Source organism: Podarcis tiliguerta (assembly GCF_965153285.1).
Source record: "Podarcis tiliguerta genome assembly, chromosome: 1".
NCBI classification, from domain to species: Eukaryota; Metazoa; Chordata; class Lepidosauria; order Squamata; family Lacertidae; genus Podarcis; species Podarcis tiliguerta.
Genome location: NC_139534.1, coordinates 94,744,929 through 95,213,354, shown reverse-complemented (window position 1 = coordinate 95,213,354; position 468,426 = coordinate 94,744,929). Strand labels below are relative to the sequence as shown.

Sequence of the window (468,426 nt, the reverse complement as noted above, 5' to 3'; positions counted from 1 at the left end):
TAAATCACAAAAATCATCGTATAATCTCATGACTACAGAATAAAAAAGGGTTTGCTTCTGTCACTTTGGTGTTAAACATACTTAGGGGGCAGGGTTGGACAGAGGCCTGTGAGGCTGCATTCAACCACTGAAGTTCCTGTTTCTGACTTACAGGATCCTGGAAGAGATACAACTTGAAAAATGCACACTCCAGGTTACAGGTCCTCTCAGGCCATTGCACACAACAGTGGCGTAGCGTGGGTTGTCAGCACCCGGGGCAAGGCAAGTAATTTGCGCCCCCCCCCCCGCTGCACTGTCCCTCCCCCAGATAGTCCCTCGCTCTCTCTCCGCATCGCACCGCACGCCTGGCACCCTCCCCTCCACAGTGGGCGGCGGCTCGGATCGGATTTGCACAGCCAGCACTGCAGTGAGAGAGAGTGAGTGAGCCAGGTAGGGGCAGAGAGCTGCGAGTGCGAGCGCGCGCCCTCCCAGATGTTGCGCCCGGTGCGGCCAGCCCCCCCCGCACCCCCCACGCTACGCCACTGGCACACAAACACAACCTGGGTTCTTCAAGTGGTAGAGAGATATTACTACTATTAATTCTTCTTCTTCTTCTCCTCCTCCTCCTCCTTCTTCTCCTCCTCCTCCTTCTTCTTCTTCTCTTGCTTCCCTCACAGAGGTGACCCAAAGTGACTTACAAATGATGGTTGCATGGTCTTGGTCAGTACGTGTGAGGAAAGGCAGACCTTGAGGTACTGGGGTTCTGAGCCACGCAAGGCTTTATAGGTCAAAACCAGCATTTTGAAATTAGCCTGGAAATTAATTGGTAGCCAGTGCAGTCATGCTAGATTTTGTGTTATACGTTTGGACCATTCTGCCTCTGTCAGCAGTCTGGGCACTCTCCAACAGCTACAGGTTCTAAACCATCTTCAAAGGCAGCCCCATAAATCCACGTTAATTGTGTTTAACTACAGGTGAGAATCAGGGGAGCTTGGCTAGTCCCCTGCTCCATGCATGTTCCCCATATGGGCTTAGGATGGTGTTGCAGTTCAAAAGCAGAAGGATTAAGCATTAGTATTAGCATTCCTTTGGGAATCCCATGTTGGCATCACTTTAGTCCCGGCTTTTGAGTAAGGCTTTTGATTGAATATAGTCTTTGTCTGCCTTCTGGCATACCGTTCTCTGTGAATAACTACAATCAATGGGATTTTGATGTGCACAAACTGTCTGTAGTACTGCAGCATGGTTAAGAAATTTAAGGTGCACACTGATCTTGTATAGATTTAATAATAACGTGCCTGGAAAAGGGTATAAATTGCAAGTGGCAATAAATCACAAGCATCGTGCCCCTTTCTTTAGTATGTTAGAAGGAAAACCAAAACAGAAGCAGCAATAAGGACAACTACTATGCAGCATGAAAAGGTGTTGAAAAATAATACTCCAAAATTGACAAATGTTGGCTTGGCTTACTAGCCAGTGTTTATTTGTGGTCAGTGGTTCCCCACCCATATATATGCCAGAGAATATGAGGAAGTGGAGTGATGTTTTTCATTTTGTAGTGGGATCTTGAGCAGAAACAGCACTAGTTCAAATTGAGCAGTTTTCTGCTCCAAAGCTCAAGGTAATGCAGACCCCGCCTGTCCCCACTCTCTGAAATCAGAGGAAGGGAAGGGGGGTATCATGCAATGGAGAGACCCCCTCCTCCAGAATAGGGAGGCAGGGATTTCAATGTGCTGAGCAAGGGGCATCACCAGAGAGCCTGATTATATATGGGGTTTAGATTTAGTAATCATTTTTAGACTGGCAAGTTTGTAGCTAGGCATTCACAATATTCAGAGATTTACCTGAAAGGGGATTACTAGCTAGACAAATCCCATTAAAGTCAATGGGATTAAATTAAAGAAGAAATTTTACTCTTGTGCCTATGTGCTTGCTGCAGCTTGAAATTTACCAAGCTTGAGAAAAGCTGAACATGTTAATGCCTCACATCCAAAACGAAGAAATACACTGACATTGCCAATTGGAGTGTATTAATCTTAATTAGTGAGATGTCTTAGTTTGACCAGTTTATGGTGCATCTTTTTAGCAAACTTTGCCAAATCTTGCTATCAGCATTATGGTAAAAAGAGTAGGTTTGTTGACACGTTTAGCCATGACTATTTAGAAGCAAGTGTAATTAATTTCACTGTAGCACTGTAGGATATGATTTGTTGGGAGGATGTAACAATTATAAAGGCATTTAGATGATGATGATGATAGGGACGCAGGTGGCGCTGTGGGTAAAAGCCTCAGCGCCTAGAGCTTGCCGATCGAAAGGTCGGTGGTTTGAATCCCCGTGGCGGGGTGCGCTCCCGTTGTTCGGTCCCAGCGCCTGCCAACCTAGCAGTTTGAAAGCACTCCCGGGTGCAAGTAGATAAATAGGCACCGCTTGCTAGCGGGAAGGTAAACGGCGTTTCCGTGTGCGGCTCTGGCTCGCCAGAGCAGCGATGTCACGCTGGCCATGTGACCCAGAAGTGTCTCCGGACAGCGCTGGCCCCCGGCCTCTTGAATGAGATGGGCGCACAACCCTAGAGTCTGTCAAGACTGGCCCCTACGGGCAGGGGTACCTTTACCTTTACCTTAGATGATGATGATGATGATAATTAATAATAATAATGCGTTTCCCCAGCCACCCTGGACAGCTTACAGAATATATGAAACATAATAAAGCATCAAACATTAAGAACTTCCCAATACAAGGCTGCCTTCAGGTGTCTTCTAAAAGTTATGTAGTTCTTAATCTCCTTGACATCTGAAGGGAGAGTGTTCCACAGGGAGGGTGCCACCACCGAGAAGGTCTTCTGCCTGATTCCCTGTAACTTCACTTCTCGCAAAGCAGAAGACTCTCGGAGAAGGACCTCAATGTCTGGGCTGAACGATGGGGGTGCAGACACTTCTTCAGGTATACTGTTGTTCACACAAAAGAGAGGTGGAAGCTTTGATGAAGGGCCAAGTAAATAAAAATAGATGATGCTATGGTTGAACAGTGTTCTTGAAGCTACCAACATGAGTTTGACCAAACTGCGGGAGGTAGTGGAAGACAGGAAGACAGGTGTGCTCTGGTCCATGGGGTCACGAAGAGTCGGACATGACTAAACGACTAAACAACAACAAAAACTATCTATTTTGCATGATAAATTACTGTATTTTTAAAGTTATTGTCATAGATCTGATTGCTTCTGTTTTCTTTCGACTTTCTGGCCTGTATCCCATTGTCATTAACCAAGTAGCATGGTAAGAAAAAATATTAATAATTATTAACGACTGAAAATAATAATTCATAAGGCACAAAACTTTCCATAGTATTTGTTTGCATGTGACAGAGTCCCTATAGGACTCAAAGAGTCTTGTTTCCTCTCCCTCATTCATTTTTAGATCCACGTCTCTATAAACATGCATTAGGTGGGGCTTGTTACCAATCAAAATAATCCTTTGGACACTAAACTCGTCCTTTTATTAGTTTTCAATGCAGACATTCTGAAATTCCCCACAAAAGATCTGGTACTCCATCATTTGACAGTGGCACAACTCACCATCAAAAACTATGTGTAGACTTTGGAAGGCAACCTCTGTGAAATCTGGTTTACAAAAACTATGCATATCAAAAAGAACACGGACATTTCAAAATTTCAACTTACTATACAAATTAGCTCTATAGCTAGCTAACTCGGTGCATCTCACTTTTTTCCAGGAGAATGGAACAGAGTGCGTTGATGGAACTAATTAAAAAAAAATGACAGCATTGGCTGGTCAGGTCATATGACTTGTCTATTATTGCCACCCAGTGGAAGCAATCAAAAGTTTATCTTCAAAACATTGCTAAGTAGAACACTGAAATGTAACAGAGGCAATTTCATATTGCAAGAACTAATAAAACAAGCTTTAAACTCACATTATTCACTTTGAAGGGCAAACAACCGGCTTTTGTCATACAACCGAAAATAAAACAAATATAATCTACACACATACAAAGTCTTCTTTATACCTGACATTCTCATGGCAGATTCAGTAACAAATCCATGGGCACCATATCGTAGAAAAGGAAAAGAATCACCTTCCCTTGGCAAAATAGTCTTACACCTACTTCTTTAATATTTTATTTAAGAAACCTGCACTGGTTTCCGGTCTATGGTACTTGGCTACTGAGTGTTCACTACACGCAAGGTGTCAAGTAACTCACAGAGAGGTGAGCAATTGCAGCACTGGTTTAGTCATAGCGAAAAATATCTGGAGCTATCTTCTTCTCAGGTCCCAGACAAAATATGACACTCTTTATTTTGTTAGATCAGCCAGGGGAGGAAGCTCAACAGTGGCAGAGCAGCTATTACATAACTCCCTCTCTGTTTTCTTCATTACTTGACCTTGCTCTATGGATTGCATTCGTAACAAATTACTCACCCTTAACAGCAGGTGCACTGTAACATTCTGTGAAAGCTGTGGTCTCTCTTAAGAGATCAAGAACTGTCTCAGGTAGAGCATTATTAGTCACTAGATTATTCCACAACATATGGTGTCCTAATATAAATGGCTATTCACACCTATAGGTGATTTGGATTTTTTTCTAGATAATTATTTGCATGGCATGGCTGCTACATTAAATCCATTTGAAACTGCCCTTTTGAAGAAGTTGTTTTATGTGGCAAGCAATTTGAGGGATACCGGTTTGCCAAGCAGATCAGCCCCCATTCAACGGTTATGATTTTATGGGTTTTTCCAATTGTTTCAGCTGTGGCCATGAGCCTCCTTCAGAAATGCTTCACAGCTATCAGGAAAGTTCTACTGCTGAATAATTGAGAGGACAGGCAGAGCATCCTTTAAGGAAATCTGCAAGCCCCACCCACAACATGGCCAAGTCATGCCCCTTGAAGCCTTCTAAACTGAGGGCTGGCCGACAGCAATTTGAGTACCAAAGAAAGCAAAACCCCTATAGGCTGATCTGCATACTGCAGACATAGAATGTCTCATCGTGAAAAGCAACCGCTATGTGAAGGCAATTTCAAGCAGCTGCCAATTATCATATTTTGCTTGACTCCTGTCCCCAAAGTATCTAAGCAGAGGGTTTTATTTAGAAGAAAAATATATTTATTCAGGCAAGTAAGAATACAGTCTCAGCAGCAGACATGGTTCAGGAGTTCAGGAGCAGCACGAGAACTTCAGAAGGGGACAGAAGCAACAAAGATGTCCCAGTAAGCTTCCTCACCCAGGTTTTAAAGACAAGGGCTCACTTGCCTTGCAGGAAAGTTGGGATTGCTAGGGCACACTCCATTAAGGGGCAACCTAGCTCTAGGCAACAAGGCTCCTGTTCATAAGCTGCCACCTCCCTCCTCAGCTGATTAAAGCTCTCCCCAGCCTCCACTGAGGCTCTCTGAAGGGAGAACTGGCATCATTGCTCCCCCTTCCAAGGGGCTGAGGTAAGGGTGGAAAAGGGAGATTCCCTCTTCCTCCAACCCAGGTTCCCACATTTCATTCCCTGCTTTTCTCCTTCTCATCCTCCTTGTGTCAGAGCCTGCCAATCCAAGCTTGATGTCAACAAAGCTGTGGGGCTCATGGCGCCTTACTCCAAAGAACTTATTCAGGTGCTCTCATTTCATGCTCGCCACAACTCTGGTCTCCTCTGGCCGAGTCCAGCTCAAACTGCTACCCAACACTGCTTTGTTCCCTCCGACACCTCTGTCGCTTTCATCCAACAGCATTAAGTTCTTCAGTGTCTCCAGGTCAAATCTCAAAGAAAAAGCTTTGTTGGTCTTTTTCTTCAATGTACTGATGAGTAACCATGGAGGATGTGCAGCCAAGCAAAGCCAAGTACTGCCATCATCAGGAATCAGTATTTTAAAAGCTATTTAAACAGCAACTCAGCGCGGAGGTGGGGGCGAGATATAAAAGGATTAAAGTTGTTTGGATATAGTATGTTCTCCTACAGATTTTTAGTAAAAGAGGAGGAAGACATATTTCTCCTCCCACCAGGTAAATGAAAAAGAAACATATCCAAATAAAGTTGCAGGACAGTGTCTCTATATATTATGCACAAATTTCTGAACACTTAAATAATTGATTTGACTATTTGGTACATTGTCCCCGTCTGGAATTCTACATAAGTGCTTGGGAGAAGCGACTTAGCCCACAAAATGGCCTCTTCAGCATTCAACATCAACGGCAAAGGCGTAAAGAAAAAGAAAAACAGCAACAGGAAAACAGAGTGGATTAAAACACTGTGACTGCTGGGGGTGGTGAGGGGAGGGGTTGGAATTGTAACTGAAAACGATTGCCAGCAAACATTCTCAGCCAGTCAGCCCATAGCACTGGCTCAGGGTAGTGTGGTGTAGTGGTTGGAGCCACGTGGTCAAGAAGTTCCCTGGGTGACCTTTAGCCAACCACTTCCTCTCAGCCTAACCTACCTCACAGGGTTGTTGTGAGGATTTAGTGTGGAGTGGGGAGAATCATTTATGCCACCTTGAGCTCCTTGGAAAGAAAAGTGTAATATAAATGAAATCAATCAATCAATCAATCAATCAATCAAATAAAATAAAGAAGCCAGAACTATGCAGGCAACCTTCATCACATCCTCAGCACATAATCTAGATCCAGCTTTCTGTTATGTACTGAGGTTCTCACCCTGGGCCAGCAGGGGGATACTGTAGATAGTTCAGGTCCACATATGCAAATAAGGGATCAAAAGTGACGTTCAGTGATTGCATAGTTACAGAAAGTTGTTACAATTACGTTGTTCTGGAGCTCTATATAAGCAGGCTGGCTGAACCCTTCAGTTCAGTTCTGTTCTGGCCTGTGAATAAACAAGAGCTGTTTGAAGAATCGCTGTGTCATCTGATATGTTCACCCACAACTTAACTCCATTGACCAAATTCTGTTTAAAGTGCTACCGTCACCAACACTTTTTTCACAATTCACCACTCAGCTTGGTATACCTGATCTTGGAAAACCATCAAGGCAGATATATTAATTAGGGAAGGCTTTACAATGCCTGCCATTGGAAATCAGACCATAAAGTTCAGACCCTTGTTAGAACTAGAGCTATGTACAACTATCAGTAACATTAACAAAATACCTGAACTTTTACACTTGTTTTTAGCTTGTAAACTGAGAAAGGATACCCTGACTTTTTAGTAGCTATCTACAAGGCTCCAATAGGAAGGAGCAGATTTGAGGCGGATCATAAGGTATGGGGGGGGGGGATGTGTGTGGAAACCACACTGAAACGAACATAGCATTTTTTAAAAGCTAGTATGACTTAGCAGAAAGCAAGAATAAAACTATTACCGTATTTTTCGCCCTATAGGACACACTTTTTCCTCTCCAAAAATGAAGGGGAAATGTGTGTGCGTCCTATGGGGCGAATGCAGGCTTCGCGGACCTCTCCGCAAGCAGCGGGAGCCAGTGCTGGGCTCCCATGGCTTGCAGAGAGCTGCCTGCATGCTGAAGCCTGCGCGCGCTGAGCTCAGCGCGTCTAGGCTTCGCGGACCTCTCGGCAAGCAGCGGGAGCCAGCGCTGGGCTCCCACAGCTTGCAGAGAGCTGCCTGTTTGGGGCCTGGGGTCGGGGAAGCTCGGGCTTCCCCCGCCCCAACCCCGCGCCTGGGGGGGAAATAATTTCCCCCCTTTATTTCCCCCCCAAAAAACTAGGTGCGCCTTATGGGACGGTGCGTCCTATAGGGCGAAAAATACGGTATTTACTCAGTAAACAGGTTTAAAAGGTTGAGGTTTGCAACCTGGCATTGCTATTAGATGCATCCTTAAAGATAGATACCCAAATTACATCCATAGCATAAAGAACATTTCACCAACTTCAGTTTCTTTTTTTCCTTATGTCTTTAGCAACAGCCCAAAATGCATAAATAAAGCAAAACGCTCCCTCACTTTTTGATTGGTGGAAACAGCTTCCCTGCTAACATGCCCATATGTCATAAAACCTTTGCAAATACAGAGGCACAACTGTACATACAGATGTTGAAAGAATGAATCTTCCATAAAACCCAACAGCTCAAGTTATGCACCCAACAAAAAAAATAGGAACATGAATTTTGGCCAGCGATTCCGTCATCTTCAAATGTAATTTTGAACATTTTACATAAGCTCTTTGTACAGTGATGACCCTGCAACAGTTGTGTACACCAGAGAATCCCTTTTGTATGTGGAACTAATCCTGCATGTTGTTTACAGGATCAGATCCTGCAATGGTATAATGACTGCTGTAGCTTTTGCGTGCCGGTGCCTTAACAGCCTAAAATATTTAATTATTTGGTTACACAAATTCAAGCTGGAATATGAAAGAATGATGCATGTAATACTTGCTTACTGCTGCTAATTTCACACAGGGAAGAGATTCATGAACAGCTGCTGAGCTATTGTGTATTATTATCTAAGCCAGAACACTCCAGCTGTCTTTACTAGATTGATTTTAGTTTTGAATTCTAATTCCTTAATCTTCTAAAGCACTGGTCTGCTTTACAGGTAACAAGAAGTATTGAATGATTCTCTTAAACCTAGCCTTTAAGGACATTAAAATCTGAGTACTTTTTTTAAAAAGGGACGCAGGTGGCGCTGTGGGTTAAACCACAGAGCCTAGGACTTGCTGATCAGAAGGTCTGTGGTTCAAATCCCCACGACTGGGTGAGCTCCCATTGCCCGGTCCCTGCTCCTGCCAACCTAGCAGTTCAAAAGCTCATCAAAGTGCAGGTAGATAAATAGGTACGCTCCGGTGGGAAGGTTAACGGTGTTTCCATGAGCTGCTCTGGTTCGCCAGAAGCGGCTTAGTCATGCTGGCCACATGACCCAGAAGCTGTATGCCGGCTCCCTCGGCCAGTAAAGCGAGATGAGCGCTGTAACCACAGTCGGCCATGACTGGACCTAATGGTCAGGGGTCCCTTAACCTTTTATTTTAAAAAACAACAACTATGTGTAGCTCAGATGTTCTAGCCTGGGATAGCTCAGTTGGTAGAGCATGACACTCTTAATCTCAGAGTTGTAGGTTCAAGCCCCATGTTGGGTCTACGATTCCTGCATTGCCAGAGGTTGGACTAGATGACCATAGTCCAACTCTATAATTCTACAATTTACAAAACAGGCATGCAAGCATTGCACCATTTAGAAAACAGTTGAATAGGCTAAATGGCCTACCATTCATAAGGATTCTCACACTTCAAAACACACACACACACACAGTTTGCAATCACCATACCTCTGATATTCTGGAGAACTACCTAGATTAGATATCCTAGAGTCCACATGAGGCAGAATCTTCTGCAAAAGCAAGAATTAAAATCTACATCACCCAGATATCACTGAGAGCTGGTGCAGTGCTATGGTTAGAGTGTTCGATGGAGACGTGGGTTCTCATCCCCTCTCAGACATAAATTTCACTGGGTGACCTTGGGCCAGTCACTGCCTCTCAGCCAGCTTACCTCACAGGGTTGTTGTGAGACTTAATCAGGAGAAGAACCATCTACAACTCCTTGAGGTTCTTGGAGGAAAGGTGGGATTTAAATATTAAAGATGTAGCAATCCTGTCATCGTCATCCCTTCACCCCCCTACAAAACCGGTGCTATCAAAACAGAAGCTCTGCCCACGTATTCTTAATTCTATCTACAGCAGGGGAGTCAACACCAGCCTTGCGCCTCCAGCCTTGCCCTTTCCACATTGAGCAGGTCTGAAGGAAGATGGCATGGGCATTTGGCTGAATGAGCTTAGTTTACAGTCCTTCCTGCAATCAGGAAACCTGCGTGCGTGATCCAGGTTCCTGGTTGCAGAAGGACGGTAAGCACATTCAGTTAAGTGCACTTGCAACCTCCCTTCAGCCTTTCCTACGCAATGCAGAAAGGTCGAGGGACACCCCATCTTACAATGGAATGACGTATGCTTGAAAAAGGCCAGAGTCAACACCTGAAACCAAGATTCATACCCAGAACCAGCAAATCAGAGTAACACTCTCACCATTCTCAGCCTGCAGAAACCAAGCTGTTCTGTCTATTCTCCAGCACGGAGGCTGAATTACCGTAATAAGATTTGCCACTGGCTGCTTCTACATCCTGTAGGTCACACTATGGTGCTGTGGGGAAGTGGGTAGAATCAAATGTTTAAGATGACTTCAAACTGAGGGTGCTGATGGGGGCGCGCATGTAATTTTCAAGGGGGTGATTGAGATATATTGGGAATGGGTTACTGACAACAGGTTTGCTTTTGACAAGCTAACTAGCATTACTTTGTCTTATGTACATCAGCAGATATGAGACTGGAAACCACACCCTTCAAACTCTCGCCTTCAAAGGCACTCAGCATTTGAAACAGGTGTCCCTATTCCCTATGGAAAGCCCTGCCTCAGGGGAGATCTGAGAAAGAAGTGAAAGATTATCTAGCTTGAGATTTTCTTTCTTAATTGCAGAGCAGCATCACAGAGTATGTAAGAGAGAGAGAGAAATTTGCTGCCTGGCTTATTATTATTTTTTTGGCAGATCCCTTGTGCCTTTAAAAGCTGCTTGGTGTGGAAAAAAAATGAAACTTTTCAAAGCTCAGAAAAGGAAATAATGGGAAATTTTTCACCAATTAAATTGTTGTAAGTCCAGACATTTTTCAAGGGCACAGAAGATCCTTGGGGTGGGGTGGAGGGACAAGGTAGTCTTGTAGGAGCCCAGTAAGTGGACTTTTTACCTGACAGCATGTATAAGCAAAGTTGCTCATTTGTAATAACCCTAGATGAGGCAGCCCTGTTAATTTTAGAGTCCCTGCTTCATGCATTAATCTCAGTACAGTACTTCTGGGTGCACAGCTGTCAACATTTCCCTTTTTTAAAGGGAAATTCCCTTATTCCGAATAGGATTCCTCACAAGAAAAGGGAAAACTTGACAGATATGTCTGGGTGTCAGATCCAAAGAGCGAATAGTATTGGTGAGTGACTCTCTTTCATAATCAACTAAGATTCATGATCACTTTTAGAATTTTGTGGACTTTTATCAGGTTCTTCATTGATTTGAGACCAGTTAGTTCCTCCCAACCTTGGTAAAAATAATAGTGATTAACTCCCCAAGGTTCCTGTTTTTTAACAGTCACAGGGGAGCAAAATGGATCCGTTAAAAAGAATGCTTGCTTCCCTCCTTTTATAGGCACAACTTTTAATTAATTAAAATATTATGCCAAGATGAATCTCTGTAGTCTGTGAATTAAAATGGCTCATTATCATTTCTTCAGATACGTTGATAAGCCCTTAGTGGCAATAGCGCAGCAGGGCCTCGCTATGTTAATTAGAAAAAAAACCTTTCAATCATTTTATGCATTCATGATGAGCGTAGTTGTCTTGATATTCATCCCTGCACCTGGGGAATATTTTGAAGAGTTAATTGCAACTGATAATCTGTAAGTATTACCTTCTGCTTCCCCTAGAGTTAAAAACTGTAATAGCGATAGTTTTGTAAAAAAATAATAATAAGTATAATTTATCTACTTTATAGTGTTCATTAATGGAGAATATCTAATAGTCTATTCATAAAAAACTGCTGTGGCAGCAAACAATTACTATGGATGTAGGATATAGACAACTGTGCCAGAATTTTCCCAGCATTGCAGAAGCATCACATCAGCAATGCAGGTGCATAGACCATAGGAAAGATTTAGGGTTGAGATGTTAGAAGAGAAGCAATAAAAGCTCTAAAATAGACAGTACCTGTTTACATCCAATAATGTAAGCCTTATTATGACTTTCTGGTTTTTCTATTTTCTATTTATTGAAGAATAAACTAGCATAGATTGAACAGGAAAATTAAAGCAAAAACAGGAACAGTCTTGAGGGTGGAATCCTTAGTTCCAACCTAACTATCATTCCCCATTACTAAAGTATGTTTCCAAGAGTACTAGGTTTTGTATTTTCTAGATGTGTGTCTCCCTGCCTCCCACTTCCTAGACTGAGCACGCATTGGATATGTCAGCCCAGGCACCCCCAAACTCGGCCCTCCAGTTGTTTTGGGACTACAACTCCCATCATCCCTAGTTAGCAGGACCCGTGGTCAGGGATGATAGGAAAAAATCTGCAAGAGGCAGATTTGGGTCATCCTGTTGTTTCTCTGGATAGGAAGGGATCATCAAATGCTCCAATAATCCCTGATGCAGAGTCAGGGCAGTATTGCTCATCCGCAGTATTGCTGGATAGCTAGTGAGAGTCAGAAATGCAGTGAGTGATCAGCCTCCCCTATACAGTGGTACCTCTATTTAAGAACAGTCCTGTTTACGAACGATTTGGTTTATGAACTTTGCAAAACTGGAAGTAGTGTCTCGGTTTGCAAACTTTTCTTCGGTCTAAGAACAGTGGAAGGGCACCAGCAGCGGGAGGCCTCATTAGGGAAAGCACGCATTGGTTCAAGAACAGTTTCAGTTTAAGAACGGACTTCCGGAACGGATTAAGTTAGTAAACTGAGGTACCACTGCACATGGTCACTGGAAGAGCACACCCCCTGCTGCTTGGGAAGAACACTGCAGCCAGGGAAAGGCCATTCTAGCCCCCTCCAATGGCCAGAGAATGAGCAGCTGAAGGGAGTTTGCTTCCCCCTTTCACTAGCAGAAAGAACACTCTGAAGCAACTGCAAGTTGCCCTGGACTGCAGAACCTAATAGAAAACTTCTTCTGTTCCCACACATCATTTGGAGAACACTCTCTCTCTCTCTCTCTCTCTCTCTCTCTCTCTCTCTCTCTCTCTCTGTGTGTGTGTGTGTGTGAGAGAGAGAGAGAGAGAGAGAGGTGGGTTTTTGGAGAGGGGATGTTAATGGTTGCATTACCTTGAGTGCCTTGAGAAATATTTGAAAAGCAGTCAGGAAACAAATCTTCAAAAGAAAATATAAATACAAATCTCAGTGAAATATACTCGGAGTCCTGTACTGATTTCATGCTCTTTATTGCAGCTTGTAAAACAGTGATTTCATTGCCCCCCAAACCTCAGGCTTTTTATATACATTTATTTACACAATGAGTCCCGTCTGATTGGCTGATTCTGCTTCCCTCCTGCAGCCCGATTGGTCTTTTCCTGCAGGCCAATCAGTTGTTGCATTCTACGATCCTACCAGCCTAATAGGCTGATTAACTTCCTCTTGGAGCCTGATTGGTCTTCTCCTGCAAGCCAATCAGTAGTTGCATTCTAGGATCCTAGTTGTCTATTCTTCTAGGATTCAAGCTTAGTACATAACGCTTGGGTTCATAGAAGCCTTTGATTTTGACTGATTTGATTTGATTTGTGTCTCTCATGGTGCACAGCTTGGGAATGACAGCTGTGTATCAACAGCTTTTCCAACACCAAAGTTGTTTATGTGCCATTACATCAGCCCTGTGCAGACCTTAAAGCAGAGTTGCAGGCAGGTAGCCAGCGCAAATATTTAGAAGACGGGTGTTGTCAAACTGCCGTCCTCTGCAAGAGCCACTGCTTTGCAATCTTCGTGAATTTAAGTTGTGTACCCACCCCAACAAAGTGAAGGGAAGGCTGCAAAACCTAATTTAATCAGGGCTATTTATTATTTTTTAAAGTCCGCAGCATTGTTCCCCATTAGAAAACGATTTGGAGAAATGGGGCTTGGTTTAATAACCGTTTAAATGAGCCACATTACTGAACTAAAAGACGTAAGTGGCAGTCTTGTGAAATCTTATTGGTAATTAATAAGCATTTTTACTCCTGAGAAAGTGTATTATTTATATTCTTTTGTGATTATCTATCTATACTTTGGCTGTCAACAGTCATAGTTTGGAGTCATGCTTGTCAACACTTGTTCAGAATTCTATTACTCTGAGCAAGAACATGCTCATCCATGCACAGCCATCCACTCAGTTTTAATTGACAGCCTTTCCCTCCTTCCCAAGCAGCAGCTAAGATGTTTTTCACTGATGCTGTGTTCCACTATTTTAAAACCTGTTATAGTCTTCTGTTGTATGACAATAAAAAAATGTTTTTTTACATGTGTGTATATAATCTACATTTGCCACTTAGTAGTTCAGCAATGTTATATATGGGGATTCCAAAGTCTGACATATCCGTATCAAATCCCTGTAGCAAGTAAATGCCTTGTCTGTGGGGTGTGGGGGGAATGAAATCCTTAAAAATCAGTACCCCCAAGTAAGCACAGATATTGCAGAGTGGGATGTTGCGAGGAGGGAAAGGTTGCATGTCTTGTAACCAATGATGTCACAAGCACTACCCAATAGGTTCCTGTGTGACTGTTGGGCTATCACACAAGGTCTCAACAGGGAGGGGGATAAACAGTAAACCAACAGCAATAAATTGTGGTTTGAGTGGTGGGTCCTCTATAATAGAAACACAAATTGCAGTGAAGATCCTCAGTCATAAGCCTTAATCTTATTTTGCGATGATTACCGTAAAAAGATGTGGATTACGTGCAGTGGTAGAAAAGCAAAAGGAACTAAGAAAAGTGTGGAAGGGAAGTCATATGGTATATATATACATGCTATATTTGGTATAAAGTTGTAAGTGGGACAGGGGGAGCGGTTAAATATGCTGTCTGTTCCTGTTTTTGAAAATACAAAAAAAGAAAAACATTTTGCTTTATTTCACTATACAGAATCAGATTCTTTTTAGCTCGAATGCCTCAGCCGTGACCCCATATGTATTACATGTTCAGTTATACCAGTCCTTCTGTGATATTAAATAAACAAATCATTCCATCTGTACAGTATCTCAAGGGTAGGGAGACAGACTATTTAAATTACAAATTTGAGGGGGTCTCATCATACTCGTAGATATTTAGCAAGGAGAAACAGGCTAAGTTTGTCAGATAAATTATTCATTGTGAATTTATTCTCAGTTCCTGCTCTGCATTTAATCTACTCCCTTCCATTTAATGTGGTAATATTTTAAGCTACATAGAAATGGATTCTAAAGACAACAATTGTAATTACATGTTAACTCTTATAATACTGTCATGCTCTGTGCTGATTACTGTGTGCTTAATTCATGCCGCTACTTAATGCGGGGAGCACAACTGCTTGCTCAGTATTGCTACTTTGACTTTTATTTTGGCCGCTACCAGTAGTTAAAATGATTAGGCATGCTTTTATTGCCGCAAAAAATGAATTAGTGCGATTCCCTGTTGACTGGTTGGCTGAATTATAACTTGCATAAATTCCAGGTGGCTCAGCAGGTGGTGTTGTGAGTGCTACCTGTCTTAGATAGTAATTTAAGCTGCAAACCACTGATTCTGAAGAGATAAGGACCCCCAAGAGTGGTGTTTTGCTCATCTATAACTTGTTTCTCTGCTCCATCTCCTCTGCTGGCTTTCATCCTACTTTTTGCCCTTCTTTTCCTTCCCTATCACTGTACTACTTCCTCTGTTTCTCATCCCGTTTTTGAAGGCAGCTTTACACATAGCTCAGTGGGGGAGAACATGCTTTGCAAGCAAAAGATTCTGGGTTCAATTCTGGTATTTTCAGGGGTTTTTTTTTGTTTAGTCCTTTAGTCGTGTCCGACTCTTCGTGACCCCAAGGACCAGAGCACGCCAGGCACTCCTGTCTTCCACTGCCTCCCGCAGTTTGGTCAAACTCATGCTGGTAGCTTCGAGAACACTGTCCAACCATCTCGTCCTCTGTCGTCCCCTTCTCCTTGTGCCCTCCATCTTACCCAGCATCGGGGTCTTTTTCAGGGAGTCTTCTCTTCTCGTGAGGTGGCCAAAGTATTGGAGCCTCAGCTTCACGATCTGTCCTTCCAGTGAGCACTCAGGGCTGATTTCCTTAAGAATGGATACGTTTGATCTTCTTGCAGTCCATGGGACTCTCAAGAGTCTGAGTTATTCAAGCCCCTTCACCACAGCAAGGCAGTGATCCATGAAGGGGTATTTTCAGGTAGGTCTGGAAAAGAGCACTGGCTGCAACAGACCTGCTGCAAGTCATTGTAGACAATACTGACTTACGAGTAGACAGACCAATGGCCTGACTGGCAGCTTGCTAGGTTAACACAGTGGGTATTTTTTTAATAGAAGGCAGTTGTGTGGACCAATTTGCAGAAAATCTGCAATACTTCACTGTCAGCTACATGAGCTTTTTGCTACATGCAAGCCCACTGGCATTCTGTGAGTTACCTGGCAGGTGTGGCCAGTCATTTCCCTAGAAATGTGTGGCTGGAACTACATGTTTGTATGTAGATCCAGATCTGGCAAACTAGAGTGTGCAGTGCAGAAGCTGCAAATGGGGTGTCGGTCTCAGGCCTACTGCTGAACATGGTGCAGCCAATCACATGCCTATTCTGATGAGTTTGCCACCTAATTCTCTGAGAAGATTGCTTGTATTTGGGTTGACCTGAAGTTGGAGCTGGAGTCTGAAGTTCAGAAGCAGATTTGTCCCTCTCAATCAGTACTACCTGTATTTCTTTGCAAATGACGCCTCATTCCTTAATAGCAATTCAAAATTAGTTACATTGAAATGTGCTTTGCTGCAGATAACAAAATTGGGTGTTATGTACACTTACTTGATGACAGAAGGTCGTTACGGGGTTTTTTTTAAAGCAGAGATGATGCCCATTAATGCCTCCATTGTATCTGATATGATACCTTCAAGGAATTCTGCAAGCACCTATACAGCAGATTCACCTTCCCCTGAAAAGTAGGATTCCCCTATCCTCATTGTTGGTTATCCAACATAGTCCCCACCACTGACCCCGCCAAGCAGGCTTTTGTTGTATGTATGTGGCAGATAATATTGTATGCTTGGTTTTAGCTGCTGTTCCCATCTCCTTGGTTGGTTTTATATTACAGTGGTACCTCGGGCTAAGTACTTAATTCGTTCCGGAGGTCCGTTCTTAACCTGAAACTGTTCTTAACCTGAAGCACCACTTTAGCTAATGGGGCCTCCTGCTGCCGCCGCACCGCCGGAGCACGATTTCTGTTCTCATCCTGAAGCAAAGTTCTTAACCTGAGCTACTATTTCTGGGTTAGCGGAGTCTGTAACCTGAAGCGTATGTAACCTGAAGCGTATGTAACCTGAGGTACCACTGTACTGCATTTATTATAATTTTAAATGCTATAAGCCACCCTGAATAGTGTTTCTGTGCAAGAAGGCTGGGATATAATTGCTTTAATGACATGGAATAAAACAAAAGCTGCTCTGCATTTAAAACATTGTACAGTACCTTTAAAAACACCAAGGGGAAAAAAACATGCAATGCAGCAGATCCATGAACAGGATCTTTAAACATTTTAAAACCTTAAATCAGTCGCAGGGTGCTCTGAGTTTGATCTCAGCAGCAATCAACGCAGGAAGGAAGCTTACCCGCTGCACTCTAACTCCCTTCCCAATCTTAACCTGGTGTGAGCCCCGCTGGGGAATAAAATCTAGGCACCTATATCATGCCTGTAGTTTCTACAGGCTAGTCTAATGGCAGATTTGGAGACGATGGGGAAAGAGCAATATTGATGGGGAAAACAGCACCAGGGAAGATTATGTTGCTTCAGTAAAAACCAGTCTTCCTGATAAGTGATCTGATTTCAGATCTTTTATGTCCTGTCTGTTTTGGCTCCAAGTTGTCCAGCAAATGGAACAATAATGTATCTCTCTCTCTTTTTAGCAGTACCGCCAGATGGCAGCCTAACACAAACTTTTGATAATCATTTTTTTTTAAGAAGGGGGAAAGGCTGAGAACATTATGCTTTTACTCCTTCTCCCTGACTTTGTTTCTAATGTCTGTCTGCAAAGGTGTTTTCTGCTCCCCCCCCCCATCAGAAGACATGCAGAAGTAAAAATAGAAAAACAGAAGCTGAATTTCATCTTGGTCATCCATTCTTCTCTCATGCATCACTGCCAAACTATCCCCACAGTCTATCTTTCTCGTCTAATGTGCTTCTCTTCTAAACACAGCACTGGCAGCAATGCCTCTTCAGTTTTGAAAGGTGCTCAGAGGGATCCAGTGCTGGCATGGTGGTGAAGTGGCTGTTTCTGATGTCATTTTAGCTAGATTGAGCTTAGCCAGCAACAGAGAATAAAAACTGAGCCAGAATATTGCCATCATGTTAGCCTGCTTCTGAAAGAATTTCATTGGCTGTACTATACAGTTACATTGATGGTACTGGTGTACAAAGCCCTGTACACCTTGGGACCAGGATACCTAAAATATTGTTTCACTCCTTATATCTGAACACTGTGCTCTGCAGGAGATGGCCTCCTGCAAATACCATCTCATCAGGAGACCCATTCCATACGATGTAGGAATCGGGGTCCTCTAAGGAGCCTGTGGTCCAGTCATCAGAGTGCAGTGGCTGGTTTAGGGGTAAGATGCAAGCTCCAGAGGGGAAAGACTGTGGAGTGGGTCCATTTCCTTCTCAAGACAACCTTTGTACGACAGCTCTGCATATGCGGGAATTCCTGATTCAGGGCAATGGCAACTTCTTGAGTAAAATACAACAGTCTTAAGAAGATGGGAAGTTGTAATTGGGAATGGAAGGGAAACTGTACTGTTGAGACTGATAAGTCAAGTGCATGGGCAAAAAGTTCATAAACTATTCTGAATATTACCTTCAGAGGCAATGTATTAACAAAATACCAGGGTCAGTTGGAAGAAAACAAGGCATGGGTAATTGGCTATCTGCTGAGGCTGTCATAGAAACATAGAATGGTAGAGTTGGAAGGGAGCATGAGTGTCATCTAGACCAACCCCCTGCAATGCAGGGATCTTTTGCCCCATGTGGGGCTTGAACCCACAACCCTGAGATTAAAAGGCTCATGCTTTACCAACTGAGCTATGCTCGATTATCTCTGTAACTGTGAGGTCACAGAAAATCTGTTTCTTCTAAATAGGTTTTTTTTTTTTTTAAAGCAAATTATAGAATACATCATTTGAATTTCACAAGTCCCAGGGCTTCTAAGAAAATTGCAAAATGTTTCATGAAAATATAATAGGTAGATATGCTTTTTGCATGACAGTTTTGAAATATAAGGAATACCAGAGAGCTAAGACCTATGCTTTGCTGCAGGCAGGCTGGAGATCGTGATCTGGTCAGCACGGTGAGTCTTAAAAAGATTTGTGATGCTAGACCTGCAGGCGAGGGAGAAGAAAATGGAACTCTAATCATTTTGACACTTCCAATTTAGGAAGATAAATTTTGTGTTTTAAAATAATATGAGGCTTTTTATTAGAAGCAAAATCATTTGCTTTGGAAGGATTCACCCCCGTTCCTTACCAAATTCCCAAGGACACCTTTACGCTGAAGCTTTTGGAAAGAACAAAAGCCATAAATGTGGCTCCAGCCAGTTGTGAGAGGAACTAAGCAGGAGGCGACAAGTTTCATCAGTTTAATCAGCAACTAGGGCTCACTGCATTTCGTAAAGGTACCCCTGACCGTTAGGTTCAATCATGGACAACTCCGGGGTTGCGGTGCTCATCTCACTCTATAGGCCGAGGGAGCTGGTGTTTGTCCGCAGACAGTTTTTCTGGGTCATGTGGCCAGCATGACTAAGCCGCTTCTGGCGAATCAGAGCAGCGCACGGAAACACTGTTTACTTTCCCGTCAGAGCGATACCTATTTATCTACTTGCACTTTGATGTGCTTTTGAACTGCTAGGTTGGCAGGAGCTGGGACCAAACAAAGGGAGCTCACCCCATCACAGGGATTCAAACTGCTGACGTTCCGATCAGCAAACCCTAGGCTCTGTGGTTTAGACCGCAGCGCCACCCGCGTCCTTTCTCCATTTCATACTCGCCCACTAAAGGAGCAATCCTATGGGGGCAACAAATGATGAGGGCAGGGAAGTGAGAGGATATTCATGACTGAACAACTGCTATATCCAATGTCCCACTGGCCAGGGCAGAAGGTGGGGCAACTTAATTCCTCCCTCTTCAATCTCGGTGCTCACTCCCACTGGAATTTGCCTCTGGGCCTGTTTTGGGGTCTTGGGGCTAGGTTCTTGTGGATTCATGGCCTCCCCTGACACGCCCTGACACACCCCACTCTGAAGTTCTACATCCAAGAGTCCAAACCTACTGATTTGGCATGTTTCTCTTTAATGCTGCCCCCCCCCCAACGTTACTCTGGTGGCTCTCAACTTACATGGGGGTAAGTGCTATAGAAGTGCTGCATGGCCTTGGCAGCTGTTTGCCGCATTTCGGGGATTGCACGTAAAGCAAAAAGTCAAGATACATTGGGTGCAATGGTGGGTGGGACTGCCAAAGTTCCCCCCTCCTCCCGATGCCTGCCTGCTTTCCACCCCTTTTACATTTTAAATTTTTATTTCTGCCAAGTGCATAAAGCTAAATGTGCACAAGTTAAATGTGTGTAAGGTGAACTTTACCTGTATTAGATCAATGCTGAAAATTGGCGTGTTTGAAATGTGTTTGGCGCCTGTTGAAATAAACCTCATAGGGTTTGGCCTGTTAAGGGTTTATTGTTGGGAGTGTTTGCATGTTGATTATTTTATTGTAATAAAGAATTTTTAAAGTGTCAAGATGCACTTGTGGCAGAAATCCCTTGGGCATTCTTTCATTTTGCTTGATATATAAAGGTTTCCTTCTGGCCCAGGGAGCACACAAAAAACCCAAGAGCATTTGCTCAAGTTGCTTGTCAAGTCAGAAACAATACCTCATATTTATTTCTTCTCTGTCTTTTAGGGCAACCCCTTGCATAACATTTTACAAGAAAAATGTTTGTTTTTTAAACCGTGTAACAAATAATATAATAGAAGCAGCTTCCAATAAAAATAATATGCAGGAGGACAGCAATAAGATCAACAAAGAGCTTGCCAGAAGAAACCAAAAATTGGATTCTCAAGGAAGGAATTGCACAGGTTTTGCAGCAAAAACATGAAGTGCCATTTCTCATGCAAGTGTTCTGTGCAATGTTATTGTTGTGACGTGGGGTTTGTGATTTCAGCTCTCTTGACATAATCTGCTGGAGACAGTTCTCTAGTAACACTTCTTTATTACAGCAAACAAGACTGAAGACTGAGGAGGGGAAAGCTACATTTATAGGGACAGGGGACTAGCTAGAAAGGATACATTTTGGAGGGAACAATATCAGGCAATCACAGTCCTGCCTTTTGGAGGAAACCAATAAGACAGAGGATCCAAATACAGCAGTTTAAATGAACCAATAGTAGCTGTACCCCCTGAAACCAAAAGGCAGTTACTTTACCCTAATGCAAATATAGACAATAATAATACAGATATAAAATCCTTTGACTCAATACACAACACCCCTCCCCCCCTAGTGAGTACAGCAGACGTAATCTCTCAGGTACTGTGGGGTCCTACAACTTCTACTTGATCTCCTGACAACAGGCGTTGCCGGTTCTGGATTGGGTGTTACCTGTGGTAGAGGGGCTGCTATAGGGGTTTCCTCAGGAACAGATGGAGTCCCAGACATCTCAGGGTTCCCTACCTGTACCTCGTCATCATGAGGACTAGCAGACCCTGGTTCATTTGCTGAAGCCCCTGGTGACTGCACCTCTGGGCCATTTTCACTCTGGTCCTGCAGCTCTGCGTCGTTAGCCAGGGATGAATTATCTGACTCCTCCCTGCTGAGCGCCCGGCGCCTCAGCTGATCTATATGTCTCTTCCAAACTTGCCCATTTTCCAAGGTTACATAATAGGACACAGGTCCACTAGCCCGGGTGACCACACCAGCCACCCACCGCGAACCTCGTGAATAGTTCCTCACCCAGACCAGATCTTCAGGGGCGAGATACCTTGTTGTGTCAGTCTCAGCCTGGGGGGTTGCTCTTGAATTATGGTTTGGCATTTTATCCGGGTGGACATAATCCAGCACCGTTACCAGTCTTCTACCCAAGAGCAGCTCAGCTGGCGACTTGCCCGTCGCAGTACACGGCGTCGCATGCTGCAAAAATAACATTCGCGCGATGCGAGCTGACCAGTTACCCTCCATTAAGCGCGCAATGGATTCTTTGGCTGTTCTTACCATGCGCTCAGCCTGCCCATTGGAGGATGGGTGAAAGGGCGCGGATGTGACCCCTCTTATGAAGTTATCAGCCAAGAATGCCCTGAATTCTTGGGATACAAAAGCTGCCCCATTATCTGATACAATGGTCTCAGGTAACCCGTGGGTTGCAAACAGCTGCCTCAACACCTTGATTACGGCAGCTGATGCCATGCTAGGGACCATCGCCACTTCTAACCATTTGGAATATGCATCGACGACAACCAAAAAGACCTTCCCCTGGAATGGCCCAGCAAAATCTAAGTGCAGCCGGCTCCAGGGAGATCTGGACTGCTCCCACCAGTGAACTGGTGCTCTGGCCACTTCTGGCCGCACCTCTTGGCATGCCTTACATGTTCGTACCCATTGTTCTATGTTCTGGTCCATTCCAGGCCACCACACATAACATCGGGCTAGCGACTTCATCCTGACCATTCCCGGGTGTCCCATGTGAAGCGTCTCAAGCACCCTGTTTCTCAGTGGTGCTGGGATGATCACCCTATCTCCCCACAGGAGACAACCCTTATGCATGGACAACTCGTGCTGCCTTGTCGCATAAGGCCTGAATTTGTCTTCATGCGGACCACCTGGCCACCCCCTCCCCACCCAAGTGAGCACACGGGAGAGAACAGCATCTTTCCTCGTTTTCTCAGCTATATCAGTAGCCGTTACAGGAGCCCCCGGAAGTGTTTCCAGCATCATTATGTGCTCCGCTGGAGCGGGATCCTCATTGCTCCCGCCAGGAAGGGGCAATCGACTCAGCGCATCAGCGTGGCACAACCGTTTCCCCGGCACATGGGTCAAGGTGTACTGGAACCCGTTCAGGAATATAGACCAACGCAACATTCTGGGGGAGAGAATTTGTGGCGTTTGTTTGTTCGGGTTGAACAACCCTAACAGTGGTTTGTGGTCCGTTTCAATGGAGAAATGGCGACCGTACACATAATCATGGAACTTTTTGATTCCTGCCACAATTGCAAGCGCCTCTTTGTCAATTTGAGCATAGTTGCGCTCCGTGGGCGACAACGTACGGGAATAGAAAGAGATGGGCTTTTCCGACCCATCCAGTTCCCTATGACTCAGCACCGCCCCCAGGCCGTATTGAGAGGCATCACATGCCAGGACCAGCGGCTTTGACTCATCATAATGAGCAAGGACGCTCCCGCTACTCAGCATTCTTCGCAAGGAGTCAAAAGCCTTCTGCTGCCCCTGCCCCCATCGCCACACATTCTTTTTCTGCAACAGTCTATGTAATGGTTCAGCTACCGAAGCTTTATGGGGTAAGAACGAATGATAAAAGTTAATAAGTCCCAGGAATGACTGCAACTCCGTCTTGTTCTGTGGTCGTGGTGCCTCGATGATGGCCTTAATCTTAGCATCTGTGGGGTGGATGCCTGATGCATCAATTTTAAACCCCAAGAAATCCACAGCTGGCACCCCAAAACTGCATTTTTCCTTTTTCAGTTGCAACCCCACCTCCTTGAACTTGAGCAACACTGCACGGACACGCGCAACCAGTTCCTGTGGGTCTTTTCCAGCAATCAAAACGTCATCAAAAAATGGCAAGACCCCCGGCAGACCTCTTAACAGGCGTTCCATGAGCCCTTGAAAAATCCCTGGGGCCACACAAACTCCAAATTGTAATCTGTTAACTCTGAACGCCCCTTTATGTGTGACAATAGTCTGTGCTTCCGCTGATTGTGGGGTTACTGGCAGCTGTTGGTAGGCTTGTGCCAGGTCAATTTTGGCAAACACCTTGCCCCCAGCCAGTTTAGCCAACAGATGTGATACGACTGGAATGGGGTATGAGTTTCCCCTGAGTGCCTTATTGATAGTACATTTGTAATCTGCACAGATCCTGACTTCCCCATTTGCTTTAAGGGGCGTGACGATTGGAGTCTCCCACTTAGCAGAGTCCACGGGTGAGAGAACTCCCTGCTTGACCAATTTATCCAGCTCTGCTTCGATCTTGGGTTGCAGTGCAAATGGCACTCGCCTTGGTTTGAGTCGGATTGGGGCCACCCCAGGGTCCAACTCGAAGTCAACTGGGGGCCCTTTATAACAACCCAGTTTTCCATTAAAGACACCAGCAAACTCTTTGCATAATGCCTCGCTCATCTCAGGGCAGGTTTGGATTGAATTAAGCCCTGATATACTCAGTCCCAGGGCGGGGAACCAGTCAGTGCCCAGGAGACTGGGGCGACTGCCCTTCGCAATCACCAGTTTGAGTACAGCCTGTTTGTCCCGGAACTGAACTCTCACGGCACACATTCCCATAACATGGATGCGGCCCGCTGAGTATGACTGCAAGGTTGCCGGGAAGGGCTCCAGAGGGGGCAACTTACCCCTGGGGAAGAATGTCCTCGCGGTCTGGTCCGACACGATAGTGAATCCAGATCCGGAGTCCACCTCCATGTCGCACTGCTGACCCTCAATCTTCACCTTGACGTGTGCCTTGCCTTGCGCTGGGAACTGCACGACCCTCCCGTTGATCTCCGTTACATAGTGGCAGTCCTTTAGAAAATGGGTTGCTGTGGGCGGTCTGCGATGCTCCAGTCTAGGTGTTCCTGTCGCTCCCAACGCCGCCGATCTACAGACCCTGGCGATGTGACCTGTCTTCCCGCACGTCCGGCACATAGCATCCCGGAAACGACAACTCTTCCGCTCATGGTTTCCGCCACAACCTGGACACCTGCCTCGGTGATCTTTGTGCACTGTGCAGGCCTGACGCACTGACTCGACCCCACGGACTGGGCTCTGGCTCGGAGTAGCCTCTAGCTCGTCCATGGCATGCGCAACTTCTATCTGTGGCTTAGGGGCCTTGCGACTGGCATCAAGCTCCTCTCTTTCATAATTCTCCGTGGCGGTGGCCTCCTTCAAGGCTGAAGCAAGGGTAACCTCTTCTTTAGCCACGATGCGTCTTCTGGCTTTCTTGCTGCTCAGACCACCGATAAACCGATCCAGGAGAGTCTCTTCCAGATTTTGGAAGTCGCAGTGCTGAGCGAGCTTCCGCAGTTCAGCTAGAAATGCAGATACAGACTCCCCAGCACGCTGCTGCCTCTCATGAAACTCCATCCGCCGGGCCATCTTGGTCTCAGTAGGCGCCAAATGGCTTGTTAGGCAGGCAAGAATATCTTTGAGAGATGTCTCACTTAGCTTCGCTGGAGCAAGCAATGCCTTGGCCAGCTTGAAGGTCTCAGGCCCACAGTAGCTCAGGAATGTGGCCCTTCTTTTGCTGGCATCGGTGATCCCTTGAGCCACTGCGAAGAACTCGAAGCGTTCGACGTAGTCTTCCCACGTGTGGGGCTCTGATGGCTGGAAGGGCTCCAATACCCTTGGACTCTCCATTGTCCTGTGGCAGGGTCGTCTTCTCAGCTGGCCAGTGAGTCTTGTTCTTAGCTGCAATCCGGACTCTGAGGCAGGGCTGCGTTTAACCGCTCCTCAGCATTCCGGATCCCACCTTCGTCGCCAGTTGTTGTGACGTGGGGTTTGTGATTTCAGCTCTCTTGACATAATCTGCTGGAGACAGTTCTCTAGTAACACTTCTTTATTACAGCAAACAAGACTGAAGACTGAGGAGGGGAAAGCTACATTTATAGGGACAGGGGACTAGCTAGAAAGGATACATTTTGGAGGGAACAATATCAGGCAATCACAGTCCTGCCTTTTGGAGGAAACCAATAAGACAGAGGATCCAAATACAGCAGTTTAAATGAACCAATAGTAGCTGTACCCCCTGAAACCAAAAGGCAGTTACTTTACCCTAATGCAAATATAGACAATAATAATACAGATATAAAATCCTTTGACTCAATACACAACAGTTATGAGGTGCTAGAGACCTTGGTTATGGTGGGCAAACGTCTTCACATTGCTCTGCAAGGAGTGCAGGGAGGGAGGGCAGTGGTGGCCTGGCAAAAAGCAATGTTGTTTAGAGGCTTCCTTCACAGCTGGCTGGGACACTTCCCAGGACTAAATGAGGAGACATAATCCTAGCACCATCTCACTTAGTTCTGGGAGGGTTCTTCAACCTTGAGGGCCAGATGGGTAATATGCATAGGTCTTGTTGATGACAACATGAGTGGGTAGGGGCAGCGGCAGAGCAAGCCCTCCGGGCGCCTGGGGTGGCGCTCGTGCCCGGCGCCCGTGAGGCCGGGGCCAGCCCCCCCGCGGGGCAGGGTGAGCTGGGGCAGGATGCTCCGTGGGGCCTCTGAAGAGTCTGCCTGCCTCCTCCCACTCTGCCACCCTACAGCTGAGGGGGAGGCGGTGGGCGGACCGTTTGGGGCAGCGTGGAGGCTGTGGACGCCCAAGCCACCACGTCACTCCCAGGAGGTCCCGCGGTGAGTGCCGCCCGCCATTTTGTATCAGTGGTGGCACACAGGGCGGACCACCCCCATTGCATCCCCCTTCCTCCGCCCCTGGGTAGGGGAGTCTGGCCTTTGATCAGCTTGAGTGGGGGGAGGCTTTTCCTACTTTGCTGCAGAAAATGGCATTATCCATTTTGGGGGGCACCAGCTGCTGCTGACTTGTTAAGAACCAGAATGTTCCTCCTATAAAAGGAAGCTCCAATTCTTCAAATAAGAGGAGGCATACCACAAATTTCAAAGCTTGTTTTTGAAAATTTATTAGGTGGAAAGTGTCACGGTCCAGTTTACGGGCGGTCAAAGTCCTGGCGGAGGACGTTGGGACTGGGGGCAAGACAGCGGGGTGGGAGCAGGAACGAGAGTCCGGAAGCCAGGAGTCCGGAAGCCAAGGGTCAGAGAGCTGGGAGTCAACAAGCCAAGGGTCAGGAAACCAGGAGTCAAGAAGCCAAGGGTCCGGGGATCAGGAAGCAAGGAGTCAAGAAGCCAAACGCAGCAAGGCAGGGAACATATTGCTGTGGCAAAAAGCCAAAGGGAAATGCTGACCTTATATCCCTTCCCAGCTCTTGCCACCAGGTGCTGTGAGTTACCAATCGGCCTCACCTGTGTGGCCGCGCCTTGCCTCTTGAGAACAAACTTAGGAAAGCCCCAGTCCTGTGAAGCCCTACCAGTCACAGGGCCTGGCTCCTACACGCACTCCTGACAGAAAGAACCAGTGTTCCAGGTAAAATGATGCACTGCTTGGCTATGACACAATACAATATTGTTTTGTCTAGTACCAACTAGGATAAAAAGAGCCTTTGAGAGCAAATTCCATTTCCTTAGAAGTTGGAAGCAGATTGTTAGATGGCATTTAATTTTATGATGCAGACATAGATGAAATATCTCAAAATATATTAGTGCTGGAAGTCTGTGCATTAAAAACAATGATTCTGTCTAATCCTAGATGATTAAAACGCTGTGGTTTAATGGCTTCTTACGTCAGATTCCTACATTCCTCTGCGTTCAATAATAAGTTTATGGATTCACCCTGTGGTTACAAAATGGTTTGATAAACCTGGGCTAGGTTGGCTCCTGTGTGTACAAGAGTATAAAAGCCAGTGCCTGTAAGAGCTACTATTATCCAACCTTGGATGCTGATTTACAGTTTCAGCACTTCAGCCTATGCCAAACAAATGGTAATTTTGAAAATCATCAAGACATTTTTAAAGTCTTAAGAAAAGATTTCAGGTATGGAAATTAAAACTTTTCACAGCTGATGCAAACACACAACTTACTTCTTTCCTGATAGGAACAGTGTGTATACAGGTATCTTTATTTCCTGCTTCTATCTCTATAGAGAATTTCAGTACCAATCTATCTGCACCTTCCTCTACATTGAAGGGTTTCTGTTACTTGAAGAAAAGGTAATGCAGTACACAGGATTTGGAGAACAGACAGCCTCAGTCCCAGTTTTTCAAGCTCAAAAAATTGAACCTTTTCAAAACTGGAGACCAAATGGTTTGATTAAACAAGAGCTTTCCAGAATATAAAAGCCAGCAGTTTTGCAAGACCTACTATTATCCAACATGCGTTTTGATCTACAGTTTCAGCACTCTGGCTTTTAGACACATAAAATTGTACCAAACAAGTGACACAGACTCCAAATGTAAAAAACACCACCACCAAAATCTTTTGAAAGCCCCTTTTTTAAAAAATCCCCCACCCCAGTACGGAAATTAAACCTTTTCAAAACTGATGCAAACATATGACTTAGTTCTTTCCTGGTAGCAACAGCATAGATCTTTATTTCCTGTTGACAAACTCAACATGCTGTTGCTCCTTCCTCCCATGCTGTTGCCACTTCAAAAAATTCCAACTTATTGGTTGGCACTAACCAGTGCAAAACCTGCCAAAAGACAAGCTAGAGGCAAGATCTCATGTGATGAACCATCCCAAATCCCTCAATATGAGTATTGAGCATCTGTGCATTGGATTCTTGGCATAGTAGTATGCTTGCCCATGATAAAAACAGAAGAAAATGGGTTTTGATACAAGGCTTTCTGTTTTGGCTACCTATTTTTAAATTTACTGCAAAGTAATCACAATAATGGATGTACCTGTCAGGTGAAAATTCAATTTAATACCTAGCAGAATTGTAAATTTCAGCAGACTTGCTCATACATTCACACTGATGACAGAAGCCAGTTCAGCTTTTTAAAACAAAAACATTCCCCATGCAAAATTTGCATTGTCTGCTAAAAGCAGATCCCCTTAATCCCCACCTACTTTACTTTACATGGCAAAAATGTTAGATGACTTGGAAAACAATAATGAGATATTGAAATGTGACCAAGGGATTCTTCAGATCTGTTTGGAGTATCTCCCTAATGGTATGCAATGGTTAATGTAGCCAAAACTCGAGGAGAGAATAAGTTGGGCCATGAAGCTATTGGCTTAGTTCATATGTTACAGTGGGCCAAACTACGGACTGCCATGAATGCTAGCGCACACTACTCACATGCTCCAGCCCCTGTGCCATACATGAAGGAAACAAACTAGAACAATGGCTTAGCATTAGTGTGACCCAGTGGCCATGATTTTTTTCTTCCCAAACAAATCACTAAAGGAAGCCAAGGACAAACCTTGGGGTTTCCTTAGAGAAAAACAAAACATGGGTGTTGGTTCTTGATAAAAAGGTAAAGGTAAAGGACCCCTGGACAGTTAAGTCCAGTCAAAGGCGACTATGGGGTTGTGGCGCTCATCTCTCTTTCAGGCAGAGGGAGCCGGCATTTTTCCACAGACAGCTTTCCGGGTCATGCGGCCAGCATGACTAAACTGCTTCTGGCGCAACGGGACACTGTGACGGAAACCAGAGCACACGGAAATGCTGTTTACCTTCCCACCACAGCGGTACCTATTTATCTACTTGCACTGGCGTGCTTTCGAACTGCTAGGTAGGCCAGGTAGGTAGGTTCCTGATAATGCTTAGCCGGTGCTCTGGCTTATTTCCTCACAGCGTGACAAAGGAGAAACAAGGCAGGTGCAATTTGACCTGCTTGCTTCTTCGTAGTCAGCCTTAGTTTGGCACACCTATTTATTAACTTAAAAGCCTTTCTAAACCCCATAATGTTTAAAAATCTGTAAGTGGCATACAGAAGCACAACAAAAGCTGCAATAAAGCAGTATCATAAAATAGATACAAATGAAAAAAAAAATACAGTGGTACCTCTGGTTACGAACTTAATTCGTTCCAGAGGTCTGTTCTTAACCTGAAACCGTTCTTAACCTGAGGTACCACTTTAGCTAATGGGGCCTCCCACTGCTGCAGCACTGCCGCCACACAATTTCTGTTCTTATCCTGAAGCAAAGTTCTTAACCTGAAGCACTATTTCCGGGGTAGTGGAGTCTGTAACCTGAAGTGTATGTAACCTGAAGCGTACGTAACCTGAGGTACCACTGTACAGTAATGTGAGATGGTCACTCACTTATCAGTGTTAAGATGTATGAAAACAAACCGAAATATTTTGTTTATTGGGGCAAGAAATTGTTTCCCAAAATAACACATACAGTACTGAGTAGAGAACATCATGATAACTAAAACCAGGAAGGCTGTGAGTAGCAAATAAATAAAACATGATTACTGTAAACTGGGATTAGTCAGCACTTTAGTATGGTTAGTTCTCTGTGTGGCACCAACTTTAATTGCTAGGCCAAGGGAACGCATCAACCCTAAACACACACACACACAGTTGTGAAGTCTTATCACATTACATTTTATAGTTCGTTCAACTTAGGGTGTTTGGGACTGAAGTGCTAGAGATATAACAAACTGAAAAGAGGTAACAGGTTTAGAGAGACATTGTGCAATTCTTATGTGCAGTTCGAACGAAAAGTCATTTAATTTAAACCAGCTGGAAGCACGTTCTTTGGATCAAGAATGCGCATGTGAACAAACATGATCCTTGCATTCAAAGACTGCAGTTCTAAGCACAGTTGGAATTGGGCTGCAATCTGCCAGGCAACTTTGATCGGACATATTTTCCTGTCTGTGTATGCCAGTCTGTCAGATTGAAAGCAATAGCATGAGAGCACATATGTATGCAGTTGTACCAACCTGTCAGCTAAGATCTGTGGAGGAGACCATCCCTGTGGTCACACCCCCTTTCACTTGGGCCTTTGGGTCCTATGAGGCCCAAAGTATGATTTAGTGAGCAGTCTGTGAGGAGAATGTTCTTAGTGCTGTTTTCATGCTTTTGATATGTTGGGTTTAGTTATGTGTGTTTTATATCTTTATAGGAACTACTTGTGAAGAGTGGCATAAAAATGAGATAATAAAACAAACAAATGAAAGGCTTTAATATGGATGTAATTTGGGAATTCCTGCTTTGGCAGCGAGTTGGGCTAGGAGACTTTTCTGGTTCCTTCCGACTAAATGACACTACAGTGGTCCCTGGGTTAAGAACTTAATTCGTTCTGGACGTCCGTTCTTAATCTGAAACTGTTCTTAACCTGAAGCACCACTTTAGCTAATGGGGCCTCCTGCTGCCGCTGTGCCGCCGCTGCACGATTTCTGTTCTCATCCTGAAGCAAAGTTCTTAACCTGAGGTAATATTTCTGGGTTAGTGGAGTCTGTAACCTGAAGCATATGTAACCTGAAGTGTATGTAACCTGAGGTACCACTGTACATGTATTGATAACACTTAGACTAATAGAATCATAGAATTGTAGGCTCAAGTCCTAAGTATATTTACTAGGACGTAAGGCCTACTGAACACAACTAAGCCATATTTCTGAAGAAATATGTGCAGGATTGTACTATGGTTCCAGTTCTGTGCACGCTTTCCTGGGAGGAACCCGTTTGAACATACATGGACACCTAGGATTTCACTGTAAATCTCCTCAAAGCAATTTTTTTGTTTCAATATTGGAAAATGTCAGAGACGATTTTCTTGTTGAATTATAAACACACACAAACACAATTCCTTCAAAATATCAACCACAAGTCATAAACTTACGTTTTGGGTCCTCCCGCCCCCGGCATGAGGGTGACATAAATCTCACAGAAAATCCTGGCACAGCACTGGAAAAATTCCTGTCGGCATGTGCCAAGCTTTGCAATCAGTGTAAAGCTACAGATGGGAGTGTGTGATACACCACCCTTCCCACCTGCTGCTGCCTCTTGCTGGTTGTGTGTGTGGGGGGGGGGAGAACATACTGCTTTAATCCAGATATTTCCTTTGGGCAATGTTCCTCTTTTTTCTTCAGCTCACCTCTGTTCAATTCACAAAGAATTACACTCCCTGACCCATAAAGTGTGATATTTGTCCTGCTTTAGTACTAGCGTTTTCAACTGTGGTTGGAGGAAAAAGAAGAGAAGGTGGCAAAATACAAGAAGGGTTTTATTGAAGAGTATTTTCCTGATGTCTGTTCTTGTTGCTGCTGATATCAGTGGATAGTGCGTGCTTAGTGCTGATTGGTGTTCCAGCCTGAGGACTTAGCTCAGGCTGCTACTTTAAAAGTTTATTAATACCTAGAATCATAGTATCATAGAGTTGGAAGAGACCACAAGGGCCACCGAGTCCAACCCCCTGCCAAGCAGGAAACACCATCAGAGCACTCCTGACATATGGTTGTCAAGCCTCTGCTTAAAGACCTCCAAAGAAGGAGACTCCACCACACTCCTTGGCAGCACTGTCAAACAGCTCTTACTGTCAGGAAGTTCTTCCTAATATTTAGGTGGAATCTTCTTTCTTGCAGTTTGGATCCATTGCTCCGTGTCCGTGCCACAGAGTCATATACAAATACATATCTGCGTGGTGTACAAAATCTTTTAAAACCAAAGCATCATAACAATAAGACAAAATCAAAGTACATTGAAGAAGTTCAAGAGATCCCCTTCACACAGCCCTTTCATGGGACTGTGTATGTGTGTAGGGGGCAGGGCAATGCCCACTGGCTCCGCCCCAGTGACATTCATCCCACTGGCCCATCCATTGTCTGTACATTGAGTGGGACACCTGCAAAGGGACACCTATGTGCACACAGCAGTAAACACATCAACGTTGCATTTGGCCAGATCACTTCAGTCACAACTGTACAAACATGGGTATTCCTATGTGGATGTTATGGACAGGGCCAGTTGGGTCAGTGTCATCAGGGCAGGCAGTGGGTGCATTCTTGCCCCTTCCATGTGTTTAGGATACATGTTAAGGAATGCATGAAGAGGGCTCAGGCCTCAAACCACTTAGGGTCAAATCCAGCACTTGATTTTGGACCAGAAACAACTTGGTAACCAGTGAAGTTGGCATGAGATTGGCTTAGTATGATCCAAACTCTTGACCCAAAACAGAATCCTGACGCTCAGTCACATTCTTGGCTACGTTTTCCCTGATTCCTTTATCTCAACGTAATTCTTAAGGAAACCCATAAGACTTAATTGTTGGTTTTCTGTTTTCAGTGATTTTCTGGCGGGCAATTTTTCTTTAACTCTGCATGGCTCCGTTTCCAGTTCTCCAAAATGGTTCTCAAAGCGGCAGATATGTATCAATTAATTTATATTTATAGCCTGTCTCGTCCTTAGGTGTGGGGAGGAATGTTTAAATTTACTGAGTTGCTGGAGGTGCTTAAATTGTAATCTGTCCCAGTCCCTAAGGACCAGTCTGTGCCCAAGTTTTACCATGCTTCTGAATGTGGTACAGAATTTGCTGTGTTGTTCCCAAGCATTCTGTAGGGACAAGTGGCTATGCAGAGAACTTCTTGACAAATAGTGCCTCAGCAGTTCAAGGACTTGGTGTGTGGTAGCCACCAAGATAAGAATGTCTCTGGTGCACTTAAAAAAACACACGCTACCAGCATTGTTTACTTAAAATATTGGACTAGGACTCTGGGGAGGAGATAGTGACTTACAGTCTGAGCTGAATCAGATTTTCTGAGGAGTAATTAGCCTTGATTTGAGGTGAAGTTTCTTCCTAGTAACCATGCCTGAGGGTGGGACTCGAGGATCCAAGCTGGTGCCTGTGTGAAATGCTCATTATTTGCACAAGTATTGAGGATCCAAAATAGAATGATCATGTTCTGCTTACATTTTACCATGTTTCAGGTGAAAACTTTTTCCTAAGCTCAGTGTGTGGCTGCTTCTGGGAAATGGCAGCATAATTAACAAGTACCCATAGTTCCTTCACACAGTCAGTGCCAACAAGAATTGCTGCTGCTTATGCAGAAAGGCAGTAAATAATTTTCACATGCTTAAAACGGGCTGTTAAAACCATCACCCTGCGTTGCCGATAGTCATTATTCCTATCCATTGAAACGCTCATCAATAGGGGAAGAGGCTGCTGATTGTGATACTTTCTTTAAATTAAAGAGAGAGAGAGAAAAAAGTGAAGATACTAATCTGGCAAAATGGGAGCGAGCGTGTTGCTTTCATTAATTTCCCTATTACAGTGCTGTTGAGAGATAATTTCAAGGGGGTGGGGGAGACCCTTAATGATGCATGCAGTGCTTCCCGCATTGCTTTCACAATAGGTTTCTCCCTGGAGAGGGGGGCGGATAATCTAGAAAAGGGGGGGGGGGTTAGCTTGCTGTGGAATTGGGAAGACGGCTCCGTTGGTTCTGGCAGTGAGGGGGTTGACTGACAGTCTGCAGTGCAGTGGAGTTAGCTGGGCTCCCTATATGGCTATGGATTAGCTATATGCTAATACAGATAGGGAAAAGGAGCTGTGCTGAGCCCGGCGAGCTGCTACCAGTGTAGGCAATCAGAGGCTGAGCAGAGCTGCTTCCTCCAGAGCCATGGCTGAAGGGGGCGAAGGAGGGGAAGATGAAATACAGTTCCTACGAACTGTAAGTATCTGTTGTTTTTTTCTAGGTCAGGAACCGGGTTCTTTTTCTTTGTCTCCTTGACTGTGCCTGCTTGTATTTCATTACAGAATAACATTTCCCCTCTCTGTCTTTCTCCCTCTTTCCCTCTCTCTGCTTGTGCTTGGTTACCCAGGAACGAATGTTTGGGAGAACGGGAAATAATGCAAGGATACGTACAGGCTGTACCAGACAAGCATTGGACGTTCTCAGTGCCATCTCCCTTTAAATCTGCTTATTAGCCATCTCCGTCCGAGTTTAGTACCGAAAGGGAGTTGTTTGCTCTGGTGATTCCCTGTGTCTGAAGCATCCTTGTTAACTTTGTGATTGGGTTTCTTAATGCTGCATGCCAGATACCTGACCTCTGAAACTTCTCTCTAGGTTACTCCTCAGTGACAATTAAAAGAAGCTTTGCGGGGAATAGAGGATCAAAATTGCAAGCAAACCCTGATGAGGGGTCTCTGAGACCTCTGCAATCCTTTCTCCCCTTTATAGCAAATATACAGGCATGCGGGATGTGCTTGCATGACTGAATGTGCTTCAGAGGTAAACCTGAAATATTTTTCTGTGCTTCAAACAGAGGTTTAGTTTAAATGGACGTAGCGCTTTCTCTGGCCAGGGGTGTCAACCAGTGAAATAATAACTTGCCCCTCTCATAAATGCTCCATAAAGAGCTTTCACAACATTCTTCCATAAGGTTTCGTAGGGGTGATCTTTTCTGATTTTGAAGTGACTCTGATTCACACATTAACTGTTCTGAGGTGTGGGACATCTTTTCATTGGGTAATTCTGTATGTTGATGCAGGTAGGAGTTGCTTGAGGAGCAGCCCTTCAAAATACATGTAGTTCCTGCCGCCCATTCACCATTTCTCTGCTTCCTTGCAAAAAACTGTGCCAGCAACAGAGTCTCCGCAGTTTCTAGTGCAACTTTTTTAAAAAGGTGGATTTCCAAAATGGGTAAGCTGGCTATCTGTAATAAGCCCATGCTGTTGCCAGTTGGGCAGGGGCGCAGAGCATGGGGGATATGAGAAAAGGTGTCTTTTGCAGCTCCTGAAAAATGCTAGTTGTGTCAAAGTGTCATTGACACTTCCTTCCTTCTGAAAACCTCATGATGGAAGATGTAATTACAGGGAAGACTAATTTTATTCCATTACATCTTCTGCTGCTTATGTTATGGGACAACTGCATATCCACACAATGAAGCCCCTAAATGTATATTTTGAACAATAGATGTTTTCCCCCGCAATAGCATTTGCTTTGCACCTTCCAGGCATGTCTTTGACATGACACCCAAATGGCTGTCTAAGGCGCTTTTGCTTCATATCCTCACCGAACAGCAAGGTGAAAAGCTTTCTCCTCTTCCTAGACAAATAAGGTATCTCATCTTTTCCTACATGAGGAGACTTCTGATGAGACTGCAACCTGTGTTCCTTCCTCAGAGGGATAGAAACTCTTTCTATCTTTCACTGAATTTAGTGTTTATGACTTAGGATATGGTGTAAACATACAATGATTTTTTTTAAGGAGGCTTCTTGGCATCACAGAATAGTGCATAGAGATAGGGTTACTGTTTTTATTTGATGGTACTATTCGCTCCCCACCCCCCGGCGTGCTCATCATAAAGCACAAAATGCAGGTTTCTTCACTTTTCTAGACAACTTCCCATACAGACAGAGGTATCAGCTACTAAACCTTCCCCCGAATTCTACATTCCCTAGGGAGGAGTGTTATTTATTTCTTGCATACTACTTTGATTGTGGCCATAAATACTAAAGATTAATTACACACTTTGGTACATGAGCAGTATACTAAGGCATGCGTGCAATATGAAAGCACTTTTGCTGCTGAGTTATTGTGTTGTCTGCTAGACTGTACCAACACAAACCCTCGGTCTTAAAACAAATTTATTTGTAGGGAGGATTCCTTGAGCAGTTGTGTGCTTTCAAAAATAGTTTCTCACATGCGGCGTAACCTTAGTTTGGGGCTGGCAGATGTGATCGCATGTATTACAAAGTGACAGAAGGCAGAGTTCAGTGTTCTTATAAAGAGATGGAACTGTAAAAAATAATAAAATTTCCCAGAGTATGTCATTCAGAAAATGTGAAACACTTGCAATTTAGTCCCTTGCTTTTATATGACCAAGTCCATTTTCCAAAGCAAAATCCATGTAAATGAAGTCAAGAAAGAAAATCTGATTCCTTTCCTCCAGCGTTGCACTCCTAAATTTTTGTGAATCATTTTAAAGCATCTGCCTTCTGCCTTAGAAGTGGTTGCATTTTAGTGGCCAGTACAGTGGTACTTAAATTCTCTTTTCCCAAAGCTTCCTAGCTTGCATTAGAATGGTACGTTTTAGAATTCAGGAGGTTTTTTCTTTTTGTAGACACGCAAGTGTCTAGCTAGGACTTGGTTACACTTATTAAGGATTCAGATGTGGTGCTCCCTGGGCTGTTATAGTGCCAACAAAACCTGTTTACACAGGAAAGGAATTGCGGAATATTTGATCCACATAAACTTGCTGATTACCTTGGGCAATTCACTAGCATGGCTTAGTTTATGAAATAAAAATTCCAGGATTCAAGCTGGCCTGGTGGATAGCACTTCTTCTGTCCTAGGCTAGCTTAGGATACGTTGCATCATAGTCTGTCTTTCTTTAAAAAAATTTTTTTAAAAGGCTGCAAAAACTAAAAGTACCTGCAGTCCACTATAGATGTTTTAAATTAGAATGAAAGATTGTCACTCAACAGTCACATGAAACAGTTTAGTTATACCTTAATGGGTCATCTGTGATACGTGCCTCTGAGTCCGTTTGCTCAAGGACATCATCAGTGCCTTCCTGGATCTGATCAAGATCAATCTATTCCAATGTTATTTGCCAATGTACACTGGATAATCTGCTAGAAATTTGTCACTAGTCTGTCCTGACCACTGTCTGCCTTCTGCACGCTTCTACATTATGGCGTTGTGAGAGATTCTGGTACTTACCTTTTGGATTTCATTGACACCCATGTTTGTGTTGCTTGCATGGTCAAGTCTGCCGTTCCTTTGCCCTGAAAGTCCTTATCTCTCATTCCAAATATGTGAGCGTCTGAGTATCAAGGCGGTCTCTTAATTGTGAAAGTTTGGGGCTCTGACATTGGAAACCATAATAGCAATAATTTATATAGCACTTCAGAGTGTTCAAAGTGTTTTGTGTCAGTAATACTTACAAGTAACCCTGCAATGTAGGTCAATAATATTATCCTATTGCAGGTGGGGCATTGAGGCTGAGAGGTAACAGCTTCTTAAGGCAACTAAAGGAATTTATGGCAAAGACTAGCTTGAAACTGGTTCATAGCTGAGTCTTTAAACTGTTACACTGAAGAATTGTGGGTGGTTTGCTTAAAGCTGGTGACATACAGAAAAAACAAGGACTCAGTCATATGTTAGTTCGTCTCTGCAACCCTAGGTTTAACTTAAAATCTGAATCTAGGAGAGCTTATTCTGTTAAGTCTGCAATCTCTTCCTACACTAAAACTGAGACTAATGCAGACTTTAACAGCAAGCCAGGTTCCCCTCCCAGTTCCTCTCACCTACTGCTTTGCTTACCATCTAGAATGATGAAGGGTTTCCGAAAGCTCAGAAATCTGTCACTCTTTATGGCATTTTGTTCGGCCTAATTAAACTATTGCCTTACTATGAAGTTTGGATTTTTTAAAAAGGAACAACATATTTTCTCAAAACAAGTTCTGGAGCTAAGTCCTGTGCACTGATCAGTTATTGTTTACATGCCTCTCTTAGACTTAAATCTTGAATGTATGTTGAAGAATTCTGATTTATTTTAGTGAAATTTATTTCGGTATAGGAGCTATCTCACACTCCCTTGGTTTCAGATGCAACACCCTAAGCACGCCGCTGCTGACCATGTATATGCAGGGCTGTATTTGCTAGATTATGGTTAGTATGCTTACAGTCAGGGCGGCAATCAGGTCTCTGTGCTCACTTCTGCTTTTGACCACTGCGATTTTAAGGAAACTATTGGGAAATTCCAGAATGTTCATGACCAAATAGCAGAAGCTGCACAAATAAGGTATTTTTTTGCTATAGTGCAGGGGCTGGAGAATTATGGGTTGCTTCTAGACTGTTGGGTTTAGGATCGTATATCTGTCAAACCCTTATTGCTTTTGGCCTTTTTAATTTAACACACAGTCTTTTCTGTGCCTCTTCAAAATATGATATAGTTACACGGATCAGGGAGCATGTATGTAGCACAATAAAAACAAAAACAAAGCAATGCGGCACAATTATCTTATAAGAGGATTTATTCAGGAAACAAAGTCAAAGCAAATGTAGTCAAAATTAATGTGAAATATGACAAAATAGTATTTCCAATAGGAAATATAGGTTGTATTAATCATGTTAGGTGTGTAATCTTTGGTGCCAAATATATAATCCTTGCAGGGCTATATTGTAGCTGAAGGACTTTACGTTCTTCACTTTTGCCCAGCGTATGAATTACAGATAGGCTGTAAATACATTTAGCATGGAAGAAAGGTGTATGTGTGTGAGAGTCTGGCATCTCTCCCCACCCCCTGCCGACCTGGTTTCCATGTCTATAACAACAAGCAAAAGTTCGGCAGGCAAAGCTTTTTCCAGCATGCAGATGCACTGCTTTGAAAAACATCGCCTGCTAATTTTCTGTTCATTATGTTGCTGTTAAACATATGGGTCTTGCACAGGAAAGAAGGAGGGACATGGTCGAGAGAAATAAGAGCATGTGGCATGTGTAAATAGTGACTAGAACTGGGGTGAAATTCTGTTGTTTTCGAGTTACAACAGCTCAGGATTACGTGATGGGAAGCATGTTTAAGATAAATGTTTGGCAATCCTATAGAATTGCCACAGTAAGGCAATGAACTGTGATGGAATCTGGTTTGAATGTAGTGAAAACCTGAAGCCCAATTTTCCATATTGAGAGACGGTACGTCGCTAATTTCATTGGGCATGAAGCAGAGAGGATAGATATTGTCAATTTTGCCCTACTTATTACCTTCCCAGGGGCATCTCATTGGCCATGGCTGGAGAAAGATTTCACTTTTGAAATCCCAATAAACATTTTAGGAAACTTACCATTTGGTGATGTGAATTGTGACTGCTGCGGTCTGAAAAGTTTGCATGAGCAGAAAAATATACAGCAAGTGATTATGGAATTATGACCCTTCTTCCTGCAAAGAGAGATGGCATGTTCAGCCCTCCCTTATGCCAGTGGTTCACATTGTTCTTGGCTTTCCCAGATGTGTTGCAAGCATCATTTGTACAGATAGAACTTCATCAGTTTAAATAGAGAGGATAAACCTACCAGGATGAGGGTGGAAGGCTGGGGAAAGTAGAGCTACAAATCAAGGAAGCATCTGAAAAGCCTTGCCCTTTACAGATGCAGTAGTTCAGCAAAGAAAAAGAATACACACAGAAACGCAACAGCAAGGAAACAGACCTACACAGGGTGGCATAGGGATTTCCAAAGCAGCCCTTCTGTTAACACATGCAAACGGCAGGAAAGTGGGGGTCAGCAAAAAAAAGTCCCCATACCTATAATGCATATATTTTATAAATAAGCCCAAACCCCCAAATAGTAGCAACAGGGTAGTGGGAGGTAAAGAGCAATTCTGCTGCATCTTCATTAGTTTTGAAGGTGAGAAGTTTGCAGGCTCTTCCCCTTGTTTTATATCTTGTCGCTCAGTTAGGAAGGATAGTTCCAGCTCAGGGTAGTAGGGAACGCAATAGCGTCAATTGTCAGCACCCAGGAGGCAAATTGTGGCTTCCATTGAGGGTAATGACACATTTCACTTTTGCACTGTAGACCACCGTAGTAACCTCCTCCTTTGAAACAAGATTTAGGACAGACACACCCAGAAAATTTATAGCCTACTACTCTGGAAGGCAGTCTTTTGTAGGGAGATGGGTGCCGCATAGGTTTCTGGAACTAGCACAATGAAGAGGGAATTCTATATGTACTTCAGAGGTATGCTACAAGTACTTATTTCTGTAAAGAGCAACACAACCAAACTTGGGTGGGAAATATCAGTATTTAGGAAAATGCTATGGTTTCTTCTTTCAATTTTCGTGAGTTCAAGGGTAGGGAAACATGGGAAGCACAGGATTTGCAAAGGCTGTTGGGCTGGTTCCGACACAACCAAGAACACACTTAACCTCCCCAGAGCTCATGCTTTCCCCCTCCTCTGATGGAACCATAAGGAGGAGATTGGAAGCTTTAGCTTCTGTTTTTTTGTTAACTGCAGCTTGCCACACCTCAACTGGGGCTAAACACGGTTAATCTTAACTATGGTAAGTGGAGACAAGGCAACTTCACACCATAGCTTGCTTGTTTTTACTTATCATAAAGGTAAAGTAAAGGGATCCCTGATCATTAGGTCCGGTCGTGGCCGACTCTGGGGTTGCGGCGCTCATCTTGCTTTATTGGCCGAGGGAGCCGGCGTACATGTGGCCAGCATGACTAAGCTGCTTCTGGCGAACCAGAGCAGCGCACAGAAACGCCGTTTACCTTCCGGCTGGAGTGGTACCTATTTATCTACTTGCACTTTGATGTGCTTTCAAACTGCTAGGTTGGCAGGAGCAGGAACCGAGCAATGGGAGCTCACCCCGTCGCGGGGATTCAAACCAACGACCTTCTGATCGGCAAGTCCTAGGCTCTGTGGTTTACCCCACAGCGCCACCATAGTTAAGGCTAATTGCAGTTTAGAGTTCAGATGGCATATTAAACTGAAATCAGGCTATAACAGAAGTGGATGCTCCAAATCTTCTCTTTGTAGCTATGCCAGAGGAAGGGAGGGGAGGAGAGGAGTGCACAAGTCCAAGGCTGGGCTTGTTTTCATTATACTAAACCATAGTGTTATCACCATATCCAAAGGCAGCCACTGCATTACAGCAAGAGCAAAGAGCAAGCAGTCAACCAGAAACTATACGTTAGCTCCAAAATAAGGAACTTTCTGGCTACAGTGTCAGTCACACCTGACCTCAAACACTAGCAGATATACCAGGACTGTCTCGGCTTCTGTCTTGCATCCCTCATTAGCCCTGGGAGATATGGACTTGCATAGAATGTATGCCTATGCTGTTTGTCAGTTAATGTCTGTAAACAATGTAATCTACTGAGTATCATCTCAGAAATATCTGTTGTGTAGCAACCAGCATACTGATTGTGTCTGGCTTTGCAGTGCCATGTTATCTAGCTTCTGCAATTTTCCGTTTCTAAGATCTGTGACTTAGATTCTCTTGAGAAAGTGGGCAATGTTGAATGTGCACAGTAATGTGCTGATAGTCAGTGAGAGATCATGCTATAACCTTGATGTTCCAAAAACCATGGGTGGTTGTCAGCTAGTGTTTCACATTGCTAAGCATCCTTTCACATGCTTACTCCCTTCCTAAATTTTATCGGTGTTTCCAACTGTCTCATCACAGCCAAACTTCTTTGAAAAGATTGGAGAAAAGCTGTTATTGTGTAGCCCAAGCTTTTTATCCTGTGCTCTTATGTCTAGAAGTGAATTTATATCAAGGACATTCAAATGCCACCTTGCAGATACGGATCAGTTGGCTGGGCTCATATATTTTTGTAGCAAAGGAACAGATCCACCATTCTGTTGTTAGAAGGTAGGATACCTTGTGCCATCTTTTACTAATAGTCTTTCTGCATCGTCACATTATTTACTGCACTAATTACACATGTTCCAAGGATGAAGAGTTTGGATTCCTATGAAGGTTTGTGCATCTGGTTTTGGCGTCTTTGTGAAGTCAGTATTCATTATCCGTAAACCAGTAAATACTCTCATTGCTCACTGAGCCATCATTTTCTGAGGTCACATCCACACCATATATTTAAAGCACTCTTATGCCCCTTTAAAAGTCATGGCTTCCCCCAAAGAATCCTGGGAATTGTAGTTTGTTAACAGTGTTGAGAGTAGTTAGGAAGACCCCCACAGAGCTACAGTTTCCAGATTTCTTTGCAGGATGAAGTGACTTGCAGAATAGTTAAACGCTTCTGCAGCAATTTAGGTGCTGGAAGTATCTTAAGGTACTGAAAGTCAGACCTGAATTAGTTTCCTTATGGAAAACAAGTCTCTCATGAATTTGAATAAAAACGTAATTTCTTAAAGTTGAGCTTCAGAATAATGTTCAATTGTTTTTGTTTTAGGGGAAATGTTCAATGATTCCTAGCAATTTCTGTCATTCACTAGAGAGAAATGTTTTGAGAAAACATTTCATCATAAATTGTTCTTAATAGAGGTGTTATCAGCCTTTGGTTATGAATTCAGAGAGGTTTGTGTTAACTGTTGCTATGTTGCTATGAAATCATTTTGCTGATTTTTTTTTTGTTCAAATCATATTTTACAAAAATAGCCCGTGGCATTTCATTTCACAACAGTAGCCCAGTTAAATATAATTGACTTGTGAATCATGCTGTGTGAAAAGCAAAGTTGTCTCCAAATGGCCCTTTGGAAAACTTTACAAAATCACTAGCCTTAAAATAGAAATAGTTTTATAAATGTATAAATAGTAAATAGGTTTATAATTCTATAAAATCATGCTAATGATTGCTTTATTTAAATTTTCTTACAAATTTGACACTTCAGAATTCCAGCATTGGCACTGAGACTTTCAGACAATGTTTGGTTGGTAGCAGATTGTAAATAATGTTGGTTTTAACTGGATATTGTATTCAGGAATAGTTCCAGATAGCAATAAATAGATAATAAAAGGCAATGGAAATACTGTTTGACTGGAATACAGAGTATCATGCCTTGAGCGGCAATATAAAAGATGCCTGTGGCCAAATAACTTCAACCCCGCAAGAAGTGAGCAATCTTTCTTAAATTCATTGCCTGTAGTGCTTTAGTCTGTGTAGTGGAATGTATACAAAAACATGAAGACAATTAGTAAATGGTATATGTTCTACACATCTCATTAATGTCAATTTCTTCCACTAAGGAAGAGACTTTTATAGCCACCTGATAAGCCTCAGTATCTGTTTCCATAGATGCAAACAAATATTCTTAGCCAGGTGCAAAGGAGGAAGTTGTCTTATACTAAGTCGGATCATTGTTCCATCTAGCTCTATTGTCTGCATTGATTGATAGAGGCTCTCCTGGGTTTTAGGGAGCAGACTGTCCCAGCTCCGCCTGGTGAACCTGGGTCCTTTCGCATGCAAAACTTGTACTGAACTACTCGTTGACAGTTATATAGCACAAGTAATGTTGAAGGTCTGTATCACCAAATATATTATCTATAGTAGTACAGAATATAGTTTTGGCTCAGTAAGCTGAGTGCTAAGAAGGATACTCCATCGTACCTCTATGGCTGGATTCATGCATACACTCAACAGTATGGTGGCAACTTTCAGAAAGTCTTTTGGCTCTCTCCAGAGCTACTTACTGCTCTTGGTGTCCCCTTTTTGGTGGTTTGTGAGCACATAGTTAAAATGGTTGGAACCTTGCTATGAGCTGCTTCCGTTGCAACAAGGAGAAGTTTCTTAATCGCTGTATTCTACAACCATTGTGCTGTGAAATATGTGTGTGATTCAGATCTAATATTCAAATCCAGTGTGTTATTATGAATTGGGTATTTCTGTTGCTGGGATAGTGACTGCATGATCCCTCACCATGTTTTCCACACAACTCCTATTTGAAACATGTTAGGCTTACTGTGATTTATATCTTTGTTTCAATGCCTCTTCATCAGTAATGTTTGGATATTAGTGTAAATATCCCCATTAGTACTGCAGTATTCATGCATTGCAGAAGGTTGGACCAGATGACCCTCTGTGATTCAATGATTCTGGTACCTCCAGCACCTAAAGTTCTACATCAGTAGTAGCTGAGAATTCTGGCCCAGGGTGGTGCTTAAGATACTTCTTTATAATGACAGAGACATATCTGCTAGTCTGTTGGCATATTCCTAGATGATAATTTTGGAATGTTTCTCCTAGATGAATGTTACCCTTACGGGGGATTTGGGGGGTGACTGCTAACAAGGGGTGGAATTCATCATTGCACTATTACAGATGTTCCATTTGTGCAAACATTTCAGCTTGCCAGACAGAATGACTCCCCTCTTCTTATGCTGTGTGCTGTTCTGGGGGTTCTCCTGAACCCCACCCTTCAAATCATGTGAGGGGAAGCCCTGTGCCACAGACTGGCTGAATGCAGAGGAATGATGGGAGACACCAGCTGGAGAACCCCCCAGGGGAAGAGGGCTCACAGCCAGGGGACTGGTGTTGGGATGATGGTGAGTGGTCAGAGGGAGAGGAGGGAGCAGACTGGGAGGAGGAGGAGTCAGAAGCTGAAGAGGCAACAGTCATTAAAGTCTCATTCCACATTTTACCACAGAGTTCACTACAGTGCTAAGATCTTCTTTCTGTTGTGCTTGGTTTGGGAGAGTGCTCTGACAATTCTTCCTTTCTTAAAACTCACTGTCCCTCTGTCTTATATGTGATGTTGGTTGTGTAACTTTTACAACTTGTGAGAGCGTAATATATAAAAGTCTATAAAGAGAGAGAGGCTGTTATTCAGAAGAAATGCCACCTGCAGTATAGTGCTCACTCATGTATTAATGTTGACAATCATTGATAAACGCTGTGAATGTTCAAATGTAGAGAGATGTTGATAGTCACTGTTGGTGTTTGAAAATGGCCTAGAAGTGTGTGAATGGAGTATGAGTTTACGAAACTCATCTGTGCATGACATATGGCCAAATTTGGGACATTCACAGTACCTTACACACTTAAAGCTTCTTAGTCATAATACTTTTATATTGCCTGTTACCCTTCTATTATATATTTCTTCCCACAAGTGGTAAAGAAGAAGATTTGTCACCAATGCAGCTAGGAACATGCTAGCAGGGAAAGCAGTCAATCAATCAATCAATCAATCAATCAATGTTTATTACTGCAAACAGCCAGCATAGGAGGGAAAGCTTTCCATCAGAGGGACTTTGAGGAGGAAGATGAGGATGAGCAGGTCACCAAGGAGGTCTGGCAAAAATTACAAGAGGCCCAATGGAGTGAGTTCTGCCACTCTACAAGAAGAAATGACCCTGGCAGATGTCCTTTTAAGATAAAGACTGGTGCAATGGTGGACATGAAGAAATTGAAAGAATCGCAAGATCAGTGAAGAGGAGGTTATGTACTTAATTCGTTCCGGAGGTCTGTTCTTAACCTGAAACTGTTCTTAACCTGAAGAACCACTTTAGCTAATGGGGCCTCCCGCTGCTGCCGCACCACCGCCGCACAATTTCTGTTCTCATCCTGAAGCAAAGTTCTTAACCCGAGGTACGATTTCTGGGTTAGCAGAGTCTGTAACCTGAAGCATATGTAACCTGAAGCGTATGTAACCCGAGGTACCACTGTATGCTGATATGATGAACTCCATTGAAATAAAGCTGAAAAAAGGAAGGGGATTGTGGAAAATGAGGAACAGGAAGTAAAGCAGAAGAATGCAGAGCACAGTCTGTACAAGCTACCTGAGAGCACCCGGGTTTCTTTGGCCAAGAAGACAGAAGAGATGCTGTCCAATCAGATGCTGAGCGGCATATCATAGGTAGACCTCAGAATTGATGCCAAGATCAAAAACATCATCTTCACTGAGAAGGCCAAAGTGAGGTTGCTGGCTGAGCAGCAGAACAAGGAGAAAAATAGGAAAACTTCCTATGTCCCAACGAACATGCCTGTCAACTATGTCCAGCACAACATATTTTATCTTGAAGAGTGGAATTCACTGGTATGGAGAAACAAAGAGAAACCCAAAGCCAGTCAGTTGATGGTGGGAGATACTGAGAAACCAGAAGTTGTGAGATCCTCACCTAACTGCAAATACCCCCAAATGAGAAAGCAACTGATGACTATCTCTATGAGGAGTTCAAGACGATAAACTGGCAGTACTGAAGCTGGATTCCTGATCACAAAAAATCCTCTTCAGATGTTCAGAGCAAATGCACAGGGAAATTTGAGAAGGGGAAGTTTCACTTAGAATTGTCCTTGTAACCAGGAACTCTTTTTGTAAACCACTCAGAGGGGATTAAAAAATAAAATCAAGCTGTGTATAATTTTTATTAAATATTTCACAGCATTCACAGAGCAACTATGATTCAGATAAAAAGCTTAAGTCAAAGTACAGAGTATGGGAAACACACAAGATGAATTTGACCTAATAGGCATTACTGAAACCTGGTGGGATGAGACTTATGACTGGAATATAGAAATAGAGGGGTGCAACTTATTCCAAAGGAGTAGAACGAACAGGAAGGGAGCAGCATTATATGTAAATAATATGTACATTTGTGAAGGGATTCATGACCTGGAACATGGAAGGCAGATTGAGAGTATGTGGGTAAAAATGAATGGGGAGGAAAACAACAATGACTTTACCTCCAGGCCAGACTGAAGACTTGGAAGATGCCTTTCTTGAGCAGAATACCAAACACTCAAAAATGGTCATAATAGTCACATGAGACTTCAGTTATCCCCGATATCTGTTGGAAATCAAGCTCTGCCAAGAATGTAAGGTCCAGCAAGTTCCTCAATTGCCTCACTGACAATTTCATTTCCCAGAAGGTGGAAAAAGCAACAAGGAGATTATCTGTATTGGATCTGGTTCTCACCAACAGGAACAAACTGATTGACATAGTGGAAGTACTTGGAATGTGGGAGGAAGTGATCATGTCCCCTGGATTTCATGATACAGAGACAAGGGAAAGCTGAGTGTAGCCGGACATGCATTCTGTACTTTAAGAAGGCTGATTTCAAAAAGCTTGAGGAACTACTGGGCATGGAAGAAAAGGGAAATCACAAAGGAAGAGTATACACAAGTAGCCAACAGTTGCAGATCAGACAGATCAAAGCTCAGAATGAACTCAGGCTTACACAAGCCAACTTTAAACCATCGTTTATGAAGTTTTAGGTTTAGATGAACCAATAAACCACACTTAGTTAAAAACTGAACTGTCAAAGATGCTGATCTCCTCACCTCTGGGCCACAGGGGTAGAGGGCAGAGGCCAGGGCTCATGAATATAAAACTTAGCGTTTTCTCTCTTTATTCTGCCAGTAGAGTATTTGGCCATCACTTTGGAAGTTTTGCTTCTAGTTAATTGGAAACAAATCGCCACAATGTTAATATTTAGATAAATGTGTTAATTTAAAAATAAGCTGATGCCTTTATAATTGATTATCTTAAAGAAAGCAGATATCAAAGCCCACTCCTTTTAAACCAACCATTTCCCAAAACAATTTTCATTTTTTAGTCAGTATATGACAGCAAGTTCAATAATGTATTCCATGCTGTCAATTCCCTCAGTGAAGAGCAGCTTTCTCTCAGGCTGTCAGGGGGAAATGTCAGCGTCCTGAGAAGCTATAGCTAAGTACACGAGACAGAAAACTTTAATGTAGGCAAAAACAGAAACTTCAAAGTAGGCTTAAACTGGTTTACATGCAAGTTAAATCATTCTCTTCTGCAGGTAGTCCAGGAACACTGCAGAACCAGTTAGCATGACGATCTTCAGCATCCTATCTAGAAAATAAAATTTAAAAAATCTGTGGGAAACTCTCAGACCCAATAACTACCTATAACATTACTAGTTTAGATGCCTCAATATCTGGTGCAATGAAGATTAGCTGAGGAAGCAGGACTAACTCAAGCAGTCATCACTAGAAATATTACAGTAGATTTTCATGGTCATTACACAGGAAGATTGGTAATTAAATTGATTTAATTTTCAATTTTCCTCTGGAAGGGTAAATCGGTCTTGCATTAATTAATAGGTTAGGATATTCTTATTTTCAGCTGCCATCCCAAGTTAGGCAAATAAAGGGTAGCTTGGAATGATCAAAAGTACAGTTGGTTCTGAACCAATTGGTGTGGGGACTCTTGAGGCAAACAATGCAACTCTTATGAAATGAGAATCTTTTGTAGTCCATATGTAGGTAAACCAAGACCTTGACTAAGGCAAATATTATTACAATAATTGTTTCAAACATCATACAGAAAGTTACTCAGTATTTTACAGAGGACTCTGTAAAAATTACACAATAGTTCTGGGAACCAATGTTGGTGAGGCAAGCTCATCTTAAAAACCTCCATTTAAACTGATTATGAAACAGCTGAACTGCAATATATTAAGAGTTTCAATGCTATCGCTTGTGGAGTAAACCAAGGTGAAGATTCTTTTAGCACATTATATGTGTGAATGGGCCTACCAATGCAAATATGTCTGTGTCATAAAAATTGGTTTTGTGAATTACCACTGTTTATGTAATTATCACTGTTTGTACTTTTCTACCTTCCATTTCCCTTTAACTTTTTTTGGTCCCCCTTCCCCAGCCATGTGTATATATTTCTGCGACCCAGGATAAAATTTCATGCATCTTATAAAGTTGAGTGTAGTCGATGAAAGCTTTGGCGATAGTAAATTGCTTAGTCTTTAACGTGCCACAAAAGTCTTTGTAAATTTGGATGCTAATGCAACGGGGATGCGGGTGGCGCTGTGGTCTAAACCCCTGAGCCTCTTGGGCTTGCTGATCAGAAGGTCAGCGGTTTCGAATCCCCACGACGGGGTGAGCTCCCGTTACTTGGTCCCAGCTCCTGCCAACCTAGCAGTTCGAAAGCACACCAAAAAGTGCAAGTAGATAAATAGGTACCACCCTGGCAGGAAGGTAAACGGTGTTTCCGTGCGCTGCTCTGGTTCACCAGAAGCGGCTTAGTCATGCTGGCCACATGAACCGGAAAAACTGTCTGCGGACAAGCACCAGCTCCCTTGGCCTGTAAAGCGAGATGAGCGCTGCAACCCCAGAGTTGTCTGCAACTGAACTTAACTGTCAGGGGTCTTTTACCTTTACCTTTTAATGCAACACTAATACCAAACAGGTATGCTACAGTTTTGTTCTTTTCTGAGTCTGACCCAGCAATGAAGCTGTGCTGCAAACCACTAAGACCATGAAAAGGGAAGGGAAGAAGGAGAAATATGGGGAACGAGGAGGGATGGTACAATTATTGTCTCCACACAGCTTTCCACGTTCCTATAGTTCAGATTTTTCCCAACGTTTGGGACACATTTAGGGTTTTGAGGAAGTGCCATGGGTGCCAGTCACAACATGGCAGCCAAGGTGCGTGTGGCATAATACAAAATGACTGTCACATCTGAAATAGCACATCTGGTTTTCACTAGCAGAACTGCTTGGTTGAATCTGAACCTTTTGAATGTGCCATGGAAGTCATAGGTTATTTGCAGACACCCATGTAATTTATTAGCTTTGTTGAGTCCCTAGCTTAGAACTCTTGCTGTCACTTTCACATCTTCAACTGACTGCTCAAATCTACCTGTGGTCCTTCCATCTGTGGCCATTGCCCCACGATCCTTTCCTCCCTTTTGCCCTGTATAATTGATGCCACAGTAGCTTGTCGTCTTTCGACTTGCAATATCATGTCGCTGTTGCCCCTCAAAGATAATAAATTATGTCACCAGGCACAGAGGTATATTTAGAATAGCTTGCAATATTTTAATTTAAGGCAATATGGTTTCATACTCACATATAAAGAAAGAGATTGCCTAATATCATCAGCAATCAGCAGAGAATATGATTCTGAAACTTGGGAGTTAAATATTATAAGAGCAATTCAGAAGAATAAAATGATGCTAAGACCTGCTGCAAATTACATATCAGAGGATATGACAAAGCATTTCCACAAGATCCATGGCCTCATTTTTTTTCTATTTTTGTCTACTCAAAGCTGACATTTTCTTAGAAACCAAAATGTTTCAAGTCAGATCTTATGTACAAATAAACAAGTAGATGTTGACCTCATGCTGCCTATGACAGGAATGAAAATGGATTCAAAGGAGCAGTAATGAAACGAGAGAGCCTTGCCATTTATGTTAATGCCTCAAAAGTCCTTCATTCCTTAACATTTGAAATATACCAAGTGTGCTGCTTAATCCCTATGGTTAGCTAATGGCTTGCTTGAAAAATACTGTTGGAAAGAGAGTACATTTCCAGCAATGACATTCAACACAGTTTAACTACGTTAATGAACACACATTTGATTAAACATGTTGAAAGAGAATATTTAAATAGAATTCGGTACAAGGAAAGTGTAACTAGGGAAAGGCAGAGCATATTCTACACAGCCACAAAACATGTATCTGATGGCAAAAAAGGTTCTGATTTGAAGGAGACAAGAAACTGCTAGGAAAATGAATACAATTTTAGCACACAGTCATACTTTAGTGTCTACTTTGCTCTGATCTTCAAATTGGTATGAATCCACACCAACGAAACCTGTGCTTCTGGTGTCTTAATACAAATTTTGGACACTCAAGAGTGGTTCATACATCTAAACATTTTGGAACAGCCCATCAACTCATATAGCTCCAGGAGATACTTTTTCTTTTTCAGCCTATTCTCCCTCTGCAAAAGGAATTCGAATGGACCTATACATGGCTCATTGGCTGCTGAGCTAACTATGGAATTTGGATTATTTTAAGAGAGAATTGGACAAATTATTGGCGGATCTGGTCGTCAATGGCCATGATGGCCATGCACTGTCTCCAGTGCTGGAGGCACTATGCCTCTTAATATCAGTTTCTGAGGTTTACAAGTGAGGAGAGTGCTGGTGTGCTTATGTTCTGCTTGTGGGTTTCCCAGTGAACATCTGGAAGGCCTGTGAAAAGAGGATGCTGGACTAGATGGGCCTTTGGTCTGATCCAACAGGGCTCTGATTCTCATTCTTATTGTTATTAATTTGATTTATTTGCCTGCTCTTCAGCTTAGGATCCCAGGGCATGTCACAGTAATTTACGAATACAATATCCGAAACATTTAAAAAACAAATTGCACATATTGTTGTATGTTCTTACAGAGTATTGGGGGGTGACACAACTATTCTTTAGAATGAAGTGCAAGAGGTGGGGGTGGTGGTGGAGTGCACCAAATTTAGGCGTTGCACAGGGCAGTGATGAAATCTGAGACCCCAAGGTCTGTCACGGGTCAGCTGGAACCAGTCAAAATTAAGACTCCAGGAAAAGAATAAATAACCACTTCTTCCATCTCCCCATCAATTCAGATAAACAAAAAATGCTGGTACTTGGCCACAGAAGTAGCAGTGTAGCCCAGCTGTCCATTAACACCAGATCAGAAGTGGCAGGGCTGGCTGTTAGCTCTTGAGGGGACATTACTTTTTGCCCTTTAAAGCAGCTGCTGCATGATAGCTTCCTTAAAACCATGCGTGCTATTGGACCACATTCTTGTCCCTATGGCTTTGTAAGCCAAGAGTGAGGAATGAGCGGTCACAGTTTAGACTTGTAAGCCAAAAAAATAATAAAATAAAATAAAATGTATCTAAGCAAAAGGTTAGTTTTAGTCATCTAAATGGTCTATCAGTATCAGCTGCATTTTGCAAACTTGACTATCACTGCAACATCAAGGGAGCAAGAGAGGAAAATCCTTATTAGAGGCATTCCCTTCAAGGTTATTCTATAGAAAAACTGCTGAAGGGTATGTTCTTTATATACCGAGATAAACAAACCAATGTTAGGAATGTTTATACTGTACCTGTTGCCAAGAAGAGATGATTATTCTAGTATAGATAAAGCTTGAATTTCACACACACAAATCATTACAGATCTGGAATCTTATCTTTCCAGTCAATAATAAATCAGAGCTTTGCTGGGGGGGCTGTTAAAAGAACAGCAAAAAAGGGCAACCTTCTCCCTTGAGCTTTGCAGGTAAAAATTTAAGTGACCTAATAAAGCCTGCAACTGGCACAGTATCATTTATTTGGCTGCCCAGGAGCCTCCCTACAAGTGCTTTAAAATGCTGTAATTTTTCCTGTGGGAGTCTTGCCTCCATGGAAACATAATCCAGCTCGACTTCAAGCATTTTTCTCACTGCACAAGAACCCACCCACTTACCTGATTTTAATGGTGCCAGTTACTTTTGGAACAAATGTATTGTTGACTAATACACTTATTTGATCCAGAGGTTTTATTTGCTTTCCATGACTGTTTTTGAATCACATTTTCATATTTTTTGATCTGGCACAAGGGAATTTAATGAGGACCAAACGAAGATCAGCAATCAGATTGCATCCATCATCCTTTGACTGGTGTATTACTAAGCAGAGTAAATTGTAATGATGATATTACATCTAATAAAGAAGTGCAAGCCTGGCATTTGAGAAGATGGAAATACAGTTGTAAAGTGGACAATTAAAACTGTATGCACAGAGGACTCTTCTTCATGAATTCAGATGCCCTGTTTTTGAATGCATTGAGAAGAGCCAACCACAAATACACACTGAAGGTTTTTTTTAAGATAATACAATGAGTAAGCACATGTCAGAGGCAGTGCCACCTCCACACACACACACATGCACATTCCTTGGGCTGGGACCAGAGATCCCATGAGCGTGTTGTTCATAAGATCATCCCATTCACAGAAGGGCATGAGGTTATTTTTGCTGATTCCCCCTGTGGTCCCTTTACCCAACCCCAAATGTTCTTTAGAGATTTGGGGGCTCTTCAGAACAACATGGGAAATGGCATAGAGGCCATAGGGGGGAATTGGCAAAAATAGCTTCCATCCTCCATCCAGCAAGATTCTGCTTGATCAAACACACCTCCACAACTGAAGTAGCCTATGGATCCAAGCCATCTTATGCATGTTTAAAATGTCTGAGAATAGCCTGGGTCACAAATAAATTCTGGGCTTGGAACCGATCCAGATTCTACTACTATAAATCTTCATTCCTGACCACACAGCCCTCATGTGACATGTAACAACTCCCTCCCTATGTATATGTGTTGCTGAAAGCCAAAAAGCAACTGTGGCTTGGGAAGAGACTCAGAGTAGGTCTATTGGGTAAGTGAGAAACCCTTTGTGTTCCCATTGAAAGGCTCTGTGGGGCATGCATCATTGTGAGTGGTCAGTCTGTCATTTATGGTGTTTGATTCAACCCTTATATTAGAAGCATGCATCCTATGTTATTTGAACAGGATTGGTAAAGCATTCACTATAATAACATATGTACCGTATTTTTCGCCCCATAGGGCGCACTGGCCCATAGGACGCACCTAGTTTTTTTGGAGGGAAATAATAAAAAAAAAAAATTATTTCCCCCCCAGGCGCGGGGCTGGGGCGGGGGAAGCCCGAGCTTCCCCCAACTCCATCCCCCAGAACAGGCTGCTCTCCGCAAGCTGTGGAAGGGCTCCTGAGGCTTGCGCAGAGCTGCCCGAACCCGGGGCGCAACTGCTCAGCGTGCCCGGGCTTCGGGAAAGAGGCAGCTCTGCGCAAGCCGTGGGAGCCCCGTGGGAACTCCCGCGGGCTCCCAAGGCTTGCGGATAGCTTCCCGAAGCCTGGAGAGCGAGAGGGGTCGGTGCTCACCGACCCCTCTCGCTCTCCAGGCTTCAGTGAAAGCCTGCATTTGCCCCATAGGACGCACACACATTTCCCCTTCATTTTTGGAGGGGGGAAAGTGCGTCCTATAGGGGAAAAAATACAGTAGCTCGTATTGTACAGCTGAATTTTGTGTACATGTGCAGCAGTCAATCTCTCAGCATTCAACTCATATATGTTTGAATTGATATGAACGCTATGTGAGTTTGAGGTTGTAGTTGTCAATCGATGAGCTTTCCCTTAGATGTGCTTGTGCAAGGAAATCACGTTGACATCAGAAAAGGTTCACCACTCCAACTAGAATCTCCCTACCTCTCAAAGGGTGCTAGAACTTCTGTTGATCATATTTATATGTTCTTCTAATTTGCAATATGCTTCACTATCTTTAGTAGCCAAACGAGATCAATAGAGGCTTTTGTGCATGGAAAGTGCTTCCATGTGTACACCTAAAATGGAGACAGCCAATTTTTCATTTTAGCAGCAGGTATTTGCACCACATGGGGGGATGCTGCTTTTTTTGGTGGGAGACTTTTCAGGGGGTATGAGGAACAGCTGCCCAGAAGGGAAAATCAAGTGTGGCACTTTGGATCCCAGTCCTTGTGTCCATCTTCATAACAGCAGTCTTGCATGGCGGACCTCCAGCTCATTCCATTGTAGTCTGAGGACTACTTCACAGGTTCCATGTTTATATGTTGGTCTTTGAGGGTCCCAGATCAGAGTTCAATTTCTATCTGCTTAAATCACACCACCAAAATGAAGGCTGAAGGTTCAGTTGGGATCAGAGGTGGGGTGGGAAGTGTTAGATATGCAGATAATAAAATAAAATCCATGATTAGTGTGGAACATAGATTTTGATCAATTCTAAAATATTTGTGGTGGGTTTTTCTTCTTCTTGAAGGTCACATCCTACCCCTTGCTACATCATGAAAATTCACACTGATTTTATATTCTATCAGCCCTTTTCTCATTCTGCTTCCGCTGGCTGATCAATTGTAACTGCTGATTTCTCTTACAATCCTAGTAATTTGAATAAGGCTTGAATTTGAAGAGCTATTGAAATCTTCCATACATCTGGGCTTTATTATATTATACTTCCATAATGAAGCTATTTTAACAACTTTTCTGAGTCATTGTAATGTTCTCTTCATATTGAAATGAGGTTGTATTGCATGAAACAGATGCCTAGCACACCACAGCTAATTATGTTTGCTTGGAAGTAAATTTTGTTGTTTTAAAAGGTATCTTGTCTCAGAAGAGACAGTGTGATGTAGTGGTTAGATTGTTGAAGTAGGATTCAGGAGACCCAGATCCCGATCCCAATTTTGTCATAAAGCTCTCTGGATTATCTTGGACCAGTCACTGTATCACAGAGTTGTTGTGAGGATAAGCTGGGAGAGCGCCACATATACCATATTGAGTTCCTTAGACAAAACAAATAATTTGAAGTAGGTATCTGAAGTATCATGGTCTCAATTTTTATTAAACTCAAATAGATAAATCTTAGTTGGTAATAATTAATGTGATAATCAATATTTAAAAAGGCAAGGGAGAGGAAGAGTAAAAATGATACATAGGTTACCAGGACTGATCCTGGAGAGGCTGTCTGCATGGAACAGCTGCCCACTGCTATTTTTTAAAAAAACATATTTTTTTACTTTTAAAGAAATGGAGCCAAATTTTTTTATTTCATTTAAGGTAAAAGGTATATATTCCCTTCAAAAACAAAATCAGCAAATGTGCTGTCTTCAGGTGCTGGGTAGCCAGCCTCCTTGGTTTTCTGCACTTGAATTAAAGCTCAGGGAAGACATTATATGATAATTCCTGCCAATGGGGTTTTTTTTGGATCAGGAAGCAAGAGCAACCAGGGAGGCTGCAGAGAGATGTATAAATGTTTAATGGAAAGAAAGAGACACCCAGCACATCAGGTGGCTGAATGTGGGGTATATATTTTTCTAGGTTCTTTGCAAGAAACAGAAGCTTATTTCACAGGAGAAGAAAACTTTTGCGAAATTTAGTAACTAGTTTCGTCACAGCACTAAGTCTTTGCCATACAAGGAGCAGATGTCTAGTTTTGGCATCAGTGAGTAAACACTGAGCAACAGGCTGGTTGCCAAAACTATTTACTGGCAGATGGTAAGAGGCTCTAAGTTGGCATCTAAGGAAACAGCTTATTGCAATCTCCTCATCACAGCCAATGATTGAAAATTAGAGGAGGAAATCCTTTGGGACTTTCCAGCAGTTACACATTGGCCTCTTGCCGAGAGCCTTTTTTTACAGTAATCATTCCAATGACGGTGTGTGTGTGAGAGAGAATATGGCCTTTAAAAGGAAAGATAGCACAATGTTCTGCTCAATTAAACAACTACTGTCCATGGGACTGCAGAAGAGCTTCAGGTACAGGGCAGTCAAGTCTGGTGCATGAATTCCAACATCTTCCCATTAGAGTAGGCCTCATTCTGTTAGGCTGCAGTAGTATGGTAGTCTCACACACAAACGCACACAAAAGTTTTGCCCTGTCCCATCCTCTTGGAATTTGTAATCAGGCTTTGCTCCAAAAGCCCTTTTTATAGAGAACACAGGAAGCTGCTTTAGAATGGATCAGACCATTGGTTCATCTAGTTCAGTACTGTCTGCACTGAATGGCAGCAACTTTCCAGACTGAATATTCCCAGTCCTACCAGGGGTTGAACCTTGGATTTTCTGTTTACAAAACAGATGATCTGCCCCAGAGCTATGGCACTTCCATAGCATTAGGTCATACGGAAGTATAATTTATTACTGTGTGGAGCAGAGCTCTTCAGTTTGGGCACCCATATTTTGGATGAATTGAAGTAGGAGGAACCTCCCTAAAGCCACCATTGGGTACCAGCGTCAACCTGATGATCAAAACACATCTATTCAGAATGAAACTGCAATGCTGGGGGGAGAGATGTAAGCATTTCCCCATTGTTTTATGTTTTGCTTATTTTTTATTCTTCAGCCCAAATGAAATGTGCTTCAACTTGTGTTGGAGAGGCGCTCCTGTCTTGCTAGGAATCACAGGTAACCACTGCCAAAATAACCTAACCTGAAATCACTCTGAGCAGGAGGAAGAATTTAATTGATCCAAGTACCCACTGATGGTGCTTCAGGCAGAAGAGAAGAGGATCCAAAGACTTCCATATACTGCAGCAGCAGATTGCTCATTTGTTTAAAACACCTGTATCCTGCCTTTTAGCCCTGAAAGGCATTCAAAGTGGTGAATGAAAGATTGTCATAACAAAAATCACACTCAAGGCTGCTATCAGTAACAGAAATAGCACGGTGTCCCTGTAGTACCAGAATCATTCAGCTGACACATCCTGCCCTCATCCTTGGGTTGTCCTTCAGCATTTGCCTACTAGGTAGCAGAGGCTGCTGGTAACCTCTGAGGCCAAGAGAGTGGGGCAGAGGAGCTGGATCTTGTTGAGCCCATAGCAGAGGCAACCCTTCCCTTGCCATTGTTATGTTTTTAATTGTCTTGAATTGCACAAAGCCTAGAGAACGTATTTTCTGAAGCATAAATATCATGCATTAACAAATAAAATTTCCCAGTTGAAATCACATGCACACACACCACAGGGCAAGTCTATGGGACAAAAAGCAGCTTTCAGAGGGTGGTTTTCATCTGGAAGCTGGCATAGGGGGAAAGGGCTAAACCCCCTTTCTCAGTGGCATGGTCTCATACTGAGTTCCTGAGGTGATCTCCTGTGGCTGCCTTGATCTTCTAAAGAAACTGCAGGGCACCCTGTTCAAGCATCACCCACATCACTTCTATTTTGGGCCAAGGCATGTGGCTCACTAATTGCTCTATTAGTGTGGAGTGTTACCTATTGACTGTGCTTGCTGCTTTATTGGTTTTACAGCTTTTATTGTTTATTGTTAATAAAGCTTTGAAATAAGTATAAAGACAAACATGTGTCCCAACTAAGCACTACATAGCAGTTTGCAAGAAAACGTACTTTAAAGTTAGCCTAGCAACAGCGGACATAGAAAACAGCCCCCATTGTCTGACAGGACTGTGACGTCATTGCTCTCTTTCTCCAGTTACGACTTCTACATGTGCACTTTATTCTATTGGGGTTTTGGTCATTTGTTGTTAACCTTTTGTCACTTGTTCACAACACCCTGGGAGGCCTGAAAGTAAGTTGAAGCCCTTTAAATGGCATGAAGATGGAGACCCCGTTTTTTCAGCTGCTGTTACTGAGTTTCTGGGGTCAGTGTGTTTCTCCTGCCTTTCTTGGTTAATCTGCTGCCATGTTTTGTAGACTATTAAGGTACTGACATATCAGAACTTTTGAGGATGGAGAGACAGCAGTTCTTATTTTGCTAGAACATTGGCTCAGCCATTGAGGACCTCTCTCTTTCTCTCTTGCTCATCTCTGGAGGGGAGGGGAGTGATGTGGTATCATAATAGTATGATGTCATAATCCTGCCAGCCAGTCGGTTTTCTTCCCCATCCTCTCTGGCACTGCAGTATTCAGGTAACTTTAAAGTAGTTTTTAATGAAAACTACAAAAGCTACAGCTACAATTCTTCTTTCTATAGGGGAAAAAAATGACCAAGTAACAGTTGACAGTATACTGAATTCTGAAAATTAGGCGCAATCTCCATTGTCTGGTTGTAGTTAGCTCCAATTTCCTGATGCAACATATTCCTTATAGTTCTTGTAATAGTAGGTAAACATTTAGAACAAAATAAGTTTTGGCTTTTATATTCTCTTTGTACCCGAAATGACTGTAAACTTGTAGCTGAACAGAATTTATTAATCTGAGTCTCTTAAGTGCAACATTGCCGCGTTTAATAGTTTGTATTTGTAGCCTTACACATATTTCCACTTCTTTGTATGCTTCAGATTCAGCATGCAGTTTTCATATTCTGTTGTGTATTTTGGAATGCATATTATCTCACTAAAAGCCACTGTAGTGTTTCTTTTTAACCCAGGCCTATAATAGTGAGAATCTGTTCACTTCTTTTGATGGCTCATGTGAAATAATTGTCAACGAAGTAGAGTTGGAATCATTTGTTATTCCACTTAATACAGCCTTGCATTGGCTAACATGTATCCCAGCAACGCTGGCAATATAAATGAGGATGTAAGGAGGGACTAACCCCCCCCACTGCTTCTTGAATTTGCATAATATGTAGATTCTGTGCAGAGAGTTAGAATATTTTACAACTCTATACCCAAGGATAAAAAAATCACACTATTATGATTTGGTGTTTGTTACACCATCAATAAACCACCCTCTACTGTCAGACCATGATATGTCATGATGATGTATAAACGCTTACCCATGTATGACCTGCCTTTGTGCCATCTTACAGGGAAAACATCATTTTATTTAAAAAATGGATGATGCCACCATTACTGCAACCTTTTTAGGAAAGCCCATACTTTTATGGATCCTGAAATCAAGTACATTTTTAAGGCAAGTGGTATTGAAATATCAGCTTCCCATAAATATCAGCTGAATTATTATTTTTTACAGAATGTTTTATTCAAATACTGTATTTTAGATTCAAGTACAATAAGGTTGGCTTTAAAAAACCCCCACATGAATAGTTTTTTTTTTTTTTAAAAAAAGACTCAAAGTCTTGTAGCTAAATCCATTTCATGAGAATTTGATTGAACCACCAATGCACCAGGAATTAGGTGCAGTAAATGTTATGTACCCAAAGTACACAAAAACAGTCACATACCAATAAATCAGTAATTTCCCCTCTATGAGAAAGTCAAGAAGCCCCATCTATTTCCTCCACTGGCAGTCTACAAACATTTCGCCATGCATTAGGAGATCATTAACCTGCTAGAAAGCAAAGTGAAAAGAATGAGGACTTAGGGTAAATCCACATGCTATGTTAATTACATGGGTAGAACCACTTAAGTCCATCCACGTTCTCCCATTCACACGCAACCATATGCCTCCCTACATACACACAGTTGTTTAAATCTCCCTTCTCCTTATCTCTCTCTCCCTTCTCTTTCCCTCCTAATGAGGCAATTAGGCTTAGAAAAATAGCCACATTCACACAAATGGAACTTAAAAAAATAATACTAAGCTTAATTGCTACATGGACATGCACACGTTTGTTTGTTTGTGTGCTTGCAGTTCATGGAAAGGGAAGGATTAAGCATCCGTACCGATTGGCCACACCCCCCCCCAAAAAAACGCCCCACTCTCCCGTGCTGCAATTAGTCTTCAGTTGCTGTGTGAAGGGGTGGGATGATAATGGAAGTCAGATTCAAAAGCCTATGGGCTGGAGATTCCCCATGCTTGGCCAAGGGGGTATGGCACTACCATCTCAATAGAAAGTGTTGGCAGGAATGGCAAATGCTTTGTTATATCTTTCTACCAACATATTTGGTGTCCTTTGTTGTCTCTTGTTTTTGACTTTGTTTTTTAAGACAGCAGAAAATCGGGGGGGGGGGGGTGTTCCTGCTTCTCTTTTTTACTTCCATCCTTTATTCCTTCCTACATATAAATTACACTACTTCATAGGAATCTATGAGAACATCCCAATGTACAGAGCTTGCCTTTGCATAAACCGCATTAATTGAGTAGAATATTGTGAACAGGGACGTTCAGATCTGTTTCCTTTGTTCTGTGTGTGCCAGGGTTTGTTGGCAAGTCCCATTAAGTTTCTACAGCATTATGGACTGCACTTTTATATGCTTTCTCATTGAACTTTGAATGTACACTCTTTGTTTATTTTAAATGTCGTAAAGGGGGAAAAGGCCACTGAATATGAATGTAATATAGCTTATCCTGGACCTACAGCAATCCTAATCTAATAGTACATATTTCCCCCCCCCCCCAAAAAAAAAAACCTGTCATGAACCCTACAGCACTGTCAGGATTGGTCTGGGGTGGCAGGCTCTGACAAAGGTGGAAGAAGCATTGTGGAGACGGGTAGCTGAACTGGGGAAACAGGGGAGCAGGGGAATCTCCCTTATCTACTCGGATTTCAATCACTTTAGAAGGGGAGAGCAGAGATGTCTGCTCTTGCCTTCAATGTTCTTGTGGAGTTGGAAGCCTGTGTGGAGACTGAGGAAGGCGTTGATCAACTGTGGGGGAGGCTGAACAGGAGGCTGCAGTGGCTAAACAAGAACCTGAGCAGGATGTATCACCTTCACAGATGGGAGCAGACTCGCCTGTCCCAAAGTAGTGTGTGCTTGCAATCCCAGTATTTCCACAAGCTGAAAGAGTCTCGTGAGTGAGCACGTCACACCTCAACTTTTAAGGCTTGGCAAGAGTGGTAGGGAAACTTGTTGGGACATCTTCGTTGCTTCCTTCCAGTTCTGAACTTCTTGCCCAACTCCTGAATCATCATGACTCCTGAGCAATGTGTCTGCTGCTGAGCCTGTACCTGGCTCAGTAAGTGTGTGTGTTTGTGTGTTGGGTAGGAGTCAGGACAATAAGATAAATTTCCATAGTATTTAATATAGTTTATTGTAAAATGATCTATTTGTATAACATACAAGTGCAAGAATTACAAACGTACAGTATATGCAAACTTAAATGCAATAAAATTTGGATTGAGGATCATCTGTTATATTGCTGGTATCACTGTATGTCCCAAGGAGGTAAAAATCTATTGTCAAATTACTATTATGCAGTGAAACATGGACATGAGCTTGTTCAGTGAACCTTTCATAGCAAAAAGAAGTTCAGATTTTGAGAAAGGGATTGAAGGATGTTAAACAAAACTAGATAATGCACAGAACATTGTCTGCCTCAGCTGGTGTAAAATTTGAAGCAAAGAGAAGTTGGCCTTTCCAACAGTGTTGTGGAAGACATTCTAGGGATGGGAAACCTGTGGCCCTCCAGATGTTGATGGACCCCAACTCCCATAATCCCTGACCATTGGCCTTGCTGGCTCAGGCTGATGGAAGTTGGAGTTCAAAACCATTTGGAGAGTCACAAGCTTTCCAGCCTTTCCCAACTTGGTGCCCTCCAGATGTTTTGGACTACAGTTGCCATCAGCTCCATCCAGCATGTCCTAGGTGCAGGGATGATGGGAGTAAGTCTAAAACGTTTGATGGGCACCAGGTTTGGGAATTCTTCTCTAATCAGTACTTCTCCAGATAGACCAAGGAGAAGGTATTCCCTTCATATACCACTGCCATTATAATGGGAACATTTGTGGGGAACAAATAGAGGTGGAACTTTGCCCTCAACATGCTGCTATCTAATAGGTTTATTTTTAGTGTGACTGGGGAAATGAGCAGGAGGACCCTGAGCTACTGGGACCTTCTCTTTTGTCTGGCAAAGTTCTCCCCAGCCAAGGTGTGAGACTAATTTAGAGGGCTGATAATGATTGTCTCAAAATCAGAGGGGGGCTTTACAAGCCCTAAGATCATTCTCTGGCCCATTCCAAGCCTCTCCCCATCACTACCCATCTCCTTTCCCCTTCCCCTAAATTGGTGGTGACTCCAGAGCAGTATTGCAGACACACAGTGAGATTAAAGGACGAGTTATTTCACAACAAGGAATTTGGCAGAATACTGAGAAGGTAAGTCCTGAGGAGGAAGGGTGTGTTAAGAATTGAAATGTCTTTCCTCAAAGAGAACAGATACCTCATGCCCTTTAAAATACCGCAAGTGAAGCAATGTATTCAAGTCTTGTGCCTATAATCTAAGTCATGTACAGATCATCTGCCATGTGCCATGCTAACTATCCGTGAAAGATTGTTATGGTATGAACAGTGAGCAGGCGAGTGCAATGGCCAAATGTCAACAGAGCCTTTAAGTAACCAATTGCTTGTTTGTAGTTGCTGACTGGAGGATCTCTCCTTATGAAATATTATTATGATGCCTGCAGTAGTAGCTTTGTCCGGATAATTCAAATCACTTTGTAAAACTTGGCCCAGTCATCGACTGTTTCTTTTGTCTCCTTGTCCTTTTGGCTCCATGGCCCGCAGCAGACCCCCTGCCCAGGGTAGCCAGATGAAGGGGGGCGGGGAGAGAGGGAGAGAGAAGAGAACAGGGTCCTGTACCTTTAATAGATGTAGCTGTGCAGAAGATGGAATTACAGCAGACTTTTCTCTTTATATGTTCCAAATCTCCCCATTCTACACTGCCTTTCCTCCCCCGAGACTTTCTTCCACTTCCCAAACGCCCTGAAATATACGTTTAATTCACAAGCCCTACCTACACACAGCTCTAGATCAGACGTTGACCTTCAGACCTCCCTGTCTGGCCCTGGGGGCTTTTCTCAGCCACACCCCTTTTCAGTCCACACATGCTTTCCTCAGGCTTTGCCCCTCAACAGCCCTGCTCCACACCCTACTTGATTGTGTCCTTGAACTATGAGAATGCCTCTTGCATGGCTGGAAAGAGGATGGAGGTGTGTGTGTGTGTGTGTGCGTGTGTGCGTGTGTGCATGACGATATGTAGAAACCTCTGACTTCTATTTCACTCCAGCTACTTTGGCCTCTGCTCTGCTGGTATGTGGTTCTTGTAAGGTTGAGAACGCAGCCCTCAGGCCCTCATCTAAGGAGGCGTATCTAAGACCTTGTTTGAGAGCTTTCCTAAAACTTTTCTTCCAGACCTTTGTCCTTGCAAGCCTGTGTTTTATGGTTCACTGCTTACTCCCCTCTCCTTTTGATTATTATTCTGCTTCTGTGTAGGAGGGACTCTGCCTCTTCTTAACCTCCTCTGGGGCTGGGGGAACAGGGCAGCTGGTTTTTGAAGGATGGGTAGGGGTGACCTTTCATGCTAGACTCTTCTGGCATTGATCCTTCCCCTCCTGTAATTTTTTTTTTTTTTTGAGGTTGTTGCTTGTCTTCTGTACATATAGATATAATTGGTGTTTTCGGGAAAGGTACTTAATTGCACCATTGAATTTGCCTGACCATGATTATGCTATGAATAATGTGATTCAGCTTGCTGTTATTTTCAGAATCCAAACTAATCTCAAAACGATTTGTTTTTGTTTTTTAAGCTCTTGTTGATGAAAGCTTGAAAATCTGTAGTCTTTATGTCTGCTGAAATCCAGAAGAGCCTAGAGATCTATCATCTGCATTGCACCTACCCGGGGCTCCAAATTTTTGCTGCTAGTATTTTTTACATCCCCAATCATTCCTTTGTACTGTAAATTTCTGGAAGGAATATAGTTTTGTTTTTAATATTAATTATACAAATCATTTTAATGTTTTGTATTTATTATACAAGAACAGTTTCAGGGATAGTTTTTGCATCAATTTGCATGCAGTAGATGAATTGTGTGCCACAGCCAGTATGTGGACGGTAACTCCAGTCCTTGCCCTTGCAGAGACAGACACCAGCATTTGCTGGCAGTAATAATTAGAGTCACAAATTGCCAGAAGCTGGGTACTTCAAAAATTGAAGTGGACACAAACTTAGCATTTTGGCACATTTTGCCTGCACTTAGAAAGGCCAACTGATCTCAAAGGAAGAAGAAATAATTGATCTAAAAGGTTCATCTTACAGAAATCACATTGTGATTGTGTGTGTGTGTGTGTGTGTGTGTGTGTGTACCCTACTCTTAAAAAAATCTGGTATTAAGTTGAATTTTTTACTTGAAATAGTTTTGTAGAAATTAACTTAGTTAAAGGTTTAAGAGCTGCATTAGGGGAACATAAAACAATATTTAATTTTTGAAAGATTTTGCCATTCATAAAGACGTCAGAAAGCACTTTGATGTGAATTTATATTAACTGGTGAAAGATGGAACTGTACAGACAGGTGTAATGGTGGGGCTAATCTAAATCTAGCAGCATTGCTACAGTAAGGTCTACCTTGCAGACCTTCCATGTTGCATATCCTCTGCAACTGATTCAAAATGGCTTTGGCAATTGGCCCTATATCTCTGCTCTTCCCCTTTGCAGCTTCTTTCAATGCTTGAAGTGGCCAAGGGTTATTTTGTTCTTTTTGGTTTTTTTTAAAAAAACTTGAAATGAAGGCTCTGGTGCAGCTTACAGCAGAACAAGTTTGTTCATGCCTGTTGCCTCTGCCTACACTTCCTAGAAGGACTTCAGCTTCAGAAGGACTCATTTTAAATATATGTACCATATTTTTCCGTGTATAACACGCCCCTGTGTACAAGACTCCCCCTATTTTGGGGGACTCCAAATTAAGAAAACGGGGGGAGATTGCCCATAGTTGCTGAGCTCTTTTTAGGAGGGATTGCCGAAAATCACTCACCTGCCTGACCTCCGCTGCCACTCGCACGCGTTGCAGAAGCCACCAGTTGTCTGTCCCCTCACTAGAAGAGGAGGAGGAGGAGTTTGGACTTGACATCCTGCCTTTCACTCCCCTTAAGGAGTCTCAAAGTGGCTAACATTCTCCTTTCCCTTCCTCCCCCACAACAAACACTCTGTGAGGTGAGTGGGTCTGAGAGACTTCAGAGAAGTGTGACTGGCCCAAGGTCACCCAGCAGCTGCATGTGGAGGAGCTGCCAATTGCCTGCCCAATTGCCGCAGCAACAGCCAATCAACACTAGCCCTTGCTGCAACCACCAATAATACGCCCAATAGCCACTGACAATCTCCAGCTTGTGGCAGCAACAAATCCAACGTCCCCCCCATGCATTATCCATGTATAAGATAACCCCCCAATTTTTAACATAACTTCTTAATAAAAAAAGCTTCGTGTTACACACAGAAAAGTATGGTATATAAAAGAATACAACCTCCCTTCGTTTAACCTTGTACAGTTAAAAGTGAGCAGTATACCACCCCTACTCCACCCTGAGGGGAGATGAGCAGAGTGACCACAGTCTGCATGGGGAGCGGAGGGAAGCAGAAGGTACTGATCCAAGCCTCTTCAGACCTGGCGGGGCCTCTATCTCTTGTTTGTGTGACTGAGAATTACCCTGTCAGAAACCCTTGAGAGCAGCAACTGGCAAATAAGATTCAGCTAGAATGGACCGTTGATTGGATTCAGCGTAAGGCAACTTCCCATGATTATCTGTTGGCTGTGACTCCCAATTGTTGGAAATCACAGGTAGGGAGAGTTCCGTTGTGCTTAGGTTTGTGGGATTTCCTAGGCTAGATGGAGCATTGGCCTGATGCAGCAGACTCTTCTAATGCTATTTTAAGGTCACCATGGAGGGCCTAGTATTCAGGGCCTCATTTCAGAGACTCTCCGTGTACATCAGACCAGAGTTTACTCAAAGAAAGTGGGTTCCCCTGAACAAAGTTGAAATTATTCTGCTAACTTTCCTGCCAGGTGCAATAAGTAGAGTGCTTTGACACTGCTGTCCCAGCTGCAGAAAATATATTGGCCAATTGGTAGCTGGTCATGCATAAGCCACAAGCTCCAAAAAGGGCTCAGAGTGTTTCAGCAATGTACTCTTGGTTCATTCATCACAATTCCTTTGTTAGGCAAAAACTATGCTGCAACTCTCGAAGTGTTAGGTAATGTCAAGGACACGGGTCGTCTTCTTTAGCATTTCAGGATACATGGGAACAACGTTTATATACATTATATACATTCTGAATGTCATGTGTATTTCTGTGAACTTTGTTGTTAAATAGCTTTTTAGTTACATTATATTAATCTAGATTTTATTATTTTGCTGTTATTAAGATTCCATAGCTTGGTGGTAGAGCCAGGTTCAGTCCTTGGCATCTCCTGTTAAATAGACCAGATGCTGATAAAACGTTACATCAGCTTGTTTTTAATGTTTGCTTTTATCAGTATTTTTAATGAATAATTTAGGCTGCTTTTTCTAAACTGCTTAGAGGTTTTCCGTCAAGCAAACAGTATATACATTATGTTAAATTAAAAACAAACAAACGGTAGGTTCTGGAAAGACCCCTGTCCAAGACCCTGGAGAACTTCTGCAAGTCAGAGGAGATGATATTAGATAGATGGAAAATAGTATAAGGCTGCCTGTGTACGTATATTTATTTAGTTATAGCTATACTTATGTATAAATGAGTGAATGCACTCCATGCAGAAAACAGGGATTTTTGACATAGCAAAGACAAACTATGGCAGAAAATAACAAGGAATACCACAAAACCCTAGGCATACAATAATCCACTTAGACCAGGATATACATAACCTCCCCCCAAAAGGAACCAAGCAGTTTCTGAAAGCTGAAAGATACCCTTAAATTGCCAGTGCTGCTTGCCCATAAAAAAAAATTCCTTAGGTAGGCTTCAAATTCAGCTTTATTCCCCTTTTTTTCAAGCAACGTGTTCTTTGATTACTGGCACCCAGCTGACAAAATCATTTAAATACTATATTTATCACACTTTGGGGAAATTATAAAAGGGACACATTTTAATTAGAATATATGCATTGGAAATATATCACTAGAGCTTTTGCAGCTTTGAAGATTAGGATAACACACATAAAAAAATTAAAGGATTCAGTCCTGCGTTAGAAGAAATTTTTACCACTTTAGATATTGCTTAGTATTTAGATTCCTCTGTGGAAAGTGAATTGGATGCTTTGAATAAAAACATCAATAATACTCTTGGAGACCCTGCTAGAGAAAAGGAAAATGAGCTGGTGAATGTTCAGTTACTGGCAATTCCTGCTTTTATCTTAACGTACCGTACCAAATACCAGCGTACTGTTTCATTGCAAAAGAGTTAGGCTTCTTCAAAGATTTTGAGCAGGAGTCCACCATCATATTTGAAGTAGCTGCATATTGTTGCCAAAGGAGCACATCCTTCTTCCATCTTGAAAACTTCCAAAAGTGGCGCATGAATAAACCATGCCGTACCATACCCAACACTTTGACTCAAAAAGTCTCCACTTTGGGAAGTGAGCTGGCACAGGTCTGGTCACAAAGGACAAAACAAAAAGCGAAAAACAGCAAGGTGTCATGATTTAGGACTCTGCTTACCCATTCTCAGGAGAAGAGAAGACAACATGTATAAAATATCAGACTAGGAGGAGGATTTGTCCTCAGAGCCAGTCTATGATGCTCCTGTTTCCTCGGGAGTCTCAGCACCAGAAGCCCATAATGCCAGTGACTTTCTAACCTTCTGAAGAGGTTGCATTGCTTTCCTCAGTTTCACGAGACCCTGCACTGTGGCCCAACCCTCAGCTTCCTCAAGCCACCAGAGTCAATGACTAATAAAGCAGGCTGGGCCTCTTGGAGCTTTGAAGCTCCCGTCATCTGGAATAAGTCTAGCTGCTCCCTGGAAGTTGTAGTCTGGGTTCAGTCTGGGTTTACATAGTGGTTGAAAGAACATTCAAGCCTTCCTTGACATAACATCCAGCCCAGGGGTCTCTTGGAGCTACCCAGGGTGCTGCCCACCTTGCTGGTTTACCCTTTGGAATTTGACCTCTGCTTTGCTAATCTGGAACTTATCCTCTGCTTTTTTCTTACCCTGCATTAATTGGAACCTGGCCTTTGCTTGACCTGACCGTGACCTGACAATGCATCCTGAGCTGATATTAGTAGTAATGTGATCTGTTGTCCCTAGAACCTTGCCCCCTAGCTGGACCCAGTGCTCAAGACAGAATGCAAGCCTGCATTGGTTGTCCTCTCGTCTACATTGACCCAAGTGAGTGGTTCCTTCCTGCTCTCTAGCCAACAGACTTGAGACCTTTGTATACACACCCAGCTCCTCCATCCAGTTCCAATCTGACCAAAGCCTCACAACACACCCATTGATTGGTTGGCAAGAGCCCAAAGAAGAAAGGCACTGTTCCGAAAAGCATAATACCCATATATATAAAAAACAAGGAAAATCCAGTCACATGCCACCCCACATCTTTATTAACTGAGCTGAGGATAACTTCCTTTTGTGTTTCTGGGAAGCACTCTCCTGGGACCACCCATTTTATAAGCTTTTTCTTCAGCAAACCTATTGCTGCTCTAGCATGCTAAAATTTCCCTCAATCTTCATGTGGCCTGAATGTTGTTAGTTTTGCAGGTGGACCTTCTGGCTTCCTTAGCTTTAGATGAAAGACTGGCAAGATTCTTCTTCTTTTCTTGATTTGATTCCAAATTTCTGCTGCAGTCTCCCTTATTTCCATCACTTCTTCAGAAGCCCAAGACTATTTTGCACGACCATGCTACCCACCACACAAACCCTCGTATTTCTCCCTCTTTCTGGAAAACCTAATAGTTGATCATTTAATTGCTATTTTGTCATATTTCTCTCAATAAAAGCTCTGTTTTACTTGTGTAAGCTCCCAACACACTTTAGAACCCTGATTTCCCCAGAGAATGACAATGGGGTGGAACTAGCACACTCATTCCCTGACCCCACCTGACTTGAAGAGGGATACTGTCAATCATTGTTCTATTCAAAGCCATTGGGAAGATAGCGCTGGGCTCCCTCCACTAATTTTAGAAGCTTGTGTGGTAGATGAACTATTACTACCCAATCAGACACACGCACATACAGTATATTTAATGAAATGGTGGAAACAGTTTTAGTACAGGTGCTGAGAGAGAACAAGTATGTGAGAACAGAACACTCTGGTAGATGATGGTGGTGGTGGTGATGATGATGATGATGATGATGGTGATGGTGATGATTTATTTATACCCTGCCCATCTGGCTGGATTTCCCCAGCCATTCTGGGCGGTTCCCAACAGAATATTAAAAACACGAGAAAACTTCAAATATTAAAAACTTCTCTGAACAGGACTGCCTTCAGATGTCTTCAAAAAGTCAGATAGTTGTTTATTTCCTTGACATCTGATGGGAGAGGCTAAAAAAGATAAAACCCATGTGAGATGATTTGATAACATGCAGGAACTGAAGAAATAACATCTAATTTATGTTAAGAGCGACTGTAATTGGTTTTCTTTTCCTCCACTTGGAAAAACTGTTTGAGAGTGTCTTAAGTAAAGAAACTTATGCCAGCTGCATTAAATAGATCCGTTCTGACACACTGCTCTTCTCTGCTTTCCAACATTAGATTTGGCTATCACCATGATGTCACAAGCTGCGAGTCCGCGGCTCACACCACCATAACAGCTAGGGTAAACAGGAACAAATTTTTAACTGCAAAAAAGGTGGGTGGTGGGTAAGAAGGAGCTATTTAAGGAAGAGTGCTAGATTATTGAAAATCTGTAAAATGTACAAAATATAGACCAGGAGTGAGGGAGCTTTTCCAGCCTGAGGGTTACACTTCCTTCTGGACAAGCTTCTGATGCCCACATGCCAGTTGGGGGTAGAACCAGAGGCAGACGTGGGCAGAGCAATGTAAATCAGTTTTACCTTTGTACCATAGGCCAGCTTTTACACATACTCAGTCACATGCCCGTTCCTGTCATCGATTCCGGGAAGCAACACTAGCTATGATGGCTATGCTCTGTCTTTGCTGTTGGAGACAGTATGGCTCCAAATATCACATGATGGGAACCAGAAGTGAAGAGTGTGCTGTTCCACTCAAGTCCTACTTGTGGGCTCTCCGTAGGCATCTGGTTGTCTACTGTATGAACAAGATGCTGGACTGGATTGGGCTTTCCTCTAATCCAGCAAGACTGTTCTTAAGGTTTTTATTTAGTAATGTATACAAACTTGGTGCATGTAAACATTGGGCTAGCTGTGATGGTATTTGCACATTGTGCATATAAAGACAACTAGCCATGTCCCTTCACTGATATAAGAAATGCCAACTTACCCTGGGGCTAGTAATAGTATAAACATAATGTGTAAAGATGAGATAGGAAAAAAATATGGCTCTTATTTGAATTATGCATTTATGCCTTTGTCTTCGTCTAGTAATTCATTATAGAGCATTCTTGGTACTTATTTCAACATCTGGATTGCAACAAAATAGGATATCCCTGCTGTGGTGAATGACACAAACAAAAAAATTTAAATGCACTACACGGAGAAAAAATAGATAAAGAAATGTACAAAACTAGACATCACCTTCAGGGAACTAGGAAAAAAAGGGGTTGGGGAGGGAAGGCAGACAGTCTGGTTCCCTATTATCTTCACAAGTCAAGGTCATGTTACTTAATGAATACATTATCTGTCAATAAAGCTGAAAAGTGCAAGCAGATCCTTGTGTATGAAGATGTGGGATACATGCATGCACGGCAAAGAAAAGGAGAAATATAAGACAAAATAAATACTGTTTCAGTTTTTCAAGGAGGCTGCCTATATAAACTCTTGATATCTGTCAAACTCATAATGTAAGAAGAATTGTGCTTGGTTAGACCAAAGCCAATTTAAGGGTCCAGTGCCAGTGCGGGGAAAATACTTCTTTCTCATTAATGCATCATTGTTTCTATGATTATTTTGTTGTTGCTTATATATACAAAGAACAGCTCTGGGCGAGGTCAGAATATTGGGGGGGGGGGCCTGACTCATTTGGCCCCTCAGGGACTGAGGGAGGTGCAACGTGTCTTTGCTGTTTGTTTTGTGCATGCCCCACAGCAGCAACAAAAAAGCCAGCTGCTCAAGCCACTTTAAGTCGTCCAGATTGTTGTTGAGGGCTTCCAAAAACGGTATAATTCCAGACTGCCCCTTTAAATTACTATTTTTTAAAACGATAGTAATAACAACAAAAAGTAACCATTGAATGAGAGCAGAGTAGTGGAATAGGAATAAATTCTACATGTCTATGAAATGTTCCTTGCTCACATTTAATCATATATTATTGTAACTACAGTAAATAATAAACAAACTATTCTGGAACATGGTTTGTACTTCAGATATTTTCTGTATGCTTCATCTGTGGAACCTGAATACACAGAGGCTGGATCAAGTCACCCCTGGCCAATTTCCTTCTTTAATGTTGCAAAACCCAAGGATATTGGGGTCACAGCATCTTATATGATGTTAGCCTAATGCCAAAGGGTGTGAAATTGGTCTGGAGCTAAGTCATTTATCACCCACAGAGAGAGAATGGGATGTCATGTGGAGTAGAAAAAAACTCTGACTAGTTTGTTTAATTCTGTCCCTCTCTGTGTGTCAATATAATTTATTAAGCTTGCTTCAAAATATCAGTGAAAGTGGGACTATGTTGGACTGTGGTTTGAAGACTGCACTTCTAAAAATCAGTTCCTGTCTCTAGAACTCGTCACTGAATGTTACCACATGCTGCAAGCTTTATAACATTTATATTCATTGAATAGGGACGCGGGTGGTGCTGTGATCTAAACCACTGAGCTTGCCAATCGGAAGGTTGGCGGTTCGAATCCCCGTGACGGGGTGAGCTCCCGTTCTTCAGTCCCTGCTCCTGCCAACCTAGCAGTTTGAAGGCATGTCAAATTGCAAGTAGATAAATAGGTACCACTCTGGCGGGAAGGTAAATGGCGTTTCCGTGCGCTGCTCTGGTTCGCCAGAAGCAGCTTAGTCATGCTGGCCACATGACCCGGAAGCTGCCTGTGGACAAACACCGGCTCCCTCAGCCAGTAAAGCAAGATGAGCGCCGCAACCCCAGAGCCATCCGCGACTGTTAGGGGTCCCTCATATTCCTTGAATATGAGGCAAGTTTTATGTACATGGATATAAGGAACATATTTGTTTTACTTCTATAGGGTTACTATAATTAAGTGTAATCTGTCTCAGATATGTTGATGATGGATTTCAAATATTTGTTTTGGAAAACTTAACATACAAAAACATTTGTGTGTACTTTCACACAGTATTTATTTTTATCCCACCCTCCCCATTGATATCCATTGTGCATACAGTACTTAACAACAGTGCTATTTTTCTAGAAAAAGAGATGTCAGAACTCACCATGAACACTGTCTTCCTTGTTCTCTTACAATGGCAATGAAAGCCACCTGAGAGTTGCCAGCACTGAGTTCCAGCTGAAAAAATCCCCACTTAACAGTACAATCAGATGCCATGCTTCTATATTATTAGTGTTTATAATACCGATAGCATTTTGCCAACTTCATTTATTTATGTACCATTAGTTGGATGAGGAAAAGGGCAAATTAGGCATTGGGTGTGGGAGGTTAGAGATCTACTAGCATTGCTGAATTATGGTAAGAGTAAGGTTTGCCTCCAATTGGTGACTTGAGAATTGTGCATGTACACTTAGTGTCGCAATGACTCTCCCTTTTTTCTACCATTGGAGAATTTGCAAGATAGAAAACATAAAAAACTGAAATACTCTCTGAAACAATCTGGCTGCGCAATAATTTTTTCTTGACATTGCAAAAAGTTGTATAACCGATAATATTTTCCCCCAATAATTTTGAGGTTACACAGTATTGTCTATAATATACAAATACACAGCAAGCACTGTCTTTTGCCAGCTGACAGTTTCGAGTTACTGCAATGCAGTATAGTGAGTTTGTGTATTCATGGGCAAGATGTTGGGTTAGTGATATTCATTGGCACAGTGTTTACATTTTCCACTCATTTTCATGTTTTTAAAGACAAGTAGAATTCGTAGAATGTCGTTGATTGTCCACAGGAACTTACTTCAGATGAGAATATGAGAGACGCAGCCTGTAATCCTACAGGCACTGATCTGGTTTTGTAAAGGGTTGCATTGACAATCATATGAAAGTACCAGTGACCATAGCTTTTCATGAACTTTACCCTAAAACATAGACAATACATTTTTCTTCAAGCCTGACATAGTTGTGAGTCGAGGCCCTGCCTCTGCTTGGAGATAAAATAAAACACATGGACACAAGTATTTAGGTTAATGGGCTAAAAAAGGCCACAACTTTATTGGTTACAGAATGTGAGTGGTATTGGCTTAGGCATTGGATTGAACAGACTATAATTGACTCCTGCCTGCTCTGCTGGGAGTCACACAAGGATTAACAACCTGTAGGGGGAGCTTGTTGATGCAAATCAACTGGAAGTTTTCCCCTGGAGTCACCGGGGGTCCTGCCATGGCCCTAGCCACCACCAGGGCAGCCAACCGAAGTCCATAGCAAGGTCAGGAGCAAAACCTAGAGGGAGGGTGGGCGGGCGATCTGAGGAAGCCAGGAACAAGGAGGAGGAGCCCATGAGCCCGCGGCCATTTTAAACAGCAAAACCATGCCCCACCCACCCAGCTGGATTGGCTGGCTGGGAGGCGTGACGCGGGCACAGGGCTCAATGATGCAGGGGGTTTGGTTACCCCCCCCCCCGCGAGCACGGGAAGTGGTTCCCACTCACAACAGCTCCCCTCCATTAAGAGGAGAGGCTTTCTCAGCTTTTCAGAGGGGTGACCATTAGCACTACATACCTTGAGTTTTTAAGAGAGGGGATGGCATAGACATGAGATACTGTAACAAAACTACTTAAATGAACCTAATCAGAAAGAAATGTAGACTGGGGGGAAAAGTCTTCTCAGGTGTTCTATTGTTAAGGCCATCTGTTTTGATTTGATGCTTTGTTGGCTGTCTCCTGGTATATATTGTTACTTAGATTGCAGCATTACTTCTCCTTTATTGAATAGATTGAAACAACAATTACTTGCAGCTGCAGGAGAAAATGGGACTTTCTAAATCAATAATGTTCTTTATATAGAAAGAGTGTGTGTCACTTAATTTTGAGCTGACTTGGTTATATTTCAAGATGGGGAAGATTGGTTTTTTTAAAGCACAAAAGCTTTCTTAACTTCATACGGTCACAAATTTTTCATTGCTAAAATCTCATTCACATGTATTCACCTAAAAGAATGTCTAAGGGATAGCTCTTTTTTTGGCGAATTTGTCAAAAAGCTCAACAACTTTGGGCAAAACTAAAAAGCAACTTTTCTGTCCGGATTTCACTGTTTGAAATATGGCAACCCTAGGAAGGAGGAATAAATGAAAATGGCCTCCTCCCTTTGTCTGTCTTATTCCCGTAGACTTACCATTCCTTTCTTATCATCTACAATTTGTATGTATTAAAATTCTGGGAAATTTATAAATCAATTTTAAAAAGAAAATTGCCTCCTCCCTCTTCCCCCTGGCCTTTCCACTCATGGAGGACCGCACAGGATTAAAGAGCCTTCCAGTAACGGAAGTGCACAATTTGTCCTTCAAATGTGAACTAGAAACAAATGTTAATGAACAATGCATGCTGCCTTGGTTCTTGCAGAGGTCTCCCGGTCTATCTGGAGAGGAGAAAGGTTGTGGGTTGAAAGGTTTGTCCCAGGAGACTTCTGGGGCTGCTTAATGTTGCAGTCAACCAGAAACCAGAGAGGGACATTTTTTTCTAACACTCATTGGTACATTTCAGACTTCTTTCAGATAGCCTGTCTCCTTCTGATAGCTCCTTCACCCTTTTTCTTTTGGCACAGCTTGCTGAGTGGGGTGGCATTGCTATTGCTGCTTGGAAGGGAGGCTCAAGCCTAGTGGGGGGAGCTGAGTGGCAAACCAGTGGGAGCACTAACTTGACTCCATTGGTGTGCCTACTAGGGTGCCATTTACAAGGTGCGGTGGGGGCCAGCCCCCCCCCTATATTCAAGAAGGGGGCCGGGGCCTCCCAAATTTCCATGGAGATTCTGAAAAGGAAACTCCAGGATGAAGATGCTTGGTCCTGCCATGTCCTTTTGACAGGTGCCAGGGATGTGCCAGAGCGAAGCATCTTTGCCCCGTGCATCCCTTTCAAAAACGTAAGGCAGCTGGTGGTGGGTGGGTGCAGGATGGTGGGCTGAATCGGCCTGGCCAGGTGGGGGGGGCGTCACACATGTGATAATATGCATGTGCGACGGGCCCTCCAATGTTGGTCGCAACTTGACACTGCTGGTGCCTAAACAAGTGACATTAACTATGTGTCACTTAATTTTGAGCCAACTTGGTTATATTTTAGGTTGGGAAACTGGGGTGAGGGGGGCTTTTGAATGGGCAGGTGACACATTTTGAAAAAAAATATTTCATACTGTTTCAAATATACCCTGTAGCTTTCCCTACTTAGAGCCTTCAATCAGTGATTCAAACAAGAGCAAACATTTCTGTTAGCGCATGATCCTCATGGATTACTACACTTCAGAAGGTATAATGCTATTACCCTTGTCAAAGAAAACATTTCAGCTAACATGCTATCTGCTCTCTTTGCCATCAGCTTTTGAGTTTACAAGTGTGCTATGAATAAATGTCCATTTGCACAACATACAGATAAATGGCAAGGCTGTATTATTTAAAAAATGTATTTCTATGGAAAATATTCTGAAAGAGGTATGCAAACAATAGCATTTTCAAAAACTCTTTCCTATCTGTGTAGCTTTCAGGAGAACTACACTTGATTAACGAACAATCCCAATAGACTTTTAGCTTGATTCTTCTTGGCTCTACTGAAACACAGGGAAGACCTGGATTGGGGATTTTGAAATAACAAAAGTAATGAAAGTACTATGATAAGGTTCCCCATGTCCAATTGTCACGAGCCCTGCAAAGCTATTGGGCTTGGACTTGGGTTGGCAAGCCCTGATAGATGAGGAGGAAGAAATTGGGGGTGGGGGTGGGCTTAAGGGTGGGAACTGGGATTGGAGAAGGGGGCTCTCTCTGTTGAGGCTCAACTTTAGCCACTTTGGAAGAGAAAGCTGGGATGCTGGCTCCTCCTCTTCCTGACCTCCTGGCAGCGCAGAGAATCTCAGTGGCAGCTGGGGAGGGCAACCCAAGTGGTGAGGCAACTCTGGAGGTGGCAGTGACTCATCAGGAGCTTGGACAGTATATTTTGCTGGCTGACAAGTAGCAGCAAATTATGGTTTGCTAAAAATGGAAAGTGTGGGAGGGTTCAGGGAAAGCGAGATTCTAAGCCATGGTTTGAGGCAACTCTGGAGAGGAAACATGTGAAGGGGTTCATTAATCTAAACTTACCCTTCATTGTATGAAGAAGATAAGAAGAAGAGTTTGGATTTGATATCCCGCTTTATCACTACCCGAAGGAGTCTCAGAGCGGCTAACAATCTCCTTTCCCTTCCTCCCCCACAACAAACACTCTGTGAGGTGAGTGAGGCTGAGAGACTTCAGAGAAGTGTGACTGGCCCAAGGTCACCCAGCAGCTGCATGTGGAGGAGCGGAGAGGCGAACCCGGTTCACCAGATTACGAGTCCACCATTCTTAACCACTACACCACACTGGCTCTCATGAGTGGAGCTTAAGACAGTAGTGGATGGAACCAGAGCCAAAAGAGGGTGATGCCACCCATTTCTCTCTCTCTGACACCCCCTTTTCTTCTTCCCAGGAGTGGACATTGCATGGCGTGGTACCAAGGCACTGCCCTCTCACCCATGATATTGCTATTGCTTATCTCAGCCGTGATATTGCTATTGCTTTAACACTTTGTCAAAGCCCACCCAGTGCTCCCACTGGGGCACCCACAGAGCCCTGACCTCGCTGCTGCCCTGTCCCATCCCAGTAGGTGGCAGTGATGCCACTGTTGGGGAGGATGGTGGCGCCACATCGCCCCTCTGACCCTGCTCTCTCTTTTTCCTCCCTGCCAGCTGGCAGCCAGGAGAGAGACGGATTGCGATTGCCAGTGGTCCGAACTGGTCACTTGCAGAAGGTTTTTGAAATTCAGCTGAGGGCCACAAAAGAATACAGCCCCAGGGGCCGCGGGTTGCCCACCCCGTTCTAATCTTCTAAATGAAAAATGTATGCATGTTACCATTTTTAAACAAATGTGTTGTTCTGAGACTCACAGAAATGTAGCCAATCTATCACTGAGCTAAACCTTGCAGGTATTTTGTATTTTCTCACATGGCTCTCATGTTCCCTGACAGGATGATGAAGTAGTGCTTCAGTGCGTTGCCAACATCCACAAAGAGCAGCGCAAGTTCTGCCTGGCAGCTGAGGGGCTCGGGAACCGCTTGTGCTTTTTGGAACCAACTTCAGAAGCAAAAGTAAGGCTCCCTTCTGCAATGGTGTTTTTTTTTGTTTTTTTTTAAGTTAGTGTAATTGATGGTCATTAATTTACAAATGCTATTAAGAAATTTAATTGTGCTTCCTATAATAGATGATATACTGTATATATAGAATGCAAAATTTGCTGATTCACCAAGTTTTGCTGAATTGTATATATTCTCAAGTTGATATATTCTCAAGTTGAGGTTCCACTTGTTCCTGGCTTTCAGCCAGCGAGGCGTTTGCTGCCAACCACTTTGTGATTCAAGGACCATCCACCCGCTTGGGGATAAGAAAGATACATGGGCACAGTATATTAGGTTAATGGGCTAAAAAAAGGCCACAACTTTATTGATTACAGCATGTGAGAGGTATTGGCTTAGGCACTGGATAAAACAACAGAGCGTGACTCCACCCCCTCAGGGAGGGGCGAGTCTAACAAGGGTTAACCACCAGTGGGAGGAGCCTGTTGATGCAAATACAACTGAAAGCTCCCCCTGATGTCACTGGGGGTTGTGCCATGGCCCTAGCCACCAACAAGGGCGTCGGACAGGATCCACGACCGCCATATTCCTTTACTAGAATACCCATAAAGTGGAGGGGTAGGTGATGGCCACACCCTGCTCTCCAATACACAAATATATTCCAATGCCTAACCACCAACACCTAAAAGTTGTGACAATTTGCTACGAGGTAGGTGAAAAACCAAGAGGCTGGTGGCAATTTGCCAGATGGATAAAAATTCCTACCAGGCCCCTTGGACAACCAATGCGACCAACCACAGGTCCATAGCAATGTCAAGAACCAAGCAATGAACTAAAGGGAGGGTGGGTGGTTGATCAGACAAAAACCAGCAGTGGAATGAAAGAGAAGTGCTGCCATGGCTGCATTTGAGCGGCTAAACCCCACCCCCAAGCCTCCACCTGATTGGTTGTCTACCTGGGGCGTGGCGTGGCAGCCAGGCCAGCTGGGCAGGGGCTGGAACTCCCCCTGCCAAAGCAGGAAATGGCTCCTGCTCACAATTCCTCCCCTCTGTAAGGAGGAGAGGCTTTGCAATTCAAGGTTTGAAACTCTGCATATTGGACTGCATGGCCCACCTGAGTGTGGAACAGTGGGGAGCTCAGATTGAGTCTAGTCAGTGAGTACAGTTTTCGTCACTATTTTGAAGCTTATAGCAACTGAGGAAAAATAATATTACAACATTTCTGTGAGTCATGTGTTTATTACTCCCATTTTACAGATTGGGAATGGGAGGTGGGAGATGGAGGCTTATCTGAGTCAACTTTCTGATCAGGAACTTTATGTGCATTCCCCAGGTCAGGCTGGTCAGAGCTCAGAACAGGGCTGTTGCTTGAGCAACGAAGCAGCTACGATTGGGAGGCTATATAGGAGCTTGAGGTTCCACTTGTTCCTGGCTTTCAGCCAGCCTCTTATATAGGCAGGTGTGTTTCTGTGTGTTTCACCTTTCTCTAAAATAGCCTCAAGTGCAGCTAGATAGACATTTGACCACAGTCTTGAACCTCCTGCTTGGCTTGCTGTTTCCTCTGCCTCTTTGACCACAGAAGGGTCTGAGAGCTGGCCAGGAAACCAGGCAGCGGTTGTGGGGTATGAGGAATCTCAGGTTTGATACACACACAGTGGAAGTTGCTCCCACTACCAATCACCATAAAGCTGACATTCATGCAATTGATTTAAAGTTTGCATGCCCAGATCTTCTGTGATACAAGTGTATGCATTCTTTGTGTGTGAGTGGGAGTTTATGATATTCTGGTCTGTGCACATGTGGCAGTTCCAGACACTTTAGGCATATTCAAAATCTAGTAATAACAATAATTGTATATAGCCCTTCATCCCTAGATCTCAGGGTGGTTCACAATCTAAAAATACAAGATAAAAAACACAAAACACATAACAAAAACAAGACCCAAAACAAACCAGAACACCCCTCCCCCCACTTAAACTTCCGGTAGTACACAGCACGCCTTCTGTAAAAAATAATAAAAAATAAATAAATAAAAATAAAACCATTTTTTCCACCAGTAAACAACTCTGTCAATCTAGCTACAAATAGCAGGTTACTGTCTAGTTTTGGTACAAAGAGTGCTTTTACAGTTTTACCCAAGCGTTCCAAATGAACTGGGCCTTTAGACTGAATTTGCTGTTTCGTGCTGCCAGCTAGAGATACTGCTGCCCTTTCAGTCTTGGACATGGACAGAAACATATTCTTATCAAAACACAGGTGTTACATCACTCTGCTGTCTATAATCCCGCTCCTGGCTGCTATTGCTTACTTTTGCAATCATCACCTGCTTACATGTTGTCTGCTGAAACTGGTTCTTGTTTTGAATGCCTTCAGCTTGTGTCTTTTGCCCCTGTCACTTCTTCACTCCTGGAGAGTTACGTTTCAGATGTGTCTCCCATTCACAGTTGAAGCATCCGTGGACATGTAAAGCTCTGGAATATGGCTTTGCTGTCACATTCCCTGTAGATTCTGGCTGCATCCTCTGGGAAGAAATGTATTTCCAGTTCTGCCTTTTCTCCCACTCCACAAGTAGTCTGTTGGTCACAGATCCCACAAAAAGTTGATCCTCTGGCATAGCTTCAATTGTCCCATCACAACTGTTACTTAGCAGTGACAGAATAATACAACGTTTTGCCACAGGGTTAAATTCCATTCCCCACTGACTCAGCTCACTGAAGAGACCTCCAGTTCTTTGAAGATGCAATGGCAGAGAATCTCCAGGATTTAGGCTTGCCCTGTACAACTTCCATGTCAAGTACACCTTGCTGCCAGCCGTTGCATGGAGTTAAAAGTTATGCAAAGCTGTCCATATTGCCTTCACACTGTCTGAGCCTCTAATTAGTGCCAATTGACTTCCACTCCCAGTGTGATAGTGGCTTGCACCTTCTCTCCTTTTAGAGTCCAGTTGCCCTTAAGAGAAGGGGGTAATCTATCTACAATCCTTCTCTTTTGAGCAACATCTGCATCTTGAAGCTCCAATTTGAGTAATTCCTTTCTGACAGCTGTTCCAACCACAGCCCAGTTGTGATACTCTGCGCCATCCTGCATTAGCTCTGCAGACACATCACAGCCGCTCATCTCTCTGGAATCCATCAAGGAAAACTTACTGCTTCAATTTCAGCCTGTGTCTCTGCTGGTGCCCAGCCAGACAGCTGCCAATTTACCGCTTGCTGGGCTCTGGTAGTTGTCTCCTTAAGCTGTTTGGAATCTCAGGTGGGATACCCACACAGTGGCAGTTGTTCCCACTACCAGTCAGCAGATAGTTTACTGTTGCAGAAGATAAGGCTCAGTAAAGCAGTTCTGGGAATAGATATACAGATACAGATACAGATATATACAAAATATCTCTGTTGCTCTAAATAAGTTCAGCGAGTCAAGATGTAACACTGGACAAGTAACCCTGTCAGGCTAGTTGATTAACCAACAGACAGATTAACTACAGACTAACAAACTACTGAACTGACACGCATTAATCCCAAATATAATCAGGGCACTGGGCTGTTACCATAGTAACTGGCTTGGCTGACCATGCACCTGTGATTAATTCATCCATGGGGTGATTTATGCTCCTGAAGGAAATTAACCCCTTCTCAAGTTCAGTTACTCCAGCTTTCTTGGGACAGGGATTCCTGGGTCCAATAGCTTTTCAGAGTCAGTGCAGTGTGGAAATTTTGTTGAGGGATTATTCCTGTTACTCCTCAGAAAAGCTCCAGATCTGGGCAGGGCTAAACACTGTGATCTATCCAATGGATCTCTTTTTTTATTTACTGAAGTATTCTGTTTCATAAATATTTGCCTTAAACATGTTATTGATAGAAGTTTGCTAACAAACTTTCTATTGCTTTGGCATTTCGCTTTCTTGTCTGCTGAACTGCTTCTGCCAGAGACACCATCTCCTTTTAGTTATTGACATAAAGTGTAGCTTTAGTGAAGGCTGACTCAGTGAATAAGTAATGCAGCAGCAAGCTAATTGAATGTGTCTAAGACAGTGGATGAGAAACTGAGAAGATGAGGGGGATGAGGAAAATCTGCAACAAGAACAAAAAAAAGGCATGAGTGAATTAATGGAAATGCTATAGTGCAGGTTCTAGAAAGATGAGGCAGGGAAGAATGAGGATACCAAAATCATTCAATTCCCAGCTGCACCTATGAGCCTACTTGGGCCAAGGGAGATGGAAGTGGTAGCAAGTTGAGGCAAGAGCAAGCAGAGGAATAAACAGGTGGGCAACTAGAGCAAGGGTGACTATCTACTGACTCAGTGATTAGTTGCAAGACTGCCCTGAAGGTTTTTGGCATATAGAAGTCTTCTCCAACCTGATGCCCACCAGATGTTTTGGACTGCATCTCCTATCACAATAATAATAATAATAATAATAATAATAATAATAATAATAATAATTTATTATTTGTACCCCGCCCATCTGGCTGGGTTTCCCCAGCCACTCTGGGCGGCTTCCAACAAAGATGAAAAATACACTAAAATGTCACATATTAAAAACTTCCCTGAACAGGGTTGCCTTCAGATGTCTTCTGAATGTCAGGTAGTTGTTTATCACTTTGACATCTGATGGGAGGGTGTTCCACAGGGCGGGTGCCACTACCGAGAAGGCCCTCTGTCTGGTTCCCTGTAACTTGGCCTCTCGCAGTGAGGGAACCACCAGAAGGCCCTCGGCGCTGGACCTCAGTGTCTGGGCAGAACGATGGGGGTGGAGACGCTCCTTCAGATATACTGGACCGAGGCCGTTTAGGGCTTTAAAGGTCAGCACCAACACTTTGAATTGTGCTCGGAAACGTACTGGGAGCCAATGTAGGTCTTTCAAGACCGGTGTTATATGGTCTCGGCGGTCTCACCAGCAGCCAGCCTGATCACTGGTAGCCAGGAATGATGAGAGTTGTAGTCCAAAACTTATGGAGGGAACCAGGTTAGGATAAGACTGGTATATAGAATATAAGGATTTTGTTAGATGCTTTGGGGTGATAGGATATGAACTCATAAAGATATGGAGCTTCTGTGCCTTTAAGAACCTTGGTTTTCTTGCACCAGTTCAGCTGAGGCTCAAAGAGATGCTGAGCCCTTGCCCAGGGTAGAAATAACCCAAGAAATAATCAATAGCAGAGAACAGTGTTAATCTAGAGGCCAAGTGGAACTCTTCAGGACCAAAGCCATGTTTCTGACAGGAGTCAGAGCCTATCTAAGTAAGATCTTAAGTACTGGATTAGATCAGATAACTGTGTAGGCTCTGTCCTTCACATGTGAGCTGGAAGGATCTTTAAGGCACCTTGCACTTCAATGCTTTTAGGAGGCCTCTGTACATCTTCTCTTCTCTCAGGTAAGGTTTATGGAGGCTTAAGAGGCCTTGGATGAGTGGTGTCCTACTGCAAAATAGGATATTTAATGGCTTCAAAATGATCAATGAGCTGGATTAACTCAACTAAGAGGAAAGGTAACATGGCAGATGTAAAGGGGGACATGATAGAGCTTTTCATAATAAAGCATGGTATAGAGGAGGTGAATTTTGTCCCTGTCTACTAATACTGGATCTAGGGACCATCCAATGAAGCCCAATAGTGGCAGTTTCATGACAGGGGAAAGAGGCACACAGCACATACTTAACGTGGAATTTGCTAACACAAGATGTGGTGATGACCACCATCTTGGAAGGCTTTAAAAATGGGATAAGAAAATTGATAGAAGATAAGATGATCAATGGCTACTAGTCATGAATGGCTGTATATTACCCTCAGTATTTGAGACTGTAAGCCTCTGAATGCCAGCTGCTGAAGAGCATGTGCTGGAAAGGGCTATTGTGCTTAAGTTCTGCTTTTGAGCTTCTCACAGTCATCTGGTTGGTTTTTGTCAAAAGAGAATGCTGGACTAGATAGGGCTTTGTTCTGATCCAAGAGGGCTTTTCTTGTGAGAACAAAACCCTGGGGTTTGTGTTCAGTTATTATTAATAATAATAAATAATAATAAATTTAGAAATCCAATCTACTTTCTTAGAACAACCTGTAGATTTCTCTTCCTTACATCACTCTTTGAACAGAGTTAAGGGACATGGGACCCACAAAGGCAGGTTCCTATACCTCAGAGTTGCTGTCATGACCGTAGGGCAGGAAAAGACCTAGGCAGCCTCTGTTATTCTGTCACGATGTAACTCCCATCCAGCTGTTCACCCTTGTTCCCCTACCTGATGAAATGGAAAAATTCACATTATTTAAATAGAAATTGCCATTAAGAAGTTGGCAACTGTGACTCATTATTAAAATAAGAGTCGCTGCTCCGCCTGCATGAGAAAGGAAAGCTACATCAAAAGAAAGTGACAGACTGTGGCATAACCACCTATTCCCGAATGACAGATTTATGCTTGAATTTTGCATGACTGAAATGAATTTTAATAATTAATTGCACTGTTCTGCTAGCTTAGAGAATTGTGAGGTCTGGGTAACCACTAACTGTTTTATAAATGCTGGACATCGAAAGGCCATGAGGCTTGTTTTTTTGTTGTTTACTGACAAATAATTATCTTCAGTTTATTTTACCCCACTTAAATTGCTTGGCTGACTTCTACCAGAACAGTGGAAAGTGTCCATCTATAAGATTTGGATATTTCAAGTTGCCTGTAAACACAGCACAAGTTGGACCAAGGATGTGTCATGATGGGGGCTTAGTATTGGAAATGGGTAATTCAGAAACCACAAAAAGGTCACTGACAACAGGCCACTCACAATAGGATTTTTTTACTTTAACTTACCAGCTTTTTTCTAGAAAGGGAGGGTGGCAGTCACCATCAACAGAAGCCCTGCTCAGTGTAAGTTGTGCTTGCACAATGGGATTCCGCCTCTTCCTCCCCTGCACCCTCCATGCCTTCTCCAGATCTGCTCCAGAGGATTGGGGGAACACCTAGAACAGATTTGGGGATGCAAGGAGAGAATTTTTCGTTGTGCAAGGAGAAATCATTGTGCTAATGAAATGTTCGTGTTAACACTATGTTGAAAACAAACCATAACATAACTTTTATTGTAGCAGCACCCTTTCTCTCTGCAAAATGGCATGGAAGAAACATTCTTACTAGGAGGAAACCTTTGCCATAAACCATCATTTTCTCTCTATATCAGAATTTAATGCATTTTATTAACTTATAAAATCCATTTAAATAGATTAAAATACCAACCCCAATGGTAAAAATAAATAAATAAATAGTTTTTAGTCATTCTGTTGAGTGCTAACGTAGTGAATCAATATATCTGCTCCTCAACAGTTTTGTGCCAGTACTTTTTATAGTTTGGAGTGGTGGTTTCGGCTTGGCTAACATAAACTGTATCTGAAGTCAAAAAGTTAGGAGACTTGTAGTTCCAGGAATCGATTGAATGGTATTCAAGCATAATCTAGACGCAGCAGTGCTTTCTTTAAAAGAAGAAGAAGATTACTGCAGAATTTAGCAGAAATGTATAAAATATAATCACATTTATTGTATTGGAATCAGACAGAACATGCTATATAGGTGCCTATTTCTATGTACTGCCACTGGAATATAGACAGTGGGATCTGTGTTCACAAAGCCTGTCAAGAGGCTGTAAAAATAGGATGACTGGAAATCCTATGGGCTTAGCCTTAGCATTGTACTAAGTTCCTGCAGCATCAACTAGACTGAAGATTAGTTTACATATGCATGCATATCGCTTGATATTTTTTATCATGATTATTCAAGAGTGGGTAACTGGCAGCTGGATGTATGACAGTTGGACTCCCTTCTGTGATTGGCATCCAGGTGGTGAGTTTCTAACATCTACTTGCTCCAGCCGTAAGGTATTGTAGATCACAGGAGACAGAGGCATCCACCAACACTCTCCTGGGGGCCAGCATTACCATTGATTCTGGGAGGGGGGCACATAGGGAATTGAGTACACAACATCTCCAACTCCCATTGTGTCTGAGATGAGCCATAAATAGCTGTGAATCAGGAGCTGGGAGTCAAGAATCAGGAGCCAGACACCTGTGATTGCAGCTACTCCAAAGAGAAACCGCAGTCTGAACAGGACGTTTCTCCAGGTGAGGGAGCAACTGACCAACCTGAGAGTTGGCTTGCAACAATATAAATTGTGGGTTCCCCTGTCTTTGAAAATCTGAAATCTATCTGTTACCAGGTCTGTTTCCTGAATCCCATGTCATTATAATAACCTAACCTCTAGGGGTGCCATGTATAGCTCTGGTGGCAGTGACCAAGTAGTAATGATTTATTTGCTAAGCAGAATCAAGAAGCCTAACCACTACAGCAGCATTTCACTATAATGCTGCTCTCCTTTTTTTCCATTCCCCACCACCCAGGGCCGTCTTAAGCATACCCGGCCCTGTGCTGCAAAGATCCCTCCGGTGCCCCACTCCCCATTTCCCAGAGTTGTTGACCTTTTCTCAAGCCTCTGCGGGGACCGCTCTCCTCTCGAGGGGCTTGGGAAGGAAGCTGCACGTCCGCCAGCCGTATGGTTGATGGGGCGCAGCTGGCAGGTGTGCAGGAGGGAAAGGGGAGGTCACCGGCAAAGCCACGCAGCTCCCCGCGCCCCTGAGAGGCTGGCGCCCTGGCACAATGCGCCAGTAAGCCCAATGGGAAAGACGTCTCTGCCACCACCACCACCACCACCACACAGACTGTAGTCACAAGGCTAGAGTAACAAACCCTCCTGCATAGCCTATGCTGAGAAAGATGGAATTGTCATTGTGCTGATCTACAACAATTTGTAAAATATATTGTGGTATACTTGTTCATTTATCACATACGACAATGTATTTTTGTATTTTGTATTGAGGAAGATAGGATTGGTTTGGAGAACTCCGGCATAAGCCTACACAGATTTACTTAGAAGTAAGTTCCATTGAGTTCCATGATTGTAGCCTTTTTACACTCCGCTGGAAATGGTTGGTAATAAGTATGTAAGTTATATAACAGACTGTGAAGAGAAAAAGGGTGTGACGTCCTGTGACCCAAATCTACAGTCTGTAATTGTTTCATTGCCTGTTTATACATAAAAAATACTGTGCCTTCACCCAACCTAGGCCTCAAGGTGTGAGAATGAGATAAAGAAAATAATTTTATAACTAAAATAGAATCTGCCAGCGTGGTGCATACTTGTCTTGTGTCTTCAAATGCCTGAGAAAACTTTGTCTCTCCTTATTACAGTCTGAGAATCCGAGAGAAAATGCAAATGAAATTCTAATTAAGATAATAAGCAGAAATCACAACTTAGTAAAACTGTGCTCATATTGCTGAAGTTTTCTAATACACTAATGGCTTCAATCAAATCAAGCATTATCTGCACACAGTAGCTGCTTATTCATTTTTAGCAGCTCTTGCTAATTTTAATGGCCATAACAGAGCCTCATCAAAGCCCTTTAAAGTCACGTTGATTTCTATGACAAAGTTATGGGTGCACACAATTAACTCTTTCTTACTAAAATTAGTGGGATGGAAAGAGCTTAGCTCAATTTTGCCTGTACTTTTGGAGCTGGAGCTGTAGTCCTTCTGCTCTTTACGTGGATAGCATATAATTAATTAATCTGCCAAATGTACTGTCTTCTATCTTGTTTGTTCACAACCTGAAGAAATTTCCCTGGTGGTTTTAAAGAATAATTACTATGCATTCATGGAACTTTGCAACGGTGCTCATTGCCTCATTTTCTGAACCTGCAAAGTACAGCTGCTGTTTTGTTCTTAGTGTTCATTAGATTGATAGAAGCGAAGATGTGAATACAATTTTTATGGTCTTCAAACTTCTAATATGCCAGAAGCTGACTTTCAGTAAAACAGCTGTAATGCTGCATTTTGTTCTGTCTGGGTTACTTTGTTGCCTCACCTATCTATGAAGATTAATGAGAGAACTATATCGCTGCAATTAGAATGTGTTCTACATTTCACTAGTTGATGAATGTAAACCATTTTCTTCATTGCTCTATTGGGCTCTGCAGCTTGGTGGCTGCCCAGTATTTCAATAGTAGAATACAACTGCACTATTTACCACACTAATAACAAGAACTGGCCTTCCAATGTATTTCTGAAGTAAGATTGGTTGCCTGCGGCAATTGCCAGATGTGACTCTTTTCAACACTGGAACCTGCATGACCAGGGCACAGAAATGTAATCTGGAAGGCAAATTTGATGCAGTATTTAGTAGTCTGCCGCTAAAAGCCATGAAAAAATTATTATACCTAAAATATTTCTAAGATGTGCCTGTGTGACGTTCTTTGAAACTTTTTCTACAAAGGAGATTCCACACCCTCTGTGGGGAGCTTCCTTCATTGCTGAACTCCTCTTTGAAGTAGGAGTCCACCCTCCTTACCTAAATATCTTGTTGCGTGCCATCCCAGTCTCCGAGTTGTGCAAGACACCCGGTGTTCACTACCTACTCCCAACCAGTCTGACAAAGACTGCGCAAGCTCAACTGCTGCAGAATGCTGAATATCTGGCTAGTTGGGAGATCCTGGGAAATGGAGGGGAAGAAATGGAACAGAATATCCTGGAAGAGGAAGAGCTTGCTGGCTGGAACCCTGAAGAGGAACACTTGCTATAGAAACATTTTTTTAAAAAATTGCATTTGCATCCTGACTTTTATCCAAGAAGAAGAAGAGGAAGAGTTTGGATTTGATATCCCGCTTCATCACTACTGGAGTCTCAAAGCAGCTAACATTCTCCTTTCCCTTCCTCCTCCACAACAAACACTCTGTGAGGTGAGTGGGGCTGAGAGACTTCAGAGAAGTGTGACTGGCCCAAGGTCACCCAGCAGCTGCATGAGGAGGAGCAGAGACACGAACCCGGTTCCCCAGATTACGAGACAACCGCTCTTAACCACTACACCACACCACACTGACCAAGGGGGTCAAGACATAGTTCTCCCATCTCTATTATATCCTTGCAATACTCCTGTGAAATAAGTTAAGCAGAGTAAGAGTGACTCACCTATGGGCACCCAGGTAATGATTGTGTGAGGCTTGAACCTTGGTTTTCCCGGTCTTAGTTTTTACACAATGATTTTGTCACTTCTCAAATGAAACTTAGAGAGTGAGCAAGCCTGTGTTAGGGGTATCTAGTACAGACCTTTCCTACCACCATTGATTATATTTTCGCAACCTCAACTATGCATGTTTACTTATAAGTAAATGTGAGTTAAATTGGTCTTACTCCCAGTTAATCGTGCCCAGGATTGCAGCCTTAATCTGATTCAGCCTGTTTTTATCAGCTTTATTTTCATTTCTCCATCCTAGAATTAAACTCAAGCATTGCAGCTACTTTAGGCCTCTTTACCTGGGTGTCTTATAGATGAATATCTGCTTTACATAATCAGCTGGGTTTTTTAGTAGCATCAGGTATTCCTAGGAATAACTATTAAATGAACTAGAGAGAATTTACAGTATTGATGTAAGAACACAAAGCAATCTTAATAGCTACCTCTGCATTGTTAAGACAGGTATCTTTGTATGTTCTTGTGCTGTGGACTATGTCTTCCTGAAAAGTGATGACTTTGGCAGGCTGCTGCTGGTAAATAAATGAGAGAAGCTGATATAAATCTGAGAAATTAAAGGCTCAAAAATCCACAATGAAATGTGGACATTGATTTGATAATGCTTTAAATGATCATTCCCCAAATTGGCGATAACATTTTAAAAGGGCAAAATTACTTGGAAGTTATTTCACAACAGTATGTAAGAGTTTTGCATTGAGGACCCTGGGTGGCTAATTAACATTATCCACTTACCATCTCATTATCCTTGCTTATTGAAGTGCCTAAATGAAACAGATTCTCATCTGATTTAGTCTATTGTGCCCAACAGCTTTACAAAACCAAGTCAATGATTATTTTTAAGGCATTTGAGATTGTTAGATAAACAACTCCAACCTTATTGCATATTGCAATGCTTCAAACCATTTGCTAGGAATTATGTTCATATTATTCAGAAGTAGTAGTTGAAGCATGACAGAAGAATAACCCTATACCTGCTCCAGAGTCCCAACAGAGGGGAGACAGATGTAGCAAGAGGCCCCTGACCCCCAACAGGTCTGGAGGGGCAGAGCATTCCCCCACAAGATTATCCCTCCCTGCCACAGATGACCAGGCAAAATGTCTGCACACAAGGCTTATCTGTTGAAGAATAGGGAGAAATGTTTTCTAGACTAGAACGCAGTGATCCCCCTGCATTGCTTTGCTTTCTTTCTGTGCCTTGGGAATGGCTGAGTTTTGCTGTGGAGGAAGAAACCAAGATGAACTGAGCTGAAGGCAACATATAGATGTGGAGAGAGATCAGAATAATACAGTACTCATAAACCAGATTAAATTTGTCAGTCAAAATTCAACTGCAATGAACGCCTCCACACTTAAAAAGACTTCTGGTGTCTACCTTGCAAGAAGTTCTTGATAATGTGCAGTGGTGGCTGATCTTATTGAGACTAGCAGTGTAGAAGGCAGGAGCAATCATAGAATTGAAGAGTTGGAAGAGATCCTGGGGGATTTAGTCCAACCCTCTGCAATGCAATCTGTACTAGACCATACTAACAGATGGCCATCCCACCTCTGCTTAAAAACCTCCAAGGAAGGAGAGTCCACTACCTCTTGTGGGAGTCTGTTTCACTGTTGAACAGCTCTTACTGTCAGAAAGTTCTTCCTGATGTTTAGTTGGAATCTCCTTTCTTGTAACTTGAATCCATTGGTTCAGGTCCTACCCTCCGGAGCAGAAGAAAACAGGCTCGCTCCATCTTCCATGTGACAGCCCTTTTAGGTATTTGAAGATGACTATCTTATCTCATCTCAGTCTCCTCTTTACCAGACTAAACATATCCATTTCCCTCAACTGGTCCTCATAAGGCTTGGTTTCTAGACCCCTTATCATCTGGATCACCCTCCTCTGCACATATTCTTTCTAAATTATGGTACCCAGAAGTAGATGCAGTCCTCCAGGTGTGGTCTCACCAAGGCAGACTAGAGTGGTACTATTACTTCCCTTGATCTGGACACTATACTTCTGTTGATGCAGCCTAAGATAGCATTAGTTTTTTATGCTGCTACAACACTGTCATGGACCGAATGAGGGGAGGAACCAGCTGGGGAACCACCAAGGGAAGAAGGCTCAGAGACTGGCGATTGGCAGTGGGAGGACGATGAGGGTCAGAGGGAGAAGACTGGGAAGAGGAGGTGTTGGCAGCTGAAGAGGTAACAGGGTTTAGTGAGCTGAGAGAGTCTGTGGCAGAGTGAAGTCCAGAATCAGAGGCAGAAACTGAAGGAGGGTGGCCAACAGGCAGAGATGAATCAGGCTGATGAAGAATCACAGGTGTGTCCCGTCCCCCGTCCTGCTGCAATAAACTCCCCTCTCCCATAATCAAGCAGGTTAGTGGCAGGCTCCATTTGCTTGGAAAAAGCTTGGAGAGGAGAGATTTGGGGACTTCCAGTCTTGGCAGCCAATTCATGGGGCAAGACCTACCAGGGATGAGTTCTGTGTTCATTAGGCCAGACACTCAGCCAAGTCTGAAGATTGTGTTTTTTCTAATAAAGAGTTAACTTTGACTGGTGTGATTTACTGCCGGCTCACTCTTTGATAATCGCACTTAAGCTTGTGGCCTAAGACCCTTAGATCCTTTTCACATGTACTGCTAAGCAAACCAGGTGTTCCCCATCTTATAGCTGGTTATTCCTGCCAAAGTGTAGAACCTTACATTTGTCCCTACTGAAATGCATTTTGTTAGTTTGGGCCCAAGTCAACGATAGGCCAAGCCAAGTACTTGTTATTGCCTCTGTTCTCTATGTTGAGTTCTCAAATGGCAATGCTGAGACTAATAGTGGGATCATCTTTAGAATGGTCCTGGTTGTGGCCAGGCCCCCAGCCCGGTTCCTCCCCCCACCCTGGCGTGAGCAGAGTAACGCTTTCATGCCAGGGTGGCATCACAATCACCCCAGACCTATTGGCCAATCATTTTTGAGCGGGGGGATTGTGAGGCGTTTAAAAGCGGCAGCACAACATGGTTATGCATTTGCTTTGCGCTGCCAAACACCTGCCCACCCGCCCTGTAATTTATGTGTTCTCTTGCCTTGCTTTGGACGTTGGTTGGTCGCCTATCTTGGGATAGGGGCCAGGTAAGATTTTTTTCCATTTGGCAAATTGGCATGGGGCACTTGGTTTTCGACTCTTAGCAATCGTCACAACTTTGTAAGGTTTGGAGGTTAGGCATTGGCTCATTGAATTGTGGGGGAGGGGAGGTCAGCCATCGCCTGCCCCTGCATTGGCCAAGGGTATTCCGTTAAAGGAATCCAGGGCCTGGTTCCTGTCCGAAGTCCGCTTGAGGGGCTAGGGCCATGCCAGGCCTCTGGGAACACCGAGGAAAGCTACAGGCGGGTTCCCCTGATGTGGCTTCCTATTGGGGTGGTTTAAATACCTGCAAAGCGGTCAGGAGTCCAATATAGTCTATGCCAATGCCTAAGTCAATACCGCTCACATTTCTGCAATTCAATAAAGTTGTGGCCTAAAATTTTGCCAATAACCTTAAACTAAATATTCTGTGTCTGTGTGAATTTATTTTAACAAGGGGCTTGTCTGGGGGCCTTACCACGCAAATGGGGAACCTGGTAGCCAGTGTCACCACCTGGACTGTAAGGAGGCAGGGGGGGGGGGAACTGGCTGAGGACAGACTGGGCTTGGTGGGGCAGTGTGCCAATTGCCCTAGCAGACAAGCTTCCACTGATTTAATGTGAAAATGTAGGAACATTGCCACATCTAGAATTCCTTCACTATTAGCCACCTTTCACGGTATTATTTTGTTGTTGGCTTTGGGTTTTATGAAATATCTGATTATGGGATATCAGAAATAAATGAGAGAATTCAGATGAGTTTTCAACACCAACAGCATTGAGAGAAAGATGGGGCTGGAAAGGGAAGCCAGTCAGCAGCATTAAGAGTGCAGGTTGAAAAGACCTTGATCTATGTGGCTACAGTTAAAGAATCACGAGAACTAGAGTTATAGACACTATAATCAAATTAGCCACAGGGAATTTTTCCTTTCCTATTATGTCACCTAATTAGCCTAGCAAATCCCTTGGCTATGGATATGAAAAATAGGGACATGTTGCTCAAAGCTTTTGTCCTCTGCTTGTCTCCCATTAACAATTAAGGAACGTTTGCTGACATGGCCTTTGTAATATTATGTTTTGATATATTTTAAATCAAACTTTTGTTTTTTAGAACGTGACCTTCACAGAGTAACTGTTGGGTCTGTGTAATTCAATCACTTCTGCCAAATGTATGAAGAGAGAAAAGGGCATTTTGCTGAGTTCTGTGTTGTTGATCTCGAAGATAGCAACACTGTTAATTGAACAAGAGGGAACGACTGTGCGAGCACTGAATATTTAACATAGATTTTTGTTGCTCAATAGTTTAACTGTAATGAGCAGTGACAGCCTATATATTACAGGAGCAAATGTTTTATTTATATATTAATACGTGCAATGGTGGCAGTCTAAAAAACGCAACTCCATTACCAGCCAGGAACATTGAACACTTCGTTGCTTGTAATACACTCTCCATGGCATTCGTCTCTTTAGTAAACTTTATCAGTGACTTAGTGGCTAGAAATGTGAAGACACAGGGGAAATTGGGGGGGGGGGGAGAATCCCTAACAACAACAAAAAATATTCTGGTCTTTCCCCCAGGCCTTCACATCTCTTAATTTTCTTTGCAAGAAAGTTCCAAGATGGGCTTTAAAATACTGGTACATCTCTATTAAAAATGTTGTTTTTTCTTGTAAAATAAAAGTTGCTGTAGGTAACAACTAGTCTTCGGGTGCCACACTGTGGTTTTAAAAGGACTGAGTGACCTTGCATGAATGGTACTTAGAGCACACGTTAGTTGGCCCCCAAAAAACAATTTCCTCAAATCTAAATAATTAGGAAGAAGGCTAGAATAGGACAAAGTATCAGAAATATTTTTATTCATTAGTATCGTCATCAGCTGTTTAACAACAACACATTCCAGAGCAAAGTATTTGCTGAGGGAAGGGTCTAGCTTAGTGGCAGAGCATTGCTTTGCATGCAGAAGCTCTAGATTTAATCGCTGGCCCCTGTCCGAAGCCCTGGAGAGCCGCTGCCAATCAGCACAGACTCTACTGAGCTAAATGCAGCTGTGATCATCTTCTGTATAATACAGCTTCCTGTTTTCCTATGAGCCACCAGTATAGCACCATTCAAGCCAAAATCTTGAATGCTTCTTCAGTGAGCTTTTGTGAGCAACGCTCCAAATCACCTAAATCAAAGATAGGGAACCTGTGGCTCTCCAGATGTCCCATTAGCTCTAGCCAGCAGGGCCAATAGTTACAGCTATTGGGAGCTGTTGTACAAACAACACCTGTAGGGTCACATGTTCCCATTCCTGGCCCAGCCTTTATGGTAAGCAAGTGAAGGAATTCCTTTAAACCTTTAGGCTGTAAACAGATTTTGCTGAGCTGTCTCTCTCTCTCTCTCTCTCTCTCTCTCTCTCACACACACACACACACACACACACACAGTTCTGTCATCTATGTTGATTTAATGTTATTTAAAAGGCATTTCATTGATTTTATTGTACATTGTCTAGGACTGGTACTTAAAAATATATATAACTAAACTCAGTTGTTGATGCATGTTGTTGATATTGCCAAGGTTGCATGTTTGATCCCCGTATGGGACAACTGCATATTCCTGCATGGCAGAGGGCTGGACTAGATGATCCTCAGGGTCCTTTCCAACTCTACGATTCTTTGATTCTACCCTTTTACTTTGGCTTACACCTCATTTATACACTTCTCACTTGGGTCTGCTTTACATGCCATGCTTTTAAGACGTACTGTTAAAAAATGGAGAACATAACCTGCAATGGACATGTCGTGGGTAGAGCAAAACGTCTGGGGACCACGGAAGTGTATAGTGCTGTTCGTTTTTTAATGATCTGTAGTCTTGCACAAATCTTTTCAGAGGAGCTAGCCATGCAAGGCTGTCACAGCAGAAACAGCAAAGGGTCTTGAGATACCTTAAAGACTCACAGATCTATTGTGGCAAACGCTGATGTGGGTGAGAGCACTGATTTTTGCTGCTTGTTTTATTTTTACAGTATGTCCCTCCTGACCTTTGCATCTGTAACTTTGTACTGGAGCAGTCTTTATCTGTCAGGGCCCTCCAAGAGATGCTTGCCAATACAGGAGACAATTCCAGCGAAGGGGTAAGTAAAAGGATGTTTGTTTTGGTGTCATGGGATTCCAGTCATCCAAGATTAAACTGCTTCTCGCCTTCCTGCCTTGACCCAGGAACCTTTCAAAAGCCTGACTGTTCAGAATGAATTATATGATATTGCCAAACTTCCTTTTTGTGTGTTTATGTGTATGTGTGTGGGGGGGTGTCTTTTATTTTATCATCCCACATCTTGCAAAAAAAAAGGTCAGCTGCGTCTTAAGAAATTCCAGGCAGTTTCTAAAAATAAAAATAAACCTCCCAATCCATCCTTACTTCTTCGGAGACCAATTATTATACCACCAGAAGGAAATATCTGCTGAGGAGCATCCTTTGAGGTACAGCTAGCACAAGGTGTTGAGAGTCAAGTTGCTTTGAATTTAGGTCATGTGCAGGGTAGCATTACCTTTCTATTAGGAATCACTGGAGCAGAAACGTGAGTAAAAAATTTTTGTTAAACACTTTGCACTCAAATGAGAAGAGACCTGGAGTCAGAGTATTCTAGGTTCCCACCCCCATGAAGTCCCCCCCCCCCCCCGGGCCAGACTTACAGAACAAAAATTTGCTTGCACCACACCAAATTTTTAATTGATAAGAAATACATTGGAGGAAAGAAACAACTCCCGGCAGCGATTGATTTATAACATCGAACACAACTGCTTCATAATGTGATCACGGGGCATCCAGAAAGTATAAAGCAATGCAGCTACATAAGAATATGAATCATTCCCAAAATATAATTACAAAAGAGCCTCTTACGTATGTACCGTAAGTATGTATACAAATCCAATGAGAGGTGTGAGCTTGTTTTTGCTGAGTGGTCTCATTTATATTAGGCCTAATTTGAGACAAACAAATGCATCAACACAAATAAGCCTTTCTCTTTTCTGTTCATGGTTGTCAGAGATGAGAATCCCTGTTTACAGCAATATTGTCCTCAGTATCACTTGGTGCTCTTGCTCTCATTTTGAAAAAAATATCTATTCATATTCTGCATATAATTTTTTTTTTTAGATACTATACTATACTGAAATGTTTAAACATTTCTTTGATTATCCTGAAATCTTCCGGCCACACTTGCCATCCTCTCCTGCCACACCAGTGTGGCATGCCACACCCTTTGAGAACCACTGTTTTTAGGCATGAATCAAACTAGTACATAGTAAGTTACCCCCTTCACACATGCAGCCAGCAGTATGGGAAAGTATGGTATGGTAAAGTAAATGATACACATGTGAAGGATGCAACTAAGTGGGAGGGGCTGATCGACTGGGTCTTTCCCTTCCAATTTGCACCTTGCCATGAGAAAGTATGGGGACGCGGGTGGTGCTGTGGGTTAAACCACAGAGCCTAGGAGTTGCCGATCAGAAGGTCGGCAGTTCGAATCCCCGCGACGGGGTGAGCTCCCATTGCTCGGTCCCTGCTCCTGCCCACCTAGCAGTTCGAAAGCAAGTCAAAGTGCAAGTAGATAAATAGGTACCGCTCCGGCTGGAAGGTAAACGCTCTTTCCGTGCGCTGCTCTGGTTTCACCAGAAGCAGCTTAGTCGTGCTGGCCACATGACCCGGAAGCTGTACGCCGGCTCCCTTGGCCAATAAAGCGAGACGAGCGCCGCAACCCCAGAGTCGGTCGCGACTGGACTTAATGGTCAGGGGTCCCTTTCCCTTTATGAGGAAGTATAATCATCAGGCCAAAAAGATCACATTATTCATACATTGTGGGGTCGCACTATGTGGAAGCAGTGCCCATGATGTAGGCTTGGCACATGCCAAAACGGCTGGGTTCTGTTTGTTTCACTGGAATGAGCAACCTTCTCCTGCTTAGCCATCTTATGCACAATGGCATGTATCCAGTACCCAGCAAGGAAACCATCACCCCACTTGTGAATGTCTACCAGAGTCATCCTGGCTCCTAGAGCCCCAAATGCTCCATGGAGCAAAAGGAACTCTTCCAACTCTTAACCCTGTCTGGTCCTAACAGAGCCATGTAACTTCCCTTGTGCTGCAGCAAGGGCAGGAAGCAAGTAATGCCTTAACAATAGCAGTGGTTCTGTGTTGTCAGCAGGGATGGGGACCAGCAGTGTCTTATGCTAATGCTGGTTCCCTCTTGTCCCATTATGAGAGCTGCTGTGTGAGCAGCACAGCAGCTGATAACACTGGATCATTAGCATGCTCAGTTTTGTTCTTAGTTGCTTGGGAGTAAGCCAGAGAACATTACAACCTCCTGGTTAAGCAGTTAAATTCCATCTTTCTTTCTTTTTCCAAGATAGGACCAAAGTGTGAACATTAAAAAAAAACCCCAAACCTGCATTCTCTGTTTTCATACCTTTTGTATAAATGCGCTCTTTCTCTTATCGCCGCTGAAGTTTGATTTAAAGAGTTGGACGTTGGGCACCTTAGAAGAGCATCTGATTAGTAGTGAGGACTGCACCTTGCCAGGTCGATATATGATATATGAATACACAGAGGCATAAACTCTGGAGTGGAAAGAAACAGGAAAGACTTACAGAGGTTGTCTTTTCTGCTTTCACAGGGAGTTGTTAGATAGCTGGACAGTTAAACAAATGTACGTAAGAAGTATGCAGTTTTATGCTTTGGTTTCTGTATAGAGAATTAAAACATAACATTTACCTGTATGTAAGAATATCACTTTAAAGTAAATAAGCTATTAGATATGCATTCATTTTTTCTACAAACAGACTATATTAAACAAATTTCAAATAATATAGTCAACATTGGGACTAATATGTCAATTCAGTCTAATTTTTTAATTTTAAAAACTCATTCGCAATCAGCAACACTAATATTGTATATGAGACAATATCACTTATGTCATGGTAAAAACTTGCAAATAAGATAAAAACAAAGAGGAAGGGTGAATAAAAGGATATACGTAAGGATAGGAGCATGGCAGGAGAGATCGACTAAATTTTGTGCTTTCACTAATGGAAGCCTCCATCTTATCCTCTTTAGTCCAAGAGTCTTTCGAACGAAAGACACCACCTAATTGCCTGTCCATGAGTACTAGAAACATGCTCTTTTATCAGTCAAATGAGTACATACTGGATATTGCATTAGATGTGTCTCATAGTCTGAGCATGACACTGCAGTAAACTAGAGTAAACAACCCCAGTTGCTTGGCAGTAGCTCTCTGAGTGCAATAGAGATATGTGCAAAGAGTTGGAATTGCAGTGCATGATCAAGCCTTATTATGCCTGGAGTCCTCTATTACCAGGGCAGAATGTGGTTTCATATATGCGTCTCTCCCCTTTAATGGGGAATATCCACATGACATTGTCCCTATCCCAGTGTTGCCACAGAACTTTCTGACCCTTGGAAAGTCCAAAAATCCAGGATTGAAAAACAACAACAGCAGCAGCAGCAGCACCCTGCATTAAAAGGGGAAAGGTCTGGCACAACAACTGGGATGGGGTTCCCATTTTGTTCCAGTGTGGTTAAGCTAATAGTGGCAACAGGCAATTATCCTGGGATAAAATGTTTTATACATTCATACACACAGATACTGCTCTGGTTTGCATTTCACATTGAAGTATAGCTTACATTAAACCATGGTTTATGGTGCTGTTCGAACTGGGCCACTGAACGTTGCTTGAATTGATTGTCTAAAGTCTTTTGACATGAGGGCTGCAACAGATTAAAACACCAAATGTGCTTCCTCGTGCCTATTTGTACTGCCTGACAAGCCAGCCTGTCTATCTTATGAGCTGGCCTGTTATTTCCCATGCAGCTGTTTTTGTTCTCTCTGCATAAGCTGTTTGATTTACCCTTATTTTTTATTTATATGTTTAATCATGGAATAATTTTTGATCCTTCTTCCTGTAAACAGAGCATAAAGAAACTCTTGACTATTGCAGCAACATGAAAAAAAACCCACTATAATTATGCAAATCATCTTTCCTGCAGCAAAATGTCCCTACAGTTTCCCCCTTACGGGGCATCTAGAAGGCACCTGTCAAAATCAATGCTAGGGAAAAGTAGAGTTGTGATGGATAAAACCTGCGTTAGAATGCAAGGATCCTCAGAAGTAGAAAATAGGACACATAAATATAAATACTAGCAGCAGTTTTCGTTTTGAATAAATGATAAATTATTCCAACTTGCTTCATGATTAAAAGGGGGGGGGGTACCCTCCCTTGACTGGGAATTTTCATGCTTCTCTGGGCTTATTATTATTTAAATATACTTTTAACATTTTCCTCTTTCTTTCAGCAGTAACATAAAAGTAGTGCATTAATTTGCCAGAAACTGTGGAATAACAAGTAGACCGTAAGGGTTCCTTTGGGCAGGAAAAGCCAGAGGGAATTGTTTTTAAGCAGGAAAATGGAAGCTGAGCAACTGTATCCTATTTGGGTTGTGTACTGTTTACTTATGATGGGGAAATGTCTGTTTGAAAAATTGCAGGCGTGTCTGAACGGTGTGTGGGATAGAATGGTGCAATGTTTGAATGCTTAAAGATGTGTGGTTTTTAAACATAACCTGCATCAACGGATGTTTTAAAAAATTGTTTTATTTGCATCCCATCCTTCCTGCGAGGAGCTTCAAGCACCATGCATTGGATTCGCAAGCCTAGGGATCAAGCCTAGGTCCGTTTGGACCATCTGCTCATATATGGGAACAACATGGTTGACATCCTATGACCAGCTGTCTGGGAATAAGTCCAACTGTATTCAGGGGCACTGTTGAAGTACACATCCCTAGTTCTCTCAAGTTGCACTACATCACGTGGAAGTTGTTGCTGTAGTTGTTGCTTATTACCCACCTTTCACCCTAACATCCTAGGGAGGGTTATAGCAACTAAAACACAGTACGTGTAAACAGCCTCCCGCAGTTTAGTCAAACTCATGCTGGTAGCTTCAAGTACACTATCCAACGATCTTGTCCTCTGTTGTCCCCTTCTTCTTGTGCCCTCCATCTTTCCCAACATCAGGGTCTTTTCCAGGGAGTCTTCTCTTCTCATAAGGTGGCCAAAATATTGAAGCCTCAGCTTCACGATCTGTTTCGTCATTTTAACCAGTGTTAAATCCCTCCATTTCCACATGTTGCTAATCCTGCCACTCATCCCCGCATGTCAGATGAAATGCTTCAGGTATGAATGGCACGATTTCACCAGAGCCACATTTCAATGGGTTGTGATTGTGTTTTAACACTAGACTTCTTTATGCGGTAGTTCTTACCAGGTGAGCAATATTCCAATTGAATTGAAAGTCTATGTCTCACAGTGTAGAGTTTGGGTATAGCCACCATAACATGTGAGACGAATGATGTTTAAATAAATGCAAAGCAAAAAGTAGAAATAACAGCTGTCACTCTTTTTCTACTCAACTTGGGTCACTAATAGCTGACATAGTAATAGATCACGCACATTTATTACCCCACAAGACAAGGGGAAGGTTCATTAAATGTGGCTCTTCTCCTCTCAATGAACAAATACGATGGGAAGCTGTTGTAACTGGACATACAGCTATAAAAGGCACAGAAGTTATCAGTAGACTGCTGCTGGTGCAGCATAGCCTCAGCTGTTGAAATAATCAGGGATCAAAAGGAAGTTTGGAGAGCCAGTTGCATTGATAGAAGAGTGGGAAAGGTCTATAAAAGGCAGAGGCACCATTTAGGCAAGAACTTTACGGTTCAGTCCTACACATTCTCGAGAGCTCCATTGAGTATAATTGGACTTACACCTGAGCAGATGTGAATAGGATCGTAGCCCTAAAGCTTGCCTTTCTGCCTGTTTTGTGAAGTGGCTGTAGGAGCTTCTCGAGTGTGTTAGTTTCCCTACTAGCTGAAGTGCCAGTGAACTGCACAATTTCTTAACCAATTTGGTGAGAAGTTGTGGGTGAGATCTGTATCTTCCTGCTTTGCCTCTTACAGCAGAAAAGTGGAAAGAGATACACCACAGGGGAATCCTGTTCTGCCCCCCACTGCTCTGCCCCATTCCATTCCTGCCCTGCCCCCTGTCAGCACCAAAAACAATCCATATGCCAGTTGTCGCATGTGTGCAATTGTGTGCAAGTAAGGAAGTGCCTGTATTTTATTTGAGTGTTTTCTCTTCCTCTTCTCATAAGATTTGAATAAGCTCTGAGCTGAGCAATGAGTGGGACATTACTAGCATGGTTTATATTGGTTACGTATACTATACAAAGTGACCTAGGTTATATTAGGGTCACATCAGGATGATTGGTGCACTAACGAAATCACGCTGGAGTTATTTATTATCCAGGTTTCAGCGGTATATGTGTTCTAGTGGCACACAAAATGGAATAACTTCACAAGTGTCACAGCCCGTCTCTGTAATATAAAACTAACAGTAGCTTGGAGCATTCTGACATGAGCGATAGAAAAGGAAATGCAAGTGCTGTTCTCATGGAAGGTTTGTGAATCTCTATGGAGAGAGAGAGAGAGAGAGAGAGAGAGAGAGAGAGAGAGAGAGAATGAATGATGCCCTGGTCCTATATGAACCTGTCTATTCACTTAGTTCAGGAACAGGGACCATGTGGTCCTCCAGACATTGGATTCCAGAAGTTTCCAGCTCCCACGAGTGCCAGTCAGCATGTCAAATGATGATGGGTGTTGTAGCCCAACAGGGAAGGGCCATGCTGTCCCTGTTCCTGACAGAGATTTCTCACAGACTCTTTTCAGGAATTTTGTTTAAACTCTATGTAGATAGGTACAATGCAACTTGGAACCGGGTCTTCTCTGTTGTGGTCTCCTTATTATCATGGAACACATTCCCTGCTCCCCACAGAACACTTGGCACATGCATTTTTTTATTTGTTTTTTCTCAAGTCTTTGATTTAATAACATCATGCTCTTTTGCTATCCATGCTGCTCTTGGTTCTGCCTTGTTCTGTTAATAAGTGTTTCACAATGTTTTTATATTTATTCATATATATATATATGTTGATTGTAAGCCACCTTGAACACATTTCACATTTCACAATAAACCATGGTTTATCACGATGCATAGCAAGCCTCAGGCTTATGCACCCCTCTTCCCCTCTCTTCTTCCCATGCAGCCGGGAGGAAGACTTCAGAAGCTTTTTCTTTCAGTTTTAGCAAACCATGGCTTCTTGTTTGTCCAAAACGGGGACCTAGTTTAACAGTGATCATTTGCAAAACAAACCAACTTCAAAACATGGATAAGAACCCATGCTGGCATGTTTAAACTCATCATGGTCTAGCATGATCATTGTCCGTGATATAAATATTTTTTCTTCAGTAAAGTTGTCCATATTTAGTGGGAAGATCTGGCACATTTCTTTGTGTTGGGGAAGTGCTTGCAGGTGTGAATGGGCAGATTCCTGTGTGCAGCAAGAGGTAGGCAGCTGCTGCTTTGTTTAAACTATGGATGTGAGTCTGGCATGTGTATGAACTTCTTTTATTATTGTAAATAAGAGTCCTGATTAGCATACCAAATTTATAGACTTAATTGTCAAAAAAGAGAGAGACCACTTTAAGACTTCAAGGCTGTTGATTAATACATTTTACGCTTTTGGTAAGCAAAGGGAGGAGGGGGAGATAAAGAATTCACCTGGAGGGCATCATTGTAAGGAAAGCTACAAGGAAGAAGAACAGTAAATGTGCCAGCTGAAATATCCCAGTGGGTTTTCATGGTAAACGCAAGAGCAGCTATCTTATATGCTGACCACTTTCTTTGGTCTCATAAATGTGATTATGTAAAGCTGCTGCAGTACTATGGCAGTAATTTACTATTCCCTGCAGCTCAATTTTATATTTAGCGTGCTGCATACAAGTTGGTTTCTTGGAAGCATCAGCTTTTGAAGATAATGAATGTTAAATATAGTGGACACAATCTACCTGCGTAAACTCTATTGCAATGATACTTAGATCTTAAATAACTCCTGTTGTTATTATTATCATTAACAACAAGAACTTCCTGGTGGATCGTGCCCATCATTATTGCTTATTTTAGTTAAATATTAAAACACATTCCTTCAATATGTATATGTATATGCCTAAATTTTGTTTTGAGTTTCTGCTTTAATATGTCACACACACCACACACACACACACACACCATTTGTGAGACTAATTTTTTATTTACCATTTTGTTTTCAACTTTGCTAGCCTAGAGAGCTCTCCGAATGGGTATGTTCTTAATTCGTTTGTCTGATCTTCAGCCATCGCATGAAACTCAATCCATTTGTACCTGTGATAAATGAAACTTTTTGCTTGTCAATGTTCATTCTGTATGCTGGTTGTTCCATGTGGTTTTTTGTTGTGGCTATAAAACCTCAGGACTAATGATCAGCCATGAAATATGGGCCTTTGCTGAACTTTCTTTTGCGCTTTACAATCATCGGCATTTGAAGCTATCAATAAAAGGTCTTTGGCATTTTTAAGTCTCTGAGAGCTGTTATATCTAGTGCAATGCAGTCCTGAACATGTGTTCTAAGAAGTAAAGTCCACTTATTTCAATGGGATTTGTGCCTAGGACTGCAGTCTACATATTTAAAATTTAGTTGTCGCACAACATATAAGGATAAAATCAACAAATGATCCACAAAAACATAGTTAAAAACATAAATAAAACATCCATAAATATCAATAAAAACTGATACATTAAAAGGGGGGAAAATTTGTAAAGCCCTATCTCAACATAATTTTTTTTCAAAAGACAGATGGTTCCTGCTGAACCTCTACTGGCAGGGAGTTCCACAGGGCAGGGCCTGACACACCAAATGTCCAGCAGCCAAAGATCAGGGGCATGAGGAACCATCAGAAGTTCTCCATCACAGGGTCTCATTGATCGAGGTGGAGCATAAGTGTTGTTGTTGTTTAGTCGTTTAGTCGTGTCCGACTCTTCATCACCCCATGGACCAGAGCACGCCAGGCACTCCTGTCTTCCACTGCGTCCCGCAGTTTGGTCAGACTCATGCTGGTAGCTTCAAGAACACTATCCAACCATCTCGTCCTCTGTCGTCCCCTTCTCCTTGTGCCCTCCATCTTTCCCAACATCAGGGTTTTTTCCAGGAAGTCTTCTCTTCTCCTGAGGTGGCCAAAGTATTGAGCATAAGTAACTGGGCCTAAATTGTTTAGGGCTTTGTGGGTTGACACAAATGCCTTGAACCTGGCCTGGTAGTAAGGGAGTAACAGTTGCTCTGAAGGACTGTCCCTCTTTAACAGTAGCAGGCATGGACTTTGGCCTTTCAAATTTCAGCAGTGCCCTGGTGCGAACCGAAAATTTGGCAGCGCCGCCTCTTGCCTTCTGTTCTGCTCAATCACTGCATCATAGTTGCAATGCCCTGCAGCGCCCCTAGGCTTGGTGCCCAGTGCAGCGGAACCCGTTGTGCTACCCTAAATCTGCCTCTGACAGTAGAACACATGACCGCCCTACTGCCATGTTTGGCACTTTTCTACTCTCTGCCAAGGTTTGCCTTTGAGCAAGCAATGGAGGAAAGGAGCGTGTTGGTAGTGGCACAAATGGTCACTCTGTTGGCAGCTGGGAAACCAAAGGAGAGGGTGGACTCAACAACAAAGGTTTAAAAGACAGAATACATATATTTATCAATGCTGGGCTGAGTGCATCAATAGCACTGTCTCACCATCTGGTATGGTTTGGAGGTGGTGAGGGCACTGTGGCATTGATCCCGATAGTCCTATCCATGGAAATCTGTCAACTCATTATATTATGAAGAATTCCGACACAGCAGGCGAGAGTTTGCACCTGGTTATTCTTATGCATTCACTGGTTTCCCTTCTCAGAAATCCCACACAGAGTTTGAGAAAAATCTGCTGGTCAGCAGAGCAGTCAGCCCCCCGCTTTTGTGCAATACTAAATCACCACACTGTGTTAATTTTATTTTCCCAATCCACTGGGAAATTAGTGATTACTTAAGAACTTAACCCTCCAAGGAGGCAGATGCCCACATAAGTGGGAATGAAATTCTTTAAAAGCCAGCAGCCACAGACCCTCAACTTGCTCTCAGTGTAGTTTGCAGCTGACCGTTTTAATTAAATACTAATACAGTAACTTTCTGGTCCACTTTTTTCTCCCCTCTTGTTCTCATTGTGGCTTTCAGCTATGTAGTGCAGGGTGGGAAAATCCCACACTACTGCCTGTTGGGAGTTGGGCTACTTTTAAATAAAGCGTTTGCCACAGCAAGGCAGAAAGGAAAACATATTCTGGGGACAAGTATTTTACTTCTAAAGGAAGAGCTGCTTAAGCATGCCTGGAGGTCACAGTCTCCATTTTGAAAGCTCCAAGCCCTAATCCCAGATGCACTGGAACTGATGGATATTGTACTCTACTACTAGGAGTATCCTCTTCTCTTTCTCAAACCTGATTTGGCCAACCTGCCACCTTCCAGATGTTGCTGAATATGTTTCTCCTATCAACCCCACCCAGCATGGTCAATGGTCAGGGTGATGAAAATAGTAGTTCAGCAACATCAGGAGGGCCTCAGGTTCTCCATCCCTGTTCTTTATCATTGCTTCACATATTCTGGGGTTAAGCCTTGACATTGAAAATGGGTTCTGGTGTTCAGCTGCAGTGAGTCATTGGTCAGATTCAGTTCTGCTGATGCTTCATGTAACACCTAGAAGTAAACTTGAGTTCCGTGCAACTTGCAATCCTATGCATGTCTGCTCAGAATTAAGGCCCATTGAGCTCAATGGGGCTTATTCCCAGATCAAATGGGTACAGCCAGTGAGTTTAGGATTGAAGCTTTACGCTGCAAAGTTTATACCTGTTTATTCAGGTACTATGCTCAGTGGGGCTTCCAAGTTAGAGATTATAGTATTGCAGCCTAGTGTTTCAGTTCCACATTTTGGAATTTCCAGTTGGAAATTCCTTCATAAAACACTGGGAATAGGGATATTTCCACAATGGGAGATGAGGCTGGATTTATAATAGAAGCCCAAAGAAGAAAGTCTTAATGGAATTTATAGGCTGCTTCTTTCTTCACATTAAGGATCTTGTGAATTGCCATGCATTCAAGAACAAAATTCCCAAAATTCCCAGGATTGGATGAGATTGGATGTATTGATATTGGTGTGCATTACCTTTCTCCACATGGTTTGGCTTACTTGCTTGAGCCATCTGGATGTTATTCTAATACTATTGCTCACACAGTAGATTTTAGATTCAAAGAGTTTCTTACGAATTTTCTCACTTATCTTTACAACAACCCTGTATGATTATTATTCTCATGTTGTAACTGGGGAAGGAGATCAGGACAGAGATAATAGTGGTTGCCTCGGACAGCTTTATGGCTGAAGTCAGATTTGAATGCCGGATTTTCTGATTCACATGATTCTCAGCCATTGCAACAAAGCAAATTGTTTCCACATCTGGCAGGCAGCATATATATCACGGAAGCTTCCAACACCCTGAAATCAAGATTAGGCTGATTGTGAGTATCTAGATCTTTCTGTTTGATGAATCGCGAATAAATAATTGCTTAGAAAATTGGTTTTCAAACACATTTGGCAATTCTGAAAGCTGTACGCAGATTTGTCATTAGGAGGGCATTTAGACTTCATGAGCAAAACTAGAAAATACGAACAGCTGAAGACAATGACAGCATCAGAAAATCTTCAGATGCAGTCATGACCTATGATAGGACACACAGGCACGCAAACTGCCTTAGCAACTGAATCACAATATCTGTGGGTGGGGATGGGGGAATCTCATGCAAAAAATAAAAATAAAGACAGATTGCAAAGGCGTCTTCATTAAAAAGATGATGTCCTGACCTGTTTGTCACACTGCTTGTCATGCACTTATTGTGTCAACAGAAGTCAGAGAAGCTTGCCAAGCTGGGCTGTGTGAATTTGTGCCTTGAGAGTTAGTTTAGAAAAGACCCAAGTATACCGATTGATATGCAAAATAATAACATGCCCTGATGCTGCTGCTCTTAAGGGCCAGTCCTAAATAGTTTAGACAGGTGTTAGAATCAACATTTGGGATGGCTTCACATGTTATGAATTGCAGCAAGAATAGAAGCAACTTGCACACCTGCTATTCCTGCTTCACCTGTGAAAGAGGATTTTCTGTACCCGCCTCTCCTTCTCACTCCCATGACTTGGGAAAATTACAGCTCTGTTTCACCTGGATATTAAGAGATGCCGGCTAGTTGCTTTATTACAAAATTCATGTAGCAAATTTATTATGTTATGTTACGGTATGAAAATAGTGACTGTATCTTTTTATCCTACCTCCTCTGTATGATGTCTAGGGATGTACTTGCCATGGGATGGGATGTCACTGCCCCTTGGGTTTTCTTCCTCCCGATCCCCTTCATTGTTTCCCACTTGTGGAGACTGAGAGAACTGGCAGGGCGACTTTGTCCTCTTGCACCTTGAGCATCCCTGGACATTGTGTAGGAGGGAAAAGGCACAGGGCTGTCCTTTTCATCAGCAGTCCCCCGGCTGCTCTTCTGTCTTAATCCTAGCTTGAACTGAATGAGCTTGCCTCATACATGGATCTCAGTCACACATCTCAGCAAAGCAAGATGTGTGAGTGTCCCTTTTGCCTGTTTCACTGGGGTTGTGGATGCAAACATCGCCTGTCCATCTAGCTCCCAACATTTCCTGTAAAATGTAAAAACAAACAAGCCACAAACCACGCCCTGGACCTCATTTTCCTTTTGAACGTTGTCAGGCCACTTCAACCCTGCTTTGTTTCAGTCCTGGTCAAATAATAATCTGTAATTTCTGGAGGCGACAGAGGGGAAATGCTGCGCGGTTGCCTAGCAATTGCAGGGTATACCTTTCAACCATTTGGGGTGACTCATCCCAAATCACAGGCAGACTGCAATAAAAAAAAAAGTTAACATAGAGGACAAAATGCAATGTAGCTCACAGGGGCATGTATTTTGTTCCTGCAATGGCATAAGCTGCATGATGCTTTCTTTGCTCAATTCTCACAGTGAGCAACCTTCAAGCTGCATGTGACTTTTAAGCTGAGACCAGTTGCTTGCATTCAACAACAGGAGGGCAGTAAAATGGTAATGATCCTCATGTAGCTTTAAAATGGGTGACTGCTATCTCTGGCCATTGGCCTCTCGTCTCCTCAGGCACTCAGTTGTGTTCAGTTCTTTCAGTACTTGGTCAGATGTGAGGCAGGAAGGGGATGGAACCTTATGGGAAGTGTGGTTTTGTTTTATTTGAAACATTTATACAGTGGTGCCTTGCAAGACGAAAAGAATCCGTTCCGCGAGTCTCTTCGTCTTGCGGTTTTTTTCGTCTTGCGAAGCAAGCCCATTAGCGGATTAGCGCTATTAGCGCTATTAGCGGTTTAGTGGCTATTAGCGGCTATTAAGGGATTAGCGGCTATTAAGGGATTAGAGGCTATTAAGGGATTAGCGGCTATTAAGGGATTAGTGGATTAGCTGCTAAAAGGCTATTAGCGGCTTAGTGGATCAGCTGATAAGCGGCTTAGATCAGCTGTCAAGCGGCTTAGCATCAGCTGTCAAGCGGCTTAGAGAACAGCTGTTAAGCGGCTTAGGGGCTGGGGGAAAAGGGGGGGAGGGAAAAAACCCCCCGCAGAACTCGCAAGACATTTTGTCTCGCGAAGCAAGCCCATAGCAAATTCGTTTTGCGAAGCACCTCCAAAACGGAAAACCCTTTCGTCTAGCGGGTTTTCCGTCTTGCGAGGCATTCGTCTTGCGGGGCACCACTGTATATCACTTTATATTAAAGGAAATGTCTGAAGCAGTGTACAAAAATAATAAAACTTCATAAAACAATAAAAATGATATAATATGGAAGCAGAGGAATTCAGTACCATACACCAGGGGTCAGCAAACTTTTTAAGCAGGGGGCCGGTCCACTGTCAGTCAGACCTTGTTAGGGGCTGGACTATATATATATATTTTTTTGGGGGGGGGGAGATGAACAAATTCTGATGCCCCACAAATAATCCAGAGATTCTTTTTAAATAAAAGGACACATTCTACTCATGTAAAAACACGCTGATCCCCGGAATGTCCGCGGGCCGGATTTAGAAGGCAGTTGAGCAGGATCTGACCTTCAGACCTTAGTTTGCCTACCCATGCCATACACTGTGCCAGATCAGTGTTAACAGTCAGGAAATGTCTGTGAACAAACAGGCTCTTAATATACACTGAAAACATAATCTAATCTGCTCCTGGCTAATCCCCCCCCCCACCTCTGCTTCCAAACCTCCTGTGAGGAAAGCACTACAATCTCTTCCTCCCTGCTCCTGTTTTATTCCGCTGGCCAGGCAGGGCACATGACACTCATTTTACAACACACAGATGTCTGAGTTTGAATTTCTGAAAATTCAAATCTAAGTGGGACTACAGGACCATAATCAGTTTTTAAAAGAAGACGTCGTCTATATGCTTTCTGGTAGCTCTATCTGGTTGATTAATATGTAGGTTTTCTAAATATTTATGATCACCCTTCTTGGTTGGATAACAAAAACCTCAAAATCTTTGCACAATTTCTATTAATTTTTTCACAATTCCATCCCATTGGATTTCCCCATTAGCATAGTTCCTGGAAGGAAGACCCTCAAATAACTAAGATGCATGTCATTCCATATGCAAACAATACTGATTTGTAGTAAACCTCTCATTTTAATGTAGAATTAGAGATATGTTGAGCATGATGTCAGGCCCAATCCCACACTTCCTCTCATAGGGAGAAGGCAGGTTGCAAGTTTATCCTTTTCCCATCCCTGAAAAATGTTTACCTTCCTTAGAAGCCTGTAGCATGATTTGTAGAATACGCAGGCATTGAAGGTTCCCTTGTTGATGAATACCTGAGCAAGGAGTTGATTAGCCCTGCCCCCCATCCCATGTATATCACACGTTTGTGGGGCAGGTTATAGGCACAAAGGCTTCTGTGGAATTTTGAACTCCTCACTATGGATGTAGTTCATGCTGCGTGTGTGGGTATCAGAAAAGCATGCAACATCAGAGTGCAGAGCATGGGTCTGCTCAGCGCAACCCTGTTTCTTGCCCACAGGTTTGTTTTATTTTAAAAAATAAATAAATGCAGATTGCTTAATCAAGGAAGAAAAATCTTTAAGTGGTTTACCTAAAATAGCTAATGTTCTTCAGCAAAGCTAATATTTAGGTATCTGTGGCCCTGCAGGGTTGCAACTTTAATCACAGCAGCAGGGCAGCAAAAATTATTTTTGTGTGTGTGAAAATTGTATCAGATGGCTGTGATACCTTCTGTCCACAATGACATTTATTATTTGGTGCTCATTTAATATTTTCAAGGCTCTACACCATGGACGGTAAATTCTATCTTCTATTGTAGAGCTGTTTGAATATCAGAATGGTGGATTAATTAAAGATGATTTTGCCTTGCCTTGCACAAACATTAAGCTGCATTTGTTCGATGTGTAAAAGAGAGAAGATATAACATTTGGGGAATATTTAATTTTTGTAAACAACATCCTGATCAGCATCCAGCACTCAGTATTGTACAATACATTACTGCAACATTATATTTATGTAGCTAATTCCATTATTCTCACATTCACCCTTCAAATGCACTAAACTTTTTTTTAATGGATGTACCCATTATGTCTTTAACTGGGAAAATGCGAGTCAGTCTAAACTGCCTTGCATCAAAAGTCATCATCTCCTGGCACAGCACTTCCCTGATCTTCAAAGGGGTCCCACTGGACTGCTAATTAGCAAAATGAAAGCTGTAGGAAAATCTCCCATCTGGTTTGGCCCTGAGTTTGTAGTTGGCCCTGTTCACTTCAGTCAGCTTAGCTGGTGAAGATTTGATGGAGGAAAAACAGCAACACAAATTTCATTATTGCAAGTGTGTTCTTTTGGCTGTGTAGCAACTCAGTGCTCTCAACTGAAGTGAAAGTAATCCTGAGGAGAGTGATATAGGATTGCTGCACCCCTACATCTTGGAATCAGGGTCAGCATGATCTGCCTTGCCGTCTGCTGCATAAATGAACTCAGAGGGATACATCGTAAAACCTACCACAAAGCAATCTAAGATGTAGCTTTCATCTCACTATGTGGTTTGAACATCAGAATATTAGAGGTCAGGCCTCACAATTAGGTGGATTAGTAAGTCATAAAATCACTGTGTGGGTTGTTGATTCATTTTTCATTTGATCAGCATGTGCCTCCAGTGGAAATCTTATGCCAACGAGTAGTGGCAATTACTTTGTTCTTGGATAGCCAACTGGATTTGTAATCTTGGCAGGGAAATCTAATCACATTTTTAAAAATGTCGACAATGTTTGTATGAACCTTCCAAGTCTTATTTAGCCCTAACCAGGATTTCTTATTCATACCATGTACAAAAGACGCCAGCAAGTTTTCCCAAAGAAATGTTGAAGTTCGCCAATCTTGGGATCAGTGGGGATCTGTCTGTAGGTAGAATGCGTCTAGATTACAAAACAGAAAATGAGAGGGTTAAGTAACACCTTTGGATACACCAACTCATCCACCTGCAGTGTAGAAACACTTATACCAACGTTGTTTCAAGTGTTATCAGCATGCAGTATTTTATTAGCCATGTGCTTCCATCAGGTTTTCACAGTCACATGTTCATCTGTATTTAAGGCACTATATAGTACTGTAAAATCTTTATCAACGCTCATATGCGGCAAGGTGATCTCGTAGGTAAACTGGTCCCAAGTTGTTAAGGGTTTCATATTCTGATAGTGACACCTTGAACTTGACCTGATAGCAAATGGGCAGCCAGTGCAGATTTCTGAGCACAGGTGTTATATGCTGACATTGCCTCGCTCCTGTGAGTAGTCGTGCTTCAGCATTCTGCACTAGATCAAGCACAAGCGAAGCCCTGCATAGAGTCCATTGCAGTCCTTAAGTAACCAGTACATGAACTACTGTGGCCAGGCTCTCCCAGTTCAGGAATGGTCATAGCTGTCAAACTAGTCACAGTTGGTAAAAGGCACCTCTAGCCACTGAGGCTACTACCTGTTCTTCCAGTGACAGAGTTGGATCCACAAGAACCCCCCAAATTGTGAACTTGGTCCTTCATGGGGAGTGCAACCCCATCCAGCGTAGACAATTGGCCAATTTCTTGGACATGGGATAAGGTCAGGCTCGTCCCGTTCACTCTCTCCAAGTCTATGTAATGCAAGCCAGCTCAGCAACAATCAAGTTGTGGATGAGAATGGTTTTATTATGGACAGATTATGGATATATTTCTCATTTTTGGTAACAATTTAGAAGCACATGCCTATAATCTGTTTTGTTTTGTTTTTTGAATGCTTCTGGAAAGTTTATAAGAAAGGTAAGAAAGTACCTTTATGTTCAGAACTACTTATTGCAGAAAACATTTTTATTTATAGACCTTGAAATATAAACCAGAGCGGTTGCAGATGCAAGAAGGGGAGGAGAGGGGAAAGAGAGTAAGAGTGTAGAAGGTTAGTAGCCACTGGTAGAGCACATGGTTTTGCATGCAAAAGGTCCTAGGTTAAATTTCTGGCATCTCCAGGTAGGGCTGGGAGATCTCCATGTCTGAAATCCTCAGAGCTCCTGCCAGTTAGTACAGGCAATACTCACCTAGGTAGACTAATGGTCTGACTCAGTATAAGGTAACTTCCTAGATTCCGCAATCCCACAGTGTTCTTAAGCTTTGTAAGCCTTCAGCTACAGTTTTAAGCAGCATGACAGAGTCACCCTACTTCCTACGCCACCATGGCAGCTCTGCTTGCTGGAAATCTTGTCATTGCAGGGTCATCACTGCAGATGCACAGACAGTTGCTATTCCAAATCCTAGTTTGCCATCAAGCAGGTGACACAGTGGGGACCCATCAAGTTATTTATATATTGGTTCCTTGCATATCCTTCCTTTCTTTTCTCGTGGAGCTCAAGACAGGCACTGACTGGACTCAAGCTTGCACCATGCAGCTTGGGATAACTTTGCCGTCTCTGATGTGCCTCCTCAATCTGATTGTCACAGACACAATCTTTCTATTTCTTGCCACATCTCCATCAGCTCTGACAATTCTGTAATCATGGTTAAGACAGGAGAATTTCTGCCCTGTTCCCTAGCAGCTCTGAGAGTCAATTTATATGGTAGTAACCATGCCGTACACTTCACCTGACCCTAACCTTTTCAGAATGCAGGTGGGATATTTAATTTTTACATCCTCCTGTAGGCTGGAAGGCTCCTTGTGCATGGAGACTTTCTTTCTGACTTGCTAGCTTTCTACAGTCTGGATTTTATGTCAAACATGGTGGCCTCCAGTATGCAACTCCCCCACCCAACCACACCTTTTGAAGTTTCATTCTCTTGGGGGAACTGTACCACATACTCTTCTAGATCAGCCCCTTATCAGTTTAAACTGAAGCACTTTGACTTAATTGGGTTGAAGAGCAGGCAATTACTGAACACTGATAGTAATCTCTAGGCATTTGTCATTTTTCACAATGAAATTATGGAAATACAAATGTATGGTGTTATTATGAGTGTGCACAACCTCTGCCCCACACTTGAAATCCTCAGTCTAATCCTGTTTTCATAGCTTAATGCAAAATGTCTAATATTTGTTGCTGTTACGGTAATTAAGTCCCTGTGGTTCCAATGCTTGTGAGCCCTGAGATTTCTTCTTAATTTCCCTCAGGCAGCTCAAGGAGGTGGTCACAGAACACTGCTATATGGCCATGCTATCCTTCTTCGTCATTCATTTAGTGGAATGGTAAGCTGCTCCTTGACTGCGATCCAAGTACCGGTCACTTTGGGGGTTGGAGAGTAGGGGGAAGAGCTGCCTGTGGCCTTCCAAATGGGGTGAAGAAGAGGGATGGGTAACAAGCACCGTCCCCCACATTCCCTTGCCTGTTTGGGTCACATTTTCTCTCTTTCCAGATACCTGAGCTGGAACATAGCTTTGGATGCATCCACACCCCAGACTTAAACTTTGGGGATTATAGTCCTGTAAATGTGGCAGGAAACAGAGTCTCCAAAGTTATTTGCTGCAAGCAAACTATCAGAACTGGTTTACAAGTTATTCAACTTTGTGGTGTGAATGCACCCTTTTGCTGTCTTCCTGCCTCCTTATCCTTGGGTGAATGTGCCACCCCACCCTGCAGCAGCAGTCACTTTTGCCAAAGGTACCATCACTTGGCAAAGAAACTGTGGTACTGGTGGAATTAGAGAACAGGCCCAACCCCAACCCTTGTTTGCCATCTCTCTCCTCCTTTCCTTGAAGACTGTTATCCAGGCCACCCCCAGGTGTGGCAAATGAGGAGTGGGTATTGATTCTACATAGCTAGGCTTATCCCAGCCCTTGACATTCCATTACCTCTCCACATCTAATGGTGGTTCTGTGCATGACCAATAGCTTTAGTTGCTCAGTAACAGTGTTTTCTCTATAGCGTTTGCAAGCATCATTCACTTCTGAGAACCTTTTTATAGAGGAACCTTTGTTCTGTAAAATCGTAGCTTCAGTGCTAATTTTAGCTGCCGACTTCCACATTTATTTCTCCTCCCGTAATGTTCCTACGGGGCCAAAATAATGTAATTAAAAAAGAAACCTGTCTAGATCTTAAATCCTCTTTGAAGTTGATCATTTCAGTCCGGTGATTGCTAATAAGCACTGGAGCTCTTAATGGCTGCATAGATTTCTGTTTGTTTCAGCACAGCAGGAATCTGATGCACATCTACAAACCAATGTGCAAAAAGATTAGGTTTCCCAGATTTGCACATTTGAATGTAGAAAGATCTCTGAAGTCATGCAGAAGATGATCTTACGACACACTTGAAATGTACCGATTTCAACAGTCCTAACAAATTCAATATCTTTTTTCTCCCCCTAGTATTTGACATGTTTGACTACTTCGAGATCTCAGACAGATAAACTTGCATTTGATGTGGGGCTACAAGAGAATGCAGCCGGTATGTATGTCCTCGAAGATTCATCCCCATAATCTCAGATATAATATAATTTCAGGTTGGTTTTTTTCAGTGGGGCTGAAAGCCTCATGATACCCCTAAGGCAGGCTTCCTCAAACTCGGCCCTCCAGATGTTTTTTGGCCTACAACTCCCATGATCCCTAGCTAGCAGGACCAGTGGTCGGGGATGATGGGAATTGTAGTCTCGAAACATCTGGAGTGCTGAGTTTGAGGAAGCTTGCCCTAAGGAAACTCCTGATTTTGCTACCTGCCTAGAATGGTAAAAATGGAGGGTCTGTTTAGCAGTGTGAGAGGCCACAGTACATGGCTTGAACCTAGTGAGTCACAAGTTGTGCAGGCCTGCTCTGTGTTCTTCCACTTCTTAAGCATGATTCTGTAACAGAAGATCTTGAACTGTAGTTGTGGAAAGAAAGAAAGAAAATAGGTGAGCATTAAGGAAAAAAATATCACTTTCATTAGATATTGCTGCACACAGAGAAAGCATTAGAGAAAACAAAAGCCTACTGTGTGTGAAAGTGTAATTATAACCATTTAAAATATGTGTCACCCCCATGCAGCAAAAACATTTGATCATATTTAGAGTTCAGCCCTAAATACAATTGCTCAGCTCATGTAGGATATGCATTGATTTCAGCAGCTCACAGTTATGTTTCAGTTTGACAGTATAGATCTTATTCAGCCAGGAGCCCTAAATAAAATGGTCATGTGGTGAGAAGCCTCTGCAGGGCTGTAGCAGCTATCACTTCTTTTCTTTTTTTATTAAATCGTTTTTATTCATTTTCAATAAAATCCTCCAATTAATGACAAATCCAATCAAACCATTCTGAATTACAACAATAATAATACCACCAATTATGTTCCTTTATCACTTCTGATATTTGCGTATAGCCATACCTCTCTCAGCACTGCTACCTAGCCATCCTCCATCTCCACAATCAGAGCAGCTATATGCTCCCAACCCAGATGCAACAAACAGCTGGGAAGATTGGTACCCCCATTTCTCTTTCACCCTTGTGCCAGCACTGCCATGACAACAAGCCACTGCTGGGGACCACAAGGAAATATACTTTTCTTGTTAAGAGTATTGGCTTGGTGGCGGCGGTAGCAGCAGCAGCAGGGAGGCAGGGCAAGAAGGGGTTGGGCATATGTCCCTGATTAGAGTGGAACAGGGGCCATATCAATTTGGATTGCCTTGAACTAGACTGAGCTCTTTATCAGTTTAGGAGACTTTTTCTGGACTTTGTTTTTTTAAAAAGTGACAAGAAAATGCATTGGAAAGTGTGGGGTAACAGTTCTTTGATGCAATGTCATATAACTTCCCTGCAAATTTTGTGCAAACCTGTCTGGATGAATACTCAATAAATGGTCATTTGGAAGCGACCCATTTTCTGTACTATTGGAATCTTTTAGTTTTACAGTGGTAGCTCGGGTTACATACGCTTCAGGTTATATATGCTTCAGGTTATATATGCTTCAGGTTACAGACTCTGCTAACCCAGAAATATTACCTCGGGTTAAGAACTTTGCTTCAGGATGAGAACAGAAATCGTGCAGTGGTGGCACAGCGGCAGCAGGAGGCCCCATTAGCTAAAGTGGTGCTTCAGGTTAAGAACAGTTTCAGGTTAAGAACAGACTTCCAAAACAAATTAAGTTCTTAACCTGAGGTAAAAAGGTAAAGGGACCCCTGACCATTAGGTCCAGTCGTGGCTGACTCTGGGGTTGCGGCGCTCATCTCGCTTTAATGGCCGAGGGAGCCGGCGTACAGCTTCCGGGGCATGTGGCCAGCATGAATAAGTCACTTCTGGTGATCCAGAGCAGCGCATGAAAACGCCGTTTACCTTCCTGCTGGAGCGGTACCTATTTATCTACTTGCACTTTGATGTAGGAGTAGGGACCGAGCAACAGGAGCTCACCCCATTGTGCTCCAGTTGCTCGGTCCCTGCTCCTTCCAACCTAGCAGTTCGAAAGCACATCAAAGTGCAAGTACCACTGTATAAATATCCTAAGACTGTTGTTATAAAGTGACCTGATAAATGCCTGTTGTTTATTGCGTGTTAGAGCTAACATAGGCACTTTATACCCATTGTAGGTGAGGCATGCTGGTGGACCATACATCCTGCTTCTAAACAAAGGTCTGAAGGAGAAAAGGTACGAATTGGAGACGATCTTATCCTGGTTAGTGTGTCCTCCGAAAGGTACCTGGTAAGCATATAAAAATCCTCATGATAGCTTTAATGTGTGTCCATCTTGGCACTTTTCGTCCTTGTCTCCCCCATTTTCCCAGCTCTGAACTGCATGTTTCCTGTGCATATGATGCTGCCCTCACAGAAATGTGGTCAGAGCGTTTCTCCTACAATAAACCTTATATGCAACAATCCCCACCCATGTCCTAGTACATTTAAAGAAGTGTGTTGGAAGAGTGGATGTTGGGGGTGAACTGATGGGATGATGAAGTAGTCAAGTTTGGCTTCTGATAAAAGGAACTGGTGAAGGAAATTCATTGTTGTTGTTAATTTGAAAAAGAAAGAGGCCCTAATAACAAAGGACACCAAGCTAGAAAGTGGCAAGGAAGAAAAACAAATATAAGACTCCTGTTCAGGTCAATAATGGCTAGGTTTGTAATGAGGCACAGACTTTGGCATGAGGAAAAGATGAGTATTGCTTACATTTACGTACAGTCTTCTAAAAAAAAAAAGCAAGTATTAATTTGATTTTTAAATATAGGACTAATTTATGATAAATCTACATCTTTCAACTTTCTTTGAGAAAATATTTTCAAACAGATTTCCATTATGCTCACTGAGAATTTTGTTTTTCTTTTCCAGCATCTCTCTGTAGCATATGGAAACATACAGGTGGATGCTTCCTTTATGCAAACACTATGGAATGTGCATCCCACTTGTTCAGGAAGTAGCATTGAAGAAGGTTTGTTGAATTATGTTTATCCTGCCAGTTAAAATGACTGTTTTAATTTGTAACATTGCACAGTTTCCACTGCTAAAAGCATGATTGCATCTGCTGAAGGGATGCGGGTGGTGCTGTGGTCTAAACCACTGAGCCTCTTGGGCTTGCCGATTGGAAGGTTGGCAGTTTGAATCCCCGCAACGGGGTGAGCTTCTGTTGCTGCTGCCAACCTAGCAGTTCCAAAGCACACCAGTGCAAGTAGATAAATAGGTACCACTACGGTGGGAAGGTAAATGGCATTTCCATGTGCTCTGGTTTCCGTCACGGTGTTCTGTTGCTCCAGAAGTGGTTTAGTCATGCTGACCAGAAACGCCGGCTCCCTTGGCCTGAAAGCAAGATGAGTGCCGCAACCCCATAGTTGCCTTCGACTGGATTTAACCGTCCAGGAGTCCTTTACCTTTTACCTTTTTTACAATTGCTGAGTGGACCAAAATGGATATAGGATAGAGAGATGCTCTCTAGTATTTTCACAAAAGGGGCCCCATGTTGTGAAAATGTTTACCAGCATTTTAAAAGCCTCTTCCCCCAACCCTGCGCACATGTGCGTGTGCGCACACACACACATTTTTAGCTAGGGATACTGAGGAGAGAACCTACGTGAGAGTGAAGGAAAGAGGACTCACACAAGAATGGAATCAGTCCCCCATGGAGGGAATTTAGCTGAAAATAAAAGACTCAGCTGGCACAGACTTCAGGCACATCAGGTCTGGAGGGAGGGACAACTCCTCCCATGGAAGAGGGGGTGAAAGTTTCAAAACACTCTGTCAAGCCCAGTAGGAAGAGCCATCCTTTCTAGAGACTGTTTCCCAGCCTCACCTTCTAAGAGAAATTCACAGTTAGTCTAAATTTCAATTTTCTCTCTGTTTATGTAAATAAGAGCTTGGATTTCAGGACGATAGAATCCTGGCATCTTTCTGTGAGAAGTGAATACCCAGAGCACTTTCAAAGCATTTTGCTTTCAGCATTTTAGTAGCACTAGACATGGTGGATATTTTAAATGTCCCAGTACTCCCATCCTATTATCTGAGCCATTTTTAACACCAGCGCCGTTTTAAATATAACTTGAGTTGTGTGCAGGTGTAGGTTTTCTGCACTTCAGGGTGAATCACTAACTAGTGATTGGGGAAAAGGAGTGTGGGTGGTGCACAATTGCTCCCAGCACTTTGCATGTCGGCATGTGACATTTAAATAATACTTTTTGATACCAGTGAATGAAAACAGGGAAAGAATGGAGAGACGAAAGAAATGCAAGCTAATTCACAGAAAGGTATCATTACTCAGCAACAAGACTTCATTAATGTCATAATTACGCTCAGTACAGAGGTTTCATAAGCCGTCAGTCACATCCTGATAGCACATAAAAAACAACCCACTTGTACCTTTTTATCGTAGTATGGCATTGCAGTGCCGATGAGAGTACTTGAGAACAGCTTCATTTGGAGCAGTTTCAATGTTGGCTTGCAGGAAGCACCATGGATATTCTTAGGGAGGGAGAGAAACCAAGAAATGTGCAAAAAAAAATTAGACAGGAAGAGATCATACTCCCTGATTGCTATGAAAAGTCCTGTTTTCATTTAAATAGGGTACAGTGGTACCCCGGGTTAAGTACTTAATTCGTTCCGGAGGTCCATTCTTAACCTGAAACTGTTCTTAACCTGAAGCACCACTTTAGCTAATGGGGCCTCCTGCTGCCGCCGCGCCGCCAGAACACGATTTCCGTTCTCATCCTGAAGCAAAGTTCTTAACCCGAGGTACTATTTCTGGGTTAGCGGAGTCTGTAACCTGAAGCGTATGTAACCTGAAGCATATGTAACCTGAGGTACCACTGTATATACGTAGGGGAAATTCCAGATAGAACATATATTTTTTTTAAAAAATACTCTAAAAAAGATACTCTATCCACAGTGCTGATACTTTATCAGTTTTTCTGCGTCCACGTAGAAGAGTTTTATTTTAAGTGCATGAGCCTGCCCACACCATTCTAGAGCCCACAGAAGGTTTTCTAAGGGAGCCAACATGGTTTCTTACCCTTTGCAAACCTGCCAGCATGACTGGCTGGAGCTGATGGGAATTGTAGTCCAAAAACATCTGAAAGGCACTAAGTTGGCAAAGTCTGGCTTTGGGAAAACAGCCATACCCAGGAGCCAGGGGGGGAGTCAGCTATGAAAACCATGAGTCTTTGGCAGTTCAAAATCCCCTGATTGTTGATTTAAGTAGCATTAGGCTTGAATCCAGAATTATTTCAGCTATTTGGTGTTGGAATCTGCAAGTGCCTAACACCTTCAAGTGGTAGTTCCTATGTAATTGTCTTAAAATAAATATTAATTTGATGGTTATTCAGCAAGTGAGTTTAGGACAGTTCATATAGAGATGTCGATGAACAATTGCCCCTACTTCCCCCTACCCCCAAGAGATAAAGTGCCTTCATTTTGTCTCTCTGTGCTAAATGGGTTGGAAAGTTGCCTTCCATTAAAATCTAAATCTGTAGAACAGCCAGGTTGTTTACCCTTTCGCAAACAAATGTTACCACTGTGTAGTATTGATTTTTCTGTAAATGATTCCTCTTGTGAAAGGGGGTGACTTTACTTATCAATCATGCCTCCCCTGACACATTTCAGTAATTTGGATACTTATGCTATTATATGCTAACATTTTCTTTTCCTGAAGAATTATTACTCTACAGTAAGAATAATTCTAGATGTTTTAGTTTTCGCTCATCTAACCTACTTGTCTTTTTCTGTGTTTTTTGTTTAAGCGAGGCTTTTGTTCTAGAGAAAAAGAGTTTGCCTTCCATTTTATTCTCTAGCCCTAGGCAAGAACCCAACAAACCCATGGTTTAAAATTGGTTTCTTTAAAACAAATGACATTTAATATTAACCAAAGTTTCTTGGGTTGGGATTAGGGCTGAAGGAGACTGTTGTTTGGTCTGCATTTTTGAGTGAAGCAACCTAATTCACACTTTCCAGGCTAATACCAGGTGTAGAAAGTAGCTATCCTTAGGATTTTGTTCTTCTCTGAATTTTGCGCTACAATTCTTGTCTCAAGGAGAATGCTAAAATGTGTCAAAATACATACAGTAGTACCTCGGGTTACATACGCTTCAGGTTACATACGCTTCAGGTTACAGACTCCGCTAACCTAGAAATAGTGCTTCAGGTTAAGAACTTTGCTTCAGAATGAGAACAGAAATCATGCAGCGGTGGCGCAGCAGCAGGAGGAGGCCCCATTAGCTAAAGTGGTGCTTCAGGTTAAGAACAGTTTCAGGTTAAGAACAGACCTCCAGAACGAATTAAGTTCTTAACCCAAGGTGCCACTGTATTTAGGTTAAAATACTTTTAGAAATGCATATGTGGAGATAAAATATGAATTTGAATAGATAGTTTGTAATAATACATGTTTTTAAATAAGAATTGTTGTATGGATTTTTTTATTTAAAAAATCCATAGACCGAAGTTGAAATGGGACAAAATAGACTTATTAATGAACACATATGAATTTGAGATGGAGCAGTAATCATTATTCCATCTCTAGGTTGGGTGAAATGGCAGCTTGGGGTTAACTTTAATAAATAGAAATGGAAAACTTCTAAACTCTTCCAAACAGTTGCACCAAGAAGAGAGAAGCTCATTGCAGCTTGTTCTCAACAGATTAACCAATGGTTTACTGTGACATTTGTACATCTCTAGTGACTTACTTAAGGTTGGCTGGTGTCTTCATCACTAAGGGGGGTGGGGGAATCTGAACCAGAAACTTCCCCGGTCACCCTTTTAGCCACTATGCTACACATTAAGATTTACATATCTGCTTTCAGATTTTAAGATTCCCAGGCACCTGTTACTTAATATCCTGCCAAAATTAATGAGGAATATTCTTATTTTCTAGGATACTTACTCGGTGGGCATGTATTACGGTTGTTTCACGGCCATGATGAGTGTTTAACAATTCCATCTGCAGAACAGAATGATTCACCACACAAGTGAGTTATGATGTATATTTAATACACTTTCCATTTTAAATTTCGCATTGTTTTATTGCTGAAAATCCCAAAGTGCCTTCATAGTTAGAGAGGGAGAGGGTGAGCGGGGGGGGGGGGGGAGAGAGAGTGCTTGTTCAGCAGCACTCCAAAATATCTGCTGTTTTTGCCCAGTGCATGGAAAATGTGCCAGATTTTCACTGCAGTTATATCCTTGCAGTACTATTCAGGCTGGATGCAGAGAGAAAAAAGGAAGAATTGTCAAAGTGCCGTAGGCATATTTACAACTCACTAGAAAGATAAGATGCTACGATTTTGTCCAGGTATAAGTTGCATTAAGGAACGTAAAAATGACTCACACCCCAAACACATTTGCTCAGCAGTAAATGCCATATTTTTCAAAGTTAAGAGCCTCGTTCTATCTCCAGGCAGGCAATGCTGCTATTGTATCTGTATCAGGACTGCTGCTAGACCAGCACACTTCCTAAGGGGAGAGAGAATGGAGACATTCTGCCATCGTGCCCCTGAGTGTGGGGCTTTTAGGACAATTGCGATACGTGCACCTGGTGCTAGAATAGAGATGCTGCTTTTGTAATGTTTATTCTTTACAGCAGGCATTAGTATCAGGTTTCAGTTTATTAGGTTGTAGTCCTACTTGGTTGCATGTTGCCTAGTCCAATAGGACATCTCCACAGTGCTTATGAACTTAACAGCGTTTACCTTTCTTTTTTTAGTTGTGTGTCGAGGTCCCCAGGGCCACCCCAATAACTCACACATCACACAGAATTTTTGTTTAAGATTTTTGGCACAATTTTGGCCACAGCTTTATTAAAATACAAATTTGTGATTGGTTGCTTAGGCATTGGTTGCGACTATCTGCCCCCACCATGGGGAACAGACTGACATTCCTCACGATGCGAAAGTCAGAAAAGGGGAATACACTTGGGGGTAGCGTCGGAGCAGGGAACCTGCCCTCAGCCCTCCCCAAATGCAACCAGGAGCTCATTGCTATGGCCCGAGCCCCCTTGTCAGAGTGGACAAGCAATAGTTAGCCCCCGATTCCTTTAATGGAATCCCTTGCAGCAGCAGCATTAGAGGGGCAGGCACAGCCAATCCACGCCCCTCAACCAACCAAACCATAAACCAATGCCTAACCGCGAACCTTACAAGTTGTGACGATTTGCTACGCAGTAGGCAAAAACCAAATGGCCCCAGCCAATCAGCCAGATGGACAAAATTCCTACCGGGCCCCTGCCCCAAGAGCAGATGACCCCATGACAGGCATAGCAAGGTCAAAGTGAACAACCCTATTCTAGGGAGGGGGGACGGGCAATCCAATGCACGGGCGAAAAGAGGAAGCCCTAGCCTCGTGCAAGAAGTTTTAGCATTTCTGGCTGTCAATCAACAAATGGCAACATTAACTTCTTCCCAACAACAAGGGAAGCCCCAATCGCATCAGTGGCCAACGATCAGTTAGCCCGCCCCCAACTTTGGAGTGTCCTGGCGGCCCCCACTGCAACACGTGCTCTCCGTGAAGGAGAACATGCTTTGCTATTTTGTTAATGGTGTTAATATTGTTTTATAGATTCTAAATGACATATTGATTTGTAAATCATATAATAAAACTTTTGTTGTAATTATGATGTCTAGCTGATTTTTAGTTGCTGATTTGTTAACAGTGTTGAATAGTTTGCTCATTATATGATTTATGTTGTATTTGTGGCGTTCTATTACATTATTGTTATTTGTTTGTAAGCCGCTTTGGAACTCATTTGCATGAAAAGCAGCATAGAAATACAATCAAACAAATCAATCAAATCACAACCATTAAGTGTAAACTCAGTGTTTTTCTTGCTTGAGGTAAATTATACCTACTGATTTCTAGCAGCTGTAGCTCAAAATTCTGCTTCCAGTGGTCTAACATATATATCCTTAGCATTAACAGTATCAGAGTAGTGTCACATGATTTTTAATGCAGATACGTGTTTGAGGTAGGTAGGAGAGTATGAACAATGTGGTTCTACTGCTAATGGTGACCATTGATATGTATTTTTCCTTCTTCTAGAGAACTTTATTGAAATGGTTCTCCCAATTTCTGTGCCCACAAATAGGGTGTAGCGGTTTGAGAGGCCACAAAACCACAACACTTAAGAGTGCCCTCAGGCCGTTCTTTTGTTAGAGAGGACATGACTTGGGCCTCTTGGGTTCACAAGTGGCTCTTCGCAGATCATAGGGGTGCCTCAAGGACAATCTGCCTCTCCCCACTCCCTCCTACATATCAACTAACAATCTTCCTTGCTCGGTATTCATAACGGCCGTTTTTACTCTCACACAATTTTCATCTGCTTGATCCTTCTGTCCCCCTACCTCAGTGTTCTTGGCTGCTTATGAAGCAGAAACAGCTCGTCCCACACCTTTCTTTTTCCACTCCTGCAATTCTTCAGGACAGCTGGGCTTAATTCCAGACAGCTGGTAGGGGAACAGAGCCAAACTGCCTCAGCATTTCTCCCAGACTCATCTCAGTCCCATTGATTCAACTGAAATTGGAATATAGGTGTCCATAAGTGAATGTAAAATCTTTGTAAAATCTATTTTTTTTAAATAAAAATACATTTTTTTTTGCAGGCGGTTGTTTTTTGAAGCAGGGGGCGCTGGTGTCCGTGCAAGGTCACTGTGGAGAGTTGAACCCCTTCGGATAAGGTAATTTAAAAAAACAAAAAATGTATTATCTCTCTGCTAAAGTAATTGGAAACAGAGCTTCTGTTGTTGGTTCTGTCTTGTTAAATGGCAGGGTTAAACACTTTCATGTTATTTACTGAATTTATATTTAATAATAAATGAAATCAGTATTACCATTAGGGTAAAAGTAGATAAACTATGAACAATAAGACATTTCGGTTTTTGAATTAAGATCTAAGAAAAAGTGGGAAGGCAGGAAACCTGCACAAGAAAAAAATGCATTTGAATTAATTCTCAACCGTGTAAATAGAGCAGGTGATATTGATCGTACAAGAGTGCCCCTGAGGAAGAACTTGGTTTGAAATGAGATTCAGCAGAGTTAAACATTTTTATTTTAGTGAGTTAAACATGCATTTAATTCTCTCATAGCAATCTGTGGGTGCTAAAACTGTGTAATTATTACTGGATCATGGCATAAATATCTTCATTCCGACTGATTCAGACCATGAAATTAATATTTTCAATCTATTTTTTAGCTGGAGTGGAAGTAACATCCGCTGGGGCCAGCCTTTTCGCCTTCGACATATTACAACAGGGCAGTTTTTGGCCCTAACTGAAGACCTGGGTCTTGTCTTGTTAGACAAAGAAAAAGCTGACACAAAATCAACTTCCTTTTGCTTTAGAGCATCAAAAGTAAGTCAGTTTTCTACATCAAATGGTTACAAAAATCTTCACATTTTATCTAAATAAACACTACCCCATAACCACTTCAAAAAGGCCATAATGCCAATGGTCAAAATTTACTGAGGGGAAAGGGGGATTTGGAATCGGGCTACAGAAATGGAAACCATAGGCGGGGGGGGGGAGGGTCATCTTCAACCCCTCTCAGATTTGTTCTCCCTTTTCTCTTTAAATTGGGACATTCACATCCCTATCTTTATAATCTTTGGGGTGGACCTTGCATTCACAGAGGCTTCCCACAGCCACATTGGTGGGTAGTGCCCAAAGGGATTTAAAAAACAGCTTTTGCTTTCTTACAAGAAATAATGAAAATGTTGATAGCTGACCAAAATAAAAATGGAAAGCACAAGACTTGATCTGCCTCTGTAATTAATACACTGTTTGTAACTAGTGATAGCCCCTAATAGTGAACTGTAGACCTATCTGGCCAGCTCAGCGACCTGCTTTTCTTCACAAACTCCTGTGAAGGACTGAGGTGATAAATATCTAGGATGTGCAACTGTAAGGCTTGGTAGCATTGTTTACCTCACTGCCCAACATGGAGGTTCATGTCAAGAGGCAGAGGGACAAGGCAGCAGGGAGGTCAGCGTGATACGGGCACAGCTTTTGGCATATCAGATTTAAAATATGCTTTAAAGTATGTTTGATTGACTTCGTAATGAGGAGCCAGTGTAATTGTACTCTGTGCCGAGTGCTCAGAAGAAGCAAAAAATCACTTAACTTTCAAAATGTGACATGGAAAATATTCCACTTCACTTCAGACAGAGTTTTGTAATCTTTGCAAATATTCTTAATATTTTTGTTCTGACTGCAAACATTCACACAGCAATCTCCAACAGCTTGCGATGGCATAGTATAACAGCATCCCTAAGGAATATAGTGAAATTTCATTTCATTTTATCTGAACATGACAGTGTTATCTCCTTAGTCTTAAATTGACAATGAAATGTGACAGCTATAATCCACTCAAGTGAAAAAGAGAATTAAGACAACAATTATTAAATTGTCTTCTTTTGTAATGCATTTCTTTTTCCAGAAAAGCTTAATCTCCCCCTTTTTTTTCAGTCACACAATTGCCTTTGGGTAGAATTGCCTTTGGGTTGTATCAAGTAACTGAAGGCATGTGTTGAAGGCAACTCGCACAATGATCCCTCTTTCCCTCAGCTCTGCTTATGCAAGGCTCTTTTGGCCAGTCCACAATGTTCAGGAGTGGGGACCATGCCTCAAGGGAGGCTTTTCAGGGGCCTCAGAGCGAGTGGAGGGGAAGATCAATTATGCAAGCTGTGTTCTATTCATGCAACCATTTAATTCAACCTTTTGAGTGCAATTTAGCAAAAAGTAGCCGTGCCTTGGTCCAGTAGAAATCAATGGATCATTGACACACAAATAACTGCTTATGCCCTGCTGATTTAAACAGGACTTGAACATCACAGTCTCTCCCTAGACTGCTCCCTTTAACTGCAGAGACCAGGAAGGAAAAGGGTTTTATTAAGTAATTCCTGTTCTTCAGAATGAATCATACACTGAGGAAAAAATACTCCTGTTCCCACTGTTCAGTTCTATACTGCTAACATTAAATGGCTTTTAAATAACATCCAGCATGTTGCAGAAATGATTTCCATAGTTATAGTCACTTTTAGTTGTGTGTCAACTTGGGCAATTATCAATCAAATCTCTGAATGTCACATGACACTTGGGACACTGTTTCCTGCTTAATTCAGAAGTGTGTGACTGTCCTCCATACATTTCTAGTTCACAATCTCATCTAATGCATGCTTACTCCAATGTATTCTTTAGCAATGATAAAAAATGCACTTTGCCTTTTTATGCTTTCGTTTGTGAAGTTGTGAAATATCCTAGATTTTAAAACGCTTGTGCCTTCCAGATTATGTGTTCCTTATGTTCATCTCACCCCCTCCTTGTTTTTTCTTCTTCTGTGACATGAAGGAAAAACTGGATTCTGCTCACAAACGTGACATAGATGGCATGGGAGTTCCTGAAATAAAGTACGGCGATTCTGTTTGTTTTGTGCAACATGTAACCAGCACTTTGTGGCTCACTTACAAAGCACAGGATGCTAAAACAACTCGTTTAGGACCACTAAAAAGAAAGGTAAATATTGTATTGTATTGTGCTTTGTTTTCTTTTCTTTTCTAAGATACACTCATCCAAATTAAAGATGTTGAATAATGCCATAATTCTTTGGAGATAAGGATTGGAGAAACACAAGCCTTTAAGATGTGGTGAATATGTTCACCGTTTTTATGTTTTGATAAGTGCTCCAGCAGCAAGGTGTCTGCGTGCATGAATGCCCAGGGACCCATGTGGCTGGATGCCCAAATGTGAGATGCAGGGAGTTCTCTTTGTGGTTCTGCTGCAATGTAGAGCTGTTACACAGCAGGGGATTTTGCAGGTGGAGCTTTCGGGTGCTGCGTCCACTTGTCTCCTAACATGCTTGTATTGATGTAGTATCTGTACTTGGCCTTCTGCGTGTTACTAGCATGGTGCCAGGATCAAAATATTTGATTTCAGTTCAATTTAAGTATGTGCCTCTGTGCATCAGCATGCACCCATGGGCTCCCTTCTGTAGAAATCCTTGACAAATGTTCAACGAATTGCATGTGCACAGCTGAGCCTTCCTAAAGCGTCCATGAGCAGCAGCTGCCTCATTTCCTTCAGCATTGTAAGTTGGTTTTGAAACTGTGTTTGGAACTCCCACTCATTCCTCTCTTTCTTTTAACCAGAGGCGTTAGATCTTAAAATACCAAGTGGAAACAGGGAAAGAAAATGCTTTGTTCTGTCTTCTGAGACACATCTCAGTTATTAAAACAACTGAAATAGTATATTATTCTTTATTTTGTGGATGTATATGACTGTATCTCATTTTTAAATTACTGTAAATTTTGGAATGAAGATCGTAGGCTTTAGATCTAAGATACTGCCCTGATCAACATTTTGGCTACATTCAGACACTATACTCTCTGACTATGGTTTGGAATATCAGGAGTGAGCCAACTTGCTCATGCCCAGATTAATAGGAAACTTCCCAGTCGGTAAAATAATTGTTTAGTGTGCTTTTTGATTTTTGGAAACTGTGGTTTGAAAAATCTCTCCAGACTAGGATTGTAAACAATGATTGGATGCTGGTTTAGAGGGATTTCTCAAGCCATTATTTACCTGCTTTGACATTACAATGAACTGAAGTTTGATAAGTATGGAAGTGTTGTATTAAGTCGTTGCACAACAGGAAGATTCTCACAGCTTGATTCCATTCCTCTAAGCCAGGCATGGCCAAACTTGGCCCTCCAGCTGTTTTGGGACTACAACTCCCATCATCCCTAACAGGACCAGTGGTCAGGGATGATGGGAACTGTACTCCCAAAACAGCTGGAGGGCCAAGTTTGGCCATGCCTGCTCTAAGCCATGGAGAACGACTTAGTTTTTCTCAGTTTCCCCACTTTTCTCAACTAACCATTCCAACTTGCTATTTGGTGTTCAAGCTAAATATATTATCCGTATTATTTAATATCATATGGATGTTATATTGTATGAATCTGTATAAGGACTGGCACTAGTCATTCCCGGTCCTCCCTCATAACATCAGTTTGTCATTCCTTTGGCAAGGTACATTGCACTTAAGAGCATGAAGGACAAAATATGCTCACTGTGTCATTATTGATTATTATAGGTTATATTACACCAAGAAGGACACATGGATGATGGTCTCACATTACAACGGTGTCAACATGAAGAATCCCAGGCTGCTCGAATCATTCGCAACACAACAAGATTATTTAGTCAGTTTATAAGGTATAGCACACCATCTCAGCTGTCACGCTGTTCCACAGTGATGTCTGCATAATTCTGTTTGCTCATATTCATCTCTTGTTATTTTAAGCTCTCCCCTCTCTGTTTTCTTCGCACTCTGACTTTAGAACAGGGGTGAGGAACCTTTTTGGCCTAGTGGGCCAGATCCTTATTGGTTCCCAACCCCATGGGACATCTTGGACAGATAGATGGGACAACCACCCCTGTAAATTGCATGATGTCATTGTGACATCAAATGATTGGCAGAGGTGTTGTCCTGCCCACTGTCAAAAGTCCCTTAAGCAGCACTTCCTAAGCCCCACAACTAGGGTTGGTGAAACTGCTTTCGGCAGGGATGGATTGTGTGATTGAGTTGCCCATAGGGAAACTCTGTCATGCAGCCAATTCAGCAGGCTTGAACTGATGAGCAGTTACTGGTTGTTTTTTTGCAGGAATTGACGGCTTATTCTGCAAAGCACGATGTATATCGATAGTGTTGTACAAACACTATAATAGTTACCCCAGCTTGAAGACTTTCAGTGTCTTCTCTGTCCACAGATTTGAGTTACAAGTTACTTTGAAGTAGACAAAATTAAAAATAATAATGTGTGGCACCTTAGAAGTGAACAAACTGATTATGGTGTATAAACTTTCATGGACACATGACGTGTAATCATAAATTCACTTGCATAGATTCACATGGCTGGGGCAGATATAGAGGAGTGGGGTCAGACTGGTAATTAAAACGCAAAAAGAACGGACAGTGGTCATTACTTTAAAGCTAAATAATTACAGTGAGCAAGACAGTGCTGGTATTAATACAAACATCCTGGCATTGGTAAGCTTATTAACACATGTAAGAGAGATGCTTTAGGCAATCTTTTTTCCTTCCAAATGAATTGTGCTTGAGGGTCCATCCTTTTCATCATGCTATAAGCCATTTAGCCCCCTTGTCTTTGTATTTTGAATGTAATGATCCCTGTATAAATCACATTTTTCTGAAGGGTGGTGAGGTGCTTCTCTGGTGCCTGAGTCTCTGGTCAATGATCCCATATGAAAGTTACACTCTCCCTTTTTAGACTATCCATTTCTGGACCAGGTAGTACCTAATACTCTGGGTGAAAGAGGTAAAGGTAAAAGTACCCCTGCCCGTACGGGCCAGTCGTGTCCGACTCTAGGGTTGCGTGCTCATCTCGCTCTAGAGGCCATGAGCCGTCCGAAGACACTTCCGGGTCACGTGGCCAGCGTGACGAAGCTGCTCTGGCAAGCCAGCGCGGCACACAGAAACGCCGTTTACCTTCCCGCTATAAAGCGGTTCCTATTTATCTACTTGCACTTAAGAGTGCTTTCGAACTGCTAGGTGGGCAGGAGCTGGGACCGAACGACGGGAGCGCACCCTGCCGCGGGGATTCGAACCGCCGACCATACAATCGGCAAGTCCTAGGCACTGAGGTTTTACCCACAGCGCCACCCGCGTCCCACGTGGGTGAAAGAGGAGCTATACTTAAAAACAGAAACAATGTTATAATTATGATTGTTTTGGTTAGTACTGATCATGATTGACCCTAATTTACTTATATTGCCTATTGATTCTTAGTGGAAACAACAGAACTTCAACTCCTATCACTCTGCCTATTGAAGAGGTACTGCAGACTCTGCAAGACTTGATAACATATTTTCTGCCTCCAGAAGAAGAGTTAGAACATGAAGATAAACAAAATAAGCTTCGTTCACTCAAGAACAGACAGAATCTATTCAAGGAAGAGGTTAGAAAAGCTTCAGAGTGTTTTTACTGCAATCCTGTCAAATGACCAACTCATCTCTGCAGATCAACCAAGGCTTCAACAAGAATATCAGCTGTAGAAGCTGGAAAATACCCCAGGGGTCCATTGGCTTCTGGGGACAGACCATCCTACTACGTTTATTCACCCTTGCAGAGTTAAACACATAGTTCAGCTGTGGAATTCACTACCCCAAGTTGTAACGATGGCCAGCAGCTTGGATGGCTTGAACAGGGGATTATACAGATTCATGGAGAATAGGACTATAGATGGCTGCTGGCCATGGTGTCTGCATACTACCTGCAGTTTCAAAGATAGTAAGCCTCTGAATACCAGTTGCTGGGGAAACAAGTGTAGAGAGTGCTGTTGTGCTCATGTCCTACTTGTGAGTGTCTGGTAGGCACCTGGTTGGCCACTGTGAGAACAGAACGCTTGTCTAGATGGGCATTTTGCTTGATCCAGCAGGGATCTTACTATATCCTTAGCGGAAAATGCTCACTCTGATTCTAAATCTCAACAGAAAGACCTGGAACCGATATAGTAATTCCTCTTTCCACTGATGTCAATGGGAGGGACAATTAACAAAGCAAAACGGAGGCACACAAAAAGGGAGTGTGCTTCTGCCCAACACCATCTAAGGTTAAAGTGTTTTATTTAACACAAATTCTTAATATGCCTCATTACTTAATTGTTCTGAGATTTCTAGTAGTTCCACAAAAAGGTGCTTTATAAATTTAGGGTGTCTGAAAATACTTAACTTTCAGAATTTGTTGTTGTTTAGTCGTTTCCGACTCTTCGTGGCCCCATGGACCAGAGCACACCAGGCACTCCTGTCTTCCACTGCCTCCCACAGTGGAATATTGACCTTTAAATAGTGATTAGCAATATTTTTTTTAAAAAAAAAAATAATTGTGTTGGGTAGAGTCCGTTTATAGTTCCAATATGGAAATCATAAAAAGGTGGTTGGTCATGCTCCATCTGTCATGTAGGATGTGATCATCATAGACACAGTGGACCTCTTTCAACGTCCTCCTCCCTGTCTTGGCAGCTCTTGACTGCTCATATGTACTGCTTAGAATGCTCCTGGCTATTACCCAGAAGAACCAAGCATGGTTTCCACAGAGCAATGAAATAATCTTGCTCCTTATGTTCAGGCTGCTTATTTTCTAAGGACTCATCTACACATCCATTTATCCCTTGGCTTTCCCCCAGGAAAACCCATGGTTTAGCACTGAATCAGAACAAACAGCCACCAGCTTTTCTAAGGATTACCATTTGTTTTGATTTAGTGCTAAACAGTGGGCTTTCCAGGGGGAAATGGTGGGGCAAAGGCAAAACTGCTTGGACCCTTGCTTTCTAGGTATAGGACAAAGGGAAATGTGGATGAGCTCTCAGCCTGGGAGCATGAAACTGGGCCACTATATGTCACTGCATACAAGGAATAGGCCAGTGGGGGCCAAATGAGACACTGGCTACATCCCCACTCGTCTTTTAAAACACTATTATACCATTATTGAGAAATTCTGGGAACCTGTAGTTCATTAAGGGTGCTGACCTCACAGAGCTACAATTCCCAGCACCCTAAACAAACTATAGTTACCATAATTCTCTATGACTGTTAACATGGTATAATAATGCTTTAAAAATGTATGGTGTGGATGACTCTCTGGCATTTTTTTTTTTTTTTTTTTTTTTTGCTGAAAATCAACCATGTTTAACATGCACTGAGCTGCCATTAGCAATATAGGAGAGATTATATGTGGCACTATTAATGGCATACACAAGTCTTCCCAATTCAGGTCACCGTTGGGTATGTTACTTTGGGAAAGGGAAGAATCATATATACCCAGTAATTTTTTTAAGCTCCATATTGTATTTGAGATGCATTTTAAACACAAAGGAATAAATTTTTGCATATGCACATATATTTTTTATCTGATGTCTTTACAGGGGATGCTGGCACTGGTCTTGAACTGCATTGATCGTTTAAACGTCTACTATAGCACTGCTCACTTTACAGGGATTGGTAGAGAAGAAAATGGTGCGGCATGGAAAGAAATTCTGAATCTTCTTTACAAATTGCTAGGTTAGTTCTGCAGCTGGAGAGAGAGAGTGAGTGAGTGTGTGTGTGTGTGTGAGAGAGAGAGAGAGAGAGACAGAGAGAGCTGCTTGTGGACTTCCCATAATAATTTAGTTGGCTAGTATGGGACACAGACTGTCTCATTAGATGGGTCTGATCCATCAGGGGTCTTATGGTAGAATAATTTCCCTTATCAACAAATAACCTACGTATATTATTTACTTTATGTTGATGTATGCTATATGGCGCAGAGGCGCTAACTGACAGTTTGATACAAATACATTCAATGCAATATGAAGAGCTTCATAATCTTCATTTCAGAAATGGCCCACAAGCTCAGATCCTAATTATTCTAACATGTAATTAAAGATATTGTAATGTAGTTTTGCGTTTTGAAGAGCCTGTTCCACAAATCGCTGGGCTATTCCTACGTTTTATTGGGAAAGTGTCCCTTGCTTGTAAGATTCCAAAAGAATTAACTTGTCTATAGAGAGAGTCAAGGAAGGGAGATGAAAACAACTGAAGGCTCCTGCACCCAAATTATAAGAAAACCCACAAGACCATAATGGTGTGTGCCTGCTCATTAGGAAATCAAAAACACTTAACGCCCTGTTTCCACTTTAATTCTGGTGATATTTTCCTGGGCAGTACTGCCACCATCCTCACACTGAAGTTTTCCATCGGTCGTGGCTATGATAGATAGCAGACTATTGTGGAGCAGTGATTAAGTTCCCTTGTTTATCTCAGCCTTCTGAAGACTACTGACCTTTCCATGTACAGATGCTGCTGCTGCAGAATAATAATTATGTATTCTATAGTGCCTTTAAATTAGTGGGTGGACTTAAGGGCCACTTTTCAGCATTCTGTCAGCCTGCCTGCAGCTGTGGAAAATCCTCCCACTAGGATATGTGAGAAAATTAGAGGCAGCTTTAGAAGTGCCCTTTCCCCATCATAGCAAAGATCTTGGCTTTATTTAAACTGTTAATTAGTAGTGTGTGTGTGTGTGTGTGTGTGTGTGTGATAAACTATTGTCTATAAGGCCATGACATATAGCGGTGAAAAATAACATAGCTGTACTAGATCAGTGCTGTGGCCCAGTCTCCCTCACTGAGAAGTCCCTCTCCCACTTAATCTAAAAATACATTTGTAATGCCAACAGCAATTTCAAAAATTGCTGTTATTCTTGCTATTTATTGAGGACTGGAAGAGCTTACAGTGTTTTCTGTTCTCAATGTTTATATGAAAATTGTGCATTAGACATCAGGCAATGTAAGCAGTATATAAGTACGTTTAGTTTGTCAGATCTATAAGTGATGGCTCGATGATATCAAATGGTTATCCAGTGTCAGTAACTTTTGATACCTACTGGGACTTTAATATTGGAATGCTCCAATAAACCATTACCAATTCCTTGTCCACTTAGGCCCATAGTCACTGAAATCAGTGGAGCTTATATGCCCACAGCATTGTTCTATAAGTCATGTTAATTATAACTGGTTAGGTAGTGAAATATCTGCAGGCATTTGGTAGAGAGATGACAGTCTTTTTTTTTTAATACCTCTAAAGCATTTCAACTCAGAATTGACCCTTCATCTCACATTTTTCTTTCAGCTGCTCTCATTCGTGGTAACAGAAATAATTGTGCTCAGTTTTCAAATAATCTTGATTGGCTAATTAGTAAATTAGATAGACTAGAATCTTCCTCAGGTAAGATGTTTCATTTTATATAAATCAGCTACCAGTTTTAATGTGTGTATACAGTCTACAGGCCATTTATACAATGTCTAAAGAGTATCATACATGCTTCAGATAATCTGCTATTGACTCAGAGTGGTTTCATACAGATAATATATTTCAATAGGATACTTTTCTGCCCCTCCCTGCTCTACTCATACCTGTGACTTGCCAATGTGCTATTATTCCTTCTGATAGCCTCTGAAAAGACCACTGGCGACTCTGACTGTATTTAAAGATATTAGTTTCAATTGTACTGAGTATTTATTAGTTAATCTACAATTCTACATAGAAAATGTGAATTAATAAATATCTGTGGTTACATACTCATTCAACATATTTAAATAGCAAGGTTATATGCTTCTTAAATGTGGACATTTTATTATGTTTTCTGAAGTGCAAAATGCAACCCATATTGATGGATCAGTTTCAAAAGCGGCCTCCAATTGAACCTTGTTCTTCATTTACGACTTTGCTGCTTTCTGATAAAGACACTGTTTGAATAGAAGTATTTATATTTCCCCTATATTGTGTGTTTAGTAATTTATTGCTTTTTGAAAATTGAGAGCTAAGTTAAATATTTTTTCTTCTCCCCAAAGCCTATTTCAGTAACTTCATCATTTATAGGCTAGAGAGATAATAGACTAAGAATGTGGAGGTATTTTCTTCCTTTGCCTTAAGATGTTATTTTCTTCAGTCTTTGAATTTTGTGCAGTACGCTGTCTCCTTAAGATGTTAAGATGATGTGTGTGCCTGTGGCATTCGTACAGGTATTTTGGAGGTGTTGCACTGCATCCTGATTGAAAGCCCAGAGGCTTTAAATTTGATAGAAGAAGGCCACATCAAGTCTATCATCTCGCTGCTGGATAAGCATGGGCGCAACCATAAGGTATGCTTGGCAAAAGCAAGATGTGTCATTAACCTGCAGACGAAACACATGGGTCTTTATAATATCTCCCGTATAATGTGTTAAAAAAAGAAGCAACCACATAATGAAAACCTGTACGTTTGCAAACAAAGTACAAGTGTGAATTCAAAATATAGATACGTTTCTCTGTTTATGCTAAAGCTTAATTCCTTAGATAATGTTCTAGTGCACTATAAGCAAACACTGAGCCAATGCAGACATAATGCTCTCCTGTCTACATTCTGGTTTCAGGGGATGTGTGCTGATTGCCACAGTTACAGTCCCTGGATTATTACAGCCATGGGTGCAAATCCCCTTGCCCATTACAAATGTTAAGCAGTTTGTAGACACCTTCAGCCAAGGACCTGAAATTCAGTACAAAACCACACTTCAGTTCCTGATTTAAGTGAAAATCCTGTTCACTTTTAGTTATTGCCTGTGCTAATGAACTATTCTACTACGGTTAAGTGGAAGAAATAATTTTCTCTAGGGAAGGGAGATCCAAGAGGAGAGGGCACACATTTATGGATCTGATACCTGATTTATAAATGGGTGTTTAAAAAACACCATTGTGTCTGCACTGGCTTTGATATGGTCATTTTTAAGCCATATGCTCTGTGAGCCATATGCAGCACCTGTAGCCTCTTCATCCACTGGCTCGTTTCCTCTTCCAGGTCCTGCCCACATCCCTCATCCCTCAACCCACACGCTCCACAGCCCCATTTCCTCCACTCCAACCACCAGGATGAGTTTGGAAGCGTTCACTTCCCCTTTGATTAATCACAGCTTGTCATTTTGTCTAAAACCAGCAAATGAAATGCTCAGCTGGATTTAATCAACACAGAAAACGTTTTTGCTAGTGGAGGGGAAGAGTAGCACGTGAGCCTAAGTCTCACTGTGGCTCCTTTGTGACATGGCAAACCATGGTTTATTTTGATGTTCAAAGTGGCCGATTGTTTCAGATTGTTTCCCTTAGAATTAAAATTATAAGTTATAAGAGCTTGAGCCAGTGTCGTGTCATGTACTGAATGTAGCAAGGCTAGCTTCTAATAATGTCTTCCAGGTTCTCGATGTGCTTTGTTCTCTTTGTCTTTGTAATGGAGTAGCGGTGCGCGCTAATCAGAACTTAATCTGTGACAATCTCCTTCCTCGAAGAGATCTGCTCTTGCAAACACGGCTTGTGAATGATGTGACAAGGTAGGATCGGTGGCATGTGACTGTGTGTTCTTTATTAGATTTTACCTAATGAAAGGTCTCTATAACAGTCCCAGCCTTCTTGTTGTCTTGCCTATGCACTCTCCTGGTAAGAGGCATCAGTAATGCCTATGTATGTCAGGGATCATCTCACCATGCCAACTGCTCCTAATGTGCAGTGTGATCCTGAGCATGTTTTCACAGCTCAAAGGGATTTTCATGTGAATGACACATAGTCCATTGATGTGACATATGAGACTACCACCTTGCTGAAGCTGTAGAAGTCTGTGTCTTGTCAATGGCTGGATGAGCGCCTGCCTGGGAACCAATATGTATATTGCTTTGGGTTCCATGATGGAAGGTGGGTTATACTGTATGTCTACAGTATATAGTAATTTAGTAATACAGTATACAGTATTTTTGGGACACGGGTGGCGCTGTGGGTTAAACCACAGAGCCTAGGACTTGCCGATCAGAAGGTCGGCGGTTTGAATCCCCGTGACGGGGTGAGCTCCCATTGCTTGGTCCCTGCTCCTGCCAACCTAGCAGTTCGAAAGCACCTCAAAGTGCAAGTAGATAAATAGGTACCGCTCCGGTGGGAAGGTAAACGGCATTTCCGTGCGCTGCTCTGGTTCGCCAGAAGCAGCTTAGTCATGCTGGCCACATGACCCGGAAGCTGTATGCCGGCTCCCTCGGCCAATAAAGCGAGATGAGCGCCGCAACCCCAGAGTCGGTCACGACTGGACCTAATGGTCAGGGGTCCCTTTACCTTTATACAGTATTTAGTAATATACTAAATATTTAAGTGTACCACAGCAGCCTCAGATTTCTTTGTACTCTTATCTCAGTGGATCAGGGTCACTTATGTTGCATCCTGACAATGACACTTTATGGAAGAGGAAGCTAAGAAATGGTGACTTGACTAAAAGTATCCAGTGAACATGATGGTGGGGCAGGTATTTGATCATGGGCCTGGTTAATACAAAAGCAGCATTATATCAGCAGCACCACATTGTCTTCTGCATTTTTCAAACTTTTAGTTGAGTACCCCAAGCACAAAACTGCTTACCCTGCGAACAACGATATTATTATTAAAATTATGTGCATTACCAAATGTTGCCTGTTAGGTAACTCTGAAACAGTTTTTTCTTATATGATTTCTCTACTATTTTTAATTTTATCTGGATAAATATACTATTCATAATTATTAAGGTTTTCCCCAATGTGGGAATCCAAAGATGACATAATACTGTGCATTTTACACACTCTTTGTTCTCTGTTCTCTTTTAGCATGAGGCCAAACATATTTCTTGGAATTGCTGATGGCTCAGCACAATATAAGAAATGGTACTTTGAACTAATAATTGATCAAGTAGATCCATTTTTGACGGCAAAACCTACACACCTACGGGTTGGCTGGGCCTCAGCTTTAGGCTATGCTCCTTATCCTGGAGGTGGGGAAGGCTGGGGAGGCAACGGTGTTGGTGATGACCTATACTCATATGGCTTTGATGGACTTCATCTATGGTCTGGTGAGAACTAACTTAAAACTCTGAACAGGAGGAAACAATGTCAATGTTCTCAAAGTAGGGAGTTGTTTTTTTAATGAAACATGTTGGCCCTCTTAAAAGCACCTCTTTAGCTCTTCAAGTGCCAAGAGTAACAGATTAATGCTGACAGTAAGCTAGCAGCAGGCACAAAAGAATTAAAGTGATATCCAATGTCAGTTCATTGATTTAAATTGGTCCACTCAGAATATGACCTGAACATTGGATGCAGAGCCTTTATAATGTGTTAGGCTAGGTTTTTTTCCCCTTTTGTTTTGTTGTGCTTACATTCCACATGCAAACCCAATTTAAATTCAGGGGAGTTGTATAGGAGAACTCCTTTGTTGTGTTAAATCAAATGGAAAATTGAGCATTTTAAAAGTGCATGCTATTTGAAATTGAATAACAGGAAGGGAGATAATGAGTTTTCTTTGTATAAGACTGTTCTCTCCAAGCCGTAATTCAAAAATACATTTTTGCTTTTACTATAATTAGTAACATTCATGCGAACAGAATAATATATTTTATATATAGCCTCAATTTAGAAAGATTTCAAAAATCCCTGTTGAAGATTATGGGACGTAGACAATACAGAATGAAGTGGCATTGTAGTGAAGTTTTGAACTTCTTGTATGAATAGAAATATACTATTCATGCCTGATGAGGATGTTCAATGCATATTACTGAAACATTAATACTCTTTTTCTTACAATTAGTTGAAGTCTTATTTATATGCTATGTTTTGTTACAGAAAAGCTCTTTCCGCAAGAGCACCATGATCTATATTTATTTATTAAATTTCTATACTGTGCTTCATTCCAACACCTCACATTGGTTTTTACAAGAAAAGCTATGCAATAATAAAAATACAGTAACCTCCCGCAAAGCATTTATAAAATAAACAGAATAAAAAAGGAGGTGGGTGGAGCAGCAAGGTCGAGAAATATGAAGGGCTGAAGAAGAATGATTATTGTTCTTTGACAAATAATGGAATAAGGCAAGAACAGAAGATAAAAAATAACTTGAAGTTCATGAAGTGTGGACATGTCAGAATGTGTAGGCCAAAATAGAAGGACATAATTTCCAGCTGTGGATGTTTGCTTTGTTTAAGCATTGTTCTCTAATTTATGAGCTTTGATCATACGTCTCATTTGTTTGCCTATTAAATTAGAAGCATATGGACGAGAAATGAAGGAGCAAGGTCATTTGGGGAAGTTCTTTTATTTTAAGCAAGGTTATATTTTGAGTTCGGAAGAAAACAATGAGCTTTGAAATGCCACCCCCCAAAAAATCACATAAGTCTTTGCAAATATGGTTTCAAAGTCAAAAACTTGTCTTTCTGTGAATGCCTGCTTATTAGGTCGAGTGCCCAGAGCGGTGGCATCTGTCAATCAGCATTTGCTAGCATCTGAGGACGTGGTCAGCTGCTGCTTGGATTTAGGGGCACCCAGCATTTCTTTCCGCATTAATGGGCAGCCTGTGCAAGGAATGTTTGAGAACTTCAACACGGATGGACTTTTTTTCCCTGTGGTGAGCTTCTCAGCTGGTGTCAAGTAAGTAGACCCTTCTTTCAGATAACACTTTGTGTTTTGCCAAGCTGTTTTATTGAATGCTGCCAAATGTGGTCATGGCATCCTTCTCCCGAGGTCCTTTGCAGCTGTCACTCCTGAAGAGAAAAACAATTTTATGTTGAAACCCTGACTCATAGATAATGGACAATGAAGTATAGAGTCTTTGACACCTCTCGCCTTTGGTTTGAACTCTTCCCAGGTTGGCACTGAGCAAAGCCACTTTTATTTAATGATTTCTTTTCCTCCCATGACCTATGTGGAATGATTTAGGTCTCTGTCATTTATCAATGGATAAGTGTCTACACATAGCACCACACTTGGCATTAACTGAGATCTTTGTTGGCAGCAGCAACAAGAGGTCATACTCTCGTCTCACCTAAAAATATTTAAGGAACAATGATGAATCAGTATGACTTATATTTCACTGCTCAGTTGCATAAAACAATACAGAGGTGTTGACTTGGTACCTTTTCCAAGCTCTAATGCATTTTTTATATAATAATCATTTCAAAAATCCCTCCTTTTAATTCTTTTTTTTTTTTACATCCACTTACTAAACCAGTGATAGTCAAGGTAGTGACTTCCAGCTATTGTTTGTTTGTAACTCCCATCAGCCCTAGTGAGCATAGCCATTGGTCCGAGAGTTGTATTGGATAGGAGTTGTAACCCAACAACATCTGGAGGGCACAATGTTACCTACCCTTGCTCTGAACAGTTTGGAACAATGATATCTGAAGACTATCTTCTCCCAAATGGACCTGTTCACACACTTCAGTCTTCAGAGAAGAGTGTACGTCCCATCTACAGCTGAGGTCTGATTCGTGGGTTTGATGGACAGGGCTTTCTTGATAGTGGCACCCAAGTTATGGACAATATTGCCCTAAGAATTTTGTTGGGTCCCTCCTCTGTATGTCTTCAGGTGCAAATTAAAAATATGTTTCTTTAGATTGACTTTAGATTTCAGTGAGTTCATTATTTACTTGCAATGCTTTAATATTCAATTCTCTTCCTGCTCTTGTATATGATATTTTCCTCTGTATCTTTCCTCTGTTACTGCCAATATTCATAAAAGTTTTCTTGAGGTGCTTTGCCATTTTGGGGCCTCCATTGTGGAGCCGAAAGGCAGGATAATTAATATGTGACTATAAACAAATAAATAGTCACATACACTAGAATCTGCATGAAAGGGAAACTAAGAGATGAATCAAAATGTTTTGGAAAAACTATTAGAAGACAGAGAAGACTTCCTGCATTTGTAGATCATCTCTGAGGTAAACCTAGAAGAAAATGAATCCCAGAAGCACAGGGGAGTGAAGAACATTTCAAAGGATTGGGGTAAATCATTTTGTTGACTCTTCATCTACTAAGTAGTTAGGCAGACAGTCTGTGACTCTCCGTGACAAACAAATACAGTGGTGCCTCGCAAGCCGAAAAGAATCCGTTCCGCGAGTCTCTTCGTCTTGCGGTTTTTTTCGTCTTGCGAAGCAAGCCCATTAGCGGATTAGCGCTATTAGCGGTTTAGCGGCTATTAGCGGCTATTAAAGGCTTAAGGGATTAGCGGATTAGCTGCTAAAAGGCTATTAGCGGCTATTAAAGGCTTAAGGGATTAGCGGATTAGCTGCTAAAAGGCTATTAGCGGCTTAGATCAGCTGATAAGTGGCTTAGATCAGCTGTTAAGCGGCTTAGCGATCAGCTGTTAAGCGGCTTAGCGAACAACTGTTAAGCGGCTTAGGGGCTTGGGAAAAGGGGGGGGAGGGGGAAAAACCCCAGGAATCGCAAGACATTTCCGTCTTGCGAAGCAAGCCCATAGCAAATTCGTTTTGCGAAGCACCTCCAAAACGGAAAACCCTTTCGTCTAGCGGGTTTTCCGTCTTGCGAGGCTTTTGTCTTGCGGGGCACCGCTGTATATGAATCAGCCCAAGAATTCTTTCATGTGCCAGCGAAGTCTGTATGTGGTAGCTTTGCCACTTCATTTCCACCTTAGAAACCATTTGTCTGAATCAACTCAAGGGTAAAAAAAATCTCCAGTATTATTCAGCAAATCATACCTACTATGGTAACTGTTAAGATCTTCACATATGTGTTACTTCAACCAAATGACTTTATACAGGAAAATGAAGTAGTAAACTTGCTACTGGTAAACTATATATCTCAAAAATAAATGTATGAAGCTTGAGTAATATGTTCAAGTTCCCATGTGGGTGATTATTTGAAACCCAACCACAGCTAAAATGAGTCAAGCAGTACCTTGAGGCTCTTTCCCCATGCAGTTTAACCATTTCAACCACAGTGGGATAAGCTACCAAAACAGGATTTGCAGTGATATGGCCTAAAATTGTCAGATTTTCTTGAAGAGCTTGAATGTGTGTATGGATTAAATGAGACCTGAAAACCTACAATTGTAAACAACTACTTGCCTATGCCAAATAAGATGCGCCTCCATGTGAGCAAAGAGGATTTTTTTTTTTTTTGTAAAGAACTGGAACTTCCTTTCATTCTTTTCATGTGTGGAAGATTATTTTCACTATCCAAAGGCAGGTGAGTAAAAAATGGTAGACTTATTTTCAAGGTTGTCTGAAAAGTGAACATGCAGAGCAATACTAAGCATGCTTACTCAGGAGTTAGACTTACTATGTTAAATGGGGCTTAATTCCTAGTAAGTGTGTTTTAAATAAACCACAGATTTGCAAATCTGTTTGAAATAGTTTAGAAAACAGTTTGAAAGTACAGGATTATGCAGATCTTCCTGAAAAGAGGAATATTGTGTTGAGAGCCAGTGTGGTGTAGTGGTTAAGAGCAATAGACTCGTAATCTGGTGAACCGGGTTCGCTTCCCCGCTCCTCCACATGAAGCTGCTGGGTGACCTTGGGCCAGTCACACTTCTTTGAAGTCTCTCAGCCCCACTCACCTCACAGAGTGTTTGTTGTGGGGGAGGAAGGGAAAGGAGATTGTTAGCCGCTTTGAGACTCCTTAGGGTAGTGATAAAGCGGGGTATCAAATCCAAACTCCTCTTCTTCTTCTTCTTGTGTTGTAAGTAAGGATTCTTTGCAGATAATTCAGAAGTTGTTACTAATGCAGAATTTGGATGCCAGAATGCTTACAGGCACAACTGAGAGGGCTTATGTAACACACATTTTGACAGAACTGCACTGATTACCTGTTTTATAGCGTTTTATAAAATTACGCATGGTATGGAGAAACATTTTTCCTCCTTTCTCATAACACTAAAATTTATGGTCACCTGATGAAACTGAATATTGGAAGATTCAGGACAGATAGAGTACTTATTAACATACTGGATAGTTACAACTATGGACTGACTTCTACAGGAGACAATTTCATGGGGGTGGAGAGGGAAGAAAGCCCTGACACAATCTGAAGTCTTTCCACGAGGCTTCCACTGATGGCACTCACTTGTTGAATCCCTGCCTCACAAAGCAGAACATAATTCTGAAAACATAAAAATCCTGTCTCAATCATAAATGTATTTTGTGATGATGAAGTTGTATATTGAATTGTGTTGAAAAGGAGTTCAGTTACATCATAATATAAGTACTGTAAAGGTATGTTCAATTTCCTTAGATACCATTAAGTCTCACATATAAAACAAAGAAGGTTCTTAATATTTGAAGCACATCTGCCTGAGAATATATAAATTTGAATATAATTGCATTGATTGCAGAGACACAGACCCAAGGCTAAAATGAAATTAGCGCTAGCAGATTCCTCTGCTTCTTGCTAAGAGAGGGTTCATGAAGCTCAAGGGTCCAGATGTGTTGACATGAAACGTCAACATCTTTGAAATAAATGGCTGGTGCTCTTTGTAATTGAACAGGTGGTGTGTTAAATAGTGGTGCTGCAGGGCTGCCTGTATCTGAAAACTCACACTGTGTCACAGAAAAAACAATATTAGGCATTTGACATATTCCTGAAACTCATCCTAGGAAAATTATGTAAAATGGCTAGAGATGTCATTGCAGCTGCTCAGGCAGTTGGAGAAAAGGCCTAACAAAATGTGTTGAAATGAATGTTATTATAATTTGTGTCAGTTCAGCAGTGAACTGATATTCTATATTAGTTAAATATTGTGTATAACTACTTGAATAAATGTTGACTCAGTAGTCTTGTACTTCTCAAATGAACTTGTAGTTGATGAGAACATGTCAGTGTCAGAACCTCTGCTCACTTTGCATCTGCTCCTTTATTGCTGATTGAAAGAAAATAGTACAGTACTGTAGAGCCAGAACGAGGAATCTTGTTGTACCATCACTCCCACTGTCCAGCCACCGCTGTGACCGGGCTGGTGGAGGCAGTCTCTGGTTTGTGTTGCAGAATCCCAAGACTGGTTCTGGAGGACTTCAGTGTCCATGTTGATGCTGACTTGTCTGGGCCAGTTCAAGAGCTCATGGCTGCCCTGAAAACCATCCAACACATTCTGTAGATCATACCCTAGACCTGGTTTTCACTTCAGACATCATTACGAAAGACCCAGTTGTATATTGTCCATTGTCATGGAAGGATTACTCCCTCATGAGCTTTGGATTGGCTGTGACTGACACCCACCCACCCACACCCATCCACACATGTGTGTGTGTGTTGGTTGGTTAGATTGATCCACCCCCAGAGACTGATGAAATCTGAGGTATTTCTGGATACTCTGGGGTATTTTCCAGGCAGCATAATGGATGCTACTGTTCAAGCCCTAGTTTCTCTTTGGAATAGTGAAATGCAAAGGGCAATTGACTCAATTACTTCTAAGTGGCCTTTCCAGCCACGGGGAGTCTGGGAAGCTCATTCGTTTACTGAGCAGCTCCAGACAGTGAAGCAGGCTGGCCATCATTTAGAGTGCAGGGGTTATAAGTCCCAGTGCAGGAATAGAAGTATGAATGCATAGCTCAGGCATAGGCAAACTCAGCCCTCCAGATGTTTTGGAACTACATTGGGATATTGAGGGTGGGCAGGAAAGATGATTTGTAAATATGATGCAAGACCTGTGGGGAAATTATTTGTGAGAATACCCAGCAAAGTCATACTCATAGTAGATCCATTGCACCTAATAGACAGGTTACCCATCTTCATTGATTTCAGTGAGTTTACTCTAAGTATGAATAACACTGAGCATTACGCGTGGACTTTTGTTCTCAGTTTACTTGATTGTATTTGAATATTCTGCATTAGACACATATCATCTATCATCTGTAAAAGGTTTTCCAGCTGTTAGAAATCAATGTTAGAAATTAATTTTCCAGTGAATAAAGGGGAAATTTAAAATAAAGAAGTATGCTTTTCTTTACTGCAGTTGCTGCTTAATTAATTTGGGCGCACGCGCGCAGGAATTAATGTTTAACGATAACATTTATATCTTCAAATGAGACCCCTGTTATTTTATTTGGTTTAAAAAAATCCACCCTCGTGAAATATTATGCTTGTTCCATTTGCGATTGCACAGGGTACGTTTCTTGATGGGTGGGCGCCATGGAGAGTTCAAGTTTCTACCTCCTGCTGGCTATGTGCCTTGCTATGAAGCTTTGCTTCCAAAAGAGAAGATGAAACTGGAACCAGTTAAAGAATATAAGAGAGATTTGGATGGAGTTAGAGATTTGCTTGGTACCACACAATTTCTCTCCCAAACTAATTTCATCCCTTGTCCAATTGACACCAGCCAGGTATGTTTAATTGAAAACATCAGTATGAATTTGTAATGTATTTGTAATGATGCATATTCTTTACTTGCTATCTGGCTATTAATAAAACATACAGAGGATATCACTGTTAATTATTTTGTCTCATTTAAAACTCACCTATTTTCTTCTAGATTGCTTTGCCTTTCCATCTTGAGAAGATCAGAGACAAGCTTGCTGAAAATATCCATGAACTCTGGGGAATGAATAAAATAGAACTTGGCTGGACTTATGGCAAGGTACAATTTAAGAGTAATTCTAATGAGAAAGGAGCCTTATGCATGAAGACCCTGGAGAAGCTACAAAGAACCACAATCATAGCAGATGGCGGTGAAAGCTAGTGTCTATTTACAAGGTTGAAATACTGAAAAATCATTGTAGCTAATAAGGCCTGCCTTCTTTCCTTCCAGAATATGACACACCATTGGTTAAAGTGGTGGCTTGTGGAAGATGCTGATGATGTATTCCGCCATTTTTAAAATAAAAAACCCCTTAATTTAATAGAAGAAATAGGATGTTTATACATTTACTTGTATATGGAATACTGCAACGTAATTTCCATGTCATGTATACAACCAACATGTTTTTAACCTTACATATTAAAGTTTTTAATCTTGCATATTTAACTTAGTTACAGTGGTGAAAGTTCCTAAATTATTGGTATGGGGACACAGGGATGGCTTGTAAGAGCCATGTGGTCTAAGCTGCAGCAAGCAGCTCAAAACCTCTTCACATGTCAAGCTTCTTAAGTAGATGCGGGGGGGGGGGGGACACAAGACAAAGGCTTGATTACCTAATCCTCCCAAAATGAACTAACCCTGGCAGGACAGCTTACACTATGGTCTTCATGCATTAATTAGGCTTAAACGTGTTTGTTATATGAGGATGGTTATGGCATGGAAATGGTATAGCAAAAAAGGGGCAAAGTGTCTTCCACCTTCTTCCCTGGCTGGCAAGAACCTTGCAGGACTTTGAATGCAGTGGAGAATCCACTGCTCTGCAACTAGCTAACTCCTTGTTTGGATTGCTCTGTACCTTACTAGTTAAAGACTCATGTTGGAAGGTTTCCTAAGGTTTATCTGTTGGGCTTCCATGGTTCTAAGGTTACATACAGTCTCTCTTGTATTTTACATTATAGATACGAGATGATAATAAAAGACAACACCCTTGTCTGGTGGAATTTTCAAAACTACCTGAAACAGAGAAGAACTATAACCTTCAAATGTCAACAGAAACCCTGAAGTGAGTTATAAAAATGGAACAATTAAAAAACCACTATAATATAATTTAATTCTACAGGACAACTCTGGGACGCGGGTGGCGCTGTGGGTAAAAGCCTCAGCGCCTAGGGCTTGCCGATCGAAAGGTCGGCGGTTTGAATCCCCGCGGCGGGGTGCGCTCTCGTTGTTCGGTCCCAGCGCCTGCCAACCTAGCAGTTCGAAAGCACTCTCGGGTGCAAGTAGATAAATAGGGACCGCTTACTAGCGGGAAGGTAAACGGCGTTTCCGTGTGCGGCTCTGGCTCGCCAGAGCAGCTTCGTCACGCTGGCCACGTGACCCGGAAGTGTCTTCGGACAGCGCTGGCCCCTGGCCTCTTTGAGTGAGATGGGCGCACAACCCTAGAGTCTGTCAAGACTGGCCCGTACGGGCAGGGGTACCTTTACCTTACAGGAGAACTCTATGTGTTGTCATTGTTTTGGAAAGTGGGTGTCATATTTACAGTTAGGTTCATATATTGCACCTAAGAATGTCTGTGTACTCTACAGGCATATGAGGAACAGAGGGGAAGTAATACTATGCCATTGCATCATTTCATTCTTGCTACAAATTTAGAAACAAGCAGTATGATTTTGGAGTTATGCAGAATTATATTGAATGGAAAATAAAACATTTTGCCTCCTGATCCCCCATGTCAAATTCCTACCTGGGATTCAGTTTCTTTTAAGGAGGGCTTCTAGCATTTCCCTTTCCTCTACTCTGCCTCAGTTCATTAGACACTCAGCTTCAGTGTTTGATGGAAGGTTGAATTAAAGTGGAGGAAAGCAGCACATAAAATGTGGACACTGAAATAATTCTTGCTGTGCTATAAAACAATTCTGGTTTTTTAATTTACACGTTATTAATTTTTATTGGAAAGTGAAATTATATAATATAAAATCTAATAGCCTATATATGATGTTGGAAATACACATTATAGTAGCAATGATAGCAAGACAAAGGAATAATAATAATAATAATAATAATAATAATACCTCGCCCATCTGGCTGGATTTCCCCAGCCATTCTGGGAAGCTTGCAGCACATATAAAACATCAAACATCAAACATTTCCAGATACATTGCTGCCTTCAGATGTCTTCTAAAACTTTTGAACTTATCTCCTTGACAACTTATGGGAGGGTGTTCCACAGGGGTGGCACCACTGCTGAGAAGGCCCTCTGCCTGGTTCCCTGTAACTTCACTTCATGCATTGAGGGAACCACCAGAAGACCTTGGAGGAGGACCTCAGTATCCAGGCTGAGCGATGGGGGTGGAGACGCACCTTCAAGTATACTGAGCTGAGGCCATTTCAGGCTTAAAAGGTCAGCAGCAACACTTTGAATTGTGCTTGGAAACGTACTGGGAGCCAGTAAAGATCTTTTACTGTTGTATGTTCCCAGCAGCTGCTCCCAGTCACCACTCTGGCGAGACAGTCTGTGGGCAGGTAGGGTCTCAGTTGGTGCAGCAAATGGAGCTGGTAGACAGCTGCCCTGGACACAGGAAAGGAATAACTTTCACATTGTTGATTTATGGTCATAGTAATAACCAGCAAATATAATTCAAATGCTTTTGTTTTAAAGTAAGTTACCACTGTCAGAATACATTATACACATTAAAATGGGATGAAATAGAATCCTATGTGTGTGAACTCAGAAGTAAAAAACTTAAAATTTCTATAATTTTTGAGCTGGGGAATTATATATATGCTTTAAGCTGCCCAGAGTGGCTGGAGAAACCCAGCCAGATGAGTTAGGTATAAATAATAAAACTATTATTATTTTTAATAACATTTGGTGTAGCCATTCGAAAAGAATATTTTTTATCAATGTGCTTCTTCTAAATATGACTGTGGATAAGAGCTGCTAAGTTGCCAATGTGTAGCACAGTTTATAACACTCATAAAAAGAGTTGGCTATTTTATTCAGAGAAGCATACATTTGGAAGTTTGGGAGCTGGTTTGAGGCAGGGCCATTATCCACACACGTGTTAATCAGCGTGAACAATAGAGACTAAAATCTGGCATAAGCAGATTTGATGGCATAGGGATAGAAAAATACTCAGTATCATAGAATCAGTAGCCGGAGATGGTTTGGATAGGCAGGCTAAGCCACATGTGACAAGGGAAAGCGAAACCCTTAGGGTCATTTCCCTTGCCTACTTAAGGAAGAGCTGACTCCCCATGCATATATAGCAACCAGGCCCTTAGTATGAACAAATCCCATCATCAAAAATATTTTTTTAATAAGACACATCCCCATGTTGCTACCTATCTTATCCCAGCTTGCTGTAGTCTTGTGAGGCCAGGGATAAAACGATAAAAATCATACAGAAGAAGAAGAGTTTGGATTTGATATCCCGCCTTTCACTCCCTTTAAGGAGTCTCAAAGCGGCTAACATTCTCCTTTCCCTTCCTCCCCCACAACAAGCACTCTATGAGGTGAGTGGGGCTGAGAGACTTCAAGGAAGTGTGACTGGCCCAAGGTCACCCAGCAGCTGCACGTGGAGGAGCGGAGACGCGAACCCGGTTCCCCAGATTACAAGACTATCACTCTCAACCACTACACCACACTAGCTCTCAATACAGTACAAAATGAAAGTAAAACCCAAGAACAAGTCAAAATGCAACCAGCAAAACAAACTGACAAGCAAAACCAACACCAGTTAAAAACAAACAAACAGCAGTTTTGTAAGCAGAGGGTTGGGAATTGTGGGACTGTACTCTTCTCTCCTCCCCCAGCCCCAGTTTCTTTTGCTGTTTTAACCACCCTGATGGATAGTATGTTGTATTTTTACAATTCACTTTTATTTTTATAGAACGCTTTTGGCCCTTGGGTGTCATGTTGTTCACATTAATCCAGGAGCAGAGGAAGATCTTCAGAAAATCAAACTTCCCAAAAAGTAAGTGTGTTTATAACTGTAATGACTGCATATTGATTTCATGTGTTGTTTATGTGGCGATTATTTGTAAATTGCTGGTTGGAAATGCTTCATACTTTTCTTTTAGCAATATAGATTCATAAATTTTGAACTTATTAAAGAGCTGCTTATCCTTTATAGAAGGTTGGGAAACTGACCGAAAATAGCACCTTGTTTCAGAACCCAAGTATTAAGACCTCAGCTGTAACACCTCTGTGTTAATTTTAAGGAACTAAAGAAGAATAAGCTGTACATTTACCATCTTGTTTAGAAGCCTGTTACGTCTTCTGAATACACACAGAGTTTACTGTTTCTTGAAAGAATTCTACCTCCCAACACATCTTTTGATTTACCAATTTTGTTACAAAAAAAAAATCATGTTTAACTTCCCTAAGTCTCCAAGTGCCAGAGCTCAGCTACATTAGTAAAAAAAACACAAAAAACAGTGTTTTGAATGCGTTATAAACATGCAACACCAGATAGCGATGGAGAGTAAAGAAAAATTCTATGTGATTTTCCACAGCATTTTTTCTCTTTTGTTATAATGATTTAATTTCTGACTCATAGAATCATAGAACTGTAGAGTTGGAAGGGACCCTGAGGATCATCTAGTCCAACCCCCTGTAATGCAGGAACATGCAGCTGGTCCATATAGGGATCGAACCTGCAACCTTGGTGTTATCAGCACCATGGTCTAACCAAATGAGCTATCCAGGCTCATCAGACTCATTTATAGCATTTCCCCCCTGTGTGTAGATCTACTCAGAGTTTCTTTTAAAAGCAAAAAATAACCTGTAGGAAAGCGGGGCATTCCTCAGAGGTGCTTTTCACCCAAGCTTGTTAGTCTGTTTGCCTCTTGGAAACATAGACTTTCTTTATTTCCCATAATCAGTGCACATCACCAGAGTGCTTAAGAATATTTGGAATGGTGCAATGGGCAGCTGTATATCATGGATCGTTTCTGCCCTGTCTTCACATAGATAGATACAGGGCATTCCAAATAGTTCATACTGTATATTTAATTGTATACAGTAATAGGAAGAATATTTCACTGTATAACACCTCCTCTCATAGCACATTGCTTGTTACATTTGGCTGAAACATATAGCTGAGTGGCTAAAACACACTGATTCTAGCTCCAAAAGTAACCCTCTATCATTTCTGCTGGTTTATAGTTACATGATGTCAAATGGCTATAAGCCAGCACCTCTAGATCTTTCTGAAGTGAAATTGCTGCCTTCGCAAGAAGTGTTGGTTGACAAACTTGCAGAGAATGCACATAACGTCTGGGCAAAAGACAGAATAAAACAAGGTTGGACATACGGCATTCAGCAGGTAAATATAATTTACATAATATTTGGGTGGCATTAGGATGAGGGTTATGCTTAATTTAAAGTGGCACTGCTGGGTTATACACTTAATTCTTGAGAAATCTTCAATGACTACTGTGTTTGTCTGAAAGCCTGTGATAACTGAGCTGTGATAGTATGATCATTCAGCAAATCTATTGCAAAAAAGATTTTTATGACTGGAATTGGACTTGCATTGGCCTTGAGTGTAAATTCAGACAAATCTGTAGTGTGATGCTTCCATGTTTTGCTTGCCTTTTATTGATTGTGTTTATATCTAGATTTAATTTAATTTAATTTAATTTTGCAGAAAGAATCTATAACCTGAATCCTACATTTCTTATCTGTACCTTTTTTAGGATCTCAAAAACAAACGAAATCCCCGACTGGTGCCTTATACATTATTAGATGAGCGTACTAAAAAATCAAACAGAGATAGCCTTCGTGAAGCTGTCCGCACCTTTGCTGGTTATGGATATAACATTGAACCACCAGATCAAGAAATAGGCAAGTCTTGCTGTGTTATTATGAACAGTTGCTATATTATTTCTAACATGCTTTGCCATCTATCTCACCTATTTCATCTCCCCAACAGTATTCTCATTTTTTAGCTACATGTGGATTGAACTAGATGTTGCAAGCACTGGTTCACACACTCTCTCATTCTTCTGCCCTGTTTAGCACTCAAAAAGCAGAGAAATGTAGAAGATTCGCTAACCAATTATGTCAACAAGAATGTTGTTTAAACCCGACAATCAACCTATTAAAAAATGCATGTTTAAATCTGCATGTCGATCACTCCGAGACTTAAGGGGCATGCTTGAGTGACTGATGCACACTCAAACGTGCCAGTTTTCACTGCTCCTACCCCGCTCTTCTCCATGACAAAAACACACTTACCTTGAGAGAGGGAGAGGAGGAACCTCTCCTGTGTAGAGGAAGCAATGTGTTATGCAGTACCACATCTCCCTTCCCAAAGTAAAGCTTTTTGGGCTTGGAGCAGCAAGGAGTCAGGGCAGAAGGAAGCCAGGGAGAGAAAGCAAGACCTAGTTCAAGGAGGAATTGCTCTTAAGGTTGCTTTAGCACCTCTGTAACTGAAGCTACAAAAATACTGGAATATTGTTTCAACTAACTTAGAGTTGTTGTTTTTTGCTTTCTTCTATCTTTCACAGCTGACCAAACAGTAGAAAAAGTGAGCATTGACAAGATACGTTTCTTCAGAGTAGAGCAGTCTTACGCAGTTAAGACTGGAAAGTGGTATTTTGAATTTGAAGCTGTAACAGGAGGAGATATGCGTGTTGGGTGGGCGAGGCCAGGCTGTCGGCCTGACATAGAATTGGGTGCTGATGACCAAGCATTTGTCTTTGAAGGCAGCAAGGTTGGTACATTTGATAATAAAATTAAGTAAGTAGGTCTGTAGCTACTTCAAAAATATGGTTCACACACACACACACACACACACACAGTCTTCTGTCCAAGTTTATTATTTAACAAAATTTATGTATCGCTTGATTGTTTTGGGTTTTTTTAAAAAAAAATATCTCTTAAGCTGTTTGCCACAAGCATCACCAAAAGTGTGGCCAATATCCAGGCAGCATTTTCTGGAGCTGATTGCTTACCCGTTTATCCTCTGTTTAAGAAATTGATTTTGATTATGAACTCACATTTGCACACAAGAATACCACATCACTTGGTATTTAGGTGTGACTTCTGGGGGCATTTTGAATTTATTGCTCAGTGCTAAATTAATAGTCAATTCTGGCCCCGTCTTGACAAAAATAGCTTCTTTGTTTATCTTCTTTTACCCCTCTCTGCAGTGAATATGTTCCGACACACACATTTGAACCTGCTTGTTTTTCAGGGTCAACGTTGGCACCAGGGGAGTGGATTCTTTGGACGAAATTGGCAACCAGGAGACGTAGTGGGTTGTATGATAAATCTAGATGACAAATCAATGATATTTACTCTGAACGGAGAGTTGCTTATAACCAATAAAGGTTCAGAACTTGCTTTTGCTGACTTTGAAATAGATAATGGTAAGCAAATTCTTTGTTGGGACAGTGCTACTAATTGAAAGGAAATAACGAGAAAACTGAATCTTGCGGTAGACTTTAAATTCTTAGTGTAGAAAAACGATGATTAATTTTGGGTCTGTTCTACAACTTCAGATTTCAGTTGTTTAGCTAATAGACGTTGGCTGTTCATCAGCTTTCCCAGCCTTTAGTGAAGTAGTTTAATTTAAGAAACGTAACTATCATTTCTATTCAAGCAAGTGTGTTAGCTTGTTGCACCTTAAAGAAAAACAAATTTATTAGGCAAAAGCTTTTGTGGGCTACAGTCCACTTCATCAGATGAAGTGTAATTCTAAATTGGAAAGCATATGTATATATATATATTCATGTGGTGTTTTGTGGTGCATGTGTACATGCATGTGTAGGGGAGAAAGGTCAAAAAGAAATTCAATTCAAAAGTAAAACACTGTGACAGTGACCAAAAGGGAAAATAATCACCATGATTAATGAACATGGCACTGTTAGTGGTAATGCAAACGTGCCTGGGCTGGGGAAAGAAGTGAGGTGAACTGGGCTTCCATTCCTATGATGGTAGGGAGGGAAAAGTATGACATGGATGAAGGTATACAGATGAGGCAATAAGGACTGATTACATCAAGGCCCTTGCTCCCTCTGTTTCATCAGGATCAGGTCAGAATTTGAGAATATCAGTCAGTAAACTAAACTGACTAAACAGTTTAGACTACGCGGGTGGCGCTGTGGTCCAAACCACTGAGCCTAGGGCTTGCCGATTGGAAGGTTGGCGGTTGGAATCCCCGTGACGGGTGAGCTCCCGTTGCTCGGTCCCAGCTCCTGCCAACCTAGCAGTTTGAAAGCACACCAAAAAGTGCAAGTAGATAAATAGGTATCGCTCCAGCGGGAAGGTAAACGGCGTTTCCGTGCGCTGCTCTGGTTTCGGTTTTCCATTGCGCCAGAAGCGGCTTAGTCATGCTGCCCACATGACCCGGAAAAACTGTCTGCAGAGTGGACAAATGCTGGCTCCCTCGACCTGTAAAGCGAGATGAGCGCCACAACCCCAGAGTCATCTGCGACTGGACTTAACTGTCAGGGGTCCTTTACCTTTACCTTTAAACTTCTTAGTATGGTGGTGGTGCTGATAAACACCAAACCTGCCCAGAATAAAACATCTATCACCTATGATTTGATCATAGATGAAGAGCCTGACCTGGTGTGCATAGCTGAGACCATGGTAAGCAAATTAACACTTTTAGTTTTAAGTTAATTACTAAGCAGAACGAAGCCTGATCCAAGGTTCTTTCTTATTAGAACCCCAAATCCATTGGAATTGAACCTGGGCAGCATTTTGCCGCTTGCTATTGGGGGGGACATTTAACAATAGTCTGTCCTTGAAATTAATCATTTGTAATGTTTGAATCTTTTTTTAATTTGAAAGTTTATGTCCCTCCCTTATATATATATCCTGATGATAACCAGTAGGGTTTCTCTATTCTTAAACGGGCTTTTATTAAACAAAAAACGGCAGTGTTGCACGGCAGCGATCCATACGAATAATTTTGTAATCTATTAGAGACCATTAGGATTCACAGTTACAAGTTATTGATGGCAAATGCCAAGATCATGCCACTAGCGTATGTTACCACGTGTAGCTAGCACTATTTGTCATTCTTTCTGACTAAGATTTTTTCATTAATGACCGCCTGGGATGCTGTATCAGTTGTGCTGTCAGCTTTTTATGAAGAAAGGAACATGTGTAATGCCTTGCAAAGCCAAATACTTCCTAATAAGAATATTAGGAATAGGCTTGGCTCTTTCTGTTGGAAGTAGATTTGTTTAATCACTGGCATTTAACTGCTGCCTTCCTTTCGTTCCTTCCTCCAGAACAGTCTGCTTTCAGAGTAGTCATTAAGTTGTTTTGTTTGGTTTCTTTTTCTTTTCTTTTAAGCAGAAAAGGCACTATTTGTTCATTCTCTGTTCCCACTATTTGGATGAAATTTCCACTAAGCGCCTTTTAGTTTCTTGTTGTTTTGTACTGCCAACTGCTGCAGACCTAACAAGATCTGGTCCCCTTAACATATCCCTGTGCTTCTCATGGAAGCCTTCATGCAGAGTAATGTTATTAGCCTCATAAAAGGTTTATAAGAAAGCTTTCCTGTGGTTCAGGATAAGTTGTTTATCCTTTCAGCTCTTTATACAATAAATGTCAATCTGACATTTGGTAACTGATTATTAGAGAAGTCAATCAGGTGACTAATTGTTTCAGAAGGTCTTCTGTGCCCTACTTATGTGATGTTTTATTATTCTTTTATTTCTGGGGGATGTGTGTGTGCGTTTGTGGCTGCCCTGAATTCTTCGCCACCATTTCTAATGAGCTGGGTACAAATTTAATCAGGAATAAATAAATTCATCCCTTTAACCAAAAGAGATTGCACTGAGAGTATGGTTTTCTATGTATATATTTCTCTAACTCCATATTCATGTTTCATGTTTGATTCAGGCTTTGTCCCCATTTGCTCATTGGGTCTGTCTCAGATTGGACGGATGAATTTTGGGAGAGATGCCAGCACCTTTAAGTATTATACAATGTGTGGTCTACAGGAAGGCTTTGAGCCTTTTGCTGTCAACATGAACAGAGATGTTGCTATGTGGTTCAGCAAACGTTTACCAACATTTGTCAACGTACCAAAAGACCACCCTCATATTGAGGTAATGCTGCCTAGTCAGAAGAGACATGGCATGTTCCCTTATACTTTTGGTCGCTAAGAATTACATTGCAGAAGTAATAATAATAATTTTATTATTTATATCCCGCCCATCTGGCGGGATTTCACCAGCCATTCTGGCAGCTTACAGAACATATTAAAAACATAGTAAAATGTCAAACATTAAAAACTTCCTGATACAGGACTGCTTTCAGATGTCTTCTAAAAGTTGTGTAATTCTTTATCTCCTTAAGATCTGATGCGAGGGCATTCCACAGGGCAGGTGCCACTGCTGAGAAGGCCCTCTGCCTGGTTCCCTGTAACTTCACTTCTCACAGTGAGGGAAGCTATTTCTACATGGCCTTATTGTGAATATATATCATTGACAGTTCCCATAGGCTTTCACGTTAATCCCTTCACTTTCACTTTCATTTATTCCCAGACACAATTACAACACTATTAAGATGTATTTAACACTAACTGTGTGCAAGATAGAAGTGATATTGTTGTTACTCTGTTTCACTATCCCATTCAGTTACAGTAGTCTTTTTTTTAAGCAGATGGTTTGATGAGACACCAGTGATTACTTAACATTCTGTATACAGATATATTTCAAAGGTCCCTTTTTATCATCAAATTTGAACATGTTTAAACAGACAATACATGTGTATTCAGAAGTCCCATTGAGTTTGGGTAAGTGGGTATAAGACTGCAGCCTTGCTGTGTTAATGGTTGAGAACTTTGGTTTGCACAAAACTGTTTTTGAGGTAGGACATCTGAAGGAGTATTCTGTGCATCTTAAAAAGCTACTCTGTCATTCTCTCTCTCTGTGTGTGTGTGTGTGTGTGTGTGTGTGTGTGTAACTGCTTCTTTTTTGACTCATAAGAAAATTGTTAATGGCCTTTGACTGCAGGTAACAAGAATTGATGGGAACATTGATAGTCCTCCTCGCTTAAAAGTTACCCATAAGACATTTGGAACACAGAATAGTAATGCAGACATGATATATTGTCGCTTGAGCATGCCAATTGAATTCCACTCATCTTTTAACTACAGTACTGGTTTGGAACTGATTGATAGTTACCAAAAAAGGTTAGATATAAGTTTGATTTTCCTCTAGGCTTAACTTTCTTTTAAAACTGCTTTCTTTTCTTTTTTTAGTGCATGGATTTAAAAATGATTTCTACTTACTCTATACAATTTTGTGGCTTTGGATTTTATAGTACCCTAATCCTTAGTCTATAAACAAGAAATTTATCTATCCTGTAGTTAAATGGCTTTGATTATTCAGGGGTATTGAGCATGACAGACTTCAGCTGAAATGCAATCTACTGGGATGTATTCTGATTCAAAATATTGTAGTCACACTGCCTTTTTAAATTTATATGCTGCTGCAAGTCCTTCTCTTTAGCATATCCCTATTTTTATTTGAAGCAGTTGAGGCGCAGAAGGACTTTCTGATTCTATGTCCTCTTTTAACTGACAGATAGAATTCATGCATAATTTTCCCTTCATGGTTCTATCTAGCACAGATTTCATACTATGAAAAAAGTGCCAAAGTTCATATTTTCCAGATAGTAACCAATCCATCAAAGCTTCCCTTCATCATTTTTTCAGTGTTATTCTCTCATAGAATCACAGAATTGTAGAGTTGGAAGGTACAATGAATGTCATCTAGTCCAACCTCGTGCAATGCAGGAATCTTTTGCCCAACATAGGCAAAAACCACGACCCTGAGATTTAGTCCCATACTCTACTGACTGAGCTATCTCAGTTCCTGTTTTACGTATTTAAGTGACTGATAATTATACTTTATTTTCAGAAAACAGAACCAGGAGATACCTGTTCATGCCACAACGGTAAGTATATAACCATGGTTGTTGTTGTTTCTGTTTTTAGAAATGGGCTAGTTCCCCAGGTTCAGATGAATTGGTTCAGATTAAGTCATACTGTTTCTCCTAAAATTGGGAAAGAATTTCAGTCAATGTGAGCCAATCCAGGTTGATGGTCATTGGGATATCATGGAGTCTGATCCCTCTGCCATTCCCAAACCCCTGCTCACCCAGTAAGCCCCCATTGATCCTCCAAGTCCCAGTCCTTCCCAACATGTACTGGCTGCTTCTGAGGACTGAATCGCTGCTGGATTTTCTGGATCTTTGGGTTGAAGGGTGGAATACAATTTCAATTCGAATCCAATAGGTAAAGGTAAAGGACCCTTGGATGGTTAAGTCCAGTCAAAGGCAACTATGGGGTTGTCGCACTCATCTCGCTTTCAGGCCGAGGGACCTGGTGTTTGTCCACAGACAGCTTTCTGGGTCATGTGGCCAGCATGACTAAACCAACCGCTTCTGGTGCAACGGGACACCGTGAGAGAAACAAGAGTGCACAGAAACACCATCTATCTTCCCGCCACAGCAGTACCTATTTATCTACTTGCACTGGTGTGCTTTCAAACTGGTAGGTTGGCAGCAGCCAGGACAGGGCAACGGGAGCTCACCCCACCACAGGGATTCGAACCGCCAACCTTGCAATCGGCAAGCCCAAGGGGCTCAGTGGTTTAGACCACAGCACCATCCGCATCAGTAAATAGTAGTTAGGCCCAGAGAAGCTCAGTAAAAATTGAACCATGTGTCAGTGTGGAATGCTTTGAACATTTATGCAGGAAAAATAAAGCACAACCGGTTTTGTTCAAACCATGCATACTGATTCTATTAATTATTTCTGTTTAGTACACGCGATGCAGTTTTCTGTTAGAAGGTTTTTGTGCTTGTTTCTATTTAAATATATATTTATTTAAATATTTTCACTTGCTATTGTTTTTTTCAGTACTACTACTCAGTGCGGATCTTTGCGGGCCAAGACCCATCTGTTGTCTGGATTGGCTGGGTAACACCCGATTACCACTTTTACAGTGAACATTTTGACTTAAATAAGAACTGCACAGTAACAGTTACTTTGGGAGATGAAAGAGGAAGAGTTCATGAAAGGTGTGACTCTTAGAAATTACCTGTTGATTAACCTATGTCTCAACTAATTTTATCAATAGTTGGAAAGGACTTTTAATTTTTATAACCCCAAAATGAAATTGGTTTGATTTTATTCGTAACATTTGAACCTGAGAATATGCTTTGTGCAAGTACTTAAAGCCATCATTTACTAATATGAGATACAGTTAACAGTAACATTTATAGGACTCTGTGTTACTTCCCCAGCTACAATTCCTTGAAATTATGTGTCCTCTGGCTTTAACTGTGATGGTAATTTTGATGCGGACTTCACAAGTAAAAAAGTAGAGTTCAAATGTTAGACATATTTTAAAAAATATGTTGTTAACTTTTTAATAAGTAATATCCAAACAGCTGAGTGACAGGGGGGAAAAGATTTTTTTTCCAGGTTTCATTGTACTTCTAATTAGAAAAGTAAGATTTAAATGAACCTTTCAGGTGACCCTTGCAAGTGACTACTGACTTAAAGTTAGTTTTAAATGCAAAGCTTGCACTTAACATGCATCCTTATGTTTGGCTATAAGCCACCATTTATCCAAGGGCTCATCCACACTGCAATTTCTTGCATTTGTCCCATGATTTCTATGCACAGGTCTGAGAGGGTTTTCTTTTGCCCCGCTGCTTTCCCCGGGAAACCTGATGTTTACTCAGTAAAAGACTTTGGGCTTCAACCTTTCAGTGGCGCTCTGTACAGTGCTTCTCACATTCTGTTGTTTGTCATGGTTGCAGCACTTCCTGTAGCTTCCTCTTGGCTCAGTGCCCAGGGCAGGCAAACTGGACGTGCTTCTCTAAATCCACCTCTGGTTTACTGCTGAGTTGGAGCAAATGTCAGCCCACAGAAAATCTAACTGACGTTTATTCTGATTCAGCTGTAAACTGCAGGTTTTCCCAGGGAAAGTGGTGAGACAGGGGACGGGGAAAGAAAACCCCACTCGGACTCACGCCTAGAAATTGAAAAACAAGCAAAAGTGTGAATGAGTCCAAAGATACAGGGTGTCCCTTATGGGTCTGATAGAGCTGGGTTAGACCACGTATAGAAATGGAGTTCAGTGATATCAATATGCTGTCCCTGTTCTTCCCATCTGACCTGGGTTTTGCTGCCTCTCTGCTTGCTTAGGCTCAAGCTACAGGTTACAAGGTGAAAATTGTGTTTTCTCTTTGCATATCCACTTTCCCTTCCCTCCCCCTCCCCCCGTTGCTTTCTCCCATGAAGGGGCTCCAGTTTTACAGCTTTGGGGATTGTGTTCCTGTATTTCTGTTGCACCAACAGTGATGTTATCTCAGATTGGTGGATTTGATTACCGCAGGTATCTTACACCAGCACTTCAGTGTTAACAATGGCTCACAATTGTTACCGCCACACTTCAAAATGCTGGCTTTAAACTCTAAAGCCCTAAATGGCTTGGATTAGGAGTACTTTATGTCTTACTGTGATCATGTAGGTTTACCATAAACACCTTTCTTATTATGCCGTGTACTTTGGCAAATGTGGCTTTCTGCACCTATAGAACTCACTTCAGCTGGAGACTCTTCAAATACTTAACCGGGCTGGGCTGGCTGGAATTTGGTGACCACAAGGAAATGGATTTTTAATCCATTTTTCATTTAGTTAGTTCCTTTGTTGCATATTTTTCTGTTATAGTGCAACCCATAGGATGGAGCAAGCTAAAGCTTCAAATTAAAAAAAACATCAGCAAAATCTGCATCTTTACTCTGCTTAACCACTACTTGTCCTGATGAATTGTTTTGTTTTTTTCAGTGTAAAACGTAGCAATTGCTACCTGGTCTGGGGAGGAGAAACATCTGTTAATTCACAAAGATCTGGTCGTGGTAACGTTGATTTAGAAATTGGATGCCTTGTTGAGTTGGCTACTGGAATGTTGTCATTCACAGCCAATGGAAAAGAACTGGGAACTTTCTACCAGGTATCAATATATTTTACCAAAATCATTGTCGTCATCATCATCCTCTTTATTTCAAAGTGACTGTAAAAGATGAAACATGTTTTATTGAAATACTGCTGATAATGTGTGACGGCTGTTTGGTGTTTGTGTTACTGTATGAGTACGTAGGTTCTGAAAATATACTATGGGCCCTGAACAAAATATTCTTATACTGTACACAATTTTGTGCAAGCATAGGTAGGCTACTAGGCCTGGTGGCTATGTTGTAACTCCATTTTCAGAGGCAGTGATGCTTCTGAATACCAGATACTGGAAAACCACAGGAGGGGAGAACACAGTTGCACTCAGATCCTGCTTTTGGGCTTCCCATAGGCATTTGGTAGACCACTGCTAGAACAGGATGCTAGACTAGCTAGGCCACTGGCCTGATCCATCAGGACTATTACTATGTTCTTACTTGGCATAGACCTAGTGGTGGTTCATGAAGGGGCCGGAGGCAATGGTGTCTTCCCAGTGGTAGTACTCTGCTTATTAGGATGGGGATCAGGGAGGTAGTAATAAGGTTGAGAGAGCTCCAGGTTGATAATGATGTTCCAGAAGCAATCCCAATCTTGCTGCAGCTATGTCATCCCACTAGGGATGCGGGTGGCGCTGCGGTCTAAACCACTGAGGCCCTTGGGCTTGCTGATGAGAAGGTCAGCGGTTCAAATCCCTGCAACAGGGTGAGCTTCCATTGCTCTTTCCCAGCTCCTGCCAACCTAGCAGTTCAAAAGTATGCCAGTGCAAGTAGATAAATAGGTACCGCTGCGGTGGGAAGGTAAACAGCATTTCCGTGTGCTCTGGTTTCCATCACGGTATCCAGTTGCACCAGAAGCGGTTCAGTCATGCTGACCACATGACTCGGAAAGCTGTCTGTGAAAAAACGCCAGCTCCCTCGGCCTGAAAGCGAGATGAGCACCACAACCCCATAGTTGCCTTTGACTAGACTTAACCGTCCAGGGGTCCTTTACTTTACCATTCCATTTGCAGTGCCACTGTCACTGGGAGGTGTCTACCACACACACACACACACACACACACACACACACACACACACCCTGAAAGGCAGTTGCACATATAAATAGTTCATAAATACATGCATAATGAAAGAACAAGTGATACTAAGATATGTTATGCAATAGGCCTGGGCATATTCCACACCATGTAGTATTGTTGTGCTCCCCCCCCCCCCCCATCTCAGGACTCACTTGGAAAAGTGGCTGCAGCCATGGCATTATGAGATTACAAATGAAATTGCCTCACTAAATCATCACTCATGATTTCTGTCTGGGTCTTATAGTATAGTATACGAAATCTGCATAGATGCATGCCTAAGAATAAAAATTCATCACCATGCTAGTCACAATAGACGTCAGCTTATATCAAGCCTGTACTTAAAATCCAAGCTATTTTTGCTGAAATTCCTTCTATCCGTGTATGAGACAAAGGCTGTCATCTTCAAGTGAAATTATGATGATTCTCCCAGTGACACCTTTTTCTACTCCAATCAGGAGTGTCATAGGAAAGCTGGGTATGCAATTAACAATTCTTTATTTAGTGCAGTGTGTGATGGATATAGAATAAACATGGCATGAAACCAGTTAGGGAAGACAAAGGTTATTGTATGATCTTTATGGAGACAAAAGATTTGTACATTAACTCTACATTTATCTTGTATGCTGAAATAAAGAGGTTCCAATTGGAAAGAGAAATGAATATGAAATCATTTAATTCAATTCTTGAGCACAATATAAGAGAGTAGATGGATGACTTTTTAAAATAGAAAAAAATCATCATTTAGAAATATTTTATTACCATTAGTGAACTCCCATTCCTTCTGATGCCACATTACTCCTAGACCTAGTGCAGCCGTATCCAAACATTCTCTTTGTGTCTTGATGTCACCTGTGAGAATGGAGAACAGGGACAAGTGCACTAATCTCTGTCATGACCCTGCATGACTTGGAAGGTGAACATCAGACTCAGTTGATGTAGAAACTGGACGCCTTGTTCAGTTGGCTAATGGAAAAGAAGTGGAGCTTTCTACCAGGTATCAGTTTATTTTCCAGAAAATTCCACTTGTCTCAAAATGGCTATACAAGATGCAACATACTTTATGGATCCACCGTGAGTCATTTAGAAACCTGATCTTCCAGTAGTTTTGATTGTGCAGAGATGAAACACACATTAGAGTACATCATTTTGCCTATTGCGTGGCAGTGTGGGCTGTGAAGAACTGTCTTCCTCACAACCCCTTAGGGCCCCACTGTGACTCTTTTTACAAGACGTTTTGAAGATAAAATCACTCATCTCTGTTGAGATGACGCTGCTTAGAGTCCAAATCCATCTGAGGTGTACAGTGCTGTTCTGTAGGATCAGTTTCAGTTGATATGGCTTGATGACATGGACAAGGTGCTAGCAGGAATGCCACAAACACATGCCATCTGGACCCTTGCCCTGATTAAAATACAGTACATTGTTCAAGCTTCTAACTGTGGTCGAGTGTCATGAGCAGTGCTTTTTTATAGAAAAAAATGGTGCCTGTACTCACCGTGTAGTTGTTATAGTAAGTGCCACACTTTTAACATTTGGGTGGAAAAGGTGCCAGTACTACGTTCCCGTGAGTAAACCCAGGAAAAAAGCATTGGTTGTTGACCATATTGTGCCAGTATTAAAATAATTTCATTAGCTACCAGCTTGTTTCTCAGTTTAATTGAGGCTGTTGTTCTTTGGTCTTTTAAAAAACCTTTAGTAGCTTGACTATGAATGCCCTCTTCCTCCCTATTGCTTGATATATTTGTCGGAGGCCCTATTCTGGTTGCTTTCTGAGGTTAGGCAAAAGCTATCAGAGGGTAGGCCTTTTCAGCATAAGTGCCCAAATTGTGGAACTCCTGCTGTAGCCTGTTCACTACGTGCCGTTATTACTGTTTTTTAGGCACTAGGTGATTCTCTTTGGTGTTTTAATGGCATTTTATTATTGTTGTTATTTTTAAAAATATTTGGTCCACCTTTCAAATGGTTCACTATTTTGAAGCGTTTTACTCACTAGTTCATTGTTAATTATTTTTATCTGCTACATTTGTTTTGCTTGATTTCATTGCTGCTAGTAGCTGCTTTGAGATATTTGCAAGCAGGAGAAATAGAAATATTTTTTAAAAGTTGCTGCAGTGTGTGGTATGTACAGTATACAAAATTTAAAAGGAATTTTAAGCTGCTTGTCAATGTTCTATAACATGCAATGCATCATAAAATATTCTGGAGTTTTCAGTGTACTGTATACTGAAGCATTCACCACATGCTTCCTTGGTACCCCTGTTCACTGTGCCGTATATTGCAGTAGAGCAGGATGTTGCAATCAGAGCTCGTAGGACAAAGTTAGATGAGATTATAGATCTGCTATTGGATCCACCACAGTTTTTTTTAAATGGGGAATGAAGGTATAGAAGGAGGGATTTCAGTATCTTAGTAGATGGGAAGGTGGTTTAACTCTTTGTGCTGTTTTCTCAACTGAAACCACTTTTTCTGAACCTCCTATTTCCCCAGTAGGAAGAAACCTATGTCTCTGTGTTGGGTGGGTACCAATTTTGCAGGCAGATGTGTGCAATTATATAAATGAATCTAGGTTTGCTTATGCCAGGGGTTGTCAACCTGGTCCCTACCGCCCACTAGTGGGCGTTTCAGGATTCTAGGTGGGTGGTTCTATGGCACAAGTGCTCCTTCCATCGAGCACTGGTGGGAGGTAAGGAAATTTTACCATCAAGAAAGAGGCATTAGTGGGCGGTAGGTATAAAAACGTTGACTACCCCTGGTTTACGCCTTAGAAATATAGGGTGTTTACTCTTATCTCTCTGTGCATGTGTATGTGTGAGCAAGTTCATTTTCCTACGTTTTGCTTTGAGGCAAGCCCTTCAGTTTTACATGAGCAATGTAACCCCCAAAACAAAACATTCCTGTTCCAGTTTTTTCTGTTCAGTAATTTCATCCCTTTATAAGAGCATTGGTTTGCTTGTCTAGTTGTGCTGCCTTTTTTCACAGCATGACTCTTGATATGCTTTCTCTGAATGAAGTCCCATTGAATTAAAGGGACTTACTTCTAGGTAAGTGTGTACTAAGAATTGCAACTTTAGCAAATGTAGCACAACAGTATCATTGTTGCAAGTTGATAATAGGCTCATGCTGCATTTTAACTGCAATAAATATATTTTTCAGGTTGAACCAAACACGAAATTATTTCCAGCAGCTTTTTTACAGCCTACGAGCACAAACCTTGTACAGTTTGAACTGGGTAAATTAAAGGTATTTTTAATAAAATTATTATCAACGGATATTATGGACTTTAAAGTAAATTCTGTAATGCCAACTGTATGATTTAATCAACACGATTAGTAGAACTTCACTTTTCTCTCTCTCATTGCCTGGAACTATTAGTGAAATGATTCCTGAAGTATAAAAAAGCATTGTTTCCTCAAAAATGTAAAAAATAAAATAGAAATATATGGGCATATATTAGATATCATACCTAAAGAGAACTGCATGTCTACTTACAAGTTCAGATACTAGAGACAACAGGGAAGGGAAGACTGTCACATTTCTGTCTTGTTTTTGCATTTCAAGTATAGCTGCTAATCATCATTCTGTCTGACTGACATTGGAAGATAATAGACAATGGACAAATTGCCGGTTCCAGATGACATCCACCCGAGTGTTCTCAAAGAACTCAAACATGACATTGCTGATCTTCTAAAAAAATATGTAACTTGTCCCTAAGATCAGCTACCATACCTGAAGATTGGGAAGTAGCCCAATGTAACACCATATTTTTTTTTTAAAAAAATTATTTTTTATTTTTAAAAAGGGATCCAGGAGGGGGCGGACACTGGAAATTACAGGCCAGTTAGCTTAACATCTTTCCCCAGAAAACTGGTGGAAATTATTATAAACTAACCAAGCATATGGAAGAAGAAGTCTTGCTGAAGCAGAGCCAGCATGGCTTCTGCAAGGCAAGGTCCTTCTCATAATTCTGTTAAGGTTCTTTGAGAGTGTCAACAAGCAGTTGACTTGGACTTTCAACAAGCCTTTTCACCAAAGACTCCTAGGTAAACTTACCTATCTTTCAATATGTATACCATGAGGGGTTGTTAAATTAACTCAAGGTTCTGTTTTTTTAAAAAATATATATCCATTTATGGGGTTTTTTTGTTTGTTTTTTTAGAACACTATGCCTTTATCAGCAGCAATCTTTAAAAGTGAAGAGAGAAACCCTATTCCCCAGTGCCCTCCTCGGCTGGATGTTCAAACTATCACACCTGTTGTGTGGAGCAGAATGCCAAACAGTTTCCTGAAAGTAGAAGCTGAGAAAGTCAGTGACCGCCATGGGTGGGTGGTCCAGTGCCTGGAACCTTTGCAGATGATGGCTCTTCATATTCCTGAAGAAAGCAGGTACATTTAAAAGATACAGTGGTATCTCGGGTTACATATGCTTCAGGTTACATACACTTCAGGTTACAGACTCTGCTAACCCAGAAATAGTGCTTCAGGTTAAGAACTTTGCTTCAGGATGAGAACAGAAATCGTGCTCCGGCGGCACGGCAGCAGCAGGGGGCCCCATTAGCTAGAGTGGTGCTTCAGGTTAAGAACAGTTTCAGGTTAAGTACAGACCTCCGGAACGAATTAAGTACTTAACCCGAGGTACCACTGTACTTTGCTTCCTTAAGAGCAAGTAGGTTATATTTGATTTATGTTAGTTTTTATTCCTATCATTAAATCTCTCATTCAACTTATAAAAGTTGGACTGGTTCATGACTAGTTGTGCCAGAATATGTTTGGAAATTCATGTTCCTAGCCACATCGGATTCACACTATTAGTTTCTGGGAAATTGTTCTCCAAATGGCAACAAGTCAGAAGCTTAAATTCACCCTGTGCAATGAGAACAAATTATCTGGATTTGGGGCAGTGGTGTAGCGTGGGGGGTGCAGGGGGGGCCGGCCGCACCGGGCGCAACATCTGGGGGGGGGCGCTCGCACTCGCAGCTCTCTGCCCCTACCTGGCTCACTCACTCTCTCTCACTGCAGTGCTGGCTGTACGAATCCGATCCGAGCCGCCGGGTCGCCGCCCACTGTGGAGGGGAGGGTGCCAGGCGTGCGGTGTGGTGCGGAGAGAGAGCTAGGGACTATCTGGGGGAGGGACAGTGCAGCGGGGGGGGGGACGCAAATTACTTGCCTTCCCCCGGGTTAGGGGGCGCAAATTACTTGCCATGCCCCGGGTGCTGACAACCCACGCTACGCCACTGATTTGGGGGAACACCCCTTCCATGCGGGTTTTTGCTCGTGGAAGGGTACTTCTTTTCCCAGCTATTTGGAAATATCACTACATATAAAAGGAAATATTTGCTTCTACTGCATAAATGTAAAAAAATTAATAATTCTGGATTAAATTTCTCACCCTTTAATGTAGAGCCTAATGCAGCCCCTGAGTCATGCACAACATAGATTCTTCACATATTACTTTCATATTTGTAAGGATTACTTATTCTTTTAGCTTATAGTGCAAGTTATATAGCTTTAAAAAAGGTTATTTCAGTCATAATTCTTGCGATATATCCAGAGATTGGTACTGTTCTTCTGTATTAGATTACAAAAAAAAATATTAAATCATAAATCTGAAAATGTACCCTCTGGAAAATACAGATTTATAGCAAGTTATAACCTGAGAAATTGATCTTTTCCCATGCACATGGACCAATTCTAATAAACCTGGAAGGAAAGAAGTAGAAAGTCTTTTATTAAAACACATTGCTTCAGTATTTTCCAGGGAAGCTATAAAAATACTGGACATGATGGTGATGATCCTGCTAATCTAAGCATGACCGAGGGGTCAGTCCTATACACAAGCAACTGATGTAAAGCAAGTATAAAAGTAAAGCCAGTGTAAATTTACTCTAGATCCAAACTCTATTCAGCAATGGGACTACTGCTGGCTAGGCGAGCCTAAACCTGGTCGAGGGAAAGCAAGCCTTTAAAATAGTGTTTCAGTTGCACCACCCTTTTTGCCTGCTTAACTTACTCTGGGTTGCCAGGTCACATAGTCACGTAACCAAGATGAACCGTTCTCTCTCTTTAGTCCCACTACCCCCCATGCCCCTGGAGCATCGCTTTCTCATGGCTTACACCACTTTAAGATCCTTCATGCTTGGCTCAGCCAGTTAGAGCCTAGATGAGACAGGATGCCAGAGATGCCCTGGTGTATCTCCATCTGATCCATGGATGAGAGATTGAAGGTGCCATAGCCTGGCTTCTCTAGGAACATCCCAGCGCAACCAGAGATCCACCCACTCATCCATTGTGGATCTTGCAATTGAATTGCTTCCTAGAGTCATAGAATCATAGAGTTGGAAGAGACCACAAGGGCCATCGAGTCCAACCCCCTGCCAAGCAGGAAACACCATCAGAGCACTCCTGACATATGGTTGTCAAGCCTCTGCTTAAAGACCTCCAAAGAGGTGTAGATCCAACCCGTTATTTGGGTTCTGCTATCTAATTCAGTTGTCTTTACACAAGTGCAGTGTATGGGAAACAAACAAGATGAACTGGAGCTTTTAATACAGGCTGGCAAATATGACCTGGTAGGCACTACTGAAACAGATAATTTAACAGCCGGTCTGCAAGCATCTAGAAAAGGATGCTGTGATTATTAAGACCCAGCATGGGTTTCTCAAAAATAAGTCATGCCAGACCAATCTGATTTTTATTTTTGGATGGAATTACAAACTTGGTAGATTAGGAAAATGCTGTAGACATAGTGTATTTTGATTTGAGTGAGGCTTTTGACAAAATTCCACCACGATATTCTCACAAGGAAGCTGGTAAACTGTGGGTTGAACGAGGTAACTGTTAGGTGGATTTGTAGCTGGTTTACTGACTGAACCCAAAGAGTACTCATTAATGGTTCCTCATCATCCTGGAAGAAAGGTTCTGTCCTAGGCCCATTGTTGTTTAATGTCTTTATAAATGACTTGGTAGAAGGAATTGAGGGGCTGCTCATTAAATTTGCAGGTAACACCAAACTGGGAGGGGTAGCTAATGCCACAGAAGATGGAGTCAGAATTCAAAATGACCTTAACAGATTGGAGAACTGGGTGCAAGCTAACAAAATTAATTTCAAAAGGGTCAGGTGTAAGGTTCTGCACTTAGGCAGGAAGAACCAGATGCAAAAATTACAGGATGGGGGACACCTGGCCTACTAGCAGTACATGTGAAAGGCATCTAGGGGTCTTGGTGGACCGCAAGCTTAACATGAGTCAATAGTGTGATGCAGCAGCAAAAAAAGCTAATGGTATTCTAGGCTGCATCAACAGAAGTATAGTGTCCAGATCAAGGGAAGTAATAGTACCACTCTATTCTGCCTTAGTCAGACCACACTTGGAATACTGTGTCCAATTCTGGGCACCACAGTTTAAGAAGGATGTTGACAAGCTGGAACATGTGGAGAGGAGGGCAACCAAGATGATCAAGGGTATGGAAACTAAGCCTTATGGAGGAGCGCTTGAAGGAGCTGCGTATGTTTAGCCTGGAGAAGAGGAGTCTGAGAGGAGATATGATAGCCATCTCCAAATATCTAAAGGGCTGTCACATGGAGGAGGGAGCATGCTTGTTTTTTCCTGCACTGGGTTGTAGGACTTGACCCAATGGCTTCAAGTTGCAAGATAGGAGATTCCAACTAAATATTCGGAAAACTTTTAGTAAGAGCTGTTCAGCAGTGGAACAGACTCCCATGAGAGATGGTGGACTCTCCCTCCTTGGAGGTTTTTAAGCAGAGCTTGGATGGCTATTTGCTATGGATGCTTTGGCTGAGATTCCTGCATTACAGGGGGTTGGACTAGATGACTCTCGGGGTCCCTTCCAACTCTAAGATTCTATGATTTACTTCCTTGTTTATTTATAGCATTTGTATCCCGTTCATCAGCCAAAACGCCTCCCAGAACCTCTTACATGAAATCAAAGCAAGACACTTAATTCCTGCAGGCTTACAATCCAAAAAGAAACACATACACACACACACATGGGAAAAGGGGCAGGAAGAGGAAAATCAAAATTAATGCATCAGTTTCTAAGCAGTCGTTCCCATATTGGCTAACTGGCACAGTTCAGAGGCCTCCAGCAAAGCTGGTGAAACGAGCCCTGCTTCCTATCTCTCCCACTGAGGCAATCTGATGGAATGGCAGTTGAGGGAGAGGAGGCCTGAAGGGGCTGGCCTGTCAAAGCAGAGTCAACAGAGTGAGCTCTGCTTCTCAGCTCTCCCACTGCTGGAAAGTAAAGCACAGTTCTCTTCCAGTATACAGTGGCGTAGCGTGGGTTGTCAGCACCCGGGGCAAGGCAAGTAATTTGCGCCCCCTAGCCCGTGGATTTGCGCCCCCTAACCTGTGGATTTGCGCCCCCTAATCCTAACCCCCAAATGTTGCGCCCGGTGTGGCCGCCCCCCCCCTGCACCCCCCATGCTACGCCACTGCCAGTATACCTTACTTGTTCGTTTAATATTATTTAAAATGTTGGTAAATTGTTTAAAATGTTGGTAAATGTTGCATATTTTATAAAATTGTGGTCTGTAAGTTGGACATTTTCAATGTGTGTGTTTTTATCCGAAGTTTAAATACACATAGCTTGAAGCAGAAGTGAGTTATGCTCCCAAGCCTTTATCCTTTTTGCAGTTCTTATGAAGTACCTAATAAAATGTACTTAATGAATGAAAGCTAATTAAAAACGTTTCTGTTTTCTTTCCTTTGCAGGTGTATTGATATTTTAGAGCTTTGTGAACAAGAGGACCTGATGAGATTCCACTACCACACTTTAAAACTGTATAGTTCTGTTTGTGCATTGGGTAATAACAGAGTAGCTCATATACTTTGCAGCCATGTGGATGTTTCTCAGTTATTTTATACAATAGATAATCGGTATTTACCTGGACTCTTGCGTTCTGGATTCTATGACTTACTTATCAGCATTCATTTAGAATACTCCAAGGAAGCTAAACTCATGATGAACAATGAATTTATAATTCCAATCACAGATGAAACCAGAAAAATCAAATTATTTCCAGATGAATCAAAGAGACATGGTTTGCCTGGCGTTGGGCTTAGCACCTGCTTGAAACCAGGTTTCAAATTCTCTACCCCTTGTTTTGTTTTGTCTCATGAGGATCATCAGAAACCTAGTCCAGAGATACCACTCGAGATGCTTAAGTCAAGAGCTATAAGCATGCTAACAGAAGCAGTCTACTGCAGTGGAACACACATACGAGACCCTGTTGGGGGGAAAGTTGAGTTCCAGTTTGTTCCTGTTCTGAAACTTATAGGAACATTGCTCATAATGGGAGTCTTTGATGATCATGATGTCAAACAGATTTTGCTACTCATTGATCCATGTGTGTTTGGTGAGACCAAAGAAGAAGTAATGGAAAAAGCAGAGAAAGAGGATGTTGCACAAATAGAAGAAAAAGCTATAGAGGCCGGAGAAAAGGCAATCAGGGAGCCTAAAACTCCAATCAAAGGCTTGCTGCAAACAAGATTGCCTGAATCTGTTAAACTCCAGGTGACAACCTTAAAGTAAATGCAGAAGTGTTGAAATACTGTTGAAATAAATTGTTAAATGTTTTCCAGTAACCTGAGCAAAGAGCCTGAACAGCAGTATTCTTGAGACTTTTTTTTTTTTTTTTGCTAATTCTTTATTGGTCTTAGTTTGACCAGACACAACTAATTTTCATCTTTCTATGCTACTGTTCCACAAAAGACAAAACTGGTAAGATACTATGGGTTATATTCAGTGCTGCAGTTATTTTTGAGCAACAAAATTTCATACACAATGGAACTTCCCCTCTTCCGCTGCCTGTAGCACCATATACCCTCAAAATCTTCTCCTGAGGATCGGAAGACCTTCAGGAGGAGATTTTGGGAGTGTGCAAGGGAGGAAGACACAGGGAAGCCTCAGTGTGTGAGTGAAATTTTGCTTCTGCAACAATGGATACAACCCTGTCACATACTTTTGATATAAATTATGTACGTTTGTACATTGAAGATGCACCACTGGGGAACACACTGGTTTAATCATATTATATACCTGTGGTGATTTGTCCCCTCACTTTTAATGATCACACATAAGTTAATAAGCAAATAATAGGCATTGGGTTGGATAAAAGAAGTATAAGCAGATGGAAAGTAGCTTTTAGTGCAGTTCTGCAAAAGCTTGTGTAAGAGCTTGCACAATAGTTGGTTGTTTGTTTAAATGTACTTACACTCACTTTTTACCATCTGGTCCTAGGGCAGTTTACATATAGCTCAGTACAAATATAAAGCATGTAATTCATTAAAATTACTAGACCATAAATGAAACCATAAATTCAATGGAAGGAGTATTCTGATCTAATCTCCTGGTGTTATAATAACTCTATGGAAGTTCTATGGAAGTTTTTGTGCTTCTGCAAAAGGTTGCATGAGCTCTTGTAAAAGCACATAAACATTGTGGATTTATTTGCTCTTTTCTCACACAGCACTCTAGCATTAGCCTCTTAGAGTGGAAGACTTCCTTGCACATATAAAAGGGCCTCTTTGGATCCAACGACCCACTCTCCTTCTCATTAACCACAAAACTGAGTATCCACTGACAATAATGTGGCAAACTATACTGTTGTTCTTTCACATGAATTTATTTGTGCCGTTCCATAACTTGGCCACATAATGCATCTCTTATTTTATGCTAGATGTGTGAGCTATTAAATTATTTCTGCGACTGTGAGCTGAAACACAGAGTGGAAGCCATTGTATCATTCGCAGATACTTACGTCTCAAAGTTGCAGTACAATCAGAAATATAGATATAATGAACTCATGCAAGCCTTGAATATGTCTGCTGCTTTAACAGCTAAGAAGACAAAGGAATTTCGCTCTCCTCCTCAAGAGCAGGTAGATTTTCTTCCTTCCTTCCGTTCTTCCTTTCTAGTACACTACGGTGATGAAATGGAGTAAAGCTTTCAGAAACCTTAAAATACAGTGTCCAGTAAAAAGCAGCAGAACGGGGATCAAAGCAGTCTTCGGATATCTGCCCTTCTGTCTGTAGACCCTTTCAAAACTGCTTCATAGGGTTAGAGGACCCCTCTAGCATTAGTCATGGATGGCACAGTGATGGGTGGAAGGGGGAATTGCGAAAGATCAACTCAAGTCCTGTTACACTGCTAAGAGCTCTGCTATATCCAGTTGCATACAACCCCCCCCCCCCCCCCCGAGAATAGCAATACCTGCATATCTTTAAAGTATTCAGTATTTGAGTTAGTTGCTTGTACTTGGTCACTGCAGGCTGTGGCACTTTTGAAAAGAGGGTAATTCCCCCCCCCCCCCACCATTTGATCAAGGATGGGCCTTTCAAAGAAATTCAAAGGGATGCAATGAGACTGTCAGAAATCTAGGAAGTCATTGGACTATATTTTTCAGGCACTCTTGTTGACTCTTCTTACCTTCAGAGATTGGAATAATATTAATGACATTTATTATATATTATGTATCTAAATAAATAAATACTAGACATTAAAAGTGTGGAATCAAGAAAAAATGAATCTAAGCAAGCTGCAGACATAATCTAAATAAACAGGAACATAAGGAAAATAAAAGACGTACAGGAAGACAATGGAGAAAGCAATATAATGGTTAAATTTATTAAAGTATGTATGTTTGCCAATAGGCAGTGCCAGTATGTATGTTCTTTGTGACATTGTATGAGTTGGCTTACTGTGGTCTTAGTGTAATGATTACAACTGTTATTCAAAGATATTTCACTTTATTGTTATAATTTCAGATTAATATGTTGCTAAACTTTCAACTGGGAGAGGATTGTCCTTGCCCAGAGGAGATTCAGGAAGAGTTATATGAGTTTCACGATGATCTCCTAATCCATTGTGGTAAGTGATTGCCTATTTTGGGTGGAGCATATTATCGCTGAGATTCCGCTTATTGTGAAATATTAATTCCTGCAGTTTTGTTTTGGTTTATTGACTTTTCCTGGCAAACATGATATTGATTAATTAAAACTGAAAACTGCAAAGATAAAAAAGACACCGTAAAAGCTAATTAGACTTATCTTCCCAAATGTTCTCTAGAAAAACAGGAAAGCATAAATATTTACACTCAAAAATGTTTTGGGGGCAGCAGTAGATCTCAAAGAACTTGTACCTGAAAACATTCTCTCTCCTTTACTTCTTCCTTTTAAGTGAATGCCAGCTATTTACTCCTATGGGGAAAATAATCTAATGCAAAGTGCACAGACATACATTGTACCCAAAGCAAGAAGTTCACAAAATATATAGAGGCCCTCTTCTTCCCATTCACCTGCTCTTTATGTGTATTTTAAATAACATTAGCTGTGAGTTTGTGTCATATTGCTGAATAACTGAAATTGGGAAAGTGGCTTTTTAGGCCATCAAATGAAATGTGTCTTCCAATGTAATATTCCTGCTACAAAAGTGTGTCTGTTTTTCTGCAAGCAGCAGGTTCATATTGCAATGGAGCAAGAGAAGAATGGGGGGGGGGGTTACTGCATACTACCTCTCATTCTACTCCTCAACCTCCAGGAGCATATTTTCAGAGGTCATGGGGGTGTGGCAGAAAGAAGGGAAGGGAGAAAAACCCATTCTGTGAATGGAATGGAAAGTTAAATTCAGAGTTGTATAGCATTACACAGTACGCAAGTCTGTTTAAATTATTTAAGAAACACGTATTTTCAAGACACACAAATAGTTCAGAAATTCTTTTATGTTAAGCATTGATGGTGGTCAATACTATTAAACCGTTTGTTCAGTGTAGTGCCTAGAAATATACAGTGGTAACTCTGGTTACATACTTAATTCATTCCGGAGGTCCGTTCTTAACCTGAAACTGTTCTTAACCTGAAGCACCACTTTAGCTAATGGGGCCTCCCGCTGCTGCTGCTCCGCTGGAGCACGATTTCTGTTCTCATCCTGAAGCAAAGTTCTTAACCCGAGGTACTATTTCTGGGTTGGCGGAGTCTGTAACCTGAAGCGTTTGTAACCCGAGGTACCACTGTAGAAGCAGAGCATATTCAAAACATGCATATTCAGAACACATTTTAGCCAGTCATCATCTTCATTTCTCAACTCTCAACCAGTCTTTTACTCACAGCTTGAGCACACACACCCCCCCAAATGGCAATAATACCTGCCTACATTTCAGATGTGTACAGTTGAAAAGCACTTTTAGCTTACAGGAAGAGTGTGATATGTCTATCGAGGAGCTGATCCAGTCACCCACCATATCCTCCCTGCTTCTTACTGTTCATGTTGCTCTGTGTATGAGAGATCCCAGCAGCAGTAACTCCTTCCCTTCTCACTGGTCTACCATGAGTGGAGAGCTGCAATCACAGAAGGACTGTACACATCTAATTGTGTGCACGGGTGGGCCTCTAAGATATGTTTTTTGATTATTATTTAAGCTTGGGTCATCAGTTTAATATCATGGGAATTCTGGCAAAACACAGACTGCACTTCATTTCAAAATGAGTTTATTACCCATTAGGTATTCCATTAGAGGGAGAAGAGGAAGAAGAGGAAGATCTGTCATGGACTGGCAAGCTACGTTCATTGGTATATAAAGTAAAAGGACCACCAAAAACAGAAAAGAGAGAACCTACAGAGGAAGAAGAAAAATATCCCAGTAAGAGCTTGAATTGTTATTCATACTAATTCATTTTATTTAATTTTTAGAGAAGAAAATAATACACCTGGAAGCAGGTGAACAGTGAGCTGTGAAGTATGTATGAATGAATATGAGCCAAGAACTTCCAGATTCCAATCTTGTGTTAAATTTACACAAGGATAGTATCGATTCATTAATAGATGTCCTCAAAGTAGCACCACTAATGATATATGGTATTGGGGGGGGGGGGTTAGGATAAGGTTGGTTTAATTTCCTGGCTTGTTCCAAAGCTGCTAATTGTAGTTTCCTCATTCAGAGGAAGTGAATGGTTAATGAGAGAATTTCTGCTTTGATTATGACGCAAGCAAGGCGAGGAATGAAGAGGCTGTGAACATTGGGGGAAAGGCTCATACATATCTTGTCTTGATATGTTATCCTTTGCAGGCATAATGAAATATCAATTAGTTTTTCATTTACAATACATTTTGGTTATATGTGGGTTATCTTTCAAAGCACCAGTGCTATAAACTGTGCTGAATACATCCACCAACTTTCCCCCCTGAGCCTTAGTGAATTCTTTCAGGCAGTCATCAATCACTTAGAGCTAATTAGTATGGCATACAATAATTCCTTCCAATCCTTAATGACCTGCATAATACTGAATGAAAATAAATATAGGTACAAATGAATGGCAGTCTCTCCCTGGTTGTTCTGCAGGGATGTTTTTCGGCAGAAACTTGCAGCTGTTGTTGGGGCAGCTTCACCGGAGCTGTGATAATATTGGACCCAATCTTTGATAGGTTCTCCAAGCAGGTTTAGATGACAAGATGACAAAAATGCTACACACTGTTGCTTTGTGAAGAATGTCGTATCATTTAATATGAAACGCTAAGGCAATGTTTTGCCGAGAGAAGGTCTTGAACATATCTTTTTAGCATCGTAAGGCTACAACTGACATTTTTTGGTCAGTAAGTTAGACATAAAATGCAGATTCTGCAGTCCCCCCCCCCCCCCAATGTTCAGATGTCAGGATGTCACGCAACATCATGTTGGGCCCCCTCAATCTTCTGGAGAAGCTGGTGCATCTGATGGAGGGGAACGGTGGGACTTATATTCCAGCCACATCTGGATAGCTACAGATTCACCACTTTCCTCTTCCGTAGACCACTTTTAAAATGTTGGCAAGATTCAGTGTCTGGTGTTTTTGCAGTACTACTAATGCATAATTTACAGTTAAGTAAGCTGGGATTCAGAGATAGCTCTGTAAAGGATGCATGGAATTTGATGCTCCGGTGGTTTATCCAGTCAACCATTAAAAATGAAACACAAATATATTTACTTCGGAAGTGTCCATGTATTCAGGACCTCAGGAATTCTAGGTCACTGATGGCATGAAGCTAGCAATAGCTATTAAGCAGAGTTTGTAAAACATTTTTGGATATGCTATCTGCAGCCTCCTTTGGTTAGGGATAGCATCACTCTGTATATGTACTTCACTAATCCTCTTCACAGAACCTCATGATATACTGTCTCTTAAAATTCTTTTTATTTTTTAAGCTTGGTGTGGTGTAAAAGCAAATATAAAATGCCATACAAAAACATGCTGATTTGAAAGCATATTTGACAGGGACATGCATGGCATAACTATAAATAAAATATTTTTGCTCCTTTGAAATTTATTCTCAAGAGGGGGAACATTATCCAGGACGTTATGCCTCACAAAACTGACATTATTATTCATAATGATGAATGACATGGAAAAGCTGACCCCTTCATGATGGGTAGCTTATTTTGATCACATGGACTCTGATTTCAATTTAAGTGTTTGCTTTATTTGCATTAAGCAAACAGATTTCAACAGTTTAACAGGAAGTTTAGTAGTAGTTTGCAATTATGTCTGCATCTGTGGTTCCCAGCGTGGGGCAAACAGCCCATAGGGTGGCAATTTGATTTTTAAGGGGGGCAATTTGAGAATGAGTTATTAACAGTGACCTTTTAGGCTTCCTCCACGTGAATAGGAGTTCACTTTTTGAATAATAAGAATTATCTGTTGGGGGCGGGGGACTTAAGGATTTTAGAGGTGCTTAGGTGGGGCATGGCCAAAAAAAGGTAGGGAACCACTGGTCTACACTGGCAAACTACATAGCTTACAATCAGCTGGCAAACCAGAATCAGAAGCCATGATTTGAAGTGTCTTATGTGTTATCAGAATTGACAAGCCATAGTTTTCGCTAGTACTGAACCAAAATTTTATGCGGGGGGTGAATTCTCCGGCAAATTTTGGAAACTGAGACAAAACTCATCTCCAGCACTGGGAGAGGGGCTGTGGCAACTACCATTCTCCCTCCCCAAAAAAGCCCTGGAGAGGCTTCCTGTTTTGCAGTGATCCCAGCAAGTCGCCCTCTTGTGTGCTCCGGCACCCAGGAGGGGTCCCAGATGGAGATTAAGGGGGGGTAAGGGGCATACCTGCTGGGACACAGGTGGCACTGTGGGTTAAACCATGGAGCCTAGGACTTGCCAATCAGAAGACGGGGTGAGCTCCCGTTGCTGGGTCCCTGCTCCTGCCCACCTAGCAGTTCGAAAGCACGTCAAAGTGCAAGTAGATAAATAGGTACTGCTCTTGTGGGAAGGTAAACGGTGTTTCCGTGCGCTGCTCTGGTTCGCCAGAAGCGGCTTAGTCATGCTGGTCACATGACTCGGAAGCTGTACGCCGGCTCCCTCGGCCCATAGAGCGAGATGAGCGCCGCAACCCCAGAGTCGGCCACGACTGGACCTAATGGTCAGGGGTCCCTTTACCTTTACCTTTAAGGGGCATACCTCTCCTAAATTTCAAGGATATTGAAATGCCTTTTTTTGGTCTGTGAGCCGGGGTGGAACTCCCCGTCTCCCAGACGAAAAGGCGAGGGCACTGGGTACAATGGCTCTGTCCAAGGACAGCCCCCAGCAAGCTACCGTGGTGAGCTGCGGAATACCTTTGAATTCAGAAACAATTGGCAAGCGAAGAAGCACCCCCTTGAAAAGATCCTGATTTATGCTGCAGGAGAAAATCATCTGCTTGGAAAGGTTTTGAAATAATGAAAGACGTTAATTTCTGCTTTGGTTGAGCGGTGGAAGCAGGGGAGGCAATATTTTAAGTTTTGGGGTGTGTGTGGATCTGCGTTATCTACCCTTTCCCAAAGCAATGGAATGTAAAGTTTTCAGGGAGAGTGGACTTTAAAGATACCTCTTTGCGATGGATTTCTTTTATAAGTAAGGACTTTTCCTGAAAGAAGATGGAGAGTAATAACCTTGGATGATTTTGACCACCCCTTGGAACTTCGTATTATGAAATAGAAATAGTAAAGAAGAAAAGATTGGTAACAGCTGGATTGACTGTCTGTTAAGCATTCAGAAGAGAATAAACGGTGGAGTTGGATGTAATGAAAATGAGGATCGGCAGGATGGGCTGCAGGAAGATGTATTGGTTTGCGGGGACGGGGGATGGAGAGGAAATATGGATTTTGTTGAGATTACATCAGCCCGCCCACCCGCTCTTGAAGCTTGAAATTGGAAATAAGAATAGTGAAGGTATCAGGATGGACCACAATGTATACCATCTTGACGGCTTCTGAGGCTTTCAGACAGAGAAGAAGAGATAGGGGTTATGTTTATTTATTTATTAATGATTTATTAAGGAGCTGGTTATATGTAAAACTGAGGGTTAAATTTGGCAAAATGTGAAGGGTTGGTGATGCTGGGGGATTGTCAGTGTTGGGTGTGTGTGTGGAATGTATATTATTTATTTATACAAAAAAAAATTTCTAGAGGTTTCATTTTCACCCTCTGCACGCAGCACCAGTGAGGCTGAGTTGTTTATTACTGGAGGCAGATGTCAGACAGCAATGCTTAAGGCCATGTTAGGGAGGACTGTGTGCATGTTGCCTGGGTTGAAGCAAGATCTGATGAGTGACTATTGTAGATAAAAGAGGATTTACTCTACTCGACTATTTTGAGGACAGGTTATAACAACGCATAAAAGCCATAGCAGAAATTGGTAATTGAACATGTGATGTGTAGGGAGAAGGGACGAATGTATTTTGAAATGATAGTTGGAAAAGTTATTTTATTGGAAGCAGCAAAGGAGGGAGGAAATTAAAAGGGACATCGGGGGTGGGTGGGAAGTTAGCTTTTAAATGTGTATTGAATTTGTATTAATTTGGTGACAATTTGTTAAAAATTACGGGAAATCAATAAAAAAGTATTTGGCAGACAAAAGCCCCTGGAGAGATGCTGTGAGCTTTGGGGACAGGGAAATTGCCTCCATCCCCCCCCCCCGCAAGAAACCATCTCAGAACAATACTATGGAATCATGGTGAGAGCCTCTAGCTAGTAATGGCCAGACCCTTTCTCCCAGCAGTTAATTATAGTATTTTCTGAATAATTTTGGTAGTCATTGATAATTCAACTTTCAGGTTACTGAATTCAAAGAATCCTTTAAAATTATGTCTTTTCAGTGGCTAATAGTTTGCATTTTGTTTTCTCCTCACCCCCCCTCCATTGAAGCAACTCTGAAGGAGTTAATATCTCAAACTATGGTTCGCTGGGCTCAAGAAGATCAGATCCAAGATCCAGAATTAGTTCGTATTATGTTTAACCTCCTTCGAAGGCAGTATGACAGCATTGGCGAGCTGCTTCAGGCTCTGAGGAAATCCTACACTATAAGTGCTACATCTGTGCAAGACACAATCAACTTATTAGCAGCGCTGGGTCAAATTCGTTCCCTTCTCAGCGTCAGAATGGGAAAAGAAGAAGAATTGCTAATGATTAATGGCCTTGGGTATGAAATAAACATTTATTTGTATGTTTTAAATAAAAATTAAATATTGAAATATTAAAATTACGGCCCTGGTTATAGTAGTAGCTTAAGCCCACTATAAAACCTAATTTTGTACATGTTCTACAATATTGGTTTGGTTCAATTATGAATGAATAAATGAACTTTATATGCACCCATTTTTATCACAATCGCTTTACTTTCCATATGAACATCTATGAACCTGCCTAAACTGAGTTGGTATATTGGTAGAGAAACAGTCTATGTTGTTCTTGGTAATAACCTTGTAATGTGCGTCGTAATCTTGGAATTAGAATATAGTCATATCTTTGTAATTGCTCTTTAATTCTGAACCTTAAAAATGCAGTGCTTATTCTGTGTGCTTGATAAACACAGATCTTGCAGGAGAAAGAATGATTGTTTTTGTTGAATTTGTTATTATCCCATTTAGAGATATAATGAACAACAAAGTATTTTATCAGCATCCTAACTTAATGAGAGTCCTCGGTATGCATGAGACAGTTATGGAAGTAATGGTAAATGTGCTTGGAGGAGACAAATCTCAGGTAATTTCACAAGTATTTTTGCTGTGATTGTTATGAAGCATGCCTTCTGTAGCTGGAAGGAACTGCGGGTAAAGAAGACTAGTATATTTATCTTGTGCAGTACAGAGTATGAGCTGTTAGCTCCATGGATGATGGGAGTTGCATAGGCAAGGTTTCTTGCACTAAAGATGGACTACAAAGATCACACATACAAAAAGAGAAGCTGGAAATTGTTAAAATGCTTCAGCCAAGCTGGTTCTAAGCAGCATGCCAATACTATATATTAGTAAAACATTCATCTACTGGGAGCAGTTGCGGAAAATGCACACATAAGTTTGCATATAAGCCCAAATAATTGAAACCTGCATTCAGTTACACACATAGGGGTTACTGTGTAATGTGTGTTCAACCTTTTTACTTACTGAGATTTTAACAGGAATATTGTGTTCTCCTGTAGTGTACAAAAGGTGAGAAAAAGATGTGCATGTACTTTAAGCATTACAGTGTTAATGGAAACACAGTGCAGGTGTTGACATATACCTGTTAAAACTGTAATGTGTTAAGAGGTCTCAAAAGTTGCAAAGTAAATGCTCAAAGGAGGAAAATGTGTGAAAATAGTTCCAGAAAAATGTGTCAGTTGAGTATTTTAAAGTCCTATCTGTATGTGGGGAATAGTTAAGCATATGTGTTACTCTTTCCATGAGTTAACAGGATTTTAGAAAGGCTTAATTTTGGGAGGGATTCACACACACCCCCCAAAGGCGCACTCCTCCATTGTTTCCTGAGACAGATGGCACCAACAAATTATGATGGTTTTGTGAATATTTTTTTCGATTGGCTTGGGAATTTTACTTGTGTTTGTCTATAAGTTTTATTTGTACACCACTTTTGATCAAGAGGTTAAACATTTTCTAATTGAATAAACATTGGACTTCTGAAGTGGTACAGTACAATGTTTTATTTCTCTGTGTACATACTCTTGAGCTTTGGAGGTTGGGATGCAGATCTCAGTACATTAAAACCTCTCTTAGTTGTGAATCAGTTGTAAATCGGTGCATATGAATGAGGAAAGGGTTGTATGTTCCTGAGCTTGGCCTGCCTTAAGTGTTGCTGTGATCTGTGTCTCATTTTGGTGATGTGAAGAAGATCTAGCAAACACGGAGCTTTGTACTTTTGTATTTTCTGGTTCAAAAATAATTCCTTATGACTTTTTTGCAGGAAAATCATTTGTCTGAAAAGAGTAGTAACATCATCATAGTCTTTCTAATATATCTTACCCCTTCATGGATCACTGCCTTGCCATGGCAAAGGGGCTTGAATAACTCAGAGAAGCTATGAGCTATGCCGTACAGGGCCACCCAAGATGGACAGGTCATAGTGGAGAGTTTTGACCAAACGTGATCCACCTGGAGCAGGAACCGGCAAGCCACTCCAGTATCCCTGCCAAGAAAACTCCATGGACAAAGACAACAGGCATATAAAAGTTATGACGCTGGAAGATGAGCCCCTCAGGTCGGAAGGTGTCCAACATGCTACTGATGAAGAGCGGAGGACAAGTACAAGTAGATCCAGAGCTGATGAAGCGGCTGGGCCAAAGCCGAAAGGATGCTCAGTTGCGGATATGCATGGAAGCGAAAGGAAAGTCCAATGCTGTAAAGAAAAATTTTGCATAGGAACCTGGAATGTAAGAACCATGAACCTTGGTAAGTTGGATGTGGTCAAAAATGAGATGGAAAGAATAAATATTGACATCCTGGGCATCAGTGAACTAAAATGGACAGGAATGGGCGAATTCAGTTCGGATGACCATCATATCTACTACTTTGGGCAAGAATCCCGTAAAAGAAATGGAGTGGCCTCATAGTCAACAAAAGAGTGGCAAAAGCTGTACTGGGATGCAATCTCAAAATAATAGAATGATCTCGATACAAATCCAAGGCAGACCTTTTAACATCACAGTAATCCAAGTTTATGCACCAACCACTGGTGCTGAAGAAACTGAAATTGACCAATTCTATGAAGACTTACAACACCTTATAGAAATAACACCAAAGAAGGATGTTCTTCTCATTATAGGGGATTGGAATGCTAAAGCAGGGAGTCAAGAGATAAAAGGAACAACTGGCAAGTTTGGCCTTGGGGTTCAAAACGAAGCAGGGCAAAGGCTAATAGAGTTCTGTCAAGAGAACAAGCTGGTCATCACAAACACTCTTTTCCAACAACATAAGAGACGACTGTACACATGGACATCACCAGATGGGCAGCATCGAAATCAGATTGATTATATTCTCTGCAGCCAAAGATGGAGAAGCTCTATACAGTCAGCAAAAACAAGACCTGGAGCTGACTGTGGCTCAGATCATCAGCTCCTTATAGCAAAATTCAAGCTTAAACTGAAGAAAGTAGGAAAAACCACTGGGCCGGTAAGATACAATCTAAGTCAAATCCCTTATGAATACACAGTGGAAGTGAGGAACAGGTTTAAGGATTTAGATTTGGTGGACAGAGTGCCTGAAGAACTATGGATGGAGGCTCGTAACATTATACAGGAGGCAGCAACTAAAACCATCCCAATGAAAAAGAAATGCAAGAAACCAAAGTGGCTGTCCAATGAGGCCTTACAAATAGCGGGTGAGAGAAGGCAAGCAAAATGCGAGGGAGATAGAGAAAGATACAGGAAATTGAATGCAGATTTCCAAAAAATAGCAAGGAGAGACAAGAAGGCCTTCTTAAACAAGCAATGCAAAGAAATAGAGGAAAACAACAGAATGGGGAAGAACCAGAGATCTGTTCAAGAAAACTGGAGATATGAAAGGGACATTTCGTACAAAGATTACCATAATAAAGGACAAAAGTGGTAAGGACCTAACAGAAGCAGAAGACATCAAGAAGAGGTGGCAAGAATACACAGAGGAATTATACCAGAAATATATGGATGGCTCGTACACCCCAGGTAGTGTGGTTGCTGACCTTGAGCCAGACATCCTGGAGAGTGAAGTCAAATGGGCCTTAGAAAGCACTGCAAATAACAAGGCCAGTGGAAGTGATGGTATTCCAGCTGAACTACTTAAAATTTTAAAAGATGATGCTAACAGCTAACAGGTGCTACACTCAATATGCCAGCAAGTTTGGAAAACTCAGCAGTGGCCAGAGGATTGGAGAAGATCAGTCTACATCCCAATCCCAAAGAAGGGCAGTGCCAAAGAATGCTTCAACTACCGCACAATTGCACTCATTTCACATGCTAGCAAGGTTATGCTTAAAATTCTACAAGGAAGGCTCAAGCAGTATGTGGACCGAGAACTCCCAGAAGTACAAGCTGGATTTAGAAGAGGCAGAGGAACCAGAGACCAAATTGCAAACATGCGCTGGCTTATGGAGAAAGCTAGAGAGTTCCAGAAAGACATCTACTTCTGCTTCATTGACTATGCAAAAGCCTTTGACTGTGTCGACCACAGCAAACTATGGCAAGTTCTTAAAGAAATGGGAGTGCCTGATCACTTCATCTGTCTCCTGGGAAATCTCTATGTGGGACAAGAAGCTACAGTTAGAACTGGATATGGAACAACTGGTTGGTTCAAAATTGGGAAAGGAGTACGGCAAGGCTGTATATTGTCTCCCTGCTTATTTAACTTATATGCAGAATTCATCATGCGAAAGGCTGGGCTGGAGGAATCCCAAGCCAGAGTTAAGATCGCCGGAAGAAATATCAACAACCTCAGATATGCAGATGACACAACCTTGATGGCAGAAAGTGAAGAAGAATTAAAGAACCTTTTAATGAGGGTGATGTTGGGAAAGATTGAAGGCACAAGTAGAAGGGGACGACAGAGGACAAGATGGTTGGACAGTGTTCTCGAAGCTACAAACATGAGTCTGACCAAACTGCGGGAGGCAGTGGAAGACAGGAGTGCCTGGCATTCTCTGGTCCATGGGGTCACGAAGAGTCGGACACGACTAAACGACCAAACAACAACAACAATATATCTTGAATCTGTGTTGTATGCAGTCCAATTGAGCTTCAAAGTATATGCCTTTTAAGATTATAGGTTGAGTGCCACAAGCACCTGAAATAGGTGCATGCCTATAAAATCGTATGATTTTAATATAAGGTACATAATGAAAAGGATCAAAAATGATTTTGTCTCATTTACTGAAAAAAGAGTGAGAGTCGACATGGCACATTTTTAATGCTGTCTTCCCCAACCTGGTGCCCTTTCCGTATTTTGGACTGCATCTCCAATCAATCCCAGTCAGCACTGATTGAGGCTGATTGGAGTTCTGGTTCAAACATCTGGGGCACAGCAAGTTGGGAAAGGCTTTGTCAGTATATTACTGGGAGCACTTGGATGCTATGATGTAAATATGGGATGGGATCAGGGCCGTAGCTAGGGGGTGGTGCCAGGGGTGCCGGCAATGCCCCCCCCTGCAAAATTGGCTAAAAATATGTCCATCAATATAAAAAGGTAAAGGGACCCCTGACCATTAGGTCCAGTCGTGACCGACTCTGGGGTTGCGGTGCTCATCTCGCTTTATTGGCCGAGGGAGCCGGCGTACAGCTTCCGGGTCATGTGGCCAGCATGACCAAGCTGCTTCTGGCGAACCAGAGCAGCACACGGAAAGGGCGTTTACCTTCCCGCCGAAGCGGTACCTATTTATCTACTTGCACTTGACGTGCTTTCGAACTGCTAGGTTGGCAGGAGCAGGGACCGAGCATTGGGAGCTCACCCCGTCGCGGGGATTCGAACCGCCGACCTTCTGATCGGCAAGTCTTAGGCTCTGTGGTTTAACCCACAGCGCCACCCACGTCCCTCGTCCATCAATATAAATATCGATTATTGCCTCATAAGTAATGGTTTTAAATAGAGGGTGAAGAAGAGGTGGAAAGAAGAGCTAATTTGTCCATGGCTAGGAGGCGCAATCTGGATGGTTCTGCCAGGGGCGCAAGATCACCTAGCTATGCCTCTGGATGGGATATAATAAAACAGTTGGATTATGCCAGTAGGATGTATTTCAACAGCGTACCATTTATCAAGATTCAAGCTGCAGAATTCTAATGTTACTCTACTGCTGATATTTTAGGAGAGTGAACGATTATTGTGGCACTCTGCTGTTTGACACTTGAATGGTTGTAAGTTCTTACTCAGGCTGACAAATGTGTATGACAAATGTTTTATGATGACAGAAGACAATTGCTAATGGCTTTGAGTATTGACCCAGACATGCCCTCTGTGGTGCAAATGGCTGAGAAAAAACATTCTAATGCTTTTACTATTGGACAGAGATTACTGGGCTTGTCTTCTCTTAGCATGATGATGTAGAAATATTTATGAGGGCCTTATCTGCATTGATGATGCATGCGAAACTGCCATTTTATTATAAGGGCCTTTCAGATTAGGGTTGGGCATGCTTTCTGCATAGTAAGTATTGCAGGGGGGAGGATCACAGGGGACGGTTGCTTCTTTTTCTTGGATTGGGCAAACAACTTTTTTATACAAAGGTAAGTAAAGTGGATCTTTAATATCAGCCTGAGACTTACCATGCTTCACTATTTCAGTTTTTGATGATGCGGTAAGGCACAGCACTAATTCTGATGTATCTATTTGCACTTTGCTTAGTTTCTTCATAATTTCCACACAGTGTATGTATATTACAGCAACTAACAACTCAGATATATATATATATATATTAGTAAAACCTTTTGGCTTCCACCTTCTTCAACTGCTGTGATATGCTGTAGCCAGTTCTAGAACACTGAGCATAGAAGGTGTTTGCTTTGGAGTAGCTGAGGTATGTCAGTTATTATCCTCCAGACTGACACCATATGGTTTTAAGGTGTCAAGTCTTTAGACCCAGAATCCTTGTTTCAAATCTTCTAGCATCAGATAACTTTTCTATTGCAGTAATAAATAAATCAGAAACATTGTGATTCTCTGAATTTAAGTGCTTTGCAACTGGTTGTTGAAGTGTTTTTTGTTTGATTGTCAAGACTGTAGATTCATGGTTCCTAAAACGACTCTGTAGGTTAGTTCTAGTTACAGGTAGGTAGCCGTGTTGGTCTGCCGTAGTTGAAACAAAATTTTAAAAATCCTTCCAGTAGCACCTCAGAGACCAACTAAGTTTGTTGTTGGTTTGGCAAACCAACAACAGACTTAGTTGGTCTCTAAGGTGCTACTGGGACACGGGTGGCGCTGTGGGTAAAAGCCTCAGCGCCTAGGGCTTGCCGATTGAAAGGTCAGCGGTTCGAATCCCCGTGGTGGGGTGAGCTCCCGTCACTCGGTCCCAGCGCCTGCCAACCTAGCAGTTTGAAAGCACTCCCGGGTGCAAGTAGATAAATAGGGACCGCTTACTAGCGGGAAGGTAAACGGCGTTTCCGTGTGCGGCTCTGGCTCACCAGAGCAGCGATGTCACGCTGGCCACGTGACCCGGAAGTGTCTTCGGACAGCGCTGGCCCCCGGCCTCTTGAGTGAAATGGGCGCACAACCCTAGAGTCTGTCAAGACTGGCCCGTATGGGCAGGGGTACCTTTACCTTTTAAGGTGCTACTGGAAGGAATCTGTAGTTGAGAGCTGCCACTGGTGATGTTCCCACCAACAGCAGCCAGCTCAAGCTATGGTGGGATATTTTGGAGGGGTGAAAAGGGGCATCCAGGGATTTGCTGGATTGTAAGGCATTGACAAGTAAAGGGACCGATCTAGGCCCCTCTGTAGTGCTAGCCTGGAAGTGGTGCAGCAAACATCTCCCTTCTGTAGCCGGCGGAACTATGGATGCCGTAGTGATTCTGCTGCTCTGCTCAGTCCTATGGCCAGATGTGATTATTAACTTTTATTTAATTGACATGAAGAGTAAGATTTATTAAAGCAAGATATAATTCCCCTGACTGCATTATAGTTAGGTGTACATGCGTTATTATTTTTCTCTGAGTTCTCTTTTCATAAACTGGCAGCACAGACCACCTAAACTGTTCTCTGAACTGTTGATGAATTCAAAATAGAGGTTTTGTGTAATCACTGACTTGAACTGGTCCATTGAGCAGACATTTAACACATCTAGTTTTCAGAGGCCTTTACTAAAAGAGAGAGGGAGAGGAGAGCAGTCGTGGTCTGTGTGGTGTTTGGTGGAGCTACAGAACTGCCCTCCCAGTAGCAGCACCACTGTAGCTTAGCTGGGTAGGACAGGGTTGGGGCTCCATGAGCTCAACAGTGGAGCCAATCCTGTGAGTGCTCCTCCCATTGCTGCCTTTGTGTGGCCTTGCTGTGTGGAGACAACCATTGCTGGTTTCCTCTTTAACCCTCTGAACTACCATCACCCCTAGAATCTGTTTAATAGACTTTGGGGGGACCATCTAGAGCAGCGTGGGAGCTTCAGGGGACCTTAAGTGGATGAGAGATCCTTCCGTCAACAAAAGGAGCACTTTTACTTGCAGGGGAGCAACACATGATCCAAACTATCTGTCAGGAGTGTGTGCAGGAGCTAGGCCCCGTGAGCAGTAGGACTTTGCAGGACTGGGGCCTTACTTATTTTGTTCTGAAGAGGCAAGGCGCGGCCGCACAGGTGAGGCTGATTGGTAACTCACAGCACCTGGTGGCAAGAGCCAAAGGGAAATGCTGACCTTATATCCCTTCCTGGCTCTTGCCACCAGGTGCTGTGAGTTACCAATCGGCCTCACCTGTGAGGTTGCGCCTTGCCTCTTCAGAACAAACTTAGGAAGGCCCCAGTCCTGCAAAGTCCTACTGGTCACAGGGCCTAGCTCCTGCATGCACTCCTGACACTATTGTCTCCATTCTAAAGTTCTTAAACAGGTTTTGCCAGCACTTCATCATCAACGGGACTCTGCCATATGCACTGGAGATTCCCTTATTTCTGCAGACTGCATATCAGTTATTTATTCATTAGGAAATTGAGTAGAAATTAATGCTTCCTATTCTTCGGCACTGTTATTTTCCCTCCACAGATCGCTTTCCCAAAAATGGTAGCAAGTTGTTGTCGGTTCCTGTGCTATTTTTGTCGAATCAGTCGCCAGAACCAAAAAGCTATGTTTGAGCATCTAAGCTACTTACTTGAAAACAGCAGTGTTGGACTTGGTATGTTGTATAATTTTGATAGTCATTCGCCTACATTTGCCATATCACAAGTTTAACTTACGGCCTTTTAGCTTTCGATTGTGCTACGATCTTGGTTTGGCGGTTGATTTTATATGCGAACGGTTGAATTTCATCTAAAATGCATTTAACTACTGCCCTCTGCTGCATACAAATCATAACTGCAAACCAATTATTTTAATTACTGTGCATTATCATGTCTTTGCTACAGCTTCTCCTTCAATGAGGGGTTCCACTCCACTTGATGTAGCAGCTGCCTCAGTAATGGACAATAATGAGCTTGCACTGGCGCTGGAGGAGCCAGACCTTGAGAAAGTAATCACTCACTGTCTTAATTTCTTCTTCTTCTGGTCCCCTTGTTTTATTGTCAGTAATGCCATGTATTACTTAACGAGGCTTAGTTTTCACTTGACATATATTTTTACCTTTTATTGTATGACTACAGTCCATTCACTCTTAAGTAGAATAGTAAGTAGAAGGTAAAAATAAAATAAAATCTTGAGTTCTCTCATTTATAAATTGTTCTCAATATATTAAATATATGAAAAATACTTTAAAGAAAAAAGTATGGATGTGCAGAGCCATGGAGCCACATTCCTGATACACGTGGCATTGGTACATCTTACCAGGACACAGCAGGAGCAGGGCTACCTGGATACACCTGTTCAAGCACTGAGTTTGCTCTGCTAGGGTATAGCTTCAGCCCCAAACTTGCTGCTGCCCCACCCCTTTTTCATCCAGGTAAGATGCAGAGTCAGGAGGGCAACTTGGCTGCTCAGCTTCACCACAGTGGCCACTAACGTGCGTAAAATAAGTAAGCAACTGCCCTACCTAAAAGTAAGCTTCTGGGAAGCCTTCGGGAAGTGAAAAGTGTTGGGAGAAGCTTTCATGATCAGAGTGAGGCCAGGCTATGGGCAGGACTGATTGTTACCTCAAGCCCTGATTGTTCCCTCAAGCATTTGGTCAGGGACACTAGTGTTTGCGGGTGTCCTTGACTGAATGCTTGAGACATCTATATTTCTGTCATTGTTGATCACCTCTTTGGGAGTGAATACGTCTGGATTCAGTGCCACCCTAATGAAGGACTAGTGTTGTCAGAGCTAATCTTTTCTTGGGCAACATAAAAATACCACAGGTGTTTTTCATACTTCTTGGTATCGTATCCTCCCCTGCCAGTAATCAGTTTTGTGCCAGTTAGAAAAAAATCCATGTATGAAAAATAGTTTCTTTCTGCAAGCAGATCCTTTCTTTTCTCAATTCAGAGTGGTAATCTCCAGTAAAATTAACTGTTCCACTCCTTCTACTCTTTCCAAAGATTTGCACATGGATTTTAAAAATTGAATCACCTTGTACTTTTAATTCATTGGAATAAAACTCCTGTAGATATTACCAGTGTTTGTGTTTGGCAGGTTGTAACGTACTTGGCAGGCTGTGGTCTCCAGAGCTGCCCCATGCTTTTAGCAACAGGATATCCTGACATTGGTTGGAATCCAATAGAGGGTGAACGATATCTGTCATTCTTAAGATTTGCTGTTTTTGTTAATGGTAAGTTTAGTTACTGGATTGACAAATATGTGAAAATGCATATTTTACTATGAATTCCTATCTTAGAAAAACAAATCACAAGCTTCATTCACAAAATCATAAGCTATTTTAACTGTAGGTTATTTGGTCATTTGTTTTTATTCAAATTTTATTTGTTTTTATGCAGATTTACAGGTTTGAACTATAATTCCTTTTTTCCCCATTTTGGCTTTGTAAATGTTTGTCATGGCCTTCAATACTAACTTTCCAAGGACAGCCAATGTTAATTGGGATAACAACAACACTGATCAAATAAGCAGCAGCAGACAAAATACACCAATATCCCCACAATATGTTTACTGAAGCATAAAATCCACTCCATCATACTTTAAAATAACAAAGGTTTTACCTGGTGCTGGAAAGACACCAGGTATGCCTCAATGGGAAGAATATTCCAGATAAGGGCCTCTGCAAGGAAGAAGCTCCTTTCCCCAGCTGTTACCTGTGCTAAGCCAAACAGCAGAGGCACTAGGAGGAAGGCCTCTGATGATGGCTTCTGACTGTGGTTCCATTATTTGAGGCTGAGGCTTTTCCTAAGATCAGTGCCTTAGTTACCACACAAAATGGCTCATTCAGATTTCCTCTCCAATCTTTCCTACTGAGTTCTGTCTCGGAGAACCAACATTTTGACACCAGAAGAAAATAGCTAAACCAAATATGAATCAAAGATCTGAAATCTGAATGTTTAATTCTCTACACAAAATTTGGATTTTGGGGTGTGCATGCGTGCGTGTTCTTTTTAAAATAATGTATAGCGTTCACACAGCATTACTGTTTGGTTTTATTATTCATGTCGGTAAAATTTGCTTTTTTGTTTTTAGGTGAAAGTGTAGAGGAAAATGCCAGTGTTGTTGTCAAGCTTCTAATTCGGCGTCCCGAATGTTTTGGGCCAGCTCTGAGAGGAGAAGGAGGAAACGGTTTGTTGGCTGCTATGCAAGGAGCAATTAAGATATCTGAGAACCCAGCTCTTGATCTTCCCTCTCAGGGATATAAGAGGGAACTGTACGTGGATATACACAATACTTGACATTATTTTGGAATATGCCATTCAAAGTCTGCCTTGATGATGTGTCAGTTACAATAACATACCATACAGTAGAAAAGGACACTTAGCAATTGCTCTCACTTCTGTAACCATGTAGAAATACTTGGCTTGGCATAATCAGATGGAAAAGCAAAACAATTCTCCCTGGATGTATTGCCTAGAAATCTTGCTTCTCTAGAAGTATGGACATATATCTTTATATAACTGCAATACATACCGTTAGAGGCACAATTTCTTTCCAGTACTGCTGACCTGACCCTTCCATGAAGTTATTTGGTACTGGATATTATTTATTAATACTAATGAATATGCACCCGTATCATGCTTCAAATCGCTTTGTTTGTTGAATTTGAGATTTCAGAAACAAAGTGTTAGGTATACTTAGGGTTATGTACAGTGTAAATCCTCCTCACAGTAGACCCATTGGAAACAGTAGACATGACTAATTTAGGGCCAGTAATTTCAGGGGGTGTACTCTAAACAATCCTTGTTCAACTAAGTAAAAGTTAGTCGAAATACAACCCTTACAGATATCTTATTTACATTTATTGTATCAATATACTATTCATCACTCTGCGTGCCTCTGAGCCAAAAATGGGAACATAAATAAACAATAACTCAAATCAGCAGGACTCCAACTCACTTGTGCAGCCTCCTTTATCTACTGTTTGAGCTCAATAATGCTCCGTGAAGACCAGGGAACCCTCATGCCAGAGTCATGTGAAATGAGCTACTTTGAGAAGGGGTGTTTTAGAGTGAAGGAAGAAGGGGAAGAGAGGGAGGTACACAACCATTCCCCACTTGTTGCTTCTCTGTTCCAAATTAGGAATTCTTCCTGTTTAGGCAGCCATTTGCTCTTCTCCATGGGTTTTCAAACACATAGTTATGCTTGTGTTTGTGGAGAGGGGCTGGAGCAGATTAGGAAAGGGAGAGGAAAGCGTACACCATTTTCCACCCTGAATAGCTTCCTCTCACAGCATTCAATATTTCTCTGCTGGGATTCCAAACCATGCACTTGCATGTAACATTTAGTCCATCCGGATTTAGGGAGTGTATATATACCCACTCTAGTGGGCTACTGTGCATTCCATCCTGGGTGCCAGCCAATACACACGCTGCCCACAGGGGAATCGGATGGAGTTAATTCTAGGGTTTGTTTTTGGGTGAAAGCTCGAAAGAAAGAAAAGGAGCCATTTCTGTTAGTGCCAGCTTTCTTTGGGTTCACACTAGGAGATAGAAAAACAAACCAGCCATTAGTCCCTGCTTAGCTGAAGCTGGGTTTTTCTTTTAATTCTTGTTGTTATTGCTATTTTAGTTTCCAGATCACTTTGGATTTTATCCATGCCTGCTTGATTTCTTTTTAACAGTCTTGAAGAAGATGAAGAGGAGGAGGAGGTTGTGCATATGGGCAATGCAATTATGTCTTTCTACTCAGCTCTTATAGATTTGCTTGGGCGTTGTGCGCCAGAATTGCATGTAAGTGTGGGGTTTTTTCTTTGTGCAGAAGCAGCAAAAGGTCACACAGCACACTTCAAGCTCCAAATATTATCAAGCAACCTGAGTCACCTTCTCACATCATTATCATCAGTATAAATAATCTCTGTTTACTAAAATGACAATTTGAACTAAGATGAAACTATCCATTTAAATTTTCAAATGGAAGGCCAGAATAGTATATTTTTGCTGAGAGGGCTCCCTCCTGCACTGAAATAGTTGTTATCTTATGATACTCTTAAATAAAGTAAAGAGGAACTAGAGTATTATAAGAATATTTAGCCAATTTTATATAGTACGTTATTTATGCAATATTTATATTCATGTAGTACAAGTATTTATTAAAAAGGAAAACTATATATCCCATAGAATGACCCTTTAAGTAGCAATATTTAAACAGTTCGTATATGTAGAAAAAGAGTCCATAATTTTGCAGTTATTTACATTTTTAAGAGAGAGAGAGAAAAGTTAAGGAGAATATTGCCTGTGTTAATTGAATTTTGTGTAAAAATACAGCTCATCCAAACTGGAAAAGGTGAAGCTATTAGAATACGTTCCATCCTGCGTTCCCTGGTGCCAACTGAAGATTTGGTTGGGATTATAAGCATACCTCTAAAATTGCCAGCAGTAAATAAAGGTAAGGCATTTTTAAAAGTGTTGGGTAAATACCACTCAATCAATTTCTCTGTATGCCATCCTTCCACATAATTTGTTTTCAATGCAGCTTACAATGATTAAAAAATAGAATAAGCATTCAGTATTAAAGACAGTAATGCATAGCAAAAAAACAACAACCCCAAAATCTAACTATATCAGTATATCAACTACTTCATTAACAATTCAGACATCTTCAAATATCTCAAGGGCTGTCATATGGAAGAGAGAACAAACTTGTTTTCTCCTGGTCTGGAGAGTAGGACTCAAACCAATGTCTTCAAGTTACAAGAAAGAAGATTCTGAGTAAGCATCAACAAGAACTTTCTGACAGTAAGAGCTGTTCAGCAAGTGGTAAAGTAAAGGTAAAGGTACCCCTGCCCGTACGGGCCAGTCTTGACAGACTTTAGGGTTGTGCGCCCATCTCACTCAAGAGGCCGGGGGCCAGCGCTGTCTGGAGACACTTCCAGGTCACGTGGCCAGTGTGACATCGCTGCTCTGGCGAGCCAGAGCCGCACACGGAAATGCCGTTTACCTTCCTGCTAGTAAGCGGTCCCTATTTATCTACTTGCACCCGGGAGTGCTTTCAAACTGCTAGGTTGGCAGGCGCTGGGACCGAACAACGGGAGCGCACCCCGCCGCGGGGATTCGAACCGCCGACCTTTTGATCGGCAAGCCCTAGGCACTGAGGCTTTTACCCACAGCACCACCCGCGTCCCTCCAGCAAGTGGTACAGACTCCTATAAGAGGTGGTGGACCTCCTTGGAGGTTTCTAAGCAGAAGTTGGATGCCCATCTGTGATCGATGCTGTACCTGAGATTCCTGCATTGCAGGGGTTTGCTCTAGATGACTGCTGGGGTCCCTTCCAACTCTACAATTATATGATTCTATGATCAACCAATCCTCTGCTATTATGCAAGGGGCAGTACTCCATCTTCTATAATCAGCTGCGATAGAACCAGTCCCTACAGAGGAATGCTTCTTTGGCATCTATTCAATCTTCTTCGTGGCACCCAAAAAACATGGCGCTTCATGGAAAACCCATTCTGGACCTAAAATTTCTGAACCAATGGGTAACCTACAGGAAATTCAAAATGGAAAGTCTTCCATCTATCAACGAAAATCTCCAAACCTACTCACATCAATAGATTTCTCTTCTAGAAGCTTACTTCCAGGTAACCTCTGCCAATCAGCTAGTCCACTTGGGGGCCCTACTGGAAACCTCCAGAGGCCTAGTTTCTTTCTCACTGGAATGTGTGGAAAAGATCAGCTGAGGTTCTGACCTTCAAAAAATCCAATATAGTGGATTTCATGTTTATGGCAAGGGTTCTAGCTCTGGGCATCTGAGTGGTGCATAACATTCCGTTTGCAAAGCACCATGCCCATCATCTCCAATGGGCTCTACTGCCTACCAGAAAGATTGCATTGAGCAAGACACCTGCACATCAAACTGCCCCACCACCTCTGCCAAGCCTTGATATAGTGGGCAGTGATCCAGCCTGTAGAGGGCTCTCCTTTTTGTGATCATCCGAGAACAATGATCACCTTGGATGCCAGCCTCACAGGGTGGGAAGCTCACTGTGGAGAGCTAAACATCCAGGGCCTATGGTCTCCCGCCAAAGCGTCAATGAGCATCAATTGGCTCGAGCTCTTAACAGCTCCCTTGCCCTACAACACTTTGCTCCTCATCTCCAACTCAGCAGCATCCTAATCTGCATGGATTCCACCACAGCAATACCCAACATCAGCAAACAAGGAGGTACCCAATTTTGGCAGCTTCAGGCAGAAGCATCCCTCTTCCTCAGCTGGGCAGAACACAGCATCCAGTCAGTCACAGCCAAACACATATCCAGTCTCCTAAACATGCAAACAGACTGACTAAGCCTCAGGAAAATGGACCAAGTGGAACGGCAACTGTATCTGGCAGTTTTTCAACAGCTTCTGTCAAAGTTTGACCAATGCCAGGTGTACCTCTTTGCCTCAGACAGGAATCATAACCTCCCAGATTCCAGTCACCATCAGTGGAGACATGGGATGCCCTCTTCTCACCATAGCCACCAGGTCTTCTCTATGCTTTCACTTCCCATCATTCCAACGGTCCATTGAAAGATCAGGGAAGAGCATGTGAGAGTCCTCCTTTTCACACCATTCTGGCCTCGCAGACCTTGGTTCCCTCAGATATGCCACCTGGCAGTCTCCCTTCTGTGGCACTTACCTCACACAACAGATCTCTCTCAGGGCCCAATTCTTCACCTGGATCCCAAGTGGCTCCAGCTGACTGTGTGGAGTTTGAACAGTGGCACCTAATCAAGCTAGACGTACCTGCAGATGTCATTGATATAGTCCAGAGCAATCAGGGCTCAATACTTTCATGCAAGGGGCGGGGAGAACTTACCAACCGTTTTCTCCTCCTCCCATGGTGTCTCACAGACTCCCACCCTGTTTCTTAAAATTTGAAGTCCTGCACCACTTCCAAAGTAATTCAGATTGCTGTGTCCTGTTGTATTTTAAAGGCTTTACAATATGACCATGAAAACCAGCAGACCTGGGATACTTTGAGTTTGTGAATAGTCATATAAAGCTAAAATTGTATGAACAATGACATAATTGGATTTCTTTTCAGATGGAACTGTTACAGAACCAGACATGTCTGCAAGCTTCTGCCCTGACCATAAGGCACCCATGGTACTTTTTCTAGATCGTGTCTATGGTATAAAGGACCAAAGCTTCCTTCTCCACCTTCTGGAAGTTGGATTTTTACCAGATTTAAGAGCAAGTGCCTCATTGGATACAGTGAGTATGAGTACAACTGTACTCATAGTGATGTATAATGTAAAATTTTGTTGTTCATTGAGGTTATAAAATACAGCCAACAAACGAAATAAATACTAAATCTTAAAGTTTTATGTTCTTAGCTCTCATTTGATGATGCTACAATCAATGAATAATACAAGACTGGTGCCATAAATTCACAAATTCCTGTGTGTTCTTATAAAATATTTTCACCTTATGGGAATTGAGGGAGAATGCAACCAAGAGTCAACAAAACAAAACCTCTTCTTAGTTTTGTTTTCTGTAGGATAAAACATTTCTGCATGTGAAATTGAAAAACAATCACAGCTTAATTGTTGTTACCTGAGCGAAACCCAGAAAATTTATTCTTCTATTAAATCTACAACAGGCCAGTGCAGACAAAATATTAAACGTGGTCAAGGAATCATAAACCAGGCTGATGACTACATGCTTCTTCATTGCTCAAGCAGAAATTCTGCCCAGTGTCATTAAGCATGGTTTCATCTTAGATCTACATCCAAACTAAGCATGGTTCATCCTAACAAGGATTTACAACCAGAGTCAGATCTTGGGTTAGGAGTGATACTGTGTAAATGGAAATATAAGACTTAATATATTCAGAGTTAGAGACTTGGCAGGTAAGGAAGATGTAATATATAAAAATATAGAAGAGTATATAAATACTAGAACTATCTCTGTTGATGTAGGGTTATGTAAAGTTTTAGGCCGCACAGAGAATTTTGTCAGGTAGACTAGAAAAGATGAATGAAGAGTGTAGTTTTAGTTTTAATGACACACTTATGCCCCATCAAGATGAATACAAACTTCTAGACATGTACTGCTGCCTTCCAGATGCTTGAAAACATCTGTTTTTCAGTCTAGGCAGGTTGGAATGACTGGAGTTTTATCCAGCCCTTGGACTCCTGCTATACATGGTTAGGTTCACCTTGGTGTGATTCTAAGTTGCACAAGCCACCAGTGAAGTCATATGCACAAAACTGAAACAGACGATATATACATTGACCAAGCAGTAATATGTATATATTATATGTCCTTTATGCAGGTTTCTTTGAGTACTACAGAGACAGCTCTTGCTCTAAATAGATATATTTGTACAGCTGTGTTTCCATTACTCACACGGTGCGCTTCTCTCTTTTCGGGGACTGAGCATTATGTCTCTCTGATTGATTCCACACTTCATACCATGTATCGACTATCCAAAGGACGCTCTCTTACCAAAGCACAGAGAGACACCATTGAAGAATGTTTGCTTGCTATTTGCCAGTAAGTATGTATAAAGATTGTTTTCTGTTCCATATAAACACGCTGCCTTTACAATATAATTTATTGTATATCTGTTGACTCTGGCTCGACACAGGTTTTAGTGCTATAACAGGTTTATTAACGGAGTTATATTCACCTCTCTGGCTGGTCTCTAAATTACATGCAGCAAAAATCTCAGGTGAAGAGAGCAAGCAATGAGGCTGGGTGTACACAAGGAAATAATACACGATTAATTCATTGTGCCTGACTACAACACAACATATCAAGTGTGTTATAGATAATCAATTCTGATCTTCAAATGAGAACTTCACATTATACCATGTACAAAAATTATATATTTATCTAGGTGCAGGAAGTGTTAGTTGGGAATTCATTTGCTACTGCAGCTGTGTAACAAAGTGATCTGGGAAGCTTGCCAGAAGGGAGGCCCTTCTCAGTAGAATCCTAGATAGGCAGGAGAACACAGCCTCCTTGGCAATTAGATGCCAGTTGTCTAGAAGGCAGTTAGCCCTCTCTAAAGGAGAGAAAGTCAGAAATAAATGGATGTAAACATGCAATTCCTTACCTGCCTTTCACCATAAGGTCCCATGTCAGGTTGCAGGTTAAATAAAGGGATGGGATTTATTTATTTATTTATTTATTTAACTAACTAACTAACTAACTAACTAAATTACATGACACTTGATTGTAAATAGAACCTCTGAAGAGGAGCTGTTGTTTTTTAAGTTGAATCCCTAGTGTGCCTCTTTATTGGCCTGACAGTTTTCTGCCGAAGGACAAGGTGGCACCCCTCCATTTTCCACATGCAGAAGCTGCCTAGAGTGGCAGTTGGATCTTGGCCACCCCCGCTGCCCAAGCATTTACCCCCTGAGGTGGTTGTGCTGCTCTGCCTAATGGTAGGAGCCAGTCCCATTACAAGAGATTCCTTCCCCATAGTTCTCCTCTACAACACCTTACCCTTAACTGTGCTTACATGGGTGTTCCCAGGTCAATGTGATAAATGAGTGAGTGGGGGCATCAAACCCACCAGGAAGAAATTAGGCACGTTTTCAATCTTGTTCCAGTATTAGAGGACCCTCCTAAGTCATAGCAGTGATGTAATCTGTCATGCTTCCCATTTACCTTCTGGATCAGCCCAAAGACCCGTCTAGTCTAGAATTCTGCTCTCACAGTGACCAGTTAGATACCGGTACATATGGGAAGTCTCTTTCTGAAACTTTTCTTGAGGGGGAAATCCCCCAGTAACTTAGAGTTTGTTACACACGGAAGATTGTTACACTGCTCACTACTACTCTGGAGTATATATACCAAATTATTCAGAATGTCATGTAGTACGTGGGGCTGGGATTCAGTTAATTAGGATCAAATTATAATTTGCTTCTTTCATATAGTCAAATACAGGCCAGTTTAGAGGTAGGTAACATAGAACTTTCCTTCTCTAGTTTTCCTGTCGTGAGACATGATCGGAATCAGAATTTTTCTGCTTATGTGATTGCTTCAATGGAATATTGCCCCGCCTTTAAGAATGTTTCCATTGAGCATAACTGAGTAGATCCTAATCACTCTGCTGTTTTCCTTTTAGGTAATCTGTTTTACAGAACACTTGCACTGTTTGTCTCACATTCCAGTCATTTGTGTAATTGCCTTGCAGCTTCATCAACATGTACACATTACTAATTATGAGTTTCTTTTTTAATTCTAGTCATTTACGGCCTTCTATGCTACAGCAGCTATTACGACGGCTGGTTTTTGATGTACCCTTACTTAATGAATATTGTAAAATGTCACTTAAGGTAAATCCTTCTCTTTCTACTAAGGATATTACATCTTTCAGTAGTATGAGAGATTTATTTCTTTTAATTTCAAAAACAGTTTGGAAGGCTGACTGAGCACACATCTTCAAGAATAAAGGCCTTCTTATTAGTCAAAGATAATTTAAAGCACAATTGCTTTAAAACAGAAGATTTGCCATTACGTTATAAACAAAGCTGCTAAGAGTTTTCTATTAAAAAAGGAGTGAAAACTATTGTGATAGTTTTCTTTAATGTATTATTTTTTCTGTCATTCACAGCTGCTAACAAATCACTATGAACAATGTTGGAAATACTATTGCTTGCCTTCTGGATGGGGAAATTATGGAATTGCAGCGGAAGAAGAATTACATTTATCTGAAAAACTTTTCTGGGGAATATTTGATTCCCTCTCTCATAAGGTAAAGGTCCAGAGTAATATTTGCAAGAAACACTACAATTCACACCTGTGCTTCTGTACACAGCACAAATTGCTTGCTTCCACTAAATGCTATAAAGATGCACCTAGTGAAAGGAAAATGCCCTACTTAATCACTAAGAGCTCTGTTGATTCAACAGGAAAACAGACCTTGGGACTTTTTTTACATTGTCAAATAAACTGACACAACTTCTTTAGTCTTAAAAAAAATCAGCTATGAACAAAGCCTTCAAACAATTGATTTAAACACTATAGAAATGTAGCTTGGTTTTCTACTAGGTGCCTGAATTAAGAAATAAATAAATCTTCATTTATCAGCATCTACTAATGCTGCTTCTATATGGCTGTGTTGCCTTAACTAATATTTTGCATGTTTTTCTATTGGACTTTCCAACCAGTTCCTATCTCTCCTGCAGAAGTATGATCCAGAGCTTTTCCGAATGGCCTTGCCTTGTTTAAGTGCAATAGCTGGGGCTTTGCCACCAGATTATTTAGACACCCGAATTACCTCAGTTTTAGAAAAACAGACTTCAGTGGATGCTGACGGGAACTTTGATCCCAAACCTATCAACACAGTGAAGTAAGTCATAAGTGCCTCACTCATAATGCACTAATCAATCTGGGATTCTTTTTCCAGCCTAGCAGGGGCCTTGCTATCTCTTTAACACAAAGGGTAGAGATCCTGTGGGTTGCAGTATTTATCTTACTTCCTGCAGGCCCAGGCCTAATTTCATGAAGCCTGGAGGGAGAAAAGTATGGTTGGGAGGGAAAAGATTGAAGGGTAGAATGTGAAATGGATCAAGTGATGGAAAGAGCGAGTGGGGAAAGGCCAATGCAAGCAATCAGTTCAGACCTCTTGCAAGAGCAGCCTGTTCCCAACAGCCCAGTGGAAATGGAGGAAAGGTGAGGGGAGAGTAAAAGAGAATGGGGCATACACAACAGTATAAAGCTGTAACGACTCCTTGCTTCTCCAGCCCCTTATTACAAGTCACCCAGGTGCATCATTGCAATTATTTGGTTGGCTAGTCATCAAATCATGATGGGGAAGCATAGGTTCTTGAGAATATGTTAACAACGTAATCTAGGCCTTTTACCACTGTCGTCATTATCCAGATAATTTTTTAAATATTTATTCATGGAAATTGATATGAATAGGCATATCCATATATGCCTAACTGGAGCAAATTATAAATTATATTGCTCTTTTGTGTTTCCAGTTTTACACTTCCTGAAAAGTTGGAGTATATTGTCAACAAGTACGCTGAACATACACATGACAAATGGGCCTGTGACAAGGTATGGATTATTATAAATCTGACAATTGTCAAAGAAGGACAATGAGAGTTGAATGTTTAAAATCTGTCCAATTTATCTCCATGATAGATTTGCCTTTCAGACACCTAGACTGTTATACCAGAGCAGCACTGTCTAGTAATGCTTCTCTCTCTCTCTCTCTCTCTCTCTCTCTCTCTCTCTCCTCTTCTCTTCTCTTCTCTTCTCTTCTCTTCTCTTCTCTCTCAAAATACCTGGGGATCTTCTGGCAGCTTCTGAATGCAATAAAGTGCTGTGGTTCTTGCAATTTCCTCCTAAATTGACTCAGCCTGAAATAGTCTGTGTCCTTAGCAATACCTTAACTTTTAACTAGTAGTGGGAAATCATAACATTTTAGCTTGTTTATACACATGGAAATGTGCAGATAATAATACTATGTGAACTGGAAGTACATGTGTTGGGATGTGGTCTAAACCACTGGAGCCCCTTGGGCTTGCCGATCAGAATGTTGGCAGTTTGAATTGTGGGTGGGTCTATTGGATAGCCACAACACCCGATTGGTGGGTCCCTCATTGCTGAGTGTAATCTGGCCAATGGGGTGCAGTCTAAAGAGTTCGAGGGACCTATTTAATCTCTTGCACATGACCCTGAGATTCTCTTTCGGTTTGTGCAAACGGAACACCCGCCTACCTCTCCCTATAATTAGGGCATTTTGCGATTGACCTCTGTCATTGGGACAGGGGCACGGCAGGAATTCCCCCCACCTAGCTGATTGGCTGTTGCCATTTGGGTTTTACCTGCCGCCTAGCAAATCGTCACAACTTGTAAGGTTGCGGATAGGCACTGGTTCATGTGATAGGGATGGGAGAATGGTCTCGTCATCCCTATGTGAAGGGTATTCCGTTAAAGGAATCCAGGGACTCAACTTGGTTTGGGTAACCCCTGAGAGGGGGTTGTGCCTGTGCCTGAGTCCAGGGGAGCATCTGGGGAGTGAACAGAGTCTGTTCCCGGTCTTTTCACCTACCTCAGGTGTTCACCCTTGGCTGACCTATGATAGAGCTCTGCGTCAGCGCTACCTGCAAGGGTGTAGGGAGCTAGTCGAACCAGAGCCTATGCAACCACTCACTTTTCTGTAATCAATAAAGTTGTGGCCTAAATTCTGCCAAAAACCAAAACTAAAATTTGAGTCATATATGTATTTATTTAGGGGGGAGGTCTCTGGGTCTGAACACACAAAGCACATAATTTCAGAAATCCTACTTGTCTATGTTCTTCCCGTTCACATGGGAATATTTCTCAAATCTTATCGGGGTATGATTTAGACAGTAATTTTGTGGAGATTTTCTTTCCGTTTCATTTTTGTGGTGGATCTGTTTCTTCATTCTGTGTATGGTGGGGATGGAGCTATCTCCCAAAAACTGGGATACATGTGCAGTTGTGCTAAAATATTCACCCAAAGCACAGTGCTGATAGTTTCATTTTGTATTTAACAAATGGAAAACCAGGCAGTATCTTATTTGGATCTGAACATGGAGTTTTGATTCTTGCCTCTTGCCATTTTCTAAGCTACTTCATTTAGTCCTTTTTCTTTTTTTTTTAAAAAAAAACAATTTATTATAGTGGCCATCCCAGATAATTTGTTTGATTGGCTAATTACGTGTTGTGTGAATTATGTGTCTGTTTCAGAATAATAGTGGGTGGAAGTATGCATCTTCACTCGATGAAAATGTGAAGACACATCCTTTAATGAGGCCTTTTAAAACACTGACTGAAAAGGTAATAAAGGAAAAAAACAAACTGCATTATTTAATGAAACAACAGATTTTTGTGTGCATATTTCATTGATACATGAATATCACTGATGCTGCAAGGTGCATCATTTTAATAAGCATTAAAATATGACAAGATTTAAATTCAAATCATGTTAAGTTTAGCTTTCCAAATTGTATACAATGAGAAGACCTTTGTACAATACTCCAGTTTAGACTTATTCTAGGTGAAATGTTACAAAATTTGTATATATCTTTTTTAAGGAAAAGGAAATCTATCGATGGCCTGCCAGAGAATCTCTTAAAACCATGTTAGCAATGGGATGGAGCCTAGAAAGGACAAAAGAAGGCGATTCAATGGTACAACAACGTGAAAGCGAAAAGCTCCGTAGCATATCACAGTCCAGCCAAGTAAGGCAGAACTTTCTTATAAAAAAAGACTAGAGAAAAATATGAGCTCATTTTTCTCCCTGCAAACTAATGCTATTTCTGTTTTGCTATTTTTTTAAAAAAACACCTTTGTAGAAATATTGGTGTGGTGACCCAGTCCTGTGAAATGTGTTAAGAATATTTCTTGCCACACTCTGAGATGGAGAGCATGTTAGAACATTCGCAATAGCAATTCCCCATGGCAAATTGTTCCTGTTGCCAATTTATTGTGACTTTTTCATATCTAATGATCAGGTGACTCAGCCCTAATTTGTGAGGAAAGTTTTTCAACACAATACAGTTTTTAATAGAATGCTATTTTCCCTCCCACTTGCTCCACAGGGAGAAACATGCAAACTAGATAGCTCTTACCTTGCTGTGGGAGGACAGAACCTCTAGCTTTCTTCCTGCCTTGCTCCCATACAGGTTGGGTGACAGCTGTACGCTGTCATCTACACTATGCAGCCCGACCCCATGATATTGCACAGGGATCTGTGGACTTAGCACTCACACCTGTAGAACATGGCTCCTCAAAGACACATCTTTCTGGTGCAGAGATGTAAATTTGAGTTCATCATACTCCCTTCCACTTTGTACTTCATAGGTCTTGTGTGTCAGCAGTTGTATGGGGCCTCAGCAAGCCTCTCTTTCACTGTAGTGGCAGGGATTTAGCTTGTCAGGGTCTGAAGAAACATGGCTCCTTCCAGGCTTCCATGCCACCTTCCACCCTGTTCTAGAGAATTTCCCAACACTCTGGAGCTGATTTTCAGGGGATGGATGGGACTGCAGGATATTGGCAAAAATCTGCTCTCCTGCTACATTCAACGATGCTTCCACTAGATCAAAATTCTTTCCACGAGTACTGTGGTACTAAGAGAATTTCACCCTAATTTAAGTTTTTAATAACACTTAGCATCAGGCATTTTGCATCCTTAAACTTCATTCAATATAGATTGACATGTAAAGAATCTAAATATGCAAAAAAACCACAAAACCTCTAATTCTTCCTTTTAATAATAGGGAAATGGATACAACCCAGCACCACTTGATCTTTCAAATGTGGTACTCTCCAGAGAAATCCAGGTTTGTATAAGACTATTCAAAAATGTAGGAAAACACCTATTCATACTTAAATAAGAGCAACAAGGGCTAACAAGAGAGTGTCCTTATGTTCAAAAGTACTGGGGGGGAGACCTGCTCTAGCCACAGAACAGAAAGTATCATAACCATAAGGCATTTCAAACAAACCACATCCAACATAAATAGGTCCTCATTTTCCTAGGACCCCGCATCATGAGCCATAAAGGGCATCCTTTATGGTAATATCTGCCCTGACTCCATCTATGTAACAAAGCATTGGGAGACACAAGATGGAAATAGCCTTTCCCTGGGCAGATGCCCTCATAGGTATTCCTCCTTCCCTGCTTAACACTTACTATAAATGATATATTTAAATACAATACTATATAGTTCTGACAAAATTGTATTATTTCTTTTGATTTTGGATTATTTCTTATTGATTTGGTGATACAGGGAATGGTTGAAGTGGTAGCAGAAAACTATCATAACATTTGGGCTAAAAAGAAGAAAACTGAATTGGAAAGTAAAGGTAAGACTGAAATGTTTTGTGTGAAACCTGATATTCAGTAGGGGAATATCTGAAAATACAGATGACATGATAAGAATAGCCTTAGGCTGCAATCCTAAACCCACTTACTTGGGAGTAAGATCAATGGAATTCAATGGGACTTACCTCTAAGTAGACGAAATGACGATCACAGCCTTAGTTTGTCTGTCAATTCCTATTGTAAATATTAACACTTCTCTCATCTTACCATAGGTGGAGGTAGTCATCCTTTATTAGTACCTTATGACACTTTGACAGCCAAAGAAAAGTCTCGGGATAGGGAGAAAGCACAAGAACTGTTTAAATTTCTTCTAGTGAATGGCATTGTCATATCCAGGCAAGTTGTATATCACTGTGTAAATAACTTGTGTTGCCCTAGTTTTTTGTTTTATTTCTCTTGCTTTGAACATAGCCAAATAAACCTTTCCCCAATTATTTTTAACCTCTCTTGCAATCCTGAGCTCATTTTGAGCTTTGGCCCACATGACCTTGTTGGCTACTCATGTATACTCTTCCTTCATGGTTGAACCTCTCTTCCATGCCCTTCTTAAATCTCAGCTCATCTGTAAGCTCCTTATGAAGCCACACCATATTCTTTAGATGCCTCCCACTTTTCTTACTTGTTGGAATTGTCTGCATTTGTGCCTTCAGTAGTTCACCTATAAGAAACTCCCATCCATCTTGCATTCCCTTCGCTTTGAGTATTTTTGACTATGGGACCTTTCCCAGTAGTTCTTTCAGTTTTTTGAAATTGGCCTTCTTAAAGTCCAGAGTGCATGTCCAGCTACACTCAGCTTCCCCTTGCCTCCGTATCATGAAACCCAAGAGGGTGTGATTACTTCTTCCCAAGATTCCTAGTACTGTCGATCAGTTCCTCCCTGTTAGTGAGATTGTGGCTCGATGCATCCTATGGCTCTGTCATTGAGAGACAGATGCAAATTGACATCTGGTCTGAGCTCCATATGTTGGGAAGAAATTGTTGGGTGAAGAGGCTCTGAGTTATATATTGAAAGGTAAGAAGAAGGTCATGCCTTCTGAACTCCAGTAATGAAACAGCAAAATTTGTTTTAATGATACCACCCATATCAGATTTGTCATCCCTTATAATCTGGATAAGGGACGCGGGTGGCGCTGTGGTAAAACCTCAGTGCCTAGGGCTTGCTGATTGCATGGTCGGCGGTTCGAATCCCCGCAGCGGGGTGAGCTCCCGTCTTTCGGTCCCAGCTCCTGCCCACCTAGCAGTTCGAAAGCACCCCTAAGTGCAAGTAGATAAATAGGTACCGCTTTATAGCGGGAAGGTAAACAGCATTTCCGTGTGCTGCGCTGGTGCTGGCTCGCCAGAGCAGCTTCATCACGCTGGCCACGTGACCCGGAAGTGTCTCCGGACAGCGCTGGCCCCCGGCCTCTTAAGTGAGATGGGCGCACAACCCTAGAGTCGGACACGACTGGCCCGTACGGGCAGGGGTACCTTTACCTTTACCTTTATAATCTGGATGCAGAGACCTTGATATTTGGCCCAGTTTTCCTTCCCAGGTGTAGTCCAGATTTCAGTCTGAGAGCAGCAGCCTAGTTCAGGATTCCCAGATGTTACACCATCCAGAGGAGGAATGCAGCAAAATCAATTTTGATCCTCCATAGCCACCATTGGGGGTGTGGGTTGCTTCATGTTGCTACCAGGTGAGAAGCAAGCAAATTTCATCACTGGGTGAAGAATTATGTTAAGGATATTGGATAGAATTTCAAACCCTTCTGCCAAGTCACTTCACATGATATTCAGAAATCCAGAGAAACAAGAATTGATGCAAGCGGCCATAGGTCATCTTCTTCAGGTAGCTGCAGTCAACAAGTAACCTCAGAACAGAGGTTTTCAGGTGTTTATTGTTCCAAAGAAAGGAGGCACTTGGCAGGTGATACTGGATTTGAAGTTCTTGAACAAGTTTGTAACATACTGAATTTTTTGTATGGAAACGTTGCTCTCCCTTTGGGAGGCATAACTACCTGGCTTCAGCAGATTTCACCAAGGCCGATGTCCATGTGCCAATCCACCCAAATCGAAAACATTGATAGTTTCTCAGCTTTACCTATGCAGGTCAACATTTTCAGTTCGGCATTTTAGGGCTCCCTCAAAAATACATTTATGGTAAATGAATGGTCCCCTTTTCCCACTTAGAAGCTGCAATCCTAAAAAATGGGCCATTTCAAATAATGTTTCTAAAGTAACATGTACAATATGATAAAGTAGCTCAGCTTGAAGTCATTAATATTAAGCAAACATGCTTCTTTTTACTAGAGGCTTAAGTGGCATGGAGATGGATGCTTCATCCATGGAAAAGAGGTTTGCCTATAAATTTCTGAAGAAGATTCTCAAATACGTTGACTCTGCTCAAGAATTCATTGCACATTTAGGTAAGTTTCTGTAGTCTACTAATCAGAAAGGCAGATTTTACCTTAATTTGGTTACTTTCCCTATTGTTGTCATTTCCTTGTGAAGTGGCATGGACTGTGCAGGATTTTGATCCTTACCTGCTTTGCAGAAGTGTTTGCAGCCTGCTTGACCCTGCAAACTGAGCATCCACGGCAGCCTCTGTCCACCCTGTCTTCCTGAACCCACCACACCGCACATATCTGGGCAAGAGAAGGGGAAAGGAGAGGTGGCCATGACAGGCACCCTTAATATGGCTTTCCCTTTGAGGAAACATCCCTTGTCCAGAGTGAATGTCCTGCAGAAAATGCCAGTCCCAGCCACATGGTGCTTTTTTTCTCAAAGGGATAGCACACAAACTGTTAATGCAGAGTCCCCAGTGAGAAAAGATCACTCTGTGCTCTTTCCAACAGAAGAAAGGGTCCTCAGCACTAGTTTCCCTACAGAATGCTGCTCCTAGGAGGGACAAGGGTGCTTGGAGCTTTTTCAACTGCTGCCTCTACTTCCCCATCTTCTGCCTCAGGAGGGAAGAGAGAAGCTTTGATGGTGGGTGAAGATGCTGGCCAAGCAACTTCAAGGGAATTATGTACACACGAGCTTTGTGGTCTTTTGTGTTCACACATGTCTTTCAAGAAAGAAAAAAGGGATGCTCGCTTACCCTTAACTTCACATTTAAGAAGCTCCTTTCAAAGCAATGTTGAATAGTGTGGAGAACAGGAGGGTGAAGTTAGGCATGCTACTGATTCTCCATTTGAGTTAGTATGGCCACCCAAGTGCAATTTTTATTTTTGAAATTTGTATACCATACTTTATCAATTGATTCCAGAGTGTTTTACAACATTAAAACAACAAAATTCAGTAAGAAGCATAAAATTAAGAGAAGGTTAAAACATTATAAAAACAGCAAAATATATGATGATGATGATGATGATGGCCTGTGGTCATGTGAGAGGATTTACCCAATCCACTGTCCCCAGCATCCCACTCCTAAATCTATACTTCAGGTGATCCAATAGTTCTTTTTGCCAAACCTGTAACTTATGGGCCCTAAAAAGAGGCACCCTAATACTCTCCCAAAATCTGTCATTAAAAAATATCTCTTGGGTTTGTTCTTGCCTGTTCCAGTGATTCCCCCACTGTGATTACATGATGCCAAAAAGTTATTTGTGCTTCACATAAATGAAGCAGTACTTAAAAGAAAAACCATTTCAAAAAAAGAAAAGAAAAAAAGAAACTATTTTTTGGGGGGGGGGAAGCTTCAGAAATAGGAGTTGAGTGCACACAGATGGACTTTCTCACTTCACCTTCAGTGTCCACAAGATCTTAAGCAGCTTTATCATTTATCACGTTTGCCTAAATGGAGATGACCACTGAATAGGAGCACATAGTTGCCTCTTCTGTTCCTGTATAGTTGGTGCTTCTGAAATTTTGACTTCATGTATTTCAAAAGCCCATGGAAGATGTAAATTGATATTTTTGCCTAGTGTTATTTACCATTTTATTGTTTCTCTCCAGAAGCTATTGTCACCAGTGGAAAAACTGAGAAATCACCACATGACCAAGAAATTAAGTTCTTTGCCAAAGTGAGTTGTTACATTAAAAAACAAATGAACTACTTTAACTTTCACAGTAATGCAAGAATATAGTATGTATTAATGTTGAGATTTTGTAAAGAAACCCAAATAAATTGAAAATTGGTTAGTGCTTTAAGGCTCCCTCTCCCTCTCTCTCTCTCTCCCTCCCTCCCTCTCTCTCTCCCTCTCCCTCTCCCTCTCTCGATGTAGGGCTGCCATCATGCAGCCTGCATTGGAAGATTTGTAGTGCCTCATCACAGTCTTGGATTTAGATGATGATGAGGCAGGGTTGGAGGGCAAAGTGAAGGCAGGTTATACAACAGCAGTGGCCATGGCATGGGAGCAAGAAGGGAGGGACACCAAGAGGGGAATAGTGGTGGTTTAAAACAATGGTGGAAGTTTAAGTAAAGCAGCGATGGAGGGACCCTTCTACCTCCAATGACAGTGTAGGATCCAGTAGTACCCTCAAGCAGCTCACCTTCTTCTTCAAGGAGAGTGAAACCTCATCCAAAATAGGTTGTGTTCTATTCATTCAGACTGAAGAACCACCCCGGTTGCCGTCTGATTTCTGTGAGAGAGAATTTTCATTTTGTCTGGGATTAAAACCTCACTAAACACCGAGAAAGATGGCGGGTAGATAAGGAACAGAAAGTGGAGAGGTATGAAGGAAGGGTGTAAAGTAAGATATGGACTGAAAAAAGAATAAATGCCATCATGGGAATTAATTAGTTAATTAACAAGTTAAAAGTTAAACTGTAAACTTTTAAACTTCGCTTTAAAAAATGTTAGCTTTATCCTTTTTACAAGTTAAAGCTAAAACTTTTTATCTGAATTCCCTAGGTTCTGCTTCCACTAGTTGACCAGTATTTTACCAACCATTGCCTGTATTTCCTCTCCTCCACAACTAAGCCACTCAGCAGTAGTGGATATGCTTCAAATAAAGAAAAAGAAATGGTAGCAAGGTATGTAAGTAAGAAAAAATACAGTCTATGACACTGGAAAAATCATGATATAATAAAGGTATTAGGCTCTTTAAAATATTTATTTCATATATCCTTATAACTCTAGCCAGTTTTTTTAAAATAATCCAAACTTGTATTTTAATTATATCATCAGATGTCAAAGAGATAAACAACTACCGTATTTTTCGCCCTATAGGACGCACTTTTTCCCCTCCAAAAATGAAGGGGAAATCTGGGTGCGTCCTATGGGGCGAATGCAGGCATCGCGGACCTCTCCGCCAGCAGCGGGAGCGCTCCCGCTGCTGGCGGAGGGGTGCCTGCATGCTGAAGCCTGCGCGCGCTGAGCTCAGCGCGTCCAGGCTTCGCGGACCTCTCCGCTAGCAGCGGGAGCGCTCCCGCTGCTGGCGGAGGGGTGCCTGCATGCTGAAGCCTGTGCGCGCTGAGCTCAGCGCGTCCAGGCTTCGCGGACCTCTCCGCTAGCAGCGGGAGCGCTCCCGCTGCTGGCGGAGGGGTGCCTGCATGCTGAAGCCTGCGCGCGCTGAGCTCAGCGCGTCCAGGCTTCACGGACCTCTCCGCTAGCAGCGGGAGCGCTCCCGCTGCTGGCGGAGGGGTGCCTGCATGCTGAAGCCTGCGCGCGCTGAGCTCAGCGCGTCCAGGCTTCACGGACCTCTCCACTAGCAGCGGGAGCGCTCCCGCTGCTGGCGGAGAGGTGCCTGCATGCTGAAGCCTGCGCGCGCTGAGCTCAGCGTGTCCAGGCTTCGCGGACCTCTCCGCAAACAGCAGGAGCGTTCCCGCTGCTTGCAGAGAGGTGCCTGCATGCTGAAGCCTGCGCGCGCTGAGCTCAGCGCGTCCAGGCTTCGCGGACCTCTCCGCTAGCAGCGGGAGCGCTCCCGCTGCTTGCAGAGAGGTGCCTGCATGCTGAAGCCTGCGCGCGCTGAGCTCAGCGTGTCCAGGCTTCGCGGACCTCTCAGCAAGCAGCGGGAGCCAGCACTGGGCTCCCACGGCTTGCAGAGAGCTGCCTGTTTGGGGGCTGGGGTCGGGGGAAGCTCGGGCTTCCCCAACCCCGCGCCTGGGGGGGAAATAATTTTTTCCCTTTATTTCCCCCCCAAAAAACTAGGTGCGCCTTATGGGACGGTGCGTCCTATAGGGCGAAAAATACGGTACCTAACATTTAGAAGACATCTGAAGGCAGCCCTTTTAATGTATTTTTCATCTTTGTTGGAAGCCGCCCAGAGTGGCTGGGGAAACCCAGCCAGATGTGCGGGGTACAAATTATTATTATTATATTATTATTATTATATTCGTCTACATTGAGTGGTCACACATGTGCCTCTTCATACAGTCACCTTACACTCTTGTGATGCTGATAATAGAACAATAATATGAAAAATAACATGAATAACTTTATATACATATCTTTTGTGTCAATTTGGTTAGAAATGTAATTACAAAAAGAAGTAAAACTCCTTTTAAGCCCCTTTCTTGCTGGTTAAGAATTCTGTCATTTTTATTTATTTCTCTACATTATTGATTTTCTGACTGATTCTCTTGCCTTTCCTTCAAATTATTATTCTGGGGGGAGATAGGTTTGTTTTTTTTTGTTTTCTAAATAGATTTTTTTTAAGATACTAAATAAGATTTTTCCAAACGTTTCACTTTCAGCGACGTTTTAATCTGGATATAATTCTCAAATTTTATCTAAGTGTTTTCATTCACAATATACTGATTTTATTGCTCATGTTCAGTATTATATATAGAACACTTTATCAGACATTTTTCTAAAATGCAAATATGTTGCTTTTGGTTTCTCACTTTCTGTTTGTAAGTCCATTAAAATACTATCCAATCTTTCCTGGTATTATTTATTCTTTAGAATCCTATGTTGTTGTTTATTCATGGTTTTGGTTTTTGCTCATGGAAGGAGGACATCCTTGTGGTGAGTCCTCCTATCTACCTCAAAGATTCAGAGGTTCCAAAGGCTTCCAGAACCTCTGTTGGGAGAGGGAGCCCTCTCAAATATTGTCCATCCTCGCCTAGAGGTAGCATGGTATCCATTACTTTCCAAGGTATGGGTTGTTGCTGTTTTCTTGACTCTTCCCCATGACTAGTTTTAGCTGGTTAGCAAAGTTTCTATCTTAGGTTTTTGTTTGTTTGTTTTGGGCCTCACTGCTGAAGAGGTGATAGAGTATTCAGCCACATACAAAAGAAGTTGACATTCTGACATCCCTCCAGGAGCTGCCTGGATCCAATTCGGGAGGGTTGATTTATTCCACTTGTGTCTAAAAGCATCTCAGCATCTAGGGCAGAGATGGGCAACACGTGACCCTCTGAATGTTGTTGGACTGCAACTCCCATCAGCCCCAACCATGATGGCCATAGAGAAGACTGTAGTTATATCCAGCAACATATGGAGGGCCGCAGATTCACCATCCTTGATCAGCGGGTAAAATCTTAAGTGTTGACTTCTACTGCCATCCATTATTGATGGCAAATCGTTCTGTCCTGGGTATAGAGAGTGGTTGTCTGAGCAATGAAAAAGGTGTCTGACAAAAATAAGAAATGAAGTGCAATGAAAATCAAAGGAATTGACAGCTTCACTCTTTGAAGACTGATGAATTGTGCTTTTCCTTTAGATCTAATACCATGGAGACAGTTATAGATAACTGTAAACGGAATTGTTCTCCCTATGGGTACAGTCTACCTACTGTTAATGTAGTCCTTGTGATGAATCCACCATGCTCCTTTTTACAGGAGGTTTGGGGGAAGACATCTCAGACAGGTGTATAGATCTTACTGAAGAGGGAAATCCAGGGGACATTTAAACTGCCCCCCAGGAAGGGGGGAGACTGAATAATGGTGGGTTTCTTAATCCAGCCATTCTCCTACAGCTTTTTAAACTGCGTACTTGATTAATACGAACCTCAGAGCACTGGAAGGTCACCACCTTCCTTTGTCGAAAGCTGGTGTCAACCATGAGCTACTAATATAAACTCCCTTTTTCAGTCTAATCCAGAGTTTGTTGGAGCGGCATACTAGCTTCCATAGCCTGCTGCTTGTTTTGCCTAGGAAGAATGCTCATCCGCTGTGTCAACTCCCAAGTGGAGGAAGAAGGCAGGCAGGACTGGGCAGAGGGACACCTTCCCAGCAGGGTGGACCAGGAGTTTGGATTGCTCTGTTAATCAATTGAGTGCGGATTGCTAGCTTCTAATCTAAAGCCCACCCTATTTTGGGGTGCTAAGCTTTTTGGTGATTTCCTGAATGATGCACCAACTAAAATGAAGTTTAAAAGCCTATGTTATCTCTTCCTAAATAAGGAGAAGCAGAAGGTTAACATAAGGAGTCAGAACTCATTTTGCAATCATAGAGTTCCTTTTTGAGCTAGCTAATTTTGACCTATCAGGTATTAATAGTAAAATATAGCCACTAGCCAGAACTAAGCAGCAGTAGAGACAAAATTCTGTTTGATGCCATATTTTACCAATGGGAAACTTTAATATTTCTTCTACATGTGGGAACCGTTAACTACTCACCCTTCAGCCTGATGTCCAGTCTTTTGGAAATTTGTATAAGAAAGAACTGTGTGCCAAGGAGGTCGTTGTTGCCTTTTTCTGTTGAGCAGACCAAAGTTCTGGAAGCTTAAGAAAATTGCAAAATCAGATCAACAGCTTCTATTATTGTTGATGGACCTATTCCCATAATGTCCAATGTAATATTTAGATCCAGCCTAGCTTTGCCTCGTTGCATGAAAATTTTACAATTTAAATGGGCTAGGATATGCTCGTTCAATAATTAATATAATTGTGGCTTCTCATAAAAGATATCCAATCAAACCTAAAAACTTCTATAAAGTGTGTTTAAGCTGTTTAAGCCAAAGAAAGAAGGTGGCCCTCAATAAGACTAATGTCCCTCATTTACTGAGATTTTTAATGCAGAACTTTCACAGGGGCTATGATCTGATGCTACACCTGCCGAGACACTCACACAATAAGCACACAATAAGCAAAATTTGAAAATGGTCTGTTTAATTAGTCTACTTCCAGTGCATATATTCTCTTCATATAATTCTTCCATCAGGCTCTACTCCTGACCTTGAAAGTATAGTTCCTGGTGGCAGTTAGAAATATCTGGTGGCAGGAAGGATGTCTTAGCTGTATGCTCTTGCCTTTCAGGAACCCAGGCACTGATGTCTTTATTTAGAAGATTTATGAAATCTTGCTTTAGCTGAGATTCCTGCATTGCAGTGGGTTGGACTTGATGGCCCTTGGGGTCCCTTCCAACTCTACAATTCTATGATTCTGTGATTCCCTAAAGTAATTTGTCCCACAGAATGCAGGAATTGGTTCTCTCCTATTTTTCCCCTAACTCATTCCACAAGAGAGAGGGGGGGGGAGGGAGGGAGAGGCTGGCTTACGTTGGATACATGTTGGATACTCAATATGTATTTATGGAGAACAATATTTACTAAATAAGTAATTGGACTTCAGATTCCTTGTTTATTTTCTTCCATAGTTTCTTGGACAGAAAGATTTCTAGAGCAATTCTAAATATGCGGCTTTGGACTCCATGTTCCCTGGAGTAGTGTGATGCTCTAAATAAAGATATATGTGCCTCTCTTCCTCAAAGACTGTATGACATTAGTATACTAATTACCTTTTAAGCCACCAGGAGGTATTTTGGCACATTGAGGGTAGGCACCATAGCTGCTCTGATTACTAACCCACCATTATCTCATATCTGAAGAGGAGCTGCGGGATGGGCACTCAGTACACCTACTTCTGTATAGATGCCTTCACTGAAGCACAATTTGAGTAAAGAATCCTATCACAGATGTATTGAAGTTAGGTCTCACCTCTTGATGGGTTCTCGTGCTTAACATTAATTTGAAGGATATCCTTGCATGACCTCGGAAAACATTGCTTATCCTGAGGGTTCTTTCTGGTCATGAAAATGAGGACATCCTGCATTATTTCACACTAGAATCTTGAAATGACCTCTAGTCCTGGTGGAGTTAACTAAAGTTGCAGTATTAGAACTTAATAATAGTCATTTATTTCTGGTTAGATGATCTTTTGTTCCTCAGCTGTTGGAAGCCTCCAAAACTGAGAGGTTTCCTCCTCCCAGCAGAGATTCCAGAAGCCTCTGGAAGTCCTGCCTTCTTGAAATGGATGGGAGGAGTCAGCCATCAAAGGATGTTCTCCTTTCCATGACAAGAAAGAGCCCTCATAAGTAAGTCCAATAATTATTTCCATTATCTTCTGATGACTTTTATCTTCTCAACTTCATTTTGTCTTGCTTACTATTTGGTTGCTAAGAGTAGAACTGATGAAGCAGAAAATATAAGTTGTTTTTTCCCCTGGTGCCATAACCTTATGTAGCAATGCTTTAACATAACTGTTATTTGTGATCATTTTTTTTTTAAATTTGAATTCTGTATTTTTTCACATTCTTAAGTTCTTTTATTTTGTACCTTCAAAAAGAAATGACCATTACAGAATGATTTGGTTACATAACATATATAGTGGTTAAAGAGTTTATTTGTGAAAGAAAATTTAATTTTTTTTAGAATAGTATTCACTTTCCCCCTAGATGTATAGAAAATAATTTCTAAATGCAGTTATTATCAAACTCAGCTTCTGTTTAATTCAAAACATACTTTGTATCTTTGTTTCACATCTCCCATTCTCACAGTTGCTCCTCACTACTGTATTAATTTATTATCTAAACAAATCTTTAACCCCTCTGTATTTTTCCTGCTGTTTTGCATTCTTTTCGGCTTTAGCCTTTTCTGCAAACTTGCTGCTCTTGTTAGACATAGGATTTCACTTTTTGGTAAGTTAAGAAAGATTTTCATTAAGTTATCATCACAAGTTGTCTGGGATATTTCTGGGTTGATGAGAAATTGTTGACTGCTTTTTAGCTAGTAATCATGAAAAGGATTTTTTTTTTTTTTTAAGATAAAGTATCCCTGAACTGTCCCTTTGTAGTGTCCTTTCAATCTCTCCTGCTGTCATACCCTGGGACAATTCTGTAAAATTGTTTACGAGTCCCATTTCCTGCTTCTGTATCAACATATATCTGCTTTGTTTTCTGACTACGGTGTTATCAATAATATATTTAAGCAAATGTAGAAGAGCGTGATAATATCATGCAAAGTAGTAGATACTGGAAGAGAAATTTTAGTATGTTGTGGAGGAGCAATCGTAGCATCTTGCTAAGTACAATATACTATCCTTGCACAAACTGCACAGAAACTTGATAATTTGCAGAGTGATGCTATGGGTGGTCGTGGTTGTGAGTTTCTTTGGTGGAGCTCCCACCATTACCTAAACCCTTTTGGCTTCAACTCAGATACATTTTTCCCCATAAATGTTTTTTCAGCCAGGAGCTATGACTATGTACTACTCATGAGTGAGGTCCTTACTCACAAGTGTGAAGGGAGGGAGTGGAGGGAAATATGGGAGAGCCACTTAGAAGAGGCTGAAGAAGGGAAATGCCAAGGAAGAAAGACTTCTGAAGCTTCTCTTTGAGACAATCATAGCTCAGAGCTGAGAAGGAGCATGGGTGAGATCCAGCTCCCTTCTACTGAGGCATTAGACCACAGATTGGAGCCTTAAAGGTGCAAGGCACAGGTGCACATTCTGCACATCTTCTAATCTTTTGGATTTTTGGTTCCCCTGAACACTCTAGATATTTTCTGATTGGCAGTTCTCTAATCAAAGAAATCCAAGTAAATTATGAATGGGGGGAAATATATATATAAGGCAAGTAGAAAGGGCAGTCTACATGCTATCCGTTAATCTGATAATTAGATGTTGTAAGAAGAAAAATTAACAAAGATTCCAACTTTTGTTAAAAGAATAATATATTAGATTTCCCCAGCATAAGTATGTTCAATAAATGTATTAATTTTTATTTTACCTTTTTAAAAAGAGAATTTAAAAGAGCAACACATTTCCCCATTCATTTTGAATAGGTAGTGATGCTGCTACAATGGTTAGCTGCCTACACATCTTAGCTCAGACACTAGACACAAGGTAAGTTTACTCCTTTTATCAATCTTATATGTGAATACTATTTCACCCAAAGATTTTTTTCCAAAAATATCCCCCCCCCCAAAAAAATGAATTATTGTAACCAAATTATTTACTTCCCAGCAGAACATTTTTCTTGAAAGCTATGTAGTAACATATACCATATACTGTTCAATTTAGGCTGTAATCCTATACATATTGGCGAATATGCTCACTGAATTTGAGGAGACTTACTTCTGAGTAGACTTCTGAGTAGACATCTGTAGATTGTATGGTCAGGAGGTTTAGTTGAAAGCAAGGTGTAAAAGTGGTGAATTTTGCAATACTTAAAATTCATCGTTAAAACTTAAGGCTTGGTGCTATTTTCATTTTCTGTAGAGGTAAATTTCAAAAGCAAAAGTAGAAAATGATTAAAAATGGTTATAAAATTGCAGTTTTTAAAAGTAGTTCACTTCAGCTTTACTAATCTATCCTTTTTAGCAATTGCAATCTAAGCAGGAGTGCCTCCGCTATTTCCCAACCAGCGCCCCTAGGTGGCATCTGAGTCTGAGAAAGAATCTGCAAATCCACACTGAGCAATAATTGAGAAGCAGAGGCAAGCCTCTTTTCCTGATATATGTGTAATGTTGGTATCCCTGTGCAGAAGCCTACTAGAAGTAAGTCTCATTTCATAGCACCAGGGTAAATAATCTCACCATTATAGGACTTGGTGCAAGTGCGCTAAAATTAGCTTCCTCGCCATAATTTCCCACATAGTTTCTTAGCGTGCTTAGTCAGAACTGTTGAATAGCCATGTAATTACGGTCTATGTCTGGTCAATGTAGACACCCATATCTCAAAGAAACAGACATTAATTGAGGAAGTCTAGATTTGCTATGGAAAATTATAGGCATTTGATTTCTAAGTGACGCTCTATAAATTGCCCTGTAGAACCGTCATGAAATCAGGTTCAGAGCTGGTTAAAGCAGGACTGCGTGCCTTCTTTGAAAATGCAGCTGAAGATCTGGAGAAGACATCAGAAAATCTTAAACTTGGAAAATTTACCCATTCCCGTACACAGATTAAAGGGGTCTCACAGAATATCAACTATACAACAGTGGCATTGTTGCCTGTTCTAACATCAATTTTTGAACATGTTGCTCAGCATCATTTTGGCACCGATTTGCTATGTAAGTCTTCTCAGTTTTCTCTTTGATTTTCAGATATTGTTTCAGTTGTAACTAGGAATGGATGAGAATTCCACTGCTCATTCCAAAATGGGTCAGGGCTTTGCACTCAACTGAAGCTGAAACCATGTTTGCTCTTTTAGAAGTGTGCATTTAACTTACTGTTTTATTTACTCTAATATACTATGAGCTATGGCAAAATCTGAAATTAGTTGCATTATATTTTCATTTTTAATACATAGATTCAATGGAAACTACCGTATATGGCAGCTAATATGCTTCCAGCCTCATGTATTAATAAATTTTGAGCCCTTTGTGATGAATACAGTGGTACCTCAGGTTAAGAACTTAATTTGTTCTGGAGGTCCATTCTTAACCTGAAACTGTTCTTAACCTGAAGCACCACTTTAGCTAATGGGGCCTCCTGCTGCCACCGCACCGCCAGAACACGATTTCTGTTCTCATCCTGAAGCAAAGTTCTTAACCCAAGGTAATATTTCTGGGTTAGCGGAGTCTGTAACCTGAAGCGTATGTAACCTGAGGTACCACTGTACAGGGATTTTTTTTCATTCAGGGATAAATTAACAGTAGCCTCCTGAATGTTGCTAGATTTTCATTCTAAGTGGTCTGTACTTCCATTTTATTTATGGAGGATTGTCACATGTTGTCTGAGAGGTCTCCTGCAGCAGACATTCAAGTGATGCAGCTTGTCCCAGAATAGGATGCAGCGAAGGGTGGGAAGTTTGCCTGTTGAAGCTTTGCCTGTTATTCAGTTGCTAAAAACAGAGGGAATAGTTGTCAACCTCATTAAGTACTTTTCCTGGGCAAAGGGTCTTACATCAATGCTGCACTGAAATACACCAGGCATTGGTGGAGACTGATATCCTATCTTCTGTGTGGTTCACAGGGGCCATGACTGTTTGAAGTTAATTAAAAGACACCCACTGATCCAAAAGTCTTTTACATCAGGTTCATAGGGACTGTGTGGGATGAGAGAGAGAGAGAGAGAGAGAGAGAGAGAGAGAGAGAGAGAGAGATGGGCCTTGTGATTAATTAAGACAGCAGTTCAATTTTAAAATTTTGTTAAGTCCAGGAACATATTGGATGGCATGTCTTCCATGAATCCTAGAGTCTTTGATCCATCACAGGCCTCCATTCATGGAAGGAATGGAATTTTTATCAGTTATCTTTCCCATCTACAACCTTCTGTTCCAGTGAGCCCCCTAATCTTAAGGGGCAAGTTTTCAGTGGGATGCAGGGAAAAGAGCAAATCAATGAAAACCACCTTCCCCTTCTGTGAGGGGAGGATAGAAACTCTCTTCCTGTGAGTAGAATTCTGATTACATGACCTTTGTATCCAGCCAAAATGGCTGCTTTGGTATAATCATATCATTGTAGAGTAGGAAGGGACCACAAGCGCTGGCAATTCAGAAATCTCAACTAAAGCATCCCTGACAGATGGCCATCCAACCTTTGCTTAAAAACCTCTAAGGAAGGAGAGTCCACCACCACAATTTTATTTAGAAAATTATATAAAATTGAATAAAGCATTAGGAGAGTACTATATACAACAATTGGCTGTTGTTTGGGTAAACTGTATAAAGAGGTCAAAACATTCAATTTTAAAATATGACGTAGCTGAACATAAGTGTTTTCTTTTCTTTTCTTTCCCCCAGTAGGTGATGTCCAAGTATCATGCTACAGAATTCTTTGTAGCCTGTACTCTCTTGGAACTGGAAAGAACATTTATGTTGAAAGGTACTTAACAGAAAAAAGCTGAATACACTATGAAAAGTTGCTCTAAGCATATTGCTGAGTTAAGAGTGATTGTGCCTCTATAAAGCACACCAGTAATCTTTGGTAGCTGAAGCATTTCCTTACAAGCAAGCTAAAAATACCTTGTATTCTCCACTGGGCAGTAGGCACTTCCTAGTGGGACTGTGTTTGTCCTACTGCTCGAAGGCAGGAAATTTGGTTGCTCCAAAGGTAGTTGGTGTGTCCACCTCCCTTCTTGTATTCAGAATGTATTGGGAAAGGCTCTTAGAAGGCAGCCTTGAGGCCTGCAGTTCTCACCATGCCCCCTTTTACACTTCAGCCACACCCACTTTTACATGCTCCTCCCCATCCCAGGTTGTCCATGGGTCAATGCAGCCTTTGGCTCGATAGCCACTCCTGGCTCACTGGAAGCCAGAAATGTTTCAGTGAAATGTTGCTCTGGAGTTTTTCAGAACACCAGTGTGTGTGCAATTTTTTAAATATCAGTTGTGAAAAACTGAAGTGGGGGGGCATACAAATCCAGACAAAATAAATGGTGGCTAAAATGAGACAGGCAGAACAGTTTGCCAGTATTAGCTTGTAAGTGGAAATTCACACAATTGTGGTGGTCACAGGACTCCCTCCTACATATTGAGTACATTGGTGACTGTCAGGGAAGAGAATGCAATGGTAGACCACCCTTGCTTGCCGGGCTCCAAGAGTGGGCCACGTAGGGAACAGGCCACTTGCCAATCACTCAGCAGGGCCTACCAAGAGCTGGGACCAAACATGGTGTGTAAACAAGTGCTGCCATGCCTTCAGCTCCCACGTGGCTGCCTGTTAAATGTGCTTGGAAATGCTTTAAAGCCTTAAACGTACCAGTATTGCCTGCCTGTAAGTCAGGGCTGGCCCACCCGTGAGACAAGGTGAAGCGGCCACCTCAGGAGGCAGCAGATCTGACCTCCACAGAATGCATTGTCCACTGCTGTTTCCGCCGCAGCGGCAGCAATGGCTGCAGTACGTTCTTTGGAGGCCAGGTCCGCCTCCTCCTTGGAAGCACCCCTAGTGCTGGCTTTATAATGGCCTCTTGACAAGTAGGAGGCACAGCTGGTTTCCTTCCCCCAGGAGAAAATGGCAGGGGCTGCCATGTAGGGTCTCCTGGATTCTGCACCAGCCCAGTGTGATTCAGAGCAGGGTTATTTCCCCCTAGTGACGGCCTTTGATTCCCACTTTAATCATTGGGTAAGGTACGCAGGTGGCGCTGTGGGTTAAACCACAGAGCCTAGGACTTGCCTATCAGAAGGTCAGCGGTTCGAATCCCCGCGATTGAGATAGAAAGGTTTTGGGTTTTTTTAAACTGCTTAGGTTTTCTCTTTCCCCTCTTCAGTTTGACAAGCCCCACACCCAATGAAAGAGATCATATTAGGCCATCTATTATTATTATTATCTCTCTCCCCTGCATCTAACTGCTTAATGAGGTTCCTTCCTAGATGTTCTGAACATTTTACTTTTTGTAAAGCAACTTATAAGTGCAGTTAAAACTTTAAAAAAAAATAATCTTCTGCATTAACTGCTGATGTTAAGGAATTATTTCCGTAAGGGTTTTTTCCCCAATTCTGAGTTGATTTCACATTCTGGTTAAATTGGCTGACATTATCCTCAAGTGATTAAAATATTTTAAAGGGACTACTCAATTTGAGATTTTCTGACCCTCAACAGTGTAAGATTGTGATCATCAAAATTATACTGCTGAAATGTAGAAAGCTTTGACTAACTAGGCGGGGAATTTTGTGTGTGGAAAGACTGTGCTCTATCCAGCTCTGGTACTGAATTTCTGGGCCAATAATTCTTTAATCACTATTTTAAAGCAACAAAGTGTGTTGTTGTGGCATACTAAAGATCAACGATTTTGTTATGACAGAAGTTATCATGGAGTCAAGTCCACTTTTCAGATACATGAAATCTTGGTTTACAGGTATATAAAGGAGAAAATTATAATGTGGGAGTCCAGTGGCAATGAGTTTCAAAAAGGTGGTGACTGATCATGATAGATTAAATCTATGTTCAATGTGCACACCTTTTGCAGTAGCCGGTTAGTGATAATTGGTGGGGATAAAAGGGATGGGTGAGTTTTGTGGAGGAAAGGGAAGGGCCAATGGGACCTATTGATACTGCATCCAAGGGCACCCATTAACTTGAAGCCAGCCCTGCACCCTTGACCTCACTCCCGTCTATTTTCTGTGGAAATCAGTACAAACAAAATATCAATCAATAATAATGAATCCAGTTTCCTCCCCTTGCCACCAGATTTCAAATCAAATAATATACAATTGGTTTATTAATTTGATCAAAATAAATCAATCTATTCATTCTAAAAGGTTACTACTAGTATTGAATACTGTAAGGTACAGAAACCTGCCTGTGCCAACTAAGATTATGACTTGAAATTTGGTCCCTGAGAGTGTGGCTTCATCTATTGCTCAAGGAAAACAATTTCTTCAACTGTTACTTTTGATTCTCCACAAGATGTCGTTGAACATGACATTGCCTTCCAGATTTAAATATATTTGCTACCCAATTAGACTATCTAATTTGGAAACATTTTTGATAGGGAAGGACTGTTAAGAAAACATTGCAAACCGAAACTTGCTACTGGTAGAATAAATGTAATGTGTGAATTGGATTTGAAAATAGTTACTTCAGATATATTGTGGGGTTGGTTTTTTACTTCAGATGTATTGTGAAAGAACTGATAGCGTTCTTTTGTTTACAGACAACGTCCGGCTCTTGGTGAGTGCTTAGCATCTCTTGCAGCTGCCATTCCAGTAGCCTTTCTTGAACCTTCTCTCAATCCTTACAATCCCCTGTCTGTCTTCAACACAAAAACTGCAAGAGAAAGAGCTAGTAAGTACAGTACTCTGTAATTGATTTTAGAGTGTGTGCTGTTATTGCTTTAAACTGTTTTGTGTAATTGTTTGTTTTTAATTGTTTTTAATTTCCAATTGTTCCATATGTTTTTTATTATATTGCTTCAAGGTACAATTGGTGATTCATAAATGAAATAATAATAACATTAAAACCTTTTTCAATTGCTTCATGCCGATTTAATCTACTTTCACAGAATGCAGTAAACTTAAAACCATCTTTAAAGGATCATGCTCATCTTTTGTTCAACTGTACTTTAGTTGCTAACATGTTATTGTTTTTCTGGCACGTAATATTCTGGCAGCACAATCATTTATGCCACAACATCCTGCTTTGTGTAGATTTTTTAAATGGCATAGCATTCAGTCATGTGACTCCACAATAATCAGAAGTAGTACACATTGTAAACACAGGTTTACTACATTATATGATTGTGAGAGCTAGGCCCAAAGTGTTATGGAATTAATAAAAAGCTCCATGTAAAGCATGGAACCAAACCAAAAACCATTGCTATTGAACAGTAGAGGGAACTAATGAATCATGTTTGTATCCATGCAGAATCTGTCAGAGTTACAGTGGAAGTAAAATGATTTAAATCGTGCTTTAGCTGTTTTAAGTATTAAGTATGTTAACCACCCCAAAATTATTGTTATGTGTCATAATATGAAGTTTTAGGCATGCCTGAAACCGTAGAAGAAATGTGTCCAGAAATCCCTCACTTGGATGGCTTAATGAAAGAAATAAACAGCTTGGCAGAATCTGGAGCCAGATATACTGAAATGCCACACGTGATTGAGGTGATCTTGCCCATGTTATGCAACTATCTATCATACTGGTGGGAAAGGGGGCCTGAAAATTCTGAAAGTACTGGCCCCTGCTGCACAATGGTAACTTCTGAGCATCTCAGCATAATACTGGGGAACATTTTGAAGATCATCAACAATAACCTGGGGATAGATGAGGCAACTTGGATGAAGCGAATAGCAGGTACCTCGTGGCAAATTTCATTTAAACAACTGATTACTAGAGCTGTTTTATTTGTCAACACCAACAAAACATTAATTCTCCAATAGTTGTACTTTCTTTACGAAAGCTTTCTCTCACAGTCAGATTTACATTTTAGAATCAATGTCTTTTATTAAATTAGTTAAATGGTAAAATCTCAGTAAAATCTAAATAATATATGCTTGGTTCAAAAATTAGGGTCCTGCATTCCTGAACAAGTACCTGGTATCATTATGTGTTTGGAAATAATTTTTAATATCTGTACAGCTAGGAGAAAATACTATCCATTAGTTAAGCGCATATAAGTCTCCCTGAAAACTCTTATGGCACAGACCTCTCCTGTTTTTAATGCTACAAAATGGATGAATACATATATGAAGAGTTCTCGTGGTTTTCATTTGATTGCATCAGATGTGGTCCACAGCGGTCAGGAAAATACTTTCATCTTTCATTGAGACAAAGGCCTAGTTTAGTTGTAGTGTTTCCATTTTTTATTTTACATTTTGTGGGTTCTCCAAAAGAAAACTCAATGAACCATCTTAAGAAGACTGAACAACAAGTTGATGCAGTTAGAGCCCAGCACTCAGAGATGCAGGTGTTGTATGTTGCTGGCATAGTGGAGAAGAGCAAAAAAGGAGTGTGCCCAGGCAGGGAGGATATATAGCTACTCTCTCTTCCTATCAGGGCACAATGGGAGTGGTCTTGCAGAGTTCTCTCTAGCAAATTTTACAAGAAGACTTTGTGAGCCTCAGCCCCTACCTATCATGTGGCTATCTAGCAAATCATGAATTGTTGGTTTGACTGCATTTAAATATCCAACAGTCCAATTGGTTACTTACATATGGCTTGGTTAAGCCACTTGATAGTCTGAGTACACTGTTTCACATATACAACATTTTTAATGAAAGAACCCAAGATCAGATACATAAATTCCCTGTCTTGAGGCAGGATTCCTATACATTTATTAAACATGTATAATGTTTATGCTTATTTATTTAAGCAAATTCTATGCTGTTTTACATAGCCAAAACAAATCTCTAAGCAGTCTACAGCATATCTTAAACCAGGCATAGGCAAACTCGGCCCTCCTGATGTTTGGGGCTACAACTCCCATCATCCCTAGCTAATAGGACCAGTGGTTGGGGATGATGGGACTTGTAGTCCCAGAACATCTGGAGGGCCAAGTTTGCCTATGCCTGTCTTAAACCATCAAATGCAATATTACAATATGTTGAGATACCTGAAATTTGGTGAATGTCAACCTGCAGGTGTGACCACTGATTATCCCAGACAGATTGTCTGGATTTCTAAAAACTCAGAGATACACAGGTGAATGTCATCAAAATATAATGGTTAGAATTGACACTTGCTGATAAGTAGGGGGGAAAACTCGGCTGGAATTGTCAGCATTCATATGTGTATGTGAACATTCATCAAATTCTTGATATCAAGTGTAACCTAATATAGAAGTATTTCTGCCTGTATACTTTCAGGTAATACATAATCAGGCAGATATGACTTTAGACTTAGTTCATATATAACAGTGAACCATGGTTTATTGTTATGTTCACAAGTAGCATGAGCCTTGGTCTTTTACAATCCCTCACTATCACATGCAAGGATAAGAGATTTAAATCTCCTGTGTCTCATTAGAAACAAACAATGATTTGCTGTTGCATCCAAACTCACCAAACTGTGGTTTGTTCAAACCAGTTTGTTAACATGCCAGGATATCAAACCATTATCAGTCCAAACCACTAATTGGTGAGTTCTGGGTGCATCCAAAATTTCAGGTCATTCCTATACAGAGACAAGTTACATTTCCTCCCCAGAGGAGTGGGGAGCACACGAGCCCAAGATTTAAGTCAGCCCGTGCAAATTACAAGAAAACATGGTTTGTTGTTGCATTGTACTGACGTCTACAGTCACAGTGCTAATATGAAGCTAAACTAGAATGAATGCATTTGTTACTTTTTACAGAGTAACAAAATATGTTTAAATGTATATTTATAGAAATGTGTTTTGTATATAGTGTATGCTCAGCCAATCATTAGCAAGGCCAGGCCGGATCTGTTGAAAAGTCATTTTATCCCAACACTGGAGAAACTAAAGAAGAAAGCCATAAAGATAGTGATGGAGGAGGAACAACTGAAAGCAGACAGTAAAACGGACACCCAAGAAGCAGAACTCCTCATACTAGATGAATTTGCAGTTCTTTGCCGCGACCTTTATGCTTTTTATCCTATGTTGATCCGCTATGTGGACAACAACAGGTAGGAGAATCTGTAACTAAAGGGGATTAAATTGATTTTTGTATTTATATCCTGCGCCTCAACATAAAATTTATGTTCCTAATTTTGCTAACAATAAAATAATATAAAACTAAAAATGGAAAACTACCTAAAGGTTAGTTTAGTTTAAAACAGCAACAGTCCATTCAAATAGATAGTAAAACCAAAACTGCTCTCCTCCTCCTGCCCTAAATTTTGTTATGGACCACCCCAACCAAGCTCTGCTGTGTGGTGTGAGATTCTAGGGGTCTTGGCACTTAATCAGGGTTGGTGTTTCCTTCAGAAAAGTTAGGCACAGAGGAGACTGTAGTGTTTTTAATATATATGGTTTTGTTTTCGCATAACTTGTGCCCCAAAGGTAATCTGGTTTCTCTTCAGATCGTATAAATCTTTTGTCTTTTACAAAATAAAAAGGTCCCCCTAGACCCAGTTGAAAGGTAGATAGTTCCTATCTAGGCCATACAATTCAAGGTCATTTCATGGATCAGCAAACAGTGTTAACTAATGCCAGCAAGTGGAATGCAAGTGGAAAGTTTGATAGCTTTGACACCTGACACAAGGAAGAATAGACTGCTTTCTTGAAAGAATCAATAAGGAGTAGAACAAAGTGAATGTTTCTGACCTCAAGCTTCACTAAATTTAGGTTAGGCAGGGAAAAGAACATGCGAATGATTGCCTTAACATTATCTTTAATTCTGTGAAGTACCAGAATAAAAAGAAGAATTAAATATGTTAAAGATAAATGAGAGTATAAAAATGACACAGCCACAAAAACAGTTTAATTAAGTCGTGTCTGCTCTCTGCTTCCTGATACAGCTTACTTGTAACATTTCTACAGTTCAGAATATTTTAGTGTTGTAAAATTCTTATGAATGTTTAAAGGTATTTAAATGGAAGAATCAGCAATGCCCATGAAAGTATAAAATCATTTTCTGACTTGAAAGCTTGAATCCAAATGCTGCATGGCAGTTTAGACAATTCATCGTCAACAAGCACACATACATATTTAAATACAGCACAAACTTTTTCTTAGGCCATATCTGTGTTAGAGACAGTGTATAATTCTAGGGGAAGAAACATTCTAGACCACTTTATTCATCTTATAAAGTGGGCTGTATGCCCTGGAAGATGATACCAAAATGAATGTGCAAATCGTTAAGGTGGCCACAGGAGTTTCTATCAGTTCTGTTACAAAGAAATCTACAGATGTTCTTGCTACAAAATAGATCTAGTTGTATCAGATAGGGGGGTGGTTTTATGAAAATTGAATACAGGCAATGACTGTTTTAGGTGCGTCCAAATGACATGTGATCGTGCATGTGCAGACAGCGCTGAACCTGGAAGTAGCCCCAAAATGCCATTAAGGTAAAGGTAAAGGTACCCCTGCCCGTACAGGCCAGTCTTGACAGACTCTAGGGTTGTGCGCCCATCTCACTTAAGAGGCCGGGGGCCAGCGCTGTCCGGAGACACTTTCGGGTCATGTGGCCAGCGTGACATCGCTGCTCTGGCGAGCCAGAGCTGCACACGGAAACGCCGTTTACCTTCCCGCTAGTAAGCGGTCCCTATTTATCTACTTGCACCCGAGAGTGCTTTCGAACTGCTAGGTTGGCAGGCGCTGGGACCGAACGATGGGAGCACACCCCGCCACGGGGATTCGAACCGCCGACCTTTCGATTGGCAAGCCCTAGACGCTGAGGCTTTTACCCACAGCGCCACCCGCGTCCCAAAAATGCCATTAAGACGTCACAAAAAGGGCCAGAACGGGCAGACTGGGCTTAAACACACTCCACCGACACATGCTGGCGTCCGGAACATAACCCCCACACAAAAAGGATTGCCTATACTTTGAATTGTGATACATGTCATAAATAAATCCTATTGGTTGAACTGAACTTACTTTGGGGTTAATGTGTATAGGTTTGCAAAGGCTGCAATACTCCACAGGCTGTGGAACCTCCAGATGATTCTGAATTACAACTCTCATCATCCCTGGCCATTGGCCATGCTTGCTAGGGTTGATGGGAGTTGTAATTCAGCAACGCCAGGAGTTCCAGCAGTTCCCCACACCTGCTCTACACACTTACTTGGAGGTATGTGCCATAGAACTGAGTGGGCAATAGCCAGTTAAACAGTTCTGCTCACTCAAGCACTTTGGCTGCACAATGAAATTTTCTTACTCTCCCAATGTGTCCATCACATGCTCTCTCAACCTGCTCTGGAGGGTTGGGTGAACTCCCAGAATATATTTGTGGTGGGCATCTGGGGAGAGGAAGTTCAGTTGCAGAGAACTTAGGCTAGTGGTGCTGTTTACTTGGATATTGCCCAATGAGACTGCTGAGTAGAGATGCCTCTTGATGTATTAGCCCATCAATAAAAGGGAGTAGTGAGCATCTTTCCAACACCCAGAAACACACAGTTTTACACTGCAGTATGGTGCTGCAGTGGGTGGCGCTGTGGGTTAAACCACAGAGCCTAGGGCTTGCCGATTAGAAGGTCGGTGGTTTGAATCCCCACGGCGGGGTGAGCTCCCATTGCTCGGTCCCTGCTCCTGCCAACCTAGCAGTTTGAAAGCACGTCAAAGTGCAAGTAGATAAATAGGTACCGCTCTGGCGGGAAGGTAAACGGTGTTTCCGTGCGCTCCTCTGGTTCGCCAGAAGTGGCTTAGTCATGCTGGCCACATGACCTGGAAGCTGTACGCCTGCTCCCTCAGCCAATAAAGCGAGATGAGCACCGCGAACCCAGAGTTGGTCACGATTGGACCTAATGGTCAGGGGTCCCTTTACCTTTACCTATGGTGCTGCTATCATACTTTTCAGAAACAAAGTGCAGGAAGAAGCAATTGAAAGGGGAGTAGTAGGACTGGTAATGTTCAGTGTAGAACGTGTTGAAATAATACTGTAGTGTAATAAATGTATTTTGGTTTTTTTGTTTAGATCAAACTGGCTTAAGAAACCAGATGCAGATTCTGATGAACTTTTCCGAATGGTAGCTGAAGTCTTCATTCTCTGGTGTAAATCACATGTATGACAAAGATTCATTTTTTTTATTTTTATAATACACATATTTAAAAATGTTATGCATATCTATAAATGTCATCGACCTGTTTCTCAGCATTTATGTAAACTGCATTTTGGTATTATATGCATTTCAGAATTTCAAGCGAGAAGAACAAAATTTTGTTATTCAGAATGAAATCAACAACTTGGCATTTTTGACAGGAGACAGCAAGAGTAAGATGTCAAAAGTAAGTCAGAAAGTATTTAGATTGGTCCAAGTGTATGTGCTAAATTATCTGTACTTTGTAACCATGACACAGACTGTCGCAAACTGCATTTCTTTGCCAATATGTTTAGAAGTAGTTGCTTCTTAATATGAAGATCAGTTCTATTTACCATATATTGCCATGTAAATTTTCTGACTAAAAGCCTTTTCCCCTTGATGCACCCACATGATGGGGTGAAAGCTTACCAGAAATGGATCTGAAGTACTTCTTTTTACTTCAGCTCTTTCCCTTTCCACCCAGCTGGTCTTGGGATTTTGATTCTCCCTCCCCTGCCATATATTTCTATTGTACTGATATTGAGTTTTCATCTCCTATTGATACAGCAGACAGTTTGCTTTTCACTGTAGTAAAATAATATTACCTAAAACTTAATACATCATGGGGATATCAAAATTGTTAAGATACATCCGCTCGATCTACACATAGCCCAAAATGTCACTAGAAAAACCTGTATAAGAATATCTGTATGGGGAGAACTGGGGATGCTAAAATGTCTGAGGCTACATCTGAGAAAGTCCACTCTTTCTGAGATGATCATGGGTATTTTTTTGGAAGGGGATTGTATTGCATTTCAGTAGAGGGGCAGGGAAGGTCTAAACAAAAAGGCATGGTATCAAATTAATTATCTGAAAATGCAAAACAAATGTTTTTAGCATTTGTCGGTGTTAGAAATAGTGTTATAAATTAAGTCACTTTAATGCATATGTACAGCTGAACACACTGCGATTTGTGGTGCGTTCCTCATTTCCAGTGTCCCTCTGCTGAATCAATGTGTGCAGATTCATTTTTTAAAAATGCATTGACTCAGTGAGGGGCACGAAAATTCACCATTCAGGTGAGACCCAACTATCCATTTGTCTCCCAAAGACGGGGTTTGGATCATAACACTAGAGCTGATGTGTCTTTAGGAGGAGCTGTCCTTATGTAGATTTATCACATAAGGGTGTGGGGGGTGTACATATGGAGAATGTATAATCGTGCAAATCTATTGCAGTGTATGAGCACAAATAATTACTGCCTTATCCACAAGTGACCCATTCTTATTCCATACCTGAAGGACATTTTCAGCTGTTCTAGTCTTCTTAGTCTCTGAAACATACATGCTAAATGATTTTATACATTATAACCTGACATGTATCTGGTACTTTTTCAAGCACCCAATGCTGTCTTGTTGAAAATTATTTTTTAAGTATTTTAACCAGATATTGCACCACAGAAAACCAAGTGTAATTAAGTACCAAGTACCTGTGGTTGATTGTCAAATGAAATTTATTATAAATAATAATACTTTTAAATTTGGCTTTCTGCTATTAAACCAGTTTCTTGTCAACAACCATATATATATGAATGACCAGATTTTCTTTAATTGTGTAATTACTTCACTGTAACAGTATTGAAGTATCTTTGCGCAATGGAAAAAAGCAGCCATGATATGTTTGTTGCTTTCAGTATGTCTGTCCCTTAGTATTCAAGTTTTGATTGGAAAAACTATCCCTGGCCAGGACTTTAACAGTTGATAACTGCTTTAAAAAATGGGATTTGAGACCATTATCAATTGAAATGCAAGATGAAACAATCCTATTTTTTTTCTTGTTGAGCGTAGGCATCATTTCTGTGCCAATTTCACAACCAATCAGGGGCAGATTTTAAAAAAGAATCCTGAAAGTCAAGATTAGGGACAATTATTACTAGAACTAAATCTTCCTCCCTTTAAGAAGTTCTGTCAGTCTGGTTGTTGTTTGTCCCCTGTCTTTTCCCCATTGAAAGTAATCATCCACTTTGTTTTGGGGGGCACATTCAGAATTGACTTATGCAGACAAGAATAGCTTGGGACCTTTGAAACACTGCTTTCTCCTATGTTAGCAAATTGCCTTGGCAGGCAATGTGTTTCACATATACATGTTCTAGGAGTCCTGTGAATTATGATATTTAAGATACTGGCAATAGCACATCTCGGCAGATGTAACTTACACTCATATGGGTCTTAAAAATTGAGATGTTGTTTCTTGCACACACAAAGAGAATCAAAATCTACACATTATTAATACTTCAGTAGGGAATAGCTTAGCAACAATACTTGTTGTGGCAGTGGGAATAGCTCAACAACAATATGCCTTCTTTAGTTGAGAAGATGAGCTAATGGAGTCTATCCATGAATAAACTAGCATGCACACATGAAAGAGCAAACCCAAAGGCATAAGAGGAATTGGAAAGGCTGGATGGGTTAAGCCAGGCAAAGGCAAACTTGGCCCTCCAGATGTTTTGGGACTACAACTCCCATGATCTCTAGCTAACAGGACCAGTGGTCAGGGATGATGGGAATTGTAGTCCCAAAACATCTGGAGGGCCGAGTTTGCCTATGCCTGGTTAAGCACTGCTTAGGAAGGCATAGTAGGCTTCTTCCTCTCTGGGCTGACGTTGCAGACTAGGCCTCAGTCATGTATCACTGGGCAAGGAGGACCAGAAGGTGGCTTCTAAAACAGTCATAGCACACAAAGGTAGGAAGCCAAAATTGTTCATAAAAACACAATTACACAGAGAAAGAGAGAAAGATAGGAAGATGGTAGGCAGAACAGAAGCAGGAGACACAGGTCTCAGCCTTGGTGGGCAATGGCAAAGAGGTAGAACTGAGGTGCATTGAGACTCCTGGGACAGGCAAGGAAAACAGAAAAGGCAGCAGGCAAGAGAAAAATGACTTCTTGAATCTCTGCTTCGGCTAGCAAGAATCTAGGGGGAGCAGGAAAAATAATGGAGCCCTTAAAAGCATTGGCGGAGGAAGAGGAGTGCGGCGGGGAGCACACTGCCCCCGGCAGCGTGATCCCGGTGAGGTGCCATCATGGCTGCCCGCTCCTAAGGACGTGCGCCAGCCCCTCCCTTGCCTGCTCTCCACCCCCCGGTGCCAGAGCATGAAGCTCCACCACTGCTTCAAAGGGCTTTTGGAACAGGCTGAATAGAGGCAGTGTTGGAATCAGCGCCTGAGATTGAGAAGGCTAATGAGCTTCCATGACTGCGCATGCTCAGGCTTTAGAATCTTAAGGGTGGCAGAGGAGAAGAAGAGAAAGAGCAGCATTGATACCAAGCAGTACAAAACTGTAGGATTGACCAGACTTCATCATTATCCTGCTTTGGAAGAAAATGTTTGTAAGAAGAGGTAGCCTCTACCCAGCGGCGGAGCATATGCCCCCGCTACCAAGAGTGGGCGCACTCCCGAGTAGGGCGTGGCACAGAGGGTGCCTTCCCCAGTGCAAGATAGCCACTCAGGTTCTTGGAGTGGTGCGCGCGCCCTGCAGCCGGGGGCGGAGCAAGCTGCCCCTGGTAGACATTTGGCACAACGCCCACCAGCGACTCCCAAGCTGTCAAAACAAAGGGGGAAGGGGGGAAGGCTTGGGAGTCGCAGGTGGGTGGCACGCCGAATGTCACCCCCCTCAGTGAGGGCACCCGGGGTGATCCGCCCCCCACCCCACTTCTTATGCCCCTGCCTCTACCCCAGGTTTTTGAAGAAGGGGGGTTAATATTGGCTGTTTCCTATTGTCTGAGCCATGGGAAATGTCCATTTTTAAGTGGTGCCTAAACATCAACTTAACAAAGAAGTCTCAAAGGTAAGGCATCCTCCAGAATGCCATAAAATAACCAACTTTCCATCCTTTATTATTCTTGATAATATCCCAAAAGAATGGCCAAAAATGTATGATTCACTTTTCCTATGTTACTCAAACTCCATGTTGTGCTCACTGGCTAAAAATGGTTGGCTGGGATATTAGAGTGCATTATGAATATTAAAATTGTACATATGGTGTGGAATACATAATATATGTATCTGTTGAAATATGTTATACCAAGATACGTAACATAAATATTACAGATGTACAACTGAATGCTACTTTTTTTTTTAAAAATGCAACTATTTTGTTAACCTTTGTCAAACTGAATTTATTTAAAGCTGAGCAAGTTTTTTTAAACTTTTTTTCCTGATAATATGGCAGCAGATTGCTCGGAGGGGAATGGTAAGTTAGTGAACATTTAGTCTGAGAAAGATGGGTTACTTGGGCTGTACTGTGAAATAACAGATTCTTGTCAATAGGTTACTGAAACAGATACGCCACTCCATTAATCTGTTATTTTTTAACTTTGTGTAGGTGTTTTCATGAAGGAGGCATGCAGATGTAATTATTTCTTACTGCACTTTATATCACATCTATATTTATCTAAACATGAGGCAGTATTTACGTATTCATTTATTTCATGTAGCCCAGTTCTTAAACTTAAGATACTGTTTGTTCATAGGGTGATTCACATACCCCAGCCTTAATTAAGAGAACTCAGGGTGAACACTTACACTTCAAGAGCAAAGCAGAAATATATTCTAGTCCCACAGTCAAGGCAGAACTCTATACAGGTAACTCACAACTTGTGTGCATTCAGCTTTACATGCTTGGTAAATAAAAATAAAAGGGGTGGAAAGCGGATGAGCATTTGGGAAACAGTACTTTGGCAATCCCACCCACCCTGGAAACCAGTGTGTTTTAACAAAATGCAACTTTGGCTTCACATGCTACCTCCAGAACGTAAGTTGAGAGTCGCCTGTATAGAAATGACGGATATAGAACGTTTGTTTGACAGCCAGTGTGCAAACCCAGGGCGAATGCTTATCACAGTTCCAAAATGCAGGGGGAATACAAAATTTGTTATTCATCACAGAACTAATTTTTTAAAACTCTCAGGTTTCGTTTAGAAAAGCAATGTCCTTATCCATCCATGTAATAGGCAAGTGAGGCCTAGTAACTGGTAGGTCAAGATGTAGAGTCATCAAATTCTAGAGTTGGAAGGGTCCCTGAGGATCTTCTGGTCCAAACCCTTCCATGCAGGAATATACAGCTGTCCCTTGCAAGGATCGAACCAGCAACCTTGACATTAGCCACACCATGCTCTGACCAGCCGAGCTATTGGTGCACTAACTGTAGTTGTGTGCCTCATTAGAAGAAGAAGCTAGCCAGTTGTGCCGACATGTTTCTATGTTACATTATACAAAATAAGAAAAATAATGCAATTTTGCTTAATTTGCATAATTGATTCAGTCACATAATCCAACTTTTCTTGTTGTTGCATCCTAATAATATTTAGCAGCCCCATGAAAAACTTGCATACTCACATTGAATACAAATTGGCATCCAGATGATGCTAAAATTATCAAATCATTATGTGCAGGTAGATGCACAATTTATTCAGTGTCAAATACACGTCAACGGCAATAACTCTGAATACAAGAGTTGCATGTGAAAAGTATGTTTGAAATGCATACTCAGATTTTCAGGATATGTACATTTCTATTCCTTTATATTCCTCAGACATGAGCAGACAAGAAGAAATGTATCTTGAATTTTGAATCCTACAAGTGATTTGAATGGCTTTATATAATTAAATCCAAATTTATATACTGAGAGTCATGCTACATTTTTGGAATAAACAGATTAAAGTCTGATCTCTAAATGCCCATAATGTGGCAGCAGACATGGGGGGGGGGAGCAAGGTCAACCTGAATTTAGCCTCTACGCACCTTTTCATCCCTCCCAAACAGGTGTCCAATTCTGACAAAACTGGTAGTAGTAAATATTAACTTGTTATGGTGTATGTGATCTCAGACCATAACTTTATGCACAACCACATGTACTAGGTCAGGGATCTAACAAAAGAAAATATTCACACAACACATTTTCATGCAGAATCCAAAATAGGAATTGACTGTTTGAACGGAATTAGAAGTGGAGTGTCTGGGTTTGATAACTGGCACGAAAACTGAAAGAACAAACTCCTTATAAATGTTACACTCTTTTTAGGCTATCTAGCTTTAGCATATTTAAATATTTTGCAGAAATGGTTTAATGCCCCTCTATCCTCCAAATATAGTTTCCCAGATTCATTTTTCCATGTATTTCAATACACGGTTTTTGAATCATGGACCCCATTCCCTTACACAGCTTCGAGTAGCTTTCAGATGTGCAAATCAGAAACTTCAAATAGAAAACTGTGTGTTAAGTTTCAGTATTAAAGCATCCTAGTAAATGAAGATTATAAAGTTTATAAGGAGTTTGCTCTTTAACTTTTACCTATGTAATCTTACCTACGTAGGTAGCAGCCTGAGATGAGGAAGAGACTTTGATTCTGATCCTATGCATGTCTACTTAGAAGTAAATCCTACTTCGTTTGGTGGGATTTGTATCTCACTGCAGGCTTTGTGAATTTGTCCATGAGACCCAACAATGTTTTCAAAATGTTTGTTGTTCATTCAGTAGAAGGATAGGATTTTAGTGCAGAAGGAACTTTGGTCTTTCCAGGCTGGGGAAGGACTTTCTAACGTCAGACAAGGGGACCTGTGTCCCTCCAGATGTTGTTGGACTACTATTCCCATCATCTATGTGCATTGGCCATTCTGTCTGAGGCTAATGGGAGTTGGAGTCTCATAACATCTGGAGGGATGCAGGTTCCCACCACTGCTTTATCTTCAGAATTTACAACAATTAACTTTATTTATCTAAGTTGTTATTAGCTGACAGGGATGACCGAATTACCTAAGGCAAGAAGCACCTGACAAATTTCACAAGACGAATCACCTATTACAGTATATAACAGTATATAATTTTCTCCAATATTGTGGTTTTATACAATATTGCTATCAGTTTCACACATTAGTGTATAGCTTTTATAGGCTAAAGAAATAAAGATGCACTGAAGAATAGATCCAGAGGCATTCATAATCCAGTTTTCAAGCACAGTCGTACCTTGGTTGTTGAACGCTCTGGAACTTGGACGTTTTGGCTCCCGAACGCCGCTAACCCAGAAGTGGTTGTTCCGGTTTGCAAATATTCTTTTGGAACCCTAACGTCTCACAGGGCTTCGGCAGCTTCTGATTGGCTGCATGATTTGGTTTTTGAACGTTTTGGAAGTCGGATTTCATTCACCTTCCAAGGCACGACTGTAGTAGGCTCCACTACTTACTCCCCAAATGAACAGACCCCGATCCAAAATGTAAGCTAAGCAATGTGTGAGAGAGAATCTCACTTATTTCACACTCCGAGTTTTTAATGAACATAAAAAATTAGAAAGAGCCCACAACGTATTGCTATATAGTAAGAGCTGTGAGTGCTATACTGTTGTCCTCTTTCTGACTTGTTCCTGTGTGAAGGGTACTGTTGTTGCTTAATATTAATGGCTCCAGTTAAACATATATGTAATTAAGGTTGCAGGACTATCAACACCGTTTTTCCATGACCATCTTTAGATAAATGTTTTGAATTATAATAAAAGAGCAAAATTAGTGACATGACATTAATTGAATGAATGAATGCAGTTAATCTCTACATTTTAAGGACAAGTGGTGTCTTTAGCTGTGCCAATATGGGCATGGATTGAAGGAGGAAAGGTGATCTCAGTTAAAATCCCTCCACTTCCCAGCTATATGAATCAGAATGAAAGCCATTAAAGCAGGGGTCGGCAAGGCTTACCGGGCATGGGCCAGATCACTCCTGCGGAGATCCTCCTTGGGCCAGACCGGCATAGCACAACGCCAGAAATCACGTCTGCGCATGTCAGCGGTGCCATAAAACACTTTTGTGCATGCCCAGGCACCGAAAATTGCGCCTGTGCAGATGCGATTTCTAGCGTCTGGGCATGCACAGAAGCAATTTCCAGAGCCGCGGAAGAGAGTCCCTGTGCTGCAAGGCCGGTTTAGTGCAGCGCGCAGGGACTCGCCAAGCTGGCAGCTCAGTTCAGGGGCGGCTTGGGGGCCAGTTAAACAGCCATGGGCCACAGGTTGGGGACCCCTGCATTAAAGGCTTCTCTCTTAATGTAAATAGCAGCTTTTGGATGGGGGGGGGTTGTTGTCAGGGTATGGTGAGAGGAGTTAAACACCCTTCCCTTCTGCTGCAGTTGTGATACTGTGGACTCTTCCATGGTTGCTATTTACATTTTTTAAATGCACATGTAAGCTGCATTAAAGGGACGTGGGTGGCGCTGTGGGTTAAACCACAGAGCCTAGGACTTGCCGATCAGAAGGTAGGAGGTTCGAATCCCCACGACGGGGTGAGCTCCCGTTGCTCGGTCCCTGCTCCTGCCAACCTAGCAGTTCAAAAGCACATCAAAGTGCAAGAAACGGCTTAGTCATGCTGGCCACATGACTCGGAAGCTGTATGCCGGATCCCTCAGCCAATAAAGCGAGATGAGCGCCACAACCCCAGAGTCGGCCACGACTGGACCTAATGGTCAGGGGTCCCTTTGTTGTTGTTTAGTCGTTTAGTCGTGTCTGACTCTTTGTGACCCCATGGACCATAGCACACCCGGCACTCCTGTCTTCCACTGCCTCCCGCAGTTTGATCAGGGGTCCCTTTACCTTTACCTTTTAAGTTGCACTAACATCCTCTCTAGTTTGACCCTTAATAACAGCAACTCATTCTCAGGAGATTTCCTTTTTCTTTTTATACGACTGTATTGTGCACAGTCCCTTCTCTTTGACACTCCTAGGGCACAATTCAGTCAGAATTAAGCAGTTGTAACTGCCATTTTTTTTAAGCAGAGGATTTAATTTATTTTAAGAAATGGGTATCACACTTTATAGGATAAAAATAAATTTCAGTCAAAGTAGAAAAAGTTTAAAAATACAGCAAACAAATATCCAGCATTTAAAATCTTTTTTTTGGGGGGGGGGGGAATCCAGAGCACAGATGTAGCAGAGAGAGAAAAGCCTAACTAGGAATAAAATTTATACATTCAGTCTAGCCTAAAGGCTACATGGAAGAGCTGACTTTGGCCAGGTGGCTGAAACTGTCTATCAGTCTGGTAGGTCTCTCCAGGGAAAGCAAGCAAAGTTTAGCAAGAGCTTGAAATCCATAGGACAAAAGTATTTAACTTTATCTTCTACTAGTTAAAATATATTTGGGGAAAGTAGATGTGATTGTAGACCTCAGTCCTTAACTTCTAACTTTGAATCGCGGCATTTTAAAGTGCCCAAGAAGGCCAAAAGGAGAGAAGGTCGAGAAATAATTGCAGAATCAAACTTTCTGTAACCTGCACAAAGTTTTATGTAACATTAGTTTTCCATGTTAAAGCAAAAGCACTTGGTTTGTTGCATTTCTTGTGAATATTGTTTGTTAACAGATACAAGGCTAAAAAAAAATTGGTAAGTGTGTGTTATCAAACATTCATTAGTATTAAGTTCAAGTCATATTACTAAACATCAATATTAAAAGATTATAAAGATAGTAAATGTATTGTTGTTTATGGTTTTCCTTTATTCTAAACTGACTAAAACAGCAGTATGGGGGTTTACATAATATATATAGAATAAAATATATTGCCATTGGTAATCCTCAGTATATTCTTTATTTTTAACCCTCAGTAAGTGTAATAATAGAAGAAATTAATCTAATGCAGTAATTCATTCTTTTATTAAGGAAGCACATAATGACACATGGTAATGGTTCATTGTAAATGCAAGGTATTTTAGCTACTTTGTTGAAAAAAAAGAAGATATTGTTTCTAATTGACTTGTAAAATTCCCATCTTTTCATCAAGTTTACTTACTTTTTTCCTTGTATTTTTTCTTTCATACAGGCCATGCAAGTAAAGGTACAGGTCAAAGTGCATGATGTGTCTTTATGTTTTAGTTTTAGAGATGACCAGGCTCTCAGCATTCTTTCCATTGATCACAGCAGTGGCGTCACAAAGGGAAGGTACATGTTCTGCCCAATATAAATCCTATTGGAAAGTTAGGCAGATTTTGCCAGAACATCTGTTTTTATACTCCTCTCCTACACACTTTTCTATACAGGCCTGGGTATTGATTTCATGGGGAAGAAAATGGCCCAACAACATCTCTCTTCTGCCTCTGTTACCATCCTCATTTTATGTAAATTAGTTTAGTATCTTTAATTGAAAAAGTGACTCATTAATATATTGGGATTTTTAACATTAGAAATACTAATAGACGTAGTAGTAGCAGTAGTAGTAAATGTACTATGCTTGTCATTGCTATGATTGTCCATTAAAATATCTAGATTATTTTATCAAATTATTCTTTCCCTCCTCTTTGCCCTCCTTCCCTGCAATCAAGACTTACGGATACAAAATAATTTTGGATCACACTAAAATCAGTGTACACATCCCGTACCAAATTTATTTAAAATTTCCCCACAACTTGGAAACAATCAGGAAAAATGTAGGAATTATGAATTGTATTTTACAACCTTTTACTGGGAGTAAACCCATTGACATGAATGGTCTTGACTAACTTAGGGCCATTAATTTTAGTGGGTCTACTCTAAGTAAGCTTAGTTGCATACAATCCGGGGGAAAGTTGACGATGACTTCAGTGTAGCTGGGTGACCTTGGGCTAGTCACACTTCAAAGACGTCTCTCAGCCCCACTCACCTCACAGAGTGTTTGTTGTGGGGGAGGAAGGGAAAGGAGAATGTTAGCCGCTTTGAGACTCCTTAAAGGAAGTGAAAGGCGGGATATCAAATCCAAACTCTTCTTCTTCTTCATTCACTAAAAACAAAGGTTGACTCATTTCACAGAAATTGCTTCGAAGGGTATTTGCACATTTTGCTTGATAACTTTCTTTCTTGGAAGTTTAGAGCCTTTTTTCTTTTTCTTTTAATGAAAGCTCAGAGTCTGGAGCAGCTGCCTGAGGGCGCCCATGAAAACCTTCCCAAATGCCAGGTTGGGAACCTTCGTAACTAAGCCAAACCATGGCTTAGCTTATGGCACTGCAGCTGCAGCAAGTCTGGGAGAGGTGTGCTGCAGCTGGAGTCTCTTCTGGGAACCCCCCATGCTAGTACTTTTGCACTAAGCCATAGTTTGACTTAGCTTTACATGTGAAGCAGCTTAATGTAAGCTGCCTGATGAACTTTGTTTAGTTAGGTGGGTTGCAAACATTCCAAACCTATCAGTAGTCTATAGCTCAGCATTACATTTACACCAGATCAAATTGTAGCCCTCATCATTATAGAGGGGAAAGTAAGTAAAGACCTTCCCTGCTGTAATAATAAGGCTGATGAGTAGAAAGAAAAAACTGATACCCTTGATGGGTTTCTGCTAGTATAGAATAAATATGAACAGATAATTTCAAAGCACAGCCCACTTCCTTACCGTCATGAACATAGCATGATGTTCTGTGACTTTCCAGTTCTATCTTTGTAAATTGAGATTTACTGAGTAGCAACTTTAAAAGACTGAAATTTGGTGGCAGAGACAGAATGGAGCATTTCTTCACTTTTAAAATGTATCCCCCCCCCTTTACTGTATTTATGTTAAACATTCCTACCCACTCATACTGACGTAGATAACGGGGAATCATTTCTGGAGAAACCTGTCCTCCAAGGAACAGAAGAATGAAAAACTAGGACTGGCTTACCTCCTGTGTTCCACCAGTTACCTCCCCTGATTAACAGACGAGTGACGCCACTGGGTCCCCGTGATACATTGTGGCATTTGTTTGTCTGCTATCAAAGTAGAGTACAAATTAATGTCATTAAATATAGAGCCATTATTTCATTGCTACTGTAGAAAACTTTTTCTAAGGCATTTTGACAAGCAAAGCTTTGAGGCAAAATACTTCCTGCATTTGTCGGTCCCTGAAGGAAAACCACCACATCATGTTTTTGTTCATAACTGAACTGCCAAACATGTAGGAATGGCTAGATGCTTTGGTAGTTTTCATAAAAACGAGAGCTTTGCAACAATTTACCCAAAGTGCTTGCACTGTCAGACTTTTCTTTCTCCTAGAATAAAAACCGTGTGGTAATTGTTTGCAAACAATCAGTACTAACAGCTCTTGCTGTACCAGCATAAGAAGCTTGTACAGTTTACTCAGGGCCTTAAATTTTCATTTGCAGCGGCAATAAGATGTGGAGGGTTTATAGCAAGCGCCTGCTGTTTGTAGCAGTGAGATGCTATGAGCCCAGCTCTGAATTCATGTGTGTGGCAAATTCTCACTGTGGCCAGTGAGAGTCTATTTCAAGCATGGAATTCAGGAAGGGGACATTTTTTGTGTGGCTTTTTAGTGTAAGTTTGTTCATAGTATGATTCTGTTAATGATGACCTTGTTGTTGCTCAGAGCTTTGATCTGCTGCCTTAAATAAAAAGTTTTATTTTACATTATTTGGATAGAATAGGACAGATATTATGTTGATGTGCAACCTGTTTACTGTCTCTTTCCTAGGGCTTATTTTCCTTATTCTCTGGGTGACTGAAGCTGCTGACAGTGTAGTCTGATACATTTACCTGATTTTTTTTTTTTAATCAACAATGGAGTTAATGAAAAGTAGCTTTCTAGTGTACAAACCCATAGGCTTATGACTTTATTGAATTCATATATAGGCAACATGAGACTTTTTTAAAAGCAGCATTACAGATACATTTCATACATGCATAGAATGCTCAGAATGTTAGAAACACTTACTGTCTTCTAAAAGTACAAAGCTTATTGTCAAAACTTTTATCCGTTTCAGATGTTATTCGTATGTGTATGTATGTGTTTTTGGAGATGTGTAGACTGTAGAAAATTACAATGTGTGTATTCTTAGATTTTCTGTGGTGAAGTAAATTATGAAGTGCTACTAAAATAATATGTGTTTTCCACAGCAGTTCTTTGGTTCACTTATATTTTCCCAAGTTTAGCCATTAAATATATATATATATATTACATATAATATGTCAATATAAAAGTCTAGCTTTGGTTGGATAATTAGGGGAAATAACTATTTAATATGAATGAATCACATAACTACACAATATATTTTGTATGTATCTTCCCTTTTAGTCTGGAGGTCATGATCAAGAACGAAAGAAATCAAAACGTAGAGGGGATTTATATTCAATACAGACTTCTCTAATTGTAGCTGCACTTAAAAAAATGCTTCCCATTGGACTGAATATGTGTACGCCTGGAGATCAAGAACTGATATCTCTTGCTAAGTTCAGATACAGCTGTGTAAGTCTAAGTTTTGCTCACTTAAGAGTCTTCAATTTTGAAAATCCAGCAGCCACATGGGGATTGTGATTCTAATACAGGCATAGGCAAACTCATCCCTCCAGATGTTTTGGGACTACAATGCCCATCATCTCTGACCACTGGTCCTGTTAGCTAGGGATGGTGGGAGTTGTAGTCCCAAAACATCTGGAGGGCCGAGTTTGCCTATGCCTGTTCTAATACAAGGATTCTCAAAATGCACACGTTGCTATGCAGTATCAGGATATGCCCTCGCTGCAACGCCTGCATCTCAACAGTGCAAGAAACAATGAACAAGCCTTCCATATGGCAAACCGGTTTATTCATTGGTCCAAATGCATCTAGAAAAATGAATGCTAGACCAAAGCACTTGACTGATTGAATACTTATTGCCTGAACTGGAAAGCTATTCATAGATCTTAAAGACACAATGGCATGCTTATATTTACTGTATGCATAGAATATGTCATAACAAATAGAATAGTATGGCATCAGGGCCGTCTTTAACATATGCATCGCCAGGGTGCAAAGATCCGTCCAGCGCCCCCAAATTTGGGGGGAGGCATGTCAAAGTTGTTGAGCTTTTAAGGAGGGAAGCAGCGAAAACCACCAACATGAAAAAAAAAATGGCAGCGATAACTCTGTCTTTCTATTTTTGCAATCATGCGAAAATGAAAGACACCACTAGGGGGCAGCACCGGATACATTGGTTCTGCAGCTGTTTTGCAAAAGAGAACGGAAATGACCCATTGACCCCAATCATCCATGGCTCGCAGTTATGAGCTTAGGTTGCTTCAGCGGTGGGCACCCCCTAGAATTTGGTGCCCGGGTGCACCGCACCCCTTGCACCTCTGGGTAAAGACGGCCCTGTATGGCATCTTAAAGGCACCCTAGCAAATTTACAGTACCCAAGCTGTCCTGGACCAGAGCCCATGTCATCAGATGTATGTAAGAAAAATGGGGCCAGTTGTGGGAACTGAGGAAATATCTCACATTAGCTACACATATTTCATTTACGTTTGCCATAGCTCAGTTGCTAGAGCATGAGACTCTTAATCTAAGGGTCATGGGTTCAAGCCCCAAATTGGGTAAAAGATTCCTTCATTGCAGGGGGTTGGACTAGATGACCCTCGTGGTTCCTTCCAACTCTGCGGTTTTATGATTCTATGAAACAAACAGTTACCCTTATTGAATAAGGGATTGGTCAGATATGAGCATAAAAAATGAATTTGGCTTTGCACACCTACAGTTCTTATCACATTTTCCACACGGAATCCTATGTACGTGTTGCCTGCTGTTGCTTCTTGATGGGAGGCAGCTGTCTAGGATCCTGTTTTCAGCTTTCCAGCTATTCTTCCAGATTGGATTCCAAGAAAACAAATGGACCAGATTTGGTGTTTAAAAAACATATAGATAATAATTGGGAAGAAGAACAGTCAGAAACATTCACTTACCAAATCCACAAATATCAACATACAAGACTTTCTCACCAGCTGTTTCAGAACTCTCCCTGCTTCTCACAGCCTCTCCCAATCTTCAGTCCTTCCCTAGGGAAATTGGATCCTCCTGTCTCTTCTGGGTTACAATATAATTATTCTGTTGGCAAAACCTTGCAGCCCAGTTGTAGATGGTTGCGGGCTGTCTCATCACCAGGATATTTGCTTTCTAGAAAGATAATTTAATAAGTTAGTCCAACTTTTATTGTGGCACAGATTAATATATGCTTATATTTGTATGCAGAAAGACACAGAAGAAGAGGTGAAGGAGCATTTACGCAATAATTTGCATTTGCAGGAGAAGGTAATGTTCAAAAAGGTCTATCAGATGAAACATTTTTTAGCATTAGGCAAAGTTTAAAAACATTTAGATGTTTAACAAGGCAATCTTTTGCTTAAGTTATGCAGGCTATGAGGGCTATAGGATTTAGCAGGCACACCCCTGCGCTTTTGGTATAGAAATTGCCTTTGTTGCCCTGTATGATCACCTCTAGGGAGTATGTCCCTAGTGATCTTCCTTGATCTGTCAGTGTCTTCTGATACCATTGACGATGGTATTCTTCTGGAGAAGCTGTCTGAGTTGGGAGTGGTTGGCAATGCTTTATGACGGTTGCAGTCCTACCGGGATGACTGTTTTCAGAGGGTGGTGCTTGGGGAGTTTGGTTCAGCACTGTGGAGCCTTAAGTACCAGATTCAATTTTATCCACCATTGTGTTTAATATTTACATGAATTTCTTGAGTCAGGTCATCTAGAGCTTTGTAGTACATTGTCAGTAATATGCAGACGATACATACACAGCTTTACTTCTCCTTTATGCTCCTGGCAAAAACACTATTATTTGCTCTAACCTTTGGATCACAATTTTCTGCTTTAGTGGGGTAGGGTGGAGTTAGAGCTGATTTTGGAATTTTCCCAGTGGCATGCTTTTCCTAATCTTTTAGGCTGAGTGAGTATAAGATATGACAATCATATCCCCATGCCCCCCAGGCTTGACATAATTAAAGCTTAGGATTGCTGTGTAAGAGTGGGGCATTTTATTTATTTCCCCCTCAAATGTTTATTTAAATAAGTCTGCTAAGTATTTTTAAACATTTTTCATACAAGATCGTATGTGTTATTTGCAGTCAGATGACCCAGCTGTGAAATGGCAGTTGAATTTGTACAAGGATGTCTTGAAAGCTGATGAACCTGTTGATCCTGAGAAAATAGTGCAGCGTGTGCAAAGGATCTCAGCAGCTGTGTATCATCTGGAACAGGTGAAAGGGACCTCACCTATCAGCTATATATTTCCACAGCAGAACATGGAGTTCTTATCTAAGCACATATATTATAACAGAGACTGTGTTTCAAATTGGGGAGTCCCTGGTTCAGATCTAGCTTCTGATGCAATATGAAGGGTAATACTACTGACTTAGCTTACAGGGTAACAACAACAACAACAACAACAACAACAACAACAACAACAACATATTATTTATACCCCGCCCATCTGGCTGGGTTTCCCCAGCCACTCTGGGCGCCTTCCAACCAAATATTAAAAACAATACAGCATCAGACATTAAAAACTTCCCTAAACAGGGCTGGCTTCAGTTGTCTTTTAAAAGTAAAATAGTTGTTTATTGCCTTGACATCTGGTGGGAGGGTGTTCCAAAGGGCAGGCGCTACTACCGAGAAGGCCCTCTGCCTGGTTCCCTGTAACCTCACTTCTCGCAGCGAGGGAAACGCCAGAAGGCCCTCAGCGCTGGACCTCAGTGTCCGGGCTGGATGATGGGGGTGGAGATGCTCCTTCAGGTATACAGGACCGAGGCTGTTAAAGGTCAGACCAACACTTTGAATTGTGCTCGGAAACATCATCATCATCATCATTATTATTATTAATTGAATTTATATACTGCCCTATACCTGGAGGTCTCAGGGTGGTTCATGGAAAAGATAAACATAAAAGCCCAAATATATATAATCAAAATAAAAACAACCTAATAACCCCCCCCCCCCGAAAAAAACCATGTTTTAAAAGGGCATGGATGTCACATCAGATCAACCAAGGGCCTAGTTAACGTTTTTTGCCTGGTGCCTAAAAGTGTATAATGAAGGCACCAGGCAAACTTCCTTGGGGAGAGCCTTCCATAGACGGGGAGCCACTGCGGAGAAGGCCTGTTCCCATGTTGCCACCCTCCAGACCTCACAAAGAAGGGCCTCAGAAGGTAGATATAGGGGTGACAACTAGACAGTTCTAATGTCAACATTTGTAACTTTGGGAAAGCTCAGCCTGTTCTGGACGGGCTCCACTTCTGTTGAAAGACAAGGCATTGTATCCACGAACTTATTGTGTTCATGGAATGATTTCTGTTCATGCAATGGAACTTTATTTCCTCCCTTGTGTGCCCTCCAAATCTGCTCTGGAAGGGTGGGAGGGGGACCCAGGACAAATTTGTGTGATGCACAGGAATGGGAAGTCCTACAAGTGATGCCACAGGTGCAGTGAGTGCAGAGGATACAACCCCAGGTTTTCAATATTTGGATACTCCTGGATCCAGCTCTGCCTCTAGCCTCCTGTTTAGGAGTATTTTTGCACATCTCTGGGTGGCAGTGGCGTAGCGTGGGGGGTGCAGGGGGGCCCGGCCGCACCGGGCACAACATCTGGGGGTTAGGGGACGCAAATCCACGGGTTAGGGGGCGCAAATCCACAGGTTAGGGGGCGCAAATCCATGGGTTAGGGGGTGCAAATTACTTGCCTTGCCCCGGGTGCTGACAACCCACGCTACGCCACTGCTGGGTGGTGTGTCCCCTGCAGTTTTTCCTGGGAAAGGTAGATCAGAATTCAGTCCCTAGAGAGGTAAATTGTCTCCATCTATTATGGCTTTCAGATGAACCCCAAAGATTCTTCTGTTTCGCCAAACATTTGGCTTGATGTGATTTTCTCTCCAGTGTGAGGTTAGGTTTAATCTTGTGTGTTTTGTGCATGCATGTGTGTGTGTGTGTACACACACACACACACACACACACACACACACCGTGTATTTTCTACCATCGTCAACTTACAGATGGCATCAGTTGAACTGGAGTTGTTATTTACAATAGTGTTTTTCCATAGGTTGAGCAACCATTAAGATCAAAGAAAGCAGTTTGGCACAAACTCTTGTCAAAACAACGTAAAAGAGCTGTTGTGGCTTGTTTCAGGATGGCACCGTTGTATAATCTGCCAAGGTACATAACTTTTAATTTTTCTTTTTACATGAGACTCTTGCTATTGCGCTTCAGAACAGTGGGTGTTCTTACCTGACATGCTTTCTGTGACACGGTACTGAAAGTTCAACCAGTTTCTTAAAGTTTCCTGTTGAGCCATATTAAAAGAGCATCATATGTCTTTGTAAAAGAGATGCTCTAATCCTTAATTCTGTTTCAAATGGAAATAGATAGAACACAAGACTCGCAGAAGCATTTTGTAAAGCAGTCTTAACAGTATTCTAATAGCACACTAGGATCCAAAATTAATTCTAACCTCAAGTAGCACTGCAAAAATACATTTCTATTACATTTCATTACCTTTTCATTGCTTTTCTGAATATCTGAAAGTCTTGTATTTGGTGAACTTATATATCATTTTTTTAATCCTTTGCAGTCCCCAGCTGTTTTAAAACAGTGAACTGCAATCCTAAGCAAATGTACCTGGAAGTGGGTCATGTTGAACTCAGTGGGCCTGCTTTTGGGTAGCCATTCATATATTTTTGAAGTGCCAGGCTGCAATATTTTACTCACTTATTTGGGAGTTAGCCCACTGAACTATATGGAACTTACTTCTGAGCAGGCGTGCATAGGATTGTACTGTTGGAACTGCTTATCCTTCCCTTTTGCACATAATGGCAGGACATACAGCTCTGTGCCTGTCAGTAAAAGGGTTGGGGCTTAAGAATATCCTCTCCCACATATTCAGCTCTTTGTGCTGCACCTAGGGGAATTATGCCCAAGATCCTTTTAGGAAACCACTTAGAAATTATTTCAAATAGACCTGATAGTTATGCAAGTGTTACGCAGTCCATTCTCTTTGAACCACAATCAGTAATATGTTAATTATACATTTCTTCCATTTTTCTTATTTTAGCTTCCAGGTTGCGTTGGGAAATGGAGAACTCATTATTTGATTACCGTATTTTTCGCTCTATAAGACGCACCAGACCACAAGCTGCACCTAGTTTTTGGAGGAGGAAAACAAGAAAAAAAATATTCTGAATCTCAGAAGCCAGAGCAGCAAGAGGGATCCCTGCGCAGTGAAAGCAGCAATCCCTCTTGCTGTTCTGGCTTCTGGGATAGTTGAGCAGCCTGCATTTGCTCCATAAGACGCACACACATTTCCCCTTACTTTTTAGGAGGGAAAAGTGAGTCTTATAGAGCAAAAAATACGGTATTTATTGGTGGGGCGAGGGAGCAGTCCGAAAATGGTTTAACAGTATATTTCAGGATTGCTGAAGCTTTATTGATGTTAATGCAAACCTCTGGTCAAAATTTTGCAGTCCACCCAGATATACCTGCATCTCTCTTTTTTTTGTGTTTGGACCTATGGTTGTTTGATTGGCCTTGACTGTTTTCATAATTTAGGATGTGTACTGCTGTTTAGTTCCTTGTGATAGTAAATCTTTTTTTTAAAAAAAGAATGAAAGCGTATTCTCTCCTCAACAGCTGCACACACCTCATCTCATCTTGCTCAGGAGGCATATCTGATCCTCCAGAATGGATTTTGGAGGCTGTAGGAAGCTGTAGAATGGCAGATAAATCCTTAACATTAATTTCCTCAGCATTTCTTTGAATCTAAGACATTGCTTTTATGGATTAAGTAGGCATAACTGTGTGATTTCAGTCTCACTCTCTATTTTCTGTTGACATCTACACAATATTTTAAAAATGAAGGACACAATTTGAGTAACAGCAGAGATGGGGAACAAGAGTCCCAATAATATATGGAATTATTTGTGACTACCCTTCGTGACAATGGGATATCCCCGCTTATGCATACAATTTTGGCATGGTGGACTGCAAACTGTATGGACTTGCTATGTTATGAATATGAATATCTGTATTTGAGTGTGACATTTGAAGAACTGAACCTTTGTATTTAAGAAGAATCCTAATACTTAGGATTGTCGTCATTATTTTTAATATAATCATGGCCATATAGAATGAGATGAGATGCAAATCTATTAACATAAAATGAGATGTAAAATTATTAATATATTTTACATATTTAGATAACCTTTGCTCTTAATTGCTTTACTATAATTAAATTGTGTTTTTATTGTTAGTTGAAACCTATATGCTTTTCTTCAGACACAAAATTAGCAATTTCTACCTGAGCACCTTCCAACGTGTATGGCTGGAAAAAGTACATGAAAAAACTCAATATGACAGGCTCATACTCACATTAACGGTAATGTAATGGAGAGCCTCTTGCTTACGCACACACCTACTCCTTCCCAGCCATGATATGATGTCATACAATGGGTTTGTACAATTTAATAAGGGATTCTGATTGGTCAGTCCAAGTTGAAAAAAATAGTAGAAATTCTGTCAGTGAAGCACAAGAAATGAATTAAATAACAATTTATTGTATGCAATAACAAATGAAAGGTTCATATTCAATGTGTTATGTGTTTCCTAAAAATGACAGTGCTTAAGTTGTATTTGCTGTGAGTGTTTCTTTAAAAAGTATTGTTCTCCAGAGGTTCCTAGAAGATAGTCAGTAGTACCTTTGGGATGACATCGCCTACTGAAGCACACATGCTGAGCTAATCAATCTTCACTTCCTTTTGGAGGAGCACCAGTTTCCTAAACTGGCTCTGCTTCATGAGGCTCTGCCTGATGAGGCAACCGGCCATGCAAATCTGGAGCACATATGAGCCCAATTCACAAGCGGGCTTCTTCTTACATGCTTTTCTTTCACTCTTCCTTTATTTTGAGTTATTTCCCCACTCTGCCTCTGACACTTCCTAGAAGGGCTGAGAGGCTCTTTATGAGGATTGAGGCTGGCGCTTCAAAGGCCCTAGTTTTCCCACCCTCACTGCAGGTGGAAGAGGGACCAGGCCGCACAATGCTTCATCTCTTTGGTGGCACCCTTTGCAGTGGCGTAGCGTGGGTTGTCAGCACCCGGGGCAAGGCAAGTAATTTGCGCCCCCTAACCCGTGGATTTGCGCCCCCTAACCCGTGGATTTGCGCCCCCTAACTTGTGGATTTGCACCCCCTAACCTGTGGATTTGCGCCCCCTAACCCTAACCCCCAGATGTTGCGCCCGGTGCGGCCAGCCCCCCCTTGCACCCCCCACGCTACGCCACTGACCCTTTGATCCTTATTGACCCATGGATCACCAGTGATGCCTAACCAAAGTCCAGGAAGAACAAGCTGCAACACATTCCCCTATTCCCAGTTATAGGTCAGTAGGATGGGTTGAGGTCTCTACCCCCTTGGTTGAAGGCAAGCAGCAACCGTTTGGGACGTAGGGCTCCCATAATGCAGTTCTGTCCCTGCCTTTGGCAGCCAGTTGCCATTAGCTCCCACTGATCTCAGTTTTTTCTTTTTTTCTTTTTCACTCCTTTTACCTACTTTAGACCTTAAATAGCATAGATAGCTTAGTCTGTGTCTTTTCTCCCTCAACCCATAGCTGCGTTTTATTCCTCTTCACTTTGCCTTTATTGCATGGCCAGGCAAAGACCCTCCGACCCCTCGTGACCCCTGGGAGGAATAATGACTCATGACAACATGTTATGGGATTAAAATTGGCCACAACTTTATTAAACTTTCAGATGTAGGGAGACCTTGGCATTGGTCGTTTATCCCTCCCAGTCCCCGGCTGGGAATCAGGGGGATATCAGGGTTATACAAACTGTGTGGGGATTCGGCTGGCTCTGGAAAACGTATGCTTAAGCAGAGAGCCTGCCCCCCCCATTTTGCCGCAACGCACTGACAACCTAATGGCGTATGGCCAGTGACTCCCCTCAACAAAACCCCTTTAACGGGGAACACTGGGATCACCACCGCAGGGGGGACGTGGGTCACCACTTGACGCCCCCACCCATTTAGGGAAGATAGACTAAAGGATTCTGGGGAGCCAGCTGAGAGCTCCCAGGTAAGTTCTGCCCTCATTGTGTGTGCAGGGCAGTCCTAATCCTACCTGGTCAACTCCCCTGGCAACACCTTCCCAGCTGGGATTGGTTAACTGTCTGAGGTTAGGCAGGAACCTCCAGGTACCCAGCTTGGGGAGGCAAAGCCAGTCTGACTTGCTGGGGATCGTGTAGGGCCCCCCATTTGAAGTGGAGAGCGGGCATTCTGTTGTTCCCCCCCCCCCCCGAAGCACATCCTGCCACCTCGCCTTATGCTGCTCTCCAGTTTTTTCTTTTCATTCTGTTTCCCTCTTCTTCATCAGTTCTTGGCTGAACTTCTGCCTGTTCTTCAGACCTCTTCTGCTCAGCCCAGATGAAGCTCTGAAGGACTTTCTGGTTGAATCCAGACTCAAATTTAAGGTGTTGCTCACTTACAAGAGAGATTACAAAAGACCCAACAGGATGTCTTCTCCATATTTCTACAACCAGTCCTTTCATAACTTAAGGCAACAGTGGAAAAAGAGACTTTAAACCCAACAAATTGTAGAACAAGCCACACCACACCCCCCAAGTGCTCTGAGGTTAATTAGATTCTGCTGTATGTGCAGTAGAATCTGCAGTGGAATATGAAGATATGAAAGCTTTTTTCCCATACTCTCTATATCTATTGTAAGTTACATTCTGTGTAACTTAAAGTAAAGGTAAAGGTACCCCTGCCCTGACAGACTCTAGGGTTGTGCGCTCATCTCACTCTAGAGGCCGGGAGCCAGCGCTGTCCGGAGACACTTCCGGGTCACATGGCCAGCGTGACAAGCTGCATCTGGCAAGCCAGCACAGCACACGGAACGCCGTTTACCTTCCTGCTAGTAAGCGGTCCCTATTTATCTACTTGCACCCGGGGGTGCTTTCGAACTGCTAGGTTGGCAGGCGCTGGGACCGAACGACGGGAGCGCACCCCGCCGCAGGGATTTGAACCGCCGACCATGCGATTGGCAAGTCCTAGGCGCCGAGGTTTTACCCACAGCGCCATTTCCGTCAAACATTGGGGAAATTGCTTATTTATTTTATTATTGTTTTTATATCACCATCCAAGGATCGATCACAGGGCAGTTTACAATATAAAAACACAAAAATAAATACCATAGTAACTGACAAAAACAATGATCTGGGTTTAAAAAAAAATATTTACTGACCAATCAGAGGAACACAATTGTACAAAATCCATATGCTTACTAATCATTAACCGCATAAGCTTTTATACTGTATTCCGTTTATCCCTCTTGATCTCACTTTCACCCCCCCTCCCAGGCACCGCTCTATTAACCTGTTCCTCCATGGTTATCAGAAATATTGGATAGAAACAGAGGAATATTCCTTTGAGGAGAAACTAGTTCAGGATTTGGCTGTAAGTACAGATATGGCTGGTCCCGGTTTCAAATGCCCACATTGATCCATATTATCTAACTATATATTTATATCTGTATCTATCTATATTAAAATGTGTATCCCTCTTTTCCTACGCCAGAGTTAATGTTCTTAAATATATAAGGTATCAGAAAGAAATAGCCAAGCTGTGCAGTATAACACTGATATATTCTGTGCATCCATGGACACAGCTATGGCTTATGCCAATATCCGAAATTGCTTTTTTATTTTTTAAAAAATATAGTTTGAACTAAAACTTATCATTGTTCTGCTTTGTTCAGCTTGGCAATTCCTATGTTTTAATTAGCATTTTCTTTGAAGGCTTAACACAATTAATGCTTCTTTGTGGTTTGGATTTTGGTTATTGCATAGCCCTCCTTTTTATTTTAACATTTCTAAGCTGTTGTATAAGTTAATTTGGCTTTCTCCTGATACTCTAATAGAGTGGTATTCTAATGAACAATAAACTTGTATGACAGTATTAAGCAACAAAAGTTTCCTTCCATATATTAAAGTTGGGATTATTTGTGCTTCTACTTCAGCTTTTAATAGAACTTACTTCTAATTAAGATAACTATGTGCATGTATTTCTAAGCTTCAGACAGTTTCAGATGTCTTCTTTTTAACTGACAACCTAAGAAGTGATTTAATTATTGTTTTATTTCTGTGTACATGTAAAATGATTCGTTCCCCTAACTATCATTAATAGAGGTTTCCATCGCATGAATGCAGTGGAGAAACCAAGTAATAGTTTTATTAGTTAATTACCTCTATTAGTTTGTAACCATTTCAAGAGTTGATATGAAGTGGTATTAACTTATCACTGTGGGAAAAGTTTACTGACCTAGAATATTCCTTTTCTCTTAAAATAAAAGTGCATTTCAGCTGTCCCTGATATAAGCTGCATCCACATTAAGCATTGAATGAGGGACTGCCATTTTGCATTCTTTCACATTTTACAGGGCTCCTCATAACATCATCATCTGCTTGTAATTTTCCTAGTGCTCCGTCTGCCTTTTTCTTTTCTCACTACAGAAAGTCTGGGTGCTTTTTAGAGGAATAGAAAAGCAGTGCAATACTTGCGAGTGTAGATGCTGCTTTTCCATCTTTTAAAGAGATGTGGTTTTGACATGGATAGTAAAGTTATCAGGCAGGTGAAACTATCATATCTCATCTATCTCTTTGTAGTGGGCCAGTGGCGGAGCCTCATGCTCCGGCACCGGGGGCGGAGAGCAGGTGGGGGCAGGGCTGGCGCACGTCCCAGGGGCAGGGCACATGTCCTGGGGGTGGGGCACCCAGTGCGGATGGGGGGCAGCCACGATGGAACCCCACCGGGATCGCGCTGCCAGGGACAGGGCGCTCCCCCCACCCCCCCTCTTCCTCTGCCAGTGTAGTGGGCAACATTTTATAATCCCTTCAAGTTTTAAATCACTTCTTAAATTAGTACTAAAATCCTTTTGTGCCTTTTAAAAAAAAAAATACTAAAATGGCAGCAAAAATATGGTGCAGTGCTATAACACTACAGCATTGATTTTAAAAAGAAAAACGTATTTCTAGCCTCTGCAGTTTTAGCATTTTTTGTAGAATTAATATTTCCAGTCTATAATTCCAGTCCGAAACAAACATTTTTTGGAAATTGCATTAATAGCAATGAACACTCACGCTCAAATTAGGTAAGTACATAATGCTAAATAAATAAATGTTTTTAATTTTCAAAGTATTTCTTAGAATTACCCACCCAACTCCCAATTCACACAAACAGCTTTTTAAATCTTCTCTTCCACATCCACAACGGATATTCAATGGGAGTTGAATATAGCAGAATGAACATATAGGGAAAGTGCAATAGCTGCAGTTGCCTGGAAAGTCAGTTGCAATTCTGTTTGAAGTTTACTGTGGAAGAGCGATGACTTAATAGTGCTAAGAACCCACCCATAGATTATTTAGTGTGGTGGAAAATTTTGTACATAGGATTGTCTTTTGGAGATTGGCTTTGATGCTTTTACAGTTGAGTTGTCAGAGGTATTGAACAAGCAATAGGATTTGCGTGAGAGAGATTATATTACTGTGTTTATTGTAAGAGGTTGTGTGGATGGTTGTACATAAAACCATGCATCGTGGCAAGCAGAGACAGAAATGGGCTACGCACTTCATTTGTCTGACCTAGGTATGTGATATGCTTCAAATGCTCTGAAGAAAGTGTAATTCTCATGAAAAGCGACAGCATCTAAGGGCTCAGAGACAGCTGCATTCTGCACAGAATAAATTGCTCCCACCACCATCCATCTCAGATGACTCTGTAGGGTTGACAAAGAAGGCCCAGTCATGCTGTATAGACTTCAGAAATCATGGAATCATGAGCCATAGAACTGATGTGCCATCAGTAGCACCTGTTGAGTTCCAGGGCAGGCCAGGCAGAACAAATCAGACGCCTGAATAATAATGGGCATCTCATCAAGTGTTTTCCTATAACTAGTTACATTTCTTTATATACTTTGTTCAAAAACATTTATAAATGTACTGGTGTTATGTTAGAGAAGATCTTGTGACTCAAGACGGTTGGTTTGCAAAGGTTTATTGCATTTCATTGCATTTCTTTTACTACTCATGTACCCAATATAATTATTGCACAGACTCCCCCGCAAAAAAGTGAGGAGGAGGAAGAAGAAACTGAAAAACATCCTGATCCTCTTCATCAGATCATTCTTCATTTCAGCCGGAATGCTCTAACTGAACGAAGGTAACTGCACTTTATTCAACGCTATATAGACCCACCATCTTTTCTGCACCCTAAGTCGTCCCCCACTTTCAGAAACAGTTTGATTTGTTTAAAAACAAAAATAATAACACGATCCATCAGGGAACTGCTCCATTTGTTTGGATGTTCCACATAGTTAGCCCATTGCTATAGTGCTGGAGATGACAGTGGAGATTTCTCTTAACTAGAGGGGAAATGATGGTCCTTTTTTGAGTAGTGTGTGGGAAGATATGTGGGAAGATATTATTGTTAGGTGTGGGTGTTACTGTGCTACTTTTAAATGGTGTTAATCTTAAATAAGATTAAAGAGTAGAAAGTAAGTCGACGTTAAAACTTTTAAGAAGTATGCCTGTTTAACAGTGAGATTACAACCTTCTCAAAATCCTCTTGTGGGAAGTCAATTTCATACCTGATACGATCACAGATAATCATCAGCACCATAGAAAATTCATGGCTGAAATCTCTGGCTGCTTGCAAGCACTTTTAGAGTACAATAGCGGATAAATAAATTCCACTCTCGTGAGGTACACAGATGTATTATTCAGTTGTGAATGCACATGGTAAATATATGTTTTAACAAAGAATTTGACAAAGTTCTTAACCTTATAGGGTTGTAAGATCGTATCATGGGATTGCAAGAAAATGAAAGTCTCTCTGCTTTGATGATTATTGGAACTGCAGCTCACATATGTTATAACTACTGGCTTTTAAGTCCTCTTCAGAAGCTGTTTTAATAATACTTCCACTTTCTTACAGCAAATTGGAAAATGACCCTTTGTACACTGCATATTCAGCAATGATGGCAATGGTGAGTATCTAATTTCATTGTTAATTCTGCACTGATGACAAAGGTGATTATTTACCCTAAAGGAAATACTCTAGTTCTTCAGCTGTTTTTTTCATAGATCTCCGTAATCTGTGTTTATCCTATTGACAGTTCAGCTGCCTGGTTTTAGTATTACACAAAATTTATACCTAATGTGAAACTATGCCCTTGAAGCAGCTGCTTCTAATTCTATATAAGCTGTTTAAGGGGTACATTTAAGTTTTTGTTTAATTCCTAACTATTGAAACAGCAAATTGCATTTTCTATTTTAGCATTCTTGCTGTTTTCAACAGGTGAAGTTACATAAGTTCTGTTGATAGTTAAGAACTGATCCTGTCCTAAAAAATACAGGTGCCAGAACTCACCATGAACACCTCCCTTGTTCTCTTAGAATGTCAATGGCACCCACCTGAGAGGTGCCAAAACTGAGTTCCCACTGGAAAAAAAGCCCTGCTCTTGTCTATCATCAGCACAGTACTCATATGTGAAGGGATTCCCATAAGGCTTAATAAAGCCCCATTTCCCCCTCATACCCTCATGACACATGTACATATTCCATCTTGGAAGCAGAGCAAAACATTCCCTTAGAAGGGACTCATTTCTTGGAGGACCAACAGCTATCCTCTTATGCCAAGGATACGTCTCTGAGGGCTGGACAGATCCTGGTAGTGAGTGATTTGATTGTTAAGACCATAAATAGTTGAAAATGTTCTTGTCGTTGCCCGTTGCCTAGGTAGCCTATTAGATAGTGCTTGGGGATAAGTCAGTGGCTGTGGTGGATGGTTGGTACCAGTTACATAGGGAAGTGTAGTTATGAGGTCCTGGAAGCAAAATTTAGTTGCTGAGTAGGATGCTGAAAGCCAGGACGTCCAAGGTAACTCTGAAATCTTACCAGTTCAACATATGGGGTCAGCTAGACAGCTGCAGCATTTTAATCGCAAAGCATGGTTGAGATGATGGTCTTGGGAGGAGGGGTTTGGAATTTTTCAGGCACTGGGGAACTTTCTGGACAAGCCAAATTTGTAAAAAGAAAAGAAGGGGGGGAGGACGACCTCCACTTAAACCGGGATGGAAACAGACTATTGGTGTTTAAAACTGAAAGATGCCAAAGCAGCTTTTAAACTGATTGAGATTGGAAAGTCAACAGTGGCCAAGGAGGATCTGATTTGGAACAAATCTTCTGGGATGTAGGAGATAAAATTAAGGAATATTTAAACAGGGGAGGTGTAGAATTGGGCATTAGGAGTGCAGGGGCACAGGATAGCAGTCAGAAAGGCCAAAGCACCACAGGTCAAAATGCAAGTGCCGAAGACACTTGAAGAGAGAGGCTGTATACAAGTGTGCATATGCTTATGCTGCAAGCTTCCAAGCCAAGATGGGTGAACTAGAGTGCTCAATCATGGAGGATGGCATTGATATAGTGGGCATAATAGAAACCAGGTGGAACTGAGAGAACCAGTGGGTTCTCTGCATATGAGCTCTGCAGGAAGGACAGGAAAGGACAATACTGGAGGTAGTGTTGCTTTGTCTGTCAAATACAGCATTTAGTCCAGCAAGCTAGAAATCCCCAAAGGGACAGACTTCTCACAGAATTGTTGTAGATGATGATATCGGGTCCCAAGAGTAATTTAGTACCAGGGTATGCCTCATTTGCAATACCGACATTTGGAGAACTCTATACAGTTCTCATTGCTTCACCTCAGAAAGATATCGTAAAACTGGGAAAGGTTCAGAAAAGGGCAACCAAAATGATCAAGGGATTGGAGCAACTCCCTTGTGAAGAAAGATTGCAGCCTTTGGGACTTACACAATAGAAGTTAATAAAGGGATTCGGGACACGGAGAAAGTGTGAAGAGAAACATTTTAATCCATGTCTTGTAACACGGGGACTCGCGGGGGGGGGGGGGGAGTAATGAAGCTCATTTTGGGATATTCAGGACAGATAAAAGAAAGTACTTTCATATATGAAACTCACTCTTCCGGGAAGCAGTGTTGGTCACCAACTTGGATGCCTTTAAAGGATTAGACAAATTCATCGAGGCTAAAGCTGTTAAAGGCTACTGGTCATGATGGCTATGTTCCATCTCTACTGACAGAAATTAGCCTTGCAGATGATAGAGTGCTGTTGCATTCAGGCCCTGCCTTTGTGCTTTCCACAGGTTCCTGGTTAGTCACTGGGAGAACAGGCTGCCAAACTATGTGGGCCAGTGGCCTGATCCAGTAGGGTATTATGTTATATTCACCCAGACCTTGTTCCTTTGCTTGGCCAATGAATGAATGCTTGAAGCTTGTGAGGAGGAGGAGGGAAGAGGGACTTTGTTGTGTTTTATGGGAATGATATTTATTGGCAGACCAACTTAAAAACTGTTAATCAGGTTGAAAGACAGCGTCAGGTTTAGAATACTGATTTAGGGCTTGAAAATAACCTCTGGTTTGGAAAGTTGCTAAAGATAGAGAATGACCATTCAGAGGAAATACTGATATATATCGGGCTTGATAGCATTATGATAGGAGACACAATTGATCATTCCCAGGTAGAATGAATTCTGTGTGTGGCTGTTGCCATGGGAATCAGAGAACACTGAGAGAGAAACCAACTGAAACAGAACCCTAAATGAGCGTTGGTTGGAAGATAGCTGGCTTTTGTACACGGTTGGGACACTTACACTGAGCTGCTAGGGATCTTAGCCTAATGTGGCATGAAAAGAAAATATAATTACTGGAAGACAGTTCATAAATTGAAAAGTGGAGTACCTGAGGCCAGTTGATAATACTGAGTTGACTAGCACAGGGTGGTGAAGAAGCCTTTTAGGACCAGCACCTCTGGAATATTTGTTTGGTTTGGCTGGAAAGATTGGGGATAAATCACTGTGTATAACTGCAAGTACAACATGTGAGAAAATGGGAAAGGGGTGGGGAAGAGCAGGTGTAAAAGTTTTAGCCCTTTCTGATACCTTTCACTCTCTTTTTCGCTGTCCATGCCATGAAAAGCATCTCTGTCCGCCATACACTTTTCTTGTCTGGGTACTTTACAATCATTGGCCAGGATGTGGGTGGGTGAGCTGGGGGAAATCTATATAATTTCTGACTAGGTTTGAAGATTTAGAATGAGCATGATGTTTTATTCCTCTTGTGGGTGCTGGGTAGGAGGAAATAGTTCCCATATGTGCCTGCCTTCTAAGAAATTCAACAATTTGTTTCTTCTTAATGCATGTCTATAACTGTATTCATTGTCTGAGTCCTCTGTATGTGAAAGTCATAAACAATTTTTGGAGAAAGGTTTAAGACTCTGCTTGGATATATTAAACCACTCTTTGACTTTATCTGCTCATTCAAAACACTATAACCAAATAAATGTAAAATAGCACAGTTTAATTCAATCTGAACCTATTTCCTTCTAATGAGAAAAGAGCTGTCAGAGTGGAGAAAGTGATGATGATGAAGAAGAAAAAGAGAAGACATTTGAGGTGAGTTAACTTTTCTTAAAGTATAAACCTTTTGCCTAATGAGCTAGAGTAATGTGTTATTCAAACTTACCAGAAGTTAGAAAGCTTACTTAAACTCTCCCTGAGAACTGCATACATATTTATGAATGTCATTATGATTATGATAATATTTTCAGTTACTGCAAACAATGTTTGAGATTGATCCTGCCCCATTTTTTATGATTTTTCCTCTTACCTTCTCTCCTACACTTGGTTTTTTCCTACCTTTTGTTCCATACACCTGGAAAAGCTTCTTATCTTTCTTTTTAAATTCAAATTGTTCCTTCCATAGCTTTTATTTCATGCACATTATTACTCCAGTTGCAAGCGAAGTCTCATTATACAAAAGTGTTATGGAAAACTATTATAAAAATAAATACCAGATGTTGCTGCACTAGGGTTATTATTTGTCTGATGGTCCAATTCACAGCTGATCTAGTCCTATTGATTATGGTTTAATGGGGTTGTGGGTGAATGTGTAAAACAGTCAGTTTAATATATATTTTTACTCTTACTCACCTTTTGGCTACTAATGGCAGATACCATTATATATCAAGGAAATACAAATACTTCTGTCTGTATCTTCTCTCGCAGGAAAAAGAAATGGAAAAGCAAAAAACTCTTTATCAGCAATCTCGACTCCATGAACGAGGAGCAGCAGAGATGGTATTACAGATGATTAGTGCCAGTAAAGGTAGCATTCCGTAAAATGTTATATATTCATTTGTTTCTTTGGAAATATGTTCCATTCTATCTGAAGGCCACAGAGGAGATGATAGTTGCACATTAAACATACTAATGTTAAAAAAGCCAAAAATGTACAATAATAAATGACCACGCCATCCATGTGGGACCTGCAAGAATATGTTGCACTGTAGAGCGCTCGTGTTTCTATCTGGCTGGCTTTTACTTTATTTCAGAATGCTGTGTTCTATTCCCCACCCATTGATTTTCCTTCCCTGCTCTCCAACAGTCAGTCAGCTTTCTGTGGCAGCTAGACATGCTCAGTCCTCATTGGGCTCTTTGGAATGGCTTCCTCCTGAGGATTCTTTGGAATAACAAATTGGACTCCTGCACCTTGACACATCCCCCTAGTGGATGGATGGTGCCTTTTTGACTAAATAAAGACCAGTGCTTAGATTCATTGCTATGAATATATATGATCTTTGGCGATTGTTATAGTGACATTCGCTTCAGCTTTACTTTAGCTCAAATCAAAGGACGTGTGTGCGCACTGAGGTACAACAGTTCCACATATAGCAATGCTTTTAAACATTCAAAACTTTGAAAAGCACCTCAGGATGTGGAATAAGGTGCTGCTGCTTAGAAATGTTTTTGGATAGTAATTACTTAATTATAAAATTATTCTGTTCTTGATTGACAGGTGAAATGGGACACATGGTAGTTGAAACTTTGAAACTTGGTATTGCTGTTCTAAATGGAGGAAACTCAGTTGTTCAACAGGTGGGCCATATTTGGATGTGATAGATCTGTATGCATGTTACTTTGATTTTGCTAATGTTTTACTGTTAAAAGCATTGAGAAGTTGAATTACCACTGAGGAGAATTCAGTTATGTTCGGAGAATGATTTTTTTTTACAGAAAATTCTCTTTCTTTTTGCTTATGTTAAGTAAATTGGCAAATTCTTTACGCAAAACCAAATCTCCTCTTCTTTTGTTCAACCTTTCTTTTACAGAAAATGTTGGACTATTTGAAGGAGAAAAAAGATGCTGGATTTTTTCAGAGTCTTTCTGGCTTAATGCAATCTTGCAGGTAAAGTCATGAAATATAACCATCTACTTCTAACTATATCAGCATGCCTATTTGTTTATACAAGCTGGAAATTTCCCTCTCTCCATGTAATCTCTTCCAAGTGATATGAAAATGTCTGTGTGATGTGGGATTTAAATGCTAGTATGAGAGATAGCTATTGGCCAGCAACAATTCCTGCAATTGTGATATCTCCTCATTGTGATGACTAGAATCAATTATAGCTATATTCATGAATTTACTGCTTCAGACATGATTTTTCCGCATGAACTTATATTTGCGGGTAGTATTGTGTATAGAAAAATATTAGAGACGAACTAGAAACTGACAGCTGTTCATTGCCATGAGAAACCATGATTTATTGCAATGGAAATGAAACATGGAGCTAACTTTTTTCATTAAACCATAGTTTAGGTTAACCACAGTTTAGGGTTTAGAAATAATGCTAAACTGTGACTAATCAAAAACGGAAGTGGAAGCTTTTGATCTTGTCAAAGGAGGAAGAGAGAATGGGGAGGTTGAGGCTAAGTACGGATCGTTTTCTTTACAAAAAAAAAAAAAAGACATTTCTCATGACATCCAATGACAGCTAAGGTGTTGTTTATGTATTAGAACTCAAGGATATTCTTGACATAGTTTAGACAGCAAATTGCCCCATCCCAAATATTCATGATGTTAGTTGAATATATCTCTTAATTTGCTTTAATATCACTTGCAAGTAAATAGACTAGAAATTGTTTCATACTTTCAACACATACATTTCAAAATGGAATTAGTAATATTTGCTCATTGCATCAATATGTATCTCATACTGTGTATCTGTGTGGACAACAGTATACACAGTGGACATAATCATTGGCCACATGGATGATCTTGTGGCTCTACTGTAACTGTAGATGAGGCATAATGCAAAAAGGCTGGGCTGGGTGATGGAGCAGCAAAAAAAACCAAATGCGATTAGGCTGCGTCAACCAAGTATAGTGTCCCGATCAAGGGAAGTAATAGTACTGCTCTACTCTGCATTGGTTGGTCCTGTGTTTAAGAAGTTTAAGAAGCATATTGACAACTTGGAATGTGTGCAGAGGAGGGCCACCAGGATGATCAAAGGTCTGAGAACCAAGTCTTATGAAGAATGGTTGAGGGAGTTGGGTATGTTTAGCCTGGAGAAGATAAGACTGAGAGGTGATGTGTATGATTGTTGTTGTTTAGTCGTTTAGTCGTGTCCGGCTCTTCATGACCCCATGGGATGTGTATGATAGCCATCTACAAATAACTGAAGGGCTCTCACATGGAAGATGGAGCAAGCTTGTTTTCTGCTGCTCCAGAGGCTAGGTCCCATACCAATGGATTCAAATTACAAGAAAGGAGATTCTGACTAAACAAGAAGAAAGTTATGTCCAGTGTATGCTACAAATTGTCCTAGATGCTGTTGTACCATAACACCCCTGCTTTACCTACCTACCACTCCTAGGTAATATATTGATACTTATCGTGACCAAGGAATGTGTGCATAAACTTGCATTTTTCTCAGAAACTGCATCCATTAGGTTTTACTTAAAAAGCAGTGAGAAGATTTGGTACATGCACTTTTTGCCCCTCTGACTTCTCATACCAAATCCCCAGAGAGCTTTCTCATCTGAGGCGAATTTAAAGAGCAGCTTAGTCTTTATTCTTATGGGTATAATATAAAACATTTCCTACCAGAGGTGAGACACTTCTCCTGTCTTTGCTGGAGTCCTTGACTATCTGCTATTACATTCCCCTTCTCTAGTGTAAGGCTTTTTCCTTTGGAGCCAGGAGGGCTTGCTAGCCATTGCACCTTTGAGTATTACTCTCAAACACTTGGAAACCCTCAAGGGAGTTTATCAAGTGTTTGATTCTGACACTTTAGACACGCAGTTGACAACAGAGACATGGTAATAACAGAAAGAGTTGGGGGGTATATGTTTCTTGTCTTCATGGTAGAGATGTTATATCAAATCTGGGTGTTGTAGGTTGTTACTGAAATAAATATTTGCTTATCCCCCCCCCCCTCAAAATTGTGTTCACTAACATTTACCCAGTGTGGCCTAATTCCAAATAAATGGGCCTTAGACTGCACTTCTGAACAACCTTATCTAGGAATAAGGCCTGTTGAACTCAGTGATTCTAACCTATGAGAAGAATGCAAAGAATTGCTCTGTTAGCACAGTAATTGTACACTATCCTAATCCCCTCATCTTTGCATGGGGGCTAAAATATGGCAGATGCTTCGACAGCCTTGCTTGTGGGTAGCTCTGCAGTTACAAAGGTTCCTGCTGTACCCAGTTGGGGAGGAAGCTACCACTGGCAATAGGGTCAGGATGTCAGAAGTTTTAGATCCAGTGGATCCAAAGTCCCAGGGAGCCCCTCAGCTACCCCAGCCTGGAGCTGGCACAGTATTTTCTTTAAACAACAACACCCAGCCTCCTCCTGCCTTGGCCAGCATAAGCAGTCACAACCAGATCCAGCAGGTCTGCCCTGCTGCTCCATAGCCAGAGATTCAGATTCTTCTGTTAATTTGATATTTAAAAGTGTGTGGGTTTCCTAAGAATATTATGTCTTCACCAAATGGTGGTAATTATAATGGAAAAGAAGCCAACTTCAATGCGATTCGAAAGAGTGAAGAGGAAACATTATTCTTGAGGTATATTCTGTTCATTTTCATCTCAACATATCCATGCAGTCGCTTGCCCCGATATCCATAGATGGAATATTTTCAAGCAGGCATGTGTTATGGAGGGAACTTGGACCCCTTACAGATCATTAAGGTCATCCACCATCTTCGGTAGTGCTAAAATTTCAACCGTCACCTTCCCCCTTTGAAAACCTTTATAACTCATTTTTACTGTTTGTATGTTTTGCTTGTTGTATGCCAGCAGTTCAGGGTTTCTGTTGCTAATAGATACAGCAATCCTTTCTGAATTGTCTTTTTCTTAAAAAGTGTTCTTGACTTGAATGCCTTTGAGAGACAAAATAAAGCAGAAGGCCTTGGAATGGTTACTGAAGAAGGAACACGTAAGTATACTCATACTTCTAATTCACATAAGGATTACACTTCATTTCCCCCCTTTTAATACCAAATTGGTTGGGCCTTTTGAACGTTTTTTCTGTTGATAGCCTTGTTAAAATAATGTAGCATTATACTATTATGTCTTTTTTATAATTTTTCTAGAGAAACAGTTAAACGAAAGATATTGTGTAACTTATAACTTGCTTATCCTATATTATTATTATTTTTCTTTGATCCACAGTCATCGTACGTGAGCGTGGTATGTTTGGGTTTACAGCTTTTGATGCTATTGTGTGTTGCAAACAGAGAAAGAAATCTTCTTTAATTGCATCTTTCCAGACACCCTTTAGGTTTACTTTCATGGTCTGCAGCCGGTTGCGTGTTGAGCTTGGAGAATCAAGTTGATGCTTAATTAAAGAAGTGTCTTTCATATTTAAGGCATGGTTTGATAATGACTAACCATTTCCTATTAGATCTTTAGTCCTGTAGTTTTGATCATGAATGCTTTGGAGTGCTAAATATTTGGCTTTGCTTTTTTCTGTTTCATAGTTTATTTTTTATCATTCTCTCCAGTACATTTCTTTTTTAAAATTACTGTAAATCAGCTTACAGTATTTGCTTTTTATTGAAATCACTTAGTTTGAAGGATGCTGTTGGAAGACTATCTGTTCTGCATGTTTCAGAAATGACTGATGATTGCATAATTCATTGTACTGTATATTTTCAAGGTGAGAAAGTACTACAGAATGATGAGTTTACTAAAGATCTGTTTAGATTTTTACAACTGCTGTGTGAAGGTCATAACAATGGTAAGTGTTCTGAGAAATTTATTGTTTCATTGAAATCCTTCATTGAAAGGACTAACAATACAATCCATTTTTCATTTAAACTGATTTTTGGTCCTTTAGCATAGGGAATTAATTAATCAGTTTCTCAGATAAAATGGTACCTCAGAATTCTCAAAAAATATTTTTAACATATAGTAGTTGTTTCTAACTGGAAATCAAATTGCCATTTTATAAATTATGCATATTTTAAGTGGCAAAACAATATGTGTAGGAGGAAATGCAAATGCTATTTCTGATAGCTCTTGTTTAAGAAAGAATACTGCCTTACTATTAAGAATGTTTCTGTGGTTGTATCCATCAGCTACAGTTACTGAGCAATTCAGATTTTTCATTTTCTATATTGGGGCAATGTGGACTCCAGCTCCCACAATCCCCAACCATTAGCCATTCTGGTCAATGTTGAAAGGAGTTGGATGCAAGCACATCTGGAAGGAACCACGTTGCCCACCGCTGTTTGATAGGAACACAAATATAGAACTACTGTAATAATATTTTCATAGCTTGCATTTACTCACCACCATTTATTTTAATTTTCAGATTTTCAGAACTACCTGCGCACTCAGATGGGCAATACCACCACAGTTAATATTATTATTAGCACAGTTGATTATCTTTTGCGTCTTCAGGTAAGTTGGAGAGTTATTTTAATTCAATTTCACCTCCTACTTTAGAAAGTCTCCATATTGAGATAGACTTTGGGGTTTCACTACTGTTGCTGGTTCTGTTCTCCTCTTTTCCTAAAGAGCTCCCATGACACTAGGCCAATTAGCACGGAACCATCCAACACAAATATAATTCAAAACAGAAATTCAAAAGAGGGTTACATTGAGTTTACATGCAAACTCTCTTAGGGATTATTGTAGAGCGCAAGGTTTTCCTAGGGGCTTGAGAATCAACAAGATTCTAATGATGCATATCAATGTGGATACTAAGGTGAAATTGATATCTATATTGAAGAAGTAATGACATTTTGTCTACTTTATTGTAAACTTCTTTTTATCATCAATATATTGTTACAGCCATGCACCTTCAGCAGCTCTTTGTGGTTATCATATAGTATTGTGCCCTTGTATGTGATTTAGTTGGAGTGAGATCCCGTTTCTCTGTCCCAGCTTCTGCCAACCTAGCAGTTCAAAAGCACATTAGTGCAAGTAGATAAATAGGTACTGCTGTGGCGGGAAGGTAAACTGTGTTTCCGTGCGCTCTGGCTTCCTGTGTTCCGTTGTGCCAGAAGCGGATTAGTCATGCTGGTCACATGACCAGGAAAGCTGTCTGTGGACAAACGCTGGCTCCCTTGGCCTGGAAAACGAGATGAGCATTGCACCCCATAGTCACCTTTGACTGGACTTAACCATCCAGGGGTCCTTTGCCTTTTTCTTTAGTTGGAGTCCAGCAACACCTGGGCTGTCATTAGTCCCATTCCACACTTCCCTGCCCAGTCTAGAGGCACAGTGACCAAGAAAAGTGAATTTAAAGGTTTTTTATTCCTCAATGGTGTTTGCAGTGGGTGTGAGGGAGAAATAAGGCCACAACTTTACTAACCAAGCTTCCATCTGATATGGAACTGATTAGAACTGCTGAATAGATTCTCAACAGTTACTGTCATCTTTGAGCAACTCTCAGAAGAGAAAGAAAAGCTAACCCTTTGGCAATGTTGATTACCTCTGAAGTGGGCAGTTTCCTGCAAATTCAAACCTACACATATCTACTCAGAAGAAAGACACATTGAATTCAGCGGGCATTGTTCCAAGGGAAGTTGGTATATGATTCTAGTCTGAGATTAGCTATACAAACTTTTTTGAAAGTTGATAAGAAACTATAGACTTGCATGTTAGGGTGGTTTGAATGTCTCATAGACAGGGTGCCCTTGTGCTTGAAGGTTTTGCAGAAGCATATGGTTGGCCACTGTGGAAACAGAATGCTGGACTAGATGAGCCATTGGCTTGTTATGATTTCATGTTCTGATATCAAATGCAAAGGTAGCTGTGTTGATTCATAGGTATTATAGATACTATGTAACATATTAGTCCAACAAGGAGGATATTGAAGTAGGGGATTAAGTTAATCTCTCGCAACTAAAGATAAACTATGACCCATTTCTTTATCCCTTGTTGAAGGGGTTGGATCATTGCTTGGTTGAGCCACTGCTGAAAAGAGCAGATACCCTTCAGTCATGCCCTGAAACCACCCTGTTCTCCCAAGTGTTTGATGACTAAAAATATCAATATGCTTATTTATTTGCTGTCTATACTGTTGCTGTTCTGCATATATTTATTATTTGTTTGTGCTTGATTATAAAATCTGAGCATTTACCCTTTGGCTAATGGCATTTTCCATAGATATCTATTTTTATATTTGATGCAGTTTGATTAGGCCCTCACAAAACGTAGGGGGAAAACCCACCTATTGTTTATTCTTAGGAATCAATCAGTGACTTCTACTGGTACTACTCTGGAAAAGATATCATTGATGAATCTGGACAACGTAATTTCTCTAAAGCATTGGCTGTGACCAAACAGATTTTTAATTCACTTACTGAATATATCCAAGTAAGTAGCACGTCGTTTCTCTATGCTTCATGTTGTGTACATGGATCTGTACGTGAAAGAACTGCATGGATTATAAAAGCAACAGGTCTGTCCAGACTGTGCTCAGTAGAATTTCATGGTCACCAGCTGTAGAAGAGGCTCTCTATATACAAAAGGGGGGATATCTGCATACAAATGATTCACAGTGCTTGATTCTAACTGTGTCTCTTCCACAATTCCTGTGATGAAAAGGAAACATAGACATTATATGTCTTCAGTCACCTGCTGGGTCCCCTTGCAGGAATACTGCTCCTTCTGACCAGTAGCTTAGATCAGAAGTGTAGCAAGAATCCATTCTTGTGGCCCAGTTGTCAGCACTGGTTTTGTAGTGCAAACGGTTACCCCTAGAGTGATCAGCCCACACCTTCTTATACATAGGGCTCACATTCAGAAAGGTTTGCAGATAGTTTTCCTGCTGCTTCACACTCCGCCAACATATTTCCTCTCTGCATGACTTCTGTTGTGTCTCCTGATCTGCTGATGGTGCTCTTTATATTAACAGCCTCCCACACTTCCACCCCCTTTCATTTTGTCCCACATCCATTCTGCTTCTTCATCTGCCTCAAACGAATAAAAAATTGCTCAAATAAAAATGTAATATATATTTTTTTCGTTTTCAAATCCATTAAATTGTGTACAAAATAATTTTTGTGACTGTGCATATCTTTTATCAACTTTTTGTTTATCAGAATAGCTGCTTGAAATAGAAATTTAAAGCATTTCCTCTTAATTTTAGGGTCCTTGCATTGGAAACCAGCAGAGCTTGGCTCACAGTAGACTGTGGGATGCAGTTGTTGGCTTCCTTCACGTTTTTGCTAACATGCAAATGAAACTTTCACAGGTAAATTGTGTTTGTTTATTTATTTATTTCACAAGATTTTTATATACCTCTTAAACCTATTGGCCACTTTTGAGCACAGAGCCAGACTCACATAAGGCTTCCATTTGTGAATATTGTCTTTAGATTTATTTGTTTTATTGTTTATTCTATTTGTACTCTAGGATTCGAGTCAGATTGAGTTGCTGAAGGAGCTACTAGATCTTCTGAAGGATATGGTGGTGATGCTCTTGTCACTACTTGAAGGTTGAATCTTTTTTTAAAAAGTTATTGCTATGCAATTCAAACATCACCATCATTTTTAATACGTAGAGTTTATCCTTAATTTATATTCAGACCATCACAATAATTCTACTTGGTAATTTGGATGAATGAATGAAATGTTATTGTCTAAAGCCATAGCCACCACCACAAATAATTCTAAATAAGAGATGGGCATAAATTTAGTTGTGCAATAATACTGAACAGTAGTTCTCAACCAAGGGTACATTTTAAACAAGCTTATAATAAGCATGAAAACACTTTCTCCACATTTCTAAGGATGTATAAGAAATATATTTTCAATGTATGTTTATATGAAAACTAAGTAACGATTTTTAAACTCACAATGTAGGTAATGTTGTAAATGGCACTATCGGGAAGCAGATGGTGGACACTCTGGTTGAATCATCTAGCAATGTAGAAATGATATTGAAGTTCTTTGACATGTTTCTCAAGTTGAAGGATCTAACGAGCTCAGAAGCTTTCAAAGAGTATGACCCAGAAAGTAAAGGCATAATTTCAAAGAAGGAATTCCAGAAAGCCATGGAAGGTCAAAAGCAATATACGCAATCAGAGATTGAGTTCCTGCTGTCCTGTGCAGAAACGGATGAAAACGACATGTTTAACTATGCTGATTTTGTTGAAAGATTTCACGAGCCGGCAAAAGATATTGGATTTAATGTGGCTGTCCTCTTAACAAACCTATCAGAACACATGCCAAATGATTCAAGGCTTCAGACTCTATTAGATCCAGCAGAATGTGTCCTTAACTATTTTGAACCTTACCTTGGGCGCATTGAGATAATGGGTGGTGCCAAGAAGATAGAGCGGGTTTATTTTGAGATCAGCGAATCCAGTAGGACGCAGTGGGAAAAGCCTCAAGTGAAAGAATCAAAAAGGCAGTTTATTTTTGATGTTGTAAATGAAGGTGGGGAACAAGAGAAGATGGAGCTTTTTGTGAACTTCTGCGAGGACACGATTTTTGAAATGCAGTTGGCATCTCAGATATCTGAATCGGATACAGTTGACAGACCTGAGGAGGAGGAAGATGAGCCTTGCTATGTGAGGGAAATTGGAGAAGATGAGAAAGGAGAACAGTCCCTGGAATCAGCTTCAGCTTTTGCTATGGCATGCGTTGCAATAAAGAAAAATGCTGCCACTGTTTTTAAAATGATAAGACTGAAAAACTTAAGAAAACAGTACAGAAAAGTGAGAAAGATGACTGTAAAAGAATTGGTTAAAGTATCTTTTTCCTTTCTCTGGATGCTGTTTGTAGGATTCTTCCAAATGTTTCTCACTATACTGTGCAGTATATTTCAGATTCTTTGGAGTACTGTGTTTGGGGGTGGCCTAATAGAAGGAGCCAAAAACATTAGAGTTACTAAAATTTTAGGAGACATGCCTGACCCAACACAGTTTGGAATTCACGATGATGTCCTTGAAGCAGAAAAAGTTGAAGTTACAGAACATGGCATAACAGCTGAAATTGTGCAGTTTGTTAAAAATGAGAAGGGAGAAACTGACATCTTGTCAGATATTTTTGGCATTCATACGAAGAAAGAGAGCGGATCAAAGCATGGTCATGCTGTTGGCCTAGGGGATATCGCTGATATCATTGGATCAGATACCCCTCCTTCTTTGGAAAGTGCAGTTCGCAAGAAGAAAAAAGCACAGGTAAACAATAAATGTGTTATATCTTATTTTATTCAATATGCTTCCTAACTGGTTGGTTATGAGAAGAGACTTTATTCTCTGCAGAAAGCTAAACCACAGAGACTCAAAGTTCTTCAAGCCCCTGGTGCTTTCCAGGCAGAAGTGTAGGGTCTTCCTGATGCCCATAGTGTATCCTAGATTACCTGCCAATCTAGCAGTTTGAAAGTGTACCAGTGCAAGTAGATAAATGGGTACTGCTGCAAAGGGAGAGGTAAATGGCATTTCCTTGCACTCTGGCTTCCATCCCAGTGTTCTGTTGCGCCAGAAGCTGTTTAGTCCTGCTGGCCACATGACCTGGAAAGCTGTCTGTGGACAAATGCCGGCTCCCTTGGCCTGAAAGCAGAGATGAGTGCTGCACCCCATAGTCGCCTTTGACTAGACTTAACCATCCAGGGGTCCTTTACCTTTTTATCTTTACCTTATCCTAGTTTACTATAAACTTTTTGAGTTCACAGCATTATTTTAACCTTTTGAAATTGGGCATACTTAATTCTCTATCATATCCAAATTCAAAGTACTTTCAACATTTTTCAGACACCTGAAATTGCAAAGGATGATGAATCGGAAACAAGAACAGAATCTGAGAAGGCTGAGTAAGTTATTTTTAGCTCTTACGTTCTTGGGAATGACTGTTTTCCCATTTCCAGTGAAAGGTCAGCAGAGTGGGTTGATGACTCCACCTAGTGATCAAAAGGCAGGCAGCAACCTTTTGGGAGGTAAGACTCCCAGCATGCAGTTCTGCTCCTGCATTTGGTCAAGATGCAGCAGTTCCCTTTCCCTGAGCACATCATGGCTTATTCCATAAGAGCTGCAACAGCCAATGCTGCATTTTCATCTTGTGCTCCTCTACAGGAAATCTTGGGCAGCGCCCGGTACCTTCACCTGGATGCCTGTGCATCATGGGATGTGGCAGTGGGCAGGACCTCCCACCATACCTTCGTGCAGCTGCACTCCCTCCCTAGAGAGTTTGGCTGCTGTACATCCTATTTTGCCGACCTTTCAATGCAAATGGGGGAAAGTATAATTGTATCTAGCTGAAGTGTAGTTTTCCATAGTTTGTTTGGCTGTAGGATTCTTGTTATTATTGACATTGGGAGGTAGCATGGTTCTTACTTATATCCAGCGGCGTAGGAAGGGGTGGGGTGGAACGGACCGCCCTGGGTGCCCTCACTGAGGGGGGTGACATTCGGTGCACCACCCACCCGCCCATGACTCTCAAGCCTACCTCTCAAGCCTACCCCGAGCTGTTGGGGTAAGGGGGGAGCTGTGCCGCTTTTCTGGTGGCATTCCCCCCTTCCCCTTTGTTTTGACAGCTTGGGGGAGGCTTGGGAGTTGCAGGCGGGCGGTGCACCAAATGTCCGCCATGGGTGGCTCGCTCTGCCCCCGTGAGCGGCTCGCTCTGGCCCTGGCTGCAGGGGGCGCATGCTGCTCCGGGCACCCGAGCAGCTATCCCGCACCTGGGAGGGCACGCCCTCCTCAGGAGTGCGCCCGCCCTGGGCAGCATGGGCATATGCTCCACCACTGCTTCTATCCTTGCACTCCTGGCTGTCAGGCTTGGTAAGCCTGCAGACTGGATGCATGCTCCGAGTTCTGCCTCCCAAAAGGTTCCTGCCTGCCTTTTGACACTAGGTGATGCCATCAACCCATTTGGCTGACCTTTCACTAAGAAACTGAAAACTACCTTTCAGGTAGGTACAAATGTACTTTTTAATGTTCATGTGTGCCGAGGTGAATGAGCTCAAGCACAAGTTCCACTTTGAATTGATGTGTCTAGCAGTTCTTGAACAGTATGTTAAAGCAGTTTAGTTTTAAAAGCCTCCTCAAATCCCTAAAGTGAAAACAAAAGGATTAAACATCAGGGAGGAAGCATTAGAATCCTCTTGACTATTGTAGTTTTCGGTGCCATGCTTGCATGTAATTAATGCCAACGTTTAGAAGCAAGGAGGTGATAAGATCTGATCAGTTTATACCCAAGTTAAAGAAACTGATATATTCTCTCTCTCTCTCTCTTTTCATTGTTACTATTTGTCTTCACAGTTCCATAAAAATGAAATTTCCCCTCTTGCTGCACTCACAGTTTTATTTTCCCCTTATAATCTTATTCTCATGTAATCTCTAGAATTGCAAAGCCAATAACAGAGTTTAGCAGTGTACTAAAAGGCCTAGGGCTTGCCAATCAGAAGGTTGGCGGTTCGAATCCCCACGACGGGGTGAGCTCCCATTGCTCAGTCCCAGCTCCTGCCACCCTAGCAGTTCGAAAGCACATCAAGTGGAAGTAGATAAATAGGCGGGAAGGTAAACGGCGTTACCGTGCACTGCTCTGGTTCGCCAGAAGCGGCTTAGTCATGCTGGCCACATGACCCGGAAGCTGTCTGCAGACAAACGCCAGCTCCCTCGGCCAATAAAGCGGGATGAGCGCCGCAATCCCAGAGTCGTCTGTGACTGGACCTAACGGTCAGGGGTACCTTTACCTTTACCTAAAAGGCCAATATCTGATTTAAAAAGTCAATCCTTTATTAGGCGTAGCAAACATCACATTATTAAACAAGCACACATTATTAAACAAGCACACAAATTGTGCAAAATACGAGCCCAGCATAACAAGGTTTGTCCAAGTCAGATCTTTAACTCCAGAGAAAATCAATTTGTATAGATAATACAATATAACATAATGTGAGGGCGATCTGGCTGCGGCATCTGTCACCCCATTGATCGCCAGGGTTGATTTGGCTGATCTGGCTGGCAAGGCGGGTGTCCCCTTCCTCCCTCACCGCTCCATGTGCGTCTCTCCCAAAGCTGTGCGCTCGTGGAAGAGGATGACCATCCCAGATAGAAGGAGTGTACCGTTCTTCGGTCAAGGGTATATGATAGCTGTGCTCCCCTGCTAGAACCTCCAAACAAGCAAATATTTGATTATTATTCTCTGTTGTACAGAGAATAAAATGGCAACCATTACCAATTATTGACCTTTGAAAGCCATCTAAGTACTAATACAGTTGTAGCAAATTCCTTAAATTAAACATACATGGTGTGAAATAGTGTTTTTTCCCTTGCCTGTCCTGAATCTCCTGTGAAAGAATTTCAGTGGATGACCCTGAGTTCTAGGAGTGAGGGAGAAAAGCATTTCTCTATCCATTGTCTCCATAACATGTACTGTATCTGCTATATATTTTGGGAAGTGGTGGTTTGTTCACTATATGTTAAAGTGCATTTAGGATATTTTGCCCCAGTGTGTGTCATCTTACATTGAAACTCATTTGCCAGTTGGGCCAGAATTAATTGTCAGGATCTTATTTGTGAGCAGTGCAGAAAACATGCCTGTTTGTTAATAATTGTTCTCATATTCTGTAGCATGGAGGATGGTGAGAAACAAGATAAAATAAAGGATGATATGTATTCTGAACATATGGAACTAGAAGAACCTAGAAAACGGAAACGAAGGCGTGGGCAAAAAATTGAGAAACCTGATGCAGTTATGGCCAACTTTTTTAAAGTATTGGAAGTTTATCAGACAAAAATGCTGGTATGTTGACCTTCTTACTTTTGGCCAATGATTATATTAGAAAATAGCATTATATTATATTGTATTGTATTGTATTATAATACAATGCTATTTTCTAATATATTATATATTATATTATATATAATATTATATATCATAAAATATATTATATTATATTATATTAATCATATTATATTATATTACATTATAAAATAGCATTTTTCACAACTTGGAAGATAAGTAAGATATGTTGGTGCATTATTAAGAGGTTTTTAATAAAGAGGCAACACTTGGAAAAGAAAGTATGAAATGGAACATAATTGATATATAATGATGATGTAAAGCATTTTTTTTTTTTTGGATCTCCTTTATTAATTTGCTTTCTTCCTTTTCAGTTCTGATTCTTGTTTTAGGAACTAATAACATTCTTTGCATTTTCAGCACTTTTTGGCCCGAAATTTCTACAATTTAAGATTTCTTGCACTTTTTGTTGCATTCGCCATCAACTTTATCCTGCTTTTCTACAAGGTAATGTAATTGTATCAGTTCCGGCAAGACGCCTTCATTTTCCACAGTGACATTTGCTATCCTGTGGTGAAAATTTAGACTACTATTGAAGTAAGCAGACTCAACTAATTATCAAATAAATGCCAGTATAAAATGTATTAACCCAATTAAGGGTGAAATTATTATTCATTAATTGATTTCATGGAAAAGATGAATTTGAACTGGGGACTTGAGAGTCATAGGTCAGTTTCTTCACCACTGCACAACACTACACCAACATCAGCATAATATATGGCAGTGCTTAACATACAGAGATGCTTTATTCTGTGTTTAATCTGTTGGGAGCTGCCCAGAGTGCCTGGGCGGGGTACAAATAATAAATTATGATGGTGATGATGATGATGAACTTAAATTCTCTTCCTCTACCCCGTCAATACATGAGGTGATATTCAACTAAGCATTACTCATAGTATACCCACTGAAATTAATGGCCCTTAGTCAAGTTGATTAATTTTAATGGATTTACTCTGAGTAAAACGTCATTGCTTATATAGTACCTCTGCCCTGGGTGGTTGACGAAATGTGCATGGAAAAATCACATTTCAGTGGGCCTGAGAAATATTGTGCAGGAGCTGTGGCCAAGCAAACTGCAACGTGATAACATCACTATAATTCAAAATATTAGACAACAACTTTAATAAAAAATATGGAAAAAATGCTGGAAAAATTCTACCATATGTCCTTTTAAAATATATATCTATATTTATTGTGTATACCTGCACTCCTTGTTTGTGTATCAATTTCAGGTGACAGAAGAGCCATTTGAAGAAATGGAAGAAGATTCAGATCTGTGGCATTCTTTAGAGGAGGAGGAAGATGAAGATGGAGTAGTCTTCTTTGTTTTACAAGAGAGTACAGGCTACATGGCACCAACACTTAGGGCTCTAGCTGTTATCCATACAATCATCTCTTTTGTATGTGTTATTGGATACTATTGTTTAAAGGTTAGTAATTTCACCCTAAATTATCCAGTAATGAAAGCCTCTTCATATTACGGTTTTTCCATTGCTCATTTCCAATTGCCATTCTCTTATTGATGCTACTGAATGCTTTTTTGTTTTAATTTACATACTTCAATGATACCTTATTATTGTTATTTTATTAAGAATTTTTGTGTTCTTAGCCTGTGTATGGTAAGATAGAATATACATTTGATAGATCTCAGCTCCATTTACTGATTGTTCTCTGGATCCTACAACAAGGCGCATATATATATATATATATATATGCAGGTTTTGGTGTCTTCGGGTGTCTTCCCGTGTAAAAGTTGGGGTGTCTAGGCGACGTTTCGACGAGGTCTCACTCGTCATCTTCAGGCTGGTGCTTTCGGCTTCTTGTTAGTGTTTGAGTTCCTATAAATACTGTTGAGGAGGTGTGGTGTATAGCCTCCAATGTTCTGAGGCTATACACCACACCTCCTCAACAGTATTTATAGGAACTCAAACACTGAGATCCTGCTCTGTTCCAGTAACAAGAAGCCGAAAGCACCAGCCTGAAGATGACGAGTGAGACCTCGTCGAAACGTCGCCTAGACACCCCAACTTTTACACGGGAAGACACCCGAAGACACCAAAACCTGCATTCCTGTACCCGTGAAAATCTACGAAAGCATATATATATATATATATATATATATATATATATAATATCTTAAATTCTTCACAATTCCCAGACCTTCTTAAATTCTTCACAATTCCCATAATCAGTAGATAAAGAAGATAGTTTCCAATTGTACAGTTCAGGAACACTGTAAAATGCAATATTCCAAACTATTTTCAAGACATTTCTAAACATTCAGCTTCCTTTGGAGCTTCCAAATAATTATTTTTGCAATAGGTTCCTCTGGTTGTATTCAAACGGGAGAAAGACATTGCAAGGAAGCTGGAATTTGATGGTCTGTATATTACCGAACAACCCTCCGAAGATGACATTAAAGGACAGTGGGATCGCCTCGTCATAAATACGCCGTAAGTAACATGGAGTACAACCTTGCTCCTGCTTCTTGATCAGAAGTTCAGCTAAAGAAGGCCAACACAAGCTGCTTGGAGTTTTTGCAGTTAGGCCACATTCCTGTTTTACTTCGGCACTATGGTTACTTTTCACCATGCCTGCTTCCCATGCTACTTGATAATGTATGCAATGGGGAGGCTATATAGGAAAGAAGGGTGACATTACTTCCCATATCATTATCATTATCATCATCATCATCATCATCATCGTTGCCCCAGTCACTCTAGATGGCTTTCAACATAAACACAGCAAATGTCAGACACTTAAAACTTTCCAATACAGGGCTGCCTTCAGATGTCTTTGGAAAGTTGTGCAGTTGTTTATTTCCTTGACATCTGATGGGATGGTGTTCAACAGGGTGGGCGCCACTACTGAAAAGGCCCTCCTGGTTCCCTGTAGCTTTGCTTCTCGCAGTGAGGGAACCACCAGAAGGCCCTCAGCGCTGGACCTCAGTGTCCGGGCTAAACGATGGGGGTGGAGATGCTTCTACAGGTATACAGGGTCGAGGCTGTTTAGGGCTTTAAAGGTCAGCACCAACACTTTGAATTGTGCTCGGAAGCATACTGTAAATCTTTTAGGGCCGGCGTTATGTGGTCCCTGCAGTTGCTCTTGGTCATCAGTCTAGCAGCCACATTCTGGATTAGCTGTTTCCAAGTAACCTTCAAAGGTAGCCCCACGTAGAGCGCATTGCAGTAGTCCAAGCGGGAGATAAGCAGAGCATGTACGACTCTGGCAAGACAGTGCACAGGAAAGTAGGAGGGTCTCAACCATCACACCAGGTGGAGCTGATAGACAGCTGCCCTGGACAATGAATTGACCTGTGCCTCCATGGACAGCTGTGAGTCCAAAATGACTCCAAGACTTTACACCTGGTCCTTTAAGGCAAAGTTACCCCCATTCCAGACCAAGGAATCTCCCACACCTGCCCACCCCATCCCCCCAAAACAGAAGTTTTGTCTTGTCAGGATTCAACCTCAATCTCTTGACTGCCACCATCCTCCAACTGCCTCCCGACACTCACACTATCAATGCTACTGTCTCCAGTGATGCTGCTGTGAGAAGAAACCACATCATATGCGCTTCCTACACGATCAACATATTGCCAAATTGTTAAAGTTCTAAGATGTTATAACAAACAGTGTTAGCAAGAGAGGAATCCTGGCATTCTAGTGCTGTCAGCTTTTCTGCTTCCATTGAGTCTGCTTCTGCCATCATTGCTGCTGTATTTTTCTACTTCCATAAGTGCTATCAGATGGATCGCTGACCAATCTCATACCAACAAAACCTAAACCTTTGTTGTTGTTGTTGGAGGTAAAGGTAAAGGGACCCCTGACCATTAGGTCCAGTTGCAGACGACTCATCTCACTTTACTGGCCGAGGGAGCTGGCATACAGCTTCTGGGTCATGTGGCCAGCATGACTAAGCTGCTTCTGGCAAACCAGAGCAGCGCACGGAAATGCCGTTAACCTTCCCGCCGGAGCAGTACCTATTTATCTACTTGCACTTTGATGTGTTTTCGAACTGCTAGGTTGGCAGGAACAGGGACCGAGCAACAGGAGCTCACCCTGTCGAACCGCCGACCTTCTGATCGGCAAGTCCTAGGCTCTCTGGTTTAACACACAGCGCCACCCGCGTCCCTCACATTGTTGGAGGTGGTGACTGATAAATACAGTTGCTAGTATCATGTTTAAGAAAAACTTAACTGAAATGGTATTTTTAGTTGTATTTTCTTTCAAACATCTATTTTGTACTTGGCAATGAACCTGTGATAAAAATAAAATCTAGACAAATGTAAAGAAAAGAATGCTTTAAAAGGTTAATATGTACGCTGCAGAAAGGAGCTACATCATTTTCTTTCACACCTGGCAGGAGCTGGAGAAAATCTGTAAAATCCGTAATTATGGATTCGTAAACACCAGTATCACTTACTGAACAGAAATTTACAAATTATAGGCAATCACCGGGGGGGGGGGGGGGGGAGACAATCACTATGAGGCAAAATTCTACCAGCAGATCAGAAAATAATGCTATCTTCCTAACGCAACCTATAGCAATAAAATACAAATGTAATTAAAGTCCTTTTTGTGTTTTTTTGTTAACTAACTTGAAATTCTTATTTATGTATCTATGCAGATATTTTCCTAACAATTATTGGGACAAGTTTGTAAAACGAAAGGTAAGTTCTTTAAATATATGTCAAGAGTCATGCTATTAAAAATAACCAGATATGTCAAATTAAGCATGTTTGTTGTTGCATTATGTGTTAGGAATAAGCATAAATTGGGATGAAAAGGCCAGAGTTTTATTACAGAATATTAGCAACAATGAAGTGAGCTTGTGCTCCATGTACACTGTCAGGGAACTGCCATCGGAGCAGGAGGAGGTGAGAGGGCTCCCGGATGATGGTGGAGAGGGTCCTAGTAGGAGGAGGGATAGCCCATACGAAATCAGCGTAACACCAGTGGAGAAGGGGAGGAGATAGAGGAAGCAGAGAGGTGGCTCCAGGACTCTTCGCAGGAGACAAGCGGAGAGGGGACAAGTGCTCCGTTGCCCACACCCACCGTGCGCAAAAAGCTTTCGCGCAGGCAACGGGGGAGGAGACTGGGCGTCAAGCAGCTTTTATGTTGGAAACGGTTTAAGAAATGGCCACTGACGGATTCTGCCAGCGACTGAAGCAGCCACGAAATAGGGGCTGCTCTGTCAGAGAGGGTTCAACCATGCAAGCTAGCCAGGAGTAAAGGCAACTTACGCACAAGCAATCCCTAGAACCATAACATACACCATGGCATTTCTTCTCTCTGTGCTCCCCCCTGCCCCCCCCGCCCCGATCCTTGTTGTAGATATATGACCTGACTCTCTCCAGGCACTGCAACAGTCGTCTGCAACATGGCAGGGCTGATGTTGCCAACCTTCATGTCTCATCTTTGTCTCCTCAACCTGCTCCCCTCACTGATATGGAGGGAATGTCCCTTAAGTCATATTAGGAATAGCCATCTATGATATATTAGTGAATAACTCACATTTAATGAATTTACATGATAAAAATGCTTTCAGATTACTTTTTATGCTTCTATTTTTGAATGCCTCCACTTCTCCTGCCAGCTGTCATTGTTTTAAGAGTATCAACCTAAGCTGTTAAAACTCCCAACAAATACTGATTGAATTAAAGCTGATGATACCTCGTATCCTTTCCCTCGAAGGTAATCAACAAGTATGGTGATTTATATGGAGCAGAACGTATTGCAGAACTCCTGGGTCTGGACAAAAATGCTCTGGATTTCAGCCCAGTGGAACATACTGAACTCGAGGAGGCATCCCTTGTTTTGTGGTACGGTGGGATCTTTAAACTAAAGCCATAGTAGATTAGAGGCAAAGCAAATTCAGAAGTCCCTTTCAAAAGCTACTTTCTTTGTTTATAACGTTTGGCCAGGCTGGTGATGGAGCTAGATAAAGCAAATCAGCGTGACAAACATTGTTGGAACTGTTTAACTGCCTATTTTTAAAGGCTACAACAACAAAATGAAGAGATTTTTCATCAGCTAAAGAAATCTTGACACCTTAATCAGATGTGGATGGGTGTATGACATGAAATTGTGGTAGCGCAGAATGGCTTGTGGCGATACTCCAGCCAGTTTTTTAGCAAGACAGCCTGCCAATAGCAATTCTGTTATTTGAAACTACAGTGCCGTACAGGGGACGCATAGTCCCTTACTTGAAATGGCCCTGTAGTAGTTAAAATGCTGTTGGGATGTTGCACAGGTGAGTCAAGCCTGCTTGAGGAAATTGCGTGCTGATGAACCAACATCATATTTAGCTACACTGACTTATTTTCTGTGTATAAATGCTGACTTTCCTTTCAGTGTTGTGGGCTAGCTCAGCACAACAGCCTCACTGTCTTTGGAGGTCTTTAAGCAGAGGCTTGACAACCATATGTCAGGAGTGCTCTGATGGTGTTTCCTGCTTGGCAGGGGGTTGGACTCTACACTACACATGATCTTAGCCAAAAGGCCGAGAAGCGATAAGGGACTCGATGGCCCTTGTGGTCTCTTCCAACTCTATGATTCTATGACTGTTTCATGACACTGCAGTAGATCAGTAGTGCTGCACCCTATTTTAAATACTTAAAAGTAAGTGATAAAGTTGGATCATGTTTGGAGCTGTAATAAAAAATATCCCCAATACACCTCCATAAATTCCCTAGAATATTTCAGCGCATATCACTGCTGAAAACCCCCCTAAAACAATCAATGTGAGAGAAATGTGTATGTTGATAAAATGATTATACCACTGATTAATTTAATATTATTTATCTATTAGGTTAAGTTCTATTGATGCCAAATACCATATCTGGAAGCTTGGTGTAGTTTTCACTGATAATGTAAGTATACTGTATGAATGTGGAACAATTCTTCTGCTTCATTATTCTCATTGTTGGTTTACACAGGGACGGAATAGATAGGAAACAAACCTTGCACTCATGTGTCCTTCCTTGCCATTTGAATTAGAGACAGTGATGAGGCATCCAATATAATCCAACTGATTAATAATGGTGGGTTTGCGGAAGGAGCGTAATAAAGATATTTAAAGTATTGAGTTGGATCCAGATTGGGTTAGAGCCACGTCCTTCAGCATGCAAAATGACATTTTCTGATTTCTTAGATCCCTACATGAGAAAACTGAACTAAAATTCAGAGGTGTGCTTCTGCATGTGCAAGGTGTTGCACACAATCTCTTGAACCGTGTTTTCTGTTAGCTTTTTCTCGGCAGTTCATACAAAAGTGCCACTGGTAGAATGTATTCTGCTACTGCATCTCTTGACCCAACCTAATTAGGATACTAAAAATCAAATTATGGCTGTAGCACTCAGGCCTCCTAGAACTGTGAGCCACAAGCAGCTTAAAATAATTGACCCAGGGAGAATTAGGATTCTTCTTCAGACAAGCTTTCAGCCCCTGTGTTGTATCTTTGTGTGTTGCTCTTGTATAGAACTGACTGCCATGGTAGAAAAGCATTTTATAAATAATTTTAATAATAATAATAAAGCATAATACTTGAAAAATGAGAGTAGCAGCAGTTGCTGACATTTAACATTTCCTTTAGTCCTTCTTGTACTTAGCTTGGTACACAACCATGTCAATTCTTGGTCATTACAACAACTTCTTCTTTGCTGCCCACCTTCTCGATATTGCTATGGGTTTTAAGACTTTGCGTACCATCCTGTCTTCTGTAACCCACAACGGCAAACAGGTGAGTGACTGGCAACACAATTTCTTTTAAAATGAATTACTCTCCTGCTGGTGTGGGGATCCTGTAGCCCACCAGACAATGCTGAACTGCAACTTCCATCCTCCTTGTCATTAGCCCTGTTGGCTAAGCCAATGGAAACTATTAATTCATCAACGTCTGGAGGGCCAAAGGTTCCCCATCCCTCCTCTACTGAGAAATAATACTAATGCTGGAATACAATTAGTATATGGAACAACTGAAAACATTAGTATTGTCTTCAAATACATCATTAAAAACAGAGTTGCTGCGAATAATGTAGAAGTGCACAACGGTCAAGTTTGAGGAATGTTATACATAATTAACAACCTCATGGGATGCATCTCCAAGTGTATTGTACCATTCAGACTGCAGATGAGGCAAACCAATCAACAATTTGAATGATTCCATTTTTAAAAAACTCCCTGTAAAAAGAAAAAATCTAGAAGGCCGGAGAGAATGTTATGGCTTAGCCACCTCTTACATGCTGGAGTGGCTGGGGAAACCCAGCTAGATGGGCGGCGTATACATAATAATAATAATAATAATAATAATAATAATAATAATATGCTGCCTTTGAATATGCTTGAAGAGTTCTTCCCCCTTCCCAGAGGGAGCATTCAGATATTTACATTCTACAGTCCAACGACAGATTCATCATGCATGTCTACATGTCATATGTTTTATATCTTAATTTTAGAATGATGGTATGGTATGTTAGGTTGAACAATTTTCTTTTTCATAATTGTGTGAGAGAGATTATGTATGATTGCATGCACACACGAAATATAAAAACAGATGTCAATAGATTAATGCTGTTTCCAGGGGAACAGGCAGTTTTCTCTCTACAATATGTGGGCCTGATCTGCTTTTTAAAACAAGCACTATTCCACATTCCTTTCACTTGATTTAGTGTCTTCCATGCTAACATTTGTCCAGATCCACTTCCAGTCATATTTTCAAAAGGTGAATCCTCATGATTCCCTTCTAGTTGAAGATGCACATTCAAATAGGCATCCTATTAAAAGGAACGCGGTGCAGATAGACAGCCATGTCTGGGCACTGAGAGTGCTAACTTCCCATCTTCTCTGTTCAAAGCAAATTTCTGGGCTTTTATGTGAATTTGATAGGAATGTTTGGAAAACATTGGGGGGGGGCAAACAGTGGGGTGCTCAAGCATCTCTTTCTATGGCTATCGTCATGAAAAACAATGCCTGATGGGGTGATTCAGTCCACAAAAACAAATACAGTGGTGCCTCGCAAGACAAAATTAATTTGTTCTGCGAGTTTTTTCATTCTACGAGTTTTTTCGTCTTGCGAAGCACCAATGTGTATTGACGGTTTCCCATAGGAATGCATTGGCGGTTTTTTTTTAAAAAAAGGCGCAAGACGTTTCGTCTTGCGAAGCAAGCCCATAGGGAAATCCGTCTTGCGAAGCAACTCAGAAAACGAAAAACTCTTTCGTCTTCCGAGGCATTCATCTTGCGAGGTACTACTGTACACAGCTTCACAACACATGGAGCAATTTGAACCACATATAAAAACTGGCCGAGGAATGGCTATAGCAATACTACAGTCTGTACCCTCAAACCTTGTTTGTCTCAATATATTTTTCATGAAATAAAGCATTCATAATACTCTTGTCACATTTTTAGGGCATCATAGGCCAAATTCAACAAAGTGGCCCCATTAGCAGAAGCCTGTGCAAGGACTTCTGCTAGCACAACTATCTCCTTCCTCTCCCCCCACCTCAGCGGTTCTGGGGCTTCAGGGGATTGTGCAGAACAACACGCAGAGAAGGGAGGTTGTTTCATCTAGGAAACAGAAATTATTGTGTTGACACAACAATTGTTTTTGTGCGACACTGATCCTCTCCATGATTTTTTAATACTTTATTGTCTAGGAATTTTAGTTCATATATATATATTAGTGAGATTTTAATCCCTAATTGCTATTTTTCCTCATGTGATACTTTATTTTGGATAGCTTGTTTTGACTGTTGGACTCTTGGCTGTAGTGGTATACCTTTACACGGTTGTGGCATTCAACTTCTTCCGCAAATTTTATAACAAGAGCGAAGATGAAGATGAGCCAGACATGAAGTGTGATGACATGATGACTGTAAGTACCAGGACATCACGGTGATTTTTTTAACTCAGAAATGTTACTGTGTGGGTAAAAGTACTATATGGATGTTTTTACACACACATTAAAAAACACATCAGAGTGAATATTCTATCTTTTTATCTATTAGATTTATATACCACCCTTCATCACAAGATCTTAGGGTGGCTTACAAGCTAAAAATGCAAAGCACAAATAAATAGTTTAAAAAAACCACAAATTAACCCCCCCTTCTCACAAACATATTTAAAAGACTGTAGAATGTTAATCAGCCAATCAGTCATTTTAAATCATGGATACAGGCATATTAATAATAAAAACCATGGCCCTATAGTGACCAATTTAAAGTGAATAGAGATTAGTATTCAGAACCTAAAGAGAAATTAATATACTTGAAAGTTTTGTTTCGATGTTTCTTGATATTATACCAAAATGTGTGTACAGCTCAAATAATTTTCAAGGCCACTTTACTATTGTTGTTTAAAATTAAACACAGCTGTATTGCTATATTATACACAATTTTTGCAACATTTCTAACTTGGTGTCTTCTTTGAGACTTCTGCAGTCCGTCTTTCAGAGGTTGGACCATCCCTATAGAAGAGTCAGTTTACAAACTCATAGGAGGAGGAATGAAGGATTTCAAACGTTCTTCACTGTCCACCAGAGAACATGAGAACTGATTTGGGGGGCATTATCTATTAGGAAGTTTTCCTTAGCAAGACCAATTGAAATGAATAAATGCTGTGCGAAAGCATGGTAGTGGATTTTGTCCTTTGCAAAAATATTACGTGTTTTAGATTTCATCAGATTAATTCCATTACAAATATTTGGGAAATCTCCAGCCAACCAGGCCTCCCCATTTGGCCTGTGCGGTCATTTTGGGCAACCCATCTCTCTCCCCCCCCCCCCAATACCTTACACCATTTATGACACCAGGTGTGGGGCTGAGAACCAGGTGATTGTTGGGCATTTGGGAAGCACCTGAGAAATAACTTTGCCAGCTCTGTACTCAGTGCTACCTAAATCCCAAGCATAGAGTAGGCAAAGCAGAGGACCTAATGATTAGGTGTTTTTCATTTGTTTGGGAACTAATGTGATAGGGACTTTGGCAGCTGTAAATCACCTGAAGTCATTATGTCAGATGATTGACTGGTGAGTATCAAAGCTGGCCCATGAGTGAGTTGGGAAGGGTAAGGATCTGGCTCACTGGGCTGAAAAGCTTCCCCACTTGCTATAGAACAGGTTTCCTCAACCTCAGCCCTCTAGATGTTTCTGGCCTACAACTCCCATGATCCCTAGCTAGCAGGACCAGTGGTCAGGGATGCTGGGAATTGTAGTCTCAAAACATCTGGAGGGCCGAGGCTGAGGAAGCCTGCTACAGAACATGATATAAAATGTAATAGCTGTTTAAAAATTGTACTTTTTACTCTTATAATTCAAAGCAGTTGGATTCTCTGTCGTGAAATGTAACAAATTCTTTTTTCCAGTGTTACCTCTTCCACATGTATGTGGGTGTAAGAGCAGGTGGAGGCATTGGAGATGAAATTGAAGACCCTGCAGGAGACCCTTATGAGATGTATCGAATTGTTTTTGATATCACATTTTTCTTCTTTGTCATTGTCATCCTACTGGCCATCATTCAAGGTATGTTGAATGTGACGTGCTATTGGCATGCTATATATATTCAATATATGTGGAGTTACAAGAGTAGGTTTAGAAAAGGAAAGTGTCCAAACCTGTTTCCAGTGTGTAAACAAAGAAATGCAAATTGTATTGACAGACACACTGGGCATTTATTCCTTTACAGTCCTTTAAGAAACACAATTAGTTAATTGAAAAGAAAGACATGTATTTTAAACACCACCGCTAAAATATTAAAGGGTATAAATGCTGCAAATGTTCTTTTTTATAAAAATGTGAGCTGCTATACACTACTTCCATTCCATTCAACAATAGGTCTGATTATTGATGCCTTTGGTGAATTAAGAGACCAGCAAGAGCAGGTGAAAGAAGATATGGAGGTATTGATAAATGTTTTTATTTATTCATTTCTCTATTTCATAAAATGTATACAACCATTTGATCGTTTAAAAAAAGGAACCCTCAAAGTGATGAAGTCAACAAGCATATTTTTGTAATTTTTATTTCAGTAAGATATTATACCCAATTACTGATAGGAATCTAGGCTAATTCATCATGGCTTAACCTTCTGTTTTATTTCTAGACCAAATGTTTTATTTGTGGAATTGGTAATGAGTATTTTGACACAACCCCCCATGGATTTGAAATGCATACTTTACAAGAGCACAACTTGGCCAACTACCTGTGAGTATATGCACATTCTTTCTTTGTTAAATACAAACCTCTAATGAACTTTTAGCACTAGCCTTACTATGTAACCCATTGCATGTCTACTCTGAAGCCTTTTTGAATTCAATGGTGCTTCCTCCCACTGAAGCGCGTACAAGATTCTAATGTGTGCATATATGATTGCAACCTTAATCTCTGAAACTCATTCAGTCTCCTCAGCACTGTGGTTACTGATCCAAGACTCGGGAAATTATTCATGTGCAGGGGAAAACTATGTGAACAGCTAGAGCTTTTTGTTTACATTTTCTCCATGGTAAATCTCGCTGCTAAGGCCCTTTTAGAGATAGGGATCTGTCAAAGCCTTGCTTTGTAAAGTACCATGGACATAATTCTGCATCATCATAATCATTAGTAAGAAGTTGAATATGAAGTAACGAATAGCCAAGGCTTATACTATCTGTATTTGATCTTATTTTTAAAAAATTATAAGCTGCTTTGAATGATTAGTCATAACCAGAAGTAAAATATTGCAGAAAGTAGCAAGATCAACTTCTTTAGGAGTAGAATCTCCTTCAATGAGAATACATCACATCAAAGGATGTTTTGATTGGGTTTCTAATCCAAGGCCTGTTCCTCCCTTGCATTTCCAAATAGAATTTATTGGCATATGTATATAGTTACATAAAATTAGATATGGTATTTTCAGTAATTCAAAAGACAGAATACCTGCGAAAGGAAAAGGAGCACTCTAAAGAGCCAGTTTTCAGAAAGGAGAACACAGGGTGAGGCAACAGCCAGAATCTCCATGTTTAAGTTCATACTAATCTGTATCCATGTTCTGGTTACCTATTTAGACTGTGAAAGAGAAAAACAGTCCCTGAGGGCGAAACAGATTTGTTTTTTGTGGGGTTTTTTAAAAAAGAGAAACATCCAACAAATGTTTCATTTTCTACCCACAATTTCCCCCCTCCTTTTGTGTCTGTTTCTGGGTACATTTGTCAATATTTTTTGGATTGTGAACTGGCAGGCACACATTTATATTTACCTGTATACAATATTCAGCATAATTTATGCACTTTTAGAAAGAGCGGGGAAAAATATATTAAATATTGTTGCTACTGCTTTCCCCCTAAATAGAAATCAGTGTTGTTGGGTTTTTTTGAGAAACAAAAGCATTACAATACAGTTTAAAACACAATATGTAGTTTGATATTCTCGTTCCAGGTTCTTCCTGATGTATCTCATTAATAAGGATGAAACTGAGCACACCGGACAGGTAAGCATTATATTCATAGGAACCAACTCCTAGCGACTGAGCTCCCCCCCATGTGATTGATTATGCTGGGTGGGGCTTACTCCCCTCCCCCCAATGTTTTATTCAAGTTGGCACCCTTGATTACACCATTCATTACTCCCCTAACAGTGAACTTGAGCTATGTCTATTACTAAAGCAGAAAATCAGGCCGTCCTGATATCTATGCGGTTGGAGGACTTCCTAGATATGCAGAAAAATATCTGCTTTTAAATTTAAAAAAGGATGGGCCAGTCACTGAACAATAATATTAAATAATATCCTAGGAGGGAGATTAGAATTGGGGTCCTTTAGTAGGGACATAGAAGCTATTTCCCTGGGGCTTCCCCTGAGAACTGCTTTTGACTTTCTTTGTCCTGAAATTTTGGTAGGAGACAGCAGGGAAAGAAGGTTTGGCTTGCTGTGGGTGGGTGTGTCCAAACCTCAAGTTTCAAATATTTTTTTTTAAAAAAATATAATTTTTATTCAATTTACAAATAAAACAAATTAATACAATTCAAACAATTTTTAACACCATTCTCTCATTTTTTGACTTCCCTCAGCTTGGCTGGTACTCCTTCCCTTCTCAATTTTACACACATTTCTTGGTTCTTATCTATTTCTTAAGTTAAATCTAGTTTCATTTTTACAAAGCTTTGCTAAACGTCTCAAGTTTCAAATATTGAAGGGTTTGGACTTTGCTTAAAAGCAAACTTGTGGGAGTTCTCATTTAACTCAATTATTTGCTCCATAATTAATATCTTTGAAATCTTGCCCAAATAATTTTTCATGTTTACATGTTTAAATATGCACACATGCTCTGTTAATACAAATCGTATGAGCAACCCCTTGATATTGATTTAGCCCTTACCTCAGAAAAGCTTTTAAAGACTGCTCTGTCAAATGAGCATTTGACACACTTTTCAAACATTTCAAATTTCAACCCATTGCAACCCATACATGAAAGTTACAGGACTTATGCAGCATTCAAGTGAAAGTGACTGCTACAAAATAAATGACACTCAACTGGACTAGGCTGACATACACCAATAAATTAAACAGGATTTAACAAATGCTTAATATAACTAACAATTAAACTGAATTAAACTGATGTTGACTTTGGAATATATGTGGTTTCAGTGAGACAGACATTCTCTGCTGTGAATCTTTTGAAAAAAAGATCTTTCTCATACTTTCAGGAGTCCTATGTATGGAAAATGTACCAAGAAAGATGCTGGGATTTTTTCCCAGCTGGAGACTGCTTCCGTAAACAGTATGAAGATCAACTTGGATAAAATATCAACCAAGAAACAACTTGCACTCAAACTTACAAGATTTAGACAAAAATCAAAGTCTTACCATTTCATGGTGTAATATTAGTATTATGTATGTTTAATCTTTCGATACAACAAAACTAGTTTAATTTTACAAAGATCCAGCTGGGCTTTTTGCACCTGGCAGAACCAGGCCTTATATTGTCTGGATTTCAGCTTTCTTACTGGAGAAATACAAAGAAATATAATTAAACTTTCAAATTACAGTATTCTAGTTCACAAGTTATTATTTGTTATTAACCCAACTCCTTAGGTAATAAAAATAGTTTAGTTGAAAGGGCTACAGCATTGTTTGTTACATGCACAACATCTGCAACCTAAGAACTTGAATGTCAGATGACAAGGCCTCAATTACTGGCTCATATTAGGATCCTAATGATATTTCAAGCAGCTTTATTTCCGACTCCCCCATGCCACTTCCTTGTGAGAAGATCCAGAAAGAAAGTTTTGAATCCTTCAGTGCTTAAAACTTTCAAATATTTTACTGTCTATAAAATCCTAATTAAAGTGCCTTAAATATTTGCAGACATAGCTATGCAAAAGTTTTTTTTTAGGTGGCATTTTAGATTGACATTTTTGTTAACTGGTTGTGTTGCTTCCCTGTCTTACTGTATGAAATACTTGAAGGTGAGTCATATATTTGTTCCAATAACAGCGTATTAGATGCAGATGGTAAAAAATATACTGTCTCACGATCTTACACAATTAAATTTTAGGTCAAATAAAAATGCTTTATGGTCAACTAAGTAGTTAAGTTGCTATGTTTTTGCATATTTACTTTGAATAAAACGTGCCCACTGCAATAAAGAATTTACAAAACCAATCTTAATTTTTGTCACTTTTTTATGAACAAACTAAAGTCACACCACAACTACAACATACAGTTTGCATTCACCAGCACTGTTTATTTTGCAGCTTTAAGCGAGAAGCTCTTCTCCAACAGAAGCTGAAATTGTCCTGCTGTTATCTGAATTATTTTAAACCATCTGTGCAACATTTTTAATTTACAAGCATTTCAAGAGAATGTCATTATATTTCTTCAGGCAGTGTAATACAGAGAATTCTCTGCAAGGTGTCCAGCATATTTGACACTAAGAAACGACAAAAGTTGGACATGTAGCATAATTAAAAAACAAGGTGAAGTTGCTACTTAATTAAATACTTGTAAGCAATTATTCTATACCAGCTACTGTCATGTCAATTTTTCAGTTTACTTGCGTGCCAACCAAAATGTAGCCTCAGGAGATCATGCTGTCTAACCAGTCTTCAAGGTCCTCCTCGGAAATATTTTTGGATGTTGCTTCCTGCTGTTGAGATGCTGAGCAAATTTGTTCAGTTCCATCCAGTTCTAAAAGGTCTGAAGAAATAAAAACAGAACAAAATTTCTGGGGATGGCTAGGCAGGCAAATGCTGACAAGCTCTAATAGCAGCAAACCTGAGAGCCAGTTAGGAAGCTGACTCCATCATCCAGCTTCTAAAGGAAGACAGGCTGGTTGATTTAAAAGCCCCTTGCAAGTCAGGATTTCCAGAAGACAGGAGAAGAAGGTAGGTAATAGCTGAAAAAGGGGAAATCCATATAACAATATGCTGTACCTCCCAAATTCCTGAGATAATGGGAAATAATAGGAGGTACTAGAATCGTAAAACATGTATTTTCCAGGCTCTGTATGCACTGGGAAGAAAATTTACCACAAAAGTACTGCTTGAGTTTTAAGGTGACTTTGTTTCCTTACTGCCTTCACAATTATAAAATATTCCTCCAAAAGAATAAAATAAAATTGAGGGACTGACCTATGAGTACAAGACTGATACCTAGATGAAAATGACACAGAAAATAGATTGGGACGTGAATTAAGGTTTTTAAAATAACGGAATTATTTAATATACAAACACAGTTAAATCAGCTTTCCCCTTGATGTATGGAGCGTTTCCTAACCAAAGTGCAAAGCTTTATTGATTTACAACTAAAGTGTTAGTTTATTTACACTGTTGTTTCATTCTTACAAACAGGATTTGCATCAATTTGTAATGCTGGTTATGTTTTGCACACTTTGTCTTTAAATGTTCCCGTAAAGTTTCATTTTTTACGGGAAACAGCCATGACCCTTTGAGAGGTTAAATATGAAAAAATAACATGCATTTTGCCTCTTCTCTCTAAGTGCTGCTTCTTTCTGCTTCACTCTGCCATGGTCACCATCACAAAAGCAAGATATCAAGCAAAAAAGAAAAGAAAAAGCCCACTCTTGATGGGTTGAACCATGGTTTGTCTGGTAGTTACTGGGCAAATTAGAGCAGTGAAACTGAATGCCTATGTTTGGAAGGGAGAACACAAATATTCATATCTGAGAAACAATCTAATTGTTTTTACACAGAAAAGCCTTCCTTAACCCAACAGTATCAATTCAGTTTACAAATAAATCCTAATACAAGCATATTAGCACTGCAGTTAACCTCTAAAGAGAAAAACAGTATTTACATTTAAGAAAAATATCCAATTTAAATGTTTAAAATCCAAATTTTATTTTAAAACATCCATTTTGCTTATGCCCCATAATAAAACTCTCAGCTCAGAAAGAGAGATTACCTTGCTTACCTCTAGGAGTGTGCTGCCCCTTCACACAGGCCCACAGTCATCTTCTGCCTCAGTGCTTACTATTGCTTTCTAACCTCTTTATTATATTTATACCCCACTTTTCAGTTAATATCAAACCCCAAAGCAGCTTACAATTAAAATGCACACAAAAGCTACAGCTGTTAAAAGGAATGTGAAGCCACAGAATCTTTAGGTTCAGGTAATTCCCTCCTGGAGGGTGAAAAAGGAGCTGCAGATGGACTTTGCCCATGCCCCATGTCACCTTTGTGTTTGTGGAGACTTGGCTACAATTGCCTTTCAACTGCTACCTGAGAGCTGCTAGGGCAGACCACTCTTCCAACTCATCTTTGATCTCTGAAGTCTCTGAATGAGTGGTAAGCTGGACTGCCCAAGGTCACTAGTGCATCTATCTCCCAGAAGACAGACAGTCCAATTTCCAGTGGTGTCATATGCCTGCCTATTTCTATGGAGGGTTGTCAGATATGGAGGCTGCCAAACAATATAAAACCACTCACACATCTCAAATGGTGGCAAGGGATGAAGATCTCTTCCTGCACCCTCCGTGGGCCTTGTTATATAGCTGAATGAGCTCATAGCTGACTGTAAACTAGAGCACAACAGCAATTTAGAGAAACAAAATAAACAATTGGGGAAAATGCTTACCATTTACTTCATGAGGCATTTTCAAATCATCCCCAGATAATCTATCTTGGGATATTGTTTCCAGTTCAAAGTTTTCAGGATAAATAGGGGCATCCAACTTCAGTAGTTGATCAAGGTCGTCATCCAAGTGATCCTCTTGGTGTGTAACTGATGAGCTTTTCTGGAGGGCTTCTGAAGACGATCCCAATCCATCTTTATTCGGCAGCGGCAGGTGGCCAACAGAGTCTGCAGAAGAAGATGAGTTTGATGCAACTCTATTTTGCCCCATGGACTGCTGTAATGGAGCACTTTTCTTGGGGACTTCACTGCTTTTCAATTTAATCTGGGGGAGTATGGCAGGTGTTGCATCCTAGGACCAGAAGGGAAAAGAAGTTGTGCAATGGCTAATGTTCATTAAAACAACACCTTGATCCCTGCACTGTATGCCAATTTTATTTCTGAACACAATTCAATGTGCTGGTAGACCCTTATACAACTAAAGGCTACCCTTTCCCATGCAACCTACCTGGGCCCTGCAGCTGGACCCTCCACCAAAAGATGTTCAGAGGGCAGCAATAGGAGACCACACTTTTATAGTGGCAGCTCCCAGATTATGGAATTCTCTCTCTCCAGGGAAGCTTGCCTGTCATTGACTCTGACATCTTTCTGATACAAAGCAAAAATATTTCAATTTTCATGGGTATTTGGACAGTACTTATGGTCTGGATTTTACTAGCTATTTCTAGTATTCATTCTTCTGTTCGCTGAGGGTTGATATTCTTGTTTTTGATTATTTTAGATGGATACGTTCAGTACGTTTGTATTGTTTTATGAGTATTTTATTATTAGTATTTTGCATTTTACTTTTATTGTAAACCACATTGGGACTCCTTTTAGTTGTGTGAAGTGATAAATAAATTTCATAAACTTCAACTAATAAACTTATTATTTAAATAAACGCGCATTATCTATGAGATTTGTATGCTACCCCATGAAGTACTCTGGGCAACTAAGAATATATAAGTATAAAACAATTAAAATATAAAATAAAGCATACCTTCAAAAGCAACATAAATATGACAAGAAAACTAAACTTATCACAATCCAAAATATAAAACACAGATTTAAAAACGGAGACAACCAGACTAAGCATTAGGTGAACAGATTTGTGTTCTTGACATCAAAAAGACCACAAGGGTTTTGCTAGGTGAATGCTTTTTAGCAAGTACCACTACTGAAAAGGCCTTCAACCTGGTGGTTAGCCACTTTACTTCATTTCACAGGGGCATTCAAAACAGGGCCTCCAAGAAGAACCTAAGTCTGGGTGAGAGGTGGTGGGTCTTTCAGGGAACCTGCTCCCAAGCCATTTAGGCCTTAAAAGGTTAGGATTGTAAACTGAGCCTGGAAACTGACTGAAAGTTGGCAGAGAGAGGCATAATGTGGTCAAACCATCTAGTCCCAGCTAATAATTTTGCAAATCCTGCTCTGGATCAACTGCAGTTTCTGGGCCTTTGTGAAAGGCACCTTCAGTATTCTAGCAGTTACCAAAAGCATGGGTAATCGTGGTTAAGCTGCCACCATCCAGGTAAGGTCACCCACAAGCATATCAGTTGAAGCTGACAACAACAACAATGTATTAAATTTATATGCTATCCTTCATCCGAACAGCTCAGGGTGCTTTACAACATACAAGGTGTTTTTAAGAAGGTTCCTCTCATTTGGTCTAATGATTTTATTTTTATTTTATTTTTTTAATTGTATATTTCTCATTTTATGTCTACGAGGCTTTTTAGGCAATGCTGTTATATACCTGCCTTTTCTTCTTATAATGTAAGATTTAAAAAACAGAACACACTTTTAAGTCTGGCAAGGTGAATCAGTGGAATCGACAGGCTGTGAAGCCTTTTTTTCAGTGAAGGGCTCAAATTGCAAAACAAGTTTTGTCTTATGCTTAATAATGACAATGAAATGAGAAGCATTCACCCAGCTAAACAATGTACAACATTACTTACTTATTGCCAAGGTATAATAATAATAATAATAATAATAATAATAATAATAATTTTATTTATACCCCGCCCTCCCCAGCCAAGACTGGGCTCAGGGCTAACAACCAATAATAAAAACAAGTTGATTAAAATACAATTTAAAAGATTAAGATACAACATCAAAACAATTAGGGAGCAATCTCTTCATAGGAAGTCAATCTTGGCTTTCAGAATGTAGTGATCAGACAATGGCACTTCCACAGGGGAGAGCATGATCACATCTATGCCATCACCAAAGATCAAATCCAGCGTGTGGCCTGCTTGATGGGTCGGGTCCATAACAAATTGGGAGAGCCCATGGAAGTCACTAGGCCCAGAGCCTGTGAGGAGGGGGCGGCATTGGCATAGACGTTGAAGTCTCCCAAAACCAATAGGTTTGGGAACTCCAAGGCCCAGTCTGCTGCCACCTCCAGCAGGTCTGACAGGGTAGCCTGCCGGTGCGCTAGGTGGTCGGTACACCAGCCAGACAGCCAAGTTCTCCTTGGTGCCCCACATTAGGCCAACACATTCAATGCCGGAGATCACCGGTGGTGGCAGAGCCCTGAAAAAGCAATCCTCCCGGATTAACAATGCTACTCCTCCCCACCCGACCCACAGTCTGCGATTGATGGAGGACAGAGAAACCTGGAGGTGTTATCTCATGTAGGGAGATTACCTCACCTTCCTGTACCCAGGTCTCTGTCACGCAAGCCAGGTCAATCCCCTGCGAGACAAAAAAGTCACGCATGGTGGCGGTTTTATTGCCTATGGACCTGGCATTGCACAACACCAATGATGGAGGTGGGTACTCCCTGCTCGCCCTACCCTTGTCCCTTGGGACGGGGCGTAGATTGGAAGGGGTTTGAGCATCACTGCATCTCAAAACCCTTCGCCGATAGTGATATTTAGCCCCACTGCCATTCTTCCCTAGTCCTTCAATAGTGGGAATCCCAGACCCCATACTAGCCTCCCCAATAGAGGGGTAAGATCTCCTCACTTAACAAGTCATCTCTGGGCCAGGACTCTTGGGTCAGAATGGATTCGGGAAGAGGTGAAAGTTTGATAGGGTAATTATCCCTAGAAGATAAAACCCAACCAACCACACCCTGAGCAAAGAAGATGTTCAGTTCCTCTGCCAATGAGGCATCAGTCTTAACTATGTTCCTTGTATTGCCCTTGTAGTTGGTTAGATGCTGCAGTCGTTGCCACACTTGTTTCAAGACGTTATCGGCTAAATAATTTTCCACCTTAAGCTTATACTGTTGTTTTGCTGCCTTAATGCCTTTTTTGAGATTTATTCTCGCCTCTCTGTATATGTCTATATTCCCTGTCTTAAAGGCAGAATCCCGGATTTTCAGGAGTGTTCTTACTTCAGCAGTCATCCATGGTTTAAGTTCCCATAGAGTCTAATGCAGCTCTGCAATGTTACATTATCACTGCACACTTTAATATAGGAGAGTATAGCATCTGTGTATCTATTCAAACACGCTCCAATCAGTGCTCTCAAAACAATCCTGGAGCTGACTAAGAGCACCCTCTGGCTAAATTCTAACTGTTTTTATAACTGACTGAATTCTTCTCCTGAGAGGGATGTACTTTGGACATAGAAAAACTGAAGAATCGTCTGATGAGCCTAAGTGGGGGAAGGGGATTGCCCTGTATGCCTGTTTCAAATTGGAATACGCGAGATCTAGAATATTCTGTCCTCTAGTGGGAAATTTCACAAACTGATCAAACTTAGGAAAAACCATCTTTAGGCAGGCTTCATTGAAGTCCCCTGCCACAACAAGGGCGCCCTCTGGGTGGATGTGCTGCTGCTCGGAGATGACGTCATATAGCTTAGAAAGTGCCGCACTGACATTAGCATCGGATGGGATATAAACAGCTATAATAATTGTGACAGTTACTTCTCTAGGCAAATAAAATGGCCGACATGTAACTGCCATCAATTCTAGATCTGGGGAGCAATATGTGTAAGCTACTTTGCTGTTAACGCACCAACCATTGTGTATGTAAATACAGACTCCTCCGCCCCGAGCTTTACCAGAATCACTGTTTCTATCAGAGCAATAAATTATTTGATTTATCAGCTCAACTGCCACATCCGGTACTGCTGAATGTAGGCAAGCTTCTGTAATAATTACCACACAGCTCTCACAAAGAAGCTTGTTTGCTGCCATCAGCAACTGTAATTCGTCAATTTTGTGGACGAGAGATCTGGTGTTGGTCAGGAAGACGCTTGGCAGTGCTGGTCTGGTGGGTCTTTTTCAAAGCCGGGTTAACAGACCAGCTCTGCAACCACGTTTTTGCTTTCGCTCTTTTCTCTTTCGCTTCTTTCGGCACCTCCCCCTCCCGTCGACAATCCACAGAGATCCTGGAGGTCTTACTATGCAGTTTGGTATACAGTGGGACCTTTGAAACTTTCTAGTTATCTCTATTTTTCTTGTGAGCCCAATGTTTACCAGTTTTGTGCGTGAGTAAGTGAGGTATTGGGAGCTCGGAGCCGCAGCGTATGAACGTGCCACCATCTTGGAACTCAGATAACCAGGGTGGCATATTCAGTTGTGTAGCAAAAAGTAAAAGGAAGAAGATGTAAAGCTTCGCCACTTACAGTTCATTGATCTGCTGCAAGGGAATCTGTTACTTCATTACTGGACAAAACGTCCCATAATGGTGTATTAATACACCAGCCGTAGCACCACTGTAGGACAAGAATGACACCCCCCAGTTTTGCCATTTTTATTTTAAGAATGCATTTTCTTTGCAAAATAGTTGCGAGTTTCTCTGCTACGTTCACTGAATGACTTTGAGTTAGATCAAGAAGTGAGCAATGTCAGCGTCTGAGTCACTTTAAGCAGTCCCAAAGGAGAGCAAAACTGTTTTTAGAAGTTATGCAGCTTTGCCTTTCTAGTGCAGATTGATTTTTCTAGCTTTTGATAAACTGTAATCTTAGCTAACAGCCATGCTTGACTCACAAGTCTCACTGGCTCTGTTCCCTCTACCTGAATATTTTTATTTTTGCCAGCAGAACATGCTTTGTTGTCTTGTTGCTACCTAGAGCTCTAAACCCTGGGCAAAAACAACTACTTTAAATACATGCCTGATTGGCAGCTTCCATGCTGAACTAGGTATCTGCACAAGGAATTCTATACTTATCAGTAGAAATTACAATAAATAAATAGATCATACATTTCATTTTCTGTTTTCTGAAAAATGCTGCTTAGGAAAAAGGCGGTGAAAAATCTGAACAACAAAATTAGAACAAGCAACTCTTTGGGGATGTTGGTCTTGACCGAGATGCACTTGGCATGTGGAAAACACTTTGCTTAAAAGGAGCAATGAAGCATAAGAAGTGCTGATGGCTTATTCCTCCATCTAATAGTCTTCCTTTTCAGATTCAAGGCAATATGTGCATATTATAACACATGACAAATTACATTAAAAGTACATAAGGCTACTTAAGCTTAAAGCGAGGCTCAAGATATTTATGAGCAGCTTTTGTGTTACCTGCACCAGCTCCTTAGCCACATTCAGTTTGAGATGCAGAGGCAGCTCTTCAAGTGCCTGGACCAAAGACTGGCAGTCAACATACAACCCAGACAACTGGGGAAAAAAAACCAGTAGAACATGAGATTAAATGGGCATTAATGATGGTCTCCTAAATACCTTACACACAAAAGCAGGTCCATCTGTCATCTTTTTCCACCACTGAAATGAACTGGGCAGCACAAGAACAACATATACAGATGGAAGCATTAACCATGAACCATCTATATGGAAGAACCAGGGTTGGCCTTTATGAATCATTTTGAAGGATCAATTACCATTCTTAAAATGTTCTGAAACAGGAATTAAGAGGGATATTCAACTAAATAATTGGGCAAGCAGAATGGCACTTAATCTGTTTTGGGGTTCTCCCAAACCTCCAAAGATTTGGGGATGGCGTGGGGTGTGTAAGGTAGGGGTGGAGTCGTGCAAGTTGTATACTGCCCTAAGGGCTCAATACTGCAGCTTCACTGGTGCAACAGACCTCTGAGCATACAATGGATCTTCCTCTGCTGTCTTCCCTGCTCCCATGTACATCTTCATAATAATCTCTGGAGGGTGGGGGGCCCTCTGGAGCAGATTTTCAAGCATACAGGAGAGGAGAGGAAACAGATGCCCTATGGCATAAGCAGAACTCTGCTTGTGTAGCTTTGGTTACAACCTTAAACAATTAACTTAATTAAACAAATGAGTTTATGGGAATTAAACAAGCTGCCACAGAAGACAAGGCAAATTGATGGATGAGAGCTTTTCTTTCATTTAGAAGAAATCCCTGAGCCATGTCAGCACCCATGATGATGTTTCTCTAATGAATCACCTTCTGTAAAGCTTCATACAGTTCTATGTCTGCAGGTGAAAAGTTTAAATGAAATGCTAACCAGGTCTACCCAGAAGCAGGTCCTACTGAAGCTTATTCATAGATATTTTAGGTCAGGACTTCAGGATTACTTGCTGTCATCAGCACTAATTAGATGTTTGCAGTAACCTTAAGCAGAAATATAGTGCAGAGATATTTAGCTTACTTCAAACATATTCTAAATTGAGAGATTAGCTTCTGAAAGGAATAAATTAGAATGCCTACTTCTCATTCAAACAACATGTCAAAAGTCTGTGACAAAAGGTGTTTGATTGATATGCAGATGTATATGATAAGCATAAAATATTAATAATTTGACTCAAACTGGGTTGCAGTTCATTCATGACTTGATTGATTAATTTTGAAAATATCCAAGACACAAAGACTTCAAAACAGACTTTATGAAAATGCAGTAAATGATGAAAGTATAGGGAATTCTCAGAAGAGGTGCTGCAGACAAATCCTTCAATATCCTAAGTGCAAATTCTTTTTCAAAATAAAGCTGGAATTAGATATTATGACAGATGTGAGACTGCCTTTGAAAATCACAGCCAAACACTATTTCCCTCCAGTAAAGTCTAGGGGTACCAAACATGTGATGTCACTGCACTGCATCACTGGGTGCCATGGGTGGGGGAGCAGGGACAACAATGTTGTGTCATACATTTTGCATCACTAAGCATCGCCAGGGAGAAAAGGAAAACAAAACACGTTCAATCTCTTTTGAGGAGCAGTTCTACATCTACCGTAATTCCAGCCTAGGCTGTGGCTTAATACAACAGAAATAGTGTAGATAGCAGAGAGCAAGCCTGAACATTCACTGGACTAGTTTATTACCAGCTTGCAAGAGAACAAAGTCTGTGGGTGACAAGCTGAAGGAGGAAAGAATACTTTCCCTGCCATCAGACTATAATCCACTCACTTCACATGCTACAATACACTTGTTCCACTTATCTCCAAGTAAAGCATTAAAAATCTCTTACTATCCCTGAAAATAGTACAACTTGTTGAAGGCAGTAGATGTCTCTTCCTCTTCCTACAGATTTGTAGGAACTGAATTTATTTCATTATCAAGTATAGGCAGAGCATTTTCTAAAATGCTTATTCAACCCCATTTGTGCTCAACTTTCAAGTTCTGTTCTGTGTCTCCGCCCCCCCCCCCCCCAGCCTGAATATTCCTCTCTTCATACACTCTTCCCCCCTTTTAATCTTAAATGTCATTCACAAACTGGGCAAATCTCACTTTCCTTTAGTGATCCATGTTAGCACACTGAGCTCTTTTTTGTATGCACTGCTAAGCCAAACCATAATTTAGCATGAAGGAGCAAACATGCAGGGGCCTAGAGAGTCCATGGCTGAGTTAAATCATATTTTGGCTTAGCACATTGTCTGAACCCAGGCAAATCACAAGCCGTAAACAACAGGACAAACCTCAGTTACACTTAAATCATAATGCTGCATAGTAGGATTATAGAGTTGAAAGGAATTTAAGAGATCATCTGGACCCCTTGCTCAATACAGGATGTAACTACAGCTTTGTCAGCCATTGGCTCCCCACCCCCCGCTTAAATGCCTATAGCAAAGGACAGTTTGCCATTTCTTGAGGCTGTCAAATAGCTCTTACTGTTAGGAAGTTTCCCTTAATGTTTTGCCAAATTCTGCTTCCTTGCAACATTTTCCCTCTGCTAGTTCTAGTCCTGCCCTCTACAGCAACAGAAAACAAGTTTTATATCTTATAATGATCAACTAGACCAGCTAGAGTATGCAAAGGTAGAAGCCCAATGGAGCTAATATCTCTGCAGACCTCATGGTGTCATCCTGCTTCCTAGTCATCAAAATAATGGGGATTATCCAGCCCAGTCACTTGGGGAGAAAAGGGACACCCAAAATAGTTGTTTAGGGTTCATCCCCCTGTGATTCCCTCAAATCCATTATCTTAGGAGTGCTGCTGAATCTTGCTACACCCAGAAGGCCAAAATCTCCTTTTATTACTTTATTATGAGAAAGCTGCAGCCCTTCATATGCTATCAAGGCCTAATGCCTAATATTCAGGTCTTTGTAGATGGACTATTGCAGTGTGCTCCACATAGGTGACAATAATAATAATAATAATAATAATAATAATAATAATAATAATAATAATATAATTTATTATTTATACCCTGCCCATCTGGCTGGGTTTCCCCAGCCACTCTGGGCAGCTTCCAACAGAACACTAAAATACAATAACCTATTAAACATTAAAAGCTTCCCTAAACAAGGCTGCCTTCATATGTCTTCTAAAAGTTTGGTAGTTATTTTTCTCTTTGACATCTGGTGGGAGGGCGTTCCACAGGGCGGGTGCCACTACCGAGAAGGCCCTCTGCCTGGTTCCCTGTAATTTGGCTTCTCACAGTGAGGGCACTGCCAGAAGACCCTCGGTGCTGTACCTCAGTGTCTGGGCAGAACGATGGAGGTGGAGACGCTCCTTCAGGTATACTGGACCAAGGCTGTTTAGGGCTTTAAAGGTCATCACCAACACTTTGAATTGTGCTCGGAGACAGTCTGCAGGCAGGTAGGGTCTCAGCCTGCGTACCAGATGGAGCTGATAAACAGCTGCCCTGGACACAGAATTGACCTGCGCCTCCATGGACAGCTGTCTCCATGGACTCCCAGGCTGCGCACCTGGTCCTTCAGGGGCACAGTTACCCCATTCAGGATCAGGGAGTCCTCCACACCCGCCCGCCTCCTGTCCCCCCAAAACAGTACTTCTGTCTTGTCAGGATTCAACCTCAATCTGTTAGCCGCCATCCATCCTCCAACCGCCTCCAGACACTCACACAGGACCTTCACCGCCTTCACTGGTTCTGACACCCTTGTGACTACCCAGCTGACACAGAACACCACAACAGCCCCCCTTCTGAAATCATATTATGCATGTTCTCCAGTAAACTAGAGTTCCATGTACATTTCAGAGAACTTTAAGTCCTAAATACCCTCTGCGTGTTTCCCATTCCATCATGGTTGAGCTTATACAATGCCCTCTCTTCCCATCTTGTGCACAGTCAAACAGCAACAGATCGCAGAGAGGCACTAGCATTGGGGCTGCCTTACATGTTCACCAAGATATTTTCTAGAACAGGAATATTTATCTAGGTTGACATGAGAAGATTAAGCATGTGTGGCTAATTCTACTCTGTTTTGCCTAATAGCTTTCTACAGGGTCTTTTATTCTCCAAGTTTTAATAAAATCTGGCATTTATATAGACCATTTCCAATGTTCAAGGCACTTTACATTTATTACCTCCGTAATCCTCAAAGTAAGCCAGCAATATAATCTCTGAATTGGAAAAGGTGGGTGGGGTGGCTGAGGCAATATTGGGAGAGAACAGAGTTTGTACGGAGGTGAGGTTTGAATCTGGCACCTTCTGACTCTGCTCACAAGCTTAACCACAATGCCACACCAGCTTTGCTGGCTGTGCGTAAATCATCATCTGCCCTGCAGAAATTGAAATAAAATGCACACAGCAATCTTTTCAAGAACAGGTTGTTCTCCATTACCTGTTTCGGACAAAGGTTTTCTGCAATCCACTCCTTTTCTTCAGCAAATCTGAACTGGGTAAAGGAATCACCTAGAAATAAAGTGGCACATGTGTCAATAAATTTGCCAAATAAACAGCAAAACCGATGAAAGTTCCATGAATGAAAAATCAAGAATTCTCATATTTTAACAGTATATCAATATAGAACGCTCAAGCAAGCCAACACCCTAGAACAATAAAAAAGCCCCAAACAATCACACAAATATCCTTTGTTATCGCTAAAACAATGCAGGAGCTACATGGTGATTATAAATGTGGTGGTGGGGAGAATACAAGGAGTGCCTGGGAATAAGGACAAGTCAGAGGTAATAAGATTCAGACTCACAACCTTCTATTTTGCCTCAGGTTCCCTCCCAGCCCCATCCCTCTGTATCCTGGGTGTGTCTGTGCAGATGTATGTGCAAGACAACCCTATTGAACAGAAATGCACTAAATACAACCTATTGTAACTGGCACTCAATTCCTACAAACACTTAAGACACATGCTCGTTTTTCCAAAGGCACCACACAGAGTGAATGTTAAAACCATTTTCCATTAAGGCTACAATATTGTAATACAGTATGATAGGTTTTGCATTTAAAAACAGCACTTCAGTTCAGTTTGTATGAAACAAGAGGTGACAGGACTGTTAAAACTAGAATCTGATTTTACTTTAACATTTTATTTCTTTCAGCATTTTACATACTGCATTACACCATCTTCCAAAATGTGTTTAACTGCCGAGTATGAGCAGACTCAGAAGGTCTATGAAAGCCAATGGCCAACTTTTGTAAATAGAAACATTATCTGCAAGCCACTAAAAATACTCTTCAAGTGGCTTATGGAAGAGTTAGGATCACAGTATGTTAAATTACAAAAATGCTATTGTAGTTCAGTCAAGCCTGTATCTGAATTGACCAATCTATCTCCATTTCTAAGCAGCATGCTGGAGTAGCCCTGACTTCTTCGGTGTTTTGTCTCGTTGTCTTGTCTGGTGGGAAAACACACACACACACACACACACACACAGAGAGAGAGAGAGAGAGAGAGAGAGAGAGAAATGTAGGATTTTTGAGAAACCCCAAAACATTGTGGGTTTTTTAATGGATAGTGTAATTTGTGAATTAGGGCCTTTCATGCCAATAATTGGGTGAAGTCATGTTTCTGTCTGCCATCTTAGTTCAAAATGGTACCTGGTGTCCAAACAGTGACAAAGCCCATCACTGCCCCTCAGGAACCCTTGTGCTGGGTTTGGTGATAATACCTCAAGAGGCAACCAAACCTATGCAAAAATAACAGGTGCAGTCACACCAAAGTCACATTTCGATCCACCATATTGATTCAAAATGGCACCTGGCACCCAAGTGCCGACATAGACCACCCCACCTCAGGAGCCTTTGTGCTAAGTTTGGCAAAGATATCTCAAGAGGCATCCGAACCTACAGAGAACAAACTGACGGACTTTCCAAAATATATAGTGTATATATAAAAGTATTATATTGTGTAATTGAGAACTTCTCTACTTACTAGAGCAAATATATTTGCCTCCAAACTACTGACAGTTTATTCCTTTAGCCAGTTAGGCACAATGAGACTGAAAAGAACAGAGTAAATTATGCCAGACCCTATGATAAAGCCTTCTAAATAAAGAAATATTAGTGTCCTCAAACCACTTGATCCACAATGATACCAGTAAAGTCGGTGGGGAATTATTCTAAGCAGGCAGTAGAAAAAAACCACAGAGCAAGTTTCTCAAATAAAATAAAAAATAACTACAATTCACAGAAGCACATTTAATGCAAATTAGGTTAATGAGAATGTTGGTCCAACCAATTATCTTTTTAAAATTATCTTAGTCTGAAAAGAATGTCCTTACATCATGAATACTAATAAACCATCAGGCAATGCCTGAGAATGCTTCCAAATTTAAAAAACTGACAGTTCATAATTCCAAGCAAAAGTAACTGGAACTGAAAACAAAATGGTTTAAATGCACTTCAATTAAATGTTTGTAAACACAACATTTTCCTTTGCTCTCTGAAGTAAAATGCAATAGCTGTTGAAAACGCAAGGCTAATATAACAGGGAAAGAGAAGCTACATTTCCCAAAACCACAAGAGATGCATTTCACTCCAACTATCGAACTGAATATATATTTTCAAAAGTGGCTTGTCTGGCCATTTGTCTACTTGTCCTTTATAGTTTCGGGTGCTGCTTGAGATACCGTCACCAATCTTGGCACGAGGGCTCCCCAGGTGGGCGGCAGACTTGGTTGTCATTTGGACACAGGTGTCATTTTGAATTGACATAGTAGACCAAAATATCTCTTTGGCATGACTCTGTTCATTTTTGTACATAGTTTCAGCCACTTTGCAAGGTATTGGTGCCAAACTGCATAAGGGCTTCCGAGGTAGAGGCGGCAGACTTCTTCACTGTTTGCATGCCAGGTGCCATTTTGAAACAAGGTAAGGGACCAAAACATCATTTTGGCATGTCTTCATAGACTTTTTGGAATAGATTCGGTCGCCTCTTGCAATATCGCCAAACTCAGAATTGTTGTTGTTGTTGTTTAGTCATGTCCGACTCTTCGTGACCCCATGGACCAGAGCACGCCAGGCACTCCTGTCTCCCACTGCCTCCCGCAGTTTGGTCAAACTCATGCTGGAGTTCCCAAACTGGGGATCTTCATTTATGATTGAATACCAGGCACCATTGTGAATCAAGATGGAGGACCAAAATGTGACTTTAGTGTGATTTTCCCAATTATTTAGCATGTTGGGTCCAAGTTCACAAATTACACTCTCTATTAAAAAACAAACCAACAAACCCCCCAAAAAAATTTATTCTAAAAATCCCAAGCACTGTCAGGCACTCCCCACTACTAGTAACATTAATAATGTGTATCCCATTTCACTCTTGCTTCTAGGAACACAGGGGTTCCTAGCAACCTAGCAAGCATGGAGCAACCAGATTTCCCTGTTTTATCCCGACAACAACTCTGTGAAGCAGGTTTGCCCGAGTGTGTGAGTGGCTGGCCAAATGTAACTTGAGTTTCACGGCTGGATTTAAGTCCAGGTCTCTTTTTCCAAACTCTCTAACCAACTCAGTATTCAACAAGTTGCTTTGTATGCTTATTTGTTAATGTTACCATACCATTCCCCAGTGCAACATGTGTGCTAGAGCAATGTTATTTTCATTAATGATACAAAGCTATGAAGATACATATTCACAATAAAGTTGGTTAGAGGTCAAATAATACAGCAGGATAGAATTTAAACAGTCACTTGCAGGAGCTGAAGCAATAGTGAAAATTGGACTGTTCAACAGCTGTTAAGAGGAAGAAAGGGAAGCTACTGCAGTAAGCGTTGGAGAGAGACCTCCCAAGTGTTGTTCAAGATGGGAATGCAGACTGAAATATATCTTGTCGAGAGAAAGTGGTACTTGCCCAGGAAACTTCATTCCACTCAATTCAGAAAAATCATCAGATGTGGGAGTAACTAGTGGCACACACTGGACAGCCTGGTATTTATGCATTATGAAAACTAGTGGAGATTTTCCAGCTGTGTTTTGCCCCACGTGCTCTTGAGACTTTCCTTTAAGAGAGAAAGAGCTTTTTTAAAAGGCTAACTGCAGCACATGGGAGTTTGAGAGGGTTGTTCAGATCTCAGCTGGGATTAATGTTTTAAGGTCCCTTAACACGGCTGCTAGTCACACAATGAATCTAAAATAATTTCACCTTAGGAGTAAACAGGACGTTTCCTTTATAGGTTTCGCCAAGTCTCTCAGCCAAAAGAAAAATCAAATGAAAAAACACGACTCAGCTGTGCTCTAGTAAGTTACACAAGCATCAAGCAGGCAGTTGCCTCTACTTTTCCCTTGCTAGTTAACAGTATCACAAAAAAGACAATATTTACATATATAATCTTGATTAAATGACTCAGTTTTATACCTTTTAGATATGTAGTGAATGTGTTTATCATCCATACTATACAGAACAAAACAAACATCTTTGAAAATTCTCCCCCTCAAACCACCTGGCATGCAATATTCATAAGACATAGATGATCATCCAGATGGCAAGACAGTTTTTCAATATAACATTTGTTGTCCTTATTGTTTCTGGGAGGGAAATACACAGGAATTTAAGTATGTAGACACAGATTTCCCAAGCGGGTAGATTTTAAATGTTAGCTACATTTTTACTTATCTGCCACAAAAATTTCTAAAAGAGATGATTTTGTCTCCCCCTGTACACAGTGAGATTAGCAGGTCTCAAATTGGTTTGCTCACTCTCACCACCGTAATAATTGGGAGCTTGCTAGTTTTACTTATTTTATTGTTTCATTCTGGTATGATATAATTTAAGAGCTGATATGGAAATCATTTTGGACTGAAGAGAGAAATTTGAAATGTGTGTATGACAGATAAGTATCCCATAGAATTTGGAAAAGTTGTACAGGTTAAAAGGTTACAACACCCTTTTCGTTTTCACACTCAGTTACATTTAGAATGTTTCAAACATCTAATACTGGAAAAAAATGCTTCTCTCTCTTTGAAGGCACCTCCTAGATATATAAACGAGCCCTGAATACCTTTGTTTCATATTGTTTTTTTCTTAATAATCTAATTGTTTTGTCTTTTAACTGTTGCTATTTTGAAACTCGTTTTGCTTATCTGCTTGTTTTATTATTTATACTGCTTTTCTGCTGGTATGGTTTTAGTGCTGCTATTATTTTTTTATAGATTTTTGTGTTTTATAGATTGTGGTTTTATGGCTTGTAACTATGTTATGAATGAATTTTATGTTTTTAATATGTTGTGAGCCCCTAAAAGAGTGGCTTAGGAATATTGAAATAAATGTTAAATGAAATGCATGTCTACCCAGTAGTCCCACTAAGTTCAATGGAGTTTGCCCCTAGATAAACGGGCACATAATTGTAGCCTCAAATACTATCAGTTAATTTCTTATACACAGAATCAGTGTAAGCAGGTCAACATTTTTCTGTAATATAACATTTTTCTTTGCCAGTTCCTAGTAGTTCAGGCAGCCATTCTTGCCAGTGCCTCTTACTTCAAAGGTTTAAAATATACACACAACTTACACGTCGGAGTTCAATGTAACTCATATAATTTTCAGTAACTTTCCCCTAATTTTCACTGTGTATATTTGCCAAGGAAGAACATGCACACGAGATCTCAAATTGTAGGCGCAAGTAATTTAAACAACGAGACCCTTAGATTCTTGAATCCATTTTAAACTAGTAGTTCTGAAGCAGATATGAAATGTAGGAGGAAACAGTGCAGTCAAACACCACTCAACTCAAAGAAAATGAGCAGCAGAAGCATGACTTTAAAACACACAAGGGACAGAGTAAGACCAAGTTCATAACAAGCTGTGCTTTATTTGTGCTGCCTGGTAATGCCATAGTCCTAATTTTAAGGGAAATGATGTCTATGTTTACACTGATTACCGCCCCCCGCATCACTCTAAGTTTCAAGAAACAAATGTGACCTCACATGGGAATTTATTAAGTTAAAGGGTGACCTATGAGACTGGTTGCTTTCCACCAATTTCAGTCACATCTCAACTCTTTTCTTATTGATGGCATCAGCAGTGCTTGCAGACCTATATATAAATTCTTTATGAATAATTAACAGAGGTGCAGCCTAAAATATCTGAGCAGTTTGATGTTGTGCATCTGATGTTTCACATTTCTGCTTCAATGCCCTGCATTTACAAGCCATGCCACTAAAGCAAACATATTGCGCTACACCAGGCTGCAAATCTCAAGCTTAGAACACTATCAAATAGAGAATAAGAATGTATTTTTTAAACCCTTATTTCTTTGATTAATGAAACAAGTGTGTTAAAAATGGAAAAATGAAAATCTTCTAAGCTTTGGACATTTGTCGAATCATATGAGTTTGGAACTTTATCTGCACAATATATTTTTTTATACCTGGAGAATACACATGAGAAATTTATCATTGCCTCCAGTGTTTTTTTGAGGCAAATTCCTTGGCAACTGAGAAGTAACCCTAGATCCCATGTCCTTGCATGGTTCTTAGTTAAGAACCTTTACATTTGCCCTAAAAGGCACAGAAAATCCTTCGCTTTAGACCATGTTTTCCCAAGTTCAAGGGTTACAAAATCCTATGTTGTCTCTGATTTTCAGATACATTTTATTACACTTGTCAAATGTTACCTACTTCAAGCTTTGTAAGTGAAGCTTGTACAGCATTAATGGTTAACAATTTAATGCCACTTCCACATTTAAAGCACATTTCTACAAAGTTAACAGACATGGCTCCCCCTGGGAAGAAACTGCATTTTACCACCCACAGAGCTACAATTCCCAGTAGCTACAGTTCCTAGGATTGCTTTGAAGAAGCCAGGACTGTTAAATGCTATAAAAATGCTTTGGATGTATGATGTGGATGTGACACAAAATGAAAGTTTGCTAATTTTGCAGATATTATTGCAAGGGTGTCAAGAGGGTCAGAAAAATCTTTCGAGGAAGTTCTGTTTGCAAACTGGCTACCATATTCTTCAGCAAATATTGTCTAGCAAGGAACTTAATCCCTTTAAAAACAACAAAACTGACTTAATTGTACCCAGAATTTTTGACCACCACTAAATAATCCTTTTGAAATGTTACACCTCTCTGTTAGCTAGCTTCGGTATATTTAGTGCCACTTGTGCCATCTAGTTACATAGCCTCCAGCTTATACCATCGCTGCTCCACCACCTGCTGTTTTATTTTAAATGCTCGATTCAATGGATTTCTCAGGAAAAAGGTCCAAATGAAGTTATATCTGAGACTTTTTAGGCAGTCTGACAGCTTAAAACTTAAATTTGAATCCAAATCAAATACTTCTATGTTAATAAAATATATAACTAACTTACGGAATTCACTGCCATAAGATGTGGTGAAGGCCCCTGTCTTAGATACCTTTAGGATATTAGTCAAGTTCATGGAGATCTTGGACACTGAGAACCAGCACCGAGGGCCTTCTGGCAGTTCCCTCATTGCGAAAAGTGAGGTTACAGGGAACCAGGCAGAGGGCCTTCTTGGTAGTGGCGCCCGCCCTGTGGAACGCCCTCCCATCAGATGCGAAGGAAATAAACAACTATCTGACTTATGGAATACAACTAAAGGCAGCACTGTTTAGGGATGTTTTTAATATTTAATGCTGTATTTGTTTAATATTTAATGCTGTATTGTTTTAACACTTGATTGGGAGCTTACTGGCATGTGGCTGAATAGCAGACACTGTGTGACACACAATGAAATGAGTGCCACTGGCCTTATACTCTGCTTCTGGGGATTTCCAGAAGCACATGGTTGACCACGGTTGAAAACAGGATACTTGACTAGATGAGCCTTTAGTCTGATTTAGCAGAGGGGTCATTCCACACCAAATCACCTGATTTTAATACTCGACCGTGCTGTCACGATTCAGATTTTCTTCACACACAAAAATTATGTGTAGATACCTATGAGATAACCTCAAATTATTTTTAAGAGATTTTTTGGTCCAAAATTGGGTGCCGGAGAATGTTTTTAAAATTCCGATTTTTGCGCAATTTAGGCTAATGCAATTTCTGCATCAGTTTGGGAAAAACCCTCCTGTTTCGCTTATTTTTCAACCAATTGGGCTTATTTTGGTATCAAAATAAAGCTATTTGTGGTCTTTTTCAAAATAAGGTATAAAAATGTTATTAAGTGCCACACAAAAGGGTCACTGACTAAAGTGAATTTTTGTAATTTTATTCCCGGTAGGTTCGATAAGCCATAGCATACAAACCACAACACATGTATCATACTTCTTTTGTAGAATGGGATAACCATGTACTTGTTATGTTTTAAAAATAAGGAGGGTGTTTTTGTGGTTATAAAATAAATTGATTTTGAAGTAAACTTTTTACAAATTTTTTTTGTACAGGTTTAAGGTCTCCTTGAGCCTGAAATAACTCAAACATCCACGAGAATAATTAAAATTATTAGTTACAATGTCATCTGAAGTTATTTTTCCATTATTTCACTGTTAGCTTACCTTTGTAGTCAAAGGTTACATCATACCTTTTCCCAATTTCTGCACCTGTTTGTGGACTTTATTGTCTATGCCATATGTTCTTCCTCATACAGTTGATTATGAAGGAACTGGAATGCCTCTGGCACATAGGGCACCCACCAGGAGTCATTCATAGTTGGCCAAGATTATGTTGGTGAAGGACCAGGTGGATGCATGAACTGAACTTTAGCATCCCTTTCCTCTACACAGTGGTCTAGTATCTTCCCATTGCACCACTTTCTGTCATACATAACTGCATAAAACCTTTCTGGAATAATATTGACTAGTTCTTTTGTTTTATCACCAACAGTGGCTTTAAAAGATTTGTCAGAAACTGAAACCCGCTTCATCATAAGGGTTCTTTTGTCCAGTGGTTTGAAGAAGTGATTCTGTCTGGTGCCACCTACTGATAATGAATTATGATACCATCAGGAACTCTTCGCTTGCACCCACCTCAGCTGATGGTGTGAAAAACACCTGAATTCCCTTTATGTTAAAGAAGCAAATTGAAATAAATCTAGTGCATTCAAAATTTGTCCCTCTACAGTTCTCTTAAGACTTGCTCTCATAGCAAGGCACTTAATCATTCCCCTTACTCCATCCCACACATATTTACCAATAGCAAAGAAATGCTATTCAGCAGTCATGCTATAGTCCTCTTCATGATAACACAGATTGATAAAGTTCTTGCAGTTCTTTTATTGTGCTGAACTACAATCACAAAAATAAACTACATTTGTTAAATGTGGGTGTTTTTGTCTCAAGTATTGCAACACTGACTTCTGAAATGTGAAAAAGTTGTAGTGTCATGTTTATGGCAGTCACTGATGAAGCATATGGACTTAGACTTCAGTTCACTTGTACATTTGTAGTAGATCACAAATGGGTGTAATGTACTATCAACTAAAAGCCGCCCTTGAAAAGGATAAAAGAACCAAAGGATTTGACAAAAAAATATCCTATCTGGAGAAGGATATTTTACCTAATAATCAAAAGACACTTTCAAAAATGTACAAACTACTTTTGAATTGGCAAAGAAAGGAGGAAGATATCAAAGAAATTACAGTAAAATGGGAGAGGGACCTGGGACATACGATCAAACCCAATATTTGGAATGAATTATGGACTAAAAATATAAAATTCATGGCTTGTTTCCTTATAAGGGAAAATCTTATGAAAATGTACTATAGGTGGTACCTGACCCCTGTAAAACTTGCAAAAATAAATAAATCAAACAATAACAAGTGCTGGCGATGTAAGGAACAGATAGGAACATACTACCATATGTGGTGGTCTGACAGATGCAGTAAGAGATAAACCTTAAAAAATGGTGAAAGAAGAATAGGAATGTTTAAATAATTATTTAGGGGACAAGGGCTCAACAAGAAAGACCTGGTTATGTTTAGAATGATACCGCATAGAGAAATGCTCCCTGATACCAAGATGAGGGATTCCTTTGGAATGCAGATAGAGAGAATTGATAAGAATAATGATCTGTTGTGAGCTTGATGGAAGTGTACAATAGATGAGCTTTCCTGCTTTGGCTCATCTTCCTTTTTCTTTTTCTCTCCCCCCCCCCCCCAATTTTTCTTTTCTTTTATCTTTCCCATAGTTGCTTATGTTCTGTGTCATGAACTTTGATATTTTTTGTAGTTTTTTCCATTATTATTAAGGAATTTCCTTTGTAATTTTCAAGGGATGATCAGTCAGTGTGGAGCCACTGTTTAAACACAACTGTTTCTTTATTTTCAAAGTATTCTAACCCCATAAGAAAATACTGAAGTACAGATTCATTAGGGCATTCAGGACAACGGTGAAGCATGCATTCTTCTGACTCCAGGTTACACACTCGTTTTAGGAGGAGTTATTGATATGGCATGCTTAAATGCATACTCTGCATCATGAGTTTAAAGTTTTGATGATACACACACTGAATGAATCCCACAACTATTTAGTTACACACTCTTTAGGACGCAGTTCACAAAACTTTGTAAAAACATTTTTTTTCATCAGGATTATCTTCCTTGAATGATAAGTAGACATCTTTTAAGTTATGAAGTATTGGTCTCTTTGTTCTCAACTCTCTTTTGCCACTTTCTCTTGGAAAAGAAACACAGCTTTTTTACTAGCCAAAACTCTACTGATGTCATCTTCACAGTAAAAATTCCCTACTTTCTGAACAACTTCAGCACTTAAGAGGACGGCTTTTCCTCTTGAGGTGGTGATACGGAGCAGTCACTAAAAGTGAGCTGCAATTGCGAAAAGGGTAGGATTTTCCTCCATTTATCTTTAAATCAGATCAATAAAGGTTGCTAAGGCAAACAAACGGGCGGGGATGGATAAATTATATTTTTGGACTATATATATATTGCAAGACTCAAGACAGTTACTAAAACTAAGGAAAACTAGGGGAAATAATGTAACAATAAAATGAGATCAAAATTAAAACTTATCTGAAAAAGCAGGAGAGCCAGGAGTAACATCTTGCTGAGTCAGGTAGGAGGAAAAACTGAGGAGGAAGTGTCTGTCTCCCACAAGTCTTTGCTCCTGCCTGAGGTCATGTGAGAGGAAATACCCAATCCACTGTTCCCAGCCTCCCATGAAATAAATTCAAGTTATGCCCACCAAACAAAGTGAGGGTTTCAACAAGCAAGTTCTAGTTGAATATGAGCACTTTTGAGCAAGCTTCAAAAAACATACAACTCTTTACAAATACTATTTATAGGAATTATGAAGAAACTACTGAAAATAACAAATTAATGTATTTTTGACTGTCTAATCTCACTTTATTTTTGTGCTGTTTTCTTAAGCCAAACCTGACAGTAATATTCTTCTTACCTACATCAGATTCCCGATGACTCAGAACAAAAGCTAAATCCAGTGCAAGTTCAGGACTGATGAGTGACTCAGAATTTTTGCAAAACATCCGAAGAAGGTAAGGAGGAAAAGCGCTTGGAGATTAGAACCTGCTGATGATACAAACCTCAGAAGTACTTCCAAAACTTAAAAATAGACAAGCCTGGCTATGGTAATAGTCACTGAAAATCTTTCAAAATTGGATTATTGCAGTGCACTCTACATGGAATTACCTTTGAAGAATATTTGGAAGATCAATTGGTCCAGAAAACAGCAGCAAGGTTGTTACGGGTGCCTATGGGGTAATTTTACACTTATCCAGCAACAACTGCATTGGTTGCAAATTTGTTTCTGCGCACATTTCAAAGTGTTAGTAATTACCTTTATGCTCTTGAATGACTTGGCTCCAGGATACTTCAAGGATCACCTCCCATATCAGAAAGATTGCTTCCTAAGAGCTGATGGAGACACCCTTCTTGAAGCGTTGTCCATAGAGCGGCCGTGATCGTATAGTGGTTAATACTCTGCGCTGTGTTGCCCACAGTGTTTTCTGCCAATTGGTGTAAATATATGCGGCACATGTGCAGCGCATATACATATATTTTCATGCTGCCCATCTGACTGGGTTCCCCTAGCTACTGTGGACAGCTTCCAGCTAAAAATCACTCAGAGCTTCTAGTAGATCCTGGTCTATCTTCTCCCACCCCCCAAACTACACCACTGCCTTAGTGAAAATAATCACAAATAACTTTTAAAAGTAGGGGAATCCTTTGAAGCTTCTACATTAGAACATATACAAAACTGCTAATCCAGCATTCTGCTTTCACAGTAGCCAGCCAGGTGTCTATGGGAAGCCCGCAAGCAGGACCTGAGTGCAACATTACTCACGATTCCCAGCAGGTATTCAGACGTATACTACTTCTGACAGTACGTGGCTATCATGGCAAGTAGTCACTGAGAGCTGCCTTCTCCTGTTCAGTCCTCTTCTAAAGCTGTCCAAGTTGGTGGCCATCACGACAACTTGTGGGAGTGAATTCCATCGTTTAACTATGTGCTGTGTTCTTTTGTCCTAAATCTTCCAGCATCAGTAGATAGTCCCACGTTCAACTATTATGAGAAAGGGAGAAAAGATTTCTCTACCCTTTTCTTCAAACCACGCACAGCTCTATCATGCCTCCCTTACCTTTTTTGTAAACTTAAAACACCCCAGATTTTGAAATCGTTCCTCATGCAGGAGTTGTTCCAGTTCCTTTCCTAATGATCTTTAGCATGCAATTCACACTTTTCACAGCTGCCCCACAATGATTCAAATTTGTCATTGAGCTATCCATTACAACCCAAGGTATTATTCCTGGTCAGTCACTGCCATTTCTAACCAGGAATGTACCAAATATGTGAGATTTTTTGCTCCATTGTGCAACTCTTTACATTTGCTTGCACTGAATTGCATTTGCTATTTTACTGACCATTCATCCACTTTGTATAGCTCCTTTTGCAATCCCTATTTGAACAATTTGGTTTCATCAGCAAACTTGGCCACCTCACTGCTCACCCCTAATTCTAAATAATGAGTGAACAAGCTAAAAAGACAGGTCCAAATGCCAATTCTTGAGGGTTTTCACTTTCTACATCTCACCTTTGGGAGAGCTGTCCATTTATTTCTACCCTTGGCTTCCTGTTTCTTAGCCACTTACTGAACCATAAGATAATCTCTTCTCTAGGTTATCTACAGGGCCCCTTCAAATAATTGGAGTGTTGTTTGGTATGATAAGTAGATTTGTATCCAAGAAAGAAAAGGCTGCTTCTTTGGAGAGTTTCACCCTAGACTCCCAATTATTCTCTGCCCTAGTAGTGATTGACATTTGATGCTTTTTTTGCATTAGGTGCTTTGACTCATTGTCAATTACTCCTCCTCCACCTTTCAGCTCATCTGAAGTCTCTTATAGTAAACTGTTCCAGATAGAACAGGGGATAAACAAGGACTTGTCTAAGTCTCTCCTGACCCTCCTGGTGAACCAGGACTTCTTTGGTGTAACCACATGGTCTCCCTGAAGCTGCCATTTCATATCCCCTCAGAGATATGCAGTTGTTCCTGTTTTCGCTCCAACAGCTTGAATTTGGTACTCTCTCAATGTACTCATGAATAAACTTTATTGTAAGAAAACCCTGACTGAGCACCAATGTAGGATTATTTTGGATGCTACCATTCCATATTGCTAGACATTAAATTTGGAGCTCCCACCCAACCCTTTGGCACACTAAGAGGACTAAAATACCATCTGTGTCATATCCACCATCATCCCTCAGATATAGCTCCTATATTTTACCATTTTAACATTGCTCCCTGGACCTAAGGATACCATGCTCCAATTGCTCAGGATCCAGAAGGTGTGACACAAAATCTTCTTTTTCACAGAAATTTACCTTATGGGGTTGACTCTAGGATGGATGTGTATTTATGGGAATGTCACAGATATATTTTCAGTCTTGGTGCTATACAGTTTGTTTTCCTGCTGAGTGTTTCCTCCTGCAGTGAAATCTATGAATAAGAAAACACTACCACAGGACAACACTCTCTCCCCAAGCCAGACACTATTCCTATTTACCAGATTATTTCTGAGTCAGATTCCTCTATGTCTGAAGAGGAAAATACTTGGGTCTTATTATCCCTTAAGGGAAGATCCACATTATATTATTTCATTACTCTTTGATACATGGAACATCATCAAAGACCTCAGATCCTTTAACAACTACAGAGGTGAGCTGAACCACATACCATTTCTCTAGTGATGAGGCTAGTATGTTTTCACCCCCCATTAGATGGTCCCAGTTAAGCCAATAGAGAGGGGTTCACTGGGTGGTATTCAACTAGCATGTCCCACAGGAACAAACATTTCTGCTTACACAACAGAATTCCCCCCCCCCCACCTGCTCTCCCCAAATCTGCTCCATAAGATTGAGGGAACCCCTAGAATAGATTTAGGAGGAAAGGGGGCAAGGAGAGGGTAAGAACATTCTGTTACACATGCAGAAATTATTGTGCTGATGGAACGTGCTGTGTTGGAGACAACCCACTGTCTCTCCTCTCCCTCTGATGCAACTGCATGGATAGTGTAGGACAGCTACCAGAAAATATATGAACAGACCTCTTACTCCCTCATTCTAAAATTAGTAGATGAAATAAAAGAGTCAACTGCCTGTATCAGAATCTTGTTTTCCATTCAGACTTCATCTACTGAACATCCTCATCTCGTGGGTAACCAATGCGGTAGCTCCCAAACATTGTAAAACTACAACCCCTGACTACTGGCCATGCTGGTTGTGACTGATGGGAGCTGGACTCAAACTACAGCTGGAGGGCACCACCCTACTACCTCTCCAAGGAGTCAGGCTAATTTATCTCAACCCAAAAGGTTACATGACTATTTCTAATGTTTTAAAACTGTGCAGAAACACAATTTACTATTCTTGTCACACATATGTGTACTCCTTAGGTCCTGGATATATATTTCCAACAATTTATTTCATTGTGACACTTACAACAGAATGATTGCAGAAAATGCATCAATGGGAAAACAGCATAGATTAAAATTCTATGGAAATGTCCACAATCCATTTTTTTCTCTCTATAGAGATTAGATGATTGCACACAGATGGGATTCTGCTTTGAAACCTGATGGGATTACATTTGTATTATCATTCTATTTCTGAAGCAAACAGCATCTCTTAACTGGGGATGTGGGATATAACCAAAAATTAAACAGAGCTTTTTACCTTTAGCCTCAAATACACAGTGAAGGCCAGTATGAAAAACTGGATGTGAATTAAAAGCTCACCGAGCTCTGATAATTTTGTTGCTGATGAGGTAACTCAAAGCTCGATTCTATGTCAGAAATCTTAGTTTGCAATAGTGCAAAAATATGATTAAACTCAATAAATGTTCAAGTTTATTTTATAATATTATATATAATTAAGTTTTTATATTATTTGGCCTATAATCAGCGGGGAAAGAGAAAACAATTACTTTTATTTATATTGTTCTCGATGTTTGCATGGTAACTTGCCCTTTCCTGTATTTGCAAACATCTTGTTGCTACAATAATATAATTTATGTTTAATTCTACAGTATTTAATTTGTGGAATGGAGGGGAAAGGGACAGTGGTCCTTTGAAAAATACATGAAGTATTGTTTATCTTATTTCAATATTTATTATTATTATTTTTATGTTGTCATATGAAAATGTCTAGGCTTTTTGACATGATCAGCTAACAATATTTTCTTCTAGGTAAGAATGCCAAAATAAAACACCCTACAAGGTAAATTGCCAGTCATCTTCTGCCTGAGCACAAAAGAAGACATTTTCTCTCATAAAAAGTACTGTGGCTCAGATACTTTAATCTTCATAAACATTCAGGTGGCAATTTCTCAGTCCATAAGGAAACAGCACAGCCAAACCACTTAGCTGGTTGTCCAATTTGCAAGCTGTCAAAGCCAAATATTTGTAAGATTATTTTCCCAACCATCTGCAGGTGCTGGTGTGGGAATTAGCCCCTCTGTGTTTACTGTATGTTGCAGAGATACTTAAAAAATATAATTCAACTTTGAGGACCAGATACTAGTGAAAAGAAAGCTAAAATTCCCATAGTCTAAGGAGTATAGTGTTTCAGGTCAATTTCCTAACAGTTCAATCCTATACACATTTACTTAGAAGTCAATCCTAGAGGGCTCAGTGGGGCTTAGTTCCTTGCAATGGTATTTAGCCCTGTACCCTTGGGACACAATTCTGTGGTTCCTGGGTGTTGAAGGGACAATAGGGTATTACTCCATGGGCATAGAGGGAGATCAACTCTTAGAAGCCCACTCCCAGGAAGTACAGAAATGACCCTGCCCATCTGGCACTGGTGCTCTGATAGAGGGTGGGCATTCTATGAATGTATCAAGAGAGTTTGGATCTGCTGGATCCAAAGCTCTGCACATCTCTTGACATTGTCCTGCCCATTGAGCTTAAAAAGGTTTCTCCTCCATGCTCTATTGGGTCTATTGATCTATTGTGTATATATATCTTATGTATGTTTAACAGATGAAAATCATTGTAAGACTATTTGCTCAGTTTATTTTTATAATGGTAAGAGCAGGGGTCAGCAACCTAAGGCCCATGGGCCGGAAGCAGCCCGTGGAGGTTGTTTGACCAGCCCACGAGCCACCCCCAAACTGAGTTGCCCGCTCACGTGCTGCGCTAAACCAGTGCAGTGTGGCACAGGGACTCGTTTCCATGGCGCCAGAAATCACGTCTGTGCAGACGCCGAAAATCGCAGGTGCGCACACACACGCATGATCCAGCCCACAGAGGGATCCCTGCGAGACTGATCTGGCCCACACAAGATAAACCTTGCTGATCCCTGGGTAAGAGCTTTTTTAAAAAAATGGCTGAGATGCAAACATTTAAGACATACATACCACCTCCATACAAATAGGAATTCTTTTCTAAGCTGGTAAATAAATTTGCTTTTGTTTATAGGTTCTGTTGTTCCATGGTTCAAAATATATTCTAGCTGGGTTTTGTATAACTGTGCATTTTTTTCTACATCCTTTTCAGGGTCAAGGATTCCTGTCAAGGTTTCATTCTCTTTACCATCTAGTATGCCTCTTTGCACAATGCTTCATCTCATAATTACTGAAATAAAGTACAGTCATTTGAGAAAAAGTAGGAAATTTGTTTTCAAATGCCACACTTTTAGAATCTCTCCCTGTTTATCATAAGTAAGTTGACTGTCATCAAGATTTTGACGCATCATTTCCACTAATACCTTATAGAAATTTTAACAGACCTCTATCCTCGCTTTTCTTCAGTCTACAGAACACAGTTCACGGTCCAGGACTTTCCCGCATCCCTCTAAGCACTCGGTGCCCACCCAAAATCTGTTTCTTGGCGGGACTTTTGAGAATGGTTAGAGGTAGGGTGCAGGAGCTCAAAGTGAAGGGAGTTGCTGGTGGAAGTCACACACACACACTTTACACAAATGGAAGAACAATTTAAGTTCTAAGCCATAACGTTTAATACTAGAATCTTGATAGAAAGCACTGAGTAAAATTTTGTTCCATGCTACAATTGAGCCACTTGTGGAGCCAATTTTAAAGAAAGGGCTTAGGATACATAAGGCCAAAAGACCTGTTCTGAAGGGTTCACCAAGTCTTGGAGCTGATATTGGGGGGGGGGGGGCACTGAGAGTTGTGAGAGCAGGTTTCCTCTTCCATTAGCAGATTTCTCCACTGGCTCAAAAGTGATTCTATGAGCCCAAATGGGCATGCTTATGAATAACTATATAGATACTAATTACTATTAATAACTTAATAGCTACTGTATGTTTAAAGCTCGCACTGCCTATAGAAAATAAGCAAAATAATTTATCTTTCAGAAAGAACCCTTTGAACATGTAATTTTAAAATACTACAGACTTTAACAGATAAGGCATACTTAAATTTCCTTTCTGAACACTATTCTCTCAGACTAATGCAAATTAAGTTTGGCCAAATGAAAAATCCCAGCTGTTCTAAAGATTGTTTTAGCAATCCAGCAATCATATATTAATACTTAGTTGCCTACCATCCATCCAAAGTTTTGCAATAACCATGCCTACAGCAATAATTCAATTTAGCATCATCTCAGTGTCAGACCTGAAGTTCACAAGCATTTTATCTAAACATTTTGCAAGACAGTGGGGTGTAACAGATCACTATTATTATTATTATTATTATTATTAATAATAATAATAATAATAATGCAATTTTTATACTGCCCTTCATCCAAAGATCTCAGGGTGGTTCACAACAGAAAAAAACAAAATGAGAATACAAAAGACATAATAAAACAAAAGCAAAAAGCAAACTAATAACCCCCCTCGTACATACTAAAAAGCCATATAATGTTAATCAGCTGAACCCATATTACATATCTTTAGGTGCCAGGTTAGCCTCCCTGCAGACAGCATTCCACAAACAGGGAATAGATGGAGCACTGAACATCATTGCTCAACCATGAAGGTCACTGACTAGGCCTAGCCAATTTAGCACATAGTCTTGTAAACATAAAAGAGGTTGATCTCTTCATTCAGGAAGGTGTCCTACAATCTCCAGGTTTCCAAGTGATATCTTTCTCTTGGTTGCTTTAATATTTTTACCGTATAATGCTAGGCAAAACAAAGTATATTTCATTCTCCAAACTGCCTGGTCAAGTAACTTACACCTTCTTAAATTTATCCCATGTCCTCTACCCCATGAAAGTTAGGAAGATAGGAACCCGCCTTACACCAGGTCAGACTCTGTTCATCTAATCTAGAATTATCTCCTCCAACTGGCAGCAGTCTCATACACTACTGAGATATAGTCTCTCCAATAGCACCCTTTTGAAACTAAACACTAAGTCACTTTTTAAATCAAAGGAATTTAGGAAAGCAGTTTGCAGTGTTTCACAGGACATGCGCCAGTGGGTTGCAGAGGACAGGGAAAAGTAGCGGAGCTATTCCATTGCCTCTGCTGAGTCTCTGGCCTTCCTCAGCTGTCACACGGTGACAGCCATTCTTTTTTAGCTATTTACATCCTAGATTGTTACTGTAAGAACTCAAACTTTAAGAAAGTTGCCCAGGTTTGCCTTTCCCCCTCCTCCTCCTCCTCTCCATGTCTTATTTTCTTATTTTCTATCACACTTTTTAATAATTGAAGTCTAAGGGCAGGGACTGTCCTACTACAGATTTTTGGAAGTCACTCTGGAAGTCCTTTTGGGTAAAGAGCATGTTAAAAACACTTTGAATAAATAAACAACTATTGACAAGACGCAATATTTCTGGATCAGCCCCACAGTATACTATAGTTACTGTTCTGAAATACATAAGTGTCTAATTTGGAAAAGAGTCAAAAAGTTAAAATGTGATGGTTGTATCAAAGATGTCCCATTAGTACAATGACTTCTGCCTGCAAAATGGGACTTCCTCTTCCTCTCCTCTCTCTGTGTGCCCCCCAAATCTGCTCCAGAGGGCTGTGGGAACCTCCAAAATAAATTGGAGGCATGTAGGCACATAGAGAGATGAGAATTTCCCCTGCACAGGTGGGCACCCTTGCGCTAACAGGATGACTTCATTGGATACAACCTAGAGATTCCTATTCTTTCACTATTTCCTTATATAAAGATAAACTTTATCTTTCCATCCAGTTCCTTTGATCCCTTTAAATGAATTTGCCAATACTTCTAAGTATTTCCAAAGTAGTGGAAGCTCAGTATCTTTCTTCTTCTTGATCTATAACTTATGTTTCAGCAGGATAATTGTACAAGCCTAATCCAACTCACACCAGTATTCAAAACTACACTATCTAAACCACTGTATCAGCATACTAAAAAGCAAAATAATTATTCAGTAAGCATAGCTATTCTCAAAGACAGGAACAGCTCTCTCCTCGATGAGCAAACAAGCAAAAAAAAGGGGGGGGCGAGAAACTCATACTGTAATTAAAATGTCAACTGACAGTTTCTAAATCTGCATTGACTAAAACCTGGAAGCTTGGATAAGATATTTTCTCAGGTGTCAACAATGAATTTAGACAAGATTACAGAAAAAAACTCCCTCCAGTTCGCATAGACCTCATTGCCTTTAGGCTATGCTGAATGTGCAATGCCAAACACAGCATTCTCCATCAATCACAGGTGAGAACGACTAGAGGCAACATTTGCAAACTCTCAAAGCTTCCAAGTAGGAAAGAGCAGGTTTTGAATGAAGATTTAATTATTTTTTCTACCTTACTATAATTTTGATTTTCTTTCTCTCTCTCCCCAGTGCTCTTGCAAAATTATATTCAACTTATCTGTAGTCTCTACACAGTTCTTGAGTACACACTGCTTACAATAACGAGAAAACACTTCACACTAAAATGAGGCAAGGTCAACTCTACATAGCACAGAGAAGCCAACATTTGTACTTCCAGCCTGATTAAACAAGAATGCTGAAGTACACTTGTAGAATTGCTTTTCAGTTCATACATTCAGCTGCCCATCAAGCATATTGTATTCAAGGGTAGGGAAATCGAGAAGGTGAACTAGCCTGAACATCTAAATTTCAGGTGTTTTGAATGCAAAAATATTTACACCAAAATTCTTTATTCTTTAACTTTGTAATTTCCTTCTGAATATTTAATAAAGAAACCCATAAATATAAAAAGATGAGGAGGTAGTATTTTCTGAGCATTTTTTTTTGTAGAATATAACTCTGCTGCTCTAGTGTGAAATAATGCTAAATGGGCTGTGGCCATATAAAAAAATGGTTGTTTGTATGACAGGGCCGAAGTTCAGGAGAGGTGGAGACTGATATTTTTTATTTTTTTGGAGAGCACAGCATTGGAAGGGTGGAGGGTGGGGCACAAGTTGAAAAGTGTAAGCAGAAACTTTCAATTTTCTCTTCTTATGTATGAAGGAGGTGTAAGTGCACAAGCCCAGTGGATTCTGAACAAGTCTACAGAAATGCATTCAATATATTAAAACATTCCAATTGTTTTAAATCTTCCATATATTTAATGGTAGCACATAATTATTAATTTTAGTGGAAATCCACCCAAAAAATGAGGCAGGGAGGGACTCTATTTAGCCAGGATCCAAGCAAGCGGAAAGGAGATCCATAGAGCATGAAGAGTCATTCCCCACTACCACCGCCTGCATCCCCCACTCCGCTTCAGACACTGTTCCAGAAAATCTGCAACTTTCACAAGTAGCAATTTGGGAGAGAGGGTGCAAGCATGCAAGGAGCTGCAACAGGAAAGGGGGTCAGAAAAGTCCTACTACATGCAAAGAACGCCAGGCACGTGTCCTCTGGATTCTGCCTGTTATTTTTAATCACCGCTCCAAATAACAATTGACTATTGAACTAATAGTCAAATTAGGCTCTCGAAGTCAAATTAGCAACATGTAAAGTGGTTCAGTATAATTTCATAATTGAACCTTGCTCTTATTTCAGACACTGAATACATATTAGCACTCTGCTATACTTCTCATGCAAATAACTTATGCATATTTATCTGTGAAGTCATTTTAATCCATTTGACTATTGATAAGCATAGATATATTCGGTCTTCAGATGTCCTATCAGTTTTCATGCTTAAAATCACAAAGCAAAGAGGCAATATAAAAGTAGTTAATGTCTTGCATGTATGCAAAAGCATGGTTGCTAAGCAACCAATAGATAACAAGCCTGAGAGAGAGAAGGGAAGTATGTTTGCAGTTCCAATTGACTTTCACTTACAAAACGGAAAATCTTGGTTGAAGGCTCAGAAAGAGTTCACAGAGACTCATTTCACAGCTTATTTTACTGTGGTCATGCCAAGGCCACCCAGTATTTGGCTATTTCTATTTTAACTGAATTTAATAATTCTACTTCTGTAAAGGAAGGCATCCTAAATTGGGTTACTCCTCCCATGTGCAATTGTGGAGCTTTGAACCTATGCTTCATCTGCCAGCTCGAGACCCAGGCTGCTTCTTTGCACCATATCCTCCCTTGGAATTGTCAGTTAAGGTGGGAGGGTGTTGGCCTGCAAGCAGTACAATGGTGCTCAGCTGTGGAGACATGCTGCTCTCACATGTGGCTAGCAGGCAATTCCCACTTCTAAGAAAGAACACAACACTGTGGACATAGGTGTGGCAGTCCCCAGACCACATGCCCAGGGGCAAAAGAACCGTGGGAGACACCACTAATTCCAAAAAATGGCAAGGAGACATTTGGCAGTACAACAACTCTGCCAGGAAGGGAGGCCACTCTGGATCAGAAATGGGGAAACACATTATAGGAAATTAAGACCCACTGAAGGGCAATTGGTGGTGCGGTGTTGCAATCTAACCCCGTCAAACTGGATAATCTACCCAGGGTTCCAGGAGTGGTTCAAACAGATTGTGCATTGAAAAATTGTGATAAGGGGAAGAATCAATGCCCCCTCTTTCTGATCTGAGTTTTTGACTCAGATTGCCATTCCCCCTCCCCTATAGCAGCTTCTTGTGAAATTAAAATGGTGTTCAGCTTCCAGGCTAGTGTCCTGGAGTGCCACACACAAGGATCACACATCACGAATTTGGGAAGCAATAGAAATGAAAAGAGAAACACTCAGTTTCACCAAACATACACCTTGAAAAACCCTAAACAGGAACTACTACCCATTGCCATCACTATTGCATAGTTCCCACTTACCTCTTTGAAATTATTTTGAATTTCAAAATGTAAACAGGATGATCCATAATCCAATAGATAATCTGTTAGTCGCTAAAAAGAAGGCACACTATACAAACACTGACATGCTGATTCTTTGATAACTGCAACATCAAGTGTAGACTTCCTGCATAAGTTAGCCATCAGACAAAATAGCACAGACAGAAATCTTCTATTACCTTACATCATCTCAAGCACAAAACATTCAAGCTGCAAAAAATCAAGTAACATATACGTGTGTGTACGTGAACCGACACCAAATCTTCCATAATAATAGTAGAACACAAACTCAAGAAATAACATTAATATAGACACTAAGTTCAACACCAGTTCAGTTTTTCTGTAACATATACAACCCCCCACTGGTTTTCCATTGTGATGTTGATATTTGATTCCTTGTGTTTTTAAAAATGTTTGTGTTTTTAATGCAATAGTAGGGGAAAGTTTATAAACATATATAGCCAGGAAAAGTGTTCGTTCGTTAGAAAGTGATTTACATCTCATATGCTGAAAATATTGGAAAGTCTACAATGGTGACTAATTAAAGAAGACCCAGAATGAGTTCTGTTTATTTCTAATAAAAGTATTTACTGTGCTGTAATTGAAATAAAAGCATACTGTAATTACAGAGTCATGGTAATTAATTTTATTTTATTTGATCACTATTGTATTTGAACTTTTCATTATAGTTCTTGGAGACAATTTACATCACGTTTACTACATTACATATTATTATTAACAGGAAGAAACATTTAATAAAAGGATGGCAATGCAGAAAGAACTAAAAATAAATACCGAAGGATGAATACTGTGATATTATTTTCTAGAAAATTATTCACATAAGATTTCCAGTTTAAATGAAAGAATATAAGAAAATAATGTTTGACGGCATATGCCAAGCAGCATTCTTTGTATGCTGGGCTCCTTCCGGAGGAAGGATGGGATATAAATGTAATGAATAAGTAGAAATGTAATGCAGATGAAGACAACCAAGTATATTCGACACAACACATCATTTTAACGTTTCAGAGAGATTAAACTAACTCTATTAATTGTTTGCCAATCAGATTTGCTAGGGATATTTGGGGAAACTCTTTGCAGATGATAAAACTGAAGAATTATCTTCTGTTCTATCTGCCAACTTTCTAGGGTAGAGGACATAATTTATTTATTTAGAAAAATGTTATAAATCAATCTGAGAGCTCTCTAAGAGGTTACATAATAAAATTATCGAAGAAATACATACAAAAATAGTGAAACCCCAAATATATATAAATACATAACTATATAAAATAATTATCAATAAAGAGATAAAATCAGCACAGGTTTTAGGAACAATATGTAAGTAAATTTGTCTGCTCTCATATCAGATCCCAAGAGCGATCAGGGTAGTAAAAGGACTCAAATGTTGCAATCTAATGTGCCATGTTCTACTGTAATGCCTTTCCCACTACTTCAAGTCCAAGAGCAACTTTACAGCAATTAATTTTCTTCAGATGAGAGGGCACAATACATTTATAAGCTCAGTTGTGATGAAACACTCATCTGTGGTTAATGGAAACAGGAAACTAAAGCTTCCTATCTCCTCCTTTTGGCTGCACTGAAATAGAAGGAAAAAGAAACCGCTCACTGTGGCTCATTCTTATCATGCTAAACTGTGGTTCATCATGACATCTGAATGTGGCCATGGTGTCTCTATAACCCTCAAACAAAGTGCAGTGGAAACAAATACAGCTAATCCTGCAAACACTTGCCACAGCGCAGCACAAGATGTTTGCTTCCATCAATTTACAGCTTAATACTCTCCCTCCCTGTCTCTGATTTCCTGTTAGTTTTAAGTGTAAAACTAGCGCCAAACTATTTCTTGGCCTTTTCTCCTAGCACCACTGGATGTTACATTCTGAAGACAAGGAGAGAGATTTCTAGCTGTCAGGAAACTATCCCAGTCATTAAAGAACATCAGTTATTTTGTTTGTCTGTGGACACTTGTCAGATGACCATTCACAGTGCTTAAGATAGGCAAGTTTACATCAATATTTATAATGTCTCTCCCTCTGAGGTCCCCAAATGAAGAGATAAGACTAGACAACCATGGAGTGGTTATCCACAGTTCTCAGTCTATGCAGAGATACAAAAGTGAATACATACTAGAAACAATACCAGAGTTTCAGTGGCCCAGTTTGCGCAGAATGCTAAGCCAGACCATTGAAGCAAATGTGTGGGCTCCTGGAGAGGAGATCACAGTTGCTTTCCTCCCTCCAGGCACTGAGCTAAGCCATAGCTTGGTGTACCATCCAAATCCACACTTGTGGTTTACCTCCCTCCAGACAAACCACAATTTGAACCCAATGCTTGTCATATGGCTTGCAGCTTGTGGTTTGTCAGGAGAGCTAAACCAGAAGCTCAGGTCTGGATAACATTCAAGTCAAAATCGTGACTTAGCTCAGGACAGTGCAGTGCAGCAACAAAACAAATGGGGAGGAGAAAAGCTGCCACAATCTCCTCTTCAGGGACCTGAACAGCCATAGTTTGGCTCAGTGGTAAATGTAAACAAGTGTAATATCTTCATACTGACATCATTAATTAAGTTACCTGAGAGGCAGCAAAGAATGGATCCTCATTCTGAAAGCTGAGGAGACCAAACTTGAGGCAGTAATCAAACCTGCAAGCAGCCAAAATGTAGCAAAAAATCTAAATCTGTTCTGTCAATATTCATTAACTAACCGCTTGTTCTACTTATGCCCCTTAATGGGGGCAGCAGAGATACGTGACAGTCAGCTGCTTTGCTCTTTCCACCCATGGCCTAAGATTGATTTAGGAATTTCATTCTGCTTCCTTACTCCCCACCCAACCACTAAGAAAGCTCAGCTGAAAACCAAGACAGCGCAGGATACTGACCTCTCTAGATTCTTTAGAGCAGGCAGGCCAAAGTCCGGCCCGGGGGCCTAATCCAGCCCCTGCTGGATTAATCCGGCCCCTGCGGCAGTTTATTTCCTGGGGTAAAATCCCCAAAGAAGGTCAACAGCTTTGGTCAGCCCTCACACCTGTTCACTTCATCAGATCTGGCCCTCTTTGAAAAAAGTTTGGATACCCCTGCTTTAGGGTATTATTCAACCCTATTTCCCTGATCAAGAAATGGGCAGACTTATGCACCAACTAAAGAGTTGTGCTGTATAATAGTCTCACTGGTATGACTATCTTTAAGAAAGGAACTGGACACTACAAGAATAAGGTTTGAGGGACAAATGGCCTAATGGAAAAGGGGCATTCTTAGGTCCAGCTTTCTCTTACCAAAAGGAATGAAGGCAATTTTGGGGAAAGCTAAGTCACACAGAGCTAAAGAACTACAATAAGAATGGCATTTCGTTAAGTAGTATAGAACTTCTTTATGAAGCAATTTGCAATAGGGGGAGCCATCCACAGAAGCACACAATGGCTTCATAAATGTTTTAAAAATGAGGCACTATCTTGCAAAAGTGAGCAAAGGGATCTGAAAATGAATTATTCAATTACAAGGCTCAGTCACATCCTTTAGGTAGAATAAATGCGTCAAAGTGTCCCCTCTATTCCCAAAAGCACAAAAAGGATAAAAAAATACTAACCAAGGAAAAATATAATCTAAAGTTAATAACCATCCACTCCTGTTATAAATGTTAATCAATACTTTCAGTATTTACCTTAACTCAGCTCCTAATATTCACCTTGTTTCCGCCAGTAGCAGAGCTTTAAGAACATAAGAGGTGCCTGCTGGATCATTCAGTTCATTTTGTCCAGCAATAATACTGTTTCCTTTCAATCTTCATAACCAATAGTCCAAAAACTCCAGCAGCTGTAGTTCTCCCCAGTCCTTCGGGGGGAGGGGGCGTTTACTGGGTTGTTTTTATTTTTTTTATTATGCATTTTGTGTTTTTATATTGTGATTTAATCCTGTGAACCGCCCTAAGACCTGCAGAGCTAAGGCAGTATACAAATTTAATAAATTATATTAATAACTACCCCTCAGCAGAACTTTGCCTTGCTAGTGTTGTTAGCGCGCGTGCGCTCCCTCTCTCTCTCTCTCTCTCTCTCACACACACACACAGAGAGAGAGAGAGAAAGAGAGAGAGAAGTTAGCTTGGGAAATTACAGACCAGGCCTTCAACTCTCTTTCCATTTTGTGTGTGTGACCTTCCCCTTTCAACCCTTCCGTCCTATCTATCTATATATATATCACCAGGATCCTTCCCACAGAGTAATTTGTGATAGTTTTTTCCAATTTGAGGGGGTGGGTGGGAGCTGCAGCTTAGAACCTGTCTATTGTCTTGGGGCTTTGTACCTGTTTCCCCATTTTAGTTCTTTTGTTCCATATCTATTCAGTTGGTCCAAAAGGAAGTGGTTGGGCTAATGATAGATAACTACAATAAAATCACACCCAAACTTCATCACCTGCACTGGCTTCTTAGTCAATTTCTGGAATCAATTCAAAATACTGGTTCTAAGCTTTAAAACCCTAAATGGCTTGGGCCAGTCTACTTACAGGAACATCTTTTGCCATATACACCTATTAACCTTAAGTTGTATCCAATGTTGGAGGAGACCCATTGCAACTAAGAGTCAAGACTTAGGTCTATTAATTTCAATGGTACTCCAAGCATGACTTAGCTGGATACAGTCCCTCTAAATTATTTAGGTGAGGGGATATTTAATTGTAGTGGGGGTGTTTTCATTTTTATTATGCTATTTTATTGTTTGTCACCTTGAGATCCCTTGGAAGGGGTGAGATATAAATTTGATAACCAAAAGATTTCTGCCTGGGCATTAAGATTCATCAGACACTTGGCCAGGTTCCCACACCTACTGTGATGAGGCAGAGAATGGGGCTTTTCAGTGGAGGCAACACATCTAGGGAATGCCTTCCCCGGAGATACCTGCCTGACATCTACATAAATGCCCTTAAGGCACCATGACCGTCTTATTCACCCAGGTTTTTTAATAGATTTCAAACCTTATTACCAGAAGCCCTGTGGGCTTTATGCTTATGCTAAACATTTAGCTGCTGTTCCCCACTGTTGGGAGGTTTTATATTGCTCAGAATTTGTATTCTTATTTCATAAGAGTAAGAATTTTAGTCTTATTTTATGAGAACTGTGTGAGGCTTTTGACTTTAAGATGCTGTGAATGACCAGGTGTGTGCAGATGGATAGATAGACAAAGCATACAAATACATAAAATAATCCTTAAAAGAGACCTGCATCACACAACTTCTTGAAAACCACTGGAAGATTCAGTTCAAAACAAGTTCTTCAGGAAGCAACATCTCAGAGGACACTCACAGAATTAAATAAGGCCTCAGCTAGGACCAACAGATTGCAAGGTTTTACAGACTGAACTAGGTAGACCAAGAGGCACAAGGCCTCCAGACAAACAAATGGAAAAGTGGATATATTTATATGATCGGGATTTTTCTGAATAATACACGAGTGCCTTATCACAGGCAACCGGGCAACAAAGATGTATTTTTAAGGAACAATTGTGTGAAGAGCCTTTACCTAGTAAATTGTAGCAGGAAACCCCCCCCCCCCCAATCATTCAGTTTGTACAAACTTCACACACACTCACACTCACACACTACATACGCTACACTTCTGTTATAAATTCATAGAAAATCAACCATACATCGGATTTGCACTGTTCCACTTTTATTTTACTCCATGAAGGAAGGACTACAACATGGGGAAGGTTTGATACAGGCCACCATAATCCCTTGAGCATAGCAGCACATCCTCAGGAGCCCTGCCCAGTTGTTATGCCAACCCTGATGGTCCCAGACAGAAGACAATCAAAAATCACAGCAGACTGCATACACGAGTGGATTCAACACGGACTATAACAAAAGAACAGTGATTGGTTTCCCCCTCAGGGGGCAGGAAACTGCGACTACCTTTTGTCTTCAGAAAATGACTCATGGGGAGGGGGAAAGAGGGGAACCAGCCAGGTGACAGGACACTCAGGTTACCACCACAACTCCTCCCTCAACCCCTCCTTTCTGTAATGTATGCATGATGTTTCTGGGGGTGGGCTTGACCTAGAGGAGGGGAATTTCAAAAGTTTTTATAAGGTCTTGCACACCATTTTTCTGTGTCTTTCCTCTCTCCTGCGAGTGAGGGGAACACCCTGCTGCAACAGTACAATAAAGGCCAAGCCTACAGGCTGCTGATTTGCTCCAATTTACTCTGGTTGGTGTCTTTACTTTTTGTCCAAGGGAGCCCTCGGATTTTTCCGGTAACAGTTTGGCGACCATGCTCAGGGACACTTGGTCCTCCTGTGAAGGTGAGGGGGGAAGATGGAAGGGATCGGGCGCCACTGGGCAACCTTAGCCCAGGGATCCTTTTTCCTCTCCCTGCCTCCTCTTTGCGGGCGGTAATCAATCGTCACCAAAAGCCCAACCAGGGGGAGCAAAGGCGAGGTCAAGCCGGCTAAAGAGAAAGGATCCCGGGATCCATGGGGGACATCTACGAACGTGAGTATGGTTTAAAAAATTAATACATTGGGCGGGGGGTGGTAAAGTAACATCCCCACAACAGTTGGACTTTCCTTCCTTCTATCTCTGACGTTGCCTCTCGGAGTCGTCCAGGGACGTCCTAATCTCTCCCGTCTTCCCTCTCGGAGTCGGCCGGGGAAGTACGGATCTCTACTGCTTTCTGACGTTGCCTCTCGGAGTCGTCCAGGGACGTCCTAATCTCTCCCGTCTTCCCTCTCAGAGTCGGCCGGGGAAGTACGGATCTCTACTGCTTTCTGACGTTGCCTCTCGGAGTCGTCCAGGGACATCCTAATCTCTTTGTGGTTGTTGTCCTAGGGCCTGTGGTTTTCCGGGTAGAGAGACCCCTGGTTTTCCAGGCTAATGCCTGTGGTTTCTAGACAAACTGCTTGTAGTTTACTAGTAGGCAGGGATTGCTTTAGCTGAAAGATAACTTGAATACTGGTAGAATATTCTTTGTCCCCCCTTCTTTGTCCCTTTCTTGTACCCGTTCTTCTATCTCCTAGTGTAATCTACTGAGCAACCCCCCCCCTCCATATTAGAGGGGAAATGGAAGCTCACTAAACACCCTAGCTGGACTCCTCCTGGCAACAAAGCATCCATGAAGCTTTTTTGCCCCAGAGAGGATTCTGATACGCTCCTCCAGTTTAAAATAAAGGGGCAAAATGGTCTTTCCAAGTACAAAGTACGAGACCGTTGTAACTTTTAGTGGGTGGCTTAGGCCCACCACCTGGAACCCAGGGCACAGCAGCCACCTCAGGGATCCTTCAACAAAGTCATGGTGTGAACCCTTAGGGAGAGCTGAACACATCAAAATTGTGTTGTTAAACTATAACCTAAAGCTAGAACATGAAATCATAAACCTAATGGTGCTCAGAAGGCAGTAGATATAATAACAGCCCAGCCTGAGAGCCCACGCATTAGAGATCTTAGTTTCTCTAAAATATATATATATTTAAAAAAAATGAATAAGAGATGTACTCAAAGATTTAGAAATATTTAAAGGGTTTGTGTTTACATTGGCTTCGGCATCCACAAAATACTTTACATGACAATTTTATCTGAGGGAATATCCTAGTCCCCAGTTATAATGGAAGCAGGTTCAGTCCCTCAGTTATGTTTTTTGTGGGGGAAAGGCGGGGTCACAATATTACACATAGTATTATACTATAGGTTACGCAAGGCAAATATTTTGGGGAACTGTCCCTGAATTCCTCCATTTTATTGTTTCATGTCTTTCTCGCTCTCATTACCTCATCCTTCCTGCCTCTCTCGCTCTCTTTCCTTCATTCTGTTATTTTCCCTTACTGTCTATTCTTCCTGCTTTTTAATTCAATAACTACAGTACAGGGTTTTTTTTTCCAGAGGGGGGGTAGTTGTTTGTGCAATGTTGGGGAAAACTTTGAATAAATCCTATTTTAAGATAATATATCTCAGCAAAATTTGCTAAATATTCTCAAAAAAACCTAAGTAACTGGCTTGCTTCGAAAGAGTTACCAAAGCCCCAGTGAAGCAAGAATATTTCTTAATAAAGCAATATAGAACTACTTGAACATACATACATCAATATAAGCCCCTAGAAGTATTAACCTTCTTTAAATTCCATTAAGTGTACTTACCTTTCAGCAATTTATGCTGGTTATGAAAAAAGAAGAGCGAGAAAAAACTTTCTAGTATATGAGTAAATAACTCAAAGGAAAATATCTCAGGAATACAAACATCACAGCACCTCCTGTTTACTGTCAAGAAGCCTAAATAGTTGTCATTTGAAAGCTCCTTTAACTAATTTTAAAATTAATGAGCCTTTAATGGCCCGCATGACACCATCATTCTACCAAATGTTATATGCTAAATCCTTCCAAAAATTTGAAATAGTCCATTATAAACCCCAAGGTTTCCCTGTAACGCTATTAATAGTTGTTCAATACATTCCCTGCCCTGGCTGAATCCTGAAGGACAAACTGTTCCTTTCAGCATGGTTTGTGAATTGTGGCAAACGCTGTCCAATATTTTCGGTCTTATTTTTACATCTAAACCAACATTTTTTCCCCACTGCTAGAAGCAAATCTGCAAACGAGATAGTTCTTTGGTTCAGCGGAAGAAACTTTGTTATAGCAGTCTGCCCCCGCTTGGGCTACCTTCAAAATAGATTATACAACAAGGTGTTTGTATAGATAAGAGCATCTCTTAAAATGGTAAAAGATCAACGTCAGTTTTAATTAGCAAAACAAAAAGCTCTTCTGTTCTCCTGAACAGAAACAAATCAGAATAATAACAATTTTTCATTGCTGGAAGGATTATTTAAGAGTTACCTTTTCCTTCCAATAAGAAGCTCAAAATGGTTCACACGGTATATGCTTCATATAATAAAACAGAATGATATGAATGTAATACCTTCAACTATAAACCTTATAAAAACAAAACAAAATTGCAGTTTCATGATCCATTATGTGTATAGGTTATTGTGAGGAACCTCATGTGTGCAACAGCTACTGGGGAGAGAATATTTGACAGAAATTCCTAGAGATTTCCCTGATTATCAGTAAATTTAGCTTGAGCTCCAGTCTTCTGACTCTTTGCAATGGCACCACACTCATTTCTCTGAGAACATGCATTGTGTTTTTTAAATACAGTCCGGCACTTATGGTTTGAACTTTTTTTTTTAGCTGGATTCATTTATTTTGTTTTTATAAGGCAACTGATATTAGACAGCCCACACCACATCTCCCTCTTGAACTTCAGGTGCCTGACAAAGACCTTTCCTTTCCAACTGGCATTTTAAGGAACTTTTCTGTTTTTATGATTAATTGTAATTGATTCTATCCCTAGTATGATGTTCATAGTATGATGCTTCAAGACTTCAGTAATTAAGTGTTATATAAATACCATGAATGAATGTCCCTGGAACCTTAACCATACCTAGTACAAGTAGAGACCCTTATTTAGTATTCACCACGACTGGACCTAACAGTCAGGGGTACCTTTATCTTTTTTTAATCAAGGACAGTAACAAAGGGGCATCCCTCCAGCAAGCATCTACCACCAGTAACACGGATAAATCAAAATTTGCATTTCCTGGGAAACATCTTTACCTTTCCTCCCAAGGGACTCCTCAGTCCCTTGCCTGTGACTGATTACAAAGAAAACAAAGTAATTATGACTGGCTACTCAAAAAAAATTGAAACAGTCACCCAGGTCTTCAAGAGGTGCCTGAAAATCAAAAGCAGGAATGCTTGCTGAATCTCTGCTGGAAGTGTGTTCCAAGGCATGGGACTGGTGACACTAAATACCCAATTCCTAATTGAAGCCAGTCTGGCTTCTGTAACATGGGAGACAATGAACAGTGCTTTTTGGCACCTCCTTAAAACCATTTTTCTTTAAGCAACCCTATCAAGATACGAAGATGTTACATGTGTTTTATTCCTTTCCAGCACTTGCTGATTTTAATAAACTTCTGAATATTTTTAAAAGCCTTATTTTTTATCAATAATTTTAATGTGTTTTTTTGGGGGGGGGATTGTAAACCACTTAGAGGCTTTCTTACAATCAAGTGGTATTAAGTCAGCTTTCAAGTTTGGAGTTAAATCCTGCAGTTTGGGCTGAGGGTGCTTGCTCTCTGCTGGGAACATTCACAAGTTGCCAACACAGAATTGAACCCTGCCCATCTTCCTACATCAGCTGATTGACAGCTGGATGTGGCTTGAAAAATTGGCATGTGGTGCAAACTGGACCACTGGGTGGGCCAATATTGGCTTGCAGACCACAGTTTCCCCACCCCACCTTAAGACCATGTGATGATGTACCCTAGATCCCTTTCTAACATAGACAAGAGTAGCAGTCAGGCATTTGAAAGTCACGTAGCAACTGACAGGGAGATCAGAAAATTTGTGATGGCATAAATTGTAGCACTCTTTTAAAACAGGATTTTGTAATTCTCTTGAACAAACACAATTCACTTTGAAATGGATGATAAATACCTTTAAAGATCATTGTTCTGTACCATTCTATTATACTCTAATTCTAAAGGCGAGAATTATATTAACTGTGAATACAATTCTTCCATTAATTAAAACTCTAATTCATTCTTTAAAGAGCAACAGAAGATCAGAAATATTTTTCCTTTGTTCAAAATGAGAATTCAGATCTAGCCTTTTGGATTTTGGATGGGATAATAAATTGCTAGTACATGAATAGTTTTTTTAAAAAAACAACAACAGAAACTCACCAACTCCTGTAATTATGCAGTTCTACACCAGCACTTCCACATGAACCCAGAATAAAAATCTATACTCTACAGATCATTTTTTAAATAAGATAAAACTGTATTTGTTCTTGAAAGGCAATATGAATATTTGTTGTGCAAATCTTCAAATAAACCTTCTTTTTCCACATTATGGTAATTTCTTTTCCACATTTTTTATTTAAACTTTTCCAGCTTAGACATTCCACCTTGTCTGACAGAAGAGACTCCAGGGAATTTATAAAAATTTAATTGCAAGCATAAGAATATAAAGTAATCATACTGCAAAAGTTCAGATTGAATAAGATTTCCAAGCATTTCTCAAGCCTTGATGCTTAGGAAAGACACAATCACAGAATGATGGAACATGCATTTTGCATATAGAATAGTCTAGATTCATACAAGTATCAGATAGCAGGCAATGTGAAAGAAGTCTGCCCGAGACTCAGGAAAGCCACTGCCAGTCAATGTAGACAATACAGTGGTACCTCGGGTTAAGTACTTAATTCGTTCCAGAGATCTGTTCTTAACCTGAAACTGTTCTTAACCTGAAGCACCACTTTAGCTAATGGGGCCTCCTGCTGCCGCCGTGCCGCCAGAGCATGATTTCTGTTCTTATCCTGAAGCAAAGTTCTTAACCCGAGGTAATATTTCTGGGTTAGCGGAGTCTGTAACCTGAAGCGTATGTAACCTGAAGTGCATGTAACCCAAGGTACCACTGTACTACATTAGATAGCCAACTATTTTGGCTGGTATAAGGCACTTTCCTATGTACCTAGATTCCTAAGAACTGGTTAGCCTCTTTAGTTTGCCTTAGATATTTCTGAACCCCATCAAATTTTTAAATAAAGGTGCCACATATTGAGTGCTGTTTGGTCTTTCCAGTTTGATTTTTTTTTTACTTCTTAAGGAACCACCCGTATTTTCCTTTCCTGATGAGCCCCTATTATGCACAATCACATTCTATGTGAATGGTCCTGTTTTCTCTGCCATACTAGTCAACATAGACCACCCACTTCATTATTTGAATGAACAGTGTACCTTGTCACTTGGAGGGCATGGGTATAACTGATAAATTCCTAAAATACATATATTCCATAACAGCAGTACAGAAAAAACCTTAACTACGAGCAGGAAATTCTATGGTACAATCAAGTTGTTATGGCAACTAGAACAGTCAGAGAAAAGGACATAGAACATGCATAGTTGTAATCCTGCCAACAACATAATCCTGTTATTAAAATTCATTAAAGGACTGACATTCATACCACTGATCTTTAAAAAAATGTTAAAGTGACATCACAGCTAGCATCTCAACTAGTGATGGCAAATCCTCCCCCAAGTTTAATTCAGAATGGCCTTGACTAATCTACATTATTTTTCCAAAACTCAGAATCCAGTGTTTTGGAGCCCATTCTGAAGTTTAGACTCTGCCCTTCTCCCAAAGATGTAAACGATGGAACCTAAACTACTAGCCATGGTGGTAATGTGCTACCACCATTGCTGGGTTCAGTTATGTCTCTTAATACCAGCTCCTGGAAATCACAAGTGGAGGGAGGGCTGATACGCTCATGTCCTGCTTGAGGGTTCCCCATAAGCACCTGCTTCTTCACAGTAAGAACAGCATGCTGGATCCAACCACCAAAAGACCCTGAGACTTGTCCAACCACCCACTTTTCTTCCCTTGAAACTTACTAAGCAATCTCAAGCAAAAATTCTGCAAGGCCTACATTACTCTTTAGTATCTAGAACACTGAAATAGCAGCACCACAGTGCCAGGAAACCTGAGACATGCCACTTCCAGACCACTAGAAAGCTTAAGAACAATTGTCAAGCACAATGGTATATACACACCCAGAGCTCCATGTGGCTTGTTGCCATCACCAACTAGGTTTTAGGGGTTAGAAGGGCAGGGATGGTGGTAGGCAGTCCTGGTTCCACGGTGAACTCATAATCATAATTTATACCCCGCCCATCTGGCTGGGTTTCCCCAGCCACTCACATTATGAGTCACGCCTAACATTTCATTCAGTTTCTGCTTGGCTTGCATTGGCATAAGGATTTCTTAAGTTCACCTTTAGGAGCTTTCCAATTTCAAATGTTGGCAATACAGTGGTACCTTGGGTTACAGACACTTCAGGTTACAGACGCTTCAGGTTACAAACTCCGCTAACCTAGAAATAGTACCTCGGGTTAAGAACTTTGCTTCAGGATGAGAACAGAAATAATGTGCCAGCAGCGCAGCAGGCCCCATTAGCTAAAGTGGTACCTCAGGTTAAGAACAGTTTCAGGTTAAGAACGGACCTCCGGAACAAATTAAGTTCTTAACCCGAGGTACCACTGTATCACTAATCCAAATTCCTGAACTTCATTTTTTTCAGCAGTTTATAGTACATGGTATATATGGAATCTGGTTACAAAATAAAAGCTAATTTTATCTACCTCCTTTTCAGAAGCTCCTGGCTCCTCAAAGCCACAAAGGTGTAGTTTGCCAATATGGTGGTGGGAAGCTAGATTCAGCCAGTGGGCCAGATTCTTACCATCCCACGTGGGTTAACTTTGACAAGTAGGCAGAGCCACACGCCCACCAATCACCTGACACCATTATGACATCAGGTGCCAACTTCAAAGGGGCTCACGGCAACTGCCAATCAGCTGAATAAAATCTGATTGCAGGGAGTTTGAATTCAAACCACAAAAGGACAAAGGGGGGCAGGTCACTAACAGCACCTAGCAGCTGAACTACAGAGTTCCCAATGGAGAACTCCCTTACGCAGTCTCTCAGTGAGGCCTGCTCCCAGCAGCCATCAGTGAGCCCTGCTTGCAAAGGAATAATTAGGAGTTCACTTTTAGCTGCTGGTGGTACTTTTGGAGTAGCATCCTTTGCAATTGCACACCCAACACCTGACATCCCATATTCTAAAAGCAGCGTATGAAAGATGTGTGCACACCTTCTCACCCAGTCAACTGCCATCTAGAAGATAAGAGAGCTACCTGGAGGTCTCTTTTATGACAGTCTGACTCTGCTCCAGCCCAAATACTGTAAAATCCCTCACTCATGAGGAAAGAGCAGCGGAGTAGTGTCAGTGTACCCTTGTCTGCAAGCTGCAGAGGAAGATATGGCGCTCCACTACACATTTGAAGTTGCCTGCAGCTAAATGTATTTGGTTGGTGGGTTCTAAATAGTTCCACTTCGCAAGTTACATTAACTATACAATCAGAAGTAACAAGAAACCCTTAGAAGGATGGTGGCCCTTCATAATTGAATCGGCTGTAGGGGAATTACATTTTTATATTTTTTTACTTAATGTATGTCGCTATTGCTACTTCTCCAGTCTGTTTTGCTTTACTCTATGCTTCTTTCCATTTTGCAAAGCAAAGTTCTTGTTCACTATTATCACAGATTATTCTTCCAATTTTAAAAAGAGGTATGGATGCTTCAAATACAAAATTATATTATAATTTTTTTTAAGGAATGCTTGATTTTTTCACAAAAGAACCAAGCTTAAACAATCTTACCTTAATGTCTAATTAAAAATAAAACAAAAGTATTGTGCTAAAAAGGATACATACATCTTTACAAACATTTACTGATTCTCTTTAGACACAACTAATATAATGTGCAAGAGACTAAAGTGACTGATCAAATTACAGCTTTAAAGACAGATTTAATTTAGTTGAATGATAATCACATATTCAGTTCACAGAGTAGAACTATTCCAACTGAAATAATGAATAATTACCATACAGAAGCAATACCCCCCCCCCAAAAAAACACCACAGAACAAAGACTAACAAAAAAAGCGAGAAGCTTCTTCTATTCATTTTAGCTGCAACTATTCACAAAGACAAAAGAACTAAAACATTTTATTCAAGCAGCAATGAATCTCAACAAAATATATATCATACAGAAACATGCCACCTGCCCCATTCGGCATCCCTTCATGTCACATCAAAATTTAAAATACACTATCTGTTACAAACACAACAAAAATTACTGGTAACTCATAATTATAATACCATTTTCAGGATATATTTTTAAGGTGCGTCGGAAAAAGGAAAAAATTAAAATGACTTCTACAACTTTCCTGTTTCCTTTTTTTTGAAATTCATTCCAATAATTTTTTTTTTCAATCATAAGCCCAAACTTTACTATGCATTTTAAGTCACAAAATCAATTTTTCTGGTGCCAAGAACACTTGCCCCTTGAAGACTGGCCTCTAAGTGATGCCAGCAACTGAATCTCCTAAATAGACCCTTCTGTGTAAGGTCTATGCGCAAGACACAGCCTTCTGCCAGCTTCAAGAGAAGGTAATTTAGGAAGTTAGTAGTGGAAACTGTTGTGTGGCTCATTCCAACTAATCTCAGCCTAACTTACCTCACAGGGTTGTTGTGGGGATAAAACGAGAGGGGAGAAAAAGTGTATGTCGCCACCATGATCTACTTTAAGGAAAGATGAAATAGAAATCAAATAAATAAATAAATAAATAAAATATTTGCTTTCCTGACAGTTCTTTCACTCAGCCATATGAAAGGCACAGTTCAGCCATCAGAAAAGGGCAGGTTCAGGTTAGGCAGAACATGTGTTCGAGTCACCCCACAGAAACAAGTAAACTTGGTTCTTAAGTACTGGCAGTCTTAAAGAACCAAATACATTTCCTAGCTCTGAATGTTTTCTTAAGTTTTCTTAATCATGTTTCCTCCATGATTTCCCCAAGATCAGTGTGTGTGTGTGTGTGTGTGTGTGTGTGTGTGCATACACACACCTCTGCAGATATCTGCAGGGTGTTTGCCAAAATAACCCAGTCTTCACATGGGTTTATTTTCATGAGGGTACACAATTAAACACAGGCGAAACACACATTGCCTACTCTGGCTCCAAGTTTCTACCTTTGATTATGACTCCTGAAACCTATCAACTGGAAAGATGCAGGACAGAGTTAAATCAACAGTGATCATTAACTATGAACTAACCAACCAAAGGAGATGAGCTGGTTAAAATACAGCACTGCAACAAAATGATGAATTACTTATAAACACCAGGGATATGATAACCCTTATATTTTCGTTGTTTTTCTCACCTCTTCCCAAGCAATGATTTTCCCTATTCATAGTGTGCGAGAGGAAAGATTAATAAAATAAAGTGTCTCATACATTTTTTAAAATGATATAACTAGTCTTTTAATAGGGATGCTCAAACCTAACTTTGAAGTAATTTGTCTCTAATATACACACACACACACACACACACATATATATGTATATATATATATATACACATACACACACACGAATAAAAAAACACAGGGGCGTTTTATGCATGCATTAAGCAGGAAGGGCTCAACACATGCTAACCTCAAAAGAGCACTATTCACGTGGTAGTAAAATGGCAATGTCTCATTTTAAAATTAAACCAAACAAGTATTCATGGGCTAGAAATCTATTTCAATAGGGGGGGGGGGGAGAGAGAGAGAGACTGAAATGACATATTTACTTGACAATCCCAAGCATCAATAACAAAAATCAGTGGATTAACTTCCAATTAAACATGGTTAAGGATCTTTTTTAAGGTACATATTCTGAAATAAACCAATTACTTCATTTTTAAAAAAATCTATTTTAAACGCATATTTTCAGTAGCTCCTCTTCTCAGATCCACTTTAATACCTGCTAGCTACAAAAAAAGTCAGACGAATAAAAATGACACTCCAATACTTGCATTAAAATCACTGTCCATTTCACTAATAATAGGAGGTTTTCTGGTGTGGCAAGCCATTCAAACAGGGCGGACCTATCAAACCTTATTGCATCATTTGATTTTTCTTCCTACCAATAGACATTGCTGTCCATCAGAAGAAATAATTAGTGTATTATGTATGGAAACGTCATCCTATCAGTTCAGTGCCTGACTTGAATAGCTCATATAAGCAACTCATTGATGCCATGCATGCTCACTGTCTTCAGATATGACACAACACTACACCCTTTGGGAGTTTCTCCCCTGTTCGCAAGCAGCATTTCACATCTGTGTTTGACAGAAGGAGAGAAGAGCAGACTGTTCAACAGCCACTACCAAAAGCAGGCTATGCAGGTGAAAAGTTAAGGCAAAACCTGGAGTCCAGTTACCCTGCCCTTCAACACAACGTACAGCACTGACATATACTGGATTTTCTGGAACAGAGAAGTTTTCAGTATTGGAATTCACATGACAAAAGCAAATGGGATTTACTGAGTGCTGAAGCCTTCAATTAACGTTTGATAAATAATGAAAATCTGAATTAACCAGAATTGATGTGTTTGCCTCTATTGTTTGAGAAGATGCAAAGTCCATCACTCTTTTTCTTAGCCTCTTAAGAATTTAAAGTACTATTTAGAGAGCGAACCCAAGGATTTGGAATAACTGGGAGTAAACTGGAAGCAAGCAGCAACAAAATGAAGCAGCACCAGCAAATGAGACAGACACAGTAGAGAAAAAGAAATGTGAAAGCTAGTGTGCAGAATGCATTTCTAATACAGAAAGCTTCCTACCTGGAGAGTGTATCTCAGTATTTGGAGACACAGAATCCAGAATCTGTCTTCAGTCATCTGCTAGGTAAGTTTTTATTTTTTTAATTAAGAAATCTAGCTTTTCCTGTAAGAAGATTGCTCTGATTTTGTGCCTACAGTATCAGTGAATTTCAGTTGTGTTTTCATTCACACCAAGGCTGAATTTTAAACCTTTAAAGGTATATTGTCCTGGACTGTACAAATAACTGCTTTTATGTGTTATATTTCCCAAATTACCTTATTAAACTCTTCCCACTTGATTTGCCTATAATTGTTTGCCAAGATTCAAATTGCTCTCAATTGCTGTTTATCTGAAAGCTGGGAAATGTAGAAATAACAGCCAAATCTTTAAAACCACACCACAGTTACTATTTACAAAGTAATATTTACTGCACTTCAATATTTAATGAAAGCTATTAAAGCAAAGATTTTAACACAATGGCAACATCAAATTTTAAAGGCATAATTTATTACAGTCAAACCCATGCTTAAAATACACCAAGAAAAGAGACCAAAAGTGTCAATTATAGTTAGCTGTGAAACTATAGTAACTGATGTAAAAGCACTGTGTTAAAAAATGAAGGCTTAGCATACAGTTTAAATGCAAGTTGAGGATAAGAGTTCAGCAGCATTGCAAATGAGGTCTGAGCATATGCATTTTAATTCAAATTAGAATATAAAATGATCAAACCAGAAGAGGTGGATAGTGAAAGAGCACTGCTTAAATGGATTTATGTGGTGCATTGCACATCACTTCGTGATTTAAATCTAGAACACAGATACTAGAATTCATTAGTTCAAAGACTAGGGCTGTTAGCCTACAATGGTTCTTGGTGAAGGTGTATATGATGACAAGTCTCCACGATCTTCATCTCTTCAAAAGCTGCTCAGTAAAACATTTGACACCTACTTAATGCAAATATAAATCAATAAAAATACACTCTCTCTTAATTTTAAAGGAAACCCATTATATATTTTAATTATACGGCCTGTCTCTACTTCTTCTCTTTTATTTGTTTCTTTGCAAGAATCAAATTTATTCTGATCTCTTTTCTTCACATTTCTCACATACTCAAAGACTTAGAGAGATTTTTAGTAGCTCGCAATGCAAACTTGACAGCTAACCTGAGGAGGAATGCCCAGATTGGGAGGGAGCTCTTGTACCATCAGGTGCCGAAGATTCTACCAAAATGCTGAGCTTGAGTCACTTTTAGGGGTTAATCCTCTTTATATTCTTACTAGCACTTCCTCTGTAACTATGAAATCCCTTCTGTCGACCTCTGTTACTCCTATAATAACAGAGAGAAGTTTCTAGTTTGCATTCCTGTTCCAGATTTTTAACAAAGATCTGCGTTTGAAGGACACAATGTTTTTGCTTGCCTACTGTACTTTCAGGTGTTTATTTTAAGAGTTCTCCTCGGTACAACTAACATTCTCTATCGCCCAGGGTTCCGTGGCAGCAGAAAAAACAGAGCTGATGCCAATGTGAGACAATCATTTACAAATCTGGGGCTCTTAATACAATGGTGAAAGTGAACATGAGAAGCTGCCTTACACTGTAGTTGGATCTTGCGGTCTATATAGCTCAGTACTCCCTACACTGACTTGCAGGAGCTCTCCGGGCTTTTGTATTTCCACACTCAACCTGGAGATGCTAGGGAACTTAAGATCTTCTGCATGCAAAACATGTGATGGACCACTGAAATATAGCCCTGCAGCAAAGCTTCCTGCAGTTTGCTCAATTATGACCAGCAAATTACTGTGGAAATGATTTTCAGAATGCTATGAAACACAATGTCCTGCACCTGTTCACCATTGCAAACTTCGGACAGGGCTAGAAACCTAACCTAAATGCAAAGAAAAAGGTAAAAAGTTGCTATTTGCCAAAGGTGTAAAACAACTGCTTGATGGTAGATAGCATTAAATATGCAGTGTTAAAAGGACTGATAACCTAACTATCACATTCAGTTTGTAAAATAACAAAACTACAAACACATTTACAAAAGCAACTTGAAAAAGTTACAAAAAAAACTTCTTTCTAAAATCCTATGCATTGTAAACTTCTATATTTTAAAATAAGAACACATTAAGTTAAAAGAAGGCTCTAAAAACTAAACAGCAGGCAACCAATAATGGGAAGGGTGTTTTTATAAAACGGCTTTACTCTTAAATTTAGGATACTCAAGTGCTAAATGCTGTCACTTGAGGACCAATAAATATCATGTAATGCACATCGCTAAGGGCTTGTTTATATTACCACCTAACAGATCCGATACACTAACCAACGTTCATGTCGGGTGGAATTAATAAATGGGTGTAGGGAAGAGACACCAGGAAAAACAAAAAATATGCTAATTAAGTGCAATCATAATACAAATCTGTATGTTTTTAAGCAGTACAATTTGAAGAATATTCAACTTCTAATGCTACCTATACCAATTCCCAGATGCTTCTGGTATAAGACCAGGAATGGGAAACCTATGACCCCTCAGATGTTGCCAGACTACCACAGCTACCAGCCCACATGGTCAATGGTCAGGGATGATGGAACTGTAGAGCAGCAGCATCTTGAAGGGTCACAGGTTTCCCATCCTTGGAGTAAGCAGTGTGGGGCACCTGTTTCATGGCAAATTCAATGACGTACTAACCTGTGACTAAATCAAAGTATAGACAAAGTTTTAAATAATGTTATCATCGAGGCATGACACATAATGACCTAATTTAAACTGGCATCAAGATTCATTTTAATATGAATGTGAAACAGTGTCCAAACTGAAAGCATTTCAAAAGTACTTCACTTTTAATGGGTCCTTTGACTATATAATCAAAAGGTAAAAAAATAGCTTGCTGGCTCCTTGGAAAAAGCTAATTCAAAGAATAGTTAACTGATCATTAGCTCAGCATTAACTGATCACTAGCTCAAGACAATTAGCTCAGCAAGTGGCGGAATTAGGAATGGCGTTCAAAGGTTTTTGCTTTCCATTTTCAGTCTAATACTACACTAAATATGACTGCTTATATATTACCATCTAATTATAAATCAAATATAAACAGACTTTTCCTGCTTTGTTTAACCTAAGTTCCTTATTGTTTCTGAAACACTTCATGGTTCAGGACCCTCCAATCTATTTCTGCTGCAAGGCATTAATATACTGACTATTACCCCCGGCAGCAAGTGATTTGCCACCACAGGCAATTGAACATAAATTTCTCCATTATTATATTCAAAATTTCTAATCAATTTTCTTAACATCTATAATGCTTCATGTTGGTGCAGCTAAAATGTTTCAAAAATGGAAGGAAATCTGGGTGTGGAAGGAAGAGTTTAGGAAAGGAAATGGTTCTATGAAAAAGGAGAATTCATTACACTGAAAGAGGGGTGGGGAGTGGGAGCAGATTTAAGAAAGAACAGTGGCTTGAAGAAACTAGAACAAGACAAATTAAACCCTCAAAACTGGCCAAAAGCATCCTAGAATTAGATCTTCTGCACATCATCTAACACTCTTGGTATCCAAGGTGGAAAAATTTTTTAGAGCTTCTCCTAGGTACCATCTACTTTCTGGAGCTCTGGTGATCTAGAGAGAAGTAACACTGAAGAATTCAAAGTGGAGAAGAACTTTTCTCAAAGATGTGGATAAATAAGGCAACCACAACAGCCTCTGAATTGACACTGGCAGGAAACTGGTCCTTTGCTATGTATACATTTTGCCAACAATTGTAAAATAAGTCCCCTTCTAAAAAGGTGTGGTTTCTTTCCTCATAAATATATTACAATGGGGATTTTTTTTTAAGATAAATTTAGTTTTTCTTTTAGAAAAGGACATGGTGGGTTGAATCCAGCAGGAGTGTCCCCTGAGAAGAATTTTGTCCGGAGGTTGCTCCCACTGGTAGAAGGGAGGAGTAAACTTTTGTTGACTCTCCCCTCCAACTGTGCTCTTTGAAAATTTGCTCCTGACAGTAGGAATACCCTCCAAAGCTGATTTTCAGAGTGCATAGGCTGCTGTAAGGAAAGGGGGCATTGGCAAAAGTCACCTTCCCTCCACATTGGATCCCAATGCCTTATCAAACACCTTCTGGGCATGGAAGGAGCATTTCTATTCACTGGATGTGAAGTCTGGATCCAATCAACCCTTTTTCTTTAGCTATCTGGTAATCCACTGAAATGAAATGTATACAATAGATAAATAGCTGTTTCTCACCCACAGTACAAAGTGTAAAACAAGTTAAGCCTTATTATTGGATGTGGTGAGTGTTAAGACCCTTAAAATGATCAATATTAATACAGTGGTATCTCGGGTTAAGTACTTAATTCATTCCGGAGGTCTCTTCTTAACCTGAAACTGTTCTTAACCTGAAGCACCACTTTAGCTAATGGGGCCTCCCGCTGCCACCGCGCCGCCAGAGCACGATTTCTGTTCTCATCCTGAAGCAAAGTTCTTAACCCAAGGTAATATTTCTGGGTTAGTGGAGTCTATAACCTGAAGCGTATGTAACCTGAAGTGTGTGTAACCTGAGGTACCACTGTAGTCTTATAGAGAAATGACAGAAATAATTTGCATTTGTCTGTCTCGAGAGACAATGGAGTGTGCCTCTGGGTGTGAAGTCAAATCACTATGTTAGCAGCACCAAAGTGACCTTCCCAGGGCAAAAGCCAGCCTGATCAGTGTATATGGTGGTCCTCCCATGCTCAGCCTCGCTGATGTGGTCCAGAGGAAAGCAGAGCAATACGTTTGGCACCAACTTGGTTGCAGGTTTCCTTCTCCTAGATGGGCTACCTTCTTAGATTAGGCTACCAACTTGGTTTCAGGTTTACTTCTCCTAGATGGGCTACCTTCTTAGATTAGGCTACCAACTTGGTTGCAGGTTTCCTTCTCCTAGATGGGCTACCTTCTTAGATTGATGAGTCTCATCTGCCCTGCCCCTACAACACATACAAAAACAGCCTTCTTGACCGTTGGACCCCCTATTAGTCTTCTCTGCTCAATCCACCAGAGCCTGTCTTTGTATGTAGGCGAGAAGTAGAGTAAACTTACTGAAAGTAAGTCATGAGCATGATGATATCATGAAGGAAACAGTGGGTCTACTTGAGTAAAAGTTACCCATAATGTCTTGTTACTATGGTCCAGCAACTTATACATAAATGGGAACTTAATGGACAGTGAACTTTACTCCTTAAAAGATGTCATGAACACCTGAGCGCAAAATTGCATTCTTAAGTTCATGTCACTTCTGTTTTGAACTGGCAATGCTTTACTCTTTTAACAATAAGATTAATCAGAGCATAGGTGCTTAACTTGCACACGGTTCCAGAACTGAGGACCATTTGGTTTCCAATTGGAAACTGAATCCAATAATCCATACATCCAAGGATCCTAAGCCTACAGCAATTATGCAAATGAAGAACCATAGTTCTGTAGTCTCTGTCCAGATGTATCAGTCCTGATAGAGCACATCCATTCTCCTTACACCAGATGGTCTTAAACAGTTCACTAAGCTTAAGTTATTTTTCATCTATATCTGTGCAAAATCTTGTCTGAAAGAGAACACTGAAACCTGTCAGCCTATAAATATAATTCGATAATACCATTCATTCCACTCTCCTCCTACCTAGAAACTATAGCAGGGTTTTTTTTAGTTAAAGATCAATACATAGCAAAGAAATGGATAAATCAGTTCTCTCCCCCATTCTTTTGTTTAGTTCTAAGTTTGCCATCTGTCAACATTTTTGCTGTTTTTCAAATTTGAAGTGAACTGCATGTCATAAGAAAAAAACTTGTCATTAAAAATTTACAGTGAACTTATGTTTGCATTAAAATCAGTAAACACATCTGCTGACAATTAATATGAAACGGTACTGCAAAATGCATTTGTATTAAAATATTTTAAGGTTGTTGTAAGAATGACATGATAATCTGTCATCAGTGGGGGGAAAGACAGGGAAAATAGCCTGCTCCTTAAACAGAACAACATTTCTCTTACTAACACTTTCAGTTGATTAATCCTTGGATCACTGTTTGCTAGCTACAAAGTCTGTTTATCAAAGCCAGAGTCAGCTGTTCACCACTTGTAAGCTTGTGCCATATTCATTTGTTTGATCACGTTATTTAAACAATTTTACTGTTTGCCTAGTGATGGATTCACACAAGTATTTTCCCCAATAGGATGATTCCTACCCTGATGAAACTCAGGTTACATGTGTGTGTATTTCCCACTAGTGTTAATATTTCACTTCAAAACCATATGGAACAACCATCTGGCCTTGTGATAAGCCATACACAAGATCAAGATTTCTATATCATTAAATGGTTTTGAAAACTGTAACATGTCTCCTTGTCAGGTCAGTCATATATAATTGCATAGCACAGTGCTGTCTACAATTTCTTCTTTGTACTGCAGCAAGCATAGCAAAGCTAAATGAGTGGGGATTAGATCAGTTGATGAGCAGGGATTAAATGCTGCTGCCTTGGCTCCACAATCCTGTTCCCTGCTGAGAACAAGACACAATGCAGGATGAAACCCTGTCCTCCTGTCTATTAGCTAACGACGCCAGTGATGTTGACTGATGAGCAGGCAGACATGGTTTGGGGAAAATGTCCTCATGGACCCCCTTGCAGGCCAAGACTGGCCCACAGGCCAGAGGTTCTCCACCCCTAGTCTAATCCCAACAGGGCTCTTCTTATATTCACATCCATATATACTCCTTTTAGGACTAAACTAAGGACATTTTTTAAAAAGCTGTCAATGAATTCTACATACCTATATGCATAGAGGGATGTTTACACACATACCATTGTTAAAGTGTAATCAAGAAAAAGAATAAGAACAAATTTATAATCAATTAGAAAGACAGCTCCAATCAGCAGTTGTGGATACAATGTAGCCTTTGACATGCAGGAGCAATGTAGGAGGCAGTCTACCCTATCTGGGTCCCTCCTGAAGTACTGGACCACAGTTCCCATCAGCTCCAGCCAGCATGGCCAAATGGCCAGGGTTGGTGGGAATTTTAATGCAAAATATTTGGAAGGAACCAAGAAATGGTTCCTGGCACAAAAATTAGCACCCCTGTATAAAAAAAAAGTACCCAGTTACTTCCATGTTATGAAAGCAAACATGGGACACTAATCAAAACAAGATGCAAGATGAAAGTCTGCACAAGCTATTTGTGAAAAGATTTAGACATAAATTTAGACATAAATTAGCAGATGCTGACCCATACTCTATAAAGTAGTAAAACAATTTATAATGGTCTTCTTTAAAATTTCTATTTTACCCCCTTATTTGGTAAGCTTACTATTTCAAAAGAGGATAACTCTTGAGTTCATTATTTTTCTATAAATAAGCATAACTTTTCCTTAAATTGAAGAAATAGGCTTCAAAACTGCTACAGATAAATTCTTGGTACGGCCTAAATTTCTAAACACTTTTCTTAAGTCATACTGGAAAAATTTACATTTGCTGTGCATCACTGCATACAACTTTACAGTCCCTCCAGCAAAAGAAAAATGAAGTTGTACCTGCAAAGATTTTAAGTGCACAAGTTTAGGAACAAGCAGTACCAAAATCTAGTAAATGGTTCCTGCATTATTAAAAGCATGAAGAACAAATATGGAAACAAACATTAAACTAAGCAAAAAGATGAAACATGAACACTGTTTTGCACTCCCGACTTTCTTGAGCTGTGGGAACTTAAAATATAAGGTGATTCATTATTTAATTTCTAAACAACTTAATATATTTAAAAAATTGTCTAAGTGGTGTACACAACAGTAAACTTAAACAAAATATTACAAAATACACAGTTACATATAAAAAGTTACATTAATAGAAACATCAATTCATTTTCCGACACACTCTCCCAATCAGCTTCCAGGTTCTCTTCACCCAGGGTCCAAACAAACTCTCAGCTCACCCACAAAAGTATCACAATGAGAAGAGGACATCACCCTCATCTCTGACTCTAGACTTGCTTTTTATGGGCAGGCCCAAGGTGGATGGTACTCCCTCAGGCTGCCCAGAGCTGTGTCCCATTCAGCTGCACTCTCCACACCGGGCTTCCTCAAACTCGGCCCTCCAGATGTTTTGAGACTACAATTCCCATCATCCCTGACCACTGGTCCTGCTAGCTAGGGATCATGGGAGTTGTAGGCCAAATAAATCTAGAGGGTCAAGTTTGAAGAAGCCTGCTCCACACCCAGTTCCAGATGCAGCAGGTTTGTTGAGTTTCCCAGGGGGTCCAAACGATGGGAAGAGTCCCCCCTCCACTCACAGCTCTTTGTAACTGGAGTCCGTCAGGGCCCTGCTCACTCATGTGAGGTGGGAAAAGGCCCGCAAGGCAGGGAGCAGGTCTTCCAGGACTCACAGCCAAGGTGATTCTGCAGGATTGGGCCAATAACACACCTAGTCCAGTGCTCTTGATGTCAGTATCGTCAAGGAGCATAAGCAGACTTTTCATTCAAGTGGATTGAACTATGTCAGCACTGCAAAGTGTACCTAAGTTTGGAATAATTATGACTAGGGGTGTGAACTGAAAACAAGTTCTGGTTTTGGTTCTGCTTTGGATAGCAAGTTGATTCAGTTCAAACAGCTTTGAAGGAAGCAGAGCCTCACTTAGGAAAACATGAAGCTTTATGTCTCCCTGCTGAATATCTTGGTGGAAATGACTGGGAGAAACAGGGAGTGGGCATTTGGATGAACTGAACATTACTAGCACAGTTATCCTGTGTCAAAAATGTATAAATTCCACCAGTGTTCAGTAGTACATATTACTGCTAAGACATCATAGAGCAGCCTGAACTTGACTGCAGTCAACCAGCATTGTCTCAACAACATCTGGAAGCCCAATGGTTCCCCACCCCTGGCTTAAGTTATAAAGTACTTAAGATAGAAACTATTTTTTTCTTTAGCACAATGAAGCTTGTAATGTGATTTATAAGACTCTGATAAACGAAATGTGCACATTATACTGTTACAGGTGAATGCTATCATGTTATTTTTAGAACAGTTAATTTTCCATCACATTGATGCTTCAATTTTCAGTGTTGATTGTTTGATTGTTCTATACTCTGAGGTCTCTGCATCTTTCCACTTTTCCCATCTCTTGTCATATTCAGAAATGAACGATGAAAAGCAAAAGAGTTACACTGATGAAGAGGAGGTTGGAAAAATAAAATAGTGAAGAAACAGAACAGATAAATAATATGGGGTCTGGTATGAATGAGAAAAGAATGTGGGTGGAAAAGTGAACCAAGTGTCCATGGATGGACCTTACAGAAAGCTTTTGTTTAGTTTTTGCTCAGTCACACTTGCTTTGGCAACAGCAGGCAATCACAAACTGTTCAGCACAACTTCATGCATGCTGAACAGTTTGTCAGATCTGTGCTTTTAATTGTACAAAGAACAATTTCTTCTGCACAATCTCTATTACGTTCAATAAACAATAAAAAATTCCTTCTTCGTGTACACAAGGCCAAACCACTTATATTCCGCTCTAGTTAACACTGTTGGCATACAAGGAGAAAAAAAATCTAAAACCAGATATAATGTAAGGTTTTATGACTTTTAATTTTCCTCACAGAATTATGATTAAATTTTAAATGTATTTTTCTTGCTACTCATTTTTATTAATTTCTAACAGCTTCATAAATGTATGGATTTCTAGACCACTCCCTTCCACATAAAATGTATGTTCAGCGCAAATCTATACATATCCTATAGTTACCCAGGAAAATTCACATTGCTTCCAAGCATCTTCCAGCCTGGTCTAAGAGGTTGACTGACCCCTCCACACCTTAACTAAAATCCAACCACGTCTGTCCCACAGTTGGATGATCAGACTCATCCCTCACCCTACAGTCCCCTGCACCACCCACTATTACTCTGGAGCAGATTTGGAAGGGATGCAGGGATAGAAAGGTGTAGAGTTTGTAAACAGGAGGGTGAATAGAGCCTCAACAGAACCTAGTGATGCAACAGAAATGCAGGACACTATACTGAAATTCCAACAAGTTCAATGTGGTTTTATATAAGGACAGCAGTGTTTATATAGCACTAGGAGATATCACTTTCAAAATCCAGTCATCCACCCATAATATACCCTGCATAAAAACTTGCTCTTATGATGCAGAAAATCCTGGCAAAAGCCCATATAAGATGGAGTAAAATTCTTCACATTCAGCATGTGCCACCCTAACAACACTCAGGAAGCAACGTTATATGGATATGCACATCTGAACATACCATTTTAGGGTTAACTTTCCTTCCATTCCCTTTTGAAGGTGACTGGGCTTTGTGCAGGTATTCTGATTTCTTAAATACAATGGGGGATAAATCTACACAGTAGCAGCCATCCCTTTGTCGCTGCTCTTTAAGCAGAACAGCCACTTTCTGACAAGAGCAAAAAAGAGAAACTTTTGAGGAATATATGCTTCCAGTGCTGTTGTTCTGAAGTTCAAATAAACTAAGATTGCTAAGTTCAAAAATAGGTTGCAAATATGGTATTTACCTGCATGCAAGTCATACTGAAATCTCTGGAGTTTGGGGTCATGCTATTTTAAACAGAACTATTTAGAGCGCAGGTGAAACATTCAAAATAGCCAAATCATCAATAATAGAAGGACTGGATGAGGAATGAAAAGAATAAAAGGTTTTGTTCAACTCTTAGCAACAGCTCAAAAACCTGCCAGATCAGTAGAAACTGCACTGTGACTTACAATGTATTGTCCTATCAATTTCATTAGGACCTCTGCTTGACCCACAGGTTAGAGCTACTGCCTGTAGTGAACAGCACAGAAAGAAGCAAAGCAAATATTGTTACCATTTTGGTGTTTGCATCTGACATTTGTGTTGTTTTTAACTTTGGTACATCATCTTTCAATCCTATCACCAAACAAAATAGAAATGAAACAAAGGATGAACTCTTTCTGGCAATGAGACCTGTCATACTTGCCATGTTGTTGCTTGTCTTGACTCTAGGTAGCTGGCAGCAGAGGAAGGATGAAAAATGAGGCCAAAGAAAGTGAACAGAGAAAGGGATAGGTGACTGCTCTCTGACAAATTATTTGCATGTCTTGCTTTTTGTTTTTGTTTTTATCTACATTATCTATTTCACAATCTTCCTGTTGTAGGTGAATGTTCATTGCCTCCTTATCATAAGCATCCCCACAGGGAAGGCAGCCTGAACCTGCTCCTCCTTTTTCTGCCACTAAGAGCAGGCATGCCTAACATAGTAAGATCTCCTAGGATTGCAAGAATCTCTTGGGGCTGTTGTACACCCAGCCCTATTAGTGATAGAATGGTTTTCTGGCTCTAGTCCACCTAGCTTGTGATGCTCCTTCCTTCTCCCCAGCAGTTCTGTTCAAGTTTATGCAACATGGCTGATGCACCACTACATCAGCCTAATTTGGACTGCAAGTCCAGCCTGTTATGGCATGCTCAAACTTCAAGTGACACTTTAGTACCTACTAGGACGGCAGCCCCATAATGCATGTCTCCTGGGACCATTATATCCCATAGCTCCCTGCTGGGGAGTGGAATTTCCTCAATATACAATCTTTAGCTAAAGGGGTTGTCCCCAGATACATCCTTTCAGCTAACAATAAGAAGCTGGCTGTGTATCTTGCATGGGCCTTCCTGGTTATACAGTTGTGGCCACCCATCAGGTGTATGAGTAGAACCACTGTAGTGTGAAGCTGCACAGTATGTTGAATATGAGAAGTGAGCGGATATTTCTGGTAAAGTCAGCATATGGCTCCAGGAAATCATTAATGGCAGCATGACTACAGATAGATTTAATATTCTGCTTATAAAGGGTAGTCTGACTGTACTTTGGTCTTTACCCTCACCGACTTCCTTTCAAAAGACAGATGGTGAAATAATGTCTCAATGATGCATCCAATTTATCAAAAAGTCATATGAGAAACTGAGGCTGTAATCTTATACCCGCTTACCTGGAAATAAGTCCAACTGAACTCAGACTTACTATATGTATGGGACTGCAGTATAAGTAAATGAGATTAATAGGAATACGCCGCACAGCATACCATTTTCAAATAAATGCATCCTTCAAAGAGATACATTTCTTGGTAGGAAATCCAGAATGCAGTATTTCTTAAGTTGAGTTCAGTACATTTGTGCTGAAGTGTATTCCAAGAGCTATGCAGTATAGAGTCAGGTTTTTTTTATTTGTAATAAATGGTAGAAATCACTGTTAAAAAAAATTCAAGGCTCTCCTCAGAAAGGCGGAAGGCTTTTGGAAGGCTCTCTAAGAAAGAAGGAAAGCAGAACAGAGAGGGGGCTGGTTTTGTTTGACTGACTCATTTTCAACCTTTACTGGGAGGTGAATCAGATGACCTTCCCTTGACAATATACACTCAACGCTGTGGCTCATGAAAAGGGTGGTATTTCTGGAACTGCTGTAGACAATTCAGATTGGGAAAGTGATAAGGTCTATTCTTTATTTTCAAGGTCTTGAATGAAAACAGAGTGAGTGAAAGTGAGGCATACATGCTTCCGTTGATCAGTGTAGTGTCCTTCAGATGTAAGAAGCAGATGTAAAGCAGATGTAGAAGATGCTTTTCCCCCCACGAAGGGAACCTAGATGCAACCACTTGAGTGAGGCTGACTGTGTGCCTCTTTCTTGCAGAATTGGCTCTCATGCAACAGTTTCCGTAGCTGAAGGGTGTTAAAAATTTCCTCTTGTAAGTGTTAGAATTAAATGTTAAGATTTCTTGGGAGGAGAACACAACCAATGTAGGTGCAAGAACAACCAAACAATGCAATAAGGAATTATTTGAATAAAGACATAATTGTAGGAAAGATTATAGATTATGAGTCACTAATGAGAGGTCATAAGTAATGCTATAAATAGATGCGTTTTTGTTCTATTTTGACGTGCTGATAAAACTAAATTGGCATAAAGCTGAGTGTAATTGGAAGTTAACAGCACAATCTTAACAAAAGAGGAAATGGACTTTATTTTGGTAATATGGTAATTCTAATGAAAAGAGAAAGAAGTCAGAATTACACCCCTTAAGGTAAAGGTTAAAGACCTCTGGAAGGTTAAGTGCTCATCTTCCCTTTCAGGCCAAGAGAGCCAGCGTTTGTCCACAGACATTTTTCCAGGTCATGTGGCCAGCATGACTAAACCGCTTGCATGATGAAAGCCAGAGCACACAGAAACACCGTTTACTTTCCCGCTGCAGAGGTACCTATTTATCTACTTGCACTAGTATGCTTTCAAACTGCTAGGTTGGCAGGAGCTGGGACAAAGCGACGGGAGCTCACCCCACCTAGCGAATTCAAACTGCTGACCTTACGATCAGCAAGCTCAAGAGGCTCGGTGGTTTAGACCACAGTGCCATCCGTGTCCCCACACCCCTCAAGACCAGTATCCTAGCTCCAGAAAAGGCTAAGCTTCCCATAAACGTATTTTTAGACCACTGTGTTGACCTGGCCCTAATCCTGAATACATATGAGCATGGGACAACTTTCAAATCTAACAATGCATCAGCTGGCACATTTCTTCTGCTTTGCCTTCTGATCATCTAAATGCATTGCTGCAACTATTGATAACAAATACTTACTTTGAAACAGTTTTAGATGAAGCCCTCAGAATTCTAACACAAAAATCACTTCATGACAAAGGCAGGATCACATTCATCTATTCCACAGGTTGTTACATTGATCATTCCTGCTGTATCTCCTCCACTAACACATTGAGAAAACTAATATATTCATCTATTCACAGCCGACACAAGTTTTCCACAAAACACAAATAAAAGAATTTTACAATTTTGTATCTTGCTGTAGAAGTTAGACAGTTTAATCCCTAGCATTTTTACTCAACAATTGATGTCATTCAGAGAAAGAAAATGGCCTGATCTATTAAAATAAATGATAAAGATGTATATGATTTTGAATTGCACAACTTTATTCTCCCACCACAGAAATAAAATTAAGCTGGCAGTTTAAATTTCTGACATTTCCTGTTTTTAGCACTTCAAAATGTATAAAAAAGGGACAGCTTGTTCGATAAGGGTGAAAAAAAATCTAATGTTGGAAACTTTTAGAAAGGAAATGTTGAACAGATGGAAATCCAGCCTACAATGTTGCCAATTTCTGCAATTTTATTATAAGATTTTGCTATCCTGGTATATATTTAAAGGGACCTGATTAATTTCTTTCTATTTTCATATAACAAAGTTTCTTTCATACAACTGTGGTAATCATAGTCACCATTTTGCAGCTCACATTATTTGCCATCTAACATCACAATAAATCTCTATGAGCCATCATTTTCTTATCAACCTTTTCTAATTTGCAAGGGAATAGCTGTGTTATTCTTGTAGCAGAAACAACAAAGAGCTTTGTGACACCTTAAAGACTATCAAATAAGGTGCTAAAAGATTCTCTCTTGTTTTGACTGCTTTTCTTTACGTACTCCCACCAGCCAAGATGGTGCCAAACATATTGCTCTGCTTTCCTTTGGATTGCATCAGTGAGGCTGGGGGAGGGGCTTGTCCTCTGGCCACTCCAGGACTTACATGTACACTGCCTGGGCTTCCACCACAGGAAGGTCTTTCTTCCTTAAAACAAATGCCATTATTGCAAGATGCTAGAGATAATTAACTTTATGGAATTTTTAGCCACACTGCCTACAGAAGGTCACTGGGTATCTGGGCTCCACTAGGTAAAGGTGAAATAAATTCTTAAGAAGTAAGTGCAGCTCCCATCAATTTTGTGGACTGGCCAAGCCCAAACAATTGGAATCACATATATTGAGTAAAACAAAAGAACACCTAAATTTCTAGATTATTAGGGAAGGAGGCAGCAAGAGAGGGACACATATGACACAGTGGTGCAGTCCATGCTAGAGTGAGGCCCCAATGACCCTATGCAGACAGTACAAATTTACCCTTAAGGTGAATACCAATTGTACCATTTCCCATTGCCTGCTTAAAGTCATTGGGTTGGGACATGCCAAAGCTATCCCAACTAGGGCAGGTCTGAAGCGCAACAAACTAGACTTACTGTGGGAGGATCTGCTGAAGGATCCTTCAGCCAAAGATTGCCTCAACCGAGGCAAAAAGATCCATTTTATAGTTCCTTGTAAACGTACTGGGAGAAGCCCAGGGGGCTGCCCTGGATACTTCTGCACGGGTGGATTAGCAGAAAGAGCCACTGAGGCAGCCACTGCTCTAGTTGAATGTGCCGTAAGGTTGAATGGTGCAGGAAGTATCTGTGCTTCATAAGCCATAGCTATGCAGGTGTACAGTGGTACCTCGGGTTACCAACTTAATTCGTTCTAGAGGTCCATTCTTAACCCAAAACTGTTCATAACCTGAGGTGCGCTTTCACTAATGGGGCCTCCTGCTTCCGCCGTGCCACTAGCACACGATTTCTGTTCTCACCATGGAGCAAAGTTCTCAACCCGAGGTACTACTTCCGGGTTAGAAGAGTTTGTAACCTGAAGCGTTTGTAACCCGAAGCGTTTCTAACCTGAGGTACCACTGTAAATCCATCTGCACAAAGTGTGCCCATCTGATAATGTCCTTTGTTCTACATATGTAGATCTTAGGGGGTCCTTGCTATATCCAGAGTGCCACGCCTCCAAGCAGTGGCGTTGCAACCCCTGCCAGTGCCTGGGGTTGACCAAAGGTGTTGAGGTTTTTTTAGGAAATGAAAGTTGTTGAGTTGGGCAGGCAAGCAGAGGAAGAGACATAGGGTCGCAGAGAGACTGTGACGACAATCCTGTGGATCGTGATAGACCTGGTCTAAAGAAAATCCCAAGGCTGCAGAATGCAAGAACTGTGGAGGCAACTCCCTCCCTTAGAAACAGTCCTTCAGATAAGGAAAGGCTGTTTTTGGAGATTTTGTCTCCCAGGTCCTAGTCCAATGCTCTAACTACTGCACCAAATTGGCTCTCTAATAAAAGTCCATAAAGTGCCTTGTGCAAACACTATGTTCATGCTGCAGAAGAAAAGAATGTAACTGCCATACCAAAAAGGTGGAAATGCTCAAAACTACTGCTGGCATAGAAAAATCATATGTAAAGAATCCCAAAGTTTTTAGCAGGAAGTCGCAACACATTTCATCAGTCTAGGGCTAGAACCACGTTTTCACACTTAAATGATGACACAAGCTCTAGAATTCTTTTTCAACTTCTAGATTCTGCATTAGATCTCATACTGTGCTAAAATGAGCAGGTAGATGCATAGACTTTGTACAAGATGCTAATTCTATTCCCTATCCAAATGGAAGTATGGTGCTCTCAGTTCTTCCCTTTTCCCATAATGAAAAGAGCCAAAAACCTTCTTCTTTACTCTCATTTAAAGCACCAAAATAAAGTTATTTTATGGAGATTGCAATCCTCTGTTTCTTTTTATATAAAATTGTTGCCACTTGGGGCATTTATGTAGAATTACTAAACAGTAGGACCATATTTTGATCATTGTTCTAAGCTCAGCATTTCTCCATATAATATCTATAATCAGGTTTATTTTATAAACAATTTCAAAAGCCTTATTTTGTTTATAGCCACAAAGTAGAAGGCTGCTTTAAAAAGACAAAACTTCCCAGTTCTGAGAGATGCTGGTTATTCTTCAATCTCATGCACTGGTCTAATTTGAATGTTGAAAATTGCACAAACATGTTGTTGGTTGTTGTTGCTGTTTTTTAAAAAAAGGTTATTTTTAAATGCGTAAAATATTTTTAAAGAATATAACGCATAGGACTTTTCTTCATCTGTTTCACAAGTAATGTAGTACAAAACAAAAATACAAACATGCATTCCTGAAATTAAGAGAAAACTCCAAATATTTTTGAGAATTGTGGAAAACCTTTCCTCCTTGTGTGGAAATTAATTCTGCAACATTGCCCTGGTCAACTTGAGACTGGTTTAATTGCAGTTTGCTATCCTGGGAATGCTATCTCTTGTATTTTCTCTCAAGATATCCACCAGGACAGGAGAATGGTATCCAATCCTATTCTAAACAGGCATTTTGATTCTTTTGTGACTTTACTCCATGTTACAACTGTTAGTGCTGGTACACAACCTAAAAATTAAATACTATAGTGGTGAAAAACTAAACCTGTACCCTACTGAACAAGACTGTACTGTGGAATTCATATTCAGGTCCTGAGAATATAAGCATTCAAGAACTTTTGAAATTATTGTTCTAAAACAAACAGGGTCAGTGGCTTTCTCAGTGTCAAGACACTGAGGCACACATTTTGTCAAAGCAAGAACTGGGGCCTTTTCAAGATTCATGCGATAAGAACTCCAACTACAAAATGAATCTCACAATTTCACATTGTCAGCAGAACATTCAAGTCTTTAGTGGGGACAGGTAGCAAGGAACAACAGAGAGGGTTTAAGTCGGGGGCAAGAAACTAGACTGCCAGTCCCTCTTCTCAAACATAAAACTCCATCATTATTTTGTGGCTGCTATTTTCAGAAGTGCTCTGTCTTCCCTGCTGCTCTTCCATAGAGCTCATGAAGCATGTGACATAAAGTTTCTTGGGTTCAAAACAAGATTTTTTTCCCCCAGCAGAAAATTGCCAAACCTGATGCTACAGTTCCTTCTATTTCTGCCTTATGACTTCTTAATGAAGGGGAAATTGTTTCTCATTACTGTCTTTCACTAGATTGTGCTGAGTACAGCCATAGACCATAGCCATTATGAATATTCATCTCAAATCCTTACCCACCCACAAAGTGTGAAAATTATTGGTCTTTTATATTTTTCAAAAATGTTCGTAATATGCCAGAAGGCTATCCGAAGCTAACTTGGACTTAACTAAAAGAATTACAGTGGTGACTAGCTGTCCTTGGGGAATGAAACATTTATATTCATAAGATACAAAAGAGCACATTATGTAATATTGCGTATATCACATGTAAAGATTGCAGAGGGCACATTGCCATTAAAAAACAGAAAGAAAAAAAATGATCATATTCCACTTAAAACAAAGTACTTGTCTTTAAGTCAGCTGAGCTCAATTGATTATGGTGAACCTACACAAGCTCAAATGAGCGGTGGACCAAAGCGAAAAATCTATTTTTGGATACTTTAGACAGACAGATCAATAAGTGACCAAGGGCAATTCTTCAAACACAGTGAAAGTCTTCTAGTCCAGTCAAGTTATGCCATTACTTCCACTTCTTTTGTTTCTTCTGCTTGAACAGATTTTAGTATTTTCAAGATTCATTCCCAAAGGCTCTACACGAGACCTGAATTTCACCTCTGCTGCATCAGCACTTAGTTAATAGAGAGAAAAAGGTAGGTTTTATATATACTTCAACATGCTGTCCAAAAACCAACTAGCACTAAAGGCAAACCTTGGCTACTGTTCATGCTTAAGGAAAAGAGAGCTTAAACATGAACCCAGGTTCTGACAACACAATGCTGTGCTGAAGGAGCAATGCAGGTCCAAGTTCCTCTCTGGGGGTGACCATATTTATGCGGCCCTGATAAGCCATAGTTCGGCTTACTATGTTGTTCAACCAAGCCACCCTGCACCAAGTAATAAAGCATGCAGATCTAAATCAATACAATACATTAATCTATTCAAGCAGGGAGGCATCTCAAGTTGCATGCAGTCAGCCCAATCTAAATTTCATATTGCCTTATGATATATGCTTTTCTTTGTACATGTGATAAAAAAAGTGGAAGTTTATAAAGCTGTCATCAGCATTGAGTACAAGATTCTGAAACATCTTTGAGTGTACTAAAGTCCTTTCTCAAAACCTTTAAAAACTGCGAGAAAAGTTTTCAAATTATGAGATCAACTTCAGCTCTCCTCACCTCTACTGTTTCTGGACATGTTTGGTTCAAACCTCTGCGAAATGCTTCCATATTGTCTTCCCCACTCAAGCACCTCCTTAATAGATCTTGATCATGTACTACTGTATTTTTCGCCCCATAGGACGCACTTTTTCCCCTCCAAAAATGAAGGGGAAATCTGGGTGCGTCCTATGGGGCGAATGCAGGCTTTCACTGAAGCTTGGAGAGTGAGAGGGGTCGGTGCGCACCAACCCCTCTCGCTCTCCAGGCTTCAGGAAGACATCCGCAGCCTAGGCAGCCCTGCGGGAGTTCCTGCAGGGTGTCTAGGCTGCGGATAGCAGCCTGCTTCCTGGAGCGCCGGGCGCACTGAAAGCAGAGCGCCCGGCGCCCCGAAAGCAGTGCACCCGGCGCCCCGAAAGCAGTGCACCCGGCGCCTCGGGAACACATCCACAGTCTAGGCAGCCCCGCGGGAATTCCCGCATGGCTCCCCGGGCTGCGGATAGCAGCCTGCCACCTGGCGCGTGAAGCGCCCTGAAGCAGAGCGCCCCACGCGCCGGGCAGACATCGGCCAGCCCCACAAGCTCGGGGGACAGCAAGGAGGCGCAGCGCCACCATCCCGCTTTTCCCCGACCAGGTTTTGGGGGAGAAATAAAGGAAAACATTTTTTCCTTTATTCCCCCCCCCCCCAAAAAAAACCTAGGTGCGTCCTATGGGACGGAGCGTCCTATGGGATGAAAAATACGGTATTTCTAAACCCTCCCTTGTTTCTCACAGCCTGCTGCTTCTGATGCCCCTTGCCTGTTGCTTTTCTGGTCCTTACAGACCTTCTCTTAAGCCTTGCCTCCTCTGCCTCTATGCATAACCAATGGCAGTTAAAAGACTGTTAGGATCAGAGCAGCTCAGTGTTCTGAGGGGTCGGGCTTGATCAGAATAAGAGATATGCACATAGAACCTCCTACTCCACATAATAGGTCTGGGATCTGCTACAACTTATAGGGATCACTTGTGGACAAGAAAAAATAATGCCCCAAGTATTAGTCATGAAACATAGTATTTATTCTTATTAGAATATTTAGTGCTTCTTTGTGCTTCTTTGAAAGACAACTCCTCTGTGTGGAAAGGTTCCATGGCAGTTTGAATCCCACTGCCTTATCACATTTCACTGTGGCCTGGAACTAATGCACAGAATAGCAGGAAATATCTACTACTCTTAGGGTGCCAGTAATCCTGACATGGATGCATCACTGCCAAGCATTTTATTAGGATCAGGATGTCAAGTACCAAAACAAAAATAAGAGACTTGGTAAAGGAATTACGAAAACTAGAGTTAGAGACTCCACAATATCTACAAAGTTGTTGCTGCTTTAAAGCTGTGTCTCCAGTTTCAATCAGTATTTTGTGGTATTGTGAACGGAGCTAATTATTATTCTGCACTGAAAGACCACAGCATTCAGATGTAACAGCATCTTCTACCACAATCTCATATTTGAGTCATGATGCATACAAAACACTGAAAGAAAATGTGATTATGCAAGTAATTAAATTTCAGAGGATGCTAAATTTCATGTTCCCCATAAATAAAGGATTTAATACACCGAAATGGAACCTCGCTGAATTTCAATAGCACAAATATTAGATAAGTGATGATCAAGGGTATTAGTAGTGATAAAACAACAACAATCATCAATAAATTAGAAAGGAATCTATTATAAAATACACAATGTCCTAAATCAGGCAAATACATGGAAAACTAAAAAAACAATCTTTAACACAGGACCTAGCTGAAATGACAAGTCATGATTAACTGCAATGCTGAAAACCAGGTCTGCACAACCTGTGACCACACACAGTTTGCTCTCTCTACATAATGGCCTGCTTGGCAACACCCTCATTTTTATAGTGTGAGCAGGTGGAGGAAGCAGGTTTATTAACCCCTGGTGAGCTGCCATACTTGGCTTGTTGTTGTTTAGTCGTTTAGTTGTGTCTGACTCTTCGTGACCCCATGGACCAGAGCACGCCAGGCACTCCTGTCTTCCACTGCCTCCCGCAGTTTGGTCAAACTCATGCTGGTAGCTTCGAGAACACTATCCAACCACCTCGTCCTCTGTCGTCCCCTTCTCCTTGTGCCCTCCATCTTTCCCAACATCAGGGTCTTTTCCAGGGAGTCTTCTCTTCTCATGAGGTGGCCAAAGTATTGGAGCCTCAGCTTCACAATCTGTCCTTCCAAGTGAGCACTCAGGGCTGATTTCCTTCAGAATGGATAGGTTTGATCTTCTTGCAGTCCATGGGACTCTCAAGAGTCTCCTCCAGCACCATAATTCAGAAGCATCAATTCTTCGGCGATCAGCCTTCTTTATGGTCCAAGCTCTCACTTCCATACATCACTACTGGGAAAACCATAGCTTTTACTATACGGACCTTTGTTGGCAAGGTGATGTCTCTGCTTTTTTAGATGCTGTCTAGGTTTGTCATTGCTTTTCTCCCAAGAAGCAGGCATCTTTTAATTTCATGGCTGCTGTCACCATCTGCAGTGATCATGGAGCCCAAGAAAGTAAAATCTCTCACTGCCTCCATTTCCTCCCCTCCTATTTGCCAGGAGGTGATGGGACCAGTGGCCATGATCTTTGTTTTTTTGATGTTGAGCTACAGACCATATTTTGCGCTCTCCTCTTTCACCCCCATTAAAAGGTTTTTTAATTCCTCCTCACTTTCTGCCATCAAGGTTGCGTCATCTGCATATCTGAGGTTGTTGATATTTCTTGGCTGGTGGCCTGTATTTGACTTATTTGGTCACAGGTCATGTAGGCCTACTCAAATGATTCTACCCCCCTCTTCTTTTACAAATGCATAAGCCAGTAGTAGAAGTAATTCTAAGGCAGACCACTAGGGCTGCCCCTGGCTATAAGCAGCTCCAAGCATACACACACATGTATCAGAGAATGAATGGACAGATATATAAATAGATAGATAGTACTATATATAAGTGGAAATTATTGTAGAAGCAGGTATTGACTGCTGCATGGGCAATGCTTACTAAGCCACACATAATTCCCATTTCCGCTGAGACTCACGAGGAGCAGCAGTTGTGGCCCCAGAACAGCCACGGTGGAGTTGGCCTCCCTTCCTCACCTTTGGCATGGTGGGAGAGGGCACTTCTGGTTCCTCTCACTGAGCCAGCAGCCAGGGACTTGCTTGCATGGCTCACCAGCAAATCACAGGTGAGCTGGGGGGCAAGGCTGGGGAGCAGACCTGAGTGAGAACTTCTTTCCTGCTCCCTCAGTATAAAAGCCAGTCACACCCAATGCCTACACCAAACCATCTGACACCTGGAATCAGTAAAGTTGTGGCCCTTTTATTCCCAACAATGTTGTCCTGTGTCCTTTGTTGATGTTATTATTGCACTCCCACCCACTTTGCCCTGGCCCACAGAAACTCTTACCCCTTTAGAAAATATATAAGGTATTTTTCTTTAAATGATATGTTTCAATTGTAAAAAGACAGAAGCACCTCACTTAAAATGTAAAGATTACCATCTTAAAATCTTTAGACACAAGTAATGATTATCAGTGGCTACTAGCTATGATGGCTTGCTCTACTTTCACAGCTGGAGGCAGCAATACTTCTGAATACCAGTTGCTAGAAACCACAGGATGGAAGAGTGCTCTTGTGCTTTGATCCTGCTTGTGAGTTTACCACAGGCATCTGGTTGGCCACTGTCAGAACAGGGTCTGGACTAGATGGGCCGCTTGCCCAACTTAGCAGGCTCTTCTTATGTTCTTAAGTAATCAAAATCAAGCCAAGGGAATTAGTCAAAGTAAGTGCTTTAGGAGAACACATGGCCTTATGCACGATTGAAAAGAGATTGATGATACTAAGCAAGAAACGACACACTATAAAACATTAAATCATGTCTGCTAAACAAAAAAAAACACGACACATTTCTGCTTCAATTTCCTGAATGAAAATGCTACATGTCCTGAAAAAATTCACTTAAGTGCCAATTTGTAATAAACATTAACACTTCTTTAAATCTAGAGGGATTTTTAATATCAGATCCTCATTTAATTAAGCACTAAATGTTGACCTTTCAAATTTTCATTAAGTTAAATTACGTCTACCAGGCTAGGACAATCCAAGTTTATATTCTGACATCATTCAAATGTTTTATAGCAGCTGAAAAACACACAGATGAAATACATTTATTAGGCTTTATTTACTTTAAAAAGAAAACAATAGTAAAGTTAGTTCAACTGTAGACATAAATCTCTAATAGTCTGTTCAATTATAAGATATATTTGTAGCAAGTTATAAATAAAAATATCATCGTGACTTTGTTTTTGGTTGCACAGATGCTGAAATGTAAGAATTCTCCCTCACAGAGAAAAAAATTATTGGGGGTGGGCACAGAGATTTTTTTTAGGATTTGTGTGTTTCCCAAAGACAGCACCAGCCAACCAGGAGAGTGTAGGGCAGCCTGCTGGCAAAATGGGATTTGTCTCCTCCAAGGTATAGAAAAATCAACCCCCTATTTATTTCAAGCAAATTGGCTTACAATATTAAGACTGCCCTGGTTCAATTTTAAACATTATCCTTAATATTACAAGTGTTTTTTAAAAACCTACTATGCTGGTAACTTCTTTACAATCCTTTTGTAAATATGCAATAAACATTTTCCATTCTTTTTTATATTTGCTCATGAGAGGAGGAGGAAGTGTGCAGTTGCGTGACTTATTTCTAGGTCAGGGATAGCTAACCAATGGTCTACCAGATGCTACTGAACAAAATTTCCATCAGTACCAGCCAGTATGACCAATCACAGGAAGGCAGCACAGGTTAGTCCCCCCCTGTTCTATACCAATAAAACAAGGGAATACTTCATCTGAACTAGGCTACCATCAACCATAAGGAAAAAGAGGAGTACCAATGGAAGGTGGGTTTTCTGTATTGTTAGTGCCCTGACCAACAACTTTTAATCATGCACAACACATTGAATTGAACACACCGAAGGACTAGCAATACTGGCTCCATTCACAGACTAACTTCTACACCAGCCAAAACACAGACAGTATGTTCTTTAACTCCCTCAGTGTGAAGAGCAGCACATGCTTTAATAAAGTTCTCCCCTGGTGCCTGTCGGCTGTTCACTTTCCCACATAAGCCAAGGCACAGACCTACAGGGGAAACAAGACAGAAGTGCATAAGGAAAGAAGGTAGAAGTAGTGGTAATGCCTTTGCTTGCTGCATCTTGACTTATAAGGGAGAAAACGGGTGAATAGTAGGGCCAGCTGGAGAGTCTCTGAAAACTGAACTGAGCTGTCAGTTACTACTCCCTAACTAGGATGACCAAGTCCAAAAGGACAGTAGGATTCTCTACCTTTAAACCTGGCTTGAGAGCAGTACATGTGAAAAGGATCTAGGAGTCTTGGTTGACCACAAACTTGACATGAGCCAACAGTGTGACGCGGCAGCTAAAAAAGCCAATGCAATTCTGGGCTGCATCAATAGGAGTATAGCATCTAGATCAAGGGAAGTAATAGTGCCACTGTATTCTGCTCTGGTCAGACCTCACCTGGAGTACTGTGTCCAGTTCTGGGCACCACAGTTCAAGAAGGACACTGACAAACTAGAACGTGTCCAGAGGAGGGCAACCAAAATGGTCAAAGGCCTGGAAACGATGCCTTATGAGGAACGGCTAAGGGAGCTGGGCATATTTAGCCTGGAGAAGAGGAGGCTAAGGGGTGATATGATAGCCATGTTCAAATATATAAAAGGATGTCACATAGAGGAGGGAGAAAGGTTGTTTTTTGCTGCTCCAGAGAAGCGGACACAGAGCAATGGATCCAAACTACAAGAAAGAAGATTCCACCTAAACATTAGGAAGAACTTCCTGACAGTAAGAGCTGTTCGACAGTGGAATTTGCTGCCAAGGAGTGTGGTGGAGTCTCCTTCTTTGGAGGTCTTTAAGCAGAGGCTTGACAACCATATGTCAGGAGTGCTCTGATGGTGTTTCCTGCTTGGCAGGGGGTTGGACTCGATGGCCCTTGTGGTCTATTCCAACTCTATGATTCTATGATTCTAAACATTGCTACAATAGAGAAACCCAGCAGGCCTCTGTTTCTCATGCATGCAAGAGAGCTACACCTGCCTATATTCTGTTTGACAATTTGTCACCTTCAAAAATACCTAAGGAGCTTCACCTGGAGTCAATGATGTGGAGCCCTTGGCTGCTTGTTACATCCGAAACAGTTTAACATCAACTGCACGTGCACTACATACGCTTCCAGTTACAGACTCCGCTAAACCAGAAATAGTTCCTCGGGTTAAGAACTTTGCTTCAGGATGAGAACAGAAATCGTGCTCCGGTGGCACGGCAGCAGCAGGAGGCCCCATTAGCTAAAGTGGTGCTTCAGGTTAAGAACAGTTTCAGGTTAAGAACGGACCTCCGGAATGAAAGAAGTACTTAACCCGAGATACCACTGTACTGAGCTGACAGAGTAGAGTAGGGATACATTGTTTCATGTGGGGAGGAGCTCATCTCTCATCTCCATGCCTCATTAAGGACACCTGCCTTAAACAGAAATTCAGTAATTTATTTAGTTTACCCTCTTTGAGTTCTGTGGTTTTACATATCAGGACATAGTAACAATCATCTGTTCCTTAGCATGTCCTAAAATTAGGTAAATACAACCTCAGATGAACAACAGCACATGATTTATTACACCGTGCCATGATTTATTTACCAGAAATAAAACCCAAAAGAAAGAAAAGATTGTCTCAGATGATAGACCAAGAATTAGGCGTAACATCCAAATATACACACGCAAAGCTGTGATACAGAACTGTCAATGGGTACAGTCCAAGGCACTGTCAGAGCTAGGGTAAGCTTGCCTTTAAACTACTTGAAAGGCTTACTAGAACTATACAAGCCTACACAGACGTAATAGGACTGCAGCTCGCAACAGAATGAATTTGCCCACACCCAGAGAATGCTTTTTTGGTTTTTAAAAAAGGGTGCTAGTACTCATAAAGGGTGCTAGTACTCATAAAGGTGTCATGGGTGCTAATACTCTGTACCACTGAGTACTGTCACAAAAAAAGTCTACGTATGTGTATACTCCAATGACTAACAAAAAATAAATTTCCAATTCTTATAGCAAAACGTGTTGGCAGCCATTTTCATCAGTTATAGAGCTTTGAGGATGGAATGCTCAGACAGCTTTCATTTTGCTGAAACTAAGCAATGCTGTACTGTTCTATAAGTTGAGCCCATGTGGTATTAATGTGTCCAAAGTGCACATCCAGCTTTTCCCTTTTTGCTAAAATTGTTGGATATGTTGACATCTGTATAGCAAGTATTGGTAAGACCGATAGACTGTGGTTCTCAGACTTAAAAGAGTTTAGCAAAAAAAACAGAGTTGCAGTTTGCAAAAAAGTAGACTACAGAAACAGTAGTCCAATGCAAAGGTTTATGGAGGCCCTGATCCAACTTGAGTCACTTTGTTGACATCATGGTGACTGAGAGGAGTAAAATCACTCCAAATCACCTGACTCACCTAGTTATTCAGCCCCAGCACAAAGCTGCTACACATCCCTATCTTGATATAGGATCTTATCTAAATGGAATAATTAAATAAAATCATTAGGGGACAGTAGCTCAGTGGTGGAGCACTGGAAACAACTTGTCAGAAACCCTGAACAACCATTGGCAGTCAGTGTAGATCAGGTATCTTCAACCTTTTCAGATTCAGAGTCCACTTTTAACCCAAATATGCACTGGGGGGGTTACTTCTTAATCTTTTACCATATACTTGTAAGATGGTAGTGCTCCTGTTGTGACCCATCTTGCATCTGGCCGCAATGCACTAGTGGGTCACAACTCATTAGTTGAGGACCAGTGGTGCAGATGATGCTAAGATAAATGGACCAATGGCCTAGCTTGCTCTCACCCTTCTTGTTATAACACTGCCCATAGGCTTTTAACTAGCGATTTATTAAATCAGTCTTCTTGTTGAGAATTCCATTACCAGCAGCAAAAACGAGGCATTCCAAATGCCATTATGAGGAGACAAATATGCAGCATATAAAATTAAACGCTGTTTGTGATTTCTCTTGCTTACCTGCTGAACTAAGCAAAACACTGAAGTCTGTCCCACGCTGTGATTCACCATTGTCATTTTGTGCTTCTTTCTCAGTATCTTCATAACGGTGCCAGTTGGAAACTACTTTTCTTCTTGAATAACTTCCTTGTTCTTCTTTTTCCTCTTCTTGTGACTCAAGATCAGCCGAGGCCTATGACATGTAGCAGCAAGAAGATTGAATAAGAGCTTTAATTAGCCTTTTCTTTTAATCTGTGTTTTGTTTTCTGAAAACTGAAGACAGCTACCTTAAATCAATGTCCCAATTTAACATTTCATTTAGTAGGCATGTCCAGATTACCTTCCCTGGCATGTCAGTACTTAGAACCTGCATTACTATATCTGTCTGTGACACTAAACTTCATGGCAACATTGTCCTGGTGTCATAGTAAACAGCTGATCTAGGGGATTTACATTTATCCTCTCTTCAATTTTAAGACTGTGATGGATTACCAAAAAATCTGGTAGCCTATTTATTATATCCCCTTACATTCAGTTGTGTGCCATCAGGCTTCATGCTCTTTCACAGTTAAAGTTTAAAACAAGGTTTAACCCTGGGCCAAGATTTATTCCATGGTACTGACATTTAGAAGACATCTGAAGGGAAGTTTTTAATGTGTGACATTTTAATGTATTTTTAATCTTTGTTGGAAGCCGCCCAGAGTGGCTGGGGAAACCCAGCCAGATGGGCGGGGTACAAATAATAAATTATTATTATTATTATTATTATTATTATTATTATTATTATTATTATCATCATCATCATCATCATCATCAACACCCCACTTTCTCAAACTATTCTTAAACCATTTACTGTTCCTTTTTAATGTCCAGATTGTATTACAAATTATCTACAGGAATTAAACATACAACAAGAATATGATGCTAACTGAAATCTGTTAGCAGCTGCTAATCTCTTGCTTTAAATGGAAAACCATTTCTTGACCTATGCAGAAGAAATGTGGGAGAACATGCTCATAACAAGCACTTGGCAACTAGCTGAGGATAGGAAGTCAGTGAGTCAGATTATTCTGCTCTGTGCCTCTTTATACCCCATAGTCTAAACATCTTTATCTTCATTAATCTGGAAATTAATTTCTTTCTCCTTTTCCTCATCAGAAACATAGCACACTATCAACTTGAGCTACACTCTATATAGCCTGGATAGCCTAAGTTCACTTAGATCTTTTTCCTCAAATTCTTTGCTCCTGTTACAGATTTGCTTACAGTGGGTTCTTAGAGAAAGCAGTGAAACAGTACTTCTACCCACGGAGCTCTCTTCCTGAGGACATATTGCCCCAGGGTCCTCCAAAATTTGGAGCAAACAGTGAAAATAGCTCCTAACTATTTCTCTTCTCCTAGGCTGTGATACAGCTTGCTCCTCCCTCTGTGGCATGAGGGGCAGAGCAATAGCGGGTGAAACTGCCGCTGCTCCAAAGTCCCTCTGCTACCAGCAACCCAATGTTGCAAGAGGCACTGGTAACAGAAGGACTCAGGAGCTGCATCCGTTTCACCCGCAATATAGCAACAAGTAAAGCTACCATCGCGGTCTGGCCCTCATACCGGTCCTGGATGATGTATCAATACATTGCCCGGGACTAATCATTACCATTTTACACCATAACCACTAATACTATCCTCACATTTTTGACGGAGACAAAGGCTGGAGATAAGAGGTGACAGCGGGCTTGACTAAGCCCTGAAATGAGTTTATGGCTCACAGTTCACATTCTTCACCACTAAATAAGATTGATGGGCTATAACATTTACTCCAACTGACCAAAAAGCAAATTATTCAGTGAAGGAAATCAATACTTTCCCCACCAAAATTAAAACCCCAGGGAATCATTCACTGTGATAGAAGGGAACAGATCTTATGTCTGAAGACTTTTTTGTCAAGCACACTTCTAGATCTGTAGAAAGCTAGTGGTAAGTTGCTGTATGCGAGCAAACAGCAGTCACCTACCCTATCAGTAAAGTGTTTTCATATCATCAACTTAAGGGCTCGTGATGAGTAAGCCAAGTTAGCAATGTTGACAGAACAGAAGCTGTGGCACCTGAATGCTGAAGTCAGCTACTGCTGTCTTAGTATACATATAAACACACCAACAGGAATATACTCAAGTTGATTCATATTAAGTTTTGCCAAAGTTCAGAGGTAAGGGAACAAGGGCTTTTGGCTTTCAATTCAACCTTCATCACAATAGTATTGGTGTCTACCATGGTTAGCAGTATTTTAGTTATCAATTAATGATGATCCCCAGATGTTCCATATTCAGCAATATTACCATCTTCCATCCTCCTATTTGCATATTTTAGCCAATGGTCACTCTTTTTAGGTACAACAATAAATTAAAAATTCAACTGTTGTAACTGGGTTACATTAAAAGTCCCTTAATAAAATTCATTTTATTATCATTTTATTACTACTATACCTAGTAGTAAGCCCACTTGAAAAAAACGGCATTTACTTCTGAGTAGACATGCAGACATGTCTAAGACTGCTGTTAGGTTTTTCAGACCTAGTTGCTAAGTATTAATTTGAATTCTTGTAAACTTCATCTTAAGTCACGGTTTAAACTATTCGTCAGAAACTAAAAATCCACAGCAATCAAACCATTTACCATTTTAATGGTAACCTATCCTTAAAAATCACATCTGAATAGACCTCCAGCACCAATATCCTTGCATTCTGTCTCCAACAAGCCAATTGTAACTGACAAGTTCTACTGGTTTTCCACCCACTCCAAGCTGCTAGCTTTTGAATGAACATTCCAGGGTTGTCCTAGCAACCAGATGGTTCTACCCACAACCCCATACTTACAGTAAGATTAAATCAAAACACAATTTTCTGCATATGGAAATAACAGTGGAAAAATATCTATGACTGCATAGTGGTCCATTTTTCTCTATTTCAGCATGAATTAAACTATGGAATTCTCATAGCAATGTAAAATAGTGCAGACCAATTCTACAAATTCACTGATTTCTACCTTTGAGTGGATATACCTAAATTGCAAGTGCTTGCAATTTGTAATTTCATTACATACTTCAAGGACAGACCTGAAAATACAGTATTCACATTCAAAGCCTGCTCCAAATAGTTTCATAAATGCAGAGTTCACATTTATTTTAAATATACTCATGCCTTAGAATATAATTTGCCTTTATTAGTGCAGTAGTTATGAAAGATAGAAAAGTAAAATAACCTTTTCCCCAACTGTTCTTGTTTGCCTCCTATTGTCAGTGTTGCTACTGCTTTCCACTTTTAAAAATATATAAACTTTTAAAAACACAGCTGGGTTTTATGAGCTTAGATGACAACAATTCAAATAACCTAACAGGGATTAGTAATTTTCCCATTTTCACAAAATATGTATAAAAGGTCAACTATAAATATTTAACAAAATACATTTTACTACAGGAGCTAAATAAAAACGGAGAATGAAATGCTTAAACTGGAAATTTTATTGCACCAATGTGGGAGAAAGGAACATAGGTATAATACAACAGAGTGCAGTATCAAACAGGCATCTTGTTGTACCTATCGTGCAATCAGATACACCACTGAAGACTGGGGTGTACGAATGTACCCACAGCAGACCACTACAATCATATATGCAGGAATGGTGTAGTGGATAAGCTGAACCAATGTTCAAATTCACTTCAACGAACAAATATGACTTGGTGACTTTGGACTACTTTCTATTTCTCAATCTAACCTTCTCCACATGTTATAGGAATTAAATAGGCAAGTCTTGGCTATGTTGCCTTAAGTTCCTTGGAAGAGTACATAATTTTTATCAACTCCCCAACCACTGAGACATTCCAGAGACAGTGCTACTCAGATTACATATATATTGAATTTTTTTGTTTGTTTTATTAGTCACTATAATCAATATATATTTACACACACACACTTGTCCCCATCACAACTCTTGGCTGAAAGGCTAACCTCAAGCCACAGTAGGACTAAAACATAGGTAGGCAAACTATGGCCCGGGGGCCAGATCCAGCCCAATCGCCTTCTAAATCCAGCCCGCGGACGGTCTGGGAATCAGCGTGTTTTTACATGAGTAGAATGTGTCCTTTTATTTAAAATGCATCTCTGGGTTATTTGTGGGGCATAGGAATTCGTTCATTCCCCCCCCCCCCCAAATATAGTCCGGCCCCCCACAAGGTCTGAGGGACAGTGGACCGCCCCCCTGCTGAAAACGTTTACTGACCCCTGGACTAAAACCATTCCTAACACAATTCTTCAAAAATGCTGGAGGTATGGCAGCTAAAAGACACTGAATGGGAAGGCACTGATCCTACCCAACAGGACTTAGTGAGCTTCCCAGTCTATTTTGTCTTCATAATTCATGGGTTTATTGTCTACTACCTCTGTGGGGCTTCTTTCCACTTATTAATGCTTTCATGGACTACATGGGGAATTACAAAGTCGATAGGAGTGTTTCCTCACCATACCTGTGTAGGCTTCATGAGTCTCCGCTTGTACTAATCATTTCCAGCGCAGGCTGCATTTGCTTCAGCTCCTACACTGAAAACCCTTATTATTTTTGGTGTCTCTGAATTCCCATCAGGCAACACTTTAGGCAAATCAGGGAAGAACTCATTCACAAATATCAAGATAACTAGACTCAACACATTCAGAAGAAACCACAAATGACTATAGCCAGGGAGAGAACACAGCTTTCTCTTGTGAAGTATCAGAGAGTGACTAGTTCTGCAATCAGAAACAGGTTGTTTTTTTCTCAGCTGCAAGTCAAAATGCTAGTTCTACTCTGTAAATACAAAAGCTGGGGAAGGTACATCATTTCTGTGCCTTTTTTTGTAACAACAGGCATAATAAATTATATTGGTTGCTCCTTTGGCAACCTAGCAGCTGACAGAAGAGGTGGTGTGATGAGAAATCAAACAATTGAGTTTGTTGTCTCACTGAAATTAATTAAATTGTCCTCCATTATACTTCCTGTTTTCCCAGTTGCGCATTGTGAAGATAAGCCCAATATCCTTCCAATTAATCATTAGCTATTCATTCGAAAGTAACCATTGGTAAAAATAACTCAACCACAATTTTATCAGAAACTACCAAACTGTTAAAGTTATAGCACTCCTATGTGCATTGCTCTCTTCAGACTTTGCCTGAAGATGGTTATTAAAATCTGAAGGTAGAACAGCATAAATTTTCTTGAGCTTTAAAATGTTCGTTTCTGCCTTTCTGCTGCTCATACACAGCTATTTTAAACAGTACTGCTGAAATTAAATTAATAAAGGCTGACAAAATTATAAAGCTGGACAGTACAGAAGAAAACAAATCTAGGAAAGGGGAAATATGTTGCATTCATTAGTTTACATACGTTGTATTGGCTTCATTCTGACATTTAAGGCATTCATAAATACAGCTTTCCATACTGCCCTTCAGTAACTGTGATAGTTTATAACATTTTCTCAATCATTCTCCTACTGCCAATAATATTACACCTCATGCAATTCATGCAATGAAGAATGATTTCTTTCACTTATTTCCTTCATCTGTGACCTTTAGAGAGATCTACCAAAGGTAAAAGGTTTAATTAGAAAAAAAGGTCAGCTACAGAAACAGATAGTGGGCACACAACTTTCTAATCTATGTTGTGTACATTTATGGAAGGCCAAAAAATTACAAAAAACACTTCATCAACATTGGACACCAGGTCATTAGCTTTGACCTCATATGGAGCATAAAACAGAAAAAGTTGGTCCTTTCTTGTCCTTTTACCAATATATTGGTTCTCTCAGAAAACTAAGAAAAAGACTAGGTGACTGAATTTTGTTAACAGAACAGAAGCAACACTAATAAGCAACACTAATAAAAGGAGTTCTCCTGCCACATGTTGACATTAAATTGTGAACATAGAATCACAGAAATGTAAAGCTGGGAGAAATCCCAAGAGTGATCTAGTCCAACCCCCTACAAATCAGGAATCATCATCTGCAACTCATCTGCATGTCCTATTTGTGGTTTTTGGTTTTGGGGCAGACCCAGTAACACTGCTTTACAAATAAAATAACTGCCAATAAGGATCAATGAGAGTTGAAGAACCAACATTGACCTGTGCTGTAACAGGGACCCCAGCTTTGTTCAGTTATTGACCCAGATGTATGTTAAACATGTGTGGAAGGAGGTCATATGAGGTGTGAACTATGCTTTATTGTCACCCATCCCAAATATCACCATGCCCCATGGGCCTCACCTCAACATCTACCGGTACGCACTGTGTAGGAAATCTGAAAAGCAGTACCATTTGTATGCTGGGGTCCTGATCACATGAAGGACTACAGTTGTACGAGCATTGCTTCCTGTTTTCTATTGTCTGACTTAACATGAAACATCAGGTCAAGACCAGAAGGACAGGGTCCCACTCCTTAACACATTTAGTGCACTCTTGAAAAAACAGCTAAATAGGACTCCATTTTGCCTCCAAGATTGAAACACCTTCATCTGGTGGCTTTGCTTTCGTTATCACATGGATAACCATTTGCATTACTCAGGCTCCATGTGAAAAACTGAAATGCTAGCAGTGCTAGAAAAATGCATATGCACAGATACTCTTGCTCTCCCAAATAAAAACAAAATATCACATTCTTTGTCACATTATAAATAACAGAGGCACAATTGAGGCCGGCACTTCCAGCAATCTTGCTTTGCACATCTAGGAAGCCAGCTGTTCACTAGGCCACCCCATATTTGTTCTACAAAGAATGGAAAATAAGAACTTGTACATGTTAAAAAAAAACATTGTCAAACCCCGATTTTAACCATTTTGTTCATTCTTTTAAAATATATACTATTAGAGATTAGAGCTCCTGCAGCTTCTTTCACTTGCTAATTAATTTTTAGAAAAGACAAACCAACAAAATGATTGCGATTCCGTGTTACAGCAAACACAGCACAGAGTCTTGTGGCACATTAAATGCTAACAAATCCATTCAACCCCTCAACTGGTAGCAGCAGCACTTGATGGAGTGGTGTAGCTTCCACAGTATTGCTGAAACTGGCAGGACAGAAAGTGCCAGCTCCCAAGTTGTTGCAGCAAATGGGGCTCGGATCAGGGCCGTTGCCATCACATGATGGCAGCAGGGTTGGCAATGAATCTACTTGGAGTATCTCCAACCCTCCGCTACTGTTTGGACAGCGCAATGGGTGCTGCTCACTAGCAGAGCATCTAGAACAGTGGATCTTGGGGTTGGAATGCTCTACAACAAATGTGTTAGTCTGTAAGATTCCATCAAACACTTGGTTGTTGTTTTCCTTTAAGCCTAATGTCAGTAAGGAGACATGGTTACATGCTACCTGGGTTTTAGACTCCAGAAACATTAGCAATAGAAAATATGACCACTAACGCAACTAATCGTTTTAAGAAGAAAATGTACATTCACATGGTCTTCTAGTTTCAGCTGTTTCATTCACAACCAGCTGAAAAGGCTAATGACTCATGTTGTAAAAAACATAAAAACCAGCACTTAGGGGATCATTTACAAAGGACTCTCCCACACCTTCCAACACATGGGCATACATGGCTACAGTTGCCTCAATCCATTTCACACACATAAAGTCAGCTTCACACCACTATTTTCATTATCAGAAAACAAGCCTCAACAACAAAAAACAAATTTCATGCACGGCACAGTGTGTATACACACACACACACACACACACATATATATATATATATATATATATATAAAATATACACAAGTAGTTGTCTACTAAGGATCAAATGCAGTACTGGCTCAAGACATTTTTCTGCCGTAAGCAGAGTACAAATGGTGCTACCCTTCTGGTATGGACACTTTTAAACAGTCTTGCTGCATCATTCAGAGATTTCTGCCTTCTTCTTTTCCTCTACCACCCATGGTGTTGCAGCCTGAAGCATGTTGCTTTACCCTGCCGCATGACAGACTAGCCCTGATCAGACACTAGCCCTGCTTGCATGTATTTGACAGCAAAAGTCACACATTTAAACTTATATGCACTATTCATAAATGACACCATTCATCTGTACTTTAAAGACACTGTTGTTTGTACTCAGGAATTAATTTCCACCTGCAGAAAATGCCTTATAAAGAGGACTTAATACAAAGTTTCTCTGAAAGCAGATCTGCAAGTAGAAAAGCACTCTGTAACCTTGAATCAAAACATCAGAGTGCTTAGATTTTGTGTGCACAATTCATTTATTAGTATTTACATCAACAGAGAAGCCTCTTCCATATGCAGTACCTCATTTTCAAAGCACAAGAAATATCAGACACAGGTACATAAAATGCTACCACCTCCAAACCAAGACAGTTATTGATCTATCAGTACTAGGTATCGATGGTGCTCTACATTGGCACAATAGGGTTTTAGACAGCAGTTTTTCCCAGCCCTATCTGGAGATGTCAGGGATTGAACCAGGAACTTCTGCAGGCAAGGCATTTGACCTACCCCCACCCCCTGAGCAAACACAACTGGAACAATCATCATAAAATTTTATTCAAAGTCCAAACTCCATGCTGTCAAACAAAAATGCCTAAGGAATTCACAGACTCACCAAATGAAAAAACTAAGTAATGAAGAGTTAACATCATTTTTTCCCTTGCTTCCCAATTACTAGCAGTCCAACAGAAATATAAAGAGCATATGTCTGCCTTTCACAAAACCCACACCTTGGAATAAACAAGGGAGACCATACAGCCACCGGCTTCTTCATTTGTAAATAAAGTCATGCCATACTGCAAAAAATCAGTCTTTTGTAGCATGTCCTCTAGCTACCGGTACTTTCAACTTGCAGGAGATCTGTTCTAGAAGAGTAATTTGTACAATAATGTACAGTAATGTACAGTAATGTACAATAATTTTGAGTTATTGTACATGCACATGTGGGTGCACAAACAGACCACTTTTAATTCCAGGAAATCTTTTTTGTGACTTCAAAAGATATGATTGAGTTAAATGTAGCTGGAAACCAGTAAGATTGTCCACTTCATTTTTCTAGAAGAAAATGGATGTATTCTTGCACTATCAATACATTTAAGTACCACATAGAAGAAGTCTGAATGGCTACTGCTATATTTGTGGCTACTCCAAACAAAGGTTGTGTGTATTAATCTTGACATGCTAATGCAAAGTTCTGAATGCATTATCCTGTCATTGGATATAGGCTCCCCATATCACCCTCAATCTATGCAACAGCACGACAGCAAATCTATGGGTCTGGGCACAGTAACTGGAAGAATTTCCATAGGGGTAGCCAAAGAGGTTAGAATGTTTCTACAGTGCATTTGGATATTGCCATTTCTGCTATCACATTTGTGTCGATTTATTATTTTGTGCAGAGTCTGTTCTGTTTGTCATATGTTGAATACAGAGAGGAATTGTTAGTAGATATATATACAGCCAGAGCACAACCAAGTGCAGTACAGCCATCTTCTCAGAAAAACTCTTCACAAAGTTCAAGAGTTCAAGACACGAAGGCTTTAGCAACTAATCCACACCTAATGACCCACCTAAGTGGGATTCAGGAAATCACTCAAGAAATCACTCAAGATATCCCTCAAGTAATTAAGGAACAAAAGAAGAAAAGGCACACCAGCCTGGGAACCTCCTCTCTGCCCAGAACATTGGAGGCCATACACCACACCTCCTCAACAGTATTTATAGGAACTCAAACACTGAGATCCTGCTCTGTTCCAGTAACAAGAAACCGAAAGCACCAGCCTGAAGATGACGAGTGAGACCTCGTCGAAACGTCGCCTAGACACCCCAACTTTTACACGGGAAGACACCCGAGGACACCAAAACCTGCATTCCTGTACCCGTGAAAATCTACGAAAGCAATTATATATATATATATATATATATATATATATATATATATATATCAACCAACATCCATACTCTATAAGGCAGGCATCCCCAAACTTGGCCCTCCAGATGTTTTGGGACTACAATTCCCATCATCACTGACCACTGGTCATGTTAGCTAGGGATCATAGGAGTTGTAGTCCCAAAACATCTGGAGGGCCAAGTTTGGGGATGCCTGCTATAAAGGACCTTAAGGTGGCCATACTAGAATAAGGAAGCTTCAATGAGACACCGTAATGGGAAACCTCTGAATTACAATTTACAATTTATCAAGTTGTAGACTCAATTGAGACAAAGGTTTTTCTCATCACCCTATTGTTTGTGGTGAATGACTATGCTTAATAACATAATTATCACTGTTTGCAATTCTACCAGTACTTTCTATATTTCATTTCCTTCTGACCCCCTTTTTACATTCTCTTCTCCCTACCCCTGCCCAATTGTGTAGATACACACACGTCACCTCAGGATAACATTTCATGCATCTGATGAAGTGGACTATAACTGACAAAAACTTATGCCATAATAAATATTAGTCTTAACGATGTCACAAAACTGCTTGCTGTATGTATCTGGAATAAGTCTCACTGAGTTCAGTGAGGTTTGCTTGGGAATAAGTGTCCATTGGGTTACAGGCTTGAACACAATTAAAGTGGTCAGGCAAAGCACCTACTGACTTTTGCCTTTATAGCAATAATTGCAGTAGAATTCTCATTCCACTTTTTCAGAATACAAAAAAATAAATAAGTTGAACAAGATGGCTTTCTCACTTTCCAGTTCTGACGCATGTTTGGTGGTTGCTAAGCAACCTCAAAGCTCTTTCACTCTAACTCAGAAGACATGCAAAGCATTTAGCCTAGCCATTGTACGTGCAGCCTCTTTGAGCAGCATGGTACAGAGCTGAGGGAATATGACATACTGTGGGGAATCAAAGGGGGTAAAACTACCCCCACTTTATGCTCCTCAGCAGTAAGACTTTAAAGCCATGCCAGAGAAGAGAAATTGCCCAGTTAAATTTAACTACACATATGTACTATCTTACGTCTTCTGCTCTGTGTAGTTAAAACACCACTGGTTTCTAACTGGCAGATAAGGATCCAATACTAGGTCACAGCATGATCTAAAGCAGGTTCCAATAGCCTCACTGATGCTTTACAAATATATGATATAAAATTAGTAAGTGGGTCCCCAAGATGCATGTTTGGGCTAAAGGTGAATTCAAAGACTGAAAAGACTGAAAACTCCAAAATGCACAATAGAAATTGGTGAAACTGTGGTGAGAATTGTGAAAGCTTACATCACAGTCTAGGGGTTCATTGGATATTATAAGTGTGGAAGATTTAAAAATAAATAAATCTTAAAAGTACATCCAGAAGGAATTACACCCATGGAAGTGATTCATTACATTAGAGTTCTAATCCCAGAGAAAGCCTTTTCAAAAAATTGTATCACCCATGAAAGATTATACCACTTTTCCAAGGTCAAGCATGGTTAGGTAATTATAGAGTTGGCTTGAAAATTTGAGCTCTAATCAAAAGCTATAAAATATTGACTTTTTAAAAAAGTATTTACTGAGAATTAGAAAAAAACAAAAACAATCATTAGCTCTAATGTAGTAAAATAAAATAATTAGAGTTATTGTTTGGTGTATGGTCCACCCCTTCCTGTGGACTACCTATCTGATCACATACTTTGCACTATATTAACTCAGCTGTTACCCTAGGTTGAATATTGCAAGAATACTTGAGTCTCAGAAATTGCAAATTAAATATTCCAGATTTTTAATTAGAGAAATTGTAAGCAGATGCCTTTCAAATTGTTAATGAACTCTGTTTCACAGACCAAACTCTCCCCATTTATTGAGTTCTTTTTATAACAGATATCCTAGTAATTGGGAGATTACATCACCAAGTTTTCTCACGACACACGAAGAATTTAGTTTCCAAGCAATCCTAGTTCAATTTTATTTATTTACGGGGGAAAGGAGGGGGTGAGTCACCTAAAATTAAGAGTACTTAGCTATAAAGATTTTCACCTGCTTGCAATCCAGAAAAGAAGCATTACAAAATTAACACTCCATTCACCAACAAGACAGTCACTGATCAAAAGATGCTGTATAACACTTTTGTACAGTCAATTTAACCTCCTTTTAACAACAAACTGAAGAGTACCTTCACAAATGGGTTAACACAAAGATTAAAAATGATTTAGCTTTCAATGCATGAGATAACAGATCTTAGAAAAACATATATAAAGCACTTCAATGTTGTGATCTTATGCTTAATTACTGGAAGAAAATCCCACTTAACCCAATGAGAGTAAACCTTGCTAAGATCATCCTGTAAATTTACATGCCAATGTTATATATATATAATTTCTAACTAGGATGAAAGTTGCTCTTTTAGCCCTTTCAATCTCTTCTTTTCTGCTTAGCTCCTCTTTAGCATGCAAGTCCTACCAAGAAATGTGGGTGGGGAGTCACTGATGTCTTTTTCAGTGTTTCTTTTAGCAGTCAACTACTACTTCTGCTCTAACATCTAGAATAACCATGTACAGCAAATACTGGATAGGATCAATACGAAAGTGAAAAGTCAACTGCCTACTCCACCTGCTGTTCATTGCTAACAGTTTCCTTTTCAGCCAGAATACTGTGTTCATTCAAAACGTGGAGAAAAACGTTTCAATAACAAAACACCAATACTTAGTTTTCATAGATGAATAAAAGAACAATCAAGATTATCAAGGAGCTGGAATTACTCCCTACAAAGGTTAGAATATTTAGGGCTTTTTAGTTCAGAAAACTTATGATAATGGTTTTTTAAAATGTCCATAGTGTGGAGAAAAGGGAATAGGGAGATTTTTTCCAACTCTTATTATACTAGAACCTGAGATCATACAATGTAATCTGGAAGAAACAGGACAATGAATTACACAGCACACAGTTAAATCACACAATTAATTATCCCATCAACTAACTTAAATGGACAATGAATTGCTCCCCTGCCACCACAGCCATTTGGTCTCTTCCCCACCAATCCCCAATGCATGTAATTCCTACTTGGCACTCCTGGAATCAAGCTTCCTATAGTGGATAAGGAATCAGGACAACTGAAAAGGATCAGAAGGTGAAAACACAAGGGAAAATCTGTGACTGCCAACCTCCCAAAGCTGTAGAAGATTTAAAGTTAAATAAAGAATCTCCAGGGTGCAACCAGGCAGCCCTGCTGAAAGAAGAAATGCTCACACAGAAATAGTGCTTTTAAGCTATACTGTAGCGCAACACAGTACTCTCCCAACCCTTATGCCTTAATTCTTGGCCAAAGCTTCCTACCATTCAACTGCTCACCCAGAGGCAATTACAATTTGTCCTAGGCAAGTAGCTAATTGCAAGGTTGATTGAATGAAACACATTTTCAAGAGGAGTTTGCTCTGATGCTTTTTATCCATATTGTAGCATGGAACAAACTGTAATGTTTGCTAACATAATGTGGTCAACATTACGCAAAAGAATTGTGCAGAACTTACAGAGAAATTAGTATGCTATAATGCGTAAATAAGGATACAAGATAAGCAATGCAAGATGTTACCGTCCATTAAAATTAACACTCTAATTGTGGTATAGTCCTGTTTGCTATAGCGGATGAGGAAGGGGGAGAAAACAGGTTAAAAGACTGGAAGGGGTAGAAATTGGTCAAGAAAGCTGCATTTGCCTTGTTTGCCACTACCCACCTCTGCAGTCCACACACACCACCTTCAGAAGCTGGAGCAATGCCAGCATGAAAAGCAGTCGTGGTTTAGATGCTCGAACATGGCCAGGATCTTCCTACAATCCTAGAACATCATGAGGCAGGTACATTATCTCCTGCATTCTAAAATACATCAGAAGAACGTGTTCGAGTTTCGTGGGGATTGGGCACACTGATGTTCTGTCACAACAACATTAACATTTTGGATACTGCCCTTAACTTCTATTGGCAGCTTTTATGTTGCGAACCATCCTGTGATCTTTGGATGAAGAGCAGTATACAAATTTAATAAATAAGTAACAAGTCTACAACACCTGGCTTCCCTGCACCAGCCATTCAAAAATCAGGAAGCTTAAAAGGTAAAGGTACCCCTGCCCGTACGGGCCAGTCTTGCCAGACTCTAGGGTTGTGCGCTCATCTCACTCAAGAGGCCGGGGGCCAGCGCTGTCCGGAGGCACTTCCGGGTCAAGTGGCCAGCGTGACATCGCTGCTCTGGCGAGCCAGAGCCGCACACGGAAACGCCGTTTACCTTCCCGCTAGTAAGCGGTCCCTATTTATCTACTTGCACCCGGGAGTGCTTTCGAACTGCTAGGTTGGCAGGCGCTGGGACTGAACAACGGGAGCGAACCCCGCCGCAGGGATTCGAACCGCCGACCTTTCGATCGGCAAGCCCTAGGCGCTGAGGCTTTAACCCACAGCGCCACCCGCGTCTAAATAGGATGTTTAGATACAATACCTGGAAATGTTCCAATTTGGAAGCAGCGTAATTGTTGAGGCAGGAAATCTGTACCCATTTTCATCTGGGTTGTTTTATGCCTTGCATTTCAAACATATCACACCATGGATGCCAAACTTAGTGTGGACACCCGATCAGCATAGCCCACAGCAGCACCAGACTCCTGAGCTCAAGCGATTCACCAGCCTCAATCTCCAGGAATATTGCAGGCACGCACCACCACACCAGGCTACAACTTAAAACATTCAAATCAACATGAAAATAGCATGAAGTAAATCTAAGTAGCTTGCTGTGTGTTTCATTTTGCCACACAGATTGGCTATTCAGGTTCCATTTGCTTTTATGATAATCTTTTTTACCCAATTCATTGAATTTCACTGAATCCAAGTAGGATGCAGATATGTTGCTGCATTGTGACAAGAAATACAGTCAGTTAGAGTTCTAACAAGAAACACATCAAAAACATTTAGTTCTGTGATTTAGCTGTTTGAACTTCATTGCAAAATAATTTGTTTTGGAAATAAACTATCATGTTATTTTCTGTATTCTAACTGGCTAAACCAGTAAGTATATTCATTTCTGCAAATTAGATTTGTTTATAAAAGCAAAAACATTATAGTTTTGGCCACTTGCCAGTAATTGCATTCATACTTGGTCTTTTCTCCACAAAATAATTTATATATTTTATCTTTCATCTGCATGACAATGTGGCTAGCCAATAACAGTGGCAGAAATATGATTTTAATTTAATATGACATAATCCTTACAGATTTATCCGAGCTTTCTCATAATTATAGACATATAACACAAGAGAAGCATAATACTAGAGACAGAAATGCCAACGTGAACAAGAGATTAAAATATCAAACATAATAGCTTTCTTTCTAAACGATCCCTATTCACACTTTGCAATATAAATTTGTTTCCTGAAGGTGTTAGAAACCAGCTCTTATTTCCAAATACACCATTTGCTGCATTTATGTTCAAATTACTCTAATTAAAAAGATAATTTATAACTCAAAATACTGAGCAGTGTAACTGCTATCTCTGAAAAATATGTTCAGGCCCTTATGGGCCCAAGAATAATGCCTTAAAAGTTAAATACACCAGGACTACAATCCCATGCATACTTTTCTGGAAGTAAGTGCCATTGAACATAGTGGGGCTTGCATCTCAGTAAACATACAACAGGATTTGACTGAAAATCATTAAATACAAATTATTCAGATCAGTGATTAAACAATGGTGAGTTTTACAATCCTCTCAACGCACACTTTAGGTAAAGATGGGATCTAATGCCACCAGAGGCAGTTTACCAATCATTCACATAAATGAGGAATCCAGAAGTTAACCAACATGATGTATCTGGAAACAAAGCCTAACAGTTAATTATTTTTACAGGTCTGGGAAGAAATGTGTCTACTAATTCAAATATGATGCTCTTAAAAGTAAATATATACAGTACAGTATAAAGTTTTATTTAAGCCTCAAAATTTGCTTGCACTCCAACTATGAAATTATGAAAAGTGGGGAATCAATATAATCAGTAAGCGGTAATTTGTTTATTATTTGTTTATTGCATTTATATCCTACATTTTTTCCACTGAGGTCCAAGTTCTTCCACTCCTCATTTAATCCCCAAAACAACCTTGTAGGTAGGTTAGGCTGAAAGGATGTGGCTGCCCCAGAGTCACCCAATGAGCTTCATGGCTCACTGGGGATTCGAACCCCGGTCTCCCACAAACTAACCACTATACCACACTGGCTATCAATAATCAATAACCTGATTGGCTAGCACGTGGATCAAATGTCCCATTGCTGCATAACATCACTCCACAAATGCATGTGGCAGTTACTCCCAATACCCAGAGGACAAACTGTATTCCAATCACTGAGCAAAAATTATTGGAACTGCATGCATTTTTTATATTTCCAACCATATACATACTGTATAGAACATTTTGCCCTCATGTGGACACAACCCTGTAATACAAATGCTTAAGTCAGGGCTGCCTCAGAAATCCTGTCATAATTTTTCTGTGTAGATGTAACTCCATACACCATTGTGAATGATAAGAATGCATGTATATATATTTTTGCTACCTGTACAACATGGTGTGGCAATATACATGCTTTCTTGTACCTTTACAAAGTATCTTTAACATAGCTTTCTAAAGAGTCTAACAACAGCTGTCAGAGTAAGCTGCAACTGAAGCATATACAATATTAACAATTGTGGGAGGGCCAATATGAAAGTGATTTATCAAGTTGCTTGGTGAGGCATGCAAACTCCTCTTGTGAAGATTTCTAAAAGCTGAATAAACATTTGCCAAGTATATTTTGGCGTGAGAGATTACACATGGCACATTATGTTCTACTCTGCTTTTGTAAGAAGTTACTGTGACCTTCTCACAAATTATTTGATTTTAATAACTGCTAACAGAGAGCTTGTGGTAATGTTGCTTCTAAGAGAACAGACCGTGGACCAGAAAGAGCCGAAATCTCACCTCAACCATTAACTTATCTCCCCTATTTGAAATATTAAGATAACATTGACCTATTTTACAAGAAGATTGTACAGTGGTACCTCGGGTTAAGAACTTAATTCGTTCCAGAGGTCAGTTCTTAACCTGAAACTGTTCTTAACCTGAAGCACCACTTTAGCTAATGGGGCCTCCTGCTGCCACCGCGCCGCTGCTGCGCAATTTCTGTTGTCATCCTGAAGCAAAGTTCTCAACCCAAGGTACTATTTCTGGGTTAGCGAAGTCTGTAACCTGAAGCGTCTGTAACCTGAAGTGTCTGTAACCTGAGGTACCACTGTATGGTTATTGAACTTTAAAACAAGTACGAAAGCAGCTAACAAACAGTTCATGTAATTTTGCCCAATAATCCCAGCTTTGTAGGAAAACAAATTATTTATCTATAAGTAATGCTATTAACCACTCATTTTTGCACCTTCAGCTAGGTTCCTTCATTGTATGTTTTAACTTTTGGAGGCTACTATAGACTTTGGCTCTATTTTTCACTCCTGATTTAAATGCAAAGGAGAGTATCTTTTTAAACCAAAATATTTTGCATGGGTATTACGTACATCAGATTTTGAGGCTTAAAAACAGGGTTCAATTTGTGACTGAGCTCAACCACACAATCTGTTTTCAACAACTTAGCCCTGGGATGAGAAGCCACAATAAAGACATGTGACCAAGGAAGGCACCACTGAACAACTCATTACAAGAAATTTTAAAAGTAAACTTCAGTACCTCTTTTTAAAAGAAATGTTAACATTGTGCCTCCCTTCCTCAGTATTCCCTTTACTGTAATTAGCTGCCTATGTCTAGCTGGGACAATGATCTGTCTTTTTGTACTTTGTAATAATAATTTAAGGACCACTTGAAATGCTTCATAGAAGCATCATAAAAAATAAGCAAAAACATTCAAACCAAAATACTTTAATTGCACTGCTATAAATAACTGTGCAAATATCTTAGGTTTGTCTGTTGAAAGATTAATGATTCTATAGAACTATAAAAAAATTTAAGGGCATTACTTGTAATATTCTGAAATAATGAACACCCCTTAAAATAAATTACATTTGGTAATCCTACTTAATTTAAATTCTGTTATGAAATTTATCTCTTATAGTCAAAATCCACCACAACCCAAAATAAACAGCACAAAAATAGTATAACATCATTCTCCTACAAATTTAGAGGCAAACAAAAGAAGTCTTCTTCAAGACTTACAACAAAATATGCCTAACCCAACAATACCCCTAAAGCAGTAAGGCCATTTACCTGGGAGTAAGCTCCAAAGAATCAACCTGCATAGGATTGCAATTGTACAATATTAACCATATTTATACACAACTGAATTCTATACAGGCCTACTGTGAAATAAATCCCACTGAATTCATGTAGTTGTCACTATGTATAATGGTGCTTCCAGATAGGTCTTTGTTATGGTGTTGGTCTTCTTTATGCACACAAGGTTTTTTTGCAGTATGTACACAACGCTATTGTGTGCCACTGTCGAAATGACAATCCATGTTCCCTCCCCCTTCTAGATTTACTCTTTTAAGGGGATTCTAAAAAGTTTTTTTTAAAAAAAAACTTGCCAATTTCCAATAATCCATTAAGCCCCCATGTGGAAGCACTCAATGGTTAATATCAAGAATACCCTAGAAATCCTCTGAAGCTGAGCAATATTGATCCATGCTGGGCTGAAATATTATCAACATTCTAAGTTGCATAATCACAGTCATGGGAAGTATAATTTACCTGGAACGCTTCACCAGCAAATTAGTCACAAACATAATTTACAAATATGGAAGTCTGCCACCTAGCCAGGATTCTACTGACTCAACCTAAATTTTACTCTACTGGCCAACTGCCAGAACCAGACTGCTACATTCGGGGTGGGGGGTGGGATCTAGCTAATGATTTATTTTTGTAATTACTATGTGTGTGTTACTAAAGCACGTTCATATTTACTAAGGTGTCACATGTGGCTGGCAGCTACACTTGTAGCACATCGCCTGTGCACATGCTGTCAACTTTGTGTCCTGTCAATGTAACTGCATGATCACAATGCTGTCACAGTGCTTAGAGTGCATCCGACAAGACTGCACAAATCTGTTCCTCTTCCAGCTGCCATGCAAACCCAGAGCTCAGTCCAAGCTTTCCCTCTGAATAGTAACTGTCTGTCACTTTGTCCTATGCCATCTCTGAGGCAACATTGACTGTACAGCTGCCATCACCTTAGGCATGCTGATGACCCAGAGAAGAGATTCCACAGAACAGCTGAAGTCCCCAAACAAGCAAAGATTCATTCCCTTAACGAAAGAAAAACACTCCGGTTTTACATCATTTTGAGGAAAACTTCCCTGTCTCCTTGGCCAGGTCTGGTTTAAACATGACACCAGATGTCATGCTGTGGGCAACACATTTAAATTGGGTCATCAGTTCCTGTGTGTGAAGTGACCAGGTAATCACAGGCTAGTTTTGCACCTGCAATCACTGCACACTAGGAGCCAACAACCCTATTTAAACCCTATTCTGGCCAATATATAGCCCCCTACAGGAAATTTTTCACTCCATACCCAGAGTCACATTTAAACTGGGGTATCAGAATTTCTGTTCACAAAGGGTGGTGAACCTAATTACTCCCAACCTAAGGCTGCCATCCTGTAAACACACTTATGTGAATAAGTCTTTTTTAATTCAATGGGGCTTAATTCTGATTAACACCACACTGAGTTACACTGTAGGACAAACTTCCAGCACAATTCTCTTACTTGAATAATATAATACATTGGGGTGGGGAGGTGATGAAGGGTGTGAGAACAAGTGAACTTCACCACACCTCAACAAAAATGGATCCGCAGAGATCCACTGCCACCCCTTTCATGTACGTAAGCCCAACTGTTTGTTTAAAATTTTATGTTGTTTTTGTGTGTGCAACAAACTGACAGGGAACATAAGCGGACAGCAGACAGCCCCATAATAAGTGCAGTGACACACACACTAACAGGGGTCAGCAAACTTTTTCAGCATGGGGCCAGTCCACTGTCCCTCAGACCTTGTGGGGGGGACTATTTTTTTTGGGGGGGGGGGATGAAATAATTCCTATGCCCCACAAATAACCCAGAGATGCATTTTAAATAAAAGCACACATTCTACTAATGTGAAAACACGCTGATTCCTGGACCGTCCACGGGCCGGATTGAGAAGGCGATTGGGCCAGATCTGGCCCCCGTGCCTTAGTTTGCCTACCCATGCACTATATGTATCTATATGCAGTGCTTTTTTTCTAAAAAAAAATGTTTAGGGGTACTCTCCTTTTGACTGAAGAAAACCACCATTTTATAGTTGAAATCAGGAAAAATACAGTAAATGGACCAAAGTACAAAGATTCACAAAATATTTAGGGGTATGCGTACCCCTGCTTACCCCCCAGAAAAAAGCACTGTATATATGTATATATAAATATATAACACACACACACCCGCCACACACACACACACAATGTATGTATGTAACCCCTAACATATAAAGTAGAATCTGGTTGCTAAGGGAGAGGGAGATAGTAACAGCCTCGGCGGAGGCTCAGATAAGCTTTGCCACAGAGAAGCCGTGAGGGGGGGGGGGGGAATCTACTTTAGCTCCGCCTCGGCCTCGTGTGTGTCTCTTTTTCCTTACCGATTCATAACCGTGAGGGGCGGAGGCAGGCGCGGCGGGCCCTTTGCCGCGAGCGTCCCGCCTGCCTCTTCCTCTCCCCCCGCCTCTCCCCCGGCTCCCGCCTCCTCGGCCGGGACCGGCCTCGCTGCTGCTGCCGCTGCCTCCGGCGCCTTCCGCCGGCCTCTCTCGACCGCCCGGCCGCCGACGATGGGGTTGCCGGCCGCCGCCTCCCCGTTGGGGCCTGCTGCCGCCGCCGCCGCCACGTTCGGGCTGCTGCATGGCTGCTACTTCGGGTCCGGCCCGCTCCTCCTCGCAGCCGCCTTTCTCCAGGCCCGTCTCCCCGCCTCCTGCGGGAAGCTGGCTGCCTCCCTCGGGAGAGGAGAAACTGGGGGCCGCGCCAGGCTTGGGCCTAGCGATCCTGACTCCTCTGGGTAGTCCCGGCGAAGCCTCGCGAAGCGCGCCGCCCCGTCTGCAGTGAACGGGAAGCGGTCGCAAACGTGGCGCATTTGATGCAAGCGCAACAAAACCTCCGCTCTTTGCGGCCGCATCGTTTAGTTGCTGTGGTTTTTCTAGACTTCCAAGATTAATTATAAGATTTGTTTTTAACGGGGGGATATCACCAGCTCAGAGCTCCTCGATCCTAAAACTGCATACTTGGGAGTAAATCCCATTAGAATGTGACTTGGTAAATGCAATAGTAATATCTGGCTTGCAGCTCTTTCACAAATGAAAGTTCCCTGAAATAATCCCTAAAGAAATGCCTCACAAATCAGGTAACATAATCCACAATTGAACATAATGAAAGTAGCAATATATCCACATTAAGCTGTTGAGAGGACAAGCATAAACAGCATCCTAAATAATGTGTCATGTGGATTCCAGAATGCTAGCCTCGGGAGCTGATTCATAACAATTTTGAAGTGCTCCCCCCCCCCCCAAAAAAAAAAAATTGGCAGTAACTTTCATGGTCACTACATATTTAAAGTTGCCATGGTGAATTATGCATGAGCATGCCACTGTGCATGTTAATCAGTAGCTGTGACCATAGTGATGTGCTCAGACAGATCTGCCCAACATGCCACTAAAATCAAAGCAGAAATGCTTATTGCGTGCAGCTGCTCCAAATCTGTGTTGGGAGTGAGAACCCACTGGATGGTTTTAGGATTGATCACAAGAAAATTTGTTAATGGCTGTGCCTCCTTTTCTGCTTCTCTCCAAAGCACATTGCAGTTACATGGGACTTAGGCACCTCAGAGAAGTTCTCCCCTGGGATGAAACAGCAGCCAGGCCCAACCTCAGCAAAGTTCCTGAGCAAGCCTCACAGACTAACAAAGAAACTTGACCTGAGAAACTACCGCCATCTTGATTAAATCATGTGCACATGCTCAGAAAGGCAATCAAGAGGAGCAATATTATGTGTGATATGACAGCAGCAGCTTTTGAACGAAGGAGGCAGCTGCTTACCTTGTCACATCCAGTTTTTGCAGCAGCCACCTACCTCACTGACAGTCATTACTTGCCTGCCTAACTACTTGCCTAAAAGCTCATTCCTAGTCCAATCCTCAGTACAGTGGTAGTGCAGGTGACATACGGTTCAGGTTACACACTCCGCTAACCCAGAAATAGTGCTTCAGGTTAAGAACTTTGCTTCAGGATAAGAACAGAAATCGGGCTCCAGCAGCATGGCAGCAGCAGGAGGCCCTGTTAGCTAAAGCGGTGCTTCAGGTTAAGAACAGTTTCGGTTAAGAACGGACCTCCGGAACGAATTAAGTACTTAACCTGAGGTACCACTGTATAGGATGGCAGCAACAAAACAGCAAGGAGGAGGATCAGAAATAATAGTCAATGGGAAACGGAAAGTGGAATTCATGAGTACTGTGATTCCCACAAAACCCTGAAGCTAATGCTAATGGGTTGGTTCCAGAGCAAAGGAATGCAGTGCCCACTTGATCTCTGTATCTGATGGAGTAACCTCTTAATCTGAGTGCGGTCCTATGTTCTGTGACAGAGGGAGTCAATGTGGTGCCTTCTAGATGCTATAGGCAGTGGTCTCAAATTTCATAGACAGCTTTAAAAATCAGTGCCACCCCCACAACATCTAACCTTTCATTTTACATCATAGTTGTGGTGCCCCCTGTAGCACTCCCAAGACTTCACACCAAATGCGCCCAAACCAGTTGCACTCCCCCCAAATCCACTTCTGCTATGTGCTACAATTTTATGGGATGAACCATTTCACACACAGCTCCAAAAACTACATCTGAATCTCTTGCACACTATTTTTTTTCATGTATAAAAGGTGCTTTCATCTGCCTCAGAATTTGGAGACGGGAGTCATCTTGAAATTGAGTATGCATATGCATTATGGCCATGAAAGTGCGTTAAGAACTAATTTAAGCACAATTTAGTAGCACATGAAATAGTCTCAGCGCAATCCAAACATTGTACAGTATCCTCTGGGAAGCTGATCCAAAAGAAAGGAATTCACTGCTTCCTCGAATAGATAGAAATCTTACAGTAAATCCAATAGTACTGGTGCAATAACTGGCTATTTAGTCACAAATACCCTGCTCAAATGAACATAGAGTGCATTATCCCAAATATAGTACAATCAATTGAAAACTACATGTAGTTGTTACTCAGGCATTGCATGTACTTTTTCTTCTTCTTTGCATTGCATGTAGTTATTGTGTAACTGCTTTCATAAAGTGGGAACCAAGTTGAAAAGCTTTAAAGCTATAGCAATGTCTGCTTTGGCTCTTGGTTGTATTGGAAACAAACCCATGAGCAGAAATTACTTTTGTAAGGCAAAATAGTCTCTGAGAACTTGATCATTTGGAATTGATGCAGATAGCTGACACTTTAAGATCTTAACAGCCAAATATGATTAATAGTCACTCCTCCATTACAGTGAGCTCATTGCTTTTCTTCCCCTGCAGTCCTTAGTCAGCTAGGACTTATTAGAAAATAAAGGGGTGATTTATTTATTTTTAATTGTGGAAAATGACCTGAGTTGGCCTTTCCATTAAGAGTCTGTAGTCAATCATGTGTGATAGCTTTGTTTAGGGAACCACTTTTGCTGCAGCTGAAATGAAGAAACTTTGCATTCTTGCATCAAGAAGGAACCTTACTGCATTTTTAAATATGAACTTCTGCAGCTCAGAACAATAAATAGCAACAATGGATGGCCAGATTTGTGCTTTAGAGAAAGAGTTGTGAAAGTTACAAGCAAAGAATTCTAGTTGCAATGAGCAGGAGAGGAAGGCGAGGAGTCCAGTGGACTACTCGTATGGAAGTATGAAAGACAGAAGACAGAGAATAGGAAATACTGTATATATTTTAGTCACTGTTAAAGCAAGGAGTGGGATTTTTTGTTCTTGCTTTTATTACATATTTTGTGTTTTTATATTGCATTTTTATGTTGTGAACCACCATGAGATCTACAGATGTAGTGTGGTATACAAATTAAATAAATAAATATTAAATAAATAAATAAAATAAAATAAAATTTTACTGCTACTGAACAGCACATACTCCACTTGTCTCTTTACCAGGACTTTAGTCTTCCATTGCTTTCTTTAAAAAATTCTGCATATTATGCCACTCTTCAAATTTTTCTTTCATTGCAGCAGGGGGGGCAAACATGTGGCTCTCCAGATGTCGTTGGACTGTATAATTAAAAACCACATCAAGGCTTTATTTTAACAGCAAATGCAGGGAAATATTTTCTTCAGGACCCATATTGACTTGAAAGGAGATTGAACCCTGTGTCACAACATTTGTGTGTGTGGACTTTTAAAATAGTGGTTCCTTTATGCGTTTACCTATCTGTGAAACACTGTCAATACAACTTGTTCCCTGAATCTATGGTACCATTAAACATCACATCTAGAGTCCATTGGTATCATAGGTTAAATGTGCCCTGCCTCACTGTTGTCCTACTGCAAATTGGGGGCCCTATGTCTAATACTAGTTGATTTTTTTAACCACAGTAGTTTGAGAAAAAGAATACAAAATATATTTAACTGTTCATATTAAATAGTTAAAGTAAGAATTCAACAGTTAATAATGAATATTTCAGTTATGTCAGAAGCCTTTCCTAAATCTGGCGCCCTTCAGATATTTTTGGACTACAACTCCCATAAATCCTAGGCAGTATGGCCAATGGTCAGGAATGATGGGAGTTGTATTCCAAAATATCTGGAGTGCACCAAGTTGGGGAAGGTTCTCCTACAGCAACAAAGGTTGGCTGGGAAATATTACCAAGCCTATTTTGTGTCTCTAAACTTGAATACATAATATTTAAATATCTTTAGAAGTCGTAATTTATAATTGATACTCCAACGGTCTTACAATTTGCTTGTGCGTAATAAATCTGGCAGGAGTCCAGTATTATTTTACGAGCTTTCTTTCTCTTTATTTGTCATTAAAAAGGTGTCTTCAAAGTACAGATGAAGAAGCAACTTAAAAGGGACTGATGTTAATACGCCAAGAAAAAGAATGGAAGAAAAATTGCACAGCAATTCAACCATTGTCAATGGTACAACCCCCAACCATAAGCATTTAGAAGGTCATAGCCTTTGGGAAGTAATTACCATTGCTACAGTGACGGCCATTTTAAGCTTAATAACTATAGTGGGGAATGTTCTTGTGATGATATCCTTCAAAGTAAACAGCCAGCTCAAGACGGTGAACAATTACTATTTACTCAGTCTTGCGTGTGCAGACCTTATCATTGGAATATTTTCTATGAATCTTTATACATCCTACATATTAATAGGGTACTGGTCTCTTGGAAGTCTAGCATGTGACTTGTGGCTAGCCCTGGATTATGTAGCTAGCAATGCCTCAGTAATGAATTTACTGGTTATCAGCTTCGACCGATATTTTTCTATTACACGGCCATTAACCTACAGGGCTAAACGCACACCCAGAAGGGCTGGCATCATGATTGGCCTAGCTTGGCTAATTTCATTTATCCTGTGGGCACCAGTAATCTTATGCTGGCAGTATTTCGTCGGTGAACGAACTGTCCCGCCCGGAGAATGCCAGATTCAATTTTTGTATGAACCCATCATCACCTTTGGTACTGCGATTGCTGCTTTCTATATCCCGGTTTCTGTGATGACTATTTTGTATTGCCGTATTTATAGAGAGACTGAGAAACGGACCAAGGACCTGGCCGAACTTCAAGGATCCAGTTCTGTGGCCGAGTTTGAAATGATAAAGCCCCAGAAAGCTCTGCTAAAGTCCTGCTTTAGCTGCAAGCAACAAAATTTAGCCAAAAGGGAGAGATGTCAGGCTTCATGGTCTTCATCCAGCCGAAGTACTTCGGCAACAGCAAAGGCATGTCAGATTCAAAATACTTGTCATGACTGGGCTAAGGCGGACCAGCTAACCACTTGCAGCAGCTATGCATCCTCAGAAGAGGAGGATAAACGTGCCTCTGATCCCGTCTTTCAAGTAGCTTATAAGTCTCCAGTAAAAAGCAAGGATGATGAACATAAAGAGGAGAAAAAGGAAGCCTTTATCAAAGACCATCCTGGGGAAAATGACTATGAGACCCAAAAATATTTTCTAACCCCAACCAAAGGCCACATTAAAAAAAGTAGTAAATGTGTAGCTTACAAGTTCCGATTGGTGGTTAAAGCTGATGGTGCCAAAGAAACTAACAATGGCTGCCGAAAAGTAAAGATCACTCCTTGTTCTGCCACTTTATCTAAGGACACGACTTCTGTCAAAAACATGGATCCAAATATAAACAATCAAATTACTAAAAGGAAAAGAATGGTCCTTATAAAGGAGCGCAAAGCAGCCCAAACTTTAAGCGCCATTCTTCTAGCGTTCATAATCACTTGGACACCCTACAATATCATGGTTTTGGTCTCCACATTCTGCTCAGATTGTATTCCTCCAACGCTGTGGCACCTTGGCTATTGGCTGTGCTATGTGAATAGTACTGTTAACCCAATCTGCTATGCTCTCTGTAACAAAACGTTCAGAAAGACATTTAAGTTGTTGCTGTTCTGTCAGTGGAAGAAGAAAAAAATGGAAGAAAAATTATACTGGCAGGGTAATACTAAACTGCCTTAATTTGAAGTGTATAGGGGGGGAAACAGACCTTGGCCAAGCACTGTAAATCAAATTGGCTGCAAGTCTTTCATTGCAAAGTTGTTGCTTTGCATGTCTAGAGACAAAAGAAGCACAATTTGTGTGGTGATAAAGATATGCCTATGGCCATGAAGAAAGCAGCCACAATGATGAACATTTCTATAATTGTCTGTGACTACTAAATAGAGCATTATTTATGTTGCTGTCATAGAAAGTTTCTTTCCACATGTTTGCCACATAAAATGGCACACCAACAGACCTTAATGGTTGGGTATGGAATAGACCCTTCATTCATTAGGTCCACTATCTGGAAAGTAACATTATGCCTTCCTGCACATTTTTTCTAAGGCTTTGTCCAGTTTAGTTATAGGTCTCCAATAGAATGACATTTGCATCACTTCCCATACAGAATTGTTTCTAAACTGGATGGAAACAAAAGGAAGGCAAGTAGCACTGGTCAATGATAAATGTCTGAGATTTTTTCCTCAATGGACAAATTTGCTCTTGGAATTAGTTGTGAGGCCATGAACATTGTTTGAGTTTGTATTGTTCTTTTTCTATGGCTGAGAGATGGCTTATATGATGTAAACTGTATGGTTGGGGGTTTTTTTTTTTTTGCAAATTAAGAAGCCAATGAGGGTACCAAGTTTGTCAGAGATGTTTACATTGCCTACAAACAAGGGTACTAGTTAATTGTCTTTTTGCATTTTATTTGTTCATATTGAAGTTGCTCTGAAGGAGTTTTATTTTTAAAATCCTGTACAGTATATTGATGCAATCTAATGTATGGCTTCTAAGAAAAAGGTAAAATCGCTTCTTTATTACCATTCTGAAGAACTATCTTAGCACCCAAATGTGCAAAAGATCCCTGCATTGCAGTGGGTTGGACTAGATGACCCTCTTGGTTCCTCCCAACTCTACAATTCTATGATTCTGTGTGGGTTGCATTTTATTTCCTACACTGTGAATCAGCAATCCTACCTCACTTACCTGGGAGTAAGCCCTATTGAATTCAATATGACTTACTTTGGAGTAGTCATGGTTAGGATTGCACTGTGAGTTGCCTTCCGTGTAGGTGTTTTGCAGCGCATTAAGCAACATCGTAATCCTTTCGATTTCTGTAGAACTTCCAAGTATAGGAGTTCAGGACTGCAATCTTAAATTATGAGCTGAAACTTGCTTATGAATGAGGTTAAGTACTACACATTACCAGTGCTTTTTTCCCTGGGGTTACGCAGGGGTACACATACCCTAAACATTTTGTGAAACTAAGTTTGGCCTCATTGAGGGGCAGTATTTCAATATGAGTAGGAAAATAAGAGTGCCCCTAAACATTTTATTAGAAGAAAAGCACTGCACTTACTTTTATTTAATTTATCTATAGGTTCCTCATTTTAGGTCTAAGATTTTACACCCTGATCTTGAAATGTATTTTTTGGCAGTAAATCATTTGAAATCAATGAATTAGGTTGCCAGTATTAAAAAAAGATATGGTACTGCTTCAAGATGCAACAGGTCCTGCTTGTGAAACATGCATTTCTGCTAGCACTTAACACTACACAATTTACATCAATAACCTTACAAACATATACTCATTGAATAGTTTGAGTCACCTTTCTCCATGAATCACATAACCCATGCCAGTCGAAAGCAACAACAGCAATTTGAAAAAGAGAGAGGAGTAAAATCACCTACCTTTCTGTCCCGTGTTTTTTGGGTGGCAAGACTTGAATGCCTAAATCCCTAGCACAAAGTAGGTAACTCTCAGGAGTTTGCTGAGGATATGTCTGGATAGAAAATGTTGTATACATAATGGCTATCCAGTGCCTCTTTTTATACCGCAGACTACTTACGACAACACGAGCATTTCAGTAGAGATGATGATCTGACAAAATAAAGGCAGTAACTGGGATAATTACAGAGTAACTGGTCTGAGAACTGCAATTAAAATCAGCTATCAAAATAAACTGATGGGACAGAAAGAAAACAACGGCAATGGGAAGTCAGGATGTACAAACTACGGTGAAAATAACTTATATGGAAACAAACTGATATTGATATAAGAGTTTAGTAAGTTCATGATTTAAAATGTTAAAAGGCCTAGAAATTCTACCCCAGTACCCTGATTTACTGTATATTGTCAAGTTTTGGAAATATATACACACTATGTCTTTAAAGCACATTTGAAGCACATTAGCCCCTCACAGAGTTTCAATTCCCAGCAACCCTTATCAAACGACAGTGACCAGAATTCTTTGAGAGGGAAAATATGCTTCAAATGTGCTTTGTATGGAAATGTCCCCTCCGCTGAAGTGAAGAAGGAATGTGGTTCATATGGGGTGAATATGGGGCTCAGTTGGGAACTAATATTAAGGTGCAATGCAGCATTAAGATACATTCCAGCAAACACTGAACAGCCAGGTTTGTATTATTGACTATAGACCTGTAAAGATGCAAAGCTTCATGGGACACATGAATTATTGTGGTTCAATAGCAGACAGTGCACTAACTCATGCACTCATGCTTTCCTGAACTGCAATTTAAAGATGGACTATAACAATGTCTATGTATGCATTTGTTTTATATATATATATATATATATATATATATATATATACCCTGCCTAAATTTCAAAGAAACGCAAAGCAGCTGCAATCCAAAAACACAAAACAATAGTGAAATATATAACAATTCCCATTAAAATCACAAATATTGTCACCAAGGCCAAACCCCCACAACAAAATACAAAACACCCATTGAAACTAAAACATCAAAAGAAAGCCAGCAGAAGGAGAACAATTGGTCAGAAACCTTTTAAAACAGCCTAATATATATTTTTTATTAGCCATCTAAAACAATACAGTCATGGGGTCTATGGAAAGCCATTCCCTAGGATGGGCAGCACAACAGAAAAGGCCCGCATCCTGATTATTGCCAGATGTGCTTCCCTAGGGTCAATGGACTAGCGCTTTGGATGATGATTCTGCTTTGGTCTTCAAGAATGTACGAGTGCACAGCTGGAGTGTTAGGCTGCATCTCTATCATATCATCCGCATTCATAGCTTAGTATGGTAATAATACAGTTGTAAAATATAGTGTTGCATAGTTCAGAGATAACACAGCACATTTCATGAGAGTTATTGTGTATTTGTCATTGCTTCCACTGAAGTAAAAAATATTTTCATTAAGAGCTAGAGAAGCAGGAAAGAAAGGGTTTCTCCACAGCTATAGAAATAAACAATGTTGTGAATAACATGACGGTTAAGTGAGTTGTTTGCAAAAGATTGAATTTTTTGCAGGGGTACTGGATATTATTTAAACTCACTGTATAATAATGTGAAAATGTGTATTCTGGAATCAATATGATCGATTTTAAGTATATTGTATTGTGCCAACTGTTTTTGGTGCTTTTGCATATAATTGTTAAAGGAAAGTGCAAGTTACTATAGAGACCTCTGTTTCTTTTCTTCAGTCACCATCAAAGCATTTTCTGTGTATATTGTATACTTTGAGTTATACTGGCTTCAAACAAACATACATATGCATATGATATGTGTGTTTGGTTCAAACGAACCTGCATTTCTATAATACAAGCTATGTAATAATGACTATATAAGACTGTAAAAGTTTTCTGCTAGCTGCAATGTTATTGCTAAAGAAAAGCTTTGCCTTCTATTATTGAAGTTAAATGGGAAGTTATTTTTGTCACAGTTTCTGTTGAACAGGAATGTTTTATAAATGTTTATGGTCCGTTTGTTGAGTAGATGTATAAGACTACACAGTGGTGGATGCCAAAGTATCAGTTAAGTGTAACTGTTAAGTATGTGCTCAACCTATGCTGCTAAAAACTCAGACATGACACTGCCAAACTCTGGGATACATTGTAAATATCTGGAACTGTATTAAAAATGGTGTGTGTTTATTGCTTTTTTAATACTGCGGTTTCATAACAAAAAAGTTAAGGTGACAGTTGAGAGCCATCCAACAGTAATATAGAGGCACAACTTTTATTTTTTTATTTTTGAAAGAACAGGAAGAGCAGAAACAAAAACCATTCGAAATTATTTCTTAAAATGTATACATTATTTATTTTTTTGCAGACACTTGTAAGTTATTACTCTAGAACCTCAGACCCTTAAGATTATGTTGGGTTCCACTTCACATCTGCCTCAGCCTGCACGGCCAATGGACAGCGATGATGGGGGTTGTAGTTTGACAACTTCTGTAGGGCTGTGGGTTCCCCATCCTCTAAAATCAGGATTCTTAAATACTCCTTTTACGGGATATGTTTAGTAACATAGAGTTGCATGGGAACTATTAGGGGGTAACGGTATTCCAAACCACTATAGTCATGTTTATAGGGAAAAGCTAACTGTGGTGATTAAACAGTATAGTTATTTCCCACCGGAGTCCCATTCTTCTCTGAAGCAAAGGTCAAAAGACTCCAACTGGGAGGTTTTGCTAAGGGCACTGCTGACTTGTGAAACTAAAGATGGGCAGCAAAAGCAGGCAAGCTCTTCTAGGGCAGAGAAACAAAAGGGAGCTGGACCGCGTAGCGCTGTGTGATGACACTTCTACATTGTTTCCAAAATGGGAGAGGAGGAGGACAATCTGCCTTGTATTTGCAAATATGTCTGCTGTGTCCGTAGAGGACCTAGAACCGAGCTCAAGAAGTGCTGTCCTGAAAGTAGCTAGACTAGGAGCAGATGCATGGACGTTATTGTATCAGCATCTTGCCGACAATAACTGAGGGTTCAGCTACTCAAATTAGATTGCCCTTCCTGGTGTATTGACACATCCAGTTGGGGCACATTAGGTTCCTTAATTCTGCTGGTTTCCTGAATATGGGGTATTGTCCTAGGGTATGGTCTTAGGGGTTGCCTCCAAGGTTCCCTTGTCTTCCCTGTTTCTGGTTCATGCTTGGGGCTGAAATCTCATCTGATTCCATGTCTGGGAGCTATACTGACAAGTACTAACATCTTGAGGGCAGCATGAAAGTGCTGAGTGAAGGCTGGAGATAGTAATCTACCAGCTTTATACACAAGCAGAAATGAGGCCAACATTCATCTTCCAAAGCCATTATAACAAGTAGGTTAAGTCCAAGGGGCAGAGAACAGAAGAATGAAGTGAAAAATGGTGGGTCAAAAGACTGCCGAGGCAGCTACGGCATCAGGTTCCAGGAAGAGCAGATTCTATCTTCAACACAAATAAATTTTCAGTTGCAATGTGTCCCTCTACTAATTTGAGCCTTGGTCAAACTGGTGTTCTAGTGTTTCACAGATGGATAATATAAGAGCCTTTAGCAACAGACCCCTTAAAGAACATTCTCCTTCCGTCTGAGACTGCCCATTCGTTCAGATCATCAAGAGAGCTCCTGGTTTGTCTCCCAGGTACAGTTGGTGAGAACAAGAGAAATACCTCTTTCTGTTATAGCACCCAGACTTCAGAGCTCTTTGTCCTGGGAGATTTGTCTGCACCCGATAGCAGAGTTCAAATATAAAATTTAAGGATTGTCTGTTCCAGCAGGCCTTTGACCCAACTGGCTTCTCCTTATGGATTTTTAAAGTTGTTTTTTTAAAAAAAAAAATTTACTGCATCATCGTCTGTGTTTTGCTGCTTTAATATTATATGATTGTATTAAACTTACATGATGTTAGTATCCTTGGGTAACAGAAGTGAGAGGAAAAAGTGGGATATATATATTTGGATATGTCTAAACAGATTATATTGAAAGTTTCAAGTGCACTTTCCTGAGCCAGAGCTCCAGAAGAGCCACTTCCTACAGTACAGTGGTGACATTTACTTGAGGAGAAATCTGTGGGGTATAAGTAGGGTCTTGGGCATTATACAGAAGAACAGGAGATGATCCCATTCCACTATAGCCAGAATACTGCAGTGTAAATAAATTTCCCCCCCCGCTCTCCATACATACTGTCAAGCCCTGAGGCATCTCCCCATACTGATGATATAGTCAGTAATGGCTAAATCTTGCCAAGATGGTCTAGGAAAACACCTCTGGCTCACCCTGTTAAGTGTGTTGTTCTTTCAGATCCCGCTCCACTCCTTTGTGGAGTGATCCATGATGGCTGATCCATGACTAGGACCAATCCATAGATTTAGAAAAGGTACATGGTAGCAGAATACCCTTTCAGAATGCAGGAAGGGTATAGCAATGCAAAAACTCCTAACAAACCGCTCCTATCCATGGAAATCTAGCATGTCAGGAAGAAAGGTTAATCCTTGCTGTAATGTGCTTACTATGTGTGTTGAATTTTTACACTGAGGAGCATTCAAACCCATGCCTTTCTTGCCTGTGTTCCTCAGACACCTGAACCATGTACTTTTTTAAACTGTTTAGACTTGTAGTCTTCAAACTTTCTAGATCCTTAACCCAAACACGGATTTGGAAGACTCCTTTTTTCATTCTCAATTTGCATAGTGGGTACTGCTGCCATTGCAGCTCACCTTAGATCAGGCTATGATCCAGTTTTGGGTAATGTTGAAGATCAGTGGTTTATACTGACTCTTGAGCCTGCGTAACTCTCTTCCTTAAAAAGCAGTACTTTGCATCCTGATTAGTACTAATCCTCTTCATGGAATATGACTTTCCTGTCTTTCCCTTCCTATTGCGATCCCTTGCATCTTCCCAAAAGCAGTTCATGAGGACTGGAAAACCTTTAAAATGTGACATGAGGTGTGTTGTAGGCAAAGAGATGGAGAGGAAAAGGGAACTTGGCTAAAATATTGGTCAACCATGAGCACCTTTGTATCCAAATCAGTGAATAATTTTGACTGGATTATGTTTGATGTGTGTAAACAGTGCATATCCATGTGTACTTGTCCACACAATAGGCCCAATTCTTAATTCACCTGTTCCAAAGCAAATCAGTATTGGTATTTGATTGTACACTTCATCCCCTCTTTGCTTGGACATACAGACTTTCCCCCCTCTCCATTTTGTAATTGTTAATCTAAAATCTTTGTAGATGTCACTGTAGTTTACACACAAACACACACACACACACAGAGATTTAACAATCCTTTTTAAAATGAATTGATTCACAATAGCTGGACATCTTTCAAAGAAGAGGCAAAACACTATGAAGGGCATTCCATTAATTAATTGCCTAGAGATTAATCACAGAGTTCACACCTCCAACTATCTCATCTGCTCATGAAAGGAACTTGTACTTATGGGCTCAGTTGAGAACTAGGCTGCAGTTACTCTCATTAATTTTATATATAAAATGTTGTATTTTGCAGTAGTAAGAATACAGACTACTTTGGTTAAATGTTCCTGGTGTTGAGTACAGCAAACTATATATACCATTGTGGTTTATAGAGAAAGTATAACTACCAGAGAGGTCTGTAATAGTAATAATCTGGGGCCTGTAATCAGAAATGAGAGAATGGTAGAATGTTGCCATTAAATAAGAACAACAACAAAAATCTTGGTTTTGCTATTTTACAACTATAGGCTAGCAAGTAAGTGACAATAGAGATATATTTAGTCTCATCTGAAAGAATTTAAAACAAGGAATGAAAATGCCAGAGAAGATACAGGTAATGATGAGAGCTCTGAAAATACATGTTAATTACACTTTTAAAAAGATATTAGCTGAAAATAGATGACAAGGGAAAGACAGTAAAAGATTGTTTTGTACCCTTACAATGAAACTACAGCACATGCATTCACAAACAGGTGTTGTGAAATTATGATTCATTTGCAACTGTCCCTGCACAAAAGATGAATCTTTAAAACTGTCTTGCAATACAATATTCTTGATAATACTCATATACATCACTGCCCTCTGTTGGATGGAATATCTCAGATATGCACATTAGTGCATCCAATCTCCTTCAACATTCATGAAGTGGAACTGTTCTTGAAAATAATGCATATTATCAGCTACCATTTCTTCTGCCTTTATGAAGTATTTGGTGATTAATTACTTACAGGAGGATCCAGTGCTGCAATCTTCCTGACAAGCAACCCTGTTTTTGCTCACAATAGCAACCAAACTGCCATATGGACAAAAAAAGATATATTGTTGTAGCCTCTCAACTCTTTCGCTGTGCTGTGAACCTTTATCATTAAGAGCCTAATTTATCACTTCATGAACCTGAGGAACCTCATGCAGCAAACTGTTTCGATGGGATCATGCAGCTTTGTGACTTTAAAGTAATTGCTTTTGTTTTTCCTTCCTTCCTTCCTTTGAAGACAGCAACAGCTCAGACAACACTATTTGCATGAACTGTTGAAGATGAAAGGCAAGAGAAAATATGTATTTTCATGGGCAACAGTGGGGAAAAGCAGAGGAAATAATTGCAAGTCTCGTGATTTTTCAAGGTCCCTAATGTATATCCTTTCCCTTTAAGCACATGTAATATCCATATTTTATTTCTCCTGATTACTAAATATATCTTATGGATTTATATGTTTAATTGTCTCTCCATATTTTCAATCTATCACTTATCCTCTGTTACTTATGCTCACAACCGCTTGGTAATCTCACACTATTTAACTCACATCTCCCAGAATATTAATAATGTCTAGACCTCTCTCACACTATTGGGCCATCACTCAAGATTAACTACTGCAATGGGAGGAAGAGGGGAATTAAATTCTGGGGTCCTCCATTTTTCACATCTTGTCATGTGGTCTTTATTTTTGTGGTGGGTCTAATTTCATTTATATATTGAAACACAATCCCAGCAAAGGAAAAAGGCGGCTTCTACATACAAGCTGAAGAAACAGCAGCTCTCCACCTGGATTTAATTTCTTACTGTTGCTTACAATTCTTCCTTCTCGGCAGGGCAAGCCTTGAGCCACTCCTGGCTGTGGTCCACTGGCTTGACCATCATCCAGGCATACTTGCATACGTGCTCTTTGTTGCAGTCCTGCTGCCAGTAGATGACATTCCTGCGATTTAGATTTGCTCCAGCACAAGCATCGTACCACCAGCCTCCCCCAGCAATCCCGTTGTACTCAAGTTTGGCACAGTTCTGAAAATAGTTGTCATTATCTCTATCTTTTGTTGTGAACATCTGGTTATCATGGAGATATGCTTCTGTGTCACGACACAGGGCGTCGACGGCATTACCTTTATACAGACCAAGCCTGATTCGGTACTGAGAACCTTCATCTTCAATGCGGAAGGGCTCATATTCTCCCCACTTGATATTGGCATTTAGGTCTACAAGTTTAATCCTAAGTGCATATGGCCTTGGAGAGCTGGTTAGCTGATGCATGTATTCATTGCCTAACCAGTAGTTGTCGTTAATTGTGCCAAATCCATGTTTGTAGTCCTGCCATGTCCTATCGAAGTCCACCGTACTGTTGGCAGTAATGTGCTGAATTACTGTCCAGCCACCATCTTGCATGTTGCAGTACACGCCAATAGGCTCCTTTGCTGGCTGAATGACATATAGACCATCTCTGGAGTTTTCTTCAGACTGCTTAAAGATCTCACTGCAGTCTCGTGGATATTCTGCATGGACATAAATGAATGCTTAACATTATAATCCTGTAAGCTTGGCTTAAAAGCTTCCACAATAATTGACTTTTGCCCTCAAATGTAAGAAATTGTTAATTTGTCAGGATCTGAGGCACATATATTGTGCAGGTCTACATAGTTTCTTTTTTGTGATGTGACTACAAATTTAAAAATATATTATTATTAAGCACCGTCGTAAACAAAAGGTAATAACAATGATGGATAAGAATAGAAATATTTGCTCACAAAATATCATACAGGTTGACAAGTAGAAATCCACATGAAAAGACTGATGTTAGCATCAAAGAGTAAATACAATTCATCATAAATAAACTATTAATTATTAGAATTAATTATTAAAAGGAAACGGAGAAAATCCAGAACAAAACACAAAGTGTTAATTTCAAAACACTGGAAAAAAGCATTATGTACATTACTTAAAGGTAAAGGGGCTCCTGACCATTAGGTCCAGTCGTGACCGACTCTGGGGTTGCAGCACTCATCTCGCTTTATTGGCCAAGGGAGCCGGCGTACAGCTTCCGGGTCATGTGGCCAGCATGACTAAGCCACTTCTGGCAAACCAGAGCAGTGCACAGAAATGCTGTTTACATTCCTGCCGGAACGATACCTATTTATCTACTTGCACTTTGACGTGCTTTCGAACTGCTAGGTTGGCAAGTCCTAGGCTCTGTGGTTTAACCCACAGCGCTACCCGCGTCCCGTACATTACTTAGGAACGGCTGAAAGTGACCTTGAAGGGACAAAAGCTTTGTTTGCAGTTCTGCAGATTGAAAACAAAATTTATATAGTCAAACATATATCTTGACAAGTCAGCAAATTATTCAAAGCACGATCAGTTGTGAAGTGTGAAGTTTTACACACACAAAAGTTCACTGTGGTCAAGAGAAAGAGAAAGAGAAACAAATCCACACTGTACATTTAAAGCACATCCAATACACATTTAAAATGTATTTCCCCAGAGAATCCTGGGAACTGTAGTTCCTCCCCTCATAGAGCTACAATTCCCATCACCACAACACACTACAGTTCCCATATGACTTCGGAGGAAGTCCTATGCTTAAAATGTGTGTTGGATAGCTCTAAATGCATGGTGTGTAGGTGGGGGAAGAAACTGCTATATTCTCAAAATTGGGCATGTGCCTTTTGTTTAGCTACAGAGATGTGCAAATAGGAAACAGTACACCATGTGTCCCCTGTTTGCTGGTTGTCGCAACTTTGAGAGCTGGAAGAGTTACGGTTGATTAGAGCTAATTTTTCAATCTCTGTAAGTGGAGGAGGAGGAGATGACTCAGCCTATCGTTAGAGATTCTGAGGATGTGTTACAAAGCTCCCCTTCATCCGTGTCTCTTAACAAAGAAATAATAGTTCTTGCAGAAATCTCCTCTCTGACAACTATTATTTGTCTCCCAGTACAGAACCCCCAACTCCTAAGAACTCCGATACACACTTAAGGAATGGAACAGTTCGTAATTGCTTGGCACTGCATCTACCCATCAGTGAAAAGTACCCTGAACTGGCTGTGTGGTATGGGTGCCTCTTTCCTCTCAGAAGGAAAAACAGCTATTTCCATATTAGACGTGGCCAACATATGGAGCTGTATCACAGTGGAGAATCAGTGGAGGCTGGTGCTCCCTGAGACACAGAAGGCAGGAAGGACAACAGTAGGTGGAGATGGCGTCAATAATAGCCAAGGCCAGCTAATTCTGGTTTTGTCCCCATCCTCTTCCTGCTGAGTTCTACAAGGGTAACACTGAAACTAAGGCGGAGGAGGAAGCTGGAAGTCAGTGCTACCCACTAGACCGGATGTAGGTAAGGATACCAGGCTGAGTTTGTTGAGTGTCTCAATGGACCAACCTCCACTGTATTTGTCTTAGCCCTAGGTTCCAGATAATTGAACACCAAGGAATGTGGCTGTGAGAAGAAAAGGGAACCATAAGCTACCCATAGAAAAGGAACAAAGATCCTTATAATAAATTGAAAATGAAAACCATCACATTTGTTATGAAATAAAACCAGTTTTATGCTTAGATTACAAAATGCTGTTCAGGAAGCCCCCTGCTTCTATGGTAATGAGCACAAGAAAAAATATAAATTGAGGTTAGTGACTCCTGGAAATAGGGCATGATCTCCACTGTGCTGAAAGAGGCGGTGGTGAGGTCACACTTGAGAAAGCAGCTTTGGACCGAACCCTCTGTGACAAACTTTGCCCATCTTTATCCTATCATTTTTGGACAAGGTGATAGAAAGCATGGTGGCCTCTCAACTCAAGGCCATGTTGAAAGAAACTGGTTATTTGTTTCCATTCCAACCAGGCTTTCAGACTAGTTTTGAGACAGAAACAGTCTTGGTCACCCTGGTGGAGGACCAGGGGAACTGGACGAGGGGACTTCAACCTTATTGATTCTCTTTGACCTTTCAATGACATTTATTACTATTGGCCAGGGTATCTTTCTGGACCATCCTGCTAGGTTGGGTATGGAAGGCACTGTGTTACTTTGGCTCTATTCCTTCTTGGAGGATCAGTACCAGAAGGTGGTGCTGGAGGACTTTGATTCTACCCCAAGCCCTCTGGCCTTTGGGGTGCCTCAGGTTTATGGCCTCCATGTTGTATAATACCTACTGTACCATGTGTGTGCTGGGTGGTGGAAATAATCTGGAGGTTTGTTCTTCAAAATCACCAGTCTGTGATTGACAACCAGCTCTAACTCTCATTTCTGCCTGCAAATCCTAGGGAGCCTTAGAAAAAGATGTCTCAAGGTATTTTTGGAGTGGATGAGGGTAAACAAACTGAGGTGTAAATTCAGATGAGACAGAGGTGCTGCAGGTTATGAAGCTGGGAGATCCGGGTGGAGTGATGCAATTTATTCTGAATGGGGTTGCACTTTCCCCTGTTTTTATTGTTAGAATTGATTAAATTTAAACCCTGCCCTTTTCCCCAAACGAGCCCATGATGGCAAACAGCAAGTGATAAAATAATAAAAACGTCTTTAAAATAATTCCAGTAATATGCTGACTGGGGAAAATATCAATTTAAAAGGCTTATTGTAGATGAAGGTCTTCAGCAGACAACAGAGGTGGTGCCTGTCTGATATTCAAGGGTAGGGGATTCCAAAGGGTGGGTGCCACAACATGAAATGCCTGATTCCTCCATTGTATGGAATAGGTAAAGGTAAAGGGACCCCTGACCATTAGGTCCAGTCGTGACCGACTCAGGGGTTGCGTCGCTCATCTCGCTTTATTGGCCAAGGGAGCTGGCGTACAGCTTCCGGGTCATGTGGCCAGCATGACTAAGCCTCTTCTGGTGAAACCAGAGCAGCGCACGGAAATGCCATTTACCTTCTTGCCGGAGCGATACCTATTTATCTACTTGCACTTTGACGTGCTTTCGAACTGCTAGGTTGGCAGGAGCAGGGACCAAGCAACAGGAGCTCACCCCTTCGTTGGGATTCGAACCGCCAACCTTCTGATCGGAAAGTCCTGGGCTCTGTGGTTTAACCCACAGCGCCACCTGTGTCCCTGTTGTATGGAATAGACCTCCTGATAAGACGGTATCTGTAGGAGGCCCTCACCTGCAGAGCCCAGTGATTGGCAGGGTGTATAAGAGTTGAGATGACCAAGTTTGTAGCTTGCAGGCTCTCCTGGGCTCATCACTGTAGGTGGAAGCTCAGGTGGTATCTGTGGCAAGGAGCTTCCTTCCTTTGTATATATGAAGGTTCTACTGAGCTAAATAATAGCCCCTGTCCTCCATGGGTTTTCCCAATCCTCCTTTTAAAGCCATCTAAGCCAGAGGTCACCATCACCACATCTTGTGGAAGTGCTTTCTTTAAGTGAGTATAAGTGAAAAAGGACTTCCTGAATTTACTGCCAATCTATTTCATCTTGAGACCCTGAGCTCTAGTATTATGGGAGAGGGATAAAACACGTTTTTGTCAATGTTCTCCGTACCAATTCTCTGCACACATCCTGAAAATACTCCCCCCCCCCTTCTAAACTAAGAATCCCCACTTTTGCATTTCTTCATAGGGAACATTAATCAATCCCTCCGTAGTTTTGATTGCCCTTTCCTTAATCACACACATACCCGGCATACCACAATTACCTTCTGCGTTAATGTTGATCAGTCTCTTATAGTCTCCTGGTGGAATCAGATGAGAATTAGCAAGTTCAAAGGCCTTTTCTGCAGTTGTCCATAGTCCACATTGAAAGAGTAGCAGCAGAAAACATCCCGCTGACTTTTCCAGATTCATTCTCTCCCTTGAAGATGCCTTTCACTCAGGTCGATGGATGCTGCAAACATAATAGAGGCTGGCATTTAGCATTAAAAGATTGATTGCATCCAGAGAGAATTTCTTGAAGAGAAATTGAAACACCTGGTTTCAGCATTCAAGATCTGCCAAAAAAGGGGGCTTTTCCCCCTCTCTTTGGCAACACAGGGCTTTTAAAAAACATGTCACAGTGCATTTGTGACAGACTACTTCTTTGACATGTAGAACTTTCCTGTCACACAGAAGTCGTTTCATCTTGTTTTGCTATCAATCAGTGTGATATAGCACAATTGAGTGCACGGTAAGAGCTGATAGAAAATAATGTCATGTCAAGGTTTCCATTTTAAAAAGCACACCTCTCCTTTATCAGAACTGATGTGCTGTATTCCCTGGACCACATCTGAAAGGAAGCCTTTGCACAGAAATAAAGAACTTAAGCATCCAGAAACATCAGCTCTGGACAAGCTGTCTGTGGAGATGATTGTTACTTCACAGCATAATGTCCAGGTGACAGTGTTTTCAAGCCTCAACACTTCAGTCTTTTATGTATGGACAAGTGCCCATCAGGGTTCATGTTTTGTTGCTCATTAAGAGACATCACCTTGCCAACAAAGGTCCGTATAGTTAAAGCTATGGTTTTCCCAGTAGTGATGTATGGAAGTGAGAGCTGGACCATAAAGAAGGCTGATCGTCGAAGAATTGATGCTTTTGAATTATGGTGCTGGAGGAGACTCTTGATAGTCCCATGGACTGCAAGAAGATCAAACCTATCCATTCTTAAGGAAATCAGCTCTGAGTGCTCACTGGAAGGATAGATCATGAAGCTGAGGCTCCAATACTTTGGCCACCTTATGAGAAGAGAAGACTCCCTGGAAAAGACCCTGATGTTGGGAAAGATTGAGGGCACAAGGAGAAGGGGATGGCAGAGGATGAGATGGTTGGAAAGTGTTCTCGAAGCTACCAGCATGAATTTACCAAACTGCGGGAGGCAGTGGAAGACAGGAGTGCCTGGTGTGCTCTGGTCCATCGGGACACAAAGAGTCAGACACGACTAAACGACTAAACAACAGCAACAAGTACAAACCCCTACTTGCACTTAAAAAAAACCCTTTGAATTCCATGAAGCTTTAAAATGTACTTTAAGCCAACTTGTTCTTAATTTCAACAACATCTATCAAACTGTTAACTTAATCCCAAGCAGTAATATACAATTTCCTATCATATTTGGGAGAGAGCTGTGTCTTCCCTATGCAGAAATTACTCTTTTGGTATATTTCCAAAAGCAATGTGTTCCCCCTCGGCCCAAATATTGAATACATTTTCACATAAAGCACCAGCAGTGATCTCAAAATGAGCTCATGATTTTCTATGACTAAGGCTGCAATCCTGTACAAAATTATAGTTCCACTGCATGAATCTGACCCAAGAATCAAATTCTCATTAATTTTGAGAAATTTAATCCTATATACTGTATGTCCACTCAGAAGTAAGTTCCAAAGAGTTCAGCAAGACTTATTTCCACTTAAGTGTGTGTAAGACTGCAACCCTAGAAGAGGGTTCCTACATTGATTGATTGATTGATTGATTGAATTACTGAATTACTTGTAAGATTTCTTACCTAACTTTCACCCTAGGTTCCCATGGCAGTTTATGAAAAGATAATAAGCATTATGAAAACCAGTAAAACACATAAATTCATTACAACCAAAACATAAAGGGTGGAAAGACAGGGTCAAATGTTTTTCCCCCCTAGAATAAAGAATACTTCTTTACTGTTTCTGACATTAAAGTTCCTCAGTAAATATAGAAGGAAGCTTTAGATTAGGGAACTGAACAAAATAAAGAGAATAGAATAATCTTACCTTTCTTGTTTAAACTGACAACTGGCCAGGTGAGAGCTGCACGTTAATCTATGGGGTAGTTATTTGGATATGCACTTTGCCTACTGCTGCAGTCTAGGTAAACAGCTCAGCCCAAGATCTCTATCTTAACTGTGGAAAAGCCAGCCGTCTTCACAAAGCTTTACATTTCCAGTGTATCAGTCTTCTGGTTGGTGGACTTTACTCTGACACGTATCCACAAATAGGCATCTTTAAAGGCCAAAGTTCCCTTCATTGTAAGAAAGTTATCACTAATGAAATTATTCTGAATAGTGAATCTCAGCAGGGGATAGGGGTGGCGGGTGGCAGCGCACTGGTGTGGAATCAACTGGTTTGGGGAGGGAGGGACAACAGAATAATCCCTGTTCCAATTCCTGTCCAAAAATAGCTAGGAGGATCAATACGGAAGGAAGAGCTGCAAGGGCGAGTGTCAAGGTTTGGCATCTTTGTCAAGGACCACACCTGAGCACCGGTGAGAAACAATACATTAATTTAGGACAAGTATTAAAGATGCATAAATAACACACAATACATATACTATAAAAAAGAAAATACCTGAGTTGAATACTACTGTATATTGCGCCTGAACTATTTATCAATAGAGGGAAATGGGGCACTACAGTGGTACCTCGGGTTAAGTACTTAATTCATTCCAGAGGTCCGTTCTTAACCTGAAACTGTTCTTAACCTGAAGCACCACTTTAGCTAATGGGGCCTCCTGCTGCCGCCGCGCCGCCGGAGCACAATTTCTGTTCTCATCCTGAAGCAAAGTTCTTAACCCAAGGTACTATTTCTGGGTTAGCGGAGTCTGTAACCTGAAGCGTATGGAACCTGAAGCGTATGGAACCCGAGGTACCACTGTACTAGTTTCCTTCACGTGCACTGATGGCTGACTATTGTGGAAAAGCTCCATATTACCCGCCCTGTCACCTTTGCTTCTTCCTCCTGCATCCAGAGCTATTGCCATAACTTGTCACCTCATGATCTGTCAAGTGCTTAAGTGTGTTTGCAAACAAATGTGTTTTGTGAGTGATCCATACTTTGGTGCACTGGGGAGAAACAGCAGAGGGGAGCTATGGTCTCGCCTTTCAACATGTCTTTTATGTGAAGATTTGTATGTGAAGGTTGTATCAGCACCTCCGAAGCCAGAAGAGACGATGGACCAGAAACTCAAAACGTTTACGTTTCATCATCTTTGCAGCTCTGTCTGTGACTTCCTCCATGGCCATGGGATTGGGTCTCCTCTGCTCAACCTCCCTCCCTTCTTCCATGGGTCTGCCTGCCTTCCACTGCTTGCTGCTTTCACTTCTGCCTCCTTCCTCCCTTCCTTCATTTCCCCCCTCCTGCAACTCTCACTTGCTCTCTTCATATTTCTTCCCTCTGAGCCAACTAGGGTGGGGCCCCCCCACAGGTCTGCGGTGACAGCCCAAGCCAGCAACCAGATTCCTCTGCCGAGGCACCTAGGCCAGCCGCCCAGATCAGTGGCCCAGGGAACATGTGGATGGGTGGTCAGATTCCTAGCCAGGGGCGTAGCGTGGGGGGTGCAGGGGGGCTGGCCGCATTGGGGGGGCGCTCGCACTCGCAGCTCTCTGCCCCTACCTGGCTCACTCACACTCTCTCACTGCAGTGCTGCTTGTGGGAATCCGATCCGAGCCGCCGGGTCGCCGCCCACTGTGGAGGGGAGGGTGCCAGGCGTGCGGTGCGGTGCGGAGAGAGCGCGAGGGACTATCTGGGGGAGGGACAGTGCAGCGGGGGGGGCGCAAATTACTTGTCTTGCCCCGGGTTAGGGGGCGCAAATTACTTGCCTTGTCCCGGGTGCTGACAACCCACGCTACGCCACTGTTCCTAGCCACTGTGGAGAGGCATGATATTTGTCATCCTCCTATATTATGAACTTGATGACCCCCAGCCTGAAATATGAAGTGGTACTGCCCATTGTATCACCTCTTTTCCACCTCATTCTGCGACATGTGTAGACTAGAACTGAAACACAGTAAAATAAAATACAGTGGTACCTCGGGTTACATACGCTTCAGGTTACAGACTCTGCTAATCCAGAAATAGTGCTTCAGGTTAAGAACTTTGCTTCAGGATGAGAACAGAAATTGTGCTCCGGTGGCGCGGCAGCAGCAGGAGGCCCCATTAGCTAAAGTGGTGCTTCAGGTTAAGAACAGTTTCAGGTTAAGTACAGACCTCCGGAACGAATTAAGTACTTAACCCGAGGTACCACTGTAAAATAAAATGGTGGCGCTGGTGTGGTTCATCTTAAGTCATGAACCACTTGTGAGCCAGTCATGGCACAACTTTTGAAGACTCTAGTAAGGTCTCAGTATAGGGTGGGCCTAGGTACATCATCATCACAGTCTTCCTGAGCAGTCTGGGGACTGCCGGACTTTGTAATAATTATTTCAGTTATAGGGTCCACATTTTCCTGGAGCTGAACAACTCATTAACACACAAGAAAATATAATATTTGTATGCTTCTTGCTCTGTTCTCATAGGAATAAAAGGAGCAAATGAGCTGTGATTTCTAAAGTACTCAGGCTGTAGCAAAAAGCAAGAGGAATAATTTCCTATTAATGTCCTACTTCAGCACTGAATATACTACTTTAATATCCCACACGTCTGCTTCTAGATAGCTTATGTGAACTCTTGTCTTAGAAAGTGATATAAAAATTAGGCAATAAAAATATAGAGATGTTAACTTCAGGGAGAACATTAAATATACAACAGAGAATAAGCAGCATGAATCCATTTAAAAGAAAACCGATGCCGAAATCCTGCAAGCAATTGTCTTTGAAACAGTCATTTCGTCCTATCAGGGGAGCAGCAGGTACAGGACAAAGTTTAGCTGGAAAGACACTGATAGCAAATGGCTGCAATCTGGCTCATTAACCATTTATTACAAAGGTATAGAAATGGGGCCACCAAATGAGTTCCAAAGTGTAGGGTTTATTTGTGGTTCATCACAGAAAAATAGCTTTTATCAGAAGAGACTCAGTAGGGAAAGATGATTTGTAAATTGCCTGCGAAATTGTCCTTTTTAGCAGCGGGTTCCTAAAGGTAGACCTTTTTTATTGCCTTTCATTTTTAATGAGGGCAACAGAAGGGGAAAGTGTAACATTTACCCACAAAAGACAGACAAAGGACATTGCCTTGACTACATTGAAGCCCTTTTCCTTTCTCTGCTGTTTTTTTGTTCTTAAACAAATTGCAAATCACTCTTCACGTGTCAATATGAGGCCACCTGACGTTCTTGACTGGACTAGCAAACATACCAATGTTCTTTCCCTTGTGTACACACACACACACCTGCTCGCTCTGCAAACCAACCCTGACACCTTTGCAACCCCCTTTCTCCACACCTGGCCACTACCCCTTCCCAAACACCAACCTGGATGGCTTTAAAACAGAATTTGACAAATTCACAGATGATAAGTCTATCAATTATTATAGAATCATAGAACCATAGAATCATAGAGTTGGAAGAGACCACAAGGGCCATCGAGTCCAACCCCCTGCCAAGCAGGAAACACCATCAGAGCACTCCTGAAATATGGTTGTCAAGCCTCTGCTTAAAGACCTCCAAAGAAGGAGATGATGATGATGATGATGATGATGATGATGATGATGATGATGATTTTCTATTCTGCCCTTCATCTTAGGATTTCAGACTACTAGTCATGATGGAGGCTATGCTCTGCTCCCATGGATCATGGAAGCAATATGCTTCTGAATACCAGTTGCTGGAAACCATGGAAGGGGAGAGTGTTCTTGTGCTTGGATCCTGCTTGCAGGTTTTCACACATCTCATTGGCCACTGTGAGAACAGGATGCTGCACTAGATGGGACACATGCCTGATCCTCCAGGCTCTTCCTATCTTCTTATGTCCTTGTTATGCAATATAATATGATTTAATCAAAATAATATCTTCAGCTTCTTACTGAGATTTTACTGGTAATTAATGCATTTCGGTGGTTAGACTTCAGCCCATGTATAGCACCCAGGTCCCACTTGTGGGTTGTGGAGGCTCCCACGGAAAGGATGGACCTTTGGTCTGATCCAGGAAAGCTATTCTTATGATGTTATGGAATGGGGGACTTGCGGCCCTACAAAATTTGTTGGCCATTCTAGTTGGGGATAATGGGATCTGGGTTCCAGCAACACCTGGAATAGCACAGGTTCTCCATCCCTGCCTTATAGGGTTACCTGTGTGTCTGTCTGAACTACTAGGTCAGGCTCACATGGAGGCACCATTCGCAATCAGCTACTGCCTCAGCTAGTTGCTGGAATACATGTGGTCACCCTAATTCCTGCAACAGCATGAGCTCAAAAAGCGCTGCTATTATAAGAGAAATTAAGAGCAGCAGCTGCATATATGCCATCAAAATGTAGAATTATATAACTGTAGAGATGGAAGGTGTTCCCAGGGCCCATCTAGTCCAACCTCCTGCAATGCAGGAATTATAGCTAAAGAATCCCTGACGGATGACCACCCAACTCCTGTTTAAAAACCTTCAGTGAATGAGTCCATTGCCTATGGGCCCTGGATAACACAAATAGCTCTTTCACACCAGCCCCACTCAGCAATAAACCCAGGTAATCTCAATATGAACGGATCTGCCTTTTATGTCAACTGTCACTATTTCTTTAAGGCAGGCTTTTTCAATCTCAAGTTCCTAGATGTTGTTGGACTACAGCTCCCATCATCTCCTGATCTTTGTTCCTGCTAGCTAGGAATTATGGAAGTTGTAGTCCAACAACATCTAAGAACCCAAGGTTGAAAAAGGCTGTTTTAAGACGTTAGTAGTGAAAAGTCATGGAACCACCATAGTTCCACTAAGGAGGTTCACATTTCATTAGCCAGACCCACTGGTCCATTTGCTTGCCACAAAAGCTAATTGCTAGTTCTTGCAGCTCTTGTAGGGTTATGTCTGCTTTGTGCCATACTACCCAAGTGAAGAGAAGGCTAGACATGTCACAGCTAGCTGAGTAAGTATATATTTGCCTGGAACGCCTACGCCTATGAAAGAAGCAGGCAGGACAAGATAATTGCTACAAGATAAACGCATTTCCAAGGGCAGCTGCTTTATAGATTGCATGGGAAGGTGGGGTCCTATATCCAAGCCTGCTAGAATTTTGATAAATTATTTTCTTGCTGAATGGAATGGGGAAGCAACTCCATATGTTAGGAGTACTAGCTAGGGAGGATTAAACAGGGTAAATTGTTTTAACTTTATCATCAATTATGAACAATTTTTAATCTCAACCTAGATAATTAAATTAACAATCTCTTAAAGATCTCTTTTGAGATACAATATTAAACAATCAGTAGAACAATTTCATACCTTCCAATCCAATGATTCTCAAGCTTTTAATAATTGAGGCACACTTCCTTTCTGAATTAAACCTGGAAGCAAAATTCACAGCAAGCCTAGGTAGTGTGTATGGAGGGGCTGGGCCGTCCAGGTGACACAACCCTCCTCTCAGCCGTGCTGATGTGGTCCAACGGAAACCAGAGCAATACATTGTTATCCAATTCTATTTGGACAGTGGAACATTCCCATGCTTTCTGCTGTAAATGCAGCTGAGTACATGTAGCTTAACTGACCGCCTCTTTTTCTTCTTCTTATCTTTGATTATAAACTCCAGGCAGAGAGACCTATCTCATTCAGCTCTGTAAAACACTGTGCATATTGATGGCACAAACAAGCAAACTGCCATACTTTGGCCCACAGATTTTAATTGAACGTTAAATCACATTGGCTGTGATCAAGATTGGCCCATGTATGCATGAGAAACAATTGCAGGTGTGCATGTATGCGAGGGAGGTGGTTGATACCCATGTACCTAACTGGGTTTTGCTCTAAAGGGTCTGACTTTCAGTGGACTTTTTGGAGAGGGTGAGGGAGAGTAACTGGAAGGAGAAAGCTGAAGATTCCCCACATGTACCCATAACACAATGCCTGCCACTTTGGATTCTGGTCATTGTTACAATGCAGTCAGTTACATTAGAAATGATGATGCTTTTAACGTCCAGTGTCTTCGCTGGCCAAGTTTGTATATACCATTAACTAAGAGTGATCCCACTCCCTGCATGTAAGAGAGTTACATATAAAGAAATTATTACATGATTGTTTATGATGAATGGGATGAATGGTATCTAGGAAACACAAACAAGGAATCCAATAGGGTAGCTTTAGGGAGTCAGGATGGTAGAGAATACAACTGTTTGTGCATTAGAATTGCTGGAATAATTTACTCTGCCATGTTCGGAGGTAGTGTATGTTTAAGAAGTGAATGCCTTCCATATCTGGAACACAATGCCGTAGTTCACATCCTCCTTTCTTGTAGACATCACCATCTGGCAATTGCTATATATGCAGTAGGAGCAATAATAAAATAAATACATTCATAAAGATCAATTCTGCCTCTGCAGGTGGTGTGTTCTGATTCTGCTTTGCAGTGCTTTTGGTCTCTTTTCTCCATCCACTTCATAATTATTTGTCCTATTCAAATTCCTTCAGTTTGCACACCTACCCTTGGCAAGTGCTAGGAGACACTTGCATTCTGAACAGAACCTCTGTTACCAACATCATGTGAATGAGTTTGGAATGTTGTCTCATTTCCTTGGAGGGCTCTGTTTACTGATCTGATCTATTATCAACAAGGTGTAATTTGAAAAACATGCCCGTGCAGCAAAGAGCCACGCCAATGAACTCAGCACTAGCCCACCGTTCCACATGTTGCTATGTGAGAGATCGTAGAGCGCATCTGTGTACTTCTTCCATAACTGCCTCCCACTGGCTATCTTGAGCCAAGCCAGGCAGGTCAATGGGGTTTGCTCTCCTACCCATTTCTCCATATGACTCCTTCAACCACTCTAGAATGCAAGCGTAGGAACATTCCATCGTACGGACCCATCACACAAACCAATGCAGAAGGGCTGGAAACCTGTGGCCCTCCAGCTCTTGTTGAATTAAAACTCCCATCATCCCTGACCATCAGCCATGCTTGCTGGGGCTGATGGGAGTTGGGAGTCAACAGCATCAGAAGGGCCACAGGTTCCCCAGCACACATCAGCAAACGGAAAGCTTTTGCAATTAGCCTTTCCTATGGAAGACATTGAGAGTCCTGTGCAGCCGATATTTTTTGAAATCCTGTCTAAGAATGCTCTATGCTCATTTGAGAGCAAAGGAAGTTCTATGAAGACATGTAGATTTATATATCTGGATTCATTTGAATTCGAGAGTCACAGGCAGCACTGTAATAAGCTTCAAATGCTTCAATTGCTCCCTGCCCCCACCAACTTCTTCAATGAGCAGTTGTGATAAATGGCATATTGGTTCAGTGCTGGTCTTCATGCTAAAAGGCAGTGAGCTTTGTTCTCCTTTCTGCAATAACCGTGATTTGTATAAACCAGCACCTTTTCAATTTTGTGTCTCAGATATAAAACTTCTCCCCTGCTGCTATTAATGTTTGATTAAGTTATTTCAGTCTGTGAAAACACTCCAGATGATATAGTTGTTCAATTAATTCCACCCCTTCATGTTAAAGGCTAATGCTGATTACATGGCCCCAGCAGACCCTTTAAAAGTATCCCAAATTGAGACAATTTAGTCATGGGTAGAATTAATCTCAAAACAACTCTTAAAGTCTCATTATCAGCTTTGGACTGAGCAATTCATTCTGTAATAATAATCAGTTCAAGGTCCAATTGCTCTAGATGCAGCACAACATATAATTCTTCTAGAAAAAGACTATGGGATCAGCCTAGAATTTTGGAAGGAAAGACTTTGGGTCCCACACATTCATGTTGCTGATACCACCACTTCCCTAGGTCTCAAGCTTTGCAGTGGAAAGACATACATGCAATCCCAAGCAACCATCTATGCTGAGATATAGAAAGAGTGGGTGGAACAAATTCCCAAGACCTTCAATACCATCAAATATTGATAGCATAACTTCTGGACATACCATGTATTCAAAGGGCCTTTGAAAGTCACCTTCATGAACTTGTCCTTTAAAATGTGTGGCACTTTACTTCAAAATGCCAAGCTGTTATACCCACTGCCTTGAAAGAGTTGGTGTAACCCCTCTTGAAGAGGTTTTAAAAAGCTTCCATCCAATCTCCAAAGATCTTTTCCTGGGCAAGGCTAGCCAGCTGAAGTACTGCGGGAGAAAGCAAATTATCCATTCTAATTTTCTTTCAGGCTTGGGTTTGGCACAGAGGCAGCCGTAGTTGTCCTAATGGATGGCCTCTGTCAAGAGAGAGTCCAGAGGGCAGGGATGCAACTTTGTTGGTTCTCCTTGACTTCTCAGTCGCTGTAGATCATCATTGAGTTGTTCTTCATTAGCAACTCAAGGAGGTGTGAGTTGGAGGATTGCTACCAGCAAGTAACACTAGGATATTGTTGCTTGGCTCCATGGCTTTGGGGTCCAACAAATGTCAATTCTGTTTCCCACGCTGTTTAACATCTAGGCCAGTGGTGGCCAAACCTGGCCCTCCAGCTGTTTTGGAACTACAATTCTCATCATCCCTGACCACTGGTCCTGTTAGCTAGGGATGATGGGAGTTGTAGTCCCAAAACAGCTGGAGGGCCACATTTGGCCATGCCTGATCTAGGCTGTTGGGTGTCCAAGCCTACTGGCTATGCACTGCATTTTAGAGGCTCTAGCCAAGAGTGGAATGATGCCTCTCTCACAAGGCAAAAACTAAACTTCCTGTCCTTCAGCACTTCATCTACCATTTATACTCTCTAGCCCAGGCTTCCTCAGCCTCGGCCCTCTAGATGTTTTTGGCCTACAACTCCCATGATCCCTAGCTAGGACCAGTGGTCAGGGATGATGGGAATTGTAGTCTCACAACATCTGGAGGGCTGAGGTTGAGGACACCTGCTCTAGCCCATGAATCAAGAACTTGTGGAGCTCCAGATGTGTCTGTACTACTACACCCATCATTCCTGGCCAGCTTGACCACAGGTCAGAGCTGATAGGAATTTAAGTCCACCACCATCTTAGAGGGCCACAGGTTTAGAATCCTTATAAAACATGTGAGATTAGGGTATCAGTTTCCTTTGCCTGCCAGCATTCTTGTCTGTTGATTGTTGCGCATACTTGCTACAGCATTAAGTTCTTCTGTTGTTTCTGCTAAGAAGGCGCAAGGTAACAACTAGTGTCTCAAGCCCAGAAATGGTCAACCATTTTTATCCAAAACATTTTAGATAAACCAGTGTAGACTTACATGCACAAAGCTTTTGTTAAAATGTTATAGTGGTGGAAGGTAGGCAAGAGAATGTGTGGTTTCTAAGCAGCAAGGGATCGTACGTGAGGGCACTCCCAGTAGAACAGTTTCCCCTCAAAAATGCTTCCATGACGAAAAGGAAAACCACAAGCACTCCACAAAAACTAGCATGACAATTTAAGAACTGGTACCAAAGGAAAGAGAGAAGGGAATCAGGGCCACTATATTTGCTGTTACAAGCAGTTCTCAACTCTTTAATTGCTTCTATTCCTGCTTCCAACTTTAAGTACATTGTAATTTTGAAGTACTGCCTGGATTTATCTTTTTCCTCCTCCCTTTTCCTTACATTGTTGTATGTTCTAGATTCTATGCCCAAAGTCAGGAGCTGTCTTCTTACTGACCTTTGTAAGCAGCTATGGGACACTTTTTCACCCGAGGAGGAGTAAAAATGCTTCAAATAAAAACAAATCAATCAAAAGAGGTTCTCTTTCAATAAGCACAAGTAATGTTAGGTTAAGAAAAATATTGTGCATTTATAGACTACGTAAGTTAAGAACAGTGGGTTAAAGACACTTGGCTTCTTGAAATCAGATGCTTTACAGTGATGTTTTAAGAATCATCAATATATTTCACATAATTTAAATTCTTTAATGTCATTCTCTACAAAGGAGTTAACTCTTCATCGGTCTTTACAGAGATACAGAAGTGAAGCAATGTCCCCATGTGTTTAAAGAACAAGATATTTAAATAGGTTAAAAAGCTACAGCACACACAACAGTTGTATCATGTCCAATTTCACATTGGATTTAGGTTACAGTAGTGGCTTTTTTGTTCTTCCACAGAACATATAGATGATACCACATAACAGAGCTGTGCAAATTGTGGCTCCAGAGAAACAAACAACTACCTCCTTTTTCCTGCCCCACTTTTTCCTGTTTTACTGCTGCTACCACTGGACTTGCTAGAAGATTTTGAAGAGAAAAGTCTTGTCATGAACTCTGACACATCAGGCAGCTCATGGTTAGAATTCAACATATTCATTGATTGCTCCATTTCCTAAATGCATACAAAAAGAGAAGAATGTATTAAGTAAAACCATTTCCAAATCGTAAAAATACGCCAATTTGGTTAATTGTTCTGTCAGTAGTGGTGTCATTTTGCAGCTGCTCTCTACCCATATACCCCCACTATAGACTCTTTATACAGCCACAGCCTAAACTACAACTAAAAAAAAACCTCTTGTGTTATATTGATATAAATAAATGAAAAGGAAGTTCTAAAAGCAAAAAACAGAGATAACCATGTCTAAAGTAGTGTTACAGGATAAAGGATTGCCATATTAAAAATTTAAAAGGTGAGTTTGGTTGAAATCTCTCCCAATTTCAAATTTAAAAAGTTTCTTTTTAAATGCTAAAAAATTTGGCACACTAGTTCTTAAAAATTGTTTAAAACAAATTGAACTATCATGGCAAGGTATGTCAAGCATCTTTTTGAAAAGCTATTTCCTTCCAACAGTTGCCTTCTATTAAAATATGTCTGCTAAAAAATCTGGGCCCGATTTGAGGTAGGTCATTAATTTTTCCTAGCCTTTCAAAATTGAACAGAACATTTTACATCTATTGCAGCCTACCCAATGTCTTCCACAGAGGACATGGTCCATGATTCTGTCAACTACACTTTTCCATTAGGCAATCAATTTCTTGCCCAAGAGAGCAGATCGCATGTTGATTCACATCAGCAAATGCATCAGATCAAGCAGTTGATCTGCCTCCACTTTTAACCTTATATTAAACATTTACAATGCAATCTTTTGCAAGTTTTCAAAGGTAAGTTCCACTTTATTCTCAGATAAGTGTGCAGCCAGAGTTAAAATGGAAGATTTAAACATCTGTCTCATGATCTAGAATGTTATACCTATTAACTCAAAAATAATGTGAAACCTGTAAGGAACTACTGAAGACAGTGGTCATTTAGAAGGAAAGGAAATTAATACCAACTGAACCCCAAAAAGCAGCAGCCAAAGACAAACAGTAGATACTGCTAAATAAAGAAGATTTAGTAAACACCTTGAATCTCCATTTTGTTCTAGCCTTCCGCTATTCGGCATAACGCATGGTGAAAGGACAATAAATTAGGATAATTTAATAAATATCATATTTAAAACTTTCTGTCATAATGGATTTGTCACAGAAGAACGTGACTAGGATGTGAATTCTTGTTTTAATTGCAATAGGCAAGAAAAGGAGACGATAACACAAATTGTCAGAAATAGTCTCAGAGACATTCATTCAACATAGGAAGAGACTGGTAGATTATTTTTGTAACTCAAAATGAGTGCCTCTGTTTTCATGACAAACTAGTGGCGAAATGGCCATAGCACTGAATGGGCAGATGAAGGAATCAGTGCAGCCCAAGAAATCAAAATGATGGTAGAAAACTACACATGCTCCCCATCCAGAACCAAGACATACTTATTTTTCTGCCCAGTGGGCTCTGCTTGACTAACATTTTCCACCACCTATAAGCCAACAGACTCATGCTAATTCCCAATATCAGCAGCAAGGAATCTTTAGGCAGCTGCTGCTTCTGCCAGCAGGAAAAAGAGTGGATGCTGTTGGCTCACACCCAAAGAGGTTTGGCAGAAATTGAGGCTGTTGCAACAGCCTCTACTGCTCCTAGAACCAAACCGGAAAGGCAACCTAAAACTGATGAAAGATGTCCAAGTACAACTCTCTGTTGCTTCTCAATAACGGCATGAGTGGGCAGCTAAGAGTTATCTTGTATGATTGTGTCTGGGTGGGATCAAATGGATCTTGGTCCCTTTTGTGGGCTGGAATGGAAAGTTGTTGAGATGAAGCGGACTGTCCTAACACAACACACCAGCTCTCAGACACTAGTTTCATTCAGTCCAATGACACTAAGGCTGCAGCTTCCTGGTCTCCTCATATTACATCTCTCTCCATCCTCTTAAAGCCCTCTCTTGGTGTTCTTTCACTTTCTACCTTATCCCTGACTGAAAATAATACATTGAATACATTATACAAAGTTTACACTGCACACAATTTAGATTTAGCATCTCTTAGAATTTGATGTTTTCTGCATAAAGATTTGAATAATTAAGCATTATTAGAGAACTTTTATTTCTGGCCCACAGCTGTATTTCTATCTTAGTGGTAATAGAAAAACCATTCCCAGCCACTTTCTGGACTGTAATATTTATTTGGACTGGTTTGGTTTCTTCAGATACAATATTTGCAGTGTTAACCCTCGCAAAGCTTACTCACCCGCCTCATGTCAGGATCACTTGTGTTGACAACCTTAGGAAGTAATACGAAGATCAGCAATGGAAGGATCATCATCATAACCTTAAACAGGAGATTTTTTAAAAAAAATATGTTAGTATTTCTTCTGTTATGCAGCAGTTCTAGTACTGCCGAATTGTACCATAGATAATAAAAGAAGAATCCCTCAAAAGTTATATTGTGAATGGCCACCAGGAAACAAACTATGACTCCGTGAATCAGATTAATACCCAAACCTAGGATTGTGGGTAAAATATTAACCATGGTTTACAGTGATATACAAGTGGCGCATCTCAGTGACATACTTAGATGGGGTCAACAACTCCAAAGGCAGCTACATATGCCTGAGGCTGCACAGAAATTCCAATATTTAGAAATCTCACCAAAAATGAAAAATATGGTGAAAACACTCCATGTTGGGGCTCAATGACCATAGTCTTGAGCCAGTCAAGATCCACTCTCCTTGAGTAGATCCTTTGATTACTACTGCAGCAGAGAAACCATTTCTTCTGGCAGGGTTTTAGCTGTCAAAATAGACACTAACTTATTATTCAACAATATACAAATAAAGGGGAGAGTGGATCTATATCCAAGTATCACAGCGTGTGGTATTTTAATTTTTTTTTAATGTGCTGCATAACTGAAGCATCTGTATCTAGGCTAGTTCAATTATTCCATTTAACAAGTCCTACCATAAGCATTGATCTAAACCACAGAGCCTAGGGCTTGCCAATCAGAAGGTAGGTGGTTCAAATCCCCGCGACAGGGTGAGCTCCTGTTGTTCGGTCCCAGCTCCTGCCCACCTAGCAGTTCGAAAACACGTCAAAGTGCAAGTAGATAAATAGGTACTGCTCTGGCGGGAAGGTAAACAGCATTTCCGTGTGCTGTTCTGGTTCGCCAGAAGTGGCTTAGTCGTGCTAGCCGCATGACCCGGAGGCTGTCTGCAGACAAACGCTGGCTCCCTCGGCCTATAGAGAGAGATGAGTGCCGCAACCTCAGAGTCGTCTGCGACTGGACCTAATGGTCAGGGGTACCTTTACCATATGCACTGAGCCAGGATTAATGGGTACCTGTGGTTGCTTTAGCAACCAGCGTCCCGAACTGCCCTTCAGTTTTAGATTCAACCTCAAAACAACAACAAACCTATAACACATTCCTCTGCCACACACTCTGCCTTCCAGTTTCAACTGAAATTTCTAGCTGAGGCAAGCTAGAAATCAACACACATTTAAGACTCCTACTACAAAACACAGTTACACATTCGTAGTTTACTTCAAAAATATTATATACAATAGGGCTGGAGGGGTTGTTTTTTTTTTGCAAATGCATAGCAAATTAACTGGAGTTGGGGATGCTAATTTAGGTCTACAATGCTTCATAATTTCCCCCCAGCTGATTGTATGACAAGAAATCCCTGTTAAGATGATGTAACCATCCCTCCCTCTAGAGATGCCTCTCCTGCACCCAAGAGATGCCTGCCTGAAAACAAGCCTTGTTTAATGATTATCTTCTAACAGTGGCATATTAACATATAATCTGTTTGATGTTTACCCTTAAATCTTACAAATAAGGTCCTTAAATAGGTTTTCAAACATAGGCAATAAACAGCTAATCAGTGGCAAACAAGCAGTTCATATGCACCATACATACCATGGGGTTCATTAAGAAGTCTGTCCATCCCCAAGACTCTCTCTTTATGAAATAAGAAGGTGGTCCAGAAGATTTCATCTGAAGCGGGTATGGCAATCGGACAACTTCTGATGTTTTGATGTAATTTACAAATCTTGCCCTGAAGAAGACATTTAGAAGTATCTTTCTCCATTAAAGCCCAACAAATTATCTTGGTTAGATATTTTCTCTATCACTGCATTTGAACTGAAGTGATAATCCTGTGATTAGTTAAGCAGCTTAAAATTTGATTTTAAAAAAGTACCATAATTGTATATAGGATCGTGGGTTGGTCGCCTGCTCATATAAGAGATTCTGCATTAGATGTGCATCTATAGCCCAACAAATGTGTTTACTTGGTGAAACTTTATTTTCCCAAGAGAGGCCTGAAAATAGTTTATTCTGCATGTCCTTGGAAATAGCAACTAGAACAGGTGCTACTGAAAAACAACAGCAACCCATTTTACACACACACACACTCATCACAGATTTAGCATAATCCAGTATCAGACAAATTAAGTTTGACAGATCTCACAAATGTAACAAATTAGCAGTGATCATGTGTCTAGCATTAAATGTCAAAGATTATAGACTCAAAAGAACTTTGTAAGCCACTGTAATCACTGTGCAGATATTCTCAGTGAGGAAAACATAGCTGAAAAACATTCTGTAAACTATTAGCAACAAACAGAAACTGAGTTAAGCTTAGCTTAACCAGGTGGCTTTAACTTGTGGATAGAAAGCTCTGTTAAAGTAAAGAGGTTATTTTAGTCAGTTCCCCATTAGCCAGTTCCTACAGCACTGCTGAGAAGGTACTCTGGAGGGGTTTTTTTGGGGGGGGGGCATCTGGAAATGTGGAGAGGGGTGCTGGGGCCTGCAGGGAGAAAGGGAAATCTATTAAAATGACCACCTCCTTATTTCAGCAGAAGCCACCAATGGATCTTGGTCCTTTCCATGAACAAATGTGCAAGCCTAGATCCAACCCCTTCAGATATAGTTTGTGTATCTTTAAAAGTAAATTTTTCATCATATATCACACCACACCTGGCAGAAGTTTTGTTTTCAGATACATTAATTTAGGAGCTTGGTTCACAACCAACACTAAGCCACAGTCTGTTTAACAAATCATATTAACCACAAATTTGTCCCCAAGATGATCAAACAAAGCATGGCTTGTTTCTCTAAAGCTTGATTTCTTTCTAGCCCTATGCCTTTCTAGCTTGGTGAACATCTGTGATGTGCAAACAAACCATGGTTATGGAAGGATGTTGGGTTTGTACATAACAGCAAGCCAAAGTTAAAACAAAACAAGGTTTGTAAACCACCACCAATCCAAGGCTTCAGATTGTGGTTTGCCAGCAGTAAACGTGCTGTAGTGAAGGCAACTGTGGAGGATTCAAATAATTATGGAGTTTTAAGGCCTATTTATTTATTTGAGAGAACATCAAAAATGTTTAAGGCCTTACCAACAGACCAACCAGCCCTGTTTTCCATAGCAAATCAGTTTGGTTTAGTATTCTATATATAAAAAAGCTATAGCCGCTCACCTCATTTTCCCTTTTGAAGTGATGTCCACTCGCACTGGTTCAAATTTATAAGCTGGAGATATGACTTCAACTACATATGATCCAGAAGGAACATCATGAACCACAAAGCTTCCATCTGTCCTGAAAAATAAAAATTATCATATATTTAATTGCATCACAGAACAGTTACAATAATTTAAAATGGGCTACAGATGTTTTACATGTCAGAACTCAAAAAAGCTTTATTAGACCAAAGAGCTATCATCCTATCAAGAGGGGGATTACCAACCCTACCTATTAATTCATAACACAATGCTCTATTTCACTAACTTACAATGCCACTAAGCTGGTGCTGCATAGTACTTAAGAGTGGGAGCTGGATGTTTCCATTGAAAATCTTGGCACAGCCATGATACACTGAGTGTTCTAAGGCAATCCTCATAAGTACAGAATGGCTTTTTCAAACCATCTTATGTGTATATATGTATGGAAAAGGAGTTGTGCAAGACTGGCCATTACTGAAATAGGCACCACCTATTAGGTAGTAGAGATACCTGTAGAACTACATTCTAGAATCTAGAAAGCACTCACCCCCCCAAAAAAAAAAACACCCAGTGACCCTGCTATCTCAGAAAAATAATGTTATGTAGCAATTAGATGTGCACACTACTGCACAAGCTAACTTTAAGAATGGGGATGCACATTCTACGGAAAACAACAGTCAGGATTCATGCTTGCACATTACAGGGTGCAGGTAGAAGAAGAAGAGTTTTGATTTGATATCCCACTTTATCACTACCCGAAGGAGTCTCAAAGCGGCTCACATTCTCCTTTCCCTTCCTCCCCCACAACAAACACTCTGTGAGGTGAGTGGGGCTAAGAGACTTCAGAGAAGTGTGACTGGCCCAAGGTCACCCAGCAGCTGCATGTGGAGGAGCGGAGACGCGAACCCGGTTCCCCAGATTATGAGACTACCGCTCTTAACCACTACACCACACTGGCAGCTGCAGGTACCTGCAGGTGTCTCTGTACACAGCAGAAACCAAGAAGCTGGAAAACAGAAACTACAGAAATAAAGAGGAGGTGTTTAGTGATTGCTTAACGGTGCTTTTTGAGTTCAGGAAAAAGAGCAGTATCCTTAAAGGCTTGAGGAAAAGTTTCCCAGTTCTTTGTCCTTTGAAATGAGCAACATTTGTTGCATTCATCGAAGTGGCAACAAGCATGCCCTAAGATTGACTGCCCCGTGCTCAAGAAAGGTGACTCTTTTCTGAACTAAGATTTTAAACAGGTAGGTAGCTGTGTTGGTCTGCCGTACTTGGAACAAAATAAAAAAAAAAAAATCCTTTCAGTAGCACCTTAGAGACCAGCTTTTGTGTGCATGTACACTTCATCAGATACCAAGCATGCAGAGGAAAGCTCATACCAATAACAAACTTAGTTCGTCTCTAAGGTGTACCGGAAGGAATTTTTTTATTTGTTAAGATTTTAAACGCGTGGGGGAAATCAGAAGAAAAAGACAGCCATCTCTTCAAGTAAATTTGTCTGTCTCTGTAGGCACACGTTGGTGGTGATGCAACTTCGTACTATGATGCAGTGGTTAGTAGTCTCAGACGAGGAATGGGGAGGCCCGAGTTGGATTTTCCCCTAAACTACTCGGGGGGGGGGGGCTCACTTTCTGTCAGGCTAGCCTACCTGGCAAGGTTGTTGTGGGGACCAAACGGGAGAGAGAGCGAGGGTTGGGGTTTGAATCAAAAAAGGCGAACAAATCCGTTCCCTCTCCCCGCAAAGCCTTCCGCTCCCGACAGCCTCTCTCCCCGGCTGCTACTCACTTGAGGAAGCCGACGTGCTCCTCGCCGTCCACCAGCACCCGGGCCCCCGAGATCCAGTCCTGGGGCTTCACCCCCGGCACCACCGCCCGGCCCTCGATCTTAAACCGCTCGCTGGCGCCCACAGCCTCCCCGCTAGCGGCGCCGCCGGTCACCTCCGAAGCCCGCGAGCCGGCGGCCAAGAGAAAGGCCGCCACCAGCAGCCACAACATCGTCGTCGCCGTCCCCGGGAGGCCGCCGGGCCGGGCCGCCATTAGAGCAACCGCCGGAGGTGCCGGGAAGGAGGGGGGGGAGGAGGCGGCGACAGAGCAGACCGGGAGAAAGGGAGGGCCGCTCTCGTCGTCCCCGGCGGCGCATGCGCCAAGTGGAGGGGCGCGCCGTGACGAACGAGGATGCGAGAGCTCAACTTCCGGGTTTCTTCTGAAGACGTTTCTTAAAGGAGCCGCAGGGCGAAAAGCAGGGAGCTGCCCGTGGAGAGCGTTGCTGGGTTTCAGGGTAGTTATGATTGGGCAGCAGTATTTCTAATAATAATAATAATAATAATAATTAATTATAATAGAGAGCATTGCTGGGTTTCAGGGTATTTATTATTGGGCAACAGTATTTCTATTATTATCATTATTATCATTATATTATTATTATTATTATTATTATTATTATTATTATTAATAGTAGTGAGCATTGCTGGGTTTCAGGGTAGTTATGATTGGGCAACAATATTTCTATTATTATTAATAATTAATAATAATAATCTGGGTTTCCCCAGCCACTCGTCAAACGCCAAAAACATCCGATACAGCAATTTTAATAATAATAATAATAATAATAATAATAATAATAATAATAAAATTTATTATTATTTATACCCCGCCCATCTGGCTGGGCTTCTCCAGCCACTCTAGGCGGCTCCCAACAGAATATTAAAAACACAGTAAAACATCAAACATTAAAAACTTCACTAAACAGGGCTGCCTTCAGCTGTCTTCTAAAATAAATAGAGGAGTAATAAGTTACAGCATCGGGATGAGCACCTGCTTTTCGTAATTTAGGTCTTGTTTAATGCGGGGGAGGGGGGCACAATGTATTTTCCAAGAGAACTTATTTTTGCTCAGTGCAAACTCAGTGCAAGGTATAACACTTCTACTGAAGGCTGGATATGGGCTGCGAGTGGGGCCTGAGTGGGCAACGTTAATCTTTGCTGTTGCCTGTAACGGGAGGGGTGTTTAGGGAAGCTTTTAATGTTTGATGTATCACAGTATTTTAATATTCTTTTGGAAGCCGCCCAGAGTGGCTGGGGAAACCCGGCCAGATGGTCTGGGTATAAATAATAAATTATTATTATTATTATTATTATTATTATTATTATTATTACGGAGTGGAGTGGGGTGGGGAATATTTAGCTAAAAATCTAAACCAACCGCAGGCCCACCAATGCTGGCTTTTCACGCAGTTCATATTCTGCAGTAGTGTAGCATTTCTACTGCCCCCCCCCCCATATACATTCACGTAAAATCTGAATTAGATGGTGGACTTGTAGAAAGGGGTCAAACCCTATAAAAACCCCTCTGTTGTCAATAAGACTGAGGAACCTGGAGGAGATAGAGCCCAGCCATTTTATTACTTAGGAAGCAATAGGTTACAGTCAGATCCATAGCTGTCAACTTTTCCCTTTTCTTGCGAGGAATCCTATTCAGAATAAGGGAATTTCCCTTTAAAAAAAGGGAAAGGTTGACAGCTGTGGTCGGACCCTTCCGCAAGAACTGTAACCCTCAGCTAGCAGTCTAGGGAGGTTATTTATAAGTTTCTACACAAAGCCCTTTCCAATCATATGCATATAAGTATTTCACATTACCTCATCCTAATTGTTGGATACATTTCAGGTTAGTATGCTTGCGCAATAAGCATAAGCATCGGCTGTTTTGCTGTCCATACAGAGACATTGTTACATGAAGCTATTGTGCTTTGTAAACCTGCGTGTTTAGCTGCGTATGTTCTGTGATAAAAATGCTAGCTTCTTCTCTTCCTGTGGGAAAGGGCTTTTGCATTCTCATCAGGTTCAAAGCTTCAGCATTCTTAACAGTTTCATAGCTTTTTCTCAGTGATGTAGCATTTTCTTAAAGCATTATCAATTTTTGTGGCCCTTGGGGTCCTCCCTCAGACTCATGCCTCTGTTTCTACATGGCATCACAGCTATGCTAAAATCCTGGATTCTTCTTCGGGTAACATACCCTTCAGGTTACAGACGCCGCTAACCCAGAAATATTACCTCGGGTTAAGAACTTTGCTTCAGGATGAGAACAGAAATCGTGCTCCGGTGGCGTGTGTGGCAGCAGCGGGAGGCACCATTAGCAAAAGTGGTGCTTCAGGTTAAGAACAGTTTCAGGTTAATAACGGACCTCCGGAACGAATTACGTACTTAACCAGAGGTACCACTGTAAGTATAAATGTTGGGGAAATGGATGCAAATGTTTTTTCTCTCTGACCCTACAAGCAGTTTTTCTTCTTCTAATGATTCCATTTCAAGCACTTTGTCTGATATAATAAATGTAGCTCCATTTCTATTTCTAGCATTTAAGAGTACTAAATATATCATTTAGGCAATAGTGTGGAACCTGGTAGTGTGGGAGGTTTCAAGCTATTTTGTGTATCTTTTCTAACAGCTACAATAGAAGAAACCATTTAGCATTTTTATTGCTAGCATTTATTACATTGTAGTCTCCCAGCATAATGTTCCAGGCAGCTATATAAGAATTGGTTTTGGCTCAGCAAGTATATTCCATTTTGGCTCTATTTAATCTCTCTGTCCCCAAGTTTCTGGAATCAGTCAAAGCTTAAGCAGGTGTTATTTCTAACAATGCCATGCTGACGATCAGTTCTCTTATAAATCAAACTTATCAGTGAATGCTGACCTCTTAATTTCAAAATAAGGATTTTCTCTGGTCTGCTTAAACTAATCTAACAGTATAATTGTAGCCTGCTGTTCTTTAACTGTAACCATTGGAAATTGGGCACGGACCCCTAATGGCCTAAATCCTGCATCTCATAAGGATTGTCCTTCTATTAAAAGCCACATATCATCAAGATCATCTATGTGTAATATCTGTGCACAGTAAGAACTGGTAGAGTGAAAAAGAGAATGTCTACCCTTCATTATGTGGACTTCTTCCCACAAAGGGTGTGTTCACATTACTGCCTTAGAGCGCAGTGAAGTTGTTTTTCTCCTGGTGCGTTTCACAGCTCTTTCCCCTCTAGCTGTTCACATCAGCACAGCTTCCGTTCCTGTTTGTGTGCAAACCAGGGGGTGTTGACGGGGTGGAGATGTCTCCACCCTATTCCAAGGTGTTTACATCTAGTTATTGTACATTTTCATTGTACGTTCATTTTATTGTACATTTTCAATAGCGTTGTTGTTTAGTCGTTTAGCCGTGTCCGACTCTTTGTGACCCCATGGACCAGAGCACGCCAGGCACTCCTGTCTTCCAATGCCTCCCGCAGTTTGGTCAAACTCATGCTGGTAGCTTCGAGAACACTGTCCAACCATCTCGTCCTCTGTCGTCCCCTTCTCCTTGTGCCCGCCATCTTTCCCAACATCGGTCTTTTCCAGGGAGTCTTCTCTTTTCATGAGGTGGCCAAAGTATTGGAGCCTCATCTTCACGATCTGTCCTTCCAGTGAGCACTCAGGGCTGATTTCCTTCAGAATGGATAGGTATGATCTTCTTGCAGTCCATGGGACTCTCAAGAGTCTCCTCCAGCACCATAATTCAAAAGCGTCAATTCTTCGACGATCAGCCTTCTTTATGGTCCAGCTCTCACTTCCATACATCACTACTGGTTTCAATAGCATAGGCATTTTTAAAACATTACTTTTAAAACAAAAACTCATCTCTGTTACTTGTGTTTCAAATGATTTTCAGGAGAAAGCAAGTAACCTGCCCTGGAAACATCTTTATCCTCCAAGCTACTCCTGGCTAAATAGCACTACTTCATCCATCCCTTCCACACCAACTCTAGGTATTGCAAGCTGCACTTCTCTACCTTTGATGCCTGCCAAAGCCCACTCCTCTACTCCCCACTTCCTCTCTCTGGTCAAGATTTGGCCTCCTCCTCCAATGCTAAGATAGAACCAGTCTACTCTGCCCTTCATTCTGCCCCTTTCTGCCCCTTTCGAACTGCCCTTTTCGAACATCCCTCTCATCCCTTATGCACCATCTCCTTCGAGTATCCAAACACACCATTTCCCCTCTTCTCAAAAAAGAACACATTTCTAGGCTCATTGTCCCTTCTCCAAGTACTACTCTTTCCCCCTTTATCTCTGAACGTCTGGACTGTGCTGCTTACTCCTATATAACAACGATCTTTCCTCCAATTCTACTTTTGACCATCTCCAATCTGGCTTTCACCTCTTTCACTCCACTGAACTACCCTCATGAAAATCATGGATGACCTCCTCACTGCCAGATCTATGAGCCTCTTCTCTGTACTTATCTCCTTGATCTTTCTGTCATGTTTGATAGTTAATAGTTCCTTCCGGTTAGATTCCTATTATGCCCTGGGGATCCTTGCTGCTGTCCTCCACTGGCTCTCTTCCTGTCTAATCGCTTTTTCAGGGTCTCCATATACTGCTTTCCCCTCTTGTTGGGATTCCTCAGAAGGCTTGGCTGCCTATTATTCTTTCTCACCATACTTTGTCCTTCGGCAAGCTTACCACTTTTCCATGACTTTCAGTATCACCTATTCAGTGGTACCTCAGGTTACATATGCTTCAGGTTACAGACTCCGCTAACCCAGAAATAGTACCTCGGGTTAAGAACTCTGATTCAGGATGAGAACAGAAATTGTGCTCCAGTGGCTCGGCAGCAGCGGGAGGCCCCATTAGCTAAAGTGGTGCTTCAGGTTAAGAACAGTTTAAGGTTAAGAACGGACCTCCGGAACGAATTAAATACTTAACCCGAGGTACCACTGTACATTGATGACACTCAGCTCCATCCCTCTCATCCAATTCTCTACCTCCAGCTGCCTCTCTAGTGTTTCTGTGTAATCTACTATAGTATTACCTTGGATTTAAAATCTAATCAGAAACCCCTTAAAACCAAAATCTAGGCAAGTATTCTGTAACATAGGGGAGAACAAGCCTCTATTTCCTGTTCTTTCAGTACACTACTGACATTCTTAATGCATCTGATCCTAAGGACATAAGACCATCTCCTCACAGCTATCAAGGCTTGTAAATCAAGACAAGAGAATTAGGCCTTCTTGGTCCCCCCCTCCCCCTTGATTTACTGAAGCTTGGTATAAATTGAGGCAAGTGTCTTTACAGTGCACTTATATAGATAAATATTGATTCCTTGCTTTTGACCATAAATGTTCTCATGGCACAATACATGAAAAGAGACCTCTTTCTAACAGTCTCCAGTTATGTATAGAAGCAGCTGGTGTATAATCACAAAGCACACTGAAGATCAAAATGAAATCCGGTGATCAACTTGGTTGGCATGCTGCAAAAATACATTTCAGTTTGTTTTGTGCACAGCTGGCACTCGATAGAATTTTATTTAGACAAACATATTTACTAGTAACATAAGACACAGGTGCCATCCCACAAACCCATCAACCTGTTTTCCTTTTTAATATAGCTGATAAACCATAGCAGATTGAACTAAAATATCGCAAATGAGTCAAAAGAAACACAACTGTAAACTTTTGCACTGGATGTATTATTGCATTAATCTTCCAGTTAAGATTAAATGTTAAGTCAGGAGTATGGCAACTACATTTGCAAGAGCTGCAGCAATATTAATTAGAGGAGGTAGCAGATGCATTGTCAAATCTGAAAAGCATAGGCCTACCGTGGCCGTAAACATTTCTAGGAGCTTGGAGTTATAAATATCTGAAGATGTCCTAAGCGGAGTGAGAGAACCAACCAGGTAAAGTTATGCGAACTTAATTAAAGCAGTAGTAACATTTAGTATGTTTACTCGACACATTTAAATGTAACACAACAGAATATATTAGAAAATTTAAGTATTAAAAATGCTAGGTGTACATATTCACCATTTTGCTAACAACCTCCCTCTATGCCTACATTTTAGTACTCTTAGGTCATACAGGTATTTAAGTAGTCAGTCAGTGGAAATATCCACTTAAATATATTTAAGTGTGCAAAATGTTTCAAAATGATTTGTACACAATTTGTGTAAACACCCTGATTTTTAATAAAGAGTTTCCATCCCTCTATACAGCATCTTTATATATTGGCTATAATGGTTTCTTACTACATTGGCTATTTGCAATACTAGTAGTTAAGGCCCCTTGCTATATACAGTTTCTCAGTAGTGCAACAAAAATAGTCTTTAATATCTTGATTAATATAGCAGACATATATCAGAGTTTCAATACAGCAAAATTTCATAATATCTTGAAAATATACACATTTTTACAATTCATAAGAAAAACAAAGTTTAAAAAATATTTATGGCGACTGGTCTCTTGTGGTTCCTAGTAACTGGTTCTGCAATTCTGTCTTCACAATTAAGTTTTGCTGTTTTATACCATTATGCAGTAGAAACACTTTCACGACTTCATCCAGTAACTGAACAATCCCAAAATGCAGCAAAGGCATACGTATAGTTTTCATAGTGCACTTTCACCTCATTGAAGTAAAGGTTGCTCCTATTAGAAATTTTTCCACTTCAATGTGAAGCAGATGGATTTTAGTGGTTGAATTAAACAGTCTGGCGGTCTAGTCCTCTCCTGCCAAAGACAGTTCTCAGAAGAGATGTCCTTTTGGAAACAGTACATAGTTCAGGATTACTTGAAGGGCTTCTTAGCCAACACACACTACATGTACACATACACTTGTCCTCCAGGAATGTCAGTGCAGCTGTAATAAATAAGCATCCACATCCTTAAAAAAAAGGAGAAAGATAAATTAATTCAAAGAGCCATTCACTGCACAAAGTAGGGCTAGAATCTAAGAAGAGGCAACTACTGACTGTTTGAATTGATGCAGCCAAGTATCATTTGCTTCTGGACAAAAATGTCCCCTTTGAAGAATCTCTTTTACACAGATATCACTAGAATTTTGTGAACGTGTTCTACATGAGTATCTCACCTTGCTCATAGAAAGTCATATGAATAGGAGTGTACCCCACCCCACTGCAGGCACCACCCCAAGAATCTGAAATGTTATATGGGAATTGTTGCTCTAGGGTGAGATGTTGAACTATTCAGTCACCCTGTACAAACCCTCCCCTGCTCCTTCCAGCAATAGATGCTATGCTAAAGCACACATCTTGGGAAATCCTTCCCTTCTGCACATGGATTCTTTCATTATCCCTTCTAGAATTGTTCCAAGCCCTTGAGCAAGTGCTATTGAAACAGAGAAAAGTGAATCTTTTGTTTTTGTGTCCTCCACTTTGGAGAGCGCGAGCGCGATACAAGCCCTCTTCATCTCCTTGTAGATGTCAACCTTGTGATATAACCCTGGAAAGCTGGGGGGGGGTGTACCAAGAATGGCAACTTAATAACACCTGAAGAAGTCTGCAGGCAGGAGGAGCTTCAGTAACGCATGGGCAAGGATGAGATTCTTTCCTCCTCAACCATACATATTTCTTTCATGAGAGCTGGTGAATCAGCGCTAGGAAACTGAGATAGAACCAGAAAGACTCTGGTTTGAATTTCACCTGTACAAGGAGCTCACTAAGCTGATTAAGCACTTCACACTCGATCTCAGCCCTCTATCTGCAATATAGACATAATACTACAATTGCTTCTCACAGGGCTATGGCAAGGTTGACAACATAATGTGAAGCCTTTGGAATTGCTTCAAGGATTGCTACGATTATGTCTTCTCTTCCTTTTCATTTGAGCCACGTACACGGCTCCCTCCTCTAATAGAAAGGAAAACATTTGATACTTCTGCAGGCTGGTGCAGAATAAAGAAAACAAGGATCAGGCTGATCAAGCAAAAGAGCCAAGGGATGAGAAATGCTTACCAACAAAGACTGAGGAGCAGACCCACAATAAAGAATAAGCCAAATTTATTCAATCCAACTTACAAATGGGCTACTTTAAAAGTGACAAAGACTGAGGAGAGCGAGAGCAGTTCAATGAATTAATACGAGGAAAAGTCACCCCAACACTTTGCAGGCCCCGGTCACATTAACTAAACAAAGAGAAATAGTTGGTTGCTGTTTACATAGAGAATCAGACTTCTGAATGCTTAGTAGCACCCCACAAAATAAATCAGCTCACTACAACTTAACTGTAATGGAGGCTGTATAACATTGAGACCACGAGGGAACACCACAAACACATTACCTTTGCTATATTACCCGTATATCCTGGAACCAAAGTAAGATGATTTTCTTGCTTCCACAATCCACTTAATTGTGTCTTTAAAATCTGAATATTTCTATGAAAGAAAGACAAACACATAGAATTATATTTTGGGCATCCCTAAATTGAGCACCCCTTTACTATGATAGTTTTTCCAACTTCAGTTCAGGAAATTAAAAAATACATATAGGTAAAAACTAAAAATATTTTTTTAAAGATTAGAGGGGGAATCTTAGTCTAAGGAGAAAGTTCTCCCAGTTTTTATGGATAGAACTGTTGGTTAATAGAGAAAGCAAAATGTAATGAAACATCCTGGGAGAAAAAGAAACTCAAGCTATATTGTTTAATTTGATAGATTTCAGTGCTGCTCCAAGCAATCTGACCCCAAAAATCTAGTTCTGACCTGAGAACAGGAGGGTACATTGTAGTGATTTTAAAAATATGCAAAAAATGTTTCAGGCACTCAATTTTTAAATGATTTCCTCAATAATCCAGTTGTTAAAATTATTGCTAGTGCTTTGATTAGGGTTTTATCTTTCAAATAATCACCCCAAAAGCATTTAGATCCCCCCTGCCATCAAAACACATTATCTACACCTGCAGTTGAGATGTGGGATATTTTAAATATTGTCTGGTGGTTTGATTCTACATATATTATTTAAGGAAATTTATAAAATGTTTTAAAGAAACCAACTGAATATACTGAAAAACCTATTCTCCTATATCACGCTAAACTATCCCATTCAGCTGGAAGCTTCTTGCATTTCTGATCCATACTCATGAACACGTTAGTAGGGATTAACAGATTTAAACTATGCTACATACTTACTATATGTTTAATATAATTTTTCCTGTCATAGCTTCCGCTAAAGAATGCTAAGAACTGCAGTTTGAAGAGGTTCTGAGATGATCCTATTAGAGATCAAAGTCTCCTCAGAGAACCAGTTTTCCTCAAAGCTGAATGGCATGTTAAAACAGTTTAAGTCTATAGTGTAGATATGTCCTTAGACATATTTTCATTTAGTCCATGGATTATTCTATTTTCAAAAATAAACTTGTAAAACTAGGTTTTCAATGGGGGGAAGGATGTAGCAAAATAGTTTCAAAGCATTCAAAGACAGTGAAGTATCCCTGTCTTTTTGCAACAGCAGCCAATTTTAAGCAGTTACCTAATACTTATAAAACCACATTTTTCTTCTGAAACACAAGTTGCCACATTCTTTCAACATTTTATTAAAAGAAGATTTGAGATTAAAGTAAACTTTTCTCTTTTACAAAGCCTCAGTTGTGTATTAAAGCTAAAGTATTTTAAGTTTGTAAACTGCCATGGGGCTCCTTTGAGGGCCATAAGGTAGCATATAAGTATTTTTATAAAGACGAACAAATTCAATATTTGGGGCCGCATCCAGTGATGCTCACCTATTTGTACAATGGATTTCTGCTTGTGTAACAGGACATACCCTTCCTTTCTCTTCCCTATACCCTGCTGGTGAACCCCCCCCCCCCAAATCTGGTCCAGAAGAAGGGAAGGGAAGGGGAAATCAGACTACATGAGTGGAAGTTAACTGCATAATATCTGTAGATGTCTTGACATCATCTCCTCTGAACAATGACTGCCATTCTATTGCAGTTTTCAGCTATAAACCATGCTTGGAGTTTGACATTTTAAGAATATTGCCTATAGTACATTGGGGGTATTATATTAAACAAAGAATTTCCAGGTACTATGGCTGTTTCAATAACTGCTAATCTGCAAACTGTAAAGCAAAAAACAGAGTGAATTTAAAAAGCAAGAAATGTAAGTCATATTAAGTGCCATAGTGTCATGAACTTTGAAAAGCGTAACTTACCCATCCTCTATTTTTTCTGCATGGGCAGAAAGGTCTGGCCACCACCTCTTAATAACAGCTTGGAGCCAATTTAAGCCAACGATCACATATCTGAAATGATTTTATTTTGAATTACAAAAAATGCTGCAAAGAGGTTTAAACTCAAGAAGACAGAAAATTCATTTGCAAAATGTTCCTCCATAGAAACAGGAGGAAAATGGAATTAAGAAAGTTGTTACAGAAGGAACTTCCCACAATATGTGAATAAGTGCCACAGGCATTTTCCCCTCAAAAGCAAAGTAGAAGGGTTTTGCTTCATACACTAGATCCAACTGATCACTTTATTTGGTACTTGGAAGGAATTTTGTTCTGGACTGCTTTGGCTAGCTACCTGAAGGTTTCATTCTTTGTGCATCTTTCTATGTAAATGGGATTAAGCAAAATGAACCCATTGCTTGATTGGAGCTACAGGTGGCAACCTTTCTGCACATGCCAACTTCCGCCGCATGGGTCCATTTAGGCCCGGAAGAGGGTGGGACAGGGGCATAACAGGGCTGGGCAGGAGCGGAATCCCTGTGCAAAATGGTTGCCACCTATAATTTCTGAATTGTGATGAGCACATACAACATAACTATTTTCAGCATGTTACAAGCAGAAAATATGCAATCAAGATGATGATAGTTGAGAGTGTGCATGCACATGGATAAAAGTGTTGTAGATTGATTAGCTGTAATGGTTCTAGGGATTGCTTGTGCGTAAGTTGCCTTTACTCATGGCTAGGTTGCATGGCTGAACCCTTTCTGACAGGACAGCCTCTATTCCGTGGCTGCCTCAGTCACTGGCAGAATCCGTCAGTGGGCGTTTCTTAAACCGCTTCCAACATAAAAGCTGCTTAACGCCCAGTCTCCTCCCCCGTTGCCTGCGCGAAAGCTTTCCGCGCAGGGTGGGTGTGGGCAAAGGAGCACTTGTCCCCTCTCCGCTGGTCTCCTGCGAAGAGTCCTGGAGCCACCTCTCCGCTTCCTCTATCTCCTCCCCTTCTCCACTGGTGTTACGCTGATTACCTTCCCCAGCGTATGGGCTATCCCTCCTCCTACTAGGGCCCTCTCCACCATCATCCGGGAGCCCTCTCACCGCCTCCCGCTCCGATGGCAGTTCCCTGACATTAGCCTTGCATATCATTTTATAAATAATAAGTCTTAAATCAATTTACTATATAAATACAATAAATCATAACGAAAATGTATAAACCAATACACAATATCAATACAGTAACAATGATAAAACCACACCAAAGCTTGGATTAAGTAACTGTAACATCAATAGAATCAAAGGTGCCCATATACCTGGGAGAATGAAAATGCTTTAACCTGGCACTGAAAGTACCGTATTTTTCGCTCTATAGGACGCACCTTTTCCCCTCCAAAAATGAAGGGGAAATGTGTGTGCGTCCTATGGAACGAATTCAGGTTTTTGCTGAAGCCTGGAGAGCGAGAGGGGTCGGTGTGCACCGACCCCTCTCGCTCTCCAGGCTTCAGGCAGCTATCTGCAAGCCTTCGGAGCGCAGCAGGAGTTCCTGCTGCACTTGGAAGGCTTACAGATAGCTGCCTGTTCTGGGAGCTGGGGTCGGGGGAAGCTCGGGCTTCCCCTGCCCCAGCCCCGTGGCTAAGAACAAAGCCGCGCGCAGCCTCTCCCGGCTGGAGAGGTTGTGCGTGGCTAAAGAGGAAGCCAAGACAGCGAGCGGGATGGATAACTTTTTTTTCTTTACCCCCCCCCCCCTAAAACTAGGTGCGCCCTATGGTCCGGTGCACCCTATGGAGCCAAAATATGGTACATTAAAGTGGGCACCATGAGTATCTCCCTGGGAGCAACATTCCAAAGACTGGAGGAAGCTATTACAGAGAAGATTTGCAGTGCTTTTTTGGCTGGGGGGTGGTGAGATGAAAAAACAGAGAAGAGCCTCAGATGGCAAACACAGTGTCTGAGAAAGTTCATATGAGACAAGGCAGTCCTTTAGGTAATTGGGTTCTGACCTGCATGGAACTTTAATAATGGTGAAAACCAGTGCTTTGAACTGAGCTCAGAAGCTAGTTGAAAGCCAATGCAGTTGGGCCAAAACAGATGCTCTAGGTTTACGCCTTCCAGTTTTTATTAACAGTCTGGCCACTACATTTCAAACAGTCCTCAAAGGAAGCCCCACATACAACACATTGCAGTAATCCAGCCTAGACCAGAATGTAGACAGCTGAAGTAAAGCTATCCCCATCCAGAAAAGGTCATAGCTGGACAACAGCCAAAGTTGGTGGAAGATACTCTATCCCATGGATATCACGTGGGCTTCTAGTAGCAATGTTGGAGCTAAGAATACCCTCAAGCTGTGGACCTGCTCCTTCAGGGAGAGTGAGATGGCATCCAGAACAGGATCCACTTCACACATCCAGTCTGAGGAATCAACTTGCAGTATCTCAAAACTTGTCTCGAATCAGATTCAGTTTATTGGCTCTCGCCTAGTCCATTACTGAGGCCAGACAGCATATCCACTGCCACACCTACTCAAGCTATAAAGGAAAAACAGTGCTGCGTCTGATCAGCAGTGATGGCAGCAGACTCTAAAACTCTGGATAATTCCCACTCAGCTGTATCATAAAGACGCCAAATAGAATGGATTATAAGACTGAACCCTGAAGAGCTCTACACAAGAGACTCTTGACCATGGCATTGTTCTGGAGTTGGCCATCCAGACAGGAGCAGAACCACTGCAAAATAGTGCCTCCAGCTCCCGTCCTGGCTAGGCACTCTAGAACAATGTCATTGTCAAGAATACCGGAGGAAGAGAAGTCTCAGAAGGAACAGATTCCCCGCCCTGTCTTTCTCCTAACACAGGCAATCGTGACCAAGGCAGTTTCAGAACTGAAGCCCACAGTCCCCTTAGCACAAAGAGAGCTTAAAAAATTGGACCAGCCAGTGAAAGAAGATTAACCTTTACTTTGTCAGCATCTAAACATTCATATGAAGAGAATTATATTTTAAAACTTACTCTTCAAATTTGCTCTTAAGCAGTGATCTAACTAATGGTAGAAGGTCTACACAGCAGCCCACAGAAATATATGGTTTTTCTTCCTGTAAACTGAAACAAGATAATGTCAGTATACATAAACTTGCTCTTATAAATCTGAGCTCCACAAACCCCTACCCCAGGTGTAATTTTTACCTGCTGGTAAGAACAGGAAGGCAGTCTACCACCACACCCAGATCTTGTATCCTGGAAACATCAGTAAAAAAAATGTACACGATTAGACACAGCTCTATGTAATTCTTCTAGACTTGAAACTTTTAAGCTCAAGAATTCATGAGCCAGCACATGCATTTAAATACCGCAGACTAAGGATAGCTGCAGTAAAAAAAGGAAAGAGAAAAGACGACATGCAAACTTTACACAGCACCTGCATTATTAGTCCGACAAGTTTTAGAGTCCTGCTGTCTCCTTTCAGTGGATACTTGCAAAAGGAGTACATGGGCCACTGAGGTGAATGGGTGGTCTGTGCATGATTTCTACATTCTCATCCAGCCCTCTGCCTCTGATGGAGTGGGAATCCTCCACATACAAGCACTGAAACCATTGTGGACTGGATTGTACCAGTGATATTTTTCATATTTACCTTATTAAATAGGCTACGAGCTCGCTTATACTTCTTCTCCTCCAGAAAGTTAAAGCTACATTCAACCGGAGGTTTCTACTGAAGAGAACCTGTGCCATAGTATCATGATCTTCTGAAACCTAGAGACATGAGAACAATTTAGCCACTATGAACCAACAACTATCAACCTATACTGTTTGTATCCTGCTGGTTCTAATTACAGCTATCATGTACAGTTCCTTACAGGCTATCTGACCAACATTTTAAAATATAATGGTTACAAAATCCAAGCCCTACTAAACAACTAAGACTGGAAGTAAGCCAGCAGTCTTAAGATTCCAGCTTTTCATTTTAAAACAAGTATCACGTAACATTTAACTTACCTCTGAAAAAAATCCACTGTACTTTGATGATGGACTTTCTGTTTGAGATCGGCCAGAATCACTGGAGTTTAGTAAGAAAGTACGACCGTCAGCAGGCAGTTTTGCTGGCAGATCAGCTGCACATGCCAGTTCATTTTCCTTATTTGCCATGTCACGGCTCTTGACTTTCGGGAGCTGTTTCTTTCTGAAACAAGGCTTTGGAGTATAATAGTGAGCTTTTCTTCTGCAATATACTACTTTGAACAGAGGATGGGGGCTGGTCAATGTTTGCCCAGCAGCTGTTCTGCAAAAACAAAGCAATGAGTTTAGTATCTAGTCAAAATCATTATGTATAGTGCATGCTGTATTATGATATTTTGCAGTAAGTTTTTATCTACCATAGTAGCATCCTGCATTGAGTTTTATAACATTTTTTAATTCAAGGAGGACTGAACTGACACAATTTAAATCTGCAATCTGACTTACATGAGAAACACTTTTATCAATTACTTTGGTAATATGAGTGTCAGGATCTGAACAATCTTTAATGTATCATTATACTGATGCAAAATGGGCACTTGGATAGTGATGTGGGGGTATGAAACACTGCATTAACTCATTTACTAGAAAGCCAAGTTACTGGTCCAGTTCACACACAATGCTAACCCAAACCATGGCTAAACGCAAACATGCAACCATGTAAAAACTGTGGCTGCTTTGCCCCTCCCCAAGTCATTCTGCTGTTACATAACCCAGAGCTAAGCCATGGTTTGCGGTTTGCTTTGCTCCAGACAAACCAAGTGGTAACTTAAAAAAATAAACCTGAGTTACTGCTAAACTAACTTCTAAGAAACTGGGCTAAAAGATGCTCATTCAATATTCTTCACTGATAATTGGAAAAGGGACTTGTCTAAATTGATCAGTTGTAGAATCCAGTCTCCAAGATTAAGAGAAGCAGCTCTTACCTGCCTGTGGAAGAAGCCAAATGTTTTGCAGATTTCTTACCCTAGAAATAAACAGCATATATGTTATAAACAAGAATGAAAAAACATACTATTAATTTTCTATGTGTCTGATTTTCTGTTTTTTTCCTCCTTGTTTCAATTGTTGTATACAACAAGCAATATTTATGGCTGCTCTGAGCATCTAGCTGAGGGACATGATATTGTGACATCCATTGCAAGAGGTGGGATTATGACATCAGAGAAAACTTTGTATTACAACCTGTGTTATAATATCAGTCTTTACTAATAAAATGTGGCGGAAAGAGTACATTTGATTGCCAGGGTCTTAGATAAGTCTGCCAACAGCTTGAGAAGATAATATGGTTGAGGATGATTTCTTCAGCACACCAAGTGAGCTATTATCTGTCATATTATCAGTATGTTTATAGTGAGACCGTTCAGCATTTGAATGTTCTAACATTTGATATTCTGACTCATTGGGACTCCCCACAAAAAGGTAAGGTAACAATACAAACCACTTTTCTGTTGCTACCTTTGGTGTTATAAATTAAAAGGGCATTTTCACTCACAATCCTTTTGGTAGTGGACAGCATGGTTTTGGAAGAAAATGGTTTCTCATGTTTTAACTGTGTTGCTATCAAACATGTAGAATTCATCACCTATCCCCATTGCTTTTAATTTGTTTAGGCTCATTTTTGTGCTTTTCACATTTTAACCCAAACGTGGAAAGCTTCCTTCTTCAACTGAATGCACAATCACAATCATGCTCCATGAACTGAATCACCTCACACTGACTCAAAATAATGTAAGAGTCCAATAGATGGATGGGTTACAAGGAGGGGTGTAGAAGGAAAAGGAAGCTATTTGTCAAGTAGATCTTACCCCTGAAGGTTCAGTTATAAAGAAGGGCTCATGCTTGGCAAATTAGTGAGAACACCTTCCCCATGTTGAAATGGGTAGATAGGTAGATCTATCTGAATATTTCTAGAAATTAGCAGCCATTTTCTGTATTTGCCTCTTCTGGATGGCCTAAGCATGTTCTTTATAAGCCCATCATTTCATTCTGTTTAGAAACATAAACTAGTGAATCATGACAGCCACAGACTCTCTATAAGACAATATTTATGAAGGCTGTCAACCACACCCCCTTCATGATGGCATCTGGTTTGGCTGAAGAGGTTCTTGTACATGTTGTCAGTGATGTAGAGCAGCAAGTTTTCCAGTGCTTAAGTTTTCTCATGGAAATTTTTCTATTTTATCAATTCATTGGTAACAATGAATGGATGCCAGTTTAATATACAATATTTGGCAACCTTGACTGTTTTAATGTTTTTTCTCTTTGTTTACTAAATACAAATAAAATAAACACGTTAAATTATATAACTCTCTAGGGCAGCCTTTCTCAACCTTGCGTCCTCCAATGTTGTTTGACTACAACTCCCATCATCCCTAGCTAGCAGGACCAGTGGTCAAGTATGATGGAAATTGTAGTTCAACAACTAGGGACCAATGGTTGAGAAAGGCTGTTCTAAGGCGCCTGGAAATTTCCCAATGCGAGGCTGATTAAAATAAATAAATAAAAAATAGAAGAGTTATATGTGTTTTATAATTGTAATAGTTTTATTTGTTTTTATAAACTGTAAATAAAAAAGCAACTGGAGCTACTGGGTATTTGTTGCTCTTGCTGATTATAATATTGGAACTAATGACCCTTTACAGCTCTGAATGGGAGGTCACTCACAACACACAACACAACAATAGAACTAGCTGTGTATGTCTTGCCTTAGAAAACTAGTTATATGATCTAGATGAAAATGTAAAAGCTTACCTCCTTCATGTTCTCATTAATGGAATAAGAACTCCTTTTTCTAGGGAGATCAACAGGACGACCGTCACTATACAATAGCATTCGTTTTCTAACATTTTGGGCTTCAGTTGCCATAATATCCAAAATCCCTGGTTTTCAAGACAAAGGTAAAGTTAATTTTCATTCTTAACATTATCTGTCAATCCCACAGTAACATGAATGAGATGTAATGAAGACATTGTTTATTTAGCACATTAGATGCAATCTACAGGGAAGTCTATAAAACTGTATCAGCTGTAAGTGATAAGTACTTAACTAATACATGCCCTGTGGATACTATGATAGATATTTTGAAAAACCTCATCAGTGATGTGATCCAATAGGACACCTGAAGTTTCTGCACTGTTTATTATTATTTAAATATTTATACAGCACACTTTCAAAAAAACACAGCAAGGTGCTGTACAACATGGAATATTCACACAATTAAGATTCAAAATATGTCAATGCACATTGGTTAATTCAGTCTAAAGGGCTGCTAACACCTAAGGCCAATCTCACTGCTGCCATCATTAAAAAAAATATATCAAAATCTTCAAAGGGATCCATCTGGATACTATTATCTGCCATAGGCTATAGAGTGCCAACCTTCTAACTAAGCGCTTGACAGTTTCTTCTCTTCAGCACTTGCTTACAACTCCTCAGTTAATAAATAACATTAATATAAATTGGTTTCAGAAACATAAGAACCACAGACAATTTGAAGTCTAGCATAAAGGCCATTAAGTTTGGTATTTAATTTTTAATAAATAAACACGAAATAAAATTAGTTAGTGATTTGTGGTCCTCATCTCATAAGTTTTGGTTTCCTTCTCTCAAAATAATCCCTGGGAATACTTATAAATCAATTTCAGATCTGCACAACCATGCTCTGGAGCCTAAGGTAACAGCATACTATGGAGGGCAATGTTCCATTGCAAAGATGCTTTGTGCACAGTCTATAAATAGGTAATCAGCTCTTCAGTCTTACTGGACTGAAGTACAGCTGCTGCTGCTTCCTTAAAAATGCTCCTTCAGAACAAGTGCATTAGGTGAAGAAAACAGGAAAGTAGAAATTCACACCAATGTAATACCTTTTTCTGAATGTTAATATCCATGCAGCAGTAACAGAAGTACAAACCAACTGGTTTACCTATCCTGACCACTTTATTGCATAGAATATCACAATGTGACACAGTCTAGTTCAGCCTTCTATGTAAGTTACTAACTTGCAAAAATGTAAGTTACTAACTTGCAAAAGAAGTCTTTAAAATACAGCAGTACCTCTAGTTGCGGACTTAATCAGTTTCGGGGTGCTGTTCGCACCCCAAAAAGTCCGCAACTAGAGCGCCTCTTCTGCACATGTGCGTGGCATGATCGAGCACTTCTGCGCATGTGCAGGTGGCGAACCCGGAAGTAAACACTTCCAGGTTTGCCACATTTGTAAGCTGAAAGTCCGTAAGAAGAGTGGAACGCAACACGAGGTATGACCGTACCAACAAATATTACAATAAAACAGTTACTAGGTACTGCTTCAGATTTGTTTGAATATCTAAGCTATAAGTGTACAGTGGTACCTTGGTTTACGAACGTAATTTGTTCCGGAAGTTCGTTCTTAAACCAAAACCGTTCTTAAACCGAGGTGTGCTTTCCCTAACGAGGCCTCCCACTGCTGGTGCCCTTCCACCGTTCAACTTCTATTCGTAGACCGAGGTAAAGTGCGCTAACCGGAACACTACTTCTGGTTTTGCGGAGTTCTTATACCGAATAGTTCGTAAACAGGGCTGTTCTTAAACCGAGGTACCACTGGACTGCATTTGAGATATTATCAAATATTTCAGTTTTGGCTCTTGGAAAACATTTGAGATATTTATATGGTTCTTAAAGTCAACACGGGGCATTTCCTCATCTTGCACAATGGGTTGCAAATTCTGTAGCTACCAATTCCTCTTTATATCCTGAAGGACCAATCTTGTTTTGAATATAGCTGTTTTGTGCAAGTTTTGCATAAAACAGCTGTATTAGAAATAAAAAGCATACATAGGTACTGTAGATGTCTTCAGCAGCCACCAGCAGAAATAGGCATGCTTATCCTCTGAGATAAATGGAAACGAAATGGCTAGTTTGCGCTCAGGCAATACATTTTTGCATTATGAGGTTTCTTTTGTATACAAGCACATCAGCCACATCCTGAGAGCTGCTGTTAGATATCAAACTTGTAATCTTTGCAATTTTACCAAATTACAGTGGTGTAACGATCACAGCTGTAAAAATGGTGGGGTAAATGAAAAAAACAAAAACCATTCATGGTCATACCATACTTCAATTAGTGATGTATGGAAGTGAGAGCTGGACCATAAAGAAGGCTGATCGCCGAGGAATTGATGCTTCTGAGTTATGGTGCTGGAGGAGACTCTGGAGAGTCCCATGGACTGCAAGAAGATCAAACCTATCCATTCTTAAGGAAATCAGCCCTGAGTGCTCACTGGAAGGACAGATCATGAAGCTGAGGCTCCAATACTTTGGCCACCTCATGAGAAGACTCCCTGGAAAAGACCCTGATGCTGGGAAAGATGGAGGGCACAAGGAGAAGGGGACGACAGAGGATGAGATGGTTGGACAGTGTTCTCCAAGCTACAAACATGAGTCTGACCAAACTGCAGGCGGCAGTGGAAGACAGGAGTGCCTGGTGTGCTCTGGTCCATGGGGTCATGAAGAGTCGGACACGACTAAACAACAACCACAACATTACTTCAACAGCAGAAATTGGAATCAAACCTGTATTTTGGAGAAAGCATAAATCATGGTAGCATGTGTGCTTGTTGTTGTTTTTCTTCCCCAAATCAGAAAAATCCTGAATACTTTACAATGGCAGTGTACTTCTGTGTACGTCTTCTCAATTGATGTCCCACTGAGTTCAATGGGATTTACTCATGTGAAGTGTGTATAAGATTGCAGCCTAAATGAAATTCAGAGCTGTTCACTCCCTCTAAATCTGCGTCTCTTTCAAAACAAAACCTTAATTATCTTAATTAGCAAATTAAAAGTTGTCTAGCCAAAATCCTCAGCTCAGCTGAAATGATCAGTTATTATCACATGAGTAATCTACTGCAGTACCAATCAGCCTTTTCACAACTGAACCCTATGCCCATCAAATTAGTTATCAGAAATGGAATTCTGACACTACTTTCTTGTTATCAATTCAGCTTCATACATAAATAGCTCCAGTTCCTAGAAGAGCAATCCTAGTTTATAGCACATTGTGAAAATCATATCAACATTAAGCCTATAGCAGTCTTCAAAAGATAACAATATGCAGTTTTCTAGAGCTTGGAGTAGACATACAGTGGTACCTCGGGTTAAGTACTTAATTCGTTCTGGAGGTCTGTTCTTAACCTGAAACTGTTCTTAACCTGAAGAACTACTTTAGCTAACGGGGCCTCCTGCTGCTGCTGTGCCGCCGCTGCACAATTTCTGTTCTCATCCTGAAGCAAAGCTCTTAACCCAAGGTACTATTTCTGGGTTAGAGGAGTCCGTAACCTGAAGCGTATGCAACCTGAAGCGTATGTAACCCGAGGTACCACTGTATCAGAAAACCTGGTCCTTGAGTTTGTTTATTTCATTTGGGTGGGCGGGAGACACCTCTCTGGCTCATGGATCAAATATAGTCCTCCAGTTCTCTCTATCAAGCTCTTGAGTGGGCTTCCTCCACCTCGGCCCTCCAGATGTTTTTGGCCTACAACTCCCATGATCCCTAGCTAGCAGGACCAGTGGTTAGGGATGATGGGAACTGTAGTCTCAAAACATCTGGAGGGCCGAGGTTGAGGAAGCCTGCTCTTGAGACACTCTCAAGCACAAATCCCTCACTGGCCCTGTTCACTCGCGCCTTCCTCACATGCTTCTGCCTGGCTGGAATGTGCTCCTGAACCATGATATTGTATCTTGTTTTCCAGAGTAGCAGTGTGCATGTAGACATGTATGTAACTTTGGACGTTTGTGTACTGTAGGTGAATTGCAGGCTTTGTACAGAACTAAGTCACATTTGTTGCTCTGTCCAATTTTTCCTCTAGCCTTGTCCATGCAGCCCCCAGAATGTCGTCCATGAGGAAATATGGCTCCTGGGCTGAATAGGGTTCCCTACCTCTGACTTACTTCCTCCTCCCTTCCAATCCCTTTCCTTTTGGGTTGTGATTTTTTAGATAGCTTCAGGTTGATCTGTAATCCACATGGTTCTCTCCCCACCTCCGCCTGCCAATCAAGGGGGTACTCTGCCAATTTCACAGCTAACTATGGTTAACACTAAATGTATAACTACAGCTGGCACCAAACCAAAGTTGGCAAACTCTTTGCAGTCTGAAATGATCAGTGGCCTGGTTTACACGTAGCACAAAACCATAATTAAATGCCTCCTTCCCTAACCTGGTACCATCTGGGTGTTTCAGACTAAAAAACTTGCATAATCTCTGACCACTGGCCATTTTGGTCGAGACTAATTGTAGACCAAAACATTTAGAAGGCTCTGATTTGGGGAAGACTGGTTTAGTACTGTGTGTTCAAGCCTTGGGCTTGTGCATTTCCCTTTACCCTCCCTTATCACACATTCAATGAGATCAAAAGCATCCATTTCTGTTTTGAGCTAATCACAGCTTTTAAGGTCCCGACAGAACCCAGCCAAATTAACTATGCTTTACTGTAACAAGCCAGGTTCATTAACCACAACGTTGGCTAATTTCAATAAACTACAGGCAGTTATTCTGTGACAGGCAAGTACAAGAAGATGGGTAAAGTGCTGCAATTATCCACAAGACTGCCTATATGCAATGCACATAGTAACACTTTTAAAGTAATTGATCAGGCAGCATTATATCTTAAGGGTTTCAAAAGTTAACAAAATAGACAATCCTCAGAAGAGAGACTTCATGAACTTTTTGCAGTGCACTTCCATGATGTGCATCTTTTCCTATCACCATCAGACATCTGAAGCCCAGGTTATCCTCCTTTAGGTAGATGGATGCAGGTCTTCTGCACCAAAACTGAAGGAAAGGGAAGGTCAAGAGAAGCACTAAAGTAAGCAACTTCTGGAAGTCAGGAAAAAAGCTGGTCTCACATGATGAATTAGATCATGCTGCTTTCTATGTCATCTTAAAAATAAAAAAAAATCAATACTTGCAATTTTGGAAGGGTTTTTTTTCCTTGTCCAGTTTTCAAGCTAATGCCAAAGGCAGAATTGTTCCCTAAATGCAGATTTTTTTAAAAAATATGGACCTTTTAAAAGTACAATCCTGTACTTGCCACCCAAAATTATATAGTCAACAAAAAACCTCATGTGCTCACATGAAACTCACAACACTGTAAGCAGCGTGTAATGTGGACAACCTATGTCTGCTTTGTAGGGTGCATCAAAAGGGGGGAAAAGGGCTAAGGAGGTTTGTGGGCTGAAGTACTTCTAAAATAAGTGAAAGTAATAAAAATGAAAAGGATAACAAAACACAGGTAAACAACAAAATTATTCCTTATGCTTTTCCTTATGTTCAGGGAAGTTTTTAATACTTAATGCTGTATTGTGTTTTAACATTCGGTTGGGAGCTGCCCAGAGTGGCTGGGCAAACCCAGCCAGATGGGCGGGGTATAAATAATAATTTATTATTATTATTATTATTATTATTATTATTATTATTATTATTCCCAAATCCATTTATTTATCAAATGCAGATAATCCACTGACTGTCAGTAATTTATGGTAACACATGGATAGATGTTTTCAACATAGTACTTTACCACAGAATTAGAAACCTTCTGAGAAAAATGTTAGCATCCTTATGCCACAGTGATCAGTACCCCATTAAACCTGACAGTGCAAAGATTTATGCTTGCACAGTGGGAGTTCCCCCCTCTCCCTCCCTATCTGCAGCCTCTAAATTTTTATGGATTTCCCCCTAACCATTGAGAACAGATTTGGGGAGGGCACAGGGAACACATAGAGGGATGAAACAGCAAAGTCTTATTGTGTAAGGAGAAGTCATTGTACTGACAGGATGGTCACTTAGTGCTACATTGGATACAAGCCATAGGATATTCAACTGTGCTGTGGCACTTTTTTAAATCTTTCATGGTAAGAGAGGGGTGTGCATTATCATTTCTTTGGTGGGTCAGATGAAGATCTTGTGAACCATGTGATGACGTACTGATCACTGTAGCATAAGAACATGTATGTTTACTCAGAATAAGGTCCTTTATATTTAATGAGGCTTACTAATACAAACCTATTAATTTGATCAACCACTTTTAAATTGACTCTCTTCAGGCAGGCTGCTACTAGTGGCTCCCCCTCAGCATAGCAAACCATGCATTGTTGCACAGGTAAATTGGAGGGGCGGTGCATGCCCTCATGAACTACTTAGAAGAAGGATAGATGACAAAATGTAAAACATACTGAAAAAGAAAGTATGTGAGATTCTGCACATAAAGGTTGGAATGCTATGGTACTGGAGTTAAATCTATGGCAACATAATAATAGTGTGAACTACAGCAAAATGTTAAGCATTCTTAGGTTTTGGTAGAATTAGCAAGGTCCAGCAAACAAAGTTGGAGGAATGAAACTACCTGGATGTGAAACAGGTTCAAGTTCTCCTGTTAACAGAAAGTGGCTTTGAGGACTGCCCCTGGCTATGTTTCTATTGCTCCACCTGCTAAGAGTTTGGAATACTTAGGCACTTTGCATATAAAGTTTTAGGGAACTACCATCTAATCACTGTCCCACTTGCCTGACTGCATTGTCTCTAACCCTATATGATTTACTTGCATTTCCACCTTCTCATCTCCACCCCAATACACTCTTCCCCCTTGTCAAAATCTATAAAAAAAATTGTCCAGTAGCACCTTAGAGACCAACTAAGTTTGTTCTTGGTATAAGCTTTCATGTATATATTTTGACAGCGTCAGACCAACATGGCTACCAACCTGAATCTCCCCCCTTGTGTTACACCTCTCCCCTCCTCCAGATCTAAGAAGAAGCCACAAGGCACAGTGAGCCCTTGCACTATTTTACACTGCATGACACTATTGGCAGGTATCTGTTATGTTGCATATTGGTCTCACGATGCCATCCTTCTGTTAAATAGGGACATCCCCTAAAATTAAGTTGCAAAGTCATTTCTTCGAACAGTTCTGAGTTACCCAAGGGTTCCCCACCCGCAAAAACACTAATATCACCTGGTGAATTAAGACCTAAAAGGCATTGGTGCAGGTATTGTCCTGCCTAATATAGAACAGTAGAGGAACCCCATTTTAGGAGACAACCACACTATGCAAAATGGGAGTACTGGCACTGCAATTCACGGAAGGCATCATAGTTCAGGGGCAGCACATCCACTCTGCGTGCAGATTCAATCCCTAAGCATCTCAAGGTAGACTCCTACCCAAAATCCTAGAGAGCCACTGCCCATCGGCACAAACACTGAAGTTAGATGGACCAGTCTGTCCACCAGTTTCCTACGGTCCCCATTCTAAGCATGGTTACTCAGAACCTACTTTCATCCAGCCCAATAGGGTTTTGCTCGCTTGGTAAGAGTGCACAGGCATGCAACCTTAAACACGTGGTTGTTGTTGTTTAGTCGTGTCTGACGCTTCGTGACCCCATGGACCAAACATGTGGTACTTCCAAAATAAAGTTCCTGATGTAAATGCAGGAGGGAAGGGAGCCTGAAAGAAAACCGGTGTGTGTGTGTGTCATCCTTCTGTCTCTCCCGAATTAGGTGCTTGAGGATTAAAAGAATAGTGCACCTCAATTTCTTCAATTTTTAAAAATAGTTTTGCAGCGCATACTCACGAGCTGGGGGGTGGGGGAATGGGGAATCCAACCCAAATGCAGCCTCCTCAACTGGCAGCATGATAGTGGGTGGCTCGCAGGCAGGTAGGAACTAGCTCACCCCCGCCCATGAGCACTCCTCCCAACATGGGAAGAGAGCGAGGTGGGCCTTCCCCGCCCAGGGCGAATGAAAGGAAACTATAAAGCGAGGAAGAAGCAGGGGAAGGGGCGGCGGCATTGGCACTGGCTCTTTCTCCCTGCGGCCCCCGCTGGCTGCCCGGCTGCTCCTTCGCACCTGACCCGGGCCTGCGTGCATCAGCAGGGAGGAGGAAGAAGGGGAACGCCTGGCTGGGACAGCCCGGTGGCAGCCACCGCCGGCTCCTTAGCCAGGGCCCACCGGGCGACCGCTCGCTCACCTGCGAGTGCTGCTCATGGTCCAGGCGCCGCGGGTTCTGCTGCTGGACGGGCCTTAAATGGGAGCCGCCGGGCGCGGCGGCGGCGGAGTCCTAGCGCCGGGGCCCACTCGGCGTAGCTAGCGCCATTCAAACGCCGCCGCAGTGCACGCTGGGACCGGAAAGTCCGGACAGGCGGGACGGTGAGGGAGGCGCCGCCACCAGCAGCGCTGCTCCCTCCCTCCCTCACTCCCTCTCCCCGGCTTGCTCGCGCTCCGGTCACGTGCAGCGTACAGGACGCGGCGGGCCGGGGGACTTGGCCCTCGAGGCGCGCTCGGCTCTGCAAACTCGGAGATGGGGGGAGGCGGCGTGTATTGTTAAAGGAGTCAATAACGCCACTGCCTTGTTTTGCGACGAGGATAGCCCGTGGGGAACCCTGAGGCGGGTGCCTCAGGCGCCCCCGCCGCCACTGGAGAAGTGGCAGGGAGTTCCGGGGACCTCTGGTGAGATCTCGCTGCCGTCTCCGCCGCCTCTCACTTCTCCAGCGACTGGGGTGGGAGACACCTACAGTGGTGCTGAGAAGCTCCTCCATTGGATGCCGGTCCAACAGCAGTACCTGCAGCCGGGCAGGGTGGACTTTGGGCTTCCAAAAGTTCAGTGGCGCCCTGTGCGAAAGCCAAAAATTGCCCCCCTTGCTCTCTAAGTCAAAGTTGCGGCACCTTCCCATTCTGCCTCAAGCAGCAAAATGAATTGTGCCAGCCCTGCGGTCACCACCTCCCTTCCAAGGTTGCTACGTACTGATACTCGTTAGCCAAAGGCAGCCTCCCTCTCTGGTCAACAGGCGTCTTGCTCTGTGGAGCCGTAGGAGCATGAAGTGGCTGTGGAAAGGCGCTCCTGAGCATCTTTGATATTTCCCTGGTCAGCCTCCTGTGTAATCAGTCCTTCTTCACGTTGTCCGTGAAGCTTGCTCCTCCTCAGTCTTGCTTTCGTGCTCATGTGCTCTTTGCCTTGCAGGCAAATAGTCAGAAAGTCGTCACACTACAGGGCTTTCAGGGCTCACTGCTTCTTCTCTAGATCCTAGTGTTCAGACATCACAGGTTCATTATACAGCACAGTCAACAGGATATTGTGCATAGTTACACTCAGAGGTCTGTCCCAGGTTAGCATCCATCTGCCTCTGGAGACAATGGAGGGTAAAGTCGAACTGTTGGAGAGTTATAGCACCTGCTGTGAATGTAGAGACCTATATGGGAGAGACATGTTTTGTTGCAGTTGGGGCAGATGAAGGCATCTGGTTGTGCTGATTCAGGTATACCATGGTTTTTCTTCTTTCTGTGCTCCTCCCAGTGGTCATTCCTCAATAATCCTGTATGCATAGAACTGTAACTGTAAGTGCTTTAAGAATAAAGTGGACATATTTTGGGGTGGTTAAATCAAGCATCGTTATGATGTATAGTTGTCAGATGCCTTGTTCTCTCACTGTGTGTGCTAGCCTTGTGATGTTGCATCTGCATGTGATATTGTAAGGTAACATATGTATCATCAAGTTGCTATGCAGTGTCATGAGGTGATGGAATTCCTCTGGTGACTAAACATCCTGAAAAGTAATTTGTTGTATTTGTGAACAATGGGCATACTATCCATAGATTTCCAGGAATTCAAAATTAGTACAGAATCCAGTGAAAAGGCTTCCTTTATGGTATTTCTAGAGAATGGGACTCAGTCCCTGTACACTTAATGTCAAGTAACACCCCATAGTCACAGAGTGATTTCATTTCAGAATCAGTTTATTACCTGTGCTGTTGGCAAGATCAGGGTACCTAACCAGGTGATCAGGATAATATAGCTCTTGTGTTACAGAAGGAAACTTCAAATTAGAGCCCAACTTAAATGCGGTTTGCACAAAGGTTTGGGGCTTGGTTACCAAATGGTGGTATTCAGGACAATCCAAAGTACAGTGGTACCTCGGGTTAAGTACTTAATTTGTTCCGGAGGTCCGTACTTAACCTGAAACTGTTCTTAACCTGAAGCACCACTTTAGCTAATGGAGCCTCCTGCTGCTGCCGCGCTACCGGAGAACAATTTCTGTTCTCATCGTGAATCAAAGTTCTTAACCTGAAGCAATATTTCTGGGTTAGCGGAGTATGTAACCTGAAGCATGTGTAACCTGAAGCATATGTAACCCGAGGTAACACTGTACAGCAATGAACTCAGGTAATCTGGGGCTGCCAGCAGGCCTGCTAGGCAGCAGAAGCAGTGGTGGCCTGGCGGCAGAAACAACAACTTAGCAGGCCACATCATGCCGGCAGGAGGCAGTGGCAGCAGCCTGCTGGGCCTTGCAGCGGTAGCAGGAGGCAATGGCAGAAGCAGAGGTGGTCTGCAGGCCTCGCAGTGATGGTGGCAAAAGCAGCAGCAGCCTGTGAGGCCATGTCATGGTGGCAAGAGGCAGCAGGAAGTAGCGGCAGAAGCAGAAGCTCAGGTTGTCAGATGGGTAAGTATCATAAAGAGACCACAATCTCTGCTGTCCCTCAGTCTGAGAAGAATGAATCCAGAGTAAGCGACTGGAATTCCTGGAATCTCACACCACTTGGAGATTGGGGTGGTATGCAACAATATTATGGGTACACTCTTTTAAAAAACTGGAAAGTTTGCAAAAATGAACAAACAAAATGGACTATTTTTTAAAAAAACACACACCCCATGATGCTTCAAATTTAGCCATAATGCTAAGCATACAGATAAATCAGGATATTGCAAGCATTCATTTTAGCAGAAAAGTTCACATGACCTTGCATTTATCATTTAGTTCTCAGGGTAACAGAGTAGAACTGGTTTATTTAGTTGGGACTGCCAGTATAATTAACACTTTCCCCCCATAATAAGCCCTGGTAATGAGATGCCTTAGAAAATGATTTGCAGCACCATTAAGTGACAAGAGTGCTGTGGTGTTTGCTTTGCTTAGATGTCAAAATATTTATTTTGTCCTCCTGGATTAAATATTGAAACTCATATTGACAGATTTTAAATATTTACAAGTTAGCACAAGTTTTAATTAAAATAAAAACCTGATCAACGACTTGGAGGATGGACTCAAGGGCATCCTGATCAAATTTGCAGATGACACCAAACTGGGAGGGGTGGCTAACACCCCAGAGGACAGGATCACACTTCAAAACGACCTTGACAGATTAGAGAACTGGGCCAAAACAAACAAGATGAACTTTAACAGGGAGAAATGTAAAGTATTGAACTTGGGCAAAAAAAATGAGAGGCACAAATACAAGATGGGTGACACCTGGCTTGAGAGCAGTACATGTGAAAAGGATCTAGGAGTCTTGGTTGACCACAAACTTGACATGAGCCAACAGTGTGACGCGGCAGCTAAAAAAGCCAATGCAATTCTGGGCTGCATCAATAGGAGTATAGCATCTAGATCAAGGGAAGTTATAGTGCCACTGTATTCTGCTCTGGTCAGACCTCACCTGGAGTACTGTGTCCAGTTCTGGGCACCACAGTTCAAGAAGGACACTGACAAACTGGAACATGTCCAGAGGAGGGCAACCAAAATGGTCAAAGGCCTGGAAACGATGCCTTATGAGGAATGGCTAAGGGAGCTGGGCATGTTTAGCCTGGAGAAGAGGAGGTTAAGGGGTGATATGATAGCCATGTTCAAATATATGAAGGGATGTCACATGGAGGAGGGAGAAAGGTTGTTTTCTGCTGCTCCAGAGAAGCGGACACGGAGCAATGGATCCAAACTACAAGAAAGAAGATTCCACCTAAACATTAGGAAGAACTTCCTGACAGTAAGAGCTGTTCGACAGTGGAATTTGCTGCCAAGGAGTGTGGTGGAGTCTCCTTCTTTGGAGGTCTTTAAGCAGAGGCTTGACAACCATATGTCAGGAGTGCTCTGATGGTGTTTCCTGCTTGGCAGGGGGTTGGACTCGATGGCCCTTGTGGTCTCTTCCAACTCTATGATTCTATGATTCTATGATGCATTCAGGGTTTCTTTCGATAGTCTTTGTGCCTATGGTTGCTCCAGTAAGAAAATCTATCCCAAAATACACAAACCCACAGTATTTTATTGTAATGTATGTTTCTATTAGGCAGGAGAGTGATGGATGCTTTTAATTAGATAAGCATGAGAGCGGTTTCCATGCAGGGGCGCTGGAGTACATGGGGTATATATAACATAGGAGCCAGAATATTTGAGGGGGGCCACACACACAACCCAGTTGGTGGGCATTGCCATTCAAATGATGTACATGCTCCATATCGTGTGATCATGGGTCTTACCTGCCCCCCCCCCAATATTTTATTCACGTTGGCACTGCTGACATGCTTAATTTCACTAAAATTCTATGTTCAGGACCTGCACTCAATTGCTTGAAGGTGTTTTCTGTGCCCTCATGAGATTTTACACTGTTCTGCCCCATAGTATAGTAGGATTCCACAGAAAGCAGCCAGTACCACAGGATAAGATCAAGGATCCGTTGGCTCTGGTGTCTGACTCACCAGCCAAAATGCTGTTAAGGAAATGAAGCCACCTATCCAAATCAGTGCCTAGAGGTGCATTGCATCAGACACTCTTGCACTAATATCTTTGGACTGGAACTCTTGCCATTACTCTAACTCAGGGGTCGGCAAAGTTTTTGTGGCTTGGGCCGGTTCACGATGCTGCAGACACCGTGGTGGGCCAGAGTGTGTGTGTGTGCATTACACATGCACAAATGCTATTTCCGGTCTCCTTCCGGCGTGGAGGAGGCATGCGCAACTTCCCATTGGCTGCAGGAAGTTCCTGCAGCCAGTGGGAAGCCGGCCAGCGCCGTGGAAGGTGGTCCCTGCTCTGCTCTGTGCCAGTTTAGCGTGGCACATGGGAGCCAACTGAGTGGGTGGTGGGGGTCCCCAAGCAGGCGCCGGGGGTCCAAGGGCCAATTAAATGACCCACATGGGCCGCTTGTGGCCCATGGGCCTTAGGTTGCCGACCCCTGCTCTAACTGATCTCTGCTTTGCATGTAACCCTATTGAAGTCAACTACAGCATCAGTTCCCCAAATCCACTTTTGTATCATGGCCTCACTTTGTGTTCCTTGTCTCTGACTGCTCCAAAAATGCAAGTAGATAAATAGGTACCGCTCCGGCGGGAAGGTAAACGGCGTTTCCGTGCACTGCTTTGGTTCGCCAGAAGCGGCTTAGTCATGCTGGCCACATGACCTGGAAGCTGTACGCCGGCTCCCTCGGCCAATAAAGCGAGATGAGCGCCGCAACCCCAGAGTCGGCCACGACTGGAAGTAATGGTCAGGGGTCCCTTTACCTTTACCTTTACATACAACCTAAGTTGTGTTAGTGATACAGAAACATGAAGAAAGGCTTAAAAGTGTGGATGCAAACTGGTAATATTTGGGGTCCTTATCCACAGACTTTCCACATAGTTCCACATAATGGTGCCACTTAATAACTCTGGGGCTTCAAACGGTAATCTAAGCTTTTGCTGAAGAGTCACATTTACATAGACATACAGTAGCGGTGAAATGTAGCAGAGTTTGGTAGCAAACAGTCACTCCATTGTGAAGTCTGTGCTCTGACCAGTATGACCCTGATTAGGAGAAGCATTAAGGAGGGTGATTTCTATTTATCGGAAAAAAAGCTCTTCTGTGACAACATGAAGCAATAAAGATATTCTGATCTCTTACTTTGAAGTCATGGAAAATTACATATTTGATCTCTGAGCACGTTCAGCATAAAGTATACGTTCCTCATCTATCTCTATATTTTTCCTGATTGCTTTTTTTTATACAAAGCAAGGCTGCCTCTGCATTTCTCACTTCCCCATTCATTTTGCCCTTTGCCAATTCCCCTTCATTAATTATCTGCATAAGGCTCTACCAGACCAACTGGTTTGCTTAGCTTTCCAGCACAACTTCCTTTCGTTCTCAGATAAGACATTCAGCAGAATTAAATGTCTTGGCAGTTATGCATCTGAGCTCCTGTTAAGATCAAACTGTACTCTGAAATGTGACAGAAATTAGTTATCTGAGGGGATGGTAACAGCCGCCATGCTTATCTGATAATCTTTAGCTTGCCAGTTGGAGGCAAGATGGCTCAAGGGACTACTAATAGGATAGAGTCATTCACCTCTATATTGCCAATTGAACTCTAGCCCAGATTAACGGAGACAGAATGTTAACCATCTGTTATGTGTATAATGGTCTGTGTGGAATAAATTGTAGTTCTCCAGTTTCCCGTAGACAGGTGTCTACCGGAGATTACAGATGGAAACAGTACAGAGCATTAATTGATAAGGTTATATTTACGATGGGTGTTGTTCTATAAAATCTATCCAGTTGCACTTTATATTTTGTTTATGGAATGGGCAATGCTTGGGAAATATGTTATCCAGTGCTTAGGAAATATGTTGTCATGTCTGCTGCTGTTTTTGTGGAAGCAGTACAGAAGCCACAGGGAACTGCCTGATTTAAGGTGGTCTCTGTGTTGGATTCTAATTGTTATTTATTTGTTTATATATTGACGTTCCATAGCTACCCATCAATATGCATTCCCTGGGCAGCTTACAAGCTCACCAATCAGCCAACTTTTATACATAAATAACATAATTTTACAAATCTGTGTTAAACTAAGGAAGGAGGAAGGTTCTGCATGGTTATTTGGAAGTATCATTAAATTAAGTGATATTTAGGGAACATAGGAAGGTGCCTTATATTAAATATATTAAGTTGTATGTTGTGAACCACCCTGAGATCTGCAGATGAAGGGCAGTATACTACCGTATTTTTCGCTCCATAAGGCGCACCTAGTTTTTAGAGGGGGAATTCAAGAAAAAAAAAGATTACTTAAAGGGAGCGCTGAGCAGAGCCTGTATGCATCCCAGGCTCTGCTCAGCACTCCCTTTCACGAGCTGTGTGGAGCGTGTGTGCAGCGCTTGTGTCAGTGACGGGCTGCCCTTCTCCCTCCTCGGGGAAAAGCCCCCAAGAGGCACACACACACACTCCGTGTGGCTCTTTAAAGGGAGCGCGGCTATCCCTGGCTTTTGTGGGAGGTAGGGGAATGGACAGAGCCACGCTTCCAGAGCTTGTGGGGCTGGCGGGGGAAGCCCGGGTCCCCCCCCCCGTCCCAAAGAGCAGCTCAGGGAGCATATATACGTGTGTGTGTGTGTGTGTGTGTGTGTGTGTGTATACAGTATATATATGGCAGCAGCCTTTTCCCAACGCCACCTGGAAATTGTAGGGATCAAACCTGGGACCTGGTCTTGGATCCTAACTAGTTTTCTTACTCATGTAGGATCCTGTTAGTGGAGGGCAGGCAATATGCCACAGAGCTACAGTCCACCACCTGCTCAATTGCTGTTTTTTGGGGGGGAGGGAGGCACAAACCCCTAACATATTTCTCCCAATAATGCATCTGCTGCACAGGAATTGTATTTTCATATTGAATTTCAGGAAAATTCCATCCCTACTACTGAAGTATGCATGCCCTGGTAGAAGCAGGCAACTTCTTCAGGCACCTGCCATGAGCCCACTGCTTCAGACACTACTAGCCCATAGCTGTCAACTTTTCCCTTTGCTTGCGGGGAGTCCTATTTGGAATAAGGGGATTTCCCTTGAAAGAAAGGGAAAAGTTGACAGCTATGTACTAGCCCCATCTCCCTTTTCTGGGGCTCCAGTGAAGATGGGGTGGTCACCATCTAATTGCCCACAATGATGTTATGTTGATGCAGGCCATTATGGTCAGTCTCCATAGTGGCTACCTGGTGCTCACTGGAAGAGTGGTGCCATTGCCATTGTCATTCTCTGTCCTTAAATCTGCAGGAGGAAATAAAAAGGGGAGGGGCTCTCCACCACCTGCTGATATAGGGGGGATGACTCATTAGAAGGCCTTACAGGTCCCCTCACTCCAGCCTGGAGTTGGTCTTGAGTCTGCACAGCTATCATGGCTGTGTCAGTGCTGTACAGAGAATATACAGTGGTACCTCGGGTTACAGACGCTTCAGGTTACAGACTCTGCTAACCCTGAAGTAGTACCTCGGGTTAAGAACTTTGCTTTAGGATGAGAACAGAAATTGTGGGGCGGCGACAGTGGGAGGCCCTATTAGCTAACGTGGTACCTCAGGTTAAGAATAGTTTCAGGTTAAGAACGGATCTCTGGAACGAATTAAGCTCTTAAACCGAGGTACCACTGTACCAGTATCGGGAACCTGTTGAATGGCGCATGTGCTGTCATGTCGATGACATGCAAGTATTCACCTGTAGCTGCTCTTTTATGTGGCCTTCAAAAACCTTTTATAATGCCTTTTTCTGTGGCATCTTAGAGGCTGAGCTTGTGTCAAGGAAAATGCTTGTTCCAGATGTTCACTACACTACTACTCACAGCAAAAGGGGAAACCCAACAAGACTACAGTGGTACCTCGGGTTGCATAAGCTTCAGGTTACAAACTCCACTAACCCAGAAATAGTACCTCGGGTTAAGAACTTTGCTTCAGGATGAGAACAGAAATCGTGCTCCAGCAGCGTGGTGGCAGCAGGAGGCCCCATTAGCTAAAATGGTACCTCAGGTTAAGAACAGTTTCAGGTTAAGAACGGACCTCCAGAACGAATTAAGTACGTAACCAGAGGTACCACTGTACTTCCATTTCCTTAGCTGTTTTCTCTTAGCCACAGCCCCCACCCCTGCAGCTCACATCGTTCTGAGCTGCTGACACAGCTGCAGCGATGCTTGGTTGTTGCTAGCTTGGGCTGACGGGCTGCTCCATCTAATCCCCTTCTCCTAACAGGTCACAGACAGTGCCCTACAAAAGTCTTCAAGCTGTCCAAGCAGGCCGAGAGGCAGCCAGCCCAGTCACATACTCCAGCAGGTGTCACATGTGCGCATGTGGTGCTCTGCTCATATAATGCATGCTGGTGTCATCACTTCTGCATTGCAACATTTGTTTGAAGAAGCAATGCGAAGGCACCAGGGTGGAGTTAGTGAGCAAGCAGTAGTGAGCTGTTTGAGGACAGAACAGCGTGTGCCATGTGGCCTGCCTTTCATTCCCTATGCAGTCACCTGTTTATGTATTGGTCTGGTATGAATTTGAATAAGGAATAATTAGAATAGCTATGAATGAATTAGAATTAAAATTAGAATAATTATGAATTAATTAATTTCAAAATGCAGTGAGGTTTTGGTATAAATGACTTCTACGTCTCTTTGTTTCTTGAAACATTTAAAATGAACCTGTCTGCCTTACAACTGGGTTTTTTGTGTTGTTAGTGTGTGTTTTTTTGCAAACACGCCTAAAGCGCAACAACCGCTAGTAAACAAGCATGTTAACTCCTGGTACAAATTTTCAAGGCCCAGCCAATTTCTGGTCTTCATTGTGCCATGTTTACTCTGTAGAATAACACTTTTAAAGTACCCTTAGTGAAGTAAATCTGTGGTTAGCATAAGGAATGTGAAAGTATCCTAACAGTTTTACATAGGTATGCCGTGACAAAATGTGAGTTTTCTCCATAACTTTTGCAAACTGGGAGACAATTTTCTGTTGGATTTCTGCGAAATTCCAGACCAGGTGTTTATTGATCATTTGTGCTGTCTGTTTGGACAAAATCTGCATGGAGATTATATGACATTACCTATTTATCGAGCATGCATTCTGATATATTCATGCAGAGATTGTAGGACATTGTGTGTGTGTGTTTGTGTGTTTGTGTGTGTGTATGTACACACATACTGTTTTACAATTTAGAATATTCATTTAGACAACCTTAAACTATCAATGACTTCTTCTCTTTCCATGGTTCATTTTGCATAGCGTTAATCCCTGCCTATTTTATATAAACTAAACCATTCAGTATTCCATTATTACTTCCATCAAAACTTATTTACACTGCTGAATTTATCTTAATGCTGCCAATGTTTTCAAGTGTACACAATTCCCCCCCCCATATAAACATTTTCCAATCTTCTTTAAAGGAATGTTCTTCTTGTTCTCTTATTCTATAAGTTAGATCTGCAAGCTGTAAATATTCTGTTGGTTTAAGTGAGATAGCAGGACATTGTTTTGCAGCTAGAAAAGTGATGGGATAATCGCACTAGAAAGAGTGGGGTAACAATAAATTTTTGGGCAAATAAACAGCCCACCTGGAAGCTTCTTCTGTTGATTGCCAAGTTTAACATTTAAACAGGACTTAAAGAACTTGTTGCTTATATACAATTCCTTGTTCTACGCAAAACACAGTTGGTGCCTTGACATTCATTTCCATGTGGTTACTCCATATCTTTACAGCACAGTACTGTCTGAATGAATATTGTTTGGTGGAAAATCCTCTTCAGAAATAAAGATCTCATTACTATCAAGCATTACATTAATAGAAAGCACTGAGGTTTAGTATCACTCATGTGTTATCTTGCTGTTCTGTTTTCTTCCACAAGATGGCTACATTTACTATAAAATCGCTACAAAGAGTAACCACTGTTCTATGTTTACACTTTTCCCTGCCCTATTTAATTTTTTATTTTTAAAACTTTGCTCACATATCCCTATACCGACTATTTAAACCAGATGTGCACTTTTCTGGATTTAGAGCTGTTTACCTTGAAAACGTGATGTTTTATTTTAAAAAATGTAAGAAATGTGACATTGAATTAATATCTCTGCATTGCCTGCTAGAATCAACTCTATGAAAGAGACTGGTGTTCCTATTTTATTGCAGCTTATTCTGTATTTATTTACTTTGCATGTATGTCTTTAAAATAATATTCAAAAATCTAGCAAAACCAATTTGGAAAGAGAACAATCGCTGCATTAACAGTAATTTTAAATGTTTTATACTATAAAATATTGGTGGGGATGAGTAGAAGCCATGTCATTTATACATTTTGTAATAATCAAATGAAGTGATAACTCTCACAATAAATGTATGATTAATTATATTTTAACAGGACTCCAGAGACTGATACAGTAAGCAGAGGTAATTGCTGAGATCCAGAGTCTCAGGCTGCAAAAACAGCCCGAAAATGCTTTTTTTAAAAAAAACGTTTTAAAGCACACAATGGAAAATTTCATAAGTTCCGATTTCAGCTCTACAGCGCCATCTGGTGTCACAGTGTTCTAACACACACACACACACACACACACACACAGAGAGAGAGAGAGACACATTTCTAATGTAGATGAGCTGGGCACATCTACTTTTAATAGAATGAATTTCCATTTGCATATAGGACCATTCACATATATCAATCATTCCCCCACTGTGGGATCTTGGCCATTGTGTGCTTGAATAATTTTCATTCAACTATGTAGCCTTCATTTCCCCCCCCCATTCCCAGTCTACTTTGTTCCTTTCTTCCAACTTCCTTGCCTCTGTTTATCATTGTTCTAACTTACAGTTAACTCTATGTTACACAAGGTAGTAGATGTGTTTTAAAGTGCAGTGATTTCTAAAAACACAAATTGCAAGCATGGGCCCACTGATCTACATTGGTACCCTGTTTGTGTGTGTGTGTGTGGGGGGAGATAGGGGCCTTTAACCCTTTACAAACCAGTGTAGCCCCAATCGGAATTGCGGGCCTTGTGCCTGTATTTTATATTAGGGGAGAAAACTCTTAATTGCTTAAATTTTCCTGTTGTGCATCCATATACCCCTTCCCCAGGCCTGTGCAGTTTAAATTTAAATTTAATTTAATGTTCTTCTAGAGGTTGGACAGCATTAGAACATTCCGGTTCATTTCTTTAGAAGTTGCAGTGTTGTTGAAAATTCCATAACAGCACTGTACTGCAGTCAGTTGGTACCTGATGTTTTAACTGCTATTGCCTATTTATCTTTAGTACATTATTAGTTTTATGGCAATTAAGAAACATTATTAATCTGAACAGTGCACACCTGTGAGCTACTTAGCGACTGAAATTTAGTAAATCATATTAAAATGCACATGAGCTGTGAAACTTGTAGAAGAACTGAGTTATACTTCATTGTGTTTTCCCTTTATGTAAACTCAGCTCAGCTCTTAGGCAATTTACCCCCCACCCCCAAAAAAACTATGAATGTGGCCAGAACCCAGGCAGCAACAGAAAAAGAAAGTGTATGCCTTGATTCAGGCAAGATGGTGAGAGGAAGTCAATACCAAACATTATTCAGTTTCTGGTTTGTTTGCAAACGACAGTTGAAACAAACCACAGTTCCCTGAATTTGGACACCACAGGGAACTGTGGCTAGTTTAAATGTGAAAACAGAAGCTTCTGATATTTTCCTCAAGCATGTGAAACAGCAGGACTCAGCCTTGACAACCTGTTGTCTCCTACCCAAAGTGGAAGACTTTCTTGATCTGGATAAGTAGTATATGATCACAAATAAACTATGTACCTTCATTGTTTGAGGAACTTTCATATTTATGCAAGGCCTAGCATTTTCTAGTTACCAAAAGAAAAGGGAGGAAAAGGGAAATGTTAAATATCCAACAAATACAGTCAGACCTCGGGTTGAAGTAGCTTCGGGATAAGTATTTTTGGGTTACGCGCTGCGGCAACCCGGAAGTAACGGAGTGTGTTACTTCTGGGTTTTGCTGCTCACGCATGTGCAGACGGTCAAAATGACATCACGCGCATGTGCGGAAGTGGCGAATCACGACCCGCGCACACGCAGACGCAGGTTGCATTCGCTTCTGGATGCGAACCGGGCTCCCAAACGAATCCTGTTCGCATCCAGAGGTACCACTGTAACATTTTCCTGATTAGGTCTTCTATGCAAAATCTACTGCTGTACACCGTACAGCTCAAGCCCTGTAATGTATACAGTGGTACCTCTGGTTACGTACTTAATTCACTCTGGAGGTCCGTTCTTAACCTGAAAGCACCACTTTAGCTAATGGGGCCTCTAGCTGCCGCTGCTCCGCCGGAGCACGATTTCTGTTCTCACCCTGAAGCAAAGTTCTTAACCCGATGTACTATTTCTGGGTTAGCGGAGTCTGTAACCTGAGGTACCTCTGTGCTGTTGTTACTACTGCTTTTCAACCGATAAAGATGCAGTATGGGCCTACACTTAGTCTGGAAAACGCTGCTGTCTCCCTATATCCTTTGGACAAATCCACGGCAAAGGGAAGCTCTCGAATTTCTTATGGTGGCTAGCAGAGCCAACAGAAGCAGAAACCCGATACTTATATCACTAGGTACAGGCTGGAAAGAAGTCTTCCTAAAGATTAGTTCAGTATTTTACTCTATGTTTTACTGGATGCTTTTCCTGGGCAAAGCTGCTTTTTTGACCTGTAAAAGGAATGCCTGGGGGTTATTAAAGCGCTGAGAGATGTTTCTGAAACGTAAACAATCTGAAGCCACTGTAAAATGTCAGCATTTAGGCTTGCTGCTTCCCCCCACCGCGCTATCATTGGTTCACTGGAAGATTCCCAAGGCTTCTAAAATGTTTGTCGGTGATCTTATAGTTGCTTTTTATGTCATTTCCCCAACTAATGATATACGCAAACTAAACTTGTAGAATGTTGATGGATGTTTTAATCTGCTTTTAGTTTACTGCTGATTTCATTTTTTAAAAAAAAATGTTTTTAATAGCTGCTTTTAAATATTTTACTGATAATGTTAAGGTTTATTCTCTTGGTAAACTGTGTGTTTTTTTTAAATAAAAAAAAATCAAGCAGTGTATAAATTTTGTTAAATAAATAAATAATGGCAATGGCTGTCACTTGGAAGCTTTCCATTAATTTATACCACAAGTTCTTAATAAAGTGGCAGTGAAACAGTTCATCTTTTTATAGCTTTATGTAAATAAATTGGTAATTCCCTTGAAAGGTGTTTACACAAAGTCAAAACATAAGCTCCTTCAAGGTAGATTTAGTCCGCAATTCCGGAGAAAATATCCATGCGCAGCATTTTTATTCCTCCCAGAGGTTGTCGCAAAGACCACCTTTCCTCCACATCTGCAAGAAAAAACAGTTTGTTTGAACCTTTGATGTTTAAAAATCTCTTGAGATTAAAAATGAAAGAAATTGCCAGCATTAGTGCAGGAGCTGAATGCATGCACACTAGTTTATATTATAGGAAAACTTTTTTTAAAAAAATACCCTGGCTTCTTTAAATATATATTTTAATTAGTGTTTTATTTTTATCTAGAGTAGCAGTGCCAAAATCAAATTGCCACCTACAGACTGACTGATTTGGATGTTAAAGTAGGTCCAGCCATTCATAGAGGAATTTTGTTATGGCCAACTCTATAACAAGTTTTGGTGTGCTCCAAAAGACAGACAAACATTTAAGTCTGCTAAGTGGAGAAATCATTTCAAGAGAATGTTATTCTTCATGACTCTTATTACTTCGTTTTACTTAATGAGATCAAAAAGAATTCAATTACATATTTATTCTACCCTACTTTTCAATGTTTTTTAAAACAATAACAATAATACTGAATTCACAAGTCGTGATGTTTTTTTATCCCTCACCTTTTAAGATACTGATGTATACTATAGCCTATGAGCTGAAGATTTTTTTGTTTTTGTTTAACCTCAGTCAGATAATAAAGCCAATAGTCGTTACGCACAACTAAAACATAGTGGTCTGGATTCAGCTAAGTAATCCTGCCAGCAGAAGGCCACACAAGTACCTCTGCTAGTGAAATAGGGCTCCCTCCACCAAATCTCCCCTCCCTGGACCCCCGATTGGTGGGGTGGGAGTACCCCTGGGAAAAACATGTGGAGGGGAGGAGACTGCAGATTGCTCTGTCAGGGCAATCATTTCTGCTTGCCTGATGGGACAATCTGCTTAGCACTACATTGAATCCCTCCCAATATTCTGTGTAAAGGTAAAGGGACCCCTGACCATTAGGTCCAGTCATGACTGACTCTGGGGTTGTGGCGCTCACCTCGCTTTATTGGCCGAGGGAGCCGGCGTACAGCTTCCGGTTCATGTGGCCAGCATGACTGAGCCGCTTCTGGCGAACCAGAGCAGCGCACGGAAACGCCGTTTACCTTCCCGCTGGAGCAGTACCTATTTATCTACTTGCACTTTGAGGTGCTTTCGAACTGCTAGGTTGGCAGGAGCAGGGACCGGGCAACGGGAGCTCACCCCATCATGGGGATTCAAACCACCAACCTTCTGATCAGCAAGCCCTAGACTCAGTGGTTTAGACCACAGTGCCACCAGCGTCAATTCACTAATCTATATAGCACTTTTAGTGGTGGTCTCCAAAGCAAGGGTGGGGAAGCTGTGGCTCTCCAGATGCTGTTGTACTTCTGGT

The 468,426-nt window shown here is 41.1% G+C and overlaps 6 protein-coding genes, 1 long non-coding RNA gene and 1 pseudogene across 13 annotated transcripts; 3 read left to right on the top strand and 5 right to left on the bottom strand.

Moving 5' to 3' along the window:
* The first annotated feature begins 33,851 nt into the window (after positions 1 to 33,851).
* RYR3 (ryanodine receptor 3) lies at positions 33,852 to 289,335 on the top strand. The gene is made up of 106 exons (XM_083449419.1): positions 33,852 to 34,106; positions 77,139 to 77,258; positions 94,392 to 94,499; positions 113,091 to 113,165; positions 114,283 to 114,361; positions 116,469 to 116,581; positions 117,205 to 117,304; positions 121,226 to 121,319; positions 123,942 to 124,016; positions 124,532 to 124,688; positions 126,684 to 126,848; positions 128,425 to 128,546; positions 130,141 to 130,309; positions 132,275 to 132,410; positions 134,016 to 134,111; positions 134,909 to 135,027; positions 136,109 to 136,242; positions 137,530 to 137,771; positions 139,147 to 139,339; positions 144,807 to 145,023; positions 145,173 to 145,277; positions 146,177 to 146,280; positions 149,111 to 149,194; positions 150,388 to 150,547; positions 150,921 to 151,068; positions 151,734 to 151,939; positions 152,423 to 152,597; positions 155,089 to 155,297; positions 156,207 to 156,385; positions 157,116 to 157,152; positions 158,120 to 158,280; positions 160,058 to 160,223; positions 164,451 to 164,537; positions 165,454 to 165,680; positions 170,024 to 170,825; positions 171,991 to 172,191; positions 173,078 to 173,180; positions 174,811 to 174,948; positions 179,473 to 179,746; positions 180,195 to 180,309; positions 188,242 to 188,371; positions 188,601 to 188,704; positions 189,799 to 189,934; positions 190,795 to 190,975; positions 192,386 to 192,494; positions 193,029 to 193,149; positions 195,790 to 195,959; positions 197,023 to 197,243; positions 198,946 to 199,036; positions 199,315 to 199,455; positions 199,889 to 200,052; positions 200,690 to 200,768; positions 202,431 to 202,520; positions 202,778 to 202,924; positions 203,963 to 204,025; positions 204,476 to 204,551; positions 204,783 to 204,906; positions 206,860 to 206,975; positions 208,507 to 208,574; positions 209,406 to 209,527; positions 214,649 to 214,753; positions 215,307 to 215,356; positions 216,501 to 216,561; positions 217,489 to 217,727; positions 219,401 to 219,482; positions 222,253 to 222,383; positions 223,074 to 223,391; positions 225,442 to 225,682; positions 228,634 to 228,721; positions 228,852 to 228,944; positions 232,967 to 232,987; positions 238,587 to 238,601; positions 241,795 to 241,965; positions 243,724 to 243,783; positions 244,605 to 244,736; positions 246,575 to 246,687; positions 251,877 to 251,973; positions 254,627 to 254,733; positions 255,508 to 255,559; positions 258,988 to 259,044; positions 259,657 to 259,756; positions 260,447 to 260,526; positions 260,760 to 260,836; positions 263,796 to 263,869; positions 264,106 to 264,123; positions 264,593 to 264,673; positions 265,250 to 265,338; positions 267,133 to 267,261; positions 268,037 to 268,141; positions 268,303 to 268,384; positions 268,752 to 270,073; positions 270,647 to 270,705; positions 273,464 to 273,635; positions 274,056 to 274,142; positions 274,928 to 275,125; positions 276,018 to 276,148; positions 278,325 to 278,367; positions 279,392 to 279,519; positions 280,509 to 280,569; positions 281,292 to 281,438; positions 283,440 to 283,574; positions 285,065 to 285,221; positions 285,534 to 285,598; positions 285,802 to 285,902; positions 287,112 to 287,163; positions 288,378 to 289,335. The coding sequence occupies exons 1-106, from the start codon at positions 34,056 to 34,058 to the stop codon at positions 288,471 to 288,473; spliced, it is 14,721 nt and encodes a 4,906-aa protein (XP_083305545.1). The 5' UTR covers positions 33,852 to 34,055; the 3' UTR covers positions 288,474 to 289,335.
* Positions 44,325 to 46,050, top strand: LOC310678566 (splicing factor C9orf78-like; annotated as a pseudogene). The gene is made up of 2 exons: positions 44,325 to 44,396; positions 45,507 to 46,050. The product of its transcript is annotated as a splicing factor C9orf78-like (transcript).
* Positions 105,750 to 109,287, bottom strand: LOC310682589. The gene is made up of 3 exons (XR_014514028.1): positions 109,206 to 109,287; positions 106,703 to 107,077; positions 105,750 to 105,874 (listed from the first exon to the last, which is right to left on the bottom strand). It is a non-coding gene; the product is annotated as an uncharacterized lncRNA (long non-coding RNA).
* Positions 289,336 to 289,396: 61 nt separating the features above from the next.
* AVEN (apoptosis and caspase activation inhibitor) lies at positions 289,397 to 389,104 on the bottom strand. Of its 2 annotated transcripts, none has more exons than XM_083450899.1 (6): positions 388,696 to 389,104; positions 368,107 to 368,278; positions 301,717 to 301,787; positions 297,282 to 297,377; positions 291,769 to 292,117; positions 289,397 to 289,869 (listed from the first exon to the last, which is right to left on the bottom strand). In XM_083450899.1, the coding sequence occupies exons 1-6, from the start codon at positions 388,951 to 388,953 to the stop codon at positions 289,751 to 289,753; spliced, it is 1,065 nt and encodes a 354-aa protein (XP_083307025.1). In that variant the 5' UTR covers positions 388,954 to 389,104; the 3' UTR covers positions 289,397 to 289,750. The 2 variants fall into 2 exon arrangements, with proteins under 2 accessions (XP_083307025.1, XP_083307026.1); XM_083450900.1 differs by lacking the exon at positions 388,696 to 389,104 and adding an exon at positions 378,694 to 378,819.
* CHRM5 (cholinergic receptor muscarinic 5) lies at positions 340,308 to 398,707 on the top strand. Of its 3 annotated transcripts, none has more exons than XR_014513748.1 (2): positions 340,308 to 341,253; positions 385,666 to 385,724. XR_014513748.1 is itself a non-coding variant. In XM_083450547.1 (2 exons), exon 2 carries the CDS (start codon positions 393,175 to 393,177, stop codon positions 394,765 to 394,767), a length of 1,593 nt encoding a protein of 530 aa, XP_083306673.1. In that variant the 5' UTR covers positions 340,315 to 341,253; positions 393,109 to 393,174; the 3' UTR covers positions 394,768 to 398,707. The 3 variants fall into 3 exon arrangements, 2 of the variants coding, with proteins under 2 accessions (XP_083306673.1, XP_083306674.1); XM_083450547.1 differs by lacking the exon at positions 385,666 to 385,724 and adding an exon at positions 393,109 to 398,707 and having other exon boundaries at positions 340,315 to 341,253; XM_083450548.1 differs by lacking the exons at positions 340,308 to 341,253; positions 385,666 to 385,724 and adding exons at positions 389,234 to 389,447; positions 393,109 to 398,707.
* A 3,105-nt stretch (positions 398,708 to 401,812) lies between these two features.
* Positions 401,813 to 416,542, bottom strand: LOC310682355 (fibrinogen-like protein 1). Of its 2 annotated transcripts, none has more exons than XM_083451058.1 (3): positions 416,402 to 416,542; positions 408,403 to 408,590; positions 401,813 to 404,276 (listed from the first exon to the last, which is right to left on the bottom strand). In XM_083451058.1, the coding sequence occupies exons 2-3, from the start codon at positions 408,548 to 408,550 to the stop codon at positions 403,579 to 403,581; spliced, it is 846 nt and encodes a 281-aa protein (XP_083307184.1). In that variant the 5' UTR covers positions 408,551 to 408,590; positions 416,402 to 416,542; the 3' UTR covers positions 401,813 to 403,578. The 2 variants fall into 2 exon arrangements, with proteins under 2 accessions (XP_083307184.1, XP_083307183.1); XM_083451057.1 differs by lacking the exon at positions 416,402 to 416,542 and adding an exon at positions 410,431 to 410,617.
* A 3,778-nt stretch (positions 416,543 to 420,320) lies between these two features.
* On the bottom strand, positions 420,321 to 428,432 carry EMC7 (ER membrane protein complex subunit 7). The gene is made up of 5 exons (XM_083451152.1): positions 428,019 to 428,432; positions 426,211 to 426,330; positions 424,646 to 424,784; positions 422,978 to 423,058; positions 420,321 to 420,749 (listed from the first exon to the last, which is right to left on the bottom strand). Exons 1-5 carry the CDS (start codon positions 428,267 to 428,269, stop codon positions 420,597 to 420,599), a joined length of 744 nt encoding a protein of 247 aa, XP_083307278.1. The 5' UTR covers positions 428,270 to 428,432; the 3' UTR covers positions 420,321 to 420,596.
* A 5,097-nt stretch (positions 428,433 to 433,529) lies between these two features.
* Positions 433,530 to 445,093, bottom strand: KATNBL1 (katanin regulatory subunit B1 like 1). 2 transcript variants are annotated; one of them, XM_083451011.1, is made up of 9 exons: positions 444,972 to 445,093; positions 443,144 to 443,184; positions 442,200 to 442,482; positions 441,838 to 441,956; positions 441,390 to 441,440; positions 441,216 to 441,305; positions 438,203 to 438,292; positions 436,335 to 436,428; positions 433,530 to 434,919 (listed from the first exon to the last, which is right to left on the bottom strand). In XM_083451011.1, exons 1-9 carry the CDS (start codon positions 445,083 to 445,085, stop codon positions 434,887 to 434,889), a joined length of 915 nt encoding a protein of 304 aa, XP_083307137.1. In that variant the 5' UTR covers positions 445,086 to 445,093; the 3' UTR covers positions 433,530 to 434,886. The 2 variants fall into 2 exon arrangements, with proteins under 2 accessions (XP_083307137.1, XP_083307136.1); XM_083451010.1 differs by lacking the exon at positions 433,530 to 434,919 and having other exon boundaries at positions 435,534 to 436,428.
* Between the last annotated feature and the right edge of the window lie 23,333 nt (positions 445,094 to 468,426).

Coding starts and splice junctions, on each gene's coding strand:
- KATNBL1 (XM_083451010.1), bottom strand. CDS start 445,085: ATGGCAACTGAAGCCCAAAATGTTAGAAAACGAATGCTATTGTATAGT. Junction 441,957..442,199: donor ACAGTGGATTTTTTTCAGAG/GTAAGTTAAATG, acceptor TCATGTCTCTAG/GTTTCAGAAGATCATGATAC. Junction 441,441..441,837: donor CTCGTAGCCTATTTAATAAG/GTAAATATGAAA, acceptor TGATGTTTCCAG/GATACAAGATCTGGGTGTGG.
- LOC310682355 (XM_083451058.1), bottom strand. CDS start 408,550: ATGAATCTGGAAAAGTCAGCGGGATGTTTTCTGCTGCTACTCTTTCAA. Junction 404,277..408,402: donor GATCAACATTAACGCAGAAG/GTAATTGTGGTA, acceptor ATGTCCATGCAG/AATATCCACGAGACTGCAGT.
- CHRM5 (XM_083450547.1), top strand. CDS start 393,175: ATGGAAGAAAAATTGCACAGCAATTCAACCATTGTCAATGGTACAACC.
- RYR3 (XM_083449419.1), top strand. CDS start 34,056: ATGGCTGAAGGGGGCGAAGGAGGGGAAGATGAAATACAGTTCCTACGA. Junction 151,069..151,733: donor ACCACCAGATCAAGAAATAG/GCAAGTCTTGCT, acceptor TATCTTTCACAG/CTGACCAAACAGTAGAAAAA. Junction 222,384..223,073: donor AACTGCAAGAGAAAGAGCTA/GTAAGTACAGTA, acceptor CATAATATGAAG/TTTTAGGCATGCCTGAAACC.
- AVEN (XM_083450899.1), bottom strand. CDS start 388,953: ATGCAGCAGCCCGAACGTGGCGGCGGCGGCGGCAGCAGGCCCCAACGG. Junction 301,788..368,106: donor TGTTTTGCTTAGTTCAGCAG/GTAAGCAAGAGA, acceptor CTTTATTTCTAG/GTGATTCCTTTACCCAGTTC. Junction 292,118..297,281: donor TGGCTAAGGAGCTGGTGCAG/GTAACACAAAAG, acceptor TTCTGGTCCTAG/GATGCAACACCTGCCATACT.
- EMC7 (XM_083451152.1), bottom strand. CDS start 428,269: ATGGCGGCCCGGCCCGGCGGCCTCCCGGGGACGGCGACGACGATGTTG. Junction 424,785..426,210: donor ACTTCAAAAGGGAAAATGAG/GTGAGCGGCTAT, acceptor TGTCTTCTTCAG/GGCAAGATTTGTAAATTACA. Junction 423,059..424,645: donor ACTTCTTAATGAACCCCATG/GTATGTATGGTG, acceptor CTCCTGTTTAAG/GTTATGATGATGATCCTTCC.